The 576,716-nt window shown below is 43.4% G+C and overlaps 11 protein-coding genes and 1 pseudogene across 20 annotated transcripts; 4 read left to right on the top strand and 8 right to left on the bottom strand.

The window, feature by feature from the left end:
- Positions 1-113,187: 113,187 nt before the first annotated feature.
- Positions 113,188-137,624, bottom strand: BUD13 (BUD13 homolog). Of its 2 annotated transcripts, none has more exons than XM_006056888.2 (10): positions 137,380-137,624; positions 135,385-135,478; positions 133,481-133,565; positions 129,923-130,690; positions 128,037-128,254; positions 126,077-126,182; positions 125,576-125,714; positions 125,075-125,259; positions 124,757-124,838; positions 113,188-113,594 (listed from the first exon to the last, which is right to left on the bottom strand). In XM_006056888.2, the coding sequence occupies exons 1-10, from the start codon at positions 137,520-137,522 to the stop codon at positions 113,501-113,503; spliced, it is 1,914 nt and encodes a 637-aa protein (XP_006056950.1). In that variant the 5' UTR covers positions 137,523-137,624; the 3' UTR covers positions 113,188-113,500. The 2 variants fall into 2 exon arrangements, with proteins under 2 accessions (XP_006056950.1, XP_006056948.1); XM_006056886.2 differs by having other exon boundaries at positions 128,037-128,308; positions 137,380-137,622.
- Positions 137,625-139,469: 1,845 nt separating this feature from the next.
- Positions 139,470-148,477, bottom strand: ZPR1 (ZPR1 zinc finger). The gene is made up of 14 exons (XM_006056885.4): positions 148,227-148,477; positions 147,883-148,044; positions 147,390-147,480; positions 146,948-147,018; positions 145,917-146,003; positions 145,648-145,770; positions 145,378-145,425; positions 145,135-145,201; positions 144,659-144,729; positions 143,882-143,971; positions 143,304-143,414; positions 142,533-142,619; positions 140,859-140,924; positions 139,470-140,079 (listed from the first exon to the last, which is right to left on the bottom strand). The coding sequence occupies exons 1-14, from the start codon at positions 148,395-148,397 to the stop codon at positions 139,945-139,947; spliced, it is 1,380 nt and encodes a 459-aa protein (XP_006056947.2). The 5' UTR covers positions 148,398-148,477; the 3' UTR covers positions 139,470-139,944.
- A 1,493-nt stretch (positions 148,478-149,970) lies between these two features.
- APOA5 (apolipoprotein A5) lies at positions 149,971-153,206 on the bottom strand. Its single transcript, XM_006056883.3, has 4 exons — positions 152,861-153,206; positions 152,649-152,705; positions 152,422-152,527; positions 149,971-151,707 (listed from the first exon to the last, which is right to left on the bottom strand). The coding sequence occupies exons 2-4, from the start codon at positions 152,695-152,697 to the stop codon at positions 150,756-150,758; spliced, it is 1,107 nt and encodes a 368-aa protein (XP_006056945.1). The 5' UTR covers positions 152,698-152,705; positions 152,861-153,206; the 3' UTR covers positions 149,971-150,755.
- A 9,184-nt stretch (positions 153,207-162,390) lies between these two features.
- On the bottom strand, positions 162,391-164,004 carry LOC102408645 (annotated as a pseudogene).
- Positions 164,005-185,427: 21,423 nt separating this feature from the next.
- On the bottom strand, positions 185,428-209,452 carry APOA4 (apolipoprotein A4). Of its 5 annotated transcripts, XM_044929722.1 has the most exons (5): positions 196,617-197,087; positions 190,928-190,978; positions 188,042-188,140; positions 187,554-187,680; positions 185,428-186,551 (listed from the first exon to the last, which is right to left on the bottom strand). In XM_044929722.1, exons 3-5 carry the CDS (start codon positions 188,088-188,090, stop codon positions 185,585-185,587), a joined length of 1,143 nt encoding a protein of 380 aa, XP_044785657.1. In that variant the 5' UTR covers positions 188,091-188,140; positions 190,928-190,978; positions 196,617-197,087; the 3' UTR covers positions 185,428-185,584. The 5 variants fall into 5 exon arrangements, with proteins under 5 accessions (XP_044785657.1, XP_044785656.1, XP_044785658.1 ...); XM_044929721.1 differs by lacking the exons at positions 190,928-190,978; positions 196,617-197,087 and adding an exon at positions 209,211-209,452; XM_044929723.1 differs by lacking the exon at positions 190,928-190,978.
- Positions 193,468-196,128, top strand: LOC102404192 (apolipoprotein C-III). Its single transcript, XM_025266851.2, has 4 exons — positions 193,468-193,559; positions 194,185-194,252; positions 194,401-194,524; positions 195,826-196,128. Exons 2-4 carry the CDS (start codon positions 194,198-194,200, stop codon positions 195,935-195,937), a joined length of 291 nt encoding a protein of 96 aa, XP_025122636.1. The 5' UTR covers positions 193,468-193,559; positions 194,185-194,197; the 3' UTR covers positions 195,938-196,128.
- Positions 198,133-199,110, bottom strand: LOC123329842 (apolipoprotein A-I). Its single transcript, XM_044929823.1, has 2 exons — positions 199,057-199,110; positions 198,133-198,976 (listed from the first exon to the last, which is right to left on the bottom strand). The coding sequence occupies exons 1-2, from the start codon at positions 199,108-199,110 to the stop codon at positions 198,389-198,391; spliced, it is 642 nt and encodes a 213-aa protein (XP_044785758.1). The 3' UTR covers positions 198,133-198,388.
- LOC112577643 (apolipoprotein C-III) lies at positions 205,869-208,722 on the top strand. Its single transcript, XM_025266852.2, has 4 exons — positions 205,869-205,892; positions 206,821-206,888; positions 207,036-207,132; positions 208,419-208,722. The coding sequence occupies exons 1-4, from the start codon at positions 205,888-205,890 to the stop codon at positions 208,486-208,488; spliced, it is 240 nt and encodes a 79-aa protein (XP_025122637.1). The 5' UTR covers positions 205,869-205,887; the 3' UTR covers positions 208,489-208,722.
- A 1,407-nt stretch (positions 209,453-210,859) lies between the features above and the next one.
- On the bottom strand, positions 210,860-212,880 carry LOC102405498 (apolipoprotein A-I). Its single transcript, XM_025266849.2, has 4 exons — positions 212,734-212,880; positions 212,470-212,532; positions 212,134-212,287; positions 210,860-211,525 (listed from the first exon to the last, which is right to left on the bottom strand). Exons 2-4 carry the CDS (start codon positions 212,510-212,512, stop codon positions 210,925-210,927), a joined length of 798 nt encoding a protein of 265 aa, XP_025122634.1. The 5' UTR covers positions 212,513-212,532; positions 212,734-212,880; the 3' UTR covers positions 210,860-210,924.
- An 8,204-nt stretch (positions 212,881-221,084) lies between these two features.
- On the bottom strand, positions 221,085-485,096 carry SIK3 (SIK family kinase 3). 4 transcript variants are annotated; one of them, XM_006056875.4, is made up of 25 exons: positions 484,791-485,096; positions 338,075-338,191; positions 334,462-334,525; positions 300,411-300,572; positions 271,008-271,132; positions 270,256-270,379; positions 251,792-251,910; positions 251,135-251,245; positions 250,765-250,908; positions 250,276-250,353; positions 249,722-249,831; positions 248,207-248,360; positions 247,827-247,982; positions 244,280-244,350; positions 241,908-242,051; positions 237,995-238,145; positions 237,125-237,250; positions 236,772-236,857; positions 236,232-236,341; positions 234,887-235,226; positions 233,244-234,121; positions 224,297-224,460; positions 223,271-223,403; positions 222,016-222,186; positions 221,085-221,303 (listed from the first exon to the last, which is right to left on the bottom strand). In XM_006056875.4, exons 1-24 carry the CDS (start codon positions 485,061-485,063, stop codon positions 222,029-222,031), a joined length of 4,098 nt encoding a protein of 1,365 aa, XP_006056937.2. In that variant the 5' UTR covers positions 485,064-485,096; the 3' UTR covers positions 221,085-221,303; positions 222,016-222,028. The 4 variants fall into 4 exon arrangements, with proteins under 4 accessions (XP_006056937.2, XP_025122629.1, XP_006056938.2 ...); XM_025266844.3 differs by having other exon boundaries at positions 233,244-233,941; XM_006056876.4 differs by lacking the exon at positions 241,908-242,051.
- Positions 485,097-528,714: 43,618 nt separating this feature from the next.
- Positions 528,715-529,305, top strand: LOC102402897 (60S ribosomal protein L11). Its single transcript, XM_006056872.3, has one exon. It carries the CDS (start codon positions 528,732-528,734, stop codon positions 529,266-529,268), a length of 537 nt encoding a protein of 178 aa, XP_006056934.2. The 5' UTR covers positions 528,715-528,731; the 3' UTR covers positions 529,269-529,305.
- Positions 529,306-542,292: 12,987 nt separating this feature from the next.
- Positions 542,293-570,696, top strand: PAFAH1B2 (platelet activating factor acetylhydrolase 1b catalytic subunit 2). 2 transcript variants are annotated; one of them, XM_006044733.4, is made up of 6 exons: positions 542,294-542,450; positions 552,494-552,581; positions 560,917-561,006; positions 561,922-562,038; positions 563,376-563,498; positions 567,363-570,696. In XM_006044733.4, exons 2-6 carry the CDS (start codon positions 552,501-552,503, stop codon positions 567,639-567,641), a joined length of 690 nt encoding a protein of 229 aa, XP_006044795.1. In that variant the 5' UTR covers positions 542,294-542,450; positions 552,494-552,500; the 3' UTR covers positions 567,642-570,696. The 2 variants fall into 2 exon arrangements, with proteins under 2 accessions (XP_044785654.1, XP_006044795.1); XM_044929719.2 differs by lacking the exon at positions 552,494-552,581 and having other exon boundaries at positions 542,293-542,450.
- Positions 570,697-576,716: the final 6,020 nt, after the last annotated feature.

The raw sequence follows: 576,716 nt of genomic DNA, 5'->3' as shown, positions 1-576,716 counted from the left end.
ATGCTCAATTGCTTCAGTCATGTCCAACCCTTTGTGACCCCATGGACTGTAGCCCGCCAAGCTCCTCTGTCCATGGGGATTCTCCAGGCAAGAATATTGGAGTGGGTTGCCATGCCCTCCTCCAGGGGATCTTCCTGACCCAGGGATCGAACCTGTATCTCTTGCCTCTCCTGCATTGACAGGGGGTGGGGGTGGTTCTTTACCTCTAGTGCCACCTGGGAAGCCCCCATAGGACCTATAACTATCTAAATTACCTCAGGGGACTTCCCTGGTGGTCCAGTGGCTAAGATGCCTCGCTCCCAGTGCAGGGGGCCCAGGTTCAATCCCTGGTAAGGGAACTAGATCCCACATACCATAACTAAAGGGTTCACATGCCACAGCTAAAGATCCCACATGCCTCAATGAAGACTGAAAACCTGCGTGCTGCAACTAAGATCTGACGCAGCCAAATAAAGATAAGTATTTTTTTAAGTGTCTCACCATTTGTATTCATTTGTTTGCTTGTATATTATGTCTGTGTCCTCCCACTATAAGCTCCACAAACCAAGGACTTCCTTGGTCTTATTTATCACTCTAACACCAGTTTCCCAAACGGTACCTACTCTGTACACAGCACATGTGTCTGGCACATGGCAGCAGCTCAGAAAATAATTTATCCATTGACTGAATCATTAGGTGACCACTCGGCACCCTCCGAGATAGGCACTCAATGGCCCTTGACATCTGGGCCCAGGAAGCAAGGGCAGAATTGGGGCAGATAGAGATGGGTTAGCTGGGAAGGCTGGTGGGGGAAGGGTGGTTGGGATAAGTCCTAAGGGGCTGAGCAAAGCCGGCCTGGAGGGGAGGAAAAGACGGATGTTGCCTTCAGCAGAAGTCAGACAGGATCCATGATGGTGGAGAGCGCCGAGTCTCAGCAGCTGCTACCCCTTTGGGCTTCCAGCCAAGACCATTTGGTGAAACTATATTCATAATCACAATAGAGGAATCTTCCATGGACTGGGACAGTTTCTCTTCAAGGCACCAACCACCATGCATATCACTTCACATTATTCTCCTTCCATCCTCTTATTTTCTGTTGCTTACAACACTTAGAAAATTAAAAACATTAGTTTTCGATTTGTATGTCCTAAGTCACTTCAGTCGTGTCCAACTATCTGTGACCCCATGGACTGTAGCCCACCAGGCTCCCCTGTCCATGGGATTTTCCAGGCAAGACTACTAGTGTGGGTTGCCATGCCCTCCTCCAGGGGATCTTCCTGACCCAGGGGTTGAACCCGTGTCTCCTGTGTCTCCTGCATTGGCAGGTGGGTTCTTTACCACTAGAGCCACCTGTGAAACACTTTCCAATTTCCAGAAGACCTTTTCCTACAAAAGAATTCAGTACATTTCCCATTTTGCAGAGGAGAAGACTTAGGGAGATGAAGTAACTTGTCCAAAGTCACTCAGGGAATAATAGGTAGCCTGAAAAACTCAAAACTCAAAAATTGTCTACAACCCAACATCCTGTTTTCCAGATGAGGAAACTAAGGCAGAGAGTACCTGGTGAGATTACGACCACCCTCACATACACCCAGGGAGGCTAAGCTATTTGGAGGGTCAGGTGAGGCCTGATGAGGACAGGGGGAAGGGAACAATCTCCTTTCAAACTGTAGCATGGAGATGGAGATTAGCCCAAATGAAATATTTCATTATTCTAGTTCAGGGAGAGAGCATCAGAGAATCATGGTCTTACAGATTCCAAGAATTTTTAAGCTGAAAAGGATGATGGAGATGTCTCTTATCTCTTTATACTAAGATCAGATATAGGGCTCAGTTCCCTGTTCTAAGCTCTTTGACTTATCATTTCTGAAATGAAAAACGTGACATCATGCACAAAGTGGGCCGGTGAATATCTGATGCAGGGTCGAGTACTGAAGGGAGACGAATGAGGCAGACCAGGGCTAACAAGTCAAACAGCCACCTCCACTCAGTCTCAGTGTTAGGGTCCGATAGGGAGCGGTGGGGACTGTGGTGGAGAATATAAACCTGTCTGAGGTGGGTATTCCTGTAGCCAATCATTGCTATATAGGCATGCAGGCTCAGTGTTACCAATTCTTTTTTTTTTTTTTTAACAAATACCAGAAATAAAGATCTTTACAAGAAAGAATTTTACATGCAGCATAGCTCAAAATTAAAAAAAAAAAAAAGTCTAGAATTTTAAATGTTGGCATGTAAATGTAAAGTACTGTGTGGGCCAGACAAAATACATCTAGCAGCAAGTTCCATCCACTGACACTCGTAGTTAAGGGATAAATCAACCCTGTTCAGACCCTTCATTGTACAGAGTGGACAACTCCAAGACTTAAACCATGGTCCTGAGATCACAAGCAATTAGGGCAAAGCTTAGACCCTATGCCTCCAGATTTCTAAACCAGTTCTTAAACTGTGGACTCAGGGAGCAGACATCTGAGAATCCAATGGGTTTGGAGACACATGACTATGTGGTTCGACGTCCTGAATCCACACATTTCCATCTAGCCCAGTTCCTGGTCCAGAAGTCAGGTCCAATCTCCCACCTGACCTGGAAGGCCTTGTCCACAGAAGATGGGCAAGGGTTGGAGGCAGCACCTCCTGCTCTCCTTCCACCCTACATCTCGGGAGGGCCCCCACCCTCTTCACGATGCCCCATCCTCAGGCCACTTAGGATGCAGCACTGTGGCACAGCCAGCTGTCACTTAGGCACTTACAGGCAGAACCGTGGAAAAACCAAACCACTGTTATTACACTTAATAACTAGTTTCCACATCATCAACTCATTGGAGTCTGAGAGGCGCTGTTAGGGTGTCAGTTCCCTCAGCCTTACAAGTCAGCACTAGTGGGGGACACAGGCAGGCTGGGCACCAGCCTCTGGGAGTTATTCTGTCCCCCCTTGCCCATGCACGCAGAGGACACTCAACCCAAGGGCAGCCTGAGTCTCCGTCCTGCCCTCTCCCTCCACCCACAGCGCTCAGAAGCTTGATAGCTATACCAACTGCACCCAGGGTTTGCAGCAAGGCCAGAACCCCAGAGAAGGGGCCTCTGGGCCCTGACCAGGATCTGAACAGGAAGAAGGAGCGAGGCTTGGCACACTGGGGCCCAGGGTCCAGAGGAAGAGTGTCCAAGACTGGGACTCCTGGGGTGGGATCATGACCCTGCTGTGTGGCCTTGAGTAAGTTACTCCATCTTTCTGAGCTCCCATTGCCCCATTTGTATAAGGTGGTGCCTCAAAGCTTTCTTATAAGGGATCGTTGAAATGTATGCATAGTGACCAGGATGATGTCCATACTCAGTAAATGGCAGGTGGCTTTGATGGTCAAGAATCTGCCTCCAATGCAGAAGACCCAGGTTTGATCCCTGGGTTGGGAAGATCCCCTGGAGAAGGGAATGGCAACCCACTCCAGTATTCTTGCCTGGAAAATTCCATGGACAGAGAAGCCTGGAGGACCACAGTCCGTGGGGTCGCATCGAGTCGGATACGACTGAGCAACTTTCACTACTATTGCCAGACTATGATTGAGCAGAAAGATGTCGAGTTTGGCTGTCCTGAACCAGGGGGAAAAGGACAAGCACAAGGACTAATTAGAAATAAGACCACTAAGAAATGTTTCTAAAAAATTTATGTTTCTGAATTTCTAATATACTGATGAGAGGAGGTCTTTTAGAGCTGTGATTAAAACAGCTAGCAATAATAATACCTAACATTCTTCTCACTGCCTCCTTTCAGAGAGGAGAGAATTCCGAGAGGTTAATTTACTTACCTAAGGTAATCCAGCAAGCAAGTCGCAGAACTGGGCTTGGAGGCCAGGCAGTGAGACTGGGACTGAGATTTTAGCCATCCTTGCCCACCCTCCTCCCCTCTCCCCTCCCAGTCCTGGGAAGACCTGCTGGGATGTGGGGTTGGCAGAGGGCGAGGATGGCAGGTGGGCCAGGCTACAGTTATCCGGGGACTTGAGGTCCTAACCCCAGACTGTTCTGCGCTGAAACAGTAGACGACCCCGGAGGTTTAGGGAACAATTCTGGGATAGAGGCCAGGGCAGAGGCCTCCAGAATGCAATGATCCTCCTGTCGCTCTGGGTCGAGGCCACATGAGCCACACCTTCCGTGAGGCCCAGCCAAAGCAGTAGTCCCCCCTGGGAGACCTGGAGGACAAAGGGCCAGCCCCTTCCCAGACCCTGGTGCACACACACCCCCTGCTGGATGGGCCCCTCCAGCAGCCCGACTGTAGCGCGGGCCTGAGGCAGTGTAGTGCTGCCATCTTTTGGCCACACGCTGCACTGCAGCCCTGCATGCCCTATGGGGTGAACTCAGCCAGAACCGCAGCCCCCAAGGGCACAGGCCACCAGCCTGTCTTGCAGGATCCGCGTCTGGAGGGGGGTCCTCCTCTGTGAGCCCTGGTAGGATGGCTTCTCAGCTTTAGCCATGGCCCGAGACTCCAAACCAGCCCAGGCAGCCACAACGGGGCCCTCTGCCCTAGGAGAGGGACCAGGTACCCAGGCCCCAATGGGCCCAGGGCTCCCTGAGGTTGCCCCTGCCCGACCCGATGCCTGGACTTGTGCTGGGAAAGGCTGAGAGGGAGAGAGATCACCTCCGGAGACCTGGGACAGGGGAGGTTCGCGCCAGCATCTCTGAGGTGCCCAGAGAGCCAGGCGCCCTCACCTCTAGAGAAGGGATTGCGGTTAATTAATGAGTATGTTTTTGTTAGTTTGTTTGCCTATTTATTTGTTGGGCTGTGTTTATTTCTTTTTCTTCTTTATGCTTAACTGGAATTTTACATTTTTCTACAATGCCCAAGTAAGCCTCAAGAAATAATGTGATATGTTTATAAACTTGTATGTGTTAGTCACTCAGTGGTGTTTGACTCTTTGCGACCCCATGGACTGTAGACTGCCAGGTTCCTCTGTCCATGGGATTTCCCAGGCCAAGTATTCTTGGCCTGGTTAGCCATTTCATTCTCCAGGGAATCTTCCCAACCCAGCGACTGAACCCTGATCTCCTGCATTGCAGGTGGATTCTTTACCATCTGAGTCACCAGGGAAGCCCGTTTATAAACTTATCTGAAAGTAAATTGACTTTTAAGTAAGGACACAATAATTCTAAAGCAAAAAGCAACCTTTATCCAAATCCCTTTCTTTCACAGATAAGAAAAATGAGCTCAGAAATGGTGACTTGCCCGAGGTCACACCAACAGTCTGTGGAGAGAGTCAGAACCGGAACTTCTTTCTCAGGACAGGCTCATTCCTCTTTGAGAGTGAGCTGTAGCTTGTGTGACCCCTCCTGTCATGGTGTGATCCCCTATTAGTCCCACAGCACCCATTTTTCTGTTTACTGTCTGTTCCTTTCATGTAAGGTTTGTGAGGACAGAGACCTCACTTGCATTGCTCACTAAGGTATTCCCAGCATCCATTTTGAGTGAGTGAATGGAGTTAATCAGAGAAGGCTGCCAGGAGGAGGTGAGTTATACACCCATTTTTGCAAAGGCAATGGTAGGAGATCAACAGAGAAGATGGGAAGCATCCCAGGAGGTGGAGGATGGCTAGAGCTGGCCCCCAGTAACTGTGTGCTCCCAGTCCTCATGGGGGAGGAGGAAACTGGAGAATGACATGGACTGTCCTCCCACACACACAGCTGGGCGAGGGATGTTTTTGCTCATTCTGGGAATCTGGGACAGAAGCTGGAAAGAGCTCCTCTCTGGAACCAGGAAGGACTCACTAAGAACGGAAGCCTCAGGGCAGCCCAGCTCCAGGCCTGACGGGGTCTGGCTGAGCCTGCTTGATGGCACTGGATGGGGTCTGACCAGGTCTGAGCAGCTGGGCCTGGCTGAGCTAGCAGCTTCTTCCTTGCTCCTGTGTTCAGGACTGCCTAGCACCATCATCTCAGTCTCATCTCCCAGGGCTTTTAGCTTACAGCAGGGGTCCCCAACCTCTGGCATATAATGCCTGATGGCTTGAGGTGGGGTTGATGTAATAATAATAAAAATAAAGGGCACAATAAATGTAATGCCCTTGAATCATCCTGAAACCATCCCCCACCCCACCCTACCCCTCGGTCCATGGGAAAACCATCTGCCACAAAACCAGTCCCTGGTGTCAAAAAGCTTGGGGACCACTGGTTCAGAGACACATGGGCGAGAAGACCAGAAATGCTGAAGCTAAGGGGAAAACATGAAGGGGTCCAAATTTATGCAAGGTCTTGTTTTTAGGGCCCTTTATAATATCACTATTAGTTTAGGAACATAGTTGCATTAAGATGTAACGATCATGTTGAAATATAGAAGCCATTTACTGTGTTTTAGTACGGATATGAAAGTCTGAGAGAAAAATGGAAAATTTTCAACAGAAAGAAATGGACATTTCCTAAAGGAGAAAAAAATGATTCTCTTAATTCTTCTGCAAAAGTCCCTCAGCGGGTTCTTTTTTGGAAGAAGGACGCTTTACTTCTCCTCTAGAATGTCACATGACACCTATAAACAAGGAGGCGGAGGGGCCATGCAAGTCCCTGCTCAGGAGACACGAGTAGTAGGCACTGCCGCGCACCCGGGCTCTGCGCCAGGCTCGTCCTGTGCGCCCCGTGACGTGACAAAAGGGACACCTGCAGACTACAGGCACATGCCGAGCACAGGGAAGGTGGGCCGGCCGGCCTCGCTGTCGCCCAGGTGTAGGTGAGTGCACCTGCTAAGGTGGGTTCCTGCCCACGCCTCTCCCCTACTCGCCTGGGGCAACTCTGGGCTTCCACTCTACATATCCTCCCGCAAAGCCCTGTAACACCAAAATCTGAAGAGATGGGGTGCTGGTTAGGGCCCCTCTGGGGGGCGGGAGCAGGGGTAACTCTTCTTCTGTTTCTGATTCAAAACCGGAACTCACAGGACGGTACAAAGGCCCAATGATAGAAAGAGACTCAAAGATACCCGGAGAAAGATGGAAAGTGAGAGACAGGGAGAAAAGGAAAGATGGAGAGAAAAAAAAAAAGAAGTAGGGAAAAAAGGAGCGAGAGGATGAGACAGAAACAGGAGAGAAGCTTACAAAGCAGGAGCGACAAGGAAGCTTCTTGCGGGCGGGGCGGGGGGGAGCTGCGGCAAAAGAGGCCAGAGAAGGAGACAAAGGGATGAACCAACAGAGAAAGGAAAGGACCAGGGAGGAGGAAGCCCGCACCGTCTCTCCAGGAGGCCCCAGCCCCTCTTCCACCCTCCCCGCAGGCACAGTAAGAAACGGGAGGCGGGAAGAGGAAGCAGAGCCGGGCAAAGTCGCTGGGTAACCTTGGAGACGAGAGCCAGGGAGCCAGGCGCAGGGTGGGGCGCCGCAACAGGAGGGAGGCAGGAAGACCCGCAACAGGTCCGAGCCTGCGGAGGAGTGGGGCGGGGCGCAGAGGCTGGGGAGGGGCCCTTGGATGAACTGGGGGAGGGGGAGCAGAAGCTCCGGGAACAACCCACAGAGGCCTGAGGAGTGGAACAAAGAGAGATTTTGCTGAGAACCAATTTAGGGAAGAAAGCGCAAGGAGTTTTGGGAGCTGCGGTAATAGGAATGAAGGAAACAACGGTGGAGATGAGGCCAGAAGAAGCCAGAGCAGATGGTTGCTGAGCTGAAGCCAGGAGGGGCCAGGGCTGGGCAAGAGGGGCGCAGGCAAAAACACTCACTGCCAACTGGCCGGGAGGGGCTCCGATTTCTGACCCTTTCCGTGAGACTGGCTGGGGGCATCCCTACACATCCACCCCCAGCTAGGGACGCAGGCTCTCTGAATCCCAGCTGGTTGGCTGGGGGACCATTCCACTCACCGTGTCCTAAATTCTTGCTGAGCTCCTACTATGTGCCAGGTGTAAGCCGGGCACTCTGGGGACACAGGGACCATTAGGCAAACATATGCCCTCAAGCACTCTCATTGGCTAACAGACACGGGCGGGTACTGACAGCTGGGGACACATCCCAGAAAGCCTCCCCTGGATGCGCTTGAGCCTGGCTTCAGAGGCTGGAAGGGCCTAGATAGACAGGAAGCGCTTGTCAGCTGGAGGAGCCGCAGGAGGCGCAGGCGGAGGCAGGAAAGAAAAGCCTGCTCTGAATCCACAGCTGCTGTGTTCTTGGGCAAGTTACCCAACTTTTCTGAACCTCTTTCTCCACCTTGCAGAATTAAGAATTATCGATAACATCTGTATAGTGCCTGACACACAGATGCTCAATAAATGTCAGCCGTTATAATTATAAAGAATAAATAGGAAACACAGCACCAGATTAAAAGGAAATGGCTAGCGGTGGGCTGGAAAGGCAGGTTTAAGCTGTAGCAAGGAGGCCTTGAATGTCAAGAATGAGAAGGCTGGATTGACCAGAGGATGAGGTTGCAGACCTTCCCAGCACTCAGAAGCCACTGGCAGTGACAATGGGGTGGAAGTTCTCCCCCCAAAAGCGGTTTGGTGGAGCCCTGGTTGGTATCTGGTAAAAACTAGGTAGTTATCACCCAGTTTTTACCAGATAAGGGTGGGATGGGAGTGTGGGGGTGAGAGGGACTTCAAGAAGGGATATATGTGTACACACAGCTGATTCACTTTGTTGTACAACAGAAACTATCACAACACTGTAAAGCAATTATATTCCAATAAAAAAGTAAAAAATAATTCATTTTCAAAAACTGGGTGGTTTATCTTTACCAACAAAAAAAGCAGTTGAGAGTGTGGTGATTTTAAAATAGGTTCACAATCTTTTATAACTCTCCTCCCTTCTAAAACTAAAGTCCCCTCCACTCATATGAGGCCAGACTTAGTGACTTGCTTCTAACAACAAAAATGTGGCTGAAGTGACAGTGTGACTTCTGATACTAGGCCACAAAAGACGCTGCAGCTTCCTCTTGGCTCCCCCTTGGGTGACTCACTCGGGCAGCAGCCACACTGTGAAGGCCCTCAAGCAGTCCTATGGAGAGGTCCACAGAGCAGGGAATCAAGGTGTGTGAGTGCATCTTCAGATGATGCAGCCCGCCTTGTGTGCCAATCTTGGTTTCAGCCGAGAGACACTGGAGAGACCTGGAACCCAAACCACCCAGCTAAGCCTCTCCTGAGCTCCTGACTCACAGAAAGTGTGAGATGTACTGTAAGCTCCTGCATTATATGCTAATGTGTTACAAAGCAATGGGGCTTACAGATAACAGGGGCTTGCGGTTGGGTCTAGAGCCACACTCTAACAGTGGCCCCTGGGGACCTAGGTTATAAACCTGGGAAAAGCAGGTCTCCATCATCCCCTGATTCTTCCCACATTGACACAGCCATGTGGCTTTTCCAGGTTAGCAGGCAGACATGACTGAAGCGACTTAGCAGCAGCAGCAGCAGCAGGCAGGTCAGAGTAGAAATAAGAACAAAATGGCATTTGCCTCACCTGGCCTTACCTCAGTCCACCCCTTACTACCTGGATTATCTTGCATAAATAACCTTGAGTCTTTGCCTCCATTGCTCATCTGTAAAATAATGATAAGCCTGGCTTCTTCAGGTATTATTCTCGTGGCATGGAAAAGAGTTTCACTGCATGAAAATCAAATGAGAAATAAATACATGATATCAAGTTCAAAGCTGAAGTCCTGGAACACCTATCCCTTAAAGACCGGAGAACAGGTCTGGCTGAAGCTCTCCCATTTTTTATTTACCTTCCGACTCCCAAGTTGCCCATTTCCTTTGAGACCTGAAATAATTTGCAGGAGGAGCTTAAAAGAAAAGGTTAAAAAAAAGGAGGGGGGACTGATCCCTCCTGTCCCACAACAATTCTGAGCTGAGGGCTTGTTTACAGAGCAAACTTTGATCTTTGGCTTTGATCTCACTCATCGTCTCACAACCCTGGGTTACTTATCAGCTACCTTTGCTCTGCTAACCTCTCTAAGCCTCAGTTTCCTTCTCTGCAAAATAGGGGTAATAACAGAATCAGGTCCACAGTGTTCTGGGAGAGAGAAATGGGATCACAGGGGACCAGGCCTGGCGGGCCGTCTTCAAATGTGCAGGATGATTGAGACGATGACACTAGCTCCGAGGGGTGCGCACGTGCTGAGTCGCTTCAGTCGTGTTGGCCTTTGTGACCCTATGGACGGTAGCCCGCCAAACTCCCCTGTCCATGGGATTCTCCAGGCAAGAATGCTGGAGTGGGTTGCCATGCCCTTCTCCAGGGATCTTCCGGACACAAGGATCGAACCCGGGTCTCCTGCATTATAGGCGGTCTCCTGCATTGCAGGTGGATTCTTTACCGACTGAGCTACCAGGGAAGTCTCGGCTATGATACCAACTCAGGTCATGTTCTTGTAGCACAGAATTTAAACAGCTCAGATGGAGGCCTTCTCCTCAAGGAATAATTGTAGGGAACCCCAAGAAATTCTGACATGGGGTAGACTCTATCCTCCTCCCTACACACCTGTTGCCCTCACTTTCCAGCATTCATTCATCTCTGTACCCATGAATGCACTTCCCACCACAGTGCCTGCACAGAGTAGGGTAAGGACATGTCAGATGGATGTATGGGTGGGCAGATGAATAAATGGATGTATGGATGAAAAAAATGAAGGGATGGGTGGATGGATGGATGGGTGAATGGGCAAAAAAAATGGATGATTTGATAATGGATGGATGAATTGGTGAATGGATGAATAAATGGATGGATGGATGGATGGATGGATGGGTGGATGGATGGATGGATGGGTGAATAGGCAAAAAAAATGGATGATTTGATAATGGATGGATGAATTGGTGAATGGATGAATAAATGGATGAATGGATAGATGGACGGATAAATGGATGGATGGGTGGATGGATGGGTGAATGGGCAAAAAAAAAAATGGATGATTAGATAATGGATGGATGAATTGGTGAATGGATGAATAAATGGATAGATGGATGGATGGCTAAATGGATGGATGGGTGGATGGATGAATAGATATAAGGATGATTAGAGGATGTCCTTCACCCTAGGCCTCATGCCAGATGTCACCCTAGTCCTTTCTTGGTGCTCAGTGTGGACAGAGAGAATTCCTCTCTTGCAGAAAAGAGACAGAGGAACATCAACCATCCCATAATTTGTTCTCAATCATAACTAAACACATCTCTGATGAGTTCATCAACCTCACCTAATTAGAGCCGTCTCTGCCTTAGGGTGTGCTGAGGGAGGCTGGGCATTTCTCCCCCAGAAGCAAGGGAGGAAGGACTCTAGTTAGATCTAGAAGCCTGTGCCCTTCACAGTTCAGGGGGCCCAGCAGCCTGAGGGGAAGGCCCGGGCAGCAAAGTGGGAGACACACTGTGTCCTCAATCTCCATGGAGTCTTAGGATCCTCTAGGGTGAAGGCTGGGAGCAGGAAGGGGAGCAAAGATCCCTCACTGTGTACCCCAGCACTGCCCTCGGCCCAGTGGTGCCTAGAAGTCACCCAGAGAAGAGATGGGGCTGGTCAATGGCTTTTGGTGTCATGGAAGGAACCTGAACTTGAGAGTCGGAGGCCTTGGCCTGAAGACTCAACCATGTAAATACTGGCTGTGGGCAAGTCGTAGGACCTGTTGGAGCCCCATTTTGGTGAGGAAGTTGGATTGGCTGATCTTGTAAGATCCCTCCCACCTCTCAAGACTCATGAGTCCAGGAGATAAGCTTCAAGGTCACTCAGGAACTCATGATCTGGACACCAGGATGGAGTAAGGAGACTTCCACCCCCTGGCTGGCTGTCCAGGACCTCAGTGACTCAGCCTTCTGAGCCCCTTCTCCAAACCTGTAACTAGTGTTGGGAAAGACACCCTAACAGAGCCTGCACCTCAGACCAGTGGGAAGGCGAATAAGGTAGGTTGGCAAGGACGCTGTAACAGTGACGGGAGCCTCTGAACAGGCCACACACCCTGCTTTCCCTACAGAGGTGCTGCCCTGGAGGGAGCCAGTACCCTCCCCTCCCAGCCCTGCACCTTCTGGGAGGTGGGAAGGCAGGCCGCTGCCTAGTGCCACAAGGAGCTCCTGGTCACATCCTCCTCCACCAAGTCCTCAAGGGCCAGGCAGAAGCTCCAGCCACAGGGAAGGAGGGCCGAGCTGCCAGTGTAACCCAGTCACCACCTTGAACCCTGAGTCCCGCCCTTCCTGCTGTGAGTGCCGCCTGGCCAGCGCAGACAGCCCTGGGAAGGACATGGAGCCAGGCCAGATCCCCAGCATGGACAGCGGCTCAGAGTGCTTCAGCTCCACCAGGTCAGACTCCACCAATCAGAGGACGAGTCTCCCTGAACTGTGCCCCCAGCTCTGAAACAGACCCAGGGAGGTGGAATGAGCAATGCAAATGGCTAACCCTCACCTTCCGCCAAGCCCAGGGAAGGACGACAGGAGGCCAGCATCACCCAGGCATTTCTGGGAAGGGTGGAGACAGTATCTGTTAGGACACGTTGCCTCCTCTGCACGCCAACCCAGGCTTCTCACTCTGTGGCCGAGAGCACTCCCTGCTGGCCACAGGCACAGCTCCCAAAGCCTGGTCATTGCACAGAGAAAGGACTGAGCCCAGGGAGGGGCAATGGCTTTTTCTAAGAGGCAGCAGTGGGGATTGGAGAGCTCTTCAAGGCCAACTGGGGTGTGAGCCTCAGGGACAGGGGCTGACATGCAGGCTGCAGGGCACCGCATCAGACTCGCCTTGCATTTGCTGATCCACAGGAGGGTCTCTAGGCAGACAAGGGATGGTGGCTTGAGCTGTGTCTGGCTTGGGACTGGCACCACCTGCCCTCGTCCTGCTCCTGCCATGAACCCGCCACGTGGTCTTCCACAGGGGATCAAGCCCCTCTATGTCTAAGTTTCCTGGTCTAATTACGTGGGGCATCATTTCTGCCCCCACATTGCCCTCAGCTCATGGCTTCCTGGGAAGTAATGGCTCTGTGTTAATCAGAGACAGCCAAAGCTGCCAACAAGCCAGGGGAGCACCTGCCCCTCCCAGTTTTGCAGCTGTGGAAGAGGCTCAGACAAGTTAGGTGACTTCTCCAAGGTCACACAGTTGTTGTACTAGAATGTAGATCCAAAAGCTCAGTTCAGTTCTGTCGCTCAGTTCTGTCTCTTTGCAACCCCATGGACTGCAGCACGCCAGGCCTCCCTGTCCATCACCAACTCCTGGAGCTTACTCAAACTCATGTCCATTGAGTTGGTGATGCCATCCAATCATCTCATCCTCTATTGTCCCCTTCTCCTCCTGCCTTCAATCTTTCCCAGCATCAGGGTCTTTTCCAATGAGTCAGTTCTTCACATCAGGTAGCCAAAGTATTGGAGTTTCAGCATCAGTCCTTCCAGTGAATATTCAGGACTGATTTCCTTTAGGATGGACTGGTTGGAGCTCCTTGCAGTCCAAGGGACTCACAAGAGTCTTCTCCAACACCACAGTTCAAAAGCATCAATTCTTCAGCACTCAGCTTTCTTTATAGTCCAACTCTCATATCCATACATGACTACTGGAAAAACCATAGCCTTGACCAAAAGCTCACCACTGTACAAATAACAGAAACAATGGTTCCATAACAGGTATTTGCCCCAGTGGTCATCAGATGCAAGTTACAGATCCTTTTACTGAAAAATACTCATACGCACCAACATGCAGACTGCTCATGCGACCTAAGGCGGCTTGCTCCTAAAGCTCATTCAGGGATTAGCTGGTAGTCGAGGATTCCAGCTCTGCCCCTGTGTGACCTTGGGAAATGTACTTAACCTCTCTGTGCCTCATTTTTTCATTTTTTTATAATCAAAGGGGTCAGTAATAGTACATGCCTCCTGGGTTGTTTTGAGGATTGAATGAGTCCTATACATGTCAATACCTGGAACAATGCCTGGTTCATAATAAATGCTAAATTAGTGTTTGCTAGTATTAGTCCCTGAATAGTCTCAGTTTCCCAGGAGCAGCCATCCTTCTTGGGGGGTGGGGTTGGGGAGGGGGCTCCTTCAAATGTCCAAGTGTAGCTGCCCAGGTCTGTCCCAACTTCCAGCCTCACCCGGGCTGGGTCAGTAAACCTGTGGGGTGAGGATCCCTCCACCACCAGGTAAATCCCAGCCCCCGACACCCAGGCCTTGGCCATCCCCCACTCGCCCAGTGCCCACCTGGGTGGCTGCTGCCAGCACGTCCAGGAACCAGCCTTTTTCCTCCCCTGCCCTCCCCACTGCCCAGGAATCAATGCAATCCCCTAAAAGCTCATAACTCGGAGGTAATTATAAGAAGCATCAATTACCCAGCAATGTGGATTTTATGAATTCAATTAATTTGCATGGCGATCGATACGGGAGGGTTTGCTAGGGTCCCCGGGGGAAGTTAGGACATTGTTCTGCACGCTATTGATTTTACAATGTAAAACAAAACCTCTCTCCTCGAATTCATAGATGCCCATTCATCCATATTAACTTTCAGATCATTTATTTTTCTATGTCTTTCAACTCTGTTTGTTGCTATCACACAGATGCAGAGTATTACATTGTAGGGAATAATTGAATCAATATAGTCATGCTACGCCAGGCTTCCCTGACTTGAGGAGATGCTGGTCGGCAAGCTACTCTTCCTCGTACTCCTGCCCTCTGCTGTCCCCAGCCAGCCCCTCACCCCGCCCCACCCCAACCAAACACTTCCTCTCCCAACAGGCCACTCCCTGAACCTCCATCAGACTTATCTGTTTGATTCAAAATAGAGTGTAGCTAGAGGGATGTGGTCAGACAACAGGCAGAACTTTTCAAGCCCAAGAAGGGTTGGCAGGAATACAGGACTTCCCTTTTCCAAAGGATCTTCTGAACCAAAAACATTCAAGCAGGATGGTGGCCTCAGTCAGGGGTATAGACTCAATAACCCCTCAGTGACCTGTGTCTCTGCTATTCAGAGGACAGGCATTTATATCCTGAGAGGGGGAAGAGTATTTCGTCTCCTTACCCAGAGGCACTGAGGTCGAGGAGACAGCATTTCCCCAAAAGTTATCCCACCCCCATCTCACAGAAGAGGCCAAGTTTAATAGGAGGGGTGGTCATCAAAAAAGTAGCGGGCTGGCTTCCCTGGTGGCTCAATGGTAAATAATCGGCCGGCCAACGCAGGAGACATGGGTTCCATCCCTGGTCCGGGAAGATCCCACATGCTGTAGAGCAACTAATCCCGTGCACCACAGCTATTGAGGCTGTGATCTAGAGCCCGGGAACTGCAACAACTGAAGCCTGGAGTCCTTGCTCCACAAGAGAAGCCACCCCAGTGAAAAGCCCAAGCACCACAATTACAGAGTAGCCCTGCTTACTGCAACTAGAGAAAATCCCCCACAGCAACGAAGACTCAGCACAGCCAAAATACCAAATAAATACAATTATATATAAAAAAGTAAGGGGCCAATCAATCTTAGCCCCCCAATCTCCCTGACTCCGGCGTCCCCAGCCCTGCTGTGTTCCTGAGACCCGGCCCCTCCCTACCCAATGGCCAGCCTCCCCCAGGCCTCCCTGAAAGAGGCCAGGATGTATTCTCAAGAGCATCCAGAAACTGACATGAACATGCAGGTGTGCACATGCGCAAACATGCACACACATACACACCAGTTCCAGATACAAAGCTGGGGGCCCCCAACCCAGCCACACCCTCACGGAGAGCATGAGCTGGGGCTACCCCACCTCCCTCCACAAAGCTCCAACTCAGCAAAGCGCCCTCAGCACCCCATGTCTGGAGAAGGAGAGAAGCCTTTTTTTAATTTGTCTCTGTCCCCCGCCCCCGTCAGGATATTAGACAGCTAAACAGCCCGGCGCCTGTTTCCTTCAGATAACCAGTTCCTGACGAGCCCCCTAATTGTCCCCAGAATCTCAGCACCAGTGTATAGAGTAGGTCATTTAACCAACAGTACACACAACTAAATAAAAATCCATTTTCCAAGAGAAAATTCTATTCTTATCAGAGTTTTGCAAGAGGGTTGCAAGCGGCCCATGTTAATTGAAGCTTTGATGTTTGTAGGAGGAGGCCTCTAATCAACGCCACAAAGGAGGCTGATTCACAGCAGTGGGCCCACAGCGAGGACCAAACTCTGGGGAGCCAGGGACGGGGCCGGGGAGAGGGTAGAGGGCTCAGGTCAGTCACCGGACACCACAGGGCCCAGGCAGTGCCCCGGGCCCAGGGCCAGCATGAAGACACCAGGAGGCAGGCGGCTGGGTCGGGAAGATCACTGCAGTTGGAGGTGAGCCGAGGCCCATGGTCAGACAAGCCGGGGTCAGGAACCACCCTGGGATTATTCACCTGTGGCCTAGGGTAAATCACACGACCCTTCTGAATCCCAGTTTCTCCTCTGGATGATCAGAACCCTCTTTACCTGCCCTGAGACCCATTTGATGACCATTAAATAAAAATAAAATCCAGAAAAGGAAGTTTCATCTTTGAGGATTCTGTCAGCCAGCTAACCACCACTTTTCAATCTAGAATAGGGGTCCCCAGCCTCTGAGCTCTGAGGTGGAGCTCATGTAATCATAATAAAGTGCACAATAACGTAATACTCTTGAATCATCCTGAAACCATCCCCCCTTCCGTGGGAAAATTGTCTTCCATGAATCCGTCCCTGGTGCCTAAAAGGTTGGGAGCTGCTCATCTACAGAGTACATAGTCACGCTATGCTCACTGCTGACTGCTCCGTATTTACTCCTTATCTCCCTAAATCTTCAAGGTGGGGACTCTTAACCTTTTTTTGCAAATAAGGAAACTGAGGCTCAGAGCAGCTAAGTGTCTTGCCCAAAACGTCACAGTAGAAAGTGGCAGAGCTGGGATTCAAACCTGCTATCTTCATCTCCATCAGATTTCTCTTATCTGAGCTGCTTCTCCTTAAATGAGGTGGGAGGACCCATCCACTCTTCCTCTGTCTCCCCCGCCCCCCCCCCACAACCCCCCAGCTGCCCTCTCCTAAACCTGGTAGTGATTAACATAAAGACATGCTCATGCATCATTTCCCTTGCTCCTCACAGCAACCTCCAAAGTAGGCAGGAGGTACCTGGAAACAAGAAGAGGAGCCTTGCAGGAACGTGTGCGGGTTAACGAGGTAATATTCACAGGGAGTCAGCTTCGTCTGGACCGCAGCAAGCTCGCAAGGACTGGCAGCCCCAGCACTGTGATGGTGTGGCGATGCTGGTGGTGACGCCAATTTTCATACCTAGTAACCCTGGTGGCTCAAGAGTAAACAATCAGCCTGCCAATGCAGCAGACGCGGGTATGATCCCTGGGTCAGGAAGATCCCCTGGTGAAGGAAATGGCTACCCACTCCAGTGTTATCACCTGGAGAATCCCATGGACCAAGGAGCCTGGCGGGCTACAGTCCATGGGGTCACAGAAGAATTGGATATGACTTCTTGACTAAACAACAACCGAGTGCACCCAGTCCCTTCCACACCAGGCGCAGAGAGCAGTAGCAGTTACATCACCCCCGTTTTCCACATGCAGAAACTGAGCGCAGAGGATGTCAGTGAGTTTCCCAGGCCACATAGGCAGTGAGTGGCAGCAGTGAGATGGCTGGAACCTCAGATTTCAGCCACAAACCCAAGACCAGGCTGCTGTGGCCCTATTGTCCAGTGCCTTACAAGGCTGCTGCTAGTTAGGGTTGAGGCAGGAGAGGGGAGGAAGAAACCCAAACACAGAGCTGCCTGGATGCTATGGATGAAATCATGTCCCCCTACCAAGCCCCAGGCCCCCCAGTGTGATGGTATTTGGAGGTGGGGGTCTTCAGGAGGTGAACAGGTTCAGATGAGGTCATGAGGGTGGGACTTTCTTGACAGAATTAATGCCCTTGTAAGAAACACCAAATCTGCAGGCACTCTGATCTTGGACATCCAGTCTCCAGAACCATGAGAAACAAAGTCTGCTGTTTAAACCACCCCATCTATGGTATGTCAACATCGCAATTCATGCACACAAGATGTGACAACTGGTCCTGGGGACTGGCTGAGCAGTCAGGGGTATGGAAGGGACAGAAGAGAGAACTATCATCCTCAGGGGCCTCAGGGGCTGGAAGAGGGCAGAGGGCACACTAGAGACCTACAGTCATGTTCGGGCCCAAGCCACAGAGATAGTGGTCCCTGGGAGGAGAGAGGGTGGGAGAGAAGGAGGAGGCAGGCTGGGGGGCAACGAGGCGGAAGTGTCTTCAGAAGAAGGAGGAGGACGGGATTGGATGAATTTTCCAGGCCAGATTCAGTGAACAAGAGTTAACACTCATTTCTTCAACACCATTTACCTAGGCCCTGCCAGCTGTACACCAGGGGCCGGGGCCTTAGAGATGAATAAGCATTGATGAGTGGCATCCACTCTAGTGGGAGCTGTGTTTAAAGCTGTAAGAGTTTAACAGAGGTCTCCCTGGCCCTCAGGAAGAGGAGGTCACCTTAAGCTGTCATTTCAAGGCTATGTAGGGATGCACTCGGCAGGGAATCCAGAGATGAGAGGTTGACCAGGAACCTCCACACCCATGACATCATTTAACAATTTTACCTGTTGGGGTAGACCAACCATGAGAAAACCAAGACCCAGACAGCTCCTGTGACTTGTTCAAGATCACAGGGCTTTAAAGGAGCTAGATTGAGTCCCCAGTCCAGGTCTTTGGACCCTAAGTTCAGAGTTCTTCTCTACTGAACCAAGGCTGTTAGGTATGGAGTGCAAAATGTAACGTGGCTAGTTTATAATCGGGAGTTAAAACCAGGTGTCCAGACATGGGCACTGGCCTGAGGCTTCCCTACAGGGCCCTGGGACCCTAAATCTCCAGCAGGCAGTCCTGTGCCCAGCTGTGTCTACAGAGTGTTGTGATCCCAAAAGGGAAGGGAGGGGGTGAGGTCAACCATCGTAGGGCGAGCTGAGTGATTCGTACAAGGGTAGAGGCCTCTAGCTTCTGGCTGTCCAGTTGCTGGTGGAGGCTGGAGAAAGATGATGGAGATTCAGTGGACCTACTGCTCTGAGTCAAGGCCAAGGTGGGTGAGATGCCTCAGGACACATAAACTTCCTTATGCTTAATCAACTCAGCCGATTGATTTGCTTTGGTAGCAGTGAAACTTTTTGCTACGTGCTGATATGCCAAGAGATAAAGATTGCCCCACCAAGGACTTCCCTGGTGGCTCAAATGGTAAAGAATCCGCCTGCGATGCAGGAGACGCAGGTTCGATCTCTGGACTGAGAAGATCCCCTGGAGTAGAAAATGGCAACCCTCTCCAGTATTCTTGCCTGGAGAATTCCATGGACAGAGAAGCCTGGTGGGCTACAGTCCATGGGTTCACAAAGGGATGGACACAACTGAGCGACTAACACTTTTAAACATTGCTAAGTACTTAGAAAAACCCTTACAAAAGCAGTGGAGGGTTCACGACCTGGGTCGCCTGATTATGAGATCAGCTCCCAGGAAGCCTGAGCAGCTCAAAGTCTCCTGATGGCCTCCTGACCCCCTCTGTGCGTCCCCCTTCTCTCTCTTTCCTCCCTGAAGCTGAACAGACAACTCTGGTCATGTCACTCCCCACTTTAAAATCCATCAGTGCTTCTTCCCTCATGCCCAGGGGATAACATCCCCAAGCTTTGCCCACAGATAAGACCCTTCCTCATCTCCTCCTTGACGCCTTTCCAGGAGCCTCCAGTTTGTAAGCCCTCCTCATAAGCAATGCCCCTACCAGATAGTTCAACGTGTGCCCAACCTGATCCCCTGCATGCTGTTCCCTGACCCCACAACAGCCCACCACCACCACCACCCATCTCCACCCATGCCTGATAGACTGTATTAAAGGCCACCACTCTAAAGAGGCAGAGTATGATGCGTGTGTGCTAAGTCACTTCAGTCGTGTCTGACTCTTTGTGACCCTATGGACTGTAACCTGCCAGGCTCCTCTGTCCTAGGAATTCTCCAGGCAAGAATACTGGAGTGGGTTGCCATGCCCTCCTCCAGGGGATCTTCCCAACCCAGGGATCGAACCCACATCTCTTATGTTTCCTGCACTGGCAGGCAGGTTCCTTACCACAAGCACCATCTGGGAAGCCCAGAGTATAATATTACCCCACTAAAGAGGAAGAATATATTTCTTTTCCCCTTGATCTTGGGTTCAGACATATGACTTGCTTTGGCCAATGGAATGTTAAAGGGAATGACATGACTAAAGGCATGAAAAGTACTTGTACAATTGAGCTGACTCTCGTGTGCTTTTTCCATCACACCCAAGCTAGCCTGCTGGTCCCAGGAGGAAGATAAGAGACTCATGGAGCAGGACTGCCTGACCAGGTCCAGCCCAGATCAGCTGACTCTCAGCCAGTTCACAGAAGCATGAACTAAGTGGATAATTGTTCTATGCCAGTGAGATATTATAGATGCTTGTTACACAGCAGATGGTAGTAACAGCTAATTGATACATCATTTTAACCTGAATCATTTTCATCAGACCTCAGCTGAGGTAGATGTCATTTCTTCCCAGAAGTCTGACCTGAACCCCTCACCAATTTAAGGTCAGGTGCTCCCCCTCTACTCTTGCCTAGAAAATCCCATGGATGGAGGAGCCTGGTAGGCTGCAGTCCATGGGGTTGCTGCGAGTCAGTCGCGACTGAGCGACTTCACTTTCACTTTTCACTTTCACACACTGGAGAAGGAGATGGCAACCCACTCCAGTGTTCTTGCCTGGAGAATCCCAGGGACGGGGGAGCCTGTTGGGCTGCTGTCTATGGGGTCGCACAGAGTCGGACACGACTGAAGCGACTTAGCAGCAGCAGCAGCAGCTCCCACTCTGGGCTCCCCTGGCACCTGGCATTTACCCTTTTTCCAGCACTTCAGCACAAACTGGGTGACCATTTCCATTTCACTTTCCTATCTCTCTTCCTGAAGTCAGAGACTGCATGCTATCCACAATTTCTGACACAGAGGAATTCAATGACTATTTGTTAAAAGAAAAGGAAAAAAAACAAAACAAAACAAAACATGGAGCTGGCCTTTTCTGAGTAGTGGAAACACAAACTTTTCACTTTTCTACCCTGCCCACCATCATCATGGAAAAACTCATGTGAATTCTCTGTTCCTCGGATGGCCACCTGCCCACAGGGATGTGCATACTCAAGCCCCACAGTTACTCAAGCTACGTGTTTCTACCCCTCTGTTCGCTTAGTGACGAAGCATTTTCTGAACCACTTTGCTCCATCTTTCTGCAATATCCTCCAGCAAATCAAGCATCCCCTTCTTGGGATGTTTTCAATCTGTTTTATGTTGATTTTAATTAAAGAATTCTAAACTGAACAAACAGTTCCTAGCAGGTGGCCATACAAGTGTGAAATAAGCAAACTGTTTTATCTGCCACAAACTCCGCTAGTAAATTTCTTCAAATTAATCCAAGCCTCCAAGAGTCTGCTGATTCCAAGGAGAAAGTTAAGCAATCCCAGCCTCCAAATATTTGCTTTTGTTACAGCTCCTGGAGCCAACGATGAGTGGTGTCCACCTTACTCCATCCTCATCCACTTTGTCTCCCAGGCCCATCACTGGCACTCCATTGGCCCAACCCATCTACCCAGAACAAGGCTGGTGTGCCCACACCACTAGGTTCCACGGCCAGAGCTCCAGTGAGTGGTCAGATGCCCAGGGGAAAGCTCCAAGCCCTCTCTCTTTCTGAGTACCAGCACCTCCCAAACAGCCACACCCCTGCCCACCCTCCCACTTGAGCTTGGTCCATCTTATCAAAGCTGACCCACCCCCAGGAGGAACAGACTTGGGGGCTCAGGACAAGGCTTGCTTTCTTCATCCTGGTATAGCCCAGGAATGAAAGGAGCCCAGGGAAAATTATATTACCCAGTGCTGACAAGGGCATAAATAGATGGGCCCTCTCCTTCACCACTGATGGAAGTGTAAATTCACCCAGGCTGTCTGCAGACCAGTTTGTTTTTGTGTATCAAAACCAAAATTTTAGGCTTTTTTTTTTTTTAACTTTTGGATCCAAAAATTCCACATGTAGGACTTTATCCAAAAAAAAAAAAAAAAAAATCACCAACGTGCAGTGGCAAATGCTTACCTCCAGAGCTTTTTATAACAGCAAAAACTGGCAGTAATTTGTTGTTCAACAATTAGAGATAGGTTAAACAAATGATGGTACGGCCATATAAAATAGTGCAAAATGATATTTAATAATATAGAAAATAATCTTGTGATTTTTGTGGGAAAAGCAGTTTACAAGGCAATATGTACAGCATGAATTCATTTTCCTCTTAGTTTTTATGTATATACACATATATATGTTATACACCTGGTATAAATATGTTGTATATATACTGTTCCACATATGTAATGTGTGTGTGTACACAAATACGAAAAAATGATAGAAGGATATAAACTAAAATGTTAACAATGTCTAAGTGTGCGGATAAGAGGCATCTCTCTCTTCTTTTTTTTAATCAGTATACTGGTAATTTCCTAATTTGGAGAACCCTGGCTGTGGAGTCAGGAGACCTGGGTTGTGACCAGCAATGGCACTAACGCAAATTTAGTGTCATGCCATCTCCTAGTTTAACCTTAAAGCAGACTCTAGAGTCATTAATACCTAACTCACTGTGTCAAATTCCTAATCCACATACAATGTGGAAAAGAAACCTGGTCACAAGGCCGCATGGCTTCCGTCTTACAGTTCCACATTCTGTCTGGCCCTACATCTGGGAGAGAAAGACGGGCAGGGGGCATAGAAGGTACAAGTTCAGCAGCACTGCATCATGTGTAACCTGGTTTCCCTGGTCACACCAGCTTCAGGGCCATCAGCATCTGCACTGAAGAGGCATTCGCTCTGCGCCAGGCACTATCCTATTACACACTTAATGCAAAGGGACGGCACTGGCATGAAAACTTCCATTTCTGCCCCACTGCAAGTGCTAGACCACCCCGAGGAGACAGTGGTATTTCTCACCATCCCCAAGAAATATGTCACATGTGCTGAGTACAAAGTACTAGTCCAGTCGGCCACCCACGGGTATCCTCTCTGCCAGGTGGTGCCAACCTTTCCCCTGGATTCCTCCCCACTGACCAGTCCTTGGGACCAACACTGGTCCCCTCTGCACTCCAGGTTCTCAACCCAAGAGGGGCCACATCCGCAACACAGTTGACCAGCAAGGAAAGAAAAATCTCTGTATTAGTTGACACTAGCTGCTATGCAGATAAATAACTAAATCTCATGGACCAAACACAATAAAAGTTTATCTCTTGTTCACAGCACAGCCCAAAAGGGAGCTGGCTCCCTGCCAATTCGTAAACCCAGGCTCCTTCTATCTTGTGGTTCCACCCTCCTCTAGGACCCCAGAGTCTTCCCTGTTTTACAGCAAATGGAAGAAGAGAGCAAGGATTGCATGAGGGAGGTCCTAAGGGGCCCTGGCTGGAAGTGGCCTCATTACCCCTGTTCATATCCCATTGGTTAGGACTCAGCCATATGGTCACATCTAGTCACAGTTCAGTTCAGTCGCTCAGTCGTGTCTGATGACCCCATGGACTGCAGTACGCCAGGCTTCCCTGTCCATCACCAACTCCTGGAGCTTACTCAAACTCATGTCCATCGAGTCAGTGATGCCATCCAACCATCTCATCCTCTGTCATCCCCTTCTCCTCCGGCCTTCAATCTTTCCCAGCATTAGGATCTTCTTCACTGAGTCAGTTCTTGGGATCAGGTGGCCAAAGTATTGGAGCTTCAGCTTCAGCATCAGTCCTTCCAATGAATATTCAGGACTGATTTCCTTTAGGATGGACTGGTTGGATCTCCTTGCTGTCCAAGGGACTCTCAAGAGTCTTCTCCAACACCACAGTTCATCAGTTCTTTGGTGCTCAGCTTTCTTTATAGTCCAACTCTCACATTCAAGGCAGGATCACATCTAATCCAAGGGAGGCTGGGAAATGTAGTCCAGGCACCTGCAGCCCAGAGAAGCGTGGCTGTGGACTCTGGTAAGCAATAGGCGGTTCTGCCCCTCTTCTGTCCCCACTTTCTGAGTGACATTCTTGGGGGCTTCCCGGCAGTGCAGTCTCACATTTCAGTGCCATGTAGAGTTTCTCAGAAGTGGCTCTTTCTCACCAGCCTCTTCATTCTTCCCTGGAGCGCAGACACATCCTGGGGGGAAGGGGAGACCAAGGATGCAACATATCACTGAGGACACAGTGGGCCCTCCAACCCGCCTGCTGAGAAGAATTGAATAAAATGTCCCCCTCAGTCCCTCACATCCCAAATACTTAGAAATCGTAGGTCTCCAAGGACCACAAAATTGCCAGGAGCAATGACTTTGCTTTAGTCTTTCTTCTGGGCTTCCCAGGTAGCACTAGTGGTAAAGAACCCGCCTGCCAAGGCAGGAGACGTAAGAGATGCAGATTCAGTGCATGGGCCGGGAAGATCCCCTGGAGGAAGGCATGGCAACCCACTCCAATATTCTTGCCTGAAGAACCCCATGGACAGAGGAGCCTGGTGGGCTACGGTCCACAGGGTCACAAAGAGTCGGACACAACTGAAGTGACTTAGCATGCACGCAGTTTTTCTTCCAGCCTTTCCTCTTCTCTTGGCTGCAGGACTTGTCCTTCCTGGTTTTCCTTCTGCTCCTCCGACCTCACCTCCTCTGCCTCCTGTCAGGGGTCCTTAGCCTCCTCCTTCAATGACAGTGTTTCACAGGCAGCAAGTTCCACCCTCTCTCCCTTCCTTCTCCTGTTCCAGCTCTTTTTCCCTGATAGACTCACCCACACCCCCACCTCAGGCACTGCCTTTCGTCAAGCCCTCATTTCTGGCCTGGACCTCTCTCCTAAAATCTGGACCTGAATTTCTAACCACCTGCTTGTTACATGCACCTCCACGTTCCAACACAGCATATCCAAAGTTTGGCTCACTATCACCTTCCTGAAGTCTCCTGTCCTTCCTCTCTTGGTTAAGGAGTTCACCACAGACCCTTGCACCTGGGAGAATCCTGGGAGCCCCCCAGAGTGCAGCTCTGTCTGACCTCACAGCCAGGGGGCAACAAGCTCACCAGGTCTGTCTCCAGCTACCTCTATGTACCATTTTCTCAATACCTCGACCTGCGCTTTGACCCAGAACACCCATGAGACTCCTGTCTGGTGTCTTCCCTTCCAGCCTTCTCCCTCTAACCCACCCTCCTCAGAGAGACCAAAGCACAAATTTCACCATGCCACTCCTTCCAAACATGCAAGATGTGGGGATCTCCAGGAAAGGCCAAACTCTAGTGAGGCAGGAGACACAGTCACCATCTGGACACCCTCCCCACTTTCCACTCCGCTCACCCTGTCAGCTTCTCCTCCTCCTCTAACTGCATCCTCCACCACACCCTCCCCAACGCCCACTATACCCAAGACCTTTTTAGTCCTGAGCCTCACATCCGCGCTTTCCTGGTGGCTTGATGGTGAAGCATCTCCCTGCCAATGCAGGAGTCACAGGTTTGATCCCTGGAGGGATCAAATTGGGTCAGGAAGATCCCTGGAGAAGGAAATGTCAACCCACTCCAGTATTCTTGCCTGGGAAATTCCACGGACAGAGGAATCTGGTGGGCTATAGTCCATGGGATCGCAAAGAGTCGGAAACAACTGAGCACCTAAACAATGCACCCCTACATTCATACCTCCAGGACTTTGCATGTGGAACTGTTTCTTTTCCACCTGGAAAAATTCTAAATATCCCCCAGACTCCCCAACACACCCTAATCAAACCAGGCAAGTACTCCTAGCCCTATGGTCCCCATACACACCCTAATCAAACCAGGCAAGTACTCCTAGCCCTGTGGTCCCCATACACACCCTAATCAAACCAGGCAATTACTCCTAGCCCTGTGGTCCCCATACACACCCTAATCAAACCAGGCAAGTACTCCTAGCCCTGTGGCCCCCATACACACCCTAATCAAACCAGGCAAGTACTCCTAGCCCTGTGGCCCCCATACACACCCTAATCAAACCAGGCAAGTACTCCTCGCCCTGTGGCCCCCATACTGCTCTCTTCCTTGCAGCCACTGTCGTCACTGCCTGCTACACTTGACCACTTCTGGTCTATTTCTACCACTGGACAGCGAGTTCCTGGGGGCCCAGCACAGGGGCCAGCGTTTGAAAGGGCACTTGAGGCTTTCAAAGGAAATGAGGTCCCCTCCTGAGGGCAGGACACTGCTAGGAGCCACACACAAACTGGGAGGTTTAGGGAAGCCTGGATTTCTGCCTGGACCCTGTTTCCCAGTGGGGCCTGGTGAGGCCTAGCTAACACCCTCTCTGCTTCCCTGCCAAAGCCACCTTGGCTGTAACCTTGAAGGCACAAAGCCAGCAAGGACCCTCTCACAGCAGCAGGCCCTGCGTGTTGATGAGCAGCCAAGGGGCAGGAGGGGCAGGTGGCCCACACCCTCCCCTCCTCCTCCTGGGGGAGACAGCAAGATGGGATAGCAACGAACAAAAGAAATCCTTCCCCTTCATCTCCTGATCCCTGCCCTCTCTCAGAACTGCTCACTGGCATCTCACAAAGATCACTGAGCCAACAATTTCCAGGACTTCTGCTCCCATGTGTAGCTGCAGGCTGAGCTCGGAAGCCAGACCCACCATCCTCCATGAGGTTGCCAGGCTGCATTCCCAGCCCAGGGGGTCCAGATCCTGCACCCAGCCAGGGATGGGGGTGGGGGTGCTCCTTTCCCAACCTGGGATCAGGGAGGCTTAAGGATCCACTGGGGTGACCCCACAAGTGCCACGCAGGTACACAGCATCGCCCCCACCTCCACACACCCACACTGGGTCCCAGGTATGGACACATATTACCTCATATATAGGCAGCAAGTACAGAGGCAGACACACACCTCTGCCTAGGATGGAATTCCAATCTCCCCGCTCACCTGGAGCAAAAGCCTTTCTGATTTTCAGTTTCTTTATCTAAAATATGTGAGTAATCATACCTCCCTTGCCTCAATAGTAAAAGATATTTAAGGAATGAAAGTTGGAACTTCCCTACTGGTCCAGTAGCTAAGACTCCACACTCCCAAGCAGGGGGCTTGGGTTCGATCCCTGGTCAGGGAACTAGTGCCCACACGCCGAAACTAAGAGTTCATGTGCTGCAACTAAAGATTCCACATGCTCCAAGACCCAAGGCAGCCAAATAAAATAAATACATAAATATTTTTTAAAATAGATACATATATATGATAGAATCCTATTAAGCCATAAATAGTGAAATACTGTCATTTGCAACAACATGAACAACAGACCTTGAGGCTATTATGCCAAATGAAATAAGTCAGATGGAGAAATCAAAGATTGTATGAATTCACTCATATGTGGAATATATTAATAAAAACAAACAACAACAACAAAAAATAAAATAAATTAACCAATCAAACCATACATAAACAAACATACAGATACAGAGAACAGAGTAGCGGTTACCTAAGGGGAAATGGTAGAGAGGGTGAAATGGGTAACGAGGATCAACAGGGTGGTGATGGATGGAAACTAAACTTTGGTGGTGAACACACTGTTGTGTATATAGAAGTTGAAATATAATGTTGTACATATAAAACTAATATCTTGTTCTAAGTCAATGTTACCTCAATAAATTTTTAAAATTTTAATTCAAATGATATAATAGAACGTAAAATAAGAACTAAAAGTCCCACACAAAAGAAAATGGAATAGGCAAACAGAAATCAGAATAATGCAATGTGAGAAGAACTCAACTTCCTTTTGCTGGCTTTGAAGACAGAGGAAAGGACCACAAAGGAATGTGGGTGACCTCTAGAAGCTGGAAAATTCAAGGAAATAGATCCCATACATAGCTGACAGAAAGGAATGTAGCCCTGTGAACACCTTGATTTTAGCCCAAAGAGACTTGTCAGATTCTGACCTACAGAACCATAAGATAATGAATTTGTTACCTGGGCTGCTGAGTTTGCAGTAATTTGTTACAGCAGCCACAGAAAACTAATACAGTCACTCAGACTATGGGGCAAGCAGGATCCCAACCCAAACTGGAATGAGTTGACAAGAACTGCTGACTTACAGGATGAGTGATGTGAGAAAAAGGATGAAGTCAAGGATGACCTCAGGGGTTTTCCTGGGAGCTGCATTTAGGAAAGTAAGAAGACTGTGGGATGAGAGGGTTTGGGGGAGAAAATTAGAAGCTGAGTTTTGGACATGTCAAATTGGCAATGTTAAGTATTGAACTGGAGATAGGCAAGTGGATATAGGAAGCTGGAGGTCAAAGGTTAGAAATATAATGGGAACCATGGTCATGAAGAAGGTGTTTAAAGTCCAGAAACTGAATGAAATCACCCAGAAAGAAAGAGAAGTCCAAGGACTGAGTCTGAGTTTGGGGAGATGAGGAAGAATCATCAAAGAAGACGAGGAGGGGCACTGGAGGGCCAGATGAGGTTCACTGGAGCCTGAAATCCCTCTTCTTTAGAAAACAATCTCAAAATTTTGGAAGCGAAAAGCTGAAAGACAAGATAAGTGATGAGTGACTTAGTGGACCCAAGAATGCTGAATCCCCAGCTAGCAAGTGGGGAAGCTGAGAATCAACACAATTTACACTGCAAAAACCTCAGGAACTGACACCATCAGATATTTTTGCAACCAGAAGTTGGGGGTAAGGGGCGGGGACACCTAATATAAGAAAGATTAGATGAATGCTGTTTTGAGAAGCACCTAGCTGTGAGGCCATCAGCACATTCATGTAAACCTCTCTGAGACTGCTTCCTAAACTCCAAATCTACTCAACAGGATGACTGCCTATCACACAGGGTTATTTTAAGAGGAACCAATCAAATGGAAAGAATTGTTTGCACTCAAGGTCACCACGTGCTCTGCTACCATTCTCTCTAGAACTCATTCCAACCAGGCTCTTGTCCCCAAATCCAGGAGACAGCTCTCATCAAGGTCACCAATGATGTCTGCATTTCCAGGTCCAATGGTTAGTTCTCTGTGCTCATCTTACTCATCAGACTATTTGTCACAAGTGATCCACTCTCTCTTCCCTAAAACCTCTTCTTCACTTGCTTCAGGGCTACCACTCTCACCTAGCTGTCCTTCAACTTAACTGGGCACTCCTTCTCAGTCTCCTTTTCTGATTCTTCCCTCCCCACCCTATGCTGATATGCTCCTGCCCCACCCCAACCTGTGGCAAAAGACTGGAGGTTTATTCTCTGGAAATGGGGTAAAACACAATCTCTGGACTAGGGGTCAACCAGCACAATTGAGGGGATGAGCACCAGACCATAAACAATGAAAATTACTTATTGTGTAATGTTAAATATAGGGTCCTGAGACTTCCAGACCTGATCATCCATGTGGTTCCAGAATGCTGGCAACTTTTATCCTTCAGGCAGAAGTTTGGTAGAGACTCTCTGGGGACCAGCCAGAGGACAGACCTAAGACACTGACATCCCCCAACAAACAACCACTGAAGCTGACAAGCAATTTCCTCAAACTCAAAGCTTCTAATCAGCTCTTTGATTTTGCTACCGGAACCTGAACAGACAGTAAAGGATTACTAGACACTTGAAAGAGGAAAAAGCCTCTAATACAAAAGATAGAAGCCAAAGTCAATAAATGGGAAAAGGTAACTCAGAGGAAACCATGCGGAGGAAGAAAGAAAATGTTTAAGCATTAATATTCTCAGAGATAAGAGAAGATACTGCACCCACAAAATAAGAATAGGATGCTAAAAGAAAAAAATATTGAAAGGGGAAAAAAGACCTTTTGGAAATTTCTGATAGCAAAAATGAGAAATTCAACAAAAAGTATTGAAGTTAAGATTGAGGAAACAGCCCAGGAAGTACAGCAAAAAGGATGGAAAGCAGGAGAAAAAATTAAGAAATCTAGAACACTGTTTCAGGAGATTCAACATCAAATAATGAGAGAACAAGGGGAAAAAGGGGAGAGAAATTACCCATAAAAGAATGTATGAAAATTTCCCCAAAGAGTATGAATTTTCAGACAGAAAGGGTATACCATACACTGAGCACAACTGAGGAAAATCAATTCACACCAAGACACATAACTGAAATTTTGGAATACTAACGAGGTTAAAGAGAAAACCCAAAATGGAAAAGGAAGGGTGGTCGCAGTAAAAGTATCAGGAATAAGCATGGTTTTAGACTTCAACAATACTAAACTCAAGAAGGCAACAGAGCAATGTGTTTAACATTCTTATTGTTCAGTCGCTAAGTTGTGTCCGACTCTGCAAACCCATGGATGCACGCCAGGCTTCCATGTCCTTCACTATCTCCCAGAGTTTGCTCAAACTCATGTCCATTGAGTAGGTGAAGCCATCCAACCACTTCATCCTCTATGGTCCCCTTCCTCTCCTACCTTCAATCTTTCCCAGCATCAGGGTCTTTTCTAATGAGTCAGCTCGTCACATCAGGTGGTCAAAGTATTAGAGCTTCAGCTTTAGCAACAGTCCTTCCAATGAGTATTTAGGGTTGATTTCCTTTAGGAGTGACTGGTTTGATCTCCTTGCAGTCCAAGGGACTCTCAAGAGTCTTCTTCAGCACCACAGTTCAAAAGTATCAATTCTTCAGCACTCAGCCTTCTTGATGGCCCAACTCTCACGTCCATACATGACCACTGGAAAACCACGGCTTTGACTATAAGGACCTTTGTCAGCAAAGTGATGTCTCTGCTTTTTATTTAAAACTTAGAATACTGCATCAGTTGGGATGGGCTTAGTTATGCTGTAGTAATAGGAAACTCCAAAATCAAAGATGCTGCATGTCCATTTCAGTTCAGCAGAACCTAGGTTGTTGTAGTTACTACCTATTTCTATGGCAGAAGAGAAAACATGACAAATGGGTCACAACTCTTTAAAGAACTCTCTAGTAAGTGCTATACATCATACTTGTTCATGTTTCCTAGGCTAGTTAGCTACATGGATTTGCCTAATTCCATAAAGAATCAGAAAGTGCAACACTACCATGTACCCAGAGAAAGGACTAAATACACATAAATACCAATCTACTCTCTGGTCGCTATCTAGTGAGCAACCTCACACTCCTTACCAAGCGACCTTACTCTCCTTACCAAGGAACATATACAGACCATCTCCCCAAAGGGCAACAACCCAAAAGTTCCAGGTAGAAATGGCAAAAAATACAAAGCTCAAGATCTCTCAAAGTACAACCCCAATATATCACAGGGGTTACAAGATCCTCCTTTCTTAATACATAGGCCCATGAACTAAAAATAAGTTTTATGCTCCACATACCCAATATACAGCAGTGGAACAAGGATAGGATAACCCCAATAACCAGTACCACTCAGAAAGAGAAAGAATGGAATTAGCCAGAAGACACTGGTCCATAGCAATTCTGAAATCCTGCTGGGCAGACACTTTCAGGGCCCCATTCCTGGGAGCAAGGATGTTGCTGGATTAGGCTCCCATTATGCTCCCTGTGAGTAAGTCCTTTGTCCATTATACTCCATTGCTCCTGGCTCTTTCCTCTATAAAATTCTTTTCCATTATTTTCTTTGGCCACAGCTGAAGTAAATGTAGGAGAATATGAACTTTTTGAGAGTTAAGCCTCTTTCTCAGATCACTTCCTACTGATAGAATTATTAAGACAAATACCTTATGACATCACTTACACATGGAATCTAAAATATAATACAAATCAATGTACCTATGAAACAAAAACAGATTCTTATGGGGCAGCCAGGATGGGTATATGTATGGCTGAGTTCCCTTGTTGTCCAACTGTTAATATGTTATACTCCAAAATAAAAAAGTCTTTTTAAAAAATGGACGCACAGACAGAGAGCAGACTTGTGGTTGCTAAGCAAAGGGGCAGGGGATAGGTAGGGAAGGGAAGGCATGGGAGTTTGGAATTAGCAGAGGCAAACTGTTATATATAGAATGGGTGGACAACAAGGTCCTATTATACAGCACAGGGAACTGTATTCAATATCCTGTGGCGAATCATAATGGAAAAGACTGTGAAAAGAATATGAAAAAATAATATATATAACTGAATCACTTTGCTGTGTACAAGAAATTGACATGACATTATAAATCAATTACATTTCTTTTTTTTTTTTTTTTTAAATTTTATTTTATTTTTAAACTTTACATAACTGTATTAGATTTGCCAAATAAAATTTTTGAAAAACAGTCTTTGAAATACTGGTATTTGAAATACCAGTATAGACTGGTATTCTTTTGGCAATATTCTTTCTTTTTTTTTTTTTTTATTTATTTATTTTATATAAATTTATTTATTTTAATTGGAGGCTAATTACTTTACAATATTGTATTGGTTTTGCCATACTTTGACATGAATCTGCTACGGGTGTACATGTGTTCCCCATCCTGAACCCCGCTCTCACCTCCTTCCCCATCCCATCCCTCTGGGTCATCCCAGTGCACCAGCCCCAAGCACCCTGTATCATGTGTCAAACCTGGACTGGTGATTCGTTTCACGTATGATAATATATATGTTTCAATGCCATTCTCCCAAATCATCCCACCCTTGCCCTCTCCCACAGAGTCCAAAGAACTGTTCTATACTTCTGTGTCTCTTTTGCTGTCTCGCATATAGGGTTATCATTACCATCTTTCTAAATTCCATATATATGTGTTATTATACTGTATTGGTGTTTTTCTTTCTGGCTTACTTCTCTCTGTATAATAGGCTCCAGTTTCATCCAATTCATTAGAACTGATTCAAATGTATTCTTTTTAATGGATGAGTAGTACTCCATTGTGCATATGTACCACAGCTTTCTCATCCATTCGTCTGATGCTGGACACCTAGGTTGCTTCCATGTCCTGGCTATTATAAACAGTGCTGCGATGAACATTGGGGTACACATGTCTCTTTTAATTCTGGTTCCTTCGGTGTGTATGCCCAGAAGTGGGATTGCTGGGTCATATGGCAGTTCTATTTCCAGTTTTTTAAGGAATCTCCACACTGTTCTCCATAGCGGCTGTACTAGTTTGCATTCCCACCAACAGTATAAGAGGGTTCCCTTTTCTCCACACCCTCTCCAGCATTTATTGCTTGTAGACTTTTGAATCGCAGCCCTTCTGACTGGCATGAAATGGTACCTCATAGTGGTTTTGATTTGCATTTCTCTGATAATGAGTGATGCTGAGCATCTTTTCATGTGTTTGTTATCCATCTGTATGTCTTCTTTGGAGAAATGTCTGTTTAGTTCTTTGGCCCATTTTTTGATTGGGTCGTTTATTTTTCTGGAATTGAGCTTCAGGAGTTGCTTATATATTTTTGAGATTAATTCTTTGTCAATTGCTTCGTTTGCTATTATTTTCTCCCATTCTGAAGGCTGTCTTTTCACCTTGCTTATAGTTTCCTTTGTTGTGCAGGAGCTTTTAATTTTAATTAGGTCCCATTTGTTTATTTTGCTTTTATTTCTCATATTCTGGGAGGTGGGTCATAGAGGATCCTGCTGTGATTTATGTCGGAGAGTGTTTTGCCTATGTTCTCTAGGAGTTTTATAGTTTCTGGTCTTACATTTAGATCTTTAATCCATTTTGAGTTTATATTTGTGTATGGTGTTAGAAAGTGTTCTAGTTTCATTCTTTTACAAGTGGTTGGCCAGTTTTCCCGGCACCACTTGTTAAAGAGATTGTCTTTCCTCCATTGTATATTCTTGCCTCCTTTGTCAAAGACAAGGTGTCCATAGGTGCGTGGATTTATCTCTGGGCTTTCTATTTTGTTCCATTGATCTATATTTCTGTCTTTGTGTCAGTACCATACTGTCTTGATGACTGTGGCTTTGTAATAAAGCCTGAAGTCAAGCAGGTTGATTCCTCCAGTTCCATTCTTCTTTCTCAAGATTGCTTTGGCTATTTGAGGTTTTTTGTATTTCCATACAAATTGTAAAATTATTTGTTCTGGCTCTGCGAAAAATAACGTTGGTAGCTTGATAGGGATTGCACTGAATCTATAGATCGCTTTGGGTAGTATACTCATTTTCATTATATTGATTCTTCCGATCCATGAACACGGTATATTTCTCCATCTATTTGTGTCCTCTTTTATTTCTTTCACTAGTGTTTTATAGTTTTATATATATAGGTCTTTTGTTTTTTAAGGTAGATATATTCCTAAGTATTTTATTCTTTTCATTGCAATGGTGAATGGAATTGTTTCCTTAATTTCTCTTTCTATGTTCTCATTATTAGTGTATAGGAATACAAGGGATTTCTGAGTGTTGATTTTATATCCTGCAACTTTACTATATTCATTGATTAGCTCTAGTAATTTTCTGGTAGAGTCTTTAGGGTTTTCTATGTAGAGGATTATGTCATCTGCAAACAGTGAGAGTTTTACTTCTTCTTTTCCAATCTGGATTCTTTTTATTTCTTTTTCTGCTCTGATTGCTGTGGCCAAAACTTCCAAAACTCTGTTGAATAGTAGTGGTGAGAGTGGGCACCCTTGTCTTGTTCCTGACTTTAGGGGAAATGCTTTCAATTTTTCACCATTGAGGATAATGTTTGCTGTGGGTTTGTCATATATAGCTTTTATTATGTTGAGGTATGTTCCTTCTATTCCTGCTTTCTGGAGGGTTTTTATCATAAATGGATGTTGAATTTTGTCAAAGGCTTTCTCTACATCTATTGAGATAATCATATGGTTTTTTATTTTTCAATTTGTTAATGTGGTGTATTACAGTGATTGATTTGTAGATACTGAAGAATCCTTGCATCCCTGGGATAAAGCCCACTTGGTCATGATGTATGATCTTTTTAATATGTTGTTGGATTCTGTTTACTAGAATTTTGTTAAGGATTTTTGCATCTATGTTCATCAGTGATATTGGCTTGTAATTTTCTTTTTTTGTGGCATCTTTGTCAGGTTTTGGTATTAGGGTGATGGTGACTTCATAGAATGAGTTTGGAAGTTTAGCATCCTCTGCACTTTTCTGGAAGAGTTTGAGTAGGATAGGTGTTAGCTCTTCTCTAAATTTTTGGTAGAATTAACCTGTGAAGCCGTCTGGTCCTGGGCTTTTGTTTGCTGGAAGATTTCTGATTACAGTTTCAATTTCCATGCTTGTGATGGGTCTGTTAAGATTTTCTATTTTTTCCTGGTTCAGTTTTGGAAAGTTGTACTTTTCTAAGAATTTGTCCATATTCTTCCAAGTTGTCCATTTTATTGGCATATAGTTGCTGATAGTAGTCTCTTATGATCCTTTGTATTTCTGTGTTGTCTTTTGTGATCTCTCCATTTTCATTTCTAATTTTATTGATTTGATTTTTCTCCCTTTGTTTCTTGATGAGTCTGGCTAATGGTTTGTCAATTTTATTTATCTTCTCAAAGAACCAGCTTTTGGCTCTGTTGATTTTTGCTATGGTCTCTTTTGTTTCTTTTGCATCTATTTCTGCCCTAACTTTTAAGATTTCTGTCCTTCTACTAACCCTGGGGTTCTTCATTTCTTCCTTTTCTAGTTGCTTTAGGTGTAGAGTTAGGTTATTTATTTGACTTTTTTCTTGTTTCTTGAGGTATGCCTGTATTGCTATGAACCTTCCCCTTAGCACTGCTTTTACAGTGTTCCACAGGTTTTGGGTTGTTGTGTTCTCATTTTCATTCGTTTCTATGCATATTTTGATTTCTTTTTTGATTTCTTCTGTGATTTGTTGGTTATTCAGCAGTGTGTTGTTTAGTCTCCATATGTTGACATTTTTAATAGCTTTTCTCCTGTAATTGAGATCTAATCTTACTGCATTGTGGTCAGAAAAGATGCTTGGAATGATTTCAATTTTTTTGAATTTACCAAAGCTATATTGGCCCAGGATGTGATCTATCCTGGAGAAGATTCCGTGTGCACTTGAGAAAAAGGTGAAATTCATTGTTTTGAGGTGAAATGTCCTATAGATATCAATTAGGTCTAACTGGTCTATTGTATCATTTAAAGTTTGTGTTTCCTTGTTAACTTTCTGTTTAGTTGATCTATCCATAGGTGTGAATGGGGTATTAAAGTCTCCCACTATTATTGTGTTATTGTTAATTTCCGCTTTCATACTTGTTAGTATTTCTTGCATATTATGGTGCTCCTATGTTGGGTGCATATATATTTATAATTGTTATATCTTCTTCTTGGATTGATCCTTTGATCATTATGTAGTGTCCTTCTTTGTCTCTTTTCACAGCCTTTGTTTTAAAGTCTATCTTATCTGATATGAGTATTGCTACTCCTGCTTTCTTTTGGTCTCTATTTACATAGAGTATCTTTTTCCAGCCTTTCACTTTCAGTCTGTATGTGTCCCTTGTTTCAAGGTGGGTCTCTTATAGACAACATATATAGGGGTCTTGTTTTTGTATCCATTCAGCCAGTTTTTGTCTTTTGGTTGGGGCATTCAACCCATTTACATTTAAGGTAATTATTGATAACTATGATCCCATTGCCATTTACTTTATTGTTTGGGGTTTGAGTTTATACACCCTTTCTGTGTTTCCGATCTAGAGAAGATCCTTTAACATTTGTTGGAGAGCTGGTTTGGTGGTGCTGAGTTGTCTCAGCTTTTGCTTGTCTGTAAAGCTTTTGGCTTCTCCTTCATATTTGAATGAGATACTTGCGGGGTACAATAATCTGGGCTGTAGGTTATTTTCTTTCATCACTTTAAGTATGCCCTGCCATTCCCTCCTGACCTGAAGAGTTTCTATTCAAAGATCAGCTGTTATCTTTATGGGAATCCCCTTGTGTGTTATTTGTTGTTTTTCCCTTGCTGCTTTTAATATTTGTTCTTTGTGTTTGATCTTTGTTAATTTGATTAATATGTGTCTTGGGGTGTTTTGCCTTGGGTTTATCCTGTCTGGGACTCTCTGGGTTTCTTGGACTTGGGTGACTATTTCCTTCTCCATTTTAGGGAAGTTTTCAACTATTATCTCCTCAAGTATTTTCTCATTTCTTTTTGTCTTCTTCTTCTGGGACTCCTATGATTCAAATGTTGGGGCGTTTAACATTGTCCCAGAGGTCTCTGAGATTGTCCACATTTCTTTCATTTTTCTTTTTTCCTCTCTGTTTCATTTATTTCTACCATTCTATCTTCTACCTCACTTATCCTATCTTCTGCCTCCGTTATTCTACTGTTGGTTCCCTCCAGAGTGTTTTTGATCTCATTTATTGCATTATTCATTATATATTGACTCTTTTTTATTTCTTCTAGGTCCTTGTTAAACCTTTCTTGCATCTTCTCAATCCTTGTCTCCAGGCTATTTATCTGTAACTCTATTTTGTTTTCAAGATTTTGGATCATTTTCACTATCATCATTCAGAATTCTTTATCAGGTAGATTCCCTATCTCTTCCTCTTTTGTTTGGTTTGGTGGGCATCTATCATGTTCCTTTACCTGCTGGGTATTTCTCTGCCTTTTCATCTTGTTTATATTGCTGTGTTTGGGGTGGCCTTTCTGTATTCTGGCAGTCTGTGGTTCCTCTTTATTGTGGAGGTTCCTCACTGTCAGTGGGATGGACGGGTGGCTTGTCAAGGTTTCCTGGTTAGGGAAGCTTGTGTCAGTGTTCTGGTGGGTGGAGCTGGATTTATTCTCTCTGGAGTGCAAGGAAGTGCCCAGTAAAGTTTTGAGATGTCACTGGGTTTGGTGTGACTTTGGGCAGCCTGTATATTGAAGCTCAGGGCTATGTTCCTGTGTTGCTGGAGAATTTGTATGGTATGTCTTGCTCTGGAACTTGTTGGCCTTTGGGTGGTGCTTGGTTTCAGTGTAGGTATGGAGGCATTTGATGAGCTCCTATCAATTAATGTTCCCTGGAGTCAGGAGTTCTCTGGTGTTCTCAGGATTTGGACTTAAGCCTCCTGCCTCTGGTTTTCAGTCTTATTCTTACAGCAGCCTCAAGACTTCTCCATCTATACAGCACTGATGATAAAACATCTAGGTTAAAGATGAAAAGTTTCTCCACAGTGAGGGACACTCAAAGAGGTTCACAGAGTTACATGGAGAAGAGAAGAGGGAGGAGGGAGTTAGAGGTGACCTGAATGAGATGAGGTGGAATCAAAAGAGGGGAGGGCAGGCTAGCCAGTAATCACTTCCTATGTGCGCTCCACAGTCTGGATCCCTCAGAGATGTTCACGGAGTTACACAGAGAAGAGAAGAAGGAGGAAGGAGACAGAGGTGGCCAGGAGGATAAAGAGGGGATTCAAAAGGAGAGAGACAGATCCAGCCAGTAATCAGTTCCCTAAGTGTTCTCCACAGCTCGAAACACACAGAGATTCACAGAGTTGGGTAGAGAAGAGAAGGGGGAGGGAGGAGATAGAAGTGACCTGGTGGAGAAAAAGGAGAATCCAAAGGGGGAGAGAGCAGTCAAGCCAGTAATCTCGCTCCCAAGTAAAAATGGGTACTGAAGATTGGGTTCTTAAAGGTACAAAATTGATAACAAATACCAAAAAGCAAAGATTAAAAATCTAGAGTAGAGGTTGGATTATCAAAAATACAATATTAAAGAAAAAAACAAAGTCACAAAAATTATAAAAAATATATATATGAAGTTTGCTTTTAAAAATAGGGTCTTTTTTTGCAAAGTAATAGTAGGTTATAAAAATGAAAATTAAAGGAGTAATAGAGGACTTAAAAATTTTTTTAATTTTTATTTAAAAAATGATAATAGTAAAAATATATCTAGGACTTTCTCTGGTGGTGTTGTGGACAGTGTGGGGTCAGTTCATTTTCAGATAGTTCCTTGATCCGGCTTATACTTCTTAAGATCTATAGGCACCTTCCTAAGTAGTCGGTGCTAACTACAGGGTTTTAATCTATTGCACCTGTCTCTTCCAAGGCGGTTCCCTCTGTTTGTTTCAGCTTCTTCTGTTTGCTGGTCTCTTCAGTGTCTAATTTCCGCCCTGACACAAGGGGGTGGTGGTGGTCACTTTTTTAGGCTCACTTGTTCAGTCTTGCTGTGGGGAGAGAGGAACACTGCAAACTAACACAGGCGTGTGCTCGCAGTGTCTGGGCCACACTGGGTTTGCCCCCGCTCACGGTGTGTGTGCTTTCCCAGTCTATACTGCTTAGGCTCTAGGTTGCTCTGCCGGGAACTGTTTGAGGCCGGCCCCGGATTGTATGCACTTCCCAGGTCTGAGCCGCTCAGGTTCAGGTTCTCGGGTACTCCACAAAGGTGCAGACTCGGTTGGGCCTGCGTTTTGTGCCCCTCCCAGGTCTGAGCAGCTCAGGTGACCAGGTGCTTGGCGAGCACAGTCACCCCCAATTGAAAGCTGCGACCTATCATCTCCCCCGTCCCTGCCACTCAAGTTTTCTGGGTGTACAACTGGCGCGCCTTCTCAGGTGTGCCGTGTGTCTCTTCTGGGGAGCTGATTTCTGGTTACAGCCCTCCTGGCGGATGTAGACTGTCCAGAATCCCAAGAAGTCTTGGTTAGCAACGAAGCCTGCTTGCAGTTTGGTAGATGATGCCTCTCTGGGGCCGCGATTGCCCCCTTCCGGCTCTGGCTGCCCTCACCTGCCTGTCTCCAGCGGGGGGTGGGCCAGTCTGCAGCCAGCTAGCTCTGCTCAGTTCTTTGTTCTGTGAGCCAGCTTGGCTGTGTCTTAGGGCTTTTCGTGGGATAGTTATCCCACAGTCTGAGTTGCTATCTCAAGTTAGTTCCCTCAGATTGCCCTTGGGGCAGTCAGGCCCGGTCCTTACCTTAAGCAATGCTGCCCGTGCCTCCCTGTCGAGCCCCCGCTTGCTAGTGGAGGATGCAAGCGTCTGCGCTGCTTCTCCACTGGGAGTTGCCATTAGGCAGATAATCTGTGGGTTTTAATTATTTATTTTTCCTCCCAGTCATGCTGCCCTCTGAGGTTCCAAGGCTTGCCACAGACTTGCCAGTGAGAGTGTTTCCTGGTGTTTGGAAACTTCTCTCATTTTTAAGACTTGCTTCCCAGGACATATCTCCATCCCTACGTCTTTTGGCTCTCTTTTTATCTTTTATATTTTTTCCTACCTCCTTTCAAAGAAAATGGGCTGCTTTTCTGGGTGCCTGATGTCTCTGCCAGCATTCAGAAGTTGTTTTGTGGAATTTACTCAGTGTTCAAATGTTCTTTTGATGAATTTGTGGGGGAGAAAGTGGTCTCCCCATCCTATTCCTCCGCCATCTTAGGACTGCCAATACTCTTTCAATATCTTATATTTTTACCTATTTGATTCTTTCAGCAACAGAATCCAGTAATCATGCCCACATTTCTTTTAGAGACATAGTTTCTAAAGTTTTGGTCTTTGACTTCTCATCTCCATATTTTCTCTCTTTACCTAAAGATTAGTGCACCTTGAGCCTATCCAGATTTCAAAGGAGATCCATGTTTTACTATTTCTCTTGAGACATTGGTCTTATCAAAGTAATAACTGGGTACCACATCCTTGAAGGATCTTTATTTTAAACATCTTACCCTAGTCAGTTTCTAACAGTGGGAGTGATAAGCATGCCCTTATTTTGGCCTTTTCCATAACAATCAACTTTAAGTGGCCTTTCTTATTCAAAACTTCTGTTAATTTTATCTCCTACTATTTGGACTCCAAAGTTAAGTGGCTTTTCTGACTATTTCAAGGCTCTAAATTTTTGGAGGGGCTTCCTCTGTGGCTCAGTGGTAAAGAATCTGCCTGCAATGCAGGAGCCACAGGAAACCTGGGTTCAATCCCCTGGTCAGGAAGATCCCCTGGAGGAAGAAATAGCAACCCACTCCAGTATTCTTGCCTGGAGAATCCCATGGACAGAGGAGCCTGGCAGGCTATGGTCCATGGGGTCGCAAGGAGTTGGACTGACTAAGTGATTAAACAGCTGCAACAGCAAATTTTGGAATTCTCTATTCACTTTTATTTCTGCTTCTATATTGGACAATTCTTTTCTGAGAACACTCTAATGATTTTGCCAAACACTGTCAATAATAACCAATCATATGCTAACTTACTGTTTTCCCATACCTTCATCTTGAATTTAAATTTCCTTAAGAAAGTGATCTGAACCCCAGACAATTTTATTAAGTATTTCCCACTGCATAAAGTGTCACCTCAGTACCCTCTAATAAAGTTTTCTTATAGTTCATTGTACAGCCCCTAGGCCAGGTTATTTTTTATATAAAGAGGTTTTTTTTAATAAGTACTCCATTTCCAAGCATCTATATTGATCTGTCAGGATGAGCTAGATTATAACATGACAACAAATAACTCCTAAATCTCAATGGCTTAAAACAAGACTTGTTTTACTTCTTTTTCTACTATATGGTGGGGAGATATATATCTCAATTCATTCTCACTCAGGGACCCAGGCTGACAGCATCTCCAGCATCTCAAATGTATCAGTCACAACAGCAGAAAGGAAACACAGTGAAGTACATACCATCTCTTAAGGCCTCTGTCCAAAGACAATCTTCTACTCACATTTTGTTTTCAAAAGCAAATCACACTGCAACGCCTAACTTCAAGAAGATAAGGGTATGCAATCCTGTAATGAATTTGTGAATGACATTAAATGCTAGTGTAAATTCTATACCCAGCTAGGCTATCATTTGATATGAAATATAATAACTAAAATGTTCAATTCTATAAAATCTCAAAAAGTTTATCTTTCTTCTATACTGTTTCATAAGGCTTCAGAACAAAACAACAGAGTAAGTCAAAAAAGGGGGCAGGCATAGACAAAGCAAAGGGAATCTCCTAGATGAAGATAAATAGATATCCTAGAATAACAAGTACCCACAACACACAGAAGACAATCAGTTCATATTGGAGCAGTATGAATCAAGAGATAGACTGTCTTCACCAAACCTTTCCATTTGCACCATGGATCCAAAATTACCAGAGGATGTACTTTATCAAAACAAAGAAGAAAAGCGAGACAGAAAAAGACATGAGATTTGGAAACAATCCAATCCAGGAAAGAGACAAGGAAAACCAGAATGGCAGCAAAAGAAATACCCAGGATGACTGGAGAGTAGCCTGATGACCTTAAGAGTCATCAGCCCAAGAAGAAGGAAAATACAGGTCTTCAGAAGTGATGTCTCTAATTTTTTTTTATGAAAGTAATAGATTGCCTGATGAAACTGGCCTTGTGGTAATAATACTGAGAGGCTATAATGAGGGGCAGAAGAATTAATAATGAGCAAACATAAAACTAAATAAATTAAAAATCAGGGAAACTATAGGAGAAATTAGAAGAAAGAAATAAAGTATACCATAATATACATTCAGCAGTGAATAGCTGTATAGATATATGATGTATATATTAAACGTTGATATATTTAAAATTGCAAAATAGTGATATTGGTGAGTTAAGATAAGTAAACATTTATCTATCATAAATAAAAGTGGATAGATGTGTAAAAGTAGTTAATTAAAAGATACTAGTATTTACAGATTACTCAGAAGAATGAATACATATTTACATAATACAAATACAGGGTGTGTGTATATGTGTGTGTGTGTGTGTGTGTGTGTGTGTGTATACACACACACACACATATATATATACACATATATATATGGAAAAAGAGTTAAAACAGAGATGTTGCCTCTGGGGAGGAAGACTGGGGAAAGGAGAGAGGGATGGAAGAGGAAACCACTATATTTGATTATGAACTTTCTGGTATTATTTGACTTTGTAAACTATAGACATATACTGCCATCAAGAAAATTAAAATTAAAGCAAAAAAGAATCCCACACATTTAGGTAATTCTGATGTGCAGGCAAATTTAGTCACCTGGCCACCTCATGCAAAGTGTTGACTCACTGGAAAAGACTCTGATGCTGGGAGGGATTGGGGGCAGGAGGGATTGGGGGCAGAAGGAGAAGGGGATGACAGAGGATGATATGGCTAGATGGCATCACTGACTCGATGGATGTGAGTCTGAGTGAACTCCGGGAGTTGGTGATGGACAGGGAGGTCTGGCGTGCTGCGATTCATGGGGTCGTGAAGAGTAGGACACGACTGAGTGACTGAACTGAACTGAACTGAACTGAGAGTAACCACTGTCCCATCCACTTTTTAAAAATATTTATTTATTTGGCTGTGCCAGGTCTTAGTTGTGGCATGCAGGACCTTCAATCTTCACTGCAGCATGTAAGATTTTTAACTGCAGCATGTAAACTCTTAGTTGCAGCATGTGGGCTCTAGCTCTCTGACCAGGGACTGAACTTGGCCCCCTTGCATTGGGAGCTCGAAGCCTTAACCACTGAACAACCAGGGAAGTTCCTGTCCCATCCATTACTGAAAACTATGCAACTTTCCTTGCTAAGTAGTTGTCTGACTCCAATTTGAATATCTCCATAAAAAAAAAAAAAAACTCTCACTATACAAAATTCTACCTGTACTTCTTTACAACCCTAATTTTTATAATATATCTGTTACAGATACTGTAGGATAAAAATACAGATACCCTACAAGACTATACTGGCCCAGTCCACTTCCAGGGGTTAAAGTAGTTAGAAAAGTAACAAATGTCTCTTAATTCTCCAGCAGTGAGTGATTATTCAAGAGGGTGGGGATTTTCATTGGGCTAGGGTCCATTGCCCTAGCCATCACAGTGGAAAAGATCTGTCTCTCAGAATGGAAGGGAGGGCTGAGGAGTTCTAGGAATTTCACATTTTAGGTCTATTCCTCTGGTTTTGACTGATGGCACAGCTTATACTACCCTGAAGACTCCCAGAAGCTGAGGTGGTGAGATGTCTCAGAAGAGAGGGAGCTAGATGAAAGACTCTTATAAATTGTACAGGCTTCTGGATCTAGAAAGTAGTTATTTATTTCAAGATGTGAGACCTATTTTTAAGGCATTATTTTCCTTGTCATATCCCCAGGCAGCCTACTCCATCCCCGGGAGCTGTTTGAAGGGTTTCATGAGAGAGGAAGTAGTACAGCTATTTAAAGCACTGAGTTTCAATACTGCAGATTAATGAATTATACTTCTTAAAACTCAGTCCAAAAGAAAATAGGAAGGTAGTAACAAATAACAGAAATGACAGAAAAAAAATAGCAAGGATGTAGATTTAAACACCACTGTGTTGACAATATTAACAACATTAAATGTAAATCATCTAAACACCCAAATTAAAAGACAAAGATCATAAAGCTGGGTGAAAAAGCAAGACCCAACACTCGCAACATAAAAGACACAACTAGATTAAATGTAAAAGAATGGAAAGAGATATAGCACGTAAACACTATTCAAAAGAAAGCTGAAGTGGCTCTATTAATATCAGAAAAAGTAGTTTGTTGAGTAAAGAATATTAACAGGACAATAAGGACATTTCATAATTATAAAGAAGTCAATTATTCAAGAGAACATAGCAATCCTAAATGTGTCGATCCCTAATAAAGGACATCAAAATATATGAAACAAAAACTAACAGAGATCTATAAGTATCAGATCAGATCAGATCAGTTGCTCAGTCGTGTCCGACTCTTTGCGACCCCATGAATCGCAGCACGCCAGGCCTCCCTGTCCATCACCAACTCCCGGAGTTCATCCAGACTCACGTACATCGAGTCAGTGATGCCATCCAGCCATCTCATCCTCTGTCGTCCCCTTCTCCTCCTGCCCCCAATCCCTCCAGCATCAGGGTCTTTTCCAATGAATCAACTCTTTGCATGAGGTAGCCAAAGTACTGGAGTTTCAGCTTTAGCATCATTCCCTCCAAAGAAATCCCAGGGCTGATCTCCTTCAGAATGGACTGGCTGGATCTCCTTGCAGTCCAAGGGACTCTCAAGATTCTTCTCCAACACCACAGTTCAAAAGCATCAATTCTTTGGCGCTCAGCCTTCTTCACAGTCCAACTCTCACATCCATACATGACCACTGGAAAAACCATAGCCTTGACTAGATGAACCTTTGTTGGCAAAGTAATGTCTCTGCTTTTGAATATGCTATCTAGGTTGGACATAACTTTTCTTCCAAGGAGTAAGCGTCTTTTAATTTCATGGCTGCAGTCACCATCTGTAGTGATTTTGGAGCCCAGAAAAATAAAGTCTGACACTGTTTCCACTGTTTCCCCATCTATTTCCCATAAAGTGGTGGGACCGGATGCCATGATCTTCGTTTTCTGAATGTTGAGCTTTAAGCCAACTTTTTCACTCTCCACTTTCACTTTCATCAAGACGCTTTTGAGTTCCTCTTCACTTTCTGCCATAAGGGTGGTGTCATCTGCATATCTGAGGTTATTGATATTTCTCCCGGCAATCGTGATTCCACCTTGTGCTTCCTCCAGCCCAGAGTTTCTCATGATGTACTCTGCAGATAAGTTAAATAAGCAGGGTGACAATATACAGCCTTGACGAACTCCTTTTCCTATTTGGAACCAGTCTGTTGTTCCTTGTCCAGTTCTAACTGTTGCTTCCTGACCTGCATACAAATTTCTCAAGAGGCAGATCAGGTGGTCTGGTATTCCCATCTCTTGAAGAATTTTCCACAGTTTATTGTGATCCACACAGTCAAAGGCTTTGGCATAGTCAATAAAGCAGAAATAGATGTTTTTCTGGAACTCTCTTGCTTTTTCAATGATCCAGCGGATGTTGGCAATTTGATCTCTGGTTCCTCTGCCTTTTCTAAAACCAGCTTGAACATCTGGAAGTTCACGGTTCACATATTGCTGAAGCCTGGCTTGGAGAATTTTGAGCATTACTTTACTAGCGTGTGAGATGAGTGCAACTGTGCAGTAGTTTGAGCATTCTTTGGCATTGCCTTTCTTTGGGAATGGAATAAAAACTGACCTTTTCCAGTCCTGTGGCCACTGCTGAGTTTTCCAAATTTGCTGGCATATTGAGTGCAGCACTTTCACAGCATCATCTTTCAGGATTTGAAATAGCTCAACTGGAATTCTATTACCTCCACTAGCTTTGTTCGTAGTGATGCTTTCTAAGGCCCACTTGACTTCACATTCCAGGATGTCTGGCTCCAGGTAAGTGATCACACCATCATGGTTATCTGGGTTGTGAATATCTTTTTTGTACAGTTCTTCTGTGTATTCTTGCCATCTCTTCTTAATATCTTCTGCTTCTGTTAGGTCCCTACCATTTCTGTCCTTTATCGAGCTCATCTTTGCATGAAATGTTCCTTTGGTATCTCTGATTTTCTTGACGAAATCTCTAGTCTTTCCCATTCTGTTGTTTTCCTCTATTTCTTTGCATTGATCGCTGAAGAAGGCTTTCTTATCTCTTCTTGCTATTCTTTGGAACTCTGCATTCAGATGTTTATATCTTTCCTTTTTTCCTTTGCTTTTCGCTTCTCTTCTTTTCCCAGCTATTTGTAAGGCCTCCCCAGGCAGCCATTTTGCTTTTTTGCATTTCTTTTCTATGGGAATGGTCTTGATCCCTGTCTCCTGTACAATGTCACAAACCTCATTCCATAGTTCCTCAGGCACTCTATCTATCAGATATAGATAGATCTATAAGTATAATACACCATATTAACCAAACGAATACAGACAATACCCAACATATAATTCAACTTAAAATTTTTCAAGTTTAGGATGGTGCATATGTGATATTCATTCAGGAGAAACTGTGCTTCTAATTTTGAAGTCTGATCTTCTCTTGGGCTGGTGATATGCAGCATGCTACTTTCTTGTGATTCAGGGTAGCAGCAGCAAGTCTTATCTCATAGTCAGCCATGCAGTCATGAGGTAAACAACCAATTATACAATAACCAATGATACAATTAATCTGTTTCTCATTTTTGGTACAGAATTCAATAAATTAGAAGAGATATTTAATAGTTTATTATAAAATATGCTCTGTCAGATTACTTTTTCCCAGCTATATGCTAATGTAACTGTTCTGAGCACATTTAAGATATGCTAGGCTAAGAACAAATTCCTTAGAAGAAATGGAGTAGCCCTCATAGTCATCAAGTAAGTCCGAAATGCAGTACTTGGCTACAATCTCAAAAATGCCAGAATGATTGCTGTTCGTTTCCAAGGCAAACCATTCAATATTACAGTAATCCAAGACTATGCCCCAACCACTAATGCCAAAGAAGCTGAAGTTGAATGGTTCTATGAAGATCTACAAGACCTCTTAGAACTAATACCAAAAAAAGATGTCCTTTTCATCATAGGGGACTGGAATGGAAAAGTATGAAGTCAAGAGATATGTGGAGTATCAGGCAAGTTTGGCCTTGGAGTATAAAATGAAGCAGGCAAAGGCTAACAGAGTTTTGCCAAGAGAAGGCACTGGTCACAGCAAACAGCCTCTTCCAACAACACAAGAGAAGACTCTACGCATGGTCAATACCAAAATCAGATTGATTATATTCTTAGCAGCTGAAGATGGAGAAGTTCTATACAGTCAGCAAAAACAAGACCAGGAGCTGACTGTAGCTCAGATCATGAACTCCTTATTGCAAAATTCAGACTTAAACTGGAGAAAGTAAGGAAAACCACTAGACCATTCAGGTATGACCTAAATCAAATTCCTTATGATTACACAGAGGAAGTGACAAATAGATTCAAGGGCATAGATCATATAGACAGAGTGCCTGAAGAACTATGGACAGCAGTTCGTGACATTGTACAGGAGGTGGTGACCAAGACTATCCCCAAGAAAAAGAAACACAAAAAGGCAAAATGGTTGTCTGAGGAGGCCTTACAAGTAGCTGAGAAAAAAAGAGAAGTGAAAGGCAAAGGAGAAAAGGAAAGATATACCCATCTGAATTCAGAGTTCCAAAGAACAGCATGGAGAGATAATAAAGCCTTCCTTAATTATCAATGCAAAGAAATAGAGGAAAACAATAGAATGGGAAAGACTAGAGATCTCTTCAAGAAAATTAGAGATAACAAGGGAACATTTCATGCAAAGATGGGCACAATAAAGGACAGAAACGGTATGGACCTAACAGAAGCAGAAGCTATTAAGAAGAGGTGGTAAGAATACACAGAAGAACTATACAAAAAAGATCTTCATGACCCAGATAACCACGATGGTGTGATCACTCACCTAGAGCCACACAACCTGGAACTCAAAGTCAAGTGGGCTTTAGGAAGCATCACTATGAACAAAGCTCGTGGAGGTGACAGAATTCCAGTTGAGATATTTCAAATCCTAAAAGATGATGCTGTGAAAGTGCTGCACTCAATATACCAGCAAATTTGGAAAATTCAGCAGTGGCCACAGGACTGGAAAAGGTCAGTTTTCATTCCAATCCCAAAGAAACTCAATGCCAAAGAATGTTCAAACTACTGCACAACTGCACTCATCTCACACACTAGCAAAGAAATGCTCCAAATTCTCCAAGTGAAGCTTCAACAGTATGTGAACCAAGAACTTCCAGATGTTCAAGCTGGATTTAGAGAAGGCAGAGGAACCAGAGATCAAATTGCCAACATCTGCTGGATCACAGAAAAAGCAAGAGAGTTCCAGAAAAACATCTACTTCTGCTTTATTGACTATGCCAAAGCCTTTGACTGTGTAGATCACAACAAACTGTGGAAAATTCTTCAAGAGATGAGAATACCAGACCATCTTACCTGCCTCCTGGGAATCTGTATGCAGATCAAGAAGCAACAGTTGGAACTGGACATGGAACAACGGACTGGTTTTAAATTGAATAAGGAGTACATCAAGGTTGTATATTGGCATCCTGCTTATATATGCAGAGTACATCATGCAAAATGCTGAGGTGGATGAAGCACAAGCTGGAATCAAGATTGCTGGGAGAAATATCAATAGTCTCAGATATGCAGATGACACCACCCTTATGGCAGAAAGCAAAGAGGAACTGAAGAGACTCTTGATGAAAGTGAAAGAGGAGAGTGAAAAAGCTGGCTTAAAACTCAACATTTAAAAACGAAGATCACGGCATCTGATCCCATCACTTCATGGCAAATAGATGGAGAAACAATGGAAACAGTGAGAGATTTTATTTTCTTGGGCTCCAAAATCTCTGCAGATGGTTACTGCAGCCATGAAATTACAAGACACTTACTCCTTGGAAGAAAAGCTATGACCAACCTAGACAGCATATTAAAAAGCAGAGACATTACTTTACCAACAAAGGTCCGTCTAGTCAAAGTTATGGTTTTTCCAGCAGTCATGTATGGATGTGAGAGTTGGACCATAAAGCTGAGCACTGAATAATTGATGCTTTTGAACTGTGATGTTGGAGAAGACTCTTGTGAGTCCCTTGGATTACAAGAAGATAAAACCAGTCAATCCTAAAGGAAATCAGTCCTGAATATTCATTGGAAGGACTGATGCTGAAGCTGAAGCTCCAATACTCTGGCCACCTGATACAAAGAACTGACTCATTGGAAAAGACCCTGATGCTGAGAAAGATTGAAGGCAGGAGGAGAAGGGGATGACAGAGGATGAGATGGTTGGATCGCATCACCAACTCAATGGACAAGAGTTTGAGCAAGTTCCAGGAGTTGGTGATGGACAGGGAAGCCTGGCGTGCTGCAGTCCATGGGGTCGCAAAGACCCATGGTGGACAGGACTGAGCAACTGAACTGAACTGAGGTTAAACTATGATATTTGGTAGGTTAGAGGTATTTGACCACATTTTCAACTTAAAGTATTTTCAACTTACAATGAGTTTATCTGAATGCATCCCCATCATAAGTCAAGGAAGATCTGTATATAATCATCTCAGTAGATACAAAAAGAGTCATTTAACAAAATTTAAATCTATTTCTGATATTTTTAACTCTCAGCAAATTATAAATAGAAGATAATTTCCTAAACCCCATAAAGGCATTTTAAAATTCCTGTATTTACATAGTAGTAGAAGACTGAATGATTTTCTATTAAAACCAGGAACAAAGCAAAGATGTTAGCTCTCATCACTTCTATTTAACATTGCACAGGCAATCCAAGCCAGTGCAATAAGACAAGAAAAAGGAATAAAGGCACTCAGATTTGAAGTGAATGTTAAAACTGTCTTTATCACATGGCAAGATAGTCTCTGTAAAAAAAAAAAAAAATTCAATTTACAAAAAAGCTATTAGAACTATAAGTAAATGAGATTGAGAGGCAGGATACAAGGCTAAATATAAAATTGTATTTCTTTTTTTGTGTGTGCAATAATGGTCACTAATTTTATTTCTTTAAATCATCGCCATGACCCTAAGCGGTACCATGACTGAACTATTATTTGCAATGTCCCAAGGCTCAGAGAAAACAATTGTATTTCTATATACTGAGAATAAACAACTGGAAGATAAAATTGAAAGAGTAATTGTGCTTAAAAAAAAAAACTTCAGGGATAAATTTAACACATTGCTGAGAGATATAAAGCAAGCCTAAATAAATAGAAAAATGTAACATGTTCATGGATCACAGTACTCAGTATTGTTGAGATGTTACTCCTCCCCCAAAAGACCTATAAATTCGATGAATGCCTTATCAAAAGACCAGTGGGATGTTTTTAGAAATCAACAGCCTAATTCTAAAGGAAATGCAGAAGACCTAGGATAACAGGGGGAACATGTGGAGGACTTACACTAGTTGACTTCAAGACTTATGATAAAGCTACAGTAATCATGGCAGTGTGCTAATAGGGTAAGGATAGACAGACAGTTTAATAGAACAGAAGAGGCCAAAAATATCACCAGCACATATGGCCAACTGATTTTTCAGAAAGATACCAAGTAAATTTCATGGGAAAACAAAGTGTTCTCAACAAATTGTGCAGAAAGAGAGACAGGAAGACTGAGGGTGAGATTGTGAAAGAGAACCTCAACACATATCTTATACCTTATATTTACAAAAGTTAACTTGAATCATGGACCTACATGTAGACCTAAAACTATAAAGTTCTAGAAGAAAATATGTATTACCTTGAGTTAGGCAAAGAGTTCTTAGGGCACAAAATCTAACTACTAGAGCTGAAAGACACCTTTAAAATTAGATCAAGGCATGTTTTAGGCAAATGAACTACTTTACACAGTTGATTCCAACTATTTTCAGTCCCTCTCTGCTGTCTCCTGTAACACCCTCCCTCTTCCATTATCCAGACTTTATCGTAACCAACTCTTACTTACTGTCCTGTCTCAGCTTCAGTGTCATTTCCTCCAGGAAGCCTTCCCTGACACCCTAAACTGGGTCAAGCACTCCTCCTTTGATTACCACTTAGCACTCTCTATTGTATTGACCTGTATCACTCTCTAGATTGGGAGCTCCAAAAGGAATGCAGATGGTATTTGCCTTGCTTACTCTTATTCTCAGTGCCCAGCACATGGTAAATCCTCAGTACATTTTATTGGATGAACAATTGTGTGATCATATTCCTTTTTTCAATTTTTATTGTTATGAAGTAAACATAACATAAAACTTACCATCTTAACCATTTTAACTGTATAAGTGAGTGATACTAAACACATTCGTAATGTGCAACCATCAGCACCATCCATCCCCATAACTATATACGTATATAGTGATATATATAGATAGATATACCAGTTTTCATTCACTGATGGATACTTAACATCGTTTCCATATCTTGGCTATTTCAAATAACACTGCAATAAACATAGAAGTGCAAATATTTCTTCAAGACTCTGCTTTCATTTCTTCCAAGTATACACTCAGAAGTGGAAGTGCTAGATCACATGGTACTTCTATTTTTGTTAAGGAATTTCTGTACCGTTTTTCTGTAGTGGCATACCAATTTACATTTCCACCAACAGTGCACGAGGACTCCCTTACTCCACAACTTCACCAACACTTGTTACATCTGGTATTTTTGATGAAATCCATTCTAATTGGTGCAAGGGGATATCTCATTGTGGTTTTGATTTGCATTCCCTGATGATTAGTGATGTTGAGCATTTTTTCATGCACCTCTTGGCCATTTGTATGTCTTCTTTGGGAAAATGCTTCTTCAGTTTCTCCATCCATTTTTTAATTGGATTGTTTGTGATTTTGCTACTGAATTGTATCAGTTCTGTATGTATTTTGGATATTAACCCCATATGAGATACATGATTTACAAATATTCTTTCATTCCCTAGACTGCCTTTTCATTTTATTCATTGTTTGTTTTGCTGTAAAGAAACTCTTCAGTGTGATGCAGTACCACTTACTAATTTTTGCTATTATTGCCTGTGCCTCTGGTGTCATATCCAAAAAAAAAAATTAATAATGGCCAAGACTAATGTGAAGGAGCACATGTCATTTTCTTATAGGGGTTTTATAATTTCAGGTCTTATGCTCAAGTCTTTAATCCATTTAGAGTTAATTTTTATGGATGATGTAAGATGGGAGTCCAATTTTATTCTTCTGTATGTGGGTATCTACTTTTGACCTACTGTCTTCTAGCCTCCAAAGTTTCTTATGAGAAGTCTGCTGATAATCTCATTAAGGATGCCTTTGGATAGGCCATACTTGCTTATTTTTTTGTATGTCTTGTGATTTTTTGTTGTTGTTAAACATTGGACATTTAAATCTAATAATGTTGGAACTCAAAATCAGATTCTCTCCTTACCCCGGGGGTTTGCTGCTTCTGTTATTATTTTGTTTGATTGTCGCGGGTTGTCTCTGTGTCAAGGATCACCTAAGATGTAAACTTAAAGTTTTCTTGGGTCTTTTCTGAGCCTTTCCAAGGGCAGGCACTATTGCTTTCTAATTTTCCCCATATATAGATTTGTTTCCAAATGTCCTCATTTTTAATACCTGGCTCCCAAAGGGTGGAAAAAAGGAAGATTAGAGCAAAAAAGGTGCCAGCCCCTTAAATACCCTGTAAGTCACTTCGGCCAGAGGGGAGGGGCTTGAAACAATGGAAGTACAACAAAAATGGCCACCAGTCCTTTTGCTCACACCTCCGTGATCAGAAGCAGCAATCAGAGCACAAATCTCCAGTATTTGGAGGACAGGGTCCTTCTGGCCCACTCTGGCTCCTGCAAGCTGTGTGCAGGCTACTCCAGAAACATGTGCACAGCTGCCTGTTGAGACTCTAAGAAAGGTAAGGTGATTTGCCCAAGGCCACACAGCTAGCAAAAGTTAACCTGACTTCTCAACAGGTTCTCCTTCTCCTTGGTACACCGCACTATCTCTCGACTCTGGCACCCCAAGCTGCCTCCAAGATACATAAGGGTGATGGGATGGACACCCAGCCTCTGTCATTCACTCTCTTACCTCTCACTCTCCTTGCCTCACTCACCCTGATCCCCTTCTTCTTCTTCTTAACCAGAATGCCTAGGTAATGTGATGGGTAAGGATAGACATACAGGGTTTGTATTTCATAGTCATTGGCTGTGCGATCTAGGGCAAGACAATCAATTTCCCTGAGCCTCAGTTTCCTCAACTCTCAGATGAGGATCAAATAGTATTTACCTCAGAGGGGTACTGTGAGGACTTAGCACAGTGCCTGGTTATCTGCTTTTCGCTGTTTCCCTAACACATGGTATCTTCACGTCTCTCTTCCTTGGTGCCTTTCTCTCTTTTCCTCCCTCTGTATGCCTGTCTGCCTACCTCCCACACAAGTTGCAGTTTCCTTCAACATGCTGGGCCCTGCCCAGGGGATGAAGATGGGCCTGGAGCCGAGACTTCCTGGATCAGAAAAAGAACTTATTCCAGGCAAGGAACCACAGTGAAACTATACACATGAACACCTTCCTCACCTGTGCCAGGTAAGGCCTTGGAAGAAAGGTCGGGGGAAGCTGTGCTGTGGGGCAGAGAAAGGCTGAGGCTGAGGGGTGGGGACAGCCTGAGAAGACCTGATGTGAAGTGAGCTGGGGGTCCCAGACCTGGGTGAGAAGAAACAATATGGGATGAGAGTGGCCAGCAACCAGGCATCAAGGGCACGACCCTCAGGAAGCAGCGGAGGGTAAAGGTTAGCTCCCTGGCCAATGCCCAAGGGTCAGCTCACCCACCAGCAGGCATTAACTGTGGGACCTCTATGCCAGGCTGTTATCAGGGTGAACGGCAGCGGCTCCAGGTCTCCTGTAGGTGGAGGGTCATCAGACCACTGGAGAGGCATCATGACCTCAGCACCCCAGGGACAACGAAGAACTAGGATTGGTCTCAGAGGACTGAGGTTTGGAGGAATGCACAGCCATTAGTAGTCAGGAGACCTAGAAATCATACAGTCACTCTGAGCCTCAGTTTCCTTGTCTATAAAATCTAATAACATTTGTTCCCCTGGATTGCTGTGGAAATTCAATATAGAGATAACAGGTAAGAGAGCACTTGGTAAATGACAAGGGGCTCTGTGATACTGGGTGTTATTATTGGGCAGGCTGGGAAGTCGAGCTCCAGAGCTTCCCTTCTGGATTGCCAGTCCACCCCCATGTCCCTGTCACACAGGACCCATTCTCAACGGTGATGCCAGGAAGACGGACACACTCCAACTCAATGTGGCAACAAAGTCCAGCTGAGCCCCTCGGCAACTTCTACCTGACCTTGCGCTATTCCACCTCTGGGCCTCCATACCTTCTTTATACCAAGGTGGCTGGACCACAATGTTCAGGACATCTGTCAGCCCATTTTGTCTTCATGTAGACAGCATGAAATCAGCCATGGTGGGAGTCCTTACACCACAGAAATGGGCAAACACTTCAAATCCAGGTACCGTTGTTGAGACCGGCATTCCAGAAGCCCCTCCTCCTGGTGGCTGCACACGAACGGGGCAGCTGGCCCCGACAGCTTGCCTGGCGCGCTCGACATCCACGGCTTCCCAGGGACTCGCCCCTGATAAATATGGATGCACACCTGGCAGCAGCAGGCTCACTCCCCTCAGACACCCCCACCCTCCACCCAGTGGATCGCTGGGTGCAGACAAGGAGGGGAGGGAGGGAGGAAGAGAGGCGGCCGTGTGCTTGTCACTTACAAGCTCTGGGCCCCGCCTGGCTGAGTATTACATGAGCCCCTTTCTCCCCCTGTATTCCTGATCTCGCCTCTCTTCTCAGCCAGCGTCAAGACAGGAAGGGAGCTGGCCAAGCCTGCAGCATCCTACCTGCTCTGTGGCTGAAAGGTGTCACCAAACAGAGCCCTGTCCCCGCCCTGCTGTCCCCCTCAGGACCCCCACACTGTGTACGAGTCGTGCTCGGAAGGCGTCTCCTGCATTGACTGCAGTGTGCCTGCTGCTCCTAGAGCTGGACCAGAGACACTTTGTCCCCCTCGTGTGTTGTCCCACACCCCCCACACACCCACATACCCCTAACCTGGAAGGCAAACCAGCTCCAGGTGAGACGGCAAAGGGAGGGAACTGCAGCAGGAGGAGACCAGGCTCAGCCTCGACTCTGTTTCCTTCCAAGGTTTTGCTGGGGGGGTGGGGGGGGCTTTGTTCTTGCTGCTCTTTTCTGAATCAAGCCCTTGGGCACTTATTCACTCCCTGTTACGCATTGAACTGTGTCCCTTAAAACTGCTACATAGACATTCCAGCCCCCAGTACCCCAGAAGGTGACAGTATTTGGAGACTTTACATGCGTGCATGCTCAGTCACTTCAGTCATGCCAGACTCTTTGTGACCCCATGGACTGCAGCCCACCAGGCTCCCCTGTCCATGGGATTTCCCAGGCAAGAGTACTGGAGTGGGTTGCCATTTCCTCCTCCAGGGGATCTTCTCAACCAGGGATCGAACTGTGTCTCCTGCATTGGCAGGCGGATTCTTTACCACTGAGCCACCTGCTCTACAGAGATAAGTTAGAATGAGGTTGCCAGGTGACTTCCCTGGTGGTCTAATGATTGAGGGTCCACCTGCCCATGCAGGGGACACAGATTCGATCCCTGCTCCCACAAGCAGTGGAGCAACTAACCCCAGGCACCACAACTCCCGAGCCCGAGTGCTGCAGCTACTGAAGCCCAGGCACCTGGAGCCAGTGCTCCACAACCAGAGAGAACACGCTGCAGTGAGAAGCCCACACAGCACAACCAAGAGCAGCTCCCCACCCCGCTGCCCCGGTCTCCACAACTGGAGAAAGCCCACGGCCAGCAACACAGACCCAGTGCAGCCAATAACCAATCAACTAATTTTGAAACACTGAGGTCACTAGGATGCGCCCTAACCCAACAGCACAGGTGTCCATATAAAGGACACAGAGACACACACTGACAAAGAGGTTGCGAAGACACAGGATGAGACGGCATCGACGTCAGTCGGCCTGGAACGGCCCCCCCACACACACACACACAGCCCTCAGAGCAGCCAGCCCTGCCAACACCCTGATCCTGGACTTCCAGCCTCCAGAGCCGGGAGACAGCACATTTCTGAGTTTAAGCCACCCCGTCTGCGTTACCACAATCTTAGGAAACTAATTCACTCCTTTCCTCTGAAAGGGGAGCGAGAGAAACCACGTCTTGGTTTCACGGTTTCTAAGCGTGCTCACTCTCATGTCCATGTCGGATCCTCACGTCACCTAACTCCTTAGGCCCAACAGGTGCTCCTCGGTCCATCTGATGGATGAGGAGTCTGAGGCCGGGAGGCAGGGGGCTTCCCAAAAAGCCTGCACCAAAGTTAGCCACCAAGCTGGGAGTACAACCCAGGCCTCCTCACCAACACCCAAAGGGCTTCCCTACATCAAGACAAACATCTAAGTTTATACAGAATTCTAGGAAGCTGCAGGGTTGAGGGGCAGGGAGCACCTCCCTTCACCTGGCCCTCCGGCCTGCACTCACTCTCTGTGGCATCACCCAGGCAGCCTTTAATCACCATGATGCCTGGACACCACCCCAGACCAAGCGAATCAGAACCCAGGGGGTGGGGTTCAGGCAGTGATAGCTTTTACAGCATAGTAACACAATTCTCATGTGCAGCTGGGGTGGAGAAGCCCAGCCAGAGGGTTCCAAGGTGGGTCCTGGGTCAGGGACCACTGGCTCATAGAGCGGGCAACCAACGATATGGCAAGAGGGATTCGGACCACTCCATGGCCCCACTCCATTCCAGAGGGGCCCCCGGGGGCCCACTCAGAAAAAGTGAGATATAAATTAAGGTTCGAATTTGCACTCACTCATTCTGTACAAAGGTGAGAAATGGTCAGGGTTGGTAGAGATTATTCCAACTCTTTTACTTTACTGGGTCGTGGGGGATCCTTTAAATATCAACAGAAAGAAAAACAGTGTTTTTGCTTTAACTCTGAGGCCTTTACTCTTCCATCTAAATCAAACGTAATTGCTTGTTATGAAAATGAAAGAGCTGCACTGGAGTGCATGCTGGGCAGGAGCTACGTGGCCTTACAGTATCTCTTCCTCCAATAACCCTACAAGGTTGGTACTATATAATTCCCATTTTACAGAAAGGGCAACTGAGGCTTGGAGAGGTTATTTCACCAACCCAAGGTCACTCAGCAATTAGATGGTGGGGCTGGGATTCCAACCAGGAGGTCTGGCCCCAAGGCCCATGATATTGACCACTAGATACACGATATTCTACAGTCTTTTAATGTTCATACCCACTTTTGTATTAGATACTAAAATAAGTATCATGTTAAAATGTTTAAACAAAATGCCTTTTTCCCATTTCTTCAAAATTTCCAGAGATTTTTTTTCTTCCCTAACTCAGGACTGAGGAACTCTGGCACTAGTAGGACCCAACCCAGAGAGGCAGTAGTACAGGCGCCCCCACGCACAGCGCTAGGGACCCAGTATATCACCCCACCAGCCCCAGTTCCCATCCCTACCTGGACCCTTTGCTGTCTGGAAAAGACGGAAACATGGACTGGCACTGCCCTCTAGTGGCTGTGAGGCTAACTGCAACCGACACTTTCACATTTTCCAGGTCGGGTGCAAGCGCCCAGAGCCCCAGGGAAAAGAGGAACCTGCACACCCCACGTGGCAGCACTGGATCCCCAAGACTCTACCAGGGACTGGAGCTCGGAGGCCTAGATGATGCGGCCCCAAGAGGCCAAACCACGCCAGATTCCCACTCACCCCATCTGATGTGAGCATTAGAAGTCTGGAGGACGGCTCCCCTGGAGGGCAGGATTCTGGCCCCAGGGCAATGACAGAAACCCTGAAGGGAGGTCCACAGCATTCCCCAAAGGGCCTTGCCCTCCGTGCAATGTTCTCAACCACTCCTCTCCAGGAGCGAACTCAACCCCTCACCTAAATCCTGCTGGCCCAGCACTCCCCGCTCCAGGACGCCTGCTCGGGGCCCTCCGTCCCCCACCCTCCCCTAGGCTGACAGTTATCTCCAGAGAGGATACCAGGTACCTCTCGGTAGCAGGCCCAGAACACTGTTAATAACATCAGTCTTCCCCACCCCCGAGCCCTCCTCCAGCAGACTGGGAGCCCCTGAGGGCAGGGTTGAGACTTGGATGTCTCTGGTACCCACCTAGCCACAAAGGGGCACACCAGGTCCATGGGCAGCCACACGGGAGGCTCCTGCCCACCCTCTCCATGACCCAAAGCAGGGAAGGAGGGTTCCCAGGAGTGCATACCATGAAGCTGGAGGAAGGGCTGGCTCTCAGGGTTCTGCTCCCCGCTGAGCTGGTGGGGGGTGGGGGGGTGCTGTGCCTGAGGGCTGGGGGGCAGTCCCCTCACAGTTTCCAGCAGGGGAGGGGAGGAGTCCCAGGCCACCCCCAGCCCACCTGAGGCAGTGGGGACCCCCCCACCCCAGAAGCAGGTGGACTCCCAGAGTGTCCACTCCCACTCGCCAGCCTGAGGTCCCTCCCATCCCACCCCAAGGCCTGAGTGCAGGAGCAGCCTTCAGGCTGTCAGGAGCAATGCCAAAGGCCCCATTTATATTCCTAAGTAGAGGACTTGTTAATATGGAGCCTGCCTCTGGGGACATGGGAATGCTAGGGTGAGAGATGACAAACCGTTGCCCAGTGGCCAGGCTGAGAGCATGATATTCACTTACATCTCATTCATCAGGGCCTCCTCCACAGGCCATCTTAGGGGCCTTGAGGGTCGGGGGGTGGGGAGGTGTCATCAGCCCTGAGAGGCCCCTCTGGGCTCCAGGAAGCCCTGGGATGATGGAGGTGGCCAGGGAGTCAGTCCTACGTGCACGGGGCCCGCAGCAAGGGGGAACAGGGGTGTGGGGCAGAGTGGGACCCAGGCCCCCTATGCAGACATGTGCGTGCATGCGTGCTAAGTTGCTTCAGTCATGTCTGACTCTTTGCGACCCTATGGACTGTAGCCCACCAGGCTCCTCTGTCCATGGGATTATCCAGGCAAGAACACTGGAGTAGGTTGCCATGCCCTCCTCCAGGGGATCTTCCCAACTCAGGGATCAAACCCACATCTCTGAAGTCTCCTTCACTGCAGGCAGATTCTTTACCGCTGAGCCACCAGCAAAACCCATGAAGACATGAGTGAGGCTCAAACCTGAACACTCCTTGGGACAAAACCCCTGCTTCTGGTTCCTGTGAGAGAACCAAAGAAAGCCACCAGGCCTGTCTTAGGTCCAGCTGCTACCTAGGGAAGGACATCCAGTGTCCTGGGTCTAAAGGGGGTCAGGATGGTTCCTCCTCAGGTCCTGGGCCAGAGGACAGGCTCAGAGCTCTGCACACACACTCAGACACACACGAGCACACGCACACACCACAGCTCAGACACTGGGCAGGGCACACAGCCGGGCACTGCAGAGCGGCAGGCGGGGGTGCGATGTGAGTAATGGCGGGTGCAGGATGCACCCGAATCCTGATAAGGGAGAATAATAACTTGTCAAAGATATATATGATATGTGTTTGCTTTCCCGACGGAATATCTATGGGGCTAATTCATCAAGCCAGCGGGCTGGCTGGAGACCCACGGAGGGAAGAGAAGAGAAGCACGTGACCGCAGGCCCCAGAGTGCCGGGTGCTGGGGAGGGGAGCTGGCCTGCCCAGGCTGGACTCCAGCCAGGGCCCTGAGAAGCACTGAAACCTGCCCGTCCATGGGTCCCCTGGGGCCTTAATACTAACCCCCGGGACATTTGGGGTTGGAATCCAGAGCAGATGTCCTGCACTTGGCAAGCCCACTGTTTCTCCCGCTCTCCTTCTCTCCTCCCTTCCTCTCTCCCTGCTGTGCAGCCTGTGGAAAGCCTCTGGTCTGAGAAGTTGGAAGATGATCAGAAAATGTCTCCATTCTTGGAGAGGAGAAGATAAACAGAAAAAGCTCTCGGGGAAAACAGAGCTGAGAGGGGGTGGTGGTCCTAGCTGGTTCTCCCTGCCCTCCTCATTACCCGCCTCCCAGCCCCACACTCCCCCATAACCCTCACACACCCCCACACCCCACCAACTTCTCTAGGCTTCCACAGAAGGAGATAAAGAAAGAGGGCCTGCTCCCTTTACCCAGGTCATTTCAAGGACACCGAGGCCAGAACACCCACCTGGAAACACGGGATGCTGCCCCAGGAGGCAGAAACCTGCTCCCCAGAGAGGTCTTTCATCCATCTTCGCCTTCACATCCCCGGGGATTAGGGCTTCCTCTCTAATCCCATCTCTTCCTTTCCTTCCTCCTCTCTCTCTGTCACAATAATTTTAAAATCTGAATCAGCGTGCCCCATGGAAGGCCTCCCCCGGGCCTCTGCCTGGCCCCTGCCCTCACCCATCCTCTGCCCTGCAGGCCCTGGGGGGCATCTTCCCTGACTCACTGTCACAGGGCTGCGTTCCGTCATGTCCCACTGAGGTCTGCCTCCCCCCAACCCCGTCAGCTCCAGGCTGACATTCACCCTCCCCGTGTACCTACTCACTCAACAAAGACTAGAGCAAACAGACCAGGAGCCCGGCCACTGCGGAGCTGCTGCTGTGAAAATACTGAAACACCTCCCAACACCGGCTCTTCCCTCCCCTACCTCCCCACAACCCAGCAACCGAAGGGTTAACTTCTGGCGCCCTCCAGGACCCTGCCCAGCTCCTGGCCTGCATCCATCCCAGCTAGCAGGGCTGCTGCTCAATCCTGTTTAACACTGTGGCTCCCACCCTGGAGAGTGCACCTGTGGTCCATCCTGCGGGGATTATGACCCGAGAATTCGAGCAAGAATCTCCACTGGCCTCCTTCCTGCCTCCCTCACTCCCTCCTCCTTCCTTCTCTCCCCCTCCATCACTCCTTTCCTCCTGCTTTCTTCCCTCCATCTCTTCCTTCCTTCCTTCCTCTGTTTGAAGCCTGAGGTCTTCCTGCTGGCACCCCCTCCTGGCCCTCGGCTGACACAGATCTGAGAGGCCTCTGAACAGTGCTTACAACAGCCCCTCTCCTGTGCTTCCCAGGACCACCCTGGCAGCGGCTGACATCTCCCACACCCCAGGGGCCAGGAAATATGGGGACCAGGCTCCAAGAGGGCCAGCCCCGCTCCACTTCTCCCTGATGGACAGCGATAGCCGGCCCCCTCTCTGCTCCTCGGACCCCCTCCCCAACCCCCCGCCCTGTCCACAGAGGGCAGGCCCTGGGCTAGGGATTGCTGGCCTGTCCCCCTCCCAGGGCGTGGGGAAGGGTGGAAGAAAGGAGGGGCTAAGCCCCTGCCAGTGCAGCTTGAAGCTGGAGAGCAATTAACTTGGCGTTTTCAAACAAGGGCAGAGGAAGCGGGAGCCACAGGACTGAGTCAGCACTTCAGAGAGGCGGGTGCCAAGCGGCTGGCTCAGCTCGTTAGCAGGACAGGGCTGAGCCTACGAGAAACAAGGTCAGGGAGGTAGGGGTGGGAGTCCCCCAAATGGAGATGGGGGGGTGAGCAAGGAAGATGGCTGCAGGCCCCTCCCCATCCCCACCTGCAGCCAGCCTGGATAGGTCCTGGCTGCCAAGGCCCTAAGACCGCCCTCAGCTCCTTTCCCCACCCCCACCCTCGCAGCCCCTGCCCACCATCCACAAATCAGCCAACATTCTCCATGTACTGTATGCGCTCCATGACTGGGAGTAAAAGTGACAGACACTCCCCTCCACGCTCCCCTCAACAACACAAACATACAAGCTGGCTTCCCAGGGGGATGCTGCCAAGGGCCTGGGGCTGAAGAGCAGCACAGGGCTACAGAGGATGACTTCGTGGAGGAGGTGGACTTTTTAGCACCTACATTTGAAATAAAGTCTGCACACCCAGTCTTTTTCCAGAAAGGAAACAAAGCCGCCGAATCTGGCCATCTGCTAAGCGCTCTCTCAGATGCCAGGGGCACGCACCCACATCACCTCTGAGCCTCACGTCTTCCTGCAAGGTTCCTCTCACCTACAGGGAAGCAGAAGCCAGGGCTTACAAGACTCGCCCAAACTCGTACAGAAAAGGGCAGAGTTGGAGATTTGTACTTGCATTCATCCACTCCAGAGGCCGTTCTTTCTGACTCGGTGCTTCCACAGGTCGGACTCAGTTAAGCTCAACAGAGGAATGTACCAGAGCAAAGGCCCAGATGCAAGAGTGAATAAAGTGAGTTCTAGCAACTAGGCAACCCAATCCAGTATTCTTGCCTTGAAAAATCCCATGGACAGAGGAGCCTGGTGGACTACCGTCCAAGGGGTCGCAAAGAGTTGGACACGACTGAGTCCTGAGCACACACACAGCAACTAGGCTGCGGGCCAGGCTGGAAGTGGGGCTGAGCATGTGTGATGGTTGATTTTATGTGTCAACTTGACTGGGCTAAGGAATGCCCAGATGGCAAAACATTGCTCCCGGGTGTGTTTGCCAGGGTGTCTTCGGAAGAGATTAGCATTTGAATCAGTAGACTAAGTAAAGAAGATCGCCTCCACCAATGTGTTGAGGACCTGAATAGAACCAAAGGGCAGAGGAAGGGAGAATTTGCTCTTAGCTTGAGCTGGGACATCTGCCAGCGCTCCCGGTTCTGGGGACTAGACGCAGACTGGGACTTGCACCATCGGGTCCCCAGTTCTCTGACCTTCTGACTTGGCCTGAATTACACGACTGGCCCTCCTGGTTCTCCTGCTTGCTTGGCAGACTGGGGGGCTTCTTGGCCTCTGTAAGTACATGAGCCAATAAATACAATAATTAAACACATACATTTCTATATCCTATTGGTCTGCTTCTCTGGAGAACCCGGACCAACACAGCATTCCCAGGACAGGGTGCGGCTCTCAGAGTTACTGACACTGCCCTGTGGGTGTGTCACAATCTGGGGGGAGGCAGATCTCCTAAGCCACCCGGCAAAGCATCCTTGTAGACAGGATCCAAGAACTTATCAGAACACCACACAGGGCCGTATCATCATGACCGCCAATTCTACTGGCCTTGACTAATCTTGACCCTTGAGAGAGGGGCTATTTCCAAGAGACTGTGTGTAGTTCTCTCTGGCCCTGATGCTACTGCTCTTTTCAGGACAAGGAAGGTTTAGGGAGAAGGCTCAGGGGCCACAGCCTGGGGGGGAGGGAGAGGCCAGTGATGGTCAAGAATGGGGCAAAATCTGGAGTCAGCCAGGCCACAGCCATGTCAGCCATGAGGTGCAAGGTCCCAGGTGGATGAAGGAGCAGGAGCCAGGGGGAAGGGGACCTGCTGCTCGGCTGAATACCTGGCCTGAATTTCCCATCTGCATCAAGCTAAGAAACGGCCTCCTCCAGGGCTCCCAGCAGAGCTGGGCCCCCTGCTCCAACACTGCCCTTGGTCTCATGACTCAACCTGTCCCCACAGCCCACCTCTCCTGATCGAAATGTGGATAGATTTTCCCTTTCCTTCATAGTCTGCCCAGGCAAGGTTAAAACATTCTGCAAAAGACTTTTACTAGAAAGCACAGGGCAGGTAAATACAAAATCACGCGATGGACAAATGCCCCGAACATGTGCTGAATGATGAAGAAATCTCACAGGGTTTTGGCAGAGTGAGTGTCCGTGTCCGGAGCACTGTGAAGGCTGAGTGCACCTTCGCTCAGTGAGCAGGTGCATGAAGCAATGAGCAGCCCACCTGAACATCCTGCCCGATGCCAAGCATGGCTCTCCTCTTCACCCAGGCTCATCCTTCTCACTCTCAGCTCCACACAGCACTGACCTGATGGCCCCCCGCTGCCCTCCGCCTGACTGACAGACAAGCCTTGCCACAAACCCACCTGCCCTCCTGCCCCCCACATTCTGCACTGCACCCCTCCCACCCGAGTGACCACACCACTCCAGCCACCATCTGCTGTGGACTGAGCAGTTGCTGGCATTCACTATGTGCCAAGCACAGTGCTGAGTCCTCTACATGACCCATCTCATCTGATCCTCATGTGCTGTACTCAGGCACCAAAGACACTCAGTTTGGAGATGAAAAAACTGGAGATGAGAGAAGGCCAAGGTCACACAGTAAATGTAAGAGCCAGGACTCAGACCCCTACCTGTTTCCAAAATCCATGCTCTCTACCACCAAGAGTAGTGATGGTGGACCCCTGACACCACCAGCCTGCCTCCTCAGATCTTCACCAATCATCAGATTCAATAATACCAATCACACTGAATTTGCCCCAGAGACACTTGTTCAATAAATACTGAGCACCAACCATGTGTTCAGGGCTTCCCTGGTGGTGTGGTGGTAAAGAACCATCCTGCCAAGCAGGAGACTCGGGTTCAATCCCTGGGTCAGAAAGGTCTCCTGGAGAAGGAAATGTCAATCCACTTCTTGCCTGGAGAATCCCATGGACAGAGGAGCCTGGTGAGCTATAGTCCATAGGGTCACAAAAGAGGTGGACACAAGTTAGCAACTAAACAACCACCACCGCCATGTGTTAGGTGCACACACAAATGACAGGCATCAACTCCCTCTCCTGGAGTTGTCATAGTCCTTCAGGTGGACACCACCTTGCCTGGGGCAGGTGGTCTCTGACTGGGGACCTCCCATCTCCAATGCTGGTTCTCAGCATCAGTCAGGAGAAACCCCTCTTATTTGGCCCCACCTCTGGTAACCTGCCATCCCCAGCTTGCTCACAAAGCTCATCTGCCCACCAGGTCCTATCCACCAAGAACAATCAAACACAAGCAACCCTGCTTCCCCGGGGCCTCTCCAACAAGTCATCATTCAGGCAGCCCCCAGGAAGAAGGTGCTCTGAAGCCCTGACACTGTCCTCTTGCAACATCAAAAGCATTTCAGTCACTTCACCATTGAGACACCATCTTCACCAAGACAAAGCAGCATGGCTTCCTGAGAATGGTACCCAGCAGGTGAGGGTCAGAGGTGAGCAAGTCATTCCCCTTGGAAGGGGCAAGCTGTTCTACGTGGAACATTCTTGTGTGATGACTGTTCTACCCCTGACTTTGGAGACAAGGACACCTCAGACCCATCAGAGAAGGCTGGAGACTTGTCCCTCCTCCAGAGAGATGGAGCCAGGATGTGGACCTAGCTTCTCTGTTTCCAAGTTCAGGCCTCCTTCCCTTATCATCACGCACTCAAAGTTACAGGGAACAGGCCAGTGTGGAGGCAGGGCAGGGCAGGGTGAGGCCGTCCTGATGGCCACTAGAGACATCCTGGCCAGTGGTGTCCTAGCCCCAGGAACTTTCCAGAGGGTGTTGCTGCCACACACACCTGTTCTGGCAGCTGGCTGGGATGGGGCTTGTCTGGATATGAGTGTGCGGTGGTGGGTACCTCATGTGCCTGCGGCCCAAAGGCTTTCATCTGAGGGAGCGTCTTTTTCTCACAGCCTGCCCAATGTGGAGGCCCAGGGCTGGGTGGGAGGGCAGGGGCGGTATGTGGCCCAGATTGTCTTGAGAGGCCCACAGTCTTGAGCAGCAAGGTCTTGTGGACGAAGTGGTCACCTACACCCAGGACAGGGGGGCTAGCAGCAGCACCTGATTCATTCCCTCTCCCTCTGCCCCACCCCTGCCCTCAGCTGGGCCAGCTGTTCTCTTCTCCAGCCCAGTCTGGGGAGTTTCTCATTGAAAATATCATGCCGCGGCCATCCTCCACACACACGCTTCTCCAAGTGCCTCTCCCCTTGACAGCACTGAGCCTCCCCTTCCTCACTTCCTCCTTCCCTGTCTCAGCCACCGGAGACCTGGCCCATCATTTAAGAACCAATTCAAAACACGCTTCCTCCACGGCCATCTCTCCCCCAGTTCTGACCACTCCCCCAGAGCCTTTCTCATCATACCGTGCCCTTCCAGGGCACTCACCTTGCTCCATCCTGAGCTTCCGTGACATCTGTCCTCCGAGCACAATGTCCCACACAAAGAAAGCTCAAAACTAATTTTCACTTGAATAAGTCTAATGCATTCATCGTCATGTTACAGACAAGGAAACTGCAGCTGGGAGGCCTTGAAAGGCTCCTCGAGGTCACATGTTGGCCATCCAGTGCTAGAGGCAGCTTCGGAACCCATAAAAGCCCGATTCCCACCCTGTCCTCTTTCCTTGACCCCACACTGTCTCTTATTACCTACTCGAATCAAGCCAGGGCCTCAGGCTCAGCATGGGTGATTTGTGATCGTAGGCACAGCACATACAGAAGAGTATAAATATGTATGTGCTTGAAAAAAGCAACAGTCACCTGATTCTCCACCACCTGGGTTAGGGCATACAATGTTATTAGTGCCTTCGAAGCCCTCATTTCCCCAGCCCCCTCTCTGTGACCCTCCCCACTAACCACTGGAGTTAAGCACTATCCTAACTCCCATATTAATCATCCCCTAGCTTTACTTTATGGCTCTGTCACTTTCATGCGTCTCCCTAACAATGCACTGCCCTTTGCTTACACAGCTAGGTTTGTGCTTGCTACTCAGCTTTTCAAAACAGGATCTGTGATCTCTTCTATGCTTAACAGTGTTATGTTCAAGTTCTCCCAATGTGGTGAACTCTGAGAAAATGCCTATTATAAAAGCAGACCACACACACACACACACACACAAAAATCAGACCACAAAAGCATGTATAGGGTTCTATCAGATAGCATCAGCTCTCTCCTAAAATCCACTTTATTTTAGGCACTAAATTAGTGATATACAAACAACATTCAGAGTAATACAGAATTAGCCTATGTCTTGAATTTTTTTTCAGGATTTTGTATGTGTGTGAAAGAGTCAACTGCTCAGACCCTTGCCTAACAGGGCTGTTTTGATCCCAGCTGTCTGACTGCAGGGACCTGCTCTTGTGTTTGGAGACAGAAAAGAGGCTCCAGAAGGATGTAGAGAGAAACAGGCTCAGAGGGTCCCCCAGACCTCTCCTCGCTTCCCGCACAGCCAGCCCTCACCACAGTGGCTTTGGCCCACAGCTGCCCTAGCCCAGGGACCTGGTGGCAGACAGAAACAGACCTACTTTGGTTTCCATGGCAACTGCAGGCATCAGGAGGCTAACTGAGTGAGCCGCAGCCAACGAGGCAGCTGGTTTGAAGGGTGTTGATCTCTCTGCAGACCAGCAAGGCAGAACCACCAGGGACCAGAGGCAGCAACCAAGACAGCAGGAGCCACAGGAGCTGGGCATTCAGAGTCTGCAGAGACCTGTCTTCAGAGCTTGCATATTGGGGAGTGCACATGTGTCCACTCACTCATGACCCTCTCTCACCTACGACCTCTCAACCCACCCACTCAGGCAGAGGCATGTGCTGAGAAATGCACATCCGCGCTGCACTGTGAACACACGCTCACAGACTCAGACACCTGTTCACACGGAACACACCCCACTTCCACCCTGCACCATTTCCACACTCAAAAACATAGACCCCTGCATACAAACGCACATTCGTCCACAATATATAAGCTGTACCCCTGGAAAGATCCAGACTCACCCCAATGCACATTCTCTATACACACCCACATGCACAGATGGCACACACACACTCATCTTTAGACACACATAGACCCACATTTACAGGGAGAAACGCACACTCACCTGTATGCTCGTGGGACATTCATAGTACATACACGTGGACTGGGATCAGAGTCTCTGGATGCTAAGACTCAGAAGCTGAGGAGCCCAAACTTCAACTCAGAAATGAGATATGGTTCCAACTCAGCAGCATCACAGAACCCCAGCCACAACTCTCCTCACTTGTTGTCTCCTAAGCAGTGCCCCCCACTGAGGAAGCCTCTAATCGTCTCTGTTTATTTACTCAGAGTAGTTCTTTTTTATGTACTCCATAAACACCAAAGGACAGAAACCCAACAATCCTCTCGTCGTGCAGACTTGACATAAACATTCTGATGACAGACTCAGAGATGCGTGTTCCTTGTTGTGCTCAGCTCTATGAAGGAGCTGCCCATCCCTGGTTCACTGCCACTGGCCCCAGAAGGCAAGCAGAAGAGGCCTGCTGGTTGCACTCCTAGGAAAAAGGGACACATCTACAGAAAAAGGGACAAAACCACAGACCTACTCAGGGCTTAGCTCCTGATCTAGTGGGGAAAACTGACAACCGCAGCCTCCATCTACTGAGGCCCTTGACAGCCAGAGGTCATGTGGTCACTTGGGGGAAGGGTGGGGGACATTTTGTTGAGAATTTCTTGAAGTATATGTGAATATTTGTGGCATTATTTCAATACTGCCCTAATGATCATTTAAATAATATAATAGAGAAATGGAAAAATTATATACCTGTGTATATATTTCTGGCTTCCCAGGTGGCGCTACTGGTATAGACAATGCAGGAAATTTAAGAGACTAGGGGTTTGAGCCCTGGGTCAGGAAGATCCCTTGGAGAAGGAAATGGCAACCCACTCCAGTATTCTTGCCTGGAATCCCATGGACAGTGGAGCCTGGCGGGCTACAGTTCACTGAGTTGCAAACAATCAGACACGACTGAAGTGACTTAGCACAGCACAGCACAGCACATATATTCCTATTATAATAATGATAGCTAATGCAGGCACAAAATGCCAAAAAATGCTAAGCTATTGTTATTATTGTGATTTTAAATTGATACTGAAAATCATCTAGAACTTAAAATTTGGGGGTTGTGGAGATGAACCTCCTTATTTCATAGAGTTTTTTTTTTTTTCATAGAGTTTTAAACACTTCAGTTTTAGCAGCAGCAGGATTGACGCCGTGTGGTACTTCACAAAACAGTTTCATATACACCATCTCCTTTGTGTCTCAGAGCCTCTCCTGTGGGACAGGCATCAATCAAGCTGGAGTGTGCGCAGGGTGTGTGTGTGGGGGGGGGGGGGGGCAGGGGGAGGGTGTTGGGGGAGGGTCGCAGATTCATAAGACCCAGACCCAGATATTGAGAAGCCCACAGTCTGGCAGGGAAGGAGTAGGGGAGCCACATTGAAACTGCAGACTATGCAGCCTTGTGCATCACAAAGGCCAATGCAAAGGGCATTGAGCATAGGGAAAGGGATCATGTGTTGATGGGGAAGAATCAGGGTGAATCAAAGAGGACTGAGGGGAGGAGGTCACACTTGAGCCAGGCTGACTTCACAAGCGGGTTTAGACAAGCCACGTTTATGGCTGGAAAGGACGACTGAGGCCCGGGCACAGTTGTAGAACAGCGGGATGGTCGACCTGGGCAGCTAGACTCAGGGGCCCAGGAGGGTATGGAGAAGAATGGAGCCACAAAGGTGTCAGCAGTAAAGAATCTGCCTGCATTGCAGGAGACGCGGGTTCCACCTCTAGGTCCCAAAGATCCCCTGAAGGAAGAGATGGCAACCCACTCCAGTATTCTTACAGGTAAAAACCCATGGACACAGGAGCCTGGTGGGCTACAGACCATGGATGGGGTCACAGAGTCAGATACGACTGAAGCAACTGAGTATGCACAAAAGTAGACTTGGGTCAGAATCAGAAGGGCCTTGCACCACAAGCCAAGGAGTCTTCCCAGCGAAGCATTACCTGCGTGAACCCTCCAGACCTGTGCAGGTACCTGGGTGTCCAACGCATGTCTGATGCAGGGTTGTGGGATATGACTGGGAACCTCGGGGCCAAACATAAGGGTTCAAATTGCACCCTCCCAAGAACAGAGCCAGAACACAGGTCTGCACCCCCGCACCCAGTGTGGGCCTGACCCATACAAGGCCCTCCATAAATGTTTGCTGAACTGCACGGCGCCGCGGGTCACGCGAGGAAAATGGAATTAAGAGTCGGGTGACCTGGAGGGCTGGTTCAGGCCCATTATTGACTGGCTCCGGGACCCTGGACCAGAGATTTAACCTCTGGTTCTTGATTTCCACGCTGGTAAAACGAATCCGATAATGCCCTGACCTCCCTGGCTTAGCTGTTCTGAAGCTCACAGGCAGGAACCGGCTGAAGGCGCAGGAAGGCGCAGAGCGTGGGCCCAACGGGGGACCATGCGGGCCGCTGCCGCCACCCGGGAACCATATCCGGGAAGAGCTAGCTCAGCCATCAGCAATTACCTGTGCCCCAAACCCACACCTGCGCTGCATTTCCGTTCAGGCAGATGGTGTGATCTGGCCGCGCGCCAGTGCGCGTAGCTCCGACCTGGAAGCTCGCGAACGTGCCCTGCAGCCGGATGGGCGCCGATGGGAGGGGCCCCTGCGGGAGCGGCTGGGCGGGCACTTGGAGAGGACTGGGACCAGCCAGACCACGGGATGCCCAAGGCACCCTTTCCCTTCCTGGAATAGCGCCCCTCTCCCACGGCCAAAGCAGAGGCAAAGCCAGCCTTTCCCCAATTCTCTGAAAGGTGAGCAGGGAGTGAAGCTCTCTGTTTCCCACCGGGGGAAACTGAGGCTCGGAAAGATTAGGGTACTTAAGGCTGAACACAGAGCTGTTAATATATGGAGCCAGATGGAAACCCAAGTCTTCCGAGCTCCAAGCCCATCGTTGGCTGGCACTGCCCCAGTTCCTCAGACCACTTTGGCCAATATCTGGTGAGGACTGGAATTCTTCCTTCACCCAAGGCTAGTTTTGCCTCCTTTGAGTACAACTGCCTTGCCATTTCCCGTGCCACCCAGCCAACTCCTGAACCACCGTACCACCTCACATCCCCCAAGGTTAGTGGGGATCTGAGCCATGGGGTCGCACAGAGTAGGACACGACTGAAGTGACTTAGCAGCAGCAGCAGAGCTAAGCATAAATCAATATGTTCCCAGTAAACTACCCAAATATTCTTGTCCTGTTACTGGAAATGATTGGGAGCTAACCCTACTACTATGGAATTTTAGACTCTGCTATTTGGAAAGAACATTTAAAGAAATCTCATCTAAATGCCGAGCCTGGGCAGTATCACCACCACCAAGGGCTCAAAGGGCCTCAGCCTACATAGCTCCCAGAACCCTGAGCTCATCTTTTCCCAAGGCTGGTGATTAGAAAGTTCTTGCTTCTCTTTAGCTGAAACCCACCAGTCTCCCTAAGGATCCAGCTGTCCCTCTTTGAGGCCACAGGGCACAAAGCAAATCTCCCTTTCTTTTCACAACCCAGCCTCCATTAGGAGGCCGCCTTCTGTCCTCCTGATTCAGGGGCCCCAGTTCCTTCAACCATTCCTCAAAAGGCACGGTTGTGAGTTTCTTTCTCAGGCTCCAGACATACACCTGTCTGGTCCTGTCCTTCAGAGCTCAGAACAAACATGTGTTCTCATCACATGTCAGACACCATACTGAAAGGGCTATCAGTGTCTTTCCTACAGCATCTCACTTACTCCGTCAGTCACCTCACTAACTCCTGAGGACAACCCCGTCATTATCCCTGTCTTTGCAGACGAGGAAACTGGGAAGTGAAGAACTTGCAGACACAGACAATTGGCAGACCAGTCTCTGCTGCTCTCTGTTGTCCTTGCAGCTCCAGGGAACAAAAGCACTGGACCTGGGGTGGGGACTTCTGGCTTTGCATCCCACTCTCCCACTTAGGACTGTGTGCCCTGGGCAAGCCATGCATATGATTCTCCTGGTCTGTAAAATGGGGGTCATTATAGTGCCTACCTGCTAGGCTGTTTGGAGATTAAAACAGATTTCCAGATGTGATCCTAGGCCTGATACTCCCCACTACTCCCCCAACCCAGGAGTCCTGTGTGGGGACTCACAGGGACCACAGTAGGTGAGGGAACTCATGTCCTATCTGGGGGTGCTGGGGCCGCTCTCCAGGAGGGAGCCAGGTTCAAATCTCCAGGTCCCCCACCCGGCCTGGAGTCACTCTCTAAAATGATTTGTCAAGTGACAAGCAAAAATATATTACCAATTTAAGAGTGTGATTTGCCTGCAACTTTTTAATCCTCGGGCTGTTGTTGAATAGATTAAAGTGTCTGCTTTGATCCATGCATTTAGATGGAAACATAAATATAGCCATCACTTATTCTCTCAGCCGCCAGGATGGGTGTCACGCTGCCTCACACCAGCTTCCGACCCAACCGGGGTAATCTATGAGAATGACCTTTTTGCCATTCAAATCCCTCTTGACTTTTCTGCTCTGACCGACCTGAGCTGGCCGCTGCTGACTACTGTGACCACTGCTCGGCTGGGAAAGGGTGGAGCAGCAGCTGCCCGGACGCCCCGACGCCCAGAGCTTCCCCCAGCTCGGCAAGAATAAATCTCCGGAGAAATAGATTTTGAAGAGGAATTTGGTACATAGATCTTCTGTCAGCGGAGCAGACTCTGGCTCAGCCGTTTTTCAGGCTCGCTGCTTATCCAGAAATACATCTATTTTTATGTGGATCTCTAGCGAGATTTCCTCTTCCCTCCTGGGGTGGGAGGGGGCGCAGGCAACCCAACAGGTCTGGGGGTGTGGGGGCGGGGCCTGCGGTGGCCTCAGGGGGCTGGCCAGGCCCAGGATCTGTCTGGGGAACACTGGAGCTCGGCGGAGGAAGCAGTGCTGAACCCTGGGCCTCCAGGCCTTCCTCCAGCCATCTGCAGGCATCCTGCCCCAGCCCTTCTTGGAACGTGAGCCGGCCTCCCAAAGCCTCCACCACTGCACCAGCCCCTCTGCACCTCCTATGCCCACTTCCCTGACCCCTGATCCTGAAGTCCACTGAGACCTGAGCTGTGGACACCTCCCAGGCCCACAGGTCCGCGCAGACTCGCAAGGACATGCACACATCGAGGGCCCGCGGCCGGCGCCTGCAAAGACTGCGCCTGTCCTTTGCTGCTGGTTTATTCCGGGCCTGCCTGTTGGCATCCGGCCACCGCAAACAGTGGGAGCCGGCTCTGAGCAGCCCCACGGACCAGCGGGTGACATGGCTGGCGGGGGCTCTGAGCAGTGTGCTGTGGCAGGCAATTAGGCCTCAAACAATGGCTCTGGAAATGTCAGAAGTAGCGGGGAGGCTGGGATTCACACGGGCGTTTGGCACATGGAGGGCCCAAGGGGTTGACACTGCACTGATGTAGCTAAGAGGAAGGGGGGAGACAAGGGTGCTCTCCATCTCCCAAAGGACCCTTTGGCTGGGGAGACACCCTGATGCCTCCTTTCCCCAGACCCCTGGAATCAGATAACTCCTTTCACTCCAGGAGCTTCTGTGCTGTGGAGAACCACCCCCTCACACACACCAGATACTCGGGAGAGAAGATGGTTCCAAAATAAGGACCCCAGGATGGCTACCTCTGCTGCCCTACTTGGCCTGTCCTCTGTCCCCAAATTCTGTTCTAAGAAGCCCACAGCCCGTGCCCAGCCAGGCCCACCCAAGGCCCCGGCTCTGGACTCCAGCCCCTGCCACTCTGGGGACCTTGTTCCGGAATCATGCCCCTCCCTCTCCTCCAGCAGTGCCAGTTACTTCCTCTGCTCTGTTTTCCTGGCCTTGCCCCCTCCCTCCATGCTGACATACAGTGCCTGTGGGCTCCACTGAGCCTGGTGGGTGTCCCCACTCTCTCCCTCCACACCACCGAGTCTCTCCTCCTGGTCTCACTGAGAAATACCTGTCCCCCGTAGAGAACAGACTTTGGGTGGAAAGCGGGAGAGGAGGCAGGGAAGGGATGGATTGGGAGTCTGGGGTTAGCAGATGCAGACTATTATACATAGGATGGATAAACAAAGTTCTCCTGTATAGCACAGGGAACTATATTCAATGTCCTGTGATAAAGCATAACAGAAAAAATATGAAAAAGAATGTGTGTGTGTGTGTGTGTATAAACTGAATCACTTTGCTGTACAGCAGAAATTAACATAGTATAGCATTAGAAATAAACTGTACTTAAAATAATTTTTTTAAAAAAGAAACACCTGTCCCCATCGCCACAATCATCCCATCACCGACTGCCCAGCCTTCATCCCACTCTCCTGCCCACCCTCTGCCCTTTCTAACCCTGAGCACCAGTGCCGCCTGGCCCCACAGATGGGCCCTCTCCTAGCTCGTCTCTTCCTCTCCAGCTGCCCAGCTGTGCCTGCTCTTTCACTCTCTCCAGCTCTTCTTCCTCCCCCCATCTCTTGTCTGGTCATCCCCCAGTGTTCTAGTCCAGTTTCCTTTCTATCTTGTCTCCCTTAGACATGACAATCTACCCCCACACCCCCTCCCCAAGCCTTCAACCACTGCTTTCATGGGAATCGTTCACAAATGAGTATCACCTGGTCTAACATTGCTGGTGAGTGTTCCCTCCTGCTCACAGGGCCTTCCAAGTGGTCAGGTGCTGTCATCCCTGAGTCACCTGCTGGGAACAAATGCATCATCTGCCCTCCATAACCAGGGGCTCTCCTAGAGTGACCGACGAGTACCACTTTGCTCCTATTTCCTAGGCTGGTGGCTCAGTCGCTCAGTCATGTCTGACTCTTCGCAGCCCCATGGACTGTAGCCCACCAGGCTCCTCTGCCCATGGAATTTTCCAAGCAAAAATACTAGAGTGGCTTGCCATTTCCTACTCCAGGGGATCTCCAAGGATAACTCCTCCTCTCCCATTCACTCCCTCCCACCCACACACATGCAACCAATCACCAAGCAGCCTCTAGTCTCCTTTGAAATGATATTCCCCTCCCTGCCTTTCCATTCTCATTCCACCCAGGTTCCAGCCCTTATTTCCATTTACCAGGCCGGATGCAGGAACCACCTAATCTGCCTTGTCCCATAGAATAGGTAGAATAACCCCTTCCCCAAAAATGCCCATGCCCTAATCCATGGAACTTGGATGGTACGTTACATGGCAAAAGGACATTGCAGATGTCTAAAATTAAGGTTATGAACCTTAAAATAGAGATTATCCTGGATTATCTGGGTAGGCCCCCATCTAGTAATATGATCCCTTAAAAGCAGGAAACTACTCAGGTGAGGTCAGAGAGATACAACAAAAGAGAAAGCAGGAAAATGGCCAAAGAGATGCAGCAGAAGGGGAAGTCATTGAGCTTTGGGAACAGAAGGATTTGAGACACTTGCTGACTCTGAGATATAGGGGCCCCTGTGCAAGACGTGGGGAAGGGCTTCCAGGACATAAGGGTGGTCCCAACTAACATACAGCAAGAGAATGGAAGGGGGCAGCTCAGTCCTACAACCACAAGGAACAGGATTCTGCCTATCACCTGAATGAGGCTAAAAGTGAATTCTTCCTAGAGCCTCCTCATAGAAGCCCAACCAGCCGACACCTTGATTTCTTGTAGAACCCAGAGCAGAGAAACCAGTCAAGCCAACCTGGACTTCTAACCCATAGAACCATGACATAATAAGTCTGTGTTATTTTAAGCTGCTGATTTTGTGGTATTTTGTTATAGTAGCGATGTAAAACTTATACACCCCACCATTACCCATTTAGCAAGACACTGCTATGAGATCACCCTCACACGGGAGTACCTTTCAGGATTCCCAACCAGATATCACATATGTCCCAAATCTTGAGATGTTCAAGAGTCAGCCTTCAACTATACACTAGCCACATTCACATCCTCCAAAACTGCCTCAAGCATTCCTACCTCTGGGCCTTTGCTCACACTATGCCCCAGTGAGGAATTCATTCTCCTGTCCTCTCCCCTCTGTTATCCAAATCTGAGTCCCCCTCCTCCATGAAGCCTCTGAAACCCCCCCCCCCCGAGAAGCCTTGCTCCCCTGAGGCTCCTCTCTCTGCCTCACCCACTGGGCACTGGGTACACACTGCCTTGTATTGGTGTCTGTCCCTCCTCAATACCTTCCCAACCTGATGGCAAGACCATGCCTGTCCTTTCTCTTAGACCACCATGGTGCCTGGCGCAGTTCCGAGTATAGAGTAGAGGTCAACAGAAACTTGCTGAGTAACAAAAAAAATGGAAATGTTCCAGCCACTGTCCTATTGAGCACTTAGATCCCAGGTGGGAGGACATGAGGGACTGTCCAGCCTGTACCTAACTGCCAGGGACCAGGAGAAACGGGCAGAGCCCTCAGGCCAGGAGGCACCTCTGCCTGTGGTAAAGTGGTAGAGGGGCAAGAACAATTCCAAACTGCATAGAGCCGGGCAGAAATGATCCTGTGCCAGGAGCAGGTGAGCCAAAAAGAGGTCCCCAGGTCAGACCAGGGAGGTCTAGGGACAGATGAGGAGAGCAGGAGGGAATATCCAATCTGAGCTCAGTCAGGACCTGCAAACTAGCCATCACCTACCTGCCTGGCAGTGCAAGGGGACAGTGCGGGCTGTCACCAAGGGCCAGTCAGACACCCACGGAGACCATCAAAAGGCTGAGGAGGGAGGGAAAAGAGAAGAGAAGAGATTAAGAAGGCAGGGAAAGAGGGGGCTGCTCAGAGGAAGGCTGGAGAGGGAAGTGGGAGAGAAGACAGGGAAAGGATGTGAGGAGGAGAGAGAAGTCAAGTGGGAGGAGAGACCTGGCCTTCTCCCTCCATGGGCACTGTGGAAACACCACCATCCCTAGAACACCCCTATCCCGTGGGGTTAAGGTGAGGTGAGGAGAGGGCAACACCCCACCCCCTTGGCCACCACAACTAAGAAATTATGTAGAGTAATTAATCAAAAGCTAATGAGAAATGTGTTTTCTCTCCCAGCCTAGCCCCACATCATATTCTTATTAGCTGAGGTTATTACAATAGTAATCATGCATGCTCCAGGCGCAAATTGGGTTTTTTGCTCCACTGCCACCAATTTAGAAAACCATTAATGGCAAGATAAAGCCCCCATGGCTCACACCAGGCCGAGCTCGAGGAACTGGCTGCCGGTTCCTGCTCCCACTGCCACACACCCACTGTCCAGAGAGGGTACCCCCCACCAACCCAGGGCAGCCCCAGGAATCAAAGGTCTGACCAGCAGATGGAGCCAAATATTGGTGGGCTGGGAGGGGTTCTGGGCCTGGAATGAGAGGACCTTGGACTTTACACACACACCCTCCAGTACAATCACTAGGGCAGGGATAGTCCTCATGAAACAAAGCATAAATGTGAATTTGCCTCTGGGGTCCAGGTCATCCCAGGTCATCACCATTAACAACCTGTTCTCTAGAAAGGGTTGACCACATTTGTGATTCTGAAACACAGGTAGGCAATCAGGTATGGACTTTTAATGAAGTTTCCACTAGTAAAGTTTCCACTAGTTTCCTTGTGGTGTTACCCCACAAGGATAATGCCTGGTCTGGCTATTTTTTATCACTTACGATTTAAATGTTTGAACCTGTTGTCTGTAGAAGTCCCCTCAAATAATAAACTACCTTAAAACAAATCTGACTTTGAAGTCTCTATCTACTTCTCATTAGCTGTTCGGCTTTGAGCAAAACTCTTTGCCTCTCTGATCCCCAGTTTCTTCATCTGTAAAATACACCTTCAAAGACATTCTTGCATCTTTTGGTGAACTTTGTTGAGCACTTACTAAGTGTCAGGCATAGTGTGATGTGCTATTGATGAAGGGAGTCTCCCTAAGAATGCTGGAGACAAAAGAAACACCCAACATGTGTGTTTCAAAGGAGAACAGAACATGTGTCACAAGAGAGGTATGAACCAAGTACTAGGAAGAAGGTACTCCTTCCAACTAGGAGGGAGGCCAGATGTGTTGGAGAAGATGTCTGCTGTGGTTTGGAAGGACAGATGGAATGCAGAGATGAAAAGACAGGGCATTTCCTGCAGAGGAGATGGCCCAAGTAGAAGTCTGGAGACAAAAACACTAAGAGTGAAAATGATACAATAGACCAGTTGGACTTAATTGGTAACTATAGGGCATTACATCCCCAAACAACAGAATACGCATTCTTTTCAAGTGCACATAGAATGTTCTCCAGGATAGGTCACACACTAGGACACAAAACAAGCCTCAACAAATTTAAAGTGACAAAAAGAAATTATATCAAGCATTTTTCTGACCACAACAGTATGAAACCAGAAATCAGCTACTGAAAGAAAAAAGAGAACAGAACAAACACATGGAGATTAAACAACATGCTACTAAAAAACCAAAAGGTCCATGATGAAATCAAAGAGGAAATCAGAAAATACCTTGAGACAAATGAAAATGGAAACACAACTTTCTAAAAGCTATGGGATGCAACAAAATCAGTTCCAAGTGATACAGTCCTTCCTCAAGAAACAAAAAAATAAAATAAAATAAACAACCTATCCCGCCTAAAGGGAGCGTCCCAGTGGCACCAGTGGTAAAGAACCCACCTGACAAAGAAGGAGACATAAGAAAAGTGGGTTCAATCCCTGGATCAGGAAGACCCCTGGAGGAGGCCATGGCATCCCACTCCAGTATTCCTGCCTGGAGACTTCCATGGACAGAGGAGCCTGGCAGGCTACAGTCCCTAGCATCATAGAGATTCAGACATGACTGAAGCAACTTAGCATGCACACATGTCTATTACCTAAAAGAATCAGAAAAAGAAGAATACACAAAACCCAAAGTCAACAGAAGGAAGGAAATAATAAAGATCAGGGAGAAGTAAATAAAACGGAGATCAAAAATAGAAAAAAATCAATGGAACTATGAGCTAGTTTTTTGAAAATTAAACAAAACTGATAAAACTTTAGCCAGATCAGATCAGATCAGATCAGTTGCTCAGTCATGTCCAACTCTTTGCGACCCCATGAATCGCAGCACGCCAGGCCTCCCTGTCCATCACCAACTCCCAGAGTTCACTCAGACTCATGTCCATTGAGTCAGTGATGCCATCCAGCCATCTCATCCTCTGTCGTCCCCTTCTCCTCCTGCCCCCAATCCCTCCCAGCATCAGAGTCTTTTCCAATGAATCAACCCTTCGCATGAGGTGGCCAAAGTACTGGAGTTTCAGCTTTAGCATCATTCCTTCCAAAGAAATCCCAGGGCTGATCTCCTTCAGAATGGACTGGTTGGGTCTCCTTGCAGTCCAAGGGACTCTCAAGAGTCTTCTCCAACACCACAATTCAAAAGCATCAATTCTTCGGCACTCAGCCTTCTTCACAGTCCAACTCTCACATCCATACATGACCACAGGAAAAACCACACCCTTGACTAGACGAACCTTTGTCGGCAAAGTAATGTCTCTGCTTTTGAATATGCTATCTAGGTTGGTCATAACTTAGAGTCACTAAGAAAAAAAGAGAGAATGCAAATAAAATGAGAAATGAAAGAGAAGAAATAACAACTGATACCAAAGAGATACAAAAATCATGAGAATACTATGAATAGCTATATGCCAACAAATTGGACAACCTAGAAGAAATGGACAAATTTCTAGAAATATACAGATTTCCAAGACTAAGTCAAGAAGAAACAGACAGTTTGAACAGACCAATCACTAGAAGTGAAGTTGAATTTGTAACAAAAAATCTCCCAGCAAACAAAAGTCCAGGACCAGATGGTTTCACAGGGGAATTCCACCAAACATATAAAGAAAAACTAATACCTATCCTTCTCAGACTATTCCAAAAAACTGAAGAGGAGGGAACACTCCCAAATTCATTCTACAAGTCCACCATTATACTGATACCAAAACAAGACAAAGACACTACAAAAAAGTTATAGGCCAATATCTTTGATGAATATAAATTATTAGCAAACTGAATCCAACAATACATAAAAAGGATTATACACCATGATCAAGCTGGATTTATTCCAGGGTTACAAGGATAGTTCAACATTCACAAATCAATCAATGTAATGCACCACATTAACAAAAGGAAAGACAAACATCACATGATTATCTCAACAGATTCAGAAAAAGTATTTGATAACATCCATTCAGGGTAAAAATTCTCATCAAAGTGGGTATAGAGGGAACATATCAAAACATAACAAAGGCCATTCATGACAAACCCACAGCCAACATAGTACTCAATGCCAAAAAGCTGAAAGCCTTCCTGCTAAATTTAGGAATGAGGTAAGAGTGGCCACTCTCACCACTTCTATTGAACAGAGTAGTGGAACTCCTGTCTACAGCAATCAGACAAGAAAAAGAAGTAAAAGTATCCAAGTGGGAAGGAAAAAGGTAAAACTGTCACTATTTGTAGATGACATAATAGACACAGACACTCCTAAAGTCTCCACACAAAAACTATTAGGACTAGCAAATGAATTCAGCAAGGTAGCAAAATAAATATACAGAAATTGGTTGTGTTTCTTTATACTAGTAAAGAAATATCAGAAAGAGAAACTGAAAAAAATCCCATTTTAACATCAAGAATAAAATACCTAGGAATATATTTAACCAAGGAGGTTAAAGACCTATACTTTGAAAACTACAAAACATTAGTGAAGAAAACTGAAGATGATTCAAAGAAACTGAAAGAGATCCTGTGCTTGTGGATTGGAAGAATATTGTTAAAATGGCCATACTACTCAAAGCAATTGACAGATTTAATGCAGTCCCTATCAAAATACCCAAGACATTTTTCATAGACCTAGAACAAATAATCCTAAAATTTATATGGAATCACAAAAGACCCAGAATTGCAAAAGCAATCCTGATAAAAGAAGAACAAAGCTGGAGGTATAACCCTACCAGACTTCAGAGTATGCTACAAAGCTACAGTAATCAAAACATCATGGTATTGGCACAAAAACAGACACATAAATCAACAGAACAGAATAGACAGCCCAGAAATAAACCTACACACCACACCTATGGCCTATTAATCTATGACAAAGGAGGTAAGACTATATAACAAAGAAAAGACAGTCTCTTCAACAACTGGTGCTGAGAAAACCTGGCAGCCACATGTAAAACAATGAAATTAAAACATTTCTGGGGGAAAAAAAAATTTCCTCACACCATACACAAAAATAAACTCAAATGGTCTAAAAACCTAAACATAAGCCCTAAAACTACAAAACTCCTAGAAAACAAGATAGGCACAATATTCTTTGACATAAATTGTAGCAATATTTTCTTGGCCCAGTCTCCTCAGGCAAAAGAATTTAAGTATGGGACCTAATTGCATTTAAAAGGTTTTGCAATACTGGATGCTTGGGGCTGGTGCACTGGGACGACCCAGAGGGATGGTAAGGAGAGGGAGGAGGGAGGAGGATTCAGGATGGGGAACACGTGTATACCTGTGGCAGATTCATGTTGATATATGGCAAAACCAATACAATATTGTAAAGTTAAAAAATAAAATAAAAGGTTTTGCACAGCAAAGGAAACCATCAACAAAGCAAAAAGACAATCTATGGAATGGGAGAAAATAACTTCAAATGAAGAGACCAAAAAGGTGTTAATATCCAAAATATACAAACAGTTCATATAACTCAATATCAAAAATAAAAAATAAATTAAAAAGGACCCAATTTAAAATATGGGCAGAAGACCTGAATAGACATTTTTCCAAAGAAGACATATGGATGTCTAACAAGCATGTGAAAAGATGCTCAACATCACTAATTATTAGAGAAAAACAAATCAAAATCACAATGAGGCATCACCTCACACCTGTCAGAATGGCTATCATCAAAAAGTCTACCAATAACAAATGTTGGAGAGGATGTGGAAAAAAGGAACTCTCTTACACTGTTGGTGGGAATGTAAATTGGTACAGTCACTATGGAAAACACTATGCTGCTGCTGCTGCTGCTAAGTCGCTTCAGTCGTGTCCAACTCTGTGCGACCCCATAGATGGCAGCCCACCAGGCTCCCCCATCCCTGGGATCCTCCAGGCAAGAACACTGGAGTGGGTTGCCATTTCCTTCTCCAATACATGAAAGTGAAAAGTGAAAGAGAAGTCACTCAGTCGTATCCAACTCTTAGCGACCCCATGGACTGCAGCCTACCAGGCTCCTCCGTCCATGGGATTTCCCAGGCAAGAGTACTGGAGTGGGGTGCCATTGCCTTCTCCGGGAAAACACTATGGAGGTTCCTTAAAAAACTAAAAATAGAGCTACTATATGATCCAGCAATTCCACTCCTGGGTATATACCCAGAAAAGATAAAACCACTAATTCAAAAAGATATATGTACCTCAATAATCACAACAGCACTATTTCCTATAGCCAAGACATGGAAGCAACACAAGTTCCCATCAACAGACAACTGGATTAAGAAGATGTGGTATGCATATATTAAAAAAGAATGAAATACTGCCATGTGCAGCAACATGGATGAACCTACTGAATATTATGCTTAGTGAAATAAGTCAGACAGAGACAGACGAATATGTCTGACGAATAAGTATGTTATCACTTATATGTGGAATCTAAAAAAACAATACAAATGAATACATATGCAAAACAGAAATAGACTCACAGATACAGAAAACAAACATATGATTACCAAAAGGAAGAGGGGAGGAGAGAGGGACAAATCAGGGGTATGGGATTAACATATTATATATATATGTGTATATATATATATATATATATATACACACACACTATATATAAATAGATAAGCAAAAAGAATATACTGTATAACACAGGGAATTATACCCATTATCTTTTAATACCCTATAAGGGAGTATACGGAGAAGGCGATGGCACCCCACTCCAGTACTCTTGCCTGGAAAATCCCATGGACGGGGGAGCCTGGTAGGCTGCAGTCCATGGGGTCACAAAGAGTCAGACACGACTGAGCAACTTCCCTTTCACTTTTCACTTTCATGCATTGGAGAAGGAAATGGCAACCCACTTCAGTGTTCTTGCCTGGAGAATCCCAGGGATGGGGGAGCCTCGTGGGCTGCCATCTATGGGGTCGCACAGAGTCGGACACGACTAAAGCGACTTAGCAACAGCAGCAGCAGCAAGGGAGTATAATTTGCAAAAATACTGAATCATTCATTAGGCTGTACATCTGAAACTAACACAACATTGTAAATCAACTGTAATTCAAGTATTAAAAACACTGAAAGTGAGTAGGCTCCCTCCCCTGAATCTGGAGAAGATCACTGTTGGAAGGGTCTTCCCTCTGGACCATCCTCTTCTTCTTCTACCACAGCTCTACCCCCTCCACTGTGCATTCACAGGTGGCACTGGCTGGACACAGCCAAGAGTGGCATGGGAGAGGGGTTACATCACGACCAGTTCCTGGAGAATCTATGACACCCTCAGCAGGAGCACCCCCAAACCACACACACACACACACACACACACACCCCTCCCTTTATCTGCCTCTCCAGCTTGGCCAAGGGTCAGTACTGCTCATCAGTATGTCAGCTCAGCTCTCCCCCATGCCCCTCTGCCAGGACTGGGACACAGCTGATCACCAAGGCTTCCTTTCCCTCCCACAGGGACAGCACAGCTGGAGTCGCTCCAGGGCTTAGCTGAGGTGGATAACAGGGAGGGAACAGAGGAGTATGGAACTAAACACTTTGAATCATAGGCTCAATGACCTGAAAGCCTCTCTAGCTCTTGTGCTTCCTTGGTGGCTCAGATGGTAAAGAATCTGCCTATAATGAAGGAGACCTGGGTTCGATCCCTGGGTTGAGAAGTTCCTCTGGAGAAGGAAATGGCAACCCACTCAGTATTCTTTCTTGGAGAATTCCATGGTCATAGGAATCTGATGGGCTACAATCCATGGGGTCACAAAGAGTTGGACACGGCTGAGCGGCTAACACTTTCACTTCCACTAGCTCTTGGTTGGACTGAACCTCTGTAATAACAAGAACTCCTACCAAGAAACCGCTTCATGATACAAAGCCCCTTCCCACGGTATCTCATTACTTTCATCTCCAAACAACCTGGGAGACAGACTTTTTTTTTTCCCCATGTCTTTCTTCTTTCGTCTACTCTAACATTCACAAGGGAAGGGACCATGTCAGCTCTGTCATTCCTATATAAGCCCACTGCTGCCTACAGCACCCATCCTAGAGCTGGCATTCAATAAAGGCTGCTGCCTGGATGGATGGATGATGGATGGGACAATAATGGGTGGACAGGCAGATGGATGGTGGATGAATGGATAATTATCCCATTTACAGTTTAAAAAAACAGAGGCCTTAAAGAGAGAAAGTAACTTACCTAAGACCTATCAGACAGCTACCAGCAGACCAGCACCAAGCCCCAGTTCACCGGCTCCCCATCTGGCACACTTCCCAACACCCAAAACTGTCTCTCTCATTTGGTTTCTTGAATGTGCTTAGCCAAGAAATGCCATCCTTCTGAAGCTCTTATTCTAATCCTTTCTCTGGCAATTTTTCAGAAACCAAGCTACTGCCAACCGAGCTCCCACAATAACAGCAGGGTCCCCAAAGCCCAGTGACCATGGATTAGAGACAAGGAAACCCTCTGACCATCGTTCTGAACACACCTGACTGCTGACTGTAGAAGAAAGACAGACAGTGGCATCTGGAGCACGAGGCCCCACAGAAGAATCAAGAACCGAGTACAGACGGTGTAGGGCGGACAGAGTAAGCCTGCAGAGCAGGGCTTACACAGACTTGACTCGAAATCCTGGCTCCTTCCCTCCACAAGTGTCTCCTCTCCATCTCACTGAATCTGGTTCCTAACCTCTCCACATCCATCTCCCTGTCCACACCTATCGCACGTTTCTCTGAAGTGTGCCTCAGTGAGTAGATGAAGGCATGGTCTTGTCTCAGTTCCCTGGTTCCCTCTAGACTCCTGGCCTCTTCACTCTGAAGCCTGTAGCCCAGGTGTTAACTTTCCAGGCCTTCCCTGCCCCACTCTGGAGGCCTTCTCACTGCAGCCTCATGGCTCTGCCTGGGGTTTCACCATCATTCCAAGATGGGGCATTCTTCCTTGATCCTGCTTCCATCTCCACCTCTGCCCCCACGGGCCACATCAGGGCCCTTTCTCCTTCAGCTCCTGTGTTTCTGCTGCAGCAGCCTGCTTGCCCTTTGCCCCCAAGGGCCACTCCTTGGTCTTCAGAGAAAGCTTCTTCCCACGGTGAATTCTGTCCCTCCCCAGGAGACCACTCAGACCCCCACAGAGACCCTGGGCAGGCCCTCTGGCTCCCACTGTACCTGTTGTTCCCTCTGGTTTTCTAAGAACCCCAGATTTTTTTTTTTGCCAAGACCAGAGTAGAGTCCTTTGCCTCGGGTCCAAGAGCCCCAAGAAGGCCCTCAATGTACTTTTGGGCTTACAGGAACAAATACACATTTTGTAGGAATAGAAATCCATAACTAAAGGGTTCCCTGATCCCAGAAAGCTTGAGATTCACTGCCTGGAAACCCCAAATTCTCTTCCATTTTCCATGATAGCTCAGATTCCATTCTTTGTAACTCAGTGTGAATTTGCCCTTCCAAAGCCCACTTGACAAGATTCCTTCTACCTGGCCCGACATGTACATGAATTTCGGGGACATCACAGACTCTTGGTCCCTTCTCCATGGCCTTGGCCTCAGCACAAGCCATGGCCTCTACCAGGGGCTTAGTCCATGAACCACACCATTCTTCCTACTATATCTCCCCCAAAACAGAGTCCTCTGGTGTGTGGGTGCAAGGCCCTGGAGGGTCTCCTTGTTGAGGACAGGATTCTAAAACGGTGGATGCTGCATCAATGCTGTGACCATTAGAAGTTAAAGGGCCTTTGGTTACAGCAGGTGGGAATGGGGACTCTGGCAAAAGTGGAGATGCCATGGAACCCTGGAGTAACATCTTAAAGAGATCCCAAGATCTGATCCAGCCAATCATTCAAAAACCCACTTCAAGTAGCACTGTTCCTGACACCAGAGATAGACAGACACACGAGATATGGCCCACTGGGGTGGTGTTAATCTGGCTCCCACTTTACAGAAAAGGCAACTGACATCAGAGGGGTTGATGGCTTGTCTAAGGCCAAACAGTTGATAAGTAAAGGAGAGCAGCCAGGTAAGACCCAAGCACCCCATCTTCTTAGGTTCAAGAGTTCACAGCACACGCCCCCACCTGGCGGCCCCAACTGTGACCCTGCAGTCCAGCCTCTGCCACCCACTGTAGACATGGGGTGATGGGAGGGTGGCCTGGGAGTGGGCAGACACTGGAGTTACCAGGTCTCCCTTTTGCCTGAGACTCACAGAGGGCTCCTGCAGAGGAGGGTGGGAGAGAAGCTGGAAAGCCACAGCCTGCGCATGCAAATGCGGCAGCTGCATAATTAATCAACATCAAACAGTTTCATTAAGAGATGGAGCTTTGCGGCTGTTTGTCTTGAAAAAAAAAAACTGAAACAGCAGGAAAGGGACAAGAGAAGGGAGGCTCAGACTGTTGAGGCCCTACTCAGAAGATAATGACGCTGCCCTCCGGGGGCCACAGGGTCTGCAGGTGGTGACCAGGTCTGTTGGGAGAGCAGGCTGATGGCCCCCAGGATGGCTTTAGCCCCCAAATCTTAGGCTTGGAGCTCCAAAAGGTCATCTTACCCCTCCTGGACAGGGGTGGTGTCCCTCAGCAGTCAACCTGCTAAGAACTGCACCACCTACCTGCACCCAGACCTCTTGCAGGAGCTAAGGAAAGTGGGTGTTACCAGACCAAGCTCAGGGACCCATCTTGGAATAGCAGATTCTCCGGAAACAAGAGAGTCCCAACTTCTGAGCAGTGGGTTCCCCAGGCAGGGAGCAGAGGCCCTCACACACCCTGGGACTCACTGTTCAAAGTCTCCAAATGATCGCAAAGCACTGTGGGACAGTGAGAAACCAAACCAAGGGACCTATTCATCCCAAAATCTCTAGCTGTCCCCTCACCCCACGCACCAACCTCTTCATTTACTCTAAAAAAAAATGGAAAGAGGAGAGCAGGGCAATGAGAACTCCTTGCCAAAGCTTCCTGGAGCTAATGTCACAAGGCTGGAGTCTCCCTAGGCATCCAGCTGTGGCTAAGTGGCGCCCCCTGGCTAAGTTCCCACGGGCCAGGAGGTCACCTCTCAGAAGAAATCCTACCAACTCTTCATGATCTGGCTCTGCTTCTCTTTCCAGCCACTTCCTCATCCCTATAGTCACTGTTCCATCCATATCAAAGCACGTTCCCCCAGGAGCCATGCCGTCTCCTTCCATGCTATTCTTTCTGCTGGAATGATCTTCCTGTTCTCTGTGTTCCCCATCTAGCAGACTCTTCCTCGCCTGACAAGGTCCAGTTCAAATACCCCTTCCTCTGTAGAGCCTTCCCGGATTCCCATGCCCTTATACAAGGTCAGGTATCTTCCTGCCTGCGCTCTACATAATTTATGTTCTAATTATGTGTTTATTTGTCAGATTCTGGCCATGAAACCACAAGCTCCTTGAGGACAGGACCATATCTTTCCTCATCTTTGTATCACTAAGACCTGTGCTGCACTTGGTAAGTTGTCAAATGAATACATCTTTGGAACTGAAAAAGATCACAGATTCCTCATCCAGATGCCTGACTTTTGACAAATGTTTAACCAACCAGAATGAGAAGCTATTCTCTTTCTGAATAGATCTCAAATCCCTAAGATTGGGAAAAAGTGGAGGTGGGAGAAGAGACCATCACTTAGCAGGTTGTGTTTCCAGGATCATGAGTGACGGTTCCTAAGAGGTCAATGCCTAAGGCTGAGTACTGGACCATAATAAAAGTCCAGTGTGCTGGGCCCTCGAGCTCTCTTCCCAAGCCAAGTGCTGCTTTGGGGTGACACGGGGTGTCATCTGGGAATGTGTTGGGTGGAAGTGATTTCAGTGCCCCTGGACTCCCACGGCCATGAGGCCTCTCCCGGTAGAGTCTCTCCTCTCCTGCAGGCTGGAGCTCTGACCAGGAACCAGCTCTGTACACCCTCCCAGGTCCTCTTACCTTCTCTTCTGCGCCCCCGCCACCCAGTTCCCTTTCCTCCAAACCGCTGACTCCTTGTGACTTAAGTCTTCCTGAGATGGCCAAAAGGGAGAGGATCCATTTTAAATTAACAATGTTATTAGTAGTTAATTACCTGAGATATCATTGTAATTGAAAAGAAAAAGAGAAGCAAGAGGCTCATAAACATTCCCAGGCGCCTGTTCTCACTCTCACCGAGGGGAGGACGAGGCGGGAGCGGGGAGCAGAGCCCCCTACCTGACACGGGCCCTGCCCACACCATGGCCTTCTTTCTCTCAGTATTTCCCCATGTGCTCCCGCCCATTTTCCAGGGGTATTTGGTGAGGGAACCAGACTTGGGGGGAGTAAGCTGCCTGCCCCACACGCACTTCTTCTGTTGAGAAATGCTCAGCAGAAGCTATACAGGCGCAGGGAGATTTATTTTATATTGACGGTGTGGGAATGAGACACAAATCTGAGGCCTCCGGTCAATATTTTTAATGATTTTTAAAAATAATTTATTTATTTCTGGCTGTGCTGGGTCTCCATTGCTGGGCAGGCTTTTCCCTAGCTGCAGTGAGAAGGGGCTACTCTCTAATTGCAGCACACGGGCTTCTCACTGCCACAGCTTCTCTTGTTGTGGAGCACGGGCTTAGTTGCTCCATGGCATGTGGGATCTCCCTGGGTCAGGAATCAAACCCATGACCCCTGCATGGCAGGCAGACTCTCTACTACTGAGCCACCAGAAAAGCCCCTTTTTGGTGAATTTTTTTTATCTCAGATTGTCCTTAGTTATTCTGTAATTAAGCATGGCTGGCATACATCAGCATTATTGATTATTAGTCCTGAATTCACTGTCACCAGAGATACCACTGTGGTCAGGGATCATCTCCCTCCTCCCCACCTTCTCCTGTCCCTGTCAGGGAAAAGGCCACAGGGAGGAGTAGGGCACAGAGAGGACACAGAAGAAGGAGCGCGTCCCTCAGACTGGCCAGGCAACCCCAGCTCCTGGGGCCAGGATGCCCCACCCCAAAGCCTCTTAGCAGAGAGGCCTCTCCTGCAGAAGCTCCCAGAGGCCATCCTGTGCCTGACACCTCCCAGAAGGGGCAGAGACCCGCAGACTCCATCAATGCCTGCCTCACAACTGCCTCCCATTCTCACCAAACTGTTCCCTGTTCAGGGTAAACCAGCTGGAGGAGCTAACCTGAGAGAGCCCAAAACCCCTCTACCCCTGCCAAAAATCTCCCCCAGAGGCAAGTGGCAGGGCACACGCCCACACACTCCTGGGCCAGGGCCCTGACAGAGGCACGGCTGGGTCTCCCACAAGGAGGATGGATGGGTGAGCTCCAGCGGGAAGGCAGCCACCCAAATGCTTCAAGCCTCTGCAGCCTTGAGATGCCTGCTATACCCCTGGCCACCCTCCCAGTCCTCCTTCCTCCCCACCCGCCCCCCAACCTCCCTGCCAGACCCTGGCTCCCATGCCCTAGGCTAAGCTCCCTCCCCTCTGAACCTGACTCTCCTGAGCAGCATTTAGCGCCTCCAGCCCCCAGGAGCCAGAGTGGTCACGAGATTCCCCACCTCCACCCAACCCTCTAGAGGCAACAGGAAAGAGCAAAGCAGGGAAGGGCAGAGCACATGGAAGGCCCATACACCACATACACATGCAAGTATGAGTATCTGAAGTGTAACATCCATGCGAAAAAGTGCACCTTCCATCAGGATTTTTTTAACTGAGCATTTGCTATGTGACAAGTAAGTAACATTATTGGTTGCAGTTTATGAACGAAGAAATTGGGGTTCTCAGACTCTAATGTGTCCAAGGTGCGAGAAAGAGATAGGAACCGAGAGATATGAACCTAGCAGTCCATCTCTAAACTGCCTAAACGTCTCTAAATTGCCTAAACTGCCTCTATGACATGCATGGTAGGGGGGTAGGGGGGAGGAAATGGCTAGGGAGCCAAGGTGTAATAAAACGTTCCTCTGTCCATTCCACATGACAAGGCCACTGCCCAATAGAGGACCTGAGTCCTTTCTCCTCTCTTCCCCCTGCCCCAGGCGGGAGCAGGGGGTCAGAGCCCTTGGTCAGGGGGAAACCAACCCACCAGCAGGTCCATCCGTTCTCAGCTGCTGAGTTGTGTACGACTCTTTGCCACCCCATGGATTGTAGCCCTCCAGGCTCCTCTGTCCATGGGATTTCCCAGGCAAGAATACTGGAGTAGGTTGCCATTTCCTCCTCCAGGGGATCTTCCCGACCCAGGGATCAAAGCCGACCCCGTGGCTCCTGCACTAGCAGGCGGGCTCTTTACCACCGACCACCTGGGAAGCGCAACCCGCCAGCACAGGAACCCCCAGTCATGCCCTCAACCTCTGGCTCCCTGTCCTCTCTGCCCTTCCATCCACGCTTCCAAGGGCAGAGGGACCCAGCTGGGTCAGGGAGGAAAACGTCCAGTCTGGTCCCCATTTCCCTACCTGCAGGGCTGCTCCCTACCCGCTCCCACTGAGTCTGCACTGTTCAAAGTCACCTTGCAAGTGTCTCCCATGCTAGGGAAGGCGTCCAGTGGGAGAGAGGCAGATGGGCCACTGATATGGGAAGCAAGGAAGGAGCAGCTACAGCGAGGAGGGGAGAGGAACGGGGAGGCCACCACACCATCTGGAACCTGGACTGTGGGCAGGTTCCAAGAATGAGCCCAGAACCTCAGGCTGACCCCGGGACTGGCCTGCAGGTATGGTGGGCCACGGCTGTAACATCTGGAACCTGAAAGGGCTTGAGAAACTGGAAGGGGTGGATCTGACACCTGCAGCTTGCCTGAGAGCATCGATGCTCCCAGGAACCAGAGCTTCACTCCAAAGAAACTGTAGGCCACATCCTTTCTTTCCTGGGAATGGAGACAACCAAGTAAGGAGGACAGGAAGGAGCCTAGAGCCCACTGCCCCACCCTGCATCTCTGGTCGGGAACTGCCTCCTACCTGGTTCTCTGAGGCTCTGGACAGGCAGCAGTGGAGTCAGAGACCACAGATCTGCCTTCAGATCGCTCCCTGCCTCTTATTGACTCTGAGAAAAATCACTGAACTTCTCCAGGTAACAGTTTCTCTAACATGGGAAACCACCCACCCTGTGGTTTATGGCAGAAGACAAAATGCTTAAGACACAGTTGGCACTCAGCAAATGTTAGTTTCCACCCCCTCTCCTTCCCACCCCTTCCCACTGGAGAAACTCTCTCCCCCTTGGGGGGCAGGGCCGGGCAGTGGAGGGGCCGCAGACCCTCCTCTCAGCACCATCTAGCTGGCACTGGCACTCTGGGAGCAAGAGTCTACCAGAAACCCTGCAGGAACAGTGGGATCTTGGGGCCCTGTGTTGGCACATTCTTGGGAACATGCTGGAACATTTGGGGGGAGCACCACATCCTCCTGGGCACACGCTGAGAAACTGTGAGGTGTCCGGGGTGGGAGCAGCCTGGGCACAACTGGGAGCTTCCTGGCAGGTACTGGAATGTTCCTGGGATCCCCACCACGAGTGCTGGGGGCCTTACGGGGTCTCCACTGGAGAGATACTAGGGCACAAAGAGGACACAAAGGGGCCACTGGAGACACTGAAAAGGTTACTGGGAAACTCTGGGGTGTCACTGCGAGCAAAAGCACAGCCCCAGGCATCCCCAGGCAACCTGGGGCTGCAGGGGCACAGCGCCCTCTGGGGCCACCAGGGGCTCCTCATCACAGCTTCCACAAGGCACTCACTCTTAGCTGCTCTTCTCTTGATGGGGAGCCTGGGGTGGGGGTGGGGGAGGGAGTCTACCCGGGAGCCGAATTCCGGCCCGCACTGCCCCGGAGGAGGGAGTAAGCAGCTGGACCTTGGGCAGCGGTCACCGACTTGCTCTTCTGCCGTGTGGCAGCAGCCTCAGGAACCGTGCAGCCTGGTTCAGAAAACCAGTCCTGAAGGGGGAGCGGCTCCACTTGACTGCTGGGACCCTGCCTGCTGTCAGGGCCCCAGAGTCGGACCCCTACAGCCACCCCAGGTGAGAGAATACCCAGGGCTCTGGGAGGCGGGACTGCTGGCAGCAAGGACCCTCTCAGGGCTGAAGCCATGAGACCTGCAGGGTGGCTGGCAGGGGGCTCATCAACCCCAAGGCCTCCTCCGTGTTCCCGGAGCTGGAGCACAGGGATCTGGAAGGTACTCATAGAGAACGGCCTCCCTCTCGGTGGCTGCAGCACTCTGGAGGGAGGTTAACAGCAACCTAAGGCAGGCCACAGGCTCATGAGTGGGAACCCACGATCCCACAGGAGCCTGCGGAGGAGGCGATGGGAACGCAGGCACAACTGAGTGTCAGAGGGCTAACCTCAGAGTCCTGCTACACACAGGCACGCTGTGCAGATGCCCACTACAGAAAGGTCGGAAGGGGAAGGTTGAGGTCAGCTTCCAGGAAAGGGTCAGGTTCCTTATAAAGATCTAGATATGATCAGACAGAGAGAAAAAAAAAAGACAAGACAGACAAAGCCCCGAACTTGAGCACGTTCAATATCAATGAGCAGGTTTTCAACATCTTCTACGTCCCAAGTGACTTCATCAAACACAGTCCTCACCCCCAAGGTGTCCCCAACAACACCGTCATCTCTCCTTCTGCCCCACATCCCTCCTCTTCTCGGAGAACAGCACCCCTCCACACCAGAAGCCTGGACCCAGCTCTGCTCATGACCACTCAGGAGGCCAGATCTCCCCTTTTCTGCCTCATGACATGTCTCTCTCCTCCTGCTCGGGCCCCACGACACAGCTACAGTTCACTTGCAGGCAGATCGCCGCGGGGTTGGGACCCTGCTCTGGCCTTGCCCATCTCCACAGTGTTACTGAAGCGGTCTTTCCACAACCATTCTGGTCATCCCTGCCTCTGCACAAAGCCCGCTCTTGCCACCTCAGAGCCCACAAAATACTATCAAAATTCCATGGAACACAATGCCCTTCAGCCCAGTGGCTCCCTAACACAACCTGTCCTCCAGTCCCTCATAACTCCTTGTCAATCTCTAAATTTCTGTTCCTCTTGCTCCCCGGGGCCTCTGCGCATACTCCTCCCTTGTCTGTCTCCCACGAATCCTAGAGACTGTCTGCAGCTTTTCATTGCCAGCCCTTGGAACATGGAAGTGACTGAACGAATGAGTGGGTACTCATGGGAAAGGATAAATTTAAAAACTCATGAAAGGATAAACTGATCTCTCAGGAGGTTGTAGTATCTTCCCCATCATGACAACGAAGAAACAGATACAGAGAAAGTAGAGCAACTTGCCTGAGGTCACACAGAATCAGCAACCTCATCAGAAAATCCATGATGGGAACGCCCAACACAAAGAAAAAAAGAGAGTAAGAACCCAGGATAGGGGACTCCCCTGGCGGTCCACTGGTTAAAACTCCACACTTTCACTGCAGGGGGCAGGAGTTTGACCCCTGGTCAGGGAATCAAGATTCCAAAAGCCATGCTGCTGCTGCTGCTAAGTCACTTCAGTCATGTCCGACTCTGTGCAACCCCATAGATGGCAGCCCACCAGGCTCCCCTGTCCCTGGGATTCTCCAGGCAAGAACACTGGAGTGGGTTGCCATTTCCTTCTCCAATGCATGAAAGTACAGCCAAAAAAAAAAGAACCCAAGCTGGGTTCAGGAGCATCACAGACAGGTGTCAGTAGAGGTCAAGGAGATGGGGGGCAAGGGTTGTAAAAGGTCAGTACCTGGTGGTCAAACAGCTCCCAATGAAGGAAGGGGCTTCAGAGACTAGGAGGTTTCAGGAAGTTATCACTGGAATCCCAGTAGGAAAACAGTGTCCTTCTCCAGGAATCAGAACAGGGATGGAGTGAAGACAGGATACCAGGATGGGGGACGTTAGCCAGTGCTGCCCATGGTGACAGGGCTGTGTGCGGGCAGTCACTAAGCCTGCACTAATGGGGACTAAGCCCATGGGGGCTGGGGGTGGATACGTATTCCAGACTTAGGGAGAGAAATTTGGGGGCACACAGACTGGACCTCCAGCCTGTGCAAAACAAACCTCAGCTTCTTAGCCCTGCCCGGTAATGGCTACTGGGGAATCTGGGATCCTTGGGAGGAAATGAAAACTTGGATGACCCTGCTGTCCCTTTTCCCCACTTCCTACCCTCTTTTCTGCATCCTCCCAACCCCAGCCTTCCCCAGGAGCCTTCCCTGTTTCCAGCATGCTCTGCCCCTTTGTGTGATCAGAGCCCCTCACCAGGCCCTTGACCTGCTGACCTGTTCTGTGGTCTTCTTTGGACATGGAAGACCACCTCCTTGAGGCCTATGGTGACTTGGAGAGAGCAGCGGGATGGATCAGCCACCTGCCCCAGGCCTGGCCACAGCCCCGTCCACACCTGCTCAGGGCTCCGGGCTCCAGAGGCGGTGGGAGGCATCTGCACTCCAGCTAGTGGGCATGTTTTGTTAAAGAGAATCCAGCTGCTGCCCTGTTTCAGCCGATGGAGAGCAGCCTGCCCTAGAAAGCCCCAGCAGCGCTGCCAGGCCAGAGAAGCTTGGCCATTGAAGCAGCTGTTACACATGCCCGTCTGGGGAGGTGTGGACTTGGGGGAGAGTCACTCAGCTCAAGGCTCCATGCCACACCCCCTAGAACTGGGGAACCCTGGATCCAGGCAACACTGTGCCCCTGTCCACCCTCACTTGAACTTCCAGGGCTGCTCTGTGTGTCCCTTCACTAGGCCTGTGGCTGACCCAGGATATGCCCAGCACCCAGAGGCCTGCTCTCCATCACCGCCAACCCTGACCTGAGGGAGCAGCTGGCACAGGCAGCAGAGGGGCTGTCGGCACCCATCCTTCAGGGTGACTGGCCTGTGTCCCCAACCTCCACCCTTGTGCAGCTGGTTCAGCGCGGCCGCCAGGCACTGAGGAGGAGCAGGAGGGGGCCTGCAGATCAGCACGGCCAGCCCCCATTCCTTCGCCCCTAGGAGCACTGAGCCCCATCATCGGGTGCTAATTAAATCCTCCTAATGAGGAAATAAGGATGCAGGAGCCGGCTCCACCATGGCCTCCCCAGCCCACCGCCCTCGCCTCTCCAACGGACTTATCGCTCGTCACAGCATGTTTACAATAATTTTTAATTTGTGCAATTATTAATCACTTTTCTATCTGCCTCATTTGCATAATAATTAGTCATCTCACTGTTTGGCATGCCTGTGAATGACAGTGCTTTAAATTGAATTAAGATTTTAATATTCTATTTTCCTGCTTTCTTCCCCCTCCACACGCTAATCAAAGTCAGATTTGGCAGCCAGAGGGAGGGTGGGGAGGAGGTTGGCAAGCACTGGACTTGGCCCACTCTGCGCTCCTGAGAACAGTCTAGGAGGAGGGCTTGTCTGGAGAAGTCAACATCAGCCACCCCTCACCACAAACCCGACACTTGAAGGGTTAACCCAGTCTTGCCTAAACTACAGAGGTAATGAATGAGGAGTGGGCAAAGACACCGTGGAGGGAGAGGTCTCACTGGCCCAGCGGCTCCAGAGATCAGAAAAGCATTTTCATTCCTTTTATTTTTCCAAACAGTCTGCTTTTTGTTAAGGGGTAGTTGCAAAGCACATTACGGGCATGTAATTGATCCCCGGTTGCTAGTCTAGGTTAACTTTGATGGCTCAGGGTCCCCCAGATAGGAAGCCGGCTGGAGCAGTCTACAACCCATGGTCATTCTTCAGATGGATCTAGAAAACAAATCTCCGCCGCTGAGTTTGGTTCCCCCACTCCCCTCGAGAGCAGCCACCGCTCCACACACCAGCAGACCCTCTGCCCCAGCTCAGCGGGGTGCCTTTGTGGACCATGCCAGGAGTGTGGGTTCTGATGGAGCAGGGGCAACAAGCAGGGGCACACTGCCCTCTGTCAGGAGGCTTCGGGGGGCTTCTCTCTCCTTCTTACCCTCTAGCCCTTCTCTGACCACCCCAGGAATTCAGCTCCAACCCCGCCTCCCCACCACTATCGCTTGTTGCCATGGTAATCCCAAGGCTGCCCTGGATACCCATTGCTGCTCCAGAATTCTCTGCTTAGGCTGGGAGCGCACCCCACAGCCTGCTGAGAACGCCTCCCATTTGTCGTTGCTGAGCACAAAAGGGCGAGGAGCAGGGGCATGATCACCCACACGTGGTCTGCAAAGTCAGACACTGGCCTCTGCCTTCAGGTGGGTGGGAAGGGAAGATGGAGTCGGGTGGGGCTGGGAGGCCTTCCCCAGGCCAGAGTAGGGGGAAGGACCCTGTCCCACCACAGAAATCCCTTCCTCCCAAGGAACAGGGTCTCCCAACCCTGCCCTTGGGGTGCAAGGGAGGGAAGTCCCCCAGACGGAAAAAAGGGAAGTAGGGTCTTGCTGCCAGATTTCAAGCTGGGTGAGAGCAGGGAGGGCTGCGTGTTTCCAGGGTAGCCCTTCTCCTTCTCGGGATCCCACGCTACTCTGTGTTCCCCAACTGCAGGTCAGTCAGGCCGGCCTGGCAGAGAATTCCAGACATCCCAGGGCTCCCCCAAGCAGCCCAGGGTATCCATGGGCCCTCCAGTCAAGTGTTCATCCACCTAGGAGGGCACCAGTCTCCAGGACTGGTAGCTCCAGAAACCACTTGCCCAGTCTTTGCCTGAAGGGGCAGGATGAGAGTTGCCAGGACTCAGGGGAGGTACAGTCCAACCCACAAACTGCAGAGAGAAACCAGGCCTCGGGGCTTTGGGCTTCAACCCCGAGAGGGTGCACACAGCCCTCTCATCACATTGTAAATCTGGCTCAGATGAGCCGATGGACTTCGCTCTCTGTTACACTGTCACTCAGGGGACCCCAGCCTTTACCACACCCAGCTTCACCCACCATATCCAGCTCTCTGCTCCCCCACAGCCCAAGTGGCCAAGAGGGCCCCAAAGACAGCAAGGCCTGCACATACAGCTAGTCTGCAGCGGCCTCTGCCGGCCACCCTCACCTCCCACACCCACCTTGGCAGGAAAAGAAAGCCCCTCAGAACCAGGCCCACCATGGATGCCAGTCATTGACCTGGGAGAGGCCTGGTTTACACCCGCTATCTCAGCACAGTTATTAAGAGCTCACATGCCGTTCACTCTCACAGTGGCCCTGGTTGGGATGATAAACTAAATGCTCTCCCTAATCACAGCCAAGTTCAGGTTCCCGGAGAGCCTGGGAAGAACAGAGGAACTCCAAGTATGGAGATAAGCAATTTCTCCACCCTCTCCCAGAGTTACTCGCTTTTTGGCTACACAGGAGCCCTGTCCTGGGCCAGAGCAGAGGTGTCTTTTGACAGCCCTGCCTGGGGAGAGAGGGAAAGCAGGTCCTTTCCATCAGAGGAAATGCTTGACAAAAGGAACCTACAGAAGATACTGCAGAAAACTCAGCAAAAGTGTAGGTAGCCCGAGGGAGTAAAGTGTTGTTTCCACATGTGCCCAGCAGGTGGCAACACAAAACAGTCTGCATCCACCCATGCCCTGGGCAGCCTGACCCAACGGGTTGCCTTCCCTGGTTCTGAGGTGTGGCCTCTGCCCTCTACAAAGCCTCTCTCTCCCCTTTACACCCGCTTTTCCCCAGCTGACTCCCTAGCCTGAACTGCAAAACTCAATAAATGAAAACATGACACCACACACACACACACACACACACACACGCACCCCTCAACCTAAGAAATGAAGGAGGGAAGTCACAGCCTAAATTGGTGGTCACAGAACTCCTGGATCCCTTCCTCTCATGCCACTGCCTGGTTGATGCAAGGTTCCTAGGGAAACCCTTCTTCTCTACCCATCTGGGTTAGGATACCTATGCACAGAGGTATGGAGACTACTGTGTTTCTTTGGGATGGGAGTGGAGTAAAGGGGCTTCCCCAGTGGCTCAACAGTAAAGTATCCACCAGCAATGCAGGAGCCACAGGAGATAGGGTTCAATCCCTGTGTCGGAAAGATCCCCTGGAGGAGGAAATGGCTACCCAGTCCAGTATTCTTTTCAGGAAAATCCCATGGACCGAGGAGCCTGGTGGCCATGGGGTCACAAACTGTAGTGCATAGGGTCACAAAGAGTCAGACAGGACTGAGCTACTAAACACAATGGAGTCATAGAAATTAGGGCATTCCTATACCTTCTGTCATTTAGAGAAGTTAATACAAATTGGGTATAAAGTAATATACAACCGCCCACTATCTACACCAGGAACCAAGAGTGGTGGCATGAGGGGCACTCGGACAGCAGTAACTACTCCACAGAGCAGTGTGAGATCCGTGGGAAGAGAAACCGGCAGGCACACAGGGCTCTTCCTGCACTGCCTTCCCACGCTCAGGCGCCTGCCGCCTGCCCCCACGTGAAGCACATGGCCCGACCCTGCTGAGGCAGCCGAAGTCACGTCCTGGCTCAAGCGGCTCCTGGTCTGGTTGGTTGGCCCTTGGGCTCAGTCCCACGCCTCCACCACTGCCCCTCCAGCCTAATGCCAAGGCTCTCCCAGCAGGTATGTGCGTGCTAAGTCACTTCAGTTGTGTCTGACTCTGTGACCCCAAGGACTGTAGCCTGCTAGGCTCCTCTGTCCATGGGATTCTCCAGGCAGATACTTAAGTGGGTCGCCATTTCCTCCTCCAGGGGATCTGCCCCACCCACACGTCGAACCCGCATCTCTTACAGCTTCTGCATTGGCAAGCAGGTTCTTTACCACTGGTGCCACCTGGGAAACCCTGGCCAAACTGGGACTGTTATCCCCCTTTGCCTCCCGCAGGAGAGGATTATGATGAAAGGAAAAATATGAATCACAAAATACAAAGATTTCCAAAAACGCTCTACCTATACTTGCACATCACTTGTTGAATTCTGGAAGTTCACATCTGCCCAGGTCTTACAAAACCTCAACTAAGCATTTAGTTGAATTCAGCAAATATTTATTAAGTGTGTTTCCTATTCAGTAAAGCCTAGGCCAGGTTTCATGCTGGATGCTGCAGACTGTGGTATCTGACTTTAGAAAGCTCTAAGTCGGGCTGGGGGAAAAGCCACGTTCACCATTACATAAAGAGATTAACGCGAGAGTCAGATATGGACAAGTGTTACGGGGTGTAAGCTGAAGAGGAGGCATTTCATTCTGCCTCTCTGCCCATAGCTAGGAGGCCAGGGAAAACTCCACAAAGGAAATGACATCTGAGCTTGGCCCTGAAGGAAATTAAGGGAGGAGGTTCTGGTTGGGGAAGGAAGAACAGGCAGAGATGGCAGCTTGGAAAAGCACAGAGGCCTGAACCAGTGGCACTGGACCAAAGGATGTGACAAGTCCAGACCATACAGGGGAAGGGCTCACAGGTCAGGTCCCAAGGGCCTTGACAGAAGACTCAGGAGACTGGACACATCCTGCAGCCAAGGCTTCGTCCTCAGCCTGCCTGCCATGTGACCCCAGTATCCTCCATGTTCCCTGCCAACAATGGGAAAATCATGCTTCCCATCCCTGGTTCCCACAAAAGCTACAAGCTCCCTGCCCCTGGGCCTGGGACGGCTGGCAGAGCCACTCCATGAATACGTAACAGGAGGTCCATGTGTTAATTAGGCATTCACCTCATGTTGCAGACATGATAATCAGTTAGCAAGCTGGTCAGAGATTAAGCTGAGTGGGGGTATCTGAAAGCACTGAGCCCACTTTGGCCTGTTCTCACCTAGAGCAACTCCCTCAAGACTCATTCATTCAACTGGACAGAGAGCATAGGCTTTGGTAGCGCTGTGGTCTTTAGCCTCAGCTTCCTCATCTGCAAAATGAAAATATTAGCATCAGATTTGTTCGGTTTTTATGAGATTAATGTATGGAGAGGCCTGGCACATAGTAGCCCAAATTAATGAAAGCTATTAGTTCTGAGGTGTAGTGCCTCAGGCTACAAGCTGAAGATTTGAAAGTGAATAAGAGACCTGAATAAGCAAATAATAAATAATAATCAGAAAATGAGTAAGAGTTCTGGCCATAGGAGCTCACAACTCATAAAACAGCATGATGAATGTTGGGTCCAAAGTGCCATGGAGACCCAGAGAAAGGCTGAACAGGAGAGCAGCAGCGTGCCTGGGAGCGGGAGCACAAGTCTGTATTCTTTTATTTTTAATATTTTATTTATTTGGCTGTGCTGGCTCTTAGTTGCAGCATACAAGGTCTTTGATCCTTGTTGCGGCATATGGGATCTTAGGCTGAGGCGTGCAAACTCCTAGCTGTGGCATGTGGGATCTAATTCCCTGACCAGGGATTGAACCCAGCCCCCTGCCTTGGCAGCATGGAGTCTCAGCCACTGGACCTCCAGGGAAATCCTGTGAGTCTGCACTCTGAGTTCTGAAGCAGAAGTGGCCCTTCCAGCCTGTGCCCCATAACCTGCACCTCAGGAGGTTGCTTGAGTTTGCCTTCATCAGCACTTTCTCCTCAGTACACATTAAAAGGCTCCTCACATTGTGACTCACAAGTTAACTCCTCTCCAGCATGAGGCCATGCTGGCCGGGCTAGTCTGTTGAATAGCTCCTCCAACCTATTGTGTTCCCCTGCTCTTTATTTATTGAGTAAATAGTTCCTCCAACCTATTGAGTTGTCCCTGCTCTTTATTTATGGCTCTGACTCAGCCTGAGACCACCCTTCAAGCTTAACTTGAGCAGGCCTCCAGACCCCTCCTATGACCCGCTTGGTCTTCTCCTCCGGTCCTTCATCCTCTTCCTCCCACCTCCTCCTCTCCTGTCACCCTTTAGCTGGGTGGTCATGCTTAGTTCTGCTGCTGGATTGGGTCTGAAGGGAGGGAAGAGTCCCTGTATAAAGCATCTGTAAACACAATTAAACCCTCTAAGTATGAAGAGTAATTTCCTACCATCTTATTATATAAAAATTGTTTTGCTTCTTTTCTTACACAAATTTCAATACATAACTCTCCTCCTATGACCTTAACCTTATGGCTCCAGGGAGGGAAGCAGGTAGGGCATGGGAAAAAGTGTGTCCCAACACATTCAAAGTGCTGTCAGGCAGAGAAGGGGTTTTGAGTCTATTTCTGTAAGCCCCAAGACAGAGAAGGCAGACAAATGGTGACGCCACAGGAAACACACATGAATGTTGCTGGAGCTGCCCACGAATGGAATACATTCTGTCCCAGGAGGTGGGGACAGGGAGGAAAGTGCTTAAACACAGGTGGGTGTGGCCCTTCCCACAAACACCACTTGCCTTTGAACTCTGGCAGTAGAGTGGGTGTGACGGTTAGATCTCTACAACACTTTCCAACTCTGATTCTAGGATTAAGACAAATAGCACTGCCCCTCCATGAGACCAGAAGTTGGGACAGCAGTTGAGCTCATAAACTGAACTGATGGAAAATACTTTTAAGTTAACTGGTGTGATAGAGGGTAGTGTATGAAGTCCTTTAAGGTATCTTCCAACTCTGAGATTACTGTTTTGTCATTACAGGTTCTGAAAGAGTGTCAGCCACTGGCAAATCTATACAGCTAAGATGCCAGTCAATCTTCTGTCTCAAGACAACACCTGGTGGGTGTGTGTGTGTGAGTGTATGTGTGTGTGTGCGCGCGCTGGGTGGAGAAGAGAGCAGGAAAGGACAGGCATCTGAAGGGCCAGAGCTTGGGCTCATATACTTCATGCACTCAGTGGAGATCCAGAGTGTGTGTGTGTGTGTGTGTGTGTGCGTGCGTGTGTGCGTGCGTGTGTGCGTGCGTGTGTGCGTGCGTGTGTGCGTGTGTGTGTGCAGAAGGCGGCAGGAATGGACAGGCATCTGAAGGGACGGAGCTTGGGCTCACACACTTCACACACAGAGTAGAAATACAGAGTGGGATTTGAGGCTGGCAGCAGACACCAGGCCTGAGCAGGCCCGCGCCCCCCTCAAGCTGCAGCCAGAGCAGCCTGTTCCTGTGTCAGGAACACAGCAGCCCCCGCTTCCCCTGCAAAGCCAGTGCAGTCCTCTCACGTCCACGGAGGCAGACACAGCACTCCAAGCCACCAGAGCTCAGAACCATGCCGGCTGCCAAAGCACAGGCACTCAGTCGGGAGCGAGGGACAGAGGACAGGGTCAGGCACAGAAGCTGGTGGCAACACAGCCCAGAAAGCCAGCGGGCCCAAGTGCCCACATGCATCCTCTCTGTGGGCTCTCGTCCCTGGGGGTCAGGGTCCAGTTACCCGCCCCAGGACTGCCATCCCACTCCCATACCTGTCCCCAAAGCGCCCGCCTCTCTTCTGCACTCTGATGTAAGGCTGACAGAAGAGGACACAGGACACTCCCTGTCCTGGGTATGGTTCTGGCCCAGGACTCACCCGGACCTTGATGGTTTGAGGGAAATCCTCTCACAGAGTTCTCATTACCTGCTCCCCCCTACCTAGTGGAGGTAAAACGGCCCTTCAGCAGCCTCTTTCTCCATCCTAAGGACACTGCATACCCTGCCCTGCCTCCTCCATTTCACGCTGGCCAGTCAAAAATGCTCTTTCTTCACCTGCCAAAAAGGTGCTTAGAATGAACAGCAGCCCACCCTCTCCCCATCTGCCACACGCAAAATTCAAATGCTGAGTCAGTGTAGCCGGATAAGAGGCCACCTTCTGCCATCTCTGAGGATCTGGAGGGCCTTCCAGTGGCCCCATGGGGGTGTATCCTTACAGCTTTAGAAGCAGGCAAGGAACAAAACCCCTGGGGCTCTCACCTTCCTGGGCTCCTAGACCACTCTTTCCTCTGCCCCTTAGGAAGCACAGACACCACCACACACACGCCAAGCCCTGGAGCCGAGTAGCGGCCTATCTGGGCCCCACCCATCTTTCAGTGAGTCCACCCCTCCAGAGTCAGCACTACTCCCAAGGCCAAAAAAAAAAAAAGAGAGAGAGAGACAGAGAGTTGAAATACTAATTAAAAAGAACTGCTTTTGAAATGCAATGTTTTCATATGCAGACAAAGCCCCCCACCTAGTTCTTACTGATCCAACCACAAATAAACTAAATCTGGGTCCTTCCTGGACATACTACCAGCAGCAGCCCGCTCCTTCCCTTAATGCAGTAATGGGTGAGGGAAGGCTGCCAGGAGGTGGATGGGGAAGAATCATGGGAACAAGTCAATCACGACTCCTCCCCTTGCTCTAGACACTCCCTCTCCTGGGGACAGAAGACCCGACCCATTTCAGTACCCTGCTTCAAATGGCCTAGCCCTCAACGCCACCCAGCAAGAGATGCTGACTCACCAAGCCCTGCCGAGGAAAAGCCATCCTGCTGCTCGGGTAAGGCCAGGGGTGAGGTGACAGTGGAGTCAAGAGGGGCACGTGCCACTGATGCCGCAGGCACCTCTCGAAATATCTTAACAGTAACATTTTAAGAGAAGATACTATCTATGAAGCACCTACTACATGCCAGGCACTGTGCTACGTACTTTATTTCAGATCCTCTCATATAAGGACATTGTGGCTCAGAGAATTTAAGGAACTTGCTAGATGGGAGCACCCACCTAGTTTCTGCCAACCTCTCACTCTAGGAGACACATTCCCACCAGCTTTCACTATTAATGAGGGGAAGATATAAGAAGGACCCTTCTGAACAGAGGCGGAAGTGAACTTCCCGCGATGGGGAAGCAGCAAGAGGGGGTTGCTTTGCAGGAGTCAGAAGCCCAGAATGAAATAGCCCCAGAAGATGTTAAATATCGCCTGGAGACCCTTCCCAAGGCTCCACTCCAGCTACAACACCTAAGCTACTTCAGCGAACCCAAGCCTCCATGGATTCCCCTCAGTACAACCTATGGAGAAAGCCACAAGCCCTGGACTTACCATGGAGAGGAGCCCTCCCATTCAGGTGAGACTTAGCATGGCGGGGTGCAAGGTAATAGGGGCACAGTGGCACTCTGCATAAAGCAGAAACTGATCCCTCTGTCACCAGCCTAACCAGGGCACTCCTGTCCCCCAGGCAGATCCCAGGCGTGGGAAATACCAACCCAGCAGAACGCAATAAGTGGCAAGTGACCCTGCAAGAGGCTTGCAGGCCATACCTAGCTACACTGTTAGCCAGGACCCCTCTGGAAGGGCACCCACTACCCTATCCCAGCCGACCCTCCTCCTTCCGGTTTGGGCTGGACCAGCAGCAGCTCTGTACTCCAGGCTGTCAAAGCTCAAATTACCTAAAAGGGGCTGCAAGGCCACTCTGGAACTCCACACTAAGGACTCTATTTCTGGTCTCAGGGAGATGACTCTAAAGGTCAGAGGGGTAGAGGGGGCAATACGGGTATATATCTGGGATCTGCTGGTGCTTGTGCTCAGTCATGCAGTTGTGTCTGACTCTGCAATCCCATGGACTATAGCCCACCAGGCTCCTCTCTCCATGGGATTCTCCAAGCAAGACTACTGGAGTGGGTTGCCATATCCTCCTCCAGGGGATCTTCTCAACCCAGGGATGGAACCCAGGTCTCCTGGGTCTCCTGCATTGGCGGGCAGATTCTTTACCCCTGAGCCACCTGGGAAGCCCTCTGGCATCTGCTATTTCCATATAAAAGGCTTGGCTCAGTTGCCCCGGCTGGCATCCACAGCCCTGCCTTTCATCTCATGCCGTTCCCACACACAGGAGGTGCTCTGCACACTCTCTCACTCCCCTTAGGTGACCACTACCTGACCACTCCTCATCAGATTGCCTTCCAGAACTCTCCCCTTGGTCAGTCGAATTCCCAGTTTACATCCGGGGGAGAAAAATTGCATCAGTAACGCATCCAGACTACAGGGACTGTATCAACCAGTATCAGAGAGACTTCCAAGCTCCAGAGTGCAATCAAGTCCTCAAACCTGACCCAGACAAGAGCAGCCAGGGGATCAAGTGAGTGACCCGAACTATGGGCAAACTAGTAATTTTGCTATGGGGGGAGGGGCCAGAGGAGGACTGTTTCCCATAGGTGGGGGAGGGGCCAGAGGAGGGCTCTGTTTCCCATAGGTAGTAACTTCAGAACTTCTTCTGCCAGTTGAGAGACATAACTGGAGAAGGCAATAGTGCGAAGGACTAACTGATAATCTTGCAGCTCCATCTAGTTCATCCTCTAACCTCAAATAAGTGTTGAGCAAGTACAAACTGCATGCTGTTCATAACCAGGGGTGGTCAGCTCTTCTCTTAGGCATCTTGGGAGATGTGAACTCTAATTGCAAGCCAGGAAGGGCAGCCAGGCTTATCCAGTGCCTGTTAAATTATTGAGAATCGGACATTCCACTTGTCCAATCTTGTCTTAGCTTCTCCGCTATTAAAGCCTGATTCTCCTGGGGCTTGGAATGGCCCTCTACATACCTCTGACTCACTCCTGAAAGTTACAAGGCCCAGCTCCAACCTGAAGCCAGTAACATGCACACAATGTTATACAGATGTTACAGAAACAGCCATCCTATTCTAAGGTGGTCGTCACTTCAGTCTTGTCTGACTCTTTGAGACACCATGGACTGTGGCCCACAGGCTCTGCTGTTCATGGGATTTCCCAGGCAAAAATACTGGGATGGGTTGCCACTGCCTTCTCCAGGCAATCTTCCCAACCCAGGGATCAAACCCACGTCTCCTGCACTGAAGGTGGATTATTTACTTGCTGAGCCATTGGGGAAGTCCTTCTAAGATGGTAGATGAAAATATAATCTTCACCCCAAAGTGATCAGGGACACCAGCCTAGCAACAGAACCCCCACTGCCCTGCCCCCTCCAGCAAACATACTTCCAAGCTCCTGTTTCCCAAGACCACATTCTCTAAGCTGTAGCCTCGAGCTACCTGACAGGGTGATTCAGAAATCCCCTCTCTTGCCCTACCCCTCAGCTGCACGTGTCACATCCTCCCTGCCGGGTCTCAGCCTGATATCCTGGGAGTGTGAAAACAAACGGAGATAAAATAAATTAAATTTTTGTTTTTGAAGAAGAAATAAATTTTCATTTGAAATGACCTGAAAATACACTGCATAATTTAGGCAGGCACACAAATGACCAGCAAAGCAAGCTTGCAAAGGCCCCACTGCCTTTGTATTTGGCATCACGGGACTGGCTCAGAGTTACAGACTCAGACCGACAGAAATATTTTTCACCCCACGTAGCAAACACATCCAGACCGTGCAGAGGCTCCTGGCTCCTGTCTGGCAGCCCACTACGCAGAGGCATGAGAAGCTGAGCTGGCCGAAGCAGGAGACGCCCATCCTGGGTGGGAAGAGGGCTGCCAAGTTTGATGGAGACACAGTGACCAGGGTAAAGTGCCCAAGCTCTCTGTCAAAGGGAATCACATAAAGATCCTATCAACTCCCGCATCCCAAGATGGTGTGCAGGGAATAAAAAAAAGAATTTACCCTGCCAAGATACCCCCATGCCACTTTTCTTGGGAAATCCAGAAAGTTGGCCTTCCCAAATCCACAGCCACTTACAGACTCTGAATTCTTCCTGACCACGGAGGTGAGGTATGTATGCACTTAACATATGCCTGACATATGGTAAGTACTTAACAAAAGATAGCAATTAAAATCATTGTTGCTGCTGTTATTATTTCCCGGACATACACTCCTCTCTTCCCAGATGTCTTATCTACCTCCTCTCCAATCCCTGGAAAAAAGAGTCAAGGTTAACTGCCCCTCTAGTACATTCAGGCTCTTCAAAGCCAAGCTCCAAGCCGAAACTCGCAGCAAGCAATGCTTCCAGGACTGTGGAACTCAGCCCAGAGTACACCATGGAGACCCTCGTCGCAGAGGTGATGAGAATGCCCTGGTAAGCGCTCCTTCCGTCGGCAGAGGACTGTCCCGGGACTCTCCCTTGACCTCTCACCTGGTCACTAGGGTGAGGAGGGATGGCGGAAGAGCTGCTGAGAGAGGAGTCTGATGTTTAAGTCCAGGGTCCTTTGCAGTTCAGAGAGATTCTGAGCAAGAGACTCTCTTGCCAAAAGAAAGAGGAAGAAAACAGGCCCTGCTTACTAAGCACTAGACGTTGCATTTTGACCTGTGACTCCTTTCAGTTCTCAGCTGACAGAGACTGCTGAACATAATATTCAGGAAGAAGACTGACTCCTTTTTTGGCTCACTGCTCTCTGTCCCCTCCCAAGGGTAGGGCTTCACAAGCACCAGCTGAGGATCAAACGACCACCAGGACCTCCTACCTGCCCTTCTTTTCTGAAAGGGTGAACCTGTGTAAGCCCAAGGTCAACAGCATCAAATGTGAGACACACACACTTCCTCTACTGAGCAGAGGAAAATATTCAGGTACAAAGGAGACACTGAGTCATTCCCAGGTAAGTAATGTCACTGGCATGTGGCAAAAAGGCCAGTGCCATGGGGGAGACGTGACTCGGCTCCAGCCTGGCCCCATGATCTCTCTACGTGTTTTCACAGGTCAGTCCAGCTGCCCGTGAGCCAGTTCCAGACATATTTATGCCAAAAACAGGACTCAACACTAAAAAAAAGAGGGAGAGAGAGAGAGAAATTGGAAGAAAGAAACTACCCAAATAATCTATGCAGAAATGCACAGTTCAGAACACACACGTCTTAACAAACTCAAACATAAATCTCAGGCCTCAAGATAGATACCTCACAGCCTAGACTCGGCCTTCCCACTGGCATTTCCCAGGCAAACCCTAACCCCAGTCCCGCTCTTTGACTAGTGTGAGTAACCTCTTTAGACAGGAATAATGCCCTCTGTGTCTTAGAAGGTCAGTGCATTCCAAGAAACTTGAGGGAAAAAGAGATCAGAGTTTTTCCCTCTTGCTAATGAACCAACGGCAAAGCATTAAGGCTTCTGAAATCAGTATCATCAATTAATTATATTCTATTTGAGACACAGCCTCTGCTCACTACTGTTTATTTCCCTTCATATATTTTGAGATATATTTCACATACCATAAAATGTACTCTTGTAAAGTGTACAACTCTGTAGTTTTTAGCATTGCTCACTGCTTCTTAAATAAGAGAGCAAGAAGGTCTGAATATGATTAAAAATTTAAAAAATAATAAGTCTTCTATGTAGAGAAAGGTTTCCAAAGCTCAAGTAAGGTAGATTCTGTTCAAAATCTAAATAGTAGGTTTGTCTCTTGAAAATCGTTACCAAATTGAAGTCAGGATTATATTTCTGGATCTAAGGTAGGGATAAGAAATAGAGGAATCTGCAACTGAATTTAGCCATCTATATCCTTGAAAGATTCTGTGTGTGTGCTTAGTCGCTCAGTCATGTCTGATTCTTTGGGCTCCTATGGACTACAGCCCACCAGGCTCCTCTGTCCATGGGATTCTCCAGGCAAGAATACTGGAGTGGGTTGCTATTCCCTTCTCCAGAGGACCTTTCTGACCCAGGGATCAAACCCAGGTCTCCTGCATTGGAAGCAGATTCTTTACCATCTGAGCCACCAGGGAAGCCCCTGAAAGATTCTACGGCTTATTATTTTGAAAAAACCTGCATGGACCCAGGGCCCTGCTTCCCTAGTCCAGAAAACATGTATCACACTGCCCTCTAGCAGCCAGCCTAGGGAATCACATCCAGCTTTCAGCCAAACAGGATCTCTGCCCTAAGGATGTACTGTGCTCATACATGTAAAGGCAGAGAAATTGGAGGGAGGAGGAATTCACACATTTTCCAATGTCCACTAAACATAAAGCTTATCTGGGATAGACTCTGCTTCCCTTCCACCTCAGTCTCTGCTTGAAAACAGGTGATAAATTCTTTTGTTAAGAGGAAAAAATTTGATTGTTTAAGATTTTCAAAGTATCTGAACCTCTTAGTCCATTCATGCTGCTGTAACAAAAATACCATAGCATGGCTTCAATAACAAATATTTCTTATAGTTCTGGAAGCTAGGAAGTCCAAGATCAAGGCACCAGCAGACTTGGTAACTAGTGGGGCCAGTTTCCTGGCTCACAGACAGCTAGTTTCTTGCTGTGCTTTCACATGACCAAAAAAAGCCAAAAAAGGCAAGAGATCATTCTTGAGTCTCTTTCATAAGGACTAATTCCATTCTCAAGGGTTCCACCCTCATGACCTAATCACCCCCTAAAGGCCCCACCGCCCAATACCACCAACTTGGGAGCTAGGGTTTCAACAAATGAATTTGCGGGGGAGGGGGAATACAACATTCAGTCCGTAACAGCCTCTTAAAGTGAGTTCTTCCCAAGAAACAGTGTAGGGCCCCACAAAACTGAAGTTAAAACCTGAACCCATATGGAAATAAAAGCCAGCTGCAGACAAGAGATGTGACAACAGGCTGGAAGCTGAATGTACTTGCTGCCACTCAGAGGAAAGGGGCTGGCTTCAACACAGCTTATGAAAGGATAAACTCAAAAGGCAGTAATTTGAGTGGGATCCAGTGTCCACAACCTATATTCCCTGGGGCCTTTTTTTAAAAATAAACTTTTTATTCTGGAAAAATTTTAGACTTACCGAAAGTTGTAAAGACAATACAAAGTTACTCGTTACTCTTCACAAAGACTTCTTGATGGTAAACTTACGTGCATTTTTCAAAACTAAGATTAACAGTAGCATAATTCTATGAAGTAAACTCCAGACTTTATTTGGATTTTACCAGTTTCACCACAATGTTCTACCCTTGGGCCTTTTAAAAACAGGTTTACGGCAAGGAGCCAGAGGACCAGATAGGCAGCGTAGAGCCTAGTGTAACACTGGATCCTAGTTCCAACTCTGCCCCATGCTAACTACAGAAACTTCACGTTTATTTTCTGAGCTGTTTCCTCTCTAAAGTACCTTTTCTCCCAAATGCTGATGCTAGACACAAGTTTAGCCTTCATCTCCCTGCCTAACCTCTTGTCTGACAGCCACTAACCAACTAGAGAAGAGATATTCCTCACTTGGTAGTGACTTCAGTTGAGACTCCCCAGTTAGAGAATGGAGTCCCCCTGGGATTTTCAGATCTTAAAATTCTTTTAATAAAATCCATGCATCTCTCAAATGCCTGGGGGGCAGAGAGCCTTTCTTCAGGACTGCAGCAGAGAGAATGGCTGTCCCAACAACATTCATTTTCCCCTTCTTGCTGGGTGTACATTTCTCAAGCTCCTTTGCATTAACGGGCAGCCACGCAACTGAGCTGCAGCTAACCATATGTGAGGGGCAGTATGCCACTTCTACAGCTTGCCCATAATATCCACCAAGCAACCCTCCAAGCTCTGCCCAACTCGCCAAAATGGCGAGGCCCCAAGCAACCTCGGAAGCCATGTTAATGTTGCCATCAGCCTGGTCCCTAAATGACTGCATGGAGTAGGGATGCCCCCTCCCTCTGCCCCAATCTGAAACTTCCCTGGACATGAGTGAGGAGGGAGAACAAACTTTCTTTGTATAGGCCAGTCCACTTGGCTGTCACAGCAGTTTAGCCTATTCCAACTGATAGAGGTAGTAAACGTCAATTCCATTAGAGTATGATCTTGCTTCTGGATGTGTGCTTAGAGCCGCAAGCACAGAGAATAGAGTGGATCGCATGACGGAGTTTAGCACACATTATCTCATCCTCCTCTGTTTCTCCTTCCCTCCTTTATTCCCCACTCTAGTCCCATTCTGTTCCCTCCCACAGACCCCATTCTAGTGAGTTAAGGTATACATTCTCCTTTAAAACTGCCTTCTGTGTTTCTGTTGTTTTCTGTGTTCAATTCACTTAAATAATTTTTGCTGTAAATTCCATTATTCCCTCCTCACCTGGAGTCTATCAGGTCCTAGTAGCTGCATCTGACTCCTTTTTATAATATTTCATCATATGCATATACCACATTTTTTACTAATCAATTCCTTTAGAGACAGGCATCTAAGTTGTTTTCAGCTTCTTGCTACCCAAACTGCATATAGATAAACTTCCTTATACCTAACTCCTTGAAGATCTGTGCAAGTTTCTCTGAAGGATAAAGCCAGGAGTGCAACTGCTTTGATGAAGGGTATGCACAAACTTAATGAATCAGTTATCTATTGCTGTGTACTATTACTTCAAAATTTAGCAGTTTAAAACTAATAACAGCCACAGAATGAGAAGAAATATTTGCAAATCATCTGATAAGAGAATTTTTACCAGAATATATAAAGAATTCTACATAAGAGTGTGTGTGCACGTATGTGTCTGTGTGTGTGATAAACAACTCAGCTGAAAAAATGAGCAAAGGATTTAAATAAACATTTTCCAAAAAATATATATATATTCAACATTAGGCATTAGGGAAATGCAAAATCAAAAATACAACAACATACCACTTTTATCAATACTTACTGTCTTTGATTACAGCTAGCTTTATACCATTAGGATAGCTATAATCAAAAAGACAGAAAGTATTGGCAGGAATTCCCTGATGGTCCAGCGGTTGGGACTTGGCGCTTTCACTGCCATGGCCTGGGTTCAGTCCCTGGTTGGGAACTAAGATCCTGAAAGTCATGCAGTATGGTCAAAAACAGAAACAAGAACTGGCAAGGATGTGGAGAAACTGGGACTTTCTTACGCTGCTTTGGATGTTTGGTAGTTCCTCAAAAAGTAAAACTGGAGTTATCAGGCGTGCATGTGCGCTCAGCCGCTTCAATCATGTCTGAATCTTTGTGATCCTACGGACTGAACCCCACCAGGCTCCTCTATCTGTGGGACTATCCTGGCAAGAATACTGGAGTGGGTTGCCATTTCCTCCTCCTGACCCAGGGGTTGAAGCTGAAGCTTCTCACTGCAAGTAGATTCTTTACTGCTGAGCCACCAGGGAAGCCCTGGAGTTACCATATTGAACTAAAAATTCTACTCCAAGAAAAGTGAAAACATAAGTCCATACAAAAACTTGTATGAGTATTCATGGCAGTATTATTCACAAGAGCCAAAAAGTGGCTACTCATGTATCAACGCATGGATAATTAAAGATGTGTTATACCCACACAAGGGAATACTATTCAGCCATAAAAAGGAATGTAATGTTGATACATACTACAACACAGACGAACCTTGAAAACATTATGCTAAGTGAAAAGAGCTACACACAAAAGGCTACATGTTGTATGACAGTCCATGCACACATTATATGAAATGAATCTAGAACAGAAAAACTGGTGGTTGCCTAGAGCTGGAGGAGATGGGGACACATAAAGAGTGACTGCTAATGGATATAAAGTTCCCTGAATCCAAAATGTTTCAAAATTAACTATGATGAAGTTATAGTTCAATTCCACAATCTACTAAAAACCACTGAATTGCTGTACACATTAAACAAGTAAACACTATAGTTATGTGAATTACATCTCAAGCTGTTAAAAAATAATAAACAACTACTACCTCAGTTTCTTTGGTCAAGAATTTGGAGCTGGGTGATTCTGACTCAGGATCTCTCATGATGTGGTGGCCATGTTGTTGACCAGATATGCACAGCTAAAGGCCTGAATGGAGTTGAAGGACCTACTTCCACAGCCGCTTACTCACGTGGTTGATAACCTAGTGGGTCTATCTGTGAGGCCTCAGTTATTCTCTGCATGGGTCTCTCCCAAGGGCCACATAAGTGTCCTCATGACATAGTAGCCAGCTTCTTCCACAGCAAGTGATCCAAGAGAGTACAAGGCAGAAGCCTTCAGTGCCTTTTCCTGACTCAGTCGCACGTTTCCAGGACATCCTATCGTGTACCTAGGTCAGCCCTATTCACCGTAGGGAGGGGACTACACAGGGCTTGACTACCAGGAGCCAGGGATCACTGGAGGGCCATGCTGGAAGCCGGCTATCAACACATGATGGCTAGGAAGACAATGACAACAAGAGCTAGCAATTTTGTGACACATACTATGTTCCAGGCACTGTTCTAGGCGCACAATAAACCTGTAAGGTAGGTAACATCCCCATTTCAAAGATGAAGAGACTAAAACACAGAAAAGCAGCTTACCAAGGTTGCACAGTTTTAGTAAAAGACATACCTGGGATTCAAACTCAAGACAGCATTCAATCAAAAATTCTCTAACACTGCATCCCAGATATTACTTATTTTCAGTTAAGTGCTGCCCATTTGTTCTCCAGAATGGAGGCCCTAGTTGAAATCTCCCATGAGTTTTGATTCCCCATGAGAATCCAGTCTCTTGCTTACTTTTACTAATAGATACAAAGTAGAAACTCATTAATGTTTTGATTTCTATTTCTCTAATTACAAGTGGTAAGATACTTATTGGCCATTCTGGTTTTCCCTTTAGATTTCACATATTCACATCCTTTGCCTATTCTTGTTTTGTGTGTTTTCTTTCCGATTTGCAGTAGTTCCTTCCATATTCAATCTCTAATAAATGTAATCCTTTGTCAGTTTTAGACATTGGTATATTTTCTCCTAATATATACCTATCTTTAGCTTTGACTACGGGGTGATTTGGTGACTAGAAATATTTAAATATGAATTAGGCAAAGTTATCAAACCTTATGGATTATGATTTGGAGATCTAACTTAACAGATTTATCCTTATCCCAAAGTCACAAATACATTCTCCATTTTTTTTCTTATTGGCCTTAGTATTTTACCTTTCATTTAGGTAAATTCACTTTGGAATCTGTCTTTGCTTTATGTGGTTTAAGGTAGATATCCAACTTTATTTTTGTCCATATAATAGCCAATTTTCTGAGCACCATTTATCCACCTCTTCCCCACTAATCTGTGACACTACCTCTATCAGATACCATGTCTCCAAATATCCATGTCCATTCCAAAGTCTAGTTTAGCAACAATTCTTATCTTCTAAATGAAATGATCTATCACTGTGAAAGTTATTATTCATCCTGCCTCCCACATGAATGAAAAATCCAACTACCAATCCCCAAAACCCCTGGGGGATCAATACTAGCTTGTATTCTTCCCCAAAACAGAATATCCAATTAAGAAAATTATTTTAAAAAAATAAATGTGTGTTTATTAAAAAAGAAATACCCTAACCAAGAACAAGCCCTGGGACACAGAGAAATCAACGCTTCCCCTGAAAGCCAGCATCCGGCAGTGTCAGCACACCTGAGATGTATGGATCCTTCGTCCGGATATTACGTCTCAAATATTCTTCTGTAGTCAAAATTGGTATTCAACAAGTTGCCGGTCTGGGTGGCCCTGATTATTAGCATAGACGACTGTTACAGCTGAATGTCTGTAACAGCTGCCCTATGTCCACTACCACAACCCACAGTCACTCCCACAGCCTCAAAAAAGTTACATATCCTCAACACTCCACTTGTAGGCAAGTTCCTCCACCGCCTTCTTGCTGGCAAGCCTGGCAAAGCGCTTCTGTTCAAATCCATTGGATCTGCAATCAAGAGATACTGATCAGCCAGAATCCTGAACTGAACATGTACGTTTGAAATAAAGAACTCACAATCTAATGAACAATCTAATGAAATCACAATCTAATGAAAAAGGAAAGTGAAAATATTTAAGACATAAGCAACAGAATCAGAAAGACAAAATACATACTCCACCTTTTATTACTCCTTGTTCAGAGCCTTTCCCCTCTCATTTTGACAACTGTTTCAAATATTTACCACTCTCTAAAGGTCCAACTCACTCTCAGCTGATGTCTACATATTATACTTTATCCATGCACTACACACACATTTAGTGAATTCTTACTATACTAGGTACTGTGTCATGAAAACAAGTATAACACAGCACCTGTCCTGATACACTCATAGACTAGTGGAGGAGACTGACATTTAAACAAATAATTAAAACAAAAGGCATAGGTTATGGTAGAAATATGCTCTGGGTATCAAAGCAGCAGAAAGGGGACCTTGCTCAGCTTGGAAGGGGGGTGGACAAGAATGATCAGGAAAGGTTTCATGGAGGGGGTCCTTATGCTAAGTCTAAAAAGACAGAGTAAAGCAAAGAGTCAGAAGGGTTAGGAGGGCATTTCAGCACACAGCACAGCAGAAGCAACAAGAGCAAAGGCACAAAAATAAGAAATGGGATGGTACATGTAAGGAACCAAAGTCAAATTATATGGCTGGAGCTAAAGTACAAATAGAGTAGCATGAGCCAAAGTCAGAGAGGCAGGCAGAGGCCACAACATAATAAGCACTACAGGCCAGAATACGAAGCTCAGATTTCACACAGTAAGCATTAATTCTTTTAAAAACTTTTCACTGGCATATAAGTGATTTACAATGTTGTGTTAGTTTCAGGTATATAACAAAGTGAATCAGTTATACATATACATATGAAATGAAAAATGAAATGAAAGTCACTCAGTCGTGTCCAACTCTTTGTGACTCCATGGACTATACAGTCCATGGAATTCTCCAGACCAGAATACTGGAGTAGGTAGCCTTTACCTTCTCCAGGGGATCTTCCCAAACCAGGGATCAAACCCAGGTCTCCCACTCATGTATCATGTATCACCTCCTCGAGGTAGCATTCATTCCCTGATCACAATCTCCGAGGGCTGAATCTACTCTTCCTTTGTGCTCCCAAGGCACCTTGAACACACTCTATAGTAATACTTAGCAAGTAGCACTGAAATTATTTACTCGTCTGTCTTCTTCTGTAGATAGAAAGTGAGTTGGCATGCTCCAGGACCATCTTTTACTAATTGTGAGACCCTGGCGCCTAGTACACAGCTGCTTATGTTATAACTTGTGCTAAGTGTTACTGAACTGATAGGGATGACAGGTTTCCCCCTTTCTTCAGGCCTTACCTAAGGGATGAGTTGGGTGAGTAATGAAAGGCTCAGTAAGAAGTGAAGCTTCTTAAGAATGGCATCATCTCCAACCTTAGAAGCATGAGTGGTGGTCTAGAGCCCAAGGAAACCACTGCTTCTTGCCTGAGGAATAAGTGCTTAAGAGAATCAACACTACTATGATCATACAAAGGTCCTATGAATAACAAACCAAACCCTAAATAGAACCAAAAAAGCAAAGTGCAAAAGAACTTACAGTGGAAAGAGCTTTAGACTAAAGAATCAGATGTCCCAGGTCTTGTTCAAGCTTTTTCAGGTGAGCTGAAAACTCTAAGTAAGTTGTGAAATTTATCAGAGGCTCAGTTTCTCTTTAAATAATGTTGTTAGATTAACTGACCTTTTGGGTTTTTCTAACTATAACATACTATAGATTTATTCTAGAAATATTCACTTGCCAAAAATAGACAAGAGTAGAAAAGGCAATGAAAGAATTAATAATCAGAAATAAAGCAAGGATGAGAAAGGAAACTAAAAAGGAAAACTCTAGGAGAAAATATGAAAAATGTAGGAAAACTACAGTGAGAGATGGAGACAAATTATACCAGTAAAAAACCAGGTCAAGGAGAGTTCTAAGTTTGGGGTCCAGAAATTTGAAAAAAATAGAGAAAAGAAAGAACTCGATATGGCAGGGAATATCTTTAGGGTTGTGGCTATAAAAAGATCTACTTCTGGCCATACAGCAAATGAGTATTCTGAAAAATCCTGCTACCAAAGAGCTGACATACAATATCCTGAAAACCAAAGCAGGCAATAAACCTGAAGCCACAGCCAACCTGACAATACCTGCCAATATCAGGAACTAGAGCTCTGGACTTAGATGGCAGCTTGAGGGACAGAAGTTAATGCCTTAGGCCCACATACAGCAGCACAATAGATTCCAATCATGGCAGAGAACTCAAGCAAACTAACCTACTCTCAGGGAACAATTATAAAATCTGGACAAAATACAGTATGTGAAATATTTGAAGGCATGAGTGACCAAAAGCAGGCAGAACTTGAGTGGGAGTTTACTGTGGGAAGAGATTTGTGAAGCTTTTTGCTGGAGGGCACTTCCCAAACTGCACAGCTCATGCAGGCAGAAGGCCACAGGCTTGCTGGCTTTAGGTATGAGTGCAAAGTGGGCAGAGCAGCCAAAAAATCAGGGACAAAACACTGAACGGGAAGAAGCTTCAGAAGGGAAGAACCCCCAAATCTATATACAAACTGCACCCAAATTTTTGGCTAACTGCTTACCTGTGCTTGTTCAGGGGAAACCCCAATGGGCCCACTGAAAAAGCAGCAGCTAGAAACTAAAAGAACTGAGCAGGAATTCAGTTGCTGCCCACTACAAAGGAGATAAGTGTTTAGAGTTCAAATACAATCAAGTTAACTGTCTACTGAAATAAAAATCAACACACCTCAAAGGAATTATTAGAATTCAAAGTCTCCACAACGTATAATGTCCAGTATAGCATTTTTAAATGACCAGATATGTAAAGAAACAGTAAAATGTGATCAAACTCAAGAAAAACTATGAATAGAAACCAATGCTGAGATAACCCACATGTTGCAATTAGCAGATAGGACTTCAAAGCACCAATTATAAATATTCTCAAGGGAAAATAAATTGATTCACAATGAATGAATAGGTAGGAAATCTCAGCAGAGAAATATGTCAAATGGGAATTCTAGAGTTGAAAAATATAATAAACTAGCTGAAACAAAAACTTCAGTGTATCAGTCTAATAAGCTAAAGATGGCAGATGAGTCAATCAACTTGAAATGAGATCAATAGAAATTATTTCATCTTAAGAACAGAGAGGAAAATCATGATAAAAAAATGAGCAGGACTTCAGACAACTGTGGTATAATATCAAATACTGGAAATAGTAAAATTGGAGAAGGGAAAGTGGTTTTAAAAAAATAATAACTGGGCAAAAAAATAGCCAAATGTGAAAAATATGGACTCATAAATCCAAAAAGCTCAACAAACTCAAAAAAGGATCAACACAAAGAAAAACCATATGTAGATACATCACAATCAAACTGCTGAAAACCAAAGACCAGAAGAAAAATTTGAAAGCTGCTGGAGACAACCAATATATTATAATGTGTGTATGTTGAGGTTGGGGGGAGTGGGACAATGAAACAAACTGACTTCCAATTGGAAACAATGGTGGCCAGAAAGTGATGAAAGATCTTTAAAGAGCTGTCACTGAAGTCTGGAACTGTCAATCCAGAGTTCCATGTGTTGGTTTGAAACCTCAGAAGTTTCCTGGGTGTAATCTGAAATTAGCTCCCATACACGGAGGACAAGGAAAGATCAAAGAAAGAGGCAGACCAGCCCAGATTGGCAGGTGACAGGTTTAATAAGCAAGGGAATTTACATAAAAGGTTTTTTGTCTTGGGCAACCCCACAAAAAAACAGATCTCTGCACCTGCCTCTCAGAACGTTAAATGTTTATAGAGAGCCCTTATGGGTACAGTCACCTATTCAGTCCAGATGATCTCAACACCCTCCTCTCTCAAGGCTGTGTCCTTGAAAAAGCTGCAGATGGGAAGAATAGGCATGATGCACATTCCAAGGACGGTGAGAGACAAGGGCCTCCAACTGCCTGGGTCCAGTTTAAGGGTCAACCAATGGTCACATCCTCTCAATAATCTCCTCCAATACTGCTAGTGAAACAATCCTTCAGAAACGAAGGTGAGAAAAAGTTCTCTGATTTAATTAACAGAACTATGCCAATGCCAACTCCTGGCTTTGATAATGTTACTATGGTTATATAAGATGTTATCATTGGGAGAAATTGGCTGAAGGGTACACTAATATTTTTTTTCAGGTTTTTCTGAGTCCAAGACTATTCCAAAATCAAAGCTTTTAAAAGATAAAGGTGAAGTAAAGACATTTTCATTTCAACAAAACTGTATGTGTTGCCAATGGATCTGCACTGAAGGAATATTAAAATTTCCTAATTTCTTTAACAAAAAAAGAAGAACACCAGAAACGGTAATTATATGAGTAAATACTAACAACTACAATTTTTTTCTTTGGTTTTCTTAGTTTCTTTAAAAATACACAACTACAAAGTAAAAATTTTACCACTGTTATTATGGGATGTATTATATTTTTTAAGTAATATGTATGAAAATATGTATTTTGTATGCACAGTTTCAAAGAACAGCAAGGAGAGATAAGAAAGCCTTCCTCAGTGAACAAAGCAAAGAAATAGAGGAAAACAACAGAATGGGAAAGCCCAGAGACCTCGTCAAGAAAATTAGAGATACCAAGGGAACATTTCATGCAAAGATGGGCACAATAAAGGACAGAAATGGTATGGACCTAAAAGAAGCAGAAGATACTAAGAAGAGGTGGAAAGAATACACAGAAGAACTGTACAAAAAAGATCTTCATGACCCAAATAACCATGATTGTGTGATCACTCACCTAGCGCCAGACGTCCTGGAATGTGAAGTCAAGTGAGCCTTGGGAAGCATCACTACGAACAAGGCTAGTGGAGGTGATGGAATTCCAGTTGAGTTACTTAAAATTCTAAAAGATGATGCCGTAAAAATGCTGCACTCAATATGCCAGCAAATATGGAAAACTCAGCAGTGGCCACAGGACTGGAAAAGGTCCATTTTCATTCCAATCCCATAGAAAGGCAATGCCAAAGAATGTTCAAAGTACCGTACAATTGCACTCATCTCACACACTAGCAAAGTAATGTTGAAAATTCTCCAAGCAAGGCTTTAACAGTACATGAACCGAGAACTTCCAGATGTTCAAGCTGGATTTATAAAAGGCAGAGGAACCAGAGATCAAATCACCAACATCCACTGGACCATAGAAAAACCAAGAGAGTTCCAGAAAAACATCTATTTCTGCTTTATTGACTACGCCAAAGCCTCTGACTGTGTGGATCTCAACAAACTGTGGAAAATTCTTCAAGAGATGGGAATACCAGACCACCTTACCTGCCTCCTGAGAATCTGTATGAAGGGCAAGAAGCAACAGTTAGAACCGGAATTGGAACAACAGACTGGTTTCAAATAGGGAAAGGAGTACACCAAGGCTGTATATTGTCACCCTGCTTATTTCACTTCTATGCAGAGTACATCATGCGAAATGCTGGGCTGGATGAAGCACAAGCTAGAATCAAGACTGCTGGGAGAAATATCAATATCTCAGATATGCAGATGACACCACTATAATGGCAGAAAGTGAAGAGGAACTAAAGAGCCTCTTGATGAAGGTAAAAGAGGAGAGTGAAAAAGCTGGCTTAAAACTCAACATTCAAAAAACTTAAGATCATGGTATCTGGTCCCATCACTTCATAGCAAACAGACAGGGAAACAATGGAAACAATGCGACTTTATTTTCTTGGGCTCAAAAATCACTGCAGATGGTGACTGCAGCCATGAAATTAAAAGACGCTTACTCCTTGGAAGAAAAGCTATGACCAACCTAGACAGCATATTAAAAAGCAGAGACATTACTTTGCCGACAAAGGTCCATCTAGTCAAAGCTGTGGTTTTTCCAGCAGTCACGTATGAATATGAGAGTTAGACCATATAGAAGGCTGAATGCCAAAGAATTGATGCTTTTGAGCTGTGGTGCTGGAGAAGACATTTGAGAGTCCCTTGGACTGCAAGGAGATCAAACCAGTCAATCCTAAAGGAAATCAATCCTGAAAATTCATTAGAAGGACTGAAGTTGAAGTAGAAGCTCCAATACTTTGGCCACCTGATGAGAAGAGCCGACTCATTAGAAAACACCCTGATGCTGGGAAAGACTGAAGGCAGGAGGAGAAGGGGACGACAGAGAACGAGATGGTTGGATGGCATCACTGACTCAACGGACGCAAGTTTCAACAAGCTCTGGGAGAGGGTGAAGGACAGGGAAGCCTGGTGTGCTGCAGTCCATGGGGTAGCAAGGAGTCGGACACGACTGAGTGACTGAACAACAACATGAAAATAACAGCAACAAAAACAGATTAAGTGGAAATACAGTGTTGTAAGATTCTTACATTTCATGTGAAATAGAACAATTATAACTATCAGTAGGCTATGATAAGTTAAAGATATATATTGTGATCCTTACAACTAAAAAAAAAAAAAAAAAATTGCAGAGGTATAACTAAAAGGAAAACAAAGCAATTAAGGTTCAAAACTAAATCCACACACCTAAAATCTAAAACACTGACAATATCAAATTCCGGATAGGATATGGAGCAACAGAAATCCCCACCCTTTGCAGTAATGTAAAATGGTATAGCCACTTTAGAAGACAACTGGCAGTGTCTTATAAAAGTGAACATGATCTCAACAAAACAAAATAGCAATTGTTGGGTATTTAACCAAGTAAACTGAAAACTATAGCCAGATTAAAAGCCATACACAAATGTTTATTGCAGCTTTATCCACGTTAAAAACTGGGAGCAACCAAGATGTCCTTCAACTGGGGAATAAACAGACTGTGGTATACCCATACAATGCAATACTACTCAGTGATAAACAAGGAATGAAGTACTGATTCATTCAAGAACACAGTTCAGTTCAGTTCAGTTCAGTTCAGTCGCTCAGTCATGTCTGGCCCTTTGCGACCCCATGAATTGCAGAACGCCAGGCCTCCCTGTCCATCACCAACTCCAGGAGTAGATGAATCGTATATGCATTTTGCTAAGTGCAAAAAGTCTGATTCAAGCGTTGGTGGTACAGTGGTTAGCACGGCTGCCTTTCAAAAAATCTGACTCAAAAGGTTACATACTATATGATTCCATTCATGTAACATTCTGGAAAAGATAAAACTATAGGGATGGAAAACAAGAGCAGAAATTACAAGGGGTTGGTGGAGGAGGAATAAGTAACTAAAAGATGACTTACACAGGAAATTTTAAAATGATGAAACTATCCCATACAGTACTAGGGTGGTGAATAAATGACTCTACTTGCTTGTCAAATCCAATAGAACTTACACCAAAAAGAGTAAACACTAATATAAGTAAATTATAAAAGAAAAAATTACCCAGGATGTCTGGGGGGGAGGGGACTGATTCTTTATGTCTACACATTGAAGAGCTACACATATATCCATGCTTAGATGGTAAATGAGTTTCTCATTTCCAAATTTCTCAACTTTGAAACTGTTTTATGTGCATCTTGGTATGAGCAAAATGAATAGTGGATGGTGGCCCTTTCTCAATGTTGGGGAGGGAATTTATAGGTAAGGAAAAAAGAAAGGTAATACTTGGTTAGAGTCAGTTACATCAGTATGAACTCATATTTATATATGCATATATGTAACATACCTCCAGAGGGACACAGAAACAATTATAGATATGTGTGTATACACACATACAGACTACTATACATGCATTACCAAGCTCTGTTTGCTGAGAGGATCTAGAAGCAGTGACACTCCAGTAATAATAAGCATTCTAGCAGTTATATCTTGGTTTGCAAATACCATTCTCCATTAAAAGCTGCCAGGGTTTCTTAGAGAAAAGGCAATTCTTTAGGGCTGGGGCAGAGAAAATACAAGGAAGTAAAGGAACCCTAAAAAAGGAAACAGTGAAAGGGACAAAGAAAGGGACACCCGACAGAATTTCCAGTACTCAAGGAATGGAACAAAAAAGATAACATAAGCAACAAAATAAATAACATTCCACTAGATTACAGTACAAAGTATAATAGAAAATATACATGAGTCCATACTAATATAAATAAATGACTGAGCAAATAAATGGGGAGGTGAAACAGATCTTTCTTACAGAAAAAATCTAAATAATACATGGAGATACCCTTCCATAGTTCTTCTGAGTATAAGCTGAACTCAGCGACTCACTTCCAGAGAAGAGAGTATAAAAGAAAAAGAAGAGTAATTTTAAAGTTGAGAAACCTGGCAAACACTCACTACCTTAACCTTGTGATCCCGGTTAACTTTACTAGTGATGTCATGTGAGTATCACGTAACCCCTAAAATGACATGATGAGAAGGACATTTCACCACTGTGGAATTCTTTGCAAAAACCCGTAACGTCCAGGCTAACCATTAGAAAAACATGCAACAAACTCAATTTGAGTAACGTTTCACAGAAATACCTGACAATACCCCCACAAAACTGTTAAGGTTACAAAAAGCAAAAAGACTGACCAACTGGTCCAGAGCTGAAGGGACTGAGGAGACAGGGCAACTAAGTACAATACAGTATACTGAAATGCATCTCTGAACAGAAAAGGAAAATAGAAGACTGACGAAGTCCAAATAAAATCTGGTGCATTAATAATATGCTAATGTTGGTTTCCTAGATTGGACTACTGTATCATGGTAATATGGTAACAAAATTAGATAAGGCATGTACAAGAACTGTTTGCAAATTTTCTATATATATAAAACTATTCCAAAACAGATAGAATAAAATACTTTTTCAAAACACTACCCCCAAACAACTGCAAAATACACATTGTCTTCAAGTGCAAATGGGGTATTCACCGAGGTAAACCATATACTGGGCGACTAAACATGTCTTAACAAATTTAAAAAGATCAAAATATTATAGCATTAATTTCAAAATATTAGAGTATATTCTCTAACCTCGATGGAATTACATTGGAAATCAATAAGATATCTCAATTCAATTCAATTCAATAAGTTGCTTCAGTCGTGTCTGACTCTGTGTAACCCCATAGATGGTAGCCCACCAGGCTCCTCCATCCCTGGGATTCTCCAGGGAAGAACACTGGAGTGTGTTGCCATTTCCTTCTCCAATGCATGAAGGTGAAAAGTGAAAGTGAAGTCGCTCAGTCATGTCCGACTCTGTGCGACCCTATAGACAGCAGCCTAGCAGGCTCCTCTGTCCATGGGATTTTCCAGGCAAGAGTACTGGAGTGGGGTGCCAAATAAAATATCTAGACTAGTCTAAATGTTTGGAATTCTAAAATACACTTCTAAGTAATTCATGGGTCAAAGAGTAAACCAAAAAGAAAATCAGTATATATTTTGAACAAAATCCAACATACATTCCTGAAAAAAGACCTTTCTTAGCCAACTGGGAATAGAAATTTCTCAACTCAATAAAGGAAATGTATCCCCCCACCAAAACTATAGTTTACAAAATTTAATGGTGAAAAGACTGAATTTTTTCCTCCTAAGGTTAGCAATAAGGTAAAAGATGTCTGCTCTGACTACTTCTACTCAACATATGCACTGGAAGTTCTACCTAGTGTAATCCGGCAAGAAAAAGAAACAAAAGGCATCTGGATTGGAAAGGAAGAAGTAACACTGTCTATATTCACAGAAGACACGATCCTCAAGGTTCAAAATCTGGTAGAAGCTACAAAAAGCCATTGTATGAAGTGACCTTTGCTTCAAGGAAAGTGGCTGATGTAATACTGGGTTGTTGCTAATGACCAAATTGGAGCTTTCGAGCATAAATTAGAATTTTTTAAAACTTTAGCTTTGGTAATATGGTAACAAACTACCACGGACTCTTTTAGCTTCTATTTATTTAAAGATTTTCTGTGATGAGATCAAAGTTAATGTTAGTATATAATCATTATCTGATATTGTACATGAAATATATCAACATTTGAAAGGCCTGAAAAAAAAAAAAAACAATGAACAGCAGATGATGCTATAAAGTCACATATGAGTAAAAGTAGAAGTACAAGTACAAAGTAGAAAAAAGACCAATAAATTTTAATCTAACAGAATGAAAAGATTTTTGATATGGTTTCTGATTCCATATTATAAGTAATCTTTAAGAAACTTATTGAGTTTTTGTGGAGTATTAAAAAAAACTCTAATACACCTTCCTTTCCTAACTACCTGTGTATAAAGTTGAATTTTCTTCATATATTTCAACTAAACATAGTGCAACAGACTAAATCCCAATGTATTCTATTAGCCCAGACATTAATGAGAGCTGAGAGCTGCAAAAATGCAAATCAAAGCTATTCGTCTCACATTTTCATTCAGAAAATATAGTTATTTTTTTTTAAAGCAGGGTAACTATGCTATTGTAATGGCTTTTTAAAAAGAATAAATACTTTTAAAACTACTTAATTTCTAATATGGTAAATATTAATAGACATAACCCACATAAAACTTCCTGGAGTCCTAAATAATCTTTAAGAGTATAATGGGGTCTTGAGATTACAAAGTTTGAGAGTCACTGTGCTACATGATAGAACAATGTCCTTCAGCAGGCAAGAGATGGAATCTCACAGGAAGCAGAGGCACTGACTGCAGACAGGGGCCTGTACAATTCACCCATGATAGCATACAGAAAGTTAAGTGTGCGTGGGCACAGACGTGGGTAGGTGAACAGGTGAGGTGGTAGGGGTCAGTGTGACATTACAAGTGACTCACTCCTAGGCAGTGAAGAAAAGGTTCAAAGGCTACATTTTAAAGACACAATATACAGAAGGCTACAGACTAGCACCCATCACTCAATCCCCTCTAAACCTTAAGAGAATATCACCAGAAGTGGCCAACATCAAAAAAAAGGTATCTATCTGGACCACCTCGGTTATCTACCCAGAGCTTTAAAAAGCTTTGAAAAGGAAAAGAGGAGGAGGAGGAGTGCTATGAGCATGGGAAATGGGATTTGAGAAACAGAAGCAAGTACACTGCACATCACTAACCTTGTGATTAGAGCAGAGAATGAGGCAGAGTGTAATGATTTGAGAACAGTCAGGGAAGGTTAGGGTTACAAGGAAGAGAAAACAAAACCGTAGGAAATACTTGGGCTTACCTGTCCACTCCATCCCAGCGATACCCTGGCCAGATATTGAATCTGTTGGGAGGGGGTGCAGGGCCACTGTAGCGAGGTCTCACTAAAGATAGGAGAGAGAAGTTAGTTACCTATGTAATTTAATTCAGAGCTGAATGGCAGTGAGGAAAAAATAATTTTATACAGAAATCTCTGATCAAGTTCAACTTAAATTCCCAAATACAAAGAATTTGAAATTATACAGGAACGCCTTCTTTGCACATATTTATGAATCATCATTCTAATGATTCTCTCTTCACATACATCACCTCTATCTCTGATGATTCCCAGAAGGCTCACCTTTCTTATTCTTGTTCTCCTTGGCCTTATTCTTCTTGATAAAGTTGGCCATGGGGTCCCCCTCTCTTTCCTGTTCTCTCAGCATCCGATCCAAATCTTCATCATCAATATAGCGGGCCAGAGGCTTTTGCATTTCCTTCATCGCATCCTCCACATTTTGTTGCTGCTGCCGGGTCTGGGCAAGCCTGGACAAAAAGAACCAGGACTGTCTGCTATCCTGTGTAACATCTCCAGTCTTACACTGAGAAGGACCATACTGCTACACGTGGAGAGCCTCCTCTTCCTAGCAGTCCAGGGCAAATACTGAAAAAGGTAAAATTCCCAGAATACCAACCAGAAGTGTGAAATATGTCAGTATTGTAGGAAGCAAACTGAGCACACTGAAGTTCCCATTCCTGAAAATAGCTTTAAAGGCAAACAATGAACTAATTGGTCAGGAGAGTAGAGAAATTACTTCTTCCAGTAACTGCAGTCTTGTGTTCCTTTCAGTGGCTCTCTTACCCTTTGCCCCACTGGGCATACAACTCCTCTCTCTTCGAGTCCTTCTCTGCTTTTCGCCTCTGCTCTAAACGTTCCAGTTTCAAATTCCTCTTACGACCAGACTTATCTCGAAATACAGTTTCAGCATGTTGGAATTCAGCTGCAAAGGAAAAGTACACTTTTAAAGATAAACGAAAAGGTGTCAAAATCAGAAACACATTCTAACAGCTGAAGTCAACCAGTTAGTGGCTCTGATGCAGGATAAGAACTTTCACAGCCAGACCACAAGTAGTCCTTACCAACATCTAAGTGCATACTGGTGATGATTCTGAAAACTAACATTTTTTAAGAAGGAAAAGATCCACTTGAAGCCAATGAGAAGTTAAAACAAAGCAGAAAACCAGATTTGAAATTTGATAGCAATTAAAAATTTTAAATATCAGGTAAATTAGTTTTTTGGTTTATTTTTTTAAGTAAAAGCTACAGAAGCCTCAATTGGTCTCTGCACTTTCACATTTTTACCTTCAAATGCCATGGTCTCTTGGTCCCGTTTCTTGAGCTCCTGCTGCTCTCGCTGTATGTCAGTTAACACCAACCCAGTTTTAGCCCCAGAATACATGTGTGCAGCCTATGCAATGGAAAAGGGAGCATCCAACATTAATGAGACAATGTGGCAACAGGCTCCGTGGGTGTACAGTTATGTCTGAGGATCAGCAATTACCAAACCAAAAACGCTACCTTATATTCTCATTATCAACCACAGGATTGGCAAAACAGAAGAAATAAAACGGAATTTCATGGGAAATTAACAGTACTGTTAAGTTTAAGAGCAAACAGAAACACAAACCAACAATTTACTAAAGGGAAGGCTGTAAAAAGTGAAAGTTTTAGTCGTTCAGTCGTGTCCAACTCTTTGTGACCCCATGGACTGTAGCCTGCCTGGTTCCTCTGTCCATGGAATTCTCCAGGCAAGAATACTGGAGTGGGTAGCCATTCCCTTCTCCAGGGAATCTTCCCCACTCAGGGATCAAACCCAGATCTCCTACACTGCAGGCAGATTCTTTACCATGTGAACCAAAGGACAGGCTAAGCATCTGTATTTCTGACTTTTTAGCATATAAACTGCATACACGAAGACTCTCAGGTCACCTGATCAGAAACCTCTATCAAGCTCTGAGCCCTTCAGTAGAGCTGAATATTTCAGCTGAATCAACACTGATAAAATATTCCATTTAAATCACAAAGTCAAGCAAACCTATCAATTTCAAACCTGAAATTGTGGCTATATTTCAGGATAATGACAAGATATGACCAAATCCAAACTTTTTACTAAAACCCACCCTGTATCAAAATAACAAACCACCCCGCAATCAATGTATATAAATTTTTATATCCTAATATCCTTAAGCAATGTGCTAGGTACTTCCCTGGAAGTCCAGTGGTTTTCAATCCTTGGTTGGGGAACTGAATAAAGATCCTGCATACCATGTGACATGGTCAAAAAAAAAGCAATGTGCTAAATCTGATTAATATTAAATTGTCCATGGACTAAGCAGATACATAAAAATGTCACTGGGTCCAGTTGAAACACTGACCTCACTCCACTCCCCACATCCCGGGGTTAGGGACTGACTGTTCCACCCTACCAGGACCACATAGACTACAGAGGAGACTTACCTGAAAAGTCTGTGTTGGAGGTAACATGCACATCACAGGCTCTTTCTTAACCAACTCACTGGAATAACATTTCTTTTTTTTCTCTTTTTCTGTTTTTGGAATAACATTTCTGTACTAGTAGTGGTATTCTTTATAACACAAGTACTTGGGGTTCATGTGGATGTTGTTAATTCAGCCTTCATCGCAGATTTAAAATAATACAAAATACTTACTTCCCAGGCGATAAGATTTTTAAAGTCGTTTTATATTTTAAATGCCTCTCTTTAAGCTCTGGATACAGAGACCTACAGTCCAAATGGCTTACACTAAATGCTTACTTTGTCCCAGGCCCTGGGCTAAGAGTTTTACTTACACTACAGCATTTAATTCTCAAAAGAACCTGAAGTATATACTACTATCATCTACATTTTAAAGATGAAGAAGCTGAGGTTTAGAGATATTATGTATCTTGCTCAAATCTCACATAAGAAGTAGAATTCCATGTGTGATCTGTTTGACACAAAGTTCGTGCTCCTAACTCCACTCTGTAAACTACATTCTCAATTTGTTCATAAGAAATAGGAAGTTTTGTTTAAACTATTAAAATGAGATTTGTGGAACTGAGAGAACATAAAGGCAGATGCTATTTAGGAAATCTGCTACTTGCAAGTTCCCCTGGGTTGAGTTAGACAGTCTTGCCTTCAGAGAGAAGAAAAGAGCTCTAGAGGTCCTGTGAGCTAGATTTCTCTGGCTTGATCTCTGAGACCTGTACAGAGCTAGAAAATGAGTTACTCTAAACTAAGACATGGCTCCTGAAAGTTCTTACCTTCTTTCCCAGAGGCTGACTCCTTCGAGGTGGAGACAGATCAGAATCAGAAGATTTGGCCCTCTGCTTTCTCCTTGGTGGAGAGAGGTCAGAATCAGAGCTCCGATGCCTAGGTCTATTCCGCGGAGGTGACAGATCGGAGTCGGAATCCTGGGGCCCTGAACTCTGTTTGTGCCGTGGAGGAGAAAGATCTGAATCAGAGGTTTTCCTACTGTCACCTGGGTAGGAAGAAGAGTCCAAAGTGTGATGTTTCCTATGGGTGGGGGAAGAGCCTAGAAATTGAAGAGTAAAGATTTTAATCCCCTTGGCAAAATCTAAAAAAGAATGTACCAGGCTAATGTTCAACATTCATTTAGTCCTCTTGTGAGGAACTATCACTAACCTAAACATAAGTATACATGACAAGGGAGAAGAGCAAAGTCAGAGATAACTTTTAAAACCAATGGGTGGGGTTCTATTCCCAAGTTACCAGTTACTGCGACTAGCACAAGACATCTCACCATTCTCATCTGTGCCATATTTATCCACACATAGAGTGGCCAAAACAAACTGAACTCAGGGCTCAGTGGCGTTGTCAGTCGCTCAATCGTATCCAACTCGTTGCAACCCCATGGACTGTGGTCCTCCAGGCTCCTCTTCCATGGAATTTTCCAGGCAAGAATACTGGAGTGGGTTCCCATTCCCTTTTCCAAGGGATTGTCCTGATCCAGGGATTGAACCCAGGTATTCCACATTGCAGGCAGATTCTTTTACTATCTGAGCTACCCAGGAAGCTCTAGCAAGTTAAGATGACCTAGAATATATTCTGGGTTTTCCTGGTGCCTCAGATGGTAAAGAATCTGCCCAAATGCAGGAGACCCAGGTCTGATCCCTGGGTCAGGAAGATCCCCTGGAGGAGGAAATGGCAACTCACTCCAGTATTCTTCTGGAGAATTCATGGACAGAGGAGCCTGGTGGACTACAGTCAGAAAGAGTCAAACACAAGTGAGTGACTAACACACACACAGAGAATATATTCTGATGTCTTTTGACTAAAACATAACAATGTATTTGAATTAAAAATTAAAGCAGTACCTAGGGACAAAAGATGGAGCAAACAAATTTCATTGCACAGGTGAGCTGTAGACATAGGCATCACAAATCACCTCCCCCAAAGGCAATCTGCAATACGTTATCAACAGTCCTATAAGCAAAGAACCCCCCTGAGCCAGTAAATAAATTTCTACTTTGTTCCCTAGGAAACGTATCTAAAAGCACTTCAATTCCCAGGAAGTCTATCTAGAAATAGATACAAAAATAATCCAGAACAGAGCAACTGTTTATGTATAAGGATGTTCATTATAGAATTACAGAGGAAAAGGTTTAGAAATAACCTAAAATATGCAATATTAGGGGAATGGTTAATGGAACACCAACAAAAATTATATTAACAAAGAGATATTTTATGACTCAGGAAAGATAATGCTAAGTGAAAAAAGCAAGCAAGATTACACATGCAATATTTACTTACTGCCTAGACACGTCTCAACTACATCAAAAATGATTAGAAAAAAAGACTAAAAGAACATTGGCTACAAGAGAGAGACTGCCTCTGACTGGACAGAATTTTGTGTGATCTTTTTCTACGTTTCTATACATTCCAAAGTTTCTGCAACAAACATGTAGTATTTTCATGAGGTGGGGAGAATGAACAAAAAATATATATAAAAACTTCTACCTTACTACTGTTAATTTTTAACTCTCCTCAGCCCAACCTCTCACTATTTCCCTCCAGTTTTTAAAACTCCAAAGCTCCATTCTCATTTCTAAAGACCACAAATACAGCAACTAAAAGATCCAAAAGAAAGCACTCTGGGAACAGGTCCCTCTCACGGACAAATGCTCACCTTTAGAATCATGCTGCTTACTTCTAACATGGGATGTAGCCTTCTTTTTTCGTAAAGGAGAGAGGTCTGAGTCATACTCATATTTGCTATTCTTTGGGAGTGATGGATGAGAAGGTCCTGGCCCCTTCCAATGTGGAGAAGTTTTGCTAGAGCTTTCTGGGGCTTCACTGCTTTTGGTTCTGGGCAGTGAGTGAGGAACATAAGCAGCCAAGTCACTGGAATTATGATGGGCCCTCCTGAGCTGTGATCTATCCACAGAGTCAAGAGTCCTTCTAGGTTGAGCTGTGTCAGGGGAGCAATTACGGGCCCTTCTGGCGGGAGAGAGATCTGAGGAACTGTGGTAGGTCCTCCTAGGAGGAGATGAATCTGGGGTGTCATGACGGGTCCTCCTAGGAGGAGATGGATCTGGGGTATCATGACGAACCTTCCTAGGAGGAGCAGAATCCAGAGTGCCATGACGAATCTTCCTAGGAGGAGATGAATCCGGGGTGTCATGACGGGCCTTCCTAGGAGGAGATGAATCCGGGGTGTCATGACGAACCTTCCTAGGAGGAGATGAATCCGGGGTGTCATGACGAACCTTCCTAGGAGGAGATGGATCTGGAGTGTCATGACGAACCCTTCGAGGAGGAGATGGATCTGGAGTGTCATGACGAACCCTTCTAGGAGGAGATGGATCCGGGGTGTCGTGACGAACCTTCCTAGGAGGAGATGAATCTGGGGTGTCATGACAGAACTGTCTGTGTGAGGGTATATCTTCACTGCGGCCTAAACACAAATAGCAAACAATCAGATTCCCACAAATGCTCTGTTATCCCTATAACCAAAGTTTCAAAAAACACTCCAGCAGGATACATCTCAAAACTACTAAGAAAGCCCAAAAGGTATGCACAGCTACTTCAGGGCAGTAAAGTAGCACTCATGAATATCCTAAGAAAAACCACTCCATTTGCCTAACAGGTCATAAATCTGCAAGGCACTTTAAATGTAGTTTTCATGTTGTATCTTGTTAGGTAAGCAGGGCAGGTATCCTTGTTTTACAGACATGAAAACAGAGACCCTAAGAAGCTAAGTGGTTTCCTACCTAGGGGTCACTGCTACTAAAATGAAGAGACAGGCTAGAACCCCGACCTTCTAATCCCAATCCAAAGCTCTTCCCCAAACCTTATTTGTATGGAATTCTCCATGAGAAGCTCCCACTGATATCTAACTTAGGCAATTCACAGTTTGCACCCACTCCTCTCTCAAAAGGCAAACTGAGTAATTCCGTGCCACATCAAAATGAAATCCTGTGGGCTATTTAATCCATGCCATTGTGCTCCTTATTAAAAGCAGCAAGAGCACCAGAAAGAAAGAAGGATCAGCACTTTACCGATCACCTGCTACATGCCCATGTCTATACAGATTATTTCATTTAATTCACACAAGCAGCTTAGGAGATAAATATTGTTCTCCTCTTATTATAAAGAAGCTGATACTCAGAAAATCTAAGTAATTTGCCAAAATCATACTGTTAGAAAGTGGTGAAATGAAAATCCAAACCCAGATCTGTCTGACTCCAGAGTCCACAAACAATCTTTAAAATGGAAACAGTTTGAGACTTTTGATATTCAAAGACATAACAGAATGAAACGTTTATAGCAAATCCAGAGAGTGACAAAATCCAGTTTCTCTTCTCCTTCTATCTCTTACCACAGAGCTCCCTAAGCAAATATAAACAACTAAAAGTTGGGTGGGATTCAATGAATATTTGTTAATGGGTGAATTAAACAAGTCACCTCCTTTACTTTGGAGAATAGGCTCCTCTGACCAGAATCCACCCCTCAAAGAAAAGTAATGATATCTGTAGGGTGTATACATGCGAGTTAAGTTGTTTCAGTCATGTCCGACTCTTTGCAACCCTATGGACTGTAGCCCACCAGGGTCCTCTGTCCATGGGATTCTCCAGGCAAGAATACTGAAGTGGATTGCCATGCCTCTCGTCCAGGGGATCTTTCTTCCTGGCCCAGGGATCAAACCTGCATCTCTTCTGTTTCCTGCATGGCAGGAGGGTTTTTTACCACTTGCGTCACCTGGGAAGTACCTGACAGTAAATCTAATCCACATGGTTGATAAATCCCATGATATTTATAAAAAGCTGGAGGTATAACCCTCCCAGACTTCAGACTATACTACAAAGCTATAATGATCAAAACAGCATGGTCCTGGCACAAAAAGAGGAATATAGATCAATGGGACAGAATAGAGAGCCAGAGATAAACCCATATACCTATGGTCCATTAATCTATGACAAAGGAGGCAAGAATATATAATGGAGAAAAGACAGCCTCTTCAATAGGTGGTGCTGAGAAAACTGGACATGCACGCAGAACAATAAAATTAAAACATTCCCTCACACCATATATAAAAATAAACTCAAATGGTTCAAAAACCTAAATATAAGCCCTAAAACTACAAAACTAGTAAGATTAAATATAGGTGGAACATTCTTTGACATAAATCATAACAGTATTTTCTTGGCTCAGTTTCCTTAGGCAAAAGAAATAAAAGCACAAATAAACAAATGGGACCTAATTACACTAAAAGCTTTTGCACAGCAAAGGAAACTATCAACAAAATAAAAGACAAGCTTATGGAATGGGAGGAAATATCTGCAAATGAAGCAACCAACAAAAAATAAAACCCAACCCAATCAAAAAATGGGCAGAAGACTTAAACAGACATAATTCCAAAGAAGACATACATATGGCTAACAGGCACATGAAAAGATGCTCAACATTGCTAATTATTAAAGAAATATAAATCAAAACCACAATGAGGTTATCACCTCACACCTGTTAGAATGGTTATCATCAAAAAGTCTACCAAGGGAATTTGCTGGTGGTCCAATGGGAAAAATAAAAACACTAATTTAAAAAGATATATGCATCCCAATGTTTACGGCAGCACCATTTCTATAGCCAAGACATGGAAACAACTCAAGTGCCCAGCAAGACACAATTTTTGGTTTAAGAAGTTGTGGGATACACACACACACACGAATATTATTCAGCCATGAAAAAGAGTGAGATATTGCCATTTGTAGCAACATGGATGGACCTAGAGAATATTATACTAAGCGAAGTCAGACAGAAAGATAAATATTATATGACAGAATTTACATGTAGAAACTAAAAAATAACACAAATTGTAACACATATACGGAACAGAAATAACACATATACAGAACAGAAACACAGACACAGAAAACACACTTATGATTACCAAAGGGGAAGGGGGAAGGAATAACTTAGGAGTATGGGATTAACATATACAAACCACTATACATAAAATAGATAAGCCATGAGGAATTACTGTACAGGCCAGGGAACTGTATTCAATATCCTAGAATAACTTAAATAAAAAATTATCTAAAAAAATATATATACACGTAACTGACTTTGTCACATACCTAGAACACAATATTGTAAATCAATGATACTTCAATTTTAGAAAAAAGAAAAAAAAAGTCTTCCCCTATTAATGAGAAATTCAGATTTATCTGTTACTGGAACTCACTCCCCAGAAGCTTCCATTTAGCACTGGAACGAAAGGCTTCCATCTGCTTTACCTCTTCTGGCCGCTCATCCACAAACTCAGCCACCTGGGAAGTGAGAAGAACATTTTAAGGAAATCCACAGGATCCAGCCAAGTAGCAGTGCTATCTGAAGAACCTGAAGCTATGACTATTCCACTCCTAACAATACATGGCTCACAAAGACCCAAAACAGCCCTGAAGAAACAGATAGTGGTCCTCAGTTACATGTGCTCCATAAACATGTGAATGTCACTGGATGGTTTAATTATAGATCTTTCTCTGACTCATCAATTTCCCTCCAGATGTTCATTTATTTTATTACAAACCTTTTTATTAACCCACCTGGTATAACAACTGCCACTCAAAGCTAAAAGCTAAACTCCTTTTACCTGTTTACCACTCCTTCAGGGTAAAAACACAGGCAGGGTTCCTGTCACACTTATCATTCATTAAGGAATTTGGACTCCTTATGAAAGCTTTACTGTAGATCACAATGATAGTTTTTCTAGGATCCCACCAAAAGAAGTCATTAAAATGTATAAAGACTCATAGACTCTTTAAGGGATAAGACCATATTTCCTATCACCCAAATTCCCAAATAAATCTGGAATGTTCCCTACAGTATCCTTGATAAATGATCACTCATGTAGTCCCTCCTGACAGAACCAATTCACTGACAGGGAACTCATGTTACAAGGCGGTCCGCTGCATTTGGGGGTTAGAAAGTTCTTAGTTGTATTGGACCCGTATCTACCTTCCTGTAACTTCTTTCTATCGACCCAAGTTCTGACCTCCGATGCAAATGATCCTCTTTCCACATGACAGACCTGCAACTATGAGCAAAGCACTGCTTTGTGCTTTACTTATATTATCTCACTCCATCTTCACAAAAGCCCTGTGAAGAAAGGCTCCACATTACTAAGAGCAAATTATGGCTCAGAGACGTAATTATCTCCTTTCCACCTTGTTTCTCGGCAATTCTGAGCAAAAGTCCCATGGCCATACCAATGCTAACTTATTTACCTATGTTTTTGACCACCTGGCTCTTACTTATCCTTCAAAACTCCATTCAGATATCTCCATCCTTCAAGGAATCTCCCATTTTCATGGGCTAAAAAATGTGCCCATTAGGTTCTAAGAGCACTTGGCATGTATGTGAGGGGCTTCCCCATTGGCACAGGTGGTAAAGAATCCACCTGCAATGCAAGTGATGCAGGAGACACAGTTCAATCTCCAGGAAGATCCCTGGAGAAGGAAATGGAGACCCACTCCAGTATTCTTGCCTGGGAAATCCGAGGACAGAGAAGCCTGGCAGGCTACAATCCATGAGGTCACAAAAGAGTCAGACACAACTTAGCGACTAAACAACAATAACGTGTGTGAACTATATCTCTGACATTCACCATATTGCTGAAATTATTTGAAATTCAGTCTCCCATTCTAAGGGTATGACCTCTAAAGTATAAACACTATATTCTATTAACCTACATATCTGCTATACCTAGGCAAACGTATACAATTTTAGAGCTTAGTTGAATCAGTAAATAAAAGAAGTAAATAAAATTTCCTTTCATTGAAACTGAACAGTGTTTTTAAGGTAAGTTCCAACAAATTGAACCATGGCTAATTCTAATCATGACTCTTTATCACTGACACTGAGGAATCCTGTCTCTCTGTGATCAGTTCCCACTTCTAGGCAGATGGAGCCTTCCATATACAAAGACTGTATATAGGCATCATCAAAGAAAACTATTTTAAAATAGCTCCTGGAAAATGTCACCTCTTCTCTGACCTTAACTTTCCTCCTTACTATCTACGCTGCATTAGGAGTCGAGATTAACAGGCTTGCATTTCAAAGTCCTCAGAGCCTCAAAAAGATACACACCACAGGCAAATCTCCATCATCTTCCTCTTCCTCCTTTTCTGCTTTAGTGGTTGAGATAGATGTCCAGCTCACGTCATCATCCACAATTCGCATTCTAAAAATGAAAAACAAAAGACCAAAAAAAGAAGAATCATTCTTGGATAACAGCCTACAAACATTCATCTCCGGTTTTAGACTAAAGTTCAAAATCCTGTAAGATCCTATGGTCCATTCTTTGTCAATATGGCCAATTTCATCTCGCACCACTGTCTCCTCAATTCACTACTGACTAGTCATCTTCTGATGCCTAGAATGAGCCAAATTCTTTTCCATATCAGTTTCACATATTTAGTTCCTTCCCTCTGCCTAACCTATTCTTCTTATTCTTTACTGGGAAACTCTTTGTCATTCTTAAAATCCTAGCATATATATAAATTCCTTGAGCAGACCTTACAAACTACTCCCCTTACCTCTCCCAACTAAGAATCCGTTACACATTCTTGGAAATAAATCAACTAGTTGCATAATTAGTTGTTTAAAGACTGTATCCCCATTAAACTATAAGCTCCATCAGAGTAGGGACAATGATATCTCATTCACAGTGATATCCTCACTGTGATAGAGGAAGTACCCAATAAATGTTTGTTACATGGATCAACTATGGATGAGTCCAAAGAATAATGACTGCCATGATGTAAACCGTTATTATTAACAGTTATCATTTGAAAAGCCAGATGACTAATCACAACAACCATTTAATAGAAGTGATATAATTCAATATTACTCTGACTTTAAAGATGAAAAAACTGAGGCTTAGAGAGATGAAGTACCTTGTCCAAGGCCACACAGCTCATGAAGTGGCACAGCTAGGACTGAAAGACCGATCAATGTCACTTCGAAGCTCAAGACAATGTCACTACAAGGCACTGCCTCCAGGAAACCCACACAAGTCAGAGGGGTCAGAAGACAGCAAGAATAACGCAACACCCAAAGAGTTAACGATCTAAACCGGTTAGTTCTTGGGAACTATTTGACTTTACAGGGTATATTAGTTTCTTAGAGCTGCCTAACAAAGGACCACAAACCGAGTGGGTTAAAACAACAGAAATGTATTCCTTCACAGTTCTGGAGACTTCAAGTCTGAAATCAAAGTGTGTGCAAGGCAATGTCCACCAAGAAAGGCTCCAGGGAAAGATCTTTCCTTGACTCTTCCAACTTCTGGTAGCCTCTGTCAGCTGCATAAATCCAGTCCAGCCTCAGCCTCCCATCTTCACCTGGGAAGTTTTCCCTCTAAGCCTGTTTCTGTATCCAAATTTCTCTTTTCTTAAAAGGACACCAGTTTATACTGGACAGCTTAACTAATTATATCTGCAAAGACCCTACTTCTAAATAGTGTCCCATGCTAAAGTTCTGGTTTGGAGGGGAGGGACAGTACTCAACCCAGTACACGGGGCCACATAAGTTTTCTCGTTTGAAAAGTGGAGATAGCAAAAATATCTACTTCTTAACACGGTTATGACTCTTAAATAAAATCATGTCTAAAGTACTTACAATGTTACCAGGCACATGACAACAACGGTATAAACGTTAGTTGTTACTGTTAGTAGTACCAAGAGTAACAGGAAGTGAGCACAGGTCACGACCCGAGTCCTTGGCTTAGGAGAACCCGCACGGGCAGGTTCTGGGCCGCTAATATACCGGCACAGAGCCTTTGAATTCGTTTCACCTTTATTCTCAGGATACACTATTCACTCTCTGCGGGAGAACGGAACGCTACAAAGGCGGGAAAAGACTAATACAAGTTACAACCCGGCCTGAACACACTGGAGATACTGCCCAGGGGCGCGAGCAGCGGCCTGAGAGGGCTCTGAGCACAGGCAGGGTCAGGCGAGCAGTCAGGGGCGCGGGGCCGCCGGGGCCGCCGGCGAGGAGCCCGGCAAGAGCCGGGCCGAGGGCGGAGCTGGAAGGTGAGGGGCGGCGGGCCGCGCGGACCCCACCCTGCCAGGGCCAACTCACCCCTTGCCGCCGGCCCCGCTAGGCTTCGGCCGCTTTTTGCGACGCTTGCGGCCGGACTCAGGGCCCCCGTCGACGCCGCCATCTGCCCCAGACAAGTATCGCTTCAGGTACTCAGCCTTGGAGAGCGGTGGAGCTGCCGCCATGGCAGCGGAGGGAGACGGGTCGGGGCTGGGGACAAAATTATTGAACGCGAAACGGAACAGCGGCGAGCTGGAGGGCGGGGCCAGGACCGGAAGTGACGGTGTGTTTGGAAGTGCTGGGCAGACATGCGCGAGTCTCGAATCTTGGAGGACTTAAGAACAGGAACACGCACACTTCCGGGGCCCACTACATCCCCTCTGACCCGGCAATTGGGTTTTTCTCTTCGTCCTTCCAGATGCTCAAACAACTGTGCAGCAAGCGCTGTTGTGGTCGCGAGGATACATCCATGACTCCAACAAGACTTCTGCCCCCAGCAGCTTCAGAAGCACCAGAGTAGTTAACGAACGTGGGCTCCGTCCATCTACGTTTGAGTTCTGGCTCAATAACTTGCTGTGAGAGGCCTGGGGCAAGTTACTTAACAAAAAGGGGATAATAATGACACGGAACTCAATGATTAGGTGGACTAAGATAATATTACTGTGCAAAATGCTTCAAACAACAACTGGCACATTGTGTTTAAGTATTTTTTATTAATATGTTTAGGAGGAGAGGAATCTGTTTTAAGGGGCTTTCAAGAGAGGAATTCAGGATTCCAAACCCAGTATAATTATGATGAAAAATATGGTAGTTTCTAACCTATGTAACTTACCCGCATTTGATACCAGTTGTCCTTAGATTTTGTGCGAACTCTTCCCAATGAAAAGAACCTAAATCTATTGATGTTTTCAGCCATGATGTTTTCAGCATGGCAAAAGAGAGAAGCTAGAGACAGAGTCAGACACGACTGAAGCGACTTAGCAGCAGCAGCAGCAGAAAGAATGAATTCTAACACTTAAGTTTAGAAATATTTTTCTTCTTGAGGTTTTAAGAGCTGTACTTGAATTATCTCATTTAACCCTCACATTTCTCACATGGTTTTATTACCTTTACCTTACAGATGAGAACACTGAAGTTTGGAGAGATTAAGTTGCCCAACTTCACACAGAACATATGACCCTTGGGATCAGAGACTAAAAAAGTGGGGTGCAAGAGGTAATCCAAATTTTTTGAAAAATAAGTTAGTTTATGTAGTTTCTCTATCTCACCATATGCTCAATTTTTTGGTCACTGTTTTAAGAGAGATATATTAGTCAATAAGGCATTATTATACTTAATAAAAACACATATCTTGGGACACAGGTTCAAAAAAATATACATGATAGAACAGGTTTGAGATTACTGCCCTGAGGCCTGAACTTTAAACCACTGGAATACTGAGTGGTCACAGCACAGGCCCAGGAAAACAAGGCTGAGTCTCTTAGGGCCTGTGAGAAGGGGGCACTGGATTGATAGGGCCTCACTAGCTGGAAGGCCCCAAAGGTCCATTCACAACACCGCCCTGGCATCTAGTCTACTTTAATGTATCTCCAGCTGAACTCCACAGCCCAGCGTCCTCCCTGGTGTCAGTAGGCACTGGGAAAGTCTCACCGTTCTGCTCCAGGAACGTTACCACTAGAGTCCTCTCAACCCCATCACCTCCTGCCCATTTCTGTCTTCAGTTCACCTCTAACCATTCTACTCACTACCAAGCCTTAGCCTAACAAGACCAAGCTCAGGTCTTAAGCCTACCTCACAGGGCTCAAGGATCAAATGAATTTACAACTAGTGGCATGACCAAAGAGGGGCATGGGTTCAATCCCTGGTTGGCCCTTTCTCTGCAGTTCCATCTAATGAGGCAAATGCCCTGACCCCGACCCGTTCTGTCAACTCTCCCCACTACACTTGAAGCTCCATGAAAGCAGAGCTTTATTTTCTTCAGTTCTATGATGTACCTGGCACAAAGCAAGCACTCGAACACCTACTGAAGGAGTGAATGAAATGCTAGCTCCACTCCCCAAGTTACAGTTGCTCCACTAGAGAAAATTTTCTCAGGAGGTTGAATTCTACCAGCACATCAAACAAGGACAGAGTGAATTCAGAGGCCAGTGCCACCATTTTAATGAGAACTTCTTCACCTGTCCTAGACTCCCTCCCCTCAGGAGACTCTGTTGAAAGTCAGTATTTTATATACCCAACCCAACTCCCAAACTCCAGATGTAGATGTCTTCCACTTCCTCCCAACTCTTGAGAGTTCCAGCCCTATATGAGAGAGCATTGTGTGGAGGGAGGGTAAAGACTTGAAAAAAGTGACAATCACATGCCCGATGGTTCATTTCTGGGTTTCTTTCCACGCCAATTCAAATCCTTCAAAGTAAGGTCAAGTAACCCAAGACGTTTGTATTTCCATCACAAACTGTTCAGAAAGTGTGCCCAGGTCTCCAACTTAGACCGAGTGTCCTCCCTGCACGGGCCAGGCCTCGTAGGGGGCAACTCCAGCCTTTTCCAAAAGCAATAAATAACCCCGTCGTCTGAGTAGCACTGGAGGCTGGCCAGGAACCGCCACTGCTACCGCTGGGCAGGCAGCCCTGTCTCATAGCCCTCAGTCTTCATGTCGTTGAGCCCCAGCTCCTCGTTTTGGTCAAATGTGCGCTTATAATGCTCCACCTTCATCTCAGGATCATCTTCAGGTGCATACACATTCTGCAAGGCCAAGGACAGACCATCAGTGCCTCTGCCATCCTCCCATCCCCCCTCCCCCTGGCAACTTCCAAATTTCCACTTTATCAAGACCTTAATGAGTTTTTATTATTTTGTTTGCCAAGCGGCATGCAGGATCTTAGTTCCCCAACTAGGGACTGAATCCATGTCCCCCTGCAATGGAAGCACAGAGTGCTAACCACTGGACCACCAGGGAATTCCCTTCATTGTTTCAAAGGGCCTTCAACACCCAACAACTAGGGTCAACTCATGGGCAGCAACAGACCTCACATGGGCTGGGAGTGGGACTGCAGGGAGAAAAACTTTCTATCTGCACCTTCTTACAAAGAAGGTAGCATACTCTTAATTGTGGAGCAATCTTAGAAAATTTTGCCTGATCCATAATAACTACTTAAAGTTAGTATCAATCACCAGAGTATCTCCCTTGTCAGCTTTAAGTTTCCCATCTTGGCCTCTGGATGAGGCACCACTTCTCACTCTACAGCCAGATTTACAAAATGAAAACTCCATGTTGTACTGAGAGCTGGGACTCCAGCTAGACTAGAGGAAGAAGGAACCTGGGAGTCTCCTTTTTTCCCTCTTGACACACAGTCCCTTCTACCTCCCCCCTTGCTCCCTTATGTTGCAATTTCTGCTAAAAGTTTCCCTGATAAAAGGCAGTTCATTTAGAATTGAGTGTCTCAGTTTCTGGAGAAGTGATATGTATTTAAGGAAGGTCAGAAAAGACATCTGTATGAAATACCAGGGAAGGTCTACTGTACCTGCAAGTAGCTGTTTCCTGCCGGATCATCCATGATAAAGTGAGCCTTCAAAATACCCTCGAGGATCTAAAGGAGACAGAATTCAGATGATCGTGTAAATCTTACATAGCTCCTTGCAGGAAAGAGCTGTGTCTGCCAGCCTAATTTACAAGCAACCTAATTTACACTGTAGAATCCCCCAAAGTTTTAAGAACTAGTGAAATGAAGGTACTTCTAGAGGTGGAGTAGAGAGGATCTAAAATAAGAGTCTTTGACAGTTATTTAAGAAACATCCCTATCTCCTCTCTCACCCCAAACAGATCAACAATTGTCCTTCCTCCATCCCAAGAGCAGATAGAGGATGAGGTGGAGAAGTGAGCACAGAGCACTATGGCCTGGGGGACGCTGACCCAGTGGAGGGTAGGGTGGAAGGAATCAAGACCAGGAAGTTAAGTGAATGTAGCCTTATTGGAAACATACACACCCCTAGCCCTGTTCCCACACTGGGCTCTCAGAACACTGCCAGCCAAGCCTTCACCCTCAGGCCAGGAAATGGAACAGGCACTGCTGGGAATCTGACCAGCCCAAGAGGAAACACTTAACAACTCAAGCATTGGAGTCACCTCAACAAAATGGCTAAGCTGAATCCCCTCCAATGACCCAATGTCAACAAGACTCACCCCACTCAGGTGGTTTAGTCCTCTACTTTTAAATCGACATCTGAGCAAAGCCCCTAACACTGAAAGATAGAAATCAAATGGGGGTGGGGGGAAAAAAACTTAGGAAGAAATGGAACCTATGCAAGGAAAATTAAACATAAGAAAAAAATACTAATATTCTCAAAGAGAAAAAAATACTACCTCCTTAATACAACAGGATGCTATTTAAAAAAAAAACAAAAAACAAAAAAACCGGCAGAAAGTATTGAAAGACCAAAAAAAGCCACTTGGAAAATCAAAATGTCAGTGGAAATGAAAAACTTAATTAAAGGGCTGGAAAATTATTCTCCGAGAGTAGAGCAAACATAAACAAAAATAGGACCAAAAAAAAAAAAAATTACAGACAACCAGACAAGTCAGTCCAACATCCAAAACAGAGATTTCAGAAAGAGAGAACAGAGAAGAAGCAATAGAGCATTTTTTACAAGCTCCCTACTGAGCCACATGACTTTCCAAATTTAAAGAACCCACCAAGTGCTTAACAACAGTGGTTAAAAACTGACCCACACCAAAGCACATTCTGAAATTTCACATCACAGGAGACAGAAAGGTATCATAAGATAGGTCACAAACAAAAGATCAGGAAGCAGAATGCCTTCCAACCTCTCAACAGCCAAACTGAGAAACCGAAAGACATTAGCAGGAAATTGGAAGACTTTAGAAATTCTGATAAAAAATTATTTCCACCCAGAATTCTATCCCCAGCCATTCAGCTAGTACAAGAGTAGAATAAAGAAAGTTTCAGACATGCAAAATCCCAGGAATTCTACTTCCCATGTACTTTTTCATGATGCTACTGGAAAAGATGCTCTAACAAAAAAGAGGAGAAAACCAAGAAAGGAGATGGCGTGGGATATCAGAAACAGGAGAATTCGCAACATGTTAGATGTTGGTATGTGGCAAGAAGGGGTGTGTAGCCTCCTGCTTGTTCACTGGAACCCCAGGACCGTAAACACTGGCCACCCAGTCCTCTCACCTGGTCCAGCTTCTGACTAAACTCCTGCAGTTTCTCCGTCTGGCCAGGACTGGAGCTGTCACCCAGTGTGAAAGGGTTCTTGGTTACCTGCAAGAGATGGCGTCCAAATTGCTAGAATACTGGCTCACCGTTTGTTAGGTTTAACCATAAACCTGATGGAGGCGGGGGGCTGGCGGGGAGGGGTGGAGACCAGGGATGCCCGCTGGGGAGGTCTGGTGTCTATTTATTCTACACCACCTTCTGACCTAGGCAGCCACTCCTAAGACTGTGTGGATTAATCTGCCAAAGTGATAATGGGCAACATGAAACAAAAGCTATAGAAAGGTTCTTAAATATGAACTCTAGTCCTTGTTTGAAGAAGCACAAAGTAAAGCTCAATTACAAAGACAAAATACCTAACAACTGAGAATTAAGTGAAATGATTCACTAAGAGAACAAATATATGGGTTACGTCAACACATACATATACATGTATCTTCAGGAGTTTCAGGCACTAGAAGGACCCTCGTCCCCCCATCTTACAGTGAAATAAATGACTTACTCAAAACCAAAAAATATCTATATCAGCCCAGAGTCAGGCCTGAGATTTTCCACTCTGAACTTTATTCCATAAACTTAATGTCATAATCCAAAATAATGTTTAACTCAAATCAGCTTAGAAATAAAGAAACCTCGGTTATCAGCTCCAAAACCCAGGACCTTTGAGGCCTTTGAGCCCGTTCCCCCTCGGCCACACTGTGAAGCTGCATGCGCTATCCTCAGGGCACTCACCAGTTCCCGGATGTCTTTCAGCATCCCCTCCAGTGTGGTGAACTTGCCCCCGAGGACAGCCATTCCCAGTTCAAATTCCAGCTCTGGGATTTCCACACTGCATGTCTCAGACTGCAAGGTGAGAGATCAAATTAGGCTTTAAATCAGGAGCCCTTGGAGAAAGCTAACCAGAGTCCTCCTGCCAAATTAATACTACCAGTAACAGTTTGGGGACAAAGTCAGCTGTCCCAGTTTTCTCTGAATCTCCAATTAAAGCCAGACTCACTCCTGAAGCCAACTTTAAAAGGGGACATTCTGAGTCATGGCTCCAAGCTGGCAGGCATCCTGTCATTAAGAGTCCAGAAACAAGGGCCCTTACAGACACTAGAGGCAAAAGGCTGCCAAGTCATCAGAAAGCACTCCTGGGTCACCTTCTGAATCTGCACTTCCGACCATCAATTAACTCTACTCAGGGATCCTCAGACCCAAGGGAGTAAAGAGGTACCTCACAACCCCAGGACATGATTGGGCGAAGACAAATTTCCCCTTGACACAGAGCCATGTGTGAAAGAGAGTCACTTCCCCATGCAGGCTGTCACCTTGAGCAGATCTCTGGTCATATCTGAGGGATCGGTGATGTGGAAGGTGATCCTGGTGCCCAAGGGCTCCACAGCTCCTCCAGATTTCACCTGCACAGATGGTAACAGTGTCAGCAGCAGCAGCAGAGGAGACGCATCCTCCTCTAGTGCAGGGAGTCTGGGGAGGGGGAGGGGATAAAGGCTTGGACCTCCACTCAGGCCCACTACTGGCTTCCAAGGACGGTGCCTTCTATACCCACAAGGACAGCAGTCATCCATGCTGAAATCAGGGGGAGCTGGCCAGAAGCAGAGTGCCTAGCACCAGCAGCCTGCCAAAACATACCCCAGATTGCCAAGAAACTGAATTCACCTTGAAAAAAATGACTCGAGGTTGAAAGGGACTTTAGCTGCATCTAATGGGTAGATCCCCTTTATAGTTTTTCTGGTTTAAGAATTTAAAATGTATGCTTGAATACACTCAGGAAAAGGGAATTTACAACCCTCCAAGGCAGACCGCTCTATTTTCAGACAGACCCAGAAAGCGTTTTATTATTAAGCCAAAATCTGCCTCCCTGTACTTTCACCCCTCTGAGAGATGAGTCAAAAAATAGGTCTCTCTCTTCCATATAACTAACTTGGAATGTCTTCAACAAGTTATGCTATTTCTAACTTTTCTCCTCTAAGCTAATTTCTAGTTGCTTCAAGAGCTCCTCACCCTAAGTAGCTTTAGAAAGGAAGAAAGTTCAATAGGGGTTACCCTCAAGTTAGGCTTCTTCCCAAATGACGAAGCCCACCCACCTCGTTGGTCCGATGGCCGCAGTTCTCGCAGTTGGTAGCCATGATGATAACCTCCTTAAAGTGAGGGATTTCTGGAAGAGGGAATTAAGGAAATCTACGGAGAGCAAGACCACCCTCTGGGAAAGAACAAACCCAAACCTCCCACATAAACAGATGCTGGTCCCAGGACTGCAGGAAACAGATCACAAACCTACATCAGACAAGCCCCCAGAAGAGGCCAAGGTCACCACCCACAGCAATCCCCACTCATCGATGTGTGACAACATGGCTCAGACCACACGCAAGAGCCTAGAGACCATGGCCTAATACTCTCTTTGAACCCAAAAGCCAAAGTGCACAGTCTCATCAAAGGCAACATCCTCCTCATCACTCAGAATAAAGCATATGCTTTCTTTGAAGGAAATATTTTCCAGACTGAGTATAATGTTCATGCCTGAGTCAGATGAAGAGCAACCCAACGGCCCGATGAAAGATACGAACTAGCTTCATGTTAGTCTGGGCTGGAGCATTGCATTCTGGGCAATTTGTGTTGAACTGGAGCACCTGGAACACAACATGGGGATGCAGGGTGAGCCCTCCCAGGCAAGGGAACCCTGCTCAGGCTACAGACATTCTACTGGTACGCTGGTGGCCACCCATGTTGTTGGTCAGGAAGAGATACTGAATGGTATCAGTCTCAGCCCACCACTGCTTCCTCCACAAGAGCCAATGTGACTCACTTCATTTCTGATATCCTCCTCTTCTGGCTTCTCCTCTGGTGCCTCTGCCTAAAGTAGAAGAGACGCAAATCAAATGTTGGCACACGGACCTCAGCCTCCCCTGGAGGTGAGAGAAAATGCTCTGGCTTGCTTATGTCACCTGCCACCTTGTGGGTTTTAACAAGGAAGTCAGAGAGCAAAGCCCTAGTCAAGGGAAGTACAGAGCTGACGCCAAGTAATCCACAGTGCAAGGTAATTCCAGAGCATTCTTCGCTTCTTCAATGCACTCACCTGGAGCCCCAGCATCTCCTCTTGCTGCAGAGTCCGATTATAGTGTGTGATCACCAGGGCATCATCTTTCCGGGGAGCATGTGGGTTTTCCACAAAGCTGTTCCCTGAGGGATCATCAATGATCTAACATGGGTAAAGAGTGAGCAGTTACAACAAGAAATCACATACAATCCTCCATCTAACACTGAGGCACCACGGGAAGATCTCAGACCGTCTTAATGGTCTCTCCTCCCCTAAGTTTAGGGCACCTGGAGTCCCTCAATACTCACTAATGTGAAAGGAGAGGCCACTTGCTTTAGCTCTTTCAGTTTGGCAATGAATTCATCAATTCTTTCAGCCACGGCTTCTTCATTCGCCTGACAGGTACAGAAAGTAGAAGATCAGCCCTGGTGATAGAAGTTATGCCCCCATCACGTCCAACAAGAAGTCATAACTCATCTTAGTGTAACTGAGAACACACTTGGGCTTCACAATAAGAAGTAGTAAATAAGGACATCCCTGGGGGTCCAGAGGATAGGAATCCGCCTGCCAATGCACAGGAAATGGGTTCAGTCTCTGGCCTGGGAAGATTCCACATGCTGTGGAGCAACTAAGCCCATGTACCTAGAGCCTGTGCTCCACAACAAGAGAAATCATTGCAATGAGAAGCTTTGCACCACAACGAAGAGCAGCTCCCACTTGCCACAACTAGAGAGAGCCCACACGCAGCAGTGAAAACCCAGTGCAGCCAAAAATTAATTAATTTTAAAAAATAAATAAGTAAAAGTAGCAAATAAGTTTGAAGTTTGTGGGTGGTGCCAGACAAGTCTCCTTTTCTCACTCATTCAGCTATTCAGTCCAGGCATTTGTGCCAGGTAACCGACAACAGTAAATAAGCAAGAACCCTTTCATGGGGCTCTGTTTAAGAAAACTAGAGTCTTATCTGTCCACTTAAGAAGACAGATGACTGAATTTTTAATTATATTATTTCACATATATACGTATATATAAGATGTCATAATAAATATAAAACACAATGGAGCACTCAGGAAGCACAGATAAACCCAAGGGTGTTAGGGAAGGCTCTTCAGAGGTAAGGGTACAGTGTCTGAGAAGAGGCCTCAATGTACAGTGGAGGAGGGGAAGTGGAAAGGACAGGGGTACAACACATGTAACATCCAGGCAGCTATAGCATCACCATTCACTTCCCCTCAAAGTTCTCCAGCATTCAGTCAAAGACAGTTCAGCCACATGGGAAGGTGAACAAGTGTACAGAAAAAATTATTCCCTGAGCTGCTGCAATGAGAAAACCCCAGCTCACCCTTCGAGTGGGCTGATCCTGCTCCAGGCCAGAGATAGCACGGCTGATCAATCCTTCAACAGTAGTCAGAGCTGGTGAGTAAGAACAAAAGACAGGTCAGGCTTCGCTTTGCCATCAAGTGCCGGTATGACCCTGGGAAGTTCGCTGAATCATCTGGCCCTTGATTTCATCTATAAAATAAAGGAGGCAGGGAACAAAGTTCCATTCACCTCTAGTTAAGAGTGACTATTACAGACAATTTTGTAATAAGTACGTCACAGTGTTACTATCAGTATATACTACCTTAAGCTACTTAATCTAAGCTCTCTTAGGTTAAACCAATGAAGATAAAGGATGTGGCCAAATCCATACATAAGTCACTACGCCTGGCACCAAGACTTTTGCAAGACAGTAAGATTCAGGCCAGGCATGAACAGCACAAACACTCTGTTCTTAAATATACCTCCTTTCTGGCTGAAGGCAGGAATTTCAAAATCCAGCTCTGGGATCCTTGTGGTGGCAGAGTCAGTCTTCACTACTTCTCTGTCCATGTCCTGGGCAGAACGAAAAACCTTCAGTCTACAGAAGTTAACAATACAGGAGCCCCCAGCCCAGCTGTTTTCTTTCTTCTCCCTACTAGGGGCAGTCCAGACTGCTCCTGCGGAATAGCACCTTGATGTGAACCAGCTACCCAACTGGTTAGAGTACTATTCATAAACTACTGCTCATTTGATACCTTCTGATACTACTGCTTCATTTGATATCTTACAAAGCATGTTCACAAGTCCTCCTGCACCTGAGCAGATGATGGCACCAACGCCATTTTAAAAGGAGGAAACTGAGGCTTGGACACTTAAGTGGATTTATTTGAGGTCTGACCACCTGGACTGAAGCTCCGACTCCAGTCCCCAAGCTTTCCCTAGGACACCAGGGTAACTGCCCTGGGCCCCTCTCACCTCCTGAGCCCTGACAGTCAGAGTGTAGCGCACTCCCTGGTCCTGGATCCTGCCCGCCGACTGGATCTCCGTGTTGTTCCAGCCACAGTGCTCGCAGGAAAAGGAGCTCACGATTATTTCTCTGAAGAAGGGGATCTTGGTGAGCAGGAGGCGCGTCATACCCTGAGGAAGCAGATAACAGTTAAGGAGAGTACCAATGAAACTCCCAACCCCCCATCTACTGAGCCCCAAGCCTGCCTCGCCTCCAGGTCCCCAGTTGGGCCAGCCTGGCAGGATCGCCGACCCCCGCTCCTCCCCGCCTCTGCCCAACCCTCCAGCCGCCCGCGGCCGCACCCCCGTCTCACGTTGCGGTAGCAGTTCATGCACAGCGACTCGATCTCAGTGGGCTGCTGCTCCTCGTCCTCAGCACTGATAGGCCGGAACAAGTGCCCCGGCCCGGGATCCCGAGCCGGGGCGGCCGAGGGAGCGGCAGCCGCCGCCGGGAGCCCAGGCTCCACAGCCCCACCGGCCGACATCACCACGCGAAGATCAGGCCTCGACTTCCGGCTTTTGCCTCCCTCTCTTGGCCCCACCCCTTCCTCCGGCACTTCCGCCAACTATGCCCACACCCTCCCGCCTCCGCCCCTTCTTAAAGAGGCCGCGGACTCCTCTCGGTGACGTATCCGGCCTGGTTTCCCAGCTGCCGGATTATTCGGTCCTGACTTTCGAAGCCTGCCGGGTCCAGGCTTTGCCTCCACCTCAATTCCGGCGTCACTGCCCCCAGGGCGTCCTCTCAGACCCAGGACAGTTTTATTGATCCTTTGCAATAGCTCCGTAGCATAAGGTTCTAACTATTGGTCCACAAGTCTAACTACAAGAGCCTTGACCACAAGGGGCCTGGCCATCCATAGGTATCCCCGAGGAGGTGCACTCCGACCTGGATTTGCTTGGATCCACCTTTGGGCCACATGCTGCATCAGCTCTAGATCACCCTTCCTTAGTCCCTTGATCACTCTCTACCTATCTGTTCTTCTCACTCCCTGTTTTTATCCAGGTAAACCCCTGCCCAAATTTCAGCCTCAAATACACAGCCTTCACCTTTACTCCTGCCCAGTCATCCCCACCACATTGGACCTCAGCTGACTCACCCCTCCTGGTTTCCTAACAGCCTGGTTTCTTTTGGGGGTAAACTTTCCCTGGACACGTTTCCCCCAGTTCAGTTGCTAAATCGAGGGTGTTATGGGCGAGGTCCAATCTGCAGGCTTATGAGGCCAGACTGAGGTGGGGTTCATGCTGTGAGGGAGTGTGGCGGTGAGAACCCTGTGCCAGGCAGGCTGAGCTGGAAGAATGCTGCCCAGGACGTCCCAAGGGTACAGGACTGGGTGTGCTTACCCTCTCCTCTTCCTTCCACTTCACCCCCCCTCGATTTCCCAGGGAGCTATAAGGAGCTGGGTTGCTCCAAGGAGCTGGGTTGCTCCCAGGTGGTGAATCTGTACATAGGGAATGGTGGAGGTGAGGGGATGTAAGATTTTGAGGGTTGTCAGTTGAGAAGATTGTCAGTCACAAAAAGAGACATTGTCAAAAAAAGAGGCCATTCAAAATCTGGAACAGCAGGGACAACAAAGACAGGCCACCTCAGGAGCCTGTATCTTATGCACACTGTCCTGCAATAATGGGTGAACCATGCAGGTGCAAAGGAAGGGTCTCTAGTGTGCTCAGTTGCATCCAACTCTCTGTGACCCCAAGGACTGTAGCTCACCAGGTTCCTCTGTCCAGGGGATTTCCCAGGCAAGAATACTGGAGCGGGTTGCCATTTCCTTCTCCAGGGGACCTTCCTGACCCAGGAATCGAACCCACGTCTCTCGAGTCTTCTGCATTGACAAGCAGGTTCTTTACCACTAGCATCATCTGGGAAGCCCAAGGGGTCTCTAGCCCAGGCACAAACAGCTGTCAGCCCAGGCAGAGCAGCAGCCCTCCTACAGAACTGGACTGGGAGGGGGTCAATGAGAAAGAGTAGCAAGGGACTGGAGGGAGTGATGGGGTGCTTTGGTGATAATGGTGAGGCCACTGCTTTCAGACACAGTCCAAATGAGAGTCACACCAGGCAAATAAGCTTCCATCATAATAAGCATCTATTTCACTTGTGTCAGAAGTCTAGACTTCCACCTGGAAGTCAGGAGGGAGGGGCCAGAGATGGGGAGGGCACACAGTAGGCTCCCCAGAGAGTTTAAGAAGTCCCCATAGTTTGGAGGGCTCGGTGGACTGTTTAGATGTAGTGTTATATCAGGAAATCCAGGCTAGGCTCACCTCCCTCCCATCACAACCCACACCATTTGGCCCCACCAGCATCAGCCAGCAGAGATACACACACACACACACACACACACACACACCCCATCACAGTTTCCCCTTATCATCTTCTCTTTCTCCCTTCTCTTCCTCCAGCAGAAGCTGTCATGACAACGCTGGGGAGAAAAGAGTTCCTCTCTGTGGACCAGCTGTAGTTGTGGCCACCAGGTGGCCAGAAGTGATCAGAACCAGACCCTGGGATAAAGGGACACAGACCTCCAGCACCATGGCAACAGGCTTACAGTTCAGGAGCTCCTACATAGAGTATCTCTTTTCTGCCCTCTCTCGCGACCGCAGAATGGAGCAACTCAGGAGGATTCCCAAATGAGCACGGGAAGCCGGATTTGCAAAGCCTGGTGAATGTAATGCATCCAGATGGGGGAATTGCAGGAGGCCCCGAGGCCTAGGATGACAGCCCTTTGGTTGGCCTCAGCTATCCTGTGCAAGACCCTCCACCCTCTGCCCGACTGGCCTCTGACACGCACATAGCATCTTGTTAGAGGCTCAGATCGTGGGCTCCCCAGAGCGCGTGGACAAGTAGACACTCAGGGCTCTCCCCGATGGCCCGGACTATGGTCGCGAAGGCTGTAGTTGATGTCTTCCCACAGGTCGTCGAAGCGGGCCTGCAGCTCGCCCCGGGCCTTGCCTCTGTCGGCTTGGAGGAACTCAGGGGCAAAGGCACTGTGGCCTGGCGGAGGCGGCGCCAGCTGCTGCTGGACCTGCTCAGTCTCTCGGTCAATGGCGTGAGTGAAGGCGGCAATCTGCCGGAAGGTGTCCTGGCGGAAAGCCTGGAGTCGTTGGCGCACCTCCTGGGACAGCACCTGGGGATCCGGTTGAGCCGCTTCCTCCGCATCGTCACCGCGGGCGCCAGCAAAGGCGCTGAGCTCCTCGCGCAACTGGTCTAGGTTCTGCTGGATGCGCTCGTGCAGCGCCTTGGCCTTGAGCGTGAGCTTGCGGGAGAGCATCTGCACGCAGCGGCTGAGGCGCGCGGGGCTGACTATGGCGTGCGGCGCCACGCTGCGGTGCAGCTCCTGCACGTGGTGCCCAATGCCGGACACCAGGCGCTCGGCGTAGGGGTGGAAGAGCGCCTTGACGCGGCCGGTGTGGTGTGCCACGCGGTTCTGCAGCTCCTGCAGCAGGCCCCGCGCCTCGTCCACGCCCCCCAGCAACTGGGCCTTGGTGCCCTCTCCGACCACGCGCAACTGCTCCTGCAGCTCGTGCACGCGCAGGGCCACCTGCTCCATCAGCTCCACCGTGTAGGGCTGCAGCTGCCGTCGCAGCCCCTCCAGGTTCCAGCCCACGCGCTCGTGCACCTCCGCCATGTAGGGCTCCAGACGCGCCCGCACCTCCTCCAGCTCCTCCTGCAGCTGCTGCCACATGCCCACCGGGTCGCGTGGGAGCCTGGGAAGCTCCCTCCCCTGCCCGTTCAGAGGGCCCAGCTTTTCCAGGAACTTGTCCATATCGCTGAGGTCTGGCTCAAGTCTTTCTTTCAGGCTCCTGAGGGAGAGGACAGACAATCGAGCCATCAGTCTGCTAGCCCACTCACCTCTGCTCCAAAGACATCGCTCACTGATCCTCTGGGGAATGCAGGGCGGTGGTCCCAAGCCAACGGCGACTCCTAAGGCAGGAATTACAAATGTGGCAAAGATCAACAATGATCTGAACAGCACACATCCAAATCAACACTGCTCAATTCCTTGTGCACAGAGACACCTGGACTCCCACATATTCTTTTCGTTCTGGAAGCTACAACCGGGAGTCCCCTCCCCTGCTCCTTGGTCCCACGTTCCAGCGGGCATGAAGGCAGCAGATATAGAGAAATCAGAGGCGGCTGCCGGCAGAGGGTGCCAAACAGCCCAGGACCGCCAGGATAGCCGGCAGAACTAGCACCGCTCTGTTGTCTTCCCAGGTGGCGCTAGTGGTAAAGAACCCGCCTGCCACTGTAGATGTAAAAGACGCAAGTTCGATCCCTGGGTGGGGAAGATCCCCTGGAGGAGGGCACGGTAACCCTCTCTTGGAGAATCCCATGGACAGAAGAGCCTGGTGGGCTATGGTCCATAGGGTGGCAAAGAGTTGGAGATGACTAAAGTAACTCAGCAGGCATGTTCTTTTCCCAGGGAGTACTGGGAGGTTGAGGAAGCAGGCAGCAGCAGCCATCCCACCCTCTGGTGTCTTCTCCCTTCTCCTGCACCCCTTGCCCTGGCCACTCACGGGGGCTCTCTTGCCAGCTTCTGCTGCTGCTCCACCTTGCCTTTGTCCCCGCTGCTCTGGCTGAAGTAGTCCCAGAAGCCTCTCCGTGCCTCCGTGGGTGAAAGCACTGTGAAGAGGGGGTGAACAGGGGCTGGGTTTCCTCCCTCAGGAACCCCTCAGTCCACCCACACCTCCAGGGAGAACAGGCCACCCACACCTCCACGGAGAAGGCAGTGTTGGAGACTCACGTGAGAGGAGGGCCAGAGCCCAGGTCAGAACTGCAGCCACGCTTGCCATGATGTTCTCTGAGAAGAAAGGCGAATGGAGGCCTGATGCAATTGAAGAAGCAAAGAAGGGACACCTCCCAGGGGACTTGCCCCAGAAGGGGCCTGCTCCCAAATCTGTTAACCCTTCCCTGGGGTGTAGGGAACACAAGCTGTCAGGGCTCAAAAGGACTGACCTAGTTGAACGTAGCTGCAAGGGAAAGGATATCTTCCTGGGATGAGGTGGGATGCTCCTTTTTCATCTCATCAGATCATATGGAGTGTGGAGCTCAAACTGCTTAGTAAAATTTCCCTCCCATCCACTGCCCCCAGACCCCAGGAGCAGCTCCGTCAGCCATTTCTGCCCCCATTCCCCTGCTCACTTATTCCTGCCCCCATTTCACTGTTGGGAAAACTGAGGTTGGGGGTGGAGGGAATAAGAAATTCTGCCACAGTGCTCCAAGAGGAGGTCCTTAGTTCTTAGTCCCCACCCCCAGCTCTGCTCAATCTCCTCCCTTAGGAAGCCGACCCACATCCCTCTGCCCCAGCTGCTCACCTGCTCAGTTCTGGGCACAGAGAGCAGACATTCCGCTTTATAGTCCAGGGCCTGGGCCTCTGGCAACAATCGCTCTGAGTAAATACCACGTGGAGGTTCAAAGAGGGATGACCTCAGCTGCCTCCCCATGCTTACCTCCCTTTTCTGGCACTTAGGGGGTTAAGAGGAGAAGGCAATGGCACGCCACTCCAGTACTCTTGCCTGGAAAGTCCCATGGACGGAGGAGCCTGGTAGGCTACAGTCCATGGGGTCTTAAAGAGTCGGACATGACTGAGCGACTTCACTTTCACTTTTCACTTTCATGCATTGGAGAAGGAAATGGCAACCCACTCCAGTGTTCTTGCCTGGAGAATCCCAGGGACAGGGGAGCCTGGTGGGCTGCCGTCTATGGGGTTGCACAGAGTCAGACATGACTGAAGTGACTTAGCAGCAGCAGCAGGGGGTTAAGAAGTGCCCTAGTATCTGGGTCCTTCCCCAGTAGAAAAATGCTTCCTGGAAAGTTTTACAAGGAGTGGGCCTGAATTCCTCACGCAAGTTCCCCCTAAACCCACTACCTCCAGCCTTCCTGCAGACCTGCTTGCTGGCCCACCGATAGAGACAAGCCTGTTTGTTGCTGAGGGCCCTGCTCTTACTCACTGCCCAGAAGCACTCTGTCCCCAAACAGACAGGGACAGTGTCTAGCTGCCAGCCTGAAACTGAGCAGCCCTACCAGGAGCTACTCAGACAGCCTGGGAAGACCCAGCATCAGTAGGCTTGAAGACCCACCCACCTCCCACTTTATGAAATAATCCTGAAACAAGCTGGGGGAGTTAGATGTAGTGAGAGGCATCTGGGCCAGGGGACATTGGGCCCAAAGAGTGGGAGCAAGAAGAGGATTCTCCCTGTGGGGAAAGGCTGAACCCTACCTCCAGGACCTCTGAGAAAGAGAAGCCAAAAAGCCCAGACTTCCTCTGGTGAATGCCCCCTCCGTGTCATAAACTCCTGACTTTTGCTTCTAAATGTATCTTTTTTTTTTTTTATCTGTTTATGGTTGTGCTGGGTCTTTGTTGCTGTGTGCTGGCTTTTCTCTAATTGAGGCGAGCAGGGGCTACTCTTTGGTTGTGGCGCATGAGCTTCTCATTGCGGTGGATTCTCTTGCTGGGGTGCACAAACTTCAGCTGCTCCGTAGCATTTGGGATCCTCTCGGACCAGGGTTCAAACCCGTCTACTGCATTGGCAGGCAGATTCTTTACCACTGAGCCACTGGGGAAGCCCTGTAAATGTATATTGAATTGATCTCCTCTCCTCCATTTCCACCACTTCCCCACTCACCTCTCACCTGGACCACGTTCGCAGCCCCCGGCAGGTCTCCCTGCCACAATCCTACCGATTCAGTCTACTCTGCTGTGGAACCCAGCCTTTTCTTCTGCCACACAAACCCTTGGCATTCCCTGAGCATGCCACCTCTTTTAGGACACTAAGCATTTGCACCTGCCATTCCTTCTGTTTGAAATATCCCTTGGTGAACTTATATTCATTTTTTTCAGTTAGTTTGTATTAGTTAAGCTCAGTGCAAATGACCAAAAACAGGAGAAAATGAATAGTTTAAACAAAATGGATTTCTATTTGTCTCTCATGTGAAACATAGACCAACTAAGCCTCCTTCTGTCTTGTTGCATTATCATCTTCAACAAAAGCTCATGTCCAAGTTTCAGCTGCTTCAGCTCCAGCCAACAAGTCTACCTCCCAGCCAGCAGGAAGGACATGTTCCCTCCCTTTAAAGACACATCCCAGAAATTGTTCTTACTACTTTTAATGACATCCCATTGGTCAGAACATAGTCACGTGGCTATACTTAGCTGAAAAGGAGAATGGGAAATGTAGTCTTTGTTCTGGATGGCTGTATTTCCAGCTGGGAAAGAGTTGTATTATTCAGGAAGAAGAGAAAAATGCTTTCAGGAGGACAAGAGTAGGCTTGCTGCACAGCTCCAATATCACTCTAAATGCCCTCTTCTGCCCTCACCCATCTCTGGAGACGGACGATTCCATATTAACCATGGAACATTTTGTATATTCCTGGAGTATAGCACTTAATTGGAGAAGGAAACAGCAACCCACTCCAGTGTTCTTGCTTGGAGAATCCCAGGGACGGGGGAGCCTGGTGGGCTGCCGTCTATGGGTCGCACAGAGTCGGACACGACTGAAGCGACTTTGCAGCAGTAGCAGCAGCATAGCACTTACTATCCTGCAGTGCAATGATTTGTCGACATATGGGATTTCTCTGAGTACAGGGACTTTGTCTAATTCATCTCCATGTCCTCCTCTTATGTTTGGCACATCACATAATACATAAAACTGGGTGATTGAATTCATTTATTCAATTGATTAAGGAGCTAGGGTTTAGTGATATTAAATGAGTGTCCATCATCACCCAGAAAAAGGTGCAGCCAGAATTGGAACCCAGGTGTTTATCCCTGATAGCTCAGGACAGCATGGGATGGGGCAGAAAGGGTAAGGAGACCAGGAGCTGGTTATAAAGGGCCTTGTGCAAGTGGTCACTAAAGGTTACGTGATGGAAAGATCACTCTGGAAGCCTGAAGGACAGAAGGCGTGGAGACTGTTTAGAGGCTGTTTTGAGTAACCTGAGAGATGATGAACTCTGAACTCAGGCATGGCAGTGAGGATTGGTAGGAGATAATATATTTGAAAGAACTGAAGTAGTGAACTGACAGTACCTACTGACTGGTTGGATGAAAGGGTGGAGAGGGAGGAATCCAGATGTTTCCCAGGTTCCTGGGCAAGTAGGCAGATGACTGCATAACTTGTGTCCACTCAACAGATGAACAGGAACAGTTAAACAAAATATGCTATATACATGTATACAAGGGAATATTATTTAGCCTTAAAAGAGAATGAATTCTGGTACATGCTACAAAAATGGATGGATCTTGACAACACTATGCTAAGTGAAACAAGCCAGACAAAAGGACAAATCTTGTGTGATTCCACTTATACATGATGCCTAGAATAGCCAAACTCAGAGACAGAAAGTAGATCAGAGGTTATCAGGGACTGGGGAAGCGAGAAATGAACACACATATACCACTCTTCTTTAGATTTTATTCCCATATAGGTCATCACAGAGTATTGAGTAGAGTTCCTTGTGCTATACACTAGGTTTTTATTAGTTATCTCTTTTACATATGGGAGTGTCTATGTGTCAATTACCACAATATTTTTTAAAAATGCTTTCTGGTAGTCTAGTGCTTTTTGCTGAGGCTATTCTATAAAAGGTGGCAAGAATACACAAAAGAACTATACAAAAAAGATCCTGATGAAATTCCAGCTGAGCTATTTCAAATCCTAAAATATGATGCTGTAAAAATGCTGTAAGAAATATGCCACGAAATTTGGAAAACTTAGCAGTGACCACAGGACTGGAAAAGGTCAGTTTTCATTCCAATCCCATAGAAAGGCAATGCCAAAGAATGTTCAGACTACCACACAATTGCACTCATCTCACACACTAGCAAAGTAATATTGAAAATTCTCCAAGCTAGGCTTCAACAGTATGTGAATCGTGAACTTTCAGATTTCACTGGATTTAGAAAAGGCAGAGGAACCAGAGATCAAATTGCCACAATCCACTGGAGCATAGAAAAAGCAAGACAATTCCAGAAAAACATCTGCTTCATTCACTACGCCAAAGCCTTTGACTGTGGATCACAACAAACTGTAGAAAATTCTTAAAGAGATGGTAATACCAGATCACCTTTCCTGCCTCCTAAGAAATCTGCATGCAGGTCAAGAAGCAACAGTTAGAACCAGATATGGACCAACAGACTGGTTCAAAATTGAATGTGGACCACTGGAGAAGGGAATGGCAAACCACTTCAGTATTCTTGCCTTGAGAACCCCATGAACAGTATGAAAAGGCAAAATGATAGGATACTGAAAGAGGAACTCCCCAGGTCAGTAGGTGCCCAATATGCTACTGGAAATCAGTGCAGAAATAACTCCAAAAAGAATGAAGGGATAGAGCCAAAGCAAAAACAATACCCAGTTGTGGATGTGACTTGTGATAGAAACAAGGTCTGATGCTGTAAAAAGCAATATTGCATAGGAACCTGGAATGTTACATCCATGAATCAAGGGAAATTGGAAGTGGTCAAACAGGAGATGGCAAGAGTGAACATTGAGATTCTAGGAATCAGCAAACTAAAATGTACTGGAATGGGTGAATTTAACTGATGACCATTATATCTACTACTGTGGGCAGGAATCCCTTAGAAGAAATGGTGTGGCCATCATGGTCAACAAAAGAGTCCAAAATGCAGTACTTGGATGCAATCTCAAAAACGACAGAATGATCTCTGTTCATTTCCAAGGCAAACCATTCAATATCACGGTAATCCAAGCCTATGCCCCAACCAGTAACACTGAAGAAGCTGAAGTTGGACGGTTCTATGAAGACTTACAAGACCTTTTAGAACTAACACCCAAAAAAGATGTCCTTTTCATTATAGGGGACTGGAATGCAAAAGTAGGAAGTCAAGAAACACCTGAAGTAACAAGCAAATTTGGCCTTGGAATACGGAATGAAGCAGGGGAAAGGTGAATAGAGTTTTGCCAAAAGAACGCACTGGTCATAGCAAACACCCTCTTCCAACAACACAAGAGAAGACTCTATACATGGACATCACCAGATGGTCAACACCGAAATCAGATTGATTATATTCTTTGCAGCCAAAGATGGAGAAGCTCTATACAGTCAGCAAAATAAGACCGGGAGCTGACTGTGGTTCAGATCATGAACTCCTTATTGCCAAATTTAGACTTAAATTGAAGAAAGTAGGGAAAACCACTAGACCATTACGGTATGACCTAAATCAAATCCCTTATGATTATACAGTAGAAGTGAGAAATAGATTTAAGGGACTATATCTGATAGAGTACCTGATGAACTATGGATGGAGGTTCATGATATTGTACAGGAAACAGGGATCAAGACCATCCCAAAGAAAAAGAAATGCAGAAAAGCAAAATGGCTGTCTGAGGAGGCCTTACAAATAGGTGTGAAAAGAAGAGAAGTGAAAAGCAAAGGAGAAAAAGAAAGATATAAGCATCTGAATGCAGAGTTCCAAAGAATAGCAAGGAGAGATAAGAAAGCCTTCCTCAGCGATCAATGCAAAGAAATAGAGGAAAACAATAAAATGGGAAAGACTAGAGATCGCTTCAAGAAAATCCGAGATACCAAGGGAACATTTCATACAAAGATGGGCTCGATAAAGGACAGAAATGGTATGGACCTAACAGAAGCAGAAGATATTAAGAAGAGGTGGCAAGAATACACAAAAGAACTGTACAAAAAAGGTCTTCATGACCCAGATAATCACAATGGTGTGATCACTCACCTAGAGCCAGACATCCTGGAATGGGAAGTCAAGTGGGCCTTAGAAAGCATCACTACGAACAAAGCTAGTGGAGGTGATGCAAAAGTGCTGCACTCAATATGCCAGCAAATTTGGCATACTCAGCAGTGGCCACAGGACTGGAAAAGGTCAGTTTTCATTCCAATCCCAAAGAAAGCCAATGCCAAAGAATGCTCAAACTACTGCACAATTGCACTCATCTCACACGCTAGTAAAGTAATGCTTAAAATTCTCCAAGCCAGGCTTCAGCAATACATGAACCGTGAACTTCCAGATGTTCAAGCTGGTTTTAGAAAAGGCAGAGGAACCAGAGTTCAAATTGCCAACATCCGCTGGATCATGGAAAAAGCAAGACAATTCCAGAAAAACATCTATTTCTGCTTTATTGACTATGCCAAAGCCTTTGACTGTGTGGATCACAATAAACTGTGGAACATTCTGAAAGAGATGGGAATACCAGACCACCTGACCTGCCTCTTGAGAAACCTGTATGCAGGTCAGGAAGCAATAGTTAGAACTGGACATGGAACAACAGACTGGTTCCAAATAGGAAAAGGAGTACATCAAGGCTGTATATTGTCACCCTGCTTATTTAACTTATATGCAGAGTACATCATGAGAAATGCTGGACTGGAAGAAGCACAAGCTGGGATCAAGATTGCTGGGAGAAATATCAATAGCCTCAGATATGCAGATGATACCACACTTATGGCAGAAAGTGAAGAGGAACTAAAAAGCCTCTTGATGAAAGTGAAAGAGGAGAGTGAAAAAGTTGGCTTAAAGCTCAACATTCAGAAAACAAAGATCATGGCATCTGGTCCCATCAGTTCATGGCAAATAGATGGGAAAACAGTGGAAACAGTGTCAGACTTTATTTTTTTGGGCTCCAAAATCACTGCAGATGGTGACTGCAGCCATGAAATTAAAAGACACTTACTCCTTGGAAGGAAAGTTATGACCAACCTAGATAGCATATTCAAAAGCAGAGACATTACTTTGCCAACAAAAGTCTGTCTAGTCAAGGCTATGGTTTTTCCTGTGGTCATGTATGGATGTGAGAGTTGGACTGTGAAGAAAGCTAAGCGCCGAAGAATTGATGCTTTTGAGCTGTGGTGTTGGAGAAGACTCTTGAGAGTCCCTTGGACTGCAAGGAGATCCAACCGGTCCATTCTAAAGGAGATCAGTCCTGGGTGTTCATTGGAAGGACTGATGCTAAAGCTGAAACTCCAGTACTTTGGCTACCTCATGCAAAGAGTTGACTCATTGGAAAACACCCTGATTCTGGGAGGGATTGGGGGCAGGAGGAGAAGGGGATGACAGAAGATGAGATGGCTGGATGGCATCACCAACTCGATGGACATGAGTTTGAGTAAACTCCAGGAGTTGGTGATGGACAGGGAAGCCTGGCGTGCTGTGATTCATGGGGTCGCAAAGAGTTGGACACGACTGAGCAACTGAACTGAACTGTACATCAAGGCTGTATATTGTCACCCTGCTTATTTCACTCCTATGCATTGTACATCATGCGAAATGTCTAGCTGGATGAAGCACAAGCTGGAATCAAGATTGCCAGGAGAAATATCAATAACATCAGATATGCAGATGACACCACTGTTGTGGCAGAAAGCAAAGAAGAACTAATGAGCCTCTTGATGAAAGTAAAAGAGGAGAGTGAAAAAGTTGGCTTAAAACTCAACATTCAAAAATGAAGATCATGGCATCCGGTCCCATCACTTCATGGCAAATAGATGGGGAAACAAAGGAAACAGTGAGAGACTATTTTCTTGGGCTCCAAAATCACTACAGATGGTGACTGCAGCCATGAAAGAAAGCAAAAGATGCTTGCTGCCTGGAAGAAAAGCTATGATCAACCTAGATAACATATTAAAAAGCTGAGACATTACTTTGCTGACAAAGGTCCATTTAGTCAAAGCTATGGTTTTTCCAATAGCCATGTATGGATGTGAGAGTTGGGCCATAAGGAAAGCTGAGCACCAAAGAATTGATGCTTTTGAACTACGGTGTTGGAGAAGACTCTTGAGAGTCCCTTGGACTGCAAGGAGTCCCAACCAGTCATCCTAAAGGAGATCAGTCCTGAATATTCCCTGAAAGGACTGATGCTGAAGCTGAAGCTCCAGTACTTTGGCCACCTGATGTGAAGAACTGACTCATTGAAAAAGACCCTGATGCTGGGAAAGATTGAAGGCAGGAAGAGAAGCGGATGACAGAGGATGAGATGGTTGGATGACATCACCAACTCAATGGAAATGAGTCTGAGGAAGCTCTGGGAGTTGGTGATGGACAGAGAAGCCTGGCATGCTGTAGTCTATGGGGTGACAAAGAGTCGGACACAATGGAGTGACTGAACTGACTGAAGCTATAAAGTATGCACTTGTCTGAATCATCATCATCACCACTGTTTCCAAGGTCTTTTCTGTGGTGCAGAGGAGACATCTGGAACCACATTTCCCAGAATTCCCTTCTCTCTGTGGGCCTAAATAAGAGTCACCAGTGTAAGATGCAAGGGTAGAGACCATTATTCTTCACTGGTTGTTGCAGGCAGATACACAGCCAGACTTGGAGTTTAAAGCAGCTTCCAGATGACTTTTTCTTCTTTTTTTTAATTTTTTTTATTTGTTTATTTATAGCTGTGCTGAGCCTTTGTTGCAGCTCATGGGCCCTTTGTTGCTGTGTACAGGCTTTCTCTAGTAGCAGCAAGCGGGGGCTGCTCTCTAGTTGCGGTGCTCGGGTTTCTCATGGCAGTGGCTTCTCTTGTTGCAGATTATGGGTTCCAAGGTGCCCAAGCTCAGTATTTGTGACGAACAGGCTTGAGGCATCTTAGTTCCCAGAACAGGGATCAATCCTGTGTTTTGTGCATTGGCAGACAGATTCTTAACCACTGGACCACCAGGACAGCCCCCCGGGTGACTTTCTTAAGAATCACTCTCATTGGCTTTGCAAACTAAGATAGTTAGGTGAGCTTCCCATTTGTAGGGGCTTCCCTGATAGCTCAGTTGGTAAAGAATCCACCTGCAATGCAGAAGACCCCAGTTTGATTCCTGGGTCGGGAATATCCGCTGGAGAAGGGATAGACTACCCACTCCAGTATACTTGGGCTTCCCTTGTGGCTCAGCTGGTAATGAATCCACCTGCAATGCAGGATACCTGGGTTTGATCCCTGGGTTGGGAAGATCCCCTGGATAAGGAAAAAGCTACCCACTCCAGTATTCTGGCCTAAAGAATTCCATGGACTGTATAGTCCATGGGATCACAAAGAGTTGGACACAACTCAGCAACTTTCACTTTCCCATTTGTAGCCACTTACAGGTGAGTTCTTGAGAATCACTCCTTCTAGAACTAATTGAGATGGTCACTCCTTCAGCCCTTCCAACGGTTTTATCAACCTTTAATTTTCTACAATATAGTCTTTCACACTTGAAAAACTGAGTGGCTTCTGTTTTTCTGGCCAAACTAGAATAGTACAGTAGGTAGATGCAAGACACACACCCATGCTTCCCTGTTTGATGATATTTTATAGTTTTAGTTTTTAAAATGTTTGGATCGGTTGCAGGTATTTGTATATGTGTACATGTTAGGTGTACACATATGTGTGTGAAACCATTTTATTTTCTTTTATTTTCTCTGTGTATTTGCAAAACACATAGGGCCAACATAGAAAAAAATAAATAAAACCTCTTGTGAAAAAAATTACACTGATAAAAGAAAGGCCTGCAAGGGATTAGTGCCTTAGCCCCTCAGTGCTATAGCAACTCTGATTGGTCCAAGGAAGTAAACAGACATTGGGAGGCTATAATAGGAGGAAAGACAAAGAGAAATCACTGAGGGAGAAGGCCTCGAAGTGGGCCTCGACGGGGAACTGGAGGCCAGGAAGTGGGTCTGGGTGGAGGAACGGCCCCCACTGGTAGCCATAGGGTGGAGGTCATGGAGGGCCAGTGTATCCATCCATTAGGGGGCATCAGTAGAGGAGGTCCATGCATACCATGCAGAGGCATGGGACTGGGAGACCCACAGTAGAGCCAAACAGAGGCCCTTGGTGGGGGTGGGGCATGCTCATGAGAAGATGTCCAGGGTGAGGCATCCCAGGTGGTGGTTGGGGTGATGGCTGCCCTCCAGAGCCAGGGGGCCCAGCATGGGGCTGTCCCAAGCCATGAGGGCTATGGTGGACCAGCTGCATCTGAGACATCTCTAGATGGAGCATCCCACCCAGTGGGAATGGGTGAGGATGTGAGTGTCCGTGTCCAGGATGTCCAGCCCCTGGGATTCCCGCTGATGGGGGCCCATGTCCTCAAGCCCCAGGAGGCATAGGTGGGGGGACATGACTGGGGATATCCTAAATGGAAGGGCCCCAGGAGGCAGTACTGGGGGTGGGACAGAGCCAGAAGGAGGCATGCATGGAGGAGGAAGCCCAGACCCCAAAGATGATACCACAGGATTGGACGCAGAGGGTGGAGGGGGTGCATCGGCAAACAGCTGATGAGGGTGGTCAGCCTGAGAGAGTGGTTCTGTGCTGCCACAAGTCGTTCAGCTGCTGAGCCATGGCACTCGCCCTTGGAGTCCTTCTGTGTCCTCCCACAGGGATGGGGAGGTTATAGAAGTACTGCCCATTCATGGCTCAGTCGCTGGATCCAAAGCATCGAATGAAACTGAACTAATAAAGGCATGACCTTCGGAGTTGCCTGTGTCAGGGTCCCACATAACCTTGGGAGTTTGCAAGATGAACCCATAGGCACTTAAAGTATCATAAAGCAACTTGTCATGGATCTCTGGGTCCAGGTTCCCAATGAAAATGTTGGCCCCCACATCCAAGTTTTTGCTGTGAACCGATGCCTTCTTCACCTGTATTGGCTTCCCATAGAGTCTGATCATGTTCATGATGTTTATGGCTGAGTCAGCATCTTCCTCACCTAAGAATTCCACAAAGCCATAGCCTTGGTGCTGACCAGTGACTCTATCCTTTGGCATGTGGATGTTGACTACTGGCCTTGCCTGGAGAGAGAGTTCCCACAGCAGTGGTTTACTAACCTTCTCATCAAGGCCCCCCTTGTGGCATCCTGGTTCCACTTAGACGGAGATCGGCCTAGTGGCCATGGTAGAAAAGCTCCCGCTGCCTCCCATTGCAATATTTTTTAAGTTTTTTAAAATATATAAACCACTTTTAAAGTCTTTATCGAATTTGATACAATATTGCTTCTGTTTTATATTTTGATTTTTTTGCCCGCAAGGCATGTGGGATTTTAGTTCCCTGACCAGGGATTGAACCAACATCCCTTGCATTGAAACGTAAAATCTTAACCAGTGGACCACCAGGGAAGTCCCTAGGAACCATTTTAAATAATTGTATACGGAGTGACATTTCACGCTAAATACTTCAACATATATCTCCTAAGAATAAGGACACCAGACATAAACAGAATACCACTATCACACTATGAAGGTTAACATAATTCTTCAATGTCATCTCATGTACACCACATATTCAAGTTTTCCCAGTTCTCTCCAAATGGCTTTTAGAGCTGTTTTCTCTCTCTCTGTCTTTTTTTTAAATTCAGGATCCGACACACTTCCTCAGGTTGTTATGTCTCCGTCATCTCTTTACATTAAGAACAGTATTCACCAGCCCAGACACGGACTTCTTTTGAAGAGTCCAGAGAAGATGATATGAATTTAACTAATTTCCTCATCATTAGATTCAGGTTAAACATTTTTGTTCAGGTCTTTGGATTCAAAACCCAATACCCTAAAAGCTCTTACTTATAGAAGAAAACAGCTAATATATGTGAATGGAATACTGTAATTTTTCTAAATTGCTATTTTGCAACCCTCAGGGAATATTTGATTCAGGCAAGGTTCATCAATAAATGCTAAAACCATTAAATGAAACATTATTGAGGAAAGGAATGCATACATGCCTTCCCCACAGATTATGTCTCAATCACTAAACTTTACTTTTGTAGTGGGGAGAAATCTGGTGGGTTATCTTAAACAAGTGATCAAATTTAACATCATCAAATAGTGGGACAAGCAGATATTTTGATAATACAACAAGGAGAGTCAGATAACACTATGAAGTGTCTTAAACCAGATTATTTCCACAAAACTTGTTTAAGTTTCCTTGTCTTCACTGTTTTCCTGTTGCATAGCGTGTGTGTGCTTAGTCACTCCGTTGTGTCCGACTCTTTGTGATCCCATGAACTGCACCCTGCCAGGCTCCTCTGTCCATGGAATTCTCCAGGCAAGATACCAGAGTGGGTTGCCATTCCCTTCTTCAGGGGATCCTCCCAACCCAGGGACTGAACCCAGGCCTCCCATTTGCAGGCAGATTCTTTACTGTCTGAGCCACCAGGGCTAGCTGGGTTTCACAGACAGCTGCACTTTTGGAAGAGAGTTAGCCATCTATTTTTTTTTTCCTCCAGTCCAATAATTGACAACATAACCTGGATGTAGAGCAAAAAAAAAAAAAATTTTAAGTGTATTTATAAAGATGAAAATGTACCTTGTTCTTGGACTTCCTTGGTGGTACAATGGATAAGAATCCACTCTGCAATGCAGGGGATATGGGTTCGATCCCTGGTCCAGAGAGATCCCACATGCCGTGGGGCAACTAAGCCCGTATGCCACAACTACTGAGCCTGTGCTCTTGGAGCCCATGAATCGCAACGACTGAAGCCTGCATACCCTGGAGCCCATGCATCATAGCAAGAGAAGCCACTACAGTGAGAAGTTCACACACCACCACGAGAGAGTAGTCCCTCCTCTCTGCACTTAGAGCAAGGCTGAGTGCAGCAACCAAGACCCAGAGCAGCCAAAAATAAATAAAATAAAAATAAATAAATATTAAGAGGCATGAAGAACAGAGTTTGAAGACCCAATATATTCCTACTAGGATTTCTGCAGAGATAACAGAAACACTTCAGAACAGGCAATATTCAAAAGATGATGACTGAGAACTTTTGAAAATTGAAGAAAGTTGTGACCTGAATCATCATATATAAGAAGCATCCTGAGTCTTGAGTAGGATTAAAATTAAATGAAAACAAATACAAATCAAGACACAGTATAATGAATCTGCAGAATATCAAAGACAAAGTATCTTAGAACCAGCCAAAGAGAAAAGACTAATTATCTACAAATGAAAATTATTAAATTCTCAGCTGGCTTATCAGCAATATATTTTCAAAGGACTGAGGTAAATGAATGGCTAACTAAGAATCATACTCAAGTAAACCGTTATTCAAGGGTAACAGGTTAATTTCAGAGAAGGACTTTTATCACTTACAGATCTTCATTCAAAGAACTACTCAGGGACTTTCCTGGTGGCTCAGTATAAAGAATCTGCCTGCCAATTCAGGAGACATGAGTTTGATCCCTGATCTGGCAAGATCCCACATGCTGCAGAGCAGCTAAGCCCATACGCCACAACTACTGAGCCGGTGCTCTGGAGCCCAAGAGCTACAACTACTGAGCCCACGCGCTGCAACTCCTGAAGCCCACTTGCCCTAAAGTCTGTGCTCCACAAAAAGAGAAGCCACCACAATGAGAAACCAGTGCACCGCAACTACAGAAAAGCCCACGCAGCAGTGAAGACCCAGACTAGCCATAAATAAATAAAAATGTTTTTAGAAAGAACTACTCAGGATCTGAAATGGAAACAGACCCAGAGAGAAATGGGATACAGGTAACATGGAAGCAATAAACAATGAAATTAATAACTGTTTAGGTAAATTAAAAAAGCATTAGTGATTTTACATGTATTTATATAAATATGCATATGTATATATTTAAATATACATATATTTAACCAACTTGAGATGAGTCTTTTATAACTAAAAATTGGCAAAATATTAGAAATTTCATATAGTTCAACCTAACATAAAACATTTTTACAGGACTTCCCTGGTGGTTCAGCAGCTAACACTCTGTTCTCAATGCAGGAGGCCCAGGTTCGATTCCTGGTCAGGGAACTAGATCACACGCTGCAACTAAGACCTGGGGCAGTCAAATAAGTAAGTAAATGTATAAAATTTTTTAAACAACATTTTTATGAGTAGTTTTGTCTCTCTTATTCACTGTTGGATTTCCAGTGCTCAGAACACCTCTTGCCACATGGCAGGGAGCCTCAATAAATATTATCGATGAAGGGACTGCTTAAGAGGAGGTGTTGGAAACAACAAAGAAAATATTAGACCAAAGTAGCGTGGAAAGCGGGAAAGGAGAGGTCAAAGTGAAAGCTTTCTGCAGTCTTTGCATTATTCAGAAAAAAGATAAGAATATTGATTATCTTTAGACTTTGTTAAGTCAAACAGAAAGATTAAAATTTCAAGGACAACCCATTAAAAAATACAAAGAAGAGATAACTTTCAAACTAGCATATGGGAAAAAGAGGCTAAAGAACATCAGATTGACTTCCAGTAAAGGCTGATGGATTGATTACATCCATTAGTCTCTGCTCTTTTCTCAAATCCCAATAAAATGTCACAGAAGTGCACTTAAAAAAAAAAAAATGCATAAACCCACAAAGAGAATAAGAGACAAAAAAGGAATTTTGGAAGCTGGAAGACCTGTAGATAGTCAGATGATAATAACTGAACACACCTGAGAAGATGGATTTTGAAGCGGCAGTGGAGAAAGTTCAGGAAACCCCCAGATCTGTATCACTAAACTCCTGAAAGCTCAGTCATTAGCAGCCACAGATTCTTTTCAGCTGGGTTACTGTCCTTCCCCCAAAGCAGCAGGAAGCCAGAGGTTTATTCTTTGGAAAGGGTGAAAGAGCAGGTCTCTGGCCTGGGGAAAACGAGATATTCTTGTGGCCAGGATTTCCATACCTAAAAACAGAGGATTTAAGTAAAACTTTATATATTGAGTTATAAAACTCCTCTCTCCACAGACTAGCCTTCCTTTTGGCCAAAATGTTGGCCTGTTTGGCTAAAGCTAAACAGAAAGGAGACTGGAACATTCTCCCTGTATAATTAGACTAAGCCAAGAAAATATTAATAGGCCTAAAGACACACTTTGGAGGTGTTTTGTGGTCAAGATGAAACACTATAAAGTGACCCATGGACTCAGCTTCATTATTTTCTTCTAATTTACCATGAAATTTTTCTAACATATAGAAAAATTGAAAGAACAGTACAATGATCAACTTAATACTCTCCATCTAGGCCCAGTAATTGTTAACATTTTGCCATGTTGACTTCCTCTCTCTATATATATTTTATATGTATGCTTAACCCTTTGGAAGTTGCAGGTAGCATGTGCTTTTCCTCTAAACAACTTCAGCTTGCATATTATAAAAATTAAGACACTCTTCTACAAAGCCACGATACTCTTATCATATCTAGGAAAATTAATAATTCCATAATATCATTGGATATATAGTCTATGCTCAGATTTTCCCATTTTTCATTTAATAAGCTTTTTATTATTGCTTTATTATTTTCTCAGTCAAGATCCAATTAAGGGGGCGGGGAGGGATAAATTAGGGTTTGGGGATTAACATACACATACCTACTATATGTAAAATAGATATCAACAAGGACCTACTGTCAACAGGGAACTCAACTCAATATTCTGTAATAATGTACATGAGGAAAAAATCTGAAAAAGCATGAATAAATGTATATATATAACTGAGTCAGTTTGCCATATATCTGCAACCAACACAATATTGTAAATCAACTATACTCTAATGTAAAATAAAAATTAAATTAAAAAAGAAGATTCAGTCAAGCTCCATGCATTGCTCCTGGTTGTCACTACTCTTTAGTCTTCACTAAATTATTCCCACATTTTAAAAAATGACATTGACTATTTGAAAAGACCAAGCCAGTTGTCTTGTAGAATGTCCCATATTCTTAAACTGCCTGATGGTTTCTTTGTAGTGTCATTACCCTTGTTTCTCTATCTTCTGTATTTCCCATCAATTGGAATCCAACTAAAGACTTGGTTATGTTCAGGCTGTGTTTAAAGTATTTCTGACAAGAATGTGCTAAAGAGAAGGCAGGAACTTCACGTTAGATCTCATCCAGAGAAACGCAGTGTCCAGGTGTCCCCTGTTAGTGATCCTGTTTCATCACTCGTCAAGATGGTGACTAGGAGGGCTCTTAGTTGTGAAGACATGCTGTTTTCCTTTGTAATTAACATATGATCCCTTGGCACTCTGTTGTTCCTTGGCAACCTGATGAATTAGCATACATTCAAGATCTTTCTTTGAAATGATTATTTCATTGGAGGAGCTGCAAAATGGTGACTTTCTACCATTTATCCTACATGTGTTAGCTGACATTCTATAAAGAAAAGCTCTCCCTTATCAATGGGGGTGAACTACAGTTCTTCCTGAACATCAGGGCAAATGCTTAACTATTTCCTTTGGTCAATTTATAGAAGAAAGTGAAAGTCACTCAGTCGTGTCCGACTCTTTTTGAGCCCATGGACTATACAGTCCATGGACTTCTCCAGGCCAGAATACTGGAGTGGGTAGCTTTTCCCTTCTCCAGGGGATCTTCCCAATCCAGGGACTGAACCCAGGCCTCCCACACTGCAGGCGGATTCTTTACCAGCTGAGCCACAAGGGAAGCCCAAAGGAAATGTTTAAATATTCTCCTCAGTGGTGGTAAATTAAATTTTATCTTTATCTTTTGGTTGTCACTTTGGACTCAGGGAATTATTTTCTTTTTCAATTTTTGTGGCAATTCACAGTCATTACAATACAGTAAAGCCACATTTGATGCTCAATCTCTTCTTAGAAATTTGGCTAGTGTGAGCCCTTTCAAGCTACTCCTGTGTTCTTTTAACACATCCCATTTATAAGTCAGGGTTCTTTAGAGAAACAGGACCAACATCTAAAGAGATTTATTATCAGGGATGCTGAGAAATCCCACAATCTGCTATCTGTAAGCTGGAGATACAGGAAAGCTGGTCTAAGCTCAAAGGTCCAAGAACCAAGGGAGCCAAGGGTATAAGCCCTGGGATGAACTCAAAATCCCAAGAAAAGGAGATAGGGTGGGGGTGCTGATTAATCCCCAGTCCAGAGTCCAAAGGCCAGGAGCTCCAGTGTACAAGAGCTGGAGAAAGTTAAAGTTCCAGCTCAAGCAGAGAGATGGAATTTGCCCTTCCTCTGCTTTTTTGTTTTATTCATACCCTTCAATGATTGGATGATGGAGTCTTCTCTGGTGGTCCGGTGGCTAAGACTCTGCACTCCTAATGCGGGAGACCTGGTCTGATTCCCGGTCAGGGAATTAGATCCCACATGCTGCAACTAAGATCAAAGCTCCTGAGTGCTACAACTAAGACTCAGTGCAGTCAAATAAATGCTTAAGTATTTTTTTTTTAAAGACTGGATGATGCCTACCCACATTGGGGAGGGAAATCTTTTTTATTTACTCCACCAGGTCAAATGCTAGTCTCTTTCAGAGACAGCCCTACAGACACACCCAGAAACAATGTTTACCAGCTATCTGAGCATTCTTTAGCCAGTCAGGCTGACACTTTGAATGCTTCCTTGATTTCTGACGCGACGAAATTTCCCGCTCACCGGGTCCTTAGTTTGCCCCAGATCTGGATCAGCCATTTCTGCAAGGGACTTGGTTTGTTTTAGTGAAAAATGGTATTTATGAACCAGGTTCCAGTGCTTAGCATAGTGTGCTCATTGCCATTGGGTTGTCTTTGCTTGTAGACTCTTGCAGTTAATGAAAGGTATGTGATATAGGAAAAGATTGATGACTTCATATAGATATTTATAATTCAAATTTTTAATTGCAGGATTTTTCTCTTAAAAGATTGTTTTATTCCTTTTCTCTTATGCATTAATTTGCTTTAAGCTATAATACACATAAATAGTTTCTTTTAGTTTATCATGTCTTTTGACATTCCTACCCCACTCCAGTACTCTTGCCTGGAAAATCCATGGACAGAGGAGCCTGGTAGGCTGCAGTCCATGGGGTCGCTAAGAGTTGAACACGACTGAGCGACTTCACTTTCACTCTTCTCTTTCATGCACTGGAGAAGGAAATGGCAACCCACTCCAGTGTTCTTGCCTGGAGAATCCCAGGGAGGGCGGAGCCTGGTGGGCTGCCGTCTATGGGGTCGCAGAGAGTCAGACATGACTGAATCGACTTAGCATAGCATAGCATAGCATTGGTAGAAATTTGATCTTCTGTCCTGCAAAATATTTTTCTTTTAGTTTATCAACGTCTTTGGATGTTGCTTATTGGTAGAAATTTGATCTTTTGTCCTGCAAAATATTTTTATTTTTGTATAGACAAATTAATCTTTTCATTCACTGCTTTTGGATTTAAAGTCATAATTAGTGTGTCACTACTCTCAAGTTATAAAGTGAATCACTTATATTTTCTCTTTAGTACTTGTATGTACTTATATGTATCTCTCATGCATTTGAAGTTTATTCATCTCATTTATCTTTCATGCTTTTGGAGTATATGGTATGAGGAATGAATTCAACTTTATCTTTTCCCAAATAGCTATTTAGTTGTTTCAATGCTGTCTCCCCATTAATCAAGATCTAATGTTTCTCACATACTACATTTCCATTTGTTCTTGGACCTACTTCTGGACTCATCAGTCTGTTATATTTGTTTGCCTCTTCATATGCCAATACCAGACTGTTTTACTTTAGAGCTTTGTAGTATGTCCTATGAGCTCTATAAGAGTTGCCCACTTACAAGCAGACCATCAAGAATCATAGTACATCTAAAGAGAGTACATCATATGAAAAACATGGGCCAAAATAAAAAGTAGAAAACAGCAATGTACAGAAAGAGAGTCTTTACAGGGAGAAGAAAAGAAAAAAGGAAAAATGCAGAGAGATGTAAGAAGAGATATTTTAACCAGAAAACCAAAAAAGAGTTTTTCTTTAAATGACAACATGGATGGTCAAGGGGAAACAATAGCTCTTGGAAATTTAAAAAATTACAGAAATAAAATAAATCAAAATAAACAAGCCAAAACACAATAGGAGGATTACAACATAAATAAAGTTGGTAAAGATGAAAATTTAGAATGTAAGAGACCCAGTCCTGGAGCTGTAACTTTCAGACAATAAGAGTTCCAGTAAGAGACGGATTAAGGGAAACTATCAAAGAAGTTACTCAGGAAATTTTCTCTGAACCGAAGGAAATGAGTTGCTAAATTGAAAGGGCCCATTGAGTACTCTCATGCCTAGTGCAGTAATTGCAAACAGACCCACACCAGAGCGTGACCACAAAGAGAAAAAGAAGATGTTATGGGACGCAAGTTCCTGGGCCTGACACACAGTGGGGCCAAACAAATGGAAACGCTGGAGTCTGGAGCAGCGGAAGATTTATCACAAGAGCCAAGCTGAGAGAATGTGTGACTCATGCTTAGAAACCTCAAAATCCCCAATGTTTTGGGGGGACAAGCTTTTAAAAGCAAAATAAGGGTTAGGGGCTGCAGGGTGTGACTTTCTTCTGATTGGTTGGTGGTAGGGTAACAGGGACAGTGTTCCAGGAATCTCGTGCTCCGCCTGACGTTACCATCCTCCACCTGGGAGCTAACTGTGACTCAGATCATGAACTCCTTATTGCCAAATTCAGACTTAAATTGAAGAAAGTAGGGAAAACCACTAGACCATTCAGGTATGATCTAAATCAAATCCCTTATGACTATACAGTGGAAGTGACAAACAGATTCAAGGAATTAGATCTGATAGACAGAGTCCCTGAAGAACTATGGATGGAGGTTCATGACATGGTACAGGAGGCAGTGCTCAAGACCATCCCCAAGAAAAAGAAATTCAAAAAAGCAAAATGGTTGTCTGAGGAGGCCTTTCAAATAGCTGAGAAGAGAAGCTAAAGGCAAAGGAGAAAAGGAAAGATATATCCATTTGAATGCAGATTTCCAGAGAATAGCAAGGAAAGATAAGAAAGCTTCCTCCATGATCAGTGCAAAGAAATAGAGGGAAACAATAGAATGGAAAAGACTAGAGATGTCTTCAAGAAAATTAGAGATACCAAGGGAACATTTCATGCAAAGATGGGCACAGTAAAGGACAGAAATGGTATGGACCTAACAGAAGCAGAAGATATTAAGAAGAGGTGGCAAGAATACACAGAAGAACTGTACAAAAAAGATCTTCATGACCCAGATAATCATGATGGTGTGATCACTCACCTAGAGCCAGACATCCTGGAATGGGAAGTCAAGTGGGCCTTAGGAAGCATCACTACGAACAAAGCTAGTGGACGTGATGGCATTCCAGTTGAGCTATTTCAAATCCTAAAAGATGATGCTGTGAAAGTGCTGCACTCAGTATGCCAGCAAATTTGGAAAACTCAGCAGTGGCCACAGGACTGGAAAAGGTAAGTTTTCATTCCAATCCCAAAGAAAGGCCATGCCAAAGGATGTTCAATGCTAAGTCTGCTAAGTCACTTCAGTCGTTTCCGACTCTGTGCAACCCCATAGATGGCAGCCCACCAGGCTCCCCCGTCCCTGGGATTCTCCAGGCAAGAACACTGGAGTGGGCTGCCATTTCCTTCTCCAATGCATGAAAGTGAAAAGTGAAAGTGAAGTCTCTCAGTCGTGTCCGACTCTTAGCGACCCCATGGATTGCAGCCTAACAGGCTCCTCCGTCCATGGGATTTTCCAAGCAAGGGTACTGGAGTGGGGTGCCATTGCCTTCTCCGAAGGATGTTCAAACTACCACACAATTGCACTCATCTCACACGCTAGTAAAGTAATGCTCAAAATTTTCCAAGCCAGGCTTCAACAGTACATGAACTTCCAGATGTTCAAGCTGGATTTAGAAAAGGCAGAGGAAGCAGAGATCAAATTGCCAATATTTGTTGGATTTTCAAAAAAAGCAAGAGAGTTCCAGAAAAACATCTATTTCTGCTTTATTGACTATGTCAAAGCCTTTGACTGTGTGGATCACAACAAACTGTGGAAAATTCTTCAAGAGATAGGAATACCAGACCACCTGACCTGCCTCCTGAGAAATCTGTATGCAGGTCAGGAAGCAACAGTTAGAACTGGACATGGAACAACAGACTGGTTCCAAATAGGGAAAGGAATACATCAAGGCTGTATATTGTCACCCTGCTTATTTCACTTCTGTGCAGAGTACATCATGCAAAATGCTGGGCTGGATGAAGCACAAACTGGAATCAAGATTGCCAGGAGAAATATCAATAACTCAGATATGCAGATGACACCACCCTTATGGCAGAAAATGAAGAAGTAATGAGCCTCTTGATGAAAGTGAAAGAGGAGAGAGAAAAAGTTGGGTTAAAACTCAACATTCAGAAAACTAAGATTATGGCATCTGGTCCCATTACTTCATGGCAAATAGATGGGGAAACAATGGAAACAGTGAGAGACTTTATTTTCTCAGGCTCCAAAACCACTGAAGATGGTGACTGCAGCCATGAAATTAAAAGACGCTTGCTCCTTGGAAGAAAAGCTATGACCAGCATATTAAAAAGCTGAGACATTACTTTGCCAACAAAGATCTGCCTAGTCAAAGCTATGGTTTTTCCAGTAGACATGTATGAATGTGAGAGTTGGACTATAAAGAAAGCTGAGCACCAAAGAATTGATGATTTTAAACTGTGGTGTTGGAGAAAACTCTTGGGAGTCCCTTGGACTGCAAAGAGATTAAACCAGTCCATTCTAAAGGAAATCTGTCCTGAATATTCATTGGACGGACTGATGCTGAAGCTGAAACTCCAATACTTTGGCCACCTGATGGGAAGAACTGACTCACTAGAAAAGACCCTGATGCTGGGAAAGATTGAAGGCAGGAGGAGAAGGGGACAACAGAGGATGAGATGGTTGGATGGCATCACCAACTGAATGGACATGAGTTTGAATAAGCTCAGGGAGTTGGTGATGGACAGGGAAGCCTGGTGTGCTGCAGTCCATGGGGTCGCAAAGAGTCAGACACTACTGAGCAACTAAACTGAACTGAACTGAACTTGGAACTCAGGAAAGGTCTAGAAAGCTGAAACCTTTTTCCTACAAACAAGAAACAGGAGACAAAGAAAGGATTTGAACCCAGGAGGGCCCCACAGAGTCCTGCTTGGTTTCAGAAAAGCAGGGATAGAAAGTATGTGTGTGTACAAGATGTATATATGTGGAAAGGAACCCAATTTCCATTAACAATTAATGGATAATCATAAACCTGGAGCTAAAATAAACTCAAAACTGCAAGGTCAAGAGTAATAACAGGATTTTCTAAGAGCCAAAATTTATTTTTGCACAGTAGAAAATGGAGATAAGCTTGAGGGACTTCTGTCATTTCACACTAACTTGTAGACTTGTTGGACATGTAAAACTCTGTACTCTGGTGAAGTAAAAACAACATTTTAAAGTCCATAAAAAATTTTTTTAAAGAAATACAATACAACCAGGAGAAGTGCAAGCAGAAAGATAAAAGAAACAAAGTAGTACCATGGTAAATATAAAATAATACGATAGAAATCAGTCAATAATCACAATAAAAGGAAACAGATTAAACCAGCCCATGAAGTATCAAATCTAGAGGTAGACTGACTGGGTTAAAATGCTGACATAGATTAGCTCTGGGACCTTGGGCAAGTTAACTTCTCTGTGCATCAGTTGGCCTATAAATAAAATGGAGACAACTATAGTATATAGTATAGTTGATAGGTTCTGTGGGAAATAAAAGCTTTAATACATTAAAAAATAAAGGCACATATAGCAATCCTTGGCACGTAGTAAGTTCTGTGTAAGAATTTATTATGGTAATTATTATTATTTTCACATCAGATTTTACAAAAATTCCAGTCATTTGCTATTTAAATAGGCAAACTTACATCACAGAAGGGCTTCCCTTGTAGCTCAGTTGGTAAAGAGTCTGCCTGCAGTTCAGGGACCTGGGTTTGATCCCTGCGTCAGGAAGATCCTCTGGAGAAGGAAATGGCAACCCACTCCAGTATCCTTGTCTGGAAAATCTCATGAACACAGGAGCCTGGTGAGCTGCAGTACACGGGGTTGCAAAGAGTCAGGCACAACTAAGCAACTAACACTTACTTACTATATCAGAGAAAGTAACCATCAGCAAAGGGTAGGAGGAGGGTGGTAGGCTTTAAAAAGACATAACAGACAAAAATTAATCAAAAGAAAGCAGGTGTAACAATATAATGTCAGAACACACAAGCTTTGGAGCAACAAGGATTAGTTGAAAGAAAAAATCACCAGGAAAAGATGTAATCTAACAGTATAGCCTCAAAAGACAGAAACAAGAAACTGCCAAGTCTCATGGGGAGCTTGACAAATCTGATAGGTGATTTTAGTTCCATTTTCTCAAAATTGATGGACTCATAGGAAAAAGATGTGAACAGCAGTCAAAAAACTTGATGTTTAGGGACTTCCCCAACCATCTAGGGGTTAAGACTCTGCCTTCCAATGCAGAGGGCTCAGGTTCAATCCTTGGTCAAGGAACCAAGGTCCCACATGCTGTAGGGTGTGGCCAAATATTAAAAACAAAAACAACAATATATAAAGAACACTGCACACCCCGGAAAACAGAGAATCTTTATCATCACAAGTACACACCTCAAGGGAAGTCCAAGCATTATTTGTAATAGCAATAAAGAAAAAATAAAACATGTACAAGATCTTGGTGAAGATAGCCATTGACACTGAGACCAACGTGGTTGGGAGCTGGAAGGGTTGGATCACTTCCTGTGTTCCAGACACTCTGCTAGTTCCTGGAGGCGAACTCGGCACCACCTGAAACTCATCTGAATAATACTGGGAGCCCCGGGATGTTCCAAGTGCTACATAGCAAAGGACAAGTGCTCTGGGTGACAAAGGGAGGAGGTGCGATGCCCAGCGTGAGAGCAGGCATGGAAGCCAGACGCTATGCAATCCATGGCTTGTTGGGAAAACAGCGAAGTGCTCAGTATGGCTAGAGTGTGGTGGTAGGAAGCAACCCTTGAGGGTAGCATGGGCACATCTGCACATCTCAGTGCCCCTCAGAGTCTGGCCCAGTAGGATCTGAAAAGCCTTGATAACAATAATCCGTCTATTGAGAACTTCCCATGGGCCTGGTGTTTCCCTTTACTGCCTGTAATGCTCAAGTCAACATTCTGAAATAGGTATTGTTATCCTCATTTTACTTACAGAAAAACTGAGGCTCCAAGAGATTTAGGAACTTGCTCGGGGTCTTGCCCCGGGCCCATCCTCAGTCTGTCTGACTCTGAAGTCCATGCCGAATACATCATCTCACGTTCAGGGATAAGACACAACCTTGCTCTTGGGACCAGAACCACACAGAGCCTCTATATACCTTACTGGGGGGCCCAGGCACCTGTGAACTTAGTAGATGGTCAACTAGGTGTCAGGGATTTATGATTCAGTTGAAAGAGGGCTGTTGACATGCAGGGAAGCCAGGCTCCACGTGTAAGCTGATGCGGGCACAGGAACAGTAGCTAAGGGCCAGCCAGGAGGGGGGCAGCCAAGCCTAGGGACAGCCGTCAAGTCACCACAGGGAGTGAAGTCCCCCTCCCTCCTTGTTCCATCCCACACTTAAATATGCCACCTTCAGTGCCCCCTGCTTTCCTGTTTCCTCCAGAGGTAGAAGCAGCTCTGGTTATGGCTAGAACAGCAGGTTCTTGAGTCTTTAGTCTTGTCACCATGGTCTCCACAGGCCGTGATCCATAGTGCCCGAGAAATGCCCCGCTAAATGTTTGTGTCAGGAAAGCCTGCTGGTGATGCAACAGATAGGTGGGGGCAGTGACGAGGACTCTGATACCACAAAATGTACTCAGCACATTTTGAGTCAACACAGAGATGGGAGCCAAGAAAGATAAGGACTTTAGTTGTTTGAGTGTTGTTTATGTAAACCCTCCTTCGTCACCAAAGATTTGAGGCTGCTGGCAATGAAAACTGAAATGATGATGATGGTGAGAGAGGGAGAAGACTCTTAGGATCAGAAAATAAAAATTGTGGAAGAAAAGCATGACCTGATAAAGCACAAGACCTGAAGGACACAGGCATGGGCAATAAGGGATGACAAAGTTGCAACAGTTGACTTTCACGCTGGCTTTGGGTTTCTTGGAAATCCATGCAGAGGGAAATTCAGCCAGTTACATAATTGTGGTAAGCAGAAGAAGGAAACAGGTCAGAATCACAGGGAAAATAAAGCTTTTCCAAACAGTGAGCAGCAAAATAAACATCTCGATGAAACTTTATACATGCAGACTTTGAATCATATTAAAAAGTCACTGAGAAATGGCAATTTTGCATAACGTCAAGGTGAGGTAGTTCAAATATCTAAGCATCTGGTGACAAGATCTATGGATAGAATAAAAAGTGCCTGAAAATTTTTAGTAGGAATTCTTATCTTTTAAAATATTAGCTAACATTAATAAATAGCTTTTTATTAATATTTAAGAGTATATTATAGAGAAAGCATGCATTACAGAAAAGTAAATATATCATCTTGGACTTCCTGGTGGCTCAGTGGTAAAGAATCCACCTGTAATGCAGGAGCTGCAGGAAATGCAGTTTTGATCCTTGAGTCAGGAAGATCCCCTGAAGGAGGGAATGGCATCTGCTCCAGTATTCTTGCCTGGAGAATTCCATAGACAGAGAAGCCTGGCGGGCTACAGTCCATAGGGTTGCAGAGGGGGACGTGACTGAAATGACTTAGCATGCACATATGTATAATCACCTGTATTCCCACCGTGAGCGTGTGTATATTTTCCAATTTTTTATCTAGGCATATTTTTAGATATTTTTTACAAATTTATTTTTATGCAGTCAGACTGTTTAGTAACCTGATTTATTGTTTAACGAGTACATCTTACTTATAATCCATGTCAATGAATGTTCATTCACAATGTGATTTTTAATGGAAATTAATGTGGATGTATCATAATTTATATGGTTCAGATGGTAAAGAATCCACCTGCAATACAGGAGACCTGGGTTCGATCCCTGGGTTGGGAAGATCCCCTGGAGGAGGGCATGGCAACCCACTCCAGTATTCTTGCCTGGAGAATCCCCATGGACAGAGGAGCCTGGTGGGCTACTGTCTATGGGTCGCAAAGAATCGGACATGACTGAGCGACTAAGCACAGCACAGCATATTATAATTTAACAATCTCCTCTTGTACATTGTGTTTTTCTTTAATTTCTAAAATTATAACCACTGTAATGAACATCTTTACAGCAAAATGCATGCATTCTATAGTTATTTGTTTTATGTTAAATTTTAAATGGAAGAAAATTTTCTGAACAGGCACATCCCTATTCACAAATCCTTTGTTGTAATACTGAGACCTCCCAGTATTAGGACCAGGTTAAAACCAGTGGTTTAGACTGTAAAGGAAAGATGTACAACAAAGCCTTCAGCCATTTTCTGTCTCTGTCATGGACTTCCAGATATACATGGCAAATTGAGTGCATACATCTAATATATTTTTCTCTGAAATTTTCCTCAAAATATGGTAAAGAGAGTTTTTTTTCTTTTTTAGAAAAAAAAATCCATAAGGACAAAAAGAATGAGGAAAAAAAAAGACCATAGCAAAATTTTAAAAGCTAGAAATCAGGCAGACTAGTTGCAACTAATTTAGTAGGACTGAGCAAACTGATCTGAAGTTGGCAGTGGGGACAGATAAGTGCCAACCTGATTTATTGCACTAAATTCTCAAAGGCTGCTGCTGCTGCTGCTAAGTCACTTTAGTCGTGTCCAACTCTGTGCAACCCCATGGACTGCAGCCTACCAGGCTTCCATCCATGGGATTCTCCAGGCAAGAACACTGGAGTGGGTTGCCATTTCCTTCTCCATCTCAAAGGCTAAGGAATTGTAATAAATCTGCTGTTAACCAACGTTACACCCATGTATGAACTAGTAATAGCCCCCCTTTTCTCAAGACACTCTACAGCCATCTACCAGAAGTTTGTCATAATAAATATACAATTCCATTATGCCTACAGTGTGGGAAAGGTGCTCTCAGAATTGTACAGTACACAGCTTGTACATACTAGCCCTGACATGGAGGCACCAGGGACCACTAAAAATAGAATGAATGAAGAGACTGATGTAAAATATGGAAGAATGGTTAAAACTACTTAAAAAGAAAAGTTAGCATTTCTTTCTAACCTTGGCAGAAGCCTGGAGCTTTATCCTCTGAAAAGGGGAAGACTGAATATTTGTGGAAGGAGAATGCCAGGCAGAGTTGAGGACAGAGATTATTGTACCAGAAATAAAGCGTGCCCTGTAAATGCTGAGTCCTATCCTGCTTCTTCCACTTGGCCACAGGAACACTGGCACCCAGGCCTTTACTCTGCAGGCAGGAGAGAAGAGGAAACTGCCTAGGAAAACAAAACCAGCTCAAAGGAAAATACGTAAATATTTTTACATTGGGGGGGTCCCCCAACTAAACATTCCAGTGGACCACCCAACAGAGAAGCTCACAGTACGTGGAGCTCCAAATCAGCTTTTAAATCCCCACTTTGCAGTAAGCAGACAAGCAAAAATTACCAGTCATTTGAGGAACAAGCCTAACATGAAAGATAGAGACCAAAACAAACAGATGTTAAAAAAGAAACTTGAGGGGACTTGCCTGGTGGTCCAGTACTTAAGAATCCACCTGCCTGTGTAGGAGACACAGGTTTAATCCCTGGTCCAGGAAGATTCCAGATGCTTGGGGCACCTAAGCCTGTGCTCCACCACTACTGAAGCCCCTGAGCCCTGGAGCCCCGGAGCCCAGGCTCCACAACAGAAGCCATTGCAGAGAGAAATGCCCGCACCTCAAGTAGAGAATAGCCCCTGTTTGCTGCAACTAGAGAAAGTCTGCATGTAGCAATGAAGACCCAGCACAGCCAAAAATAGATAAATAAATAAAAGTTTAAAAAAAAGGAACTTGGAGAAAAGGAGACTATACAGGCAGAAGAATTTTTAAACATACCATTCATATCATTAGAGAGTTAAAAGAATATATTACATTGATGAAACAAGAACATACCATAAAAAATTCACAGAATTGAAAAATAAAAGTAACTCTTGCAAATTAAAAACACAGTTGCAGAAACGGAAAACTGAATAAAGAGTGAGGCCGTCTCCCAGAAAGGAGAGCATGCAGAGATGGAAGAAATGAGAGAAAAGATAAGAAAATTAGAAGACCTTGTTCAAGAAGTTCCTATTATTAAAAGAGACAGGAAAAAAAGTGGCATAATCACCTTAGAAAACAATTCAGCATGATAAAGATGAGCATACACATACTGTACAATTGAACAGGAAAAAGTAGTTGTTAAATTCATTCATTTATTCAACAAATATTTACTAAGCACCTACTAATTGGGGAGGGATTGGGGGCAGGAGGAGAAGGGGACGACAGAGGATGAGATGGCTGGATGGCATCACCGACTCGATGGACGTGAGTCTGAGTGAACTCCGGGAGTTGGTGATGGACAGGGAGGCCTGGCGTGCTGTGATTCATGGGGTCGCAAAGAGTCGGACACGACTGAGCGACCGAACTGAACTACGTCATTGTGCTGGGCACTGACTATACAAGAATAATAAACAGACAAGATATAAGACAGATATAAATAAAGACAAGATATAAAAACAGACAAGACTCTGCTTTCTCAGAAACTAACCAAGATGCTTCATCCCAAGGCAGCTGTGGAATATGGCAGATCTCAGACTCAATTTTGTCTACAAGGTTTGATGTTTCATGCAAGAAGTCCCTAGATAGATGATCTGTGGGCAGAACATGTGTTTGAAGGAATTATAATCATTCTGTAACTCAAAAGAGAAGTAAAAATTAGAACAAAGCTGTGTTTAGGAAGAACCAATTTAATTTTGGTAGTCTTGAACCGAGTTGTCCAAAGATAGAATCAATTGTTTCGCGAGGTGGTAAGCTGGCTATCAGTGGAGGTGTTTGGTGCTAAGCAGCAGGGACTTTCCTGGTGGTCCAACGGTTGGGAGTCTTCCTGCCAATGCAGAAGGTACAGGTTTGATCCCTGGCCCAGGAAAATCCCATGTGCCTCAGAGCAACAAAGCCCATGAGCCACAGCTACTGATTCCACACTCTAGACCCCATGAGCCGCAACTACTGAGCTCTCTAGAGTCCATGCACCGCAACAAAGAGAAGCCTCCATTCACCACAACTGGAGAAAGCCCACTAGCAGCAACAAAGACTCAGCGCAGCCATAAATAAATACAAAGTAAAAAATTACAAAGCAGCATTCATTCACTCAACGATTGCATGATGGCCTTGTTCCAGGCACTGGGGTATGCACTGTGTATTCATTAGCTATTGCTGCAAAGCAAATCACCCCCAAATCTAGTGTCTTATGATGTCTCACAATTTCTGTGAGCCAGTGGCTTGACTGTGTGGTTCTGACTCAGGATGCGTCATGAGGTTGCAGGCAGGACATTGCCTGGGTCTGTGGTCATCTGAAGGCTCCACCAAGGCTGGAGGATCTGTTCCAAGGAGGCTCACCCACACAGCTGGCAAGTTGGTGCTGGCTGTTGAGGAGGGGCAGTAGTTCCTTCCTATGTGGACCCTCCACGGGGCTTCCTATGATGTTCCTCATCACAACATTGTCCCTCAGTCACAACAACGTGGTGACTGCCTCCCCTCAGAGTCCAAGAGAAAGCAGGATGGAAGCCGCTGCAGCCTTTATGCTCCACATTTGGGAGTTACATACCATGACTTTCACAATAACCTGTTGATCACGTTGGTCAGCCCTCTTTAATATGAGAGGGACCACATGAGGTTATGAGTACCAGAGATGAGGATCAATCTCAGAGGCTGGCTACCACACTGCAGACACAATAACGAATGAACAAGTGGGGTGCCTAACCTCAAGAGACTGTTAGTGAAGAGTTAGGATACTTGTTATAGATGATGTCAAAGGAACTAGACTGAGAGGTGGATTCCTTCAATCTTAACATCCTGTGATTTTGTTCTTCTAGGTCTTAGTCCTTTCCTCACTGTATCACTAGGCCACCATCTCAGAACCAGCAGCTCATGTCCTCATTCCTCTAACATGGGCAGTTCTGAGGTCTCCATTATTAGCTGCTTGTCACTACACAGCAAGATAACCAGGGTCTCACCCTTGGGCTCCCAGATACAAAAGTCCCCAGATAACCCCACGCTTGTTGTTTCTGTCTGCAGAATCTGTCACTAGCCTGCGTCCCTCCTCCCAGAGCACAGCATGTCCTATGATGATGCCTGGAGGACACGGTGTCCCCATGTGGGAGCTGCTTTTCACCAGCCCAGCCAGCCCTCAACAGCAACTACGCCCTGTGGTTTCAAGAGGAGAGAGCCCTCCCTTTCCCCTGTTGTGCTCTTTTCTCACCAATCAGAGCCATGCCAGCCACCAGACAGTGGCATGTGACCCCTCGGACGTTCTCAGAGTACTTTTGACCTTTGAGCTTTGGGGATGGATGCAGGGGTATGGTTAAAATGTCTCAGCCTGGTCCACGCCAGCCCTGGCTGATGCTCCTTTTGGGGGCACTAACCCGTGTGCACAGAGGAGTCTTATCTTTAGGTCACCCAAGGAGCCAGAGGTAGCTGGGGGGACTTCAGCCCTAAAAGTCTGGGGGGACTGCTGGGATATATTGATGTGGGCTGCACCAGAATCCAGAAAAACGTCCTTCCATGACACTCACAGGGGCTCTAAGTACACAGTTTTCCTGTGTATAAGTGCTGCAGTCTCACCAGGTGGTCAAAACTGGATTCTAGAGAAACTCTGGTGAATATTTATTAATATTTGTTTCTAGAAAGCTAGTGGAAGTTGCTGTAACACAGGAAGCTCAAGTTGGTGCTCTGTGACAACCTAGAGGGGTGGGATGGGCTGGAGGTGAGAGCGAGGTTCAAGAGAGAGGGACATATGCGTACCTATGACTGATCCACATTGTTGTATGGCATAAACCAACAGTGCAAAGCAATTATCCCCCAAATAAAAATAAAAAAGAAATGAAATGCTAATATATACCGTACAACACAGGAGTACCCCGAGAACGTTATACCAAGTGGAAGAAGCCAGACACAAAAGTAAAACTATTGTATGATTTCACTTACATGAATTACCTAGAATAGGCAAAGTCTAAGAGACAGGAGAAGCCATCAGCAGAAACTGGAGTGGAGGAGTGGTAATGGGTAATTGCTTTACAGACACAGGGTTTCTGTTTGGGTCACGAAGAAATTTTGGAGATAGTGGTGATGGTTGTACAACATTGTGAATGTGATTAATGCCTCTAAATTATGCACTTAAAATGGCAAATTTTGTGTTATATATATTATACCACAATAAAAATAATACTAAATCCTCATAAAGTCCCAACACTACATAAATCTATGAAGTAGAAAGCAAAATCCCATTCTCCTGCAAACAGACCTGTTGAATTTACCATCTAGGCCCAGCAATTTCTTTATTCTGTGACAGCCCCTCGTGCAGAGTGCATCCCCCCTTCTCTCTGGGGTTCTGGGCGGAGCTCACTGTTCTCCTTATGCTGGGCTCACCCTGGAGGCACCACAGCCTGGTACTTAAAAGGCATACTCTCTAGCTGGATGGCCCAGGCTCCAATCTCATTCCCACCACTGCTAGATCATGTGCTTCACCATCCTGAACTGCCTTTTCCTCACCTGCTGCGTCTTTGAAGTCTCTGTCTGTTGTGAGGATTATATGAGTCAATGTGGTACAACAATTTTTAAAGGCACCTAGCATTAACGCGTGTCAACTTTAGGGCCATCTCTGTATTTTAAAGTTCTAGAAGCTTCTGCCACTGGTTGCTCCTCATTGGCCACCATTTTCGGGGGTGGGGCAGGGCATAGCTTCCTCTTTCATTCCTTGATGTCCCTTGGTGTTGTTCCCTTGAAAGGCCTAAACTCCATTCGAAGGAAAGAGCAGATGTCAGGTCATTTGGGACAAAAGGCTTGAACTGTCTCTTCTCTGGGGTTCCCTCCTAGGAGAGCCCACCTCAGTCCACAGCTGGCTGTGCTGGTGAGACTGCTTGGGGCCTAATTCCTCTCTTCCCCTGCCTCCTGCCCCATTTACATTTTTTTTACATTTAAAATCTCTCAGTCGTGTCCGACTCTTTGAGACCCCATGGACTATACGGTCCATGGACTTCTCCAGACCAAAATAATGGAGTGGGTAGCCTTTGCCTTCTCCAGGGGATCTTCCCAACCCAGTGGTTGGCAACTGCAGCCCCAGGCCAACAGGCCCCTTTGCAGGAGGCTCCTGGGCAGAGTTCACCAGGGCCCCCAGGCACTTCCTCCTCCCCACCTCCCGGGACTCTGACATGTCTATGGGCCCCATTCCTCGACTCTGGAGATCATGGGTTTAGTAGTCAAAAAAAACCTCTGAAATAAGCATGAATCAATTTTATAATAGAAGTGAGGTGGGGTGGGTGGAATAAACCACAATTCACCCAAATAAGTCAGATTAAAGGCACAGAAGATCTTAGACGAGGAGGGACAGTCTTCCCCACTGTGTCATGAACTCCCCAGAGCCCAGGACCGCGTCCTGACCACATTGGTGGCACCCTCGGGGTGAAGCCCAGCGTCAGATTCTTTACCACTGAGCCACCTGGGAAGCCCACTGGACCACCAGGGAAGTCCAAAGCGTAACATCTTTATCCACCTCCCCTTAGGACTCTCTCCACACCTCTCAGCACACGCTGCCCCCCTAGTCTCTCCCAGCCCCCCAGTCCCTCTAAGCACCCACTGCTGACCCATCTAAGCTTTGCTAACGGTGCTCCCTGCAGCCCTCAAGTCCCACAACACCAAGAAGCCCCACTGTAACCACACCGGGCTAGTTTCTCAGCAGCTTTATTGAGAAGCGAGAGGTAGCATCACTTTCCACTGGACAGGTATCCACAGGTCTGTACAAGAACTGCTTTGGGACAGACATACAGACAGGGGGCAGGGCAGGGCAGGTGTCAGTGGTGGGGCGGGGGCACCAGGGGCAACTCAGCCCCCCAAAGGGACGGGCATCTCCTCCTGTGCGGGGAGGGCGTGGGCCTGGCTCTCTTTCTCCTTGAGGGTGTTGAAGAAGTTGCTGACCTTGTCCCTCAGATCCTTCTCCAGGAAACTCAGGTGATCTTCCATGTCCCCCGCCAGGGGGCCCAGCTTCTGCCTGAGCGTGTCCAGCTGCTGCACCATGGCTTTGTTGAAGGTCTCGCCGTAGGGCCCCACGGTGCGGCGGAAGTCCTCCACCTGCTGGTCCAGGCGGCTGCTCAGCTCTGCCAGTGACTTCTGCAGGTCCTCGGCGTTGCCCGGCTGACTTCCACGCACGCTGTTCACCAGGGGCACCAGCCCCTGCCGCAGCTCCTCGGCTTTGGCTGAGATCTTGGCCTTCAGCTCCTCAGCATGCTTCTTCATCTGAAAGGCCAGGCCCTCCAGCTGGTGGTTGAGCTTCCCCTGGACGTCCTGAGCATAAGGGGCCAGGCTGCGGCGCAGTTCCTCCACGTTCTCCTCGATCTTGGTCTGGAGCTGGTCTGCGTAGGGCGTCAGGCGCCCCTTGAGCTCCTCCACGCGCTGGTTGACCGTGGCCTGGAGCTCCTCGGCGTAGGGCGCCAGCGAAGCCTGCAGCTGGTCCAGGTTTTGCCTCATCACCGTCTCCATGCGCTCCGCGTAGGGCGTCAGCTGGCGCCGCAGCTGCTGCGCCTGGGTGTCGACCTGGGTGCGCAGCTCCTCTGCGTATGGTCCCAGGCGCTGCTGTAGCTCGCGCACGTTGTCCCCGATCTTCTGGCTCACCTCGGTGGCGTGGGGCAGCAGCCGGGCCCGCAGGTCCTCCAGCTCCTTCTGAATCTCCTCCTTCAGCTTCTCGGAGTCCTTGGTCAGCCGTTCATGCAGTTCCGTGGCAAAGGGCACCAGCTTCTTACGCAGGTCGTCCGTGTAGGTGCTCACTTCCCCAAGTTTATCTTGGAAGAGGGTGCTGCGGGGGAAGGACGCAAGGGGTCCACCGTGAGGTTTGGCATTCCTGCCTGCGTGCTAAGTCGCTTCGGTCCTGTCCGACTCTGCGACCCCGGGACTGTAAGCCCGCCAGGCTCCCCCACTGCGACCTTAGCTCCTTACATACCACTCACCTTCCACACACCTGCCTAAGACAGGGGAGCGTGCAGGGTACTGAATTCACCCATCTTATCCCCGTGACCTTCCCCATGGTGGATGGTGATTTAAGCAAATGGATGTAATCGACTAAGGTAAATACATTGACGTTGTACCTCTGGATCTCCCCTGGAGCTTGAGTCACAGTATCAATTAATACCTATCATGTGAGCTGGAGCAGTGGGCTTGCCTCTCCTTATCTGTAAAGTAGAAAGACTGGACTTTGAGGTCCTTCTCAGCCCAGGTGTGCTGTGACAGAGATCACTTGTGATGTTCTGGACCTCTTCTAGCATCTTCTAGTCACATTGGGTGCTGGTTTCCCTGCTGTGTGGACACCCCCAGGGGCTTCCCAAATATCCTCACCCCTCCCCTTGCCATGATTTCACAGAGGCCTGTCCTGGAATGTATTAGAAGCCAGCTCACATGACATTTCTTTCCCTCCCTTTCTTCTGGGAGCCTCAGTGCTAAGATGTGGCCATTTGTTACACTCTGGAAAGTTAAAGTGGGAAATTCCCTGGTGGCCCAGTGTTTAGGATTCAGCAGTTTCAGGGCAGGGGTTTGATCCCTGGTCAGGGAACTAAGATCCCACAAGCCACAGGGCATGACAAAAAGAAAAAAAGAAAAGTTAGAGCAGGGATTATTCAGTCCAGCCTTCCTTATTTGCACACATGAATCCCAGGATCCAAGTCTGGAGAGCTCTGGTCACCCAGTGACTTGATGGCAGGGCAGTGGGTGTCCTAAGCTCAGGTCTCCTGCCTCTGAGTCCAGCCCTTGCCCACACGTTGCATGGCCTTTAAGAAGCCCTTCCTGCCAGCTCTGCCCCTCTTACTTGAGCTGCTGGGTGAGCTCAGACTTCTGGATATGTTCCACCGCCTTCTTGGCATTGTTGCCCAGCTGGCTGAAGTAGTCCCAAATCACAGTGGCCACCTGGTCGGCATTGACTTCTGCCTCGGCTCCTGGGTGGGAAACAGCAAATTCATGAACGCCGTCTCCTTCCTTGCCCCCCTTGCCCCATCCCTGAGCTGCAGACTGGATGTCGGAGGTGGGGCACAGCCACTGATTTCTCTGCGCTTGGCTAGTTAGAAGCCACAGGGGTAGATAAAGCTGGGGCAGCACCCATGCCAGGGAGCCCAGCACTGTGAATGGACAGCACTCCTAAGAGCTGAATGGCAGCTGGGGAACCACCTGCCTCCAGCTGTGGGCTGACAGGCACTCCAAACTGTCCTCTCGCCCTGGCCCCAGACTCGCCACCCTTCCTGCCTGACGCAGCAGATGGGTCCTGCCTAACAGTGCCATCTGAAGGCAGCTCCTACTCACCGGTGACAGCCACCAGGGCCAGGCTCAGGACCACAGCCTTCAGGAACATCCTGGGCTCCTCGCTGGGCTGGGAGAGTCTCCTACTGCACCAGATCCTTCCTGGATTCAGAGGGGCCAGAGGAGAGGTTCTCGGGCAGCTCACTGTACTGCTGTTGGAACTGACTGAAGCTCAGAACCAGTCAGACATTTAAATCCTCACTGGGCTGCCCTCCCCACTTTCCTCCCCAGTGTGACTCCACGCTGGAAGGTGACACATTCCCAGGAGGCCTCTTGGACTTTTGTGGCCCTTGGACAACGTGGAAGCTGATGGCAGACTGGGGCTCGGGCAGCATTCAGAAGCAGCTGTTCCGAACGTGTGCCCCACCCATCGTGGAAGGGGCCGTGAGCCAAGGGAGGAATGAGGCTGAGGGAACACCTGAGCTCGGGACTGATAAACAGAAGCCCTGTGGCCGCTCCGGGTCTGTGCTCGGCTTGGGGAGTGGGGCAAAGTTCACAGTTCCTCTGTCTGCCCCAGTGAGGAGGGGCCCCCACTCCCACATCCCCCAACCCTGACTCCATCTCAGAGCACCAGGCTCTGGACTGGGATACCCAGGGCCACAGATGGGATAATGAGTCAAGATCTAGGGCTCTGGTCAAGGTGAGCCCGGGAGAAGGTGACCCCTGCAAGCCTGGGCAGAGTGGAGGTAGATCCTGTGCTGAAGGTATTAACTGTAAGTGTGCTGCACGTCGCACCACTGCCAAGTGTGTCACCTTGGTCTAGTGATTCCACTTGGCCCAGCTCTGGCCTCATTTTCTCCTTTAAAAATGGGATTGTTGGGTGTATTAAATGCGATATTACTGGTGAAATGAGCAGTATTGTGCCTGGCAGAGTAAGCACTAAAAAATAGCCACTACTGTTGTTAATAAGAATATTAACTATTTTCTGGCTTTGGACCAAACAAGGAGTACAGTAGCATGCTTGCTGCTCCAATGAGAGTGGCAGAGTGAGACCCCACCCTCTGGGGGGCATCAGGCAGGCACAATGCAGGGTGAGGGGCAGACTGGCCCGAGGTCTGATTCCTGCCCACCTCCTCCCTGGGTGGGAGCAGTCAGCTTGTGATGAATCACAAGACCTGAGGCTCTCAGGGAGCCTCTCATCAGGAGATGGGGAAGCGGGGTGGTGGTGGTATCCAGATCTTCTACTTGGACTTCCAACATCCTCTGCAAGTGAGGTCATACACAGAAAGACATCCACCAAGAAGGTGGCGCATCCTGACCAGTTTGTGCCCCTCTGCTGGACCACACAGATCACCTTGAGTGACAAGGAGATGAAATCCATCGTATTGCACCGTTGGCTGCCCTCCATGAATGCCATGCCCCGCACGTGGATGGGCTTCTATAATCTGCCACTGGAAGAGTCCACAGCTGGGCTGATCCTGACTTCCCGTGTCTCCACTGTTTCATAGACCAGGAGTGACTTGATGTCTCATGGGGTTGGAGATAGCTAAAAGGCCTTCCAGTGCTTGTACCCCTTCTGTAGAATCCCCACTACCTAGCAGTGTCCCACCCCACCAATCGCCACCCCCAGCGTCGGGGAGCTCCTCCTTCCAGGAGCAGCCTGGGCCATCTCGCAGTAGTTTATGAAGGCTTCTGATGCTGGAGTTGGACTCCTTGGCTTTGCATGTGGGCTCCGCACATACTGACTGGGTGACCTCGGCCAAGTCTCTTAACCTCTCTGAGCCCCGTGTGCCTCAGTAGGGCATAAAACAGTGCATGCCTTCTGGGCTTCAGGGGGTCAGGGAGATAATCTGAGTAATGCTGGGAGACATGCCTGGCCCACAGTCAGCGCTCATCAAGCACAAGCCATGTTTCGCCCCTGAAGACTTCACTGCACTGCGACGCTCCCAAATCAGTCAGAGTCCTGCCTAGGTTGGGAGCAAAGGTAGTCGCTCACCTCTGGCCTCATCCCTTTCCCCCTCAATGGGCCAGAGGTGAGCAGGCAACAAGTCACCAAGGACTCTCAGTTGAGTTTGCCCTCACTGGATGGGAGCATGTGTTTTTGTTTTTTGGCCACAATGTGTGGCATGCAGGATCTTAATTCCCCAACCAGAGCTCAAACTTGCGCCCCCTGCAGTGGAAGTGTGCAGTCTTATCCACAGGACAGCTGGGAAAGTACCAGAGAGCATGCTGTGTATCAGTCTGTGAACAGATTAGTTCTGGGCGGTGGGAGAGAATGAGAGGCCCCTGTGCCCTGTCTTAGATTGTTTGAGCTGCTGATGGAAAGGATGTGAGTGCCCACAGCTCCAGCAGACCCTGGCCCTATGAGTCAGGGCACGGCCACATGGGTGGGCACAAAGGGCTGTATGACGTTGGGTGAACCATATCCCTTTCTGAGCCTCAATCTCCTTATCTGTATAACAGACAGACCTAAAATGGTCAATGAGGTAATGAGGCTGAGAGTCTAGCATCACCTATGGCCACCCTCCTGCCCCCTCAACAGAGATCAAACCGGTGGGCAGCCCGAGCCCAGAAGCAGGAGGGAACGACTCAGGCCCAGCCAGGGACGGGCAAATCACATGGACACAGGTGCCCATGTTTGCTCCACACTGGCCGTCCACCCAGGGCAGAGCTCAAAGGGGGTGTCTCCCGGGTGGGGAGATCTGGGTGAGACACTAGGAGGAACTTCCAGCGCAGAAGGCCATGGTGAACCAGGGCCTCTGGCTGGCAGGGCTGAGTCAGCGCTGCCCAGTCCAGCCTTGTGGCAGGGGCATGGGTCACAGAGGCTCGTGAGCTAAGCCTCACTCACACACAAGTGGAAGCAGAGAGATTTAGTTTAACCCTAGAGGACCATTTTTGGCCCCAGCTGATCAGACGTTCTCCTTCTCACCCCTCCTCCCTGCCCGTTACCAGGTATGGGGGCCACGGCTGGAACAGCGTCCTCATCCCAGGGGAGCTATGCTGGGGGGAGGGAGAGAAGAAGGGAAGGAGAGGCAGCTTAGGCTGGGCCACTGATCAGACCCTTCCTCAGATCACCCTACTGAGACCCACCTGGAGCTGCTGGGAGGGGCACAGGCACACAGAGGCCAAGCCCTTGGAATGAGATAAGGTCCCAGGCCCCAGGGCATGTCTCAACCCAGCTGCAGAGGCCCACACTCTCCGGTTCTCTACCCAGCTTGACACCACACCGCTGGGTCTCTCTGCCCACATCTTCTGACCTCCCTGGGCTCACTGGCCCATTGCCACTCAGGAGAGAGAGGGCGGCCTCCTCCAGAGGCTCCACACACATGGAAGGAGAGTTGGAGGAACCAAGGCCAAGGGCTCCAGCCAGTCCAACCCAGCATGCCCCAGCCCAGCCTGGAATCTGGATTCCCACTGTGACCCTCACTTCTGAGGAGAAGGAACAGATCAGAACGAAGAGGGAAGTGGACAAGGCTGCCCTCTACCTTCCCCAAAGTCCAAATCCTTCAGGACCTCCCAATCACCTTCCTCTCCTCCCCACCCCATCACCACAGTCTGTGCTCAGAGAGGCTGAAATGGATGCACTCTGAGTGCCTGATAAACCTCCAAGGGTCTCATCTCTCCATGCGGTTTGGTCTCAGTGTGCGTATTAGAAGACCTGGATTCTGGTTCCCAACTCTGCCGTGGATGGAATATGGGTACCTTGTTATGTCTCCAGCCCTGCCTTAGGTTTCTACCTATAAAATGGAGTTAATAATGTCTGTGCTGTGCTGTGCTTAGTCGCTCAGTCATGTCTGACTCTTTGCAACCCCATGAACTGCAACTTGCCAGGCTCCTTTGTCCATGGGGATTTTCCAGGCAAGAATACTAGAGTGGGTTGCCATGCCCTCCTCCAGGGGATCTCCTCAACCCAGGCATCAAATCCAGGTCTCCCACATTGCAGGCAGATTATTTACCATCTGAGCCACCAGGGAAGCCTGTGAATACTAGAGCAGATAGCCTATCTCCTCAAGGGGATCTTTCCAACCCAGGAATCAAACTGAGGTCTCCTGTATTGCAGGCAGATTTTTTACCAGCTGAACTACCAGCGGAGCCCTAATAATGTCTACTTCGCAGGAATCATTTGCATTTTAACAGATAACCATGTCTAAGTGAAAGGAATAAATCTCTAAGGAGAAATTTCAAGTTTCAGCCACAGATAAAGAATTCTGAAGGTAGAGCTAGGTCACTTTCTCGGGCCTCTGACTTCCCATGGTGGGTTTAGTTGCTTCTTCCTGGTTAGATGGCCACCTGCCAAAAGCCCTAATTCTACATTGGAGGCTCCTCCTGCCTTCCTTAGACTATGCTGTCTAAGGAAGGACAGGTGTTTGGGAGAAAGGAGGAGAGATTTATCTAGCCCCCTTCATGGACCAGCTGCTTTTACATATCTCTTATATTTCACCACAATTCTGGAGTATCAGTGTTCTAGCCCCATTTTACAGAGGAGAATTTTGAGGCACTGAGATGTTAGATCTCTGGCCCTGGGTCATATCTGTAGGTGCCAAAGGCACCATTTAAATCTGGAATTTCCTGGCTCTGAGACCTCACTGGAAGACAGAGCTCCCTAATGCTGCCATCCAGGCTGCAGCTCCTGGTGTGAGCCCAAGGGACACTTCACCTCAGGAAGAGGCCGGGCATCTCCTGGACAGCTGACTGTCCCTTTGAGCTCATCTGGCCCCTCTCTCCACTACACCAGCCTCACCACAGCCTTGGTTGCCTCCCCAGCCACAGGACTATGAGGCCTGGTATGTTTAAGCTGAGGAAGTTGAGGTCTGAGGTCGAGAGGTACTCAGCGCTGGCCTCAGTCCCAGCTGCACAGTCTGCCCCCTGGGGACATTATCAGTGAGTCCAGAGGGCAAGATGAGGAGATGGTGCGGTAAAACAAAGGCCTGGGGCTCAGCAGCCTTTGACCATCTCCCACCACCCCCTGTAAGAGAGGGATCAGCAGGAAATTTCTGGGTTAGCTGCACTCAGGACTGAAGCCCAGAGACGGAGATCCTGGGGAGGGGGCTGTGGGCACTCAACTGTGTCCCACCTCTGCACAAGCCCCTGCCCACAGGCCTTCTGTGACTTCACTCTAGACACCCCAGACCAGCTAGCTGAGTTGTGTCGAGTCTAAAGAAGCCAATCCCCCTCTCACATCACCCCCACCTTGCAGGCTGTTGGCAGGGCTTAAAGTAGGGAAGGACCTGGAAACCAAGGACAAAGGGATGGATGAGGTTTGTCCTCCAATCCCTTCACCCAACTCACCAGCCTCTCCCTGGGGAACCAGGCTGTTCAGAAATGGGGTCTCCCCAGGTCCAAGCCATAGGGTAGCAGAGAGCCAGGTGGGCACCCTCAGCTTTCTAGAGATTTCCCAACTCCTAGCGGGCCTGGGTGCCTCTGGCTACCCTCTGTCAGGGCCTGGTCTAGATTGATTAGCAGGTGACCTTTGCCCGGTTGCCTGGGCCCTCACACTGCCCTGTGTCCTGGGGATAATATAAAACAGGTCCGAACCCTCTTGCCTGTGTACGCAGTTCACCCCAAGAAGCAGCCGCTCCAGGTAAGGCTCCCTGGAGGTTTGGGGGATAAAGAGAGCAGGATGGGGAGGGGCCGGTGGGGGTCTGTGCCCAGCCCAGCCAGCAAAGCCTGGAGAAGCGCTTGTAGAGCTGAGGAAGCCTTAAGGCTTGATGAGTGCCTCTCCCCAGGCATTCTGGGGAGACCGAGGTCCCTAGGGGAAGGTCACTTGCCCAAGGCTACACAGAGCCTAGTGGTGGAGCTGGGACTGCCACTGGCTCCATTTTCTGCTCGCTCTGCATGTTTAGGATTAGAAGAAGACTCAGACACCCCAGTTGTGCCCCAGACAGAAAACCTGAGCCCTGGAGAGGGCAGAGAGTCACCCAGAGTCACTCAGCATGTTAGTGGCAGAAACCTGGCCAGAATCCACGTGTCTTGATTCCTGGTCTGGAGGGTTCCTGCTCCATGCCCCGCCTCGCTCTCTCTACCCTGGGTCCCCCAGTCCCCTGTCTGAAAGCCCATGGCCTCCCCCATATTAGCCCTCTCTTCTCCTGACTTGAGCCGGCTCAGGCCCTGCTTTAGGGGCCACCGCATCTCCCCAGAAAGGGCCGCCTGGTGGTGGTGGAGGGGGTGGGGACTTGAGGAACAGCTCACAGGACCCTTCCCTGCAGGAACCAAGGCGCCATGCAGCCCCGGCTGCTCCTTCTTGCTGCCTTCCTGGCGCTCCTGGTCTTGCCTGGTAAGCAGCCAGTGGGAACTGGGCTGGGCGTGGGAAGGGGATGGCTTGGCAAGTGGCTGGGGGATACCAAACCCCAATGGGGGGCTGAGCAGGAGCCAAGGGCTCCCCAGAAGCTGATTCACCCCACTCAGTCCTGCTCTCCTCATAGAAGCTACCAAGGCCGAGGAGGGATCCCTTCTGGACAAGATGCAGGGCTATGTGAAGGAGGCCACCAAGACCGCCAAGGATGCCCTGAGCAGCGTTCAGGAGTCCCAGGTGGCCCAGCAGGCCAGGTACACCCTCACTTTCCTGCCTTTGGTTGCTACCTGCCCGGGACTTGGTGAGAGCCCCCACGGGGGTCCCGTGTCTCTCCCACGCCCACCTAGGACCTGCACCTCGTTGAACCTGCTTTCTCTCTGTAAAACAGGCTCCCTCACAGGGAGAGATGACGGAGAGGCATCGCATCCCACCACGCCTCTCTTTGTCATCCTCCTTTCTTCCTCCTTGCCCTCATTTCCATTTCCCTTTTCTGATAATCTGGAGGTTTGGATCCACCCAACGCAATTTCTGGGGCTTCTCTGATAGCTCAGTTGGTAAAGAATCCACCTGCAATGCAGGAGACCCCAGTTTGATTCCTGGGTTAGAAAGATCTGCTGGAGAAGGGATAGGCTACCCACTCCAGTGTTCTTGGGCTTCCCTTGTGGCTCAGCTGGTAAAGAATCTGCCTGCAATGCAGGAGACCTGGGTTCGATCCCTGGGTTGGGAAGATTCCCTGGAGAAGGGAAAGGCTACCCACTCCAGTATTCTGGCCTGGAGAATGCTATGGTCTGTACAGTCCATGGGGTTGCAAAGAGTTGGACACGACTGAGCAACTTTCACTTTCAAAGCAATTTCAGCCCAGTGTGTGTGTGTCTGTGTTTCTGACTCGTTTGATGTCCTCGGGCGCATGTGAACAGAAATCAGTCCTTCTCCCGCCTCGCCCCTGCCCACCAGTCCTCTGCTATCTCCACCCACCTTCCCCACCTCCACTCCACCCACATTGGCATTTCCATAGCAGAGGTGTTCACAAACACTTTTAGTCCTCAGGACCCACTTTAGAGTGGATATTATTTCCCCGTTTTGCAGATAAGAAAACCAAGGCTCACTTAACCAAGTGACCTGCCCCAGATCACACAGCTATCAACCCTCTGATGACTGTCCAAACGAGAGACTGCCTCGCTCTGCCCCACACCACTTGGAGCCACCAGAATGTACAATTCTAGGGGGCATCACTTGCCTCCACTAGAACGGCAGTCCTGACCTTACACATCTCCCAAATCAGTCACTCCTCTCCAGCTTGCTTCAGATCCACCGTCTGCCTGCAGCTGGAGAAACTCGGGGTGACCTTGGTTGGGTTCCCATCATGACCCTCAGCATCCTTTCCTGGGGTGCAGCTATCGGGGCTCCCAGCCTGAGGTCTTGGGGCATTGCTGGGTGGGGTTGAGAGGGTGGGGGGAGCGCCAGTGGGGGGAGGGTGGGAGCCCCATAGCTTTCACTGCCCAGAGACAACTCTCACCCCCACCCCATCTGCTCCCCTCACTTTTTTGACCTCCAGAGACTGGATGACTGAGAGCTTCAGCTCCCTGAAAGACTACTGGAGCTCGTTCAAGGGCAAGTTCACGGACTTCTGGGAATCTGCCTCCAGTCCCACACAGTCTCCACCCTGAGGCCGTCTGAGATCTCAGTACCCCAAGTCCACCTGTCTATCCATCCTACTAGCTCCTTGGGTCCAGGAGCCTCCCAGGGCTGCCCCCAAAGTTCACTTACAAGAGCAGCATTCTCAATGCCCTCCCACCCCACCCCAGACCTGGCCCACCCCGATGTGCTGGCCTGCCAATAAAGCTGGATGAGAAACTGCCATGAGTGGGGTGTCCTGCACCGGCCATGTATGTTTGGGCTGAGAATGCGCTGGGGTTCTTCTGTGGGCGGGCTCGGGACTGCCTCCAACTCAAGCAGGCCTGGGGCTGGTGCCCCAGCCACCTCTTAGCAGCTGGGTGGAGCAAGGTAAGAATGACCTTTCCTAGCCTGCCTGCGTGGACAGTTTGGCGTGGAGGAGCAAAGGGGACACTAGGTCTGGCAAGAGTTTGATAAAGTTTCAAGTGCTGTGTAGCATGATAGAGTGTGTGCTCTGTGCCAGGCCTTGCACCTGGCATTTTATGTCACTATCAGAGTTGAGACTGTGTGTGTTCATCAAAATTCTGGAGTGGATGGGCACTGCCTGGGCTGCATGCCCCCCCACCCCCCACAACCGCACTTGGGGGAAGGAGGCCGAGGGTGGTGGTTAAAGTAAGATACACCTGGGCTCTAGTCTTGGCTCTGTCGCTTCATACAGCCTCAGTTTCTTACCTGTAAAGTGGGCACAATGATACACGATCCATCGTAGGTCTGCTGAGAATGAAGGAAGGAACTGAGAGCGTGCATGGCACCTGGCACCTCCAAGGCACCTGGCAAATGGCTGCCCTTGTCACCACAGGCTGAGCTGACTGTCCCCTTGGGGCCAAGACTGGAGTGGGAGCCCGTGTCCTGGGAATTGAGGAGGAGCCCGAGGTCACCCAACACAGGCTGCAGCCCTTGTGTCCCCACCACCCGTCTGATGTTCATGCAGGAGAGTTCCAGAACCACAGACTACCTGAGCAGCTCCCCTCCCTGCTCTTCCAGTGATAAGACTGAGGCTCCCAAGTGTGAAGGCACTTGCCCAGTGTCACTGAGTCAGTAAATTGCTTGACCTCAAGCCCAGGTGAGCTGCCATATTCTGCTCAGCTGACACAGAGAAAGGCGTAGTTACTCCTACTGTTGTTTAGCCGCTAAGTTGTGTCTAACTCTTGTGACCCCATGGATTGTAGCCTGCCAGGCTCCTTTGTCCATGGGGATTCTCTAGGCAAGAATACTGCAGTGGGTTGCCATGCCCACCTCCAGGGGATCTTCCTGTCCCAGGGATCAAACCTGTGTCTCCTACATTGGCAGGAGGATTCTTTACTGCTGAGACACCAGGGAAACCTAGTTACTTCCATGCCTGATGTCAAAGGCTCCTTGACAGATCTTGGTGGCATCAGGACATCCAGCTGCCTCAGGAGACCTCTGCTCTCTTTTTGAGAATCCACCTGGTCTTCTCTTTAGACCCAACATGGCCAGGGATCCCTGCGCCCTTACCTGAAAAATGTCCTCACCCAAATATCTGGGTTTGACGTAGCTCAAATGGTTAGGAACTAAAAAAGCCCATTTCTTTATGTAGTTAAGATACACCGGAGATGGAGGAGGTAGATTATCCAGTACCAAGGACTAAAGGCCTTGAGAGGAGAGGGAAAGGGAAGCCCCTTGAGTGCACTTCCCAGATCTTTGCAGATCTTGAAGCCACAAGCATGCACATGGGGAGGGGGGCGGGGGTGGGGGGGGGAGCGGGGCGGTGCGTACCTGAGTGTGAAAAGGGGCTGGCTGGGAACACTCAAGTCCATACAACCTAGAATGGATAGCAACTGTTTTCTAAAGAAAAACAATCACGGATGCTCAGGAGTACATAGGTCTAGAAAGGGCAACCTAGCCCATCCTGCTGTTCAATCATGGAAATGACCTCACATTTTCATGCTCTAACTTCCGCATCCATATCATCCATTTAATCTACCCAGGATCTGGGAAAGGATGCAGTGAAATGATGCATATAAAAGCCTCTTGGAGACTGGAATATGCTAGTTACTGCAAGAGGTGGTGATTGTTTTTCTGACTCAGGTCAGAAAAAAGGGGGCTGACAGGTCTGGAGCCCCAGGAATGGGGCTGGCACAGCAGGGCCTAAGGAAACTGCAGCTTTTCCTGAGCAGAGTGGGAGGGTGAATAGTGGCAAGAGGCCCTGGTGAAAAAGGAAAAGTTACGAGTTTTGTAAAGTGTATTTTGAATTAGTAAGGGAGGAAGGAGCAAGCACCAAGCCCTTCATTTGAACCTGCCCTAATCCTTCAAGTCCACAGGCTCACTGAAGTCCCTTCAACCTCAGCTGCCCTTGAGCAGGAGGGCTGGGGAGCAATGTCCTCTACCGGAGGGAAACGCTGGGGATAGGAAGCCCAATTCTCCCAGCAAAGCCAGTACTTCCTGCTTGAAGCTCTTTCAGGGCACCTGCATTGGATCATCTGTCACTTGACCTGGTTCTCTATTTCCTTCCTGTTTGAACCTTCCTGGCGGAGGTGCTCCAGCGCCGGCTTGGCCTTCTCGCCCAGCGCCTTCAGCTGCTCGCTGGCCTTGGCGTGGTACTCGGCCAGGCTGCCGCCGCCCTCCTTGAGCGCCTCCAGGCGCGCGGTCAGCCGCTGGCGCAGGTCGTCGCTGTAGGGCGCCAGCTGCTGCCGCAGCGTCTCCACGTGGGCGCGCGCGCGGTCGCGGAGCTCCTGGGCCAGCGGGCTCAGCTTGTCCTGCAGCTCCTGCACCTTCTGGCGCGCGCCCTCGCGAAACTCCTCGCCCAGCGGCGCCACCTTCTGGCGGTAGATCTCCACCTCCTCGTGCCACTTCTTCTGGAACTCGTCCAGGTAGGGCTGCACCTTCTGCTTCACCTCCTCCAGGTCCTTGTGCATCTCCTGCCTCAGCGACGCTGTCTCCTTTTCCAGGTTGTCCCAGAACTCCTGGGTCACCGGGCCCAGCTGTTCCCGCACTTTGGACAACGTGCTGGCCAGGGTGTCCCAGTTGTCCAGGAGTTTCAGGCTGAAAGGGGAGAGAGAGGAGGGCTCAGGCTAAACCTCCCGGGCCCCCTGGCTACCCCCAGAGCTGCAGCCCAGCGCCCGTGCTTGCCCCGTGTGAGACCTGGGCACACCTGTGCCTGAACGTGGGGTAGCTGGGGACAGATCCTTAGCCTGGCGTCTCCCATCCACGGTCTCCACACCGCCCCCTCCCCCCGCCCGCCTACCCCCTCCACTGCATCCCATTGACCAGATGGATGGAGGAGTTAGAAGGAGACAGAGCTGGTTTTGGTGCCTGATCCTGTCTGTCCCCAAAAGCATGCCATTTAAGGACCTAGTCTCTACTCTTCCAACCCATTCTCCTTTCTGAAAACAGCCTCTGTTGCTGGCTGGAGCTGAGGAGGGAATTAAGAATAGGAAGGGGAAGAGTGCGTTGCAGAAAATACTGACCAGACAACACTGGTCTGCCCCTGCCATCTCACAGTAGTTATTAAGGCTTCCAATGCTGGGATCAGACTCCTTGGGTTTGTGTGTGGGCTCCATACATACTAACTGTGTGACCTTGGGCACGTTTCTTAACCTCTCTGAGCCCTGTGTGTTCCTCAGTAGGGGATAAAGTAGTGCATGCCTCTTGACTTCAGGGTCAGGAAGGTAATCTGTGTAATGCCAGGAGCGATACCTGGCCCACAGTCAGCGCTCATCAAGCATGAGCCATGTTTTGCCCCTGAAAACTCCACCGCCTTGCGACACTCCCAAATCAGGCACAGTCCAGCATGGGCTGGGTGCAAGCTAGGTGCTCACATCTGGCCCAACACCTTCCCCACAACCAGGCCAGAGGTGAAGAGGGCAGTGAGTCACCAAGGACTCTCAGTTGAGTTTGACCTCCTTGGTTGGGATCATGGGTTTTTTTGCTTGTGTTTTGGACACATTGTCCGGCATGCGGGCTCTTAGTTCCACAACCAGAGATGGAACCTGTGCTCCCTGGAGTGAAAGTGCAGAGTCTTGACCACCGGACAGCCGAGGAAGTCCCGGGGGGCATGCTGTGTATCAGTCTGTGAACAGGTTAGTTCTGGGGTGTGGCAGAGAATGAGAGACCCCTGTGCCCCTTCATTTGAAAAGACCCTGATGCTGGGAAAGGTTGAAGGTGGGAAGAGAAGGGGACGACAGAGGATGAGATGGTTGGATGGCATCACCGACTCAATGGACATGAGTTTGAGTAAACACCGGGAGTTGGTGATGGACATGGAGGCTAGCGTGCTGCAGTCCATGGGGTTGCAAAGAGTCGGACACGACTGAGTGACTGAATTGAACTGTGCCCTGTCTTAGATTGTTTGAGCTGCTGATGGAAAGGATGTGAGTGCCCACAGCTCCAGTAGACCCTGGCCCTATGAGTTAGGGCATGCCCACATGGATGGGCACAAAGGGCTGTGTGACGTTGGGTGAACCATATCCCTTTCTGAGCCTCAATCTCCTTATCTGTATAACAGACAGACCTAATGGTCAATGAGGTAATGAGGCTGAGAGTCTAGCATCACCTATGGCCACCCTCCTGCCCCCTCAACAGAGATCAAACCGGTGGGCAGCCCAAGCCCAGAAGCAGGAGGGAACGACTCAGGCCCAGCCAGGGACGGGCAAATCACATGGACACAGGTGCCCATGTTTGCTCCACACTGGCCGTCCACCCAGGGCAGAGCTCAAAGGGGGTGTCTCCCGGGTGGGAAGATCTGGGTGAGACACTAGGAGGAACTTCCAGCGCAGAAGGCCATGGTGAACCAGGGCCTCTGGCTGGCAGGGCTGAGTCAACTCTGCCCAATCCAGCCTTGCGGCAGGGGCATGGGCCACAGAGGCTCGTGAGCTAAGCCTCACTCGCACACAAGTGGAAGCAGAGAGATTTAGTCTAACCCTGATGCTAAGTCGCTTCAGTCGTGTCCAACTCTGTGCGACCCCATGGACAGCAGCCCATGAGGCTCCCCCCCGTCCCTGGGATTCTCCAGGCAAGAACACTGGAGTGGGTTGCCATTTCCTTCTCCAGAAGTTACCTCCTAGCATGGCTCAAAGGTTCAAGGGGTGGGACACAGAGGAAGCACTTGAAAGCTACACAAATTCAGCTGGTCCAGAGGCCTGGCCACCTTCACCGTCAGCTGAAAAACCAAGAAAACTCATTCCAAGCAAGCTCGCTCACAGCATGCCTGTTTGGCAAGTTCGAGGACTCAATTTTAACATAAACTAAATCTGAACTAGAATGCAGCATTACAAAATGTTTTCACAACTAAACACACACACAAGTTAGAATATCGCATAGAAAAGTGTCGTGTAATATGCTTTGTAAACCTCGGTCTTTAGTAACTTCAGAATAAAAAACAAAAACTTCCCTTCGTAGTGTAGAAGTCCATGATTACACACAGAATTATCAAGTCTCCAGATTTAACCCTAGACGACCACTTTTGGCCCCAGCTGGTCAGACCTTCTCCTCCCTGCCCCTCCTCCCTGCCCATTACCAGGTATGGGGGCCATGGCTGGAACAGCGTCCTCATCCCAGGGGAGCTATGCTGGGGGGAGGGAGAGAAGAAGGGAAGGAGAGGCAGCTTAGGCTGGGCCACTGATCAGACCCTTCCTCAGATCACCCTACTGAGACCCACCTGGAGCTGCTGGGAGGGGCACAGGCACACAGAGGCCAAGCCCTTGGAATGAGATAAGGTCCCAGGCCCCAGGGCATGTCTCAACCCAGCTGCAGAGGCCCACACTCTCCGGTTCTCTACCCAGCTTGACACCACACCGCTGGGTCTCTCTGCCCACATCTTCTGACCTCCCTGGGCTCACTGGCCCATTGCCACTCAGGAGAGAGAGGGCGGCCTCCTCCAGAGGCTCCACACACATGGAAGGAGAGTTGGAGGAACCAGGGCCAAGGGCTCCAGCCAGTTCAACCCAGCATGCCCCAGCCTAGCCTGGAATCTGGATTCCCACTGTGACCCTCACTTCTGGGGAGAAGGAACATTTCAGAACGAAGAGGGAAGTGGACAAGGCTGCCCTCTACCTTCCCCAAAGTCCAAATCCTTCAGTTCAGTTCAGTTCAGTTCAGTCGCTCAGTCGTGTCCGACTCTGCGACCCCATGAATCGCAGCACACCAGGCCTCCCTGTCCATCACCAACTCCCGGAGTTCACTCAGACTCATGTCCATCGAGTCAGTGATGCCATCCAGCCATCTCATCCTCTGTCGTCCCCTTCTCCTCCTGCCCCCTATCCCTCCCAGCATCACAGTCTTTTCCAATGAGTCAACTCTTTGCATGAGGTGGCCAAAGTACTGGAGTTTCAGCTTTAGCATCATTCCTTCCAAAGAAATCCCAGGGCTGATCTCCTTCAGAATGGACTGGGTGGATCTCCTTGCAGCCCAAGGGACTCTCAAGTGTCTTCTCCAACACCACAGTTCGAAAGCATCAATTCTTTGGCGCTCAGCCTTCTTCACAGTCCAACTCTCACATCCATACATGACCACAGGAAAAACCATAGCCTTGACTAGATGAACCTTTGTTGGCAAAGTAATGTCTCTGCTTTTGAATATGCTATCTAGGTTGGTCATAACTTTCCTTCCAAGGAGTAAGCATCTTTTAATTTCATGGCTGCAGTCACCATCTGCAGTGATTTTGGAGCCCCAAAAAATAAAGTCTGACACTGTTCCCACTGTTTCCCCATCTATTTCCCATGAAGTGCTGGGACTGGATGCCATGATCTTCGTTTTCTGAATGTTGAGCTTTAAGCCAATTTTTTCACTCTCCTCTTTCACTTTCATCAAGAGGCTTTTTAGTTCCTCTTCACTTTCTGCCATAAGGGTGGTGTCATCTGCATATCTGAGGTTATTGAGATTTCTCCTGGCAATCTTGATTCCAGCTTGTGCTACATCCATCCCAGCGTTTCTCATGATATACTCTGCATAGAAGTTAAATAAGCAGGGTGACAATATACAGCTTTGACATACTCCTTTTCCTATTTAGAACCAGTCTGTTGTTCCTTGTCCAGTTCTAACTGTTGCTTCCTGACCTGCATACAAATTTCTCAAGAGGCAGGTCAGGTGGTCTGGTATTCCCATCTCTTTCAGAATGTTCCACAGTTTATTGTGATCCACACAGTCAAAGGCTTTGGCATAGTCAATAAAGCAGAAATACATGTTTTTCTGGAACTCTTTTGCTTTTTCGATGATCCAGCGGATGTTGGCAATTTGGTCTCTGGTTCCTCTGCCTTTTCTAAAACCAGCTTGAACATCTGGAAGTTCACGGTTCACGTATTGCTGAAGCCTGGCTTGGAGAATTTTGAGCATTACTTTACTAGCATGTGAGATGAGTGCAATTGTGCAGTAGTTTGAGCATTCTTTGGCATTGCCTTTCTTTGGGATTGGAATGAAAACTGACCTTTTCCAGTCCTGTGGCCACTGCTGAGTTTTCCAAATGTGCTGGCATATTGAGTGCAGCACTTTCACAGCATCATCTTTCAGGATTTGAAATAGCTCAACTGGAATTCCATCACCTCCACTAGCTTTGTTCGTAGTGATGCTTCCTAAGGCCCACTTGACTTCACATTCCAGGAGGTCTGGCTCTAGGTGAGTGATCACACCATCATGATTATCTGGGACATGAAGATCTTTTTTGAACAGTTCTTCTGTGTATTCTTGCCACCTCTTCTTATATCTTCTGCTTCTGTTAGGTCCATACCATTTCTGTCCTTTATCGAGCTCATCTTTGCATGAGATGTTCCCTTGGTATCTCTAATTTTCTTGAAGAGATCTCTAGTCTTTCCCATTCTGTTGTTTTCCTCTATTTCTTTGCATTGATCGCTGAGGAAGGCTTTCTTATCTCTTCTTGCTAGTCTTTGGAACTCTGCATTCAGATGCTTATATCTTTCCTTTTCTCCTTTGCTTTTCATTTCTCTTCTTTTCACATCTATTTGTAAGGCCTCCCCAGACAGCCATTTTGCTTTTTTGCATTTCTTTTCCATGGGGATGGTCTTGATCCCTGTCTCCTGTACAGTGTCATGAACCTCATTCCATAGTTCATCAGGCACTCTATCTATCAGATCTAGGCCCTTAAATCTATTTCTCACTTCCACTGTATAATCATAAGGGATTTGATTTGGGTCATACCTGAATGGTCTAGTGGTTTTCCCTACTTTCTTCAATTTAAGTCTGAATTTGGCAATAAGGAGTTCATGATCTGAGCCACAGTCAGCTCCTGGTCTTGTTTTTGCTGACTGTATAGAGCTTCTCCATCTTTGGCTGCAAAGAATATAATCAATCTGATTTCCCCAAATCCTTCAGGACCTCCCAATCACCTTCCTCTCCTCCCCACCCCATCACCACAGTCTGTGCTCAGAGAGGCTGAAACGGATGCACTCTGAGTGCCTGATAAACCTCCAAGGGTCTCATCTCTCCATGCAGTTTGGTCTCAGTGTGCGTATTAGAAGACCTGGATTCTGGTTCCCAACTCTGCTGTGGATGGAATATTGGCACCTGGGTATGTCTCCAGCCCTGCCTTAGGTTTCTACCTATAAAATGGGGTTAATAATATCTACTTCACAGGAATCTATTTGCAGTTTTACAGATAACCAGGTCTCAGTCAAAGGAACAAATCTCTAAGGAGAAATTTCAAGTTCCAGCCACAGATAAAGAATTCTGAAGGTAGGGCCAGGTCACTTTATTGGGCCTCTGGTTTCACAGGGTATGTTTAGTTCCTTCTTCTTGAGAAGAAGGCCACCTGCCAAAAGCCCTATTTCTACATTGGAGGCTCATCCTGACTTTAGACTATGCTGTCTGAGGAAGGAACAGGTGTTTGTAAGAAAGGAGAGATTTATTGAGTCCCCTTCATGGACTTTGTACCTATTTCATGTATATTTCACAAGAATTCTGGCCTTCCCTGCTGGCTCGGCTGGTAAAGAATCCACCTACAATACAAGAGACCTGGATTCCATCCTCGGGTCTGGAAGATCCCCTGGAGGAGGAAATGGCCAACCATTCCAGTATTATGCCTGGAGAATCTCATGGACAGAGAAGCCTGGTGATTTACAATCCATGTGGTCATAAAGAGTCGGATACAAGTGGCCGACTAACCCTTTCACTTTTACAATCCTAGCATATCAGAGGTCTAGGCCCATTTTACAGAGGAGAACATCAAGGCACTGAGATGTTAGCTCTCTGGCCCTGGGTCATATGAATAAGTGCCAAAAGCATCATTTAAACTGAGATTTTCTTGACTCTGAAGTCTTCACATCCAGAAGACAGAGCCCCCTGATCCTGCCATCCAGGCTACAGCTCCCAGTGTGGGCCCAGGGGACACTTCACCCTGGGAAGGGCCCAGACCTATGCTGGACAGCCTACTGCCCCTTAGAGCTTGTCTGGCCCCTCTCTCCGCTAGACCGGCCACACCACAAACTTGGTTGCTTCCAGTTGTCTGCCCAGCCAGGGCACTACGGGGACTGGTATCTCCAAGCTGAGGAGGTTGAGGCCTGAGGTCGAGAGGTATTCAGTGCTGGCCTCAGGCCCAACGGCACAGTCAGGGTAGGGCCTCAACCAGGAGCACATATCCTGCCCCCTGGGGACGTTATCAGTGGGTCCAGAGGGCAAGGTGAGGAGAGGGAGTGGTAGGATAAAGGCCTGGGGCTCAGCAGCCTTTGACCTTCCTCCACCACCCCCTGCTCTGGGATCAAACAGTTCAAAGAGGCTTCCGGGTCAGCTGCACCCGGGACTGAAGCCCAGAGACGGAGATCCTGGGGAGGGGGCTGTGGGCACTCAACTGTGTCCCACCTCTGCACAAGCCCCTGCCCACAGGCCTTCTGTGACTTCACTCTGGACACCCCAGCCCAGCCAGCTGAGTTGTGCCCAGCCTGAAGAAGCCAATCCCCCTCTCACATCACCCCCACCTTGCAGGCTGTTGGAAGGGCTTAAAGTGGGGAAGGACCTGAAACCAAGGGCAAAGGGATGGATGAGGTTTGTCCCCCAATCCCTTCTCCCAACTCACCAGCCTTTCCCTGGGGAACCAGGCTGCTCAGAAGGAATGGGGTAACCCCAGTTCCAAGCCATAGGGGTAGCGGAGAGCAGGGTGGGCACCCTCAGCTTTCTAGAGATTTCCCAACTCCTAGCGGGCCTGGGTGCCTCTGGCTACCCTCTGTCAGGGCCTGGTCTAGATTGATCAGCAGGTGACCTTTGCCCGGTTGCCTGGGCCCTCACACTGCCCTGTGTCCTGGGGATAATATAAAACAGGTCCGAACCCTCTTGTAGTTCATCCCAAGAAGCAGCCGCTCCAGGTAAGGCTCCCTGGGGGGTTGGGGGGAGAAGGAGAGCAGGATGGGGAGGGGCAGGTGGGGTTCTGTGCCCAGCCCAGCCAGCAAAGCCTGGAGAAGTGCTTGTAGAGCTGAGGAAGCCTTAAGGCTTGATGAGTGCCTCTCCCCGGGCATTCTGGGGAGACCGAGGTCCCTAGGGGAAGGTCACTTGCCCAAGGCTACACAGAGCCTAGTGGTGGAGCTGGGATTGCAACTGGCTCCATTTTCTGCTCACTCTGCATGTTTAGGATTAGAAGACTCAGACACCCCAGTTGTGCCCCAGACAGAAAACCTGAGCCCTGGAGAGGGCAGAGAGTCACTCAGAGCCACTCAGCGTTTTAGTGGACAGAATCCAGGTGTCTTGATTCCTGGTCTGGGGGGTTCCTGCTCCATGCCCCCTCTCGCTCTCTCTGCCCTGGGTCCCCCAGTCCCCTGTCTGAAAGCCCATAGCCTCCCCCATATTAGCCCTCTCTCCTCCCGACTTGAGCCGGCTCAGGCCCTGCTTTAGGGGCCACCGCATCTCCCCAGGGAGGGTGGCCTGGTGGTGGTGGAGGGGGTGGGACTTGAGGAATGGCTCACAGGACCCTTCCCTGCAGGAACCAAGGTGCCATGCAGCCCCGGCTGCTCCTTGTGGCTGCCTTCCTGGCGCTCCTGGTCTTGCCTGGTAAGCAGCTGGAGGGGATGGGGCTGGGGGCAGGGACGGGGCAGTTTGGCAGGTGGCTGGGGAATGCAGGGCCCCGATGGGAGCTGGGCAGGAGCCAAAGGTTCCCCAGAGGCTGATCCACCCCACTCAGTCCTGCTCTCCTCATAGAAGCTACCAAGGCCGAGGAGGGATCCCTTCTGGACAAAATGAAGGGCTATGTGAAGGAGGCCACCACAACTGCCAAGGATGTGGTTCAGAAGACCAGGTATGCCCTCACGTCCCCGCCCCCAGCCCTACCTGCCCCAGCTCTGCCAGACGCTTGGCAGGGGGCTGTGCCTCTCTGAGCTTACTTTCTCTCGTAAAGCAGGCTCCCTCGCAGGGAGAGATGATGCAGGGGCACTGCATCCTGCCTCTCCTCCCTCTGTCGTCCCTCTTTCTCCCACTTTGCCCTCACTTCCATTTTCCTTTCCTGATAATCTGGTTGGAGGTTTGGCCCCACCCAACTCAATTTCCAGAGAAGGCAATGGCAGCCCACCCCAGTACTCTTGCCTGGAAAATCCCATGGACGGAGGAGCTTGGTAGGCTGCAGTCCATGGGGTCGCTGAGTCAGGCACGACTGAGCGACTTCACTTTCACTTTTCACTTTCATGCATTGGAGAAGGAAATGGCAACCATTCCAGTGTTCTTGCCTGGAGAACCCCAGGGACGGGGGAGCCTGGTGGGCTGCAGTCTATGGGGTCGCACAGAGTCAGACACGACTGAAGCGACTTAGCAGAAACTCAATTTCAGCCCAGTGTGCCTGTGTGCGTGTGTGTGCCTGTGTGTGTATGTGCGTATCTGTGCCTGTGTGTGTGTGCCTGTGTGCGTGTGTGTGTCTGACTTGTTTCAAGTCCTCGGGCACATGTGAGCAAAAGTTGGTCCTTCTTCTCCCGCCTCGCCCCTGCCCATCAGGCCTCTGCTATCCCCACCCACCTTCCCCGCCTCCACTCCATCCGCATTGGCATTTCCATAGCAGAGGTGTTCACTAACACTTTTAGTCCTCTAGACCCACTGTGGAGTAGATATTATTTTCACCATTTTGCAGATAAGAAAACCAAGGCTCACTTAACCAAGTGACCTGCCCCAGATCATACAGCTAATCAACCCTCTGATGACTGTCCAAACGAGAGACTGCCTCGCTCTGCCCCACACCACCTGAGCCACCAGAATGTACAATTCTAGGGGGCATCACTTGCCCCCACTAGAACGGCAGTCCTGACCTTACACATCTCCCAAATCAGTCACTCCTCTCCAGCTTGCTTCAGATCCACCGTCTGCCTGCAGCTGGAGAAAGTCCGGGTGACCTTGGTTGGGTTCCCATCATGACCCTCGGCATCCTTTCCTGGGGTGCAGCTATAGGGGGTCCCAGCCTGAGGTCTTGGGGCATTGCTGGGTGGGGTTGAGAGGGTGGGGGGAGCGCCAGTGGGGGGAGGGTGGGAGCCCCATAGTTGTCACTGCCCAGAGACAACTCTCACCCCCACCCCATCTGCTCCCCTCTTTTTTGACCTCCAGAGACTGGATGACTGAGAGCTTCAGCTCCCTGAAAGACTACTGGAGCTCGTTCAAAAGCAAGTTCCAGTGACTTCTGGGAATCTGCCTCCAGCCCCACACAGTCTCCACCCTGAGGCCGTCTGAGATCTCAGTACCCCAAGTCCACCTGTCTATCCATCCTACTAGCTCCTTGGGTCCAGCAGCCTCCCAGGGCTGCCCCCAAAGTTCACTTACAAGAGCAGCATTCTCAGTGCCCTCCCACCCCACCCCAGACCTGGCCCACCCTAATGTGCTGGCCTGCCAATAAAGCTGGATGAGAAACTGCTGTGAGTGGGGTGTCCTGCACGGGCCATGTATGTTTGGGCTGAGAATGCGCTGGGGTTCTTCTGTGGGCGGGCTCGGGACTGCCTCCAACTCAAGCAGGCCTGGGGCTGGTGCCCCAGCCACCTCTTAGCAGCTGGGTGGAGCAAGGTAGGAATGACCTTCCCTAGCCTGCCTGCGTGGACAGTTTGGTGTGAAGGAGCAAAGGGGACACTAGGTCTGGCAAGAGTTTGATAAAGTTTCAAGTGCTGTGTAGCATGATAGAGTGTGTGCTCTGTGCCAGGCCTTGCACCTGGCATTTTATGTCACTATCAGAGTTGAGACTGTGTGTGTTCATCAAAATTCTGGAGTGGATGGGCACTGCCTGGGCTGCATGCCCCCCCACCCCCCACAACCGCACTTGGGGGAAGGAGGCCGAGGGTGGTGGTTAAAGTAAGATACACCTGGGCTCTAGTCTTGGCTCTGTCGCTTCATACAGCCTCAGTTTCTTACCTGTAAAGTGGGCACAATGATACATGATCCATCGTAGGTCTGCTGAGAATGAAGGAAGGAACTGAGAGCGTGCATGGCACCTGGCACCTCCAAGGCACCTGGCAAATGGCTGCCGTTGTCACCACAGGCTGAGCTGACTGTCCCCTTGGGGCCAAGACTGGAGTGGGAGCCCGTGTCCTGGGAATTGAGGAGGAGCCCAAGGTCACCCAACACAGGCTGCAGCCCTTGTGTCCCCACCACCCGTCAGATGTTCATGCAGGAGAGTTCCAGAACCACAGACTACCTGAGCAGCTCCCCTCCCTGCTCTTCCAGTGATAAGACTGAGGCTCCCAAGTGTGAAGGCACTTGCCCAGTGTCACTGAGTCAGCAAACAGCAGAGCTTGACCTCAAGCCCAGGTGAGCTGCCATATTCTGCTCAACTGACTCAGAAAAAGGCGTAGTTACTCCTACTGTTGTTACAACATAGCTCAAATGGTTAGGAACTAAAAAAGCCCACTCCTTTATGCAGTTAAGATACACTGGAGATGGAGGAGGGGTAGATTATCCAGCACCAAGGGCAAAGGTCCTGAGAGGAGAGGGAAAGAGAAGCCCCCTGAGTGCACTGCCCAGACCTTTGCAGATCTTAAAGGCACAAGCTGCTGGGAACACTCAATTACATACAAACTTGAATGCCTGGCCAAATTTTTTTTTTTTTTTTAATAATCACGGATGCTCAGGAGCACATAGCTTTAGAAAGGGCAACCTGGCCCATCCTGCTGTTCAGTCTTGGAAATGAGTTCACATGTCCAAGCTCCAGCTTCTGCATCCATACCACCCATTTATTCTACCCAGGATCTGGGAAAGCATACAGTGAGATGATGGATATGAAAGCAGCTTGGAGATTAGAATGGGCTCGTTACTTGCAAAAGGTGGTGATTATTTTTCTTAGGTCAGAAAATAGGGGCTGGCAGGCTTGGAGCCCCGAGGATGGGGCTGGCACTGCTGGGCCTGAGGAAACAGCAGCTGTTCTGGAGCTGGGTGGGAGTGTGAGGAGTGGCAAGAGGCCCTGGTGAAAAAGCATGTGTTTGTTAAAGTACATTTTGAATTAATAAGGGAGGAAGGAGCAAGCACCAAGCCCTTCATTTGAACCTGCCCTAGGAAGGAACCACAGGAAGGTTACTATGGGAACCTTCAGGTCCATAGACTCATTAAGGTCCCTCCAACCTCAGCTGCCCTTGAGCAGGAGGGCTGCGGAACTATGTCCCCTGCGGGGGAAACGCTGGGGACAGGGAGCCCACTTCTCCCAGTAAAGCCACTACTTCCTGCTTGAAGCTCTTTCAGGGTGCCTGCATTGGATCATCTGTCACTTTGCCTGGTCCTCTATTTCCTTCCTGTTTGGGCCTCTAATGAAAGAGCGTCTCCTAGCCCACTCTTCAGACCCCAGACAAGCAGGCCCTGTAACATCAAGGCCTTGAGAGGCCAGTGTTTGGAGCTCAGGACTCCACTGGGACATCATCAGGTGTCCCTGACCACCGCCCCCTGGAGGCCCCTCCAGGATCCCCCCATACCCATTCTCCCCAAACAGAATTTTTGGCTTTTGGAAAACTTATTGTTTAAAAATCATCATTGAATCTTCAACAACAAAAAAAAATTACAACCCATCACACGTGTTCCACTCCGGAAATGTTTATTCTAAGAAACCGAAGTGATGGCCAGGGGGGCAGCCCGAGGTGTCTCACTGGGCGTTCAGCTTCTTGGAGGCCTCGTCGATGGCGGCCAGGATGCTGACCTTGAGGCTCTCCAGCATGGGCAGCAGGCCCTGGCGGAGGTCCTCCAGCGCCGGCTTGGCCTTCTCGCCCAGCGCCTTCAGCTGCTCGCTGGCCTTGGCGTGGTACTCGGCCAGGCTGCCGCCGCCCTCCTTGAGCGCCTCCAGGCGCGCGGTCAGCCGCTGGCGCAGGTCGTCGCTGTAGGGCGCCAGCTGCTGCCGCAGCGTCTCCACGTGGGCGCGCGCGCGGTCGCGGAGCTCCTGGGCCAGCGGGCTCAGCTTGTCCTGCAGCTCCTGCACCTTCTGGCGCGCGCCCTCGCGAAACTCCTCGCCCAGCGGCGCCACCTTCTGGCGGTAGATCTCCACCTCCTCGTGCCACTTCTTCTGGAACTCGTCCAGGTAGGGCTGCACCTTCTGCTTCACCTCCTCCAGGTCCTTGTGCATCTCCTGCCTCAGCGACGCTGTCTCCTTTTCCAGGTTGTCCCAGAACTCCTGGGTCACCGGGCCCAGCTGTTCCCGCACTTTGGACAACGTGCTGGCCAGGGTGTCCCAGTTGTCCAGGAGTTTCAGGCTGAAAGGGGAGAGAGAGGAGGGCTCAGGCTAAACCTCCCGGGCCCCCTGGCTACCCCCAGAGCTGCAGCCCAGCGCCCGTGCTTGCCCCGTGTGAGACCTGGGCACACCTGTGCCTGAACGTGGGGTAGCTGGGGACAGATCCTTAGCCTGGCGTCTCCCACCCACGGTCTCCCCCCTCCCCCCCCCACTCCCCACTGCATCCCATTGACCAGATGGATGGAGGAGTTAGAAGGAGACAGAGCTGGAGCTGGTTTTGGTGCCCGATCCTGTCTGTCCCCAAAGGTGGGCCTTTTAAGGACCTAGTCTCTACTCTTCCAGCCCATTCTCCTCTCTGAAGACAGCCGTCTCTGTTGCTGGCTGGAGCTGAGAAGGGAGTTAAGAACAGGCAGGGGCGGAGTGCAGCGCGGAGAATACTGACCAGACAGCGCTGGTCTGTCCCTTGCTGGGGGGCCCTGATCCTGCTTGTGGATCCCACTCCTTGCTTCTATGGGGCCCATCAGATAGGAGGTGGGGATTGGGCCAATCTGGCTGCTTCTTCCCACAGGCTTCTCCATCCCCCAGCACTGACACCCCCGAGCCCTGCCCCAGGCACAAGCAGGTTCTTACTTGAGCTGTTTTCCCAAAGCGGAGGCTTCGAATTGGGCCACATAGTCTCTGCCACTATCCTTGATTGCTTCCACATACACGGTGGCAAAATCCTTCACCCGATCCCAGGATGACTGGGGGTCATCTTGCTGCCAGAAATGCCGAGCCTGGCTTCCTGCGAGGAAGAGGGGAGACCCAGATCAGACCAGCTCTGGGCCGGGATCTGAGCAGAAGTGCTTGGCAGGGGAGAGGGCTGCAAGGGAGTAATTCTACTCCCTGGGCCCAGGAGGGTGGTCTGCAGGGGTTCAGGGAGAAGGCTCCCCCCAGTGGTTGGCTCCCTAGGTTAGGGGCACCTACCCGTCAGGAAGAGCACAGCCAAGGTCAGCACCACGGCTTTCATCTTGAAGGGATGTGGGTGACCTGGAGGAGAAGAGGAGCCCAGCTGAGCAGGGCTTGAAGGAGCCCGTGCACCCTCTACTCACTCCAGCCGGGAGGAGGAGGCGGGGCACAGGGTGGGGAGGGCCAGGGGTCCAGAGCCCCCAGCCTGGGGTAGAGGCTCGGGCGGGCCAGCATCCCAGAGCCTCAAATGCCTAGAGCTGGGGAGCGGGTAGCAGCACTTACCTCAATGGCCAGCAGTCTAATCAGCCAGCTCTCCCCCAGCCTATTTATGTGTCCAGGCAGGGCTGGGCTAAGAGGCTGATAAGCCCAGCCCAGGCCTTGCCGCTGCTCACTGGTCCTGGCGATGTGGAACTCAGAGTTCAAGGATCAGCTCTGTCCCTGGGGCCAGACAAATAGAGCAGGCAAACAGGAAGCTCCGGGGGCTGCAGGGCCAGGGATCAAGAGTTCCAGCAGGGGTGGGAGGGGGTGTGTACAGGCGTGCAGGTCCCCAGAGTCGGGGGTCAGCGGTACCGGCCCGTCTCCTCTGTGGGGATTGTGTGCCTCCCATTGTCCATTGTGCCATCGCAGCGGGTGAGAGGAAGGAAGGAGGAAAAACACAGAGGCTGCCAAGGACGGCCGGGACTCCTCCACTCAAGAGGTATTCTCCCCTGCTGGCTCCTCGCATTCCAGGGTGATTATCTCACCCCCACCCTGCCCCAACTTCACAAAGGCAGCAGAGGTTGCTCCCATCAAGGCTGTCCCATCTTTCTCTCATCCCCACCTCGCTCCAGGCCCTCGCAGACCTCCCAGACTGGAAAGCAAAGGTAACCTTGTGCTTGGAGGCTGCCTGGGGAGAGAGAGGACGGTACTCAGGGGCCCCCAGACTTTGAGATGTCTAACATTTCCAAACACATTCTAGAGACCAACACAGAGTTGCCAACTTTTCATTTTGTCATCTTACGCACCGCCACTCCCAACCTGACCCAAACCCTACCATCAACTGTAACCAACCGTAATCTCTTCCAAATCGATTTTTTTTCAAGTCTCTATTGAATTTGTTACAATATTGCTTCTGTTTTATGTTTTGGTTTTATGGCCATGAGGCATGTGGAATCTTAGCTCCCTGACCAGAGATTGGTACACCCTCTACATTGGAAGGCAAAGTCATAACCACTTATCCTCCCATGGAAATTCCAAGATTATTTTTTAAAGAACTTCCCTGGCGATCCAGTGATTAGGATTAAGGGCTTTCCCTGCCAAGGGTCTGGATTCCATCTCTGGTTAGGGAGCTAAGATCCCTCAAGTGGAGAGGCATGGACAAATAAAAAAGATTTTTTAACACCTAAAAAGGGCATAATCTCAGAATAAAGGACAGTCGCTTAAATGGGATACATAGATCTTTGCATTGTTCATTTTGACCTTGCATCCCACACAAGTGAGAATGGACACCATCCCTGAGGGATGGCTGATGTCGAGGAAGGACCTCTGGACTGCTAGCAGCAGGAGCCTGTTCTCTTATTTCATTCATTTTTGCCTTCAACTTGCAAAATCCTGGAGGAAGCTCATGAGCCCGGTATGCAATCTGAGTTTGGTTTCCTATCAGTAAAATGAAGACAAAAATGGGGGTGGTTGGAGGACAGACCCAGGGAAGTCAGTGCTGTGTGTTCATTGGTGTTTGCAGTGACATTTTCTAAGATTTCTCCTGGAAGGTGTGACACCCCCAACACCAGGTCGCCGACAAGGCCTGGGTCGTAGAACCTGTGAGCATGCAAGCGGAGAGGATTTTGAGATCAGCCTCTCTCCACCCCCATCTCCAGATGAGGAAACCCAAGAGTGGAGGAATCTGCCCAGTGTCCCTGATCTCCCAGGGCATTGGAGGCAGGGCTGCACTTAGAACCCAGGTCTCCGGACTGAGGACCCAGGGCAGAAACGTGCCCTGTGCCACCTACCCAGGAAACTCCCTAAGGTTCCAGAACTCAGCCAGGGGCTACCGTCTGCCAGATGCCACAGTGGCGGGGCTCCAGGCCTCTCCCACTCTAGTAGCCTCATGCCTTTCTCCCCAGAGGGGAAAGCTCTGGAGCTGGGCTACCTTCAGTTCGAATCCCAGCTCTCCCACTTGTTAGCTGAACCTCCCCCACACCTCAGTCTCTTATCTGTTAAGTGAAGATAACAATAGTCATCTCCTCGAGTTACAGTAGGCGTAGCAAGTGGATGGAGAATAATGTCCCTCCACCCCTGCCAACATGTCCATGTCCTGCTCTCTGGAACCTGTGACTGTTCCTTTAAGTTGCAGAAGAGACTTTGCAAATGTGATTTTAAGTCCCTTGAGAGGGACTTCCCTAGTGGTTCAGTGGTTGAAGAATCTGCCTTTCAATGCAAAGGACGCTGGTTCGATCCCTGGTTACCGAACAAAGATCCCAAATGCCCTGGGGCAACTAAGCCTGCAACTACTTAGCCTGTGCATTCTGGTGCCACAACTAGAGAGTCTGCGCATGACAGCAAAAGATCCCATATGCCGCAACTAATAAATAAATATTAAGGACCTTGAGATGGGGTGACTCTCCAGGGTTATACAGGTGGCCGTGTCATCACAAGGGTCCTTACATACACAAGAGGGAGGCGGGAGAGGCAGAGGCAGAGAAGATGGGAGATCAAAAGCAGAGGCCAGAGGGGTGTGATTGTTGGGAGGGGGCCATGAGCCAAAAGATGCAGGCAGGCTCTAGAAGCCGGATGAGACCAAGAAGAAGAGTTTCCTCGGAGCCTCTAGGAGCAATCAGCTCTGCTGATGCCGTGCTCTAGACTTGCGTGACCCTTTGTGGACTTTTGACTTCCAGACCCGTGCTGTAAGATTATAGCACTAAATTAGAACATGCATGGCAAAACTGAAAGTGCCTGGCACTGAGTAGACAGTAACCATTCTGCACCCCAGCACCCCAATTTCTGGCCTTGTGTCCCCTGCTCCCACTGAACACACTCACACCGGCAGAACAGAGCTATGAATGACTTCAGTCTCTGATGGCAGAAGTAGGGGAGGGGTAGGAATCACATTTTCTCCATGTGGCCTTGACACGCAAATGCCCAGATGAGGGGGTGGCCTACCCCCAGGGGACCCAGCAGGGAGGAGGGCTGCCACTTGGCCAGCCTAGTTCCCAGCCTTTTGTTAGAGAGTGGGAGGGAAACCGGTTCCCTGCTCAGGGCAGCTCAGGGGTGTCTGGGGACGAGAGGTTCCTTTCTCAGCCTGCATACAGAGGACCACAGAAGCTTACCACTTGGGTGCTGTTTTGCCCTGCTTTAACTGAAATGATTGTGGCAAACCTAGTATCTGACAGCTGCCAGTTCTTCAGTGGCCAAAGCATTTTCACAATGAACTGAAAGGCCAGCAGGCCAGATATTCTCCTTGTTTGGCCCGTGAGAAGCCTGCACCTGAGATCTGCTAAGAGTTGCCTTACGACCTTCAGCCATCAGTGTTCAGTGCTGGCAGGAAGGGAGTCGGGGCCTGGCTTCTAGCTCTTTGATGGTTGCCTGTTGGCCAGCAGCAGCTGGGCCTCTGACTCCCAAAGCCCTTGATAATATCTTACCAAGCTGGAAGCTTTCTTTTTATCTATTTTTAAACTTTTTATATTGGAGTATAGCCAGTTAATGTTGTGATAGTTTCAGGTGAATAGCAAAGGGACTCAGCCTTATATATATATATGTATCGATTCTCTCCTAAACCCCCCTTCTACCCAGGCTGCCACATAACACTGAGAGTTCCCTGTGCTATACAGTAGATCCTTGTTGGTTATCCATTTTAAATACAGCAGTGTGTACATGTTGGGCTTCCCTTGTGGCTCAGCTGGTAAAGAATCCACCTGCAATGCGGGAGACCTGGGTTCAAACCCTGGGTTGGGAAGATCCCCTAGAGGAGGGAAAGGCTATCCACTCCAGTATTCTGGCCTGGAGAAGTCCATGGACTCTATAGTCCACGGGGTTGCAAAGAGTCAGACACAACTGAGCGACTTTCACTTCACTTCACCTGTTGATCCCAAACTCTCTCTCTTCTCCCAGTTCTTCCCCACTCCTGGGCAACCATAAGTTCATTCTCTATGTTTGTTTCTGTGGAAGCTTCCTTTTTAAATATGTGGCTGTGTTGTTAGTTACTCAGTCATGTCCGACTCTTTGCAACCCCATGGACTGTAGCCCTCCAGGCTCTTCTGTCCATGGGATTTCCCAGGCAAGAATACTGGAGTGGGTAGCCATCTCCTTATCCAAGGGATTTTCCCCACCCAGGGATCAAACCCAGGTCTCCCGAATCACAGGCGGGTTCTTTACCGTCTCAGCTTGTTCACTAGTGTGTCTGCTCCATCTCACTGTAAGGGGTTTGGCTCAAGTCGGCCCATGCCCCTCCGTTACTAATATTTTGGAATAAGAGAGACTTTCTGAACAGAGGGCGATGGGAAAACCACAGCCAACAGCAAATGGAGCACATCTCAGGACCAGACTTGGGGTCCATCCAGTCACTGTCAGAGGCACCAAGTACCTGGACTGGACTAGCTGTTAAGTGGGTGCAGGGCCCACCAGTGTCGGTCCTTAGTCTTACCACCCTGTTCCCAATGTGGGGGTCTCCCCAGTTACCTTACGGAAGTGGGTCCCCTGGTGTGTGTGGGAGTGTGGCTGGCTGGCTGCAGGAGTGGATTTTGCTCAGGACTGGCCATTTTAGAATTGGTGTCTCAATGCCATACTGGTCAGTCTGCGCTGGGAGGACTCTGTTCCCTGCTGGGTCTGGCACATAGCAGACACTCAGCAAATATTTGCCCAGTGAACTGTTCTGCGCCCCCGAATCTGGAGGGTTACTTGAAAGAGCGGGCTTGCAGAGGAGACGAAGGAGTCTTGCGCATACAGCCTGTATCGGGGACCCTGCTCAGAACATTTACTCTGTTTATGGTGCAGGTCAGGACGGGAGGCTTGAGGTTGGGAGGTCTGGATCAATTGGGGAGGGAGGAGATCCCCATCACCACCACCCCTGTTGACTGATAATCTTGTCGCAGCTCCTGGTGATAGACAGAGCCCCAGTTTAGACCCCAGCACTGGGAATCATAACCAGAGAAGAGTCTCTCCTGCCCTCCTGCTTAGGAGACTAAGGTCATGGCAGAGCAGGAATGGAGGTCTAGCTCCTCGGTAGGTACACCAGCCTTCTGAATCCTTCATCTGTGCAGGTGGAGTGGGGCGGGTGTGGTGGGGAAGGAGAATACCTCAAAGTCAGAAAGATGAGCAAGGACCTGTCAGCAAGGCTTCCACCTTCACAACTCAGACCCCTGGGTCCACATCCAGCAGGCAGGCCCGAGGCCTCTGACCTCATCTCCAGGGCATTTGGGCTGCCTGCAGCAGGGCGTGGCACCTTCCACAGAAGGTTCTTCCAGATTACTTGAAGGCATCTGGTTTATCTGTTTGGTTTCAGAGACACTCTCACCCTTCCAAGGGAGTGTGTACAGACTAGAAGATTCCCCACCCCCTACCCCCAGCCCTTTTTTAAAAAACACTTTATTTTGTCTTGGGGTAGAGCCCATTGACGGAGAAGGCAATGGCAACCCACTCCAGTACTCTTGCCTGGAAAGTCCCATGGATGGAGGAGCCTGATAGGCTGCAGTCCATGGGGTCGCGAAGAGTCGGACACGACTGAAGTGACGCAGCAGCAGCAGCAGCAGAGCCCGTTGACAATGTTGTGGTAGTTTCAGGTGAACAGGGAAGGGACCCAGCCATACATCGGAAGACCCTTCTTGAGAAGGCTCTTTTCCGCTCTCAACAGTCCCATAGTGACCTTCTAGTCACATGGACTCAAAAGATTTTCTAAGTTCCCTCCTTTCCCTTGTCTTTCTATGAAGTGAGGTCGCTCAGTCGTGTCTGACTCTTTGCGACCCCATGGACTGTAGCCTATCATGCTCCTCCATCTATGGGATTTTCCAGGCAAGAGTATTGGAGTGGATTGCCATTTCCTTCTCCAGAGGACCTTCCTGACCCAGGGATCGAACCCAGGTCTCCTGCATTGTAGGCAGACGCTTTACCGTCTGACCCACAAGGGAAGTCCTTTCTATAAGCTCAGCATTTCCAGCTGCAGTGATCTTTCTTCATAGAAGGCTTCTAGCAGCTATTTGTGAGCCATGGCTGGGACCCTCCAAGAAATTCTACCCTGTCCTCTGGAGTCCAGGTATGGAAAAAGGGGAAAACTATAGCAAAAGTCCCCTTCTATCTTAACACTTAGTTGGTGTCCATACCACTGGGTTGACTGAGGTCACTCCACAGATGCCCCAGCCTCTGCCAGCTCTTTGAAGTTCCCCTTCTACTCCTTCAAAAGTATCCTCTCAAGGAATCTGTTTTCCATCAGACTCAGCAAACTGCAGTGTTCTCTTCTGAGGGGGCAGAGTCCAAGCCAGGTGTCCGATGACCCAGCGTGAGGTCCAGTTCAGGCTTCTGGAGAATGCTCCTCTCTCTCGGCAAGGTGAGATAAAGCAGAGCTCAGGGCCCCACCCTACACGTCCTCAGCCTCCCACATTCCAGCTTCCAGCCTGAAAGTTTCTCCCAACTAGACTCCAAACACAAGGCGAGTAACATATCAGCATAAGATCATCGTCAGGTGTTTTATTTTCACAATCCCCTACTGTCCAACCAAGTTACCAAGCTATAACTGCCCACCAAAAAATGACTAAAGGTCTTACTGCAGCTTGGGTCTGGAGATTTTTTTTTTAATCCTTTTTTTAGTTCAACATAAATGAGAAAGAAAAAATACTCTGACATTTTCAAAGAACAGAAGTAGGAAAGTATATTCATATACGTTCAACATATACTGCGCATATTGGTTACTACAATACAAAGCAATGATTTTTTTAAAAGTGTAGTTTGCAAGATGGCACGGTTAATAGGCTCACTGGCTTTCGTCTGGGTGCTTGCTGGGGGCGGCAGTCTGCTCGTCCATCAGTTCTGTGAACAAAACAGGCTGAGCGTGTGGTCGGGGCCGGCAGGCATGTCAGAGCAGCAACGAGCCCAGCGAAGTCAACAGTGGCTGTTCGGGCTCTCTCAGTTGCTTCCAGAAGGTGAGTAGCTGGTGGCTCCCACCAAGGAGAGGAGATGTGGGGACCATGGAAACACGGAGAGGTCCCAAGAAAGGCTCTTGCACTGCAGAAACCCACTCGAGGGATACTGGGTCCAGGAGCTGAGCTGCCAACATCAGAGAGAAGGACAAGCTACATGGGGGATCCTGGCAGCAAAACCAGGATGGCCATGCTGGGCACCCGCTTTCTTCTGTGCAAATTCAGGATGAAAGATGAGGAGGGGCCAGGGGACCTGTTACTCTGCTTCCCCAGAAAAATGGATCAAGAGTATTTAATTAACATCTCTTCCTTGTTTTGAAGATCAGAAGGCGATAACCCAGATCTTCTGCCAGCCCCCCAGCCAGCAGAGAAGACTTTGGTTTCTAACGGTGAAGGAAAATAAAGATAATGACACAAACAATAGCTATTGCAGATGCACTGCTTCAGCGGGAGGCGGGGCGCGCAAGGAGACCACGACATCTGTCACTGGCACGAGTGAGAACCGCTCACAATTACAAGGTCTAAATAAAATACTTTGAACAAAAGGTGCAAGTCACAATTCAAATAGAACAGAATCTGGTTAAACATTTCTCTTTTAAACAAAAATTTCTTTTGTTTGTATTTATTATTAATAATAATAACAATAATAACAATAATATCAACATTTACCAAAAACAATTCCTACATGATCAAGAATTAAAATAAGAGGCTGAGGATGCGCAGAGAGGAGGAGAAGGTTAGGAGGGTGGCAGGACCCAAGACAACCTCCTGTTCTTCTTGCCTGTGACAAAGAGGCTGAAAGGGAAAAGCATTATATATATATAGATATATATATATGTATGTATGTATTATGTATGTGTACAGATACATACATATATACATGGAGAAACAACCCTTGTTATAGCACAATATAACATGAGAAGGGAAGGGGACACACACAGTACCACTGTTGGGTGTTCAGTCCACGGGCAGAACCAGCAGGATGATAAAGGCAACCAACTTTCTGAGTTACAAGAGGGGAGCGGAGTTACACACCAAAGAGACATTCCAATTGGCAACCCATCAGCGCCAGGCCACTCTCAGCCTCCATGCTGACATTCTCGTGTGGTTTTGGCTTGGCCAGACATGTTTGTCAGTGGATCCCAGCAGAAAAGACCTCTCCAGGTTCCAGGCTTGGAGTGTCTCTTTTTGCTCTCCAAGGGCCAAAGGCTGCTGCCCCTTCCCTCTTGTCTCTTTCTCCGGCCACTACATTCCAGAGTATGTTGCCCTCCAGCTTTTGCTTCTGCGTAAAAGCAGTTCAGGCACTGAAGGGCACTCTGCAGACAGGCTGGGGAGGGAATGGCTCTGGGCCCTGGCCACCATACGCTAACTGCTTTGCTCTTCTGTCTTAAAAGGGAAAGAAAAGAAATAAGAAAGAAAATCACCTCCCAAAGAAAACATACCTAAAACCAAAAACAACCAAAAATAACCCAAACCAAAAACCAAACCAAACCATCAACTCAAATACACCAAATACACTTTCACAAAAGGTGGCAAACATGGATTTCCTGTTTATTTCCTTGGTGACTTGGTCATACAGGCGAACATGGCAAACCCCCCTCAGAACCCAAAAGAACAGCACACTGATGAGCCAAATGGGAGGAAGGGGGCCGACACTCTGGTGGAGGGAGAACAACGGCAATTTGGCGCAATGCTGCTAGATACTGTTGGTTTAAAATCAACCTTTTCATTCCCGCACTGTACAGAAACCTGCAACAGAGCAGACACAGAGAATTAGTTTGAAAAGACAAAGACTCAAATATTCCATTGAAAACTTTCAAAAAAATGGTTCACTTTACCTCAGATATTTTAGGAGGATTTGCTGTACGGAGGCTCTAATAGAGATTTGCCAGATGGCTTAACTTTCATCGAGTCTTTTCTGTCAATGAATTTTCAAAGACAGAACTGATACTACCTGTTGTGTATGTTTAGGCATTACTCCTGCAAAATCGGCCAGTTGACCTGTTTTCTACTGCTGGCCTCTGATCACAAATTTCTGGTATATTTTTCCACTTGCAGCACAGCCTTAGAAAAGATCTGGCTAGACATGTATTCTTGCTGAATTTCATCCTTTAGGACTGAGTTCAAGAACCACCTCCTTTTCCATTACTGTGGCCAGAAGTCCTGTCTGTCCTCCGAAGCTCACTTACTCTTTGAAGGCTATGGCACCGATAACGTGCCTTATCCTCAACAGTTCGACCAAGGGACCATGGCCAGTATTTCTTCTATATGCCCCCATCTACCCCTCAAACAATTAGCATGGTGCTTAATGAAGGAGCAGAAAGATGCAAAAACCTTGGCTGGAGGAGTGGTGTTGTTAAGGTCATTGGCTCAAAGTTCATGTGGAAGGCATCTCCTGATGGGATCAGGAGCTGACACTGAGCCAAAGGGCTGGTTTGGCTCCGGTCAGGGTGATACTCACTTTCCATCTTTTGCTACACGCCTGCCTGTTCCATGCTGAAGGAGACCTCGGGGTGCTTATAGCTGAGCAGTATGTCTGTGATGCACGTGGATGGGTAGCAAGAGGAGTTTAAATGCTGGCTGCCGTCTGTCAGGTCTGGGTGCTCCTGACCTCCAAGACTCTCCCCGCATTCTGCAAGACCAGAGAAAACTTGGGAGGTTTGCAGGGAGCTTGGGTGGGCGGTGGGCAAGAGGTAGACAGAGGAAGAGAGAAGTCTGAAACTTCTGCAGCCCCGAGTTCTAGTTCAGAGCAGGCCCTCAGTTTGGTTAGCAACCATGGCTGGGGACCAGGCTTCTTCCTGTTGCCCCCACTGTCCATTTCCCCCTCTTCTTTACTGTCTCCCATTGTCAGGCTGTCAGCTCCTGTGGTGTGGGATAAGACAGCCTCGTGCTGGCAGACTCTGACACCTGGGCACACTCTATGCTCAGGGCATGGGCCTAAGCACTTTAAACTCCCAAGCACAGGCTTCCCAGGTGGTGCTAGTGGTAAAGAACCTGCTTGCCAGTGCAGCAGACGTAAGAGACACGGGTTCGATCCCTGGTCAGTAAGATCCCCTGGAGAAGGAAACGGCAACCTGCTGCAGTATTCTTGCCTGGAGAATCTCATGGACAAAGGAGCCTGGTGGGCTATACAGTCCATAGGGTCGCAAAGAGTCAGACATGACTGAATGACTGGGCATGCATGCAGGAAGCTAGCAACTGCTCCCAGCACAATCGAGGACATGGGCTCTATTGTTTCTGTCACTTTACAGAGGGGGATCTTGGGGGTCAGAAAGGTTAAGTGCCTTAACCTGTGGAGCCAGTACAGAGCAGTCAGGATTAACTGCAGATCCATCCACTCCCGGGTCTGTGCTTTTATCAGCTAAGATCCCCTCCCTCTACTGGTTCTAACGGGAGGCAGACATTAGGACACGGTGCCTTCTCCTCAGAACCAGAACAAGAGTAACTGAAGGAGCATCTGAACATGCATTACAGACAGAACAGTGACGGTCCTGTGCTCAGTCAGGAGCGGGGCTCCTCCGTGCTCTCACACTCAGTGCAAGAGAACTGGGGAAAGGCGGTGTCCAGAAGCCCACAGGGACGCTGTGGCTTCCCATGGACTCTTCCTACAAGAGGGGAGTGGTCACTGGTGAAGAGGGAAGGGGGGTTTCTAAATACTGCAGCAGGTTGCAGTATTTAGAAACTTCTTTGGGGTGCCCATGCATAATGCCCCTTACCCTCGTTTTCCCCGTCCTGGAACTGCTGGCTCCCCATGAGCGATGACTGACTGAGAACTGCATCTGACATCCGGGCAGAACTAAGTGCTTTCCCCGCCACGAGACTCATGCCAGGCAAGTTGTCCAGCTGCACCTGCAGAAAACAATTATTAAAAGAAGTAAAGAGATCCGAAAACGTGCCTTAAGAGACCGCTGTGCCCTTCAAAGGAGCCCAGGCAGAGGGCGGCCTCAAGCACCGTCCCAAGCACTGCTCCCCAGGCCCCCTTCCTCTGCAGGGCTATCCAAAGGGGGATGCTGTGGGGGGAGCCAAGGCTGGGGCGGGGGTGCGGGTGGGGAGGGAGGGGCACAGGGAGTCTCAGCTGGCGCCCCTGATGTCTACATGGCGTTCCAGCACCAGGTTTCTGACCTGGCTCAAGGCCATGAGGAGTCTCTTAGGGCAGCAGTGTCCAGCAGCACTCTGTTCAAGGACAGGGATGTTCTCTGTCTGCCCCGTCCAAATCGAAAGCCGCTAGCCACAAGTGGCTACTGAGCCCTGGAATGTGACTAGTCTGACTAAAGAACTGGGTTTTGCATTTTATTCTGTTTTAATTACATTTAAAATTGAAAGGTCACATGTGGCTGGTTGTGGCTGTATTTGTGCCGCCGAAGAGTCTGCCCTAAGGCAACAAAGCTCTGCCAAGCGGACTAGCTCCCTTGAAGTCTGAATAAATTCAAGGCAGCTGCCAGAGTAATAACTGAGAGTCTGAAGGCGCATCTGCTGGGGCCTGAGTTTCAACTGTCTGGGGAGAAGTTCAATAACTAAGACTACAGGAAATGGATGCTCTTGATCCTCAGCTTCAAACGTGGAGCTCGGCGTCAGCAGAGATTCTCCTGGAATTTCAGGCTTGTTACAGTGATTCAGAGACATGCTCCCTGAGTGCTCAGGGGCGCTGGACTCTGATTGAGGAGAACAAGAGACACCACCCCACATTCCTAAGTTCTGCTTTCAAAGACCCCGCTTCCAAGAAGCAGGAGGGGCCGACGTACATAAGCATCGTCACTGTTCTGGATGGTGTGATGTCTCTGGAGGGTGCGGGGCCTCTGGTGCTCGCTGACTGAGGGGTGAGCGGGGTACCCAAGTCCATTGTGATCTGGCAGCTCCATCGCTTGCCCAGGAGAACTTCTATCCATGCAGTTCCCTAGGACGGACTCTGAGGAGACAGAGCAAAATAGGGCAAGTCAGCAGACCTAGCACTTCTCTCAGTCCACTCTCACCAAAGAAGCATCTTGCAAGGCACAGTGGGCCAGGGTGAGGACCACCACTGGCGGACCACTCTCGACCAATCCTCAGCTGGCTGGTGACGCTCGGAGGAGCTTGGACCAGCCTGACAACTCTCATCCTTCCCGGGCCTCTCTCTGCAGGGATCATTCCCTTATGAGAAAAAAATCCATGTATTAGTGGTTGGCTGAACCTTGTCTTTTCTCTTCATTTCTCTGTTGATTTGACAGTGCTATGTTCCCAAACCTAGATGCACAGGAGAATCATTCTTGGACCTTCAGGACCTCCAGCCTGGGAGAATAGCTTCCACCCTGTGGACGCCTCTCTCTCTTCCCTTGGCTTCCCCTCCATACCCTGCCCAGTCCTCTCCTCTCCTCCTCCGACTCCAACCCCAACTCCTTTCAAGGGTCTTCCTCTCTTTACCTCTATCCTTGACCTTCTCATTCTCCCCACACTTACTTTGGCAATATCATCTATTTTCATGGCTTCAACTACACTGCTTCTATGTAAAGAATTACTAAATGCTCTTTTAAGCTCCAGATCCAAAATTCTAACTATTTACTAGATATCTTTCCCTGGATGGCTGAACAACATCAAACACTTCACAGGTTCAATTCTGAACTCACCAGCTGCCCCACAACCAACACCTCCTTTCCTAATCTTCTGAGTATGAGTTCATGGAGTCCCTGCTGATTCCTTACTCCTGGTTCCACATCACCTGAAGTCTGAAGAATCTGCCTCTCCAGTGTTGGTCACTTTAATCTCTTTCTTTCCAGTCTCATTGCTTTCACGCAAGTTTGGTTACCTCCTGCCTGGATCACTATAATAGGCTCCTAATCATTCCTCTTCCACGGCCCTACAAAGATGAACCTTTCTATAGTGGAGCCCAAACCCCTCATTTTCCCTGGCCCAGCCTCTCTTCCAATAAGCATCCCACACAACTCACCCCTACATTCTAAGCTCTGGTCAAAGGGGACCACTCACGATTCAGTGCATTTGCTTTCACCTTTCTCTCTCCCTGGAAATGCTTAATCTTCTACTTCCATTCCTGCCAGTTCTAATCAATGTATCCTTGTAGGTCCATCTCAAATGTTATCATTTTTATGAAACTTTCCCTTTCAAACAGAAATAAATCATTCTTTCCTTTCATCGTCAGAAGACTTTACTAGACTCCGATTATGTAACATCATTCCTGGCACCATCTTCAATGCTGTGTTTGTGTTAATGTTTCATATTAAACTGTAAATTCTTTGAGGACAAGAATTATTACATGCATGTTTATGAGCCTTCAGTATTCCAGAACACTGTCCGATACCAGTGTTTAGTAATATTCTGATATCAATAAACACTCTCTTAATATAGGTCAGTCACCTGTCAGAGTCACGATGGTCAAGAAGACAAGGATGGTCAAGAGTACCAAGGCCACACCAAGGTTGACAGGGTCCTCCTGTTGGCACGACTGGCTCCAGTCCTTACGAGTCTAGCACTTGAACATGTGTTTTCTCTGGTTGGTTGGTTTTTCTGGGTTAAAGTTCCCTGGCAACCACCGGGCTTATCTCACAATGAATGGTACCTTGGTGAGACCAAGTTTTTAAACAAATTTTAATGGGAAACACAGTCCTAACGCTAACTGCACCAACCCAGTATCTATGTGAATCATGAAAATAACACAGGCTGCGTGAGTGATGTGTAAAGTATTTCAGGTCTCTATATTCAAATGGTCTCCTTAACCATCACGGTGAGGCCAGGGCTTAGGGGCTGGGGTGGGACAGGAAGGGAGGGGAACGAAATGACATGCACCTTGCCGGTAATGCAATGGAGAGGAATGGGAGCTTCCAAATGACCAAGAGGAAGGCGAGTGAGACTAAGCTGCTCTGTGGGATGAGGTCACCCACCCGCCAACCAGCCCGATCCCCGTCAGTGGGCACAGTGCGCGTGCTGGCTGCAGGTCCAAATGAAGGCCACGGGCAGGAAGTGGTGCAAGGCTGCCTCTGGGTGATATGTAGGCTAAATCTCCCTCCCTACCATCTCTCTCTGTGAAATGTGTTTTTATTCCTGAGAAGGGGGTTTCTCCACATCTGAACACCCACCCTCCTTTTGGCCCTGGCTGTGGGAAGGTCCCATGGATTCCGTCCTCGCCTGCCCTCTTCACAGCCTTCAGGTCTGATGTGCACTGAGACAGATGGAGCCCTTCTTGACAAATCTCACGACATGCCTTCCTGACTCCCCTGCCTGGAGCTCAGAAGCCCCAGGCCTGGATCCTGGCTTCACCAGAATTCCTGGGCGAGTTACCTGACTTTACTGGATCTCACTCTCTTCATCTGCCAACAGGACTCACTCCACAGGCCTGTGGAGTGCTTACTTGAGTCTGGTCCTCTGTAAGAGCTCAGTAAAGACTGGTATTATTTATACTCATTTCAGAGATGTTATTTCTGAGAGGATGGGGCACAATGAACCAGTTGACAAAAACAAACAAGAAGATGATTTTATCACAGAATCCTACTTTGAGAATTATGGGGCTAGTTTACCACAGGTAAGTGAACAAGTCAGCCACTGAAAATTTAATTTCCAGAAAAGAAGCCTCTGGTTTAGGAGATATAAATACGAGTTCAAAACTAGATGAAAGGGAGTTCCCTGGTGGTTCAGTGGTTAAGACTTGGCGCTCTGGGGCTCGGGTTCAATCCCTGGTCAGGGAACTAAGATCCTGCAAGCCTCATGGCCGTGTGTGTACTCAGTCACTCAGTCCTGTGCAACTCTTTGTGACCCCATGGACTGTAGCCACAAGGCTCCTCTGTCCATGGGATTTTCAGGCAAGAAAACTGGAATGGGTTGCCACTTCCTCCTCCAGGGGATCTTCCTGACCCAGGGATTGAAGCCAGGTTTCCTGCACTGGTGGGTGGATTCTTTACCACTGAGCCACCTGGGAAGCCACATAGCATAGCCAAAAATAAACTTAGACAAAAAAGAAGCATATTAATAGGGGTTGGGCAGCAAACCAGGGGTCTTTCTATTCAAATTTCAATATAATTCACAGGTCAAAGATCAGGAAGGGCTGGCACCCTTGGCTTGGCAGATATACTTGGAAGGGGAAGAATGCGAGGCAAGGGGGTATAAAGAGAAGAACATAAGACTAAGAATTCAGGGGATTTGAAGCCAGGTTCCAGCTCCATCACAGTGTATGAACTTGGACAAGTCATTTAACCTAACCTCAATTTCCCTATGTGAAAAATGAGGGTTGTTCGGGGGCTCAAGAGACAACAGGTGTCAAAGGGCTTTTCATAAATTGGAAAGGACTACACAAGCAAAGTAATTATTTTTAGTAAGAATGCTGAGTTTAGAGGGCCCTTGTGGTGATGGACAGGGAGGCCTGGCGTGCTGTGATTCATGGGGTTGCAAAGAGTTGGACACAACTGAGCGACTGAACTGTGACTCTATAGAGGAGATCCACTGACCAGTTTGGCAAGGGAGGCACTGTGTGTTAAACAGACTAACCCGTTGAGCAAGGAACAGGAAATTGAGGCTCAAATCTTTGGCATTCTTTATGCCAATTCAGTAGCTGAAGGAACTGTCAAGCTCACCAAAGGATGCAGAAAGAGGATGCCAAGAGCAGGATTCTCAGGTATTTACCTAGGCAAAGCTGAGAAAGTACAGAGGAGGCGAAGACCATCTGATCAGGCAAGAGGAAAAAATACACAGACGGACACAAGGCACGCCGCCCGCCCACCCAGGGAACCGTGGGGCCGCGTGCACCACTCTCTGTGGGATCTGTCAGTGTTGACTCGTCCTTACTCATTTACTGGGTCTTAAGAGAAAATGAGAGAAGCGCATGTGTGCATATCCCTCTCAAAGGTTCTGGAGGGTGAGCCCTCCCAATCTGGCACCATTTGACCCCTCTATGGGGCCTGAAGTCCTCCAGGGCTGCTGAAGCTGAGCAGGCTCAGGGAAAACGTGGTCTTCTCTGTGAGTTCAAGCTGGTAATCTCACTGCATAAACTGTTATGCTATCATATTTATTTTCAAAGTTAAAAAAAAAAATCAAGTGTATGTAATAACTTTCATAGGGGGAGATAAACCTATTTCTACTCCTGGGGAACAGAAAGGGAGATTACAGGCAGCATGGGGCATGTCTAGCCCTGACCTTCTACATATTTCAAATAGACCTCTGGCAGGCTGTCGGCTCAGCTCTCTGGCAGAGCCTGGCCCCACACTGATTGGTGGCAAGTGGCCATAAAATAAGCAACTATGGCCATTGATAGGACGGCATTTAATTCTCCTTGACTAACGTCAGCAATCCCTGATAAGCTACCCTTAAGAAGTTTTGGAAGGATGACACTAGCTCTGCTGCTTGTAATTACACGTTTACAGCATTCATTACGCAGTGCTTCATGTTAAGGCTGATTATGAGCTTGTCTACCCCCATCTCCCCAGCATAAGCTCCCTGAGGGCAGGTTCTCTAGCTTTTCATCCCTGCCTTCCCCACTGGACCTAAAATACAGTCTTATGTGACCTAATCATTCAATAAATTTTGTTGAATTTGCTCTGTCATAGAAGCAACAGATGGAATGTTTGGGGGCTAGTGTGTAATTACACAGATAGAGAGGTATCATTAGAGAAAGCAAGAGGCATTCCCACCACCCACAAAGATAAACAAGGACGAGCTGCCCCCACGTGCCTGCAGGGTGGTAGGGGGAGAGCATCACAACCCTTTCTTGGCAAAAGTAATGGCAAATTATCTGATGATTCTTTGTTGATGTCAAACTGCAAGTTCTCAAGTTCTTAAGAGTAGAAGCATCTCAGGTTAGGGCTTCCCAGGTGGCTCAGTGGTAAAGAACCCGTGTGCCAATGCAGGAGATGTGGGTTTGATCCCTGAGTTGGGATGATCCCCTAGAGGAGAAAATGGCAACCCACTCCAGTATTTCTGCCTGGGAAATCCAATGGACAGAGGAGCCTGGTGGGCTACAGTTCTTGGGGTCGCAGAGAGTTGGACACAATCGAGGGACTAAACAACAACAACAACATGTCAGGTTAAAGCGGGGAGAGACTGTGGAGTCCGGTTTCTCCTGTAAAAGGGATCATAAAACATATGCCCAGGGTGGTTGTGAAAAATAAATGAGTAACTGACTGGAGGGCACCAAGCCCGGAACAGACGTACTACAAACACCTTCTTGGAGCAGGCACCTAGCCAGCATCCCTCACTACACAGATGAAGACGGGGGGAGGGGTTATGTGCCAGTGGGGTCACAGAGGAAGCTCCTGTGCTTAAGGTAAGGACAATGGGGGATGCCTCAGTATAGGAAGTAGTTTAAAGCATGCAGACATACATTCCTGGAGGGTTTCTAACTCTGGAGCAGCTTTGGGCTTCCCTAGGCCATTTTTTCTCTATTGCATTATCTAACTGTACTGGATCCTAAACCCATGTGGTAATCAACTGGGGGCTTTATTCATTAAAGATAATTGTATATATGGTTCCAAAAGTCTAAAACAGAAGTGGAAAGAGGTTAGAAAGAGGCAAGGTAATAGTATTCAAGAAAAGGCGTAAGCTAAGTTAAACAGTGAACTAGGCAGACACAGGAAGGGTTATCTCTAGCACATACTGGCACGGGGGACAGGAGGTAAGATTATGGCCTCTAGGAAAGGTCTTATCAAAGGTCGGGTAAAGGAGATCTAAGAAAAAGGAGGATTTGGGGGCAAGCAAACCTGATCGTGGTAGTGGAGAATCCACCTGCAGTGCAGGAGACCCCAGTTTGATCTCTGGGTCAGGAAGATCCCCTGGAGGAGGGAAAGGCTACCCACTCCAGTATTTTGCCTGGAGAATCCCATGGACAGAGGAGCCTGGGGGGCTACAGTCCTGGGGTCGCCAAGAGTCAGACATGACAGTGTGACTAAGACTTTCAAACCTGATCATGAGGCAACAAGAACAGGGTATTTTTGAGCTGAAACCTTTAGGGGTGTATTTACAGCTGGATTCTTCCAGAAACCTAAAGAGAAAGAGACGCATGCAGAGAAGAGTGGTGGTGATGGCGGTGGGTCTAAGAAGGCAGGGAGAAGGGAGAGGGAGAAGAGATCGCAGGCACTCAGCTTGGGGAACGGTAGGAGGGATCTGTCAAGAGACTCCTGACTCATGTGTTGGTCTGAAGTGAACTGATTTAAAGCTGCTGGATCCAGATCAGACTCTGGGTTTCAGGAAACCTTTGCCTTTAGCTTCTAATTTCTTCATGTAGACTGCACTTCAAGGAAGGCAGCTTGTCTCCCCCTAAAACATTCCTGAGACACTCTCACCCATGGCCTTTCCTCATGCTTCTCCCCTAAATCCAAACAGCAAAATCCTCTTCATCCACCAAGTCTGTGCGTGGTCAGTTGCTCAGACATGTTTGACTCTGAGACCCCATGGACTGAAGCTCGCCAGGCTTCTCTGTCCATGGGAATTCTCCAGGCAAGAATATTGGAAAGGGTTACAAGCCCTTCTCCAGGGGATCTTCCCGACCCAGGGACTGAACCTGCATTTCCTTAGTCTCCTGCATTGGCAGGTGAATTCTTTACCACTGGGCCACCGGAGAAGTCACCAAGACCTTACTCAAATGTCACCCACTGTGGGAAACCTGGCTCTGCTCTGAAAGAGAACCAGTCTCCCCTGGCTCTGGTGCTCCCACAGCACCTGAACTTGCCACGTTCTGCCTTCCTTTAGGCACTAAACAGACCCGCAAGCCGGCCAGAAGGGGTGGGGTTCCTCTGACAGTCGGAGGACACGAGCACATTCAAGCCTCCTGGTCTCTGTATATAGTTGTCACAGAGGAGGGAAAAGTGAAAGGAACTGAGAGAGAATCATTTTTGAAGAAAAATATTTCAAAAGGTTATTTTCACATACGGCAACGCAGGGTGAAGGGGTGGAGAGTGTGCACTGTTTGCTCGCTTGCTCCTTCCTGGAGTCTTGCACACGCGGTGTGTGCTCAGGACACGTCTGCTGGAGTGGAGTGAGCAGCTCTCGGGTTCAGTGCCACTTCCTAGCTGTGGACCTTGGGGGTGAATTACTTAATCTGTGCCTCAGTTGTCTCACTGGTAAAATGGGGATGGGAAGAGCTGTGAGGATTAGGCGAATTTACGTGTGACCAGCCTCTGGTGTGCGGCATGTGAAATGCGCTAGGGACATGTTAGCTCGCCTCCTTTTCCGATGAAAGCTGTCGTTCACACAGGAAGCTTTCCCAGCATCCCTGATGCCGTCAAACTGCCTCTGCTAGAACACTCCCAGCCACAGAAAGCTCCCAGTCTGCTCAGCAGCCTCTTCTGGAAAGTTCTTGCAAAGGCTTCCCTGGGGGTTGAAAGCTGCTGCAACTCTCATCCTGGTCTTGGCTTTGCCTCATAATATGAATCCAGAGAAATCTAATCCTTTTCCATATGACAAGTGTGATGGCTCTCCTGAGTTTTCCCCCCAAGCCTAAACGTCCCCAAGTCTGTCAGCCAATCCACCTATGACTTGGTCCCAAAACCTCCCCCTAGCCTACGTCAACTCAAAAATCCAGCAACCGCAGGTGGACACAATACGTCTGACCGGTGCAGACCTCAAACTGGATGGTACCCATCTGCTCAAAACCCCAGGACCTAACGGGGTTTATGGAACTGCATCCCTATTGGCGCTCAATGAGCACAAGCTGACGGCGCCACGCCCTCTTCACATAAACGGACTCAGGCTCGGGTCTCCATCCTGCCCTGTGCCTGGGGACCCGGCTGCCCCAGGAGCTGAGTCTGGTGTACTGACTTTAAAGTGCAGGGCAGGACAGGCTTCAAGAAGGGAGTGTGGGCAAAGTGCCCAGTTTCAGGGTTGAATATTTTATGGAGAAACTTGCTTTCAAGATCTGTGATGACGGGATGGATGTCAGTCCAGATTCTGGGTAGGGTGAATGCCATGACACTAATGAAAGGCCGCTTCTGAGCGTAACTCACTGACAGTGACGCCAACCTCCTTCCAAAGGAAAATGAGTGCCCTCGTTAATTATCCAGTGATGCTAAATGACACAGCATGGCGTCCCTTGTGATGCTGTAACATCCTGTACTTAGCTTATTAACGAAGTGATCAGAATAATAATACCTCAAATTGTTTAAATCATACATTCAGATGATCAAGTATGCCTCTCTCCCCCTGTGTCACACACACAAACATTATGTATCAACATAAACACATATGTGTATGTTTTAATCTTCATAAATACTCTGCAAAGGACTGTTATTCCTCCTGCCGTTTTTCACGGATGGGGAAATAAGAACCTGAGGGTTAAGTGACAAGGTCACTGCACTCATAACAGAGGCAAGTCCAGGACCGAGGGACCCTGACTTACTCCAAAACTGTTTACGCTAAACCCTGTTTCCCTAGCACTGGCTGACTTTTTTCTATCACAGAGGTTAAAGCTAGCTATTTTGATGACAGATGAGCAATTCTGGATTCTAAGGAACCACAGTCTGAATATGGGAAAACAAGGAATACATCTTGCTGACCATCATCTGTGTGTTCATTTTCTATCACTCTCTTTTAATTCTGCAAACAGATTCCCTTCCCCATCAGATACCCATTTCCTACGTGCTTCTCCCCTAAAAGGTCCTGCAGGTCTTCTCAGGAATTCTTTCTCTCTTAGCAACCCAGAGTACCAGCTGAAAAAGGTAAACACTGCTGAGTTCACTGAACGAGGGCAGGCTGGCCCAGAGATCGACCCTGCAGGGCTCTTACCTCGGCTGGACACCTTATTTCTAGTGAAGGCGGCAGCCGGCTGTCGGTACGGATGGATCCCCAACTCCTGTGCGTGATTCACGGTTCCCAGGAGAGATTCAGGGTCCCCGGGGCCGCCTGTACTCAAGAGCAGGGGGCTGTCATGGCAACCTTTGGTCAATGTGTTCCCGCTCTTCCTGTCTGGGAAGCCGTCCTTGGCCCCCTCGCAGGAGCACTCCTCCTCCATGCTCTCTGAGTGCACGAGCGCCGCCTGGGGAGCGTAACCGTGGGTCGGGGTCGGGGAGGAGACCTGCGAGATACATTCTTGCGCCCTGATCTGCAGAAGGTGCTGGGGGCTGGTGTGGTGGTGGTGGTAAGAGTCAGCGTTCTGATACGGCAAAGCCTGGCGCTCCGTCATGCTTTGTCCCCCAAGGCCAGGAGCCAGACTCCCGGCGTCCCCCTGGTTCATGTGCCGGAACAGCTCTTGGTATTCCTGCTGCTGCTGCTGCTGCCGCTGCCGCTGCTGCCTTTTGATGAGCTGTGCAAACTCCGCCGGGGGCAGCCGCATGTCCGAGTGGCCGGTGAGTGAGTGCCGGGGGGAGAGCAGTCCCTGGAGGATGTGGGGCACCTGCTGGTGTCGCGTGTAGTCTGGCGGCGTGGGGGACAGCAGGGCCTGCTGCAGTGCCGATGTGGTATAGTGCGGTGGCTGCTGATGTGCACTGGGAGGGAAGGTGGGGAACTGGTCAAGCGGAGGGACTTTCAGGGCGTGGGTGGGAGGTAACCCCGCTCCTGGTGAGGGGTTGTAGCTGCTGGGGGAACCCCGGGACTGGTCCGAAAACAGGTGGGGGTGTAAATGCGCCTGGTCGTAGTTAGCAGGGGAGAACCGATTCACGTTCAAGCTGCAGACACAAAAGGGAGTGAGTACCAGGCATCCGTGTGACAACTGTGTAAACCCCGGGGACGGCTGCCACTCCTCCTCAGCAGCGCCTCTGCTGGTACAGAGAGCCGCGGGCCCAGGGAGGACGGCGGTGCAGGCAGTACCCCCACCACACCCTCGCGCCTGAGGGTAGCAACATCACTTGAATTAAGATGTGCCCATCTCTTAGACTATGAGTGACGGAAAGAAACAATCCTAGAAGAACAGACGAGGGTAACTGAAATTTTTACCTACTCCTCTAACTGGCCCTCTTCTTCTTTGCAGACCTATAGTAAGGTGGTAGTGGTGTTTAGTCGCTAAGTCGTGTCTGACTTTTTTGTGACCCTATGGACTATAGGCCACCAGGCTCCTCTGTCCATGGGACTCCCCAGGCAATAGTACTGGAGTGGGTTGCTGTTTCCTCCTCCAGGCAATCTTCCTGACCCGAGATCAAACCCACATCTCTTATATCTCCTGCATTGGCAAGCAGGTTCTTTATCACTGCACCACCTGGGAAGCCTATATAGTAAGGTAGCTGCATCACTATCCGCCTGCGTCTCACTAGCATTTTGATCTTGAGTCAGCATATAGGTTTCAAGTCCATCCCAAGCCCACTGCCTCACTTTTAGTCAGGCTGAAATGAGCACAGCCCAGTCAGAGCCCTTCTGTTCTCCTCTCCTCCTACTAAGGGGCTTCCTCCCACCTGGGTCCCCCAGAGAGACGGCCGGGAGACTCCAGGCAGCCTCACCTGTGGGCCTCCGCACTGTCGGCGCTCAGCTGCTTGGACAAGGGCCGGTGCCCATAGCTGAGGGCGGCCATCAGGCTGGTCCGGAGCTGCATCTGAACCTGACTGGTGTTGGGGCTGATGGAGACACCCCGGCCTGCAGAGGCGGCAGCGGCCCCAGGCATGCTGCTGAGCATGTCGACAGGCTCCTGGACTTGGATGGTCACCTGCTGTGACTGGGGAGGCTGCTGTATGCCCAGGCAGGTCAGTGCCACGTTGGGAGGAGGAGAACAGTTCTCAGGCTGCTGCTGGAAGATGGCACTGCGGGAGGGGAAGCCTTGAAACTGGGAGGAAGATGTAGCACCTGGGGAGAAAGGAGCCCCAGAGTGACCACATGCCCGGATTACCTGCGGCCAGAAGTCATAGGAGCCACTGAGGACGCTCAACTTGCATACCACCCAGAGCAGGGCTCCTCCAACTCCAGGGCATGGAAGGTTCCTCTGGGGGATTCGTGAAGACACACACTCCTGGGCCCAACCCTCAGAACGCTGACTCAGTAAGTAAGGACGGGGCTCTAAGAATTTGCAATTCCAAGAAATTGCCCGTTGATTACTCTCTGAGTAGCTCTCATTCAAGGCAATGCTTCTCAAACTCTAATGCACGTATGAAGGGCCTGGGGATCTTGCTAAAACAGATTCTGATTCAGCAGGTCTGCGATAGGATCTGAGATTTGATTTTTCCTGCTGATGTTGCTGGTCAGGGACCCTACTCTGAGTAAGAAGGGCTTTGAGACCAACTCAGGCTCTTCAGGGGATCTAGACTGGGTGGTGCTACTTAAGAGATTCTCAGTTTTCCGAACGCTAACCCCTCAGAGTGTTGGCCTCTGAAGGACTGTATAAATTAGGGCCTGCTCATCTTTGCCTCCATCTGAACACCCACAAGAGAGGAGCCATGTGCCCAGAGGACCACCAAACTCAGGAGTGACAAGAGGGAAGGTTCTGGTAGTAGCCCATTCGTTTGGTACAGTTGGAGGGGACTTTATGAAAACATCAATACCAGTCAACCATTATTGAGAACTATATTGTTCCAGAGGCTATTCTAAGTATTATACCTAACATACATATCTCATAGTATTATTATCCCTGTCTTACACTTGAGAAAGCAGAGATGCCCGGAAGTTAAGTAGTTTACCTGAGATCTCACAGCTAAGGAGCTGGTTGCAGCAGGAGCCAAGCCAAGGCAGCCTGGCACTAGAACCACCCCCTTACACAGCATGTTGCTCCGTCACCCCAACCAGTGGCTTGAGGCAATCAAGACGAAGCCTCACTTCTCCTGTGGCTCACGGTTCGGAGAAAACCTCTCCACTCACCGTGAGACTGCATCATGGCGCTGCTCATGGGGGGAGGGCTGTTACTGGGCTGTCTGAAGAGATGGTTGTTGGGGTGGTTGGGAGGTGGGCTGGAAGGCTGAATCCTTAACCTTCAAAAACAACAGAACCAGATGAGTAAATACACTTCCTGAGGTGACAATATAACCTTGAAGTTAGTTTCAGCCATTTGATACCCACAGGCAGAAACTCCATTTTTAGTTTTCATAAGCTTTCAGGCTAGACACACACACACAGGCCACCCACCACAGTCTACTGAAAGACTCTTTGCATCTTATTTTCCCAGACGTCACAAGGAGGCAGGGGTCACTGCATCTGGCCTCCTGTATTAGGTGTCAGATTACATGGTTCATGGGGATAAGAAAATGATGTGGCACAGGAAGTCAGGATTTTAGGAAGCTGCTGAAATTTAAATTGGTCTTCCTGCCTTTCAGATGGGTTTTTCCAAGATGAATGCTATAGTCAGTCATGTCTCCCATGTGAGTTAGGCCAACAGCTTAGGCAAAGAACATGTTTCATTACCTCTGGAGCTGGTGGGTGAGGAGGGCGGGCTGATTTTCACATGCAGCCTGAAGAGGTGGAGAAGGTTGAGGAGGACAGATAGAGTCCTAAAATACATGCGGGAAAGGAGAAAAAAATACTCGTGAGCTTGAAGACTAACCAGAGGTGTTCTCGGGAAGGGAAGAGACTATCTGTGACTGAGATTTATGCTCCCGTCGTTCATCAAAAGGCTTGATTACCTTGACTCAAACATGGCAACCACACAAATAACTCAACTCCACTCTGCCCTGAGTGATCTCCTCCAGCACTGACAGGCCCATCGGCCTGAGAGCAAACTCCAGACAAGGTGGAGAAAGCGGAGAGGGAAGGCCTACTTGAATCTGCTGCTGGAGAATTTGGTGGTGCTGCTCCTGCTGGTATAACATATGCTGCTGCTGGGTCTTCTCCAGGGTTCTTTCATCAATCTGCCCCCCGTACATCTTCTGCAGCTGCTCACACTCCTGAAGGGAAAGCAGTTCATACAGAGGGGATACAGCCAGGCCTACCCCATGCAGTGCCGTCAGCAGACGCAGAGCTGCCCTGGGTCTCAAGGGCAGAAGGAACCCACAGAGAAGAACTGTGTCCTTGATGAACAACTAACCCCTTTAGGTGGGCATTTGTGTACTAAATATATTCACGCTCTGTGCCGGCTGCATGAAGGGAAAAACACCAAGATGGCCTGGCTACGAGCGAAGGTTCCAGTGTGAAATCGGTGTACAAAGCACATGCCACTCGAAGCTTGGTCGTCAGGAAGGCAGAAAGGAAACCGGCCCTTTATAGAAGCCTGGAGGTACACTTCCTTCCTCTGGGAGCACCATTCCATACCAGCTGGAGAGTATGCCAGGTGGTAAGAACACAGAGCAGGCTCTAACAAGACCCAGTGCCCATAAGTCATGAGGGGAACGCCAGGGTTGCTTCAAAAGACATTTCCAGGTGCTTCCCACTGAAACCCAAGCCCAGAAATTCCTCTCTAAGGAACCACAGAGACAGGAGGAAATTTAGTCCCTTCTTGGGGAAAGCTGGACGTAAGCAGAAGGAAGGAAAGCGTGTAAGGGACTATCTGCTTTGGCACCTCTAAAACTGCAGTGCTGCTGTGAGGGGGCAGAAAGCTTAACACCCGTGTCCTCCTGCAACACCAGTCTGTTACCCATGCTGGTCTCTGCTACCCATGCTTCTCCAGAGGTGCCTGCCGTCTCTAACATTACCTGCTGCAACTGTTTGATGCTGCTGTTGTTGCCCATTTTTTCCAGGTGAGCTTTGAAGGCCTGGATGCTTGCAGCCCCATCTGAGAACCGGCGCACAGGGGAGAAACGCTCCGTAGGGAGGTGCAGGGTGTTGGAGTCCTTGTAGGTGGAGCTGAATATATGGGAAGAGAAGGTTAGGGGCTAGGACTGAGGGGTTTTGACCAAATCACCTAGGGACGCTGTTCCAGATGAACACAAAGCTGCTGGCTACACGCGCAGCCTGGCATATTATGCCATTTCCATGCCATCTCCAGAGGCCAGTCGTTTCCCTAGCCTGCCTTCCCTTTAGAGGCCTCCAAGTGACCATCTTCCATTGCCACTTACCTTGAGTTGGCTTAATGTCCAAGCCTGGGAAGGTCCTGGGATCAGATACATCCAGTTCTTACAAATACACTGGGTCAGAGAGAGAGGAGCTTCACAGTAGCCCTCAAGCCCAGCTGTACAGGAACTCCTCCTTTTACAGTCATGTCTCTATCTACTGCCTTTACAAACCTAGAACAAACCTACCCGTGTGACCTAAAGTTTTCCCTGAGTAGTAACCTCTGTATGACCGACCAGAGGGAAACTACAGTCAACTTTGGGGTCAAAGGTCTGGCCTGGAATTCATAGGTTTTTTATGCTAGAAAACACAAGGTGGAGCTTAAAGTGGGGAAACTGGGGGTCTCTGATCCCCAGATGGAGACAGCTCATCCTTAAGTAACGTGGGCCTGAAGATCCTGCACATACCTGGTCAACGCAAATAAGGTTATCTGCTGTGAGAGGTAACTTCTCAGAGCAGTGCACCCTCCCAACCTGCTAATGAAAGAGGAATCGTGTGGATTACCTTCAAAATGACCCCCACTGCTCAATAAGAACAAAGCCAGCGTCTTACAGAAAGAAAGAACGAGCTATCAATAAGGAATGCCTAAGACAACATGAGAGTTAGAAGCTAAGACCTATACTTGTTACGTAATCAGAAAGAGATGTTTATGGGTTGAAGTAAGCAGATAAAAGACTGCCAAGGCAGCATTCCAGCAGCTGATGGAAAGGATCAGGGTTTCAGGTCCAGGGCAGAGATGACATCACACTGAGCTGTGGGTGAAATGATGTACCACCTTGCCAGTTACTCATTCTGGACAGAAGCGGAACCAAGGCTAAGAAAGCGGGTGAACAAGCGAATTCAAGTGCAGCAGACAGGGAGGGTCTAGGAGGGGCTGATGAGTGTGCAGAGGAGTTAAAAGAGTTCTGGCAGCAGGGAAAAGCCCTCTACCCTCTAATGATGGCTCCTGTTTGAGACTCCACCTGAAGCTTGACACAGCAGTGAGCTGATGAAATGAACACAACGTGTAACTGGGTTCGGTAACACGAAAGACAAATGAGTTTGGAAGACACACTCCAGAAACAGTGATCATGGGAGCTGGTCTCAGGGGTATTTCCTCAATATTTATTTCTGTTTCTACTTCAGGTGTTTGGAATTAAAACAAGCAGGTACTATTTTCTCCTAGAATTTGATTCTTACACTTTCAGTATTTTCTGATGATGGACACATTTCTGATTCACTCAGAAATCTGTGTTCTTCAAGGAGTTAATTATAGTCTGTCTGTACAAAACACATTCTCTCCCACCCCAGATCCAGGTATTTCATGACTTTTCCAGAAGATCGGGTTGTGTACAGACTGACAGCCTGGGCAGCCCAGCACAAGAAGCTTCAGAAGAATAGTTCTCAAGTAGCTGCTCATTTTGGAAGCACTGACAGTATCAATTGTCTTTTATTTTTATTAGCAATCACATTCAAACTCAGGACAGCCTCAGGTCAGGCTGATATTCCCACTACATTCTTCAAACAGGGACTTGGCTCCCCACCTAAATAAAATCCATGTTGTATTAGTTAGGTTTTTTTGGTTAATTACACTTAATTTTTCTTTTAATTTATAAATTACACAATTCCAGGATTACGCACTCAGATACCTCTTCTGTCTTCATGTTGGACTTCATCTACAATACCCCAGAAGAATAGACATATCTGCTGTTCTTGTATCATTTCCTCCAGCAAATGGAAGGAATTCAATAATCTCCCCAGGCCACCCATTCTCAGTGTTGCACAGCCTTGGAAAGTTTCCCTTTTGCCCTGAAGACTTGCTTCAGTCTCTTGTGTCACCATGCTTTTACAGCAACTCCATGGAGACGAGCTGAGTCTGCATAAACACCGCACCTTACACCATCCGTCACTCACAGAGTATTCATTCCAGTTCAAACTGGCTTGACCACAGGGAACCCTTGAAACACTCTACCAAGAGTGTTCACACAGAAACAGACAGTAGACAGATCTCCAGCAGGCAAGGCCTTGACAATGACCAGGCAGCGTGGAAACCACACAAATGGAGCTGTGGGCCAGCGTGGCCTTCCTTTAGTAACAGGACTAAACACAGTGTCAGGTCAGCGATAAAGGCAGACTGTGGTGATGCACTCATCTTCATGCTTGCCCCACAAGAACACGGCCTGAGGAGCACCTGAATTAAACAAGGATTACACCCAAAGGACTGAAAGTAAACAACAGAGCCTGGCAAAGGCTGAAAATCCAAATGTGGGGCTGTCAAGGAAGCAAAGATAGGAACAGGGAGAAATAAAGCAATAAAAGTCTATCAGGTAACAGTAGAGAGCTCAGAGTTATTGAGAAATCATAGAAAATGTACGGGCAGCTAATGATCACCCAAAGTGGTGTAGAACTGTAACAGTGAGGTTCCTGAGAGGTTCTCCTGAGAAAAATACTGCCTGTACCCCCAGAGTTTTATTTGAGAAATGTCATTCATGCCACTCCTAACAGACCATTTGTACCATATTATTTATGGTCACTTATGAAACCTTATCTTTCTTCTTTCTGAGTTCCAACGTGGCATGAATGATGGTTCAGTTTGCTCAGAGGTCACCTGTCTCTGCTGATTACCTATGATGCCCAGTGGGTAACAAGACACAATACAAACACTGTGTCAAGCTTGCCAGTGTGAGTCTGGCTGCAAGACTGAGTAACAACACATTTATAAACTTAATTTCCTCAGAATCTGCTTTCCCAACTTCCCAAGTAAGGCTGCTCTTCACTGTCCTCCCAAAAAGACTGGAAAAAAAAAAAAAAAACAAACAAGCTCTAGCGACTGGTGGTGGCTTTGAAACTGTGGCCTGTGAGCTTGGGGACAGCTTTGGAAAGGACTAAGCTAAGATTCTTGGTCATCACAGAGTTCACAGAAGATAACCACCTTCTTAATCTAGCAAGGTGTCACTCCCCTCGTTCCCAGGCTTACTTGAACTCAATTTTGTGAAGTTCTCTTGGCAAGGAAGGCTACACTTGTTTTTATGTCTTTAAGAGAAAATGAATTATAAATTTACCAGAGACCTACTAGAAGATTTTTCCATCAGAATACTGCAAGGATGACTTTCAAGCACAACACTCAAGAGGATGCAGTGTCTCCACTCTACCACTCACAAAGGAATGTGTTTTCCCCCATCCAAGCTCCTCATTCAGGGGTCACATGATAAGAAATGCTCATCCTTCTGATGGCGATGGGTTATTAAAAGTCAAGCCTACTGATGTGGTTACAAATCCTATCTCCAGCTGGTCTTCTGAGAGCTTCACTCACTTGCAGGTTTCAAGTTCAATTTCATCTATGAGTCAACGTCTAGAGTCATGAGGAGCAACTGCAGGCAATAAACACGTCTACGAGATAATGGGAAAGAAGCGTCTCCTATGGCCCTGGGCACGGCTGAGTCAAGGAGCTGAGAAGATGCAAGGTTCAGGATGCTATTTAAAGCCACGATGCTAGTCATCATGTCTTAAGACTAGCCAGAAAGGGGCCTGTCCGATGGGCCTCAAGGAGCTCCCACGGCTCACGTGGCTACTCACCGATGCTGATCAGGTACCAGGTGAGGGGGCCAGACCCGGGAACGGAAAGGCTGCTGTCCTAGCTGCCGCTGTAGGTCCGGTGGGATCTCAGCTGTAGGGTTGGTCATGGCCAGTGTATGCCTTTTGGACCTATTTGCCAAGTACCTGCAACAAGCAGGAGCACATTTCATAGTAAAAAAGACAGACAGGAGTACTCCTCAGCAAGAAGCATTAGAAGTTAATCCAAAGCACTCAGAATGAAGTGGCGCCAGAGCACAGAAAGGGCTCAATGGCCAACAGATTCCTGACTGGATGGAAGTGAGACATGTCCCAGAAGGCCAACAAAAGCTGGCTTCCCACTGAAGTGGCTCAATGTTGGACCTAAGAGTAGCCGTTAAGAGAAGAGAGAAAACAGATGTCGCTCACGAAGTGGATCAATTTTCCTGACTTCATTCCATTCAGGAGAAGAATGTATTTTCTGCTGGTTAATTTTGTTCCTTGGTTTCCCTCCACATTTCCAAAATACAAGTCAGAGGAAATGAGCCCTAAGGACTGTTCCTAGAGATGAGCCAAGAGAGAGATTCAGATGGGCTTTGTGTATGTCTCCTGAGGCCACTGGCCCCCGGGGTTTGAGGCTGACCTCGCTACAAATCATGGAAAAAGATCCTTTTGCATGGGGCTAAGTTAGTTCCCACACCAACCCTTTCCTCATGCCCCAGGACTGTAACTCCATCATTGGAAAAGAAAAACTGATGCTGTCCCCAGGGGACCAACATTCTCTAAAGGATGAAGAAATGAAACCACATGAAATGTTTAGAACTGTTTTTTAGGTGAGAAAAAAGGCAAGGCAAGAAAAGAGAAGTTTCAAAAGCTGAAGAGTTCACAAGCTGATGACTTTTATTCTGAAGGTCTTTCAGATCCACCACTAATACCATAACGCATTGGTCCCCCCCCTTGGTCTGGACGATGACTTCCTTCCCCACTGCTGCTCTTCTTGGGCCTGAATAAAAGAAGCATCATTCCTTCCATGACATCAAAAAGGATGGGCATTTTACCCTTTAAATGTTGGTCTTTAAAGAAGAAAGGAGGAGCTGGAGGGGTAAAATGTAAGACAAAGAAGATAAGATGAAATACTGCTATCTAATTCAAGTAGGAAGGCAGTAAGTTTCCTAATTTCTCTTCATGACTCCAGCAGGGCCCATATGCAACTTTATACACCCTGTGATCGGCAACCTATCGAAATAATAACATCAAGAAAGAAACAAAGTCAACGCGATTCTTCTATTGGCTATTCTGTAGAAGGAACTTGCCCACCTGCCAACACCCCTGTTCTCCACTGTTCTTTCCACACGGGACCAGCTTCTTTTTGGACAGCAGCTCTCATGCAGAGCTACTAGCGGGTAGAGAAAGGACACTGGCCAGCAACCATCCGGGTAAGAGGTCTTGTTTCATTCATTCTTAACTACTTTGCCCATTTCAGCTTAAACCAGTTAACACGCTAGAGAGTTATTAGTGGTATGTAAACTTGCCAGAAGGTAGGTAAGCCATTAGTGGTTTAATATCCATTTGATAAAAACACCCAAAGTTTCCCCAAGAGCCCATGAAAACCATTTTATTTCAACTTCCCTCAAGGGAAAAAACATATAATCTTGAAGAACACCTGTATTTCTGGGAAAATACATGCTGGATTCTGGTCAACCCCCGCCCTCCCCGAAAAATAAGAAAATCAACTCCCACAAGGGATCATGCATGAAGCTGGAGGACCACGGCTAATGGAACTGAGGTCAAATGAACAGTACAGCATGCCTGATGGTCACTGCCGTTTTCTGTGAATTAGGCATCTCTGCAAACAATGGATATTTGCATCTGTCCCTGGACCGAATCCCATATTCTTTTTTCAATATCTCTTTGTTGATACAAGGGGATGGCAGAAACACAGCAAACAGTACAAGAGGTATTCATTCTCCTGGAAAGGAAGAGTCCATGCCAGCGGTCCATGGCCAGACTAGCTAGGATCACTGTCATCCCAAATCTCCAATTCCTTTTCAGTAACAGTTCTTGGCAGGTAGGAGCAGGCTTTGTGCCTTGTGAATACTATCAGAGTTGCAATATGAAGGCAGGGGGCAAGGAAGGAAGGAGGGAGGAGAGAAAAAGTTCTTATGGTTATTGCTGTCACTTAGGGGACTTCCAATGGTGCTTACAGAAATGACATTTTCTGGGTAGTCTTCCGTGACTTCCGTGTGGGGAGGAACATGCCATCTGGCTTGAGCAAAGAGACCACACAAATGTTGAAGCTGCACTGGACCACCTCCTTGGGCAGAGGTGACCTTTCGTTGGTCGCAGGGGGAGCCTGCCCAAGGACGCTCTGCAAGCACTGCCAGATGCCACATTACCTCTGCACAGCTTCCTGATCTGGCTCCCCATCCGAGCTCTCCTCGTCCACAGGGGTGACTGCTGGCACTGCCTGAGGAAAGACAGGAAGGAAAAGCTCAAAGCGGCGCTTCTTCCGCAGCAGTTCTTACTCTGGACACTGGGCTCGGGGCAGGCCTCTCGGGTACTTTATTTTTTTTAATCTGCAAAGCTTTTCTAGGATCCCTGGGTTATACAGAACATTCACAGACCTTTCAATTGTCCCACTTTTACCTTGCTCAGTTGATTTTAATTCCTCTGATTCATCTTCCTTCATTCATTTATTCATCCAATAAATAAGCTGAATGCCCACTATGTTCCAGGATAAAATGTGAATTAATAAAGTTCTTGCCCCTGTTTTACAGTCCAGTGGAGGACAGAGATAGGCAAAGAGACACAAGGACAAAATAGCATGACCCAGTCATAGGCGTGTGGGGACTGAGCAGGGCATCTTAGAGGACGTGGCCCCGCACCCGAGGCCTGAAGGATGAGTAGGAACGAGTCCGGCCAAGAAGGAAAGGGGTCGCAAGCGTCTAAGGTTTCTTGGCTGAGAGAGAAGAGAAGGCCCACGGGTGTTTGAGGACCTGAGACTATAGTAGGAGTTTGTTTACCTGGAATGACTAGGAACTGATTTGTTGTTTCATGTTAAAATTATTTCCAGATTTTAGATGTCCTTAACGCCAGAAAGTACTCTTGCCTGGAAAATCCCATGGACGGAGGAGCCTGGTGGGCTGCAGTCCATGGGATGGCTAAGAGTCGGACGCGACTGAGCGACTTCACTTTCACTTTTCACTTTCATGCACTGGAGAAGGAAATGGCAACCCACTCCAGTGTTCTTGCCTGGAGAATCCCAGGGACGGGGGAGCCTGGTGGGCTGCCGTCTATGGGGTCGCACAGAGTAGGACACGACTGAGGCAACTTAGCAGAAGCAGCAGCAGCAACGCCAGAAAAGCATACTGGTTTTCTAAAAGTCCACTGTAGCACATAGCATATAATTGTGAAGTTACAATTCAACGCTTTAAAATCACTGTCAACCACCAAAACATGAGGACTGCCACAATATGCATGCATTATGGTGACTCTTCCCGGCTGCCTGTGGGCTGCGACATCGTATAGCCTCGACAGCTACTCAAAGCCTGGGGCTCACGGAACCACCATGCCTCAAGCACTGAAGCAAAAATCACACTTTCATTATTACAAAAGAGCATTTTTTTAATGGCATCACCGACTTGATGGACGTGAGTTTGAGTGAACTCCGGGAGATGGTGATAGACAGGGAGGCCTGGTGTGCTGTGATTCAAGGGGTCGCAAAGAGTCGGACACGACTGAACTGAACTGAACTGAATTATAAAACAAAACAAATTTTTGGGATAATTCCACTATCTGAATGCTTCTAGGGTTTCCAGAACCCTGACTACGGTTCTGTGAGGCTGGAGGGAACAGGGTTATGCAGGAAGTGGCTACAGATGAGGCGGGAGAGGAGCCCTGTGGCCAGTTATAAACAGCCTTGAATACCACATGAAGAACTTTATTTTGAGGGAAGGCAGTGGTGAATCACTAAAGATTTTAAGCAGGGACATGATGTTACAAGATTTATATTTTAGAAAGCTGGCCTGCTTTAGTTGCAGCGTGAAAATGTCGGGTGACAAGGATGAGGAGACAAGCCTGGAACCAGGAAGCCCATTTGGCAGCCACTGTGTTAATCCAGGCAGAGGATGACAGTAGCTTGAGTGGGGAAAAAGGCAGTGGAGATGGGACAGAAGATAGACACTTACTTTACAGGCATGGCATAACTGCTTTGATGTGGGAAGTAAGGGACAGGGAAGAATTAAACAGAAAACCTAGGGGAGTGATGGTGCCATTCCCTATCACCTAGAGCGAGACACAGGTTTCACCGCATCAGGACGTGTTCATCTGAGGACATGCTGAAATAAAATGGTGAGGACTTGCCAAGTAACCACTAGATCTGTGTAGTTGGTAATCATATAGATAGAAGTGCAGGGCTCAGAAAAGCATTGTGGGCCAGAGAATCTCTCAGTGACAGAAATAGGGAAGTGGACAGGATCACTCAGAGAAAGTCTGTAAAATGAAATGGAAACAGGACCTCAGACAGAACTGTGGGTTTCTAGGAAAAAGAAGAAAGGGAACCTGAAAAGGGGAGCTAGGAGAAAAACACAAAAGAATAGGGTAAAAGAAGACCATTTTTCAAGGAGAAAAATGGTCAGCCATAACTAATACAACTGGGAAGTCCAAAAAGATAAAGATGAAAAACATCCACCGGAAGTTCATTAGTGACCTTGGCAAAAACAGTTACAGTGGACAGTCACTGCACCTCCCATAAAGCTGTTCTGGACCCTTCCAAATCTGCATTGACCTGGCCTTTTCCTAAGTGCCTCTGCCACCTACAGGCCCACGGTCTTCACTCCAGCACTTCATCACATTGGTCTTTTACTGTTACTCCAATACTTCACATATGTGGATCGCATCTTCCTATTATAGTATAAGCTCAATGAGGCCAGAAACTGTAAATATGAATTCTTCCCTTTTCCCAGCAGCCATGTTACTGGCACAGTAGACCTGCATCAGTCTACAAACTGTTTCATTACTGATCTAAGATAAGGTAGGTAAAGTAACAGAGAGTAATATTTATAAACCTTTATAGCAACTTAACAGAGTAATTTTTTCTGTTGAACCAAATAAAATTTAGCCTTGTAGTTCATATGTTTTAAAATTTTAATTTTTCTGATAATAGGGAAAACAAGGTCCTCAAACTAGAGAGACACCTTAAGAAGCACTGCCCTGAAATACCCAGTGAGGGCTCTGGATATAATTAGCACTCAACCTTAATGTAGTATGAGATTTAATGGATGAATAAATGAATGAAGGAATGAATCTATCTATGGCAGGAAACTAATCAGAAATAAACAGAAACCAGGGGAAGAAAAGAATCTTTGTGACCATCATATTAAAAAACATGGGGTTGAGAGATGCCAACTGTCAGCTTAGAAGCCAAATCATCAAGGGATCCAGCTGGCACCAAAAGTGTGAGGTATGTTAATCAAAGGAGGAAGAGTTGGTGAGAAGGTAAATCTGGAAACCAGTCTAAAAAGCAATTAAGCCCAGAGAAAATTGTTAGCTTCCACTGCCCTCTGGCATGGAAATGTGATCTGCAGGAAGGTCGGGCCTGAGAAAAATGTGATCTGCAGGAAGGTCAGGCCTGAGACTATGACTCCCTGACTTGAAGCAGGCAGGGCTGCAGCCGCCCTTTATTTGAGTGTCTACAAGAGGCTCCCCAAAGATGAATCCCTCCAGAAGCAGAATACAGTATGGAAATTATTTGGTTAAGTGAAGAAGCTAACCAAAAATTAAGTCTGGAAAATTCTACTAGCCTGAAAAAAATGGAAATGACACTGAGCATTGCATGTTGAGGGAAAGAAGAAATTCAGACGTTTTGGTTGGAGACCCTGAGTTCCAAAACCTCTTTACAAAAAGCCTCTGAGAAAGCAAGCAGGGCTTCATGCTGCCACTCACTGGTGTCATGGTGACAAGAGGGGAGGGTCCCCGTGGGCGCTTCAGCAGCTGCTGGGCATGAAGTTGGATGTTGGCACCTCCATCTGATGCCCTCCGGCCAAGGGGCCCCATTCCGTTCAGCAGCTGCAGGGTGGGCGGCTGTAACAGGGACTGCTCCTGCAGGAGGAGACGGGGAGGGATAGTTCAGTGAGGTGGGGAGAAAAGAGGAGAGAAGACAGCAGTACTCCAGTCTACTGAAAGGAAGGGATCCCATGATGGTGACGTAGGCGAGAGAAAGCATCCTTCTAAGGACACCCTGAAATCCTGGGGACGGTCTCTGCGTTTCTCAAAGGCAGCTCAGACGAGCTCTCTGGGGGCAAGCCCTCTCCCAGGTCAGATACCTTATATTCCAGCTGCCCGGTTGGCTGCAGATTTTGCATGGGCAACAGGTTGTGCATGAAGTTCACGTTCGGGGCCACCTGCAGGAAGGGAGCCTGAGGGTTGACTCCAGGAAAGCCAGGCAGCAGCTTCTGCAGATCTTCCATGACCTCCGTGCTGACAGGAAACAGGACGATGGAGAAGTCTGGTTACAATTCTCCCTCACAACCTAGAGCCCCAAACTGAGGACACTGCCAAATTCCGCACGGTTTAGTTTATCTTTCTACCTTCCTCCTAAATGTGTATTTCTCTCCAAGGTCCCAGAGCGAGCAGAAGTGTGTGGAGCCAGGTGTGTGGAATCTGGCTCTCTGCCATTTTGCTATCTGTGGCTGGGGATCACCATTCTGCACTGACCACTCATGTAAAACCAACAGCTCTGCGCCAACAGGAAACACTGCCCCCGTCCAGTTCAGGTCTCCGAGGCCTGGAGGTGAACAGCAAGTAAGGGAGGACACGGCCGTCCACTCAAACAATGGCTGCCCCAAAGTAGCAGCTGATTCACGGGGGAAAGAATGCTGTCAGCGCCATCAGGGCTGATGGGCAGATAAGCCGTGGATGGGCAGGGCTGTGGAGCTCCGACAGAGGGGTTTATAGCACACTTTAAAATAAGAGCGCTTTCCACTAACAGGGTGACACGGGACTCCACCCTCCGAAGCTGACATTGTCTTCGGAGCCAGAATGCTCCCCTATCGCCTGTTTCATTGTAGGCTGAGAATGCGGAGCAAGCAAACCAGTAAGCAGGGGAGGCTCTTTTGGAAATGACTCAAAGAAAAAAGAAACCAGCTTTGCTCTGAGCTGAACTCTCAAGAGGACTCTTGCCACAACCTTCTCTTCCCTACTCAGGAGAAATCGCCAGAAAAGTGGCATGCCTATTTTTAATGGTGAGAATCTTCAAGTGTTGAACAAAAACCAAGAGAGCTGGCCTTCAGTCCATTTCTCCAGTGTGCGGGCAAGCAGGGGACACAATGAAGGGCTGTTTTGGGAAAACGATTTGGGAAACTGGTACTTATTCGGCATATTTTTGGACTTTTGTTCACATAATTTTTTTTCACTGAATTTAATTTTTTTACACCTATAAATTCTATTCTGCTGTTTGTCCTCACGTCTTAGATTGAGTCTTCCATTAAAATATATGGCAAAAAGCATCTCTAAAAGTTGTCAAACACAGATGCATTTTCACGGGTACTTTTATGTGGTTTAGATCAGAAGACCTCAGTCTTTGCGGGAAAAGACATGCTATGCTCTTCACCAAAGTACTGTCAGTGCCTGGCTCGATGGCGGCTCTCAGCCCAGCCTCCACCAGTGACAGCTCTGTGATCCTCAAGTCCAGTCAAGTCTGATCTACCAGGGAGCCTGAAGAGGTTAACCGCGCGTCTTGGCCACTGAATCAGATCTCATCTGGGCGATACAACGAAGTAGGGGAAATGTGCCACAGGAGGAACTCAAAGTCAGATGGGAATTTTCTGCCGGACACTCACCGGGGGTCGGCCACGCCCACTGTGTGCCTCCTCATGGACAGATAGCGGACCAGCGCTTCAGGGGAAGGCTCTTCACCCTCGTCACTGTCCACGTTCACCGCCCCGTCCGGCTGAGGTGAGGGAAGCACGGACAAATCAGAAACAAGAGAGAGTGAGAAACAAGAAGGAAGGGAAGGGGACTTCCCAGGTGGTCCAGTGGCTAAGAATCTGCCTGCCGGTGTAGGGGACACGGGTTAGATCCCTGGTCCAGGAAGATCTCACGTGCTGCGGGGCAACTGAGCCCCGTGTGCAGCAACTCCCGAGCTCACACTCTAGACCCCGTGCTCCGCAACAGAAGAAGCCACCACAACGAGAAGCCCACCCACTGCCGCGAAGAGCTCCCCCACTTGCCGCAACCAGAGAAAGCCCGAGAGGCAACGAAGACCCAGCATGGCCAAAAATAAATGGGGAGATGAATAAATAAGAAAATACATAGAAGTAGTAGTAAAGAGAGGCCACGAGGCTACGGGAAAGAAAGTAGGTTCAGCTGACAGCCACCAGGGGCTGCTACTTGCCTCCACGATTTGATTCTCTGGGTTGATGAGCTGCACCTGGGGGACGCTGATGTTCATAGTGGTACCAGCCTGCTCCGCCTGCAAAGCAGCACACACACAAAGAGGCTTTTCAACACCAGAGGGAAATCATAGAGGCTTTCAAAACATTCTTGATGGCTAAAGTCTATGTTTCTACTTCTGAGTTTTTGGTTCCTCTGCTCTTAGAAGCTACAAGGAAGTATTCTTTAGCGAAGACAGTCTCTCGCAATGATTTACGGTTTCTTTTTTTTTAAAAAAAATTCAACTATTGGTGTCCCTTCCAAGTGCTGGAATACTCTTCCACCCACTCTATCAAAGAAAGACTGAGTTCTTTGCTTGGCCTCTGACAAAGGAAGAGATGGCAGCTGGGAAGCGACGGGTAAGCATGATCTGGCGTTAGAGAGCAATGGATAACCACCACCCCTCTCCATGTTACTAGTCCTCAATCTGATCACTGGCATTATCACCCACCTGGAGGTTGACTGGCGGCTGGAAGCCCACAGTTCGGGGCATGCCAGGAGGTACTCCAACACGCAGGGTTTTATGTCTCTTATGCCGGTCACACAGCAGGCTGTAGATTGCACTATAGTGATCATAGGCATCTGATCTTAACGACTACCGAGAGAAAAGGGGAAAGAGCAAAAAACCCTGGTGAAACAGCATGTCAATGACCAAAACTCTTTTAAAAGTAATAGTAGAAGAGTAAAGCACCTTCTTTTCAAGGGGCAGAGGAAGAATGGGAGGAAAACGAAAAGATCCAAGTTCCCAGGAAGAAGGATACATGGGAAAGACAGGGCAGAGGGAGCGCAGCCCCCACCCCAGCCTCTGCTCACTTAGGTACCTGCAGTGTCCGCTCTTTGTCCAGTCCCATGTTTTCCATGGCTAAGAGGACATCCTCATTCAGAGGGTCCATCTGCCTTTCTTCCTTCAGCTGCTGGCATTCGGCTATTAACTGTAACAAAAAAAGGCAAGCTATCAAACTCCCAATTAACTACGTCAAGATGGCAGATCATATATAATGAACAAGCTGTTCCATGCTCCCTAGCTTGTGATATTTTTGGCCTTAGATGAAGCCTAAGCAAGAAAGCCCTGGGTACTCAGCTAGGAGCAGATAAGATGGCTAGGCCACTATTTTCCTGAGCTCCTGGGGTACCTGGGATGGCTACGATGATTTAAATAAAGGAATGCTGCAGGATCTGTTGGACTGTGCACAGTGAGAGATAAGAGTAGGTGAACAATCCCGTGGGAAGAGGCTGTACTGTCCCAAGACCCGGGAAGGGATCCGGATATGAGGACATGCGGTCAGGAACTGGTATCACTATTCCGCAACAGCTCAGCCGGTTAAGCTTCCTTCTTGCTGGCTTCACTTGCTTCAGGATTACACAACAGCTTGCATCCAGGCCTGCCCTTCTAGGTCCTGGCCTGGTTACAATCTTATGCAAAAGAGCCTGCAGCAGCCCGAACAGGCTTTCCCAGGGGCGAGTGGAGGCCCACTCACCCTATCGAAGTTGGGGTCCGCATCCCCTAGCTTCATCCACTTGTGCTTGCAGATCTGCTCCATGGAGAGGCGCTTGTTGGGGTCCAACACCAGCATGTGGCGGATCAGGTGCTCACATTCTGCAAGAGACACGGAGCCGGCCATCAGTGCCAGTGGGGGAGGTGCTGCGGGGGCCGAGGAACAGGGGCAGGGCGAGCAGGTGGACTTCCTAGCTCCTGGCTTCTCATTTGTTTCTCTCACTTCGTGATCCTTACCTCTGCCATGGCTTACCCCAGAAGGGGACAGGCAAAGGCAGGAAGAGGTGGAGGAGAGGGAAATTCAACTCAGGGCTGGGGGCGGGGGGAGTGGGGTCCTGGTTAATACCTTCACTAAAAGTCGGATTAGAAAAAAATTTGGGGATAATCCCTGGATTTCATTTACTTATATTTTGTAGGGCCCCATTTGCTGCAATTAAGGAAGAGTTTCAGTGTCTGAAGATATTCAGTGCCTTACAAGATCCCCAAAATACAGTCAGCTCCTTCCTCCTCTCTGCATTCTGATGTGCACACTAACGCTTTTGGTGTAGGGTCCCAGGTGTGGGGAGAAGACAGGCATGGAGCCTCCCTACCACACACCGTAACCCTTACTGATAATTTTCTCACATTCGCAGGGGCATACAACTGAGCTCTGAGCTAAGGAGATTCAGATCAGAGAGGTGTCACTCTGGGAGCTCATGTCGCAGAATACACTGGGAAAAGAATGATGGCTGCAAAGTCAAGATGCCTATATTCTGATTTCAAAACCACCCTCTACTTCTACGTGTTCTCATCTGTAACTTGAGGGCACTGATGATGACGTGGGGGTAGCACGTGTGATGAAACTGAACCTAGATACTGATGATGAAAAAACAGCAGCATGGAGACACTCTGCTGACTACTTCACACATATTTTGATCTCATTTAATCCTCACAGCAATCCTAGGAGGAAGAAATGATCATCATTCTCACTTTGGAGACGTTAAAATTAGGCAGAGAGTAGTCAAAAAACTTGTTGAAGACCACTCAATAGGTTAGATTTAAAACCAGACAGTCTCTGTGGTTGGTGCTCTGAATCACACCTCATCTCACCCAGAACCCGCAGAATAAAGTCCAAAGTCCTCTGACCTCACCTCCAGCCACGCGCCCTGGGCTCCCTGAGCTCCAGCAGCACAGGCCTTCTTTCTAGTCTGTGCATGTACTTATCACGTTCCCACCAATGCCATTTACACTCACTGTATCCCTTAGTCAGGACGGCTTCTCCCCAACCCTCACGTGGCTGGCTCCTTCTCATTCAGGAAAGAACTTAAATGTCAACTTTCTCAGAAAGATCTCTCCTGGCCACCTCTTCAACCTCAAGGAGGCGTCCAGTCGTGCCCTATGACATCACACTAATTTCCTTCACACTAATGACTTCTGTGTAAAATCACCTTATTTATTTACTGCTTATTGTCTAACCCCCCGCCCCACCCCCCGCCACGTGAGGCCTTTTTTTATTGCTGTTTTCAGTATCAAACCTGCAATGCCAAAGATGATGATTATACCTAATAGGAGTTGAATAAATAGCTGCTGAATATATGTGAATAAGTAAACATTTATTGAAACTAATCAAAGAAGACTGTATGTGAGCAAATGCTTTTAAAAACTATAAAATTCTCCATAAGATACAAGATTGTTTCCATTTTACTACAGCTGTCCTGAAAAAAACAAAAAACAAAAACTGGCCAGTGATAGTAACAGCAGCAATATTAAAGAGACTTTAATAAATGAAAAGACTTTTTATATACAAGGCACTGTGCTTACCGACTTTATTTCATTTAATCTTAACAACAACCCTATGTTAGATACTGTTATCAGTCCCATTTATAAAAGAATAAACAAGTTAACATGATCAACCATTGCTACGTTACAGCAGAGTAAGGACTTGAGAGCTATGCTCGTAGCATATTTTCATGTGGATACAAATCGTCTGATATATTTTCCCTGAATGAATTCAACTCTGAAACCTTACAATTTCTGCACCATTTGGCGAACATCATTCTATGTCACCATCATGAAAGGAATACAAAGAGTAATTAAGACAAATTACTCAATTTTTAAATTTATTCTAACTTGAAAAAAAAATAAAACAAAGCCTCTATATCAACATGATTTTATGGCAGTCATCAATTTGTTCCAGCTTTATGATTAAAAGTATAATCAAATGCAGTATGACTCTCAAAGTCTGTAGTTCCTATATTCCTATAAAATACATGCCATCTACAGCATTAAGCTTTTATGAAAATTATGTCTCCAGAGTAAGCAAGGCTAGAATCCACAACTGCAGCATCTGTGTGGAAGACAAGTATCATGACCACATACCTTTATGGTCTGCAATTACCTGAGAGGAAAAAAATGTTCTTGATTTAGAAAGCTGCTAAAACTAAAGACCCGAGGGAAAAAAAAAAAAAAAAAAGCTAAAGACCTGGGTGTATGGAGAAGGCCTGGGCCTGATTCCAAAGCTGTGAAATTATCATTCGGACCACTAGATGGCACTCTAACTGTTCTGTTTTCTTCTGGTTTTCATATAGTATCTAGTGCATTAGTCCTGAATCAGATGACCAATGCTGAATGATGGTCAGTTATGGGCTTGCTTTAAAACAGAATTTTAAAGGCATTTTCTTAAAAACAAAAAAAATTAACACCACTGTAATAAGTCCTGAGTGGAAGATCTATCTGGTTCAATTTCAAGATCTTGAAACCTCTTTTCAAGTCATCCTTAACTATTAGTTGGTTTCAGATGCCTTGAAAAATCTCCAGGAAAATGCAAACAAGAATTTGTACACAAAATTTTGCATCTACCTTTTAGTCCATGCAAGGAGCCCACAGACCCTGAGTCACAGATTCCCTAGGCGTCTACAGGTCCCAGGCTGAGGGGCCTGCAGGCATCTTGTTGCAGTGGCACCAACTGAAGGACACAAGCTCACATCTGTGCTCCCGACATGCTGTCCAGCACCCAAAGGAGCAGAAACCTCACCCCCTGCACCTGCCGCACAGATGGCGGAATACGACAAAATGCGGAAGGCCAGGGTATTGTTATCAACTCATGCTTCCTAAGCATCACATATAGCTCAGGAAAGGATGTTCAAACTAGAAGGCACCATTCTACATAAAACATGGGAAGAGGGTGAAAGAAAAGGGAATAAATGCTCTCACACCTAATAACACACCTAACCACCGGACAGTCCATTAAAGTGAATGGAAAGAAAACAGGGTCCCAGATCAAAGAAGACAAACACCAACTTGCCCAGATGCCAGAGAAAACTGTATTTTAATGTCAGAAACAGCCCCATCGCTTGTTCCTCCTCAAAGGGCAGCCTTTGCTACTGAATGGAGTGGAAGCGCTGCAGCAGCGCAGGCGGCTGTGCCTGTGCCAGAGGGGGCTGCTCTCAGCGGCTCCTGCGAGCTCAGGGCAGCGCCGGCCCCCGGAAACCCGATGCCGCCAGAAAGGGGACTCGAGGGCGCCCAGCTCGGCCCCGCCCCATGGTGCTGACAGGCGTTTGGGTGGCTTTGTGGAGAGCCGACTTCTGTATGGGCAGGATCCTGAAATGGGAATTCAGTTCAGACCGCTTCCTAAGTTGTAATTCCTTCTGAGGCTGGGTCTTTAACATCTTTTTCCTTTTTTAACCTTGATGATAAACAGCTTTCTCTAAGAGGCTGAAAGTATTCAGTTTGAAGGGGAGAAAAAAATAAAGGATGAAGAAGGGGGAGTTTAAAACCAACTTGAAATTCACCTGAGATACTTAGTAGAAGCTCTGTCTCTATTTCCAAGACAGAAGAAGAGATATTAATAGAATCACGTAAGAGAAAAGTTCCTGATTAGAACTTTGAAAACACGCCGCTGAAGGTTAAAAGCCACGAGGCTGATTTATCGGGGAGAAGAGAAGGTGCAGGCAGGAAGGGCACAGGGAGCGCTCATCAGCATCTGAAGGGCACACAGAAGACAGTGCCTTTATGCTGCGCTGCTCCAGGGCCCGGAATCTGGAATAATTAGAAGTAACAATTTCAACACAGGAAAAATCTTTTCAATTATTAGAACTGATCCAAAGTACTAGATTAAGGTCCTCGGGATTTAAGGAGGGGCCCCTTAGGGAAGTGAGGCGGGGGCGGGGTAGTCACATAGGCCAGGCCGCACCTGGAGCACAGCTGATTTTACTCCTTTTACACATCTATATTCTGAGTAAGGTTTCACTTTAAAAATTAAGTCCAGAAGCAACTGGATACGATAAACTCTTTGGTCCCCTTCAACTCGAAAAAAACCATATAACTATGAAATGAGAACAATTTGACCTGTGAAATAGTATCTTTATTGTCACTAGAAATTTTCCACTTAATGATTTGTTTATATTGTATTTACATTACCTATGTAAAGTCTTAAAATGTATGGAGTCATCAGGATCCAACTCCTTATTTAATCTTGAATAATTAATGGGCGATGTTAAGCCCTTCTCAAGCCTGGCAAAAAAACCGCTTTCCCCCTTGCTCTTCTAGTATATCCAATCCCAATCTGACAACGCTAGGATTGAGCTCAGAAACTACCATCTCACTGGCTTCTAAGCTGCCAATGCTCAAGCCAGAAGCCCCACTGCTCTTAAGAAAATGAATCCTTTCAGCAGACTCCTCTTCTATTTCCATAACAGGCTGAGAGGTCTTCTTTGTTTTTGATTACAAATGTCTAATCAGAGGCTGGCGTTTGCGATGTTGTTAGAAAGGGCGCCCAGTATTGGTGTGAGGAAGACTGGGGGCCCCTGAACGTCTCACTGAGCTCTGCATCACCAGGGCCTGCACAGCACACGGTGTGAAATCGGTTCTTGGTGATGCCAGACGAAAGAAGCACTGGACAAGGCGACTACTACAATTCCTCCTAACAACTTTAATAATCTGACTCCAAGAACCCACAACAGAACAGGCATTCTCCGTGCTTCAAGCTGGAAAAACCAGCCAACTGTCATTTTACAGAACATTAAAATGTGGCGCTATCTGGGGGCAAAAGCCTGGATCAGATGATTTCCAAGGTCTCCCCTTGTAGCTTTAGAGTCCACTGTCTCATTCACACAGAGGGTACTTACTTACCAATCGTTTCTGAGGCTGCCCAGAGTAATGTGTAAATCAGATTACCGCATGAGGAGGCAGCTGCGTGTGACACAGCCATAGCATCTAGGTTATGATACAACAAACCCAAACAGCTCTTGGAAGATCAGATCTGCTCCATAAACCCTGTGGATGTGTCTGAGAGTATCAATATATGTCTTTACCCTCTTAAGAGAACGAAGTGAGAGAGAAGAGTGAAAAACAACATAAGGAAGGAGGGAATGGAGAAATTTAAAAAAATATATTATTTAGTAATAATTACTAACATTTCTTGTGCACCATATAAGAGGTAGGCAGAGTGCTAATTAAAATAAATGAACACTTGAAGTTAGCTTAAGCATCTAATTTACACACTAGTCCTTATTAGTACTATATCTATTATGCAAATAGAGAAATGAAAAATCAGATAAGAAACTTGACCAGGTTAATATGAGGCAAAACTAGGATACAAATTCTGGTCAGTCTCAGGCCAAAGCCAGAGCTTTTAACCCATACAGTACCTAAATTAACTGCTGATATTTTAGGTAGCAGCCAGCATATCTTTATAAAATCATATCAGATCAATTTCATTCTTCCTCCAATAAATCAAATGCCATGTACTCTCCACAGTTTCCATCCCAACAGAGTCACCTATAAGCCAAGTCCATGGAAAGCAGGCCAGGTAATAAATTCAGAAGGCTGTGAACTAGCTGGCGGACAGTGTCATGGCAAACAGCAAGTTGCATTAGGGTGAACTGAGAAGGCAGGGATGATGATGAGGCTGAGATGCGCTACAGAAGAGCAAGCCTGGCTGACACACCCTGGCGATGGGGGTGGGGATGGAAGGCTGGCAACCATAGGCTTCCCCAGTCAAGGAATCAGAGACAGGCAGAAGGGGCAGGCAAAACTTCAGGGCACCGGCCCTCAGAATCTTTAGGCTGGTTCTCTGATGGAGGAAATGCCAACTGTCCCTAAGCCCTTCATGTGCTGCCAAAGAATGGGACATGACAAAGCAATCATTTTCAGCTCTGTGGGCAGAGGGGTGGTCTGAGAGGAACTGAGTCATAGATTCTTTCTGACCACATAAAACTGCTTGGAGCTGGGGGAACAGAAGACATCTGTGTGCCAGGAGGCGCGGGGAGAATGCAAGTAAGAAGCAGTTACCCAGGAAGCCGGTGTTTCTTACAGGTGCTGGAAGAGGGCATGGTGTGGTTTCTCACATCCTCTTTCCAGTCAGTGCTGGACTCCGCTGCTGTGTGCTCAGTCACGCATGACTCTTTAGCGACCCCACGGACTGCATGCAGCCCACCAGACTCCTCTGTCCATGGGATTTTTCTGGCAAAAATACTGGAGTGAGTTGCCATTTCCTCCTCCAGGGGATCTTCCTGACTCAGGGATCAAACCCATGTCTCCCTCGTCTCCTGCACTGGCTTTACCTACCTGGGAAGACCCTAGTTAGTCAACACTAGGTGTGTTCAAAGGTAATGCCAAAACACTTAGCCCGAGAGCTCTTTGTTTTCAATAATTTTAACCAATTTCTTAATAATGTTTAATACTCCAGAGCAATTCAAATTTCAAAGAGGGCTCTATTTTTCTCAAATCTCAAAAATCCAAAAAAGAAACAAAAGTAAACTAGCTAAAATGTCTGTTTCCATGAAAATGACTTAACTTCATATATTTTTTTTAAAGTTAAATGGCACTAATTTTTATGCTTTTCAGAACAAGAATACAATGTGATACACAGCCTGATTCTATTATCCACTCACTTTGGCCAGCTCAAGTACCAGTCTGGGAGAGAACTGATATTATTATAACAAACAGAACAAGACCAATGACTGACCCCCAGTGACAAATTCTGTATGAAGCAACATGGCTGTGATAAGAGTTACATACTGAATTAATAAATTAAGGCTTAAAATTAAAAAGAAAATCATAAGTACTTGTGCCAAGATACATTTTTTTTGGTATGAAGCTGGCCAGAGTTAGGAATCCTCACTCTGCTAGTGGACTGAGTCCTAGAAATAACTTTTTTTAACATGCCCACGGAAACCCTTGCCACGTCTGGGAGTTCAGACAGTAAATAATCCTTCTGAAATGCAGGAGACTCAGGTTTGAACCCAGGATTGGGAAGATCCCCCAGAGGAGGAAATGGCAACCACTCCAGTATTCCTGGATGGATGACCCCATGGACAGAGGAGCTTGGCAGGCTGTAGTCCACGGGGTCACAAAGAGTCAGATACGACTGAGTGACTAACACACACGGGAGGAAGCACCGCCACTGTCAGCTAAGGCCAAATCCATCTTACGAAGCGACTTATTTTAAAATCTGAACAATGTAGACCCATGGTCTTGCAGTAAGGCATTTGTACGTATAAAGAACATATATTCATATGAATATGCTGTTCTATAGTTGCATTTATGCACTGCATAAATGTTAAGTACAATCATACAAAATACAGGGTTTTTTTTGTTATTACAATGAAATTTTGTTATATTGGACAGTGCTAGAACAATGGTGCTGTAGGTATTAGAAGATTTTTACTCTTTAAAAATTAAATTTTAATACTTTACTATCACAAGAGAAATACATAAACATTTCTAACTTTATTTAAAGGAACAGTCAATACCACAGTTTTACACAACAAAAGAAACTACATAATCTTGGAATTAACTCTAATGGAACTTACTTTACGATAACGTTGGCTGTTGTAAAACAGTTTACTCATAATAAACAAGCATTGAGATCAACTCCTCTAAGAGAAATGACACTGAGGAAAAAAATGTCCTGTTTTGAAACCAAATGTTTTTAGTTCTTTTGGGGAAAGAGAAGTGGGAGTCCCGGTACCAGAGAATTCAGTAAAATTCCTACAAGGATAGCCCACCAGCAAGAGATCAGACAAGGAAGTGGAGAGTCATTTAAATACAAATTCTACCCCAAAACACTGGTTTCTGCAAATTACTGGAATGTTCTGGAATAGAAGGAAATTTCCTTACATCTATATTCTATGATACCCTTTCTGTGGCTGAACAGAGTCAAAGGGAGACGACTTGGCACAATTCAGCAAATACTGGTGGGTGCAGGTGGGGAAAGCTTCTGTTGGGAATCAGTAACTAGGCGGCGAGGCTTTCTCTTTGAGTTTAATAAGTTTATCAACCTGAGACAGACTGAGGAGCAAACAAGTGTTTGACCCAAAGATCTCCATTTGTTAGAAAAATAACATCTATCTCTTGACCTTTCCTTATTTTCAACTGTTTTTCTAGGTGGCTGAGATGCTGCCAGAATTAAGATTTAGAAATTAGGAGTCTCTGGCTTAAGGGCCAGGGAGGCTTACATTTACCTGCAGCCCTGGCCTTGAAAAGACCCCAGCATGTTCCACTGTTTACACTAGAGGCTGTCCAATGTGCAGGTCACATCTTTAAAATAAAAATTTGTCATTTATACTATCTTACTATTCAAATATATTTTAAGTCCTAATAGCAACCATTATAGTGGAAGAAAACTCTGGCTCACTTATACAGAATCCAATACACAGTACTTGATACTAACATTTTTTTTCCCCCTGTAAGTAATTCAGATGGGCAAAGATATCCATTCCAGAACTCTCTTGATACCTGGAATCACTCGTCAGAAATGTACTCACTGAGAATTAAAATACAATCAAAGGCATCTGGGTGGCTTCTGAAGCCAGCTTGCAAGGGCTCCAACAGCTCTGTTGCTGCCTGGCTGGGTGGTTCCGGGGGTGTTACTTAACCTTACCATGCCTCGATGTCTTGTCTGTCGGGTGACAATCGGAGCCTGCCTCACAGGGCTGTTTTAAACATGAGACATCGACAGGCTAATGCAACCGTGCCTAGTACTGAGGAAGTGCTCGACGGCTGGCTGTTAGCCGCTGTCCATCTAGGACATCTTCCCCGACTCTGTTTTCCTGTTTCGGGACGCTGAAGCGAGGAGACAGTGTGCCTGAAAGGATAATAATAACAAGGCAGCACCCATATTTACCTCCTGGTTTTCTATTGTCTTAGGTGCAATCACAGGCAAGAATACTGGAGTGGGCTGCCATTTCCTCCTCCAGGGAATCTTCCAGACCCAGGGATCGAACCATGTCTCCTTCACCTCTTGCCTTGCAAACGGATTCTTTACCTCTGAGCCACTGGGGAAGCCCCCCCCTGAGTAGCAGAGTGTTCCTTAAAAAGCTATGGAAGAACTGCTCTGAGGACTCTGAGTCCTTGAGTATATGGAGACTGATGGGCGAGTTACTTTAATCTCCTGTCCCAATCCCTCTAAACAAAGTGCTTTTAGCCAAGCAAGATGTTGTGTGGTTCTTGATGAGTAAGCCCATCAGGGCCAAGCTGTTTGCATCTAAGTGGAAGCTTTTTGGCAGTAGCTGCACGGTAGCCTCCTTCAGAAGCATTATGTAAGCCTGGGTCTTGCATTCTGAGTGATAAAATGCTTATGCAGTATTACAATTAATTAAGTCACAAATGACGTTTAATCAATACGGACGTAAAAGTATTGTCCACAAGAGATCTCTACATACTTGCCATCAGTACAGTTTATTCCACTGTAAATTAATTTTCCTTCAGCTAAATAAATGACTGATCTTACTATATTTGCTAATAGGTGGTATAACTGGTGAATAAGACAAACTAGGCTTTAATAAGTAGGCCTCTCATGGTTTTTAAAAATATACTGGTAGTGATTGAGCTTGATGCTCAAAATATTTACATTGCTGGCTTCCCTCAGCAGGAGCGGAAGTCAGACAAAGAATTTGCGAACACACGTGGCCAGGTCAGGTCTCACCTTCTGCAGAAACTCTAAACAAACAGCAAGTTTCAACTTCTATAATTTAGGCTCAGGGTTTCATCAATACCTAACTGGTCTCTGGAACGCTCTGAGAAGTTTAACCCAAAAACAGCAGTCTAGATCAAACATATTTTACTTAAGACACTGAAAGCCAACTCGATTGCAGATCAAACCCTTTTTGAACTAGAAGTCACTTGACCTGGTCATTTATATAATAACATATATAACAAAAGTACATAAAGCCAGTTATTAATTCAGATCATCAGTGAATTACCTATCACTTTATCAACAATAATAAAATACAAGAGTCTGACAGAAGATTCTACAGGTAAGTGGTGATGATTCGATTTTTCATTAAAGAAAAACTTACTGAATGTTTACACCATGCCAGTCACCTTTAAACTTTATGGAGGATGCTGCTGTACCTGTGAAACACAGTCCTGATACAAAGGAGCCTGCATTCTAGGGGCGAGGAGAGGAAGACAGATACTCAGTTACTGAACCAGGTGGTATGGAACCGATCTGCCCCAAATAAATCCTTGTAAATCTATACCCCTGTCATTCCAAATTGAAAGCATGTCTTCAGTATATCTTGAGATGTCCATGAAGGGAAGTTTGTATCAAACAAACAAGACCAGGCCCAGAAATATCCACTAACTGCAAGGGAACTTCATTCCACACATTACTGACAATAAAGAGATGCTTAGAATTCTTGAACTAACTATATCCATTTGTATAGTATGGCCTCCCACACAGCTGTACATATTTTGGAATTCAATTTGGCTAGAAGAAGCTAGACGATGGGGCCTTCCCTACTCTGCCACCCAAGTGCCCATTTAAAAAAACGACACTGGTTCAGCTGCAGTTTCTAGACCCTTTTGGCAGAAAAATGGATAAACTCAGTTCAGGTCTATGACAACAGCCTGAGGGGAAAAAAAGGGCCCTGTTCTTTAGGACTCCCCCAACGACATCATCTTCCGTAGCACAGTAACAGCAGACCCGACAGGCTGCAAAGTGGCTGGCTCCAGCCTCCAGATAAAGAATTCACTTTGGGTCTAATGAGGTACAATTATGTCCAGAAACTAGAGGTGTAAGCAGAAGAAGGACTCAGGGATGGACTCTAGGTTTCCTTTACATGAACTTGAACCTTTTTGGTACCTGAAGGACGTCTAAGCTGAGCAAAGACAAAACCATCTGACGTGCTCCTTTTCTCCATGGTTTACCCTGCCAGAAGTCTCTGAGGGGCCCCGGGGTTTGGGCCTGTGATGGTGGGCAAGGCCAAGCACATGTCTGTCCCCGAGGGCAGAGAGAATATGCTGGTAGCACGGCAACGGTCCACTCATTTCCTAGACAGCGTTCTTGTTCCTCTCCATACTTAATCTTACCAAAAAATGTTATTCCTATTTAGGGAATTACTTGTCCAGGATTCAAGACTGATCACGTTTAGGATAATTATGTTGGTATTCTCTAAGTCTTTAAACTTTCCTGCTAACTTATACCATGCTATAAATATTAGTTCTTTCTAAGTAGTGAAGATGTTGTGCAGTTTATTTCTAAGCACTAACAGACTACGTGGCTGACGCTATGGTTAGCTATTCACCAGCATCCGCTGTCTGAAGCCACCTCTGGTAAGACTTGAGTGAAAATCTTCTGCCACGCTGTGGGGGTGGAGGGGAGAAGGGATCCAAGCTGCTCACAGGAAATGCTGTGGACATTGGGAAAGCAGAGGAAGCGGTTTGTTTATCTCACCCTTTCTTTCTAACAGTGTGGTGCAGTAGAACAAACACTAAGTTTGAGAACTGACTTAGTCATTTATCACCTGTGTCTCTTCAGGCCAGTCAACTAAACTTCTTTAAACGTCAGCTTCTCAAACTTCATTGGCAAAATGATAACCACTATGTGCCAAGACCAACTCCAGAGGACAACTACCTAGCTCAAATTAGATCAAGTATAGGAAACACTTTGTAAACCTTAAAGCCCTAAAGCAATGTAAGTTATGGTTACTGATATTATTTGAATTATTTGGTAGTAAGAACCCCATGCATTCATGCATGTATTCATTTATTTAACAGACGTTTACTGAGTGCCTACCAGGACCCACGCGCTGTCCTAAGCCCGGGGAATACAGCAGTGAACAAAAACAAAACCTTATTACAGTCAAGAGGCAGTGGGAGGAGGGACGGGGACACAGTCAACAATGTCAGACAGTGGTGAATGCCATGAACAAGCACGAGGCAGAGGAATGGCAAGGGAATGAGGAGGGCGTCAGGAGAGGCCTCTCTAAGGGGACGTTTAAGCAGAAACCTCAAGTGAGGTGAGGAAGCCATGCGAGTATCTGAGGAAACAAGAATGCATGCGCTTGGCAAGTGTGAGAAACAGCAAAGACGCCTCTGTGACTGGAGCTCGGGGTCTAGAGCAAAGAAGAGCAGGAAATGAGATTAAAGACTGGGGCCCACCGCAGTGCGCCTCATGTCGGCCATAATAATAATGACTTTTGGAATGGTTTTCCAAGTGTAAATGAAAGCCACTGGAGGGTTTTAAGCAGAATTCTATTTACTTACTGTTTACTAAATCCTACCACATGCCAGATACTCTGCTAGGCTAGACACAACTGTGAAAAAAAAAAACATGTTTTGTCTTTACTTTCTCTAAGCTCCCAGTCTGGTGTGGAAGACACAGAAAGAAAGAAATTATTATAATGAAATGTTTGGGAAGTCCCAGGAGAAAAGAAAGAATCGTAGACTAGATTATCTAGATTCTTATTTCTATCACATCTAACTTCTTGCTCTGGAATACAGGAGTGGGTGGCATGGGGTTGGGGGAGAAGAAGCATCCCAGAAGCAAGGAATTGCTCCTGAAAACATAACTTGTTCGGGGAATTGGAAGGAACTTAGGGCGACCAGATATAGAATGGGGTCTGGGGCTGAAGAGACAGGCAGGAGCCAGGTCACAGAGGTATTTCCATGCCATTGTTTTTCAAATAGCACTCATGTGATCCATCTAGTAAGTAATAATCAGCATTTTTCATGTAATAGAATAAAATATGTTAGAGTGCACTGCCTATAGTAAAGACAAATTCTGCTTTTTCTTTTTTAAAAAAAGAAAACTTTGTTCAGTTGTATGTATACATGTATTTTCTAGGTCACAGTATAACATGTATTTTTTACTATAGTCATGGTCAAAAATGAAGCCAATGTTCTAGCCATGTTACGGAGTGAAAGTTAGCCTAGAGGAAATGATAAACTACTGCAAAGTTTAAGCTGGAAAGTGATATAAGCAGATTTGTGTGCAAGTGTGTATGTTGTTTGTTTTGACATATATATTTCAGAAATACTGCTTGTGCAGCTGTGTGGAGACTGCATTAGAGAAAGATAAGGCTGGAGTCAGGCATCCATTTAATTGGCTATTATTTAATCCAGGCAAGAGCCACTACAGAAGTGTCTATAGGAATGGAGGGTTGGATGTTCAGGGTTTGGTAAGTGAGCAGCTGTGGTGAGGAGTCAAGGCTAGTTTCTGTCTTGGTCAGACAGTGATACCATTCACTAAGACAGGGAACACAGAATAGAGCAAATCTAAGGAGGAAGTTAAATTCAGTTTCCACTGATGTGAATTGAAGACATGCAAGTGAAGCTGATGGTAGCAACTGATTGGATATATAAGCCCCGCACCCCAGAAGAGAGGTCTGGGCCAGAGAGTTAACTGAGTGTTAACTGGGGACATCATTGCAATGACGAAAGCCATGGGAGTGAATAATATGCTCAGAAAGATGGTGTGAAGAGAAAAGATTTACAGGATGAGCAGAGAGACATCTGGCAGACAAGGTGCAGTCAGGAAGACAGGAGGAAAACTGGAGAAAGTCGTGTCTGAGAAGCAATGGAAAAAAAGGTATTTTAAAAAGCAAGGAGTGGCTGATTCATTTTGCTGTACAGTAGAAAGTAACAGAACACTGCAAAGCAACCATACTCCAATAAAAATTAATAATAAAAAAAGGAGTGGCTCAACGATAAGAAAATAAACAACTCAATTAAAAAATGGGGAAAACATTTATACATATGCCAAACAAGACACACAGATGGTAAATATGCATATTAAATGTTAACCATCATACAACATTAAGGAATTACAAATTAAAATAACAAAGATACCACTTTACACCTGTTAGGACAGCAAAGACCCAAAGCCCTGACAACACTTGGCAACAGGAACTCTCACTCATCGCCGGTGGAGATGCAAGATGGTACAGGTGCTCTGAAAGACAGTTTGGTGGTTTCTTACAAAACTAAATATACCCTTAGCGTCTAATCCAGCAATCACACTCCCTGGTATTTATTCAGGTGAGCTGAAAACTTACATCCACACAAAAACCTGCACATGGACATTTACAGCAGTTTTGTTCATAACTGCCAAAACGTGGAAGCAACCAAGATGCTGATCAGTAGGTGAATGGATAAATAAACTGTGTATGTCCAGGCAATGGAACATTATCGAACACTAAAAAGAAATGAGCTTTAATCCACGAAAAGACACAGAGGAACTTTATATGCATTACTAAGTGAAAGAAGCCAATCTGAAAAGGTCACGTACTACATGATTCCAACTATATGACATTCTGGAAGAGGTAAAACTGTGGAGACAGCGAAACGATCACTGATGGCCAGGGGTTAAGGGAGCGGGATGGGGTGAACAGGCGCAGAGGATTCTCTGTATGACACCAGAACCATAGTAAACAGTGGACTTCAGTGATAATTCAGTGCAGTGTTACTGCAGGCTGATCACCTGTAACAAATGTTCTACTTTGGTGCCAGATACTGACAGTGGAAGAAAGCTATGACAACCTAGACACCATATTAAAAAGCAAAGACATCATCTTGCCAACAAAAGTATAGTCAAAGCTATGGCTTTTCCAGTAGTCATGTACAGATGTGAGAGCTGGACCATAAAATAGGCTGAGCATCAAAGAACTGATGCTTTCGAATTATGGTTCTGGAGAAGATTCTTGAGAGTCCCTTGGACTGCAAGGAGATCAAACCAGTCCATCCTAAAGGAAAGCAACCCTGAATATTCATTGGAAGGACTGATGTTAAAACTGAAGCTCCAAAACATTGGCTGCCTGATGCAAAGAGCTGACTCACTGGAAAAGACCCTGATGCTAGGAAAGATTGAAGGCAATGGGAGAAAAGGGCGGCAGAAGATGAGATGTTCAGAGTGCATCACTGACTCAATGGACATGAATTTGAGCAAACTCTGGGAGACAGTGGGGGACAGGGAAGCCTGGCGAGCTGCAGTCCATGGAGTTGCAAAGAGCTGGGCTCGGCTTAGCGACTGAACAACGAGCAAATGACAGTGCAGGAAGCTGAGTGGGGGCGAACGCGGGCGCTCTCTGTACTTTCCACTTAATTTTGCTATGAACCCAAAACTGTTCTCAAAAATAAAGTTTACTTTTAAGAAAGAAAGAAAGCAGTGGTGAATTTTTAGTGTTTAGCTCCAACACTGCAATGCAGTCATTAAGATGAAGACTGAGGATATCTAGCAGATTAGGACAAGATCACTGGTGATGCCTGTCAGAGCAGTCCACCACACCCTTCTCTGCTCCTTTGTAGGGTAAACCAGAAAGAGTTGTGCCTATTTCCTTTCTCTCTATTTCCCTTCTATTCTTTTTTGGTTGTATTGACATGAATTAGGGCTTTGCTCCTTCTCTACCACCAAATCTGTACTTCAAGATCATCAATGACCTCCCCATTTCTAAATATGATACTCGGTTCTGTGTAGCTGTTAGCACAACTGATGCTATCTTGGGCCCCTAACCATTCCTCCTGTCCTTCCACTGACTGTGCCCCCAAGTCTGTGCCATGTTGCTTCTCTGTGTCAAGGGCTGTGTAGTTAATGGACGCTGTTTCATGAGGTCCAGGTGGCCTTTATGCTCTGGTATCTCCAAATAGTGATGAAGACCTTGGCTGACATATTCCTGGTGCCCATGAGACCAGTCACCCATTCATAAATCTGGACTTAGGAATGTACTTCCTGTTTCTAAGCACATACCCTGATACTCTTAGGTTAACTAGAAAACTGTCCCGTTCACAGTGCAGAGTACAGCTGCAAATGCTTCTGGATCGCTGTCTGTCTGATCCCACGCTGTGAGTAAGTTACCCTATAAAAAACTGACCCTCTCATCAACACGAGGGTGCCTGCCTTGTCTTCCTGTCTTGATGCTTTCTTAGTATGATGGGGCACTTTTCATCCTCTCTGTCCTCCAACGAGTTCTATCATCTGACCCATCAGGGGCACTCCACACCATTCCTCATTTCCCTCCTGGAAACATCATCTTCCCTTGTTTTCCAGGACACAAACGCTCTGGCTTACCTTACTAACCATTCCTATGCTCACCCCTGCTCACCTTCCTGATCTCTGAATGTTAGCGTGTCCCAGAGATTAATCCTTGGACCTTTTCTCATCTCTACATTCATGGCCTAAAATGTGATCTTATCTCAGAGCTTTAAATCTTATCTATATACTGATCATTCCCAAATGTGTATCCACAGCCCACCACTCCCAACCAAGTCCTACTAATTTCAACTGCCCATACCATAACTCAACTTAGATGTCTAATGGACATCTCAAATGAACACAGCTAAAACCTCTCTCCAAAATAGAGGCAGTCTTCTCTAGCCATTCCCACCTCTATTAGCAGTAAATCCATCCTTCCAGTTGCTCAAGCCAAGAACCCAGGAGTTACCTTTAATTACTCTCTTTCTCGCAGATCAAATCCCACATAAATGTTGCTGGAGCCAGACTGCCTAGGTTCAAATTCTAGTTTAGTCACTTAGTAGCTGTGTCATCTTGGGAAAATAGCTAAACGTCTCCTGGTTTCAGCTTTATCACCTGTAAAATGGGGGCTAATAGTCTCACGTATCTTATAGGGTTGTTAAAATAATTAAATGAGTTAATGTTTGCAAAACGCTCGGAATGGTGCCACACAGTATGTATTATCTCTTGAATCTGAAGGCTTCTTACCACCCCAACCTCTACACTCCAGTCTGGGAACTAGCCACCAAAATCTCCTACTAATGGTCTCCCTCCTTCAGCCCTTGAACCTTTCAACCAAGATAGTTGGCAGAGTGATTTTTTTTTTAAAGAACAAAGGTCACCATAAAATTCTTTCAATACTTTTGCATGCTTGAAACTTTTCATAATAAATAATAAAAGTTAAAGAAAACCCAAAAGTCAGTTAATGCCATTCCTTTGTTAAAATTCTCTGACTTTTCTCATTTCACTCAAGAGTGAAAACTAAGGTCTTTACTCTGACTGCACCTCTCCCGTCCTCTCTCTCATTTCTGTCTAGCACAGAGGCTTCCATCCTGTTCCTTAGACACAAGTGTGTGTTCTCTCCCCAAGGCCTTTGCCCTCTCGCTGTCCCCTCTGCATGCAAAGCCCTTCCTCAGACTGCACAGCTCACACCCTCCCCTCACCTTCTCCAAGTCGTCACCAAAACGTCTGTTTTTCAGGGAAGGAGTTCCCTGCCATACCTTTACAAATAACCACCCAACCACCATCCCTAACCTACCACCTGGCTCTATTTTATTTTTCCCATGGCTTTTTTCTAAAATGCATTTTAGATTCTGATGTTGATTTCAAATGCAATTCTTGTTTTCTTTCTAAAACGTAATTCCCATATGCTTACACTCTGCTCCCAACCCAGTTGACATATACTCTATAGGTTGTACCTTTAACTGAAACCATGATGGGGCAAAACTAAGCAGACTGCTTAGAGCACTGCCCCAGAATGTCCCTTTCTTCTGTGTCATATAGATGGCGATGAAATACTGGAGATTCTGGGTGCCTGTTTTCTTTCTTTTTTTTTTTAATTTTTTTTGGGGGGGTGCCTGTTTTCAGTGATACTTTTTTCTAAGAGCTACTGCCCACTCATTCAAAAAGTACTTTTTTATTTGAGTTGGGGGGATAAATGTCACAGAAGCAGGAAATGTAATATCAGCAAGACTAAGATGCAAAGCCTGCTTTCCCCTTGCCATTTATTACCGCATCTCAATGGAGCCCCCAGTAAATATTGGGTTGGCCAAACAATTTTACCATTTAAGTGTTACGGAAGCACCCGAAAGAACTTTTTGACCAACCCAACAGAAATATTATCCTGAAAAAGGATGAGAGATAAAACAGAGATGAAACAGGACTATCATCTACTGCCCTGCTACTATGTGCTGGGCCTATTAACTCTCCATACATTATTTAATTTAGTTCTCATAGTGGTGGTCCCACAAAACTGTCAGCCTTTTATTAATGAGGAGACTTAGTAATCTGCCCACCACATTAGCAGCCCTGTGTCGAGTCCAGAACCAAACTCGGGCAGGGTTATCTGAAGCTAAAACCTAGACACTCCGTTCCTATAGAATCATGCCTCCAGAGGTTCAAGTCAGCAAACTGTTAAAAGGGCCATTTATACCCCATCACTCAATTCTGGGATAACTTGGCATGTCTACTGTTCCATGAACCCAGTCATAGCCGTGTGCTGGCATCTCCCTTACCTGTGGACATAAAGAATGGGATGCGAAACTTTCCACTCAACACCCGGGCCCGCAGATTCTGCAGCGTGCTCCCGTCAAACGGCAGGGCCCCGCACACAAGCACATAGAGGACGACTCCGAGGCTCTGCGTCGCAAACAGAGAACGTTTGATTAAAATCGCATCAGAGAAATAAGAGAGGTCATTACAGTATGTGTATGAAGAATCGGTGATGGACAGGGAAGCCAGGCACACTGTAGTCCATGGGGTCGCAAAGAATCAGATACAACTGAGCGACTGAACTGAACTGATGGAGAGAGTGGTGAGTCATGCGCGAGATAATGGGACAAACATTTCCTTTTCTTTTTTTTTTTAATGAGAAATAATATGGGGCATTGTCATGGCCAATCATCTTTAGAATAGTTAGCATTCTTCTTTGCTTCCAGACATTAATTTTGGGGAACATATCTAGAATTTCTCTCAGTACTCATCCTAGGGAGAAGGCAAGTGGCAACAACAGAAAGAATTTCTGTTCTTGGCAAGGGCATCTGTCCAAGCTTGCCCTTGGGATTTTTTTTTTTTTCTTTGCAGATACAAAGTGGGAGATGGAAACCTGTGGCTCAGTCCATATGACAAGGGCTGGAGAGCAGACTTTGTACAAAGAATTGAAAATTCAAACAGGCGATCAAGATCTCAGTCTCATCCAGGATGAGGACAGCTGCCGTCAGACTAGGGTAACTAACGCTTCAGGGAAGAAGAGGTGGCAGTCACATACCCAGATGTCCACCTTGGGTCCGTCATACTCCTTTCCTTCGAAGAGTTCAGGCGCGGCATAGGGCGGGCTGCCACACCAGGTCTTCAGCAGCTGCCCAGGGGTGAAGAGGTTACTGAAGCCAAAATCTAGAAAGACAAATGGACACCACTCATGTGATCTTGACCAGTGAAGACGAGTTTCTAGTCACTAGAATAAAGATTCTGGATCCTTAAGTGTGAATATCAAACACGAAAAGAGAACTTTTAGAAATTATATAACCAGCCGCTTAAATTTAAAATAACACTGAAACAGAGATACAGATGGGCTGGAAAGTAAAAGATATCTGGTTAACAAAAAGTAAACATGACTGGTTTACATCAGTACCAAAATCAGTACATTTCCTTCACAAATCTGGACTGAGGTGAGTGGTACCTTTAAGAACAAAAACAAAATTGGATAAAGATTGATAACAAGACCACATCAGAATCAGGAAATACATGTTAAGTCTACTCAGCTGGACCCAGGATTTTCAGATTATTTTTACTTCTTGTGACAAACACATTTATGACCACGACAGACACAGTGAACTTAAAAATTAGACAAAGTGACTTTATTACCATTAAGATGGCTTATTCAAGATAAAGAATATGCAATTTATTTGCAATCAAACCAAGAATGTTTACATTTTAACTTCAACTTCCTCTTTTTATTTCTCCCCCTCCCACTGTGTGAAGAGAGAGTAGACGCGAGATTGGAGAGGTAGAGAGTGGAGAGGAAGACTAAGAACTTAAATGAGCAAAGACAGCAGCCAAAGGACAGCGTCTCACTGACTCAGAAATACTTCTATGCACATAAATATTTATATCAACGACTCCAGGTAAGGCAGGCTGAAGCTCCGTCCTTTCCCAGGCCTGCCATTTTCCCACATTCCCAGCACCTCTCAGGAGCTCCTCGCCCTCTCCTGGTTTTACTCCCAATGACAACTCTGCCTCCATTTGCTATTTGCTCTTCCTCCTCCTCCAGAAGGTGTTTTCTAGTAAGGCACGTGCTGATTTTGGCTGTCACTGCTTCCCCTATGGTTCCTCAGGACCAGCTCTTCTGGGCCCATAGCTTCCACCATCATCAATCACCTGTTTGGTAATGATTCTCCAAATTTATAGCTCTGACCCTGGTACCACTCTTAAGTTCCTGATGTGGCCTTCTAGTACTTGCCTGGGAAGAAACATCTCAACCTTGCCATTTTCCAAAATCAAACTGCTCTTCCAACGATGTTCCCGTGTTCATTTATGGAGTTACCATCACAGTTCTAGGAGCACTGGGGTCTTCGTGCCTCGCTACCTCTCATTTCCATTTCAAACCCGGGATAAACTTGTACTGCTTCTACCCTGTGTGTCCTGAACTTACCTCCTTCTTTCCATTTCTACTCCCCCATCTCAGCTCATACTTTCATCATCTCTTATCTTCTCGACTGGCACTCTTGCTTACTGCCCTCTGCTTGCCGCTAAGCCGTCCATTTAGAGCAGGGAGCAAGACACAAATCACACCTCGCTCCTCCTCACTCAGAAACACCTGCTGGCTCCTTTCTGCTCACAGAAGAGCCCAGCTCTCTTCACATTTAGAGTCCTTCACGACAAGCCAGCTCCACCCTCCATCTCTAGCCCATCCCTGGGCGTTCTAGCATGGCCAGACTATCCACATCCTGTGTTTCTGTGCTTCTCTTATGCTGCTTCCTTTCTGTGCCATGCCTTTTCCTTTCCTTGCCACTTTAGAAATAGCACTTATTTTCAGTGCCCAGTCAAATATTACTTCCCGTATGAAGCCTTCTGACTCCTGCCTCGACACCACGTCAGTGGCTTCCTCCTCTGTGCTCCCCTGGCCCTCTGTTTGTACCTCTACAGCCCAATCACAAGCCTCATGTTATACTGAGTTGTATCGTGTGTTTATATCCTCCACTAGTTAGTGAACTAGGGACATTGTTTTATTTATTCTCCAGACAGTGTTTTCATACATAGCAGGGACTCAAGAGAGGGCCACTAAACTAAACTGCAATAAAACTGCAATAAAAGCGCTAGGCCAATCCTCTTGTCACCTCCTGGCTACTGGAGCCTTATTAGACTGACTGGCAGCTGGCCAGCTCCTATGGCCCCTACCTCCTAGTCAGCCCTCCAAGATCACAAGGGGCTTAGAGGTGGGGCCATCATTAGAATCACTATAGCTACTTCGACAACAGAAATCAAATACTCTCATTCATTAATGCAAAATAAATGCCTCATCTGTCAAGTCTTCCTGACTCTCCTGTAAGAAATGTCCTCTACCTTCTCTGCATTCCCTTATTACTTTGTATTCCTCCTTTATTTTTGTTAATTCCACATATAAATAACATACTATCCTATCTCTTTAGGCTTCCTAGGTGGCACTAGTGGTAAAGAACCTGCCTGTCAATGCAGGAGATGAAAGAGACATGGGTTCGATCCCTGGGTTGGGAAGATCCCCTGGAAAAGGAAATGGCAACCCAATGCAGTACTCTTGCCTGGGAAATCCCATTGTCAGAGGAGCCTGGTGGGCCACAGTCTATGGGGTTGCAGAGTTGGACAAGGCTGAGCATGGGCACACACACACCTTTCTTTAGTAGAGGTCTCAGTTCAGTTCAGTTCAGTTCAGTCGCTCAGTCGTGTCCGACTCTTTGCGACCCCATGAATCACAGCACGCCAGGCCTCCCTGTCCATCACCAACTCCCGGAGTTCACTCAGACTCACGTCCATCGAGTCAGTGATGCCATCCAGCCATCTCATCCTCTGTCGTCCCCTTCTCCTCTTGCCCCCAATCCCTCCCAGCATCAGAGTCTTTTCCAATGAGTCAACTCTTCGCATGAGGTGGCCAAACTGGAGTTTCAGCTTTAGCATCATTCCTTCCAAAGAAATCCCAGGGCTGATCTCCTTCAGAATGGACTGGTTGGATCTCCTTGCAGCCCAAGGGACTCTCAAGAGTCTTCTCCAACACCACACTTCAAAAGCATCAATTCTTTGGCGCTCATCCTTCTTCACAGTCCAACTCTCACATCCATACATGACCACAGGAAAAACCATAGCCTTGACTAGATGAACCTTTGTTGGCAAAGTAATGTCTCTGCTTTTGAATATGCTGTCTAGGTTGGTCATAACTTTCCTTCCAAGGAGTAAGCATCTTTTAATTTCATGGCTGCAGTCACCATCTGCAGTGATTTTGGAGCCCCCCAAAATTACCCCCTCTCTAACTAATTCCTTAAAAATACTTTTTTTCATCTCTGACTCTCATGTTACCTAACATACAGTTTAACTTAAACACAATAGGTGCTTAACAAATGTTGAGTTGAATGCAACTGCAATTAAAGCCCTACCAGCTAATCTTTGACATTTGAAGCCCAATCATTTTATCAGTTGAAGTCTTTAACTTTAACCTGTTTTTCTTAAGAGACTGGGGATAGGTTGCTAAAAATCCCAACAAAGGTGATTCAACAGAGCTGGTACTTTGGGGATTATTTAGAAAGAGGACTCTTGATGTATCTTTAATTGGTTGGCAAAGGCCTTCACTGGATCCCTTCCCACAACTAGCCTTTCACTGCACAGTGAGGAAGACATGTTGATGGAGACTGTAATAATTGATGGGCTCTGATGTTGGTGTGACTGGATAGCAAAGTCCAGAGGAGAAAGTCATGGAGTATTCTGCTCATGTTTTGAATGGAGAATGCCACAGGGCAAGCAATGAATTAAAACCACTTGATTTTAAAACTTCCTAATAAGCAACAAAATATAAGGGAAATTTGTCATTTTGAACTATGAATACTCCATCTACAATTAATCACCTTTCTACTCTTTTACTCTGCTGAGGAGGAGAAGTTACAGAGCAAGAGCTTGTTTTCTTTTTGTTTTTAATCTACCAAACAGGAAATCTTTACAAAGGAAACAATATCAAAGGAAACCATCTTCAGCAATGGCTATAGGCTTAGATTGCTATTAGGTGTTTATATGAAAAATGAGTGTGCAAGAATGAATGACTGATCAGGGTCTGACATCTAAAGAGGCCATATGGGGGAAACACCTGCTTCCACAGCAAGTTACAGCCACACAGCTGCTTTCAACAGCTAGACCCAAAGACTGACAGCAAGATTCAAAAACCACCATCCCTCCACCAGCTTGCCTCTCTTTCCTATTAAATAGCAAACAAAAACCCTTCAGTCTTGTAAATGTGTCATGGGGTCTCCTCTAATCACTCCATGTATTACTCTTACTCCTGACCCTAAGGGTTTTGCACATTTAAGCAAAATCTGCTTCCCTGTGCTTGCTATGCCACTTTCCCTGCCATGAACACCAGCTTCCTCCAACGAGTGATCCTGGCAGAGGCCAATTCATCCTTTTCTTCTTTTTATTATTTTTTGTTGTGCTGGGTCTTCGTCACTGCTCATGGGCTTCCTCTGGTTGCTGTGCACAGGCTCTAGGCACACCGGTTTCAGTAGCTGTGGTTCATGGGCTCAACAGCTGTTGGTTTCAGCAGTTGCGGCACACAGACTCAGTGTTGTGGCTCGAGGGTTCCAGACTGTGGGCCTGGCAGTTGTGGGTACACGGGTTTCGCTGCTCCATGGCCTGTGCAATCTTCCCAGACCAGGGATAGAACTCATGTCCCCTGCATTGGCAGGCAGATTCTTATCCACGGGACCAGCAGGGAAGTCCCAATTCATTCTTTAACGTACCAAACCTAACAGAATCTGACCCACCCTCCCACTTTGATACACATATTATTACTATAAATTCAGTTTTACTGAAAGCATACTCCTGTCGTGTCTTCACTAGCACCTCATCACAAGTGTTACACATTAATCTTCAATACAGCTATGCAGCTGGTAAGTTAAAAATTCTGGCCAGCTCACTGTCCGTTCAGCAAAACCATAACTTATTTTCTGAACATTTAAATTACTAAGAGAAATCTCAAATTAATAACATATATGAAATTTGGAGCTCACTGTGAAAGTTTAATTCCTTCTAGTCAACACTGCAGGGACTGAATAACTGAGAAGAAAAGAATTCCTCCTCTATTCTTTCAGCAGCTTACCTTCCTTGAGGGAGAGGGGTTTGCTACCCATAGTTAAGAAGACTGGCAGGGAAAAATGAAAGCACTTAAAATTCAAACCAGTCTATTTGGGGTTTTATTGGTAGTTTAGGGAAGGCTGAAGGGACTACTAGTGGGATGTGGAGGTATACTGGGATAGGTGGGGAACAGACAAGACATGGAACAGAATCACTAAGATTTGTGTTGGTTTTTAGTTATCTACACATGCAGGCAAATGAAAAAAACTGCAAGATGACCCAACCTGGAAGCAGAAATTCTCATGAAAATTTTAAAGCAATGCTTAAAAAAGAATGATGGAGAATTCTTGCTGGCTTGGATCAGAAACGTCAAAGAAGCAAGCAAAGAAAAGCTTTTAGAATTTAAGTTTGATCAGTTACTTTGATCCTAGAAAACCAAATTTCCCTTCAATGGAATGGGCATGTTCATCTTATTTTGGTTCAGTAGCAAGCTGGAATCAAGATTGATGGGAGAAATATCAATAACCTCAGATATGCAGATGACACCACTCTTATGGCAGAAAGCGAAGAAGAACTAAAGAGCCTCTTGATGAAAGTGAACGAGGAGAGTGAAAAAGTTGGCTTAAAGCTCAACATTCAGAAAACTAAGATCATGGCATCCAGTCCCATCACTTTATGGCAAATAGATGAGGAAACAGTGGAAACAGTGGCTGACTTTATTTTTGGGGGCTCCAAAATCACTGCAGATGGTGATTGCAGCCATGAAATTAAAAGACGCTTACTCCTTGGAAGGAAAGTTATGACCAACTAGACAGCATATTAAAAAGCAGAGACATTACTTTGTCAACACAAGTCTGTCTAGTCAAGGCTATGATTTTTTCAGTGGTCATGTATGGATGTGAGAGTTGGACTATAAAGAAAGCTGAGCGCAGAAGAACTGATGCTTTTGAACTGTGGTGTTGGAGAAGATTCTTGAGAGTCACTTGGACTGCAAGGAGATCCAACCAGTCCATCCTAAGGGAGATCAGCCCTGGCTGTTCATTGGAAGGACTGATATTGAAGCTGAAACTCTAATACTTTGGCCACCTGATGCAAAGAGCTGACTCATCTGAAAAGACCCTGATGCTGGGAAAGATTGAGGGCAGAAGAAGGGGACAACAGAGCATGAGATGGTTGAAGGGCATCACTGACTCAATGGACATGAGTTTGAGTAAACTCCATGAGTTGGTGATGGACAGGGAGGCCTGGTGTGCTGCAGTTCATGGGGTCGCAAAGAGTCGGACACGACTGAGCAACTGAACTGTACTGAACTGAAAGCTGCTCTTAATAATAATGTCTTTCAGTGTTTACTAAAGCTTTCTATTCTTAATGTCATCATCAGGGTCTCTAACTAAGTTCTTCCATTTCCTTCACTCATGTATCAGTAGAGCAATGTGTTGGTTCCTATGAAAGAACTGAATGCAGAAAAGATATGTTCCTACTGAAGGACTCAAAAAAGAAAGCAGAACTTAAGTTGAGTGGACTGGATCTAGAAAAGCACAGGGGGAATATGGAAAGAGATTTTTCTAAGTAGTGGTTGGGGAAAAGCAGAGCAAAAGGCTGATCACTTGGAACTAGTAAGCTAAGTTGAAGCAACAATAAAGAAAGTACCCTAAGTATGATGTAAGGTTCACAGAGGTATACGGCAAGAAACAACATTACACAGTAGCAACAGGCCAGACTTCTCCGAGGTGCTAGAGAAGACTCTTGAGAGTCCCTTGGACTGCAAGGAGATCCAACCAGTCAATCTGAAAGATAATCAACCGTGAATTTTCATTGGAAGGACTGATGGTGAAGCTGAAGCTCCAATCCTTTGGCCACGTGATGTGAAGAGCTGACTCACTGGAAAAGACCCTGATGCTGGGAGGGATTGGGGGCAGGAGGAGAAGGGATGACAGAGGACAAGATGGTTGGATGGGATCACCGACTCAATGGACATGAGTTTGAGCAAGCTCTGGAAGATGGTGAAGGACAGGAAAGCCTTGTGTGCTGCAGTCCATGGGGTCACAAAGAGTCAGACACGACTGAGCGACTGAACAACAAATACAATATGTGGTCTTTTGTGACTGGCTACTTTCAGATATGCAGATGACACCACCCTTATGGCAGAAAGTGAAGAGGAACTAAAAAGCCTTTTGATGAAAGTGAAAGAGGAGAGTGAAAAAGTTGGCTTAAAGCTCAACATTCAGAAAACTAAGATCATGGCATCTGGTCCCATCACTTCATGGCAAATAGATGGGGAAACAGTGGAAGTGTCAGACTTTATTATTTTGGGCTCCAAAATCACTGCAGATGGTAATTGCAGCCATGAAATTAAAAGATGCTTACTCCCTGGAAGCAAAATTATGACCAACCTAGATAGCATATTGAAAAGCAGAGATATTACTTTGCCAACAAAGGTCTGTCTAATCAAGGCTATGGTTTTTCCAGTAGTCATGTATGGATGTGAGTTGGACTGTGAAGAAAGCTGAGCACCGAAGAATTGATGCTTTTGAACTATGGTGCTGGAGAAGACTTGCGAGTCCCTTGGACTTCGAGGAGATCCAACCAGTCCATCCTACAGGAGATCAGCCCTGGGTGTTCATTGGAAGGACTGATGCTGAGGCTGAAACTCCAATACTTCGGCCACCTCATGCAAAGAGCTGATTCATTGGAAAAGACCCTGATGTTGGGAGGGATTGGAGGCAGGAGGAGAAGGGGATGACAGAGGAAGAGATGGCTGGATGGCATCACCGACTAGATGCACATGAGTTTGAGTGAACTCCAGGAGTTGGTGATGGACAGGGAGGCCTGGTGTGCTGCGATTCATGGGGTCTCAAAGAGTCGGACACGACTGAGCGACTGACCTGACTGACTGACTTTCAATTAGCATAATGCTTTCAAGGTTCATCCACATTGTAGCATCTATCAGTAGTTCACTCTTTTTTTTTTTTAATTATGAGTGATATTCTATGGTATGAACATACCACATTATGTGTCCATTCATCACTTGATGGATATTTAGACTGATTCTTTTGGTAGGGGGTACCATAAATAATGTTGCTATGATCATTCATGTAACTTTTTTTTATGGATGTATGTTTTCATTTCTCTTACATATATACCTAGGAGTAGAACTGCTGGGTCATTTGGTAACTCCATATTTAACCTTTTCAGAAACTGCATGGCTGCAACACTTTACATTCCCACCAACAATGTACAGGAGTTCTAATTTCTCCACATCCTCCCTGACACTTATTACTATCTTTTTATATTTTTTTAATTACAGCTCTTCTGGGGGGTGGGGTACCTTACCACAATTTTAATTTGCATTTCCCTGATGGCTAATGATGCTGGGCATCATTTCATGTGCTAATTGGCCATTTGTGTATCTTCTTTGGACAAATACCTATTCAAATCTTTTGCCCATTTTTAGATTGCATTATCTTTTTTTTTTTCCTGAGCAGCATGCAACATGTAGGATCTTAGTTCCCCGACCAGGGATTGAACCTTGTCCTCTGCTATGGAAGCATGGAGTCTTAACCACTGGACCACCAGGTTCCCTGGATTATCTTTTTATTATTAAGTTGTAAGAATTATTTATATTCTCTGGATACAACTCCATAGATATGATTTGCAAATATTTTCTCCCATTCTGTAGATTATCTTTTCAGACAGTGTCCTTTGATGCACAGAGGTTTTTAAATTTTGATGTCCAGTTTACCCAGATTTTCTTTTGTACTTACACTTTCAGTGTCATAGCTAAGAAATTACTACCTAACCTAAGATCACACAGATTCACCCCTGTTTTCTTCTACTTAGTTATGCAATGAGCACCTGTGAACCCACCACCCAAATAAAGTACTGGTATCTGAATAATTATTTATGTCAAATCATAAGCAGTACTTATTTCATTTCCTATGTCCTCTTCCAACCATTGATTTTCAACCCTGTCAGCACACCAGGATTATCAATGTATTTAGAGTGATCCACAAACTTCACCTCAGACCTACTGGATCTCCTGGAAATAATTTAGACATCTGAAAGTAAACAAATAAAACAACTCTTCCTGAAAATGTGTGAGAACTCTTATGGCCATGAAATGGTTGGATGGCATCACCAACTCGATGGACATGAGTTGGAGCCAGCTCCGGGAGTTGGTGATAGGAGGGAAGCCTGGTGTGCTTCAGTCCATGGGGTAGCAAAGGGCCGGACATGACTGAGCAACCGAAGTGAACTGATGGGCAGTGAGGAGTCACTGGGACTTCTGGTACAGGCAGATGTAGTAAAGTTAACCTGAAAGCAAGACTAGATTAAGTATGAGGCGGGGCTTCCCTGGTGGTCCAGTGATTAAGACTCCATGCTTCCAATGCAGGGGATGTGAGTGATCTCTGATCAAGGAACTAAGATTCCACATGCCACATGGTGTAGCCTAAAACCTAAAAAAAATTATAAAAAATGTATGAGGAGAAGTAGAAGGCCTGTGAGAAAGTAGAAACAGTGAAAATGAGACAACTCAGAAATTATTTTGACAAAAGCTAGGACAGTACTTGAGATAATACATAGGATAAAAAGGAGGGGAAGGCACAGAGTATTTGATTTGGGAAGAAAAAGATTTGTTTTTATTTAAAAAGGTGAAAAGTTTGGTTTAAGAAGGTGAGAAGAAATTCAAGTGGAGCTGTTCTGACAAATCGAGGTGTAGTAATGAATGGATAGAAGTTTTTTGAAAGAATAATGAAAAAGGAATGGCTGGGAGTTATGGCTTAGGACACCCATAAGTACTTCCTATGCTATAGGTACAGGATCAGAAAGAGGATGGAACAAAAGGAAGAGAGAGATATCTTATCATTATAACAAGGAAGCTGAGAGAGAAGAAAAGCATGTCAAAGAAGGAAAAGGTGGTCTGCAGCAACCATACGATGTCATCCAAGTACTGTACAGGTACTTCTATCTGAGGGAAAACTATGATCACATATAAATACTTGAGACTAGAAATCGTATAACTTCCCCTCAGAAGTTTTTTTAGTTAATTTGTCTTAAAGAAATGCTAAGTCATAGGAATGAACTATGAACATAACCCAGATTCATTCTGAATCATCTAGAATGTCACACTATGAATAAGATAAGGCATTTCTTACTAAGTTGGACGACAACCAATTAATAATTTTGAACTCAGAGTAAATTCATTCAGGGTACTGAGAAATGAGCAATGTGGGCCATGCAGTGGCGCAGCAAGGACTCTGGCGAGTCAGGCATCCTGGGCTGCCCTGGATCTGTCTCTCCCAGTGCTGCAGTTTTCCCATTTGTGCAGCTCCTGGAATTCTATAGAATAAAGTAAACATATTTCCCAAGCGACTCTCCATCAAGTGCTGTGTTACAGAGTATGTGTGTCTGTGTGTGCTCAGTTGCTTAGTCGAGCTTGACTCTTCGCAAGCCTATGGACTGTAGCCCACCAGGCTCCTCTGTCCTTGAGATTTTCCAGGTGAGAATACTGGAGATGGCTGTCATCTCCTCCTGCAGGGGATCTTCCTGACCCAGGGATTGAACCCTCCTCTCCTATGTCTCCTGCAGGCAGATTCTTTACCATTGAGCCACTGGGGATTAGATGAGCATTATTTTTATTTCACTTCTGGGAAAGTGAGGGTCATTAAGTATCATGTTCAAATTCAAAGGTTAAAAAAAAAAGACTTACTAAGAACAAGGTTCAGCCTATAATGCCAGCCTGGACGCCCTCAAAGCCCACACTGTGCCTTTAGCATCATGTATATGTTTATACTGAGGTAAATGTACATCCCAGAATTATTTTTATACTACTTGTAAATTCCTGTTATTATATACTACTGCTTTTCGTTTTATTCTTGACTGCCAATCCTTTGCTATACTTAACATAATTCCCAAAGATATACAAGCCTTGAAACATATTGTTTCTCAACAAGTTGCTTGAAAAACAGTGCATTGAAAAGACAGTACTGTATAAAGACAGGCACTGTATAAAACTGGGGAAAGGATTAATTTCTCAATAAATGCCATAGGTACATCTGATTTTTCCTATGGGAAAAAATTAAATAGGACACTTTCCTCATATCATATTCTAAAATCAATTCCAGGTAGATCAACTTAATATAAATGGTAAAACTACAAAGTTTTTTTAAATAAAGTAATAAAGGAAATTATAGCTTCAGGAGATGGAAGGATTTCTTAAACAAGAAACAAAAGGCACACGTTATAAAGGAAATGATAGTAAATTTGGTTACATTAAAATTATACTAAAAGGTGTATTCATTGAAAGGTATTTTAAAGAGAATGAAATGAGAAATCACAAAACAAAAGAAGCTATTTGTAACACATAAAACAAAAGACTCATGTTCTTATTATTGAAACAAAAACTCCTATAAATCAGTAAGACAGACAACCCAGTAGAAACATGGGCAGAAGACTTTTTTTTAGCAGACACTTAAAAAAAGCCAAAAGACATAAAAGGAGTTCAATCTCACTATTAAGATGAAATTAAAATCTAAATCCACAATGAGATAACCATTACACACTCAGTGGCTTGGGAAATATTATAAAGTGTAATAATACCCAGCACTACTAAATATAAAGTGAATAGCCAATAGGGACCAACTGTATACAGCACAAGGAACTTGACTCAGGGTCCTGTAATGGCAAAATATGGGAAAAAAACTTTAAGAGGAGTGCGTATGTGGATATGTACAGCTGATTCACTTTGCTGCATACCTGAAACTAGCTGAAACACCTAGAGTTGTAAACCAGTGAGTTCAGTTGCTCAGTTGTGTCTGACTCTTTGCGACCCCACAGACTGCAGTACGCCAGGCCTCCTTGTCCATCACCAACTCCTGGAGTTTACTCAAACTCATGTCCATTGACTAGGTGATGCCATCCAACCGTCTCATCCTCTGTTGTCCCCTTCTCCTTGCACCTTCAATCTTTCCCAGCATCAGGGTCTTTTCCAATGAGTCAGCTCTTCACATCAGGTGGCCAAAATACTGGAGTTTCTGCTTCAGAATAACTCCTTCTAATGAATATTCAGGACTGATTTTCTTTACGATGGACTGGTTGGATCACCTTTCTCCAACACCACAGTTCAAAAGCATCAATTCTTCAGCACTCAGCTTTTTTTATAGTCCAACTCTCACATCCACACATGACTACAGGAAAAACCACAGCTTTGACTAGATGGACCTTTGTTAGCAAAGTAGTCTCTGCTTTTTAATATGTTCTAGGTTGGTCATAACTTTTCTTCCAAGGAGTAAGCATCTTTTTATTTCATGGTTGCAGTCACCATCTGCAGTGATTTTGGAGCCCAAAAAAATACATTGTCACTGTTTCCACTGTTTCCCCATCTAGTTGCCATGAAGTGATGGGACCAGATGCCACGATCTTAGTTTTCTGAATGTTGAGTTTTAAGCCAACTTTTTCACTCTCCTCTTTCACTTTCATTATGTGGCTCTTTAGTTCCTCTTCACTTTCTGCCATAAGGATGGTGTCATCTGTATATCTGAGGTTATTGATATTTATCTTGATAATTCTGATTCCAGCTTGTGCTTCCTCCAGCCCAGCATTTCTCATGATGTACTCTGCATAGAAGTTACATAAGCAGGGTTACAATATACCGCCTTGACGTACTCCTTTCCCTATCTGGAACCAGTCTGTTGTTCCATGTCCAGTTTTAAGTATTGCTTCCTGACCTGCATATAGGTTTCTCAAGAGGCAGGTCAGGCGGTCTGGTATTCCCATCTCTTTCAGAATTTTCCAGAGTTTGTTGTAGTCCACAGAGTCAAAGGCTTTGGCATAGTCAACAAAGCAGAAGTAGATGTTTTTCTGGAACCCTCTTGCTTTTTTGATAATCCAATAGATGTTGGCAGTTTGATCTCTGGTTCTTCTGTCTTTTCTAAACCCAGCTTGAACATCTGGAAGTTCATGGTTCACGCACTGTTGAAGCCTGGCTTGGAGAATTCTGAGCATTATTTACCATCATGTGAGAAGAATGCAACTGTGCAGTAGTTTGAGTATTTTTTGGCATTGCCTTTCTTTGGGATTGGAATGAAAACTGACCTTTTCCAGTCCTATGGCCACTGCTGAGTTTTCCAAATTTGCTGGCATATTGAGTGCAGCACTTTTATAGTATCATCCTTTAGGATTTGAAATAGCTCAATTGGAACTCCATCACCTCCACTAGCTTTGTTCATAGTGATGCTTCCTAAGGCCCACTTGATTTTGCATTCCAGGATGTCTAGCTCTAGGTGAGTGATCACACCATTATGATTATCAGGGTCATGAAGATCTTTTTTGTATAGTTCTTCTGTGTATTCTTGCCACCTCTTCTTAATATCTTCTGCTTCTGTTAGGCCCATACCATTTCTGTCCTTTATTGTGCCCATCTTTGCATGAAATGTTCCCTTGGTATCTCTAATTTTCTTGAAGAGATTTCTATGATCACTGAAGAAGGCTTTCTTATCTCTCCTTTCTAGTCTTGGGAACTCTGCATTCTAATGGGTATATCTTTCCTCTTCTCCTTTGCCTTTCGATTCTCTCCTATTCACAGCAATTTGTAAGGCCTCCTCAGACAGCCATTTGACCTTTCTGCATTTCTTTTCCTTGGGGATGGTCTTATCCCTGCTTCCTGTACAATGTCACGAACCTCTGTCCACAGTTCTTCAAGCACTCTGTCCATCAGATCTAACCCCTTGAATCTATTTGTCACTTCCACTGTATAATCATAAAGGATTTTATTTAGTTCATACCTGAATGGTCTAGTGGTTTTGCCTACTTTCTTCAGTTTAAGTCTGAATTTGGCAATAAGGAGTTCATGATCTGAGGCACAGTCAGCTCCCGGTCTTGTTTCTGCTGACTGTATAGAACTTCTCCATCTTTGGCTGCAAAGAATTTAATCAGTCTGATTTCAATATTGACCATCTAGTGATGTCCATATGTAGAGTCTTCTCTTGTGTTGTTGGAAGAGGGTATTTGCTATGACCAGTGTGTTCTCTTGGCAAAACTCTATCAGCCTTTGCCCCGCTTCATTCTGTACTCCAAGGCCAAATATGCCTATTAGTCCAGGTATCTCTTGACTTCTACTTTTGCATTCCAGTTCCCTATAGTGAAAAGGATATCTTTCTTGGGTGTTAGTTCTAGAAGGTCTTGTGAATCAACTATGGTTCAATTAAAAAAAAAAAAAAAAAAAAGCCCAGCACTGGTGAGGACAAATGCAGCAACGGGAACTCACACAAATTGACAGACTGGTTTAATAACACTCAGTGAAATCTGAAAACATTTATACAGTACAACCTGGAAACATTACTCCTCAGTCTAGACTCTTAGATGTTTAAAAATGCAATGGGATGTTTAAGAGTGCAATATTCATTGCAAGATTGCAACAGTAAAAGCTTCAAACTGAAAGCAATCCAAATATCCATCCAGGGATAAAATGGAAAACTAACTTGTGGTATACTTCTATCATGGAATACTAGATAGAAATAGAAAAGAATAAATCCTAGCTATACAGACATGGGTAAATCTTGCAAACAGTGTTGTGTGAAATAAAACACAAAGTCATATATTCAGCATGATTCCACTGATACACAGTTCAAAAATGAGCAAACTATATTCAGGATGGGCCCACTGCACATTACATTCAATATAAATGGCACCTCTTGGAACCAAACTTCTGAAAGATATATTGCACAGGTGGTAAAAACTACTTTTAAAAAAACTGTCAAGCAAAGAAATGATTAACATGACTATCAAGACAGAGTTACCCCATGGGGGAAGAATAAGGTTGTAACAGGGTGCCCAGCTAATTACATTATCTATTTTCTGACCTGTGTAGTAATTTGCACAGGTGTTTGCTTTATAGAGATTCATTAAAGTGTACACATGTGGTTAATGTACATTTCTGTTTATATACATGATATTTCATAATAAGCAAAGAAAACAATAGGATCCTTTTTTCTCCTCTACTTCTATTTTTTGCCCTTAGGGACCATTTCATTGGCTCTAAGCTCCATTATCCACATGGCTCAGGAGGGGAGGGATCAGGCTGTTTTTCTTACCTGAGTGTGAATCTCCAAGCCTTGAACTGTGAGCAGTAAATTTCTGTTGCTTATAAGCCACTTAGTCTGCAGTATTTTATTACTGCAGCCTGAATGGACTAAGACACATTACTTATAAATAGTTTAAAAATTCATTTTAAACATTTTTATCTATACTGTCACCAACTCCCTTAACTGGACAAGAGCTGCCAACAAAGAACAACACTAAGGAGATTTACATTTTCCTTCTTTTCCTTCCATATGGCCAACTTTCCCTCCCTGCTGCATTTTCCCATTGGCAACCATAAATTTGTTTCCTACATCTATAACTCTATTCTGTTTTGTAAATAGGTTCATTTGTCACATTTTTTTAGATTCCACATATAAGCAATATCATATGATACTTGGCTTTTCTCTGCCTGACCTACTTCACTCAGTATGATAATCTGAAAGCCCATCCATGTTGCTGCAAATGACTTTACTTCATTGTTTTATGGCTGAGTAATATTCTATTATATATACACACATATATATCATATCTTTTTTATCCATTCCTCTATCAATGGAAATTCAGGTTGCTTCCATGTCCTAGATATTGTAAATAGTGCTGTATATTTTTTTTTCTGAGGAGAAGGGGACAGAGGATGAGATGGCTGGATGGCATCACTGACTCAATGGACATGAGTTTGGGTAAACTCTGGGAGTTGGTGATGGACAGGGAGGCCTGGTATGCTGCAGTCCATGAGGTTGCAAAGAGATGGACACGACTGAGTGACTAAATTGAACTGATTTTTTTTCTGACGATAACTTTTCAATTACTCAAGTCTCAGAGGTAAGAAGCCAGTAGATGTGCAGAGGCATTCCTTTACCACCTCAGGCACTTTGTATTCAGCCACTACCTTATTTTAGCTTTCCAGAACTATCGTCCAATATGAAGTGCTGTATGGCCCCAGTTCATGTCAGCCTGGGAGTATTCTAACCCAGGGCACAAGTAAAATAAACCACAGCGTCGCAGGCTCTGTTCACACAGTGCAGGATGGAGAGCATGGGTGCGTCAGGTAGGGAGACGCAGAAGTGGGGCAATGTCCACAGGGATAAAAACAACAGCAACAACAAAAGTAACACAGAGACTTAAGGCAAAGAAGAGATCACGTTTGGTGCACGTTCCAAGGTTCATGAAGTTGTGAAGTCGTGTCCGACTCTTTGTGACCCACCCCATGGACTGTAGCCCACCAGGCTCCTACATCCATGGAATTTTCTAGGCAAGAGTACTGGAGCGGGTTGCCATTTCCTTCTCCAAGGAAAGTACATATACTTTCCTAGGTTAAGTATATATATATTTTGCAGTTTTGAAGGTGAAAGTCGCTCAGTTGTGTCCAACTCTTTTCTCCAGGCCAGAATGCTGGAGTGGGTAGCCCTTCCCTTCTCCAGCGGATCTTCCCAACCCAAGGATCGAACCCAGGTCTCCAGTGCACTGACAAATGTCAAAGAAAGGAAGGGAGAGTGGACAAGAAAACCCTATCAGACTTTCTGTGCTCTCACAACAATATGGGAGAAATTAATGACAGAATACCTACTTGATACACAAGCACTAAAAATGACTATAGGGAGCAGCATAGGGAAAATGTTTGACATAATATGAAAGATAAAAAACACATTTAAAATGGTACATACAGTGATTACAACTATTAAAAAATTCATAGAAAAAAAATGCATTCAAAATGATAATGATAGTTTTAAGGTAGGATTCCAGTTTGAAAACTTAAAAATCTTTTGTTGCTGTTTAAATTTCCTATAGTATACTTATATTATTGCTTTAGTACTTCACATTAAAAATTTTTTAGGGACTTCCCTGGTGGTTCTGTGGCTAAGACTCTGTGCTCCCAATGCAGGTGGTCCAGGTTCGATCCCTGGTTAGGGAACTAGATCCCACATGCAGCAGCTAAGAGTTTGTGTGCCACAACTAAGACCTGGCCCAGCCTAATAAATAAATAATATATTAAAAAAATTTTTTTTAATATAAAGCCTTTAATAATAAGAACTAAAACACTGAGCAGTTTTAGAAAATTCTCAGGTATAAAGATGCCATAAAGATACTTTTATGTCCTTTACTCTTTATTTACTAGCAATAAGAAGAAAATTATGACTTACAGATTCAATATTAAAATGATGAATATTCTAAAGAGTTACAGAAGGAAAGGGAGAAACAAGAGAAGAAACTGGTTAAAGTAAATACTCACCCCCTAAATACTCACCCCCCACACAACAGAAGCCATATGGGTGGAGCTGTTCTCTTCATGTGGCCTACGGTCATTTATTTCTCTACTCACAAGTGGCTCCTAACATAACTGGTTAAGTCTCTTTTCCAAGCCCTGAACACCCTGGTTGGTTAGCATTTGTTTGCAGGCTTGAATGGTATCTTACATCCCCTTCTCTTAATACAGAGCAGCAGACTTTAATTTGAACCATATGCCTGTCTTCTAGGGATGGTTTAAATGCCAGAGCTTTACTATCCAGTTTGAGACTTGAAATCCTTTGTTCTAGGCAAGATCAGGAGCCTGGGGCTATATGGGGCAGTGATACAGTGGCCCTAAAAGGAAGTACATCATCAAAGGGGTGTGTCTGTGTGGTAAGGGGAAAGAGGCAACGGGTGGCATGAATTTAAAAATCAGGACAATTGACTGCAACAGGAAATCTTCTTATTTGGTCTACCACCTCAGAGCAATGCCCTTGACTTCTTTTCTGGCTAACCAAGGAGAAACCCAAAGCAGATGGAACAGATTAGGGCTAGGCTGCAGCCAGTCCCACAGGGTGGCAGTGTCTGTGAAGGTGGACGGCAGCACAGCTGCAAGCGACAGCCAACGCCTCCCAGACTCGCGCTTCATCTCATTCCCTCGCTGTGGGAAGTAAGTATGGGGCAGAGGAAAAAAGCGAAGTGGGAAAATAACTATGTATCCTGAATAAACAACCTCACCAGAAAATACCGTGACTAGATCCTTTGCGTTTTAAAATCTGAAAGTTTCTGAAAACTTATAACCCCAACGCTGCACTTATAACTAGAGACAAAGATCAAGAATATAAATAATTCTGGCCCTTGATTAACTTCTCAATGGACTAATAAGTACAGGGTAGGGGCCACAAGCTGTCGAGTGTACAAGCTAAAAATGACTTGAAGAACCAAAGATTAAGACCTGTGAAAGAACACTTTATAAATGGGATTCAGACTGTTACATGGACTACTAAGATAGAAGTAAAGTGAAGTGAAGTTGCTCAGTCGTGTCCAACTCTTTGCAACCCTGTGGACTGTAGCCTACCAGGCTCCTCCATCCGTGGGATTCTCCAGGCAAGAGCACTAGCGTGGGCCGCCATTTTCCTTCTGCACATGGCACAAATCACGCTTTTCCTGCACAACATCACTAGCCTAGGAATCATGTGGCCCAAACGCTTTATCTGGAATTGAACACAACAAGAGTCAACTGTGCAGATCTCAGAATATTGGTAGTGACCAAATTCTAAGTTCCCAGGAGTCTCCATATTAGTTTGCTCTTAAAAACGGGTCTTGGGAAGTCCTGTGTTTAGCAATCCCTCCAACCTCTGGCTGAACTTCCTAACTAGGAGCTAATAGGGAAGTAATGCCAAAAACTACTGACTCACAGCCTGAGCATTTATACTCAAGAGAAATTTCTTCATGGGAAAAAAAAAAATCAAGTAATCAGCTTCTGGAAGGCGGGTGGGCGTTGACTTAGTTTAAGAAACCAGAGGTCAGAATTGAAGGAGGCGAGAGATAATTCTCAGGAGACTGAGAGAATATATGTACCTTCTTGGAACGTGTTAGAGAGCTATTAAAGGGCTATTCTGTGGCCACTTCTAGATTACACCACATATGAGGCTCCTCTGCACCCATCACTTAACCTTAGGAATCTCCTGACGCTCTGTAACTTCCCAGCACTAGGTGTCTATGCAGTATGCTATCTCTGTGGAAAATTAAAGTTTAAAAACAAAATTGCTGGACCAACATTACATGGGTATTTTCAATGAATGACATGCATTTTCCCTCAAAGCGTTAAAATATCTCAGCAGTTAGGAAAACTGAACTTGGTTATTTTTAAATGAAATAACAAATAAACCCTCTCCACTCTATTATAGATAGCACTACCCTTCTCATGAAACATAACCCTCCCCCAACAAAACATATGGATGTGAGAGTTGGACCATATGGACGTGAGAGTTGAGAACTGGACCATAAAGAAGGCTGAGTGCTGAAGAATTGATGCTTTGAACTGTGGTGTTGGAGAAGACTCTTGAGAGTCCCTTGGACTGCAAGGAGATCCAATCAATCAATCCTAAAGGAAATCAGTCCTGAATATTCACTGGAAGGACTGATGCTGAAGCTGAGACTCCAATACTTTGGCCACCTGATGCAGAGAACTGAATCATTTGAAAAGACCCTGATGCTGGGAAAGATTGAAGGCAGAAGGAGATGGCTGGATGGCATCACTGACTCAATGGACATGCATTTGAGCAAGCTCCGGGAGACGGTGAAGGACGTGGAAGCCTGGCGTGCTGCAGTCTATGGGGTCGCAAAGAGTCGGACATAACCGAGTGACTAAACAACAATAACCCCACAAAACATAAGACCTTTTCATCAAACTCTAGTACAGAGTAGGCGTATATAGCAAAGAGTTGTACTAAGACACTTTCTGTAAGACCTACAAACAATATCCATTGGAATTCCTGGAAACATTTATGCATATTATTATAGTCATAATTCTAAATCATATCACTTAGAAAAATAAAAGTCCAATCATTCAATCAAGTAAGTTTCTAATACTGATAGGTGAGTACACTACACAAATTTTTAGCACCTTTTACAGACCATAATGAATTAAGGTCCCCTTAAATTCTCAACAAAAACTAAAGACACCAAATAGAAATATAGTATATAGGTACAAAAATAATATTTTCCAAATTAAAAGTTAAGACATATAATCTGATACACAGAAAGCTACTTTTGGAGAAAAGTTGGTATGATCACCTATAAGACTCTAAATTGTCACCTAGAAACTAAGTAGAATGGATTGGGAGTTTGGGATTAGAATTAGATGCACGCTATTATATACAGGATGGATAAACAATAAACTATGTTGTAAAGTAATCATCTTTCAATAAAAAAATAAAAGTTCACTATAATATTATTCAAGGAAAACTGTTTTGCCCATTTAACAAATGACTCATTAATGTATTTAAATTATATAAAAAAAGTATTTATCTAAAATTGATACATGTAGTTTGGAAGTCACCAATACACTGAGGTTGTGCATGCGTGTGTGCTCAGTTGTGTCCGACTCTTTGCAACCCCATGGACTACAGCCCACCAGGCTCCTCTGTCCATGGGGTTTCCCAGGCAAGAATCCTGCAGTGGTTTGCCATTTTCTTCTCCAGGGGATCTTCCTGACTCAGGAATCGAAACTGTGTCTCTTGTGGCTCCTCCACTGGCAACTGGATTTGACTACTGCACTACCTGGGAAGCTCCATATGTTGAGATTATAAATTGAGATTCAAATGGTCAGAAACTTGTCATGATCTTGTATTCGGAATTCTTACATTTTTTAACCTAAAAACTAAACCCTATTATCTAAATTATTTCCATAGTTTGTTTTTAAATGGTAAAATGGATAAGCAAGTTTAGCACTTCTTTGCAAATAATACACAATAATGTGGGCAGTCTTTATTCCCAATAAAGCAAACTAGATATTATATGTGTCCATGTGTGTGTATATATATAAAAATCTTAGCTCTTGAATACCTAGCAACATCTATAAAAGATCTGTCATCAATGAAGATAATCCATGAATTAGGCAAGGTTTGTCTTGAGACATTGTAGAATTATCATTTCCATCCTCATTAAATTTTTAACATAAATGTTCCTTATACTTTATATACTATCCAATAGTCCATGTAAATCTAACAAAATTTGATGAAAAACCGCACATTGGTCAACACTATCAAGGGTGCCCAACCACTTCAACTGAGCAATAACCATGACGACTGAGTCACAAGCAGGCTCCTTGGCTCCTAGCCAGCAGGTGGACTCACTTGCTTTACTGTCAAAGGCTCTCAAACCATGCCATGTAAGAGTTGGGAGATCTAAACCACTACCCCATTTATTTACCACTAATGGTGGCTCAGTAAAGAATCTGCTTGCAGTGTAGGATATCTGGCTTCAATCCCTGGGTTGGGAAGATTCCCTGGAGAAGGGAATGGCAACCCATTCCAGTACTTTTCCATGGGCAGAGGAGTCTAGTAAGCTACAGTCAACAGAGTCCTGAACAGTTGGACGTGACTGAGCATCTAACACGCACACACAATTATCCCCCAAATGAATGACCTGCAATTAATAGGAGTTTGTGTAAGAGGAACCTAAAGTTGGGGAAGAAATTCTTTCTTCTCCATTTCTTAAACTGGTTCACGTCTGCGTGTTCTAGGCATAACGCTGAAGTATGCCAAGAGTTATGTGAAACTATAAGCCAAATAAAATACATCTTCTGGGAATATCAATTTTTTTCCCTATGTTAAATAAAGTTGAATAATTTTAATATTAAAACAAATGTAGATACAACATTGAGGAGGATACAAAATGTGCATGAATTTAAAGATAAAGCATGTGATTTACAAAGTGAGCAATTTCAGACTATGTAACCAGCTCCCAACTTGCCCCCCAGCCTGTGTGAGTTCATCTCTGTGTTAGGAAAACCAGTGGTAAAATCTGAGAGGTAATGCTTTGTACTGGTAGCATAGCTATTGTTAATAAAACCCCCAAAACAGAAAATTGGTTTTGATCCTAGCAAGATGCAATCACTTTTCAAGATCAACAAGACCTTATACTTATAACCCAGAACTATGACTGACAAAAATCTGCTCACTTAAATTTTAACTTCACAGAGTTTTTGTCAAAAATCAACTATGTGTACCTGAAACACCTTTTGAATGAAAGTACATTAATATTTCATAGTGAAGTTCCAGTCTTAGGAATATGATTCAGAAGAGAGAATTCCCCCAACTGCATTTTCTCAAGGGTCAATATACATGACGGCTGCTTAGCCCTGCTAGTTGAGAGTCCTCACCATTTCAGGGTGTGAGTACCGGGTGAGGTGTTACTACTCCTAGGCTCCATTAGGACCCAAATTTGGGAAAGTTACATGGCCTGAGTCTCAATTTACTCCCTGTCTACCAGGGAGGTGTACTGAAAGGTTACCGAAATAAAGGGTGTTAGTACCATGACATAAAATTTGGGAGTGATATGATGAATATTGCATAACTACTTTTTCTGACCTCTCGGGGATATTCTCAATCACCAGGCTATGGAAGGAGTCTCAGAAACCAAGGTTTCCAACCTTTATTTTTTCTTGTAGGACTATATCTCAGTATATTCATGCTGGGGGTGAAAGGTCAATGAAGTTATTACCAAATGTTTTCATTTCTCACTTTTAAAACATAAAGTAGTCTAGATCTCACTGCATTAAAGGTCAAAAATTTCCACAGTACCTTAAATCCATGCACTGTGGAAATTCTTTCCAAAATATTGGCTTTGCTGTAGCTGAACTTCAGATCTTTGCTGTCTACTGATTGCCAACTAAAACAATAACACCGGAGTGGAAACCATCTCATGGAGGCCATTCTGGGAGTTGACATTTAAAGAAAAAAGTTTCCAACTTCCTTAGGTTAAAAAAAAAAAAAGTTTCCACAATTTTCAAAACATTCTCATAGCGTCTGAGTATTTCAAATAACTTTGCTTCATGGAATAAGCCAGCTACATTTAGGCAATCTTTTATAAATCTAGAAATTTCTCTACTTAGTTTCTAGGGACAAGAATTAAATTACTTTCAAACAGCAGTGCGTCAACTGTTAAAAATAAGGCAATAGCAGACTTCTTTGATAGCTTAATATAATCCGTCAATAAGGAAATCTGATTTCTCTATTTCTAAACAAACACTGACTGCAAGCTCCCTCTTCCTGGCCCGGTTGTGTGACTGGTTACCCAGTCCCAGACTCTTCCTCGCTTGCATCTCTCGTGTTTGCTGCCCTTTTCTTCCTTCCCAGGTCCACCACCACCACCTGTATGCGGAATCTTACCATTTCACAGGCCTTCCCCACCCCACCCACCCCCATTCAACAAACACTTATTTACTGAGCACCTACTATGTTAGACCACTGAGGAACACGTAACAGAAATGAGTGTGGGAACTCCCCTGCTTACAGTCTAGGGGAGGAAATACACAAGAGCATGGATATCTCTGGGAAAAGGCAGATATCTGAAGCGGCACCTTACAGACGAGGGATAATTAGATAAAGCTACATCCCACTGCCCCAGTATGAGCTTTTGCTTCCTCTTTTAAAATTTTATTTCTTTTTTAGAGTACACTTTTACAGTGCTTTATGATGTTGTGTTAGTTTCTGCTGCACAGCAACATGAATCGGCTGTATGCATTGCACAGGCTTTGAACTGATCTTCCTATTGCCTTCCTGTCTCCTCTTCCTACTCTCACTTTTTTTTCCCCTTATCCACCCTGAGTCTGATTTATTAAGCCTAGAAGTCAAACAATCTCGCAATCCAGTATAAATACCACCCCTCCCCACGTTCTCAGGCATGCCTCCCCTCCTCAAGTCTTCCCTCTCGCCAAGCTTTTCTGCAGACACGCTGTGTGCATCCTACTGCTATTCACGCTGCTCCAGCTCAGGTTCCCATTGTAACCAAAATAACCCCCCAATCCTCACCATGTGCACAGCGCCCCACGTGAACTGGCCCGTGCCAGCTCTCTCACTTCATCCTTCCACTCCCCACCTTATTTATCATCTCCAGCCATGCAAACCTGTCTCTTATCCCCTAAACATGTTACCGTCACCTCACTCAGGCCTTGGCCTTGCTCTTCCTTCTGTTTGGAAGGCTGTGCCTGTCCTGCTTATCCTCCCACAAGTCATTTTACCACTTTCACAAGTCCTTATGAGAACTTTTTTATTTATTAAAAAAAATTTTTGGGGGGCTGGGTCTCATGGTATGTGGGATCTCAGTTCCTAACCAAGGATCAACCAACCCCCACCCCCCTCCCCGCTGCACTGGCATCGTGGAGTCTTAACCACTGGACCACCAGGGAAGCCCTATGAGAGCTCATTTGTTCACGTGTTTACTGTCTATCTTCTGCCATCAGAATGTTAGTTCCGAGGGACTATTTTACCTGCTGCTGCATCCCCAAGGTCTGCACACAGCATGTGCTCTATTAACATTTGCTGATCCTATTGGCATTCTCTCCTCGACATCTATCCTTAAAGAAGTCTGCTCATCCTTTAAGACTCACCTCAAGGGCTACATTCTCAAAAGGATGATTCTGTCCTCATCACTGCCACATAAAGTTCAGACCCACAGAGCTCTTGAGCACCCACTGCAGCACAGGTGCAAGGCAGTGGGAGTCAAACAGTAAGCAGGAGCTGCTGACAGTGCCGGGGGCAGTTGTTATCTAATGGAATTTTGCAAACTCAAGTGGTTTCTTCATCCTCTGAACTCTGTGGTAACTGGACTATACAATTAACATGATAATGAATCACAACGTGCTATGTAACATCTCTCGCTATTGTATCAAACTGTAATTTGGTAGCTGTTGACCATGCTGTCACCCAGGGATATGAGGATGTGCTGCGGGAGCCATGCTGTGCCTCCCCTATCTGGCATCTGCTCCTCTGTGGTCCTCACACATCTGAGGCGAGAAAAGGGAAAGATTAGAGACCAAGAAACCTACTCTTTTCCCAGCGATGAACTCTATACAAGAAAGGGCTTTGCATGAATGCTCTTTAAAAGAAATTCAAAGTTTTAGCAAGTTAAAGGTCTTTTGGAAACTCTAGTTTTCTAAACAAGCTATACTTGTATGCCAAATATGAAACTAAATGATATGTGTGAAAATGCCTTGCAAAGTACTTTTTATATGTGCTTGTCTTCAGCCCCTTAGATATGTCCAACTCTGCGACCCCATGGACTGTAGCCTGCCAGGTTCTTCTGTCCACGGAATTCTCCAGGCAAGAACACTGGAATGGGTTGCCATTCCCTTCTCCAGGGGATCTTACCAATCTTCCCAACCCAGGGATCAAACCCACATCTCTTGCATCTCCTGCACTAGCAGGTGGATTCTCTACCACTGAGTCACTGGGAAAGCCCACTTTTTATATACATAGGGCATAATTTCATTGTAGTCTACGCATTTGCTGCCCAAATAAGACTGTAAATTCTTGAGGGTGGGAGTATGTTCTCAGCCTTCTTTTCCCTGTTCCATGATAGTGGAACATAAAGAACATAAAAAACACAGTTTGTTAAGAACCGTGAAGATTGTAGATATCCACTAAAAATTCTTAGACTTGGCAGTTCTGTCTTTCAGAAATAAAATTCTTTATTCTGAAAACAATCAATGCTTATTCTGGATTGCTAATGATAGAAACATCTTTCAAATAATCCTACAGAAGACAGGTTTGTGACCAGCATTAAGAAGAAGCCTTTTTAAATTCTAAAACCAGAAAGACAACAAAGTATTCACCTGGGCTTCATTCTCTCTAGAACTAGTGTAGAATAACAATTCACAGCTAAGAGTTTAATCACAAAAACTCTTAAACCATGGACTGATGTTGAATCTTTTAATGCCTGTAACTGAAATTTACCTCTCGTGTCCAGGAAACACATATTCTGTTGAAGAGGGCAAATACGGGCTTTTACACTTACTAGATTTTTACAGTAGTACCAAGAGTATTACATGTAAACTGTCACATTACTTCATAGAAAAAGTAAACAAATTCCTGCAAACACAAACATCCCTAGAACAACTTATTCATCTATTTTTGAAGAGGATACATGACCTTTTCATCAAAACCACTAGGTATAAATAATGGAAATGTGGACACAGGGCGGGAAGGGGAGGGCGGGGCAATCTGGGAGAGTAGCAATGACATATAGACACGGCCATGGACACACATGCGCCACCGTGTGCAGAACAGAGAACTGGTGGGGAGCAGCTGCGCAGTGCAGGCAGCTCAGCTTTTTGATGACTTAGAGGGGTGGAATGAGGGGGTGCGAGGGACATTCAAGAGGGAGGGGATGTATGTATGCAAATGGCTGATTCACTTCCTTATATAGCAGTAACTAACATAACATTGTAAAGCAATTATATGCCAATAAAAAAAATAAACCACTACATAAATATTGACATAAGGAAAACACACTCCTTAGATTTCCTAATCTGAATTTTTATTAATTCCATGTTAATTTGCTACTATAACATATATGATTCTTTTTAAATGAGGTGCCTAAGACTAACAATATTTTAAATAAAACAAAAAAAAATCCTCCTTTCTTTCTCATGTGTTTCTTTTTATATGGTAGTTCTTTCTTACCAAGACTTACAATAATTTGTCAAAAAGACTATTGAAAAGATCAAGGATCTGAAAGTTACTCTGGGCTTTGAGAATAAAAACTGATTTCATTACTTACCTGACTGTGTCCCGTCACAACCATGCAACACGCCTCTCCGAAACTAGCCATGCTGTGGTCAGCTTCAGTGAGAAGCACTTCTCCCCCGGTCACCTGAGCTCAGAGAAGGCTTGGGAGGTGAGAATGGGCATTCTATCTAACGTGTGTAGGGAGAGAAGCTTGGGCAACAACTGAGAAACTGAGTGGGGACGGCATGCAGGAAAGAACGCAAAGGCAACGTCCGATAGCTGTAAGAGCACAGAACCATCACGCTCATTGATTCTCTGCTTTGCGGCGAAAACAAACAACGAAAACAGAGACTTTAAGTGAACAAAGCAAAAATCCTGCCAAAACATATGGATTAATACACAGCCCAAAGCTGAATGCCAGCATCCCTAGGAGTCTAATTACACATCAGCAGGTAGAAACTCATATTGTGACTACATGGGTTTAACAAAGAAAGCTTTAAAAAAATCTCCTTATCCAAATATTTGTCAGTAGAGACCCTAAATTCAGTTGTCACCAATCCCTGCTTTAACACCTGGCTTTTCAATGCAAAAATTAAAAACCATGCAAATTGCCCGTGTGTGTGTGTGTGTGTGTGTGTGTGTGTATGTTAGTCACACAGTTGTATCCAACTCTCTGTGATCCCAGGGACTGGGGCTCACCAGGCCCCTCTCTCCATGGAATTCTCCAGGCAAGAACACTGGAGTGGGTTGCCATTTCCTTCTCTAGGGCAAATTGCCCTTAACTAAACCAAAATGGTTCTAAATTCAAAATCAAGAACAAAAACACGTAACAATTTTTTCTTGGTCTTTGGTCAGTAGAATAAGACTGGCAGAAACCCTGGGCCTTTTTTTACTCACTACCTTAATTACCAATCCAAAGAGCCCTACAATGACATTTGTGGCTGGCTGAATGACAGCCCTTCAAAGATGTCCCTGTCCTAATCCGTGGAACTTGTGAATGTGTTACGTATTTTCGCAGACAGGATTAAGTCAAGGATCTTAAACTTCATTTATTAAAAAAAGGATCTTTTTTTTTTTCCATTTATTTACTCATTAAAAACTTTATTTATTTATCATTTATTTGGCTGTGCTGCTCTTGGTTGTGGCATTGGGATCTTCCCTCTTTGTTGCGACCTGTGGGATCTGGTTTCCTAGCCAGTGGGCCCCTGCACCGGAGTGTGAAGTCCTAGCCACTGGACTATCAGGGAGGTCACCAGGTTAAGGATCTTGAGCAGGAGAGACCATCCTGGAGGGCCCAATATAGTCACAAGGGTCCTTTCAAGAGGGAAAAAGGGGGAACAGATAAGGAGTGAAAGATGTGACGATGGAAACAGGAGGCGGAAGAGTGATGCGAGAAAAGGGCTGGAGCCAAGGAACACAGAAGGACTCCAGAAGCTGACGAAGGGAAGGACACGAATCCCCCAAAAGCCTCTAGATGGAGCCAGCCCCACCCCACCGTGACTTCAGCCCCACGCGACTTACTCCAGATTTCGGACCTCCAGGGCTGGAAGACAATACACTTATATTGCTTCAAGCCACAAAGTGTGCGGTCATTTGTTATATCAGAATAGATAATTAACACAACATTTTACTATACTTTTAAGGATTGTGAAGCTTAGTAGTATTGTTATCATTAATTCAGCTGAAGCTACAATAATGACAAAAGAGGGTTTGAAACTGTGAGGCCTTTCCCCCTGCCCAGCCTCTGTGAGAATGGTCAGCATCTAGAGAGCATTAAAGAATATAAAACAGACATAAGGGCAAAGGAAAAACTGAATTTCATGTAAGAAAAAAAAAGTATCTAATTCCTGTCTACTGTATATTGAGCAAATACAGGACTCAAAGAGCTCACAGCTGAAAAGTTCTAATCAGCCCAACTCAGATAAACATAAGGCTAGGTGAATTCCAAGGAAGTGAAAGCAGAGCCTGGAAAGTGGGCAGTTATGACACCAAAGAAACTGTCAGAAGAATCACCAACCTACATACAGGGACTCTGACCTCTCATTATAATATAAACTTGAATTCTGAATTACCATCTGGTTAAGGAGGGAGATCTTTAGAACTGCTTCTTACTTAGGTTTTTCAAGACAGTTATAGTCTAGCTACACTTCTGTTTTCTATATGAGACTCCCTTCCTTTTTCACCTGGGAGATGAGGGACATAAAATGTAATGCCAAAAACTGCCAGAAAACAAAAATGGCTTATTTTCATATCTATAGTTTCCATATAGATTGCAGTCACTTTCTTCTATCAATAGGTGGTGAGCTTGCATTGGTTAGGCAAATGCTGGCAGTTTACTAAAACTGAAGTATGAGGAGACTGAGGCAGTGAAAAGTGCTTTTTCAGGCACTGTCAGACGAGCAGATGAATGAAATTTGAGGATGAAAAGAGATGGACTGCCTTTAAACCACGATAAGATCTATTCTTAAAACCACAGTCTTAAGAATAAGCATGCTCTGTATCAGCAATGATACAAATCAACCTTCTCAAGTGAGGGTGGGCACACAGTTTTATGAGATCTTTTTACTACTTTATTCTATGTTGTATTCCTTATTTAAAAATCACTTTTTCTTTTTTCTCCCCAACCTAGTTGCATCAGAAACTATGAGAAAAATTTACATAAGTGTATTCTGAAAGTTTATTCATTTTCAAGCCATGCACACACAAAATCCTTTTCACAATCCTTCTTTCTGAATAGATAGAAACAAGACAATTTCTTGCTTTAAGAACCTTGAAGGAAAAGCTCCTTTATGCCCATTGCACATCCTCAGCACACTTCTCACCTGCTATCTTGATATTCAGATTGGCGTCCAGGAGCAAATTTTCAGCTTTTAAATCACGATGAACAATGTTCCGACAGTGACAAAAATACACGGCTGCAACGATCTGTTTGAACTTGCGACGGGCCTCCTTTTCTGCCATCCTGCCGTGGGCCACCAGGTGGTCTGTGCCAAAGAAGAGTACCGTCAGTTCTTGTTGGGGACTGGTGTGACTTCAAAAGGTAGACAGAAGGAGGGCTGCTAGTGGGCCCAGCACAAGAGTGAGTCAAAGGCGTGAAACAAACAGATGTAACACAATGCACTCAAGCCTTGATTTGTATCTATAAAATTCATTAGTAATCAGCATTCAAACTCCATTAAGTATAAATCCCATTACATATATGTGTATAAGAGTACACTCACCCTCCCATAAGAAAGGGAGAGTAGTGAGGGACACACGTAACGGTTTTCTTCAGGGATTGTAATACTCAACATCTTCCTGCTCATAGCTCCGCTGCAAAAGTTTACATATACACAGCAAACGTGCACATGAGATAAGTATCAGTATCAGCAATATTTCCTGTGCTAAAGAGTGAGTCAAAAAGCAGAGTCCCAGTAATCAATCATTTTAGGAGAGAACAGACAGAAATCAGTCATTACTAAGGGGGGAAATCCTGCTTTACATAGGACTCTGTTCAGGCTGATCTCTTTTGCTCTCAAGTTTTACAACTTGACATAAAAATGTATGTATTTGGTGACTATTCTCTGGGATGTACAACAATATGCCTGCATCTTTACATGTGCATTTATTGTGCTTACCAAATATTTTAAAACTATGTTATGAAGCTTTATTGATAGAAAACCAAATGAAGTTTCTACCACTTTAAATGAAATAATCCCATTGGCTATGTTGCTAAGGTACAACAAAAGAATTGACATGTGATAAGCTTTGTATATCTCTAAATCAGGCTATCTACTATGTTTAAAAAAGGAATTGGTTGATACATATCATAAGTTCTATAACTTTTTTCTAATCATGGCAGTAGGTTTATATTAAACCAATGACATGCATATCCTAACCCAGTTCTTCATCTAACAACAAATACGGGTCATGACAGCTGATAGGATTAGAAACGTTAGTGACACAGTTTGCTCTGTTTGAAATCTGTAATAGCCTCTCAGCACTATCCTTAAACCAACTGATCCAGCTTGGGAAAAGATGCATTTGCCATCATAAGCATTCTGAGATAGTGGGAAAGTGAAAAATTAGACAATATAAGTGACTATATTATTGTTTGTTTTCTAATAGTAGTTTCAGTAACACTACCCGATTGTTTTGGCACCATCTCAAACCCCCATGGGACCAGTCAGATATTTCTTTCTTTCACCACAGAGAAGAACTCTGAAATAAAATATATGCTCTAGTAAAGACTAACAAGATTAAGAGCTTAGGACAAGAAATGGGGGAAGAGGGTGTAAAGGAGAGGAGGAAAAATGATAATTCATCTACACAGCAGATTCTCAAACAATTCGAACAACATTCTGACCACAAAGATGATAAAACTTTGGAGACCAAATACAACAGTAATTTTAAGAACAATGTTATAAGTAGATTATTTATTAAGAAAGACTCCTCAAAGAAGCTGCTATAATTGTTAAGAGTTATCAATGACCCCCACACAAAATCTTTGACGCATTTCCCTCAAGAGCAATCATTATTATGGTCAAGATTACCAATTTGGTAGAAATAAAGAGAAAATAAGAAGACTTTAGCTTAGATATTAAAAGGACCAGGATACAGCTTTCCACCAGAGTTTGGAGGTGGTGATAAATGAGCTCACACATTGGTGTGTTTAGGCTCCTGGTATGATCTGTCAAATGAACTTCAAACAACACAAAAGCCTCAGAGAGGGACAAGGAGTGAACATAAGCTGCTGAAGAACTGGACATCCATCAGAAGTGGACACCGTGCACCACGGCAAGAGGCCATTCTCGAACAGTACCTGCTCCTTTGACCCACTACTGCTCTTAATCCAAGGCCTAATTATTCTAATAATGTGTTTTAGCTGCTAAACTCTGTCTAATTAAAGAGCTTTGAAGAGACAGCTATTCTTGAGAAACACAAAAATAAGCCCTTATGAAGGTTTACCATCAGAAGCTCATTTGGCCAAGCCACCCATTAATTAAAATGCCCAGGAGACATTCATCTGGCAGTAAATACTAATTACCAGAACACATCAAAGAGCTTCTTAAACACAACAGAATGATTAATTTAGCAATTTCCAAAATAAGTGATTTTCTTATATAAAAAAAAAAAAACTCTTTATATTTTCCAAGTACTTTGTTTTCCTAAAATGATTGGAAAGTTCTCAAAAATGTTACACAGGCCAGGAGCTGGTGGAATGCAGACTAGTTCTGTTTTATCTCTAGAATGACACATTGGTTGTCCTTGGATGAATCATTTATACTGCCAATATCTCTATCTCTTGATCTGCTAAACAGAAATAAATTCTGTTACATGCTATGGCCAAAGAAAGAACAGCATATTTGGGACTATACTCGTACTTTGACTAAGAGTTATCATATATGACAAAATTTTAACTTCCAAAGACATTTTTTAAAAAGCTATTTAAAAAAAAAAGTTCCACTCAATACTACATAAATGCTATTTCAGCATTTGGTTAACAGATCCTAAGGATCTTTGTTCAGGATACTGTAGTGCTCAAAATTGATCTTTATTATTATACACCAACTGTCAATGTTACATGGTTCTGGTTACAAGGTATTTGAGACAGCACACTGGGAAAAACAGCTTAAATTATATAGCACTTTCACAAAAGAAGGCTTCCCTGGCGGCTCAGATGGTAAAGAATCTGTCTGCAATGCAGCAGACCTGGTTCGATCCTTGGGTCGGGAAGATCCCTTGGAGAAGGAACTGGCAACCCACTCCAGTATTCTTGCCTGGAGAATTCCATAGACAGAGAAGTCTGGCAGGCTATAGCTCATGGGGTGGCAAAGAGCTGGCCACGACTAACCAACTAACACTTTCACTTTCCCTAAAGATATCTACAGTATCCCTATAGCTATGAATATAAAAAAGATACACACAATTTACTTTTTTTTTAAAATGTGTTAGCTGTAAACATCAGATGTTTTTTCTGAGCCATTGTGTTTGATGTTTAAGTTTTTTGGGGGAGTGTTGTGTTCTTCCCCACATACAGGACCTTCATACTGGCTCAATGTCATTCAGACTCCAGCCTCTGCTTTTATTTTTGCCCATCTTATTACCACCACTCCCCCCACCTACAGCCCACAGTCCTGTTAGTTTGCTTTCGGCGTAAACCTTAGGGTCTGGTGGGTGTGCCAGGAAGCCAACAGCCTGCAGTGGTTTGCAGTCCCTGCTGAAACTGCCTTTCAGCTGCCTGCTGACAAATGGCTGCTTTATGTTCATGAATGCTCCATAGGCAAGTAGCAAAAATTCTTCCAGTTCAAATATGATATTTAACTTTTAGCGAAGAAACCCAGAGCAGGAGGCCAGCCTAGACTTAACACAAAGTCACAGTGCTGGAAAACACACTGGGGTAATTTCAGAAGGCAAATGATACAAAACAGCTCCTGAACCACTTTAACATTCAAAGTAAAACACATTTTGAAACTTGTCAGGAGACACCCAGTTGCAAGGAACTCTAAAGAGTTGTTCTGCTTCTTCTGGACAGCTTAGCGAGCTAGTTCTCCGAAATACTGGGCAAGATCCCACCCACATCACTAGTCCCAAGCAACCCACCCTGCTCGGACACTAGCTTCCTGTATTCCTAGACTTGTGCCCCCACCCACTCACCCGAGTCTAGACAATATGCAATCCGTCACAGTAAACCCCTTTTCACCATCAATTCACTACTAATCTACTTAGTTCCCACTGTACCTGCAAATTTAAAGGTATCCTCTATCATAACTTCAACCATTTCAACCCTGACAAAGATGCGGTGACTCTCAATTAGAAGGAGAAAACAGTTCTCCTGTTTTCTAGCTCTTGTTACAAGAAAACTACGAAATAAAAACTATAAAAACAAATAACAAAAAAGTAAAGAGTCCAAGTTCTCTTTCTCACTTTTCAATCACCATAAATCACTTGGCACCGGATTTCTATAATCTTTTTTATCTGTTTTTCCTTACAAAGTAAAAAAAAAAAAAAGTTAGTGACACTAAGGGATTTATATACCTCATGAAGAGTATATTATTAGAAGCAGAGGGAATGAATTCTGAAGTTTCAAAAGTATTCAAGCACCAGCATTTGTAAAGTTTGCTTCAGAATTCACTGCTTGTAATTTTGTCCCAATCTGACTCAAGAAGAAATATCTTGTGGTACATTTAGATTCTAACCTTTCAAAGAGCAAAAATACACACAAGGCAGTCTTAACGTCCCTAGACCAGCTCACTGGAGTGTCAGAGGCATGCCACTAATGGGGTAGTGGTGGGGAGCCAACATTTCTTAAAATAAGTCACTTTTCCACTATAAACAGACAGTGTCTCCATTTGTCTGCTAGGTCTACGACTCGTACCTGACCCAAACACCAGCTGAAAATGAACCTTCCCTGACAGCAGGTCAAGCAATAGGGCAGAGACTTTCCATTTTTCATGATGAAGAAATAACTCAGTCTAGAATGGGGAAAAGGCGGCTTGTGTGCTAAGCTAGGAGGCTACCTGCAAGGATCTCTGCCCATTCCAGGCTAACCACAGCTAGCAGTTCTCTGCTGTGCCACTCGGTTCTATCATTTCGTCTTTCTACACCCATGGAAACAACTTCCTGTTTATCAAACACATGCTTCTTTCCAAAAGAGCCAAGGCGAGGCCAAGATAACCCAGCTGCCTGGTAGCAGGTTAACAAGAGTGCACTCACTTAAATATCACACTGTCCCTAACCCTTGGATGCCCCGAGCTGCCAGGCACTAGAGGAAGAGGGCTTGTTATTTGTTTTTCCTTGACAAGACTCCAACTACCTCATACCAGCCTTCTCTACTTGCTGCTGCTTCTTGTTACCATCTCTTTCCTTCATCCTTCCAGTGGTCCAGGCCCCAAACCCTGCTGTTGTCTTTCCTTCTCTTTCTCCCACACCTCGCATCCAGTCCATCAGCAGATTTTATAAACTCTGCTGTCAAGACACATCCAGAACTATCCCCACCCCTCTCCCCGCCCTACTCCAGTGCCACCGATTTAGTCCAATAGCCATTATCGGCCTTCTGGATTGCTGCAAAACCTCAGAATGCTTCTCCTAACCAGTACCCCTGATTCTGCCCCTGGCCCACCGCAATCTACTCTCAAAATGACAGCCAAAGTAGCAAGCTTTTCCCCTAACCTTTTCTTTTGAAATAATTACAGATTCACAGGAAGTTGCAGAGATAGTACAGAGAAATCCCATGTATCCTTCACCCCGTTTCCTCCAATAGTCCAATCTTACATAATTATAGAACAATATCAAAAGCCAGAATTTGACATGGTTGGAATATGTGTAGACTCCTGTGTCATTTTATCATATGTATAGATTTGTGGAACTACCACTGCAACCAAGATAAATAATTATTTGGAGTTGCTCATTACTAAGCATTCTTGCAGGTATAAAAACAAAATGCATACTATTTTTTTCTATCTACCCAAAATAGTAAACCTTTTGCTTCAGTGTCCTGAGAAAACACATTTTTTTGTGTGACACACAGCCACAAGATAAGCTTTAGTTCTAAAAGCTTTAGGCTAGAACAATTTCTATTTTTTCCTATGCCTCCCTACTGCATAGAAAAGAGACCTTTGCATGTGATGAATGCTCATTAATTATAGATTAACTCTAGGAATAACTATCAGAGGATAGACTATAAACTTTTCTAAAAACTATTTTTTTTTTACTCTTTAATTTACCACTAACAAAGTTTGTAAACTAAGCATAGTTTATGTTAAGGCTATTAAAAACATGCCATTCTTTTGATATGAGGTCTATTCACATTAATGTATAAAGGAGGATTTGTTTTCTTATAGTTTCTTAAAAAAATACTTCTAGACTAAGTATAAGCCCAGGCAGCCTGTGAAACAGAATCCCATATATCCTAAAACGCCTTTTAAGAATGTCATTCAGACTTCTCAGATGCAGTAAAAGTGTTTTTCATGCTATATCAATATACTAGCCAAGGTGGGTTAGCTAATTTTGTCATACAGAGGTTCTTCTCTGATTCCTAGCATAATCTGCAGGCTCCAAGTCTAGCTCATTCTTTAAAATGATTCTTTAAAATCATGTCTCTGAAGCTTTCCCTAACATACTCATCTACCCCAGAAGAAAGTGAAAGTGACGTCGCTCAGTCGTGTCCGACTCTCTGCGACCCCACAGACTGTAGCCTACCAGGCTCCTCCGTCCATAGGATTTTCCAGGCAAGAGCATTGCAGTGGGTTGCCGTTTCCTTCTCCAGAGGATGTTCCCGACCCAGGGATTGAACCCAGGTCTTCTTCATTGTAGGCAGAGGCCTTACCGCCTGAGCTACCGGGGAAGTCCTAGAAGAACTGGTCCATATTTTATATCAAATGGCATTTGGTCCATATACTCTGTAGCATCAGTGAGCAACTGCATTATAGTTGTTTCTCAACATGCATACCTCCTCCTCTAGACCAGGGGTTCTTCTTTTTTTTAAATCAGAGTATAACTGCTTTACAATGTTGTGTTAGGGTCTGCTGTACAAAATGTGAATCAGCCATAAGTATACATACCCCTCTCTCTTGAGCCTCCCTCCTACCCCACGGCCACCCCTCTAGAGCACTGAGCTGAGTTTCCTGTGCTATATAGCAGCTTCCCACCTGCTACCTATTTTAGTAGTATATATATATATATGTCTCAATGCTACTCTCTCAATCTGTCCCATCCTTTCCTTCCCCCACTGTGTCCACAAGTCCCTTCTCTAGCTCTGAATCTCTATTCCTGCCCTGAAAATATGTTCATCAGTACCATTTTTCTAGATTCCATATATATGCATTAATATACAATATCTGTTTTTTTTTAATTTCTGACCTACTTCACAGTCTGTATGACAGACTCTCAGTTCAGTTCAGTCGCTCAGTCATGTCCGACTCGTGCAACCCCATGAATCGCAGCACACCAGGCCCCCCTGTCCATCACCAGCTCCCGGAATTCACTCAGACTCACGTCCATCGAGTCGGTGATGCCATCCAACCATCTCATCCTCTGTCGTCCCCTTCTCCTCCTGCCCCCAATCCCTCCCAGCATCAGAGTCTTTTCCAATGAGTCAACTCTTTGCATGAGGTGACATACTCTAGGTTCATCCATATCACTACATATGATGCAGTTCCATTTCTTTTTATGGCTAAGTAATACTCCATTGTATATACATATCACATCTTCTTTATTCATTCATCTAGACCAGGGATTCTTAGTCCATGGATAGGTTTCCATCCACAATTCCATATAAGGTCTAGGATACTATGTATAGTGTGCTTCCGTTTGTGTGGTAAGGAAGAGGAAATACAAATATGTATGAGGGTATACATGTGTATATTTATATTTCTGAAAAGAAGTAATATTAAATGGGAAACTTCTTAAAATGGCTACTTGTAAGGGAATGGTAGTTGCCAAGCAATGGGAGAGGGGTAAATGGGGAGTTGTTATTTAATGGGTACAAAGTTTCAGTTTTAGAAGATGAAAAGAGTTCTGTGGATGGATGTTGCTGATGGTCGCACAATAATTTCAACATAATTAATGCCACTGAACTATATACTTAAAAAATGGTTACAATGGGGCTTCCCTGTTTGGTCCAGTGGTTAAGAATCCACCTCACAATGCCTGGGACACTGGTTCGATCCCTGGTCCAGGAAGATCTCACATGCCGTGGAGCAACTAAGCCTGTGTGACACAGCTACCGAAGCCGCATGCCCAGAGCCTGTGCTCTGCAGGGAGAAGCCACTGCAGAAGAAACCCAAGCACCACAGCTAGAGAGCAGCCTCCACTCGCTGCAGCTAGAGAAAGTCCATGTGCAGCAACGAAGACCCAGGGCGGCCAGACAAAAAAAAGTAAATACTTCTTAAAAGATGGTTACGATGAAAAAATGTATATATATTTAAAAAGTAAATATTTCTTAAAAAATGGTTACAATGAAAAACTATATGTATTTTACCAGGTTGTTTTTTTTTAAATCTCTCTCCCCCTCCTTACCCCCATAAATGCGCGTGTGCGCGCGCGCACGCGCACACACACACACACACACACACACACACATATCAGCCCATAAAATATCAGAACATCAAAGTTTGAAAGCACACTGAATTACTATGCCTTAATTCTAAAAATGAACTAAAAATCTCTTTATATAACTCAAATATTTTAAATATTATGATTAAAATATCTTTATTTTTCTAGTAGCTTCATTTTGTCAGAAAAAGTTCACTTTCCAAAGAAGGTTAACAATAAACAGTTCAGAAAACTCTCAAAAAATATTAATATAGGAGCCACGTAAAAATATACCTTTTGCTCATTCTCTGGGGCATTTATTTTTACGTCATGATAAAATCAGCAAGATAGCTAGACAACAACTATGAATGGATATTTAGCAGTAAAGCAAAGTCATCAAACTGTAATTTTTTTAAGCATTAAGCACAGGCAGCTCCCTCATATTTTGGGCAGGTTACAAATATACATGCTAAAAAGTCTGATATTAAGAAAATAAAACAAAAGAATGAAGAACAATGAATAGGAAATTAATTAGAGAAGGAAATAGATTATTTTATGAAGTCAGTAATACTGACTTGTCAGTAAAGCCTTAAAAAACAGCTAGTTTTTCTAACCAAAGGAAGTAAATAATTTATATAACTAATATAAACTATAAACTAATTTATATACCTAAAATAGTATTTTAGTTATAAAAATATATAGAATGCTTTGAAGATTAAATAAGAAAAGCATGTTACAACAGCCACCACCCAGCACATAGCAGTGTATTCAAATAAACAATGTGACAGTGTTCTCAAACATGTGGGAGGCTGCAAGCTAACACATGTAACACCTAATATCTAGTACATGTTGCTGTTCAGTGTTCAGTCACTAAGGCCTGTCCGACTCTTTATGACCCCATGCAAGCCAGGATTCCTGTTCTTCACTGTCTCTCAGAGTTTGCTCAAACTCATGTCCATTGAGTCGGTGATTGCAACCAACCATCTCATTCTCTGTTATTCCCTTCTCCTCTGGCCTTCAATCTTTCCCAGAATCAGGGTCTTTTCCAATGAGTCAGTTCTTCACATCAGATGGCCAAAGTATTGCAGCTTCAGCTTCAGCAACAGTCCTTCCAATGAATATTAAGGGTTGATTTCCTATAGGATTGACTGGCTTGATCTCCTTGCAGTCCAAGGAACTCTAAGAGCCTTCTCTAGCACCACAGTTCAAAAGCATCAATTTTCCAGCGCTTAGCCTTCTTTATGGTCTAACTCTCATATCTGAACACAACTACTGGAAAAACCATAGTTTTGACTAGAGGGACCTTTGTCGGCAAAGTGATGTCTCTGCTTCTTAATACGCTGTCTCGCTTTGTCATAGCCTTCCTTCCAAGGAGCAAGCGTCTTTTTACTTCATGGCTTCAGTCACCACCTGCAGTGATTCTGGAGCCCAAGAAAATAAAATCTGCCACTGTTTTCATTTTTTCCCCATCTAGTTGCCATGAAGTGATGAGACTGGATGCCATTAGTTTTTTGAACATTGAAGTTTAAGCCAGTTTTTTCAGTCTCTTCTTTCACCTTCATCAAGAGGCTCTTAGTTTCTCTTCACTTTCTGCCATAAGGGTGGTATCATCTGCATATCTGAGGTTGTTGATTTTCTTCCAGCAATCTTGATTCCAGCCTGGGACTCATCCAGTGTGGCATTTTGCATGATGTGCTCCGCATATAAGTTAAATAAGCAGGGTGACAATACACAGCATTGCATACTCCTTTCCCAATTCTGAACCAGTCAACAACCATTTTGTTTAATGTCCGGTTCTAACTGTTGCTTCTTAACTTTCATACAGGTTTCTCAGGAGGCAGGTAAAGCATTCCCATCTCTATTCCCATCTGCTATTCCCATCTCTTTAAGAACTTTCCAGTTTGTTGTGATCCACACAGTCAAAAGCATTAGTGTAGTCAATGAAGCAGTAGATGTTTTCTAGAATTCTCTTATTTTTTCAATGATCCAGTGGATGTTGGCAATTTGATCTCTGGTTCCTCTGCCTTTTCAAAACACAGCTTGTACATCTGAAAGTTCTCGGTTCACTTATTGCTGAAGCTAAGCTTGAAGGATTTTGAGCAGTATCTTGCTAGCATATGAGATGAGCACAATTGTGTGGTAGTTTGGACATTCTTGGCATTGCCCTTCTTTGAGACTGGAATGAGATCTGACCTTTTCCAGTCCTGTAGCCATTGCTGAGTTTTCCAAATTTGCTGGCATAATGAATGCAGCACTTTAACAGCATCGTCTTTTAGGATTTGAAATAGCTCAACTGTAATTCCATCACCTACACTTGCTTTGTTTGCACTAATGCTTCCTAACACCCACTTGACTTCAAACTCCAGGATGTCTGGCTCTAGGTGAGTGACCACACTATCATGGTTATCCAGGTCATGAAGACCTTTCTTGTACAGTTCTTCTGTGTATTCTTGCCACCTCATCTTAATCTCTTTTGTCTTAATCTCTTACGTCTCTGTTAGGTCCTTACTGTTTCTGTCCTTTATTGTGTCCATCTTTGCATGAAATGTTCCCTAGGTATCTATAATTTTCTTGAAGAGATCTCTAGTCTTTCCCATTGTATTGTTTCCTCTATTTCTTTGCATTGTTCATTTAAGAAGAAAATGAACAATGCATCTTATCTCCCCCTTGCTGCTATTCTTTGGAACTCAGCATTCAGTTGGGTATATCTTTCCCTTTCTTCTTTGCCTTGCACTTCTCTTCTTTTCTCAGCCATTTCTAAAGCCTCTAGTTAGACAATTTGGTCTTTTCCATTTTCTACTCTGTTGGTGTCTGAGAATCCCATAGCATAAATAAATGGCTGTGTGAGAACTTCTGGGTTCCATACATGTTGGCACCTTTAGGAAATGTTATTTTTAAGGCTCTGAGAATGTCCATAATAAATCATACACACTTCAACACAGTACTGTTAAGTTAATAATTTATTTTAAATGCCTATGAATTCTGCCTGGTATTCAGGAAACTTTTCTTGATAAAGTGCTGGATTTATGACTTCATGGTCTCAAATAGGAAGTCTGGGGATGTATATCTTAAGAAATCATTCTGTGGAAATTTAAAATTATGAGTTTAGTGGTTTACAAAACTAACCAGTTTCTCAGTTCTGTTTGTAAAGTTAAACAGACCCACATTGTCATGGCTGCCCCTTTATAATATAGTGCCAAACAGTATGCAATAATCATTTCAATAAATCAATTGAATGAGCAATAAATGCTCATTCAATAACCATTTATTGAAGAGTATTACATTGCTTCAGCACTTCCCTATGGCTCAGCGGTAAAGAATCCGCCTGTCAATGCAGGAGACACAGGTTTGATCCCTGGGTCAGGAAGATCCCCTGGAGAAGGAAACGGCAACCCAAGTATTCTTGCCTGGAAAATCCCATAGACACAGGAGCCTGGAGGGCTACAGTCCTTGGAGTTGCAAGGAGTCGGACCTGACTTAGTGACTGTGCAATGCAATGCCAATTACATTGCTTAGAATTCATAGTCTTTAATAAGTCTATCTCTGTTGTTATCCAGAAAACAAAAAGGTATTTTTCCTTCCATGTCAAAAACTCCTTGAGCTAAAATGTGTATGGAATAACATGAAAATTCCATGTCTTACTTGGTTATCTTTGTGAAACAATGAAATAAATTTGTTAGACACTGCATTAAACAGTGAACACACAGATAAGATTCAAATGTCACAATGTGATCTAGTGACATTCTTTCATTCACTTTGTCTTTCATTCAACAGATCAAAAAATATTTAATAAGCATATATTCTCTATGGGAACTATTCTAAGTACTGTTTATTAGCCAGGCTCAAAATTTACAAAGTCCTTACTCTTATGAGGCTTATAGTTTATGAGGCTTTATATACATCTGTTGTCAATAAAAACCAAGGAGAAGAATAAAGCAGAGAAGGAACTAGAGAGTAGTGGGCCAATAGGAAGAGTGAGATTTCAGGCAGTATGGCTAGCAAAGTGAAGTGGAGTCGCTCAGTCATGTCCCACTCTTTTCGACCCCATGGACTGACTGTAGCCTATCAGGCTCCTCCGTCCATGGGATTTTCCAGGCAAGAATACTGGAGTGGGTTGCCGTTTCCTTCTCCAGGGGATCTTCCCGACCCAGGGATTGAACCCGGGTCTCCCGCATTGTAGGCAGACGCTTTACCATCTGAGCCACCAAAGAAGTCCTCTCTAATAAGGTAACATTTGATAGGAGACCTGAAGGAAATGGATGAGAGAGCCATGTAGATATCTGGGGAGAGTATTTTGGGAAGAAGAAATGGAATATATAAAGACCTTAAAGAGGGAACATATCCAGAGTTTAACAAACAAGAAAGAGATGTCAATATGAAAAGGCAGGAGAGTACTAGGTGCTGAGGTCACAGAGGCTGCTGGAGACCACATAACACAGAGGTTTATAGACTGTGCACTTATTCCAAACAGATGAAAAAGAGTGAAAGTGAAAGTCGCTAATTCATGTCCAACTCTTTGTGACCCCATGAACTATACAGTCCATGGAATTCTCCAGGCCAGCATACTGGCCTAGTATGGAGTGGGTAGCCTATTCCTTCTTCAGCATCTTCCCAACCCAGGAATCGAACCAGGGTCTCCTGCATTGCAGGCAGATTCTTTACCAGCTGAGCTACAAGGGAAGCCCAAACAGAAGAGAAAGCTGATAGAAGTAGAGAGGTGAGTGGGAACATTCCACTTTTACTTTAAAAGAACCACTCTAGCTGCCATAGAGGAATCAGAGCAGATTCAGAGAGACTGGATAAAGGCTACTGCGGTAATCCTAGCAAGAGATGACTATGACTTCAGTCAGGGTGGTATTGGTTGAGGTGATGATAAGTGACCAGATTCAGCAAATATTCTGAAGGCAGAGTCACCGCGATTTACTGACAGCTCTGGTCTGAGGTATGAAAGTAAAAGAGAAATTAAGTATGACTCTAGAAGCTTCTGGTGTGAGGAGCTAGATGCACAGAGTTGTGGTTATTGAGAGAGGAAAGACTGGTGAAAAGAAAAAGTTGGTGAATGGAAACCAAGAGTTCAGTCTGCACATGTTAAGACATATGGTCCATCAGACCAAGGGGAGATATCGAGCAAACAGCTGAGTATATAAACCAGGAATTCAGAGAACAAGTCAGACTGGAGTCTTAAAATTTGGAAGTCAGCAGTTGCATGGTCATAAAAATCAACAAGGGAGTAGATGTGCATAGAAGAAAAGAGGTCCAAGCAACTGAACCGGGCAGCACTCCAAAATTTAGATGTCAGGAAGATGAGGAGGATCTGGCAAAAGAACCACCAAGAAAAGTGATCAGTCAAGAGACTACTGTCTGAATTACTCAGTCTAGTGTAAGTCAATGACACAGAAACATAAAAGAAAAAAATAAAAAGAAAAACTTACTGCAAACAGTGCTACAGTAAAGGTGTGCTCAGAGGAAGAAGGAAAAAGGCAATAAATCTCTAGCACAATCAGGGCAGAGTTCTCAGAAAGCATAACATTTTGAGAAGGGTTATAAAAGTTGAGTAGCAACTAATGGGGCAAAGAAGCATTGCTGGGCTTTTGTATCATGTGTTCTTACACCTCCCAAACAATTTCTCTGTGGACAACAAGCCCTTTAGAGACCTTGTGAAGAAAAAAAAGGACAGTACTCTATATGGGATTAGGAAATTTAAGTCCCCACTAACTTCATACTAGGAACATGTGAGGGCATCTGGTAAACCCCTTTCTGTCTCTTTTGCCTTCACATTTATCAATGTGTCTGACTCTTTGTGACCCCATGGACTATACAGTCCATGGAATTCTCCAAACCAGAATACTGGAGCGAGTAGCCATTCCCTTCTCCAGCGGATCTTCCCCACCCAGGAATCGAACCAGGATCTCCTGCATTGCAGGAGGATTCTTTACCAGCTGAGCTACCTGGGAACTCCCTTATCAAAGACAGTGAAACTCATTTCACAGTCCACAGCTCCACACAGAGTCTGCTAGTTGCTTAGGCAATGGTCATAGCCTCAAGGATAATTTATCTGATAATTTAACCTGTTTACCTGAACCTTGTCTCCAGTGACCTATAACTCCACCAAAATTCAGCAGGTTTCTTATGGCCACACCTTGCACTTGTGTCTGCCTGATAGTTTTATACCTCTGAAATTCTAAACTTCAATAGTATACGCCCCTCTCTCTCAATATAACCTTCTAGATCAGCAATGTTGAATAGAAATAAAATGTGAGCCATTTACATAATTAAAGGTTTTCTAGTAGTCACATTTTAAAAAATGATTCATTTTGAAATTAATTTAAAGGATTTATTTTATTTTAACCAATATATCAAAAATATAATCACTGAAACATGTAAAACACATGCATACTGGCAATGAGAGGTTATCTTCTTTCTTTCATACTAAGTCTTCAACTCCAGTGTGTATTTTACACTTACAGCATATATTTCAAGCCAGACATTGCCTATAGTCAAGGCAAAATATAATTTTACAAAAATAAGAACTGGGTTCAATGGGAAAATGTTTTACACTGTGTATAATAAAGAACTGGCCTTGCCCAATATGATAGCCTGGCTTTATCCTTTGGCTTCCAGAGGTCTGGGCCTTTGGAGTGTATGCTTCACGGGAGTGTCTCTGCCTGGGGACCTTGGATCACACCAGGTAGTCTAACAAGATGAGTTAGCAAGGGACTGGCCATACCCACATAGTCTTAGGGTGTGAGCCAGCCATACTAGAACAAACAATGTGACTTAGGGTGGGAGCTTTGGGTCAGCTGGCCTGGAGAAAGAGGTCAACCATGCAAGTATTCAGTCAGTCAATCAACCTTTCCTATGTAAAACAGAAACTCTGAACACAGAGGCTCAGGTGAGCTTCTCTATGGACAAGACTCTGCATACTATCACATATCAACACCAGGAGAGTAAGACATTCTATGGGGAGAGGAAAACAAAAGTTCTATGTTTGGTACTTCTCATGGACTCTGTGCTTCTTCCCTTAGATGATTTTAATCTGAATCCTTTCGTTGTAATAAACTGTAACTGTGAGTTAAATAGCTTTCAGTGACTTCTATGAGTACTTTTAGAAAATCATCAAAGGTGACGGTGGTACTGGGAAATTCCTGAACTTGCAGGTGGCGCCAGAAAAGAGGATGGACTTGGGTGCTCAACTTTGAAGCTCGCTAACTCTCTGAGTTCTCCTAAAACTGCTTCGGTTTTTCACATGTTAATTCAATTCAAAATTCAGCTCCTCAGCTGCACTATCTATGAATACATTTCAAACGCACACGGTGGCTACAGTACTGGGTACACTTTCAGACTTTCATCTCTTTGATCTTGTTATGCCCAACACACTTGCTTTTTAACTTCATCTAGATCTCTAGCGTTTAAAATTCCTCCTATTTACGATCATTCAACCTGATCTCACTTGCCTCCCTTTGAGCCTAAGCCCAATAACCCACACATTATTTACTTTATTGCTGGTGGTTTGAATTTCTTTGCCAACTGTCTCTCAAATTATTGCACATGATTTTAAGTCATGTTAGTTACATCTCATAAAAATGTTTAGAATATTGCCTGGTATATAATGATGCTGTGGACATGTCGTACAAGTCTTTAAACTGACTAGCACTTTACAAACACTCATATAATCCTCACAACAACCTTTGGAGATAAGCGGTGTCTTCATCATCATCATTAGTATTACTATTATTATTATCTTCATTTTAAATACAGAGGCAGTGAGGTTAAAAATTTTGCCCACTATTACAAAGGCAGTAAGTAAAGGAACTGGGATTTGAATCACAGCAGTCGGACTCTATCCATATTCTTAACCACTAACAATGCCACTTTAACTCTATCTATAATCCATTTCTCTACCCCCATGGGCATTACTCATCAGACAATTCTCAGTTCTCATCTGTCTTACTGCAGTAGCCTTCTAAGTGCTCTTGCAGACCCCTCTCCTTCAAATATATCCTTATATTGCCATCAAAATATCCTTTCTTAAACAAGTCAAACTGATTTTTGGCCCTTGCTTAAAGCTCTCCATAGCTCACTATTATCTAATAACAGAAGAAACTCTTAGTGGCCACAGACTTATTTATTTAAATGAAATCTTATGTAGAAATCAATTTAATTTCTATTTAAATGAAATTTTATGTGGCATATTGGGCATTGGAGAAGGAAATGGCAGCCCACTCCAGTGTTCTTGCCAGGAGAATCCCAGGGACGGGGGAGCCTGGTGGGCTACCGTCTATGGGGTCGCACAGAGTCGGACATGACTGAAGTGACTTAGCATAGCATAGCATAGCATAGCATAGCACAGCATATTGGGTATAAAAGCAGAAATGCTCCTGTTGAATATGAGGGAAACATGGGAGTAGGCTGAATATATTTATGGGCAAAGCATGACTCTCTAGCTGGGCCTCACATAACCTCTTTCTCAGAGATAGCACATTACACATTTCCAAATAACCCTCAGAACTTTTGGGATAACCTGAAAACCACTAGTCTATCACTTAATCCTCTGAGAAACTAGTTCTAGTTCTGTGAATACACTAACTTGTCACATGCTTTAGGGTCTTTATATATGTTATCCCTCTGGAAAGGTCATTTCGACTCGGCAAACTTCTCATACATGAAAACTCTGTTCAAGCTTTACTTCCTTCACAAAGACTTCTCTAACCTACTCTTTACTCCAACAATTGCAAACAGCGCTCCCCATCTTCATCACATTCCTAAATGAAGGTGTCCTGATTACATACGAAATAGTACTTGAAACTGAAGAAAATATTCCCGATATGGTGTGACTGCCACTAAGGTAAGCTCACTACAACTCTTTTAGCAAATCTGAAACTGAACTTGGAATTAGGAGCCAACTACTATTTGAAGCAGTTTGGTGTTTTGATTAGCCAAGGACTCTGGGATAAAGTTCCTCACTAACATTTACACCTAGAGCAGAAACTTCCAAGCATCATTATTCATCACTTCAAGTAACCATGCAAAACTCTGGATCAAACCAACCATCTATGTTCTTCACTCCGATATCGAAGCTGCCAAGAACTGCTAACAAACACGGAAGACAAGCCACAGCAGAGTTAATTAAGATCAACAGCTGCCAGCCTGTTCGAGCTGCCTATAAATCCTTCAACTTGTCTCCCGCAGCTATCTCTTTCATTTCCTTTAGTTGCTGTTTCAAGATCTCATCTCACCGTACAAGTGATTTTCTTCTTAAAAATTAGTGACTAGGTATTCAGATTCTAAATCTTAATCTCCCAAGTATCGATCTCACACAAATACTTCAGCAAATTTACCAGCCTTCAACTCTATGTCTACCCACTTCCTCTCCTCTCACACAAAACTAATCCCTCACTGATGTACTAGAATGTATCCCCTTGTATCTCTGTGGTAGTTACCAACTCTCTCTCATTCCTTCCCATTATAGCTGACTTTCTCAAGAGTCATTTGAGAAATGACTTCTAAGTACTAGCCTTCAAAGTATGGGACTGATTCTTATCTCAGTAGATGCTCTAGGGATTATAACATGCATCTTAATTTATCACAGTCTACTTCAAATTAATGCTGGCTTGATTTAGGTAAAATACAGAACGTTACTCCAACAGAACTCCATTTCCTCAAACTTCTTCTAGATACTTACATCAATCTCTGCTAGAAATCCAGAAATAGTGTCATAGTTACTTTAAGTCATTTTATGCCTTTTAAAGAAATTAAGAGAATAAAAGAGGGAAAAGTTATATTTATATACTCCTTTATTTCCTATACATTCATCTTTCCTGATTTTCTTCATTTTCTCCTGTGGCTATGGGTTACCGTTTGGCATTACTTGCTTTCAGTCTGAGCATTTCCTTTGGGATGGCTTATAACAGCAGATCTGCTTATACAAGAAACTCTCTGTCTTTATTAATAGTTATTTAGAAATGACTTAATTTTGCCTTCATTTAAAAGGATATTTTTGCTAGATACAAAATTTATGGTTCAGTTTTTTATTTCGGCATTTTAAACATGTCAATCCACTGCCTCCATTTTTTCTGATGAGAATCCAGCTATAAATCATATTGCTTTTACCCCATATGTGATGAGTCAATTTTCTCTTGCTGCTTCAAGATTCTCTTTGTCTTTTAGCAAACTGACAATGATGTGTCTAGATGTAGATCTTTTTGCAATTATCCTACTTGAGATTCAATGAGCTTCTTGAGACCATAAATTAATGTTTTATAATACACTTTAAAAATCTCTGCCCACTATTTCTTCAAATATTCTTTCCGTCCCTTTCTCCTTTCCTTTTGGAATTCCCAATATAAATATGTTGGTAAACTTGATCTTGTTTCACAGATTTCAAAGGTTGTGATTATTTTTCTTCAATGGTCTTCTCTCTGTTCTTCAGATTGGATTATTTCTGTTGATAGTTCCTCAGGGTTTTTTTTTTCCTGCCACCTAAAATCTGCTCTTGAACTCAACTAGTGTATTTTTCATCTCAGTTATTGTGCTTTTCTAGAATTTCCATTTTCTTCTTTTTTAATAGCTTCTAAATCCTTACTGAGATTCCTTATTTGTTAAGTTGTTGTCATCATATTTTCTGTTAGTTATTTAAACATGATTTCTTTGTTTGGACAAATTTAATAACTGCCAGAAGTTTTTGCTAAAAGCAACATCTAAGCTCACTCAGAGAAAATTTCCATTGACTATTTTTCTTTCTGATTTTGGATCACATGTTCCCAGGTTTTCTTTTTTCTCCCTCTTTCAGGTTTTTTTAAGGAAATTATAAAATTTATTTTTAATTGAAGAATAATTGCTCCACAATATTGTGTTGGTTTCTGCCATACATTAACAGGAATCAGCCATAGTCTCTTTCAGTTTTATTGTGGTATAACTGACATAGAGCACTATATAAGTTTAAGGTGTGTAGCACCATGATTTGACTTACGTACATCATGAAATGATTACCACAATAATTTTAGTGAACACTCATCATCTCATATAGAGTCATATAGACACAAAGTTAAAAAACTAGAAAATAAAATGTTTTGTGATGAGAACTCAGGATTTACGGTCTTAACAACTTTCATACATAACATAAAACAGTGTTAATTTATCATATTGTACATTTACATTTCTACTACTCACATACAACTGAAGTCTACTTTTTCACTGCCTTCAGTCAATCCCTACTCCCCTGAAACTTTTTAAAATAAAAGTATCATAGAGAACACATTTAACCAATGCTAGAATCCTACTTTCCCCTGAGGACTATTGTTCCTGTTGCTCATCCTTGTTGTTTTTAGGAACCCTCTAAGAAATAAGAGGGTTGAGAATCTTTCTCTCTGTGGTATGTAGCCATTGATATCTCTGCTAGTTTTTAAAGTTCTTGCTTTTATTTTTTAGGATGGCTTCCTGGAGCTCATTCCTATGTCTACATCACTTAGTCGTCAAGACAGCAGAACTTTCACTTTCTGCTGATAAATTTATTGGTGGATTCAGGAGTTCATTCAAAGTTCAGAAAGTTTCAAAGTCAGCCTCAGCTATAAACTCTGCTGGGCTCTCTCAGGACTTGCTAGTAGATGCCAGTCCCCTGGTAAACCAGAGATGAATGGAGAAGGGTATCCTACTCTGTTATGGTTCTCTCAGTAACAAGGTCTCCCTACTAGATTACTGGCTAGTGGGCCATACTGCTGCTCACCCCCAGCAAGGCCACAATACTAGCTAGCAAGGCCTTGAGCCCCCGACATTCATTTTCTACCAAAATTACTATTTTCACTGACAACACAACTGAGCATGGGTTTTTCATCTTTCATTCCAAATCAAGTCAGCTGCCTCTGGCAACAAAAATGCTGGTCTTAAGGCCAGCCCACCCTTGATCACACCGTTTCCCCTAGAGGAAGAGGTGAAAGATGTAGGGGCTCAGGCAAGAAAGCCAAGCCTCCCACTGTTCTTATCACAAGCTAAAAGCTTTTCATAAATTAAGCTTCTCGATTTGATGTTTGCTATTCATTCATTTACAGAACCCTAAATGAGTGTTTCTGACAATTTAGTCTAGTTTTATATTTCTTCATTGGAGAGAAGATATTCTTGACTCTGATACTGTCACTTTTCAGTTAAGTTCAGTTGCTCGGTCGTGCCCGACTCTTTGTGACCCCGTGGACTGCAATGCACCAGGCCTCCCTGTCCATCACCAAATCCCAAAGCTTGCTCAAACTCATGTCCATCAAGATGGTCATGCCATCCAACCATCTCATCCTGTCATCCCCTTCCCCTCCTGACTTCAGTCTTTCCCAGCATCGGGGTCTTTTCCAATGAGTCAGTTCTTCGCATCAGAAGGCCAAAGTATTGCAGCTTTAGCTTCAGCATCAGTCCCTCCAATGAATATTCAGGACAGATTTCCTTTAGGATTGACTGGTTGGATTGCCTTGCAGTCCAAGGGCCTCTCAAAGAGTCTTCTCCAACACCACAGTTCAAAAGCATCAATTTTTTGGCATTCAGCTTTCTTTATGGTCCAACTCTCACATTCCATAGACGACTACTGGAAAAACCAAAGCTTTGGAGAAGGAAAGGGCAACCCACTCCAGTACCCTTGCCCGGAAAATCTCATGGACGGAGGAGCCTGGTGGATGGGGTCAAAAAGAGTCAGACACGACTAAGCAACTTCACTCACTTAACTAGACGGACCTTTTTTGGCAGAGTAATGTCTCTGCTTTTTAATATGCTGTCTAGGTTGGTCATACCTTTTCTTCTAAGAAGCAAGCATCTTTTAATTTCATTGCTGCAGTCACCATCTGCAGAGATTTTGGAGCTCAAGAAAATAAAGTCTGTCACTGTTTCCATTGTTTCCCTGTCTATTTGCCATGAAGTGATGGGATGGGATGCCATGATCATAGTTTTTTAATGTTGTTTTAAGCCAACTTTTTCACTTTCCTCTTTCACTTTCATCAAGAGGCTCTTTAGTTCTCTCTGCTTTCTACCATAAGGGTGGTGTCATCTGCATATCTGAGGTTATTGATACTTCTCCTGCGAATCTTGATTCCAGCTTGTGCTTCATCCAGCTTCGCATTCTGCATGATGTACACTGCATGGAAGTTAAATAAGCAGGGTGACAATATACAGCCTTGACATACTTCTTTCCCAATTTGGAACCAGTCTGTTGTTCCAATTCTGATTCTAACTGTTGCTTCCTGACCTGCATACAGATTTCTCAAGAGGCAGGTCAGGTGGTCTGGTATTCCCATCTCTTTCAGAATTTTCCACAGTTTATTGTGATCCACACAGTCAAAGGCTTTACCATAGTCAATAAAGCAGAAGTAGATGTTTTTCTCAAACTCTCTTGCTTTCTTGATGATCCAACAGATGTTGGCAACTTGATCTCTGGTTCCTCTGCCTTTTCTAAAACCAGCTTGCACATCTGGAAGTTGTTGGTTCATGTACTGTTGAAGCCTCGCTTGGAGAATTTTGAGCATTACTTTGCTAGCCTGTGAGATAAGTGCAATTGTGCAGTAGTTTGAACATTCTTTGGCATTCCCTTTCTTTGAGATTAGAATGAAAACACCTTTTCCAGTCCTGTGGCCACTGCTGAGTTTTCCAAATTTGTTGGCACATTGAGTACAGCACTTTCACAACATCATCTTTTAGGATTTAAAATAGCTCAACTGGAACTCCATCACCTCCAACTAGCTTTGTTCGTAGTGATGCTTCCTAAGGCCCACTTAACTTCACATTCCAGGATGTCTGGCTCTAGGTGAGTGATCACACCATCATGGTTATCTGGGTCTTTTTTGTATAGTTCGATGTATTCCTGCCACCTCTTCTTAACATCTTTTGCTTGTTAGGTCCCTACTGTTTCTGTCCTTTATTGTACCTGTATTTATGAGAAATGTTCGCTTGGTATCTCTAATTTTCTTGAAGAGATCTCTAGTCTTTCCCATTCTATTGTTTTCCTCTATTTTTCTCCATTGATTACTGAGGAAGACTTAATATCTCTCCTTGCTATTCTTTGTAACTCTGCATTCAGATGGGTATACGTTTCCTTTTCTCCTTTGCCTTTAGCTTCTCTTCTTCTCTCAGCTATCTGTAAGTCCTCCTTAGACAACCATTTTGCCTTTTTGCATTTCTCTTTCTTGGGGATGGTCTTGATCATCACCTCCTTTACAATGTCATGAATCTCCATCCATAGTTCTTCAGGCACTCTGTCCATCAGATCTAACTCCTTGAATCTATTTGTCACTTCTACTGTATAATCGTAAGGGATTTGATTTAGGTCATACCTGAATGTTCTAGTGGTATTCCCTACTTTCTTCAATTTAAGTCTGAATTTTGCAATAAAGAGTTCATGATCTGAGCCACAGTAAGCTCCTGGTCTTGTTTTGCTGACTGTATACAGCTTTGGCTGCAAAGAATATAATCAATCTCATTTCGGTATTGACCATATGGTGATGTCCAAGCTTAGAGTTATCTCTTGTGCAGTTGGAAGAGGTTGTTTGCTATGACCAGTGCGTTCACTTGGCAAAACTCAGTTAGCCTTTGCCCTGCTTCATTTAGTACTCCAAAGCCAAACTCACCTGTTACTCCAGGTATTGCTGACCTCCAACTTTTGCATTCCAGTCCCCTATCATGAAAAGGACATTTTTTTGGTGTTAGTTCTAGAAGGTCTTGTATGTGGTCACAGAACCATTCAACTTCAGCTTCTCTGGCATTAGTAACTGGGGCACAGACTTGTATTACTGTGATATTGAATGGTTTGCCTTGGAAACGAACAGAGTTCTTCTGTCATTTTTGAGACTGCACCCAAGTACTGCATTTCAGACTCTTCTGTCGACCGTCACTTTTATATATTTTCAATGATTATGTCAATATGTATTTTAGAATTGAGTTCTATATAATATTTATGCACTCATAGCTCACCGCATTACATTCTGATTTCTGTTCCTACTACACTGGTGAAACAGCTCTCTTTAAGAATACTGAGAACATCATCACAAAGCCAGAAGTTACTTTTCTGTCCTTATTGTAGTTGACTTTTCTACAACATTTAACAGTACTACTTTTAAAATTTTCTATTTTCCTTAGCTTTTTAAATATTAATTTATTTAAATTGGAGGATAATTACAATATTGTGGTGGTTTTTGCCATACCACAATCGTCTTTCATCAACAGTGGCTTTTTCATATTTTGTGGCCTCATTTTCAACTTAAATACTGATGGTATGAAGGGTTTCACCCTTAAACCTATTCTTTCATCCTTAGACATACTGATGACTAACCACTCATCCGTGCTGCTACAAACGGCATTATTTCATTCTTTTTTATGGCTGAGTAATAGTCCATTGTATGCGTACCACATCTTCTTTATCCATTCCTCCACTGATGGACATTTATGTTGCTTCCATGTATTGTATTGTAACTAGTGCTGCGATAAGCACGGGGGTGCATGTATCCTTTCAGATTAGTTTTCTCTGGATAGATGCCCAGGAGTGGGAGTGCTGGATCATATTGCAATTCTATTTTTAGATTTTTAAGGAACTTCCATCCTGTTCTCCATTGTGTTTGTACCAATTTACATCCCCAGCACAGTGTAGGGGTGTTCCCTTTTCTCCACACCCTCCCCAGGTTTTATTGTTTATTGTTCAGACTTTTTGATGCCAGCCATTCTGACCAGTGTGAGGTGACACCTCACTGTAGTTTCAATGTGCATTTCTCTTATAATCAGTGATGTTGAGCATCTTTTCATGTGCTTTTTTGGCCATCTATATGTCTTCTTTGGAGAAATGTCCATTTAGATCTTCTGATCACTTTTTTTTTAAATTGGGTTGTTTGGGGTTTTTTGACATAGAGCTGCATGAGCTGTTTGTATATTTTGGAGATTAATCTCCTGTTGGTTGCTTTGTTTGCAAACATTTTCTCCCAGCCTATGGGTTGTCTTTGTGTTTTGTGTATGGTTTCCTTTGCTGTCCAGAAGCTTTTCAGTTTAATTAGGTTCTATTTGTTTATTTTTGTTTTTATTCTCATTACTCTAGGAGGGGGATCAAAAAAATATTGCTGTGCTTTATGTCAAAGAGTATACCGCCTATGTGTTCCTCTAAGAGTTTTATAGTGTATGGCCTTATATTTAGGTCTTTGATCTATTCTGAGTTTATTTTCGTGTAGGCTGTTAGAAAATGTTCTAATTACATTCTTTTACATGTAGCTGTCCAGTTTTCCCAGCCTGACTTAGTAAAGAGACTGTCTTTTCTCCATTGTATACTCTTGCCTCTTTTGACATAGGTTGGGCATAGATGCATGGGAGATGATCATGTTATCTTGTGTTTTCTTTTATTGATATATATTACATTCATGTATATCCAATAGTCATGTATGGATGTAAGAGTTGGACCATAAAGAAAGTTGAGCACCGAAGAACTGATGATTTTGAACTGTGGTTGTTGAAGACTCTTGAGAGACCCTTGGATTGCAAGGAGATCAAACCAATCAATCCTAAAGAAATCAGTCCTGAATATTCATTTTGAAGGACTGATGTTGAAGCTGAAGCTCCAAAGCTTCGGCCACCTGATGCGAAGAACTGACCCTCTGGAAAAGGCCCTGATGCTAGGAAAGACTGAAGGCAGGAGGAGAAGGGACGACAGAGGACAAGATGGTTGGATGGCATCACCAACTTGATGAACATGAGCTTGAGCAAGCTCCGGGAGTTGGTGATGGACAGGGAAGCCTGGCATGCTTCAGTCTATGGGTCACAAAGAGTTGGACATAAGGAGCAACTGAACTGAACTGATTATATTCATGAATTCTGATATGGTGAACCAACCTTGCATTCTTTGCAAGTAAATAAATTCCACTTGGTCATAGTGTGTAATTCTTCTTATATGCTGCCGGATTTTGTTTGTAACTATCCTTTTGAAGAATTTTGCAACGATATTCATAAGAGATACTGGTCTGTAGTGTTGTTGTTGTTGTTGTTGTTTTTTCCCCTTGTGATGTCTTTGTCTGGTATTGGAATCAGGTATATATCAAGTATCAAGTATACATACATCACGTACATCTCCTCTTCTATTTTTTAGAACAGTTTGTGAAAGTTTGCTGTTATTAGTAATTCTTTTTAAATATTTGGTAGAGTTCAGCAGTGATGCCCTCTGGACATGGACTTTTTTATGTGTGGTTTTTGATTACTGCTTCAATCTCTTCACTTGATATAGATATATTCAGATTATGTATCTCTTGAGTCAGTTTCAACAGTTTGTATCTTTCTAGGAATTTGTCCATTTTATCTAAGTTATATGATTTGTGGATATATAATTGCTCAAGTATTCCTTCACAACTGTTATTAATTTAGGATCATTAGTAATATCTCTTCTTTCATTTATGATTCTGGTAATTTGAATGTTTCATTTTTTGCTTGGTCAATCTAACTAAAGATTTGCCAATTTTGTTGAACATTTCAAAGAACCAGCTTTTGTTTTCATTGATTTTCTCTTTTTTTTCTATTCTTTCATTAACTTCTGCTATAATTATTTCCTTCCTTCAGCTTGTTTTAGGTTTGGGGTGCTCTTACTCTTTCATTGTCTTAAGGTAGAAGACTAGGTAATTGATCTTTCTTACTATATGCATTTTATGGTTATAAACTTATAATTTTACTGTTATAAACTTCCCTCTAAGCACCCTGGTAGTTGCAATCCACAGGTTTTGAAATATTGTCCCTACTTTCATTCATCTCAAAGTACTTTCTGAATTTGCTTTTGCCTTATTCTTTGACTCATTGCTTACTTTAAAATACACTGTTTAAATTGCACATATTTGTGAGTTCCCCAAATTTTCCTACTATTCATTTCTAATTTCATTTCATTGTGGCTATAAAACATTTTGTATTACTACTAAAACTGAATAAGTTTAAATTTTATGGAGGTTTGTCTTAGGGCCTAGTATATGGTCTATCCTTGAGAATGTTCTGTGTTTACTTGATAAGCATGTATGTTGTATTGCTATTAGATGAAGTATTCTATCAGTATCTGTTAGGTATAGTTGGGTATTGGTCAACCAAGTCTTATTTTTTCCTTGTTGATCTTCTGCCTAATTTTTCTATCCATTATTGCAAGGAGGGTGTTGAAGCTTTCAATTGTTGTCACTGTCTATTTCTTCCTTCATTTCTGCCAGTTGTTGTTTGATATATTTTGGTGCCCTGTTATTAGACACATATGTTTATAACTGTTACAGCTTACATGCTAACGTATTACCTTCTCATCATATCCCTCTTTATCTCTAGACCAAGTGACCAAGTGAAGTCACTCAGTCGTGTCCGACTCTTTGCGACCCCGTGGACTGTAGCCTACCATGCTCTTCCATCCATGGGATTTTCCAGGCAAGAGTACTGGAGTGGGTTGCCATTTCCTTCTCCAGAGGACCTTCCCAACCCAGGGATCGAACGCAGGTCCTCCTGCATTGTAGGCAGACACTTTACTGTCTGAGCCACAAGGGAAGTAAGTAGAAAAAGAAAGTCTTTTGTGTTTAAAGTCTATTTTATCTGATATCAACATAGATATTCTAGCTTTCTGATCACTGCTATTTGCATGATGTAACATTTTCCATCCTTTTACTTTCAGTTTACTGGTATCTTTAAAGTATGTTTCTTGTAGACAGCATACAATGGACCACGTGTTTTTATTCGGTTTAACAATCATTGCCTTTGCATTACATTATCCCACCCATTTGCACTTAATATAATTACTGATAACGGATTTACATCTGCTGTTTCACCTTTTGTTTTCCATATAGTTTATCTATTTTATTCTATTCTTCATTACTGCTTTCTTCTGCATTAAGTGAATATTTTCTAACAAAGCATTTCAATTTATTTAATAACTTTTGCATTGCAATTTTTGAGGTTATTTTTTTAAGAGACTACTTTAGTGTTTAGCATGTATATTTTATCTTACTCAAATGAGGTTCTGATTTATACCAGCTTAATTTTGATGATTATATAGAAGTGTTTCTCCTTTATAGTATCATTTCTTTTATCCTCTTTTCTAGTTTTTTTTATAATAAAATTACATTGATTAATGCTACAAATCCAACAATACACCACTATGATTATTTCTGTATCATCTATAATGACTTCCTTAGCCTAATGCAGTTTTTCTCACACACACACCACCTCCATTGTGCTGCTACTGACAAATATATTATACTATAGCCTTAATAATGTATTTCATATTTATTTTTAAATACATTAAGAGAAAAAAGCAGAAAGTATGTATCACTTCTGTCTTTTATTATTACATGACATTTATTGGTGCCCTTTTTTCTTGCATGAACTCAAATTACCATGTGAAGTCATCTGCTTTTACCTTGAAGAACTTCCTTTAGCATTTCTTATAATGTGGATCTTTCAGCAACAAAATCCCTCAGCACTTGATTATCTGAGAAACTCTACTTTGCCTTCATTTTTGAAATACAGGTTTACTGGATATAGGATTTTGGTTAACAGGTTTTCTTTTTTTTTCTTCCTTTCAGCACCTTACAAATGTTATCCTATTGCCTTCTGGCCTCCATCATTTCTGCTGAAAAGTTTACTACCAAAACTTAAGGAACTGCCTTTAAGTGACACATCATTTTTCTCTTGATGCTTTCAGTATCTGTCTTTAACTTCCATTATATTTACTATGATATATCTGTTTGTGGACCTCTTTGTGTTTACTGCTAACTGGATTTTGAAGAAATTCCTAGATATGTAGGTTACTGTTTTTCAATGAATTTTTGAAGTTTACAGCCATTACTTTCTTGCATATTTTTCCTGCTCCTTTCTCTCTTCTTTTGGTGCTCCCGTTATACATATATTGGAGCATTTGATTGTACCTCTTATTTCTCTGAGGGTCTGTTCATTGTTTTTAATTCATTTTTCTCTTTGTTCTGCAACCTGCATTAACAAGCCTGTGTGCGTGCATGCCTGTGTGCATACGTGCTAAGTCGCTTCAGTCATGTCCACCTCTTTGCGACCCTATGGACTGTAGCCCACTAGGCTCCTGTGTCCATGGGATTCTCCAGGCAAGAATACTGAAGTGGGTTACCATGCCCTCCTCCAGGGCATCTTCCCAACCCAGGGATTGAGCCCATGTCTCTTACGTCTCCTGCATTGGCAAGTGGGTTCTTCACTACTAGTGCCACCTGGGAAGCCCCATAACATGCCTGCTGCTGTTGCTGCTAAGTCACTTCAGTCGTGTCTGACTCTGTATGACCCCATAGATGGCAGCCCACCAGGCTCCCCCGTCCCTGGGATGCTCCAGGCAAGAACACTGGAGTGGGTTGCCATTTCCTTCTCCAATGCTTGAAAGTGAAAAGTGAAAGGGAAGTCACTCAGTTATGTCCGACTCTCTGGGACCCCATGGACTGCAGCCTACCAGGCTCCTCCGTCCATGGCATTTGCCAGGCAAGAGTACTGGAGTGGGGGTGCCATTGCCTTCTCCTATCTATCTACAAATTCACTTCCTGTTCTGCAAGTTCAAATCTATAGTTAAGTCTCTCTGATACATTTTAGTTATTTTACTGTTCAATTCCATAATTTCTTTCAATTATTTTTTATAATTTCTACCTTTTTACTGATATTCTTATTTGATGTGACCCTGCAATCATATCTTCTTTCACTACTTTAATTGTGAGTTCCTTTAAGTCTATGAACATTTCCATTATGGCTACTTTAAAGTCTTTTCTTGATAAATATGGTCACTCTGATAGGCAGTTTCTATGGCCTGCTTTTTTTTTTTTCAGTAAATGGGTCATACTTTCCTTTTCAGTATATGGGTCATACTTTCCTGTTTCTTTATATGCTCCACAGTTTGCTGTTGTTGGAATATAGATGTTTTACATAATACGTTCTATCACCTCTAGGTGCTCCACCCTTCTGGAGCATGTTATTGTTCTCTGTGTATTTGTTTAGAGACGGACTGGATTGTTTTAGTGTTTATTCCCCTATAAAAATCTAATCCCCTAAATTTAGGGGAAGTTTATTCCCCTAAATCAAATCCCTTATGATTAGACAATGGAAGTGAGAAATAGATTTAAGGGACTAGATCTGATAGACAGAGTGCCTGATGAACTATGGACTGAGGTTCGTGACACTGTATAGGAGACAGGGATCAAGACCATCCCCATGGAAAAGAAATGCAGAAAAGTAAAATGGCTGTCTGAGGAGGCCTTACAAATAGCTGTGAAAAGAAGAAAAGCCAAAAGCAGAGGAGAAAAGGAAAGATTACCCATTTGAATGCAGAGTTCCAAAGAATAGCAAGGAGAGATAAGAAAGCGTTCCTCAGTGATCAGTGCAAAGAAATAGAGGAAAACAGAATAGGAAAGACTAAAGAGAAAGACCTCTTCAAGAAAATTAGAGCTACCAAGGGAACATTTCATGCAAAGATGGGCTCAATAAAGGACAGAAATGGTATGGACCTAACAGAAGCACAAGATATTAAGAAGAGGTGCCAAGAATACACAGAAGAACTGTACAAAAAAGATTTTCATGACCAAGATAATCACGATGGTGTGATCATTCACCTAGAGCCAGACCTCCTGGAATGTGAAGTCAAGTGGGCCTTAGGAAGCATCACTGCGAACAAAGCTAGTGGAGGTGAAGGAACTCCAGTTGAGTTATTTCAAATCTTAAAGATGATGCTGTGAAAGTGCTGCATTCAATATGCCAGCAAATTTGGAAAACTCAGCAGTGGCCACAGGACTGGAAAAGGTCAGTTTTCATTCCAATTCCAAAGAAAGGCAATGCTAAAGAATGCTCAAACTACTGCACAATTGCACTCATCTCACATGCTAGTAAAGTAATGCTCAAAATTCTCCAAGCCAGGCTCTAGCAATATGTGAACCATGAACTTCTTGATGTTCAAGCTGGTTTTAGAAAAGGCAGAGGAACCAGAGATCAAATTGCCAACATCCGCTGGATCATCAAAAAAGCAAGAGAGTTCCAGAAAAACATCTATTTCTGCCTTACTGACTATGCCAAAGCCTTTGACTATGTGGATCACAATAAACTGTGGAAAATTCTGAAGGAGATGGGAATACCAGACCCCCTGACCTTTCTCTTGAGAAACCTGTATGCAGGTCAGGAAGCAACAGTTAGAACTGGACATGGGAACAACAGACTGGTTCCAAATAGGAAAAGGAGTGCAGAGTACATCATGAGAAACGCTGGGCTGGATGAAGCACAAGCTGGAATCAAGATTGCCCGGAGAAATATCAATAACCTCAGATATGCAGATGACACCACCCTTATGGCAGAGAGTGAAGAACTAAAGAGCCTCTTTATGAAAGTGAAAGAGGAGACTGAAAAAGTTGGCTTAAAAGCTCAACATTCAGAAAACAAACATCACGGCATCTGGTCCCATCACTTCATGGGAAATAGCTGGGGAAACAATGGAAACAGAGGCAGACTTTATTCTGGGGGGCTCCAAAATCACTGCAGATGGTGACTGCAGCCATGAAATAAAAAGACACTTGCTCCTTGGGAGAAAAGTTATGACCAACTTAGACAGCATATTAACAAGCAGAGATGTTACTTTGCCAACAAAGGTCCGTCTAGTCAAGGTATGGTTTTTCCAGTGGTCATGTATGGATGTGAGAGTGGGACTATAAAGAAAGCTGAGCGCTGAAGAATTGATACTTTTGAACTGTGGTGTTGGAGAAGACTCAAGAGTCCCTTGGACTGCAAGGGATCCAACCAGTGCATCCTAAAGGAGATCAGTCCTGAGTATTCATTGGAAGGACTGATGCTGAAGCTGAAATACTTTGGCCACCTGATGCGAAGAGCAGACTCATTTGAAAAGACCCTGAGAAAGATTGGGAAAGATTGAAGGCAGGAGGAGAATGGGCCGACAGAGGATGAGATGGTTGGATGGCATCACCAACTAGATGGACATGAGTTTGAGTAAACTCCGGCAGTTAGTGATGGACAGGGAGGCCTGGCGTGCTACAGTCCATGGGGTCACAAAGAGTCGGACATGACTAAGCTACTGAACTGAACTCCCCTATAAATAGTGATCAACTTCTGATGCTGTTCCTCAGGGAGGCACATATCCTTGTTACATCCACAATTACCATCAGATCACTGGATCACCATGGTTTGGGTAGAGCTCTCTTCCTGTCTTTCTTTAACCATGCCCAGGTGTTAAAATCCAAAAATTTTGGCTGGTTGCTCTATTATTTTCAACAATGCCCTAGAGCATAAACTGGTCTATAAACAATCTAATCAAATTCTCGTTCCTTTGAAGGAACAGTTTCTGAGATCAGTGTTTGATTTTTCTTCTGACCTTAGAAGGCTCTTGTGATGTTCTATTCCCTGGTTCTTGCCTGCAAACTAGCGGGCTTATAGTTCAGCCTGCTCAAATCTCCTCTGAAATGCCTTTTACCACAACCTCCACTGTTTTCATGAGTGCCTTCAGGCTTAAACTTCTTCATTCTCTGTTGCAAATGAAGTCAGTTCCTACGGGAAGAAATTAGGAGCTAAATGTGTTATGGTCTGTTTCTCCCTCTGGACAAATCTCTGAGGCAGGACTCTGAAGCTAGGCGTGGGGACAATGGCAAAGCTTTCTTTGAGTAACGCTCCCTTCTATAGGAGCAGAGTTCAGTGCAGAGAAAGGGCGCAGATTCTAAATTCTCCCTGCTTGCCTCTCTTGAGATGACCTACTAGTTTATAACATAAAGCAAGAATGAGCTGGGTCCCAGTATTCTCAGTGTGCCTCACCCAAACTCTACAAGTATGAGTTGGGCAGACAAAGGAGTCCTCACTGTTCAACTGCTCTAACCCACGACTTCGCAACAGCAATAGGTAGCCGGGAGCAGGATGAGAAATGTTTATGTCCCGTTCCTCCAGGAAGAAATGCATTAGTCTAGGTGAAAAGGGGAGGCCAGAGGGCAGGCCTGTGGTCTTGGCTGGAGTAACCTCGCTGAGCTGGAATCCCCACCTTGCTGAGTTGGCTAGAGGGGAAGAAGGGAGTAGCACTGGCTTAGAGACCGCAAGCTCTCTCATTTCTCACCAAATTTTCACAGATGTTCTTGAATAAATGTTTCTTCAGTTGCTGTTCACCCTCAGAACCATTTCCAGAGACTTTAAATGGCTGCAGTTTAGGGGTTTTTTAAAATTACTTTCACCAGTTTCACTGGGGAGGGCAGCAGAGTGTCTCACATTCTCCTGCCAGCAGTCCATCAACCACTTGTTCTATTACACGGAGGTAAAGGAAGTAAAGGAAGCAAAGTGCTAGGGCTCTCCATGTGCTTTCTCATTTAATCGTCACAACTACAAGGGAGATATTACAGATCTGACTTTATAGGCCATGAATGTGAGTCCTGGAATCCAAGTAAAAAAGCAAATAGGTGGCAACAATGTGATTCAAAACCAGGTATAGCTGCCTCCAAAGCGCATATTCTTGATTAAACCCATCCTTTCATCTCTTGATACAGATACTTTTAAAACTAGACCTCAAGAAAAAAAAAAAAAAAAACTAGACCTCATGAGACACTTCTCTCCTTGTGTAGGCACAGTCCTTTCTTTTGGTAACAGCAATTTCTTCCTCCTCCAGATCTTTTATAATAATACCATGAGAAGTACTACTCTATTTCCTCATGCCATGAGCTATGTTCCCACAAAGAATCTACAACCAGGGCATTGTTATCTATTCTGTACTTTTGAAATCTGTTTTCTAAGGAGCAAGGTAGATCTAATGTGCACTGTGCTTGGTTCTTTGATTATTATGAATGTTAAGATGACAAGGTCTCTTTGCTCTCAAGATTACCATTATACATAAGCAGATACAAAGCCAAGTGAAAACGTCATTAGGAAATGATACCTCTTTTTAAAAAGACTCACACTTATTTTGATTATTAGATATAAAACTGATCAGCTTTCAGTTTAACATATCAAAAAATCTTCGGTCACAACTCACCAGTCACTAATAAGAAAATGCCACTTAATGGTGATTTCATGCTTTTTAATATATATTAGGCACTTAGCAAGTGCCAATATTTTAAAAATTAAAAAAGTTCTTACCATCCAGACTTAAACCAAATCAAAATCTAAAAAAACAAACTAGATAAACCTAAAATACATAAGAAACCCTTTTCTATATTCACATGCCAAAAAGAAAATTTAAAAATAAAAAGACATGTCAATCTAGGTTTGAAAGTTTAGTCTTTATTTGGCTCCATTTATCACAGCTACCAAAAGAAAAATTGAGCAGGGCCAGTTTTTACCACCTCAAAATGACATATTTCCTGGTAACAAATTCTCCAGCTTAATTCTAATGTTGTGCTAAGTGTTAGAGGAAAAAAAAAAAAACAACACACAGTTACTGAACACAAAACCTCCTAAATTATAAGAATCATCAAAGAAACTGTAAACACATGGTAAGGAATACAGTTACATGTCATATTTAAGTGAATGTTAAAGAATGAGTTAGCGTGAGACTGTTTGCTCTGAGGGACTCTTTCATATACAACAGGGGCCCACCCACCACATTTGAAGGGGTTCTGTCACATACTGTCACCCCAACTAGAATCTGGCAATAGGAAAGACCCTCATGTTCAGAGAAATGTTTTGTTTTTGAAGATCTTTAATCTCAACTGTCAATACCTGACTGAAACAAACAAACCACCTTTGCTAAGGAAACAAAGATGGTGAGAACTTTAAGAGGTGACTCAAAACTCATTAAAATTGCTTTGCTGGTAGAAAATGACAGCACTGAAGGGCAGCATCGAGTGACAGCTGTTCAAGTGACAAAGGCACCGAACAGCTATTTTAGGTTTGCCATAGTGCGCTCCATCGCTGTTCAAAGAATGCAATAGATGTACTTACCAAATATCTCCCCTCCACTAGCATATTCTGTCACCAGATAAATCATCCGCTCTGTCTCCATGACCTGGTGCAAAGGCAGGAAAACGAGAGTGACACAAGTGGCAGGCTGACGGCACAGGGCAGAGACTAACCGCTTTCTCTTGGCGTGTGAAGTGTTAATAACCATTTCTGCCTAAAGGAGACTTCAAACTTGCAGAGCTGGGAGGGAACAGATACAAATGCCATGAAGAAGGTGGGAAACAGGTATTCCTCCAAGTTCTTAAAAGTAGGAAATATTTACTACTTGAGGGAGTCAGTCCTTGCATTGTCCCAGCAGGCCTCGGCAATCTTTTAAGCTCCATAAAGAGACACAAAGACACTGCCAAGAACCAAAAAGTTCACATTTGGTCACTTGGAAGTTTTGGATCATTGATCACTTGAAGCTCAAAAATGTCCCTCCCAAAACCCAAATAAAATAAAACTCAGGGAGAACAACTGGAATCACTTAAGCACTACACAGATATTACATATAGCTGTGCTTTTTAAAAAATGGAAATGACAACTTTCCATTCAACAACCTCAAAGATATAAACTACTCATTTGTATTTTAATATTAGTCTTTATTTTACTACTTTTCTAAAAACTTGTGGTGTGTTATCAGTTCCTTTTTCCTTTTTACCTTTTTTGTCAAATATTTATTAAAGTATTAATGTATAAGTATAAATGTTCATTATAAACATTTTAAATACCTAGTATATAAACAAAAGACCAAAGGTTTTCCTCTGTCTAAGCCCTTCCATTTTATTCCCCAGAGGAAACTCTGTTAATAGTTTATTCTATATCATTCTAGGGTAGTGGTATCCAACAGAAATACTATGTGAGTCTCACATACAATTTTAACTCTTCTAGTAGCACATTAAAAAAATAAAAAGGTGAAATTAATTCTAATATTATATTTTATTATCATTAATATTATTTCAAACACTTTTCATTGTAAACAGCTCCAGTTTTTATATTTAAATTAATATTAAAGTAAAAATCTAGTTCCTCATTCACACGAGCCACATGTTAATACACAACCATGTGTGGCTAGTGACTATCAAAGTAGGCAATACAGTTCTACACTTTCACTATACTTGGCAGTTAATTATTTTGTCAAATCATTCCCTAGTCATTTTGACATCTCTATACATTAATACCATTATAACAATAGATCTATCTCTTCTTTTAAATGGTTTCATAGTACTCCAATGTATGTATACAAATTATTTTAATTTTTCAATGTAACAACTGTCATTTTTCTCACTTTAACTTAAAAACTCTCTACAGACTGGTGATACTAGCCCACTGTTACATGTATTGCTTCCAAGCTCTCTATATGTTGGCTCACGTAACAAAAAGTAAGTATCCTAAACATAAGTGTTAAGGAAAAATAAAACAAACAAAAAAAAATGTCATATTGTATATCTCCTTTATACCAGGCCTTTTATGGACTTCCCTGGTGGTTCAGACAGTAAAGCGTCTGTCTATAATGCGGGAGACCTGGGTTGGATCCCTGGGTCGGGAAGATTCCCTAGAGAAGGAAGTGGCAACCCACTCCAGTGCTCTTGCCTAGAAAATCCCATGGATGGAGGAGCCTGGTGCAGGCTATTGTCCACGGGGTCGCAAAGAGTTGACTTCACTTTCACTTTATTGACTGTAAATTTTGAAATTTTTTTTAAATTTTGTTGAAGTAGAGTTGATTTACAATGTTGTGTTTAACTTTAGACTATTATTTTTTTTATTTTTAAGCTTTTCAGGAGTTCAAAAACTTCCCTATATAGTTATCTAAATTTGGTTCACTCTGGAAGCCCAAGGAGACTGAAGCTTTAGCAAATGACATAAAAACTACCTTAATGCACACTCACCTTGGCAGCTCAGAATCTCCCATTAACAATATTAGCTGCCAGACAGCAAAATTAAAGCCTAAAAGAGGGCAATGTTCAAAGCCAGGGTTGAAAGTCTCTAAATCTGAAAGGCTAATGAAATCTTGGGTAAGAAAGGTAAACCTGCAGATTTCAGTGATAAGGTTAATACCTGTAAGTTAATCTCTTAAGGAAAGTCAGCCTTTATAATGAGCTCTACAACTATTAAAAGATGATTTATTTTAAAAAGTGAGGTCAAGAAGTTTACTGTCTGTCAGGATAGGAAGGAAGCATCAGCTCTGAACTTGCAGACACAGCTCTTCAGGCAACCCCAGGAAGCTTTCATGGGTTTCCTTCTCAGGCACAACAGAGGTGTTGCTCAATATAACTTTGTGTGATAAAATTTCAACAATCCTGCTCCTGCTGATCTAATTCATTTCATGATGTGAGCAGATGAAGCCAGACAAGAGCCCTAATGCTATAGTCTTAAACATACATTAATATCACGACATGCTTTCTTTTCCATAAAAGCAGCAGACTGAAAGTTTGCCTGTTGTGCCTCAGATGTACTCTTTCCACTTTAACACATGATCCCAGGTCTGGGCCAGTAACCATTTACTGCAGACTAACTGCAGCAAACGAACTGAGTGGGTGGCCACTTCCTGCAGAATGAGGTGTTGGCTGTTCTGGTAGAGAGCAGTGAGCAGGGCTGGCCTCATACACAGGCAGAGCTCATGGTTGCCAACACACTGCAATTTGAGAAGCATCCCAAAGCCCCACCTCTCCCAAAATATCTCTTACACCCGCCTGCTAAGGCAAGGTCCTCCTCTCCTATCTGGCTTAAAATTCCAGCCATTAGATACACTGCTTTTTGCAGTAAGGCTAGGGAATCACTTTTGATGATGGCATGAAATATGCATGCTTCCTGGGAAGCTAAGTAAAGCAGAATAGAAAACTCTGCCATTACGCAGAGTCAGTCTGTTGGTTGGGCTTCCGTGGTGGCTCAGATGGTAAAGAATCCGCCTGCAATATGCGAGACCTGGGTTCAATACCTGGGCTGAGAAGCCCCTGAAGGAGGGCATGGCAACCCACTCCAGTATTCTTGCTTGGAGAATCCCCATGGACAGAGCAGTCTGGCAGGCTACAGTCCACGGGGTTGCAAAGAGTCGGACATGACTGAGGGACTAAGCACACATACACATTCTCCTCGTTATCCAAGTCATCAAGTGCAACCTTAGAAAAACTATGTCTGGGATCCTATTAGAGTTGAAAGGAGACAGGTTCGACTGGTACAACAAGCCACACTGAAAATATTCCTTGTGATAATTCATAAAATGATCACAGACACTGGTATTTCAAAAATGCTGTGAAAGTTAATATTATTTTAGTCTCTTTAAATTCTCTGTTCCTTTTGGGTTTCCCATTCTGCTTTAGGATTCTGACCTAAATAAATAGGTTCTCATCATCTTCTAAATAATCTTTTTGTGTAACTCTAAGAATGGAATCCAAGCTTACCTAGGTAAGCTAGAGCTTACTAGTAAATCCCCAGGGGAAACTGAAGTACTGAGTTGGGGGATAATAGGGTGGGGAAATAGTAGGATGAACATATGAACATAGAAAAAAAAAGTTGCAGATGTTCACCCACCCACCTTCTCTTCAAAAGTAACCACAGACACAAGTGACTACCCTGGGTTCTTTGTTGCCCTGCGCCACACCACTAGGGATCCTACCTGGTAAAGCCTGATAATGTGGGGGTGGCAAAGCATCTTCATAATTTGAACTTCTCGGAAAATCTTCTTCAAGTTTTCTTCATCCAGCTGGGTCTTATCAATGATCTTGATAGCAACCTGACAACAGAGAAAGAAAATTCACTCATGCATTATTAAAAAGCATTTACTAAGGAAAATTAAATCCACTTTAAAACATATTCCACAAAATACAAATTGCCATTATCTTGTTTACAGGACGTCAATGAAGAAAATAAATTTACTCTTTTTAAACAGACAGGAAATGGATTCCTAGCAAGTTGGTCTCAAAGGAACAGACTCCAAAAGCTAATGGGTCTTCTGCCATTTCTTAAATTGCTCCTATAGTAAAACCCCAGAACAAAATACTTCATTACCCTGCAGATGCGGTTGCAATCTAGGCAAATCATGCTTTGGTGCAGAGAATGATATGCAGGGCTTCTTATTAAAACAAGAAGCTTATATGATAAGTAAATGATGACTTGGTGAGGTCTGACTAGAAGTTCCACAGGCACATCCCACATCTCAGGAGGTGCTTCTATAATCCAGTAACAGTGAGAGTAGCAAGGGCGGTGGTGGCGGTGGCAACAGCAATTACTATATACTGAACTATATACTATATACATATACTATATATATACTCTACATTATATATAGACAATTACTATATACTATATATATACTATATAACTATATACTATACGTATACTCTACATTATATATAGACAATTACTATATACTATATATATACTATATAACTATATACTATACGTATACTCTACATTATATATAGACAATTACTATATACTATATATATATACTATATAACTATATACTATATGTATACTCTATATTATATATAGACAATTACTATATACTATGTATTACTATATATATATATATACACACACACACTATATACTGAACACTTACTATATGCCAGTATATATACACTATATAATCCTTAGTGCTTTGTAAATACTAACTCATTCAAACCTTACAACACTCCATATTATTATCAACCCTGTTTTACAAATATGGAACCTGAGACACATAGAGATTCAGTAATTACCCAGGACTAAGTAATGGAAGGACTGATGCTGAAGCTGAAACTCCAATACTTTGGCCACCTCATGCGAAGAGTTGACTCATTGGAAAAGAACCTGATGCTGGGACGGATTGGGGGCAGGAGAAGGGGATGACAGAGGATGAGATAGCTGGATGGCATCACTGACTTGATGGACGTGAGTCTGAATGAACTCCAAGAGTTGGTGAGGGACAGGGAGGCCTGGTGTGCTGCGATCCATGGGGTCGCAAAGAGTCGGACACGACTGAGCGACTGAACTGAACTGAAGTAATTTATAGCTAGTATGTGGTAGACCGAAGAATGAAGCCCAGGTAGCTCAGCTTTAGAATCAAATTCTTGATGATAATCCTAAAAAAATCTTTAGGAGATCTTTCTGTGCTGTATATATACAGCTTCAGCATAAAACATCTTTCTATTTTGCTCGTGATTCTTAAGTTACTCAGCAGCACACATTTAAAAACAGAATAAATGATGAAAGACATTTTTAATCTAGTAAATCTAAACTTCCTCATTATTCTTAAATATTAAAAATATTGGGTTGCCCCCAAATATCTCTATGTCTTTTTCAACTACTCAATCAGGATGTACTCAACAAATATTAGCTGGATGAAGGATAAGGGCTAAGCAAATTTAGCACCTTTCAATTCCTAAAATTACATGGGTCTATACACTGGGGGAGGAAAAGAAAATTTACCCTTATTGAGAAAAAAAGATAAAGAAAACCAGGGAAGCAAAGATGTCAATAATAAAAAAGTTCAGCCCAAATAAAAAAAGACAGTATGGAACTACACATAGTAAATGATTCAAATGTAAGAATGACCAGCACAGCAGTAACTTTGTTTGGAGTTGTTTCTTCTGTTAGGTTAAGGACTAATGGAAGGAAGGCACAAGCAGAGCAATTCCAGCTCAGTTCTGAGTTAAGCTCTGCCTTGAATATGGAATGTGATAAAATGAGGTGGATGTGGCTTGAGCTACGAAGATTAACCAGACACAGCCTTCACTTCAGGGACCTCACAATCGAGTAGAGAAGACAGACATATGTGAAACAGCCAACCACACAGCACTGGAAATACAATAAATAAAGCTATGTACATGGTATAAGTAGAATAGAGGACGAAGTATGACCTTCACCTGGGGGAGAAAAAGTAAACACAGGTAAAGACTTCACAAAGAAGAGAGAACCTGAGAAGACACAGAATTGAGATGGGCAGAAAAGAGGGAAAAGAATTTTATAAGGAGCAATAGCACAAACATTAACAAATCTCACCAGCTAACTGATCTTCTAATAAGTTGTCCTGAATCCTACGGCCCCTAACCACTAGCATTTCTTCTTCCCATCACTGTACAAGACCACATATAGGACCTTAATGCCAGCAATTAGTCTGGCATCTGCAGCTGGTTCTCTAAGAACAATTCCCAAAACAACAGCAACAAAAATCACAGTAGAGACAGGAGCCTGGCAGGCTACAGGCCATAGGTTCACAATAGAGTCAGTCATGACTGAGCGACTAACACATTCACTTTTTTCATAATCTTAGAAGTAAATTCAGAGAGATTTTAATATATAAAAGCACCAAGTCCCTGCTTACTTTATAGTGAGATTTAAGCTTCCACAAGACCCAGGGAGGCGAAGTTTTGCCTAGCAGCTGAACATGGTGTCAAGCTGACACCATGTTCAAAATTTTGGATTTGTCTGGTAACATATAACCAAGTTATTTAATTTTCCCATGGCTCCTTATCTATCAAGTGTAGGCAACAGTAGAAGCCACTTTAAAGGTTACTGATGATTAACTAAGCTAATGAATGCAACCTTCTTATATAATGCCTGGCATGCAATATACATTAGTTACAGGTACTGCTTTTGTCATTATTTCCTTTTTTTCTGGAATCAAGCCTTAAATGTTAGGCATTTTTTGGCAAGGATTAGATTTGCTTCACTAAGTGACCATAGTCCTGGATCTGCAACACATCAACTCCTTTCTTAAGGGGTAAGTTGGGGGACCTAGTAGCAAAATAGCTAACCATTTGTGGGCAGCATTTAGAACAGGCTGCTTCCAGCTGATGTGGGAAGAACATGGAAGAAATAGAATTGGGAAGAAAATGCATTTCATTCAGCAAAGTCAGACTGAGCCACAGGATGGAACCCACAGCAAGACCTGATCCTGAAGGCTATGTCAAAGAGGGAGGGAGCTGCTTCCTCAAGGCAGGCTGGGCCCCCTTCCATCCATGCTAAGTAGCTAACACAAGGGAGGAGGCCACGGGACTACTCTGCACGGGCACCTAATGGGACCACTTACTAACAGAGACGGAAACTTCCTCGCACTCAGCTCCTACCTTAGCTGCAAACTGAGGAGTAGAAGTTTTCTAAATAGCAATACCTTAAAAAAAATACCAGTGAAACAGAGAAACTACCAAGTCAGAGAGCAGGTAGCTGGCAAGCAGGTAGTTCTAATTATTTCAAGACTACTTGAAGAGACCAATGACCATAACTTTTCACTGTCACAGATTACTGGAGGCTACATAATAAAGGCTTTAAAAGTAGTACATACTAGTTGCTTGAAAAATAAAGTGTGTCGATAACAAAAGGTAAATGGGCAGGTACACAGAAGACTCTCAAAGAATGTTTTTAGATCAGTGTTAAAAATCCATGAATCGCACACTTGCACATACATATGAAAAGCATAACAAATAAAGAGGGAAACTTCCAACACATTACCAGCAGACCAGATATTTCTTAAGTTTGACTACTCTACACAGAATCCTTTCATCCTGCAAAGAGCATGATCTTGTGAATTGACAATAGTATTAATTAAACATGGTATTATATCAAATATGTTGCTAAAGAGATACAGATTATTGGGAGTCCTTAAGAATTTCCTTACCCAATATATGTCCATTCAACAAATTTCTTTTTTAATACACAGGTGGTATAAGGAAAAGTTAAACTTATAATGTGCCAAATTTAAAGTCCTAGTTCTTTATTCATTCTAGAAGGGGAAAACAGCCATTTCCTCCTGTTCTCACTTCTAAACCACAGTTTCTTTAACTCTTACCTAATTTTTCTAAGTGCAGTAATGTTCTTAGGGAATGAAGTTCTAGAAAACAGTGTTTTCCTCACAACAGGCAATAATTCACTCACATACCCTGATGTCACATTCACAGGCAAGATAAGGTGACAATAAAAGCCAATGAGCCACGAAAAGGTTCAGTATTAAGGTCAAAACAAATCACCTTTCCTCCTTACCCATCAGAAATAAGCAGGTCTCTTCACTCAGGGAGATGCTACGATTAATGAGCAGCTTAAAAAAAAAGAAACTACTTAGGAAGAAAATGCAAAGACCACAGTTGCTAAAATTCCTCCAAAAAGAGAAAGAGCACTCTCTCAAACTAGTACGCAGATGCACGCATAATCATTTCACGGGATACAGTAAACAAACGGAACGCTTTTAAGAAGTTAAGAGAAAACATTGTAACAGTGCAGAGAAAGATTTTTTAATTTTTATTTTTTTCTATATTCTTTTATGAAAAGAAGTCTACCTCTCATAGAAATGCACTAACATTTAGGCATTTTGCCATTGTTAATTATTTTTAAGAGGCTGTCTTTATATTAACTTCTGTAGCTAAGTTTGTATTCTCTTATTTATACGACAAAGCTTATCTAGTATCTAGATTACTCTCAGCTCAGGTCTAGAATCATTTTATGGTTTAGATTAGTGCTGTGCAATGGAGTAGACACCAGTCACATGTAACTACTGAGCACTTGAAATGTGGCTAGTTCAAACTGATATGCTATACATGCAAAAATACATATCAGATTTCAAAGTCTTAACAATAAAAAGGGAATGAAACTATCTCACTGATAATTTTTACACTGATTACATGTAGAAAGAATATTTTGGATATACCAGGCTAAATAAAATATATTATTAAACCTAATTTCAATAAAAAGGCAACCCTATGGAATGGGAAATTTATTTACAAGCCACGTATCTGATAAGGAGTTAATATCCAAAATATAGAAGGAATTCATACAACTCAGGTAAAGAAAAAAAAATCCAATTTAAAGACAGGCAAAAGACCTAAACAGATATCCTTTCAACGAAGACATACAAATGGCCAACAGGTACATGAAAAGGGATTCAACATCTCTAGTCATCAGGGAAATGCAAATGAAAACCACAATGATACCACTTCCTGCCTGTTAGGATGTCTACCATCAAAAAGGACAAGATAACAAATGCCAGCAAGGAAATAGAGAAAAGGGAACACTTAAACACTGTTGGTGGGAATATAAACTGGTACAGCCACTATGAAAACAGTATGGAGGTTCCTCAAGGAATAAAAAGTAAAACTACCAGCAATCCTACTTCTGAGTATATATCCAAAGAAAACAAAATCATTATTTCAAAGAGATTGTCTTGCAATGTTCACTCAATACCCAAAGTATTAAAATTACCTAAGTGTCCATCAACAGATGAATGATTTAATAAAATCTGGTGTATGTATACCACAGAATATTATTGGGCCTTAGAAAAGAAGAAAATATCTGTCATTTGCAACAAATGGATGAACCTGGGAGGACATTATGCCAAGTGAAATAAGCCAAAGACAAATATCACATTATCGCACAGTATCACTAATATGTAAAATCTTTAAAAAAGGAAGAGCGAGCCAAATTCATAGAAACAGAAAGTAGAAAAGTGGCTGCCAGAGGCTGAGGAGTGAGGAAAATAGGGAGAGGCTGGTAAAAGGTGCAATCTTTCAGTTATAAAATGAATAAGGTCTGAGGATCTAATGTAAAAAATGGTGACTACAGCTGATAATATGGTATTGTATAACTGAAATTTGTTGAGAGTAGAACTTAAATATTCCCACCTAATAGGAAGAAAAGATAACTATGTCAGATGATAGATACGGTAATTAACTCAACTGGAGTAAATCCTTTCACAATATATACATTTCAAAACATCATATTGTATACTTTAAGTATCTTACAATTCTATTTGTCAATTATACTTCAATAAAACTGAAGGGAACCTAATTAATATCACAAGTCTTTAGTTTTAAAAATATGATTACTCTAAAATTAAAATTATATAGGTGGCTTTCATTTTATTGGACAGCACTGCTCTAGATAATGCCAATAAGCCATCAGTTAAAGCAGATATTCCATGAAAATGACTTCTGAAATACTTGACCCAATACTGAGACTTGCCAGTCACCCATCTCGAAGAAACTTGGCAGGCTACAAGGAACTCAATGCTCCAACACTGCCCTGGGCAGAATCTTAAATAAGGTCTCAAAAGCTGCATTCCAAGAACCCAATTTAATTCCATTAAAAAATGTTTACTGAATACCTGCCTGGCTTAAGGCAACACACTTGCACAGCTCACCAGCAGCTACTGATACTCCCAACTGGGATTCTGTGAGAGAAGGGAAGTCCCACACTCAGCTGCACAGCAGTTCTCAAACTTCTTGGTCTCAGGATTCCTTCTTTTAAAAATTACTGAGAACCTTCAAAGAAGGGTTGTTCATATGTATAATATCTATTAATATTTACTTAGAAATTGGGTTAAAATTAAAATCAGAAATTAGAACAGAAATTTTTAAGACAGAAGAAGACCCAAACACACATTTCACCAGCCGTCAGGGTAATAAGATCAGCAAACATCATGTAGTCTTTTGAAATCTCCACTATGTAACTGTGAGAGAATGAGAGTGAAAAATAAAAATAATGTTTGAATATTTATAAAACAGTTTTGACCTTGGGGACTCACTAAAAGAATTTCGGGGACTCACTGAAAGAATTTTGGAAACTCTGGGGTCCTTGGATCAAATACTGAGAACAATAAGGCGTTGTTGTATGTAATGAATTAACTTCTCTCCTATAAACCTAGAATGGTACCACCTTTGGGAAAACTGAGAAAATCGTCAATTTTTTTTTTTTTCCTGTTGGACTTAATTCTTTCCATAAGGCTTAATTCATTCCCAGTTGAAATGGCTTCTAGAAAAGGAATTTATTAAATGTCTTTACAATCAGCCTTGATAAAAAGCTTTTTTTCTTTTAAACTTACTAGAAAATAGACCTGTCATCAGGAAAACAGGTTTAAAGAAACCCCAAACCACCACAGACTACAGAAATCAGACTAAAAGGTTAAACCCACATGGGGTTCCCTTGTGGCTCAGCTAGTAAAAATCAGCCTGCAATGTGGGAAACCTGGGTTCAGTCCCTGGGTTGGGAAGATCACCTGGTGAAGGGAAAGGCTACCCATGCTAGTATTCTGGCCTGGAGAATTCCTGGACTGTATAGTCCATGGGGTCTCCAAGAGTCAGACACGACGGAGCAACTTTCACTTCTCTTTATAGTCTAGTGCTAGGCACTAAGGGGCTAGGATTAAAGATGTACCACGTGGCCACATTGAGGATATAAGCTGTTCATATTCTTGGGGAGATCCTCACCTTTACACTGGAACCAATCAAGGATTTCGAATTTTAGTTTATAAGAAAGAAATCAAGTACTAAGGGGCAAAGCAAAGATATGCATTTGAAAAGAACTCGTTACTCTACCCATTTTACACATCATCACAACTGTTTTAGAGAAAATATGCAGCTGTCAAGCCTAAGGAATGACTGAGCCATCAGGATTCCAGCCAACTCCAGATAGGAGGGCTCAACAGGACCACTGAAGATAAGATTTTAGTCAGTTCTCAATGAACCGCAAAGGAAATACAGTTGACCCTCGAACAATGTGGCTTTGAACTGCTCAGAACCACTTATACATGAATTTTTTTTCAACAGTAAAAACTACAGTTCTGAACAATAAACTGTGGGAAATTCTGAAAGAGATGGGAATACCAGACCCCCTGACCTGCCTCTTGAGAAACCTATATGGAGGTCAGGAAGCAACAGTTAGAACTCGACATGGAACAACAGACTGGTTCCAAATAGGAAAAGTAGTATATCAAGGCTGTATATTGTCACACTGCTTATTTAACTTACATACAGAGTACATCATGAGAAACACTGGACTGGAAGAAACACAAGCTGGAATCAAGATTGCCGGGAGAAATATCAATAACCTCAGATATGCAGATGACACCACCCTTATGGCAGAAAGTGAAGAGGAACTAAAAAGCCTCTTGATAAAAGTGAAAGACGAGAGTGAAAAAGTTGGCTTAAAGCTCAACATTCAGAAAACAAAGATCATGGCATCCGGTCCCATCACTTCATGGGAAATAGATGGGGAAACAGTGGAAACAGTGTCAGACTTTATTTTTCTGGGCTCCAAAATCACTGCAGATGGTGACTGCAGCCATGAAATTAAAAGACACTTACTCCTTGGAAGGAAAGTTATGATCAACCTAGACCAACCAACCATATTCAAAAGCAGAGACATTACTTTGCCAACAAAGGTTCATCTAGTCAAGGCTATGGTTTTTCCTGTGATCATGTATGGATGTGAGAGTTGGACTGTGAAGAAAGCTGAGTGCCGAAGAATTGATGCTTTTGAACTGTGGTGTTGGAGAAGACGCTTGAGAGTCCCTTGGACTGCAAGGAGATCCAACCAGTCCATCCTAAAGGAGATCAGTCCTGGGTGTTCATTGGAAGGACTGATGCTGAAGCTGAAATACTTTGGCCACCTGATGCGAAGAGCTGACTCATTGGAAAAGACCCTGATGCTGGGAAGGATTGGGGGCAGGAGGAGAAGGGGAAGACAGAGGATGAGATGGCTGCATGGCATCACCAACTCAATAGAGATGAGTTTGGGTGAACTCCGGGAGTTGGTGATGGACAGGTAGGCCTGGCGTGCTGTGATTCACGGGGTTGCAAAGAGTCAGACACGACTGAGCGACTGAACTAAACTGAACTGAACAGTTTTAAATGTTCCATGGTTGGTTGACTCCTCAGATGTAGAGGAAACAGGGATGCAGAAAGCCAACTGTTAGTTACATGTGGATTAATCCCCACAATGTTCAAGAGTCGATTAAAGTTTTAATAAAAGAAACAAAAAAGGGTCAACTATAGTTTAAAATATCTAGCAGGTCTTTTAGGTGATTTTTTATTTTTCTATACTTCTTTGTTTGGGCTATAATAAATAGCGAAAATAAAATAGTTCATCGATGCACAATGTCTGGGAGATACAGAAGTGACAGCTTACCTGAAGAGACAAAACATACCTGAAGAAAATGAAACATGCATCCTTCTTGGAAACATTTCTAAGTTAGAACTGCGTGCTTGTGTGCTCAGTCATGTCTGACCCTTTGGGACCGTAGCCCACCAGGCTCCTATATCTATGGAATTTTCCAGACAAGAATACTGGAGTGGGTTGCATTTCCTACTCCAAGAGATCTTCCTGACCCAGGGATTGAACCTGCGTCTCCCACATTGCAGATTCTTTACCACCGTGCCACCTGGGAAGCCCCAAAACATGGTGTGTTGGCATAAAAATAATTAATAAGTGGAAATTTTCTGGTGATTACTTGGAATTCAAGGCATAGAAGAAAAAATTTTAAGGCAAAAAGAAAATAATTTCTCAGTTTCAATGACTCCCATCTGGTTAGTATTTACGCTCTCAGAAAAAAGAAGTCCTAGGAGTGTCTCTAACACAATGGGCAACCTTCTCAGACTAACTGACATTATTATTATTGTTACTTAAACATTTAACATGGTGCCAAAAATACTTTGTATGTTTTTGTTGTTTGTTGTTCACTCGCCATGTCCAACTCTTTGCAACCCCATGGACTGCAGCATGCCAGGCTTCCCTGTCCTTCACCATCTCCCGGAGTTTGCCCAAGTTCATGTCCATTGAATCAGTAATGCCTTCTAACCATCTCATCCTCTGTTACCCTCTTCTCCTTCTGCCTTCAGTCGTTCCCAGCATCAGAGTCTTTTCCAATGAATCAGTTCTTTGGATAAGGTGGCCAAAGTATTAGAGCTTCAGCTTCAGCATTAATCCTTCCAATGAGTATTCAGGGCTGATTTCCTTTAAGATTGACTAGTTTGATCTCCCTGGACTATCTCCAGAGTCCTCTCCAGCACCACAGTTCAAAAGCATCAATTCTTTGGCACTCTAGAGCAATAAACCAACTTCTGGGCTGTTGGTTTACCACTTAAGCGAAAGGAATATAAAGATTTTTTAAAATATTTATTTATTTACTTGGCTGCGTCAGGTCTTATTTCCCCGTGGCATGTGAGAGCTTAGTTCCACAACCAAGGCACCACGTGCACTGGAAGTGTGGAGTCTTGACCACTGAAATGCCAGGAAAGTCCCTAGGAGGGGGATTTAGAATGAGACTGATGATTTAATTCTAAAGCAGCTATTTTTAAAAATGCCCTGAAGGCTTGTTTAAAGGAAGGGCAGAAAAGAGAGAGAGGCCCAAAGAAGACTGGAGGGCAAACTGGAACTTTGAGAAGAGGGAAGGGGCTGGGCAGTATAGAACTAAATGGCTGAACAAAGAAGTTCTAATAGTTTAGTGGCTACCAAAAAAGAAGACTGCAGAAAACGGCACAGTGAAACAATAGTAATTGTTACAGAAAAGTTTTGAAATAAAAGAAAAATAGGGAGCAGCAGTTAGCCCAAAGAGAAATTTAAAGTTATGGTGAGAAGTTAAGCTATGAAAGACGAAATTTTCATCCCGGAGAAGAAGGATGGGACATGTGGGTAAAGAACTTGGCAATGGCCTGGACTATGAGGTTAGAAGGAAGCAGAAAGCTGAATGGATTTCAAGATGAATTTTCTTAATGGAGTACATGCTACTCTTTCCTGGAGTGCCAGCTCATAGGTAAAAATAACACAGACTCACAGAAGGACTGCGCTCTTCCCAAGAATGGCGTTTGTCAAGGAGTCTGTACTGTTAGGCACATTCAGATGTAGCACCTAGAACACGCAAATCTTTTTAAAGCACTGGCTGGAAAGAGAGCTAAACTCAACTGGCAGAGCATAACTTTGTAAACTTCCCCAACGGAGATTTATTAGGTTGAATATCTTGCTAACCTTACAATGAATGGCAGTGTTGTTTGCAGTGCACAAAGTCAGCAACAGTTCATATTTTAAATTGTTTCCAATTATATTAATATGCCCCCAAGGCCTAATAACATAGCCTGCAGTAGCAGGAGGTTGAGTGAACCAAGGGAACACAATAACAGTTGAAAACCACTCTAAATCCTTCATCTCTTTACATGTCCCAATTATTTGGCAAAGAAGACTACAGGAAAATAGGAAGCAATCTCCATTATCAGGGAGCATTTTACCCTATTTCTGAAACTTTTACCTGTCACATATCCTTAGATGTCGGTACTGTGAACTATTTGTCAAAATGTAGATCTTCGAAAAGCCAGGCATTTCTAGTCTGAATGGTTATAACACTGGGCTGTCTGTCTTCCCTGCGGCAGCCCAGAGTTGAAGGGCCAGCTCCCTTGTGCCCATCAGGAATACTGCACCCAGTATCTTCTGAGGGGCTTTCCTGATGCCAGCTGCAAACCATCAGTGCTGGCAGGAAATGCCCTCCTGGGATTCCACCAAAATGGGAATGTTTTGTGTGATGGCTTTTGGCATATATGCTGACCTCAATGAGTTCCTTATATTAAGTAGTCGTCACATTTTCAAATCAAACAGATTTTATTTCCATAATGAAGGTTTGTGTTTCATGTGCTGAACAGTGAAGTTTTGGTAACTTAAATCTCTCCCCCTGGATAGTCTAATGGGAACGTTGGTAAATTGTCAAATTTCTGATATTTATTTTAAAGGCAGGAGCAGTAATGTTGATAACAATGCCATAAAAAAATTGAAAAAGGGTTTCAGCAGAATATAACTCATTATTATACAGGTTATAATTATTATTTGATATATCACATACATGTTAACATCACTGTGTGTATGTGTGCGCCAAGTAGCTTCAGTCATGTCTGACTCTGTGCGACCCTATTAACTGCAGCCCGCCAGGCTTTTCTGTCCATGGGATTCTCTAGGAGTGCGTTGCCATGCCCTCCTCCAGGGGATCTTCCAGATCCAAGGAGAAAAACTGCATCTCTTACGTCTCCTGCATTGGCAGGAGGGTTCTTAACCACTAACGCCACCTGGGAAGCCCAAGATACTGGAGTGGGTTGCCATGCCCTCCTCGAGGGGAATCTGCACCCACATTAACTGTAAAACACAACTACATGAAGCATGTTACCATTTAATAAGACTGCTCATCCTTTCCCTTAGCAAGAGCATTCATCCTAAATTCTGACTTTCTAAAACAGTCCTAAATTGACATTACAGTGTAAGTCTAGAATTCTGAAAAGCTATTACAAGTAACGGCAAGGATTTTACTATTAAATAAGTTATCATAATTGTGTATTCACTAAAATACTGAGAAGTTAATAACAGTGAGGATTTTTAAAATCATTAAAAGTATCTACAATTTAAGCAAAAACCAGCCTATTTATCACACTGTCTACAAGGCCCTCTTTTGATCTTACGACAACACTGTGTTTAAGCAAATGGAGATGTCTCCTAATTCACTGCCAAAGAGACCCAAAAGAATCTCCAGACATCAGAAATAGTTTCATTTAAGATAGACATATTTGCATAAATATCTTTTTAGAAAAATAACAGACCATGGAAAACTCCATCCAAAAAAATCACAAAGAATAAGATCTATGAGATGAGAAAAATGAAGGGAAAATAGAGGGGAGAGGGAATAAAATGTTAATTGATAATAACTTCACTCTAAAAATAACTATCCCTTCCTATTTAGAAGTCTGTTTGAGATCTCTGGGTCACAGATTTCTTTAGACAGCACACTGGCATTCTCTGAAACAAAGTCAAAGAAAGCTCTAATAAGTCAAATGTACTTTTCTGAGTAGAAGATGGCACAAAATAAAGAGTTCTATGTAGCAAAGACATAAAAACTAACATATAGAAGCAGAATCTTTTCCTCTCTGAACAAAATCTCATAGAAATTCTAATACGGGAAGACAAGGAGTGGGAGAAACGCCTACTCTGGTTAACTCTGGGTAAAAGGTTCAGAGACAGACAAAACTCGTCAGAACCCTAGGGCTCCGGAGAACAATTTAGAAATTTCTGGGACAGCAAAAAGAGCAATGGACTGAGAACTGGGATCTAGAGCTCAATTCCCAACTCCATCTCTAAGAAACGTTTGGGACTTTGGGCAAATTACTTTACCTTTACAGTCCTCAAGGTCCTCATTGACTAAATGAAAGGTGTAACTGTAAGTGACTTGCAAACAGAGTTATCAAGACAAGGTCTCACCATGCCAATCTCTAAGTAGATCTCTGAGAGACTTTGGTATTGCTTCTTTAAAATTTTCATTTTACTGTTTTTAATTTCAAAGTTCATTCACATAAAATAAATCAGAATCATTACACAGTTCTCAATCTTGAACACTCAAGTCATCGAGTTTTATAGTGCTAATATAGTGTAGGACCATATGATAAACAGGAAGATGCATTTACCACATGGGAGACAACCTCAGTGAGTAAACGCATATTGCCTTTCTCACTTAAACAGCAATTTAATACATTAAATCACAGCACCACTGCCCAACTAGGAAAGTCTTGGCATTTTTGTTGCTAATATTTTCACTATTGGTAAACTCTATATCTCCTACCATTAATACCAGTAACACTGATAATCAGTAATACAATTTCCATTCCACTTATACAACAAATAATGGTAGACTAGATGAAAGGGAATGTGTCACAATTAAGTCAAATTAATTAAACCATAAATTATAGCCAAATTAGGAAGATGCAAATATAGAAACCAAAAATCCAAGTCTAAGAATCTTATCCAAATTTGAATGTTCAAAGGTCACAAAAATAGAAGCACACCAAACAAAGATTGAAAGAAAACCAGTGTTGTTAGAACAGAGTAAAGAAGGGAGACCAGACTGAGGAAGGCCTCACAGACCATGGTAAAGAAATTGATTTGGTGAACTTTATCCTGAAAGTTACAATTGAAAAGTTTTAAGCAGTGGATAACGTAACACCTGAATGTCCCAGAGACATCTTTAACACATAAAAAAATCTAATTTCATTATCCCTCTTTCTCATTCCCTGATTTCCATAAATGGCACTATCCTTTTTCCAGTTAGGGAATAACAAAGAGGTTACATTATATCACATTCCCACCAGTAAAGCAAGAGAAGGTTCTAATTTCTCCACTTCCTCATCAAGACTTATTATTGTCCATCTTTTTAAATTAAAGCCATCCTAATGGATATGAAGTGATATTTCATTGTGGTTTTAATTCTCATTTTCCTAATGACTAGTAATACTGAGCTTCTTTTTAGTGTGTTTTTTGGCTAGCTGTACACCTTTGTTCATTATTTATTTAGCAATTATTAATTATCAATAGTAACTACTAACAAACCAAAAAGAGTTCTGCTTTAGATTTAGGGGGCACTTTTTTATTATTTATAAAAAAAATCAATGGATAAAGCAAATATTAAAAACTGAGATGATAATAAGCTACCAACTTAGCAAAACAACAACAGGAAATAGAACTAAGAACTAGAGTAACAGCTACTGGGCAACCACAACAACTACTAAAGGGGATGACTAGTCCAAATTTTTGTTCCAATTGATTCATTCATTAACTTAAGTACATATGTGAGATCCTAGCTACTACTTTTAAAAAGGAATAAAAGGACTAAGGTGTTCACAAAATCAAATATATAAAATAAGACAAATTAAAAACAAATCAATACATTCTTTCCTCCTTAGTTCTCAAAGCTATAGCACCCTTGAGAAATGACCAAACATTTCCAGATCAACAGATACACAATGAATCATTGGTGTCAATTCCCCTAGTCTACAACCAACACTCATGGGGAAACTTCTAATGTATAAGACAGGCACAAACTGTGTTAGATTTTTCAAAGAATGGATATAGAAAGTTCTGGCCCTCACCTCCCCAAATCTCTGCTTTTTTAACAAAAAAATGATAAAGAAAAGTGAGGGTTTCTTTGTCCTCTGGTTCCTCCAAAGTAGGTCAGGCCTGTGCATAATTATTGGCTTTCGCATTCCTTTAGAACAGGAAGAGAAGTCAACGAACGCATGGAGATTTTTTAAAACTACAGACTCAGGCTTGATGTAGAGGCAAAAGAGTCCCTCTGTTGCTCACCAAAAAAATAAAGAACAGTCACTTGCTTTTAAAAAATAACAAGCCAATTTTAAGACAAGTAGGATAAGAGGCCCAATTTCTCATTCTAAGGCTACAACCAACTGAAATTGAACTTGTGGATAAATCCTCTTTGTTTCATCTTCTTCTAGTTATGTTCCCTATTGGGCAACATTAACATGAAGAAACTTTGAAAAATAAATTCAAAATGTGTTTACTGGGGGATTTTATATGCAAGAACACCTACCAAAGATCAATAAAGAACTAGCACTTGCATTACCAAATATTTCTTAGAAAAATAATCATTCTGGGGTTCTTTTTAACAATATACTCATAAAAATTCTTATTGTGAAATATGTCACACACAAACCACATTTCCTTGTGTGCTCTTCTATTATAGGTCTTATCCCAAGGTAACGACCATCATACAATTTTATTCTTCTTCTGCTTTTCTTTACAATTTTACTTTGTATGTATCATGAAACAACATGTTAGATTTGCCTGCCTTTAAATTTTATATGAAGAGCATCATCTTATCATTTTTAACTACCTTCTCTGATCCTTATAATGTATTTACAATATTCCTCTGTGAAGATGCATGCAGTGATACCTAATTAACATTATGCTAAATAGTCATCCTTTGACAAATATACCATGTTTATTTACTACTTTACAGTTGCTGGATGTTTGGGCTGCTTACGTTTTTAGCTATTATGAATGGTACTTTAAATACTCATACTTAAATGTGAAAGTTCACTAGGGTATATATAGATATAGGAACCATTAAGTAAAGCCTAATTGTTTTCCAATTGGTCACACCCAACAGTGGGACTGTTCCCACTGTTCCATATCATCACCAATAATTCTTATTTCTCATTTTTCCTAGTCTGGTAGGGGGTGGGGAGCAAAGAGTTCCTCTTTGTTTTAATTTGCATTTCCTTGATTATTGAAAATATTGAGTATCTTTTCATATGTTCACAGATCATTTATTTCTGCTTCTGTGAAATAAATTTGTTCATGACTTTCCTACTTCCTTTTTTTGAAAATATTTGAAAAGTTCTTTAATACTTCTCTCAAGTTGTGGCTTATTTTTGCACTCTTTATGGTGTCTTTTTTTTTTTTTTCAGTAAAATTTTTATTGAACTATATAACAGGTATACAGAAACGTCTCCAAATTACAAGTATAACCCACACACGAAAAAGCAACTTGGCCCTTTTGGCTCTCTGAGCAGCACCAAAGCTGTCAGCAAGAAGAATTGCCTTACAAAAGCTAGCTAAGAAAGATTGGTATGATGTAAAAGCAGTATGTTCAATATAAGATAAACTAGAAAAACACTAGTTACAAGGAACTCAAAGAACAAAAATCGCATCTGATGGCCTCAAAGGTAGTGTTTTTGAAGTGAGCCTTACTGATCTGCAGAAGGATGAAGCTAACATTTAGCAGAGACAAGCTGATTACTGAGGATTTTCAAGGCAAAAACTGCCTGACTAATTTCCATAAAATGGATCTTACCTAACAGAAATGTAATGCCATTACATTGCAAAATGTCATGCCATGGTCAAAATGGCAGACCATGACTGAAGCTGGTGTTGATGTCAGGACTACAGATGGTTACTTGCTTCATCTGTTCTGTGCTGGTTTTACTTAAAAACACAAGAATTTGATTCAGAAGACCTCTCACACTCAGCATCAACAGGTCCACCAAATTTGGAAGATGGTGGAAATCATGACCCGAGAGGTACAGAAAAATGTCCTTAAGGCTTCTCACAAGGCTGGTAAACTCGCGTTGGCTGACAGCTTAGGCCCCAGTCCAACTCCACATGGGTCCCTCCATGGACGGCATGGGGTTCTTCATAGCATGGTGAGGGGTTGCAAGAATATGCATCCCAAGAGACCAAGGAAAAAATGTGTGGCATTTCCAGGACTTAGCCTCAGAATTCACACAGCCACACAGTATCACTTCCGTTGTATGTTTTGTTGACTGACTTTGGTCAAAGCAGTCGGAAAGGCCTGGCTAGGTTTAGGTTTAGTGGAATGAGACAGACACTACTTTTTTTTTTTTTTTTTTTAACTTTTAGACACTACTTCTTTTTTTTTTTTTTAATTTATTTTATTTTTATTTTTTTTATTTTTTTTAATTTTATTTTATTTTTAGACTTTACATAACTGTATTAGTTTACAATAACCCTGTGTACGAGACAGCAATAGACACTACTTCTTGACGGCAGACTATAAAGGTTCTAGAAGGGCACACTGGTCAGGAAATGTTGTGGCAGCCATCTTTGGAAAATATAAACCTGCTATACCTGACTAACTCACAGTTGGTTGTTTTCTCGTGCAAGCTCACACTTCTTACAACTTTATCCATTAAAATGTTTTTGAGGTCTACAGAGATTTAAGTTTGATTCTCCCGAGGCAAATATTGTATAATTAACGCATGCATATGGAATACAGAAAGATGGTGCTGATAAATCTATTTGCAAGGCAGCAACAGAGATACAGACAGAAAACAGACTTGTGGACACAGCGGGGGGGAAAGAAGAGGGTGGGGCAAATTGAGAGAATAGCATGGAAACAAACACATTACCATATGTAAAACAGAGAACAAGTGGGAAAAACTTCTTGATTTTCCCAGACACAGAGACTCACAGCCAACGAGGAGTGCTATCAACACGGTTACCAGTTGAGAGATTTTCAGGCCTCTCAGACAGTACGAATTCCTGGTTGCAAATCCATGTGAGTGCAAGCTTCCATTCAGGTGGTTTTTGGGGATACTATTCCCGCTTCTCCATTCAGACCCAAGACATTAACAAGCAAGTCTCTGTATGCAGGTAATTTTCTCTCCAACTTATCTACTGAGAAGTCACCTTTCTGGGGTCCAAGTTTTACACAGTGTTCTCTCCAATATGACCTCCCATTCTGCCTGGGCACTATTTTTTCCTCTTGTCCCTCCCTTTTGGTCTAATTTTCTAAGAAACCTTCGGCACAAACATCACCGCCAGTCCTCACTCTACATTGTGAAATCATGCTTTCCAGTCCTCTCAGGGATTTCCATTGTTTTTCTCACATGAGCTCCAATATTTTACATATATTTTTCCTTTAAAATGGTCACTTTAAAATGTTCTGGCCAGAAGGGAATTCTCTGCACATCTAATCTACCATATAACTGTCAAAGAAATCACTCATCGTTCATTTTAAGCTATTTCACTTATTAAAAAATGATAAATAATGTCAGGAATGCATTTCTATTTTTAAAAGACAGCTATGTAAAAATATTGTATTTACTTGGATGGAAATGCTTTGGGAAATGTCCTTAATGAATACACTTCCCATAAAGCAAATCAGAGGGGAACTCACACTTATTAGAAGTGGTAACTTATGTCCCAGATTCTTCATATCTTTTAAATTCTTACTGAGGTTTATGTCCCTGTACATTGTTTTTTATTTTTTCACCACTCTGCAACATGTAGGATCTTAGTTCTCTGACCAGGGACTGAACCCTCTGCATTGGAAGCATGGAATCTTAACCACTGGACCACCATGGAATTTCCCCCCACCCCGCCCCACACCATACATATTTTAAACATGGTTTAGAACTGCACTACAACCCAGGGTAAAGGAAACTGTACTTATTTCAAGGAAAAAACAAACTACTTCTAGAGCCAATGTCCTAAGGTTTAAAAAAAAAAATGAGGTCAATGTTTTGTAGAAAGAGGCAAATTCAAGTTCTCTTTGGCAAAATAAATTAACCAAATTTAATATTCACATACATTTTTTGAAACATATTCTTAAAACTAAAAGTAGCAACTGTTCATGAAACAAAGGAGATGTAAGCCACTGGAATAAAGCCTTAGCATGTTAGATCTCCCTACCATGCTGAAAGCAATGGCTACAAATTACCATATTCCTCCCAAAGATGACAGCCAAACACTTATATCCCTGAGGAGAAATAGCCATTACAACCCTTAGTCGGCATTGGCAGGAGGCTTAACAGCTAATCGCGGAACAGACCATTTATTGTTCTTCATCTTGTGCAATATGACCTTTCCAGCTCAGCCTGCTAAACATCACAGTGGTCCACAAGGAGAAAATCCACATGGAAGCAAATTCCGAAATGCGATTTACCCTATAGGCAGCATGCTTCTCCAAATTCTCCATCCCACTTTGCTCTACTCCCCTCTGGGTCATAACAGAACTTGGCAAATGTTAGAATTTGCTATGTATAAACTCTGGAGCCCAGATCAGAAAACTCAGCAAAGTATGCATTTGGCACCAGCAAAAATGGGTTGCTTTGTGCACCACTTCGGATTTGCTAACTTAGGATAGCTACAGTTTCAAAAATGTGTCTACAACTGTTGAAATCAAAAAGAATCGCTTAAGAGGCACGTGTCACACACATCCCAACACAGGCTTACAAGTCTTCTGAGATCATCCTATCCATACCAACAAAATACCAAGGCCGTTACACAATCTGTGGTTTCTTCTCATAGTTGAAGAAATTAATAGCTTTGAATGAAAAACTCAGATAGCTTTACTCTGAGATATTCTCTCAGCCTTGGAGCTCTGTGTATAGAATCCCACATTACTAGTTACCAGACTCCCCAGTAGAGGTCTACAAAAGGTTCTTTTCATTCACTAGCAATCTTTCTTCACAGCAAAACTTCAAAAATGTCTTTTGGAAGAGTTTTCCATTTACAAAAAGAGTCTCCCAACAAACCCCTATTGTATAGTACTTTGTGCTTACCAAGTTGACAAAATCCATCTACACTATATTTTGTCTCATAGTTCATAGTTCTCTTCATTATAAGTTAGCATCCTAATAAGGCGGAGAGTACGCAGGATATACTAAGCATATGACATACCAAGTTTAAAAGGGTTAAACTTGGAAGAGATAATTGCTCAGCCTGAATTATAAGTAATCTCACATACTGATCTGGAGAGCAAAACTATATTCTAAAGTTTTAGGCAGTGTAAATCTAATCCATAACACAGTAATGAATTTTCCCATCTGAGTATTAAGGGCATTCATATAAATGAATTACAGTCTAGAAATTAATTAACTGATCATATTAGAAGAGTTAATAAGAGCCTGCTTGTCCATCTGCACATGAAAATGCTGGTCAGTAGACATTTGGTTATAACCTAATCTGTTTTGATTTGTTTCACCATCAAATTATTTTGGCCTCTATTTGTTCACCTTCATCTTTGGACATTCCTTCACACATGTCAAATAAAAACAAACAAGTAAACTTGCACGTGTGATTTTAAGGGGCTATCTTTTTAAGAAATTTTGCATTTATTTAGAGCAATAATGTACATGCATAGAGACACTGTTGTTCAAAAAAATAATATTTTTTAATCCAATTCCTTAATGCAAAAAAATCAGTGACACTAATACCTATTCAGTGAATAGTGTAACTGCAAATAAAAAGGTCTTCATTTACCACTATGTAGCCTGGGTTGGGAAGATCCCCTGGAGAGGAAATGGCAATCCACTCCGATATTCTTGCCTGAGAAAGCCCATGGACAGAGGAGCCTAGTGGGCTACAATCCTTGGGGTCACAAAAGAATCAGACACGACTGAGCGACTGAACAGCAGCAACAACAACAAGAAACCAAAAGACTTACTAGCACTAACCTCAATCTAGTATTTCAGACACAGGGATTAGGAAGAAAATGAGTTTATAATTTCAGATACCACTGTCAACCAGGTCTGGGTTTCTACAGGGCCATGGCAGCTCACTTCACTGAGTGACGCAATCCACCATTCTGGTGGGTAAAAAAAGCACTGGCCTATTTATTATATTTTGGATATACAGGTTTTTTTTGCTTCCTCCTTTTTCCAGAGAACAAATTTTTAGTTACACTCTAAACTTCTGGCTTTTGAGGAGACATTCTCAATGTTATTAATGGTGCAGAAAGAAGAAAAGAGCCTGGTTTTGAGGCAGGAGACTGCAACTGGAATCTCAACTCTACCACTTATTTCTTATCTGTAGAACAACCACTTGAATAAAGTTGCTATTAAGGTTAAAAGGTAAATCACACAGAACAGTAACTGGTATAGAAGAGATCACTGATATGGTTGAGGTAACTATTATTGTTGTTATTAGTACCAACACTATTACTATTATTCTACTTATCCCTGATTGAGTCCTTACCCTGTATTCCAGCAATTCCAACCTTCCATCACTTTCTTTAAGTCCTCTAGCCGAACTCAAATTCCTAACTTTCAGCAAATGACTCACTTTTGTGCTTGATAGAGAAACAGACACTAAGAATTCCTTCAATCTCTTTTATGTCCCTAGACATTCACATGCACCCAAACTTGCCTTTTCTTTTTCAGTCTAGAAGAAGCAAGTCTTTCCTCTAACCTCAGGCGAGTAATAAGTGCCAATAATTGCCAATCACTATCATCCTCTCTTCCTCAATAAAAGGAATAGGAATTTCCAAACTCTACATTACAGAAATTAGTTGATGCTCCAATTTTAGGGTGAGCAACTACCAACACTCATGTGATTATGGAGAATGGCTATTGGTTTTACAGGAATCGATTACTCTCTTCTTCATTCTCAAAGTCCCTTTAGCTGACATAACGGAGATCAAGTTCTCATAAAATAACTACTGGCTCAAACTCACAGAAACAGGAAGTAGAATGGTGGTTGCCAGAGGCTGAGGGGAAGGGGAAACAGGGAATTTTTTAATGGGTAAAGAGTTTCGATTTTACAAGATAAAAAAGTTTTGGAGTCTGTTTGCACAACGATATGAATATACTCAACAGTACTTAACTGTATACTGAAAAACAGGTAAAATGATGTTTTATGTTATGTGGTAATTTTACCACCACAAATTATATATATACATTGGAGAAGGAAATGGCAATCCACTCCAGTATTCTTGCCTGAAGGATTCCAAGGACAGAAGAGCCTGGCAAACTACAGAGCATGGGGTCACAGAGTCGGACACGAATGAGCAACCAACTACACTACTATATATACACACACAGATTGGTTCCAGCTCAGGGCCACCCGACCAGGACCTGTGACAACCACTGCCTTGAATTCATTTTCTGGACCCTTATTCAAATTAGGGTGAAAGTTCATTTAGCCATTTCAGTTTGTTCAAGCAAATTCCTGGCCAACATCTAGACAGAAACTTATATAACCTGTGTTTTTATGAAACATTAAAAAGATGGCATGTACAGATGTATGAGTTGGATCATCAAGACAACAGCACCTAAGAATTAATGCTTTTGAACTGTGGTGCTGGAGAAGACTCTTGAGGGTCCCTTGGACAGCAAAGAGATTAAATCAGTTAATCCTAAAGGAAATCAACTCTGAATACTCATTCAATACTGAAGGACTGATGCTAAAGCTGAAGCTCCAATACTCTGGCCACCTGATGCGAACAGCTGACTGACCCTGATGCTGGGAAAGACTGAAGGCAAAACGAGAAAAGGGTGGCAGAGGATGAGATGGTTATATAGCATCACTGACTCAATGGACATGAATTTGAGCAAATTTTGGGAAATAGTGAAGAACAGGAAAGCCTGGAGTGCTGCAGTCCATGGGGTCACAAAGAGTCAGACAGGACTTAGCGACTGACTGAACAACAACAAAAAAGATGGCATGTTGTTGAGGTATATTTGGGGTGGGGGGTCAGGATTGGATTCACAGAGATAACAAGTACAGCATCTGCATCCGTCCACCCAGCAGAAATAAGTATTAAAATAATTCTCCAAGAACACTACTCATATTCCCAGTGGAATGATCCAACGTCGATGTATAGGATGCTTGGGACAGAGGTATGGAAGAGAATAAACCTGTGGTAGAAAGCTCTCTGAACATACCCTGCTTCAGTGAAACTCATCAAACATGACTCATGTTGTAGGAAAAAATCTGACTTGAGATGCAAATATTTATAAAAACTATGGCTTAAAAGACCATCTATTTTCAGGAGGGAAAATATGCAGTAAATCTAATAGCAACAAACTCAAATACAGGGTGAAAAGATAAGAGTAAACCATTCAACCAGGATGAGAGCCTGTACTTCTGAGGGCTATTTTTAAAATGTAAAGTATTTGCTCTTTACCTCAAGATGTTCAAGAACCATTATATAGAGAACAGAGAGTGTTAAACACATGCAAACACATACGAACAAAGCTAAGTTTGGCTGTAGTCACAGAACCTACCTGTAGTTTCAGTGGTACAACTCCCACTCACCTCATGAAGTAAGGGACATTCTCTCAACACAGAGCTATGCAATGGTAACACTAGAAAGGTCTTTGGAGATACATTATTCTAACACACACCCCTTGTCTCACAGATGCAGAAACTGAAGCACTGAAAAGATAAGTGAAACCTAAGTACAAAGAAACTATGAGATCCCAGCATTCAGTAACTTTCTAATATATCAACATCAATTAATAAAAAGATGTGATGGTGATAATCTTTAAAAGAACACATTCACAATAGCCACAAACCATCATAAGCCCTGGGAAAAAAATTACAAAACTGTGTGATAATTTTATGGAGAAAACTACAAACGTTAGTAAAGGACCTAAAAGAAGATACACATTATGTCCTTAGGCCTCAGTGCCTAATTTTGAAAAGACCTCCGTTCTCCCCCTCGCCCCTAAATAAGCCACACTGCAGTCTCCCTTCCAAATACAGTAAACAAAAGAATATTCTTCTACATTGTGGTGATAATGCCAAGGGCGCACAGGGAAAAAAAATATGAGGATAAGCCAGGAAAATAAGTGATCTTACCCAAGCAGTTTAAACTTTAAATGCAAGTTTCTAGTTTATAACGCCTAGACAGCAGCACCCCTCCTTCCACACACATTATTTCTGCAAGTTCAAAGGTCCCTCAGATGATCTGTGTAGTTATGCAATTCTCTTGTATTTGCTTTTAAAATCAGTAAAGGTTTTTAAAATGGGAAAGTGAACTTTGGAAACAATGAGGGCAGGCCAGTAACTATTTAACATTGTAACTTCACAGCTCACCACATACTTAAAGTCTGCACAGACCTGCACTTGAGCATTCCGCCAGGGTGCTTCTTGAAAACACCAGCAATACAAACTATCCTTCTAAGCCCCTGAAGATCAAGACTAACAAGATCAGCACTGCCCCACCCCCACCCCCAGAGCCAGGACCAAAAAGATACCGATTACAAAATCCTAATAAAAGTTACATACTAAAAGAAAGGCAACTCAAGTTATTTTTGGTTAGTAGTCTAAAGATAAAGAAGGGACTGAGTAAATTAAAATAAAAATTAAACCTGACCCTGTGGAATTAACTTTAGATTACTGTGGGTTTTCAACTAAAAATTCCATGTACAGATTTTGACATATAAAGAAAGAAGAGGCAGGACCATTAACAACTAAATCTTTAACCTAAGCAAGATAGTATCTGACAGTTTAACTCAAAAAGGTAACTAAAAACACACAAAGGGCTTAAAGTTTAAACCTTACTGCAAACTGGGAAGTAAGCAATTGAAACTTCTAATAACTTCCAAGTTTCTTTAATATTTTATTACATCAGATTCAAAGATGCTGAAATTTAAATTTCAGTTTGAAGACGGGGCAAAGGTTTTTTTCACCCCTCACTCAGAAAAAAAGAAAAAAATGGAAACAGTAGAGTTCTCTGAGAAGGCAGTTAAGTCTGCATTTTAAAGGTGCAGTCATGTAAAGAAAAGTCTGTGGCTGGATGCTTGGCAAGCAATACAACACGGTGTTTACTATTAACAATACCGATCACTGTAGGGCTCTGGACCAGCCAAGGAACAACACATCTGCCCCGACTCTACGAGTCAGAGGGGAGAACTTTCCTGAATAAAAAACTACTACAGAGGCCAAGTGTCTAGACTTGAGAAGGAGGAAACCTGCCAAAATCAGAGAGCTTCCCCGGATCAAAGAATGAACATTTTCCCCTCTTTGAGAGAGAACTGGAAAAAACACTATGAATGAGACCCAACAGTCAGAAAGCTAACCAAAGTTGGGTATGTCCTCTATACATGAATGAGTAGAGCAACAAGTCTAAAACTCACTGGCCTTCAGAATACAGATTTGAATATTTCAGTGTGACAGGACAGATTATTTTACTAAAACAAATATTTAAAAGTACATTTAAAAAAAAAATTATTTCTCTAGTTTCTTCAAGAACATAGGCAAAAGCCCAGTGAACTAGATCCCTAGAATCAAATAGGAATAATCTCTTTGACAGGCTCCCAATTCTTAAGCCTTAGTTTTTCCTTAAGGCTCTCTCTCTCTCTGATTAGGTTGCTACTCAATCACTCCTCCCAGACCCAGATATTTCCAATCACACTGTAACAGCTTCCATGTCTGTATCTCCAGGCTTCACATTTCCAACCATCACTCCCTGGATATCACTCTCATGTTCTCCATCATAATGTAAACTTCAGTCCATCCATAATTGGTCACATTTTTTTCTTCCCCTGTCAAACCTCCTCTTCTGCTCTGAATTCCCTTGTCACCTAAAAGCATTGTTTGGATAAAGCAATAATTAATCTACTTACCTAAAGTCTCCTGCTTCATCTCCCCAAACCGTTAATCCCTCACTTCCAAAAATGATAGAAAAAGTGTTTCTATCATGAAAACAGTCACAAAATAATCACTACTATTCAACAGGTAAGTCTTCTGTGTGAAGTACTGGGCTTTATATATATTATCTCATTCAATCTAATCCTCAAACTAGTTCACTATGTGAACTAGTAGGCATACTATGCATACTACTACTACTAGAACATAGTAGGCATTACTATGCTTGTTTTACCAGTGAATTATCCAAAGCCAGAGAAACAGCTAATAAGTGGAAGACTAGGAGTTCAGTATCAGATACTAACTTAATCACTATATAAAACTACCTCAGTACAGATTTTAAATTGAGGTAAGGGGAAAAACCAAGTATAATTTGATCACCCTAATAATTAATTCATCACTTACCATACAGTTTCAGTCATGAAGTACATATAATTTTATATTATTAGAGATGTACTCTCAAAACACAAATCTAATCTAAAAGACCAAATAAAAAATTATATTTTGAAAAAAAAAATTATATTTTGGTGACTGCTTATTGCTTAAGTGATAAAGTCAAATCGTAGTTCACAATCTGCATCCAACCTGCATTTCAATTATATCATCCAATACTCTCAGCTACTTACTGCCTGCTTCTGCACCCCCCATACTTTTTGGCACTAAACAACGTACACAGAAATTCTCATTCAATCTCCTAAGACCGGGTCTGTGATCAGTTTTTAATGCTTTAGTGCCTGACTTCTTCAGGCAAAATTAATTCCTCTCTCTCCTTGCTTCTACAGCAGATCTGTCATTCCTAACTTATAGCACACACATCTATGTACATATCCACGCATACACATACAGCATCAAGTTATTATAGATCCCAAAATAGGGAGTCATCTTATCTTTTCACATATTTAGACACACATACAGAAACTTCATTTCTTTTGTACCTATAGGGAGAGGCATTTGTGTAGTAATTTTTACTATTTCTTCCTTTCTTATCCGCTCCTTACCTACATACACTCCGTACACTCGTGTTTTTTAGTTATATTACATTGAGGCCAAGGTGAAATATTTCCAAATGTAAAAAGCAAATGACAGAGCAACTACCACTACAGTTAGGATCACCCATGTAGCACCTAATACATACTAACTGTACAAAGTGTTTTGTTTGTATTTAAAGAAGCAGGGCTCTCCATTGTGTGTTAGGTAGCAGAAATGGACACTTCTGCGCAGGGCAGGGAGGTGACAGGGTCAAGGAACTGGGATTCAATAAGTGTCACTAAAAGACCAAATGGGAACAACAGATTTTTAGATCTTTACTTCCTTTCCAACAGTAAGAGAAATGCTTTTCATAGGCACAAATTGATTATAAACAACAGAATATCCTATAGTAACCAAACTATGCACATTATTTCCACATTATTTTCCCTCCACAACTCCTTGCATTACTAAAAGACTTCATTATAAAATGTCTAGTTTAACTGGAAAACATTTGCATTTCTTTATTACTGTTTAACAACACCACAAAGAAGACACTATGGACAAAAGAATAAATGTTGCCTTTTTATGGCAGAAACCCTGAAACCCAAAAACACAGGTTACTTAGCTTCTATAAGCAATTTCTTTTCTCTCTCTATCCTTCTAGTCTATTCTGAGAAGCATCAGGAATGGAGACTTAAGAAAACATATATATTCTTCCAGTGCAGACCTGAAGCAATGGGGAAAAAAATAAATAAACCCAAGTGATGGAGGGGATGGGAGAGAAGGGGAGTATAAGACGTCAGCAGGGTGCTTGGGAGGCCAGGTTGCCAAAGAAACCAAACAGTACGGAATAAGAGGGAGAAACCTTTAGTCGGAAAACATCTGAAACGCTTTTACAGGGGCTCAAACCCTTGTCCTAAAAGATGTACTGCAGACACCAGTTGCCATGAAGGACAAAGCGACCTACAGAAAACACAGCAAACGCCACGCGACGGCCTCTTGTAAATTATGCAGCAACATCAACAAGAGTGACTGTGAATGAATTCGGAATCCACCATCAATCTTTCGACTACCAAAAGCCAAAATGTGTGTGTGTGTGTGTGTGTGTTATTTTTTTAAAGAGCTTCTGTCAGCTTAGCATTTAATTAAGTATAAATGGTATATTTAAATAGATATAAAAACCATTACTGCTCATATAATCTGAGCCAGGTAAAGACACTCAGCAAACCAGAAACACTCGTAAAATTCACTAGCCTCCCCTCTCCCTTAAAGTCTAGTCTACAGTTGTTTTGACTTGTCACAGTTTAGAAGGAAAAAAGTGAAATTACAAAGTATTATTTACAAGCCTCCAGTAACTTACTGGTTTTGAAAGAGTCTTAAATGTGTGAACCTACTTGAAATCTCCAAGCCAAACCTTTGTTCTAAGGCCACTCAATTGTGTTGTAGTTAAGGAGATATGGAATTAATAAGGGAAAAAATTACACAGAAGAAAAGAATGTTCAGTTTCTTTTCTCTGGAAAACGTAACACTTTAGAGAGCATGGTGGCTACGATCATGGTTTCTGAAGCCAGATTGGCTGCTCCGCTCCTTATTAGTTTTGTGACCTTAAGAAAGTTTCCTGCCCTTCCTGTGCTTCCGTTTTCTCACCTGTTAAGGTAAAGACAGGAATAATATCTAACTCACAGGATAGCTGTGAGGTTTAAATGTAATACTGATTAAAGCACTTAGGACAAACAGTGGTTGGTAAAGATTCAATAAATGACCACAAATTCCTTTGCACTTGTCTAATGAAGCTCGTCATCTTGATCATGGTTATATATACTGGAAACCTGTACTATCACTGTGAGACTACACTTCCTAAAACCCTCCTTTCACAGCACCTCAGGAACTGTGTTCACTCACAGCCTCAAACTATGGATCTGGCTTTCAATACCCTCTGACACCTGTCCCCACAACTTCTCCAGTTACTGCCCCCAAACACTCAGTTTTAGTCCGGCTACTCTTCACTTGGCTTCATACGGAAGACTCCTTTTTGCTTCTGCCTTTGCAGCAACTAGAGTCTTTTTAAAAGATCTACTTTCCAGGCACCTCTTACCACTACTTTCTACTTGTGCAAATATTAACTTTTTTTTTTTTTTTCATTTTTGGAAAGCTCTTTAAATGACTGGCTACAGAAAGGGTGCTGGATTCTCATTTCTGCTTCTGAAAATATTAACTGCTAATACCCTTCCAGAACACAGTTCAAATTCTTTGAGAAGACTCCAGTACTCTGACCTCCAAGTGATCATTCCTAACCCTCTCAACAACCTAACTCCTGAGAATACACCGTGACTGCTCTCTACTTGTATCTGGTCAGTTCCAACTATACAAAGTAATAATCTTAAGGGCAGAGACTAGGTCTTCCCTCAAACGTCATCCACAGGATCCAGCAAAACGCTGTGCACCTTGATCAGTCTTTCACTCACTTGTTTTCAAATTGAAAATAAGGAACAAGATCTTGTTCAATAAACAATAAATCTCCTAATTCCACAGTATAGCTTAACTCTAAGAAATTGGAAAATATTCTCTTAAATACATTTAGGATCAGAAAAATATCAATTTATATATACAACTTGCCCAAACCCAGTGGCATGAGAAGAGGCAGATTCAATGGGATGAAAATGAAATCCAGGATCTATCCTAATGCAAGCAATCTTATTTCTCCCTGAAGTTAACAACTTGAGGAAACAAGATTCAGAGGAACCACTGGCCACTATTACTAGATCACTTATCCTGAGACTTCTTTGCCGCCAGTATTTCTTCGTTTTGCCATGCATTCAACTCCCTGGCATCTAGTCTGGGAATGACATAAATCCATACAAACGAGGAGATGTGCTGAGCAAAACACTGGTGATACACTCATCTGGATCTAATGGAGCAGGCAGTTTACTAGATAAGCAAACCAGATCCAGGCAAAGAAGACCCTAACCAGCAAACTTTCTCATACTTACATCAATAATTCATTCAACAAACATGCAAGGCACTCAATGCATACTGACTTCAATGTACTATATGTAAGGCACTTTGCTCAGTACTATGGGATGAAAAGTACTTAAATCACAGACTCTATACTGGCTCAAATTTTTGATAAAAGGCATATGACATATACCACTAAAAAAGCAAATATGTCATGTATCAATTTATATTTCACTTTGATTCAGACAATGTTTAAGGTAGCTTACACAAATTCACATTGGATAAAACATAAAATGATGAAGGGAAAAAAGAGAAAATGAGATTAGAAAGACAAAATAAAGAAAAAGTAAGAAGCCGGTAACTAAAATGAGAACATTAAGACTTTTAATACTTTTCCAGAGTCAGGAAAATGTATAATGTAAAGAAAATAGAATACTATGAGTCTGAAGGAGCAACAGACCTCATCCAGCCAGGTCAGTTAGGGAAGGCTGGCACTCCAAAGAGCACGCAGAGCCACTGCTGACTGAGAATGCTGACTACTTTTTTAAATAACAAAGCAAAATTGTACAGTTACCCTAAAAAAAACGGTTTATACCAGAAGCTTTTCTAGACAACTCCCAAACAGAACTGATCATCTCCCACATGTGCCCTTTAGTACTTTATGTAACTATTCTTCCAGGTTTTTTCACTTTCTTTGTAACGCCAAAGCTTAGACCAACGTACCAAGTGCATAGTAGGTGCTTAGTGAATGAATTAATTTAACAAACCAATTATTTTCACGGTTCCACTAACCTCTGGGGTCAATTAAAAGTTCTTCCCCCTTTTACAGTTTTAGAAATGCCCAGGAGACACAGAATAGATTAAGACAGTGGTACCTCATTAGTGTTCAGTGGTAGTATCCTAGGAGGGTACTATATATAATAACCCAAAGATGAGCCCAGGGGCTCAAGGGAAGGAAAGTAAAGACTGACAACCATTGTTTGAAACATATCTGGAATTCTTCCTCTTACCTAGGATACATTTTGGATGTAAAGAAAAGCAAATATTTAAAATCTCAATTTCATCATAATGAGAGTCAGGGACTTCAATCACAATCTTATAGATAAAGAAACAAAATGGCAGAACAAAGGTATGGTTTTCATCATTTCCTCAACAAACCTGAGCCTCAGAAAAGCCCCAGCCTGGCACACAGAAGTCTCATAACCTAGGGCTTTATTCTTCCACAACCCCAAGATCACTAGACTTTTTCAGAAATAGTCACAGAATCATAAACCTTTATGTGTGCAGTTACAAGAAGTTTTTGCTTGATAAATACAGTAAAAAGATAAATTACTGGCCATATAAAAAGAGAAATTTAGCCATAATGCCAAAGTAGTCCAAAAAGTTGCTTTTAATGAAACTAAAAGTGGACAGCTAGAGACCTAATTTTATTACTGATCCATTTTGAACAAATCAAAGAGAATACTGACACCTATATAGACACTACTACCCTCAAGAACAAAGGGAAATGAAATCAAGGAACGTTTCAAATCAGATTCCAGATTTATATAACTAACAGTTCTTAGCTTTTACTTCAAAAGATTTATGAAAAATATATATATTTTCACAAACATAAGGGAATCAAAATTGCCTGGAGTTTGACCGTAGAGATAAAAACGTTAGAAAAGTCCTGCAGTCATAGGTTCAGATGCAAAGTTTCAAGTGTTTTGGTGTTTGTTCTTTAACTGGTAGATACAGTTGACTTTTAGGGCTATCACTTCTTTTACAGGAAATTGCAATAACAGCACAAGTGTTTGATAATTAAGCCACAGACAGATGTCCGTGTTCCAATTATAGTTCTGAAAAGTGTATGTCCACAACTTTTTCTGAAACTGCAACTTCAATTCCTCTAAGATTCTTTACAATCTGTACTTCTTCCAACTTCAGGGTAGATCAGCAATCACAAATAAATTACAGTCCTAACTGCTATCTAGTCAATCCTGATGAACACTTGTTTTTACATCAGTTTGAAGTTCAACATATTTGTAGGTCTTATATTAAACCAGTAAGAGTATAATTTTGTGAGACAGAGGAGCCAACTGAATCTCTAAGAAGGTCTTTCTTTGAAAAATATTCTTTTTTTTGGCTGCTCTGGGTCTTTGTTGCTTTGCGCAGGCTTCCTCTAGTTGTGGTAAATGGGGGTGCTCTCCATCCGCGGCACACAGGCGTCTCACTGTGGTGCCTTCTCTTGTGCAGCACGGGTTCTGGGCTTGTAGGCTCGGTAGTGGTAGCACATGGGCACATGGGCCCAGCAGCTGCGGCGTGTGGAGTCTTCCTGGACCCAGGATCGAAAGCACACCCCCTGAACTCACAGGTGGATTCTTATCCACTGTGCCTCCAGGCAAGTTCCTGAAAAATAATCTTGATCTGAGGAAGCAATTCGGTAAAATGCTTCAATTTTCCATGATCTAGCAATCTGGTTTTAAATACAAATCATCTTAGCACACTTTGCTTTAATTTAATGTTTTGCCAAAAGAATCCCATAAACTGGCCATGGCTAAATAAAAATGAGGAAAATTAGTAATCATTTTTATCATTGTCACATCATGCGCCCTTAGCTTGCTTGCTAACTTCACAACATAAACTCTTCTGCCAATTCATCAAAAGCTGAGCACCTAATCTCTTTTCCATGTTTTTAAAAATACTATTTTATTTTTTCATTACAAAGTAATATGGGAAGGAAGGTGAAGTCTTTTAGTTCTGTCCTACTCTTTGCAACCCTATGGACTGTAGCCTACCAGGCTCCTCTGTCCATGGGATTTTCCAGGCAGGAGTACTGGAGTGGGTTGCCATTTCCTTCTCCTGGGGATCGGGGATCTTCCTGACCCAGGGATCAAACTCAGGTCTCCCGCATTGTAGGAAGATGCTTTTACTGTCTATGTATATTGTATAAAATTTTAGAAAATGCATACCAAAAAAGAAGAAAACAATCACTAATGTTACTACTCATGGAATGCAATCACTGGCATTTTTGTGAACAGTAGTCTGTCACCTGCTCCATGTTCTCCACCTCAAGCACAGCTCCGGCATCTCCCCAACTTCTTCCAGGTCCACCTGGATTACCTATACAACACTTCACCCTAAATTCCTTGATTATGTCTGCAGTTTTTTCCTACATGTATAGCTACCAACACAAAAGTGAAACTATATTATACATACTTACCATATGGAATATGCTTTTCCACTTAAGAACACATATTGTTTATCTTTCAATGTCTTTAAATAGTTTTCTACAACATTTGAAAATGTGTCATAATCTAAAATTGCTCTTCCAAGATCAGACTTCTCCAGTTTTGTTTTGTTTCATTTTGTTGCTATTCCAAACAATGTTGCAGTAAATATTCTTATGGATACATTTTTGTTTTGACCTACAAGTAGTTTTATGGGATTCTCTGGTGGCTCAGCCTTAGGGAATCCACCTGCAATATAGGAGTTGCAAGAGACAGTTTTGATTCTTGGGTCGGAAAGATCCCTTGGAGGAGGGCATGGCAACCCACTCCAGTATCCTTGTTTGGAGAATCCCATGGACAGAGGAGCCTGGCGGGCTATGGTCCATAGGGTCACAAAGAGTCCGACACGACTTAAGTGACTTAGCACACATACACTTAGTTCTATAAGACAAACTTCTAAAAATATAACTGCTAAATCAAAGAGAAAGCTGAGCACCAAAAAACTGATGCTTTTGAACTGTGATGTTGGAGAAGACTCTTGACAGTCCCATGGACTGCTAGGAGATCCAACCACTCCATCCTAAAGGAAATCAGTCCTGAATATTCATTGGAAGGACTGATACTGAAGCTGAAACTCCAACACTCTGGCCACCTGATGCGAAAAACTGACTCATTAGAAAAGACCCTGATGCTGGGAAAGATTGAAGGTGGGAGAAGGGGATGACAGAAGATGAGATGGTTGGACGGCATCACGGACTCAATGGACATGAGTTTGGGTAAACTCTGGGAGTTGGTGATGGACAGGGAGGCCTGGTGTGCTGCGATCCATGAGGTTGCAAAGAGTCAGACACGACTGAGAGACTGAACTGAACTGAAAACAAAAAGAATTTACTTTTAAAGTTGACGACATATTGTGGATATGTACTATACTGAAGTTGTGCCCTGTTCCCACAGCAACACTGAGTATGAAGTCTTGCCATTTTGGGAAATAAAAATGAGTATCATTGTAACTGGCATTTCTTTGACTATGGGTGATATGCCTTAGAAAGCATCACTACAAACAAAGCTAGTGGAGGTGATGGAATTCCAATTGAGCTATTTCAAATCCTGAAAGATGATGCTGTGAAAGTGCTCCACTCAATATGCCAGCAAATTTGGAAAACTCAGCAGTGGCCACAGGACTGGAAAAGGTCAGTTTTCATTCCAATCCCAAAGAAAGGCAATGCCAAAGAATGCTCAAACTACTGCACAATTGCACTCATCTCACACACTAGTAAAGCAATGCTCAAAATTCTCCAAGCCAGGCTTCAGCGATACGTGAACCGTGACCTTCCAGATGTTCAAGCTGGTTTTAGAAAAGGCAGAGGAACCAGAGATCAAATTGCCAACATCTGCTGGATCATGGAAAAAGCAAGAGAGTTCCAGAAAAACATCTATTTCTGCTTTATTGACTATGCCAAAGCCTTTGACTGTGTGGATCACAATAAATTGTGGAAAATTCTGAAAGAGATGGGAATACCAGACCACCTGATCTGCCTCTTGAGAAATCTGTATGCAGGTCAGGAAGCAAGAGTTAGAACTGGACATGGAACAACAGACTGGTTCCAAATAGGAAAAGGAGTACATCAAGACTGTATATTGTCACCCTGCTTATTTAACTTATATGCACATCATGAGAAACGCTGGGCTGGAGGAAGCACAAGCTGGAATCAAGATTGCCGGGAGAAATATCAATAACCTCAGATATGCAGATATGGCAGAAAGTGAAGAGGAACTAAAGAGCCTCTTTATGGAAGTGAAAGAGGAGAGTGAAAAAGTTGGCTTAAAGCTCAACATTAAGAAACCTAAGATCATGGCATCCGGTCCCATCACTTCATGGGAAATAGATGGGGAAACAGTGGAAACAGTGTCAGACTTTATTTTTCTGGGCTCCAAAATCACTGCAGATGGTGATTGCAGCCATGAAATTAAAAGACGCTTACTCCTTGGAAGGAAAGTTATGACCAACCTAGATAGCATATTCAAAAGCAGAGACATTACTTTGCCAACAAAGGTCCGTCTAGCCAAGGCTATGGTTTTTCCAGTGGCCATGTATGGACGTGAGAGTTGGACTGTAAAGAAAGCTGAGTGCCGAGGGATTGATGCTTTTGAACTGTGGTGTTGGAGAAAACTCTTGAGAGTCCCTTGGACTGCAAGAAGATCCAACCAGTCCATCCTAAAGGAGATCAGTCCTGAATATTCATTGGAAGGACTGATGCTGAAGCTGAAACTCCAATACTTTGGCCACCTCATGCAAAGAGTTGACTCACTGGAAAAAACCCTGATGCTGGGAGGGATTGGGGGCAAGAGGAGAAGGGGATGACAGAGGATGACATGGTTGGATGGCATCACTGACTTGATGGACATGAGTGTGAGTAGACTCCAGGAGTTGGTGATGGACAGGGAGGCCTGGCGTGCTGCGATTCATGGGGTCACAAAGAGTCGGACACGACTGAGCGACTGAACTGAACTGAACTGATATGTATGTAAGCTATTTCTAATATTAGATGATTGTATTTCTCATTGCTGTTAAAAATTTCTATCAGCTCACTTTTAGTTGAAAAGCCTCTTTGCCCGACCTCTGAATTTTAGCAGACTTACACAAAAGGGGAAAGTACAGCATAAAATAACACTTCTGCTATTCCTGTCTTTGAAACTATTTCCTCAAACCTAATGTTGGGAAAGATAATGTCTATGCTCCAATATAGAAGGCATACACAAGAGAGCTGACATAATACCTTAAAAAATAAAATCTATCTGCAATTAGCTACACACTGTTAGAGTTTATAAATCAGATCAAGGCACTTGGGGATTTGTTTTTTAACTACTTTCCTAGACATACCTTTCAAAATCTTAAGTGCATTTTAATGCACAATCCTGTCATGGAGCCAATAAATAAAAAAACAGGAGAAGTATCAACTCTCTTCAAGGCTGTCAAATTACTAAAACATTAATGACAAAGCATCACATTAAAGTGATATATCTTATAAAAGTAATATCAAACCCCATTACATTACAACTGATTTATCTCTTGTTACTTTGCCCAAACCAACCTGAAAGACAAAGTCATTTTCAGGCTCATGATTTTCTCTAACTTGTCCGACTCATTTAGACACTGAATGAGCTGGCCAAGGCCAGCTCCAAAGTGATTGCTTGGTTTTTAATGAATGCATTTCTTAACATTTATTAATGTACTTACTTGATGCCAGCATGGCTGGAGGGAAGATAACGAGTCCAATGAGATCATCAGGCATTGACACCAGATTATAGTAACATTAGGAAATGACAACAGGTTGCTTAGCAGCAGTTTTCCAAATATATTCATATGAAAAAAAATGACAGTAATCTTCTCCATAGAGAATCACAGACTAAAATCTATTCACAAAACAGCATTCATTGATCTTTCAGCAAAGGAGCTCAACTAAAGAAGTCTACCTTCTTGGCAAATTTTCCTATAAATAGGAATTAGAATATGGGATATCACCATTCCCTTTCCCCAAAGTTCTGCTACCATCAGATGGGTCTGGGAAACAGCAGGGAAACCTTCTTGTCCACATAGGTTCATGTCACTCAAATATACTACTATCTAAGTCCATGTCATAACTCATTTCCAGGTCATCTTTCAGTGTATCGAGAATGCAAAAATTAATCAAGGAAAACCTCACTAAAATGGAGTCAGGAGGCCAGAAGAGGGAGCTCTCATGCACGTCCCACTTGTTCCCAGTCATGAAGGCAGCAGAAAGAGATGTACTCTGCATCTCCAACAGGAGGTGCCACGACCACTGCCAGCAGGAGGAAAAAAGATTTTCCCTTCAGCAGGCAACAGCTCAGTCAGTGAGGGACTCACAACTCAGCAAATGAAAAGCCATTATACTGCAAATTCCTAGTTTCCTCCAATGGATTTTTTTGTATCTAACCAGCCCCTCCCAACTTCCCCTTCTCCTCTATGAAAGAGCTCCCTCTCCTTTGCTTTACCAGCCTATCATTTGTGGTTCGCCACAGTTGCATGTTCCGAACTGCCGTTCTTTGCTGCTCCCAAATAAACCAGTTTCGCTGGTAAAATAACTGGCTGTTCTATTCTTTTAGGTTAACAAGAAGAATTTGGCATCTGTCTCTGCCTTTTCCATCCTAGTTACAACCATTCTAGGCAACTTCCCATAACTATGACCATACTGCCAAGGACTTTTATCTCCATTCTGCTTTGTTGCCCAATCCCATTCCTGGATTAGTCATAATCCATAACTACTCCAAGTCTTGAAATCTGAAAGTCCAATATCTGCATCAAGTTAGGCAGACTTTTCTAATTTCTAACAATCATAATACTTGTCCTGCAAAATTATGAGAAACAACTAACAAGCCTTCAAACAGGCACTCAAAAAACTGTTAATTATCCTCCCCTCCCTCACTGTTCCCCTTACAGTAACATCAACAGATATTCTTCAATCTCATTAGCAACGTCAATCGTTATTTGGCCCTTCCTCTTCCCTTTTCTCCCAACCGCAGTTTATCTTCTCACAGAAAAGTTCCTATGACAAGTGCCACCTCCTCACCTAGCTAACACCCAACTCCCTGGAATCAACCTCCCACCCCAACTACTCCACTGAAATTCTCCTCACAAAGGTCACCAACTGACCAACTAATACCAAATTCAGCAGATACTTCTCAGTCTATCTTAATGACTTGCCAGTGTTATCTGACAAAAATGACCACTTCCTTCTTTGAAGTCTTCCTTCTGCTTCAAAAAATAAAACAAACAAACAAAAAAAAACCCTCCCCTACCTCTCTGGCACCTCCTTATTATCTCCTCTATCCCTCCTCCTCTCCCAGTCCTCCACACAGCAGTCGGAGGGATTTTTGTGAAGATCTAATTTGATCATGACACTCTCCAGCTTAAAACAGTTCACTTGCTCTTAAGCAAACTCCTCCACATAATTTATAAGGTGACTGCTTAATTCCCCAGCCTCATTTCTGACAACCCACTTCTTTGCCATCCACAATTCAGCCACACTAAGTGATCCATAGTTCCCTAAACAAGCTACAGTTTTTCCCTCGCCCACTCCAGCCACTTTCAGATACTGTTTCCTCAACTGAAACACTTTGTCTTTCCAACACCCCAAATCACCACTCCTACATCTTGCACAACTTTACTTAGCTTCTACTTACACTTTCCTAAAAAAGGTTTCCCTGCTCCTTGAGGCTGGGTTAAGGTCTCAAGCTATCATAAGCTCCCTGTTACAGGCTCTGACAACTGCAATTGCCTGTTATTTGTCAAATCTTCCCCTAGACTGGAAGCTCCCTGAAGGCATTATCTGGTTCACCTTGTTAACCCAAAGTACAACTAACTCTATGTCTGATATACAACAGGGACTTAATAAACATTTCTCAAATAATGAATGAATAAAGTGCACCTTTCTCTGTACCCTTAGGACAATTCCCTTATTCAGGTCCTTATTTCTTGTTTGAATGATTACAACAGCCTCCTAATAATGAATGCATCTCCTAATTTATAGTCTCCCTACTTTCAATCCACCTTCCATGTTGCCACATGAATTAATAAAAGCAAATTTGATTCTATCTGCCCACTTCTTAAGAGATATCAGAAGTTTCCCCATCATGCTAGCTTCCAGAACTAGCATGCTTTTGCAAACCTGCCTTTGCATCTATCCTAAATTCCCCTCTCCTCTTTGTAAAGCCTACAGTTTGAACATGATAGTAACATCTAAAAACTTCCTGACTCCAGAGTAGATGCTGACTGTAAGCTGCAAATATAGGGATGAAGTATTAGTCTCCCAAGGCAGGGGTGTGGTGGGGGGTGGGAATAGCATCTATCTTAGATCATTTCCCCAGACAGAAGCAGAATCTATTTACATACTTAAGTTACTTTCACTGGGGTCCATCTGGGCAACAACTTTTTCACAATGCCCATGCAACTTAGTTCATTACTGAGAAAAAAATGCCACATTCCGGAAGAAGAAAACAAGAACATTTCACAATACTGGCTTCATGATAAATACACTTTAACCTAAAACAGTATGAAGCAGAATTCTCAATATAATAAAATGCTTGTCACTAGCAGTTCTTTTATGGAGAACATGTGGGAGGAAGGCTTGTCATCTGACAGTATCTACCAGGTTAGCATTATGCAAGTATCAGAAATAACAAGCAGAAAGTACCAGCTACTGTCACCAAAAAGTCTGTATCCCTAAGTGAACTCTACTGTGAAATGAGATGGAAGTTGTGTTTGTCCTGTTCTAAAACCCAGCATGTTCACATTCCTCACAGGTAGCCAGTACTGGTAAAGAACAAATTTGCCAGCATGAAAAGCAGTCAGTGTTCTGCCTTAAGTACACATGACTTGTCGAGTAAATGCTGCCTTTGTAGTAGTTGCTAGAGCAATAACCAACAACAACAACCAAAAAAAAAAAGGAAGAAGAATTAATCTGACTACTACATTAACATCTCCTTCCCCATGATATTGATTTTAGGTATAATGAGTCTCCCGGAATGATGAGAAATTCACAAAGATTTTATCAAGTCTACACTATTCAAAATATGACAAGATTTATATAGAATCACCAAGTTGTATGTGCCCAACACTCATTCCTCTGTTTAATGAGTCTTTCATGAATAAGAACATTAAAGAAAGGCTTGACTCAGGGATATCTACTTCAGAACTCAAGCTCTATGACTTAACTAGTTTTACATTTTGTAAAATTTACTTAATATCTCTAAGCGGTTTCTTTTAATGTAAAATGAATATAACAAAAGTACCCAGCTTATGGGCTTCCCTGGTGGCTCATCTGGTAAAGAATCCAACTGAAATGCAGGCGATCCCAATCAGATTCTTGGGTCACGAAGATCCCCTGGAGAAGGGATAGGCCACCCACTCCAGTATTCATGGGCTTCCCTGGTGGCTCAGATGGTAAAGAATCTGCCTGCAATGTGAGAGACCTGGGTTTGATCCCTGGGTTTGGAAGATTCCCTGGAGAAGGGAACGTCTACCCACTTCAGTATTCTTGCCTGGAGAATCTCCATAGACAGAGAAGCCTGGCTACAATCCATGGGGTCACAAAGAGTCAGACACAAATGAGCAACTAAGCACAGCACAGCACAGCACCCAGCTTATAGGGTTGTTATTAGGATTAAACACGTGTCTGACTCTTTGCAAACCCGTGGACTGTAGCCCACCAGGCTCCTCTGTCCATGGAATTCTCCAAGCAAGAATACTGGAGTGGGTTGCTAGTTCCTTCTCCAGAGGATCTTCCTGACCCAGGGATCAAATTCAGGTCTCCTGCATGGAAGGCAGATTCTTTTACCGTCTGAGCCACCAGGGAAGTCCATATTCAACACAATGCCATGTATAATAGTAAGTACTCTGTGTGTGTGCACGTGTGTGTGTTAGTCACTCAGTCGTGTCAGACTCTTTGCCACCCCACGGACTATAGCCCACCAGGCTTCTCTGTCCATGGGCTTTCCCAGGCAAGAATACCAGAGAGGGTAGCCATTTCCTCCTCCAGGGGATATTCTCAAACTAGGGATCAAACCCTGGTCTCCCGCACCGCAGGCAGATTCTTTACTGTCTGAGCCACCAGGGAAGGATACAGCTATTCTTACTATTATTTAAATTTTGTCGATATATCTATTCTATTGCTTTAGGTAGGTAAACATCACAGGAGGTTATCAATTTCCTCTTTTTGGAGAATTTATATTTTGGGAAATTGAACTGAAACAATCCAAGCTGAGAGTCTAATGCTCAAAATGATAAATTGTGATTAAATGTGATATTGTCTTCATCTGGGCATCTAGAGAAATGGTGGAGAAGGAAAAGTAAATGAAGAAATCAGACTAAGGTATTTATTAAATAACAAAATGCTACCATAGGAGTTGTATATATTAAAACTCCTCTCCAAACAACTTCCTATCATCCACTGATTAGAAACAAATTGATGGGCTTCCTGGTGGCTCAATGGTAAACAATCTGCCTGCCAATGCAGGGGACATGGGTTTGATCCCTGATGCAGGAAGATGCCACATGTCACGGAGCAACTCAGCCCGTGCACCACAACTATGGAGCCCACGCTCTAAGAGCCCAGAGCCACAACCACTGAAGCCCTCAAACCTACAGCCCGAGCTCCACAAGAGAAGTCACCCCAATGAGAAGCCCGTGCACCACAAATAGAGTAGCTCCTGCTCGCCACAACTAGAGAAAAGCTTGAGCAGCAACAAAGACCCAGCAGAGCCATAAATAAATTAAAAAAAAAAATTTTAAAGGAACAAAATTGATAAAATACAACCTGAATTAAGCTGCTGCTGCTAAGTCGCTTCAGTCGTGTCCGACTCTGTGCGACCCCATAGACGGCAGCCCACCAGGCTCCCCCATCCCTGAGATTCTCCAGGCAAGAACACTGGAGTGGGTTGCCATTTCCTTCTCCAATGCATGAAAGTGAAAAGTGAAAGTGAAGTCACTCTTTCGTGTCCGACTCTTAGCGACCCCATGGACTACAGCCTACCAGGCTCCTCCATCCATGGAATTTTCCAGGCAAGAGTACTGGAGTGGGGTGCCATTGCCTTCTCCATGAATTAAGCTAGTCTGAACTAACGAAGACTGGAGCTTGTCCTCAGGTAAGCTTTAACAGGTAAGTTCACTGAATTATGGTGCCCAGGGTCAAAGGGGAGGGGAGAGGTAAGGGAACAGGCATTGACACACACACTGACAAGTGAGAGTGAGGTCACTCAGCCGTGTCCTGCTCTTTGTGGGCCCAGGGACTGTAGCCTGCCAGCCTCCTCTGTCTGTAGATTTCGCCAGGCCAGAATACCGGAGTGGGTAGCTGTTCCCTTCTCCAGGGGCTCTTCCCAACCCAGGGACTGAACGCAGGTCTCCCACATCGCAGGCAGATTCTTTACCGTCTGAGCCACACTACTAGATACAAAATAGATAATGAATAAGAACCTGATGTATATAGCACTGGGAACTCCACTCATACTCTGTAATGGCCTAGATGGGAAAAGAATTAAAGAAAAAAAAAGAATGCATATATGTATAACTGACTCACTTTGCCGTATACCTGAAACTAACACAACACTGTAAATCAACTATGCTCCAATAAAAAATTTTTTTTAAAAAGGACACTATCATATAGTCCATGTTTTCTCTCTTCCTTTCCTCTGCTCCATTTGCCTTTCTTTCATTGATGTGTTTCTTGGCCAACAAACATAAAGACTGGTAGAAAGCTAAAATAAACAAGATCATTGAGAAACCTCAAGACCCTCCAAAAACTGTCCAGTTTTTGAGTCTACTCAACTCAGAGAAATGCCTGTTCCATTTAGGAAACTCTCCTTTAAAAGTGGACATTTTCAGATACCACAGCCCAATGGTAAGGAACGCAGCCCTCCACATACTAACCTTCATGAGCCAATACTGGAATCCCAGAGAAATGCAACTTCAGCCAGCTAGATAGTGAAATGGGTTTCAAGTTCAAAATACCCTTTAAAATAAAATGCAAGTACCCAATGAAAGGGTGCAAGTTTGCAAGGAAAAAGACATAAATGACTATCATCCTTGCCATATGGAAATCTGCTGTTACTCATACTGGCTTAAAGATCCTATTTTCCAGTCTCATTAAATTAGTGACTTTGAAACCTCATGACGTTACTACTTCCTCCAGGAAACAGATTGAGTACATATCAGGTGAAATATCAATTTCAGAGAAGCAAAACTATGCTCAGTGAAAACAAGGTAGCATCTTCTCAAGACAACAGGAAGAATGAGAAATATTTGAAAGAACAGGGAAACCTCCTTAATTCAGAAAGAGCAATCTTGTAATCTGAGATGAAACTAAGTTTAAAAATCAAGTAAGCTCTGCTTTCTTGTACTAATATTTTTAGAGGATCTCTTAGATATTTGCATTAATAGAGAATTTAATGTTTCTACAATAGCATCTTTGGAGCAAGTTTCCTAGTTTTCAGTTTTCTTACCAATTCTAACACAGAGATCTTCATTAATGGAAGAGATTCATTTTCAAACTACGAAAGTCACCGGTACCACCAGCCCTAGTTCTAGTATATTAACATTAAGAACTACTACCAATATTATAACTTGTAAATGGGAAAACTAAGCACCAAGTGGTTCAGAAATTAACCTTAAACTACAAAAGATAATAAGGAACCCTATGAGGGCCAGAACCTGAATGTTTCTTATAAACAGACAGTGGCAAGTTCAGAGTCAGTATCCTACAGACTCGACAGCGGTCAGCGCATTGATTCTGAAGTCCAAACCACTTGAGTTTGAATCCAGCTATGTCAGTCACTAAAACTGGGAATTCTGGGGCAACCACCTTGATTTAATTATCTCTAAAATGGGTATAGTAACCTCTACTTCACAAACTGACAGAAGAATAAACAAGAGCATGTACTTTATGTGGTACATATTAAAAATCTTATTTTATATTATTATTTTTTGCTGCTTTTGATAACACAAAGTATCATAACCCCAAGAACATGATACTTATACAACCATCACATCTAAAATGGCCCTAGGAACAATGTTTAATCAGGATCAGTCAGGATACCTGACACGGTATGCATGCCATTCATCCCTTTTGTGGGGTTAGGATGAGGCAATAAGGGAATGAAAACGCATTCAGCAAGGAAGCATCATGATGCCACAATAAAGTAGAGGAGGAAGGAAGGGGAGCAGAAAGCAGAGGCTGATTAATGAGTAAATACAGTGTTCCTTGAACTTTGCTCAAGCTAAAGTACTTAGGTCTGTACTTTCATTTAGAGTCAACTACTAACACAGACATGCACACACACACACACTCATGCAGAGGACCAATGAATTAGAACACAGAACCCTCTCTTGTTCTTTGGCACAACTGGGTTAGTATCTGTAAAAACTAGAATATAAAATGTAAAACCAGCATGACATGAAACTAAGAGAACTTTATTAAGTAAAGGTAAAGGAGAAGACTCAACGGATGCTTCTTATGGATTGTTAGATTTGATCATAAATGGGCAGACACTCCATTCCTAGCCAGAAGCAGAATCCAGTGAGCTCTACTATCAAGAGTTGTAGTCAACCTTGCAGGAGGACTGATTTGAAGTCTCTCCTAAGTACTCCACTCAAAGTGTACTCAAGACAAAGAAAGGCTCTTTATATGAAACAATGAAGGAGGGAGGTGAGTGAAAGTGGGAAGTAATAAGAGTGAAGAGAGTCAAAAGAATAGAACCCAAGATCTTCACAATGTGAAACAATGAAATGTAAAACACTTCGGTGGGGTAGATACTGCTGTTTTTGCAAATACTAAGTATTTTGGTTCAGGTATCCTAACCCCTCACCTGGAGACTGGATAAGAAAAATGCACAGCTGGCATTCTGTTCTATTTTTTCCCCCAAAATGAAAACAGCAACTTTCACAGAAAAGCCCTTGTCTCAGATTAATCTTGTTATGGAACATTACACAATTACCATAAAGGAAAATGAACTGATTTGAAAGGAGTCCTAGCAAAGCCATCAACAAGGGTAGACCAATGAATTCACTGAAAGAAAGAACCTGGAACTGAGTTCTTTTCATAAGCCTCAACACTGGATTATCATCCATAATTTACCACCACCCTGTCAAACCTACAGCGTTCCCTTTGGCACATCTTCTATTATATTATACCACTGGCTTCCTACTGAAACCAAAAAGATGAAAAATAATAATTTGGTAAACTAAATGTTCTGACATATTGATATTTAATATAAGCCTGCTAGCTTTCTCTTCACCAAAACTACTCTCCCATTGCTCATCAATCAGAATCAATAAATCTGTATTGAATACTCAGGGTTGAGGGCGAGGATATATGTATGTAGGGCACGTGCCAGTGTACATCCAATCACAGTGATTGTGTGGGTCCTAAGCAACTGGTTTTTCCAGCAGTCATGTATGGATGTGAGAGTTGGACTATAAAGTTGAGGGCCGAAGCACTGATGCTTTTCAACTGTGGTGTTGGAGAAGACTCTTGAGAGTCCCTTGGCCAGCTAGGAGATCAAACCAGTCAATCCTAAAGGAAATCAGTCCTGAATATTCTTTGGAAGGACTGATGCTGAAGCTGAAACTCCCACACTCTGGCCACCTGATGTGAAGAACTGACTCCTTGGAAAAGACCCTGATGCTGGGAATGATTTAAGGTGGGAGGAGAAGGGGATGACAGAGGATGAGATGGTTGGACGGCATCACTGACTCGACGGGCATGAGTTTGACTAAGCTCTGGGAGCTGGTGATGGACAGGGAAGCCTGGCGTGCTGCAGTCCATGGGGTCGCAAAGAGTCAGACACAAGGGAGCTACTGAACCAAGCAACATTATCTGTACAGCTCCTTGCATCCCCAGGACTCAAAATTATGTTGTGGTGTATCATAATAATTTTCAGACTATGAGAATCTGTCCTAGAAATTTACCTTTAGGCAAACTCTAAGAGCTTAGAGCAGGGGTTCAGCGTACGGTCAGGTTGTTCAGTCTTCCTCACTAAGAAAAATACATGCCTTCTTCTTTTCAATAACTAATCTACCACTTATGGAAAACATTTTAGAAAGAAACATGTTTACAACATTGTAAAGCAGCTATACCCCAACAGAAAGAAAGATGTTTGGCAGACAGAAAACCCAGTTTTATAAGTTGGGAGGGAGAAAGACATTAAAAAAAAAAAAGCCTTGACTTTGAAAAAAAAATCCTGAACTATAATCATAAAAATTGGATTTATTCCAAAACAAGTAGAAAATTCAAACCTTAAGCCTAAATGATTGCCAAAGGAAAATAAACTGACATTTACTGCTATGCACTTTTTTTTTTTCTGGCTTAATCCCTACAAAAGTCCCAAGAGATGAGTAAATTACCCCATTTTACAGCTGAGGAATCTGAGGCTGAGAAAGGTTAAATAACTGGCCTAACATTAAGCTAGAATTTTGAACCCAGTACTTTCTGACTCCAAACTCTCTCTGTTTTCTACTTGCAAACTCATGTTAATAAAGAAGCAAAGGAAGAAAAGGCAAAACTATAAAAAAATCAATTCAAATTCTCTATGAGAAGTCAAAATCTGGGATTCAGTTAAGCACACTAAACAAGTATGCAATATGTATATTTCCCTAAGAGCCTTTTCTACAGAAAATGACACTACAGTTTCTTTAAAAAGTGTATCAATCTCGGAAATTCCCTTGTGGTCCAGTAGTTAAAACTCCACCATTTCAGTGCAAGCGGTACAGGTTCAATCCCTAATCAAGAAACTAAGATCCCACATGCCATGAGGTGTGGCCAAAATATATGTGCGTGTTTGAGTGTGTATGTATACACACACTTCAAGTTTCAGAAATATTTCAAAAACTTGTTGGCAAGGGGCTTAATTCTATACAGTTAACACACAAAGTAAGGAAATAAAATGTTTGAGTAAATAAACAAAAACCCAAATCCATCAAGTTGTTATGGCTTCTGAAGCAGAAAACTTAATTACAAAAGGTTTAAACTTTTAGCAAAATTACTTTCCTGAAGCATGTTATTAGTGTGCAATTATACCAAGTCCACACAAAGCAACACAAAAATAATCTATTCCAAAATCAGACCAACTAAGGGTAGGAAGAAAAAGATATGAGTCGGTATTTTTAAGAAACTATAAAGGATGAAATTGAAATTTATTGTAGAAAATGTACCTTTACATAAACACCATAAGAGTCACAATTGCTTTATAGGCCATCAATCTCAGCATACTTATCGAAAATTTTATCCAACTGGATGTTCAACTACTCCTCAAGAATGTTTTATTCAATTATTGTGTTTTAATGCTGAAACGGTACCACTTTTGTTTATTTCTCAACTTCTATATCAGTATTAATCAATCCTACAAAACTTTATTTGGGCTTCCCTGGTGACTCAGTGGTAAACAATCTGCCTGCAATGCAGGAAAAGCAGAAGATGCAGGTTCTATCCCTGGGTCGGGAAGATCCCCTGGAGGAGGGTATGGCAACCCACTCCAGTATTCTTGCCTGGAGAATCCCATGGAGAGAGGAGCCTGGCGGGCTACAGTCCACAGTGTCTGGAGGAGTCAGACACAACTAACGTGACTGAGCATGCGTGCGTGCATGTAAAGCCCATAAATTGAAGATGCATTTGGGGAAAAAATTTATATTAAAATCGTGAAAATTTTAGAATAATGCTAATGACAACAGCTGCTATTAGTTTATTCCAAAAGAGGCTGATTCTGGCTGCCCTGAGAAAAGGCCACACCACCATCAAGGGGACAGGGCAGAGAGCCTTCTACCATGGAAGCCCGGTCTCCAAAAAGCCTCTGCCAGACAGGCGTCCCCTCTTCCTTGCTCTGACGGGCCCCTATTTCTGAAGATTAGAGAAGGAAGGAAAGAAAGGGAAGCAAAATAAGGCTTCACTGCACTTGGAATTTACTCTTTCCCTTCCCCTTTCCAAATATCTACAGTACACTCAGCATCCGTACAGAACGTTTAGAGATTCTTCTCCACAACAGGATGGTGGGATGGGAAATCTAACTTCTCCAGTCCTGCAGCAAAAGCTGGGACAGGTGTGCCCCTCACAGAGAGAGCTGATAAACCAGAGACAAGAGGGCTAGGCTACTATGTTCTCATGCGTACTGGAGGTGAACTGTGCAAGACCTGCTGAGAGAATGCCAAAACCTTAATTTTCTCTCCACCTAGACACCCTCTTCCTGTCCCCAAGGACGGTGCCTGTGACGCCACCGGGCGTTGTTTCAGCTTACTGTCGGGCTCCTCTCTCTTCTCGGGTGGCTTACTGATCGGGTCATATGCCAACCATGCTTCCGCTCCCTGTCCCCAAAACCCCTGTCCTGCTGAATTTTTCCTTAAGTGTTTAAACACTATGCCTATGGAGGAAGCTCAAGGTTATCTAACCCCACTTCATTAAATTATATGAGTCAACCTGAAAAATGACTGCTATGTTTTTTAAAGAAACGTATCTATATACTTTGGAGATGAAATCTGAAATCCCCGCTCACCCCACCCCCTTTTCCAAGTTGAGGCTGTCTGTATAAGTTTTGTACTAAGATTGCAGATGTGTTGCAAATAGATTAGTCAGGCTAAACCACAACGAGGGGAGGAGTAATGAAAAGGAAGGCTGAATGGGACTGTTTAAACACGCTTATATGAGTATTTACGGGTGTATTATGATTACGTTATTAATTCCAAGAGATAGTTTTGGGTGAGTCATTGTTTTGTACCGTTCAGAGAAGAGTTTCTTTCCAACGTTACACAAAATTGAGAGTGGGCTATTCTTAAGGGGTTATTTTCTACAGAAATTAAACGGAGAAAATTCTTGTTACCCAGAATCAGAAATTCTGTTGAGACTGGTGAGATTCACAAAAAATTCAACATCATTTATCAGCCACTTTTTGGCACTGAGAGAAGCTACAGAGGCTTCATCCATACATAAAATTCTGAAAGGTATAACTGAACAAGTACCATAGAATTAGGTTTCCTGCTTAGTAGTTTGACTGTCAACACAACCCCAATGTGGATATCTCTCAAATTCTTAAAGAACTTTCTTATGCTGTCAAGGGCCAAACAACATCATTTATTAAATTAGAGCATAGAGTCAATGGCCTCTATACAGGCCTAGAGAAGAGCTAGAATCCTCACTATACAACCAAACTTGCAAGAGTTAACTTTTCCAAAATCGTCTGTGTCTAGCCTTATGTTTGAAAGCCTTTTATACTCTGTTCTGTGCTTAGTCACTCAGTCGTGTCCAACTCTTTGTGACCCTGTGGATTGTAGCCTGCCAAGCACCTCTGTAACCTATTTTTTCATCCTTTTTTAATGCTAAGCTGATACATTTGCTGTCCCTAAAGATGACCTGTACTTGCCTATCTTTCTTTCATTACCCTGTCTGGAATTCTGTCCCCAAGTCTCTTCCCATATGTAAACAGAATCCTTCTCACAGCTCAATCCTAGCTCATCCTGGAAGCCCTTCTTCTCTGACTATTACTGTCAACCAAAGGTTCTCTGTCCCTCCTCACAAATCCTGCAAAGGTCATTACCTAGATCACTTATTTGGATACAGAGTAATACAAAGCGGTCAATATTATATTTTCAATGGAAAAATTTTTGGAATGAGAAAAGCCCTTAAAAATCATTAGACTAGCAGGTACCCAACTTTTTCATCATCAACAATATTTTTTGTTATTTCACACCTTCCCCCTACCCTCGCTTATCATCACTCTTTGGCCTCTTAGTTGACATCTGAAGGTTGGGTTTTTTTTAAACTGTCTACTAAACGACAATTATTAACAAACTAAGAGTTTACTTTTTTTTTTAAAGGGTATTAAAGGCTTTTATCGTAAATCAGAACTTCTTTATGTTCAACTCAGTTCTCACACAGAAAGGATATATAGGAGTTTGGAATTAACAGATACACACTACGATATAAAATAGACACTATAGATAAAATAAATAACCAACAAGGATTTACTGTATAGCAGAGGGAACTATATTCAGTATCTTGTAATAACCTATGATGCAAAAGAATCTAAAAAAGAAATACACATAGTTTTCCCTGGTGGTTCGGCAGTAAAGAATCCAACTGCAATAGAAGAGACACGGGTTCACCTCCTGGGTCAGGAAGATCCCCTGGGGAAGGAAAAGGCAACCCACTCCAGTATTCTTGCCTGAAGAATCCCATGGACAGAGGAGCCTGGTGGGCTACAGTCCACAGGGTCGCTGGAGTCACACATGACTTAGTGACTAAGCACCACCAACCGTGTGTATGTATGTATGTGTGTATGTATATTTTTCACCTGAAACTAACACAGCATTGTAAATCACCTATATTTCAGCTAAAAATTTTAATTAATTAAAAAAAAAAAGACAGGATATAAAACACCAGTTAAAAACAAGATACCTGATACTTTGGTTTACTCACACAGCTTAAATATGGCTAAAAAGGCAAAATTTCTCTCAGCTCTAAAAGAAAAAAACAGCTGCCAATGCTATTTACCAGATTTTGAGAAACCAAAATCAAGAGCCAGTGACTTAGGCCAATCCCCTTATTTTTTCACAGGTAAGTGAAAACGTACATTTCAAGAAGGCAAAGAGCAGCCTAAAGTCATAAAGGGAATGTTGCACTAGGCCTCTAGAATGAAATACAAGTCACTAGATTCTCAGTCCAGTGTTCTGTTTATTATATGATACTGACTGTTAAGGGCCTCATCTACACAAACAGAATGCAGATTATTTTAGGGAAGCATCCCTGCCCTACATATCTTTGTATCTTCCACTGACTCTTCTATATCACTGAAGTTACAATGACTGCTTAGTCACTCAAAAAACAAAAAGTGAAAAAAGCCTAAAGTGAAGTCACTTGGTGTGTCCAACTCTTTGTGACCCCATGGACTAGTCTGCCAGGCTCCTCCATCCATGGGATTTCCCAGGCAAGAATACTGGAGTAGGTAGCCATTTCCTTCTCCACGGGATCTTCCCAACCCAGATATTGAACCCAGGTCTCCTGCACTGTGGGAGACTCTACCATCTGAGCCACCAGAGAAGCCCGTCACTAATGATATCTAATCAACCAGTACATAATGGTCTAATCATTTCAACTCTTGAGTAATTTAAATGCTAAAAACAAAGCAATAAAACATTTAGAAGATAATATTAGAGGTTATCCTCATGACTTTATGTCACAAACAAGACAGAAATCACTAATCATAAAGGAAAATACTACTAAATTTCATTACATTAAAATTAACAACTTGTTTATCAAAAGATACCATTAAGAGTGAAAGGTCAAGTCTCAAAAAGGAAAAAAGATCTGTTTCAGGTACAAACAAAAAAAGGGCTCATATCCAAAATATATAAAGAACCATCACAAGCCAAGAGAAAAAAGACATAAATAACCAAACAGAAAAATCTACAAGAGACTCAGACATCATAAATGACCTATAAACTCATGAAGAAGTGCTCCTATTATTAATCAAGGAAATACAAACTAAAGCCACAGTGAGGTACTACAACATTCCCATTACACAAGCCAAAGTTTTTAAGTCTGACAATAACAAGTGTTGAAGAAGATGTAGAGAAACAGGAACTCTCCTATATCATTGGTGAGAATATGAACTACTGCAACTATCTTAGAAAAAAGCTGGACAGTATCTAGTAAAGCTGAAAATAAGGCAATTCCATGACCTAGTTAGTAATAACTCCATTTCTGGGTATTTGTCCCAAAGAAACAATGATGATATGTACCAGAATACATATATGAGAATGTGCTTCCCAGCAAATTCAAAAGAGCTACAAACCAGAAACAACTTGAAATGTCCACCAACAGTAGAATGAATAAACTGTGATATAGTCATGCAATGATATACTACACAGCAAAAGAATAAACCACTGCTATAAATATAGCAATATACACAAAATCTAAAACTGGATGAAAGAAGCATACATATTTTGTAATTCCAATTACATAAAGCCAGAAACTAGGAAAACTACGTTGTGCAAAGATGCACGTTTAGGAGGCAAAACCATGAAAAAAAAAAAGAGTATCAAAAGTTAACATGTTTACTGGAAGCAGTACACAAGAAACTGGTTTCTGACATGCTAGGAATGTTCTATTTCTTGGTCTGTGTGTTGTATACATGAATATTTGAATTATAGCAGTTCATGAAGCTGTCATTTTTTTTTTTTTTTTTACTTTTCAGTATGTCTATTTTTCTTTCCTTCCACAAAAATAGGTTTTAAAAGAGCTAAGCATAGGCTAAGTACATAGTAAGCACCCAGCAGAACAATATTATAAGATTTCTTTTTAAGGCAAAATACTCTTGAATTGATGTGACACACCCTGGGAGAATCAAAGTACATGTGAGCATGAAGTAGTCACATACAAATCAAAAGTGTTTGACTCCTGACTGAATATGTCAATATCCCATGGAAAATAAACTGGTTGTATAGCTCCTTTACAGCTAAAGGAGGTAGAACCTATTAAAGTCCATATATGAGAAAGCACACAGTTCTTGCAGGCAGATAATATGGATTTCAATGTTAGCTACTTGGCCTTGAGCAAATTACTTAATCTCTCCCAATTTCAGTTCCTCCATCTGTCAAAGTAAGAAAATACTTGACTACCTAGGTAGCATATCACGAAATTCAAATAAAACAATGTTTGTAAAAGCACTTCCTGAGTGGTAATATACAAAATATATGGTTTTATGAAGCTATTGCACAGTCTTGTTTTAGGTATGGGTAAATCAAACATAAAGAAGAAAATATCATGGAACCAAAAACATGAGTACTTCATACCCTACCTTTCATTGAGGATGTAGGAAAAGATGATGCCTCTAAGTTGGCATAAAACATGAGAGGAGAGGAGAAGAAAGGATGAAATCCCAGATAATGTGAAAACTGAATAACACCTTAGAGAAAACCTGCAGCTGATACCTAAACACAACAGTATTCACTAATTCTGACCAAACAACAATTTTAAAAGAGAACACCACTCATCAAATACCGAGTCCTAAAATATATTATCTTTGATGGCAGGAATTGATCTTTTTAGAAGCTTTAGATGTAACACAAATAGAACAGGAAGGAAAGAACCCCCTGCCAGTCCAATCAACTCCAATCCTCAGAAAGTAGGCAAATGTTGCTGGGAAGAAGGCAAGAAGAAAAATAAATGCTGGGACCATATTGTCCAGAGGACAGCTATTTTGAAAATGTGAAAGACTGGATTATTATACATTTTAAAGGACAAGAGTCAATCACAGATTTTCAGAAATGAAATGGACACTAGCCTTCGTAATAGAAGTCCTAATTTTACAAATGGAAAAATATGATGCCTCAAAAGAATGCAAAGACAAACCACAGACTGGGAAAAAATATTTGCAAAGACACAACTGACAAAGGACTGTTATCTAAAACACACACACAAAGAACTCTTCAAACTCAACAGTTTTTTAAAAATCTGATTTAAAAGGGGGCTGAAGACCTCAACAGACACCTCACCAAAGACACACAAATGGCAAATAACCATGTGAAAAGACACTCTATATAATATGTCATCAGGAAAACCCAAATTAAAACAGCAATGAATTATCACTACACACCAATTAAAGTGGCAAAAGTCCAGAACACAGTCATCAAATGCTGACAAGGATGTGAAGCAACAGGAACTTTTTCCATTGCTGACGGGAATGCAAAATGGCACCGCCAACTTTGGAAGATAGTTTGGCAGTTTTTACAAAACTAAACATAGTCTTACTATACAATCAACAATCATGCTTCTTGGTATTTACCCAAATCAGTTAAAAATTCAGATCCACACAAAAAACTGCACATGGGTGGTTATAGCAGCCTTATTCACAACTGCCAAAACTTGGAAGCAACCAAGATGTCCATCAGTGGGTAAATGGATAAGTAAATTCTGGTGTATCTATACAGTAGAATATTAGTAATAAAAAGAAATGAGCTATCAAGCCATAAAATATATGGACTGCGAAGTGAAAGAAGCCAATCTAAACAGGCTACTTACTCCTTTATTCCAATTATATGACATTCTGGAAAAGGCAAAATTATGGAGATAATAAAATGATTTGTAGTTGTTGGAGTTAGGGAGAGGGAGCAATAAATAGGTGGGTCCAGAGGATTTTTAGGGCAGTGAAACTATTCTGCATGATACAATCTATAATGCTGAATACAAGTCATTATATATTTGTCCAAACCCATAGAACGTACAACACCAAGAGGAATCTCTACAAAGTAAACTATGGAACTTTGGGCAATAATGATGTGTCAATGTAGTTTCATCAACTATAACAAACGTATCACTCTGGTGGGGGATATTGATAATGGGAGAGGCAATTCATGAGCTGGGATAAAAGGCTATAGTAAATATCTATAGTACCTTCTACTCAGTCATGCTTTAAACCCAAAACTGCTCTAAAAAATAAAGTCTATTAAATAACTTTAATTAAAGTCTATTAAACAGAAAAAAAGAAAAAACAACAACAACAACAAAAGAAAACAGTTCAAAGAGTAGAACTGACCTACTGAAGGTCACAGTAAGGGGCAGTTTTGCTAATAAATAACTATAAAGCTAATTCAAAATACAAAGTTCCCATAATATAGTTAAGACTTATTCACAATTAACAAAGCTCATTAGAAATCAAAATCTCCCCCTCTCTTCTCCTTTCACTACTGAAGCTAAGAAATCAAGTTTTTATAACAAACTGCAAAATGTTGATTTTAGCCCCTTTAGGGCCAAATTCTCATTCATTCTGACTCTGTTCACTACTAAGAAATAAAGCTTGACTTCAGGGAAGCCAACAGCAAAATCCTGCAGTTACAAAACTTTCTAAATGATAATGGCAGATAGTGGAAATGACATTTTCCAAAAATCTGATACTATTAATCATTGAGGCTCTAAGTGGAAAGTGTATCAGGAAAATTAATATTCTTTTTTTTTTTTTTAAGGAATCTTAATATTCTTGAAGCTGCCCAATAGGTGATCAAATGGGGTAAGAATGAAGCTAATTTAATTGGGAAATTATATTAATTGTTTACTGACATCCTTTTAAGAATAAGAAACTACTTAAAAAGACGGAGGTAAACTTTAGACTTTAGGTTTGGACAAATCCAGAAACTGTAAGTAATTGTGAATAATAATTATTAAGAGTCACAATCACAAGACTGAACAAATAGAACAGGTTTAAAAAAAAAAAAAAAAAACACCTGAAATCACTGGAACAGTATTTTAAATGATTTTTTTTTCTTCTTCCCTTAATAATCCTTTCAAAGAATAAAGGGAAACTTGCTATTTTGAATCTAAGTGGTACAGCAGTTTCCAACAGGCACACCTCAAACCAATTAAACAGAAGCCTCATATGCCCCACACAATTTCAGGAGCAGTGAAACTGTAGATCAGCGGCCTTATGTAAAGGCACAGTGACGTAAATTCCATCTCCCTTGACACAAGATAGGGGTTGGATTAAGAAGCCTGCAGGAATTTCATATCACATTTCCATTCTTCAGGACTCATTCATTTGTATTATTTTGCTGTGACCTTGCTCTCCAGAGACATACATTACCAGGACAAGACACACAATCTCTATTGACCTGAAACTACTCTACTAACAGGACTTTAGGCCTAGCAGAACCGAAGGCCGATGTTGTCTCTTCTTTGCTTGATATGAAATAAAACTACTTCTTCCAGAAGGTACATGGATAGTACTAATAAACATTGTGTTCAATATTAGAAAAAGAAATCATTGTTAATTAACAGCAGGACTACAAAACAAAATCACTTCCTGCCCCTGTATTTTCCTTAATAAAAGAGACTACAAAACAAGTGTTTACAGATACTACTGAGCCATAAGGGGTGACACTATTTCTACTTGAAAGGGAAGAGAAATTCAAAGTGACACCTTCCCCCAAAGAAAAGCCCCATCTCAACCATATCGATTACTACTAGCTAAAACAAAAACAAATACACAAAAAAGAAAAACAACCTCCCAAACCAGAGGCCTGACTACATGAGCAAGATGAAACCATATATTCGTTTGTTCAGAAAAAGTAAGTCTAACAGCCAACTTGGCCAGTTCTCCCAAAGCACACACCCTTGAGAAGAGCCTGGGTCGTTCCCGGTCATTTGGGCAGTTTCTCCACGAGAAGATCAAGCACGCTGCATGTGCAGTGAAAACTAAACATTAAACCTCCAGAACCATCTGCACGAAAGAAAAATGGGATCAATCCAGGTTGAGAAGGAGTGGTGCTTATCAAAGGTTAACCACGTAGTACAAGTCTGCTCAATCTCCTTGGTAGAGAGCAAATGGACAGAACCCACTCCTTACCCAGAATTTTCCAAACATTAACCAATGCCCATAGCAGCCTAGTAAGGTCAATGAGGTTTTACAAATAGGGAGATATGTTCTGAGGATACCAAAAAAGAGAGGACCAGGCCCCTGGGCCAACGTCCTCTGTGCTTTTGACCTGGTATACAGATTACTCCAAAAAAAAAAAAGACTGCCCAAGGCCTGTTTACCACTTCAGTATAGAAAGTGGCTCTCAGTTCTCAATTTCATATATAAGAGACTATGTTTAAAGATACAAAGTCTATATCAAAGGTGGCAGGACTGCTTTGCTTATCACTTTGTCAATTATTCTCAAAAATTTCAGTAATTAGTTAAGGAAGATTTTCTCTCTCTCTCTCTCTACATATATATATATATAGTGACTATAACATTTCTCAAATCTCACTGAATAGTAGTATACTGAAGATGTGTGCATTCCCCAGTATGCAAATTTAACCTACAAAATAGGTTTTGTAGGTTAAAGCATCAAAGATCATTATTTAACAACCCAACAAGGAAGCACCAAGGGGAAGCCCCATATCATACCACAAAAAGACAAAACTCCCAGTTGATAAACTCGCTCTTTTTTCCTTCAGCCCATATCTCCAACTTCTGGGCACTAATTAATCCTTAGGAATCAAATGGCCACAGGGCCTTCACAGCCTCCACTAAGCAGAGAGGAGAGGGTCTCAGGGCAGAGTGCAGACTTTCATCTGCCTGTGAGCATGTAGACCACACTCAACTAGAGTTGCCTCAGATGTCAGGCAAAGTAACACACACCATCCCTGTGTCAAAGGCATCATAGAAAAAAGCAAGTATCTCCTCTGAGGCAGATTAAGAAGAAATGAATCGAAATTTCATTGATAATCACATGGCCCAAATTAGTCTCTCATAATTGTCAGTGAGATTCTTATCAGACTGTGCAGAGCAAGCTGAGGAATGTAAAATGGTACAAATGTAAATAAGTTGTATACAAATGGAAATTGCCACTTTCATCGGCAAGTAGCTAAAAGAATATTTCAGCTGAAAAGCCAAGTCTATTTTGTTCAGAAGTAAACACAGAAATGAAATACATAAGATGATCTCTTTGAAGGGTTAATAAAAGCACCTTTTACTATAAATTTTAAAAGGGGGGGTGGAGTTCCTTCTTGACAGAAATGCCAGCTTTAACCATTGGCAGGCTGAAGAAAACACAAATGACACCTAAGATAACTGGTATAAGCTAAAGTATATGTTTGTTTTTTAAAAGAACTCTTTAAAAGAACTCCAGTGCAATTCCAAAGTCAGTCATTCTTACTAGCAGTCTTAAAAAAAAAGCATTATCAACATTGGCTCTATAAACATTAATTACTCATGCTCATTTCTGACATGTGCCTGCCTCCCCTAAAGACTATTAAGTACAGCCACTTCAGCATGTAAGGGAACTGCCCTTGTGGCTCAGCTGGTAAGAATCTGCCTGCAAAGTGGGAAACTTGGGTTCAATCCCTGGGTTGGGAAGATCCCTTGAGAAGGGAAAGGCTACCCACTCCAGTATTCTGGCCCAGAGAACTCCATGGACTGTATAGTCCACGGGTTCACAAAGAGTCGAACATGACTAAGCAGCTTTCACTTTCACTCAGTGTGTAAGAACGGACTATCTTGGAAGATAAACTGCTGCTACCAAGTCACTTCAGTCGTGTCCAACTCTGCGACCCCACAGATGGTAGCCCACCAGGCTCCCCCGTCCCTGGGATTCTCCAGGCAAGAACACTGGAGTGGGTTGCCATTTCCTTCTCCAATGCATGAAAGTGAAAAGGGAAAGTGAAGTCGCTCAGTCGTGTCCGACCCTTAGCTACCCTATGGACTGCAGCCTTCCAGGCTCCTCCGTCCATGGGATTTTCCAGGCAAGAGTACTGGAGTGGGGTGCCATTGCCTTCTCCATGGAAGATAAACAGGGCTTCTATAAGGCTTTATAACACTAAACTGATGTAAGGCTGCAATGTCCCCATGGGCTCATCTGGTGACACTACCAAAGTCAAAGTTTCAATATTTTTCAGTCTCCTAGGCTGAAACATGGTCTTAGAAATCATCTAATACAGTTGTTTTCAAACTTTAAAAAAAACTGCGGAATCCTTCCTCTTTTTAATAAAAAACAAAAGTTCCCATCAGATGTCCTTCTACCTTCTTTTTGCCTCATCCTACTAAAAAGATACAAAATCATCCATCAATAATAACAGATACAGAAAAAGACTTGCAGGTCAGGTCACTGCACCCCACATGTCCACTCTGTGCCCAGTCGAAACAGCTTTCCCCACATTTCTATTCTTATTCACAAGCAAACCAGGAGGCTACTCTTCAGAATCCTGGGACTCCAGGTAAATAGAGCTTGAAAAAAAAAAAAAAAAAAATCACTGATCTGGTTCAATCTTTCACTTTACAATTAAAAGCAAAATGAGAGGCAGTATGGGATAACTAAAAAGGAGACCATGGAAAAAACATCAGTTCTGTTCCAAGCCCTTGCTAGATATGTGACCTTGAGCAAATCTCTTAAACTCTTTAAACTTCCTCATTATAAAATGGGAGTAATCATATCTTTGCCCAGTTTTTGCAAAATCATTTTGTGAACAGCAAAGCACTGCTCTGTGCACCCACGATATATGGTAAATGCTCACTAACGCATGACTAAACAATGCTGACCATTCTGAGCTTGTGTGCTGTTGACGTACTGAAGGGAAAAAGAAGCCCACAATAGGGCTGAATAATAACTTGACGGCATATACACTGCTCAGCACCCAACCATTAATTTTTTACGGTTAAGAATGTCCCCAAGCAATCCATGGTTGAACTCCAGGTCAAATGTAAATACAACCCGATGAAACCATCTAACCTACAAACTGCACACTAATAAAAGACGGTGTGGGTACATCTCTGCTATGAGCCTTATACTTGGGTGCTGGCCATTTAGCGCTCGGGCTTCTCTCTGGTCACTGAAAGCCCCACTCATAAGTTTAAAACGAGTACTGCCATTTCAACTGCTTAAAGGGTAAGGAGGCAACAGTGAATTTAAGAAACCAGATAAAAAGAAGGATGGAGAAAATAAAGCCAGAGATACCATTAAAACGGAGCATGAATGGAAAGAAAATATATGTTTGCGTGTGTGTGTGTATTATTCAAAGAATTTCTAAGAGCAATGGAAAGGCTCTTCTCACCAGAAAAAAGAAAAGTTGGAAAATACTACCAATGTAATTCTTTTTTCAGAACACAAAAATTTATTTTTAAAAGTTGTGTTTATAAGCTCATGCATATTCATAAAATGATTCATTTGGTAGGAACATATAGTCATCCAGAAGCAGCGAAAAAGCTACAGCTTTAAATGCTCAATCTACTCATCTAGACTTAAAGGTTATAGTAGCATTTCTGGAAAACATATTACTCATCGCTGCTCTAACTATACATCTCTGCACAGAAAACATGGAAAACAGGGTGGACTGGTAGTACACAAGTCTGTCACTGACCATGGTTAAAAAGTCAAACCACGTTAGAAAACAGCATGGAACTCTGTTACCATCTGCATAGTTCATCATCCTGGAAATTCCACAGCATAGACCATCAGCACACGGACTACTTTCAGGGAAGGCTGTTTTCTGGCAGCCTGACTCACCCTACCCCATCTTCAGTGTCTAAACATGTGATGAGACAATGCAAAAATTAAGCAACAGGTCAATAATGCAACCAAATTAGAGCAAAGCAAGGTAAACTGATCCTGTAATTGATGGGTATGTCATTCCTAAGTTCTGAGCAATTCTCCTCTTATGTCAATGAAAATAGCACACTACACACATGCAACCTGAATGTACAGGATGCTATTACTGATAATAATATTAACTAAAATTTAGAGAATTTATTGTTTAGAAAGCACAAATATTAAAGAACTGAAACCCAAAGAAAGGAAATGACTTGCTTAAAATTATGAAGACACTAAGAAATAATGGTAGGACTCAAAGTCAAGGGCTATGACTCTAAATTCTGTAATTTTCCTTAAACCTTTTTTCATTTATCAACATGAAATCTTTCATTCATGAAACCTTTCATTCACTCATTCATTCATTCCTTTATCTAGTGAAGAAATAGTTATTCAACATCTGTATGTTGCACACTATTCTCTTCCTAAGGAAACAAAAAGGGCACGCCTGCTTTAGGTGGTAAGGAAGTATATGTTGCAACCTAGCATAATGGTCCAGGAAAGATTAACCCGTTAAAAAGAGATGCCAGCGTAGGAAGTGGCAAACAGAAATGGATATGTGGCACAATGGGAACACAAATGAGGAAGCCCTTAACTCTTCCTACAGGGAGCAAGAAAGAGGCCCATAGGGAGTTCTAATGCTGCCTGAATCTTGGACCATGAAAGAAATCTAGCCAGCAGATAGAGGAGAGAGGGGACATGTCAGAAAATAAAAATACAATGGGCAAAGGCATAAAGGACAGAAAATTCATACATAATATCGTGAGGGAACCAGCTCAGCACGTGTGTGTCTGTGGTCCTCAGTTGTGTCCCATCCTTTGTGACCCCATGGACTGTAGCCCACCAGGCTCCTCTGTCCTTGGAATTTTTCAGGCAAGAATACTGGAGTGGGTTGCCATACTCAAGGGGATCTCCCCAACTCAGGGACAGAACTTGCCTCTCCTGCATCTCCTGCATGGGCAGGCAGATTCTTCACCTCTACATCATCAGCTCAGCATGACTGGGAGCTATATCAGGCACCACTAGCAAAGAAAATGGAAAATAGGCAAGGGCCATGGCAATCAAGACCAAGCTCACTGATGGAATGCTAAGGAAAATGGGCTTTGTTTTACTGGAAATAGAAGACAGTGAAGGTGAGTAACATGCTGAAACATAGGCTTTAAAAAGATCTAACTAGTTTTAGTGTAGCGGATGGAACTGAGAGATTAAAGGCCAGAAACAAGCAAATCAGTTAAAACTCTACTGCAGTGGTACAAAAATTGAGTGCACATATTAAGGCAGTAAGGAGAATGAAGAACAGGTAACAAATTAGAGATCTAATTTAGAAACAGAATCTTAAAATTTAGTGACTTGCAAGAAGTGGCCAGGCAAGGCTCCAGAAGTAATCTAGGCTAACTCTCAGATTTCTGGCTTATACTTTTGATGAAGAAGTTGTTTTGGTTAGATAAATAATGAGTTCTGCTTTAGATAATTAAATTAAGTCTGTGATATCTATGTAGCATAAGATCAAGATGTCCAGGATACAGGTAGAAACTGGGCCCTAAAACTCAGAAGACATACAGGATTTAGGGTTAGGGTTAGTCATTTGGGAGTAAGTTGCTCTTGAAGACATGGACCTATTGCCAGTTAGCCTGGAAAGATATCAAGAGAAGAGACCAAGAAGAGAACGTTAAAGGAACTCTACGAAGAAGAGCGGAATATGAGGGGACATACACTGAAACAATATTTCTGTAAAGTATTCTGCATTTGGTAATGTGTAGTTTTCAAAGGCCTCTTAAGATGCACACACCTGATGACCCAGTAATTTCACATCAAAGAGCTTAAGGAAGGAATCAGAAATCCTGACAGTGGTTCAGGCAAAAAAGTTCATCATAGGATTATTTATAATAGCAAAAGAATGAAAATATTTGAGGGCTTCATAAAAAGATAGATTTATTATAAAGCAAAACATGGATACAGAAAGAAAAAGTAAAAGCTTGATGAGCTAATAAGGTAACCGTTCTTGTAACTGACACCTGGTCAAGAAACAGAAGGCTGCCAGCTGGCCCAGGAGCTTCTCTTCTCTTTGTGCATCATCCCAATCATAACCCTTCTCTGTCCTCCAAAGTGCCCACTACTCTGACCACTACTCCTGATGTTCACCGTCACAGTAGTGGGTACTTTGTATCCGCTCCTTGTCTCCTAACAGTTTAATTACTCAAATGTGCATTTCTAGACAATATTGTTTAATTTGGCAAAATATTTTAAATGTATAAGAGAGGAATGGTCAAGTACATTGTAGTACATCCATATAATGAGTGTTAGAGCTATTTAAAATTATATTCATAGATAATTTTCAGTGATACAAAAAAAAATTCACATTGGTCGAAAAGAGCAGGACACAGCCCCTATATTCAGTTAACTACACAGAATAAAAAAAGAAAAGGGTATAAAATACAACAAAATGTTAGGGGAAGTTACATACGGGGAGCAAGATCACTTGTGTTTTTTGCTTTCTTCTTTAGCCTTCCTTTTTGCATATACCAAATTAAATAATGTTCATGGATTACTTTTTTCTTCTTTTTAAATGAACTCTTTTTTTAGCATATCTCACTGAGGCTCTACTTTGCAAATCCTGAATGACTAATAATGCTGAACATCTCTTCCAGTGCTTATGCGCCATCTGCATATCCTTGTCAGTCAAATGTCTCTTCTTGTCTTTTGTCATTTACTAATTGGATTGCTTTTTACTACTGAGTTTTCGAGTTCTTTACATATTGTAGACACTAGTCTTTGTTGGATATGTGGTTCACAAACATTTTCTCCCCGTCTGTAGTTTATCTTTTCTTTTTTTTTTTTTTTTGGACAGTCTTTAGCAGAACAAAAGTTTTTTGGTTTTCATGAAATCCAATTTGTCAAATTTTCTTTTTATGAATTCTGCTTTTGATATCAAGTCTGAGAAGTCATTGCCTAGCTCTAGATGCCAAAGTTTTCTCCTGTTCTTTTCCTAAGTTTTTTTAGTTTTACGCTTGCATTTAAATCTATGATCCATTTTGAGCTAATTTTTACATAATAGATGAAGTTTAAGGCAAAGTTCCTTTTTTTGCTTATGATGTCCAATTGGTTCAGCATCATGACTGAAAATGCTTTCTTTCCTCTATTGAACTACTTCTGTATATTTGTCAAAAATCAATTGGACAATGGGTAACAGGCACAGTGTTTCTTTCTTAGGTGATAAAAATGTTCTAGAATTAGACAGTTCTAGAATTAGATCGGAGAAGGCAATGGCAACCCACTCCAGTACTCTTGCCTGACAAATCCCATGGATGGAGGAGCCTGGTAGGTCGCTAGGAGTCGGACGCAACTGAGCAACTTCACTTTCACTTTTCACTTTTATGCATTGGAGAAGTAAATGGCAACCCACTCCAGTGTTCTTGCCTGGAGGATCCCAGGGACGGGGGAGCCTGGTGGGCTGCCATCTATGGGGTCACACAGAGTCGGACACGACTGAAGAGACTTAGCAGCAGCAGCAGCAGCAGCAGCAGACTAGATAGTGGTGAATGTTGTACAACTCAGTGAATATACTAAAAATCACTGAACTGTACACTTTAAAAGGGAAGATTTTTTTTTTCTTCACGTTTTATTTTTTTATTTTATTTTTTTTAATTTTATTTTTAAACTAAAGGGAAGATTTTTCTGGTTTGTGAGTTATACCTCAATTTAAAAAAAAACCCTACTGAAAACAGAGGTATAGGTCCCTATTCCGTAACTCCTTGTTCTCTATTCTTTCCACTGATCTATGTCTGTCCCTCCCCCAATATCACACAAAGGTAATTACTCTGTAAGAAGTCCTGAAATCAGATAGACTGATTCTTCCTAGTTTTTCTTATATTTAGCTAATCCAGTTTTTCTGTCTTTCCACAGATATTTTATAATAATCTTGTCTATATCTACAAAAAAAATCTTGCCGAAGTTTTATAGGAATTGTTGTAAACTTGTATGTCAATCTGAGAAGAACTGACATCTTTATCGTGCTGAGCCTTCCAATCCATAAACACAGTATGTCTCTTCATTTATACAGAACTTTGATTTGTCTCATCAGATTTTGCAGTTTTCAGCATACAAGCTTTATTAGATATACAGTTAAGCATTATTTTTAATTTGAGAAACTATAAATGATATTGTATTTACTTAGTTTTTTAGTAAACTAAACCCGTTCTCTATGAGTATAGAGAAGTGCAACTGATTTTTGTGTGTTTAACTTATATCCTGTGACCTTGCTAACACACACATTACTTCTAGGAATTTATCAGATTGTTTTCTACATAGCCAATCATGACATCGGTAGATACAAAGATTTTATTTCTTCCTTCCTGCCCAATATGTCCTTTATTTCTTTTTCTTGCCTTATTGCACTAGGTAGAACTTCCAGCAATATGCTGACTAAGAGTAATGAAAACAGACATCCTTGACTTATTCCCAATCTTAGGAGAAATGCACTCCATTTTCACTGTTAAATACAATGGTAGATATACAGTTTTTTGTAAAAGTTTTCTATCAAGTTGAGAAAGCTGTGCTCAAAAAGGCTGGATCCTTCTAAGATTATATATATATATATATTATATATATATATATATTATATATATATAAAAGAGCCTGCAACTCATCAAGGGAAAGGTAATTACTTATTTCTCTCTCTCCCTCTCTTATGTGTATATATCCAAATAGCACCCTATTAACTTCACAAGGCAAAACATGCACTGTCTAAGCAATCCACTCTATGGTAAATTATCTACACTTGACTCTTTACCAATGCTAATTAAATTAAACCATGCTGTTTCCTATCAGGCATTTCCTACCAGCATAGCCCTGTCATAAAGATAAGATAACTTTCTGTTTTAAACTGGTAACCTAGATAACTTGAAAAATTAGATTATTAAATACAGTAATGGCAGAAACTATGCCACGCACTGCTTATATTCCTACTGTGCCTCTGTAAGACCCAGCAATAAATAAAGCTATTGATTTAAGTCACTATTTTATGGCATCATTATATAGTTTTTGAAAAAGAAAAGGTCAAATGTTTCAACCTCTTCAGTATGAATTATCATACACTACATCACCATTTAAGTATGCTAGATATTTACAACCTATAGAGAAACAGAGTTTGTTTCCCACTTCTCAAATATCTCATCCAAATAGTATAAATGGGTTTCTTTTTCACATTTGGTAACAGGAGGCTAGTTGAAGAGGAGAACAAGCCCCTTTCAAGTTATAACTAAAGTCTTAAGACAGAGCAAAAATAATAATAAAAATCACTTGTCTACTTTTTGTAGATTCCTTAGGAATCTTTCCATTGACTAATATTCTATTAATAGTCTGAAGTATTTAAAATATTCTCTCTCCCATGGCTATCATAAAGTGAGGTGGGGAAGGCTCAAAATGAGCAGACTGGCCTCTACTCAGGGAGTGTGTGTGTGTGTGTGTGTGTATCCCTTATGCTTTGTACAGACAAGCTATAAAATAAAAAAAAATGTACACAAAGTCAGGTCCACGTTACAAAACTTCTTACAGTCACTGTTTATTCTGGAAGTCAGGCTAAGCCACAAATTAAAGCATTTTTCAAAGACTGTATTTTCAAGCCACTAACTTAGAAATGTTGCGTTATATAAAAGAACTCACCCTGTATATGTCAATATGACTGAAAGCAATAAGTATCTATCATTTCAAGTAGGATAGAAGTTATAAATTCCCACCCCAGTGCCAATAACTGGTTAAGTGCTTACTCTTAGTTTGAGTTCCTCTAGGCCTAGAACCCCACTGACCCCCACTAATATGCTAAGTAAACAATGGGCCTAAAGCTTTACTAGTTCTTCGTCACCAAAAAGAAAAAGCTGTATCTACTCCCCAAGTTTCATTTTACTTCTAACTGGAACACAAACAAAACCCAAAAGGTAAATTCAAAAAAGGGAAGGGAGCAGGGAATGGCTTTGAGCAATCAAAAAAAAAAATCAGAAAGTTCACGTAACTAAACTCATGCATTAATTTTACATAAAAATTATTATTACATTTCATTTCCAACTCACAGCATATTAAAAGAGGAAAAGTAGAAAAGGGAACCAGGAGAGAAAAATATCTGTTAGAGTATCAGCGAGCAAAGAGACAGCAGAAGTATTATAAAACAGAATTCAACGAAACATTTCGTTCATTCAATTGGTGGGAAAGAGCCCTATACACTTTAGCACAAAATATCATGTTCATAGTGATGAACCTAAGTTATCAAATAAACTTAAATTATACTCAGTATGTTCTGTTTTTTTAAAAAAAAAAAAGAAAGAAAATATTAAATATACATATTAGGAAAGTGTCACTATTAAGCTCATGAGTTAAACAGATCTTTAGATTAAAGCATGTACTACTGGCTCTGTAACCTTAGACAAGTTACTTAAATTTGCTAAGACTCAGTTTCCTTATATGTGAAATGGAGCTAATAAAATACACCTTAGTGAGCTGTTGTCTGGCACTAAGAGCAGGACGAGCACACTCGTCATTCCAGCTACTGCTGCTGGCACTATCGCTACCACTGTTATTCACATTAGAAGGAGTTCTGTTACAAACGGCTTCTATTGAGGGAGATATGCTCAGTCGTGTCTGACTCTTTGTGACCCCACAGACTGTAGTTCACCAGGCTTCTCTGTTCATGGGATTTTCCTGGTACAAATACTGGAGTGAATTACCATTTCCTCTTCCAGGGGACCTTTCTGGTCCAGGGATCGAAACTGTGTCTCCTGCATCACAGGTGGATTCTTGACCACTGAGCCACTGGGGGTTGCAGGACGGATAATTACACACAATAAAACACACATATCAGTATACCTTTTGATGACTTTTGACAAATATATGCACCCATGTAACCATCATCTCAATCAAGATCTAGGGTATCTCCTCTAGAAAGTTCTCTCCTACTCTTTTCTACTCAATTCCATCCATCCACCCAGAGACAACCACTATTCTGATTTCTGTGACCATCACTTAGTTTTACCTGTTCTATTATAGAGATAAACGGAATCATAGAGCATGCAGTTTTTTGTGTCTGCGTTCTTTTATTCAACATAAAGTTTTTGAGATTCATTTCAAGCTTTCTTGTAATTTACTTTACTAAAATCATTAAAAATTATTTGCTATGAATATGTCAAAACTTATTTATCTGTTGGCTGTTTCAACTTTGGGGCTATGATCCACATTTTTTTTAAACCATCAGTTCAGTTCAGTTCAGTTGCTCAGTCACATCTGACTCTTTGCGAGTCCATGGACTGCAGCACGCAGGCTTCCCTGTCCTTCACCAACTCCCACAGCTTGCTCAAACTCATGTCCATCCAATTGGTGATACCATCCAACCACTTCATTCTCTGTCATCCCCTTCTCCTCCTGCCTTCAATCTTTTCCAGCATCAGGGTCTTTTCCAATGAGTCAATTCTTCACATCAGGTGGCCAAATTATTGGAGTTTCAGCTTCAGCATCAGTCTTTCCAATGAATATTAAGGACTGATTTCCTTCAGGATTGACTGGTTTGATCTCCTAGCTGGCCAAGGGAATCTCAAGAATCTTCTCCAACACCACAGTTCAAAATCATCAATTCTTCAGTGCTCAGTTTTCTTTATGGTCCAACTTTCACATCCATACATGACTACTGGAAAAACCACAGCTTTGACTAGACAGATCTTCGTTGGCAAAGTAATGTCTCTGCTTTTTAACATGCTGTCTAGGTTGGTCAGAGCCTTTTTTCCAAGGAGCAAGTATCTTTTAATTTCATGGCTGCAGTCAGCATTTGCAGCAATTTTGGAGCCCAAGAAAATAAAGTCTGTCATTGTTTCCATTGTTTCCCCATCTATTTGCCATGAAGAGATGGGACCAAATGCCATGATCTCGTGTTTTTTTGAATGTTGAGTTTGAAGCCAGTTTTTTCACTCTCCTCTTTCACTTTCATCAAGAGGCTCTTTAGTTCCTCTTTGCTTTCTGCCATGCGGGTGGTGTCATGTGCCTATCTGAGGTTATTGTTATTTCTTCCTGCAATCTTGATTCCAGCCTGTGCTTCATCGAGTTCAGCTTTCACAAGATAGGGTATATAATTAAGATTCATTTACCAGTAGTATTCACTGTACAAAATATCTTACTGATAATAAGATAAACATTAAAATATAAAATGCAGATATTTTAAGGCTTGTAGAGGGCTCTGAAATGATTAAATCATATTTCTCAATAAATATATAATTGAGATTTCATTTACTCACACAGAAATCTTTCATCATATATGATGGATAATATTTAATTCTGCATGTGATAAAATCCTCAAAACTACAAATAAATTAAAATCCTATACTAAACCAGAGGAACTTCCTGTTCCTGTCAACTCAGGTTGATCCATCTGATGGAGAACTTCAGCAAACAGTCTTATATGATATTCAAACTCCTGATACAGATCTAAATGATTTTCTACCCAAAAAAGGATGGTTCCCACCCATGCCTAGTACTGCTGACTGCAGCTATGTATTTTTGCCAGTGTCCTTTAATGCTGGTTTACAAGAATGAACCTTATTTCATGGGATGAAAGAGAAGCACATGTTTAAAGAATTCATCTCTTTAGTCATTCTTAAATAATTAACTTTACTCTTTCTTAAATAATTTTTGTACAGTGAAAACCCATGTTCTGGCTGATAATAATAATGCAATTTCTCTCAATGCAATACATTCTAAGTCAACTCAGGGAAGAAATTCTGCCACTTTAGTGAAGACCCTATCCTCCCTGAATTTAGACAATGACTAGGGCTTCCAAGGAGGCTCAGTGGTAAAGAATCCACCTGCCAATGCAGGAGATGAGGAGACAAGGATCTGATCCCTGGGTTGGGAAGATCTCCAGGAGGAGGAAAAGGGAACCCACTCCAGTATTCTCGCCTGCAAAATTCCATGGACAAAGGAGCCTGGCAGGCTATATAGTCCAGGGGGTCGCAGAGTCAGAACTGAACACTCACACACACAGACTTGGAACTAGTTATCTGAAGAGAGTGGTTTTCAAAATATGTCCAAAAAATATCAGGGTTTAGCAAACATTTACATTACTTTCACTTACTAAATAAACTTTAACTATGGGCTTCCCTTGTGGCTCAGATGGTAAAGAATCTGTCCGCAATGTGGGAGACCCGTGTTCAACCCTGAGTTAGGAAGAGCCCCTGGAGAAGGGCATGGCAATCTACTCCAGCATTCTTGCTTGGAGAATCCCATGGACAGAAAAGTCTAGCAGGCTACAGTCCATGCGGTCACAAAGAGTGAAACACAACTGAAGTGACTTAGCACACACAGCACAACTATTTCTTCAATAACAAAGATGCACACAGATGTGTTATATACCAATTGTAATAAAACAGAAACAAGTTCCAGGCAATTTCACCTTCCAGGTTAACTTGCTTTTGTGAAGGACTCAAAATAAGGCTTCTCCAGCCATTTCTGTCAACTGAATGTTCCTCTTCTGCTTACTCAGGACTGTATACACCCACTTACGTAAAGTGATTCTAGCACACACAGAGGCTGCACTCCTAACTGTCAGGCGACACTGCCTCAGCACATGCTCTACATGACGTAACATGGCTGTTACAAAATAAGTGAATCTATAATGTAAAGGTTTGGGTCCTTGTGTCCTACTTTTATATTTATGATAGCATTATCATAAGCTTTTGGGCTATCCCAGTGGCTCAGTGGTAAAGAATCTGCCTACAATGCAGGAGACTCATGTTCGATCCTTGGTTCGAGAAGATCCCCTGGAGAAGGAAATGGCAACCCACCCTAGTACTCTTTGCCTGGCAAATTCCACGGACAGAGGAGTCTGGAAGGCTACAGTCCATGGGGTAGCAAAAGAGGCAGACATGACTTAGCAACTAACTAAACATCATCATCATAAGCTCCTAATCCTTCTTCAACCACTTAATGTTTGCAGTAAGGTAAAATGATTAATCAACCATATCAATGAGCCATGTCTAAATATGATTTAAATTCCGGGATTTAAGAAAAATAATAATGGATGTAACAAGACTGATCATATTCAAGCCAAGTTTGACAACTGGTATTAGAAACCAATGCCAACCAATTCTTCAACCACTATCAAATACATTGATAACATATCATTATGAAATGATAAAGTGTCATATCAATAAATAAGGTAATAGCAATTTGTCACTGAAAATCACCTTTTACTGCAAGAAAAAGTATATATCTCAGCTTCTTGATATATTTAATGAAACCAAATCTTATAAAATCAATTTGTGATCCCTGTTAAGTTATGACATAGTTGGAGGGTGGGGAGCAGGGAAAAGTAAGCATAAAAAGAAAGCTTGATGTTATTGAGAGGCAGAAAGCATTCAAATAAAATTTAATTCTAACAATGAAAATATCACACCATTGTTCAAGATAAGTTTTTAGAAAGAACAGGAATAAGTAGTACACACTCTGAAGGAAAAGCGTATTAAATCCTAGGTGGCGCTAGTGGTAAAGAACCCGCCTGCCAATGCAGGAGACATTAAGAGATGCAGGTGGGATCCCTGGGTCAGGAAGAAACCCTGGAGAAGGGCACGGCAACCCACGCCAGTATTCTTGCCTGGAGAATCCCACGGACAGAGGGGCCGGGGTGCTACAGTCCATGGGGTCGCAAAGAGCTGGACACGACTGAAGCGACTTAGCATGCACACATGCCACTAACACTGTAAAGAAGTTTATCTAATGACTACACTACTGTTTAAATGTGACTATCACCACTATTAGAAAATAAGATATTAGAGAAAAACATCTACAACATCTGAACAACTGAAAGGCTAAAAGTATGTGAAATTTTTACACTTTAACTAAGCAAGGACATGAAAAATGTTGGAAATTTCCAATTTTTAAAATAATAGGTTCATGCAAGCAATGATGAAAAGGGCTTCCATATACAATAGGAAGGAAAAAATGAAGCAGTAGTTAGATAAATTTTTACTATGCCCTCAAATAAGTTGGTTAAAACATAATGAGAATGTACTAGTGGTAATAAAATAATGACAGGAAAAATTGTAGTAGTGGCTCTTATAAAAAGCTATTACCCAAATATAGTTTAAGTAAGAACGGCATGCTTCAGAAACCAGCATGAGCTGTTAAGAAAATGCCAGTATGATTCGAACTACTGATGTATTAAGGCATGGTCTTTACACTGCAGATTTCACAGTTATTTGTAAGTATATAATGAGTTCTAGAATCTCTTTTTTCATTTTGAGAAACAGGTTAGTTCTATTATATATAGTTCAAATAAAGTCCCCTCCTCAAAACAAATTAAGGGTAGGAAAAGAAGGGGACGACAGAGGATGAGACGGTTGGATGGCATTGCCGACTTAATGGACATAAGCTTGAGCAGACTTCGGGAGGTAGTGAAGGACTGGGAAACCCGGCGTGCTGCAGTCCATGGGGCCGCAGAGTTGGACACGACTGAGTTACTGTAACAACAACAACGATTTCAGAGCAACACAAGCACGGTAATGGTGAAGGGCGTCAGATGTGAGCCTAGCTCTGTCACTCACTCACTAGCTGTAAACTCGGTACTGGAGACTTTAACTCCCTGTGCCTCAGTTTCTTCATTTGTAAACTAGAGATGAAATGTTTGTTGTTTGGAAATCAATACATGTAAAGCTCCCACCAGGAGTCTAGGGCTTAGGTGCTCAAAAACGTTAGATGTTGCTGTTGCTGTTAAGCAAAGTGCTCTAAAAAAAATTTTTTTTTTTTTACCATTTACAAGGACTTTTCTGTGTAAATCAGGATTTCTCTTGATACTGTGCGACACACAAAAAAAACCACAAAACTAACCTAGAGCTCCACGAAGGGCAAGGCATTGGTGGTTTGATGGCTAATAGAATTCTCGCTTCCCCTAGTAGAGCTCATCAAACACAGACTGACTTTCTTAAACATTCAGCAAACTTATAAATAGATTTATACTAATTTATCAGTTTCACACTCATTAGGGCTCCAGATAAAAATTCATTTACAAAACCTCAGACTAGATCAAGGAGCTCAGGATAGAAATTTTGGCTATAAAAATGTTTTTTGAGAAAGCAACCCAATCAGAAGTAGTCTTACACTCAGCTTTTAAAATATCTGATATAGATAACAGTGCTAATTTATCCAAACTCAAAACTGCATGCTCCAAGGTGAACCTATTTTCAAAAGAATAAAAACACTTCAAAAAATGTTTTGGAGGAAAAAAAAGAAGACAATGAATTATTTTCCTCTCTGGTCTGTGTAGTAAGGAAGGTGTGTGAGGCTCGAATAAGAGAATTGTTTTCAGTGAGAGAAGAGAAACAATAAAGAAAAAAATACAAAGTTAAAAGGGAAAAATAAAAGTTAAAGCAATGTTATGTGTATTTACCACAATTTAAATTTTTAATTAAATCAAAACAAATCTTCCATGACACCATGCAGAGCAGACAACTGTACTTCCCTAAAATCCAAAAATCCATTATTTTTGTATAATATGCTGCTGCTAAGTCACTTCAGTCGTGTCCGACTCTGCGTGATCCCACAGATGGCAGCCACCAGGCTCCCCCGTCCCTGGGATTCTCCAGGCAAGAACACTGGAGTGGGTTGCCATTTCCTTCTCCAATGCATGAAAGTGAAAAGTGAAAGGGAAGTCGCTCAGTCGTGTCTGACTCTTCGGGACCCCATGGACTACAGCCCACCAGGCTCCTCCGTCCATGGGATTTTCCAGGCAAAGTACTGGACTGGGGTGCCACTGCCTTCTCCGTTGTATAATACAGAAACAGGAAATAAAATTTTCAAAAATAATAAGGTAATAAATTGCTCCTCATAAAAACACAAAGAATATGTAAGTTGTGTTTTCCTGAAAGTTGAGATACTGTGGTAAGAAGACATTTTGAAAACTGTTCTCAGAAAAAAATAACTGTAACAAAAGGAAACATGGATGCTATGGGGACTATCCATGAGTTCATGGGCTCTTACAAAGCTTTGGAAGGTCTACTCTATTCTACTTAAAGAAGAGCTAGCATTCTGACTCTACTTATAGAAGATCCAGAGCTCCTGAAGGAAGAAAAGCCTTAAAAACTAAGGTAGCAATCATCATGGGAAATATTTTAGGAAATAACTTGAGGCTTGTGTTTTCCCCACAATTTTTTAGAGGGAAGAAAAAAAAAAATGAAGATCTAACTATATCTTCTCAAGAGCTCAAAATAGTTTCTTTAAAGTAGAATTTTGGATTTTTCTCCCCTAACAAAAATGTCATATTTTGTCATTATGCCATCACAGGCAGCTTGTATTAATGTAGCATTAGTTCCTTCAGGATTGTTACATGCCACCAAGCCAAAGTCAGCACAGAAAATACACTAAATGACTGTTTGGCAAAATAGTTAGAGCTCCCAACAAGGCAATGACGAACAAAAAAATAATTCTTACGAAAGTTGGGGTATTACATAAAAGTATGCAGATTCCTTTTTAATGTGAAACCCCAATTCATTAAGAAATAAATCCCTTAGAAGAAAATTCAGAGCACCACATCAACCAGGTCATTCATTTCTAACGTTACAAGATGAGTGCAGCAAAATTAAAATGTGTTTTATACAATATTAACCAATCCTGGCACCCCACTCCAGGACTCTTGCCTGGAAAATCCCATGGGCAGAGGAGCCTGGTAGGCTGCAGTCCATGGGGTCGCTGAGGGTCGGACGTTACTGAGTGATTTCACTTTCTCTTTTCACTTTCATGCATTGGAGAAGGAAATGGCAACCCACTCCAGTGTTCTTGCCTGGAGAATCCCAGGGATGGGGGAGCCTGGTGGGCTGCCGTCTATGGGGTCGCACAGAGTCGGACACAACTGAAGCGACTTACCAGCAGCAGCAGCAACCAGTCATGTAAAATCTTCATTTTAAATGTCTGCTTGTTTACCTGCTTCTGTCTTTAAAATATTTGGTGATAAAAATTAAAGCAAAGTAAAGAATATGATCATTTTCTCTCCAAACCAAAAAACCACTCAAGTACTTATCTAGGAAGACTTTGGCGCCCAGAATATTGGTTGTGTCTGTGGCAAAGGGGATAACTGCTTTTATCAAGGCCATAGGCAAACACCACGTGGCCCGAAAAGTCTGAAAGATTCTGAGGGTTCTTATGAAATGTTCTAAAGGATGTTCTTGCCATCTGAGACGCGAGAAAACTTCCCAGGGTAAATCCAGGGAAAAATAAGAGTCACTATAAAATGTATGCTGTAATTGTTGTTGTTTAGTTGCTAAGTCAACCCCATGGACCCCATGGACTGTAGCTCACCAGGCTCCTCTGTCCATGGAATTTCCCCAGCAAGGATACTGGAGTGGATTGCCATTTCCTTCTCCAGGGGATCTTCCCAACTCAGGGATTGAACCTGCATCTTCTGCATTGGCAAGCGGATTCTTTACCACTGAAACACCAGAGAAGCCCCATAAAATGTATAGGAAAAAATAAATTAGTAACAGCTCTTGTCCTCAAGCAGCTTAACATTAACAATAAAAGTCAACTACAAGAGACAACACAAAGCAAAACAAGATTAATTGCCACATGACTCAGAGACAATTAAGCGAATTCAAAGGAGGGAACAGATCACCTGAGCCAGAATAAACAGAAAGCTCCCCTAAGGCTGAGAAATGTTTAAGCAAGGCGATGGGCAGAAGTTCTTAGAAGGAGGAAGGCCACAGAGGCACTGCCTCCACTCCCATCCTGACAGAGGAGGCTACACTCAATGTGGATCTGACACCTTTTATCACCATAAGCAACTAATATGAAAGACGATGGAAAAGACACCTAACTGATTTCCAGGTTCCTGCCACTCCCAAATAATACAGCAAGCGTCAAGACCTAAAGTGGGTACAACAAACTTCAATGACTCAGCTTAGGACCGGCTGTAAATGAAGTTCTGGTTAAACAAAACAACTGCTTGCTTTGAACTTAAATCCTGTGTCAGTAGGGTAATTGCCCTAGAGAGAGAGACATCTTCCAAGGCAGAAACTGACAAAGACAAGACAATCAAGCAAAAGAAAAAAAAAAAGCACGAGAAACAACAGAACCACCAGAGTAGTAATTCAAACGCTGCCTTGGTTGCTTTGCCAAGAAACAAGTTAATTCCTCTGTTTTCACGTGGTTTCTCAAATGCTGAATGCATCAAGAAATCATGCCACTTAAGAAGTTCTAAAAAGTTTTATGATTTCTCTTTTTTGTTGTGTATTCTGTGACTGAGATCTGTTTTGTTTTAAATTCTGAATAAAAAGAAAGCAGTAAACCTTAGCCAGAATAATTTATACCAGATATGTGAATTTACATTTCAGAAAAAATTTTTTAAAACAGAAACATCCTGTCTGGGGACTCTTCTTATAAGATTATTGACCTGACTTGGCCTCAAGACTATCTTTTCCCTTTCCAAGCACCATCTTCCTGTTTTCTCAGCCTCATCTGAACCTGCTCAACTAAACAAAGAACCACTCAAAGTAAACTGCAAAGAACACCAACTTCAATAATTTATAGCCAAACCAACACACCCCTGGCTCGAGTCTAGAATAAATTACTACAAGATTCTTTATTTACAATGACTCTCCATTCCTCTTATCTTTGCTAATAATCTCATATTTCTTCCCTATACATGAATCAAGACTAAGATTCTTTGAAATATCTCACACATTCACACACAATCACTCAGGTCAGAATCACCTAGGCTCTACATTGAGGCTACAGCAATTCTCGGCACAGGAAGGTGAGTCTTAAAGAGTATAGTTTAAAAGAAAAAGCATAATCGACAAAATAAATCTTATTTGATAAATAAAAAGATACCCATCGTCTTCATATTACAGACACCAAAAATAAAGCTCAACAATGAGAAGACATTCAGAACAAACTCAATTTAAGACAGGCTTGCCATCAATATATGATGTTTGTAGGTACAATGTACACTAGAATTTTTAATATATGTCATAAATAGAAATGTTTCCTCTTCTCAGCAGTTTAATTTTGATCATTTTTATTGTAAGACAGTATTTTTATTTAAGAAGGAAGGCCATTTTGGGCTTCCCTGGTGGTCCAGTGGCTAAAAATCCACCCTGCAATGCAAGGGACACTTGGACCCCTGGTCTAAGATCTCATGCACAGCAGGGCAGCTGGGCCTCTGGGCACTACTTCTGAAACCTGAGGACCAGAGAGCCCGTGCTCTGCAACGAGAGAAGCCATTGCAATGAGTAGACCACACTGCAATAGAGTGGCCCCTGCTTGACACAACTAGAGAATGCCTGCGTGCAGCAATGAATACTCAGCACAGCCAAAAATAAAATATTTTTTTAAAAAACAAAGCCATTTTGTAATTACTTCAAAATACTCATGGAATTTTCCAGCCAAGAATACTGGAGTAGGTTGGCATTTCCTACTCCAGAGGATATTCCCAACCCAGGAATCAAACCCCACATCTCTTGCGTCTCCTGCACTGGTAGGCGGATTCTTTACCACTGAGACACCTGGGAAGCCTACAAAAGGCAATAAGGCGTGAGATTTTCATGTCTATCAAAAGGGCTGATGAAAGCACTTAAAATTTCTGATCAATAACTAGAGCCACAAGCTGAGTAACATAGCCCAGTATCTCCTACAAAAAGTGAATTTACTGAATATGAAAAATGTTGGAATCTAATACTTTGAGCTCTTAATCTAGTGCTCACTTATTTGCCCTGAGATAGAGAACAAATAACTTAAATGTTGGACTACCAGCTTCCCCAAATCAGAAAATAAAACAGTGTGAAGTAAAAAAGAAAAAAGAAAATCATAAAAGACAGATCTATTTACTACTTTGAAATCTGAAGGTCTAAGTTCAAAGGGACTTTTTTTTTTTTTTAAGAGAGAAGCAGCTAGTTTTACATTAAGTAAAACTTCCTGTTTTATAACTAGTATCAGTTGACAATATGTTCTGGGCACCAGGCTAAGTGTTTTCCATGATTATCTGGTTTAATTCTCATTAAAACACTAAGGAAGTAGCTACTGCTATTTTACAGAGGAGAAAAATGAGGTTTAGAACGGTTAAGAAACTTGCTAAACTAATAAATTAGGAAGTTGAAACCCCCTACAGGTATCCAGACGCCAAAGCCAGGACTCACCACTATTCAGTTCACAAAGAAAGCAGCAGTCTCTAGCATAACAATGAATCTTCTTGACTATAAATAACATCCTGCATCTCCCCACACACTCATCTCTACCACTCCCTTGACCCACCTAACTCTTGCTAACTGTTCTTAGTCATTTAGAACTTCTTACATGGCTAGATAAATGTCAACTTCAAAAAGGCAATAACGAAAGTAACGACAATTTTGAAACACAGCTGATGAGACTCTTTTCCATCAGCTTGCACATTCATTCATTCATTCATTCAAATATTCACTGAGGACCTACTTACTATAGGAAGCAGTGGTATGTTGTGATTAAGGGCATGAGATTGCTTTAGGGCATTAGATTCCTGGCTCTATCACTAACTTAATATGTGATTTTGAGTAATTTACCCTACCTCTCACTGTCTTAGCTGCCTCATCTATAAAATGAGGATACCTACAGGTCTGTAGTAAAGATTGATCACATAACGTTAGCTTGTATTATCACACTCTGCGTGTGGGATAGTTAAGCTAGGAGCTATGGACGATATAGGTGGTATAGAATGGCATGCCCTCTGTTCTCAAGCTTGCAAAACATCTGCATAAATAACGACAGACCAATCTGTAAATATCACTACAGGTATTAATAAATAAATGCTGTCCGAGGAAGGAGAGATTATTTCTAGCTAAAGAGATCAGGGGAGGTCTAATGGAAGAGCCAGCACTTTGGGCTAGACCTTAATATAAAGGTAGAGAACATTCCAAGCACAGAATATAATCATGCGACAGTAAAGAAATTGAGCTTCAGTGAGGAATTATCATGGGTGAGTAGTGGTGAATAAACCTCAAAATGTAGGTAAGTTCAGGGTCCAATTATCAAGAGACCTGAAACTCAAATAAGGAGTTCAAGTAAATACTATCATATTTTAAAATGTAAACTAGTATTAATATTCCCTTCAAGTGGAATACACAAATGGAAATGAGAGAGCAGAGAATTTATTCCCCTAATTGAGGTGTCAGGGGGTGATGTTGGAGGAATGGTAAAGAGGAAAAAAATTACCAACGCAAGTAAGAGGAGCTATACAAACTCAGGCTTACAGGTAGCACAATTATATACATACACCAGCTTTTTTCAAACTGTACTGTGGTCAACCAAATTTGAGAAAAGCCACACGCTCCACCCCATTTCTCTCTTCAGTGATTCACAAGGCGCACTAGTATTTTAAGAACTCTCAGATGTCCTACAGCAAAAAAGCAGACTAACTTTGTTCACTATTATATTTTGTTGTGGAACCTACTAGTCCTCCAACTTACCTAATGATTCTTTTCCTCCTCCAACATGTATTTAAACACTGAGGGACACTAATGCTCTCCTGAACTTATTTTGGAAAACATGGATACTAAGTATCTGGTAAAGTGGGGTGTGATCACAAGAGAAGAGAAAGAAGACATCTTGCAGCTCCACAATCACACACTATTCTGGAAGTGTCCCTTACTTGTTTTATCTTAAGTGGCAAATAAACCAACTCAAGAAGTCCCATGAACATCATACTTTTTTTTCCCTACCTTGAGAACAACAAAAATTTTTACTATAACCCAACAACAGTACAACTCAAATTAACTTTTAATTTCCTTGCCCCTAGAATTTTACAGACGTATTTTCCTTTCCCAATCCCCAACCCCCCCAAAAAGAAAGACTGTTCATGCCTACTGTCAGGTCTTTTTAAGCTTTCTCTTTCCAATTTACCATTCTCTAGTCTTTCATCCACAAGTGATTTTCCCTTTACAGGCCCACTTCTGTCCTATATACCTCTCTCCTCTTTATTTCGCCCAGGTAACTGTTGAAATTATTACCTTGTGCCTTTGGGCTCTCAATATGATCAGAGAATGTGTTCAACATAGGACTTCCGAGGTAGCACAAGTAGTAAAGAATCTGCCTACAGGAGATGCAAGAGATAAGGGACTGATTCCGGGGTTGGGAAGATCCCCTGGAATATGAAATAGCAACCCACTCCAGTATTCTTGCTGAGAAAATTCCACGGATAGAGGAGCCTGGTGGGCTACAGTCCATGGGCTTGCATAAGAGCTGGACATGACTGAGCACACAGACATGGCAGGGATGACAGAGAGAAAAGGCAGATACTACAGTTTCACCATTCCAACCCCGAGTAGGCACTGCCCACCCACCACAGCACTCCTTCCCACTAAATCCACAGTACTCTCCACAGCTATTTCCAATCTCCTGAAAGTGAAACTGATTTACAGACAGGTTCCACAGTTTCCATCTGTATGCTTTAGATTCTATCTGCTGAAGTGTGAAATGCACTAGCAAACACAACTTACAGGTTAGAAAAGAAACACAGATTGTCTTGAGGCTGGAGTGGTGTCTTACTGCACAACTACATGAGTCTGGGTTTTAAAAGTCAGTATCTGCATCAGAAGTGCTTAAGACACAACATAGGGCCTTACCAGAACAGTACCACAACCTGGAACCTCCCTCCACTCTACACACATAAGGATGAATAAAAACAACTGAGGATAAACTTTGAAACAATTTTGAAACATTTTACCTTCTAGGAGGCTTTTCTCTACCATGACTGCTAAGTCACTTCAGTCGGGTCTAACTCTGTACGACCCCATAGATGGCAGCTCACCAGGCTCCCCTGTCCCTGGGATTCTCCAGGCAAGAACACTGGAGTGGGTTGCCATTTCCTTCTCCACTACCATGACTAACTGAATGTTTTCCATAGTATGTATTTCATTATCATTTCTCCCTGAGTTGAAGTTCATCTAAACATGTAATTAAGGAAAGCCAGTTGGCAAATATGGCAAGCCCTCTTTTAAAATAATTAACATCAGTCTCCGTTCAACTAAAAATGTGGAGTGCAGGAGCATGAAGGAAAACATAAGATTCCTTCAATGATGGCACATAACTAAGCTAATTAAGATAAGTTAAAAAAAACTGTTTACTTAGTAGCCACCTAATTCTATAAGGAAAATAACTGTTGGTGTAATTATGCAGTTTTGTATCTCATTAACTATCACAGTGGAAGATTACCTATTGTGCAACAATTATATCTGGTAAACCTATGAAATCTGAAGCTACCATCATAAAGTCATGTTTATACAGCTCTTTAGAACAGTAAATCTTTTTTTCCCTTTTAAAACTAAGATATGCCCACAAGAGTCCACCAAACAGACTCTATATTCAAATCAAAAATTACTTCCTTGATCAGAGCTTCTCTCACCTGGGAAACTGGAGAAACAGGAGTAGCTTTTGATTCAGCAAAAAGCCTTACATCCTGCCTCACCAAGATGCCCTGAAACAACTCTAGAAACTAAGGAAAGGGAAAGTTTAATAACTTTAATAAAAGAAAAACAGAAGGGAAAAGGGAAACAGGGCAGTTTCTAAACCGCAATCCACTTCTACTTTTTCTATCTCAATATTAAATCCATAGTTATCATATGAACAAAAACCTATTACCAAGTAACAGTAAAGTGAAACATCAGTCCTCAGCACCTCAGCCTGGGTTCCTACACTGTCCCCTCAACACGGTGAGGTTTAATTAAAATTTAAAAATAATACTGAAATCTATCTTATATTCAACTCTTATAACCAAGAGTAATAACACTACCACTCAGCCAGCCAATTCCAAGTGACATTTTCATGGGAGTTCCCCAAAATGCCTGAAGTCTTCATAATCCTGCTAAACATACATATCACGTCTTTAACACAACTCAAACACAACAAAGCTGAGCTTCTCTATCATGTCACTAGTAGGATGAACATTAAACTGAGCTTCTCAATCACAGGGCCAATGTCTTACTGTTCAACTATATTCTTGCCTACAAATCTAGTTTCTGTTTTCCTAGGTTCCAAACTTCAGTTTTATCTTACGGTATTATTATACTTACTTCCTGTCAGGACTTCTAATCCTTCATAGAACAAAACCCAGTATGCTGCTGCTGCTGCTAAGTCACTTCAGTCGTGTCCAACTCTGTCTGACCCCATAGACGGCAGCCCACCAGGCTCCCCCGTCCCTGGGATTCTCCAGGCAAGAACACTGGAGTGGGTTGCCATTTCCTTCTCCAATGCATAAAAGTGAAAAGTGAAAGTGAAGTCTCTCAGTCGTGTCCTACTCTTCGGGACCCCATGGACTGCAGCCTACCAGGCTCCTCCATCCATGGGATTTTCCAGGCAAGAGTACTGGAGTGGGGTGCCATCACCTTCTCCAAAACCCAGTATAAATAATGCCTTATTCACCTTTGTGTCCTCAGCATTTAGTGCAGCGCCTGGCACATAAGTTCTTAATTCATGTTTACTGACTTGAAGACGACCGCTGCAGTGCTGTTCTAGCTCAGTAACATACCTATGTCCAAGGGCCTAGCACACCATAGCAATGTTACTGACTGACTGGAATCGGAAGCCATGCACCCTCAGCGGGTATACTAGACGATGTTTTTGTCAATGAACAAAAGGAACGTCAAAACTGTTTTTTAAAACTGTTCTAATCCTCAAATCTTTTCAAAGAAAAAGTAATCATTTCATTTTTAAGTAATAAATACAAATACTCAGATAGAGACTTTCAGATTTTGATTTGAATAACTATTATATTTACTTACTTTTCTGCTTATTTTCACTTTCAAGGCTTTTTTCCCTTGAGTAGATGACAAACCTATTTAAATGCTTACAAAATAATTTAGCACTTATAAAAACCCACCTCAGTGATCACAGCAGACCTGTATCAGTCTAATTCCGTACATGACAAAGAAGAGTATACCTCTATAATATAATTCCTGTTTGGATAAGATTATGAGTCCTGGTGACTATATTTTAATTATGACTCATTCAGACAAGCCAAGACATCCTACTAAACAAAAAGTAAACTGCTGACTTAGAGATCTGATGAGACAAAACACAGTAGATTCTGCCAGGTAACAACAGTGTTTCCCTCTTCAGCAGCAACAGGCTCCAAGCCTGGTCAGTTTACAGACTTCTCTACTCCATATTTTGTACTGAAAAAAAAAAAAAGAAGAAGCTATAAAGTTTAGGTTCCAATCTAAGTATCTATCCGACCAAGGCAAATCAATCGAACTGTCCAATATTGAGGATAATAAGGGACAATAACATCCACAAATCAGCCATAAGAATTTACTCAAACAATGGAGATGATGTTAAGAACAAATACAAGAGATAAAGACTGGTGACAGGAGTTAAATAGATAATATTTCTATATGCTATCCTAAAGGAAATCAACCCTGAATATTCATTACAAGGACTGATGCTAAAGTTGAAGCTCCAATACTTTGGCCACCTGACGAGAAAAGCCAACTCACCGGAAAAGACCCTGATGCAGGGAAAGACAAAAGGCAAAAGGAGAAGCAGGCAGCGGAGGATGAGATGGTTAGACAGCATCACTGACTCAATGGATGTGAATCTGAGCAAACTCTAGGAGATAGTGAAGGACAGGGAAGCCTGGCGTGCTGCAGTTCATGGGGTCACAAAGAGTCAGACATAACTTAGTGACTGAACAACAACAAATCTGTATATGTTAAAACTACCACAAGTTAATTCTACCTACTTTATTATTCTTAACATCCAAAGACACAAAACAGTAGCAAAGTCTTCTATTCCAAAAGTTGTTTAGAAAGAATCTGTCAAGATATAATCAAATATCTGCTTACTGATGGGAAAAATCTCTGTTCACCAGCCAAAGGATTTTGGGGAATAAGAACTGCATGTGGCATCTCCCCTCCACAGCCTACAAATCCCACACCAGTTTGTAGTTATTCTTGTACTACAAGAGTATCGGTTTCAGCATGTAAGCCTCATAAGCCCCCAGGAAAGCCATTCTAGTGGAGCTCTTCCAGAAAGTTTCACTTTAGTTCCATAAAGAACCCAAGAGGCCCAGTCTGTGACAAGAGTGAACTGTAATTGCTCTCTTGGTTTCCGCCTCTGACCCTTAAGAACAAAGCTCGGAGCTGTCTGTAATCCACAATCTACTTTAATATGCTGCTAGAGCATTACAAAAAAGTGGCTTTCAATAAAGGCCCTGTGATGAGCTTGAGTGAACTCCGGGAGTTGGTGATGGACAGGGAGGCCTGGCGTGCTGTGATTCATGGGGTCGCAGAGTCGGACATGACTGAGCTACTGAACTGAATTGATGAAGCTAAAATTGGGATTCTTGGTTACTAATTTTGTGTACAATTTTTCTAATTCTTAAAAAAAGTAGAGGAAATTCTCCTTCCTCCCCTCCCAGATAAAAAGGGCGGGGGGACAGGGTGGACAACCCACAACACTTCTGACAGGCTGCATAACACTCTGTCTTAATCACACTTCAGATAAATGACAAGTAGTAGGTTATTCTTCTCTACATTACGGTAAGCAAATAATCTGCTCCAGTATTTTGGGCATTTAAAGTCTGCTACTGTTATCACTTCCAAAATTAAGGCACTGTGTGAAAATGTATGAAGTGGCTGGTTCTTAATTTCTGAGCTAGATCATTTACCCAGTTTAAACCTTTTTTTATAAAGGAAACTTGAGTTCAAATGTGTTTAAAGTGATTTGGCCAAGGTCACAAGGCCTAGGGTAGTAAGGGCATGAACTGGGATCTCCTGACTCTGGTCTCATGTTCTTCGTGACCACAGGGACCAGACAATGAGAGACAGCTCCACTATGCATCAGTGCTGAGTGCAGTGGGCACTTTTCCTATCCATCTGTCTCTTAAGAGATACAGTCCCTCTCTGTTGTGCACAATAGCGCATGTGGAAACAGAGCACATATGAGCTACATCACTATTCAAGGGTCATTTTAACAAGCACCATGCAACACTGAGGCACAATGTCCATGCTAAATAAGCAGCAAAATACAACCAAATAAAGGCCTTATTTAAGCCAAATGTGTATAGGCCCCCATTCTATCATTCCACTAAAAAGTTTCTTTAGGGCAGATACATGCCCTAAAGATACATGGTTTCTTCTTGATCTCTATATTCTTTGGAGTATTATCTTACAAAAGTTTTCCTTATACACCCCTTAAAATAAAACTGGGAGGAAAAAAATCCTTGAATATTTTTAAGTTTATACTGAAAATCTTTTTATAAGAAGTTTAAATCATTGCAAACGCTGTACTTTCCTTTATAGATCACCATGCTGCTGCTGCTGCTGCTGCTAAGTCGCTCCAGTCGTGTCCGACTCTGTGCGACCCCATAGACGGTAGCCCACCAGGCTCCCCCGTCCCAGGGATTCTCCAGGCAAGTACACTGGAGTGGGTTGCCATTTCCTTCTCCAATAGATCACCATAGGCCAATTTAAAACTGACATCTTAAAAAAAAAATGATTATGTCATTAATTTAAATACATCCAATGAAATCTAAACACTTGAAAAATCTGATAACCACTATCCTCCGTTTCAAAACTATAATAGAATCCGCATTTCTTATATGAAATGTTACTTCTTTCTCTCCTTGAAATTATATTTCTATTCTTTTTCCATAGTATTTCATTTTAATATAATTTCTTTTATCATACTTTCCTATAACAAAAATATGAGTATTGTTTTTTATTTAAAGTATTTCTTTGGGATTCAGTTCCTGTTACTTTTATTAGTAGTTACAATTGGTGAAAACAAGGCAAATATATATAGCTTAGTCGTGTTCGATTCTTTGTGAACCGATAGACTGTAGCCCTCCAGGCGCCTCTGTCTATGGGATTCTCCAGGCAAGAATACTGGAGTGAATTGCCATTCCCTTCTCCAGGGGATCTTCCCGACCCAGGGATCAAACCCTGATCTGTACTGTAGGCAGGTTCTTTACTGTCTGAGCCACCACTTCAGTTCAGTTCAGTCGCTCAGTCGTGTCCGACTCTTTGCGACCAAATGAATTGCAGCACGCCAGGCCTTCTTGTCCATCACCAACTCCCGGAGTTCACTCAGACTCACATCCATTGAGTCGGTGATGCCATCCAGCCATCTCATCCTCTGTCGTCCCCTTTTCCTCCTGCACGCAATCCCTCCCAGCATCAGAGTCTTTTCCAATGACTCAACTCTTAACATGAGGTGGCCAAAGTATGGGAGTTTCAGCTTCAGCATCAGTCCTTCCAATGAACACTCAGGACTGATCGATCTCCTTTAGAATGGACTGATTGGATCTCCTTGCAGTCCAAAGGATTCTCAAGAGTCTTCTCCAACACCACAGTTCAAAAGCATCAATTCTTCGGCACTCAGCTTTCTTCACAGTCCAACTCTCACATCCATACATGACCACAGGAAAAACCATAGCCTTGACTAGACGGACCTTTGTTGGCAAAGTAATGTCTCTGCTTTTTAATATGCTATCTAGGTTGGTTATAACTTTCCTTCCAAGGAATAAGCATCTTTTAATTTCATGGCTGCAGTCACCATCTGCAGTGATTTTGGAGCCCAGAAAAATAAAGTCTGACACTGTTTCCACTGTTTCCCCATCTATTGCCATGAAGTGATGGGACCAGATACCATGATCTTCATTTTCTGAATGTTGAGCTTTAAGCCAACTTTTTCACTCTCCCATTTCACTTTCATCAGGAGGCTTTTTAGTTCCTCTTCACTCTCTGCCATAAGGGTGGTGTCATCTGCATATCTGAGGTTATTGATATTTCTCCTGGTAATCTTGATTCCAGCTTGTGCTTCTTCCAGCCCAGCCTTTCTCATGATGTACTCTGCATATAAGTTAAATGAGCAGGGTGACAATATGCAGCCTTGACGTACTTCTTTTCCTATTTGGAACCAGTCTGTTGTTCCATGTCCAGTTCTAACTGTTGCTTCCTGACCTGCATATAGGGTTAGAAAGTGAAGTCGCTCAGTTGTGTCTGATTCTTTGGGACCCCATGGACTGCAGCCTATCAGACTCCTCCGTCCATGGGATTTTCCAGGCAAGAGTCCTGGAATGGATTGCCATTTCCTTCTCCAGGGGATCTTTCCAACCCAGGAATTGAACCCAGGTCTCCCGCATTGCAGGCAGACGCTTTACCATATGAGCCACGAGGAAGTATATCTAGGGTTAGAGAAGCCCATAAGTTTTGATAAGTAACCATAAAAATTAATTCCTTTTTTGGAGATTCAGCTCCTACCCAGATGTATGGAGAAGGGTATACACCTTGATAAAGGGAAGTTGCATACTTGACATCGGTGTCACAATTATCCTTTTGTTGGAACCCTGGAGAATTTTACACCTCAGAGAAACATACATTGGGGAGATTCAAGATGAGTGAAAGGTAAGGCTTTTTCTTTTGTAAATCAGAAGAGCTGGACATCAAACCAGTCAACCCTAAGGGAATTCAAACCTCAACGTTCATTGGTAGGATTGATGCTGAAGCTAAAGCTCCAATACTTTGGCCACCTGATGGGAAGAACTGACTCACTCGAAAAGACCCTGATGCTGGGAAAGATTGAAGGCAGGAGGAGAAGGGGGCCACAGTGGATGAGATGGTTGGATGGCATCATTGACTCAGTGGACATGAGCAAACTCCAGGAGATAGTGAAAGACAAGGAAGCCTGGCGTGCTGCAGTCCATGAGGGTCACAAAAAGTCAGGCACAACTTAGTAACTGAACAACAACAAAGGGAGGATAAGAAAAGAGAGTGAGGATTATGCCAGTACTGTCTTCAGACAAATCAATTTCAGGGAAGAGTATAAAACATGAACACTGGGGGGAGGAGCTAAGATGGCGGAGGAGTAGGATGGGGAGAACACTTTCTCCCCCACAAATTCATCAAAAGAACATTTAAACGCCGAGTAAATTCCACAAAACAACTTCTGAATGCCGGCAAAGGACATCAGGCACCCAGAAAAGCAACCCAAGTCTTCGAAAGGAGATGTTTTATCAATGGTGCTGTATAGAAGGAGAAGTTTTGAAACTACTGTAAAAATAAGACCAATACCTGGAAGCAGGAGGCTTAAGTCCAAACCCTGACTCCAGGGAACTCCTGACTCCAGGGAACATTAATTGACAGGAGTTCATCAAACGCCTCCATACCTACACTGAAACCAAGCACCACACAAGGGCCAACAAGTTTCAGGGCAAGACATACCAAGCAAATTCTCCAGCAACACAGGAACCCAGCCCTGAGCTCCAAGACACAGGCTGCCCAAAGTCACCCCAAAACCATAGACATCTCATAACTCATTACTGGACACTTCATTGCACTCCAGAGAGAAGAAATACAGCTCCACCCACCAGAACATCGACACAAGCTTCCCTAACCAAGAAACCTTGACAAGCCACCTGTACAAACCCACACACAGCGAGGAAACGCCACAATAAAGAGAACTCCACAAACTGCCAGAATACAGAAAGGACACCCCAAACTCAGCAATATAAATAAGATGAAGAGACAGAGGAATACCCAGCAGATAAAGGAACAGGATAAATGCCCACCAAACCAAACAAAAGAGGAAGAGATAGGGAATCTACCTGATAAAGAATTCCAAATAATGATAGTGAAATTGATCCAAAATCTTGAAATCAAAATGGAATCACAAATAAATAGCCTGGAGACAAGGATTGAGAAGATGCAAGAAAGGTTTAACAAGGACCTAGAAGAAATAAAAAAGAGTCAAAATATAATGAATAATGCAATAAATGAAATCAAAAACACTCTGGAGGCAACAAATAGTAGAATAACAGAGGCAGAAGATAGGATTAGTGAATTAGAAGATAGAATGGTAGAAATAAATGAATCAGAGAGGAAAAAAGAAATACGAATTAAAAGAAATGAGGACAATCTCAGAGACCTCCAGGACAATATTAAACACTACAACATTCGAATCATAGGGGTCCCAGAAGAAGAAGACAAAAAGAAAGACCATGAGAAAATACTTGAGGAGATAATAGTTGAAAACTTCCCTAAAATGGGGAAGGAAATAATCACTCAAGTCCAAGAAACCCAGAGAGTCCCAAACAGGATAAACCCAAGGAGAAACACCCCAAGATACATATTAATCAAATTAACAAAGATCAAACACAAAGAACAAATATTAAAAGCAGCAAGGGAAAAACAACAAATAACACACAAGGGGATTCCCATAAGGATAACAGCTGATCTTTCAATAGAAACTCTTCAGGCCAGGAGGGAATGGCAAGACATACTTAAAGAGATGAAAGAAAATAACCTACAGCCCAGATTATTGTACCCAGCAAGGATCTCATTCAAATATGAAGGACAAATCAAAAGCTTTACAGACAAGCAAAAGCTGAGAGAATTCAGCACCACCAAACCAGCTCTCCAACAAATACTAAAGGCTATTCTCTAGACAGGAAACACAAAAACGGTGTATAAATTCGAACATAAACAATAAAGTAAATGGCAACGGGATCATACTTATCAATAATTACCTTAAACATAAATGGGTTGAATGCCCCAACCAAAAGACAAAGACTGGCTGAATGGATACAAAAACAAGACCCCTACATATGCTGTCTACAAGAGACCCACATACAGACTGAAAATGAAGGGCTGGAAAAAGATTTTCCATGCAAATAGGGACCAAAAGAAAGCAGGAGTAGCAATACTCATATCAGATAAAATATACTTTAAAACAAAGGCTGTGAAAAGAGACAAAGACGGTCACTACATAATGATCAAAGGATCAATCCAAGAAGAAGATATAACAATTATAAATATATATGCACCCAACATAGGAGCACCACAATATGTAAGACAAATGCTAACAAGCAGGAAAGGAAAAATTAACAATAACACAATAATAATGGGATACTTTAATACCCCACTCACACCTATGGATAGATCAACTAAACAGAAAATTAACAAGGAAACACAAACTTTAAATGATACAATAGACCAGTTAGACCTAATTGATATCTATAGGACATTTCATCCCAAAACAATGAATTTCACCTTTTTCTCAAGCGCACATGGAACCTTCAGGATAGATCACATCCTGGGCCATAAATCTAGCCTTGGTAAATTCAAAAAAATTGAAATCATTCCAAGCATCTTTTCTGACCACAATGCAGTAAGATTAGATCTCAATTACAGGAGAAAAACTATTAAAAATTCCAACATATGGAGGCTGAACAACACGCTGCTGAAGAACCAACAAATCACAGAAGAAATCAAAAAAGAAATCAAAATTTGCATAGAAATGAATGAAAATAAAAACACAACAACCCAAAACCTGTGGGACACTGTAAAAGCAGTCCTAAGGGGAAAGTTCATAGCAATACAGGCATACCTCAAGAAACAAGAAAAAAGTCAAATAAATAACCTAACTCTACACCTAAAGCAACTGGAAAAGGAAGAAATGAAGAACCCCAGGGTTAGTAGAAGGAAAGAAATCTTAAAAATTAGGGCAGAAATAAATGCAAAAGAAACAAAAGAGACCATAGCAAAAATCAACAAAGCCAAAAGCTGGTTCTTTGAAAGGATAAATAAAACTGACAAACCATTAGCCAGACTCATCAAGAAACAAAGGGAGAAAAATCAAATCAATAAAATTAGAAATGAAAATGGAGAGATCACAACAGACAACACAGAAATACAAACGATCATAAGAGACTATTATCAACAATTATATGCCAATAAAATGGACAACGTGGAAGAAATGGACAAATTCTTAGAAAAGTACAACTTTCCAAAACTGGACCAGAAAGAAATAGAAAATCTTAACAGACCCATCACAAGCACAGAAATTGAAACTGTAATCAAAAATCTTCCAGTAAACAAAGCCCAGGTCCAGACGGCTTCACAGCTGAATTCTACCAAAAATTTAGAGAAGAGCTAACACCTATCCTACTCAAACTCTTCCAGAAAAGTGCAGAGGAAGGTAAACTTCCAAACTCATTCTATGAGGCTACCATCACCCTAATACCAAAACCTGACAAAGATCCCACAAAAAAAGAAAACTACAGGCCAATATCACTGATGAACATAGATGCAAAAAGCCTTAACAAAATTCTAGCAATCAGAATCCAACAACACATTAAAAAGATCATACACCATGACCAAGTGGGCTTTATCCCAGGGATGCAAGGATTCTTCAATATCCGCAAATCAATCAGTGTAATACACCACATTAACAAATTGAAAAATAAAAACCATATGATTATCTCAATAGACTCAGAGAAAGCCTTTGACAAAATTCAACATCCATTTATGATAAAAACTCTCCAGAAAGCAGGAATAGAAGGAACATACCTCAACATAATAAAAGCTATATATGACAAACCCACAGCAAACATTATCCTCAATGGTGAAAAATTGAAAGCATTTCCTCTAAATTCAGGAACAAGACAAGGGTGCCCACTTTCACCATTACTATTCAATATAGTTTTGGAAGTTTTGGCCACAGCAATCAGAGCAGAAAAAGAAATAAAAGGAACCCAAACTGGAAAAGAAGTAAAACTCTCACTGTTTGCAGATGACATGATCCTCTACATAGAAAACCCTAAAGACTCCACCAGAAAATTACTAGAACTTATCAATGATTATAGTAAAGTTGCAGGATATAAAATCAACACACAGAAATCCCTTGCATTCCTATACACTGATAATAAGAAAACAGAACGAGAAATTAAGGAAACAATTCCATTCACCATTGCAACGTAAAGAATAAAATACTTAGGAATATATCTACCTAAAGAAACTAAAGACCTATATATAGAAAACTATAAAACACTGGTGAAAGAAATCAAAGAGGACACTAATAGATGGAGAAATATACCATGTTCATGGATTGGAAGAATCATATACTGAAAATGAGCATACTACCCAAAGCAATTTATAGATTCAATGCAATCCCTATCAAGCTACTAACGGTATTCTTCACAGAGCTAGAACAAATAATTTCACAATTTGTATGGAAATACAAAAAAACCTCGAATAGCCAAAGCTATCTTGAGAAAGAAGAATGGAACTGAAGGAATCAACCTGCCTGACTTCAGGCTCTACTACAAAGCCACAGTCATCAAGACAGTATGGTACTGGCACAAAGACAGAAATACAGATCAATGGAACAAAAATAGAAAGCCCAGAGATAAATCCACACACATATGGACACCTTATCTTTGACAAAGGAGGCAAGAATATACAATGGATTAAAGACAATCTCTTTAACAAGTGGTGCTGGGAAAACTGGTCAACCACTTGTAAAAGAATGAAACTAGAGCACTTTCTAACACCATACACAAATATAAACTCAAACTGGATTAAAGATCTAAACATAAGACCAGAAACTATAAACTCCTAGAGGAAAGCATAGGCAAAACACTCTCCGACATACATCACAGCAGGATCCTCTATGACCCACCTCCCAGAATACTGGAAATGAAAGCAAAAATAAACAAATGGGACCTAATTAAACTTAAAAGCTTTTGCACAACAAAGGAAACTATAAGCAAGGTGAAAAGACAGCCTTCAGAATGGGAGAAAATAATAGCAAATGAAGCAACTGACAAACAACTAATCTCAAAAATATACAAGCAACTCCTACAGCCCAATTCCAGAAGAATAAATGACCCAATCAAAAAATAGGCCAAAGAACTAAATAGACATTTCTCCAAAGAAGACATACAGATGGATAACAAACACATGAAAAGATGCTCAACATCACTCATTATCAGAGAAATGCAAATCAAAACCACTATGAGGTACCATTTCACGCCAGTCAGAATGGCTGCGATCCAAAAGTCTACAAGCAATAAATGCTGGAGAGGGTGTGGAGAAAAGGGAACCCTCTTACACTGTTGGTGGGAATGCAAACTAGTACAGCCACTATGGAGAACAGTGTGGAGATCCCTTAAAAAACTGGAAATAGAACCACCTTATGATCCAGCAATCCCACTGCTGGGCATACACACCAAGGAAACCAGAATTGAAAGAGACACGTGTACCCCAATGTTCATCACAGCACTGTTTATAATAGCCAGGACATGGAAGCAACCTAGATGTCCATCAGCAGATGAATGGATAAGAAAGCTGTGGTACATATACACAATGGAGTATTACTCAGCCATTAAAAAGAATACATTTGAATCAGTTCTAATGAGGTGGATGAAACTGGAGCCTATTATACAGAGTGAAGTAAGCCAGAAAGAAAAACACCAATACAGCATACTAACGCATATATATGGAATTTAGAAAGATGGTAACAATAACCCTGTATACGAGACAGCAAAAGAGACACTGATGTATAGAACAGTCTTTTGGACTCTGTGGGAGAGGGAGAGGGTGGGAGGATTTGGGAGAATGGCATTGAAATACGTATAATATCATATATGAAACGAGTCGCCAGTCCAGGTTCGATGCACAATACTGGATGCTTGGGGCTGGTGCAATGGGACTACCCAGAGAGAGGGTATGGGGAGGGAGGAGGGTTCAGGATGGGGAACACATGTATACCTATGGTGGATTCATTTCGATATTTGGCAAAACCAATACAATATTGTAAAGTTTAAAAATAAAATAAAATTAAAAAACAAAAAAAAACATGAACACTGAGAACTCTCAAAACTATCCAGCCTAGATACCTTTAGACATGGACTCCAATTTGAAGATCACTGCTCTAAAGCACTCAGCTGGGTTCATTTATTGGAACTCACTAAAATGACAACCATGCCTGACAGACACAAAGACTCACTGCACATTACCTGTTATTAGGCAAATTTTATTATTTTTCCACATCTCTCATACATTTATTTAAATAGGACTAAAGTCTTATTCAGATATGGCAGTGTGATTTATTTTTAAAACATACATATAGTTTAGTCTGCCAAAGAATAACTGATCAAGATGGCTACCATGTGGTACCCTTTCTACCCATATAATGGTTTTTATACCACAAACACACAGATTACTTATGTGTTTGTGGTATAAAAAACTAGAAAGTGAGAAAAACTAGAAAGTGCTTTTAAGCAAATATGAGAAAAAGTATGTCACTGATGAAAATTATATTTTTGACTTTTATGAAAACCCAAACTTATTTAATTTTAAAAATTAATAAAAATACTTTTAAATACATAAGGCCTATTTCCTTATAGTTCACAATGTGACAGATTTCTCAAGATCTGTGAGGTACACATCCAAGACAAAATGGCAAGAACTTTAGCCTAAATTTAACAGGACAGAACCTGCTCTGTTTAAAACACTTCTTGATCTCTCTACATGTTAAGATATTTGTCTGGATTCTAACAGAAGGTAATCCCATCCTTATCTGATCTGCTCCTACTTCTACTCTGCCCACTAGTGTCACAGGCACTGGGCTGCTACCAGGCTTAGGTCTGACAGTCACCCACTCCCTGTTCCCACTAACCTCTGGCCTTACTTGGAGCTCAGATGTAAGTAATCTTACACTCATGTTCCATCACACCAGGCAAACAAGACCCTAAACCAGATCACAATTTAATACAGGAAGTTGAGACTGTATTTTTGAGATACAATTCACATACTATGAAATTCACCCTTTTAAAGTATATAATTCAATGGGTTTGTGTGTGTGTGTGTGTGTGTGTCTGAAAGACTGTGCAACTATCTCCGCTGTCTAATTCCAGAATGTTTACATCACCCACAAAAGAAGTTCTATACCCACTAGCAGCCGCTCTCCATTCGCTCCTCTCTCATCCCCTGCAGCTCCTAACCACCACCATGTACTTTCCGTCTCTGTCGATCTGCCTGTTCTGGATATTTCATATAAAGGGTATCACACAGTAAGGGGCCTTTTGTGCCTGGCTTCTTTCACTAAGCAAAATGTTTTCAAGCTTCATCCATGTTGCTGTGTTATCAGTACTTCATCACTTTTTATGGCTGAAATATATTCCACTGTATGGAAATACCTCATTTTGTTTTTTCATTCATCAGCTGATGGGTATTTGGGTTGCTTCCACTTTTGAGCTATTATGAATACTGCTGCTATGAACATTTGTGTACATGTTTTTGTGTGAACATATGTTTCAGATTTCTTGGGTATATACCTAGGAGTAGAATTGCTGGGTCATATGGTAACTCTATGTTTAACTTTTTGAGAACCTGCCAAATTGTTTTCCAAAGTGGCTGTACTGTTTTATATTCCCACCAACAATGTATGACGGTTCCAATTTGGAAAATAAACTTTATTTTCCAAAATCTCTTCCTTTACAAGCCTTCTGCCTTCTTTAAAAAAATGAGCCTGGGGATAACACAACATTGTAAATCAACTCTACTTCAATTTTGAGGAAAACAAACTCTTTTTTTCACAATGCATTGTGTGTTTTAACACTAGCTTATTTTTAAAAATAATCTCTGTAAGAATATAAGCATTAAAGGAGAATATAAATGGTATGGCTAAAAGAATATTGAGAGTATCTTAACCGATACATTAGAATATTCACATCTAAATGAGGACTGTGCCTCCTTTAATTACTTAAGGAGGTTATTCATCCATTCCCTCTATGGAAACTCTTTTGAAATTAATTTCAAGGTCGGTTCATAAAAGCAAATAAAAATCAGCCTTACAATATCATATAGCCATACCTTTTCACTGTTAAGGACCACATACCATACTACCCAGTTTGATCACCCACCTCGTTTGTTTCACAGACATGAGTCAAATGACTTTTGGCCACTTCCACAAGTCCAATACAGCCCTTAAAAAAAAAAAAGGTGGGGGAGAAAGAAGGAAGGAGGAGACAGATAAAAAGAAAAAAAGAAAGGAAAGAAAGAGAAGTTTTTTTCCTACCACTGAGAATATTCTTCAAAATGGAATTTCAAAATGGATCTTATATTATACTACAATTACATATTATCATTGGGGGAGGCTGGCAGAAAGGTACACAGTACTTTATGTACTACTCTGAGATTTCTTGTAAGTCTATAATTATTTCAAAACAAAAGGGTTTCAAAATATATATCTTAAAAGAAGGGCAGAATTTCAAAAGAAAAATGGGAAAAGAATGGAAAACACTCCCAGTAGGTAAAAAGGGAAAACGTAATTCACATTTCGCAAATCACAACTAGCCCAGAAAACCTACAAAGTTCATTCTAGAGTACAGTGGAATATAAGGTAGAAAAGATAATAGGAGCCAGACTGTAGAGCAACCTGAATGGTAAAGAGTTTAGAATCTACCCTGTATACAAGGGGGTACCCTTGGAGGATTTTTTTTAATGCATGAGAAAAATCAGAACTGGACTTCTGAAAGATTAACAGGGTAGCAGTATAAAGAACAGACTGGAGAGAAAAGCATAAAGGTAGAAAGACCAGTTACTATTGCAATAGCCCAGACATGCTAAGGTGTCAAGGGCTGGCAGTGGAACCAGACCACATGGGACTTAATGACTTAATATTCCAGAATCACCTATAAAAAGCCCAAATCCAGCATTCATTATAAGCTCTATATTATGTTTACAATAAAGAAATCTCTTCTCTGAATCATTAAAAGGGAAAAGTTTTAACATTTCAATAAGAATAAGGTTGAAAAAGTAGAAACAGCTCTAACTCAACAAAACTAACAAACAAAAAGGCGTAACAGAAATTCTAGCCTTGAACTGTGTCCCTTTAAACAAAAAACATTAGAGGTTCTCTCACACTCTGGAGAAACTTCTGCAAAGACCACACGCCATCAGTTGCATTCTGCCTGCTATAGGTAGGAAGCTTCATTGTAATACCAAATTTCTGGTCAAAGAGCTCACTGAGGTTAGGAGCAAACAGTTTCGTGTCTCTAATGCCAAACTTGCAGAAGCAGTCATTTCCAGAAGAGGTAAGATGCTGATGGCTAAAACATGGGAGGATCCAGCGCTTTATTACGAGTCAAGCAAACAGTGCGACAGATTCAATGTTTGTTGGGGGCTCCTGTGTACTAGATACCAAAGACACAGAGATGACTAAAACACAAGTTTCACCTTCAAAGAAGCCACAATCTACTGGAAAAAACACAACAAAAAAGTAACTGTAATAAAGAGAGAAATGCTGTTGTGAGGAATGTAAGAGATGTCTTGAGAACAATAATAATAATAGCCAATATTTAAGAAGTACTTCGTATGTGCAGGTTCTATTCAAAGCACTCTTCCCATATTAATTCACTTAATCCTCACAGTGAGAGCAACATTATCCACTTTTTATAGATTAGGGACACAGAGAGGTTAAATAGTTTTATTCCTGTTCTACGGCTGCATTATTAACCAAGACAGACTGACTCATGGACTTTAACTACCCACTATAAGGCCTGGCAACCCACTCCAGTGTTCTTGCCTGGAGAATCCCAGGGACGGGGGAGCCTGGTGGGCTGCTGTCTATGGGGTCGCACAGAGTCGGACACGACTGAAGTGACTTAGCAGCATAAGGCCTCTTTAAAAAGGACCAATTAATGTTGCCTGGAAGGTTAGACTAAAGAGAAGAAAAAGAGTAGATTAACATATTTATCAATGTATCCACCCACCACTGAAGGATGACCAAGAATTCACCAGATGGCTGAGGAGTTTGGGGAGGAGCTATGGGCACTTATTCACAGGGAGTGCTTGAGGGGACAGCAGCCCAAGCAAAAAGAAAGGGGCAGCCCCAGCAGGGGAAGGACAAAGGCATGAGAGTTGAGAGTGTGTGGGGCACTGGCCCAAGTGTCAGCAGACAGCGCAGGACCACGGGTTCCAGGAAAAAGGGATGAGGCTACACAGACTGGGAGGTCGCAGGCCTTGCAGGTCCACACGTCACGTAAGGACACATCTGAGTCCTTTACTGCTGAGTGATATGAGCAGATCTGCCTTCAATAAAGATAAATCCTGGTGAAAGGTGGGAGGTAGCCTGGAGACCAGGAGACCAATTAGGAGGTTACACAATAATTCCGTGAGAAATGATAAGGAGTGGATGAATGCAAGCAGAGGCTTCTGAAGTACTGATAGAATCAACAGTAGTTGCTGACTAACTGCAGGTGGAGGTTAAGGAAGAGGAGGCAGAACAAAAAAGGCATTTCTCAGGCTTTTGCTCTGGGCAGAACAGGGCAAAATTCAACTTTTAAGATGAATAGTAATAATTAATAAATAATAAAGTCCTTTTATTTATCATCCTTTCAAAAATGGAGAAGTTGAGGCTTAAATAAGTAATTTATTTAAGGTCACAGTCACTAAGCATTGAAGCCAGAGAACAAATGAAGACTTCAAACAGAGTTTAAGTTTGGCATGGTATCCAATGAAAAAGTGAAAGTTCTAGTCACTCAGTTGCCTCTGACTCTTTGCAACCCCATGGACAACAGGCCACCAGGCTCCTCTGTCCGTGGAATTCTCCAGGTAAGAATACTGGAATGGGTAGCCATTTCCTCCTCCAGGGGATCTTTCCGACCCAGAGATTAAATGCATGTCTTCTGCACTGCAGGAGAATTCTTTATCATCTGACTCATGAGGTGTCCAAATATGAGTCTCCAGTAGGCAGCTAAGTATCTTTGTATGGACCTCAGGAAAGCTGGCAATCCTAGAGGTTTGTTATTGTTGTTCAGTCGCTAAGCTGAGTTCGACTTTTTGTGACCCCCTGGACTGCAGCATGCCAGGCTCCCTTGTCCTTCACTATCTCCTGGAGTTTGCTCAATGTCATGCCCATCGAGTCAGTGATGCCATCCAACCATCTCATCCTCTGTCACCCCCTTCTTCTCTTGCCCTCAATCTTTCCCAGCATCAGGGTCTTTTCCAATGACTTGGCTCTTCACATCAGGTGACCAAAATATTGCAGCTTCAGCATCAGTCCTTCCAGTGAATATTCAGGGTTGATTTCCTGTGGGACTGACTGGTTTGATCTCCCTGCAGTCCTAAGGACTCTCAAGAGTCTTCTCCAGCACCACAGTTTGAAAGCATCAATTCTTCAGCACTCAGCCTTCTTTATGGTCCAACTCTCACATCCATACATGACTACTGGGAATACATAGCTTTGACTACATGGACCTATGTTGACAAAGTGATGTCTCTGCTTTTTAATATGTTGTTTAGGTTTGTCATAGCTTTCCTTCCAAGGAGCACGCATCTTTTAATGTCATGGCTGAAGTCACCAGTGATTTGGGAGCCCAAGAAAATAAAATCTGTCACCACTTCCACTTTTTCCCCTTCTATTTGCCATGAAATGACAGGACCAGATGCCATGATCTTCATTTTTTAAATGCTGCATTTTAAGCCAGCTTTTTCACTCTCCTCTCTCACCCTCGTCAAGAGCTCTTTAGTTCCTCTTCACTTTTGGCCATTAGAGTGATATCATCTGCATATGTGAGGTTAGAAACAGTTACAATAACAACAGAACTACATTATTATCACTATTCTACTACTAGTATTTATTGAGCACTTGCTGTAAATGAGACACAGTTTAAGTGTTTCACATAGATTATTTCATCTACTCTACATTGATACTGAGGTAGATATCACTATCCTCAGAGGAAAAAAGAGAAGTGAAGTAAACTCTTCTGACCTCTCAGACAGAAAATAATGGAATCGGATTCAAATGTAGGTCTTTCTGATCCGGAGGAGGCAGAGATGGGAAAGAGAGCCTGAACGTGAGTGGGGAGGAAGAGCAAAGGACTGAACCCAGAATTTAATCACTGAAAAAGCAAGTAGAGAAACAGAGTGGCAATGGGGCTTAAGAAGTAGTAGTCTCAGTGAAGGAAGCGAGAAATCAGAAGGCATTTCTGTTTTGGAAAACGAAAGGAAGGGAATTTTTAAAAAGAACCCGCCTCCTCTGTCCATAGGATTCTCCAGGCAAGAATATTGGAGTGGGTTGCCATTTCCTCCTCCGGGGGATCTTCTGGACCCAGGGATTGAAGCTGCATCTCTTATGTCTCCTGCACTAGTAGGTGTGTTCTTTACCACCACCACCACCTGGGATGCCCTTAAAAAAGAACACGGTAGTTAACAGTGTCAAATGATACAAGGAGCTGAAGAAAAGCCCTATAGATGCAGAGGATCTGTTAGAGCAGGAGTCCCCAGCCTCTGAGGATGAGATGGTTAGATAGCATCACCAACTCAATGGACATGAATTTGAGCAAACTCCAGGAGACAGTAGGGCTTCCTGGTGGCTCAGACGGTGAAGAATCTGTCTGCAATCAATGCAGAAGACCCAGGTTCAATCCCTGGGTTGGGAAGATGCCCTGGAGAAGGGAACAGCTACCCACTCCAGTATTCTTGTCTGGACAGAGGAGCCTGGCATATTGCAGTCTATTGGGTCACACAGAGTGGGACACGATTTAGCAGCTAAACAACAACCACCCCAGCCTCTGAGATCTAATGCCTGATGATCTGAGGTGGAGCTGATGTAATAATAATAAAGTACACAATACATGTAATGGGCTTGAATCATCCCAAAACCATCCCCTAACCTCTGGTCTGTGGAAAAATTGTCTTCCACAAAACCAGTCCCTGGTGCCAAAAAGGTTGGAGACTGCTGTGTTAGAGAATGGACAGAGAGAAGAGAGCCAGCAGAGAAGGAGAGATATTAAGTGGGAAATGACTCATTTTTAAAAGTCCCACAGAAGCAGCAGAGAGACAGGAGGAGCCAGTGACGGTGCCTGCACAGAGCACAGGCTCCTCCCAGCTGCTGCTCAGAGCAGAAACCAGATGCAGAGTAACCCGCCAGCTCTCATCAGAAGTCCAAATGCACACACCTTCTAACCCATTCTGCTCTTCTAAAACTTGTCTGTGCATTCATATCCAAGCAAGTATAAAGCTATGAATGCAAGGATGTTTCCCGTTCTGTAGTTTTGAGAAAGTGAAAAAACAGAAATAAAAGTTCATCAGTTAAGGTACACTGCCGAGGGCATGGGTTCAATGCCTGCAAGGGGAACTAAGATCCTACAAGCCATGCAGCAGAGCCAAAAAACAGAAGAAATAATACAGAGATATCCCTTACACTCTTTACCTAATTTCCCTCAATAGTGATATCTTCCAAAACTACAGTTCAGTATAAAACATTAGCTCTTAATATAAAAACAAACTTACAATGGTATGGTATTTAAAGTATCCATACAGTTTGTATATGTATAGGAGGAGACATACATTTGACTGCTAATAGTTGATACCTCTGAAAAAATGGTAATGGTTAAGCAAGAAAGAAAATGGAGGAATACAGTTACACTAATTGTTCTTACTTACCAAGTGCATATATTGCTTTTAGGATATCAAAGGTAAACAGGTAGAGGGGTTAACTTTTGAAATAAATAGGGCACGTCTTCTTTCGATCAAAGGAATTTTTCATTTTCAAGCAGAAGGGGAGGAAACTGAGGACCTTCACACTGAAAGCCTCTGTTTACTCATTCATTGTGTCCTAGCCTCCTCACTTCCGGCTCTGTTCTAGGCCCCTGGAGAATCCAAAATTAACCAGACAGGTGCCATCTCTGAACTCAAGGAACTGAACAGCTACCAAGGAAGGTGGACATTAGTCAGAAATGACACAGTGGTTATAACCTCTGTGTTATAACAACCACTACAGCACAGCACAGCAGTTCAGAACACAGGCTCTGGGGCCTGACTGCTGGGCTTCAAATCCCAGTGCTCCTACCAAATGGCTATGTGACTTTGGACAAACAACTTAACACTCTCCACTTCGGTTTCCCCATCTGAAGTGGGGACAATTCTAGGTCCTATGTACTTACCCATCTCTCTAGCCTATCAGATTGCTGTGGAAACTAAAAAAGTCCACATGTATAAAGTGCTTGGAAGGGTGTCTGACATACAAACACTCAAACGTCTACTGTTATTGTTACTCTCGTGACCATTAACTATTTCAGGGAGAATTTAATCTATCTTCAGGCCAATGGAAGGTTAGAAATAAGCCTTTCCAAGGAACTGACATATATGTCTCAAAGAGGAGTCTGAATTAAACACCAAAAGAGAAAACCTGTCTGGCCGAGGAAAGAACGTATATAACTACCCTACGCTAAGAATGAGCTTGGCATGTGACGGATCTGAAAAAAAGCCCGTGAAACAGGAGCTCTGAGAGGAGAGAGATGAGGCTGGAAAACCAGAAAAGGCATGTTAAACTTAACATTTTATCTTTATCTGAATAACAAAAGGGATCACACAAGAAATAATAGATTTGCTGGATTTCCTTCTTTTTATAAGATCACTTTGCTGGAGTATATGGAATCTTCTGTGGCAGAGGGAGGTGAACCTGTTTAGAAAAAACAGTCATTCTGGTGAAGGAGAAATGAAATCAACCACAGACAAGTAAGAAGACTACTAAAGAGAGTAATAAGCATATATGGGAGGGGGGTGCCTCATGAGTCAGTAAGAGAACAAATGAATACGATTCAGTCATTTCTTGAAGCTCTGTGGCAGGAACACAGAAAATGGGCAGCACTGTTCACCCACAGCTGGAGACCTGCATGACCCACGGGAGAGAAGAGCAAGGGTGCGAGGGAACCGAGGGCACCCATGACTCATCTCAAGTGACCAGCTATGGTGTTCATGTGGGCTACAATCCCAGGAGCAACAGTACAGATCTGGGGACAGAGAAGATTTAAGGGGCTGGAGGCCTCAGTGAAATGAGAGAATAAGTTCAGCAAATGGCAACCTGAGAAGGCAGGAAACCGTGTTCAGAGAGCCAAATTTCCAAACTTATGATTTCAGAGGTGGAAGTCTGACTGGCCGCAGGAAAAGACTGCTACAGACTAGTGGAGGGACAGATAGTTGCAAAGAGAAGATCCAGCCAGAATGAGATTAGGATCCTGGACAAGCAAACAAGTTGGACATGAAAGGCACATGAGATCATGGAAGGAGTAAGAATAAGCTATTTACAAGGATAAGAATTAAATTTTCAATTACATTCTTAAATATAATACCACAAGGAATGTGTTTTAAAGTATCTGGAATACAACAAGGATGCCTTCTGAAAAACAAAGCTTCATCTATTCATTCAGCCAAATAATCTTCAAAGATGTCCATGCTATAAGGCATTCCTGATAAAAAGCTCTTAGGCAAACACAGAAGGAAACTTGCTTGATTATTTGCCACAACTGGAGAGCAAGCCTCAAAAACTGGAAGGAAATCTTTGCAAAACATTAATCTAATGAAGGATTGGTATCCAAAATGTACAAAGAACTCTTAAAACTCAATAGAAAAAAAAATTTTTTTAATGGGCAAAAGATCTCAACCTCACCAAAGAAGATACACAGACATATGAAAAGATACATGCTTCAAATGTTGTTAGTGAACTGCAAATTAAAAAAAAAGATTATCACTATGACCTATTAGAATGGCCAAAATCCAAAACACTGGTAACACCAAATGCTAGCGAAAATGGGAAATAGGAACTCTATTTCATTGCTGGTAGGAATGCAAGATGGTACAGTCACTTTGGAAGACAATTTGGCAGTTCCTGACAAAACTAAACATACTCTTACCATATAATCTAGCCATGTAATCACGCTCCAAGATATTTACCCCAATGAGTTGATAACTTGAGTCCACACAAAAATCTTCAAGTGGATGTTTATAATAGTTTTATTCATAATTGCCCAAACTTGGAAGTAGACGAGATAGCTTCAGTAAATGGATAAACTATGGTATATTCAGACAATGAAATATTTAGTTATAAAAAGATATAAGCTACCAAGCCTCAAAAAGACACAGAAGAATCTTAAATGCATACTGCTAAGTGAAAGAAGCCAACTCGAACAGGCTACATACTCTTATGATTCCAACTATGATTCCAGAAATCTGGAAAAGGCAAAATTATGGAGACAGTAAAAAAGGCCAATATTTGCCAGGATTGAGGCCTGGAGGAGAGAGGAGGAGAGGAATAAGTGGAGCATGGGGTATTTTTAGGGCAGAGAAAGTATTCTGTGTGATACCACAATTGTATGTACATGACATTACACATTAGTCCAAATCCACAGAATGTACAAGATAAAATGTGGACCCTAAGGTAAACTATGGACTTTAGTCTAAAATAATGTTATCGGTATTGGCTCATTAGTTATAGCAAATGTACCACACTAACGCAAAGATGCTAATATTAGGGGAGGGAAGGTAAGGAGGTACATGGAATTCTCTACATTCTGCCTAATTTTTCTGTAAATCTAAAACTGTTTCCAAAATTAAAGCCTATTAATTTAAAACGAAAACTAAACTAAGAGCATTACCATGTGAGTCACATAAGAGAAAAATAATATCTGCTATTGAAGAAATATATCCAAGAGGTGAAGGCTACAAGCTGCCTGAGCTTGAGCCGGCTCGTCCACTTAGTGGCTGTGTCATTTTGGGCAGTCATTAACTTGTCTAAGTCTCAGTTTCTTCACTGGTAAACGGGATGCTAATCATCAAGGAGTTAAGACTGAGTCTATACATGTACAGCACTCAGCACAGTGACCAGAACATGTCAAGTATTCAATAAATATTAGCTCCTTGTTACTCAAAACAAGGTCTGTATGCTTGTAAACCAGCATTACCCGGAGGCTCGTCAGAAACGCAGACGCTCAGGCATGCCCAGACTTACTGAATTTGCTTTCTGGTAAGATCTCCCAGGTGATTTCTGTGCCTATAAGGTTGAGAAGCACAGCATCTCAGGTGGTATTACTGGCATCATGGCTCTTCTTCTACATCACTAAAAAAGGAGTATAAATACTGGAAGAACCCAAATTATTGTTTGCTGATGATTATGAAAGTCTAAAAAGGGAGAATTAATTGTAATACTTAATAAATTTTGCAATATATGCTAAAGTGACTAATTAAAACATGTAGCACAGGTACACAGTAAGTAGGCTTTATTAAGAGTATATGTTAACGAGACCATTTCAAACATGCAAGTAAGTGATAAATTACGAGAAGTTGGTTATTAATATTTTTAAAGTCAGATCTTTATCTCATATTATACTGAAAATATATTCCAAGTGGATTAAAAACCTAAATATTAAAAATAAGTTTATAAAGCACTGGAAGAAAATATAGGACATTTACATTCCTAAGCACACATAAAACCCAAAAATCATACTAGAACTATACTTTTTTTAAAAACTTTTATACGACAAAAGATACTACAAAAGTTGAAAGTTCAAATAAATAATAAGCTGAGAGAAAATACACCATACATAACACAGGATTAAAAACTATATATGATTTTTTAAAAGTCCTATACATGAACAAAAAAAGTCTTTCAAAAACCCAACAACAAAAAAATGGGGGTGGAGGAATAAAGTAGGCTTCACCTGCAAAGAGAGTAAACAACAAAAGCTGCAGTAGAACAAAACAAAGAAATTTACCTACAAATATTTGTATGTGCACAGAAAAAGACATGGAAGTACATATATCAAACTGTTCAGTTCAGTTCAGTTCAGTCACTCAGTCGTGTCCGACTCTTTGTGACCCCATGAATCGCAGCACGCCAGGCCTCCCTGTCTATCACTAACTCCTGGAGTTCACCCAAACTCATGTGCATAGAGTCGGTGATGCCATCCAGCCATCTCATCCTCTGTCATCCCCTTCCCCTCCTGCCCCCAATCCCTCCCAGCATCAGGGTCTTTTCCAATGAGTCAACTCTTCGCATGAGGTGGCCAAAGTACTGGAGTTTCAGCTTTAGCATCAGTCCTTCCAATGAACACCCAGGACTGATCTCTTTTAGTAGTTAAATCTAGAGAACAAAACGTGAGAATGGGGGACTTTCTTTTTCTTTATAAACTTCTGCACAGACTGACATTTTTACATTACAATGAATTTTTTAAAAACTTACCATTGTTTAGTTATAAAAGAACAAATACTAAGTGTTGGAAGTTTTAGCATAAAAGGCAAATACTTTCAAGGAGAAAGCTTCCTGGCTTTCCCTACAGCTACTTAACCTCAAAATCATATGACATTTGGAAAATATATCTTCACATTATCAAAATTTTCCTAAGAATTCTTAAGCAAAAATATGCCAATTTTTTGTCCTCTCCACATAGACCACTATATTCAATTTCCAGTGGCCCTCTGCTCAAAGCCGGTTCCAACATAACTTCAAAAGTGAAGTGTCTAAACCAGACAAGAAATTTAGCAACATAACATCAAATATTGATATGGTACCCACATGTCCAAAATATGCCTAACAGTAACAGACAGCAACTGTTTAAGAGTAACTGCAAGTAACTCCATATCCACTTCAGTTTCAATTCTCAATCAGTTCTCACTAAACTGGAAAAGAGTTGTTTGAACCATTTGTCACTCTGACTAAATGCAGGCTTCAGCCCCTAAATCGTTAAGTGTGGAAAAAAGTACATGCCCTCAAGAACTGCCAATGGAAGGGTTTTTCCAGAAAAAGCAGTTCGCACACACAACCGGAAAATCTTGTACAGAGGGAACTTAGCTACCACTTTAATTCCGTCAACCAATTTAGAAACTACTGGAAGTAAATGACTAAGAAGTAAAACATATGAGAAAAGGTGAAAAAAAAATTTTTACATATTAAAAATACACAAAGTGGTTCAAATTTGTTTGTTTTTAAAAGTTGCCTTTTGCTGAAATTAGAATATTACCTTCTTCTGCTCTGGATGAAATGGAAATTAGTTTTCCTAGTTTTCTATAATGCACTTAGAAGTCTGTAGCTGCTATCATGAATTATATTAATATGACTACCCAGAGGTTTTCTTACTACTATACTTAGCAAAATGCATTACACGTAGGTTTGCCTAACTATTCTTCGCATCATTAGACCTGAATTTAATAAATATATACTACTAGTTGTTGGAATCCAGCACCCTCACCTTTCTCTAATACTGTCGCTCAAACAAGTTGAAGCTAAAATAATCAGCATCTTTGTCTCAGAAGATATGACCATAACCACAATGAAACCTTAAACTGGTGAGGTTGGAATCCTTGCACAAAGCAAAGCAAAGATTCACTACCTTTCACCATTTATGTATAATAATAACTGGCACAGCACCTTGGTTTCTACAGCATCCAGACACAGAACCCCTAAGCACGGCAGCACCCTCTGCTCAATCTAAATTCAGCTGCCAAGCTATCTGCAACCAAAACAAACTGTAGGACCTGGTTTCCCTTTTTCAAAAGGTAAACAATCCCTTTGGCCTGACTTATCAATAAAGATGTGAGTAAAAAGAATTATCAGGAGGAGAGCATTCCCAGGTTTTAAGTTCTTAAGTTCACAGTGAAGTTTCTTAAGATTCCTCACTTAGAAGATAAAGACAAGCCTTGTCAAGTAACACTAGAAAGGCACACTATACTCCAAGAAAAACAAAACAAAAACCTCTTCAGGTATACTGATAACTTTATTATACACCAATGGGCATATCATCAGAAAGATCTAGGGGGAAAAATGTGCCTGTAAAAGTACAGCATTAAACATTCGGACTGGTCAAGAAAACAGGCTCAAAACTAAAGTCAAAATTCCTCAGTATTTTTAAGTTTGGGCTTGCTCCTGTCCCAAACAAGCTCCTAAGCTTGCTCTTGAGTGTAATTTGTCAGTAACTGTCAAGAAAAAAAATTTAAACAACACACAGTGCTTGTTTTATCCAATTTATAACATACTTCTTTATCATCAGAGAAACACTAAAAGTTACATAACCCTACATCTTTTGTAATTATCTTATAACCCTACATCTTTTGTAATTATCTTCTAAAGACAATTACAAAGATAATTTATTTTCTAGAGACAATTATCTTTTTATTTTATTTTAAATAAAAACAGCATACAAATTTATGGTCTCCTTTTCTTAACTGCTTTTTCTTTATTTTTTGAGATTCAGTTCAGTCACTCAGTCGTGTCCGACTCTTTGCAACCCCATGGACTATAGCACCCCAGGCTTCCCTGTCCATCACCAACTCCCAGAGCTTCCTCAAACTCATGTCCATCGAGTCAGTGATGCCATCCAACCATCTCATCCTCTGTCCTCCCCTTCTCCTCCTGCCTTCATATTTCTGAGATTGCTGACTCTCAAAACTGGATAACAGAGACTGCGGAGGAAATTAATTTTCTTCCAATTCAACTACCAGGCATTTTACCTTCAGCAGTAGTTTCGTGTTTAACCATCATTCACATTTCTTCTCTATGATACTGCCACAGGTTAGGAGGAACAATACAATTTAGCTCAGCGGGTAAAGAATCTACCGGCAATGCTGGAGATACAGGAGGCATGGGTTCGATCCTTGGGTCAGGAAGATCCCCTGGAGGAGGAAATGGCAACCCCCTCCAGTACTCTTGGCTGAAAAATCCCATGGACAGAGGAGTCTGGCAGGGCACAGTTTGTGGAGTCACAAAGAGTAGGATGTCCGAGCAACTAAGCACACAATATAGCTGAGCATGTTATCTTTTTAGATTTTGTACTTATAATTTCTGGCTGCTACTCAGATCTTGATTGTCTACTCATAAATCTACAACAGCCTTTTTTGGAAAAGGCACAGAACTTCAACTTAAGTTCTTTCTACAGAAAAGGCAGAGTAATTAATAACTAAATGCCCTACAAATTGAGTTCTCTTAAAACACTCAAAATATTACTTATAGTTAATGAATAGATCTTAGGGGACAGCAGAGGATGAGATGGTTAGATAGCATCACTGATTCAATGGACACGAATTTGAGCAAACTCCAGGAGATGGTGGAGGACAGAGGAGCCTGGCGTGCTACAGTCCATGAGGTTACAAAGAGTCGGACACAATTTAGTAATAGATCATAAGTGCATTTGCCTTTTAATTGCTAAAAATCTTGTGCTGTAGAGAAATTAGATGGATCCCATAGAAAATAACTTGTCTCTTACCAATCCCTGGTGGCTCAATGGAAAAGAATCCTCCTGCAAGGCAGGAGCAATGGGAGGAAATGAATATTCCATTTTACTTACAGCAAGTGAGACAAGCTATAAACTTTTGAAAATCATGAGAAACAAATTTTAAAGCTTATACTGAAGTTCATTCAAGAGCATGGAAATTTAAGTATGCTATGAGATAAACTATTGTTTGTAAAGGAGTTTATCAAAATTTATTATCTGTTACATCAACAAAGGGGCTATTTTCACACAAACCTAGCACCTTTCTTCAATATCTTCAAATCTTTTTAAATCTTCATAAATTGATTTTAGTAAACTTTATCCCTTGAACTAAGATGGATTAATTTTTTTTTAACTTGTATTAATCTAAGATTCCTGACGTCTTTACACTAAGGAGGTAATCTGGTCTTCACTAGAAAACATGATCTTTCTATAAACCATGTTAGATACGGATGGGTATTACTGCACAGAAATTATTTTCTTTAATATTATTAAAATCTGATGATTAATAAACAAGACATTGCCACTGACCTGGGTACCTGAGAAGTAGCTGGAAGACAGTTTTCATGTGCTTCAGTTATGGGTTAAAGGCAAAGATTTCTTAGAAATGATACCAAAAGCACAACTCATAAGAGAACAAATGGATAAACTGGAACTCAAAATAAAAACTCTTGCTCCTAAAAGACACTGTTGATACATGTATAACTGATTCACTTTGCTGTATAACTGATTCACTTTGCTGTACACCTGAAATTAACACTGTAAATCAACCTTCCCTTGTGGCTCAGACGGTAAAGAATCCACTTGCAATGCAGGAGACCTGTGTTCAATCCCTGCATTGGGAAAATCCCCTGGAGGAGGAAACGGCAACTCACTCTAGTATTCTTGTCTGGAGAATTCCACAGACGGGGAGCCTGGCTGGCTTCCGGCCCATGGTGTTGCAAAGAATCAGACATGACTGAGCAACAAATCAACCAAACTCCAATAAAAATTTTTAATTAAAAAAAAAAAAAGACACTGTTAAAAGGATGAAGAGAGAAATCAAAGGAAGACAATCTTTGCGAAGCATTTATCAGATAAAGGACTTGTTTCAAGAATATATAAAGAATGCTCAAAACTCAACATTAAGAAAACAACCCAATTTTTTTAAATGGGCAAAAGATCTGAACAAGTATTACTACACTTCACCAAAGAAGATAAATGGCTAGAAAGTAAGTAAGATGTCACTATCATTAGTTATTAGGAAAATGTAAATTAAAACCACAAGATAGCACTCCACAATGATTAGAACGGGAGTGGCCAAAACTTTATCATCCTAGTGTTGGTGAGGATAAGGAGAAACAAGAACTCTCATACACTGCTAGACAGAATGTAAGACAGTACAGCTGCTCTGGAAGACAATTTGGCAGTTTCTTAAAAAGTTAAACACACACCTACCAACCATATGATCCAGCCATTCCACTCCAAGGTGTTTACCCAAGAGGATAAAATATAAGTCTACCCAATATTTCACATCAAGTTCATAGCAGCTTTATTCATAATAGCCAAAATCTACAAACAATTCAAGTGTTAGATACAGATGAATGCATAAGCAAATCCTCTTACAGTCCTTACAATGCAACAGTGCTCCCACATACCACTCAGCAATAAAAAGCAACAAACCACAGATAAAGGCAGCAACAATGAAGGATCCTAAACACAGGATGCTAATGAAAGAAGAGCACATCCTGGATAAGACTGTTTACACGAGAGTCCAGAAAAGGAAAAGCTAACCTATGATGACAGCAAACCAGTGAATTTCTAGGGGCAAAGAGGGGTGAGAATGAATGCAAAGGGCACAAAAGGAACCTCTGGGAATAACAGAAAAGTTCTTACATCTTGATTGTATGACCACTATTTGGATGAGTTTGTCAAAATGCCAAATCATATACTTAAAACAGTTCAATTTTACTGAACGCAAATTATACATCAATCAAGTTGATTAAAAATATTAAAATTTTATTTGGGAGAAAAAAATCTATAAAATTATCATGTTTCCTAAGGTGTTTATAGTACTTTCCACTCGATACTTTCAGATCATTGACACAAAAAAAAAATCTCAGAAAAGGCTGGGATTACCATCCCATTTTATAAACCGCAGGGCGCTGGGGAAGTAAGATACATACTGATAGCAGTCAGAGCATGAGTTAGGGGCGTAACATTACAATGGGCAGGTTTATCAATGGTAACAAAACTACCACCAAACAGGCAGGACAGGGGATAAACAAAGTGTTGGGTCCTGTCTGCTGAAAAAACTGGCAAGAACCACATTTAAAACCTAAGGGTTGGGAATTCCCTGGAGGTCCACTGGTTAGGACGCCACACTTCTATTGCAGGGAGCACTGGTTTGATCCCTGGTTGAGAAACTAGGATTTCGCATGCAGGATGTGGGATGTGGCTGAAAAAATAAAGAAAGAAAAAGAGAAAAAGAAAAAAAATAATAATAAGGGCAAAGAAAAATATATACTCCCAAAAAGAAGGTGGGGCAAGAAAATGCAGAAAATGCCTAAAGTCAACATTGAGCACTACACAACTCAAAACAAATACCTTTAATATAAAGTGAAGGGAGAAGAGGAGTTCAACACCCAAGATACTGATCTAAACCCAGATCTGCCACTGTGTCACACTTTATTAAGGTCACTGACCCTGGGAGACAGTGAAAGACAGGGAAGCCTGGCATGCCGCAGTCCATGGACAAGACCTGACACAGAGTCGGACAAGACTTAGCAACCGATTGACAAAACCTCTGAGCACCCCAGTGTCCCTCCCCTTTTTGAAACAGAATAAATTATGGTCTCTGAATAACCCTTTTGAGACACTGCAAAAAATAAAGAATTTATGTGAAAACAAATTTAAGTTATACAGGAAAGTTATATTCTCCATGCAAAAAGTATGCAACTAAGAATATCTAAAATATCGTCAAACCAAATTAATAACTAGGTATATTAAGAGTCAAAAATGGTTCCGCACTGCAAAATGGCTCCCTATAGACTACAAAAGCAAGCCCAACTGCCTCAGCTAAAAAGTCATGTCCTTCATGAAACTGACCCAATCTCATCCATCTAAAACATCTCATATATCAATCCAAATTCATTTACTTTCCCCAAACGTAGTATCTTCCCTCCCTGGACACACTGTGCCCCTACTTCTGTCAGCAATCCAACTCTTCTACTGTGTTTAAAGGTGATCCCAAAGTCGCTGCCCTAATAAAAACTGCTTATCCTTCCCTGGTGACTCAGACGGTAAAGCGTCTGTCTACGATGCAGGAGACCCGGGTTCAATCCCTGGGTTGGGAAGATCCCCTGGAGAAGGAAATGGCAATCCACTCCAGGACTATTGCCTGGAAAATCCCATGGACAGAGGAGCCTGGTAGGCTACAGTCCACGGGGTCGCAAAGAGTCGGACACAACTGAGCGACTGAACTGAACTGAACTGATCCCTGGGCAGAAGATAAATTAGGAGGCTAAGATTAACATCTTAGTGAACAAAAACGTTCACTCCTTTTTCTTAATTTCTAGTGCTTGCTCCGGAGAAGGCAATGGCACCCCACTCCAGTACTCTTGCCTGGCAAATCCCATGGACGGAGGAGCCTGGAAGGCTGCAGTCCATGGGGTCGCTGAGGGTTGGACACGACTGAGCGACTTCACTTTCACTTTTCATTTTCATGCATTGGAGAAGGAAATGGCAACCCACTCCAGTGTTCTTGCCTGGAGAACCCCAGGGACGGGGGAGCCTGGTGGGCTGCCGTCTATGGGGTCGCACAGAGTCAGACACGACTGAGGCGACTTAGTAGTAGTGGTAGTAGTGCTTGCTCAGAACTATAAAATGTGGCATTTAATTTTAAACCATATTTTCCTGTTCTCTAATCTTGTACTGCTTTTTAAATCAGTATTTCTTCACCTACAGAAAGGAAGAGACTTAGAGATGGACAGTATGACTTCCATCCTACTGTAAGGCACCCCACTGTTGGAAAGATGAAAGTAGAGCTTGTTGCTTTCTCAATGATACTGTATTACAGGCAGTTTCCCAACTCAAGGGGATGAAAATCTTAAACCAAATTCCATTTCGGCAACATCAGCAAGAATCTATAGTTTTACTTGCTCTATCTGGAGTTAGTTAGTAATGCTCAAAATTCTCCAAGCGAGGCTTCTACAGTGCTTGAACCAAGAACTTCCAGATGTTCAAGTTGGATTTAGAAAAGGCAGAAGCACCAGAGATCAAATTGCCAAGATCTACTGGATCACAGAAAAAGCAAGAAAGTTCCAGAAAAACATCTGCTTCACTGACTACTTCAAAGCCTTTGACTCTGGATCACAACAAACTTTGGAAAATTCTTAAGGAGATGAGAACACCAGACCACCTTACCTGCCTCCTGAGAAAACTGTATGCAGGTCAAGAAGCAGACTTATGGACATGGGGAGGGTGAAATGGTATGTAAAGAGTAACATGGAAACTTACATTCAGTTCAGTTCAGTTGCTCAGTCGTGTCCGACTCTTAGCGACCCCATGAATCGCAGCATGCCAGGCCTCCCTGTCCCTCACCAACTCCCAGAGTTCACCCAAACTCATGTGCATCGAGTCGGTGATGCCATTCAACCATCTCATCCTCTGTCGTCCCCTTCTCCTCCTGCCCCCAATCCCTCCCAGCATCAGGGTCTTTTCCAATGAGTGAACTCTTCTCATGAGGTGGCCAAAGTATTAAGAGTTTCAGCCTCAACATCAGCCCTTCCAATGAACACCCAGGACTGGTCTCCTTTAGGAAACTTACATGACCATATGTAAAACAGATAGCCAACGGGAATTTGCTGTACTTCTCAGGAAACTCAAACGGGGCGGGGCTCTGTATCAACCTAGACGGGTGGGATCGGGAGGGAGATGGGAAGGAGTTTCAAAAGGGAGGGGATATATGTATACCTATGGCTGATTTATGTTGAGGTTTGACAGAAAACAGCAAAATTCTGTAAAGCAATTATCCTTCAATAAGAAATAATTAATTTTTAAAAATTAAGAAAAAAAAGAAGCAACAGTTAGAACCAGACATGGAACAATGGACTGGTTTCAAATTGGGAAAGGAGTCCATCAAGGCTGTATACTGTCACCCTGCTTATTTAACTTATATGTAGAATACATCATGCAAAATGCCGGGCTGGACAAAGCACAAGCTAGAATCAAGACTGCCAGGAGAAATATCAATAACCTCAGATATGCAGATGACACCACCCACATGGCAGAAAGTGAAGAACTAAAGAACCTCTTGATGAAAGTGAAAGAGGAGAGTGAAAAAGGTGGCTTAAAAGTCAACATTCAAAAAACTAAGATCATGGCATCCAGTCCCATTACTCCATGGCAAACAGATGGAGAAACAATGGAAACACTGACAGACTTTATTTTCTTGGGCTCCAAAATCTCTGCAGATGGTGATTGCAGCCATGAAATTAAAAGACGCTTATTCCGTGGGAGAAAAGCTATGACCAATCTAGACAGCATATTAAAACGCAGAGACATTACTGGCCAACAAAGGTCCGTCTAGTCAAAGCTATATGGTTTTTCCAGTATTCATGTATGGACGTGAGAGTTGGACCATAAAGAAAGCTGAGCGAGACTCTTGCGAGTCCGCTGGACTACAAGATCCAACCAGTCAATCCTAAAGGAAATGAGTCCTGAATATTCATTGGAAGGACTGATGCTGAGGCTGCAATACTTTGGCCACCTGACGCAAAGAACCGACTCATTGGAAAGCATCACCCTGATGCTGGAAAAGATTGAAGGCGGGAAGAGAAGGCGATGACAGAGGATGAGATGGTTGGATGGCATCACTGACTCAATGGACATGAGTTTGTGCAAGCTCTGGGAGCTGGTGATGGACAGGGAAGAATAGTGTGCTGCAGTCCATGGGGTTTCAAAGAGTCGGACACAACTAAGAGACAGAACTGAACTGAACTCCTCTGGAGTTAAGCTGGAAGAAGCCAGAAGTGTGGTTGTGGTGGTGGTTGACTCGCTAAGTCATGTGCGACCCCATGGACCCCAGGCTCCTCTGTCCATGGGATTTTTCAGGCAAGAATACTGGAGTAGATTGCCATTTCCTTCTCCAAGGAATCTTCCCAACCCAGGAATCAAATCCAGGTCTCCTGCATTGTAGACAGATTCTTTACTGACTGAGCAATGAGGGAAGCCCAAAAGTGTAGGTTTGACAATTCTGTATCTAAGATGTTAGGCTCTTTGGGTTTTTGTGGATTTCTTTTGCTTTTTTTTTTTAGTTGTCATTATAATGGGAATTTTCAAATACACACATAAGTAGAAAGAAACTGTATAGTGACCCTCCTGTACCCATCAGACAGCTACAACAATTATAAACACATAGCCATTTGTACCTATATTCCTGACCTCTTTTTCCTTCCTCTCCCCAGCAGATCCCAGACACCATATAATGTCATCCACATTACATCAGTATAAATTTCTAAAAGGTAAGTACTTTTTTCTTTTGAACACAACTATAACATTACTATTCTACCTAAAAAGATAATAATTCCTTAGCATTAAATATCTCGTCAATGTTCAAATCTCTTTATTGTCATATAATAATTGTTAAAATATTTTGGGCACAAATTGTAAAAATAACATAACGTACCTCTATGTACCCAATATTAAATAATAAAACTTTACATAAACAATTGAAACTCATTTGAAGTACTTCTCATACAATTTTTTAATCAAATGGTCTGTTCAAGTCAGGATCTCAGATTACTTCAGGAGAAAAAAATGGTTTCTTCTTTCCTGCTCTTTGGCCTTCCTTCACTTTCACAGCCAAACTCTCTTAATTTTTAGGTGTATGCAGAAGGGCATTTCCATCTCCCAGGACCCATTACTCTCCTTCTCAATCAAGAAAACAGCCCTTCTCAGGCCTTACACTGAAGTCTGCCACTACCTCGGAGCTTTCAGCACAGTCAGAAAAACATTTAGTCCAATGGCACAGCCTCCTTCCTCCACAGGTAAGCTGCCCCATTTCATTTACTACTCCATGGAATTTTTGTAAACATTTTATTTATTTTTAATTGAAGGACAATTGCTTTATAATTATCGTGTTGGTTTCTGCCATGGAAAAGTTTTAAACTCCACTATCTTATAAATGTAAATAATGTAGGCCCCATTAAATGATTACTTTTCCGTTTCTATGACTATCTCAGGAGCTCAATTTTAAGTTCTTACATTGTCAGCTTCCCATTTTAAGTTAAGCTACTATTAAGTAACTTACTTAAAATTACTATTAAGTTACTTCGTGAACTAAGGCACAGTAGGTAGGGCATTTAAACCCAGAAAATTATAGGCACAATGCAGACAGGTCAACACTGGGTTGGCTCTCTTCCTTAGCCATGAAATTCATCACTCACTAGCCACAAAGGGAACCAAGTAAGACGCTATATAATAATCAGCTCAAAAACAAACTCTTCACTAGAAAATAATATAAATGCAGACAGTGAATCATTGGGGTCATTTTCTTTCATTGTGACTACAGCTTAATGCAAGCAGACAGCAAATGTGAGGTGAACAACTGGGAGATAAGAGGGGAAAAGCATAATCTTTCTAACCACTTCTAAACTCCAAGAGCTAGTAACTTGGACATTCAGCAGGGACTGAAGAATCAAAACCCCTTTATTATCCACATGCTTGGGCTTAGCATTGTGAAGGACAAAAATCAACATGGCAGTCTCTGTCTTTGAGGAACTTACACTTGCAACACCTGCAAAAAACCTACTTGCAAAAGTAGGGAGTCAAGAAATACCTGGAATAACAGGCAAATTTGGCCTTGGAGTACAGAATGAAGCAGGCAAAGGCTAATAGTTTTGCCAAGAGAACACACTGGTCATAGCAAACACCCTCTTCCAACAACACAAGAGACGACTCTACATATGGATATCACCAGGTGGTCAACACCGAAATCAGATTGATTATATTCTTTGCAGCCAACAATGGAGAAGCTCTATACAGTCAGCAAAAACAAGACCAGGAGCTGACTGTGGCTCAGATCATGAACTCCTTATTGCCAAATTCAGACTTAAACTGAAGAAAGTAGGGAAAACCACCAGACCATTCAGATATGACCTAAATCAAATCCCTTACGATTATACAGTGGAAATGACAAATGCAATGCAAATGACAAATGACAGATGCAAGAGATCAGAGCTGATAAACAGAGTACCTGAGAACTATGGATGGAGGTTCATGACATTGTTTGTACAGGAGGCAGGGATGAATACCATCCCCAAGAAAAAGAAATTTAAAAAGGCAAAATGGTTGTCTGAGGAGGCCTTACAAATAGCTGTGAAAAGAGAAGCTCAAGGCAAAGGAGAAAAGGAAAGATACACCCATTTGAATGCAGAGTTCCAAAGAATAGCAAGGAGAGATAAGAAAGCCTTCCTCAGTGATCAGTGCAAAGAAATAGAGGAAAACAATAGAATGGGAAAGACTAGAGATCTCGTCAAGAAAATTAGAGATACCAAGGGAACACTTCATGCAAAGATGGGCACAATAAAGGACAGCAATGGTATGACCTAACAAAAGCAGAAGATATTAAGAAGTGGCAAGAATATACAGACGAACTATACAAAAAAGATCTTCATGACCCAGATAACCACGATGGTGTGATCACTCACCTAGAGCCAGACATCCTGAATGCAAAGTCAAGTGGGCCTTAGGAAGCATCACTATGAACAAAGCCAGTGGAGGTGATGGAATTCCAGTTGAGCTATTTCAAATCCTAAAAGATGATGCTGTGAAAGTGCTGCACTCCATATGCCAGCAAATTTGGAAAACTCAGCAGTGGCCAGAGGACTGGAAAAGGTCAGTGTTCACTCCAATCCCTAAGAAAGGCAATGCCAAAGAATGTTCAAACTATCGCACAACTGCACTCATCTCACACACTAGTAAAGTAATGCTCAAAATTCTCCAAGCCAGGCTTCACCAGCACGTGAACAGAGAACTTCCAGATGTTCAAGCTGGATTTAGAAAAGGCAGAGGAACCAGAGATCAAATTGCCAACATCTGCTAGATCATCAAAAAAGCAAGAAAGTTCCAGAAAAACATCTACTGCTTTATTGACTATGTCAAAGCCTTTGTGTGGATCACAATAAACTCTGGAAAATTCTTAAAGAGATGGGAATACCAGACCACCTGACCTGCCTCTTGAGAAATCTGTATACAGGTCAGGAAGCAACAGTTAGAACTGGACATGGAACAACAGACTGGTTCCAAATAGGGAAAGGAGTATGTCAAGGCTGTATATTGTCACCCTGATTGTTTAACTTATATGCAGAGTACATCATGAGAAATGCGGGGCTGGATGAAGCACAAGCTGGAATCAAGACTGCCAGGAGAAATATCAATAACCTCAGATATGCAGATGACACCACCCTTATAGTAGAAAGCGAAGAAGAACTAAAGAGCCTCTTGATGAAAGTGAAAGAGGAGAGTGAAAAAGGTGGCTTAAAGCTCAACATTCAGAAAACTAAGATCATGGCATCCGGTCCCATTACTTCATGGCAAATAGATGGGGAAACAGTGGAAACAGTGTCAGACTTTATCTTTTTGGGCTCCAAAATCTCTGCAGATGGTGATTGCAGCCATGAAATTAAAAGACTCTTGCCCCTTGGAAGAAAAGTTATGACCAACCTAGACAGCATATTAAAAAGCAGAGACATTACTTTGCCAACAAATGTCCATCTAGTCAAAGCTGTTGTTTTTCCAGTATTCATGTATGGATGTGAGAGTTGGACTATAAAGAAAGCTGAGCGCCAGAGATTGATGCTTTTGAATCGTGGTTTCAAAAGCACAAGAAGAAGACTCTTGTGAGAGTCTCCACAAGAAGACTTGTGGAGAAGACTCTTGAGAGTCCCTTGGACTGCAAGGAGATCTGACCAGTCCATCCTAAACGAAATCAGTCCTGAATATTCATTGGAAGGACTAATGCTGAAGCTGAAACTCTAATACCTTAGCCACCTAATGTGAAGAACTGACTCATTTGAAAAGACCCTGATGCTGGGAAAGATTGAAGGTGGGAGGAGAAGGGGACGACAGAGAATGAGATGGCTGGATGGCATCACCAACTCAATGGACCTAAGTTTGAGTAAACTCCAGGAGTTGGTGATAGACAGGGAGGCCTGGCGTGCTGCAGTCCACAGGGTGGCAAAGAGTCAGACGCGACTGAACTGAACGGCACTGACACTCTGCTAAAACTAGATTAATGTATGTGTATAAGCACTAAATTGTGTAAAGCAGATTTAAAGCAGTGGAGCTCATAAAAGGGATGGGTCAACAGAGGTTAAAGAAAGTCAAAGGAAATGATGTGAAGGTCAGAAGAGCTGAACCTTGAAGGCAGGGCATAGCAGGATCAGCAACACTAGGAGACACTGTAAAGTCGTGAGGGTACAGACCATAAGCCTGGCACACAGCCTGGAACATTTAAATATGTGTGGATGAATAGGACAAGGAAAAATGGAAAAAAAAGGAGAAGAAAAGAATTGGCATTCCAGATAAGAGATTATTTTTTAAATAAGATTAAACATGGCAATTTCATGAGGCAGTAGGGAAACACAGAATGGTAAGAAATTAGGTAAAAATAGGTAAAATGAACCCAACCCCTTCACGATTTTAAAAGTCAAAGACCAAAAAGATACATGCACACCAATGTTCACTGCTGCACTGTTTGTAATAGCCAAGACATGGAAACAACCTAAATGTCCATCCACAGAGGAATGGATAAGGAAGATGTGATGTGTGTACACACACACACAGGAATATTACTCAGCCATTAAAAGAATGAAATAAGGCCATTTGCAGCAACATGGATGGATGTAGAGACTGTCAAACTAAGTCAAGTAAGTCAGACAAAGGAGAAATATCATACGACATCCCTTATATGTGGAATCTAAAAGGAAATAATGAGACTCACAAACTTAGAAAACAAACTCATGGCTGCTGGTGGGGAAGGAATAGTTAAGGACTTTGGGAAGGTCATGTACACACTGCTATATCTAAAATGGATAACCAACAAAAACCTATTGTGTAGCACATGGAACTCTGCTCAGTGTTATGTGGCAGCCTGGATGGGAGGGTGTTTGGGGGAGAATGGATACACGCATATGCACGGCTGAGTCCCTTCACTGTTCACCGGAAACTATCACAGCATTGTTAATCAGCTACACCCCAATACAGAATGTTTTTGGTGTTAAAAAATAAACTTAGATTTTAAAAAGTCAATAAAAGAGATATAAAACTGATCTCATATTAAATACCAAAATGAGTATGTCCAGAAAGCACATTCTGTTATGTCTCCACTTTTCAAGAACACTAATAAAAAGTGTAAATAGCCATTTTTCCTTAAATGGTCATTCATCTTTGTCATATTATTGGGCATAACCTAGAAACCATGTTAATATTTCCCCAGAGAAGAACTAATACCACTAGCTGGTACAGATGAGTAATTTTTTTCCTGAATATTTTTACTATCTGGAAATGTGACTGGGTTATCACTAAGGTCAGCCTCCTTGGTAGTTGTGTAATCAAATGTCGGAGACACACCACAATTAAAGCAAGAGACGGCTGAGGGCAACCTAGCACAAAAGCCAGTGACTAACGCTGAATCACAGCTTCCAAGCGCTGCTTCACCATAATGTCAACCCCCCATACTAACATCCCCTTCAGTGGTCCTTGGAAGTACATCAAAAGTATCATCCAATAACTATTCTCCAATATTTTGCAGGATAATGCTAAATAATTAAGAGTAATAAAATCTAGTAGAGTCTTCAGCCTATAAGCCAAACTTTGTTAAGCCAAGGAAATTCTTACCTCCTCAAACTTCACAATTGGAGAAGAATTCATGATTATGGCATACACTCTGTGTATATAGTAGATCCCCCAGATATTCCTCCCCGACAAAAATTCCAGGTCCTGGCTACCTACCACCAGCTATGGTCTTCAGCATGTGTGTGTGTGTGTGTGTGTGTATGCTAGTCACTCAGTCATGCCCGACTCTGTGACCCCATGGACTGTAGCCTGCCAAGTTCCTCTGTCCGTGGAATTCACCAGGCAAGAATACTGGAGGGGGCTGCCATTTCCTTCTCCAAGATGGTCTTCAGTGGCAGCTGTATAATCTCTGTAGAAGGACTTCAGAAACTGAAGTCTAATGAGGGAAGGGGACAGTGGCGATTACATGATAAAGCTACATACGCACGGTAAGTGCACTACTTTCACTTACATATAAGCATATTTAGAGTGAGTCTGGCCAGCTGTTAACATCGCCAGTCATTTTCCTTAGCATTCCTTCCACTCCCTCCAGCCTGAATCATGCAAAACAGGCAAGCTGTCTGGTTATACATTAACACTGTTACAATGACAGTGATAGAATTCTGGTTATTTTTAATTTCACTTTTCAATTTGGGTGCCTAACACCTGGCATAATGGAAAGAACAAGAGCCTTGGAGTCATACTGACCTACTTATAAATATCAGCTCTACCGCTTAAAAGATATGTGACCTTGAACAAGTTACACAACTGAACCTCAGTTTCCTTTATGGAAACTAGGTATAACAACAGCCTCTTTGCAAAACTGTTGAGAGGTTAAGCATGAAATTATGTGTAGTATCCAGAACACAATAGGCACTTAGCTTATGGTAATTATGACGGAAGGCTGGTGAACACGCCTATACTCAGGTTTCCAAATAGTACTAACCCTATAATGAAAGCCTTTTCAGCCTCATTCTCTCTAGTCCACTTGTGAGATGACTCACCTACCCTTTTATAATCTTATCTGGTCTCTAGAGGAAAAAGGCTCCCTTCCGGAAATCAGTCTTGAGGTCAAAACTGGCTTGACCTCACAGCCATCTCCTTGCAATGCTATCACGTCCTGCCTGGCTCTGGGGCCTCTAGAAAATCCTGTTTTCTCTATTGCCAGTTTCTGTTTCATTGCCTTAGGCTACATGCATGCTCTTACCAGATTTCGAATGCTCAGTTTTGTCCCCCAGTCTATTCTAGGGCACTCTGAAGTATCCAGTTTCTCAAGAAGTACCACGTTTTGGACTGCTATACTACTATACTCCAAGAGGGCAGTCAACCCAGCATGTTCTGCCAGTGCCTAAAACCTCTATCTCTGTCACAGGCGGAATGCCAGCTCTTCTCTCCCAGCAAACGGGATCCTGACTTCTAGAACAACAGGCGCATCCCTCTCTCTCTACTTCATCTTATTCTCCCACCATTCCCCTATATCCCACAACAGGAGGGAAAAGTGGAAAGATAATTCAAATCAGAGTCAAAAGACCTTGATTCTTCTACTTTATTTCTGTTACTCAAATTTGTTCTTCTTTGTAAAATTCTGTGCTTATCTCACAAGATCAAAGTAAGGCTCAAATAAGATATTTGTGAATACGTTATGCAGATCTAGGATATTACTATAACTATTACAAGTCTCTATTATGACTTAACATTTTTTTTTTTAATATAAAACCCTAACATTTATCTCCTCTAGCATTATTTATATTAGCAAAGGATAAGAAGTAACTCAAATAGCCATCCATTAGGGGACTAACCAAAAAAATACGTGATACATCCTTTCATAGGAATACTATATAGCATTTTTTTTATTAGAAAGCTTCTTATATAGCTACAGGTCATAATCCTGAAGATATAATAGTGAAAAAAGATGCAGATCAGTGAGTATAATTTACTACAATTTTTTTTAAAAGAGAGGGTACAGTAAACAGATACACACATTTACTTGTAAACACATAAAATATCAGAATATAGATAAGACACTTCCCTGGGCTTCCCTGATGGCTCAGTGGTAAAGAGTCTGCCTGGCAATGCAGAAGATGTGGGTTGGATCCCTCGGTCAGGAAGATCCCCTAGAGAAGGAAATGGCAACCCGTTCCAGAATCTTGCATGGGAAATCCCAAGGACAGAGGAGCCTGGCAAGCTACAGTCCATGGCACTACAAAAGAGTCAGACACAACTTAGCAACTCAACAAGCAATCTAAGACACCGATAATACTGACTGTATCTGGATCCAGATAGCCACGGGGTATGTGCAGGAAGAAAACTTTTCTGTGTACTTCTCTCTTTTGTAGCTCTTAAATTTTTGAACCCCTAGCCTGTGGATGGGACAGGAAAACCATCTCTTCATACAACTACAAGCCTAAGAAACAATATGACCATTAGTGAGGATGACAGCGTATCTGACAACTCATTTCCAGGGCAAGCCTCAACTTCACAATTACCACCACCTAAAATAAACTACATACCCTTCCATGATCTCACTCCTTCAAGTGACCAGAGATAATTTATTCCTTCCAGTCAAACTTCCTGACTACGTTATTGTGTGTCCATGTACTATGCACTTCCACACTCAACGCTATTTATAAAACTTATTGTCTTAAGGGATCTACTGCAAAGTCTTTGAAGGGCCCTCTGAACCATAACATTTTCCACCTTCAAGTCTGGTCAGGAATCATTCCAATGCCAACTTTACTGAACCAAAGACTGAGTTCTTCCTCTTAATTACTCCAGGTTCACCACAGGATCCAAGTAAGTCATTCATTTGAGTCTCCACGGTGAAACGACTCTACTGCAGATCATCCCGACTTAGAGAAGAGTGAATTTTGTTCATTTCCTCTAATCTGGTGGAAAAACACTCCTTCCAAACCGTGCAAAATAATTCTTCCAGGAGGATAAATGAAATGTACTGAGGCAACATACGTCCCAAATGTAAACTATAAACAATACTGCCTTAAACATGACTTTAATCAGGAATGACATCCCAGGAGCTGAAACAAAACAGCGGCAGATACTGCCTCCATTCTCACTGTCCTGTGGCATGCAGGGTATTCTTGAACCTGGATTATGAAGAGCACACCACTGAATATGAGCTTCATCCTTTGAATATTCCTTTCACATTCAACCCTCGTTCTCACTTTCTGGCATGGAGATCCAAAACCTCAATGCAGTACAGAATGAAATGCTGGATTACTTTAGTGCAAAAAGGTGAAGCCTCCAAAAGCGTTCTAATTAGGATACCTCTTCAATGAAAGCATACAGAAATGTGCCGGCTCCTTCTCCCTTCTTTTTCTAACAGCTATTTGCTTTCTCAGGAGCAAATCTTCAGTCAAACACAAAAGCCAACCACCTAGCAAAGCTCAAATACAGACAGGTGTTTTCCAAGCACAGTTAAATCTCAGGAGTAACTAGTCACGATGAGTAACATCTACTAACAAGGTGCTTATTGGTGTGCTGGGACAGTTAACAGCCTAAAAATCTCTCAGTTATGACCAGCGTTGATAAAAATGAGAAATAAAACTAAAAGAAAAGCAAGCCCACTTTCCACCAACAGAAAACTTACAAAAGGAAGAATCACACAAATCAGCTAGTCCTGCCACACAAAACCCCTTTTATTCTAGGGTGGAGACTAAAGGCCCCAAACGAACCTATTTGAGTATTTTGCTACTTTAACCCTACTGAAGCCCATGGATAGACTTATTAAGAAAAAGTCTGAGAGAACTGGACAAAAACAGTTTTTAAAAAAAAAAAAAAAATGAGTAATCATCTGCTACTGCTAAGTCATTTCAGTCATGTCCGACTCTGTGTGACCCCATAGACAGCAGCCCACCAGGCTCCCCCGTCCCTGGGATTCTCCAGGCAAGAACACTGGAGTGGGTTGCCATTTCTTTCTCCAATGCATGAAAGTGAAAAGTGAAGGTGAAGTCGCTCAGTCGTGTCCAACTCCTCGCGACCCCATGGACTGCAGCCCACCAGGCTCCTCCATCCATGGGATTTCCCAGGCAAGAGTACTGGAGTGGGGTGCCATTGCCTTCTCCGAATCATCCGAAAATATACTTATAAATAAGCAGTTATTTAAAATTAAGAGTTTCATTGAAGCACTCTAGAATACTGTTCCACACAGTAAGCATGCCCTGCTTGATCAGCTCCATTCACGAGACTTGAAGTTTCTCTGCTTTAAATTTCTTTAATACTCACAAGATCCTAAAGTTGGTTCCTGCATGAGACAGACATGATAGAAAATCCCAATGCTAATATCAGACTATAAGAATTTTTTTTTTAATAAGAATTTTTAATGTTACCAGAGGTTATTCAGCCATGTTACCTGGACTTCACCCAAGTAATATCCTTTGAATCGATCTATTATTGCACGACAGGAGGCAAACAAGTCAAGTACAGGTGAGAAATCAAGGTCACTAAACTGAATTCCATTATAGCACTTTTAGGTAGTATCTTTCTCACTATCTGCTGGGTGCCAGCACGATTTCTTGATGCCTTTTCTACCACCTACCATCTCTCTGTGTTTTCTGCATTAAAAGATTGTGAGGAAAATGCTATGCTTTTCTAGAGATATCCAAGACTATAAAATGAGAGGTGTTTTTTTTTTTTTTATGACATTTAGTATGTCAAGTTAGAACTTGACATAATAAGTATGTCATATCCTAGGAAAAGCTCTTTAGCAAGTAATACTCCCAAATCATCTCTACTTTGCAGGCTCTTAGAATGCATTAAATGTTTAATAAGTTAAATGAATGTTCTCTACAGGATAGCAAGGACTTTTACTAAAGGAGATTACAAGGTTTCCCAAACTGGTATTATATTTAAGAATGTTCAACACTGGCCTTCCAAATGTACTTTAAGTACTATAAAGCTGTAATAATTAAAGCTATACAGTATCAAAGAAAGTAAAGAGAGCACAATCAAACAGTTAAGAGTTCAGAAATAAACTGAAGTATCTGGAGATTTTGTAGACAAAGTAGATTTTTAAATCAAAAGGGAAAAGATAGATTATTTAATAAATTTTATTGGGACAACAAACTACTTGTTCAGTCGCGAAGTCGTGCTAGACTCTACAGCCCCATGGACTGCAGTACACCAGGCTTCCCTGTCCTCCACTATCTCCTGGAGTTTGCTCCAATTCATGTCCACCGAGTGGACTAAAAGAAAAGCAAGCCCACTTTCCACCAACAGAAAACTTACAAAAGGAAGAATCACACAAATCAGCTAGTCCTGCCACACAAAACCCCTTTTATTCAAGGGTGGAGACTAAGGGCCCCAAACGATTTATTTGAGTATTTTGCTACTTTAACCCTACTGAAGCCCATGGATAGGCTTATTATCACACAGCTTATCACTGAGTGATGCTATCTAATAATCTCATCCTCTGCCACCCTCAAACTAGACATGTGGGGGAGAAAAAGATAGATTCACTCATTCAATAAGTGGAGGGCCTATCACTGGCAAGCATGGTGCTGGATACTGAAAATAAGAACAAGGGAAAAAACTGCACACTCCATCACCCTCAAGGAGCTCCCAGTCAAGGGAAAGAAGAAAGTCATTAATAACAACAAAAACGAATGTAAAATCACAACTCCAATAAATTCCACAACTGATTCCCTTTTCACTTGGTTTAAACCAAAATGCATTCCAGATGAAGCAAAGATCTAAATTTAAAAACAAAACCATAAAAAGTACTTGAAGAAAACATGGGTAAATATTTTCACAAGATTAGGATGAGAAAGAAAACGAGAAGCCAGAAAGTATAAAACATAAAAATCTAATGTACTGTAAAATGTAAACATGAAATGTATACCTGTGGTGGATTCATTTTGATATTTGGCAAAACTAATACAATTTTGTAAAGTATAAAAATAAAATTAAATTTAAAAAAAAATACACACACGTACACACTGTCAAGACAAACACAGAAACATCAGTATCAGTTCAATAGCTCAGTCGTGTCCGACTCTTTGCGACCCCATGGACTGCATCACGCCAGGCTTCCCTGTCCATCACCAAATCCCAGAGCTTGCTCAAACTCTTATCCACCAAGTCAGTGATACCGCCCCCTTCTCCTCCTGCCTTCAATCTTTCCCAGCATCAGGGTCTTATAGGTCTTAATTTCCCTAATATTCAAAAAGTTACACACATTTTCTTTAAATATTTATTTTCATTTATTTATTTGGCTGCTGCAGGTCTTAGCTGCAGCACATGGGATCTAGTTCCCTGACCAGGGATCAAACCTGGGAGAACTCCCTACCTGGAGAGCTTAGAGTCTTAGCCACTAGACCACCAGGGAAGCCCAGCGATGCACATTAACAAGAAAAAGCCAAAAAGCCCAACAGAAAACTAACCAAAGGATACAAATAATTCCAAGAAAAAATATTAAGAGCAAATAGACAAATGATAGTCAAATTGAGTAATAACAAATAACTCTTACAAACTAAGATGACATTTTCTTACCTATTAGACTGACTCCCTAAAAAAATGGCTGGTTGCCAGGGTTTAAAGAGGATAGAAGAAGCACTTCATACATACTCTCCATTGAGTGAATTAGCCTGGCCTTTCTTGGAGGGCAATTTGGCAACACTAATAAAATTTTAAGCTCTCATACTTTGACTCAGGCACCCCACCTCTAGTGACTTATTCTATTCAATTACTGAGAAAATGAAGAACTTAGTTTCTAACATTGTATATATCATAATGGAAAAGAACACACAACTTTTGCAAAGTTTAGTATAAAACTCTTGATTTTTAAAAACTAAACTAAATCTGAGATATGAGTCTTTTGGAAAATAAATAGTGCAAATAAACGGAATAGAAAACAAACACTAGTACAAGTGCACAAATATAAATGTGCAGAAATGGTTAAGTGACATATAATTTATATTAAAAAAAAAAAAAGCTGGAAACAACCCTAAACCTATCAAATAGGATACTACTTAAATATAGTACATCCATAAAATGGAACACTCTGCAGCCATTAAAAAGATTGTGTCTAGAACAAAATGCACTGACATGACAAGATGTGGGAGATATTAACTTTAAAAATGAGTAGTAAAACCACTATATAGAAAATAAACAACAAAGACATGCTGTACAGCACAGGGAACTATAGTCGGTAGTTTGTAATAACCTATAATGGAAAAGAACCTGAAAAAGAATATATACACATATTACTAAATCACTCTGCTCTACGCCTGAAACTAACACTACAGGTAAATGAACTACTCTGCAATGTAAAAGACAAAAATCCAAAGAAAACACAGGCAGTACATACTCTGACATCAGTCCTAGAAATATTTTTTGAATATGTCTTTTCAGGCAAATGATATACTCGATAAGGGGTTAATATCCAAAATATACGAAAACTCATACAATGCAACAGAAAGCAAACAAACAACCCAATCTAAAAATGGGCAGAGGATCTGAATAGAAATTTTTCCAAAGAAGACATACAGATGGCCAACAGGTACATGAAAAGATGCTCAATGTCGCTTATCATCACAGAAATGAAAAACAAAATCTCAGTGAGATTTCACTTCACACCTGTCAAAATGGCACAACAAAAAGACAAAAAATATTACTAACAAGTGCTGATGGGAATGGGAAGAAAAGGGAACCCTCATTAACTGTTTATGGGGACACAAATGATACAGTCACTATGAAAAATAGTATGGAGATTTCTCAAAAAAATTAAGAGAACTCTACCATATGATCCAGCAATTCCACTTCTGGGTACTTATTTATCCAAAGAAAACAAAACCACTAGTTAGAAAAGATATAGGCACCTTTATGTTCACTGCAGCATTATTTACAATAGCCAAGATATAGAAGCAACCTAAGTGCCCATCAACAGATGAATGGCAAAAGACACAGTGTGTGTATGTGTGTGTGTGTATATATATATATATATATATATGAATATTATTATTCAGCTAAAGGAAAGGATGAAATACTGCTGTTTACAACATGGACAGACCAGAAGGTGTTATGCCAAGTGAAATAAGACAGAGAAAGACAAGTACTATATGATTTCACTTATAAATGGAATCTAAAACCTAAAACAAATGAATAAACATAACAAAACAGAAACAGACTCATAGATACAGAGAACAAATAGGTGGTTGCCAGAGAGGAAAAGGAGTAAGGCAAGAAGACAAATAGGTGAAGGAGATCAAGAGGTACAAGCTTCCTGCTGCAAAATAAATGAGTCAAGAGTGTGTAACGTACAGCGTGGGAGATACTGTCTGTCAATAATTATGTAATACCTTTTGTATGGTGACAGATCTTACCTACACTTACCATGGTGATCATTTTGCTATGTATAGTAAAAATGAGTCACTATGCTGTGTAACAAGAATTACCATGGTATTGTAGGTCAATTATATTAATACTTCAAAAACAAACTCACAGAAAAAGACATCAGACTTGTGATTAGCAGAGGTAGGGGTAGGGAGAGGAGGAACTGGATGAAGGAAGTCAAAAGCTAGAAACTTCCAAGTACAAGATAAGTAAGTACTATGGATGTAATGTATAACATGATAAATATAACTAACACTGTTATACATTACATATGAAAGTTATTAAGAGAGTATATCTTAAGTGGGCCTTAGGAAGCATTACTACAAACAAATCCAGTGGAGGTGATGGAATTCCAGCTGAGCTATTTCAAATCCTAAAAGATGATGCTGTTAAAGTGCTGCACTCATTATCCAACAAATTTGGAAAACTCAGCAGTGGCCACAGGACTGGAAAAGGTCAGTTTTAATTTCAATCCCAAAGAAAGGCAATGCCAAAGAATGCTCAAACTACCTTACAATTGCACTCCTTTCACATGCTAGCAAAGTAATGCTAAAAGTCCTTCAAGCTAAGCATCACCAGTAAATGAACCAAGAACTTTCAGATGTACAAGCTGGATTTAGAAAAGGCAGAGGAACCAGAGATCAAATTGCCAACATATGCTGGATCATAGAAAAACCAAGGGAATTTAAAAAAAACATCTACTTCTGCTTCACTGACTATGCTAAAGCCTTTAACTGTGTGGGTCACAGCAAACTGTGGAATATTGTTAATGAGATGGGAATACCAGACCACCTTATCTGCCTCCTGAGAACCTGTATGAAGGACAAGAGGCAACAGTTAGAAATGGACATCCAACAAAGGACTGGTTCAAAACTGGGAAAGGAGTACATTAAGGCTGTCTACTGTCACCCTGCATATTTAACTTCTATGCAGAGTACATTGTACAAAATGCTGGGCTGGATGAATCACAAGCTGGAATCAAGATTGCCAGGAGAAATTTTAACAACCTCAGATATGCAGATGACACCACTCTAATGGTAGAAATTGAAGAGCAACTAGATGAAGGCGAAAGACGAGATTGAAAAAGTTGGCTTAAAACTCAACATTTAAAAAATGAAGTTCATGGTATCCAGTCCTGTCATTTCATGGCAAATAGACAGGGAAAATGTGGAAACAGTGTCAGATTTCATTTTCTTGGGTTCCAAAATCACTGCGGACAGTGACTGCAGCCACAAAATTTAAAGACACTTGCTTCTTGGCAGAATCAGTTCAGTCACTCAGTCATGTCTGACTCTTTGAGACCCCATGGACTGCAGCACGCCATTCTTCCCTGTCCATCACCAACTCCCAGAGCTTACTCAAACCCATGTCCATCGAGTCAGTGATGCCATCCAACCATCTCATCCTCGGTCGTCCCCTTCTCCTCCTGCCTTCAATCTTTCCCAGCATCGGGGTCTTTTCAAATGAGTCAGTTCTTCGCATCAGGTGGCCAAAGTACTGGAGCTTCAGCTTCAGCATAAGTCCTTCCAATGAATATTCAAGGACTGATTTCCTTTAGGATGGACTGGTTTGATCTCCTTGCAGTCCAAGGGACTCTCAAGAGTCTTCTCTAGAACCAACAGTTCAAAAGCATCAATTCTTTGGTGCTCAGCTTTCTTTATAGTCCAACTCTCATATCCACACATGACTACTGGAGAAACAATAGCTTTGACTAGACGGACCTTTGCTGGCACAGTAATGTCTCTGCTTTTGAATATGCTGTCTAGGTCAGTCACAGCTTTTCTTCCAAGGAGCAAGTGTCTTTTAATTTCATGGCTTCAGTCACCATCTGCAGTGATTTTGGAGCCCAAGAAAATAAAGTCTCTCACTGTTTCCACTGTTTCTCCATCTATTTGCCATGGAGTGATGGGATGGGATGCCATGACCTTAGTTTTTTGAATGTTGAATTTTAACCAAGCTTTTTCACTCTCCTCTTTCACTTTTATCAAGAGGCTCTTCAGTTCCTCATCACTTTCTACCATAAGGGTGGTGTCATCTGCATATCTGAGGTTATTGATATTTCTCCTGGCAATCTTGATTCCAGCTTGTGCTTCATTCAGCCCAGCATTTCGAATGATGTACTCTGCATATAAGTTAAATAAGCAGGGTGACAATATACAGCCTTGACGTACTCCTTTCTCAATTTGGAACCAGTCTGTTGTTCCATGTCCGTTTCTAACTGTTGTTTCTTGACCTGCATACAGATTTCTCAGGAGGCAGGTAGGATGGTCTGGTATTCCCATCTCTTTAAGAATTTTCCACAGTTTGTTGTGATCTACAAAGGCTTTGGCATAGTCAATAAAGCAGAAGTAGATGTTTTTCTGGAACTCTCTTGCTTTTTATATGATCCAACGGATACTTGGAAGGATAGCTATGACAAAAAAACCAGAGACATCACTTTGCCAACAAAGGTCCGTATAGTCAAAGCCACAGTTTCTCCAGTAGTTGTATATGGATTCGAGAGTGGGACTATCAAGAAGGCTGAGCACTGAAGAACTGATGCTTTTGAACTGTGGTGTTGGAGAACACTCTTGAGAGCCCCTTGGACAGCAAGGAGATGAAACCAGTCAATCCTAAAAGAAATCAACCCTGAATATTCACTGGAAGGACTAGTGCTGAAGCTGAAGCTCTAATACTTTGGCCACCTGATGTGAAAAGCTTACTCACTGGAAAAGACCCTGATGCTGGGGAAGTTTGAGAATAAGAGAAGGTGGCAGCAGACAATGAGATGGTTGGATGGCATCACTGACTCAATGGCCATGAGTTTGAGCAAACTCTGGGAGATAGTAAAGGACAAGGACGCCTAGCGTGCTGCAGTTCATGGGGTCACAAAGTGTCGGACACAATTTACGACTGAACAACAATATCCTAAGAGAAAGGATTTCACAAGGAAAAAACTTTTCCATTTCTTTAACTTTTTTTTCTTTAACTTTTTAATCTATATGAGATGATGGATGCTCACTAAACTCATGGTGGTAATCATTTCACTAGGTACGTAAATCAATTATGCTGTTCACCTTAAATTTACACAGCAATGCATGTCCATTAAATCTCAATAAAACTGTAACACTAAGTAAAAATTAAAAATAAGCAGCAGAGTATGTGGCATGATCCCTTTTCAATGAAAAACATAAAATTCTAACATATGAATAGAAAAAATCTGGTTATAAAATGTGAACAATGTTCTCTCTAGAGAGAAGGAATGTTCACTTTCGACATTATACATTTTGGGTAGAGTCTGATTATTTCATAAGACACGTATATCAGAGAGATACAAAGATTTTTTTTTTGAAGAGACTCTGAGGCTGGGACTTCCCTGGCAGTCCAGTGGTTAAGACTCTGTGCGTCCACTGCAGGTGGCATGGGTTCTATGCCTGGTCAGGGAACTAAGATCCCACATGCCCTGAAACCAAAAAAAGAAAAAACAGAGTACCATACCAAAGTGAGAAAATGGTTCAGAATGAACACAAACACATTCATAATAGAACACATAATTTCAGAGTTAGAATAACTTTACAAATAAAGAAACAAGAACATCAAAATTTTAAACTTTTGTGCTGCAAACAAAACCATCACGAAAGTGAAAAGACAACCTACGAGATGGGAAACGATATCTGCATGTCATATATCTGATAAAGGACTTGTATCCAGAATATACAGACGTCTTACAACTCAACAATAAAAAGACAAATAACCCAACTAAAAAATGGGCAAGGAATCTAAACAGACACTTCAAAGATCTACAAATGGTCACTTAGCACATGAAAAGATGATCAACACTAGGAGTCATAAGAGAAATGCAAATCAAAAACCACAAGGAGCAACCACTTCACATCGACGTGGATGATTAGATCAAAAAGAAAGAAAATAACAAGTTTCGGTATGCATGTGGAAAAACTGGAAGCATCATACATTCCTAGTGGGAATGCAAAATGGTGCACCCATTTTAGAAAACAGTTTGGCAATTCCTCAAAAAGATAAATATGGAATGTTTATGATGCAGAAATTCCACTCCTTGGGCATATATGCCCAAAGTATATGTCCAAGAGAAATGAAAACATATGTCCACACAAAAATTTGTACACAAATGTTCATAACAGCACTGTTCATATTAGTCAAAAAGTGGAAAAATGCATATGTCATCCATTCATGAATGTACAGAATGCAATATATTCATACAATGAAATATCATTCATTCATAAAAAGGAAGGAAATTCTGAAATATGCTACAACATAGATGAAACTTGAAGACATGTTATATGAAAGCAGCCAGACACAAAAGGCCATATGTGATAAGATTCTATTTATATGACATGTTCAGAATGGGCAAATCTATAGAGACTGATTAGTGATTGATTAGGGCATGGGGACAGAGATTGAAGACATGAACAGTGACTACTAATGGGTGGCTTCTTCTAAGAGGAATGAAAATGTTCTAAAATGGCTTGTGATGATGGTTACACAACTTTGTGAATAGGCTAAAAGCAATGAATTGGGTGAACTGTACAGTATGTGAATTATATCTCAATAAAGCCATAGAAAACATATATACATTAAAAAGAAACTGGAAGCCCCATGAGGTTAAGTGATGTGCCCAAAGAAAACTGCCAGGCTAGTAAAAACTGAAACTGGAAACACATGGGCTGACTCCCACAGCAATGGACACTTTCCTTACTGCAACTGACTGGCCAAAAAGGTTCCCCCAAAGAGCTGGAAAAGCAGAAAATGCAACCCACTCCAGTGTTCTTGCCTGGAGAATCCCAGGGACAGGGGAGCCTGGTGGGCTGCTGTCTATGGGGTCGCACAGAGTCGGACACGACTGAAGCGACTTAGCAGCAGCATAAGGAAAGGAAGAGAAGTTTAGGTAACACAACTGAAATGTTGTTTTCAAATTTTAATGTGACTCCAAAATGGGTTCTTGGCCTAAAAACATCTAACAACCACTGATAGAAGAGGAGGTGACTCAGTATAACAGTGCCCCTTTTACTGGGAGCTCAATTAGAGCAGGGCACGGGATGCAGCTGCTGGCTGAAAAGGAAGAAGGAAAATGAGATCAGAAGAGGCACGAGAGGCTGAAATCACCGGCCACTCTTCTGCATATGTCAAAGAAGTTAGTGAGTAACAATGCTTCAAACAAGTTTTATTATGGGGGGGAGGGCAGAGGGGCTGTAAAATCCTATACAGAGATCTGAAAGTATCATCTGAAAATTGAATTACCTCCCCAAATTACTATACACATATAAGATATTTAGGTATAATGAACAGGGTCTCTCTGCAGCTGACTTGGACACAAAGATCATTGCTGGAATACAACTGCCCCATTTGACAAGAATAACAATATCACTGTTGATGTAGAAATGGAAAGTAAGCCAAGAACATACCATCACTAAAAACATTATTTCAAGGGTTTAAAAAAAAAAAAAGAGCTACCAAAAAAAATCATCTATTGTCAGAACACTGCTTATGCAACATTAGAACATTCTGACAGAAGGAAAGGACAACAGGAGGCAGGAAGCAGAAAGAAAGAAGAAATCCTGCAGGTGCCCAACTAATCCTAACAAGAAACAGCTCTGAGTCTGCCTTCCACAATAACAATCTTGTTCCCGTGGTATATGAACCAAGATTTCTCTTGCCAGGAACAGAAAACAACTGACTACATGAAAATGTCAGCTTGTTCCATGAACACTACACTGGCAGTGAACAGATACAAACCTTTCAAAAGACAAAGTTTTGGCTGTTTCCTCACCAAATTTTTAACATCGCTGGCCCATAGTCAAATTCAGTCCAGTTTATGCAAACTCTTAACACAAGTGGACAAAAATACCATGCTGCAGAATACACTATAAATAAAAGATTCTATAAAATATCTTGTCCTCAGATTTCTAACAATTTGGCTCATTTTATAATTATAAAATTTGTATAGAAGCTCTCTTAACCCACCACCATCTCTCAACCAACCTGAAAAAAATAACTGATGCTTCCCCTTCCCTCTGTAAAATAACAAGCCCCAGCAATGCAAACCAGCCTCAAATTAACAGCCACTCATTCTAATCCTGGATATTCTTCCTGCTCCCATCCACTAAGCTGCATGCTTACCAAGAATTAAATATTTTTTTCCCAAATCTATCTATACCAGTTGCTCTTGTTATTACAGGTATGCAATTTAATTAGCTATACAAACTGATGAGAAACCCAGGAGAAAAGAAAGACATGCTTCTTTGAAAATTAGGCTGAATGTTTAAAATGACTTAGTAAAGTCACATTACATGTGGATGCATGTGTGTTCAGTTGCTAAGTCATGTCCAACTCTTTGCAACTCCATAGACTGCAACAAGCCAGGCTTCCCTGTCCTTCACTGTCTCCCGGAGTTTGCTCAAACTCCATTAAGTAGATGATGCCATCCAACCATCTCTCTCTCAATCTTCCCCAGCATCACGGTCTTTTCCAATGAAACAGCTCTTTACATCAGGTGGCCAAAGTACTAGAGCTTCAGCATCAATCCTTTCAATGAATATTCAAGGTTGAATCCCTTTAGGATTGACTGGTTTGATCTCCTTGCTGTCCAAGGGACTCTCAAGAGTCTTCTCCAGCACCACAGTTCAAAAGCATCAATTCTTCAACATTCAGCCTTCTTTACGGTTCAACTCTCACATCTGTACATGACTAATGGAAAAACCATAGCTTTGATTACCTGGTTCCTTATCAGTAAAGTGACGTCTCTGCTTTTTAATACACTGTCTAGGTTTGTCATAGCTTTTCTTCCAAAGAGCAAGCATCTTTTAATTTCATGGCTGCAGTCACCATCTGCAGAGATTTTGGAGCCTAAGAAAATAAAGTCTGTCACTTTTTCCATTGTTTCTCATTTCTTAGTCATGAAGTGATAGGACCAGATGCCATGATCTTTGTTTTTTGAATGTTGAGTTTTAAGCCAGCTTTTTCATTCTCCTCTTTCACATTCATCAAGAGGCTCTTTAGTTCCTTTTCACTTTCTGTCATTAGAGTGGTGTCATCTGCGTATCTGAAGTTGTTGACATTTCTCCTGGCAATCTTGATTCCAGCTTGTGATTCATCCAGCCCGGCAATTAGCACTATGTACTCCACATAGAAGTTAAATAGAAGATACACAGCCTTGATGTACTCCTTTCCCAATTTTGAACCAGTCCATTGTTCCATGTCTGGTTGTTGCTTCTTGATCTGCATACTGGTTTCTCAAGAGGCAGGTAAGGTGGTCTGGTATTCCCATCTCTTTAAGAATTTTCCAGTTTGTTGTGATCCACACAGTCATAGGCTTTAGCGTAGTCAATGAAGCAGAAGCAGATGTTTTTCTGGAACTCTCTTGCCTTTTCTATGATCCAACAGATCTTGGCAATTTGATCTCTAGTTCCTCTGCCCTTTCTAAATCCAGCTTGTACATCCGGAAGTTCTCAGTTCACGTACTGTCAAAGCCTAGCCTGAAGGATTTTGAGCATTACCTTGTTTTTTTTTTAATGCAACAAGCATAAAAGATGGGGACAAGAGGGAGAGAGGATCAAAAACTCAAGAGTCTATGTTCAAAATGCTTCACAAAATGCCTTTAAATTGCTACTCTGCTTTAAAAAAGCAAAACAAAACTGGAAATCATAAATGATGAACTATGGGTATGTTTAACACAAATAAGATGGCAGAACTCTAATCAAGATATCGATATACAGAGAAAGGCCTACAGCAAAAGATTAGCAAACATGTTTCTTAGACAAACTGCAAAGAAAAAGAGGGGAAATCTATAAAGTAAAACAAATAATTCTTTTTAAAAATATAAAACTTAAGGGACATCAATCAATTATAAAGTATGGACTTTATTTAGACCCTGATTCAAACAAACAAGTGGTTAAAAAAGAAGAAAAACTAAATGTGTGTGTATATATATTGTATATATATGTCATATATATATATGTCATATACAATATATATGACAATCAGAGAAATTTTAACACTAATTTGATACTTAATGACATCAGGGAATTATTGTTAATTGTTATAGGTAGGATAATAGTACTGGGGTTATATTTTTTTGGAAAAAAAAAACCTCCTTTATTTAGAGATACATGCCAAAACATTTACAGATGAAATAAGATTTTGGGAATTGCTTCAAAATAAACTAGGGAGAAAAGAGAGGCTGGAAGTGATATGTGCAAAAGACTGACAGTGAGGTGATTAACTGCTTTTAGTGGGTGGTAGGTTAATGAGGGGTTCATCATATGATTCTTTTTACTTTTGCTTACATTTGAAATTTTGCATAATGAACACTTTTTAAAAAAGACTAGTGGATTAATGCATATTTATATTTTAAATAAAATAAAATATTAAAAGTATATATATCATTATTTCTGACTTCCCTGCTTCATTCATTTCTTTCCCCTAATTAAGATAATCATAACCCAAACTTATTGTATTAAAGGCCTTCTATTGGAGATAAAAGGGCATATTGTCAGATGCTCAAAATACAGCAGTGGGTACACCCAAACACTAAGAACAATAGTCCATATGGCCCAATTACCACTGAAAACCTCTTAAATAACACAAAAAGTACAGTAAGTACAACAAATCCAGACATCATAAGACTGATGCATCACCACATTTATTCACATAATTATTTCCTTTATAATTTCCTTTATCATCTTTTTACCATTAAAAAAAAGAAAGGAGTAATTCACAATTTTCATCAATCTCAGAAATTCTCCCTCAGGTCGACCAAAAAAGTTATTTAAAAATCAAAGATTCAGGTAATCAGAATCTCTTTCTCATCAACCTTTCTTCTTGCCTTCAACAGCTCCTCCAATTTAAGTTTATACCTCTTTGTGAAAGATCAGGAGAGAACGATGATTCATAAAAAACAACTTAAAAGATTAGAGTCACAATTTTTTCCTTCCTCGTCCAGGTTTGGTTCAGAACGACGACGAGGCAGTAGCTCCAGCCCTCTTTTAATGGGCTGCACATCTACCGCCCAAGGTTTACAGGTGCAGCAGGGAGTAACAGTCCTGCCTTCCAAGAAAACAAACGCAGAAGAGGAGACAATAAAGAAAAAAACACTTCTGGTGGGCTAACCCTGGCACAGCCTTTCTGGAAAGCAATGTGCCAATATATGTATCAGGTGTCTTAAAAGCATGTGTATTCTCTCGCCAGTAATTTCACATCCAACAATCTATCCTGAGCAAAAAATCAGAAATGCATCAAAGATTCATACACAAAAATGGTCACCACAGCAAATTTCTAACAGTGAAAAACTGGGAAGAACCTTAAAATATGAAAAAGGTCAAAAAATAACAGCGATCATACAATGGCAAAGGTCCGTATACAAAGGTCTCTCTAGTCAAAGCTGTGGTTTTTCCAGTAGTCATGTACGGATGTGGGAACTGGACCACAAAGAAGGCTGAGCACTGAAGAACTGATGCTTTCAAACCGTGGTACTAGAGAAGACTCACTGGAAGGACTGATGCTGAAGCTGAAGCTCCAACACTTTGGCCACTTGATGCAAAGAGCCGACTCACTGGAAAAGACCCTGATGCTGGGAAAGATTGAGAGCAGGAGGAGAAGGGAGCAACAGAGGTTGAGATGGTTGAATGACATCATCAACTCAATGGACATGAGTTTGAGCAAATTCCAGGAGATGGTGAAGGACAGGGAAGCCTGGTGTGCTGCAGTCCATGAGGTCGAAAAGAGTTGGACACAACCGAGAGACTGAACAACAACAACAATACAATGGCAAAGTGCACATCCATTAAAATTGATGTTTACAAACAGTTTCGAATGATGAGAAAATACCTATAATGATAAGGGGGAGGAATAAAATAGAGTATCAGTATGATCCTAATTATATACTGCAAAAAATTAATAACTATTGCCTGTGGGTGACAGGATGATGGGTGATTTTTTTCCTTCTGCTTCTTATAAGTTTCCCCAATTATAAATGGAAAAAAAATAGAGCAAGGTGGTAGAAGAGAGCCCACAATAATAAGTAATTGGGTTGAAATAAGACAATTTACACTCCAGACCTCTTGTAGTCCACCTCTATCAGGTCTGAGCTGCAAGCATTCAATTGCTCCTTTAACTGAACACTTTGCCCACTCCAAGAAGAGTAACACTCATCCTCTTGTCTTCTAGTATCAGTAGTTGCTACTTTTTGCCTATAGATAACACAAAAAATACTACAAATATCATATATTAATGCATATATATGGAATCTAGGAAGACTGTATGGATGAACCTATTTGCAGGGCAGCAATGGAGACGCAGACATAGAGAAAAGTATTATGGACATGGGCAGTGGGGAGGAAGGAGAGGGTGGGACAAAAGGAGAGAGTAACATGGAAGCATATACACTACCATATGGAAAACAGGTAACAAATGGAAATTTGCTGTATGACTCAGGGAACTCAAACCAGGGCTCTGTGACAACCTACAGGGATGGGAAAGGATGGGAGGTGGGAGGGAGGTTCAAAAGGGAGGGGACATATATATATCAATGGCTGACTCATGTTGATATATTTTGAAAGTCGCTCAGTCGTGTCCAACTCTTTGCGACCCCACGGACTTATACAGTCCATGGAATTCTCTAGGCCAGAATACTGGAATGGGTAGCCTTTCCCTTCTCCAGGAGATCTTCCCAATCCACATTACAGCCGGATTCTTTACCAGCTGAGCCACAAGGGGAGCCCAAGAATACTGGAGTAGGTAGCTGATCCCTTCTCCAGTGGATCTTCCCAACCCAGGAAATGAACCGGGGTTTCCTGCATTGCAGGTGGATTCTTTACCAACTGAGCTATCAGGGAAGCCCGATGGTAATGGACGGCAGAGGCCAACACGATATAGTGAAGCAATTATCCTTCATTCAAAATAAATAAATTTATTTTTTTTAAATACTACTTGAATTAATTCATTAAAGGTAAGGCCCAATAAAAGTAACGCCCTGAAATTAAGGACCAGTGACAGAAAAATACCAGTTGCTTTAATCAGATCACTTAGTATACAGAACAAGTGGGAACCCCAGCAAACAGTATGAAGTTACTTCAGGAAATGCCAGCAGGAGAAGACAGACAGGTGGGTCTGCAAAGAAAAGCTCCAAGGCAGAAGAGGAAAAACTAGGCGCTGGCCGACTACGCTGACTGCACCCGTGGGACCCTCGCAAGGCGGTGACCCACGGGGAGCCCAGGTACGAAAGAACTTTCCCCTTCAAATAAGGGGCTTGAATTTAAATTGCAGGATTTAGTGAAATTAGACTGAACTTATTCATAATGAAAGTTTGAAATATGCCAAAAATAACTTGCCCAGAAAGGCGGTAAAATCTCTTTACCTAGAGATTTGTAAGAAAAAAGTAGAAAATTACTTTCCTTTAACATCTTAACTGGAGATAGAAAATTTCAGTAATAAAACTCTAAGACGCATTAAGAGCATTAAAAAAATTAAGTCAGCTCTCTCTTTTTTTTAATCCTTACATTTATTCCCTAAAGGAATACTTACCAGCATCGTAGTAGGCACTGGGCATACAGCAGCAAACACCAACTTAAAATGCCTGCCTCGTGGAGGTGACATTCAGTTATCACAGTGTGTGTGCCTCCTAACAAGCCCTAAAAGTTAGGTGTTTTCTTCTTTTCATTTTTAAGTAAAATGATTTTTAGAAATTGCAAGCATGTGACAACACTGCCAGAAAACAAACAGCACCTAGCATTTGGACTGATCGAGAGAGCCCTTAATAAACACTAGAGACACAAACCTAACAAAACTGTGTGGATGAGGCACTGCGGCGGAGGAAGACAACTTCACTACATACAAGTCTGCACTTCTTGAATTTTGTGCCATCTATCATTCATTCCTAGTTTTTGATAAACAATTTTTTAAAAGTTTATTGGCTGGGTGGATGGAATGAATTAAATGAAAATCTCCTTCTCCAAAAATTCAGTCTCAAGAAATGTGCTAAGGAAGCCCAAAATTTTGCATTCAAGTTTTCAGGAGGGAGCAAAGAGAAGTAAAGCATACTGCTGTTAAGTACAGACTGAAACTAGCTAAAACGAGGCAGAAATTTGAGGATTTCTCAGAAATTCCAAACCAAAACCTAAATATAGTTTAAGATAACTGGCCAAAAGTATCCAACTGAGTGAGCCCAGCCTACACAGTGGAGCTTACACAGGCGATGGGTTTGAGTCTCCTTCCTTTTCAGTTTCTGGGAAACGAGGCTGAGTATTTGCAATCTGATTCCTAAATCTCTGAGACAGTAAATTCTGAGATGAAATACTTACCAGTGTGGCTAAAGACTCCTGGTCTACCGTGGATCACACACCTCCTAAACAGAAATATGACATAACTATGCCACGGTTCATCCAATAGTTTTGTCCTCAGCTGATGGAATTTTTAACTCTAAACAGATCCAAAAGAAACTCTTTCAAGCTAATACATCCAAAACCATTGAGGGCTTTTCAAAGACACTGCCAAAGCCATTTATTTAACAATATTTATTACATTGGAACAAAAGTCCATGAGAATGTGTCTAATTTTCACCCTCTGGATGCTATCAGTCATCCACAGTCAGCACGACTATACTATTATGCCAGAAGGGACCAGTCTACTCACTGTTAGAAAGGAGAAGGCAGGGACTCACCTGATGGGTGAGATCATTCACCTGCGGAGCAGGCCAGAGCTTTCAGCTCAGAAACTAGAACCACGTAAGGGCAGCTCTACATAAATGGTCCTCTTGGCCCTCACCTGTATCATCAATGTATGTATCTTGGTGACCAGTTCTCTTCATGAGTTATAAGATGGCACCATCCCCTGGAAGCTGGTAGTGATCTGGTAAATAGAGAGTCCATCTAAGAAAGGTACCTTCAAAGACAGACCAGACCAACCCAACACAGCAAAAGTATAATTACTCATATTCCCTGGGTGTGAGCTAGATATAGTGGCAAAAGAAAACTATATAAGGCAGACTGTGTTTATGGTCATTGCTTTTTCTGTGCTTCTTTCTCTCTTTTTACTTCTTCAGCATTTTTTAAGTCTTAACTGAAATTGTTACAATACTGTTTCTATGTTTATTGGTTGTGAGGTATGTAGGATCCTAGCTCCCTGACCAGAGACTGAACCCACATCTCCTGTGTCTCCTGCATGGCAGGTGGATTCTTTACTGGCTGAGCAAAGTCTGAGATTTTAAGTTCATCTTTCCAGACTCTGAAAAAAAAGAGAAGGAAATGGCAACCCACTCCAGTGTTCTTGCCTGGAGAATCCCAGGGACGGGGGAGCCTGGTGGGCTGCCGTCTGTGGGTTCGCACAGAGTCAACACGACTGAAGCAACTTAGCAGCAGCAGCAGCAAGATCTTTTTTTAGTGCTTCCCAAATCGACAACTATTTGTTGGCTGATCACGTTTACTTTGTATGTAAAATGTATGCCATTCTCTTATAGTGTGAAAGAACAGAAGTTGTTAAAATTTAACACCTCCCCTATCTGAAGAAATGAATCAGAAGAAGTTTTTTTACCCTAAGCCATAAAATACCCAAAATGACTTTTTAAAGACATAAGTCAGATAACGTCAGTGCTCTGCCTTGATATCCCCTGAGGTCAATCCCTTATTTCATACCCAATTCCATAAAATGGCCTGTAAGACCCTTACAATCTGGCCCCTATCTAACCTCCTGATCTCAATTCCTCACCATCCCTTCTCTCACTGATTAAGCTCTTAGGCATCCTGACCTTGGGTCTAATCTTTAGACAAACCAAGTTCATTTCTACCCAAAGGCCGCTGCACGTGCCATTCCTTCTTCCTAATCTTCCCAAGCTGGCTCTTTCTCATTATTCAGGTGATCAGCTCAAATATCACCACCCTGGAAAGGCCTTCCCTGACACTGGATATGAAGCAGCACCCTGCCCCAGACACTCTCTCGCTCATTTATTTTTTTCATAGTATTTGTCACTATATAAAATTATTTGTTTACATGCTTCTCATCTGTTTCCTCCAATAAGAAAATAAGTTCCAAGAAGGCAACAGCTTTTTTCTCTCTCATTCATGGGGTATTCAAGAGCCAGAGCAGAACCCTGGCACAAAATTTGCATTCAGTAAATACTTGCTGAATGAATGAATGGATAACAGAAAAGTTCCATTACTATGCAGAGAGGTTTTAGGTGTTTTTCAGATTTAGAGACACTGGTAGAAAGAACGCGTATCTTTTTCTTTCCAGAGCATCCATTTTGTTCTCTTTTATGCCACGAACTAGAAAACATTAGCCAGACTGATGCCTGGAAAATGAAAACAGCACTTCTGGCACAGAAGTAACTAGTCTGGGCACCTCTGGCTTGAGCCAGATCTCTGACTTTCTAGGGAGCTGGCACCAAAGTCAAAATGTTAAACAGCTTTGATGCTGAAAAGTGGAATGCTGGTATTTTGACTCTGGAGAAACTAGTCCAAATCATTCTTAGCTCTTCACAAAGTTTCAACAAATCTCTATCAAAATGAAGTTAGTCATCTTTCAACAGTCATTTCTAGATTATCCAGAGATGGAACTATTCTCCTCCAACGTAACTAATATTCATCTTTAATTTCAATTTCTTTTTGACATAATTCTCTTTTCTATTTACTAATGAATCTTGTTTTCAGCCTGCTAACGAGCACAAGCATCATCCTTAGAGTAAAAACAATACTATTAGCCCGCTTTGAGCTGTTCTTCTCATGGAAATGAGTGCGCTAAACCACACGGCACACAAATGCGTCCTGGCTGATCAGTATTTGGAATGGGGTCATGGGGCAAAATGTTTCCTCTGAGTAATATCTAAAGTTAAGAATCCTGACCTTGGCCTTCTAAGTAGCACACCCTGCACCCAAGTGCAAATGTGTCCTTAGGCTTATAGGAATATTTCTTCATACTCTCCATGAAATTTAAGGAGTTCTCTGGAGAAAACACTGCAAACTCTGCTCTGTCACCAATGTGACAAAGTGTAGCTATACAAACACCCTGAGTATTCAAGGCAAACCAAATAAAAGCCAGTATTAGTCACAGTTTTCATTAGACAAGTCTCCTAAGTGTCTGAAAAATTTAATGGGAAATTATGTTTTTAAATGTCACTTTCATGAAATTAGCCCAAAGTCCACAGGAATTAAATCTACTCTCTCAAAGAGGCACCTGAAATAATAGCAAACTATTTTTTTACCCTGAAATCACATCATCAGGATAACATCTACCTACACAAAACAAAACTGTTCCAAAGGGGGTGAAAAGCAACAAGGGGAACCATGTCTTACTCATCTTTGTTCCAACAGTATCTGATGATGAGGATGAAGACGATGGTGATAACATTTACCGTATGCCTACTAGGTGCCAGGCACATTTGTTCTCAAAGTTTCACATGTATTATTTTATCTTCAGAACACCCGAATTTGTGAGCAAAGTATTGATACTATTGTCATCTCATTTTATACATGAAGAAATCCAAGCACAGACAGGTTAAATTACCTGTAAGTAGCAGAAGACCCAAACCCAGCCAGTCCTGTCCAAAGCTCCAGCTCTTCCCACGAACCAATAAACACGCAAGTGATGTACATTTATTGAAATACATTTTTAAAGTATTTGACCAATAGCTTTTATAGTCGTGGATACTTTCTTTTTAATGCATACAAAATATACCTACTCTCTGTTCCCATTCATCCAGCCAGTGAAGGTATAATTAGGCACGGGCAACCCCCTATAAACAACTGACAATAGAAAATCTTTTTTCTTCAATCTTCTAAATACTTCATAGCGTCCTACCAAAAGAAAAGGACCAGAGAATCTCAAACCAAGACTCCTCCACAAAAGGGAACTCAAAGAAGGTGGGACAAGACAGCCAGGGTGAGCTGCTGACCAGAGCATGTCACAGACGCTCATTCTCTCCTGGTAACTGCTCTGCAGTGGCGCTGTAAGCACCGCAGTGCTGCCAATATTAAGTCTGAGCTCATGAATGCCGTGCTGCAAAAGTCACCAACAACAGAACGGGAAAATATTTCCCGTTCTGTACTTGTTTCGTTCATCCCAGGGTCCTGATCTAGTTGGATGGACAGTTAACAGAATTTGGGAAAGGGCCAGCTTTACCACGTATTGTTGGACGGAGCATGGTAGCTTGGTTAATAAATAAAGTTTACTTTAGCCTCTTAGTCTGTGGAATAGGTAGTGTGTGTGAGAAAAGATGACCATAAATATTTCTCTAATGTTCAGAAAACACCTACTACCTAACCTCTTTCAACCAACACAAATATCATCTGAATTACCTGAGTCTGATGGTTATATATGGTTATAGGAAAAACCCAGACCATTCGGTGGCTGACAGGGAGCAGAAAGAAAAAAAAATCACATACCTCTAAAAGACAAACAAATGAACAAAAAGATACATCCTGAAAACAGAAGAGGAAAAAAAAATAGGTGAAAATAGGTGATTCTCTTTGGTTCCAAGTTACCTGACTGCAGAAGTAAGATAAACGCTGCAGTGCACAGGAGAAAATTCTCTCTACCTGAGTAACTGAACAGCAGCTTCTGCAACTGCCAATACCCAGGCACCTTCCTCGCCATTATATAACCAAACCCTGGCCTTAATAGGCCATCATACCGTACGTCAACAGTTGTTAGACACATCTGAGCTGCAAGCATCTGAGAAACCTTTCCAAAGTGGATTCAGATAAGCAAGAAGCAGGCCAAAATATGTTCATCATTTACCCAGAGCACATGACAACTCCTTGTGAATTAAGCTTCACGCGTGTCGGCAGAGTAATTTAAGCAGCGAAAGAGAGGGTGCCTGTAACTAGGAAATTGCACACTGCTACAGAAACACAAATGAGTGCTGCTGTGGTCCCGTCACACATGCAACTTATTGTCCAAGCCATTTCAGCCTCATTCAAGATTTTGAATATTTCCATACATAGGAATTGCATAACTGCCGACCACAAATGATCAAAGATAAAAACCAACATAAACAGTGACACCCGTTTATAAACAAGCTGATGTTTAAAATGCTGCAGTCCTAAAGGATACCAACAACTTAGAGAAAAACTTAGACACACACACACACTGGAAAATTAGAAAGCGGGCAGACCAGCCATAATTAGCCACTGGCTTTGCTGACTACTGAAGATAGAAATGTCTCCATTATGTATAAAGCCAAGAATCAACTGTTTGCAATTACATTTACAAAAACATTGAACCCTCTGTCCCAGATTTTTTTAATCATTATTTTGGTGTATCCAAGGGCTGGGCAATACAGAATTCTTTAAATCATAGATACCATAAACCAGGCAGCCAATTAAGTTCATAGAGTCCATCCCCCAGAGGTCAGAGCAAAATAATCACAGAAGCACAAGTGATTACTTAGGTGGGAGGGGGAGGGTGTGGAAAAGGAAATACCAAAACAAGGAACAAGGCTGGAACAATTAGAGTTGTTTGTAAATATAAATTTGTCTTGGCTAACTGTAAACGCAATAGGAAACACTCAGAGGGGCAGGGATGCACCAGAGTCTTGGTTAAGTCTACTCCATGTCAGGGTCTGAGGGTAGCATCAGGAAACCTTGGACTCTGGTATCTCATTCAGCTCAGACCTGCAGACTTGAGGCCCTCTGATAAAAACTGAAAAAAAAAAAAAAAAAAAAGGCTGACGGGGGGGCCCCCCCCAGAGGAAGTGAAACTGACCAATCAATTTTCCACAGCCACCCACCCACCCCACAACCCTGGTAAGAAGGGCCCTTTGGAGTCTGACAGAAAGGAGGGGAAAAGGAACTTCAGGTCATAAGTAAGAGGGAAAGAAGACAGAGATAAGTCACTGCCTTCTGAAAACAAGAGACTGCCATACAAGCGAAAACAAGGACCAAAGACTGGGCTGAGGAGGTGAGGGGAATTGATGTGGCTTTGGTAGGAAGCAGCAGCAGCTGTAAGGGTTCTTCATCGAGCTGAGGGAAACACAAATTGCAGTTTTAAATATAATGAATGACTTCACCGAAAGTGTTCATTCAAGTGAGAGATGGAGCAAAGAAAGAAATCTGAAGTATAAATGGGTTCTGGGAGTCCTATCAAAACCAAGCAGTTCCTCCTGGTGTCTTCAATGCCAAGACTCCCAATGAAGAAGGCCACAGGAAAGAACTAACCATATTTCCTCCAAAAACGAAATTTGTAGGTAAAATTTTAAACGTGTACGATATGGCTTCCTAATTGACCTTGCCAATTTCACCACCACTGCTCCACAAATCCCTTGGGAACCAAAGGGCCCAATGAGTGTCCGGATTCTTCACACACCTCCCCAGTCTCCAGGCGCCCCCCGACCACCACTGACAGCCCACCCTAGGTTCTGTAAACTGTATGGTTCTGGACTCTCCGACAACTAAATATAACTAGCAATCCAGCTCTCCCAAATTGTTTAACCCCTGATTACCTAGGGCCACCACAAAGCAGGGGTACCCCTGGGTCCTTGTTCCCTGACCCCTTTCCTGTGGAAAAGCAAAGTAATTTTTTTCCTCCTTATTTCCCCATTTTTTTCATTGCCGGCTCCAATAATCTCCTCTGTCCTCAGTCTCTCATTCCCACCATCTAGTAGTCTTGGGCGACCAAACGCTGACTGGTGCCGCTGTCATAAGGTACCAGGTCCCTCATACCTTCCAGTACCTTGTACCCCCCTCAAGACCCCAGCCATCCTTCTTCCCCTCAAAAGCCCACCCGTGTCAGTTTCACCCTTGTTTTCCCCCATCCTCCTGGTCCATATTTCCTATTCCCCTGCCCTCATTCCCGCAGGATTTCCTAATTTCTGGTTTCTGAGGCTTCTTAGCTTACTGTCTCTTGGCTCCGGGAGAGTTCCAAACGTCTTTCTCATCACCCCTGCTACGACCCTCCGCACAGCCCGGGGAGCCCCCTGCCCATCCCCGGCTCTCTAGTTCCCCAGGTCCCGGCGCTCAGTGGCCGCTTTGCGCCCCCTCTGCTGTGCAGTTACCCTCTCCCGGGCCCCCCGGTGCCCCCAACCTCCTGCTCTCTCCTCACTCTTGCCCGATAACCCCCTATCCGCTTCCCTGTTCCCAACGCACTCCCGAGCCCCGCTCGCGGCGCCGACCCCTCCACCTCGGTGTCGCGGGGCTCCCCTTCCCCCGCCACACTCGGACGGTCCCGGGCCGCGCAGCCCCGCCGCCGCCCGGTCCCGCCGCGCCACTACCTTGGCCTTAGTGACGAGGTGCGTGGCCCGCTTGACCACCGCGAAGTTGCCCTTGCCGATGGTGCGGTCGATCTCGTAGTAGCCGATACGGGCAGGCACCGGCCCGCGGGAGGCCGGGGCTGGGGGACGCGGCGGGCCAGCCGCCGGGGGGACAGCAGCGGGGGCGGCCGGGGGTCCCGGGGCGGGCGGAGGCAGCAGGCGGCCGGCCGGCCCGGCTCCCCCCGCTCCGGCCCCGGCAGCCCCGCCAGCTCCGCTCGCCGCCGCCGCCGCCATCTTGTTGTGCAGTGAAACCTCCGGGGCCGCGGGGAGCCGGCGGTGGGGGGGGGGGGGGGGGGGGGGGGAGGGGGCGGGGGGGCGGGAAAAGAGTTGGGGGGGCGGCGGACGTCACTCCAGGAGGCGGAGCGCCCGCGCCGCCGGGGCCGGGAGCCATGGTAACCTGTCGTCACGTGCCGACGCGCGTCACTGCCCGGAGCCATGGCAACCATGACCTCACCGGCTAGCTCGACCTTCCCGCGTGGGCCCGGCTCCTCCGGCGCCGGCTCCCGGGTGCCCCCCTCCGGGGAGGAGACAGTGGGTACCGCAAGTGTGCCAGCCAGTTCCAAGCCATCGCAACATTGCCCAAGTCGGGGGGGTGCTTGTGCCTGACCCAAAACCTGCCCTCGATCTTCCCAGGAACTGCTAATGTCACCTCCTACTGTGACCTCTGTCCCAGTTCGGCAATCACCCAGCCTCCTTTAAAGCAAAGTATTTCCTCATCATCAAAAATATTAGCACTGTCCCACTTTAGCCCTTGAGGCCCCAAAGGCAGGAACAGCTACATTACTGAAGCAACTGTAACCAAGTCGGTAGCGAGGCAGGGGAATTCTTCAGTAAAATTCCTTCCTCTTACAACCTGGTACAACCAATCTAATTGTCACCGAATGTAGAAGAATAGGGAAAGTAAGATTTGCGTGTTCAAGGGCGGAGAAACCAGCCCAAACACGCATTTCAGTCATTGGGTGGGTGAGGGCCAGAGCAGGGACGTCATTTTCCTTCCTCTCACCCCTTCTCTGAACAATTCTATAGCTAGGTGATTGTCAAAGTGCCTGCATCCTATTTCTGTCACTTGTAAAACCCTGGTGAAGCAATGTGCGCGTTGTCCACTGAGTCACCTCATGGTTAAGGACGATCGGTCTGTTGGGCAAAATAAATAAGTAAATAATAAAATAAAAATTCCACCCCTACCAGCGACTCTCCAAGGACATTAAAGGTGATCAAATCAAATTCCAACAATAAATCTCATATCCCTTTTCTCTTCTCTGTTATCTGCTTTTCTGCACCCTCCAGCTCCCAGGTTTCCCCCCTCCTCTCTCTCCTCCCTCCATTAAGTAGATTGGCTTTAACAGCTTCAGGTAAGGCTGGGGAGAGGTAGGCTACTTGGCTATCAATAACAAGATGTTCTGGGCAGGCAAGGGCTTCCCCAGTGGCTCAGGGGTAAAGAATCTGCCTGCAATGCAGGAGACGGGAGATGCGGTTTGATCCCTGGATAGGGAAGATCCCCTGGAGAAGGAAATGGCAACCTATTTCAGTATTCTTGCCTGGGAAATCCTGTGGACAGAGGAGCTTGGTGGGCTATATCCAAAGGATCACAAAAAGTCGGACACAACCGAGCTTGCAGACACACTGGGGTGGCAAGTGGGGAGGAGGGAAGGCCATGAACAGGCCAATGTTGAAACGTGTTGCACTTTCCAATCCTGATTCCTCTATGTCTCTCTCAATGGCAGAACTGTGTTGTCAGGTCACTACATGTACAATACTAAAAACTGACACCCAGTGCACTGTGAATGTGTGAGAAGCAGAGCACCTATTTACTCTCTCTGACCAAAAGGTATTTATTAGCTCTCTGATTCCTCAACTGACTGTGAGTAATCGCTTGGACTAGGACAGGACAGGGAGGTCATTCCACAATTGCCTTGAATCAATCCCCTGGTGGCTGTTCCAAATTGCCAACACAATTAACACTAATTGGCTTCTTTACTAGCAAATGAGGATAAGGATGAAGTGGTCCTCAGCTTCTGGCACTGGTTAAGCCCTTTCACTGGTTGAGCTCATTCAGTCCCAGATAAATGATGGTGTGCAGCCAGCCTCTTTTACCACTTTGACCCTAGTCACCTGCCTCTAACAGGAACTATGCATTAACTTTGGTGCCGGGCCCAAGGGTCCTAGTTTTACCATCTTCCCTAAGGAAAGGAAGAGGAGGAGGGTCTCAACAGGAAACTTATGAGAAATAAAGCAAGGGGAAAAAAAATCTTTTGCTCTGAGGGCTGCAGGAGCAGCACTGAAACCATTAGCTTAACAGCTTTTCCTTTACTTGTAGAGATGGTTTGAACATCAAGCACAGCAACTTTTGCTGCTCCCTGGAGGGTGTCAAAAACAAAGAAGCCTCTGGGGAGAAACTAGAAAATGGAGCACTGGTCTAACTCCCCAGGAAAAGAGGCAGATAATTCTTGTCTCTAATAATGGCCAGACTGTGTACGCTGTGTGTTAAGTGATTTACCCTCTTTGCCTGTATGGATAGAGGCCAGTAACTGTGCCCTATTGAGACTTGGACAAAGACTTGCTGGAGATTTCCCTGAAGAGTCTTTGGTGAGAAGAATATAGAAAATTAGGGAGGGGATTGATCAACGACCATCATCAGGGAAAAAGGAAAACTGTTTAAATGTATGCATTTAATAATTATTTATTGAATACCAAGACTGAGTTAAGTCTGGGGAGGAACTCACAGTCAGTGCGTGGTTCAGTTGCTCAGTGGTGTCCAACTCTTTACGACCCCACGAACTATAGCCCGCCAGGCTCCTCTGTCTGTGGAATTTTCCACGCAAGAATACTGGAATGAGTTGCCATTCCCTCCTCCAGGGGTTCTTCCCAACCCAAAAATCAAACCCACATCTTTTATGTCTCTTGCATTGGCAGGCAGATTCTTTACCACTAGCACCATCTGCAAAGTCCACTCACAGTCAATAACAACAATTTGCCAGGCACTATGCTAAGCAGTTTTACTTTAATGAACTTAATCCTCAACAACCCTGTGAGATAGGATATATTATTATCCCCATTTTGCAGATAAGGAAAATGAGGCACAGAAGAACTAAGGGAGTTGACCACAGTCATAGAGATAGAAAGTGAGTCCCAGAATTAGGATTCAACCCCAGGCAACTTACCTCTGAAACAGAGATCCTCCCCCACAGGATTATGACTAGTAGCTAAAGGAAAACAGCTAGTAGGAAAACGCAGTAGCTTGTAGGAAAAGCAGTTTACTCCCCAAACTCAGTTTAGACCCATAGGAGAAGACGACTTGAGAGTTCTGGAGAAAAGGACAGAGCAGGCACCAGATCATATCAATAAAAATGACAGGGACTTCCCTGGTGGTCCAGTGGCTAAGACTCCATGCTCCCAGTGCATAAGGCCTGGGTTCGATCCCACATGCCATAGCTAAGACCTGGCACTGCCAAATAAATAAATAAAAATATTTTTAAAAAATAGAACAGATTTAAAAAAAATAGCAGATTGCAAAACGGATTGACGTGCTGCTTCACTTGCAAGTAGATCCATGAAGAGATTCACTGCTTACTGTACCAGTGTTTTGCTGTCCTAGAAAATAGGTGGGAAAGTGGGTTCCTGCCCTGCTGCTGATTCAGAGGGGTGGCTTGTGAGCTGAAATTCTTGGAGCCCTGCAGTCCAGGGTGAAGGCAGAGACTCCGCCACCCGGCTCCCAATCCACCTCCATAACCAATGCACTCTTTTCTGCAAAAGCAAAAGTAGACGCAAAGATGAAAGTGAGACATTTCGTTCATGATGTCATTGTGTTTTGTTTCTACAACTTGAAAAGGGCAAGCCAAGGCATTCTTGATGGATAGGATAGGCCCTTAGGAACTTCTGGAAGCGGTGCAAAACCTCTGAGGACTTAAGGTCTGAGGGGGGAGTGATATAAGCCTTGGGAAGGAATATGTTAACTCTTTTGGGTTCAACCCCTGGGTTGGAAAGATCTCCTGCACGAAGGAAAGGCTACCCACTCCAGTATTCTGGCCTGGAGAATTCCATGGACTGTATAGTCCATTGGGTCACAAAGAGTCGAACACGACTGAGTGACTTTCACTTTCACTTTTATGATTTTAAAGGCCCTCTGAGCCTGTCTGCAGAGCAATTTACCAGCAACCCAGAAGGAAACTGCAGCCTCACCACATAGCTCCAAAGTCTCAGAGGCATCAGGACCTTGAAGAAAATCTAAGCCCTCACTTTTCATTGTCTCAGCTCATTACTGCTCAGAAAGAAGTGAAGCATTATTCAGAAATTCTGTAGGCCAAAAGACAACATTGTGCAATGTTTGCATGCCACATATTGCCAAACAAGGCAATTATTAGCCAATTTTTTTTAATATTTATTTATTTGGCTGTGCTGGGTCTTAGTTGCAGCATGTGGAGTCTTTAGTTGTGGCATGTGGGATCTATTCCCTGACCAAGGATGGAACCCGGTTCCCTGCATTGGGAGCACAGAGTCTAAGCCCTTGGACCACCAGGGAAGTCCCTCTTCACATTTATAATCTATAATTCTGCCATCACATAGAAAGCGGGGCACTCGTGTATACACGTTGTTGAGACGTTCAGTGTGCCCTGGTGCGTTGAACGTGTGTCTTCTCTATCACGGCAGTGCTCTGAGTTACCACCTCAGCTACGTGACTCTTACCTTGCCTTTCCTGTCCCAGACCAACCCAATCATGTCCAAGTGCTTCCTCTGGGTGCCCAGAAACAGGTCTGAGTAAAATAAGTACATACTCTCCTGCTGTAAAATGTCCTGGGGAGGGGGCTTGAGAACAGCTAATAAGCTTTCGATCTAGGATTTTCTGTTCAACTTGCTCACATTTTTCTTCTTAATGGAACCATTTGAGCTAAATGAAACAAAAAATTACCCCTACTACTTTGCATATGTTCTAGGATACAATTTAAGCATTTTTAGATTATTATTAAATAGTTATCCCATAGATCATCCAAAAGATCTCTAAAGATGACTTTTTTAAAAGATTTTCTGCATTCTCAGATGTGACTATATTATCATTTGGGATCGATGTTTTCCTCAGGTAAATACACCTGTTGTTTTATAAGGAAAATCAGTGGGAAAATATATTTAGTAGAGAAAAAGAGTTCATTCAGAACAACTTTTTTTACAAAAGGATATGCTCCTTAATGCAAGTTACACTTAGTTACCTTATAATCAACTCCCAAATATTTACACTAATTTAGAAAGAAGTGTTTAATGATTTGTTTCTCTCAAGTGAAAAGTGTGATATTCAACAAACATTAAGATTTTGGTGTTATGTAGATCCTTTTTTCCTCCTTGAATATAGAAGTGTATCTCAAATCTAGGAATTCACCATATTTCATAGAAAATAAACGTGTGCTTCCAAGGTCTATCTCAGACAGAGGTTCTTTATTTCCCTAGTTCTAAACTGATAGTTCTAAACTACATCTTTCCTCTTTTTCCTTATTCTTAAAAAATATATATATATTTATTTATTTGGCTGTGCCAGGTCTTGGTTACAGAACATGGGTTCTTAAGTTGCAGCATGCAGGCTCTTTCTTAGTTGCAGTATGTGGGATCTAGTTCCCTGACCAGGAATGGAACCCAGGCTCCCTGCACGGGGAGCATGGAGTCTTAACCACTGGGCCACCAGGAAGTCCCTTTCCCTTCATCTTCACATCTCTCCTAAGAGGCCATCCTCTCTGCTGCACCTGCCTTGGGAATTGCCTCTGAGTTTTTAGTGCTTACCTTCAAACAGACTTGCAGTGTTTTAGAAAACAGTGCAAGAGACACAGCCTTTATTGCAGTTTCCCTACATTATAATTGGGGTTTGCTTAAGTTTTCTACCAGCCTTTCCAGCTACTGGCTAAGAAAAATTTGTACTATTGGGATTGATTTCTGTAGGTAGCTGACCCACCTTTGTTTGCTTCATCCCTACCACAGTTCCCTTCAATGAAACTAGAAATCTTCATCCATTTTCATCTCTAAACCAGAAAGAAACCCTTTCCCTTGTCTGCAGAGACACCTGCTGGCCAAAGTTCTAAACTACATGATGCCTAGCAGGACTCCCTCATGCCGCTACAGCCTTCTAGTCCTTTCTGTTTCAACTGCAGGCAGTTGAAAACCACAAACCCACAGCAGGAGCCAGGAAGCTGGAATCCAAATGGAAGCTGGCTCCAGGAAGCTGGATGTCTTTATGGCCAAATAGAAAGTACAGTGGGCTAAAGTTACAGTGGTACTTTGGACTGGGATAACAGTCCACAACCGCGGTTTTATGCCACCCAACGATGTCTCCAATTATCCTTAGAGTCCTCATGGCATCTTAAAAGACTTACTTCTTAAGGGTGAAATTATTTCTGTTGGTTCTTATTTTCAAAATGATTTTATACTCCTTTGACTTTTTTAAAGGGCAGCCTGGAATAATGAGTGGAAAGAGCAAGGGTTAGACCATGCTTAGACAGTTAGACCTAAGTTTTCCAAAGGGCTTTTCCATTTACAGACTCATCTCTGAGCCTCAGTTTCCTTTCGTGGAAAATCACTCCTAATTCATGGGGTTTTTAGGAGAATCAACTATCATAAATACATAGAGGGAAACTTCCCTGGTGGTCCAGTGGCTAAGACTCTAAGCTCCCAATGCAGGGGGCACAGGGTTTGATTCCTGGTCGGGGAACTAGATCCCACATGCCACAGCTAAATGATACCACATGCTGCAACTTAAGACCCGGCACAGCCAAATAAATAATTTTTAAAAATAAATACATACATACATAGAGGGACCTGGATTAAAGTCTGTACATAATATGCATTCAAGTATTAATTTTCTCCCTTGCAGCACTAAAAGCATATAAATAATAACATGCTGCTTTCCAAATCACTTTCACAAGATTAGGAGGATTGAGAATAGAATTAAGGTTTCAAAAAATGGATTAACTTCAGAGTTAAAAAGAGAAAATTATAGTTTTAAATGTTTCAGTTGGTTGACTAAGCATGTACAATTCAGTCTCTGGAAGTTGGACTTATCTGTGTTTATGGTTCAAACCTACGTGTCCAATGACAACTGTCTCACCACTTCATAAAGTAGTTATTATCCCACTTTACAGATGCTCAGTTTACTTGACCAGTCTGATGACTGGCTCACACAGCTAGGACGTGGTGAATCTGGAAGCAAATCCAGGCCTTTTGATCTCCAAATCAAGTTTCCCAAACTTTAGAGTATCCCAATGTCTATGGTCTGTTTGTTTGTTTGTTTAAGATATGAATCCTTCTAAAATTTAAAGCATATATGTAAGAAAAATACTCAAATATTTATACCATTGCTACGCAACAGTCCGCTTGAGAAATTATGTGCATTCCCAAGCTTTCTGCAGAATGCAAGCACTCTTTGAGAACACTGTAGGGGCTCACTGAGAAAGAAAACTTATTCCAAGTAGCATTTTTTTCTTCTAAAATTCATTTCAAACCATATAGGGGGCACTTCCCTGGTGGTTCAGTGGTTAAGAGTCTGCCTGTCAACACAGGAGACACAGGTCGGATCCCTGATCTGGGACGATCCCACATGCCTCAGCGCGACTAAGCCTGTGTGCCACAACTACCGAACCTGTGCCCTGGAGCCCAGGAATTGCGACTACTGAACCCACGTGCAGCAACTGCTGAATCCCATGTGCCTAGAGCCCGGCTCCACCGCAAAAGAAGCCACTGCAATGAGAAGCCAGCACATCGTAAAGAAGAGTAGCCCCTGCTCACTGCATCTAGAGAAAGCCCTCGAGGCAACAAAGACCCAGCACAGCCATAAAAAAACAAAGACAAAAAACCTTTCAACAGTGATAATTGGTGCTCTATGAATAATTGCTAAAATTATTATTATTAATCTATTGTAGCACTTTTTAACAATCTAACTTACTTTACATGAATGAGTGTCCAATTAGATAGCAATCCCCAGATAGGCAGGAACATATTTGTTTAGTTCACCATTATCCAGGTCTTAATGCTGTGCCTGGGATATCATAAATGCTCAGTAGATATTTCTTAAATAAATTAATGCCTCCCCACTAATTGTGGTTTCCTTGAGGCCAAGGACTTCTGTATGTTCAGAGCATTTCTTCAGCACTTTATTTCAACATGTCCAGAACCTAATACAGTGCTGGTACCTTGTAGCACTCAGCATATACTGGCAAAAGTAAAGCAAGAGAAAGACAGGAAAGTTTTATCCAAAAGTGTGTATTCTCTATTCTGAGCATTCAGGCAAACATAACTGGTTCTCTAGGGCTGCCATCCAAAATCTAAGTTTGTTCTGAGCAGTTTATCTTGCAGAAATGTGACGATCCCAAGGCGCTTCTTAAGAAGCCAAAAGAAAAGTGAAGGGTTTGCTGAGCCATCAAGCACCCTCCAGAAACTTGAGCACACAGGACTCTGTGCCTGCCAGGAAACAGAAGGCTGGGAGAAGGGCATAGGAAGCGATAGCTGGCAAAGATCTCGTTTGGACCTCGATACAAGAGAAAGGAAAGATGAAAGAGTCCAAACTATCATTAAATCATGACCCCAAGACTGCATAAGAGTTAAAAATAGTTTCTCCAAAGAGGTAGTTTAATCTCATTCTGTCGCCAGGACAAGTGGGAAGCCATTGATTCTATTTTTTCACTACTGTTATAACAAATAATGAGACGCAAATAACAAGACATCTAACAAGTCGCTTTGTAACCAAGTTTCCAGGGAAAATAAAGCCTTTTAAAAACGCTCCCGTCCCCTCTTTCTACTTCTTTTAACCTTGTGTACCAGAGGTTTCAGAAAGGGTAATTAAGCAAGAAAAAAAGAAATAAAAGGCATCCAAATTAGAAATGAAGAAGTAAAACTATCTCAGTTTGCAGATAACATGGTCTTGTATATAGAAAATCCTAAGGAATCCACTAGAAAACCATCTGATCTAATGAGTTGAGCAAGGTTGCAAGCTCCAAGACAAATATACAAAAATCAATTAGATTTCCATACGCCAGCAATGAAAATTCTGAAAATGAAATTAAGATAACAGGCCCATTTATAATAGCATCCAGAGGAATAAAATACTTAGACATACATTTAAGGAAAGAAATGCAAGACAAAAAGTCACATATTGTATGATTCCATATACGTATTCCATATAAGTGTTCAGAAGAGGCAAATCAATAGGGACAGAAAGAAGAGGAGTGGTTGACTAGGGCTGGCCATGTCGGGCCAGAGGGAGGAATGGGCTATGGTTGCCACTACATGTTGCATTCCCCTTTAGGGTGATGAAAATAGTCGAAACGTAGGTTGTGATGATGAGCGCACAAGTCTGAGAATATTCTAAAAACCCACACATTGTATGCTTTCAATAGATTAATTTTATGGTATGTCAATTATATCTCAATAAAGGTGTTAATTTTTTTTTTATTAAAGGAAAACTCAACTGGAAGAAATTCTCTACCAATAGTGACCCGCTAAAAGGAGTTCAATAAAGAGGGGTGGGGGGTGGAATCAAGCTCTTCATGCAATCACCAAGGTCTCTGTAAGAAGAGCTGCTTCCAGGGAAGCCAGTGGGAAGGGTTAGTTTGAACTACTCTCTGAGCTGTAGAATCCAGATTCAGAGTCAGTTTTATTTCTATAAAGAACACACACTGCTGGGGAAAGGATTGTATGAGAAATAGCTCAGGGAGGGAGACTTTCACAGGAGAAAGAAATAAAATGTCTCTTTCCATTCATCTCTTCTATTGAACAAGAGCTCTCAAAGAAGACTTCCTTAGAGGTCCAGTGGCTAAGAATCAGCCTGACAATGCAGGGAACACAGGTTTGATCCCTGGTCCAGGAGGACTCCCCATGCCACAGAGCAACTAAGCCTGTGCATCGCAACTCCTGAGCCTGCAGTCTCGAGCACGTGCTTTGCAACAAGCCACCGCAATGAGAAGCCTGAGCACCGCAACTGGAGAGGAGCCCCCACTCACCACTCTAGAGAAAGCCCACACGCAGCAACGAACACCCAGCACAGCCACAAATAAATAAATAAAAACCAAAAAAATAACCCACCATAAAAAATAAAGAGTCCTCAAAGATAAAAAAAAAACAACCCACTTCATAGGCAATGATTGAAATGGGCCACACAGCTGAGCCCGCTGATTCTTGAGAAAACTGGCAAACTTGCCCTAAAGTCCCTGAAGAATTCCTCATGGTTATTAAAAAGCGCAGCTGATTCAGTGGCAGTAACAATGTCTGCTTGTTTCTGTCTATCCCTTGTAGATAGACCCCAAGGGTTGTTGACTGCAGTCTCATTTGGAGGTAGTCTCGTGGGCTGAATTATGCTCAGCTACCATGCATTTACATAATACCCTGTATGTTGGAGGAGATCATCAAAAAGATGTGACTGCTGGTTGACCCTCCAAGTGGGCAACTGGAGGCTTCTTGCTCCCTCCCCTGTCCTTGGAATGCACACTCTGCCTACTGTTCCTACTGTAGGAGCTGCTCCAAGGACGCAGCCTTAAGAGAGAGGGGTTTGTTGAGACTGGACTGAACATGTAACTGAACCCGGTTAAGGCTTCTATGCAAACTTTTAAGGTTCTGGTGTGGAAGTATGGAAATCTAGTCATCTTTTTTTTTTTTTTTTTTTCCCAGAAATTACTTGGTTCTTTGTTATTTTTATTTATTTATTTTTATTATTTGGTAGTGCTGGGTCTTTGTTGTGGCACACCAGCTTCTCTCTAGTTGCCATAGGACATGTGGGATGTTAGTTCCCAGGCCAGGGATCAGACTGGTGTTCCCTGCATTGGAAGGCAGATTCTTAACCACTGGACCACCAGGGAAGTCCCAGATCTATTTATCTTGCCTCCACCCAAGACAAGCATGATAAGTTTCCTTGCTTATTAAACCTGCCACCTACCAACTTGGAGAGGTTTGCTTCTTTCTTCAGTCTCCCTTGCCCTCTGTGTAAGGGGGCCGATTATTAAACCAACCTTGTCGACTTTGGGGGAGTTGAATATGCACACAGCTAAAGCTGGGGTTTCATAGAGGCAAAGGTGCAGCCACAGGACCAGCTGTTCCAAGTGTTTGATGGACCTAAGGAGATCATGAATTACAACTCCTCCAGGATGGGGTTTGAGGTATGAATTGGGCAAAGAACTAGAATAATATTCACTTACCTTGCCAAAATAATGGAAAGAGGTTAGCAGATTTTTCATAGAAGACAGTACAGCAAGGCTGTGCAAAGTTGATCAAAAGTAGTGGGATGAAGAAAAGATTTAAAAATACAGAGCAGACCCCTTAACTTCAAGTTATAGAAACCAACAAGCCATAAACACCTCCAACATTGTGTACATAACTAGCTTCAGTGAAATGAACTCCTTGCCTTTGAGAAGCTGGTCTAAATTTGTTTCCTGTACTTTGCAAAGACAATACTATGCTGTAGTTGGTTCTGTAGCAAAAATTCCCTTTCCCAGGGAAATAACCAGGCATACTTTAGCATCTGATAATAAGAAATTTATGATAAGCACTTAGGAAGAAGGACAGATGGAATTTTATGGCTGATAAAAATGAATGCTAGGTAGTCGAGAGACTGAAAGCAACAGAGAAGGAAGCTAGGATGCCAGTTCAAATTGATGAAAGGAGAACATTTTATACCAGAAAGGATCTGGATCTTGTTTTTCAATCCCCTTACACTGCAGATGAGAAAACGGAGCCTTAAAGGGATGAAGCTATGAAAGGACTTGTCTAAGCTCACACAGTGATTAGCAGGCTTGGAATCTGAAACTACATCTTCTGACTCTCTCCTTATGAAGCCAGTTCTTTTGCCTTATGATGTTTCCTCCCACGAGCAGGTCAAGAAAAGCCTAGAAACCAAAGGACCCAAACAGCAACAAGGAAAACCCTCTCCTTACGATGATTATGGCAGGCCAGGGAGCTGAGACTCCAAGGCAAAGCTAGAGTGGGCTATGAGGTCTGCATTGGTTAGCTCAGGTTGCCAGAACAAAACAGATTGGGTGACTGACACAACATCAATTTATTTCTCATAATTCTGGAAGCTGAGAAGTCCAAGGTTAAGATTCTAGCAGATTCTGTTCCAGGAGGAAGGGTTTCTTCCTGGCTTGGAAACAGCGGCCAGCTTGCTGTGTCCTCATTTCTCAGAAAAAGAGAAAGAGAGTGCGCTCTGGTCCCTCTTCCTGCTCTTACAAGGACACTACTCCCATTCTCAGGAACACATCTAAACCTAATTACCATCTTTCTAAATTCCATATATATGTGTTAGTATACTGTATTGGTGTTTTTCTTTCTGGCTTACTTCACTCTGTATAAGATGGTAACAATAACCCTGTGTACGAGACAGCAAAAGAGACACTGATGTATAGAACAGTCTTATGGACTCTGTGGGAGAGGGAGAGGGTGGGATGATTTGGGAGAATGGCATTGAAACATGTAAAATATCATGTATGAAACGAGTTCCCAGTCCAGGTTCGATGCACGATACTGGATGCTTGGGGCTAGTGCACTGGGACGACCAAGAGGGATGGTATAGGGAGGGAGGAGGGAGGAGGGTTCAGGATGGGGAACACATGTATACCTGTGGCGGATTCATTTTGATATTTGGCAAAACTAATACAATTATGTAAAGTTTAAAAAAAAAAAAACCTAATTACCTCTCAAAGGCATCACACTGGGGGTTGGGACTTCAACATATAAATATAGAGGTGGGGGACACAAACATTCAGCCCTTAACAAGGTCTTAGAGGTCCAAGTGAGAAATGACCCCAAACGCGAGACAGCAAGTTGGAAAAGGAAGGGAAAAGGATGAAGTAAAAACAGGTTGTCTTTGGTCCTCTTTCACACTTTCTGCTGAGATGGAGAGGATACAGAGAGGTCACATAAAGGGAAGGTTGAACCTAGATCGAAGTATGAGCACTGTGTGTGTGTTAGTCGCTCAGTCGTGTCTGACTCTTTGTGACCCCATGGACTGGAGCCTGCCGGGCTCCTCTGTCCATGGAATTCTCCAGGCAAGAATACTGGAGTGGGTAGCCATCCCCCACTCCAGGGGATCTTCCCAACCCAGGGATCAAACCCAGGTCTCCGGCATTGCAGGCAGATTTGTTACCGTTTGAGCCACCAGGGAAGCCCTGTGAGTGCTGTGTGTGTCCCCAATGCACCAGCACCACACTAATGGAAAGAGACTGGAGTCAGTAAACCGAGGTCAAGGCTCAGCTTCACGGTTGCGTATCTCGGTGACCTTGGACAGCATGGAGCATCTCGGCTGCAAAATGAGGCTACTAATACCCTAGCCACGGGGTGGTTGTAAAAACTAAATGAGATAATGTTTATAAAACTGCTTTGTAAATTATGAAGAGTTGTGTGGGTTTGTTTTGCTTAAGGTTCAGATAGTTGTGAGACCGTGCTAATGTTACAGATGGGAAAGAATTGGAAAACATGGTCTCTGGTCTCCAGCATCTTGTGATCCTATAAGTCTAGATAAGGCGTGTGTGTGTGTGTGTGTGTGTGTGTGTGCGCAAGCACGCTCAGTCACATCTGAGCCTTTGCGACCCTATGGACTGTAGCCCGCCAGGCTCCTCTGTCCATGGGATTCTCCAGGTAAGAATACTGGAGTGGGTTGCCGTGCCCTCCTCCAGGGGATCCTTCCAACCCAGGGATTGAACCTGTGTCTCCTGTGTCTTCCACGTTGCCAGGTAGATTCTTTACCGCTGAGCCACCTGGGAAGCCTATAAATAAGGCTCACAAACTTGAAAGGCTGCACTGGGTTGATAGGGTTCTCATCTCTTCTACTGCAGGTGTCTCAGATACAGCTGGATGTGTCTGGTTAGCATGTAGGGTGGCTTTGAGGAAGTCTTTCTGTGAGAAGCCTGTGGTGCCTTGTTTGAGAGACCTCCTAGGGGACTATGGAGTCAGGTGTGATAGGCTCACCAAGAATTAGTGCCTTGGTCACCTAGGTGGAGTCTGATTGTTGTTACTCAGATGCAACATTGCCCTAAACACTTAAATGAAAACCCAGGCCTCAGAGAAATTACAAGTCTGTAGACACTTAAAGAGCTGTTTCCTTATCTCTATAACACACCGGAGTTCACACAGTCTGTTTGAGGACCCGTCTCTGAGTACATAACACAGAGAGTGATAGAAATTACTCCCTACTCCGCTACGGACGAAGTGCTGCTTTGATACTCAGTAGGCGCCCAGCGGAGCAATGGGAAAGACCCAGAGAACCCGGAAGAAAGAGCAGAGTCGTGGCAGTGCCAGCCTGCAGAGGCGTCAGTTTCCAGCAAGGACTGCTGCAACAGTGTGTGTATTGTTCCCATCAGAGCAGTGACAGTCCCCAGCAGAAACCGCCATGCCAGGCGGCATGGTAGGAGGCGGTGTTCATAGACCAGCTCAGAGCAGCTGCAGGTCTTGATCGAGCACTGTGGATATTTTGGGGATGGAAGATGTTAGACAGCCTATGGAGTGTCCAGGAACATTGGGGTGAAGTGGGATTTGCAGAGCGCTGGGGTCCCTATATTATTGAGTGAGCCATAAAAGGCCAGCAGAAAGTTCACCTAATACAGAGTCATTTCAGATAACAACAAGTTCAGTAGACTGGATTCACTGGCATCACAGAGGAGGTGGCCACTGGCCCTTGAAGTTGTTCACCAGGCCTGTTTAAATACTGAAAGATGCCTCTTAGCCCACAAGTCAGAGAGTAAACATTCAAGGAGTAATTCTCCGACACCCAAAGTGCCAATTGAGTTTAAAAAGAGCCCTTTTTAATGCCTCTGTGCCAGACTAAGGGCTGGGTAGGGAGACTTCCTCCCAGGTAATTCTTGCCATTTGCCTATACCCAGAGCAGCCGTTGCCTCTGCTTTTTCCAAAGAAAGCCTTCTCTGTGTTCTATCTTGCCCCAGGGAACTAAAGGAGACAGAGGTACCTTAGCTCTTCCCCTGGTGAATAGGTTGATTGAGTCCCTTATGGCTCCCGGGAAATTCAGAAACAAGTGGTAGCCCATGATGCGGTAGATCTAGATTATCCGTGGCCCTGGCCCGCTGAAGAGTCCCTGCAAAGATGGCTGCCAGGGTTGCTTAGGGAACCTGCAGCAGTAAATCCTCAAGCGGTCTGTTGGTTGCCATAGGCAACACTCTATCTTCTCTGAAAACAAGAGACAGGTGTTCTCTTTGCATCTTTAATACATTGGGGATGAAGCTATGGGGGTAGGGAGAAAAATTGATTGTCCTTAATCCTGAATTCACCTTAATGAATTGGAAACTGAATCTCCTTTAGGATTTCCTAATGGTGGAAAGGATTTTTCAGTCTCCTGTTTTGGAAGAGACACAATAACCAGCAATCTAGCTAAGTGACAAGTAAATCGGAGGAAATTTAATGATGATAAAAACTTCAAGGTTTATAACCTTGTGGCCTGGATGTAACCAAAGAAAAGAGTGTAAATCAGTACAAAGATTCTTCATCTTTAGTGCCTGTACTAATAGGTGTAATAATCACTTAGGAAATTTGCCTCAGGGATTCTAATTCAATAAGTCTGAATTGAGGCAAAGACAGCAGCAGCCTTATCTACCCTTCTTTCCACCACTGTTAAGAGTTTTCAGGCAATTTATTCAACTGCAACTTTGGAGCCTTCAACAAACTTGTTGAAATGATTGAGGAAAAGCTAAGAAATTCATAGGGCCATAGGAGCCTGAAGACTTGATTTCCTCCATGATTGTTGATCCTTACCCCTGATAAATGCTTTCCCTGTCCCAGATATCATCTCCATCCACCACTGCTGAGGCTGCGGGAAGTTTTGTATACATCTAGAACAAAAGGGCGGAGAAGGCAATGGCACACCACTCTAGTGCTCTTGCCTGGAAAATCCCATGGACGGAGGAGCCTGGTAGGCTGCAGTCCACGGGGTCGCTAAGAGTCGGACACAACTGAGCGACTTCACTTTCACTTTTCCCTTTCATGCATTGAAGAAGGAAATGGCAACCCACTCCAGTGTTTTTGCCTGGAGGGGACCGGGGGCAGCCTGGTGGGCTACCGTCTATGGGGTCGCACAGAGTCGGACACAACTGAAGTGACTTAGCAGCAGTAGCAGCAGCAGCAGAACAAAAGAGATGAAACAGCTGTTGGCAGGATTTACCAGTGCATTCTTCCTATTGCTATAGAATAACTACGCTCTAGACTACAGATCCTAGAAATGGTGACAAGGAGAAAATTAGAGTAGCAGGTAAATTCAGAAAATTCAGGTAGCAGTCCTCCTCTAAGTACGTAAGGGTGAACTTCAGGCTTCTGGTAACTGTGTATATACTGCCCTCATGGCCTTCAAATCACAAAGCCCTTGATTAAATTATTATATGATTAATTCTGACCGCATCCTCTACTTAGTTCTAGTTACTGGTTATCTTAGCTCAGACTGCCATAACAAAACACCATAGAGTGGATGACTTATACAACAGAATTTTTTAAAAATTGAGTTGTAGTTGATTTACAATGGTTCAGGTATACAGCAAAGTGATTCATATATATATGTTTTTATTCTTAAGATTTTTTTCATTATAGCTTATATAATATATTGAGTATAGTTCCCTGTGCTATACAGAAGGTCCTTGTTTTTTATCTCTTTTATATATAGCAATGTGTAAATGTTAATCCCCAATTCCCAATTTACCCCTCCCCCTTCCTTTCCCCTTTGGTAACCCTAAATTTGTTTTCTGTGTCTGTGAGTCTATTTCTGTTTTGTAAATAAGTTCATTGGTAACATTTCTCTAGCTTCTACATATAAGTGATATCAATAGTCACTAAGTGCAACTCTTGCGACCCCAAGACTGTAGCCTGTCAGGCTGCTCTGTCCATGGGATTTCCCAGGCAAGAATACTGGAGTGAGGGAGTGGGTTACCATTTCCTTCTCCAAGGGATTTCCTGACCCCGGGATTGAACCCATGTTTCCTGCATTGGCAGGGGGATTCTTTACAGACTGAGCCACATACATACAACAAAAATTTATTTCTTACAGTTCTTGAGACTGGAAGTCCAAGATCAAGTTACTAGCATGGTAAAGTTCTGGTGGGAGCTCTCTTCCTGGTTTGGAGAAGGCAACCTTCTGGCTGTGTCCTCAGATGGCAGAAAGCCAGCGAGCTCTAGTCTCTTCCTCTTCTTATAAGGACACTAATCCAATCATAAGAGTTCTAGGCACAAGACTTCATCTGAACCTAATTACTTCCTGAAAGCCTAGTCTCCAAATATTACATTGGGAGTCAGAGCTTCAACGTGTGGGAAACACATCAGTTAATTGCTTTATTTATTTAAATTCTCAGAGTCCCATTCTGCCCAGGACACTTTCCCCAATCTCTACCTTTTAAAACTTTTTATTGTGGAAATTTTCAAACGCAGAAACATAAAGAGATAGTGCAATGACCCCCTGTTTGCCTGTAACCCAACTCAGTTATCACCTCTCTGCCATTTTTTTCATGGGTCCCAACTCCGAGTACAAAACAAGGGGTTTCTTTGAAGGCAGAAGCTGTTTGCATGGCATTTCTAGCGTCGGGTAAAATGCCTGGCTCATGGGCACTTAAAAAGTTGTTGCTGAATCAGTCCACTATGGAAATGACACTGTACTACTGTGCTAGATGTTACAGGATGTACCAAGATAAGTTAGATCCCTGTTCCTGCTCTCAAGGAGTTTATACTCTAGAGAGGAGCTAATGGAGTCTACCTCATGGTGGGTCAGAAACACCTGCCAGAAAGAGGGTGCTGATTGCTCTGACACCGGAAGTACCTAGGTGTCTACTCACTGGGGCACAATCAGACTTTAATCAAGAGTTACTTTCCTACCAAAGGAAAAGACTCTTGTTCTCCTCATCTCTACCAGAGAGGTGGCAGGAACACCAAGGGTTCAGATAAGCGGTCAGAACAGAAACCTGCAAGGTCAGATGAAAAGAGAACTCATTCCTGGGAAACAGGCATTTCACAAGAAATGATAATATGAGCAAACCTCTTCTGAAAGAAGGTGGCCAGAGGCTGGGTCCTTAAAAGGACACGTAAGCAATGGCAGATAAGGAGCTGGAGAACTGTCCACTAACAATAAGGGCCCTGATGCCAGAGGTCACATCCTAGCCTAGATCGGATAGAACAGGAATAGCAGGTTAAAATAGAAAGTGAAGTCAGAGAATCTGAAAGAGATGGGAGACGGGCAGAAGAGACGAGAAGTTTTCAGGCCACATAAGCTTAAAGGGGCTTCCCTGATGGTTCAGGTGATAAAGAGTTTACCTGCAATGCAGAAGACCCGAGTTCGATCCCTGGGTTGGGAATATCCCCTGGAGAAAGAAACGGCAACCCACTCCAGCATCCTTGCCTGGAGAATTCCAAGGACAGAGAAGCCATGCAGGCTACAGTCCATGGATGTGAGAGTTGGACCATAAAGAAAAACTGAGCACCGAAGAATTGATGCTTTCGAGCTGTGGTATTGGAGAAGACTCTTAAGAATCCTTGGACAGAAAGAAGATAAAATCAGTCAATCCTAAAGAATATCAGTCCTGAATATTCATTGGAAGGACTGATGCTGTAGCTCCAATACTCTGGCCATCTGATGTGAAGAACCGACTCATTAGAAAAGACCCTGATTCTGAAAAAGACTGAAGGCAGGAGGAGAAGGGGACAACAGAGGATGAGACGGTTGGATGGCATCACTGACTCGATGGACATGTGTTTGAGCAAGCTCTGAGAATTGGTGATGGACAGGGAAGCCTGGCATGTTGCAGTCCATGGGGTCACAAAGAGTCAGACATAACTGATCCTCTAAACTGAACTGATTGACTTCGTGGAAATCCCTTCAAATCAAGGTATAGATCTAATACATCCTTTCCTATGGTTGGGTAACATTTCATATATGAATGGTCCACAGTTTATTCAAACATTCCCTGTGGACAGTTATTCTGCTCGCATCTGGTTTTTGCCATTATAAACAATGCTGCCGAGCACACCCTTCTGCTTATTTCCTCCCACACTGGTGCTTTTATTTCTGTTATGAAAGGAGGATTCAGTTGGTGGCTAGGAGTACAAGCCCTGAATTCAGACAGCCTAGATTTGAAACCCAGCTCTGCACTTGCGAAGTGTGTCTCCTTGAGTGAGTCACATGACCTCTCTGTGCCAGCAGTTTCTCATCATTCCCCACCAAAAAGAAGGATAATAATAGTACCTACCTCACAGGGTTTTTGTGAGGATTAACTGAGATAATGCATTATTGTGCACGAAACAGAACCTGGCACTAATAAGTACTCAGTAATTGTCACCTTTACCTGTTATGAGATAGATCCCTGGCAGTGATATTGCTTGCTTGAAGGGTGCATACATTAAATTTTTTTTAATGTTTTTAAATTCAATCTTCCTATTTTAAAATATATTTTATTGATGTATAGCTATTTACAATGATGTGTTAATTTCTACTGTATAGCAAAGTGACTCAATTATACATTTGTTGTTGTTGTTTAGTCCTTAAGTCGTGTCCAACTCTTTGAGACCCCATGGACTGTAGCCCACCAGGCTCCTCTGTCCATGGGATTTCCCAGGCAAGAATACTGGAGTGGGTTGCTGTTTCCTTCTCCAGGAGATCTTCTTAACTCAGGGATAGAACTCATAACTCCTGCGTTAGCAGGCAGATTCTTTACCGCTGAGCCACCAGGGAAGCCTCAGTTATATATATATATAATATATATATATATATACACACACACACATAATTTTTCATATCCTTCAAGATATTGAATCTAGTTCCCTGTGCTATTCAGGAGGACTTTGTTGTTTATCCAGCATTTTAAATGTTAACAGCTGCTTCCAAATTGCTTTCAAAAAGTCAACAGGGTCCATGTTTCAACCACTATGAGAGTCCTTCCCTTTCTACCCACTGTCAGCAGTAGGCATTATTACTCTTTTTAGTTCTCGCCAATTTGATAGGTATAAATGACAGCATTGTACTTGAATTTGCATTTCTCTGACTGCTGAGAAAATGAGCATCGGTTTATATGCTTTCTTGTCATTTGTATTTGATCTTCTGTGAATTGTCCATTCGTATCTTTTGTCCACTTTTCTATGTGCTGTCTTTTTGTTACCAAATTGTAGAAGTTCTTTACATTTATGCTTCATAGTCCTTATATGTTCTTTCTAATGCAAAAACTTTTATTAAAATATTAACAGTGTCTCTTTGTTTAGGTAATCTTTTCCACAGTTTTTGAAGGGTTTTTGGTATTGTTAAATCTATCCTTTTTTAGCTCCTATGCCTTCTGTCTTGATTTACTGGTTATGTAATATTTAGCAGGTAGGTGTGTGTGCGCGCACGCGTGTGTGTGTGTGTGTGTGACTAGGTGCCTAAATTTTCTCCTATAACTTTTATTATTGTTTACTTTTAAGTGGAATTTACTTGCACATGATGTAAAGTAATATCTTTATTTTCCCACTAGACCATTTATTAAACAGGCCACTTTTCTCCAATAAATTCAACCAGCATTTTAATGTATAAAATTATCATATATTTTGGATTTATTTCTGAGTACTCTCTACTGTTCTCAAATATTTTATTACCAAGGTTTTATAATAAAATTTCTGTTATAGCTAGTTTATCACTGTTGCTCTTTTTCATGATTTTCTTGGCTATTTTATTATTATTTTTTTGGCCACATCATGCAGCATGAAGGCTCTTAGTTCCAGCCAGGGATTAAACCCATGCCCCCTGCATTGGAAGCACAGAGTCTTAATCATTGGACTGCCAGAGAAGTCTGTTGGCTACTTTTAAATATTTTTTCTCCCACAAAAATTTTAAGATAATCAAATTAAAATTAAAAGCTCTGTTATAAAATGTCACGAAGTTTGCAACTATCTCCAACAAAGTGTGCATATTCATACACATAGTACCTTCCAAAGGTATAGACACAAGCACATGCTTTTTCACTGCACCATTTGCAGTACAATCTAATATATTCTAATACACAAGCAATTTTATTTTCCTATGGGAAGCAGAAGAGGATATATTTATTTTAATATGTAAATAAGACAAAATATTAACAATTGTCAAATCTAGGGTGCAGTTTTTTTTGTTTGAACTATTCTTGCAACTTTTCTGTAAATTTTAATTCTTCTAAATAAACAACTTGGGAGGAATAAAATAATAAATCATCTGGGGATGTAGATGGGGAGATAATACAAATAAAATACAACCAGAAGTTGATAATTACTTAAGCTGGATGATAGGGACATAAGGGCTCATTGTATTATTCTCTCAATTTTGTGTATTTTTATAATAAGAAGTTAATTTTTTAATTAAAGTAGGATTTTCATTGGAACTCCATTTAATTTATGTAGTAAGTTGGTGACATCTTAGTTGTGTTAAGTCTTCCCATCCAAGAGCATAGTAGATCTCTTCTTTTATTTGAGTCTGTTTTTTTTGTCCTTGGGTAAGCTTTATCTTGGGCTTCATATTGGTCATTCGCTGCTCCAATTAGTATTTGCTAAGGTTCTTACCACAGGTCAGGCACCATTCTCGAGGCCTGGGATCCATCAGAGAGCAAAAGGAAAGATGTCTGTCTTTTTGAAGCTTAATACTAATGAGGGGAATCCAACAATAAGCTATAAAAGTAATAAAGAAATTAACAATATAATATGGTAGAAGATGTCAAATGTGATGGATAAAAATAATTACAGCAGGATAAAGGATTCAGTAGTACAGGGAGTGGGTGGTCGGCAAAAGCTTTATTGATGGTCAGATCAGATCAGATCAGTCGCTCAGTCGTGTCCGACTCTTTGCGACCCCATGAATCGCAGCATGCCAGGCCTCCCTGTCCATCACCAACTCCCGGCGTTCACTCAGACTCACGTCCATCGAGTCAGTGATGCCATCCAGCCATCTCATCCTCTGTCGTCCCCTTCTTCTCCTGCCCCCAATTCCTCCCAGCATCACAGTCTTTTCCAATGAGTCAACTCTTCGCATGAGGTGGCCAAAGTACTGGAGTTTCAGCTTTAGCATCATTCCTTCCAAAGAAATCCCAGGGCTGATCTCCTTCAGAATGGACTGGTTGGATCTCCTTGCAGTCCAAGGGACTCTCAAGAGTCTTCTCCAACACCACACTTCAAAAGCATCAATTCTTCAGCGTTAAGCCTTCTTCACAGTCCAACTCTAACATTCATACATGACCACAGGAAAAACCATAGCCTTGACAAGCGAACCTTTGTTGACAAAGTAATGTCTCTGCTTTTCAATATGCTATCTAGGTTGGTCATAACTTTCCTTCCAAGGAGTAAGCGTCTTTTAATTTCATGGCTGCAGTCACCAACTGTAGTCATTTTGGAGCCCAGAAAAATAAAGTCTGAACACTTTTTTCACTGTTTCCCCATCTATTTCCCATGAAGTGGTGGGCCCAGATGCCATGATCTTCGTTTTCTGAATGTTGAGCTTTAAGCCAACTTTTTCACTCTCCACTTTCACTTTCATCAAGAGACTTTTTAGTTCCTCTTCACTTTCTGCCATAAGGGTGGTGTCATCTGCGTATCTGAGGTTATTGATATTTCTCCTGGCAATCTTGATTCCAGCTTGTGTTTCTTCCAGTCCAGCGTTTCTCATGATGTACTCTGCATAGAAGTTAAATAAGCAGGGTGACAATATACAGCCTTGACGTACTCCTTTTCCTATTTGGAACCAGTCTGTTGTTCCACGTCCAGTTCTAACTCTTGCTGCCTGACCTGCATACAAATTTCTCAAGAGGCAGATCAGGTGTTCTGGTATTCCCATCTCTTTCAGAATGTTCCACAGTTTATTGTGATCCACACAGTCAAAGGCTTTGGCGTAGTCAATAAAGCAGAAATAGATGTTTTTCTGGAACTCTCTTGCTTTTTTCATGATCCAGCGGATGTTGGCAATTTGATCTCTGGTTTCTCTGCCTTTTCTAAAACCAGCTTGAACATCAGGAAGTTCACGGTTCACGTATTGCTGAAGCCTGGCTTGGAGAATTTTGAGCATTACTTTACTAGCGTGTGAGATGAGTGCAATTGTGCGGTAGTCTGAGCATTGTTTGGCATTGCCTTTCTTTGGGATCAGAATGAAAACTGACCTTTTCCAGTCCTGTGGCCACTGCTGACTTTTCCAAATTTGCTGGCATATTGAGTGCAGCACTTTCATATAATGTGGTAGAAGATGTCAAATGTGATGGATAAAAATAATTACAAAAGGATAAAGGATTAAGTAGTACCGGGAGTGGGTGGTCAGCAAAAGCTTTATTGATGGTGGTGACATTAAATAAAGACTTGAAGGATGATGAGGAAGAATGGATAAATGTATACGTAAGGCTGAGTCGCTCTGCTCTCCACCCTAGGCTATCACAACATTGTTAACTGGCTATACTCCAATACAAAATAAAAAGTTGTTTTAAAAAATGAAATATTTGAAGAAGGTGAGGGAGTTAGCCAAACAGAAACTGGAAGAAAAATATTTGAGGAAGAGGAAAATGTTTGTATGCTGAGAAGACCTATTAATAAAGAGTGGAATATGATGACTTTTAGGACAGAGAAGGGACAATTACTGGAGTAATGTCCTCCAGTAGATGACAGGGAGGGTATCTGGGATGCAGGTGGAGGGATTGGTTTATGGCAGGGAAACAGATAGTTTACCTGTCGTCATAGGTAGAAAGATGTGAGTTGTGATGTTGGGAGTCTATGAAAGTCTTCTGTTTGCTTAAATTTTCTCAGTAAAATAGGAGGTAAGATCATGATGTGGATGGGAGTTAACATGTTTTGAGGAGAGAGAAACTGTGACATTCTCATCAAGAAGAGTGGATAAGTGAATGAAATAGGGGTATATACCATCGTTCCTAGCAACATTAGCACCCACTTGAAGTTCATGGGACTAGTAAGCCTTGCTATATCTTTTCTCCAGTCACTTTTAGCTGCTCAGAGCAAGTGAAAAGTTTTTATGCATTCAGAGTTGTGGTTTTGCCAAATAAATATGACAAATTAAGAAAGAAGCAAGATGAACATGGAACAGTATACGAAGGGTGCGGCAGTCATTTGGAATGCAGTCCAGTGTCACCATGGGATCTGTGCCAAGAAAAAAAAGAGCTACTACCCAGACATCACTGGAAGGTTTTTTCAAGAGGGTAGATAGAACGGAATCAGCAAGGAACCAGAACCTGAGCCATCAACATCAGATATGAATGAAATTGCAGCTTGCCCTCCATCTCCTATTGCTGATGATCCTTCAGCTCTACCATCTCCCAACTCCTCTCCATCCTCCAGTCGGTAACTCTTCTTGCCTGTTCACTCGATGCCAGCCCCTGTATGCCAGCTGTTGTACAGTAGTACAATAGTGCTGTATCAGGAGATTAAAAATATGTTCTTCAAAAAAAGAGAAAGGAGTAAGAGAGTGTTAAGTAAACACAGGGATTTGAATACAGTGGCTGATCATGGAATTTAAGCTGGGTAAGAAGAGGAGAAAGGCCACTGAGGGAATAAGATATAGTGAAAAAGTAATAGGAGGACAGGAGTTCCAGGGGATTGAAAAATTATAAGTGTCAGGGAACTGAAATGAGTATGGGGAAAGAAAAGAGTGACAGTTGGTTAGAATTGCATGGCACTGATGAAAGCCTTTAGTTACTGGTAAATTGAGATGGAAATAAGGTGGAAGACAATATTAATGGAGGAAAGGGTGCCAAGGAATGGAGAGGCAGGATGTTAGACGGATCATTTACAGGTGTACTGAGATTACCAGGAATTGAGGTGAGGAGTACTAGAGAGTAGGGAGTAGTAGCAGTGTTGGTCGCTCAGTCTTGTCCCCACGAACCATATCCTGCCAGGCTCCTCTGTCCATGGGATTCTCCAGGCAAGAATACTGGAGTGGATAGCCATTCTCTTCTCCAGGGGATCTTCCTGACCCAAGGATTGAACCCAGGTCTCCTGCACTGCAGGCAGATTCTTTACCATCTGAGCCACCAGGGAACCCCTCTAAGAGAGTAAGCCAGGAACTCAAAGAGAAAATAGATGATACGGGAGTATTGAGATGAGGAGAGTATAAGAAGGTATCTGAAGCTACCAGGGAGAGTGGGTGATGGTGGAATACAAGATTCTGAGCTTGGGTTTATCTGGGAGGAAAGACTGAGAATAATCTGAAAATAGCAGGACACCTAACCCATGTCCAGATCCAAGAATATAAGTCACAGGTGTATATGCAGCCACCACTCTAAATGCAAAAAGATGGAGGCAATGTTGAAGAGGTATTTGTGAATATAGGTGATTTTGCTGATAATGGATCACAAAATTTAAGGTAAATAGTGAAAGCATTTTAGAAGTTTGGAAGGGTGAGAGGGGACAGAGTAGGGGATATGCCACTCTTTATGGGGTGTCATGGAAGAACCCCATCTCAGAGAGGAAAATAAGAAGTAACAAAACTCCAAAGGTGATAACTAGGCAAGCAAGCAGGTTAGTTTGCTATAACTCCTTGGTAGCTAAAGGTCGAAAATGAAAGTTAATGGATCAGGGCAAAACAGTTCACTCTAGCATGGCAAACAGCAGGAGTATCAGCCTCATTGTGCTGACTGCCCTTGCCCTTGTGCCCCACAGGATGATACAATAGGCCCAGACAGATGCTACACACACTACACAGCTGATAACTGCAGGGCTAGGTCTCAGTATCTTTTGTAGTAAGCAGCAGATAAGCCAGTCCCCCTCCCCTGGGAGGGTGCTGTTGAGCAAACAGACAGCAGTTATACCATGGCCACCTTGAGCTACTTCATTGCTCATTGGCTATGGAAACTGCTCAATATCAGGGGATAAGTCTCACAGTTTGGTACCCTCTGTAGGGCTTCCCAGGTGACTCAGTGGTAAAGAATCTGCCAGGCAATGCAGGAGATGCAGGAGACACAGGTTTGATACCTGGACTGGGAAGATACCCTGGAGGAAGAAACGGCAGCTCACACCAGTATTCCTGCCTGGAAACTCCCAAGGACAGAGGAATCTGGTAGGCTACAGTCCACGGGCTCGCAAAGAGTCAGCCATGACTGAGTGCACGCACATGCGTGTATACACACATACACACACACACACATTTCCAGAGCAGACATAATAGACATAATGGGATTAGTTCCAAGGGATTCAAAGCAGAAGTTCAAGTCTGTTCAGTGTTGTCAGGAAATAGGGAGTAGTTGGTGTCTGGCTATCATCTTTTGCTCCTGTTAACAGAGGAAAGGAAGTCTAGGAATTCGAGATCTCGGTCCCAGTTTGTGGACCTGCTTATTGTCTGATGATGTAGGTGGAAAGCCTGATGGAGGGGAAAGGTGATGATCAAGTTCTCAGGAGTTCAGGTTCACTCTGCTCTGTTGGTGGAGGGGCACATTTACACCAGATGCGGAGTCCGCTTTGATACCTGCTGAAGGAGCCGGGATTTCTCAGGAAACCAGGGGTTGGTCTGAGGTTAGAGATCCCCTCTTTGATCCTGTGATATGGAAACAAGACCTGAGAGTTGTGTGGTCTTAGTTCAGGGCACAAATGAGTTACACAGGCCCCCTTGGCACTTCATTTATTTATTTTTTTTGCTGCACTACACAGCTTATAGGGTCTTTGTTCCCCAACTAGGGATTGAATCTCGGCCATGTCAGTGAAACCCAGTGAAAGCACAGAGGCCTAACCACTGGACTTCCAGGGAATTCCATCCCCTCCACTCTTTTTTTTTTTTTTTTTTTCCACTCTCTTGATGATGCGGTAAAAGAACATGAGGAGACATGGTCTTGACCCCGATGTACACGTTCACTTGGGGAAAGACAAACTTGTTTCTTCAGTCTGTCTTTTTAAAAAATTATGTATATAATTGTATACATAACATATGATAAAATGCGTCATCTTAGCCACTTTTAATTGCACAGCTCACTTGCGTGAAGTACACGCATATTGACAGGCAAGCGTCACCACCATCCCTCCCCAGAACTTTGCCACCTTCTCCACCTGAAATTTTGTGCTCATTAAACACTAAGACCCCATTCCCCCTTCCTAGTCCCTGGTGACATCATTCTAGTTCCTGTCTCTATAAATGCGACTACCCTATGTAACTCATGGAAGTCAAATCATACAGTGTTTTCCTTTCATGATTCACTAATTTCACTGAGTATAATGTACCCCAGGTTCAGCCATGCTGTAGCCTGTGACAGAATTTCCTTACTTATTTTTGGCCTTGTCGCCTGGTTTGTGGGATTTTAGTTCCCCGACCAGGGATTGAACCCAAGCCCTCAGCAGTGAGGGCATGAAGTCCTAACCACGGGATCTCAAGGGAATTCCAGGGAATTTCCTTACCTTTGAAGGCTGAATACTATTGCATTGTACAGAGACTGCATTCTGTTTGTCCATTTATCCATCAAGGAAGGTTTGGGTAGTTTCCGACCCTTTTTATGAAAATACTGGGGAAAATAGAAGGCCCATTTTCCACACTGATGGGGATAGGAAGTCCTTACAATCTGATTATAATCATAATTCATAATCTTTGGTATGTATGTACTACTAATATTGGTCTATGTATGGTTTTATTTATTTATATGTATTAATGTAACGAACTCACTGCCTAACTTGAAAAATGGAACTTTGTCAATAAGTTGCATCTATCTCTTTGGTTCTTCCTTATCTTCTTCCCTTGCTCACCCTCAGAGGATTTTTTTTCTTGTATTTCATCACACTTTATGCCTGAAATACATATTGTTCCTGACACAACCCATTTGTAAAATCTGGAAGAACTTTATAGCACCATGAGTGAATCTTCATTTATGCAAATTAAAAAAAATCAACCAGGAGGATAGAAGATTCTAAGATGGAATATAGACTATTACAAAAGAATCTAACTATGTTATACATGACATAATTTCACTGAAGCAGGTGGGGAAAAAGAGGTGCTGCCTTAAGTAACTTCGGCAACTCTGGAAACTGTAAGACTGAAAAGAAACTATGCTTAAGCTCTGTCATCTAGTTGGTAAAGTAGTTTTCCTTGGAGGTGAGGGTTAACAATTCTAAAACCACTTTACAAGAAGACTGGGAATGAAAAAATAAGTAAATGAATGGCAGATGGTGTGAGCCTGGTTTCTCACTATTGGAGTGAGCAGGGACAACGATTAGGAAGGGAGGGAGAGCTAGAACGAACCATGTGATACTGGATTATAGTAAGCGCTATCAGTAAGAACTCATGCTTAGTTTAATTCAGATATGAGAGATGATGATAGTGTGGTGTATACACATACAGGTACAGGTATGGTTATTTCCTAGCTCTGTCCTCTGAGAAGCCTGCGAGCAATATTACCCAGTAGCAATGAGGACACGTTAGATCTTGCTGTCCATTATCTCCATATCATTGTTCAGTAAAATATTTTAGGTGGTCTTTACCTTATAGGTTCTCTCTTTCTCTCTCTCTCTCTTTTTTTTTTTTGCCATGATACTTTTTTTCTTTCTTTTCTTTTTTTTTTTGGTTTTATTTGGTTGTGTACACTGCGTGGCTTATGAGATCTTAGTTCCACGGGCCCTCTGCCATGAAAGATGGGCCCTGGACTGCCAAGAAATTCTTTACCATGATACTCTTTCTGAGATATCATAAAACTCACATTTTTTTCCATGAAAATATCATGGGAAAAAATTGTGTTTTGTTTTCTTGTTTTTTCCTCCATTTTCAATATTAGGAGCTTTTCTCAGATACCTGGTAACTTTGGCTTCTGCTTTGCTCTTGGTTAAGAGTGAGGGAGTAAATATCTGTTGAAATCTCTGAGTACATGCATGGGGCTTGTTGACTTTGAGCTTCACCATAGGGGTGAGCTGCATAGGTCATTTGCTGGAAACAAGATTCCCTAGAGAGGCGGCTTCCTTGGTAATCTCCTGGTTAAGAGTCCATCTGCCAGTGCAGGGGACATGGACTCGATCCCTGGTCCGGGAAGGTTCCACATGCCACAGGGTGATTAAGCCTGTGGGCCGCAACTACTGAACCCATGTGCCCCAGAGGCCATGCCCGGCAACAAGGGAAGCCACCTCAGTGAGAAGCCTGTTCACCGCCACTAGGAAGTAGCCCCTCCCCCCCACCTCACCACAGCTAGAGAAAGCTTGTGCGCAGCAGCCAAGACCCAGTTCCGCCAGAAGTAAATACATAAATCTAAAAAAAAAAAAAGATTCCCCAGAGAAATTTCTTTCAACCACCCGCCTTGGTAAAGGTGTGTGTTCTGGGAGTCAAGTGGAAAATGGGTTCGGGGCTTTCTGCACCCAGCATTCAGCACACACACACAGTCACTTCATCCTCCTGTGCTAAAGTGCCTCCCATCCTCCAGGCCAGAACCTCTCTGTTCTACCTTCTCCAGAGAATGCAACTCGAATCTTCTCCTGGGAAGAAGGATGGGATCAACCAGTGGAATGGAATGGGGTGGGAAATCTGTCTTTCTCACTTAGCTTTCACACAACACTCCTCGTCTGAGTCCAGCCCCGTTCCCTTCCCACCCTTACACCCAGTTCCAGAGGGATTGGGTTGGTCAATACTGGAAAACCCAAATTTTTTGGCCAACTGAATACCTCATGCTGCCAACTCTTGTGACTTCTGAAGACTTTGTGATGTAATTCAGGTTTGTTTTCAGATTTCACCACTGCCAGATAGGGATTGAGCTTTCTCAGTTGTGTCAAACTAGTAACTCTTTGGTTATTATCTTTCAATTCTAGTGGTTTTATTTTCTTTTAAAAATAGCATTACCATAGTTATAGTGGTGCTTTGAGAGGGAGTGGAATTACATAAATGTGCTAAGCTTGCCAAATTAACGCCAAACTTTCATACCTCCAGTCTTTTATCCGTCAAAAGTGAAAAATTCAAAGTGTTAGTCATTCAGTCATGTCTGACTGACTCTTTTTGACCCCATGGACTGTAGCCCACCAGGCTCCTCTGTCCATGGAATTCTTCAGGCAAGAATACTGGAGTGGGCAGCCACTCCATTCTCCAGGGGATACTTCCTGACTCAGGAATCGAACCTGGGTCTCCCACTTTACAGGCAGATTCTTTATCATTTCTGCCCACCAGGGAAGCCCCATCAAATCCTACCTACAAATCCTTATCTCATCTCTTGCCAGAAACAAGTGGGATCAGGGTGAGGAAGTCTACATAGACTCCCTGTGGAGGGTGACCAGTCATTCAGGTCGGTGTCAACAAAGGCATGGCAAACCCTGTCTTTCTCTGGGTCAACTTAGAGATCCAAGAAGTCCCAGTGGTCCGATGGCTAAGACTTCATGCTCCCAATGCAGGAGGCCTAGGTTCAATCCATGGTCAGGGAACTAGATCCCGCATGCTGCTACTGAGAGCTTGCATGCCACAACAGAAAGATTCTGTGTATTGAAACAAAAGATGAAGACCCTGCCTTCCACAACTAAGACCCAGTACAGCCACGTCCATAAATATTTAAAAAAATCAAGCCACTAGTTTGAAATAGAACCTAATGGGGAGGAACAGAGATGGAGACCTGTCCCCAGAAAGAGTAGTCTGGAAAGAATTATGTAGGTTGTCACACAACCCAATGATAAAGTTTAGGGTAGGCCTATAGTTTCAGTGAGGAGAACTAGAGGACTAATCCAGAAATCACATATGGCAAGAATGGTAGACTTCAGCTCAAGGGACTCACCCTTGCAGCAAGACTGATACCAAAGAGACTGACTATAGCCTCTGGGTTTGTCTAGGTCCTTGCTACTCAGAATATGGAGTCAAGGACCAACAACTGGGATATTATCTAGTAGCTTGTTAGAAATGCTACTCTAAGCCTATTGTATCAGAGCTTATATTTTAACAAGACACCCAGCTGATGTGAGTCTGCCCGTAGTTTGAAGGTCTTTCCTACCTATCACTGGGGCAAGCTTGAGGGCAACAGGTGCTACCATTAGGAATACTCTTACAGACTTGCAGAAAATACATCAAATTGAACTGACACTACTTCATTCGTGGTGAGTAAATGGATTTTCCGGTGCTTGATCTGCTCAAATAAAATCCAAGATTACTATTATGATGGGATTACAAGGTCAATATAATGTGTAAGACGGTCATAGTTGTTCAATTAATACAACAGGGCCCATCATACTCTTAGTATTAAGTTAATTTTGTGAAGCCACTAAAAACAAAGCAGAGAAACATGTGTCTTGTGTTTCAATAATTGCTAAAAGTTTAGAAAAACAAGTCAACAAAAATATGAGGACCTTTGGGAATCTAGAAGATTAAATGTAGGATTTGTGTAGCTTCATATTCTTGGTATAATAGAAACAGCATGAAAGGGAAAGTGTCAGTCGCTCAGTCGGGTCCGACTCTCTGCAACCCCATGGACTGTAGCCCACCAGGCTCCTCTGTCCATGGGATTCTCCAGGCAAGAGTACTGGAGTGGGGTTCCATTTCCCCCTCCAGTGGATCTTCCCGACCCAGGGATCAAACCTGGGTATTTCAAGTCAACAGACCTGGTTTGAATCCCAGGTCTATCGCTTACTGGCTAATAGTGTCCAAGTTATTCAACCTCTGGGAACTGGCTTTTCTCATCTGAACATGAGGAATAATAATACCAAATCATAGGGATAAGTGAGTATTAAATAAGACGGTGAAGGGACTTTATAAGGTTGTGGAGAAATTAACTGACAACACGGCCTCAGCCAGGCCCTCTTGCCCCTCTCTCTCATGCCCCCTCACCCTGTGTGCAATGGCATTGCTGACCGTGCAAGGTTGTGTAACAGCTGTAGCACTGAGCATGCATGTCACGTCGCACCCGCTTGGCACAGGCCACTTTTGTTCTGTCTTAGTTTATTACAAGTCCTACCTGAGGACCCCTGGTTGCTGTTGCCCAGAGAGGATAAACATGTCTGCAGTCCCCATGGCTCCTCGAGTGTTTTTGCAGCGTCTTTGGTCATGCCTTGTCTACATGTCTGCAGTCCCCATGGCTCCTCGAGTGTTCTTCCAGCGTCTTTGGTCATGCCTTGTCTCTCCTGGGTTCAGTGCACAGTGCAAGAAGCAAGACAGAAGTACGGTGCGAATGTGTCTTTTGTTATTATTAAGCCCCTAGTTCAATTATAATTCTGTAAGCAGAGTGATGATCAAATTGTATGACTGAGAAGTCTGGAAATCACCTACATGTGATTTTAGGAACACAGGAAAAGGTCTTTGCTTGAATGAGAACTGCAGAATCCAAAATTCCACCATAATTGCTATTACTTCTCGAGGTTAAGTCTATTAGCCCCATGAATCCCTCTGTTAAAAAGCAAATTCTATAGTGAAAATACAATCAGCCCTTACTTATGTTATAGCTTTAATTCTTCCAAATTTTTTCATATTTATTATTTCGTTTTATCCTTTCAACTGTGTGATATGGTAGAGTTGATATGTTTACTATTTTTGCCATTTTGCAAATAACTAACTGAGGCTCAGACAGCTGAAGTGACTTAATCAAGTTCACACAGTCACCTCCATCCCTCTTCAAACTGAAGTCAAAGATTAAAGCAATTCTTGATTCTCTCTTTCCCTGCATCTTATATTCAAGTCAGGAGAAGATTCTATCAGTTCTACCTTCAAAATTGTCCTAAATCCATTTTCTCTTCTCCATGTCTACTTCTGTTTACTTAATCCACCATATTTCTACATCACTAGACTGAACTGAACTGAACTGAATCATCTCTATACCATCATCTCTCACCTGAGTACTGTAATACCCTTCTGATCCCTCCCTGCTTCTACCTTTACCTCCAACGGTGCATCCTCATAAAGTAATTAGAATGACTTCTTAAAAACAGAAAGTGGATTTTTAACAAATGGTGCTGGATGTGCATGTATGCATGTGTAGTCGCTTCAGTTAATGTCCAGCTCTGTGTGACCCCGTGGACTGCAGCCCGCCAGGATCCTCTGTCCATGGGATTCCTCAGGCAAGAATGCTGGAGTGGGTTATGGTGCTGGATATCCACATGCAGAAGAATGAACCTGGACTCTTACCATTCACCCTATACAAAAATTAACTCAAAATGGATGAAAGATCTGAATGTAGAGGCTAAAACTATAAATCTCTTGAAATAAAACATAAAAGAAAAGCTTTATAACTTTGGATTTTGCAAAGATTTCTTGGATACACCAAAACTACAGGCAACAAAAGAAAAAATAAGTAAATTTGACTTCATCAAAATTGAAAACACTTTGTGCATCAAAGGACACTATCAACAGAGTGAAAAGGCAGCCTATGGAGTGGGAGAAAATACTTGCAAATATCTCATAAGGGATTAATACCCAAAATCAAAGAACTCCTGTAACTCAACAGTAAAACAAACAAATCAATTAAAAATGAGTAGAGGACTTGAGTGCACTTTTCTCCAAAGAAGACATGCAGGTAGTCAATAAGCACATGAAAAGATGCTCAAATCACTAATCATTAAGGAAATGCAAGTCAAAACCATAATGAGATAATACTTCACATTCATTAGGATGATGAAAAAAGAGAGAGAAAAGGAAAAGAAAAGAAAGATGGAAGGAAGAAAGTGAAAGAGTAGGGAAGGAGGGAGAGGAGTGGAAAGGAAGAGATAGAAAAAGGAAGGAAGGAAGAAAGAAACAAGAACAGAAAATAGCAAGTGTTAACAAAGACGTGGTGAAATTGAAGCTTGTGTGTGTGCATAGCTGATGGGAAAGGGAAATGGTGCAGCCACTGTGCAAGATAGCATGGCAGTCCCTCAAAAAATTAAAGAACGACCGTACAATCCGGCAATTCTACCTGTCAGTATATATTCAAAAGAACTGAAAGCAAGGACTCGGATATTTGCAAATTCATGGCAGCATTATTCACAATAGCCAAAGTTGGGAACAGTTAAAATATCCATTGATTTCTTGAATGGATAAACAAAACATGAGTTTTATGCATATAAATACAATAGAATATTATTCAGATTTAAAAATGAAGGATTCTGCCACATGCTACACTTAGATGTCCCAAGACACTTAAATGTCTTTAAGTGATGAACCTTAAAGACATTATATTAGGCTGAGTGAAATAAACCAGACACAAAAGGACAAATACTGTATGATTCCACTCATGTGACGCACCTAGAACAGTCAATTTCATAGAGACAGAAAATAAAATGTGGGGACCAGGAGGTGGGGGAAGAGGAGAATGCAGAGCTATTTTTTAACAGATATTAAATTTCAGTTTCAGTTCAGTTTAGTCTCTCAGTTGTGTCTGACTCTTTGCGACCCCAGGGACCACAACAGGCCAGGCTTCCCTGTCTATCACCAACTCCCAGAGCTTGCTCAAACTCATGCCCATCGAGTCGGTGATGCCATTCAGCAATCTCATCCTCTGTTCTCCTCCCACCTTCAATCTTTCCCAGCATCAGGATCTTTTCCAATGAGTCAGTTCTTCACATCAGATGGCCAAAGTATTGCACCTTCAGCTTCAGCATCAGTCCCTCCAGTGAATATTCAGGACTGATTTCCTTTAGGATTGACTGGTTTGATATCCTTGCTGTCCAAGAGATTCTCAAGAGTCTTCTCCAACACCACAGTGCAAAAGCATCAATTCTTCGGCATTGAACTTTCTTTATGGTCCAACTCTCACATCCATACATAGCTACTGGAAAACCCATAGCTTTAACTAGATGGACCTTTGTCAGCAAAGTAATATCTCTGCTTTTTAATATACTGTCTGGGTTTGTCATAGCTTTTCTTCCAAGGAGCAAGCATCTTTTAATTTCATGGCTTCAGTCACCTTCTGCAGTGATTTGGGAGCCCAAGAAAATAGTCTCTCACTGTTTCCATTGTTTCCCCATCTATTTGCCATAAAGTGATGGGACTGTATGCCATGATCTTAGTTTTTGAATGTGAGTTTTAAACCACCTTTTTCATCTCCTCTTTCACTCTCATCAAGAGGCTTCAGTTCCTCTTTGCTTTTTTGCCAAAAGGATGGTGTCATCTGCATATCTGAGGTTATTTCTCTGGGCAATCTTGATTCCAGCTTGTGCTGCATCTGGCCCAGGATGATGTACTCTGCATATAAGTTAAATAAGCAGGGTGACAATATACAGCCTAGACATACTCCTTTCCCAATTTGGAACCAGTCTGTTGTTTCATGTCCGGTTACAACTGTTGCTTCTTGACCTGCGTACAGATTTCTCAGGAGGCAGATCAGGTGGTCTGGTATTCCCATCTCTTTCAGAATTTTCCACAGTTTCTTGCGATCCACACAGTCAAAGGCTTTGGCAGGGTCAATAAAGCAAAAGTAGATATTTTTCTGGAACTCTCTTGCTTCTTCTGTGATCTAACGGAAGTTGGCAACTTGATCTCTGGTTCCTCTGTCTTTTCTAAATCCAGCTTGAACACCTGGAAGCTCTCGCTTCACATACTGTTGAAGCCTGGCTTGCAGAATTTTGAGCATTACTTTGCTAGCCTGTGAGATGAGTGCGATTGTGCGGTAGTTTGAGCATTCTTTGGCATTGCCTTTCTTTGGGATTGGAATGAACACTGACCTTTTCCAGTCCTGTGGCCACTGCTGAGTTTTCCAAATTTGCTGGCATACTGAGTGCAGCACTTTCACAGCATCATCTTTTAGGATTTGAAGTAGCTCAACTGGAATTCCATCACCTCCACTAGCTTTGTTCGTAGTCATGCTTTCTAAGGCCCACTTGACTTCACAATCCAGGATATCTGGGTCTAGGTGAGTGATCACAACATCATGGGTATCTGGGTCATAAAGATCTTTTTTGTATAGTTTTTCCATGTATTCTTGCCACCTCTTCTTAATATCATCTGCTTTTGTTAGGTCCATACCATTTCTGTCCTTTATTGAGCCCATCTTTGCATGGAATGTTCCCTTGGTATCTCTAATTTTCTTTTTTTTTATTATTTTTTTTATTTATTTTTTATTTTTTTTATTTTTTTTTAAGGTCTCTAATTTTCTTGAAGAAATCTCTAGTCTTTTCCATTCTGTTGTTTTCCTCTATTTCTTTGCATTGATCACTGAGGCAGGCTTTCTTATCTCGCCTTGCTATTCTTTGGAACTCTGCATTCAGATGGGTATATCTTTCCTTTTCTCCTTTGCCTTTCGCTTCTCTTCTTTTCTCAGCTATTTGTAAGGCTTCCTCAGACAACCATTTTGCCAATCAAACAGGAGATGGCAAGAGTGAACATCAACATTTTAGGAATCAGTGAACTAAAATGGACTGGAATGGGCAAATTTCATTCAGATGACCATTATATCTACTACTGTGGGCAGGAATCCCTTAGAACAAGTGGAGTAGCCCTCATAGTCAACAAAAGAGTCCAAAATGCAATAGTTGGGTGCAATCTAAAAAATGACATAATGATCTCTGTTTGTTTCCAAGGCAAACCATTCAATATCACAGTAATCCAAATCTATGCCCCAACCACTAATGCTGAAGAAGCTGAACGATTTTATGATGACCTATAAGACCACCCTTATGGCAGAAAGTGAAGAGGAACTAAAAGGCCTCTTGATGAAAGTGAAAGAGGAGAGTGAAAAAGTTGGCTTAAAGCTCAACATTCAGAAAACGAAGATCATGGCATCTCGTCCCATCACTTCATGGCAAATAGATGGGGAAACAGTGGAAACAGTGTCAGACTTTATTTTTTGGGCTCCAAAATCACTGCAGATGGTGATTGTAGCATGAAATTAAAAGACGCTTACTCCTTGGAAGGAAAGTTATGACCAACCTAGATAGCACATTCAAAAGAAGAGACATTACTTTGCCAACAAAGGTCCGTCTAGTCAAGGCTATGGTTTTTCCAGTAGTCATGTATGGATGTGAGAGTTGGACTGTGAAGAAAGCTGGGTGCCGAAGAATTGATGCTTTTGAACTGTGGTGTTGGAGAAGACTCTTGAGAGTCCCTTGGACTGCAAGGAGATCCAACCAGTTCATCCTAAAGGAGATCAGTCCTGGGTGTTCTTTGGAAGGAATGATGCTCAAGCTGAAACTCCAGTACTTTGGCCACCTCATGTGAAGAGTTGACTCATTGGAAAAGACTCTGATGCTGGGAGGGATTAGGGGCAGGAGGAGAAGGGGACGACAGAGGATGAGATGGCTGGATGGCATCACTGACTCGATGGACGTGAGTCTGAGTGAACTGGAGTTGGTGATGGACAGGGAGGCCTGGCGTGCTGCAATTCATGGGGTCACAAAGAGTCAGACACGACTGAGCGACTGAACTGAATAAGACCTTATAATACCAAAAAAAGATGTCCTTTTCATCATAAGGGACTGGAATGCAAAAGTAGGAAGTCAAGAGATACCTGGAATAGCAGGCAAGTTTGGCCTTGGAGCACAAAATGAAGCAGGGCAAAGGCTAACAGAGTTTTACCAAGAGAACGCACTGGTCATAGCAAACACCCCCTTCCAACAATACAAGAGACGACTCTACACATGGACATCACCAGATGGTTAACACCGAAATCAGATTGACTATATTCTTTGTAGTGGAAGATATAGAAGCTCTATATAGTCAGCAGAAACAAGACCAGGAGCTGACTGTGGCTCAGATCATGAACTCCTTATTGCCAAATTCAGACTTAAATTGAAGTAGGGAAAACCACTAGACCATTCAGGTATGACCTAAATCAAATCCTTACGATTATACAGTGGAAATGAAAAATAGATTCAAGGGATTATATCTGATAGACAAAGTGCCTGAAGAACTATGGATGGAGGTTCGTGACATTGTACAGGAGGCAGGGATCAAGACCATCCCCAAGAAAAAGAAATGCAAAAAAGCAAAATGGTTGACTGATATTTCAGTTTAAGATGAAAAAGTTCTGGAGATGGATAGTGTTGATAGGTTCACAACAATGTGAATGGAGTTAATGCCACTGAACTGTACCCATGAAAATGATTAAAACAGTATATGTTAAGCTTTTTCACAAAAACAAACAAACGAAAAAGCCCCTCCCAAACAGAAACTGGGTCTTCTCAATCCACTCCTTAAGATCTTTTAATGAAATTTTCTTGACATGTGCACACTGCTTTATTTATTCATTTTTGGTTACACTGGGTCTTCATTTCTGCACATGGGCTTTCTCTAGTTGTAGAGATCGGGGTGGGGGGTGGGCAACTCCCTAGCTGTGGTGCATGGGCTTCTCAGTGTGGTGGCTTCTCTTGTTGCAGGACACAGGCTCTTGTTGGGCGGCTTCGGTAGTTGTGGTGTGCAGGCTCAGGTGCTCCTCAGCATGTGGAATCTTCCCAGAGCACAGACTGAACCCGGGTCCCCGGCACTGGCAGGGGGATTCTTATCCGCTCTGCCACCAGGGAAATCCATGATCTTTTAATGATCTCTGCTTACCCTTACCGTGGACTCCAAGGCCCTGCATTATCTGACTCATGTGTACTTTGCCAGCCTCATTTTGGGAAGGAAGAAGAGGAGGGAGGGAAAAAGGGAGAAGTCAGAACTGAGGTCTGACTTTCAATGATATGGTCTGGGTCCTGTAACCACCTGCCTCCTATATTTATAAGTTAAACTTTATCAGCTAATTAACCTCTGAGATCAAATATTTCAGCAAATTGTTTTCCAGTGTGACATCTTGCTGAGAATCCAGTTCTTAACTACATAACATGATAACTTCTTCAAGAAGAAAGAGACCCTGGGCAGGTAGCACTGGAAAGAAAAGCAGAATGGGAAACTGCAGTCACTTCTGACTTGTTCTAACTGGGGGGAAATGGGGAAGCTTTACAGAGGAAAGGCTGTTAGAACTCAGCAAAGCTTTAAGAAGTCATAGAATTTCCACAGGTCGAGGACTGTAAAAAGGACACCGAAGGCAGAGGACAGCCAGGGCAAAGACAAGGAAAACTGCCTGGGGAAAGTTAGGTAGAGGGAGGTGTGGAGGTAATGAAATGTGCCCTGGATGGGTGGGAGATGAAGCTGGGGAGGCAGCTCAGGACCTGAAAGGGAGGAGGGAATTAGAGCCACAATAAGGAAACTGGACTTTAAGAGAAAAAGAGGGCGAGTCACTACAGTGCAGAAACAGAATCAAGGAGCAGTGGGAGTTTTTGGTGGAGAGAAAGGGAAAGGACTACATCGTGGGCAAGTACCTGGCACCTGAGCATGTGGGGACTGAGGATGGGGAAGAGGGAAAGATGGCAAAGAAGGAAGAAGGTCTCTTCCTGGCCTGTGCTCAGACAGGGAAATTAAGAGACAGGGACCAAGGAGGAATTGAGAACAGCACTGACCTATGTACACCACCCTGTGTGAAATAGACAGCTGGGGGAAGCTGCTGTAGAGCGCAGGGAGCTCAGCTTGGTGCTCTGTGATGGCCTAGAGGGGTGGGATTGGGGGGGGTGGGTGGGAGGGAGGCTCCAAAGGGAGAGGATGTATATGTGCATATAGCTGATTCACTCGGAGAAGGCAATGGCACCCCACTCCAGTACTCTTGCCTGGAAAATCCCATGGACGGAGGAGCCTGGTGGGCTGCAGTCCATGGGGTCGCTAAGAGTCAGACACGACTAAGCGACTTCACTTTCACTTTTCACTTTCATGCATTGGAGAAGGAAATGGCAACCCACTCCAGTGTTCTTGCCTGGAGAATTCCAGGGACGGGGAATCCTGGTGGGCTGCCGTCCATGGGGTCTCACAGAGTCAGACACAACTGAAGTGACTTAGCATCAGCAGCTGATTCACTTTGTTATACAGCAGAAACTAACACAACATTGTAAAGCAATTATATTCCCATAAAAAAGAAAAAAAAAAAGAGTAAGGGACCAGAGACAGATGTTAACCAATGGTGATACTGTTGGATGAACTCTAAAGAGCATAATCTGCACAGGGAACTATATTTAATACCTTGTGATAAACCATAATAGAAAAGCATATGAAAAATAATGTATGTATGTATAACTGAACCACTGCTGTACAGCAGAACTATAACACAACATTGTTAATCAACTATACTTCAATAAAACAAAAAATGTTTAAAAAGAATGTAGTTTGAACTTGGAATCAAGAGACCTTAATGAAAAAAGTAAGGGTGGGAGGGATCCCAGAGGCCTTTAATAAGGGCAGAGGTAAGAGGGCAGGCTTCCCTGGTAGCTCAGACAGTAAAGAATCTGCCTCCAATGCAGGAGACCAGGGTTCGATCCCTGCGTCAGGAAGAGCCCATGGAGAAGGGAATGGCAACCCATTCCAGTATTCTTGCCAGCCTTGCCAGGTAGGCTATGGGATCACAAAGAGGCAGACATGACTGAGCAACTCACACACACACACACACACAACAGCAGATTGAAGTTCCCAAACGGCAGAAATTTCTGTATCCCAAACTGATAGAAAGTGACCATGTGGGAATACTAGGTTAGTATTGTAAAAGAATGAATGGATGCAAATAAATGGATTATTGGCTTGGTTTCAACCCAGAAGTTCTCCAGCAGTGAGATAACTGACCTTGATCCTGTGCTGTTTTGTTCTTCTGGCTGAAGAAATACAAAGTATGCTTACCAAAGAGCTATCAATAATTAGGGCTAGGGAGAAAAACGCTGGCCTTAGAAGAAGTAAGTTCCCTGTTAAGTGATTACTTAAATCAGAATTTAAGGGACTTCCCTGGCAGTCAAGTGGTTAACACCTTGACTTCCAATGCAGGAGGTATGGGTTCGATCCCTGGTGGGAGAGCTAAGATCCCACATGCCTCCCAGTCAAAAAACCAAAATATAGAACAGAAGTAATATTGTAATAAATTCAGTAAGACTTTTAAAATGATCCACATCAAAAAAAATCAAAAAGCAAATTTTTGAGTAAATATATATAAGTTGTGCTATTTAATATAAACAGATTTCTACAGACTTCTCACCTGAGACGCCTTCTAACTTTCAAGTTCCCCAATAATGGTTATGTTACTCCTTATACTTAAGCACCTAAAAAGGTTCTCTATTGCCTTTCTAAGTGAACACTTTCCTCTTTGCAAGGCCCTGCTTACTTTGATCTTACTCTCTCTTTTTTTCCCCAGCACTTTTGAAAAGCTTTTCTCATTGCACACAGAGGCCATGACTGCTCTACTTCAGTGGTTTGAAGTTTAAATAACCTAAGAGCTGGATTTATAAGGAAATGGCTCTGAATTCCAGATCCACCACTTGCTGTGGGGCCTGTGGTAAGTTACTTGACTTGTTTCAGCTTTAATTTTATTGTAAAGTGAGGATGATGATGTGTTTTCTGAGGACTGTGCATGTGTGCGTGGGTGCTCAGCCACTTCAGTTCTGTCCAACTCTCTGCGACCCCATGTACTGTAGCCCGCCAGGCTCCTCTGTCCATGGGATTCTCCAGGCAAGAATACTGGAGTAGTTTGCCATGCCCTCCTCCAGGGGATCTTCCTGACCCAGGGACTGAACCCGCATCTCTAACATCTTCTGCATTGGCAGGTGGGTTCTTTTACCACTGAGCCACCTGGGAAGCCCTTTTTGAGGATTAAAAATATCATATAAAAGTTCCCAGGGCTGCACCTGATACTTAGGCCCGTTACCTTTCTTCCACATGAATCTTATCCCCTTCTGTCAGGACCATACTAATTGCTTTTGAACTGTTTCATGCATTTTCATTTTGTCATTACCACTAGATTGTTGTAGAATCCTGGAGTCTACCAGCAGGGGCCAAAAAGCTAGACTTCCTGTACCTGGGGCGTTTGTCTATAAAATGAGAGAGCTGGACCAAATAACCCTTTATCATCAATGCTGTCATTTCAATTTGCCTTTTGTATCTCTGAAGTGGCTAGCGCAGTCTGACACATAAATGTTTGTCAACTGAATGACTAAAATCTCTTTGCTGTTACTTCTCTCTTTTCTGTATATAGTAGCCATAAACAATATAGTAGCATTAAGGTCAGTATAGCAGGATCAACCAGGGTAATGTATATGAAAGTAAGTTCAAAATGTGAAGTTGTAATTATTATATGTGCGTGCATGCATGCTCAATGGCATCACTTCAGTCCTATCCGACTCTTTGAGACCCAGTGGACTGTAGCCTGCCAGGCTACGTCTGTCCATTGGATTCTCCAGGCAAGAATCCTGGAGTGGGTTGCCATGCCCTTCTCCAGGGGATCTTCCCGACCCAGGAATCAAACTTGTGTCTCTTAAGTCTCCTGCATTGAAAGGCAGGTTCTTTACCACTAGTGCCACCTGGGAAGCCCAATTATTTTATATGTGTGTACATAAACTATATATTTATGACATTATAATATATGTATTTACAAGCAGTATGCATACCTGAGTGCTAAGTGGCTTCAGTTGTGGCCAACTTTGTGTGACCCTATGGACTATAACCTGCCAGGCTCCTCTGTTCATGGGACTCTCCATGCAAGAATACTGAAGTGGGTTCCCATGCCCTCATCCAGGGCATGTTCCTGACCCAGGGATCGAAACAAGCAGCATATATAGTATATATAAAGTACCATCCATATATATTATATATAAACTACCACATATATATATATATATATATATATATATATACAGTATATATAAACTACCATCCATCTATATGTTGTGGTAGTTGTAATATAGAAAGAATGGTGGTAATAGAATAGAATTTGAGGCAATTCTAATTTAGTCACCAGTGTAATAAGGAGGCTGGACTTGTGCTTGTCCAGGGTGATTCTCTGACAGCAGAAAGGTCCCTTGTCATTGGGAAATTATTATTTATTAGTGTTACAGTGCATTGTACACAGAATCCATGCTAGTCAATGTGTTGCTGCTGCTGCTGCTGCTAAGTCACTTCAGTTGTGTCCGACTCTGCGACCCCATAGATGGCAGCCCACCAGGCTCCCTCGTCCCTGGGATTCTCCAGGCAAGAACACTGGAGTGGGTTGCCATTTCCTTCTCCAATGCATGAAAGTGAAAAGTGAAAGTGAAGTCGCTCAGTTGTGTCCAGCTCGTAGTGACCCCATGGACTGCAGCCTACCAGGCTCCCCCGCCCATGGGATTCTCCAGGCAAGAGTACTGGAGTGGGGTGCCATTGCCTTCTCCAATGTGTTAGTCAATGTGAAGAATATAAAGCTGATTTGGGCATGATCGCAATCTGGTGAGGGAGACAGCTAGTATGAAGTTATCACCATAGTATTTAACCCTGAGAGATATTAAGCAGGGGAGGTTTTGCTCCTGCTGCCTCTTCTGCTTCAAGCCTTTAATCTGGCTATCCCCTTACCTCTCTCCTCTGCCCTCTCTGCTTTATACCTGGAAACTCTTATTTATTCTTTAAGACAGTTGAGGTACAGAATGCTTCCACCCCAACACACACCTTACAATCACATTACTAAAGGCCTGTATATAGCAGTTCCTTTTACCTTGTACCTCATGTTCAGCAATTTAAAAAAGTGTAAGGCATATTAAAAAGCACAAAAATCCACAATTTGAAGAGACAGTGCAAGCACCAGAAACAGATATCTAACCAGAGTTGTTAGAATGATCATACCAGGGATTTAGAACAACTGTGATTAATATGCTAAGGGCTCTAAGGGATAAAGTAGACATCATGCAAGAATGGATGGGTGATGTAAGAAAAGAGATGAAAATTCTAAGAAAGAATAAAAAATAAATGCTAGAGATCAAAAACACTGTAACAGGATGAAGAATGTCCTTCATGGTGTATTAGTGGATGGTCACGACTGAGGAAAGACTCTCTGAGTTTGGGGATATGTCAATAGAAACTTCCAAAACCAAAGAGCAAAGCGAATAAAGACTGAAAAGAATAGAATAGAATATCCGAGGATTGTAGGACAACTACAAGAGATGTAAGATATGCAAAATAGAAATACAAAAAGAGAAGACAAAGAGAAAGGAACAAGATAAAATTTGAAACAATAATGACCAGGAATTTCTCCAAATTAAGGTCAGACACAAAATCATAGATCCAATAAGATGAGAGAACAAGAAGAAGAATAAATGTAAAAAACCCCTAGGTAGCTCTTCCTGTTTCCCGTCATGGCGCAGGACCAAGGTGAGAAGGAGAACCCCATGCGGGAACTTCGCATCCGCAAGCTCTGCCTCAACATCTGCGTTGGGGAGAGCGGAGACAGGCTGACCCGGGCAGCCAAGGTGCTGGAGCAGCTCACGGGCCAGACCCCAGTGTTCTCCAAAGCTAGATACACTGTCAGATCCTTCGGCATCAGGAGAAATGAAAAGATTGCCGTCCACTGCACCGTCCGTGGGGCCAAGGCAGAAGAAATCCTGGAGAAAGGTCTAAAGGTGCGAGAGTATGAGTTAAGAAAAAATAACTTCTCAGATACTGGAAACTTTGGCTTTGGGATCCAAGAACACATTGACCTGGGGATCAAGTATGACCCGAGCATCGGTATCTACGGCCTGGACTTCTACGTGGTGCTGGGTAGGCCAGGTTTCAGCATCGCAGACAAGAAGTGCAGGACAGGCTGCATTGGGGCCAAACACAGAATCAGCAAAGAGGAGGCCATGCGCTGGTTCCAGCAGAAGTATGATGGGATCATCCTTCCTGGCAAATAAATTCCCGTTTCTATCCAAAAGGCCAATAAAACATTTTCAATGAAATGTAAAAAAAAAAAAAACAAAAAAAAAAAACCCCTAGGTATACCACTTTAAAACTATAGAAAACCAAAAACAAAGAAAAATGCAAAATAATAAAACTTCTGGAAAACAACATAGATGAAAATATCTTGGGGATGTCAAAGACACAGCACCAAAGTCACAGTCCATGAAGGAAATAATTGATAAACTGGACTCCATTAAAAATAAAAAACTTTTGTACCCAAAAGATAATGTCAAGAGAATAAAAAGACGAGGCAGTAAATATTTGCAAAAGACCCACCTGATAAAGGACTGTTATCCTAAATATACAAAGAACTCTTAACTCAATAAGAAAACAGCCTCATTTTTAAAATGGGCCAAAGAGTTTAATAGACTCCTTACCAAAGAAAATATACAGATGGCAAATATGCATATGAAAAATGTCCACATCATATATCACTAGGATATTGCAAATAAAACAAAAATGAGATATCACTACACATCTATTAAAATAGTCAAAATCCAGCAAGTGCTGATAAGGATGTGCCATAGGCTGGTGGGAACGCTAAATGGTTTAGCCACTTTGGAATACAGTTTGGTGTTTTCTTGCAAAAGTAAGCATACTTTTACTGTTATCATATAATCCAGCAATCAAGCCTCTTGGTATTTACCCAAATGAGTTGAAAACTTTGGTCTACATGAAAACCTGTACTTATGTTTAAGACAACTTCATTCATAACTGCCAGAACTTGGAAGCACCAAGATATTCTTTAACAGGTGAATGGTATATCCATTCAGTAGAATATTGCTTAACACTGAAAAGCAATAATCTATCAAGCTACAAAAAGACATGGAGGAATTTTGAATGCATGTTACTAAGTAAAAGAAGCTAATCTGAAAAGACTATATACTGTATGATTCCAACCACATGACATTTGGAGAAGGCAAAATTATGGCAGCATTAAAAAAATCAGTGATTGCCAGGGTTTGGAGAGGGAAGGGGAGGGAGGAATAGGTGGAACACAGTGAATTTTTAGGGCAGTGAAAATATTGTGTGATATTATAATGATGGATACAAATAATTATACATTTTTCCAAACCCACAGAATGTACAATGCTAAGAGTAAACTCTAATAAAAGTAATTATGGGTAATTATGATGTGCCAATGTAGGTTCATCAATTATAACAAAGGTGCCATTCTGTTACAATAGGGATGAGACTGTCCATGTGGGTGGGCAAGAGGGGTAGGAACTCAAAAGCCTCTTGATGAAAGTGGAGAGTGAAAGAGTTGGCTTAAAGCTCAACATTCAGAAAACGAAGATCATAGCATCTGGTCCCACCACTTCATGGGAAATAGATGGGGAAACAATGGAAACAGTGTCAGACTTTATTTTTCTGAGCTCCAAAATCACTACAGATGGTGACTGCAGCCATGAAATTAAAAGACACTTACTCCTTGGAAGGAAAGTTATGACCAACCTAGATAGCGTGTTCAAAAGCAGAGACATTACTTTGCCAACAAAGGTTCGTCTAGTCAAGGCTATGGTTTTTCCTGTGGTCATGTATGGATGTGAGAGTTGGACTGTGAAGAAGGCTGAGCACCGAAGAATTGATGCTTTTGAACTGTGGTGTTGGAGAAGACTCTTGAGAGTGCCTTAGACTGCAAGGAGATCCAACCAGTCCATTCTGAAGGAGATCAGCCCTGGGATTTCTTTGGAAGGAATGATGCTAAACCTGAAACTCCAGTACTTTGGGCACCTCATGCGAAGAGTTGACTCATTGGAAAAGACTCTGATGTTGGGAGGGATTGGGGGCAGGAGGAGAAGGGGAAGACAGAGGATGAGATGGCTGGATGGCATCACTGACTCGATGGACGTGAGTCTGAGTGAACTCCGGGAGTTGGTGATGGACAGGGAGGCCTGGTGTGCTGCGATTCATGGGGTCTCAAAGAGTTGGACACGACTGAGCGACTGATCTGATCTGATCTCCTCATGTTGCTGGGAACGTAAAACTGCTCTTTAAAAGTTGTTTTTTTCCAAAGATTCAGATGAGGCATCATTTTCTCCTAGAAACCCTATCTAATCAGCCCACCTCCTCCTTTCATTTCTTAGGCCATGAAATGTTCTCCCCTATTGTTGTGTATTTTATCAGAATAAATATGGTCCTTGTGTCCATATCTATCACTAGATAGCGGTTTCCTTGAGGAGAGAAATGTTACCTTACTCATCTTTTCTCCCCATCAATTAGCAGAGCACCTGGCTCATACTAAGAATTAAAAATATTAAATAAACTGAAATGAAATAAATAAACAGAAATGAAAAGAAATTCAACTGGACTAAGATCACTTTGTCAATTACTTATTTAGACATTGCCTTTAGGAATATTCAGCTTTTTAAGGCATACAAAAAGATGCAAGAAATTGTCTGCCAAAACTAATGTGGACAATGTCAAGTTACCTCCTGAGTTCCAACTTCCCACTGCATAGCAGCCTCTTAGGATTCTGGTTGCTGATTCCTATTCTTGACTGGTTCCAGCATCTGCTGTCCTCTGGTTTCATGGTTTTCTTTCTTGAAACCTGAAAATTATCCTTGACTATTAATCCATATTTATTTTCTATAAGACTATTTTCTTGGGATCCAAAATCACTATGTACAGTGACTGCAGCCATGAAATTAAAAGACATTTGCTCCTTGGAAGAAAAGCTATGACAAACTCAGACAGAGACATTACTTTGCCGACAAAGGTCCGTATAGTCAAAGCTGTGGTTTTTCCAGTTGTCATGTATGGACATGAGAGTTGGACCAGAAAGAAGGCTGAGCATTGAAGAATTGATGCTTTCAAACTGTGGCGCTGGAGGAGACTCTTCAGAGTCTCTCGGACAGCAAGGAGATCAAACCAGTCAATCCTAAATGAAATCAACCCCGAATATTCATTGGAAGCACTAATGCTCTGGGAGATAGTAAAGGACAGGAAGCCTGACATGCTGCAGTTCACTGGGTTGCAAAGAGTTGGACACAACTAAGCAGCTGAACAACAACAGTCTTCAAAGTTGGTGAGCAATGAAAGCAAAGCACGTAGCCAGTGAGTTAACTTCTAGATGGGTGTGTATTTAGGCCTAGCACTGAGGCTCTTTACTCCTCAAGCACATTGTTACACTTATTATAGACATCAAGTTGATTGTTTAAATTTTTCGGGTACATTTAGTCAGAAATTAAACACTTTACTGTGGGGTTCCCTAAAATGGGGTGTTTGCTACAACCTCAAAAAATGTTCTTATGAATGTGAAGAATATATTACATATACTTAAGGATATATTTATTAAATATATAGAACTTTCCAATGAAAGTTCCAAAGTATTGCTTAAAGATGATCTAAAATGATGGCAGTGGGACTTCCCTAGTAGTCTAGGAGTTAAGACTCTGCGTTTCCACAGCTCATGCAGCTCAATATCAGAAAAAGAAATAACATGATCACAAAGCCAGCAGAAGACTTAAACGGGTCTTCTTTTGCCAAAGACGACATACAGATGGCCAAGAAACACATGAAAAGATCCTCAACATTACTCATCATTAGAGAAATGCAAATCAAAACTACAGTGAGGTATCACCTCACATGGTCAATGTGGCCATCATCAAAAAATCCACAAACAATAAATGCTGGAGAAAAGGGAACCCTCTTGCACTGTTGGTGGGAATGTAAATTGACATAGTCACTATGAAGAACAGTATGGAGATTTCTTTAAAAACTAGAACTAAAACTACCGTATGACTCAGCAATCCCACTACTGGGCATATACCCTGAGAAAACCAAAATTCAAAAAGACACACATACGCTAATGTTCATTGCAGCACTATTTACAATAGTCAGGACTGGAAGCAACCTAGATGCCCACCAACAGATGAATGGATAAAAATGTGGTACATATATACAATGGAATATTAGCCATAAAAAGGAATGCATTTGAGTCAGTTAAACTGAGGTGGATGAGCCTAGAGTCTGTTACACAGAGTGCAGTAAGTCAGAAAAACAAGTATCGTATATTAACAACCTAATATATGGAATCTAGAAAAATGGTACTGATGAATCTATTTGCAGGGCAGGAATAGAAACATAAAGAACAGACACAACTGGGGAAGGAGAGGGTGAGACGAATTGAGAGAGTAGCATTGAAACATATACATTACCACACGTGAAACAGCTAGCTAGTGGGAAGTTATTGCATGACACAGGGAGCTCAGGCCCCACAGGGAGCTACGCTGCTCTGTGGACAGCCTAGAGGGGTGGTTGGGAAGGGTAAGAGGGAGATTCAAGAGGAAGGGGATATATGTATACTTATGACTGATTCACATTGTTGTACAGCAGAAACTAGCAAAACATTGTAAAGCAATTATCCTCCAATTAAAAAAAAAAAAGGAAAAAAAAGACTCTGTGCTTCCACTTCAGGGGCACAGGTTTAGTCCCTGGTTGGGGAACTAAGATCACACATACCACATGGCAAGGCCAAAAAAGATAAAATAAAATAATGGGACAATAAACAGTGTTCATGAATCAGAAGACTCAATGTTGTTGCCATTTCTCCCTAAACATGTATGCAATGCATCTTAATCAAAATTATAAAAAGCTTTTTGAGGAAATCAAGAGCTTCATCCTAAAATTTATATGGAGGAAATTCTCTGGTGGTCCAGTGGTTAGGACTTGTGTGTTTTCACTACCAGGGCCTGGATTCAGGCCTGATCTGGGAACTAAGATCCGGTAAGCCATGAGGCAGAGCCAATAAATAAATAAATACAGTTTATATGGAAATGCAAATTATCTAGGTTTTCAAAACAATTTTGAAAAAGAAGATAGCTAGAAGGCTTACACTGACTGATTTTAAGAGTTACTATATAGTTACAGTAATTAAGATAGTCTGGTATTGCTGTAAAGATAGACATAAAGATAAATGGAAAAGTATATAAGTCTGAAATTGAATCAACTGTATTTAAATCTCATGGGTGGAGGAGCCTGGTGAGCTGCAGTCCATGGGGTCGCGAAGAGTCGGACACGACTGAAGTGACTTAGCAGCAGCAGCAGCAGTATTTAAATAAAGTGGCCACGGTAATTCAATGGAAAAAAGAAAAACCTCTTGAGCAAATAGTGCTGGGAAAATTGGATATCCATATGCAAAAAACTTGACTTCATACCACACACAAAAATTACCTTAAATAGGATTACTAACTGAAATGTAAAACTTAAAGCTATAAAACTTTAAAAACATAGGAGAAACTCTATTGTAATTAATAGTAGATAAAGATTTCTTAAATAGAACACAAAAATCACACACCATAAATGAAAGAATGATAAACTGTACCTTACCAAAGTTAGACTGTCTAAGGAAATGGCAACCCACTCCAGTATTCTTGCCTGGAGAATCCCACGGACAAAGAAGCCTGGTGGGCTACAGTCCATGGGGTCACAGAGTTGGAAACGACTGAGTGACTAACACGACTCACACACATACCAAAGTTAAAAAATGCCTGTTCTTTGAAAGATACTGTTAAGAAAATGAAAACACAAGCCACAGATTGGGAGAAAAATGTTCCAAGTATATATATTGACAAAGGACTTTTATTATAAATATAAAAGAACTTTTACAACTCATTAATAAGCAGACAGTCTAATATTTCTCTAAAAAGAGTTGAACAGGCACTTTGAAAAAGAAGATATGTAAATGGCCTAAAAGAATATGAAAAGATGCTTAATATCATCAGTTCAGTTCAGTTCAGTTGCTCAGTCGTGTCCGACTCTTTGTGACGCCATGAATCTCAGCACACCAGGCCTCCCTGTCCACCACCAACTCCTGGAGTTCACTCAGACTCACGTCCATCGAGTCAGCGATGCCATCCAGCCATCTCATCCTCTGTCGTCCCCTTCTCCTCCTGCCCCCAATCCCTCCCAACATCAGAGTCTTTTCCAATGAGTCAACTCTTCACATGAGGTGGCCAAAGTACTGGAGTTTCAGCTTTAGCATCATTCCTTCCAAAGAAATCCCAGGGCTGATCTCCTTCAGAATGGACTGGTTGGATCTCCTTGCAGTCCAAGGCACTCTCAAGAGTCTTCTCCAACACCACAGTTCAAAAGCATCAATTCTTCGGCGCTCAGCCTTCTTCACAGTCTAACTCTCACATCCATACACGACTACTGGAAAAACCATAGGCTTGACTAGACGGACTTTTGTTGGCAAAGTAATGTCTCTGCTTTTGAATATGCTATCTAGGTTGGTCATAACTTTCCTTCCAAGGAGTAAGTGTCTTTTAATCTCATGGCTGCAGTCACCATCTGTAGTGATTTTGGAGCCCCAAAAAATAAAGTCTGACACTGTTTCCACTGTTTCCCCATCTATTTCCCATGAAGTGATGGGAACGGATGCCATGATCTTCATTTTCTGAATGTTGAGCTTTAAGCCAACTTTTTCACTCTCCACTTTCACTTTCATCAAGAGGCTTTTTGGATCCTCTTCACTTTCTGCCATAAGGGTGGTGTCATCTGCATATCTGAGGTTATTGATATTTCTCCCAGCAATCTTGATTCCAGCTTGTGCTTCTTCCAATCCAGCATTTCTCATGATGTACTCTGCATAGAAGTTAAATAAGCAGGGTGACAATATACAGCCTTGACGTACTCCTTTTCCTATTTGGAACCAGTCTGTTGTTCCATGTCCAGTTCTAACTCTTGCTTCCTGACCTGCATACCGATTTCTCAAGAGGCAGATCAGGTAGTCTGGTATTCCCATGTCTTTCAGAATTTTCCACAGTTTATTGTGATCCACACAGTCAAAGGCTTTGGCATAGTCAATAAAGCAGAAATAGATGTTTTTCTGGAACTCTCTTGTTTTTTCCATGATCCAGCAGATGTTGGCAATTTGATCTCTGGTTCCTCTGCCTTTTCTAAAACCAGCTTGAACATCAGGAAGTTCACGGTTCACATATTGCTGAAGCCTGGCTTGGAGAATTTTGAGCATTACTTTACTAGCGTGTGAGATGAGTGCAATTGTGCGGTAGTTTGAGCATTCTTTGGCATTGCCTTTCTTTGGGATTGGAATGAAAACTGACCTTCATCAGAGAAATGTAAATTAAAACCACCATGAGATATCATTACAGAACAACTAGCATGGCTAGGTGGCTCAGCTGGTAAAGAATCTGCCTGCAATGTGGGAGACCTGGGTTTGATCCCTGGATTGGAAAGATCTCCTGGAGAAAGGAAAGGCTACTCACTCCAGTATTCTGGGCTGGAGAATTCCATGGACTACAGTCCATGGGATCGCAAAGAGTCGGACACGACTGAGCAACTTTCACCAACTCTTTAACTGATAATAGCATGCATTGTCAAGGATTTGGAGCAACTGGAACCCTCACACTGCTGATGGGGTGTAAAATGATCAACCTCTTTGGAAAACAGATGGGCTGTTTATTATAATGCTAAACATACATCTAGATCCAAGAGACCCAAGAAAGGAAAACACATGTCCATACAAAGATTTCTGACATGAACTTCTATCTTCATTTTATTTATAATAAGCAAAACCAGAAATAACCCAGATGTTCATTAACTATTGACTGGATAAACAAACTGTAAAATATACATCAACAGAATATTACTAGAAAATAAAAAGGAGTGAACTTCTGATACAGGACGTGAATGAATCTTAATGTATCATGTCAAACAGAAGAAGCCAGAAACAAAGGTTAATACTATTTATTGAAATTGAAGAAAGAACAAAACTAAAGTAACAGAAAGCAGATCAATGTTTGGTTATGTCAAAATGACTCAGGAGCCAACTGAAATAGGATCACTTGGGAACAATCTGGTTATCAATCAGTGTAATGATTGTAATGAATGAAACATCAAATGTGTTTCAATTTGTGCATTTATAATGATTTTAAACCATATACACACACATTGTTAAAAAATATATAAAAATGTGACTAACAACTTTCAGTTGGGAAGACAAAAATGCTGTTATAATATGTTCTTTATTTCTAACAATATCTTGACTTAATCACAAAGATCTTAAAACTGAGAAATAAAGTACATATTGACATTATGGCTACCGATGGAAAGAAATTGAGACGAATGTGTTAATGAAAACCTGTTAATTTGTGAGAATTGGAGTAAAATTTGTTTTCTGTTAAAATATTTAATGTTGTTTTAACAATAAATATAACTTTGAAACTTTTCTGTAAACCATCTGACCTTGCTTTCTACCCACAGAAATTTCCTGGATTCACACTGCGTGTCCATTCTCAGACCACATAGCTTTCCTTCTTTCCTTTCATATCTGAAATGCCAGGGTCCCCAGAAGTCTCCCAGTTTAATTACTGTAAGTGATGAAATGTCAAGTAGTCTCCTAAATTCAGGCCACTTGCTAGGTTTACATTTGATTATGTTTATGATACTCCAATCAGTCCCCTGACGGCTCAGTGGTAAAGAATCCACCTGCCAATGCAGGAGATGCAAGTCCAATCCCTGGGTAGGGAAGATCCCCTGGAGAAGGAAATGCAACCTACTCCAGGATTCTTGCCTAGGAAGTCCCATGGGCAGAGGACGTGACAGGCTACAGCCCATGGGGGTCTCAAAAGAGCCAGACATGACTTAGCAATTAAACAGCAACAGTCAGTCCACAGACCTTTTGTCAGGGTTTCTATATTCTCTTCCTTTGTGTTGGCATTCAGTTGTGGGAAACCAGACTAAAGAATCCAGGTAGAATCATTAAACCTATCATCATTAATGGAAAAACAACTTGAAGGGCAAGCTCTCCTGGTAGCTTTCAGTTTGTTTCATAGTCGAAAACAGCTCTTTTTACCTATCACCAATTGTATGGTGATACAGAAAACTATGGAAAACACAGATCCTGAATGGGGCCCAGGGGAAGGGGAGGTTGTGTGTGGGAAGTGAGGAGACATGAGATAGGGTTGCATACCCCAGAGTTATGTTCCTTCAGGGAACTGAGGGGACGGTGGAGGCTTAGAGCCAAAAAGAATTTTGCAATGACCTAGTCCATCCTTCGGAGAAGGCAACAGCACCCCACTCCAGTACTCTTGCCTGGAAAATCCCATGGACAGAGGAGCCTGGTAGGCTGCAGTACATGGGGTCACTAGGAGTCAGACACAACTGAGGGACTTCCCTTTCACTTTCCACTTTCATGCATTGGAGAAGGAAATGGCATCCCACTCCAGTGTTCTTGCCTGGAGGATCCCAGGGACGGGGAAGCCTGGTGGGCTGCCATCTATGGGGTCGCACAGAGTCGGACTTGACTGAAGTGACTTAGCAGTAGCAGTAGTCCATCCTTCTCATCTTACAGACTAAGAAACAAAGGTTCGAGAAAGTCAAGTGAGCAGTAACCTTCAGACAAGAATCCAGGGTATTCTGAAGCCTAATTCATGGTCCTTGTCATGCTACCACCTGCATGTTTTAAATGCATTATTTAGAAAGCCAAAACAGACCTATTAGGAGACAACCTCTTCATGAATTTCAGGGTTCGGTGACATTGAGATTTTTGCCTTATTAAACACTAAAAAAAAGGTCGGTTTTCATTCCAATCCCAAAGAAAGGCAATGCCAAAGAATGCTCAAACTACCGCACAATTGCACTCATCTCACACGCTAGTAAAGTAATGCTCAAAATTCTTCAAGCCAGGCTTCAGCAATACGTGAACCGTGAACTTCCTGATGTTCAAGCTGGTTTTAGAAAAGGCAGAGGAACCAGAGATCAAATTGCCAACATCTGCTGGATCATGGAAAAAGCAAGAGAGTTCCAGAAAAACATCTATTTCTGCTTTATTGACTATGCCAAAGCCTTTGACTGTGTGGATCACAATAAACTGTGGAAAATTCTGAAAGACATGGGAATACCAGACCACCTGATCTGCCTCTTGAGAAATCGGTATGCAGGTCAGGAAGCAAGAGTTAGAACTGGACATGGAACAACAGACTGGTTCCAAATAGGAAAAGGAGTACGTCAAGGCTGTATATTGTCACCCTGCTTATTTAACTTCTATGCAGAGTACATCATGAGAAACGCTGGATTGGAAGAAGCACAAGCTGGAATCAAGATTGCCGGGAGAAATATCAATAACCTCAGATATGCAGATGACACCACCCTTATGGCAGAAAGTGAAGAGGATCCAAAAAGCCTCTTGATGAAAGTGAAAATGAAAAGTGAAAAAGTTGGCTTAAAGCTCAACATTCAGAAAACGAAGATCATGGCATCCGTTCCCATCACTTCATGGGAAATAGATGGGGAAACAGTGGAAACAGTGTCAGACTTTATTTTTTGGGGCTCCAAAATCACTGCAGATGGTGACTGCAGCCATGAGATTAAAAGACACTTACTCCTTGGAAGGAAAGTTATGACCAACCTAGATAGCGTGTTCAAAAGCAGAGACATTACTTTGCCAACAAAGGTTCGTCTAGTCAAGGCTATGGTTTTTCCAGTGGTCACGTATGGATGTGAGAGTTGGACTGTGAAGAAGGCTGAGTGCCGAAGAATTGATGCTTTTGAACTGTGGTGTTGGAGAAGACTCTTGAGAGTCCCTTGGACTGCAAGGAGATCCAACCAGTCCATTCTGAAGGAGATCAGCCCTGGGATTTCTTTGGAAGGAATGATGCTAAAGCTGAAACTCCAGTACTTAGGCCACCTCATGCGAAGAGTTGACTCATTGGAAAAGACTCTGATGTTGGGAGGGATTGGGGGCAGGAGGAGAAGGGGAAGACAGGGGATGAGATGGCTGGATGGCATCACTGACTCGAAGGACGTGAGTCTGAGTGAACTCCAGGAGTTGGTGATGGACAGGGAGGCCTGGTGTGCTGCGATTCATGGGGGCACAAAGAGTCGGACACGACTGAGGGACTGAACTGAACTGAACTGACCTGAAACACTAAAAATTGCCTGAGCCATGTGTGTATGCTAAGTGGCTTCAGTTGTGTTCAACTCTTTGCAACTCCATTAACTGTAGCCGCCCAGGCTCCCCTGTTCATGGGACTCTCCAGGCAAGTATACTCGAGTGGGTTGCCATGCCCTCTTCCAACAGATCTTCCTGACCCAGTAATCCAACTTGCATCTCTTATGTCTTCTGCATTGCCAGGCAGGTTCTTTACTACTAGTGACAGATGGGAAGCCTGTCTGAGCCATAGAGGTCTTCAAATATTTGCAGAGGCTAGTGTAACTAGTGTTCCCTGGGGGCACACTTTCCTTGTTTGTATTTCTTAAGTAAAAAGTTGAAAACAAGAAAATACACAGATAGGTCATAGCTATCACATAGGCACAAATTCAACCCTAGATCATTTATTCCTGGTTGAGCAACATTTAATAAGTATCTGCTATTCATTGGGCATCATGCCAGGTACACAGTCTCTGCTCCCTCAGAATTAGAATATAGCAGGGGAGACAGTATATTAAAGTAGTAATTACATTATAGTGTGTTGAGTGTTAAAACTGAGGAAATTCAGGATTCCATGGATTTATCCCTGGAGAATAATTCAAGCTCTGTCTTCTGTTATCAATACATTTCCAGATTGCTTTTTATACCATTGTCAGATTGGTATACCCCTCTCCCTTGGTTCTTGTCTTCACATAGCAAAGATTTGCAATGACCAGCCACCTATAGCTCAAACAGATCAGATTTTATTAAGCAGGCAGTATTCTTAAGAAACTAGCTACAGCTGTTACAGCTGAAGTGGGTAACGAGCACTAAGCTCCCAAGACCCAAGAGAGGGCAGACCCTGAAGAAGCCCCATTCCTCTTGGCTTCCCTTTTTATGCTTTCTGTCTCCTCTTCCTGGAGCCTGACTGGTCACGCCCAGGACAGGAGGTTCTGGCTCTGATCCTCCACTTCCCCTTTTGTGGACTTACCCCAACCCCCCACCACACCCGACCCAGTGGTCTGCCATCTTGGGCTCCTTTTTCTATTCTACCTGACACCATCATTTGAGTTCCCCAAACACAAATTCTTTTCAATAAAACATTTAAATCAACAGTTTACCTACTGGTGTGCTATATATTGTGTGAACATCTGCAAGAGAATTCTAAGGTAAGTTAGCATTTTATAGGAGGACAAATTATTTTGGATTCTATATGCCTGATAAATCACTTGACAACACAGGTCATCTGAAAAATAATTTGATACACCTTGAAACTTTAGGCTTCCAGATTTTCACAGCAATCCTTAACGGGTTTTGTCTGCAAAAACAAGCCCCCTGATCATTTTCAGAGCTCTGGAAGGCTCTAGCAATTCAGACAAGGGTCTGAATTGATCCCATTCATTTTTAAAGGGCCAGCTCTGGATGTTGCTCAACCAAACGTTTTGCTAACTATAGCCTGCGTTCATCTTTTGCCCCACCTCTTTGCTGTTACAGATCCCGCATTTATATAGCATTTAGCACAGGTCTTTTCATATTGACTGTACGTGTGTGCGCGTGACGCGCGCGCGCACACACAAACACACACGTCTTCCCTGAAACTGGATGGATCTCTAAAAGAAAAAGACTCTGGCTCTCCATACCCCTGCTATGGTATTAGTTTAAGAGGCGGTCATCCAAAATCCGTACATTCATCACAGAAACAGAAATTCCACCCATGAATGTGAGGCACTGCCTCATTAACCTCGGGGCCCTATTCCCCTCCCTCTGGCAGCAATCTGGTTTATTCCACGGGGTGGAGAAGGAAGCCAGGTTGGCGGGGTGGGAAGGGAATGGCGTCAGCGTGAGGTCACCACACATTGTCCTGAATGCCATCTCCACGCTGCGGTGATATGAACGCAGGATTGAGGGATGCAGCGGAAGGAAAGATAGAGGCCCAAGTCGCGCAGACTACATGCAAAACAAGGGCAGGGCAGAGAACAAAGCAGAGAACTCGAAAGGGCCCCGCAGGACACCTGGGGGCTAGCACCAAGCGCCCGCAGAAAGGGAGAGCTAGCAGAAGCAAGCAAAGGCCGGGCAGGATAGGGCGGGACTTCCGGAAGCCATTTGCCTGAGTGGCAGGGGAACCGGAAGTGGGGGCGCTGCAGCGGGTGCTGGGGCCGGAGGAGGGACGCGCCGGAGCGGGGCCGCCGGGACTGAGCGAGCGACAGACGCGCCACCCGCCGACGCCGCAGCCGCTGGGGGCCCGCACGGACCCTGTGCCTGAGTGAGTGCATCTCGAGGCGCGGGAAACGGGCGGCTGAGAGGCGGGGGTCGGAAAGGGCTGCGGTTTGTTATTGTGCGAGGCCCCGACCTCGCGTCCCCTCCCCCACCCCCGGGCCCCTCCCCCCGTGCCTCCCCCTCCGCCCGCGACCCTCGGGGGGCCCTCGCGCGCACGCGCAGTCTCGGCGGGCCCGGCGGCGGTTCGCCCGCCCCGGCCACCGGGCCTCCGGACCGCTCGCCGCGCTCATCGGAGCCCTGCCCCAGCGCCCCACCCCCAGGCCTGCCGCTTCCTCGGCCGCCCCGCCTCCCCGCCGCTTCCCGCGGCCGAGCCCCGTGGCGGGGCGCGCCGCCCGGCCCGGCCCTGAGCGGCCCCCCGGAGGAGGCCGCCCTGCGTCCTCCGCCGCCCCCCGGGCTCGCCGCCGCCTGCCCCGTTTCCAGCCACATTTCTGCCCCGGCGTCTCGGCCGCAGACTTTCCCTCTGTCTCCGAGGTTGAATCTCTGACCCTTTTCTCCCCTTTCCTCTGTCTTGAGAGGCCATTGGCGCGGACCCAGACCAGTCGCTCTTGCTTTTAGACGGACCACTTTTTTTCCCCCAGACCTTTTTTTGAAAATTTTCAACTGTGCAGAAACTTCCTCGTTGCCTCCTTTAATATATTCAAAAATAGACTGCCACGACTCAGAAGAGCTTATTTCTTAGAGGGCTGTCCAGTCCATCATCACCTCATTTTAAAGATGAGGCCTAGCGAGGCTGGTGATTTGCCCAAGGTCAACCAACTTAGGTAAACCTATTGGTGGACAGGTTTTCTTAGATGCTTTTTATCTGGTCCGGGTCCATGTACCAGATCAGGATCTTCTGGCCTTCAGGTTTGTGATGTACCCGTTGCACAGTGACTCACTGTTTTGCTTTCCATGACTCCCAAGCCAGCGTTGCTTTTCATAATGTGTATACAAACATTTAGAACCAAACACATGAAGCTTCGGCCTCTTTTTAGAGCTTACCCACGGAGGAAGGGAAGACCGCCGGGACCCACCAAGAGCTCTCATTTCGTTCAGCCTTAAATGAGGGGTATGATGGGGGAGGGGGGGTGATGTGGGGGAAGTGCTAAAGGTGTGGAGAGAACATGGGTATTGTCCCCCTAAGCATTCCAATATGCCTTGCCTAGGATATGCCTTGTGTCTTTAGATTCTTCTCCTGGGCACATTGTTCTGATATAAAGGTGGCCTCCTTGTGGGGGAGCAGGGAAGGAGTATGAAATCGTCTTGCTTTAATGTGTTGGCTTGGGCATTTGATAATAAATTATGGATGTGCTGAAACCCGGGGACCCATCCACCAGTCCACTGAAGCAGGGTACTCCGGATGAGGCCTTTCTTCTCCTTTAGAGAAAGCCTGCCAGCCCTCTCTGAAAATGAGGAGTCTTAGGTCAGAGTGGAAACATTCTAAATCTTTTTAATTCTTAGTGCGACTTTCCCTCTCCATCTGTTTCCTGACTCAAGAAGCATCCAGCTCAGCTTGAGGGTTTATAATTCTTTGTTGTTGGAACTAGACACACTATGCCACTCTGGTACAAGCATTTGGAAATTCTGGTACTATATTTTCATAGTCTGAGTTAAGTAGAGAAGACGGAAAATTGGGAAATGCTGTACAAGTCTCATCTTCCCAGAGAATTCATTTTAATGGACAGTTAAAGTTTGCCTGGAATAGAGTCTACTGATAAGTTAATTTCCTTGGACCTTTATCTCCATTCTGCTGGGCTTTTGTAACTGAACTTGCTGTTTGTGATCGCAGAAGCTAATGGCTTGCTGCATGAGGGCAGTTAATTACGAATCAGTGAGGTGAGATGGGAGTCAGATCCCTCTCTGGTGGTGTTTTTTCCTGTTGTTACTAATTACAGCTTTCAGAATACTTCCATGCACTGCCCTGGGTTGCATAAGGTGATCCATTAACTATAGGAAAAAATTTAGAACCTCTTTCTACATGCATTTTTTAGGAATGAAGTTTTTATTACCTTTAGTAATATTTAATACACAGGTTAACAGCAATTCACAACTGATTTATAACTATACATATATCAAGGAGCATTTCAAAAAGTTTCTAAAACATTAAAAAAATGCTGGAACCCCACTAATCTGGGCCAATCTTTACTCATATGCTTTAGTTCTTTTTATGCTTTTCTAATAGATGTTCACCTCATCTCTGCGTTGCCTTTGGAGGAATCTGCTTTGAGAGACAGATGATGTCATTTGCAGTTCTGTGTGTGAGAAATTTGTCTCTCTGTACATGATATCCACTGACCTTGTCTTCCCATTTGGAGACACTGTAGAATAAGCCTTAAGTCCCTTCCTAGTAATCTTCAAGTACTTTGACAGCCATTTGTCTTGTGATCTCCTCTTCCCCAACCAGTTTTTCTACAGATTATAAGCGTACCTATTTCTTTCAACTGTGTCTGATACGATGGTTTTTAAATTTCTCCTTGGCTTCTTTCCTTGAGACAGCTTCTGGTTTGTCAAAAAAATTCTTCTTAGGTTCTTAACAAGATCTGAAAATGGTATCCCAAGAACTGAAATGTAGGTGAAGTGCCTGCATTGTGTTTTTAAGTGATGAGGGATGTATTTGGATATGTTTTATTAGGGAGGCACCTCATATGCACAGTTCGTCATCCTTGTTTCTTTAATGATCCCTAGGAAAATGGTTTCAATGGTGTAATCATAGAGTGTTTGCTCTTGTTCAGTTGCTAAATTGTGTCTGACTGCATCCCCGTGAACCTGCAGCACTCCAAGATTTCCTGTCCTTTATTATCTCCCAGAGTTTGCTCGAACTCAAGTCGGTTGAAGCTGTGATACTGTCTAACCATCTCAGCCTCTGCCACTCCTTTCTCCTCTTGTCCTCAGTCTTTCCCAGCATCAGGGTCTTTTCCAGTGAATCGGCTCTTCACAAAAGGTGACCAAAGTATTGGAGCTTCAGTGTCCGTCCCTCCAGTGAATATTCAGGGTTAATTTCCTTTAGAATTGACTGGTTTGACCTCCTTGCAGTCCGAAAGACTCTCGAGTCTTCTACAGCACCACAATTCAAAAGCATCGATTCTTCCGCACTCAACCTTCTTTATGGTCCAACTCTCACATCCATACGTGACTACTGGAAAAACCAGTAGTTGGACCTTTGTTGGCAAAGTGATGCCTCTGCTTTTTAACACACTGTCTAGGTTTGTCATAGCTTTTCTTTCAAGAAGCAAGTATCTTTTAATTTCCTGGCTGCAGTCACTGTCCACAGTGATTTTGGCACCCAAGAAAATAAAGTCTGTCATCACTGTTTCCATTTTTTTCCCATCTGTTTGACATGAGTGATGGGACTGGATGCCATGATCTTAGTTTTTTGAATGTTGAGATTCAAGCCAGTTTTTTCACTCTCCTCTTTCACTTTCATCAAGAGGCTCTTTGGTTCTTTCTTCACTTTCTACCATAAGGGTGGTATCATCTGAATATCTGAGGTTGTTGATACTTGTCCGGGCAACCTTGATTCCAGCTTGTGATTCATCCAGCCTGACATTTCACGTGATGTACTTGGCATATAAGTTAAATAAGCAGGATGATAATATATAGCCTTGATATACTCCTTTCCCAATTTTGAATCAGTCCCATTGTTGCACTTCCTGTTCTCACTGTTGCTTCTTGACCTGCATATAGATGTCTCAGCAGACAGGTAAGGTAGTCTGGTATTCCCATCTCTTTAGACTTTTCCAGTTTGTTGTGATCCACACAGTTAAAGGCTTTAGCATAGTCATTGAAGCAGAAGTAGATGTTTTTCTGGAATTCTCTTGGTTTTTCTAATATCCAAACAAATGTTGGCAATTTGATCTCTGGTTCCTCTGCCTTTTCTAAATCCAGCTTGTGCATCTGGAAGTTCTCAGTTCACGTGCTGTTGAAGCCTAACTTGAAGGATTTTGATCATTACCTTGGTAGAGTGTGAAATGAGCACAATTGTATGGTAGTTTGAACATTCTTTGGCATTTCCTTTCTTTGGGATTGGAATGAAAACTGACCTTTTCCAGTCCTGTGGCCATTGCTGAGTTTTCCAGATTTGCTGGCATATTGAATGCAGCTCTTTCACAGCATCGTCTTTTAGGATTTGAAATAGCTCAGTTGGAATTCCATCACCTCCACTAGCTTTGTTCAAAGTAATGCTTCCTAAGGCCCAATTGACTTCACATTCCAGGATATTTGGCTCTAGGTTAGTGGTCAAACCTTTGTGGTTATCTGAGTCATTAAGACCTTTTTTGTATAGTTCTGTGTATTCTTGCCACGTCTTAATATCTTCTGCTTCTGTTGGGTCCTTACTGTTTCTGTCCTTTATCGTGCCTATCTTTGCATGAAATGTTCCCCTGGTATCTCCAGTTTTCTTGAAGAGATCTCTAGTCTTTCCCATTCAAGTAGAACAAATTATTTTTCTCCATTTTAGTAGTGATCTCTCAGTTAACCCTGTGTCAGTTAAGTTTTGCGTCAGAAACACCTAACATGCTCCATCCAGGAGGGGAAATAAATGAGAAATAGTTGGGTGTTATATTAAAAGCTGGGCAATAGATTTTTTCCGTTAGTGAGTGGAAAATGGAGCTGTTTTGTTGCTATATATTTCTTTACGTTGTATTTAAAGAATAAATACATATCTACTTTTTTTAACTTATTTAATTTTGGTTGCACTTGGTCTTCATTGCTGCGTGCAGGTTTCTCTAGCTGCGGGGCTCCTCTTTGTTGCAGTGCATGGGCTTCTGTATGGAGCACAGGCTCTAAACACACAGGCTCAGTAGCTGCGGCCCATGGGCCCTAGAGTGCTCAGACTCCAGTAGTTGTGGTGCGTGGGCTTAGTTGCTCCGAAGCATTTGGAATCTTTGTGAGCCAGGGCTCGAACCTGTGTCCCCTGCATTAGCAGGCAGATGCTTATCCACTGTACCACTAGGGAAGTCCTCGGTATCCAATTTTGAAATCTAGAAAATGAGATTGCTCCTTGTCAGTCTCAAGAGAAGTAGGGCTTTTTGACTAGCAGGAAAGAAAGTTACTTTTAAAATTAAAACAATTATTAAGTGCCATATCAGATTTCACTTGAATAGCCAAACTTAAATCAAGAATTGAATGTAGACCCCCCCCCAAGAAATGAATATGGAAGGTTTAAAATGTTTTATTGGTTAAAAACAGAAGGAGAACCTCAAAAATAAACATTTTTATATAGCTGTTTGTTTTAACTTTGTAATCTTTTTTTTAATGTATTTTAATTTTTCCATACTTTTCTTAGACAATGAAACCCCCAAACAGATATCATAGTCTTATTAAATCTATACAGGTTCATCTTGTAGTTCTTCCTTATTTTTGAAATGATATAGGTTCCCTTTAGGGAGTCAGCATGAACTGGTTTTTGATCAGTGGGCCAGATATGATGTAATTGGGGTCAGGCAAACCTCTTTTCAGTTACTTACTGCACAAATTACCTAAATTATCTGATCCTCATTTTCTTCATCTTGCAGTACTTTCGTGAGGATTGCAGGTGGTATGTAGAAAGCGTAGCATTGATACTAGTCTTTCTGTTGTTTTCAATAGTTGCATAGTTTAGTAGTCTGAAGAAATACAGAATGTGAATAATATTTCACATATTTAGTCAGATATGGGCTAAATCCTGAGCCCAGTTGTTTTTAGAGCTAGGGTCATTTAGAGCTGAGCGAGTTTGGTTGCATAATTAGTGTTAAAATTGTTTTGTTGTAATTTCTTTTTTATGAATGAAAGTTTGTTTTTATGTTTAGGGCTTGTTACTTTCTGATCCTCAAAAGCTGCTACCTTGGCAATCCAAGGCATTTTATTAACTCAGGGAATACTTACTGAAAAGCTGTAACTCAGTCCTCTTTCTGAGACAGTTTAGTTTTATTTGAGGATGCAAAGGAAGGAAATGGAGAGTATGGCCTCTTTTTCTGTAAGCCACAAAACCCAGCCTTTTCTCTTTCATCATCCTTTGCATTTGCCCAGAGCCCTCTTGAGCCTAATGTGTATGTATTATATATTCTCCAGAGTTGGTTGAAAACAATCTGGTTTCTTATTTGTCTTTCTTGAAGAGTAGCATTTCTAATTTTTCTAAATTTCACTTATTCGTTCTTCTGCACTGTGCTGTGTGGTGCTAAGTCGCTTCAGTATGGACTGTAACCCGCCAGGTTCCTGGGTCCGTGGGATTCACCAGGCAAGAACACTGAAGTGGGTTGCCACGCCCTTCTCCAGGGTCTCCTCTACTATCAGATGCCATATTTAGGCTCATTGTTAATCACATTTTATCAGTGGAGACCTGTCAAAAATAAAAGTACCTAGTAAACATTTGTCAAAAATCAGTGCCAAAGCCCACAACTAATTTTATTATAATCTGTAGTACAGGTATATACTGTACTATAGATTATATAGTATAGTATATTACAATCTGTTTAGTAATCAGTGGATTCTAATCATTGCTGTATTAATTCTTAAGTGTATGACTCTAGTTCTCTAATATAGATATCTAGAAAATATCTAATATATATATTATTATATAGATATGTGGTCCACTGGAGAAGGGAATGGCAAACCGCTTCAGTATTCTTGCCTTGAGAGCCCCATGAACAGTATGAAAAGGCAAAAAGATAGGATACTGAAAGAGGAACTCCTCATGTCAGTAGGTGCCCAATATGCTACTGGAGATCAGTGGAGAAATAACTCCAGAAAGAATGAAGGGATGGAGCCAAAGCAAAAACAACACCCAGTTGTGGATGTGACTGGTGATAGAAGCAAAGTTCGATGCTGTAAAGAGCAATATTGCATAGGAACCTGAAATGTTAGGTCCATGAATCAAGGCAAATTGGAAGTGGTCAAACAGGAGATGGCAAGAGTGAACATCAACATTCTAGGAATCATTGAACTAAGATGGACTGGACTGAGTGAATTTAACTCAGATGACCATTATATCTACTACTGTGGGCAGGAATCCTTTAGAAGAAATGGAGTAGCCATCATGGTCAACAAAAGGTTCCGAAATGCAGTAGTTGGATGCAGTCTCAAAAACAACAGAATGATCTGTTTGTTTCCAAGGCAAACCATTCAGTATCACGGTAATCCAAGTCTATGCCCCGACCAGTAACGCTGAAGAAGCTGAATTTGAATGGTTTTATGAAGACCTACAAGACTGTCTAGAACTAACACCCAAAAAAGATATCCTTTTCATTATAGGGGCTGGAATGCAAAAGTAGGAAGTCAACGAACACCTGGAGTAACAGGCAAATTTGGCCTTGGAATACGGAATGAAGCAGGGCAAAGGCTAATAGAGTTCTGCCAAGAGAACTCACTGGTCATAGCAAACACCCTCTTCCAACAACACAAGAGAAGACTCTACACATGGACATCACTAGATGGTCAACACCAAAATCAGATTGATTATATTCTTTGCAGCCAAAGATGGAGAAGCTCTATACAGTCAGCAAAAACAAGACCGGGAGCTGACTGTGGCTCAGATCATGAACTCCTTATTGCCAACTTCAAACTGAAATTGAAGAAAGTGGGGAAAACCACTAGACCATTCAGGTATGACCTAAATCAAATCCTTTATGACTATACAGTGGAAGTGAGAAATAGATTTAAGGGACTAGATCTGATAGATTGAGTGCCTGATGAACTATGGACAGAGGTTCGTGACATTGTACAGGAGATAGGAAACAGGGCCATCCCCAAGAAAAAGAAGTGCAAAATGGCTGTCCGAGGAGGCCTTACAAATAGCTGAGAAAAGAAGAGAAGTGAAAAGCAAAGGAGAAAAGGAAAGATATAAGCATCTGAATGCAGAGTTCCAAAGAATAGCAAGGAGAGATAAGAAAGCCTTCCTCAGTGATCAATGCAAAGAAATAGAGGCAAACAACAGAATGGGAAAGACTAGAGTTCTCTTCAAGAAAATTAGAGATACCAGGGGAACATTTCATGCAAAGATGGGCTCAATAAAGGACAGAAATGGTAAGGACCTAACAGAAGGAGAAGATATTAAGAAGAGGTGGCAAAAATACACAGAACTGTACAAAAAAGATCTTCACGACCTAGATAATCACGATGGTGTGATGACTCACCTAGAGCCAGACATCCTGGAATGTGAAGTCAAGTGGGCCTTAGGAAGCATCACTATGAACAAAACTAGTTGAGGTGATGGAATTCCAATTGAGCTATTTCAGATTCTAGAAGATGATGCTGTGAAAGTGCTGCACTCAATATGCCAGCAAATTTGGAAAACTCAGCAGTGGCCACAGGACTGGAAAGGGTCAATTTTCATTCCAATCCCAAAGAAAAGCAGTGCCAAAGAATGCTCAAACTACCACACAATTGCACTCATCTCACACGCTAGTAAAGTAATGCTCAAAGTTCTCCAAGCCAGCCTTCAGTAATACGTGAACCGTGAACTTCCAGATATTCAAGCTGGTTTTAGAAAAGGCAGAGGAACCAGAGATCAAATTGCCAACATCTGCTGGATCATCGAAAAAGCAAGAAAGTTCCAGAAAAACATCTATTTCTGCTTTATTGACTATGCCAAAGCCTTTGTGTGGATCACAATAAACTGTGGAATTTAAAGAGATGAGAATACCAGACCACCTGACCTGCCTCTTGAGAAACCTGTATGCAGGTCAGGAAGCAAGAGTTAGAACTGGACATGGAACAACAGACTGGTTCCAAATAGGAAAAGGAGTACGTCAAGGCTGTATATTGTCACCCGGCTTATTTAACTTATCTGCAGAGTACATCATGAGAAACACTGGGCTGGAAGAAGCACAAGCTGGAATCAAGATTGCCGGGAGAAATATCAATAACCTCGATATGCAGATGACACCACCCTATGGCAGAAAGTGAAAAAGAACTAAATGGCCTCTTGATGAAAGTGAAAGTGGAGAGTGAAAAAGTTGGCTTAAAGCTCAACATACAGAAAACGAAGATCATGGCATCCGTTCCCATCACTTCATGGCAAATAGATGGGGAAACAGTGGCTGTCTTTATTTTTCTGGGCTCCAAAATCACTGCAGATGGTGATTACAGCCATAAAATTAAAAGACGCTTACTCCTTGGATGGAAAGTTATGACCAACCTAGATAGCATATTAAAAAGCAAAGAGGCATTGCTTTGTCAACAAAGGTCCGTCTAGTCAAGGCTATGGTTTTTCCAGTGGTCATGTATGGATGTGAGGGTTGGTCTTATAAAGAAAGCTGAGTGCCGAAGAATTGATGCTTTTGAACTGTGGTGTTGGAGAAGACTCTTGAGAGTCCCTTGGACTGCAAGGAGATCCAGGCAGTCCATCCTAAAGGAGATCAGTCCTGGGTGTTCATTGGAAGGACTGATGTTGAAGCTGAAACTCTAATACTTTGGCCACCTGTTTGTGAAGAGCTGACTCATTTGAAAAGACCCTGATGCTGGGAAAGATTGAGGGCAGGAGGAGAAGGGGACGACAGAAGATGAGATGGTTGGATGGCATCACCGATTCAATAGACATGGGTTTGGGTGAACTCCGGGAGTCGGTGATGGACAGGGAGGCCTGGCGTGCCACAGTTCATGGGGTCGCAAAGAGTCGCACATGACTGAGCGACTGAACTGAACTGATACAGATATGTAATTATATATCTGTAATAATATAGATATCTAATATATTTATGTAAGATATCTTTGAACTGTACGAGTTTAGCTCCTTGTCATTTGGTTGTTACAATAACATGTATTCATGAAAAGTGAATGTATAAGTGTAAGGTATATACTTGGAGCAGACTTTTAAAATGTAATGCACTGTTCCTGAATGGTATTCAAACCTGTCTGGAAGTCTAATAGTGCTGGAATATTTATGGAACTTGTGCAGTCATGTCCTGGAACCCATCTGCTGAAAATAAACTCCAGTTGCATCATTCCTAGGCAAAACCACAATGAAATTTACTTAATTCTTATTCTTATTTAAAGCCTGACATGTAATATTTAAGAAAGCGGTAACAGACATTCCTGTCAGTGAACAAAACATGACATAGACCTTTTTTCCCTCAGGTGTAGAATGAGCCAAGGAGACTCAAACCCAGCAGCCATTCCACATGCAGCAGAAGATATTCAAGGAGACGACAGATGGATGTCTCAGGTAAAGGAGGTGCACGTGTTATTATTCACATAGATGAATCTCTTCAGTTTTTATAGTCTTGACCAAAGCTACAAAAGGGTGTTTTTAATGGCCAACAAGAACTAATTACTGTAAATAAAAATTTTATGTTAGAGATGTCATTCTAATCACCATCTGATGTTGGAACTGAGGAATATTTTAAAGCATGGTCATTGCCCTTTGTTAATTTTAGTAGATAGCGAGGTTTCTATTTTTTTTAAGCTTTTTTAAATTTCAAAGTAAGTTCATAAGTATGCAACAAGTATTACAAACAGTTTAGAAAGAACTTCCTATATCCTTCATCTAGATTTGCCACTTGTTAGTAAACATTTTGCTGTATCTGCATAATTATTCTGTCTGTATCCGTTTATACTATTTACCAACTTACTGTTTTTTCCAAATCATTTGAAACTATGTTGCAGTCTTCATGATGCTCCTTTACCCTTAAATATTTGAGTGTTTTCTAAGAAAGAGAATATTGTCTCACATAACTGCAGTATAGTTATTAAAATCAGGAGGTTTTACACTGACAGTAGACTGTTAGCCCTGGAGGAGGGAATGGCAGCCCACCAGTGTTCTTCCTGGAGACCCATGGACAGACGAGCCCGGCGGGCTACAGGCCATGGGGTTGTAGGAGTCGGACACGACTTGGCAGCTAAACCACCATACTGTTACCTAATGCAAAGACCATATTCAGATTTCTTCCGTTGTCTGTTGTTCATATCAGTTTTCTTCCCAGTCTTAGATCACACATTGTGTTTGCTTGTCATATATCTCTTTATTCTCCTTTAATCAGAAAGATTCTTAGCCTTTGTTTTTTGTGACTTGACCATTTGTATAGGCTGTTTATTTTGTGGTGTGTCCCTCAGTTTGAGTTTGTCGTCTTTTCTCGTAATCAGGGTTCGGATTATACATTTTTGGCAGGAATATCAAGGAAGTAATGCCTTCCGTGCATCACATAGAAGGCATTTTGACGTTGGTTTGTCTCATTGGTGATACTAACTTCGATCACTTGGTTAAGATAGTGTTGCCCTAAACCAGTCCTAATTTGTTATAATATAGATTTGCAGGTTCTTACTTTATTCAAGTGGGTTATAATCCACTGTAATTTTGAAAGTCAGGTTGTCCCAGGTTTAGCAAGTGGGAATCCCTTCAGTCTCTGGTGCCGTTGCCTTCTTAATATGTCCTATTATTTTGTTTTTGGGGTTTTTTCCCCCCTTTTTTTTTTGCCCCACTGGGTTTTTTTTAGCACCCTTTTTTTAAATCAGTATTTGTAGCTTACCTTTAATAAAGTGTTATCACTTAAATATATTTACCCTTTATCTTTGAACCGTACTACCTTTTGAACTAACAAGTTCTATATGATTTGAAGTCTCCAAAGTTTCCTGTTTAAGTATTTCATGATTCTTTTTGTACTCTTCATAGTTGTATTCTCTTTCTATTTTTGTCTTCTTGGGCTTAAAAATCAGCCTTTAGCTATTATATTTTGAGTGGTAGTTTTTTATTTTGAGTGTTCCCCTATGGATCAATTACTTGGTTATTCTTTCTTAATCTTTCTCATTTGTTTATATCTTTCAGAAAGTATTATGGGGACTTCCCTGGTGGACCAGTAGTTAAGACTTTGTGCTCCCAAAGCACGGGGCTTAGGTTTGATCCCTGGTCAGGGAACTAGATCCCACATGCTGCAACTAAGACCCATTTTAGCCAAATAAATACATACGTATTATGAAATATTTTGAGCATCTGTGTGTTTGCTTCTCACTCTAAAAAAATACAGCATTGCTGAAAGAATTGTGTTCCCCATATATGCCTCATTGATCACATTTCTTTCTCTTTCTTACCTCCCCAGTATCCTAAATTTTTTTCATGTATTTAAATACTACATATATAATCTCTAAACAGTGTATTTAGTATTTTTGCATGTTTTTAAACTATGTAAATAGTATCTTCCTACTTATTTTTCAGCATCTTTCTGAATGTGTTTTTTCTGCAGTATATCATACAGGTTAAAAGTATAGCTATAGTTGATTCATTTTTTTTTTCCTCTTTAGTATTTTGTTGCTTTATGTGAAAATACCGCAGTGGGTTATTCATTTTCTCATTGATGGGCACTTAGGTCATTTATAAGTTTACTGAAAAGTAGTAATAAAGCTAGATTTATTTGTGTGTGTGTGTATAGCTGGCATAAATTTAGGAGACGTTAAATAATTAGCACTGACTGGGAAAAAAGATAGTCAAATGAAAGAAGAACATGACTTTAATTTTTTAAAAAAAGCTTGTATAATATGGAAGGACTAATTTGTATTAAAATATATTGTGCACCTAGATCTTGGCTTTTAAATACAGTTCTCCAGCGAAAGGAACCAGGGCTCTTTGGAGAAATTGTTGATTTTATAGCCGAAGCAAAGAAAATAAAAAGATGGGCCTGGAACATCTTACAGTGAAAGAAAACAAGGAACTGCTCAAGAAAGAAAAGGGAAGGGTGAAGAAAAAAAAAAAAAAGATGGCCAGTAGAAATACCACTGAAGTGATGGGTCCCCAGTGCAGCACATGGAACACACACAGTATTGGTTTCCCTCATTGATGACATTAACTTTGACCACCTGGAGCAGACCTTAAAGAGCGCCCAAAGTGCAATGCTGAACAGTTTGAGCAAAATAATAATTGATAATATTGGTTTATAACTAAGAATAAGTATTCATTAATCCATTCCCTGTAAATAAATGAATGGATGAATAAATAGGAGAGGAGGGCAAAATCTTCTTTACAGAATAAATAAATATAGAAGGAAGGAGGAAAAAGAAAACCATGGATAGGACACTGCAGTACTGTAGGCAAGATCCATTGAGGAATACTAACATTTGTGAACACAGCTTTAAGGAGAAACAATATATTTGCTTAGTATCTCCTTGTAAATTACTTTGGTAGCTTTAACATATGACTGCACATTTTTTGATAGCCTTCCCTCTAGGAACTGGTGCTGAATTTAGTGTTTTGCTTCTAACAGAGTGTGGAACAGAAAATAGTGACTTGGTAGTGGAGAAAACTGGCAAACACCACCTTACCTAAGTGATCAGTGTTAACATCACCAGTAGTAGGTCATGTTGGTATCATGTACCCACTGATACGATAAAGAGGGGCACATTACCTCTGTCATCGTATTCCCCCAAAATCCATAACCTCAGTCTGTTCATGGGAAGACATCAGACCCAAGTTGAAGGACCATCTGCAGAACACCCGAGCACAGCTGAATGTGTTGAGGTTATGAAAGAAAAGGAAAAATCAAGAGACTGTCCCATGTTGGAATAGACTAAAAGAGATATGAGATTAAATACAGCGTAATATCCCAGATTGACTCAGGAAATGGGCATTAGTGGAGAAATTAGTGAGATGTGAGTGCAGTTTATTTTGGTTGCTAGTATTCCCTAATGTAAAGGTCTTATGTTTGACAGATGTACCATGCATATGTACAAATACTGTACAATCGTTGCAAATCTTCTGTAGATCTAAAATTATTTCAAAACAAAACATTAAAAAAACAATCATGATTAAGACAAGTATTAAAGTGATACTCATGGAGTATTGCCAAACTGTCCATCCCTAATCTAGACTTAAGTACTACATATGAAGAAGTAGCTGGAACCAGTGAACATGTCCTCCAGCACCACAGGAATGCAGTCAACAGAGTCCAGACAGTCATAGTCCTTAAAAAATAAGTTTGGAAGGTGGTGACTGAGGAAGATGGAACCTGTACATTAAAAGGGATTTTTTTTTTTAATTTAAATTTATTTTAATTGGAGGCTAATTACAATATTGTATTGGTTTTGCCGTACTTCAGCATGAATCCGCCATGGGTGTACATGTGTTCCCCATCCTGAACCCACCTCCCTCCCTGTACCATCCCTCTGGGTCATCCCAGTGCACCAGCCCCAAGCATCCTGTATCCTGCATTGAACCTGGACTGGCGATTCGTTTCTTATATGATATTATACATATTTCAATGCCATTCTCCCAAATCATCCCACCTTCTCCCTCTCCCACAGAGTCCAAAAGACTGTTCTATACATCTGTGTCTCTTTTGCTGTTTCGCATACAGGGTTATCGTTACCATCTTTCTAAATTCCATGCATATGCGTTAGTATACTGTATTGGTGTTTTTCTTTCTGTCTTACTTCACTCTGTATAATAGGCTCCAGTTTCATCTGCTCATTAGAACTGATTCAAATGTATTCTTTCTAATGGCTGAGTAATACTCCATTGTGTATATGTACCACAGCTTTCTTATCCATTCATCTGCTGATGGACATCTAGGTTGCTTCCAAGTCCTGGCTATTATAAACAGTGCTGCGATGAACATTGGGGTACACGTGTCTCTTTCAATTCTGGTTTCCTCAGTGTGTATGCCCAGCAGTGGGATTGCTGGGTCATAAGGCAGTTCTATCTAGTTTTTTAAGCAATCTCCACACTGTTCTCCATAGTGGCTGTACTAGTTTGCATTCCCACCAACAGTGTAAGAGGGTTCCCTTTTCTCCACACCCTCTCCAGCATTTATTGCTTGTAGACTTTTGGATCGCAGCCATTCTGACTGGCGTGAAATGGTACCTCATAGTGGTTTTGATTCGCATTTCTCTGATAATGAGTGATGTTGAGCATCTTTTCATGTGTTTGTTATCCATCTGTATGTCTTCTTTGGAGAAATGTCTATTTAGTTCTTTGGCCCATTTTTTGATTGGGTTGTTTATTTTTCTGGAGTTGAGCTGTAGGAGTTGCTTGTATATTTTTGAGATTAGTTTGTCAGTTGCTTCATTTGCTATTATTTTCTCCCATTCTAAAGGGATTTTAAGAGACAAATTGTCTGGATCCTGATTTTAAAAAACATAAAGTTTTGTAACATTGAGTTTGAACACTTAGTTATTTGTTGATATTAAAGAGTTGCTATTAATTTTAGAAGAGGAGAACTGGTTTTTTGGTAGCAAATTTTTTAAATCTTTTAAGAGTTACATATTGAAATTTTTATACATGAAGTGCTCCATCCTTGGTTTGCTTCAAAGTAACTTGAGAATGAGGTGGGGCAGTAGTTGCTCAAATGTTGAATTAATAATGCCCATAGTTAGATGATTGCTGTAACTGGTGATGGATATATGCAGATCCATTGTATTGTCCTGCTTTCCTGTATGCTTGACATTTTCCATAGTAAAAATTTTTTTTCAGGATGATACTAAAAGACTTGACTGTAGACAAATTTCATAGCAAATCATATCAAAACAGTAACCAGCTAAAGAAGGTTTAGCAGCAGACAGAAGTATTTGCAATAAGCATTGCAGATGACACACTGATATTTTTGTTGTAGCATCAGTAAAAGTATCCTCAGATATACCAGGTAAATATCTCAATGAGCATGACAAGAACTCTTTAACTTTTTGTTTCCAAAAGGTACAGATTAAAACAATGAGGAGAAGAAGAAGGAGGGAGAGGGAAATATTAATGACCAGTACAGGTGTGACTATCGGAGAAGGCGATAGCACCCCACTCCAGTACTCTTGCCTGGAAAACCCCATGGACGGAGGAGCTGCTAGGAGTCGGACACGACTGAGCGACTTCACTTTTCACTTTTCATTTTCCTGCATTGGAGAAGGAAATGGCAACCCACTCCAGTGTTCTTGCCTGGAGAACCCCAGGGACGGGGGAGCCTGGTGGGCTGCTGTCTATGGGGTCGCACAGAGTCGGACACGACTGAAGCGACTTAGCAGCACAGGTGTGACTATGGTAAAATGAGTTCTTATACACACACGCTGGAGTCAGTACAGATACAGCCAATAGCCATTTTGTTAAGAATTTGGAAATATCTCTAAGACCCATAAAAGTGTTAACCTTTGACCTAAAACTTAACAACATGTAAAAAAAAAAAAGGTAAATTTCTTCATCTCAGTGAATAGGAGGTTCCTGGCAAATTTTCATTAGGAAAAGAGCTAAAAAAATGTATGTCTCACTGGATGCATCAGTAGGATATTAAGTAGTGTTAGAAAGTATGGTTATAGGGAATTCCCTGGCAGTTCAGTGGTTAGGACTCCATGCTCTCACTGCAAAGGCCCTGGATTAAATCCCTGATCAGTAACTAAAGTCCCACAAACTGTGTGGCCTGGCCAAATAAGTAAATGGCCAAATAAGATAAAAATTTTTAAAATTATGATTATGGAAATCATGTAGTCACATAGAAAAATGTTTTTAATATAATATTATATGCAATTATAATGGCCCTATTTATTGAGTGCCTATTGGGTGCTAGCAAAAAGCTGGGTCTCTTTTATGGAAGTCTCTTCTTTACAACTCAGACAGAATTGTCAGCAGATGTGGAAGCCTTGGGTTATGTACCTGCTTAAGGTCGCTTATCCGAAAGTAGTTAAGCTGGAATTGGCACATAGGTTTTTCTGCCCCCAAAGCTGTGTTGCCAGAAGAAGATGTGCATGTGTTTCAACTATTTTAAGGCAGGGGAGGAATGGGGAATGTGTGAAAAAAGGATGAGAAAAGGTACCCCAAAACATTAATAGGTACTGGTTAAGATGGTAGGGCTATAGGTATTTTGCTTTGATCTTTTCTGTTTTTCGAAGCTCATTGCAACTGTTTAAAAAGAAAATGTAAAGGACTGAAACCATTAGAACAGCAGAGCTTAAATTCCATGATGTTCTTTAAACGTGAGCTGTTTTTGTTGGTATTGAGAAGTAGTTGATACCTGAGTACCCACAGAGAGATGACATGATGTGAAAGAGCACTACTCAGTGAAATTAAACTTTTATTCTTGCTCATCTTATCCCTTAAGTTTAAAAACACTGTTGAAATAATAGTAATTTTTTAAAAATGATTGAACCCTGGTTGGGGATCTAAGATCCCACCGCACTGCGCAGCCAAAAAAAAAAAAACACTCTAAAGTGCTTGCTTTGGCAGCATATATGCAAAAAAAATTGTTTACACAAGAAAAAAGAAAAAGCTATCCCAAATCCTGTCAAATTAAGAAGAGATGTCTTAATTGTCAAATTATTTCCAGAAATGTTTTTGTATTTTCACGAGTCGCAGTGGAATATCTCAGTTTCAGCACAGTGTCATCTCCACTTGTATTACCAGCAGAAACACTTAAGTAGCATCTCCACCTTAGGGGAAGCATAATTGAATGTAGCGTTTGAGAAGAAGAAACTGCATTTGGACCTTTCTATAGAACTGGGTTAGAGACCTGCTAAAACATTGTGTTAATATGTTTTGGGGATGAATATAAAAACTTAAACTGTGTCCTTTGGTTTAACATCAATGAATAAAATCTTTTTACCTTAAGAGCAGAGAGAAGCATGCCTGGGCTAGGTCACCCCAGCCTAGAAACTTGGATTAGACTGAAAAAGCCTGATTCTTAGTTTGCCAACATCTCACATTGAGAGGTTAGCAGACATTTTCAAAGACCATATTAAAATAATTCAAATAAAATGCATGCCTTTTGATTGGATCCTAGTTTTAAAAATAGATACATATAAAATACTTTATTCAATTCTTAGAACCATTGTAAAGATTGAATATTAGTTGTGGGATTATTGTTCATTTTCTTGAGTGTATTGATAGTAGTTCTATGGCTTTACAGTAGACTGCCCTTATGCTTAGGAGATGCTTGTGAAATATGTTTTTTTTTAACGTGTCTAGCTGCGCCAGGTCTTGGTTGTGGCGTGTGGGTTCTTCAGCCTTCATGGTGGCGTGTGAGCTCTTAGTTGCAGCCTGTGGAATCGAGTTCCATGAACAGAAATCGAACCTGGACCCCCTGCATTGGGAGCACAGATTCTTAGCCACTGGACCACCAGGGAAGTCCTAGCATGTGGAATATTTAAAGGTGAAGAATCAGAGTGTGGCAGCTTACCCTCAGATGATTCACCAAACACACAGATAAAGCAAATATGGGAAAATGTTGAATGTAGGTGGAGTGTGTACAGGTAGTCATTGTATTACTTCAGCTTTTCATATGTCTAAGTGTTCTTCATAAGAGTTGGAGGAAAAGGTAAGCTTTATTTAAATATATATATGTGTGTGTGTGTGTATATATATATATATGTGTGAATGCATTTTTCTGTTCCGGTTTCTGCAGCGTTCCAATTTTCTTGAGCACATGAGAATGATCAGTTTGGTAGGACCCAACAGTTAATTGCAGTTGAGAGGAATCAGCTTTAGGGACAGACCAAAGAGAATGTTTAATAACAGAGTAACTGGTTGGACAACTGTTCTAAGCCAAGAAGTCTCACAGGGAAAGAAATGCCAGCTTCTCATTGTTCTTTCTTCTTCACACCAGCACAACAGATTTGTCCTGGACTGCAAAGACAAAGAGCCGGATGTCCTGTTCGTGGGGGACTCCATGGTACAGTTGATGCAGCAGTATGAGGTAAAGTGAAGGGGCGCGGGTGGTCCTGGGCTGCTAATGGCAACACATCCGTCAATAACAGACTTTCATCCATTCTGCTCTAATTCAGAGTTAGAAGGGAAATCAGACCTACTTGATGGGATTCTTGGTGCCATCAAGCACGAGACAGAAAATGTAGCATTTTTATTAGTACACTCCCCTTTTTCCATTGGCTTCCAAGAAGCCTCACATTATATTTGTCCTAGTCATGACTTTCAATTCTTACTTGCATTTTACTATTTCTTTGCTTGTATTTGCCCATTTTTGTCCTAGCTGTGATTCTCAATTCTTATTATTTGTGTTTTACCATTTTAAAATGTTATGTATTTTTGGGGTGAACTTTTGAATCTGTTTAGGCATTCTCTCAAGGGAAATTTAAAAGAAAAGATAGGTTTCTTTTTGTGTTTAGCACTCTTGCTGCTGCTGCTAAGTTGCTTCAGTCATGTCCGACTCTGTGCAACCCCATAGACGGCAGCCCACCAGGCACCCCGTCCCTGGGATTCTCCAGGCAAGAACACTGGAGTGGGTTGCCATTTCCTTCTCCAGTTAGCACTCTTAAGTTTTTTCATCTCATGTTTCAACTTCCCCTCATTTCTTTTAAGTGATTTAATAAAGGGAAAGATGAATGTATTGAGTTGACTGCATAATTATAAATGTTGGTACCTATTAAGTGCACAACCTCTGCGTTGTGACTCAAGTCCTGAGCTGAGGCCTAATGCTGCACTGAGAGCTGAGTTCCAGAGCGCTTTCAGCAGTTGGGAGCATACCACTTGGGGTGTTAATATTTGAATACAGAAAAAGGAAGCTGTTATTTCAAATGCCTCACAATACATTGCAGTTGAGGGATTTTATTTCCCAATAATTTTAGCTTAAATAAATGAATTTTTCTCTTTTTAGATATGGCGAGAGCTTTTTTCTCCACTTCATGCACTGAATTTTGGAATTGGGGGAGATACAACAAGACATGTTTTATGGAGACTAAAGAATGGAGAACTGGAGAATATTAAACCTAAGGTGAAATGAAGCTTTTTTAAAAAAAAAAAAACACCTTAATCTTAAGTCTTTTGCAGAGAGTTAAATTGTCAGAAACTGGTAGTTTTTAAGAAAAATTTCTTCTGGGACTTCCCTGGTGGTCCAGTGGCTAAGATTTCATGCTCCCAATGCAAGGGGCATGAGTTTGATCCCTAGATCCCACATGCCACACTAAGACCTGGCTCAGCCAAATAAATAAAAAAAAGTGTTTAAAATTTTTTTTTCAGTTGCTTCTTTAAACCATTATTTCATTGTTGTTCTTGGCTTCATGCCTTTTTAAAATAGATGATTTTATCATTGTTTAAGAACATTCCAAATACATGCTTAATTACGGATCAGTGTATTGCTTGTGTGGCTCATACTTGAAATTGTTATAATTATCTTCGTGTGCTGTTGGAAGAGATTTGATGCTAAAGAGGTTTGCTATTCGATGGTCCTGAGGCAGTAAGGGGAGGAAAGTGCTCAGAGGTGGGCCACTGGAGCAGGGCTATGATTCACTTGAGGAAGTAATTTTGGATTCACTTAACACACAAATAGATTGGTAATCACGGCCTGCAAGTTCTTCTAAAGGAAATTTGAAGCAGATGTGAACAAATGTTCAGCACAAACATGTACCCAGTGCCTTATCAAATTATCAGTGTCCTGAGCTGACATGCTGCATATAAGTTTTTCCAACCCCAGACAACAAAAAGAGAACAGAACTGAGGCACTGATAACAGGTGCTGTAGTAGAAAGTGTTTTATTTTTGCCTAATAGAAAAACTCATGCATATTCTTTTTGTGCTAGGTGGAAATTACTTTGTTGGGTTACATGGTAAGATGTATGTCTATAGATGATAGTCACCATGTAAAAATTTTTGTTAAAGCAGAAAAACTTCAGAAAACTATAACCAGCCTCCATGCCACTGACTTTACCTTAAGTAGAACTGTGTATTTATACCCAGTACCCTCCCTTGGGTACTTTTATTTTTATTTTTTCTAGAAGGTTACATCTACTAGAGTCCAATTAAATGGTTTTTGTTTTTTTTTTTGGTATAGTTTCTGGATTTTAAGAGATTAACTACCAATTCCACAATGATAAAGAAGTTTTCCTGTCTCTTCCTAGCACAACTTTACCACTTAAGTATTGCTTTGTTTGGAATTTATCCTGATATTAATATATATGAGCTCTACATTACTGTTTTAAGATGGCCTGCCCTGTTGAAGTTAACCATTTGAGAAGTTCATCTTTCCTTCTTTGATTTTTGAAATAAGATTTTCAACTAACTAGTGGACATTCCTTTATTCCTGAGTGTCTTTTCTTCCTTCCCTCAATTACAGGTCATCGTTGTCTGGGTAGGAACAAACAACCATGAAAATACAGCAGAAGAAGTAGCAGGTGGAATTGAGGCCATCGTACAGCTTATCAACACAAGGCAGCCACAGGCCAAAATCATTGTATTGGTATGTGTTCTTTGGGTGGGTGGAGACCTCAGTATCTTAAAGTAAATGTGAGGTGTCTTTAGAAATGGGGTCACTCATGAATATAGAGAATCTTTAAGTTGGAAGCAGCTTATGATGCTCCTGAGAAGCTCTTGTCTGATATGTGCCATTGTCTTATGGGTCTCATCATTTCCTAGAATCAGCTGTGGGGATTATCTTTTTTCTGCTCATCCTTATTTAGAATTATAAGTCCTCTTTATTGCCTAAGGTAGACTTAGTTTTTTTCTTCCCTTAACTTTAAGTTTTCTGATCTTCTGATAATTTTTTAAATGCATATGACATTTTTTCTAGTCCTGAGTTCTCTTTTCTTATTACTGTTTGTTTATTTGATTGCACGGAATCTTAGTTATGGCATTTAGGATCTTCAATTTTTGTTGTAGCATGAGGGATCTTTTTTTTTGCTAAGTTGCAAGCATGTGGGATCTAATTTCCTCACCAGGGATCAAACCCAGGACCCCTGCATCAGGAGCGTGGAGTCTTAGCCACTGGACCACTAGGGAAGTCCCCTGAATTCTCTTTTCATTAGACCTGGGTTTAAATTAGCCTAGATCTGTTGTTTTATTCCATTGTTAATATAGTAAAGGTGGTGTATTTATCAGGATCTCTGAATTCTTTATCAGAGATTCCATCAGGAAGAAAATAGGTACTTCATAACCTTACCCCATCAGGAAATGCTACCCTCCGTAGAATTAAAAGCATTGTCTTTATGATCTCAGGGGTAAACAGCTGTCTATTTCAGTGTTAAAGTTTACCTGTAGGCATTCTTAGCCAGCTAAGAACATGTTTTTGAGAAATCTGGTATATATTCAGTATTTTAATGAGATAAGTGTTATTAAGGTAGTCATTTGTTCAAAAAAAGTGTGCGAATCACTATGTACGAGGCACTCTCCTAGGTCCTGAGCATATAGAGATGAATAAGACGTAGTCCCTCTCAGGGAGCTGGTGGATGGACATAGCAGGATAAATACGTAAAAGTTGACATCTGAGTTTAGTTTTAAAAAATTCATTGGTCTCCAGACAAATGGAGAAATGAAAGAAGAGAAAGTATTACAGAGAAGAAAGAGAGGAGGAAGAGGGAGGAAGAAAGGAAGGAAATGATCAAAGACTTCTTCATGTATGTGTTTGTTGGGTGAGTGAAGGAGGGTACTAGAAGAATTGAAGGTTATCATGGAATAAAGTTCAGGTCTGGGGTAGTTCAGAGAAAGAGGCCACAGTTCCCATGTTAGGAGTTTGGATATTATAGCAGAGTTCTGGGGAGCCAGGTCTTGTTTTTTTTATTACATGGTATTTAATTAACTTACTTGTTTAGATCCTGCCTTATTCCAGAAAGGATTACAGTATGGTTAAGAGTCCCATCTCTGAAGCATAGTGGCTGGTACATTGTACTTGCTTAGGACATACTTGTTGCCTGAATGTTGCTAAATAAATCCTCCCTAAATATTCTTTGTTTCAGCCAGGCTTCTGAGTTTGATATACAGTGGTGTTATCTATAATACTAAAACATTGGAAGTAACCTAAATAATCAACCCCATGGGAGAATGATTACACATCATTGAATGTAATAGCACTAATCATGTGACAATTACTAAGTCTGTGTGCAAACAAAATTTACAGTATTATTTAATCAAGAAGTCTGAATACTAAACAGTGTATATTATATTTGGAATTGCTTGAAAGTGAATATGCAAATTAGAAAAGGAAATGAATTTAAAATCGTTGTTACATGGTAAAGAAATTAGGATTGTAATTTTTTGTCTCCTGTAACATAAGCAATTACCACTTACTACAGAGAAAAATCACAGATCACATGGCGTACCCTTGATACATATTTATTAAGGAAAATGTTCGGCAAAACATACATTACTTTTTTCATCCTTGCTTGACAGTCCCAGTAGGCGTGGCGCTCTGCTTTTGCAGCTTAACATTGTTATGGCTTTAACTGCTGTGACATTCTCTGAAAGTCAGAAGAGCATATTTGTTTGTTGGTCGCTGACCATCTTTCCTAGTCACTCATTATATCTCAGCCAAGCTTTGATGTGCCAACAGTGAGGGCTGCTTTTCTTTGTTAACTGTTAAATGCAAAACCTTGCACTTTTAACTGTCATATAAACTAGGATTTAGGGTTGACCTCATTTGCGCTTAACAGGGATAGAAGGAGATATTGGTGTACCATATTCATAGTTCTGTAGCTCTTTTTGGAACTGTACAGTCACACAGCAAATGGAAAATAAAAGCCCAATGTTTTGCTGAAATAATATAAAGTAGACATGAGTAAGTACTTCCTTTGGGCATAAAACTTTTCTTGTTCTTTTGGTAGAATGCCTACAGAAAACCCATTTTTATGAAATAAGACCTCTTATCAAACTGAGTAGGAGAAACAAGTGGCAACATTTTTGCCTAAAGAACAACAATTTGCTGTTGTGGCATCATGAGCTGTAAACCAGCTAAAAGGTTGGTTGGGGATTTCTGACAATCTTGTAATAGGATCAGTTATCTGTAAAGGCCATTTCTAGTTTGAGATGATAAAACCTTCTCTTGGCATATAAGAGCCAGCTTTTATTTACTGTAGGAGAAGGACAGACACCTGATTTAGCTGAAAAATATATTAGATCATTAACAGGTAAGTTAAAAACATATTTAGGATACATCTCTGTTTTGTTTATTGTTTTGAACTTTTTGTTTTGTCTTGGAGTAAAGCCGATTAACAATGGTATGATAGTTTCAGTGAACACCGAAGAAACTCAGCCACACATATCCTTGTATCCACTCTCCCCCAAACTCGCCTTCCATCCAGGCTGCCACATAACATTGAGCAGAGTTCCCTCATGTATATATTTTGGTGGGAGAATACTAAACATTTGAAATCTGGTACGTGTTTTATGCTTAGAGCACACCTCAAATTATCTTGGATTTGGCCATTTGGAAGTCCCTTTTACCTGGCTGCTGAATGCTTGTGACTGTGCCCCATCATTCTGTGGCGGGATGCTCCTTTACTTTCTGTCATTCAGGATATTCCAAACCCATCTTGTACCTGCCCCATCTCTCTCCGTACCACCAGGTAGTACGTGGCTCTGATTCATCAAGACAGCACTTGTTCCAACTCCGTTTCGCATGTGTGCTAGTGAGGTGTCAGGTGGCATTGATGAATAGATGTGTGTTTGAGCCAGATATTCTAGCTATATGGTGGACTGTTTGGAGAATGAATTGAAGGGAAGATACTACTGAAGGGAGGATGGTCAGTCAGGAGATTTTTACATTAATTGAGATGAGTAGTGATAGATAACAATGTTGTTTATAGTCAGAAAAAAAGAATGGATTAGAAAAATATTTAGGATGTAAAAGCTGAGTGATTTAACAATAAATAGACAAGGTTTATGGGATGAGAGACTCGGGCATGTTGAAAGGACAGTTGCCATAGAGAATGTGGAAGGAACATAGTCTTGGGGAGATGATAAATGGTTTTTGGACATGTTGAGTTAGGAGTGCCTGAGAGACATTCAAGTTTGGTTCTATACCTGGACGTTCGTAGGAGTTCTGAAGCTGTGGAAGTGATCTGGGCTAAAGTGTGTAGAATGGGAAGAGTACTGGCCCAAGGACAAGACCCTGAGGAATACCAGCAATTAAGGAACAGGAGGAGGAAGAAGAACCTGAGAAGAAACCAAGCAGGAATAGTCAGAGAACTTTTCATTAAGATGGGCCTAGTCCAGTGTTTCAGAAATCAAAGGTATAAAAAGTGCTAAATGGAGAGTCCCAGGGATATTTGAAATCACAAGTAAGTAGAGGAAAACAGTGTGTCTTCTCATATTCTTCTCTGCTCTTCCCCAGGGTTTGTTACCTCGAGGTGAGAAGCCCAACCCCTTGAGGCAAAAGAATGCCAAGGTGAACCAGCTCCTCAAGGTCTCCCTGCCGAAGCTCGCCAACGTTCAGCTCCTGGACACAGACGGGGGCTTCGTGCACTCGGACGGTGCCATCTCCTGCCACGACATGTTTGATTTTCTGCATCTCACAGGAGGTGGCTATGCAAAGATCTGCAAACCCCTCCATGAACTGATCATGCAGTTGTTGGAGGAAACACCTGAGGAAAAACAAACCACCATTGCCTGACTGGCTCCCATCAGTGTTACTAGCATCCCAGCCTCCTCAGATCAGTTCTATCACTGGCACTACAGAATCCTTCTCTTTCTTAAGGCACTTTGCATTGTCGAATGTTCCTGAATGTTCCTATCTAGTGTTTGAAGGGGAGGAGGGATTTAAACTGGTCCTGTACATAGAAGGTTTGTTTTACAAAGGAAAAAAATTAGCCAAGGAAGATGGTTGTTTAAATTCATTTGAAACCAGAAGGGGACTTTTTAGTTATATGTGTGACACAGTCATTGAATTATCACTGTTTTTCCTAGGACAACATCAAGCCTAAGTACTGAACAAAATGAAGATGCTTGGCCTTTCTTTGTATGGATTATGTCATATATAATAATGATTAGAATCACACCTACTTGGCTTTAAAACAGATGTTTTTCCAGTTGTTAAAGTTCATTATTTAGTCTTTTTTGTTTTGCTTTACTCATACATATTCTCAATGTTGTAGCAACATACAGCATCAGATTGAACGTGCTTGTCATTCATATATGGGAGATGCTATAGTCACTAGTGAATTTGTTCCACTCTTAATCCTTGCCATGCTTAGCAGTGAAAAATAGGTTTGGCCCCATTTGGGGGACTCTGTTGAGGGTATTATTTTTATGCTGCTGAATATCATGTCTGTAATAGACCCATGCATGCAGCCTTTCCTCTATTCCCCCTCATCCCCTCTCTTTTCTGGGGGGTCCTTGTTGACATTACAAGCTTTTAACACATTTTTAACCTAGGAGCTCTGTTGCTGGAAGTATAAGTCCCCAGCCAGTTACTCTTATGATGATATTACTGATGTGTAACTCATTCCTGTGTGGTGTTCTGTGCTATAGAGTCTGTGTAGTGCTGTCCATATTCAGAGTTCTGATTGGTTATGTTTTGTTTCTCCCTTAAAACCTGGTAACAGTTTTTCGTCTTTTAGGGGGAAAAAATTGGAACTCTGTTTCCAACTCCATAAGACCTGGCTTTTTTTCTTGGCTTAGTTTTTAAATTATCAGTCCAGAAAAATTTGGCCTCTTCTCATGGGGAAACAGTGAAACTGCTCTTCAGAATAAACACTCTACTTGATCCCCCCTATTTTAGTAAAAAAAAAAAAAGAAAATAGGTTTGTGTAACCTTAAGGACTTCTCCTTAATATATCTTCATCTGTGAATTTCTTTCAAGAGGGCTCTTTGTAATCTTAATGGTTTGATGAGCTACAAGAACTGCCGTTTAAAAAATAATAGGAGCAGGCGGTTTATTATTTAATATACCAATGGAATATATACAAACTGGATCTACAAACGAATACTTTAAACTGGACCAGGTGGATATTGAAGTAACCCATCCAGATGGGCTCTGCAGAGATTCAGCTTAACGTTCAAGTTCAGTAACGAAGGCATATGTTTCATAGTCTGCTTGCAAGGTACATGGCATTGCTGTTGTGTGTTGGAGGGCGATTTGTGGTTTGTGCTAAGAGCCACATCTGATTGAAAGGGTTAGAACTTGGGCAGATTTTTTTTTTTTCTCGTCAAGGCTTTTTCTAGGTATTTTGTGGGGGGGTTTTTTTTTTTTTTGGTCTTTAAAAAAAACAACTTTTGAATGTATCATGTCTTCATTAACAACTGAAAATATATGTGATGTTTACTAAACTTGTTTAGTATATTAAATTTTCCTTTTTATTTTTAGTAGCCCAGGCTCTTGAGTTTTTCAGGACAGATTTCTTTTCTTAGCTGAGGTATAATTCTAGGGAGGAGAATTTAATTAAGCCACAGTTTTATGTGTGAAAAGACTGTTTCCTCTCCAGGTCTTTTTCTGTTGTCCGAGATGGGGGTACGGTCCAAACCCCATTAGGTCACTCTGGCAGCATGTGCTTTTAGCTGCTCTCTTGACTAGGAGTCACATATCCCTTTGTCAGCTGGCCTTCAGCTCCTTTGCTTCTGTGTATAAACCTTGGATGTTACTACATTTTATATTTACCGGAGCTATTCGAGCAATAGTATTTGAACCACTAGCCTTTGAAATAAAAGTCAGCCCCGTTGTTAACAGTGCAGATACTGAGTCCACTTGCATTTCTTGCAGCTTTCTTTGCACTGCTTTAGGCAAAAAGTGTTCATCTGTTTTTTTTCATTTGACACCCCAGTTTGCTGCAGTGACAGAACTTAATGCCTAATCTTTAGAGTTCATATATATATATATATATGTAAAATATATATATACCCACACAAACACATGTATATGAAGTTTAATGAACTGTCCAAGTGAAACATCCTAACTGTCCTTGTGATTAAGGAGCCGGTTTTGCAGGCAGCCAGCGAGGTGTTTTTCTGTTGGTCTCCCAGCACATGCCCATTCCTTTGCCTGCCCATTCCTGCTACACTCGATGGCAGCTGGTGACGCCACTGTGAGGGTTTCTGCGGTCCTGTCTTGAGTGTGGCAGGCTGGAGGTGTACTGCAGAGGTGAGCTGGGGCGTGTTCTGTTCCCCACACATTTCTAAACTGCTACAGGCAGTGTACTGGCTACCACCTCAAGTCCAGACACTGGTCTAAAGCTGAATTTTGTGTCAGTAACCTTAACCCACTGAAACAAATCTTGAGTAGCTCATATCCTGCTCTTAGGAATTCTGTCGTCATTTAAAAGTAATGTTCAACTTTCTTTTCCTTTTTTATTTGTTTAACCTAGTCACTGTTTACAGCTGTATGCTAAAGCCTGAGATACTGTCTGTGCTGTGGTGTATGAGCATTGCCAATTTTATATTTATTGCAGCAAAAAAGAAACTAAAGATATATGAAAATGAGGAGCATGGCTTTGCTCCTAAATCTGTGTGGGTGCATGTGGGAGAAGTGAATTGGGGTCTCTTCAAAGGAGGCTTTTGGGGGTGGGGTCACCCAGGCTTCTCCTTGGTGTTCCTGCTTGGGGATCACTGCTGCTAGCTGACTGGACCTCCCCAACGGAAGTTTTGTGATTCCGCTTTGGCAAAGTTTCATTGACCAGTAGAACTCATTCTGTTTTAGTGCATATTTCAATATAAATGTAAACATTTCACTCGAACTCACTGTCTTTCTGTCTCCTTTATCATAGCTTGAATTCCAGTGGCAAGAAGAAGGGATGGTTTTTTTTTCCTAATCACAATTAATTAGATACTTTAGTCATCTTGTTTCTTTTCTGTGGAACTGAATGTTCCAGGCTGACCCTCATCACGGATCTTCTTGGGGGTATAGAATGGTCAGCGGGGTGGGAAGAGCAGATGGAATCTTAAGTAGATAAATGGAAATAACTGTCAAATAAAATGTTTCAGATTTGTTAGTATTATCTGGTAGTTAAAAACAATTAACTCCAAAAATTATTAAATTGACCTTTTGATGCTTTTTCCTAATTTCAGTCTTTAGAATTTTATTCACATTAACTGCCCCAGCTTCCACAGTTTCTCCATTCCTCACACTAATAATCACCAGTTTTTCTTTTTTACACTTTGGCATATTTCTTTATTGTTGCCCCCAGCTTAAACTTAAGTATTTCAAATTAATTGGACTATTCTGAGTTTCTGTGCCATCTAGGGAGAAAAGATTCAAGATAATATTTCCCATATGTTAACCACTGAAGCACTTTAGGTGGGTGCATTCCCACTTTACTGTTTGGCCTGGGGAGTTTTCTGTCCTGTCAGAGATGAGTCATCTAAGTGGTTTGGCTGGGCCTTGAACCCCACTTTGCCTGACTTCAAAGTCCTTGCCCTTGGATTACTCATTCAACCTGGGGTATCTTTTTAGCTCTAGATCCTGATTCACAGTTCATGACAGACAGATTCCTAGTTTCCTTTCAGTTGAGAGTCCTGGGGGGGGGGGGGGGCAGTCTTCTCAGCTGCAGCAAGGCAACAGCTTTATCCAGTCTTTCTGCAACCAATTATACTCCTTTTTGATTCCATTCTCCATGTGGCCACAAAATTATTAAAATTTATTTTAAGTGCATTCCCTGGCTATCTTGTTTCCCACCTTAAAAACCAGCAGTAGATTTAAATTGGGTTTATGGAGCTAAGCATTTATAGTGGTCCACGTGAGGGTGGTCCACCTGGCTACTGTATGAACATGTCAGTAAGTTGAGATTGGCAGGAAAATATTACTTGGAGGAGTTAAGTGAAATAAGATCTAAAATCTAAAGAAAGGTGTCCCTGGTGGTCCAGTGGTTAAGAATCTGCCTTGTAATGCAGGGGACACTGGTTCGATCCCTGGTCCAGGAAGATCCCACATGCCTCAAAGCTGCTAAACCTGTGCCCCTCCACTACAGAGCCCACGTTGCAGAGCACGAGAGCCAGCTGAGCCCATGTGCCTGCTGAAGCCCACTAACCTTAGAGCCTGTACTCCGCAACAAGAGAAACCAGCATGACACGATGCCCTCACGCTGCACTTGCCCAAACTAGAGAAAACTCAGGCGCGGCAGCGAAGACCCAGCGCGGCCAATAAAGAACTATTTTTGGAAAAATCTAAAGGAGGCCTTCCCTGGTCCAGTGGTTAAGAATCTGCCTGTCAATGCAGGGGAAACGTTCCCAGGGTCGGAAAGCTCTCATGCGTTGAGGCAGCTGTGCCCGTGTGCCACAACTTCTGAGCCTGTGCTCCAGTACCCGAGGGCCGCAGCTACAAGAGCTCAGGTGCCCTGGAGCCCACACTGCACGAGAGAAGCCACCACAATAGAAGCACAACTGGGGAGTAGCCCTCTCTCAGCAACTTCGACCCGGCACAGCCAATAAACAGTTCATGAAAAATTCTAAAGGATACAAAAGGGAAGTACAGCCAATAATAAAGGGCAGAATGATGAGGAGTTTCCTGGTGGTCCAGTGGTAAAGACATCGTGCTTCCATTCGAGAGGGCACAGGTTTCATCCCTGGTTGGGGAGGTAAGATCTCACAAGCTGCCCGGCATGGCCCCCACAAAAAATTGTTTTAATAAGTAATACAGTAGGAGTTGCCAGCTTCCACATGCTGAGGGATATGGGTGGGGACCACAATTGCAGGTGAAAATACAGAATGAGAGTTCATGTGAGACCAGGAAGCACAGCCGCCTCCCTTGAAGTCCACTGTTGAGCTGGTGTAGTGCGGGTGTATGCTGTGGACCACCTCACCTGACTGGGTGAATGGCCTCGGCCTAAGGGTGGCTGCTGAGGGACGGCGTGGACGCAGTTCTTTATCACCCTCGCCTCCCCAGGTACTACCTCTTAAGAGCTGTGTGACCAGAACAGGGGTCACTCAGCCCTAAAGGGCCTATCCAATGATTAACACCACCAAGCATGCCAGCGATGATTACAGCAAACTGATAAGCCAATATGATGTTTCTCAGCAACTAAAAGCTAATATGTTTTTTGTAACATTCACTTTGTCACTCCTAACCACGGTGAGGCTACGATATTGAAATGATTTACTCCTATAAAGGGATGAATACGGAGATACTAAGCTGAGGTGCTTTTTTCTCCTTGGTCTTGTCAGACCACGTTCCTCTCCACCCACCCCCCAGGGGCACTACCTTGTGAGTTGCATACAGGTTCCTCTTAAATCACAGCAATGAGAGCCGCTGGAGGCCTGAGGCTTTGTTGATTGTATCAAAGCTACCCCACTGAACCTCATCAGTGGTCCAGAAGTGGGAGAGAGGGTGGTGTGGGGGAAGGGCAAGCTCCCTCACCAGCATCTGCTTGGGACAGGAGCCAGCAAGGGAATCCATCCTTGTTTGCCTCCAGCCATGGTGTAGCTGCATGTGGGATCTTCCGGAATCCGTGTCCCCTGCATCGGCAGGCAGATTTCTTAACCACTGAACCATGTATTTGTTTGTTTGTTTTTGGCCGTGCTGGGTCCTCATTACTCTCTGTGGTTGTGGTGAGCGGGGTCTACTCTTTGTTGCTGTACACGGTCTTCTCATCATGATAGCATCTGTCGTTGCAGAGCACGGGCTCTAGGCGCAGAGGCTCTCACAGTTGCAGCTCGGGGATCAGTAGTTGTGGCTCTCGGGCACTAGAGCACAGGCTCAATTGTGGTACGTGGGGTTAGTTGCTCCACAGCTGTGGGATCTTTCCAGAACAGGGATTGAATCTGCATTCCCTGCATTGACAGGTGGATTCTTACCCCCTGTGCCACCAGGGAAGTCCAGCTACAAAGACCTTAAATGTTTGCTAAACACATAGTCTTTCTTGGACCTCATTTTATGCTTTGCCTCTTGCTTATTTGCTGGCTTATTTTAGCTTAACTAATCACATCAAAAATATGTATGTATCAAAAAAACATTTTATGCACTGATAAAGCTTTGACAGCACCCCTGTGAAAAGCAAATGACACGTCAGTGGACTGCGGCATATTCTTTGATAAGCACTGATAGTCCCAGTTGTTAAATGTAACATCCAATGTGCTTCATGACCTGGTCCTCTTCAGTTCATGTCCTCCCACCACGTTGAACTTTGATGTCAATAACATTGAACTTTAAGTCCATGCCTTTGCCCAAAGTTGAGACCCTCTGTGTGCAATATGCTCCTGCCCCTTTTGCTAAGCTAGCTCCTTGTGGTGGTTTAGTTGCTAAATCATGTCTGGCTCTTTACAACCCCATGGACTGTAGCCCACCAGGAAGGCTCCTTTGCCCATGGGATTGTCCAGGCAAGCATACTAGAGGGGGTTGCCATTCCTCCTCCAGGGTATCTTCCTGACCCAGGAATCAAACCCGCATCTCCTGCATTGGCAGACAGATTCTTTACTGCTGAGCCACTAGGAAAGCTCCCGGCTACCTCCTATTCATCTTTTAAAAATCCCTGAGATTCCTGTAATGTATCTGATTTCTTCTATTTCCAGCTCCCATCTGTATTACGTGTCTCATCTCTGAATCCTCATAATGTTTTATAAATCTTTTATCATTGCATTTACCACTTTTCTACACTGCTAGATATGAATTCCTTATGAACAGAAAATGTATTTTAAGTATCTTTGTGTTCACAGCACCTAGCTTGGTGACTAGTACAAATTAGGCACTGAATGAATGAATAGGAGATTGAGTGATTTCTTCATGATCATCAAACCAGTAACAGCCAGAATTAAAACTGGAATACAAATCTTTTGACTTCATTTCCTGTTCTTTCAATAGTATCTTGCTGCTGCTTGTAAGAAACAATAGACATTATTCTAGCTAGTGATAAATAAATTCACTTAAGAACAACAAAAACAAAGAGGCAGTATGTACCTATTACAATAAATCTTGAGACATTTTCTGGAGTTATTTGATTATAGCTAGATGGAATTGTGAAAAGATATATGGACTCCAATATTCATAGCAGCATCATTTACAGTTGCCAAGATATGGAAGCAACAAATGAATAGATAAAGAAGCTGTGGTATTATATATACAATGAAATACCACTCGACCATAAAAAAGGAATGAAATTTTGCCATTTGCAGCAATATGGATGGACTTGGAGAGTATTATTCTAAGTGAATTAAGTCAGAGAAAGACAAATACTGTATATCACTTATATGTGAAATCTAAAAAATAGAAGTAGTGAATATAACAAAAAGTAAAAACAGACTTAGAGATACAGAGAACAAATTAATGGTTATTAGTGGGGAGAAGAAAGGGGGGCAATGTAGGGGTAGGGAATTTAGAGGTACAAACTATTATGTGTAAAATAAGTTACAAGGATATATTGTACAACATGGGAAATATAGCTAATACTTTATAATAACTATAAATGGAGAATAACTTAAAAATTGTGAATCACTATATTGGACACCTGTAACACATCGTATTTTCATTGTTGTTCAGTCTCTAAGTCGTGTCTGACTCTTTGCGACCTCATGGACTGCAGCACGCCAGGTTCCTCTGTCCTCCACCATCTCCTGGAGTTTGGTCAAACTCATGTCCTTTGTCATGATGCTATCTAACCATCTCATCCACTTCCATCCCCTTTTCCTTTTGCCTTCAATCTTTTCCAGCGTCAAGGTCTTTTCCAATGAGTCACCTCTTTGCATCAGCTTGCCAAAGTATTGGAGCTTCAGCTTCAGTATCATATAATATTGTATATTAGTATAATATAAGCACACTTCAATGAAAAAATTAAAAAAAAAACTAAACGGAATGAATACATTTTTTTTCCTTCTGACTATGCCACACAATACGTGGGATCTTAGTTCCCCTACCAGCGATGGAACTCGTGCTCCCTGCAGCAGAAGCACGGAGTCTTAGCCACTGGACCGCCAGGGATGTCTCAATAAAGATGGTTTTTATAAGAAAAATGAAACTAGAAGAAAAAGCTGGATTGGTTCAGAGGAACAAAGGTATCATGAATAAGAAAATAACTTTTGTGAAGGCTCCAGGGACCAATGAAATAATGGAAGCAGCTATGGGGTCCCAGCTAGAATGTAAAGAGAGGGAATCCATTCTATGAGGAACAATTTGGGAGCTGCATGCAATCTTTAGATACAGTCAGAAGTGAAATGTTCTTTAGTTGCATTTTCTGATTTCTTAGCCAGAGACCCAAGCTTTCTTGAAATAGGATGACGGCCGGCTCAATTTTATCAGTGATCTTTGGAGACACGGATTTGAGTTGATCAATTATTCATCTGCTTGTTTTCAGCAACCTGATGACCAGACTCATTTCCTGGAAAGCCCTGAGGTTTCGTTCCATCACATGGTCACAGGGAACCAGATGCAGGGCCTGAACTCATTGTGCTCATTTCCCCATCAGAATGGAGAAAGCCCAGGTTTAGGAAATGCAAAGAGGCTGATGTGTCTCTGGCAGAAAGTCCTGCTCACACAATCAAAGCTGCTCTCCCTTGACTCTCCTCCTACTCTTTAGACAATAGTTTAGGATGATGAATGCAGTCAAGCCCAGCTCCACTGTGCGGCGTTTAGGAGCACATGATTGACATGAGAGGTAGATCCTGAAGGCTCAGAAACTGTAATTTGTCTAAGGTGGACAATGCAGGGAATTAAACATAGAACTTTATATCATCAAAGTCCTTGCTTTTCCCACAACACCATGAAGCTGTGGGATGGGTCTGAGACCTTATCCCCAGGACCGAGTTAATACTGTATTTTTAACTGATTCCTAAT

This window comes from Bubalus bubalis, chromosome 16 (assembly GCF_019923935.1).
Source record: "Bubalus bubalis isolate 160015118507 breed Murrah chromosome 16, NDDB_SH_1, whole genome shotgun sequence".
NCBI classification, from domain to species: Eukaryota; Metazoa; Chordata; class Mammalia; order Artiodactyla; family Bovidae; genus Bubalus; species Bubalus bubalis.
Note: the sequence above shows the minus strand (reverse complement) of the source record. Positions and strands in the feature narration are given on the sequence as shown.

Bases quoted from the DNA above. Each gene is read 5' to 3' on its own strand.
- BUD13 (XM_006056886.2), bottom strand. From the start codon at position 137,522: ATGGCGGCAGCTCCACCGCTCTCCAAGGCTGAGTACCTGAAGCGATAC. The intron at 125,260-125,575 runs GTAAGAGAGCCA...CTTTTTGTCCAG, and splicing joins TATGCCCAGTGGGGCAAAGG to GCTTGCCCAGACCCGGCAGC. The intron at 124,839-125,074 runs GTGAGCCTTCTG...TCCTATCTTTAG, and splicing joins GGAGAACAAGAATAAGAAAG to TGAGACCTCGCTACAGTGGC.
- ZPR1 (XM_006056885.4), bottom strand. From the start codon at position 148,397: ATGTCGGCCGGTGGGGCTGTGGAGCCTGGGCTCCCGGCGGCGGCTGCC. The intron at 143,415-143,881 runs GTGACAGCCTGC...CTCACCTTGCAG, and splicing joins TGACCAGAGATCTGCTCAAG to TCTGAGACATGCAGTGTGGA. The intron at 142,620-143,303 runs GTGAGTGCCCTG...CATCTCTTGCAG, and splicing joins TGAAAGACATCCGGGAACTG to GTAACCAAGAACCCTTTCAC.
- APOA5 (XM_006056883.3), bottom strand. From the start codon at position 152,697: ATGGCAAGCGTGGCTGCAGTTCTGACCTGGGCTCTGGCCCTCCTCTCA. The intron at 152,528-152,648 runs GTGAGTCTCCAA...CCCTCTTCACAG, and splicing joins GGCTCTGGCCCTCCTCTCAC to TGCTTTCACCCACGGAGGCA. The intron at 151,708-152,421 runs GTGAGTGGCCAG...CCTCTCCCTCAG, and splicing joins AAGCTGGCAAGAGAGCCCCC to GAGCCTGAAAGAAAGACTTG.
- LOC102404192 (XM_025266851.2), top strand. From the start codon at position 194,198: ATGCAGCCCCGGCTGCTCCTTCTTGCTGCCTTCCTGGCGCTCCTGGTC. The intron at 194,253-194,400 runs GTAAGCAGCCAG...CTCTCCTCATAG, and splicing joins GGCGCTCCTGGTCTTGCCTG to AAGCTACCAAGGCCGAGGAG. The intron at 194,525-195,825 runs GTACACCCTCAC...TTTGACCTCCAG, and splicing joins CAGGTGGCCCAGCAGGCCAG to AGACTGGATGACTGAGAGCT.
- LOC123329842 (XM_044929823.1), bottom strand. From the start codon at position 199,110: ATGGGAGACGCCAGGCTAAGGATCTGTCCCCAGCTACCCCACGTTCAG. The intron at 198,977-199,056 runs GTGTGCCCAGGT...CGGGAGGTTTAG, and splicing joins TACCCCACGTTCAGGCACAG to CCTGAGCCCTCCTCTCTCTC.
- LOC112577643 (XM_025266852.2), top strand. The intron at 206,889-207,035 runs GTAAGCAGCTGG...CTCTCCTCATAG, and splicing joins GGCGCTCCTGGTCTTGCCTG to AAGCTACCAAGGCCGAGGAG. The intron at 207,133-208,418 runs GTATGCCCTCAC...TTTGACCTCCAG, and splicing joins GATGTGGTTCAGAAGACCAG to AGACTGGATGACTGAGAGCT.
- APOA4 (XM_044929721.1), bottom strand. From the start codon at position 209,235: ATGTATCATTGTGCCCACTTTACAG. The intron at 188,141-209,210 runs GTAAGAAACTGA...CTCTGAATCCAG, and splicing joins TCATTGTGCCCACTTTACAG to GAAGGATCTGGTGCAGTAGG. The intron at 186,552-187,553 runs GTAAGAGGGGCA...CTTCCCCCGCAG, and splicing joins GAGCTCACCCAGCAGCTCAA to CACCCTCTTCCAAGATAAAC.
- LOC102405498 (XM_025266849.2), bottom strand. From the start codon at position 212,512: ATGAAAGCCGTGGTGCTGACCTTGGCTGTGCTCTTCCTGACGG. The intron at 212,288-212,469 runs GTAGGTGCCCCT...TCTTCCTCGCAG, and splicing joins GGCTGTGCTCTTCCTGACGG to GAAGCCAGGCTCGGCATTTC. The intron at 211,526-212,133 runs GTAAGAACCTGC...CTCCCCTTTCAG, and splicing joins GCTTTGGGAAAACAGCTCAA to CCTGAAACTCCTGGACAACT.
- SIK3 (XM_006056875.4), bottom strand. From the start codon at position 485,063: ATGGCGGCGGCGGCGGCGAGCGGAGCTGGCGGGGCTGCCGGGGCCGGA. The intron at 250,909-251,134 runs GTACCTAAGTGA...TTCTCTCGGTAG, and splicing joins ACAAAGAGCGGACACTGCAG to TCGTTAAGATCAGATGCCTA. The intron at 236,342-236,771 runs GTAATGAAACAT...TTGTTTTTGAAG, and splicing joins CTCACCCACCAGCTCCAGAG to GTTAAGGATTCAGCCTTCCA.
- LOC102402897 (XM_006056872.3), top strand. From the start codon at position 528,732: ATGGCGCAGGACCAAGGTGAGAAGGAGAACCCCATGCGGGAACTTCGC.
- PAFAH1B2 (XM_006044733.4), top strand. From the start codon at position 552,501: ATGAGCCAAGGAGACTCAAACCCAGCAGCCATTCCACATGCAGCAGAA. The intron at 561,007-561,921 runs GTAAAGTGAAGG...TTCTCTTTTTAG, and splicing joins AGTTGATGCAGCAGTATGAG to ATATGGCGAGAGCTTTTTTC. The intron at 562,039-563,375 runs GTGAAATGAAGC...CCTCAATTACAG, and splicing joins TGGAGAATATTAAACCTAAG to GTCATCGTTGTCTGGGTAGG.